General features: G+C 41.9%; 3 protein-coding genes and 1 long non-coding RNA gene across 8 annotated transcripts; 2 read left to right on the forward strand and 2 right to left on the reverse strand.

Moving 5' to 3' along the window:
- Positions 1–4663: 4663 nt before the first annotated feature.
- Positions 4664–289123, forward strand: DNER (delta/notch like EGF repeat containing). 2 transcript variants are annotated; one of them, XM_005282630.4, is made up of 13 exons: positions 4664–5209; positions 140801–141097; positions 157307–157401; positions 160318–160484; positions 189079–189224; positions 211514–211667; positions 223359–223472; positions 236853–237077; positions 255512–255634; positions 259814–259927; positions 266156–266287; positions 274350–274596; positions 288019–289123. In XM_005282630.4, exons 1-13 carry the CDS (start codon positions 4961–4963, stop codon positions 288128–288130), a joined length of 2175 nt encoding a protein of 724 aa, XP_005282687.1. In that variant the 5' UTR covers positions 4664–4960; the 3' UTR covers positions 288131–289123. The 2 variants fall into 2 exon arrangements, with proteins under 2 accessions (XP_005282687.1, XP_065413019.1); XM_065556947.1 differs by lacking the exon at positions 4664–5209 and adding an exon at positions 62422–62475.
- On the reverse strand, positions 176650–186481 carry LOC135973572 (uncharacterized). 2 transcript variants are annotated; one of them, XR_010590479.1, is made up of 3 exons: positions 186367–186481; positions 182274–182409; positions 176650–176824 (listed from the first exon to the last, which is right to left on the reverse strand). It is a non-coding gene; the product is annotated as an uncharacterized LOC135973572 (long non-coding RNA). The 2 variants fall into 2 exon arrangements; XR_010590478.1 differs by lacking the exon at positions 176650–176824 and adding an exon at positions 177621–177758.
- Positions 289124–340168: 51045 nt separating the features above from the next.
- On the reverse strand, positions 340169–343200 carry LOC135973685 (uncharacterized). The gene is made up of 2 exons (XM_065557962.1): positions 341721–343200; positions 340169–340793 (listed from the first exon to the last, which is right to left on the reverse strand). The coding sequence occupies exons 1-2, from the start codon at positions 342121–342123 to the stop codon at positions 340291–340293; spliced, it is 906 nt and encodes a 301-aa protein (XP_065414034.1). The 5' UTR covers positions 342124–343200; the 3' UTR covers positions 340169–340290.
- Positions 343145–500280, forward strand: PID1 (phosphotyrosine interaction domain containing 1). 3 transcript variants are annotated; one of them, XM_008165914.4, is made up of 3 exons: positions 343145–343821; positions 401467–401613; positions 498332–500280. In XM_008165914.4, the coding sequence occupies exons 1-3, from the start codon at positions 343792–343794 to the stop codon at positions 498806–498808; spliced, it is 654 nt and encodes a 217-aa protein (XP_008164136.1). In that variant the 5' UTR covers positions 343145–343791; the 3' UTR covers positions 498809–500280. The 3 variants fall into 3 exon arrangements, with proteins under 3 accessions (XP_008164136.1, XP_042709559.1, XP_065414035.1); XM_065557963.1 differs by lacking the exon at positions 343145–343821 and adding an exon at positions 354574–354705; XM_042853625.2 differs by lacking the exon at positions 401467–401613 and having other exon boundaries at positions 343481–343821.
- Positions 500281–520565: the final 20285 nt, after the last annotated feature.

Raw genomic sequence — 520565 nt, forward strand, 5'->3', positions numbered from 1 at the left:
CTATAAGAATGAAGTGAGTGAGCTGCTAAAAAAAACATACAGTCTCCTTAAAATCATTTGCTAGACTGGGGGGAAAACATTGGACACAGATGCCAAAAAGGTACTGGGATGATTCTGGAAATACAGATGTGGGGGCAATACTCAATACCAGAAAAACTGGTGTAAGCGGAAGAAACCTGTGTCGCTTCTGTATAACACAGACAAACAACCCCTCCCCCTCACAATGTCTCTCCAATCTACTGGAATTCTTTAAACGTAATTAAAACAGTAGATAAAGGTGAACAGTTTGATTTATTTCGAATTTTAAAAAATCTTTTCACAAACTGTCTTACAAGAGTATATTAAAGAAAAAAAAATATTCATAGGTAGGGCCCTATCAAATTCATGGCTATGAAAAACACGTCACGGACCTTGAAATCTGGTCTCCCACTGTGAAATCTGGTCTTTTGTGCACTTTTCACCTATACTATACAGATTTCACAGGGGAGACCAGTGTTTCTTATATTGTGGGTCCTGACCCAAAAGGGAGTTGCGGGGGTGTGTGTGTCACAAGGTTATTTTAGGGGGTCACGGTATTGCCACATTTACTTCTGCACTGCCTTCAGAGCTGGGTGGCCAGAGAGAGGTGGCTGTTGGTTGGGCATCCAGCTCTGAAGACAGTGCACTGCCAGTAGCAGTGCAGAAGTAAGGGTGACAAGACCATACCATGCCATGCCACCCTTCCTTCTACGCTGTTGCCTTCAGAGCTGGGCAGCTGGACAGTGGTAGCTGCTTATTGAGGGCCAGCTCTGCAGGCAGCAGCACAGAAGAAAGGGTGGCGACACCATACCATGGCATTCTTCCTTCTCTGCTGTTGTTGGCAGCAGCTCTGCCTTCAGAGCTGGGCTCCCGGCCAGCAGCCGCCATTCTCCAGCTGCCCAGCTCTGAAGGCAGGGCTGCTGCCAGCAGCAGTGCAGAAGTAACAGTAGTGGTACCACAACCCCACCATCCCCACCCCACAATAACCTTGCGACCTCCCGCACAACTCCTTTTTGGTTCAGGACCCCTACAATTACAACACAATGACATTTCAGATTTAAATAGTTGAAATCATGAAATTTACAATTTTAAAAAACCTATAACTGTGAAATTGACCAAAATGGACTGTGAATTTGGTAGGGCCCTATTCATAGGATATGAATTAAACTACTGTCATAGATTAGAAACAGACTAAAATACAGAAGACAAAGAGTAGGAACAAATAGTCAGTTTGAGCAAAGCAAGAAGTTAACAGTAGGGCACCCCCCAGAATTATGATTTAAAGTTTACTATATTTATAGCTAATTTATCAAAAGGGGAAAAGCATGCAGATGACACAAAGTTATTTGGTTATTCAAGACTAAAGATGACTACAAGTAAATTCAGAAGGCCATATCAAAGCTAGGTGAATGGGAGCAGAATGGCAGATGAAATTCAGTGCTGATAATTATAAGGTAATGCACACTGGAAGGAAGGAATTACTTACACATCTGGGGCAGTATGTCAGTTGTTGTAAGTTGAGGGGCCTATGACAACTTATAACAGCAAAAGATCTATCCCTCTAAATCAGTTGTAAGCAGAGGTACCTTTGTGACATTGTGGACTACTCAGTGGAAATATTTTCTCAATGCACAGCTGCAGCCAAAAAAGGAAAAAATATATAAATAAAGGATTGGGATAGAAAATAATACTGAAAATGTCACAATGCCATTATATAAATCAGTAGTTACATCCTCTCTTGGAAGACTGTATTAACTTCTGGTCATTCTGCTTAAAAGGTTTAGCAGAAATACAAGGAGTCCAGAGATGGGCAACAAAAATGAATTAGCAACATGGAAAAACTTCCATATGAAGAGAGATTGAAAAGAGTGGAAATATTTAATTTTGAGAAGAGCTAGATAAAAGGGGACATGATAGAGGTATGCCAAGTAATAAAGATAGAGTAAATCAGGTGGTCCCACTTACCCTTTCTCATAATGCAAATGTAAGAGATCATTCAATAACATTTAAAGGCAATAAATTTGAAATTACAAAAGAATGTTTTCATAAAGTGCATAATTAGCCTTTAGAATTTATTGCCACAATAAACTCTTGCCCTCAATACCATATGCTTTAAAAATAATTAGACAATAATATAAATGAGAACATCCATAGTTATATTAGGTTAAAAACATTTTAATAAGGGATATAAATTCTCAAGCTTCAGGGCATATACCAGAGGTTAGAGAGAAACTTCCTCTAGAGGCTGGACACTGCATAAGTACTCACTGTGGAATTTCTTCTTTCTCTAGCTGAGGCATTTGGTACTGGTCATTGAAAAAGACAGGTTACTGGACTAGTTGGACCATTGATGTGATATGGTACAGCAATCCCTATGTTCCATCATCCCCAGGGTTCTGATGAATAAACCTTGGTAGGCAATGCTGAGGTCATGAACACATAACCTTAGAGAAGGGATGGTAGCAAGGAGGTCCTGAGACAGGGATCGGCAACCTTTGGCACATGGCCCGCCAGGGTAAGCACCCTGGTGGGCCGGGCCGGTTTGTTTACCTGCCCGTCCCAGGCCAAGGGGGTGGCGGGAAGCAGCGCAGGCCGAGGGATGTGCTGGCCGCCGCTTCCCGCTGCCCCTATTGTCCTGGAGCAGTGAACTGTGGTCAGTGGGAACCGCCATCGGTCGAATCTGCGGACGCGGCAGGTAAACAAACCGGCCCAGGGTGCTTACCCTGGCAGGCTGCATGCCAAAGGTTGCCGATCCCTGCCCTGAGATAAAGTAACACAGAAAAACCTTAATTCAAGCAATACATATATTATTGTAAAAGATTCTATAGGAAGCCACACTATGTGTGGTTTTGAACCACACAGGAGATAATCTGATTGAAGTAGTTTGCCTTTGCCTGTTGGTAGCATTTGGGTTCGCTACTATCCATGAGGAATACGGAAAGTTGAAGTAAGGCCTGCTCCTTCTTCCACTCACGTCTTTCCCAAAGATTTTACAATGGAAATAGTATAGAGCAGAGCATAGGGAGCATCTGAAAACACTGATTTCAGGAGAAAGTCAGGGGAGAATGAGTGTGTGTGTGTGTGTGTGTGTGTGCGCACATGCACAGATTAAAAAAATTGTACTCAGAATCAGAAGCATTATTTGTTACATAGCTGGGAATCAGGGCACCAGATAAAAGCAATTAAAACGAATTGGTGAAACTGGAAAATGGGAAAATAGAAAGAATGGGACCAGCAGAGGGAGTTAGTATGGCACAGAAAATATAACATTAAAATGCAGTGGAAATAAGATAGGAAAAAAGAAAGTCATGAGGTTATAGAAAAGCAATGGCAGTTCATTTTTGCTTCAAGGTATGAATCCATTACTGTGCCTAGGCTGCAAATAGTCCAACTGAGTTTTCAGTAGTTCATTTCAATTCAAGAAGCATTTTCAATTATTTCAGGCCATGATACCGATTTCAGTCATCGTTTGTAGGAGGAGTGCCAAATATCTGGCCTTGTGTTAGAACAAGTTTCTGAAAAGTATCATGGATTGCTGTCAGCAGTATTACCAGGTTCTTGCAAAGGTGTGACAGAGATCTTAGGGGAAGTCATTAGTTATTACAGGTTTAAATGCCTCTGTGTAGGAGCAAATGTACAATAGCATGGATTACCTTCATGTTCTGTTACGCAATCTACAGAACATGTAGCTTAGTTCTAGCCAGGGGCAACAGAAATCTGCAGAAAAGATTAGCAAAATGTAGACCAATTTTTTTAACCTACTGCAGTTTACCTCAGCAAAGGAAAAAGAGAATCTTCTACTACTACTGCAGTTTCTTGGGACTTTTATGAAGTGCAGAAAGCCAAAGGATAACCCAAAAATGCATGTTACACATTTTATCTGCTTATAGCTTGATCCTAATATAGCATTATAAAACTAAATAGCTGTTAATATTTTTACATAATAAATAAAATTCAAATTGTCAACTCTCTTGAGCAAGGACAGTCCCATACTATGGTTTTGTATAAAACTTAGTACAGTTGGGCCCTGATATTGTCTGGGGTGTGGGTATTACTGATAACATACTGAAAGCCTGACATTAGTTAATTTCTTAAATTCAATGTCTCTTAAACTCAGGGTACTGAAATATCATAAATGTCACTTACGCATTTTATTCATGATACTCCTGTATTTTAAAATAGTTTGCTCAGCATATAGTTCAATTTCTATTTGCATCTGGTTGTCTCCGCTTGTGCAACTGTAACCCCGACATCCCAGGTGGAATGAAACTGGGACCGCTGGAGCTTAGTGCATGAGCCTCTACTGCAGGGGTGGGGAAACTACAGCCCCCGGGCCGGATGTGGCCCGCGAGCTGCACCACGCGGCTCGGCCCCGCTCTGGCTGGGGTGCTGGGTCAGGGGCTGCACCATGCAGCTCCTGGAAGCCATGGCATGACCCTGCTCTGGCTCCTACACGCTCCAATAGGAGCTGCAGGGGTGGTGGGTGCTGCTGGCTCCTGTGGGCTGCACTCACGCCAACAACCCCGCCGCCACCTGTGCACAGACAAAAGGCAGGTTGTGCTGGCTCCATTATCTACCTCCACCGCCTCCTCCGCTCTTCAGCCAGCTCTGCCCCTTCGCTACACTGTCGCACCGGGGGCAGGCGCTGCTCACACCGGCCCTAACCTGTGACCAGGGGCGTGTTCACAGGCTGTTCTCCCTGCGGTGGGTGCTCTGGCAGCCCCCAGCCCGCTCCGCTCCCAGCCGCGGCCGGGCGCCCTCTGCCGGGCACTGGGCGGAAAAGAGCCCGGCCCCTCCCCGCCCACGTCCCCGCCCGCACGTTGCTCGGGGAAGCGGCGCCGGAGCAGCTGAGAAGCGCCGCGTAGCTGTCGCCTCCGTGTCCTCTACCGCCGCCGCACAGCGGCCCCGAGACCCGGGCTGCCCCGGCCGCCGCTGCAGCGCCATGCCCCGCGCCGCCCCGCTCCTGCTGCTGCTGCTCAGCCTGGCCCAGCGCCGCGCCTGCCTCTCCGGGCCGGTCAGCGCCGCGTCCCCCGGCCCCGCGGGGGACCCCTGCCTCAGCCAGCCCTGCTGGAACAACGGCACCTGCTCCCCGGCGCCGGCCCGGGGCCCCGCCGCCCCCCGCCGCCTGCCGCTGCCCCAGCCTGCCTACAGCTGCGCCTGCCCCGCCGGGGTCACCGGCACCCATTGCCAGGTAAGGGGGGTAGGGACTGTGCGGGGAGCTGCCTGCCCGTGCCCCGCCGCCAGCCCCGCCTGGGTGCGCCCCTGCCCGTCCCCCGGGCTGTGCCCTGCGTGTGTCCCTCTCTGCTCATCTCGCGCCCTTGTGTCTGTCCTCGGCTGCCCTTGTGTCTCTGTCGGTCTGTCTGCCTAACTCTGCCCACTAGGACTCTGTGTCTGGGAGTCTGTCTCTGTCCCGTCTTTCTCTCCCCGGCTCCGGGGTCTGTCTCTGTGAGTCTATCGGCTCATTCATTCGCCCTCTTTAGGTTCATCTGTCCCTATCGCTACCCAGCTGTTTGTATGTCAGGCTGCAGCTCTATATCACTAATGGACATCAGTGTTTTTGCATTATTAATCTATTAGTGCGACAATAATATTCTGTCTGTGATAGGTTATGTACTGTCCTCTACACAGTGGCTATAATTGTCTCAATCCATCTACGTATTATATAGCTGTGTATTATGCGCCTGTCTGTATAGCTGCCTTTTTTTCTCTCGTATCTACGTGATACATACATACACCCAGATATCTCCTTGGATGTATGTATATGAATCTGCTGATCATAACGTTTGTCCTTCTTTCCTTAGCGAAGTGTCCAGATTCTTAGGTGTGGTAACAGCGGTCGGTCAGGGGCAGTACCTAAGCTGCAGTTTCTTTCTTCTGCAAAAAACTATCTGTGGACGACGGACGTTAGTCTTTTTTTTTTTTTAACCCATTAAATATTTAAGGTGGATGCTATTACTCAGAGTAACTGAGCTTGACTATTCTTGGGCAAGTGTTGGGGTTTAGTTCCTAGGCTTGTAAGACTGACATATCAAACCTGCACAATGCTTTTAACCCTACCTGCATAAAAAAAATTGCAAACTTGGTGGGTTAAATTATTAAAAGGTGAATGAAAACGGGTCTGATCTCAGGAAATTAGGCAGCTTTCCAGGATTAGTCAGAATGTTTTAGCATGGATCTCTTTTCTTTTTCTTCAGTTTTCTTTTTGCACTCTGGTGGCATTTTATATATTATTTATTTTAAGATCAAAATTATTTTTTTTTTTTTTGGAAAATGGGTAGCAAAATTATACTGAATATACAAAAGACTAATTAAATAGGTTTATGATGGCAATTTGTTTCTAGTGCATGCATTTCCTATCACATTTTGTGTGCCACTTGGTTTCACCTTATTAAATTCTACAGAAAGATCAAAATGTCAATGTAAGGGTAGAAAAATGTTATCTGGTACATCTAGAATAAAAAAAACTACGGACAATAGGGAATATGAGTAACATCTCTTTAACCTGCTTGGTTATATGCTGATTTAATACATTTTTTTGTTAAAATATTGTATTACTTGGTCTATGAAGACACAAGTGAATGCTGATCACCATATGAAGAGGTTTTGTTCATAATCCTTGCATTTTGTCTCTAATTAGTAAATGACTTTGATACCACATTAATCTAAAATGTAGATTAAATCTCTCCATTTATCCCACCACCTTTGTCCCTTATATGTAAAGAGAAGGGTTTGTTTTGTGGGGTTTAAATGATAGTGATATACTTCCAATGACAACAATACAATAAAACACAGATTGAGTCACATTTCTTTGGGCAACAATTCCTGGTTTACAGGATTTGACACAGAGGTAAACTGATTCAAGTAAACTGTTAATTTTTTTTATTTTCTGGACAGCACACTCCTTAATAGAACTAGCCTGATTTTTGTTTTGCTGTTATATATGTGTTCATTAGGTCACAAAATATCAAATCTGTAGTTTTCCTGTGTGGGTGGAGAGAACAGATTTCTTTTTTAATAAGCCATGAATATCCATGTGTAGGGTTCAGTAATATGCATTGTATGGACGATATTGAAAGTCACAGTGAACTGCAGGCATTTTAGAAAGAAATACTTCTGTGCTTGCCCTAAAATGTCTCACTTGCTTCCTTTTAACAATGAAAGTCAAAATATTACTGTTTAATTAGGTTCTGCAAAATCAGAGAGATTAAAGTGGATTAAATAGAATCCCCCTCTGGCTAATGTTAGCAGTCTTGTTGGTAAGAATTTGACTACTTGCGCTTGGGTTTATTGTGTTTTCCGCTCTAGAAGAGACAAAGTTGCATGTGTGCTGCTGCCTATTGCTGTTATACTTTAGTGTCCGAAATCCATGACTGAAGGCTAAATGGCTCTCTTAAATGTTTTGGCAAATTGTAACGCTTACTGGCGTCATAACCTGCAGGAGGTGTATCTGGGGTTTTGGTAGAGGAGAGAAATAAATTTCTTTGTGAATTCATTATCTATTTTCTCAGGTTACAAGCATACTTTTTATTAAACAATATGAAAGGGATAATTCTGGGAGTATTGTTTATAAAATGTTTATCATTGACTTTTATTTTAACCCATGAAACAATAGTTTTATAAGGGAAACTTTCTAAACAAAAGATAAAAGAAATTCATACCTATCAGGACTGGAGATGAAGCATAAACATTTTAGTTCATTCTGAAAAGTGATTTTTAAAAAAAAACTATAGTTGTAATGGAAGAGAGGACAAATCATCTGCCTAAAGAGAAATTAGTACAATATTGTATGTGGCTGCATACAAGGAGGTTTCCTACTTTGATAAAATTAGGATAATGAATCAATATGAATTACAGGAATGGTCAATAGTTCAGATGCCTTTCTTTTTAGCAGTTTAAAAGAAACCCTCACAGGTGAAAACAATATATGTACTCTGTTGATGAACTTTTCGGACTCAAAAGGATTCTAAAACACAAGGAATTTTAATTCCAAAAAGGGGTATGAGAAAACTGAGTGCTTAAATCAGGCAGATTGGTTTCAAATTTAAAGCTGCAGCCTCAGGCAAAGGCTTCTCAACTTACTGCTGAGGATGTTATTAAACTATTAAAATAGGGAGAAGGAAATATTAAGAGGGAGAACAAACACAGGTAAGGAATCCAGCTATGTTGAAATAATTAGCCACTAGTAATCTGAAGATGGTAAATTCGCACTGCTGCTATTTGTCATAGAGGTGGAATAATATCTTATCAATGTTTGTTCTCTGAAAACAGTTTAAAACATAGCCCCGTTCTGACACATACACTGCATTCTGTAATAAAAAGATTAAGTAAACAGTCCATCTGATTCTACATTACTTTGATGTAAGGAGGAATAGAATTGGGGGTCAGAAGAGGACATGCCAGCACTCTTCTCTGCACGTGTTGTAAGCGGACTGTGTCACAGCTGGAAATTACCCAGAACTTCCTCAGTAATATATTAGCTGGATCCATTTTTTTTATGCACTTCACAGTGCTCTTGGTGGAAAGAAAGTGACAAAAGTAAATTGGCACATCAGATGCTCTTAAGATATTTTTGAAATCCACAGCTTTTCTATCACCAAGTATAATCTTTCACTTGTGTGTTTTTTTTTGTTTTGTATTGAGGAACCATTTTTCCATAAGATGTGGCGGTTGCTGTGGTAACTATTTTCTATTGAGAGGAAGAAAAAAATCATATCTGTTTGTGCATACATCAGAATTACTTATGGGTACATTTGACTTCTAGTTTTTCTTATGTAATATTTTCAGTTTGCACATTTAAGGATGTGTGTTTTCATTACATTCCACTAATGAAGTAGTGACAACTTGTGCGCAGGAGAAAAGGGATTTGTACAATTGCTTAAGCATATATCTTTCTCAACTAGTTAATTCTTTGCTTTTGTGTATTGTGAAGAACATGAATGGATGTTCTGCATAAAATTGTGCAAACATTGTTTTTTAATGAAGCTGGCTCTTCTGGAAGAGATTGAAACAAATTGGAAAATTTTTAGCTTTATTCTGAAAGAATTTGGTGGCAGAATATTAAATCTAATGAAAATATGATAAAATGTTAAAATTATGTTGGCATACTTCCTTTGTTTCTGCTGTTAAAAACCAAAATATAATGTTTAGCTAAAGAGAAAATTCCATATATTTTTCTTTGATTTAGTATGTCCAAAATCCAATAAATTTTTTTTTTCTTGAAAGGGATAGGTTGTTGCTTGTACTATGTATTCAGTTGGAACATGTTATGTGGAAAGTCATTTGGATTAGGACATAGTTAACTTTAGAGACATAAGAATCAAAACAGTTAAAAAGGGATGAAGGAATTCCATGCTAGGTTTGGATTTTGAAAAAAGATAAATGAACCCATCAGGTTCAGTTTTCTTACATTAATCAATTTTAGCAAAGTCCTGTGACAATTTCACTAACATATCTTATCTCCTGTAGAAACTATTACTACTTGTTGTTGTTGTTTATTATTACTTTTAAAGAGATACTGTCAGGTACTTTTATCATTTTTATTTTTTGCCTTTTGCTGGAAAATAAACTATTTTCCTTTCTCCCCAATTGTCTCACAACCCTTCTTCTTTTGTTTCTGGCAATATAGTTTTGCTGTATTCTATATTCATATTTCATAGACCTCTTCAATAATATAATCAAAGCCAGAGAACAAGTATTGTCTTTTGGGTCGTGCTCAGAACTAGCTATCAGTGTTTGAGTTCTGGTCATTGGTTTGCTACTACTCTCTGTTCAGTTTTAGACAAGTCACTTCAGTTATCTTTGCCTTAGTTAACCCATATCTAAAATGGAGATGATATCTCATGTGGGTGATGTTAGTTTTAATTTTTTTAAGTGATTTGGGAGCCTACGATGAGTATACAAATGCTTGTTGCAATAGATATGCTAGCAATTCAGGGATAGTTTCTTGTGTTCCCCCTGCTGGATAGCTTCCTGCGTCTGCAGCAGCAAAAGTTTTCTAAAATCAACTTAATTATGACTCTGTGAACAATTTATTTATATAAAATGGAATATAAAGAAATATATATCCTGAGTTTGAGTTGGAGACGCTACCGAAAGATTTAAGATTTAAAAGCAACAGATATATCCTCTCTTTAATTCTGCTCTTAAAAATGGTTTTATTGCAAAAGATATCTTAACCAAAGACAAGATTCTTAAAAACAAAACAAAACATCACCTTTAAAGTATCCCGAGACAATAGATTCTTTCCATTTGATTAAAAATTCGTAGAGGCTTGGACGTTCGGAATAGAAGTGTTCCAGCAAGTCATCCTTTCCATCCCTTTGTCACTATGGGATTTTTACTTCTAGTACATTTCCTAAAGTTTTGTCTGGTTTTATAAGTCCTAAGTAATACGGTTTCCATCTCTTCCTTTGGGAGACTCTCTCATATGCTAATACATTTTGCTTGAGTTTTCCTGACATTTCAGCCTAATTTTTTTCTTAATTCCTTCCTGTTAGTTGTTACCTCTATGTACCACATTAAATAATTCCTATCCTCTCTTGACAGTAATGCTCTCCAAACATTTGTAGATTGTTATATTCCTTCCTAGCAAACTCTACTCGCTGTTCTGCGCCAGCGCCATCCTCTTCTTCTCTGAGAACCCCCCCAGAATCTCCACTTGCACAGATCTCTCCAGCTCATCTCCTGGGGCTCTCCAGATGCCACATCTCCTCTTTCCTTGTGACCTGCTCCAGATGCAGCTTCTGAACCTCCTTGTCAGACAGAGCCTCTCACAACCAGAACTTTTCAGCTTTCCCAGGGAGCACCGCTCAGGAGCCAGTGCCCCATCCTGGGACTGAGGAATCCTGTTCTATTTGCAGGGAACCCAGTGCATAGGCGGGACCTTCCCCTACAACATCCTATCCCCTTCCTGACCCTTGTGCCCCTTGACATGGGGCTTTGCCTGCTTAGCTGGCCATGTATGTGGGTGGTGGGGTGGCTTAGAAAATGAAATGTCAAGAGAGAGACTAGCCTTAGCCAGCCTCTGCCTATGCCTACTAATGCCTCTATGCAAATACATTTTATTTACTGGCTGCGCTACACAGCCCTGAGTGTCTCGACATCCTTCAGTCTGTTCTGGTAGAAGATTGAAGATTTACTTTACCTTCACATCAGTGCCCTTATATATTCCATTCCTCTCTTGCTCCTGCTAGGAGGTGACATCCTCAATAAAAAGTCTTTAAGGAGTTGTTTTAGGCCTGTGCTCACAATGGACACATCACAATATTAAAAAAAAAATGTTTTTTGGCCAGTCCCAATTTTTTAATTGTTTGATGGTATTTTCCTAGGTTTCTAGGCAGTTACTGAAGGTGTTCACGTTGCATTCATATGGCTACTCCATCTGTTGGTTTTTTTTTATCTATGCATAAGAGTAGATTGTACAATTAGATGACATCTTCAGTTTTGTTGTAAGACTGACTATTGGCTCTCCGTGCATTCTCCAGCGTAGCATAGGTTCCTGAGATCTTGTACCAGTTTCCTGGTGAACAACAGCACTATTAACTCATACAGTCTTTCAAAATGCCAGACCATAAGTATTAACATCGATTTTTGTGGAGTTTTGTTCCTAGATGTGTTGTTCATTGGTACTTTTCTTTCCTTTTTGTTTCTTTGGTGGAGATCCTTTTTAGACCATTTCCAGGTGGTGTTTTAAGTGTGTCACTGTCACTTTTATGTATTTCAAAAACCATTGAATACTAACGTTGTGCAATTATTAAACAGCCTAGCTCTCCCAAACTGTTGGATAGTGTTTCAGTCCATGTGTCACCCAGTTGATGGCTGGATGGTTTGAATACTATTGGGGACAGACCACTGAACTCTGGGTTCAAGTTTCATAGCACTCTTATGTTGACTTTGCCATCATGCTAATTTGTGATGATTTTATAGTGGTTTAGTTTTTTATTAGACTTGTCAAATATATTTCACAAGGCACGGGTATGGGTGGTATTGTTATGTGTAAAATTAACAAGGTTATTTGATAACTTGTTTTGTAATTCTTTAGGTACAAATTCTGCTCTTCTGTTATGGAGAATTGGAGGTGCCTGTCTGCAGTGAAACTGGTGCATTTTCGGCAGTGTTGAGGGGACAGGATATAGGGAGCACTTGCACAGAGTAAACAAATTATCCCCCACCCCACATACACAATTCTTTCAGTTATGGTAACCTTAGATATTCCTTGTAGCTGTAGTGGGATTTTTTTAAAGTTGGTATTGTCCCTTGAGGAATTGTATACTACTGTAAAAATTGCCATATGAGAAAGAGGATTGTATCTCAGCAGTTCCAAATGTTTGCAATAAATTATCTAATTCAATTGTTCTCAATTCCTATAAAGGAAGGCTAAAATTATTTAAGGACCAAATGCTATGTCTCAGCTGTACAAATCAATTTGACAGTTTTTATATACTAACAACTAAAAAACCTTCACTATGTCTGTTTCAAGCTACTCAAATAGCCCATTGAAATCTATTCTAAACACTTCTTTGAATCATATGCAGGTCATTACACCATGAAATTATTTGGCTTCCAAGAATTGTATGATATAAAGAGAAATTGCAGATGTTGCATTGGCTTACATTTCTGTAATTAAAGATGCTGAAGAAACTTGCCAAAAGTTTTGAGGTAACTGAATAATTGCAGAATATAGCGATGCTAAATTATTTCATATGTTCTTGTTCATCACAATTTTCCATTTTCATATGCTTTGATCTGAGAGAATTGCCTTACTTCTCTGTATATGGAATGATTTCTGATTATTTGTAAACCAGTATTTTGTTTTCCTTTGAAATATGTATCAATACCTAATACTTTATGGCTTCGTTGAGCACTCCAAGGTTGAGATATAGTCAGATGTTTTCTAGCTTTTTTTAAACAGTGTTCTAGCATCGTCCACATTTTGCTTAATAAATAGGAACTGGTTACTTTCTTAAACATATGAAAAAAAACCATCAAAAAGATGACAAGTTCTGGTAGTAATATTGCAGCTTTGTGGGTGCACTGTGAGCAGGAGACAATCAACTTCAGAGGAAGGTTTAAGAAACCCTGTAATAAGCAGATGTGGGATAATCTGCCCTCTAGGGGAGTCTCCTCCTAGCCCATAATAGTCAGAGATTGACTAAAAACTTTAAGAATGAGATTTGACAGTTATTTTAATTTTTCTTTTTGTATTTATTTTTAACTCTCTGTATTTTAAATGTTGAGCCTCTCTTTGAATCCTGGTCATTTTTTGGCTTCAAGAATATCATGTGGCAATAAGTTCCATTGTCAAATTATATATTATGTGAAAATATTTTGTTTTATACGTTTTGCATTTGCTATCTTTCAATTTCATTACCAGTCCCCTTGATCTTGTATTATGTGATGGGGAGAGTGGCAGTTCCCAGTCTACGTTCGCTGTACCATTCGTTATTTTTTATATTGTTATCAGGTCCCTTCTTTAAAGTAAACAATCCCAATATTTTCGTAGAAGAATTTTCCCAAAACCTAATCAGTCTTGTCACTCTTCTGCATTTCCTCTAATTCTGCGATATTCTTTTTGAGATGAAGTAATCAATATTGAAAACAATTTTCCAGGGGAGGGTGGATAGTTGATTCATGTAATGGCATTATAGTATTTTCTATATTATTCTCCATCCCATTCCTTATGCACGCTAACATTTTATCTGCTTTTTTGAGCAGAAGTCTCCATTGAGCTATCCACAATGATAGCTGAGTTGATACAGATATTTTAGAACCCAGTAACCTAGTTGGAGAGCATTGGTAATAGAAGCATCTGGTTTTGGATCAGTCATACCAAAATGAATGCCATTACATATAGATAGAAAAATGCTGCATTTGGGAAGGTTGTGGTTCCTTGTCCTAAAACCTCTTCTAATGACAGTGTAGTGTATAAGTACATTCAACCTGTTAGGACTTACTCTTCTACTAGTAGATTTTTTACTAATTCTACACCTTACAGAAGGTAAAATAACTTTATTCAATGTTCTATCTCCCTAACTACTGTACTTGTCAATTTACATTGTACAGCTATAACGTAAAAATTGAAAAAAGTGCCCTATGGTAGGAAACTCATATCATATAGCTCTCCAACATGAGCAAGATTAAGCATAAATCATAAATTATATTACTAAAAGAAAACTGTATGTGATATACTTCTTGAACAAGCTAGTCCATAACAGTATAAGAGCACAGAAAATGCAAATCACATCAAAGTCTATGTCATGCTGTCTAGAGTAGCTCATGACTGTGAATGCCTACCTCAGTACAGACTGTCAAAAACAGGGCCAATACCCCAAACTGGTGGTGTATTGTATAATTAGATTTCACCAAGCTAGCAACAAATGTGAACTCCTGTATCACTATACCAGTCTTACCCAGGGCCGCAGAGAGCGGGTTTGGGCCCCGGTGAAAAATTTTTTTCGGGCCCCCCCAGCAAGGGTGGACCAGTTAAACAGGGCCAACGAGAGGGGGAAGAAGCCGGGCCCCAGGCCCTCTTCCGGACCGCCGGGCCCCGGTAATTTGTACTAGCTTCCCCCCCTCTCGTCAGCCCTGGTCTTACCATGGAGTTTGTCAGTCCCCTTACAACCTCCAGTCTATCTTGCCACCCAGACAAACTGGACTTAGTGATCAATGGTTACTTAGGCCTGGTCTACACTAGGTGTTTATGTCGAAGTTAGCGCCGTTACATCGAATTAACCCTGCACCCGTCCACACTGTGAAGCTATTTAGTTCGACATAGAGGTCTCTTAAATTCGACTTCTGTACTCCTCCCCGACGAGGGGAGTAGCGCTAAATTCGACATGGCCATGTCGAATTAGGCTAGGTGTGGATGGAAATCGACGCTAATAGCTCCGGGAGCTATCCCACAGTGCACCACTCTGTTGACGCTCTGGACAGCAGTCCGAGCTCGGATGCTCTGACCAGCCACACAGGAAAAGCCCCGGGAAAATTTTAATTCCTTTTCCTGTCTGGCCAGTTTGAATCTCATTTCCTGTTTGGACATCGTGGCGAGCTCAGCAGCACTGGCAACGATGCAGAGCTCTCAAGCAGAGATGGCCGTGCAATCTCAGAATAGAAAGAGGGCCCCAGCATGGACTGATCGGGAAGTCTTGGATCTGATCGCTGTGTGGGGCGATGAGTCCGTGCTTTCCGAGCTGCGATCCAAAAGACGGAAGGCAAAGATCTACGAGAAGATCTCTAAAGCCATGGCAGAGAGAGGATACAGCCGGGATGCAACGCAGTGCCGCGTGAAAATCAAGGAGCTGAGACAAGGCTACCAGAAGACCAAAGAGTCAAACGGACGCTCCGGATCCCATCCCCAGACATCCCGTTTCTACGAGGCACTGCATTCCATCCTAGGTGCGGCCGCCACCACTACCCCACCACTGACCGTGGACTCTGAGGATGGGACATTGTCCACGGCCGGTTCCTCGGACATGTTAGCGGACGGGGAAGATGAGGAAGGAGATGAGGAGGACGAGGCAGTCGACAGCGCTTACAACGCTGATTTCCCCGACAGCCAGGATCTCTTCATCACCCTTACAGAGATCCCCTACCAACCGTCCCCAGCCGTTAACCCGGGCACAGAATCTGGGGAAGGATCAGCCAGTAAGTGTTTTAAACATCTAAACATTTATTTTTAACAGAACAGGAATATTAAGAATAACAACAATGGGTTTCTCATGATTAGTTTGCCCTAGGCGCTTAACGTTTCAGTCCTGGGCAGTGCAACTATTGAAAAAAAATCTAACAATGTCCGGTTTAGCATGATTGTTCTGCCCAAGCCGCTCTACTGTTTAGTCCCTACCAGTGCAGCTACAGTAAAATGCGGTCTATATGTCCAGGGATAGAGCAGAAATCTTCCTGGGACATCTCGAGGAAGCTCTCCTGGAGGTAATTGGAAAGCCTTTGCATCAGGTTCCTGGGGAGAGCGGCCTTATTGGGTCCTCCGTGGTACGAAACGCGCCAGGAGACAATCAAGTACTCCGGGATCATTGCTCTGCAGAGCATGGCGGCATACGGCCCTGGTCTTTGGAGGCTTTCCCGAAGCATTCTTTCTTCATCAGTGTCTGAGATCCTCATCAGGGTGATGTCGCTCATGGTGACCTGCTTTTAATTAGGTAGGGGAATGTTAGTATTGGGACTGCTTGCCCGTTCCTTTACAGAACTGTAACCGCCGGTTTGCAGTCACGCGGTAGAGGCGGGAGAGGGGCAGCATACAGGGATCTTTCCCTGGGACAGCCGCGAGGGGGTGGGACAGGGGCAGAGTTCCTGCTTGCCGGATTGCTGGCAGCAGGGACTGGCATTGCTTTCAATGTGAAAGGAGGCCAGTGCTACTATTAAAGTTTTAAGCAGCCACAAGTCTACGGCTTACCATGTCTGCCTGCTACACAAATTCCGGTGTCCTGCCCCGCTTCTCAGATCTGCAGTGCAAGACCCCAGGCACTGAATGCGAAGGCCGAGAATTCGACCTTGTCCTGAGTGCGCATGTGATAGGTGCTGTGCATGGTCTTGTTCACAGAGAAAGACTATGTTCTTTGTTCACAACTACATTTATCTTTCTGAGGAATTTACTCCCTTTTTCCCATTCCCACAGCCACATCTGCGACTGTCTTACAACCTAGCCTGGCATCACACTCCCAGAGGCTAGCGCAGATTAGGCGTAGGAAGAAGAGGACACGGGAGGACATGTTCTCGGAACTTATGGGCTGCTCCCGAGCCCAGGCAGCACAGCAGACCCAGTGGAGGGAGAACTTGTCCCAAATGCACCGATCACACATGGAATGGGAGGAGAGGTGGCGGCAGGAAGACCAGCAGGCGACTCAAACGCTGCTTGGACTAATGAGGGAGCAAACGGACACGCTCCGGCGCCTTGTGGATGTTCTGCAGGAACGGAGGCAGGAGGACAGAGCCCCGCTGCAGTCTATCTGTAACCGCCCTCCCCCGCCACCAAGTCCCATACCCCCCTCACCCAAAGTCCAAAGAAGGAGGGGCGGCAGGGTCCGTGCAATCTCTCACTCCACCCCTGCAGACTGCTCTAGTAGTAGAAGGCTCTCATTCCCCAAAATTTGACAAGTCCTTTCCTTCCCGCCTCACACAAGCCCCCGTCCAAGTTTCACCCCCCAGTTTCATGTGTAGTTGCTAATAAAAAATACGTTTCTGTTAATTACTGTTTCCATCATGTTCTTTTGGAGGAGAGTCTGTCTGAAGGGGGGGGAAGGGGGTTGGTAATTGGACAGGACAGTCACCTTTAGCAGGGCACATAGGCGGGGGCAGGTCCAGCAGCAGGGCACATACACAGTGCAGTCACTAGTTACCCTGGTCAGTCTGGGAGGTGGTTTTCATGTTCTGTGGTGGGGGGTGGGTTGCTCCGTGACTTTGTGGCAGGGGAGGGCAGTTACAGATCTTATGCAGCGGTCCTTATCCTGGATCACAGAGCCACGCAGCAGGGGATCTGTAACCGTCCTCCCCTTGCCACAAAGTCACATAGCTCCCACATACACACAGTCCCTATCAGGAGGGGTGACAGGCTCCGTTGAAACAACCAGTCCACCACTGCGGAGCCTGTCATTCCTGGAGTTTAGAAGCGTCATTTGCGTCACTACACTACACCCGCTCCCCACCACAGTCTGCGTCCCAGGTTTAAAATATTCCCGCGAAAACAGTAATAAAGAAAACGGTGTTCATTAACAAAGTAGAAGTGATTTTATTTCTAAACGTGTGTTGGAAGGGGGTGAGGGGGGTATGTAACTGGAGAGGATAGTCAACATTAACTGGGTAAAAAAATGGGGGCAGGTTCAGCTTCTCTGTACACAAACTTAAAAGTCACAGGTTACCCTGCTCACTCAGGAACCTAGCTTTCAAAGCCTCCCGGATGCACAGCGCATCCCGCTGGGCTCTTCTAATCACCCGGCTGTCTGGCTGGGCGTAATCAGAAGCCAGGCTATTTGCCTCAACCTCCCACCCCGCCATAAAGGTCTCCCCCTTGCTCTCTCAGAGATTGTGGAGCACACAGCAAGCTGCTATAACAATGGGGATATTGGTTTCGCTGAGATCACAGCGAGTCAGTAAGCTTCTCCATCTCCCCTTGAAATGGCCAAAAGCACACTCCACCACCATTCTGCACTTGCTCAGCCGGTAGTTGAAGAGTTCTTTTTCAGTGTCCAGGGCGCCAGTATAGGGCTTCATGAGCCAGGGCATTAGCGGGTAGGCTGGGTCCCCGAGGATCACTATAGGCATCTCCACATCCCCAAGAGTTATTTTGTGGTCCAGGAAGTAAATACCTTCCTGCAGCCGTCTAAACAGACCAGAGTTCCTGAAAACGCGAGCGTCATGAACCTTGCCCGGCCATCCGACGTTGATGTTTGTAAATCGTCCCCTATGGTCCACCAGTGCTGGCAGCACCATTGAAAAGTAGCCCTTTCGGTTGATGTACTGGCTGGCCTGGTGGTCCAGTCCCAGGATAGGGATGTGAGTTCCATCTATAGCCCCACCGCAGTTTGGGAATCCCATCGCGGCGAAGCCATCTATGATCACCTCCACGTTTCCCAGGGTCACTACCTTTGACAGCAGTACATCAACGATTGCGTTGGCTACTTGCATCACAGCAACCCCCACGGTAGATTTGCCCACGCCAAAGTGGTTCGCGACTGACCGGTAGCTGTCTGGCGTTGCAAGCTTCCAGAGGGCTATGGCCACTCGCTTCTGGACAGTCAGGGCTGCTCGCATCCGGGTGTCATTGCGCTTCAGGGCAGGGGACAGCAACTCACAAAGTTCAAGGAAAGTTCCCTTACGCATGCGAAAGTTTTGCAGCCACTGGGATTCATCCCAGACCTGCAGCACTATGCGGTCCCACCAGTCCGTGCTTGTTTCCCGGGCCCAGAATCGCCGTTCCACAGCATCAACATGACCCATTGCCACCGTGGTGTCCTCGGCGCTGGGTCCCGTGCTTTCTGACAGGTCTGTGCTACTCTCAGACTTCAGGCCCTCACCCCGGTGCCGTAGCCTCCTCGCCTGATTTATCTGCATCTGCCTCTGGGAAAGGTGGATGATAAGCTGCGAGGCGTTGACAATGGCCACAACTGCAGCGATGGTCGCAGCGTGCTCCATGCTCGCAGTGCTGTGGCGTCAGCGCTGTCACTGACTAGAAAAGTGCGCGAACTGATTTCCCGCCGGCGCTTTCAGGGAGGGAGGGCGGGAGTGATGGACGGATGACGACAGTTACCCAAAAGCACCCTCGACACATTTTTTTACCCAGAAGGCATTGGCGGCTCGACCCAGAATTCCAATGGGCAGCGGGGACTGCGGGAACTGTGGGATAGCTGCCCACAGTGCACCGCTTCCAATGTCGACGCTTTCCCCGTTAGTGTGGACTCACAAAGTCGAATTACTGTCCTTAGTGTGGACACACACGTTCGACTTTGCAATATCGATTCCAAAAATTCAATTTAAGTAAAATCGAAGTACTCTCGTAGTGTAGACATACCCTTACACATAAAATCACACCACATTGAGATTGCTCCTAGTCCCAAGAAACCAGTCACTTATCCCAGATCAATTGGTACCCTAGAATTTACATCAAAGACGAGGCTTGTAGACAGTCCTGCAATGAACTAGCTAAAGGTTTATTAACTAGGAAAAGGAATAAGAGAGTTATTTATTTATAGGGTAAAGCAAGCAAACATATGCACACAAATGAGTTATCTAAATCCCTAAGAATGACAGAGTTGGAGTGATCTGTCAATTCTAAGCCTCTTTCAGGGAGGACCCAGAAGGCAGCCCCGGGGGATCTCTGGCTTCAGTTTAGAGTCTCTGGCCTTGTCAGAGTTCATACAGCCAAAAAGATTGATATTTTTCCTGTGACCTTGTTTTATTTCCTTCATTCAGCTTCCAAGTCCACAGGATGAACTTTCTTGCACATAGCATTTCCAAGGTGTGATAGGGCCATTAACTAATCCTTTATATCTCAATTTTCTTTGATGGCCCATCTGATTTTGATAGTCCTTCAGGATGGGTGAGGGGGATGATTCCCGTGCCTGAGTTCACAAGCAAACATTTTCTAAGTTGTTATAAAGCAAAAAGTACCTATTTTCTTATAGCATGGAATATGGACATTACCAGTGAGATTAATGCATGCAGCAATTTACAAGTGTTTCATAGAGTCTAAACATGAAATACATTCTTATAAGACTAACATCTATTTTGAGCAAAACTAACATACAGATGAACTGGTCTGGTCTCCAGCTATGAGTTTGTTAGTTCTTAACTTATGTCTGCAGCCTGGGCAAGAGCTGTGTACATTAGGAAAACTAATGCCTCCTTTGCTTTGAATCCATTTCTTCCTTAGGTCAAGTGCAGTCTTTTATCCAGAAACACTCTTGCACATAAGAGACCCATGTAGCCGTGGTCTACATCTGGCTCATATTTTTCTTTAGCTCTCCCTTACAGTAATAAATGCCTTCTGATGTAAAATAAAAACAGGACTGTTAGCCTGAAGGAGTAGCTGTGAGCTCTGTGGAAAAAAGTCTGTTGGTGAAAGTTCAAGACTAGGATTCTGTTCTTGGCTTTGCCACTGACTTGGTGTGGGATACTGAGCAAGTCACTTCACTTACTGTGTCACGGTATTTCCATTTACAGATGGGGAAAAAACCTTATCCTCACCGGAGTGTTGTGAAAACTAATTCTTTAATGTTTGTAAAGAGCTTCAAGAAACTTGGAAGAAACTGTATAAAGGTGAATTGTATTTTGAAATGGTAGATTCTGAATTGTCAAGAGTTTCTGATATCAATAATTGCCATTTCTAGTGTACCGTGGGGTAAAGGATACCTGGGCCAACTGCACAACGTAACCGGATTGATTTTACAGGAAATTAAATTACCAATCTCCAGTTTCTTCATAATGCATTGCAAAAATAATAACTTGTACATTAAATGATTTGAATACTTCATAGGGCTGGTTTTTAGGTGCAGCAGGGGTCTGAGATACAGTTTGATTCTCACGTGTTTTCTGTTTTTTGGTCAGCGTCTCAGTTGCCAGCATTAGGTTGTGATCTCAGTCTGTTGAGAAATTGCCACAGCTCCAGCAGGTGCTTTGTGGGTGACCATTACTGACCTGTCTGTTTACCTGTGTGCCCTCCCCCGCTCTGGTGTCAAGTTGACCAGATGTCCCCACCGCCATTTAAAAGCTGCTGCTGGGCCAGATTTTTGCCTATTTGCTCCTGGATTTGAATATATCACAATTGCAGTGATATTACTCCTGAAACCCTACACCATGCCGCAAACAGTTGCTTCGAGCTGTGCTGAGACTCTGAATCTCATCGCCATATGGGAGAAGAATTGGTGCAGGAAGCTTTTTGTAGCCAGCCACCTCAATAAAGGTCTGTTTGTGAATGTTGCTAAGCAGATGCCCATGAAGGGCCACAACTGGGATGCCAGCCAGTGCTGGATAAAGAGCAGGCATTGCCAGGAAATAATCCCATCAGACGACATATAACCAGTTTTTTTTTTTTTTTAAGAGCTGGATAGTATTTCACACAATTACACAACCACCAAACCCAGGAAGGTTGTGGCGCCTGCTGTCTGCTTCCTTCACCCACCCAGTTCCCAAGGACAAACAGCAAGACTCACCAGGGGATGAGCACAAGGAGGCCTGTGAAGTGATCTCCCCAGAAAGCCAGGATCTCTTTGTGAGTAAGGACCCTGACGCTGGTTAGGAAGTATGCGAGCTTGATTCCTATCCTGCCATAGCCGAGCCCAGTTCCCAGGCAGCAACCCAGGCCGGGGCTGAGGCGGCAGATCGTATGGAGGGAACCTCGGCATGTAGTTATCATTACAATTAGTTGTTGTGCTATACTGCAGTGCTAGCTTCTGCTCCTGGTGCCTGACGGCTGCCACCATTTTAAGAGAAAATGAGCAGTAGCCTTTCTAAGTCTCCGGCTCCTATTTCCCTTCCTCCTTTGGCCCATGGTCTCTGATCAGTTCCCTGTACACACTTCCAAAATGGCAGACAATTCGCCCCTGTTTCTGCCAAAGCCACGACTATTGACTGTTTTTAGGCCCAATATGAAGGGCACCTGCCCATCTAAATATTTTCCTTTGCCCTCCTGTCATCTGTTCTGGCTAGTGAATGCCCCCAGAGTCCTGTTTTCCAGCTCAAAATGGTGGCCAGCAGCATGGCACAGCTGTGGCCTTTACCTCACCCCTTCTCTGGCGTCAGATTCAAGTAACGAAAACATTCATTTCTGCAAAATGCAACAGTTAATTGAGACAGTGGTTACCAGGGCCGGCTCCAGGCACCAGCCCACCAAGCATGTGCTTGGGGCGGCGACTGGAGGGGGGCGGCGCGGCGGGGCGCTCAGGCCCGAGAGCGGGGCCGCGACTGGGCTCGCCGCCCTCCCCGCGGTGCTCCGGCTGCCGGGGAGAGTGGAGCCGCAGCGGGCTTGCCGCCCTCCTCCCGGCGCTCTGGCCGTCGGGGGCTCTCCACCCTCCCCCCGGCACTCTGGCCGGTCGGGGATTGCGGGCCCGCAGCCAGGCTCGGCGCCCTCCCCTGCCACGCTGGGGGTGGGGGGGGTGGCGGGTGGCTTTTTTGCCGAGGGCGGCAAAAAAGCCAGAGCCGGCCCTGGTGGTTACAGGAAAAGAAGTTTGGTTAGGATTCTTAGCTTGCAGGAGGCAGATGTGGACATTGCATGCCCACAAAGACTACAGCTCCCTGTTGAGGTATAAAAACATGCATTCTTGCAGAGAAGGGGCTTTTTACCTTAGGGATAGCAAGGCTTATATTGAAAAAGGCTAGGTACAATGAATGATTCATGCAATAATTACAGAACCCTATCTGTTTTTCTCTACACTTTCACCGTGTCTGCAAGGGAGATAAAGTAGAATCTAACGATAAGAAATTGCTCTATTTTTGTCCAGCCATTATGGGGGATAGTTGCATGGCATTCCCCCGATATAGCTCGCAGCTCCCTTGTACTTCTGCGTGAACCATCTTTGTGAAGAACTTCACAGTCTATCTTGCTGGTCTGTTCTTTGCCTTTTTGAATAAGGCCATTTTTTGCCTCTGTCATAACTATAAAGGGAAGGGTGTAACAGCTGTCCTGTGTACAGTACTATAAAATCCCTCCTGGCCAGAGACTCCAAAATCCTTTTCCCTGTAAAGGGTTAAGAAGCTCAGGTAACCTGGCTGGCATCTGACCCAAAGGACCAATAAGGGGACAAGATACTTTCAAATCTTGGGGGGTGTGTGTGTGAAGGCTTTTGTTTGTGCTCTCTGTTTGGGAGTTCATTCGCTCTTGGGACTGAGAGGGACCAGACATCAATCCAGGTTCTCCCCATCTTTCTAAACAAGTCTCTCATATTTCAAACTTAAAAAGCCAGGCAAGGCATCTTAGTTTTACTTTGTTTTCTCAACTTGTAAATGTACCTTTTACTAGAGTGTTTATCTCTGTTTGCTGTACTTTGAACCTGAGACTAGAGGGGGGGTTCCTCTGAGCTCTTTAAGTTTGATTACCCTGTAAAGTTATTTTCCATACTGATTTTACAGAGATGATTTTTACCTTTTCTTCAATTAAAAGCCTTCTTTTTAAGAACCTGATTGATTTTTCCTTGTTTTAAGATCCAAGGGGTTTGGATCTTGATCCACCAGGAGTTGGTGGGAGGAAGGAGGGGAATGGTTAATTTCTCCTTGTTTTAAGATCCAAGGGGTTTGGATCTGTATTCACCAGGGAATTGGTGAAGGTCTCTCAAGGCTATCCAGGGAAGGGAATTAGCTTTGGGATGGTGGCAGCGGACCAGACCTAAGCTGGTAGTTAAGCTTAGAAGTTTTAATGCAGGCCCCCACATTTGTACCCTAAAGTTCAAAGTGGGGATACAGCCTTGACAGCCTCCACTTCACTATAATGTTATTCAGAGTCAGGACAGCTTAAAGGGGATGTAGAGGGGATTACTTGACCCCATATACCCCCCCGCTAGCCCCTCTGACATCATATAAGCAACTCCAAGGTGTAGCAAAACTACAAAACCAAGCTGAGAACAATCTCCCTCCCCCAAATCTTCAAGGCACAATGGCAAAGTAAAACAGCATATTTTGCACAGACAAAAATCCCAATGCAGCCAGTCCTCCTCCTTCACCACTTACCATGTCTGAGGTTCCCCCAAGACTGGGAAGAATCTCAGGGAAGTAAAATCAGAAATACTTTTAAAAATGCTATCACAGTCTCTTTAGAATATGAACAGTAACCCGCTTGTGTCTTCTTTAATATTCCTGCAACCATGGCACTTGCAGCAGCCAGAACTTTAAGGACAGGGCCTTTATCAACAGCTGAATGGCTGGCTATCCGGAGGGGGAGAAAATGAAAAACTTGTGATGAAATGTTCAGACTTCACTGCAGAGTCCCACAAATCCCTGAAAACAGTGGAGAGGTAGAGGCAGTATTTGAAGATGGAGAGGAAAAGAGATAAGGTCTCAGCAGTTGCCAGAGTAGTATTGACGTCGGAAAAGACAGTATTGGAGAAAACAGGGAAATGCATAGACAACTCCTGGAGGCAATACAAAGCCAGAATGCCCTGTTGCAGCATATGTTACTGTTACACCAGCTGCTAATGGCTTATAAATCAGCACCCAGACATGTTGTGCAACCCCTGGACAATACAGGCTAATGGGAACAACAGCAACTCCTCCCTGTTATACACTTGCAGCAGGGCTCCAGAGCCATTCCCTTCACAGGCCCAAGCTCACAGCATTGAGAACAGTTGCACCTGGGAGCCCAGCTCTTTTGAGCCCCCTTCAACGTTCCTGGTTAACTTCAAGCCTTGACACTCACCACCAGAAGGGCCACAAACAGATGAGGCAGAGGCATGATGTATACTCACCTGTGACTTTAAGCTCCCCTCTTGCCTCCTTGAGTTGTGCACTGCCTTGCACTGTTGCACTTTGATTTTCGTTGTTTTGCCATTGTTTTAATGAAAGGTATGTTTGTAGTTACATAATAGATTGCTGTTTAATAATAAAAACCTTGAAAATTTCATTCATAAGGAGTCTACAATTCATTTTACACAGAAAATCATTAAGTATGAAATAATTCATGAGGTTTTACAAAGATGTCTAAGCAAAGACACAAGATAAAATAAGGATTGCCCCAACGTTGTATTTCTACCACCTGTAAATAATACAGAACTGCTCACAATCCATTCCCCTTCTCACCCTCCATGGGTTAATATCTAGATATACAGCTGCACAATTTCAGGCCTGACAGTCAAAATAAGAGCAATAGGCATTACTGATAATATTACCCCAGGAGTTTCCATTTTCAAACAACTGAGCAAGTCTCTGCATTTGAGCCTCCTACCTAGTGTCAAGGCTTTCTTGCTTATTCTTATAAATATTGTACAAAATACAACATGCTGCTATAATCTTTGGCTTGTTATTTTTCTGTTGCTTCCAATCTGTTCTACAAACAGTATCCCCTTCCTTTCAAATGGCCAAATACTCGCTCCATTACCATTTTGCAGCTACTGAGGTGGTGGTTAAACAATTCCTGCCTTGTGTCCAAGCAGCCCGTGAACAGCTTAATTAAACAGGGAAGGAGAGGATAAGCCAGGTCTCCCAGGATAACCAGTGCAATCTCCACACCATAAATGAACATAGTGTTTCTGGGGGGAAACCAGTCCTTTCTCCATAAAGGTAAATAGAGCTGAGTTCTGATAGATCCTAGCATTGTGAACCCTTCCAGACCACATGGCATTTATGTCTGTAAAACTGCCACTGTGGTCAACCAGCACTCCGCACACCTAGGAGAAATACCCATTTCTGTTTATAAAGTTCAAGCCCTGATGGGGGGCGGGGGGGGGGGGGGGAAGCAAATAATAGATACATGGATCCAAGGAATTGCCCTAATACAGTTTGGGAACCCCTTGCATGCAAAGCCATCAATAATCATTACCAAGCTTTATAACTTGATGCAACAGTACCATTTCCATGGCATCGCAGACCTGCATAACAATGGCCCCAAAACTCAGTTTCCCCACAGTGAATTGTTTGGACCAGTAGCATTTGGGGGTGGCCAGCTTTCTAGATAACAATGATGATGTGCATCTATGGGAGCTGGGGGTACCTCATATTAATAGGTTGCTGCTGCAGCTCTGTAGTTAGTTCAGCACATATCTTAAAAAAAAAAAATTGCTTTCCCTATCCTGAAATTCTCTTGACACTGTTGGTTGTCCCAGGTGTTCAGAGCGATCCTTTTCCACCTCTCTACGCTGGTTTCCCGAGAGCAGAAATGGCACTGCACAGTTTAAAGCTGTTCCAGAAACTGTTCTTATACTATCAGTTGCTCTGTGTCTTCCTTCTCATCCTTCTTCCTCCACCGCTGAAGCTCCTGCCGCTTCGGGACATCTGTTCAGTGGTGCAGTGGATGGAATCCAAAGCCAAATTCATCTGGCTATAGGTGCTGAAATATAGCCCCAGCAGCCTCTGCATAATCATGGTTGCCAGCATAGCTACAGAGCACTGTTGGGTCCATGCTGGCCAACAGCAATTTGAAAATAATGTTAGCCCACCCAGAAAGGAAGTATGAGTTGGAGACAGCAGAGACATGGGACTTCTTAAAAAAATTTGAACCTGCCTGGTGTTTGCCATGCATAGTGAGAGAAATTCCAGAATGCATGCTGCTTGGCAGCAAAGCAAAGGACCATGGGATGTCTTCCAAGAAGTAGTACACAGCAAGCTGCTGCTGTGTTTGCATACTGTGCAAATTGAAAGATCGTACAGGCATCTTAATGCAGCTTGTGTATTGTGTGTTACCTGATGTGCATCAAAAAGATATGGATTAACCCCTGACCAGACAAGCCCTTTGTTTAAAAATAATGGAAATGGACAAATGACCTTTATTTAGGCTTTTTTGATGGCCTTAAAATGTGATATTTCCTAATCTTGTTCCGGGATGTAACTTTAAAGCAGCATATAGATGCAACTAGTCCAGTTACTTGTTTAATAAGTCATCTCATTATCTAGGAATACGGAAGTTTTCTTTTATCTGTGCTACATTTGGAAATTAATAGTTATTTTCTTAACCATTTAAAATCATTAGGCCTTATGATTCTTTGGGTGCCTAGTTTAATACTGAATTTTTCCTTTATTTGTTTTCTTTGTCAGGGGTAGGCAACCTTTCAGAAGTGGTGTGCTGAGTCTTCATTTATTCTCTTTAATTTAAGGTTTTGCGTGCCAGTAATACATGTTAACGTTTTTTAGAAGGTCTCTCTCTATAAGTCTATATTATATAACTAAACTATTATTGTATGTAAAGTAAACAAGGTTTTCAAAATGTTTAAGAAGCTGCATTTAAAATTAAATTAAAATGCTGATCTTACGCTGCCAGCCTGCTCAGCCCGCTTCCAGCCTGGGGTTCTGTTCACCTAGGCCTGCAGTGGGCTGAGCATGGCAACTTGAGGTCAGGGCATAGGGCTGGGGTGTGTGTGGAAGTGCAGGGCAGAAGGCTGGGTGTTGGGGGGGGTTCAGGGCAAAAGGCTGGGTGTGGGGGGGGGGTTCAGGGCAAAAGGCTGGGTGTCGGGGGGGTTCAGGGCAGAGGGCTGGGGGTGTGTGGAGGTGCAGGGCAGAAGGCTGGGTGTGGGGGGGTTCAGGGCAGAGGGCTGGGTGTTGGGGGAGGTCAGGGCAGAGGGCTGGGTCTTGGGGGGAGGTCAGGGCAGAGGGCTGGGTGGGGAGCAGGGGTGCAGGGCAGAAGGCTGGGTGTTGGGGGGAGGTCAGGGCAGAGGGCTGGGGTATGTGTGGGGGTGCAGGGCAGAAGGCTGGGTGTTGGGGGTGACTCGAGGTCAGAGCAGAAGGCTGAGTGTGTGGGTGGGTCAGGGCAGAGGGCTGGGGTGCTCGGCTCGTGGGGGTGCTCCCAGCCCCCTGCCATGAGCCACTCATGGCAGGGGGCTGGGAGGGATATGCCCTGTTCCACCCCCTTCCCTCAAGCCCGTCCCTATCTCTCTCTGCCTGCTCTACGGAGCTGTGTGCATGCTGCCGGTCTTCCCCCTCCCCCTCGCAAGGGCCATCGTGGGCAGGGAAAGGGAGAAGGGGCAAAGGGGCCGGAACGCACCAAGCTGTGGGAAGAAGCGGGGGAGGAGGGAAGCTTGGCTGCCGCAGGACCAAGCTTCTGCATCCTGCCCCCGCAGGGGAGAGTGGTGGGCGGGGGCGGTCTCCCCTGCCGGGGCAGGAGGCAGAAGCTTGGTCCTGCGGCAGCCAAGCTTCCCTCCTCCCCCGCTTCTTCCCACAGCTTCCCGAGGACAGCGTTATATCAGGGTAGAGGTGTAATTGGAACACTGTTGTGATGCATTATGGCAATTTTTATGTTCCTCATTTCTCTCATAATTTAGATAATCCAAATGTATATTCTGTACACATTTTTAGAATACCTAGTTTTAAGATGTGAGGTTCTAATTGTTTATTATATAAATTGAGCAAATCTGTAAAACTATCTGCAGATTGCTCCTGTTATTGTTTAAAGGTGTTGCCACTATGCAGTGAGATCTTCTAATAACTCAAATCAATATCATGCTCAGATCAGGAAAACTAGTAAATAAATTTTACCAAAATGCTATTTGGTGAATATAAAATTTGATATTTTATTTTTCTTCATTGTTGATAGCCATATACAGTATTACCAATATTTTGGTAAAGGATCCCATACATTCTTTGGCAGATCTGTCAAACTTTTAAAATGTATTAAATATCTAGATACATGAATTGATCCTGAAACGTATTTTCAGGCGTGGCCTTGATGAATACTACTACTAAAAGTAAAGTTGACTGGCAGGAACTGTAGACACTCCTGGTTCCTAGCTCTTTGCTGTGCCCCATAAAACACACTAGCACCTTATGACTGGAGGAAAGTTTTGTTTTCTGGTATTTATTGTCATGGTCTGACATCAAGACGATGTTACAACATAGGGGCCTGATCCTGCAAACCTTGGGACTAGTCATGTGAGATTTACTCATAAGTAGTAAGAGTTTTCTGGATCAGGTCCTTGATCTTGCATTGTTAATGATATAGCAGGGGTCAGCAACCTTTCAGAAGTGGTGTGCCGAGTCTTCATTTAGTCACTCTAATTTAAGGTTTCGCGTGCCAGTAATACATTTTAACGTTTTTAGAAGGTCTCTTTCTATAAGTCTATAATATATAACTCAACTATTGTTGTATGTAAAGTAAATAAGGTTTTTAAAATGTTTAAGAAACTTCATTTAAAATTAAAATGCAGAGCCCCCCAGACTGGTGGCCAGGACCTGGGCAGTGTGAGTGCCACTGAAAATCAGCTCGCGTGCCGCCTTCGGCACACGTGGCATAGGTTGCCTACCCCTGATGATGTAGCATGGTGCATGATGACTGCATATGTGATAGTTGCAGAAAATGGTGCTGAGTCTTCTGTTTTGGGAAATTAATATGTTTAATTTAAGTAAGGACGCATTTAGATTTAATTTACTTGACTATATTTGGACTTAAAAATTTGGCTGATTAAGAGCTCAAGTTCTAAAAAGGTAAAAAAGATGATTGGGGAAATGATTAGGTGTTTCAGCACATACTAAGGAATTTGAAAGGTCAAACAGTGTCTCTTTTGTCTTAAGGCAGGGGTTCTCAAGGTTCTTATATGGGGGGGTCACAAACTGTCAGCCTCCACCCCAAACACCGCTCTGCCTCCAGCATTTATAATGGTGTTAAATATATAAAAAGTGTTTTTAATTTATAAGAAGGGGTTGCACTGAGAGGCTTTCTATGTGAAAGGGTTCACCAGTACAAAAGTTTGAGAATCACTGTCTTAAGGGCTGTTTCAGATTCCAATTATGATGTTTCTGACAGGAGAAGCTCAAATTAAATGAGGGCATTCTTGCATTGCATTACTTTTTGTGAACAAGGAGAATCTGACATGGGTTATATTTCAGTAATCATCTGCACACAGGGCATCCTGAGTCTTCATATAGTACCCATAATGCAGGAGTGCTTATTATAAGAGATAAAGCAATTCTATGGAGTGAATCAGAGGCTCAAGGTCCATTGTGAAACTTGTCTATGGTTTATTTGGATAGCTTTGATACAGCTTAACCCCCCCCCCCCCCCCCCCCCCGAACTGCTTTTGCAGACAACTAGCAAGAAAGGGCAAATAATTATTGATTAAGGTGATGCAACCCAATTATAAATTTCTGATCATAAATTGGGTGATAGATTTAGTTTCTTGAAATTAATAGGGATGGCACAAAAAGTAGCATGATGATAGAGATGTTTTTTAGGATGAAGTTGTCATTAGTTATAAGTAGAAACCATGATATTGTTGTTTGTATAGCAGTATCACCTAGGAACTCCAGTCATGGACCAAGAAACTGTTATAGTTAATTTAAAAGTTTATAATGCATTTGATCTTTGAATGTAGCATATTAGTCAGTGAGTGGATAATCTGACTGCATTTTATGTTTAGATAAGGTAATTCATTTGAAGAACATACTGGGAATGACAGCTGGGGCATAATGTGACAACCTGTCCCTGACTTTTACTAAAAATATCCATGACAAAATCGTAGCCTTATTCATGCACAATATAGTATCACATTAGGAGAGTCTGCTAAAGATGGTAATGCTAACCCCCGGGGAAACTGGAAGGGGGCTACACGACAGAGACAATAACTAGGTTGCAGATTACAGAAATGTGGGATAAGTGGCTTTAATCGTATAGCAACACGGCAGGGGGGATAAAGGGATCTATGAAACATATATTGCAGATTTAAAACATTTATATAAAACAATGAAATAGAGGCAGGCACTGGAGGAAAGGACAAAAGTTAAACTTTGAGGCATGCGTAATAGATACCCTTTAGCACAGTGATTCCCAACCAGAGGTATATGTACCCCTGGGGGTATGCAGAGGTCTTCCAGGGGTACATCAACTCATCTAGATATTTGCCTAGTTTTACAACAGGCTACATAAGCACTAGTGATGCCAGTACTAACTAAAATTTCAAACAAACTTGTTTATGCTGCCTTATATACTATGCACTGAAATATAAATACAATATATATATATTCCAGTTGATTTATTTTATAATATGGTAAAAATGAGAAAGTAAGCAATTTTTCAGTAATAGCATGCTGTGCCACTTTTGTATTTTTATGTCCAATTTTGTAAACGTGGTAGTTTTTTAAGTGAGGTGAAATTTGGGGGTATGCAAGACAAATCAGACTCCTGAAAGGGGTATAGTAGTCTGGAAAGGTTGAGAGCCACTGCTCTAACATCTGCTACCGAGATCCATACCAGAATGATAAAGTCCTGCTCAGTTGCAAAGCACTAATGGCAAAGTTCCAGGACTATATAGGTTTTTTTTTTGGGGGGGGGGCATTAATTTGATGTACAAAATATATTTCCAGCAGGGACTGAGTATGCTGCTGCTGCTAACTTGGGAACTAAGAACTAAGCTTAATTTCTAGACTCCAATTGCCACATACAACACAACATCCTGCCACTGGACTATCAGGCTAATTTTGCTTTTGGGCATATGTCTTAGTCTGTTTTTAAACCTGCTTTTAAGATATTAAATATACAGTGAAACTGGTATAAAAATTACCCTTATTAGGCAACCTTTATTTTAAGAGAGAGCCCCAAGAATTTCAAAATGTAATTGTATAGTTCTGTTACACATTAATTAGGAGAACATCTGTTTAACACCTGATTTTTATAACTCCCTTAAGTCAGGTTTCATTGTAGTTTCAATAATGTGATTTCTGTTGCTCCTGATAATTATATTCACCTTAGTTTCTTTGAATTTCTTATAAAATTAAGTTCACTTCTAAAAAAATCTTTAATTTTGTCCTAAAAGAAGTCTCAAATTTTGGAAAAACTACAACAACAACAAAAAAACATTTTATAGCTTAAAAGTTCCCTTTTAAGTGGCATTGTGGAGTCTGATGTTTGTTTTTGGATCAGTGTTTTCAGTACCAATTGTTCTCATGGTACAAATAAAATGATGGTTGGTTTGTTTTTCCCAAGTATCAACCCTGCAAACTCACTCAGGGAAGTGAGAGCCAAGCTTGGTTCTTTGTCATATGTATCATCATCATCATTAGAAGTAGATTCTGCAGGCCAAATTACTCTTCCCAGTTACACGTATGTAGCTCTAAATTATATTCTCGGTTAAATTAGTGCTATCTGATTATGTTTAGTGGACTAATATAAAGTTGTTACGGAACCATTTCCCCCTCATACTTCAAGGGTTTCACTTATAGTTGTAATTCCAGTCTGGCACCATATTGTATTCAGAAGCAGCCATCTTGGCTAACTCTTTTATTCTGTAGCACTGGAATTACACAATAAGCAAAGAAACATTATTGCCATTAGAAGTAGCTTTTGTAGCAACATAATAAAACAATTATTTCTGATTGGAGGACCTCTGTGCATTCCCACTAATGGGATTCAGCGCTTCTAGCATACAGCTGCAGAACTTTATAAAAAAGCCATGTCTGCTGGGGAGTGCAGTAGTGCTCTTGCATTAGAATGATGTCCTTGGCTCTGTGAATATAAGGGGTTGCACTCTCTAGCTCATGTCAATGTCTTTGCTGCCCCTGACAGCTAATGGATCTTTCTGTCTTGTCAGCAAAGGCTAGTTAGCTTGTTTTCTTCAAACAGATGGTTATAATTAGCTTAGTTGGAACCATTGGTCTTTGTTCCTCTGAGACCATGTTGGGTCCTGAATCACATAGGGGGTTCAAAAGGTGTGTGATCTACTCAGTAGTCTTCCCTAAGTCAGAAACACATATCCAGTGCCTTGTGTGCTTGGGAGAATCGCACATCATATCACAGTGCATGATTTGAGATGCTTTTATCAGACAAAGAAGATCAGGCAGCTCACTCTGCAAGTGCATTTGGCTTCAGTAAACCTTGAACTTGACCATCGTGATACTCTGTGGGAGGTTTGAAGTCTGCTTTTGTGTTAGTGTCATCACCAAAGAAGCCTGAGGTGCACCGAGCCAATCCTGTCTTGTCAGGCCCAAGGTCCGCCTCCCCAATGCTAATGCCTAAGTTTCCTATCCAGCACTGCAGGCTCCATCTAGACAACATGCATCATCAACATGGTCTGTATTGGCGTCACTGTTGAAGTCTTTGGTGCCATCAGAATTAGTGCTGGCTGACGCCGTAACCAAAAGGCAGGCTTCCTGTCCACCTTGTGACTCTTCTCTGGGGAGAAAAAGGAGGAGGAAGCATTCCAGTACGCAGAGAGTCTCCAAGTAGAAGAGGCATTGTTCTCCTTCTCTGCCACTGGCACATATTTCTACGGGAACTCCTTACTGGTGTCAGCATCACCTTCAGCACACACCCATTCTCAGCTTGAGGCTCTGCTGCTGAGTTATATTGACAGTTCATTGCTGCTGGATACTCCGCTGCTGGCAGTTTCTCCTCTCATCAGGGAACTCCCATCAAAGCTTCAGCCTCGGGCTCCAGCAAGTCTGATGCCAGCCCTGGTGACCCCATTAAAAAGGGATTGCAACCCGCTGCCCGGCCAAAGCTGAAGCCTGAGGGCTTCAGTTCTGGGTGGTGGGGCTCAGGTTATAGGCCCCCTGCATGGGGCTGAAGCCCTTGGGCTTTGGCCCTGTGGGGACAGGGCTCAGGTGTCAGTCCCCCCTCCGGGGTCATGTAGTAAGTTTTGTTGTCAGAAGGGGGCCACGGTGCAATGAAGTTTGAGAACCCCTGGACGAAAGCATTTAGAAAATTAAACAGACTGTCTGTAGTTTATGGGGAGAGATGTAGAGGGATGGCTATTAATAACCAGACTCTATGCCACTGGATCAAGAGGTGTATTCAGCACTGCTATTCCTTATCCAAGAAGCCAATAGCCATGGGTTAAAGGCACACTCCTCTAAAGACACAGCTTCCTCTATAGTCTTTTTAAGACAAGTTCCCCTGGTAGAGATTTGCAAAAAAGTAACATGGAATTAGTTTCACTAAGCACTACTATTAGACTTGGTATCATGTTCTACCCAATTTGACCTAATTCCATTTTTGCCTAGAACTCCTTATTCACCATCCTCCAATGGGGGCATTGCTTGCTAATCTCTCATTAGTGGGAATGTACAGAGACCCTCGAAGAGCGTGAGTCTGTGTCTACACTTAAACTGCTACAGCGGCTCAGCTACAGTGTTGCAGCTTCGCCACTGTAGTGCTTCAGTGTATACACTCGCTACAGTAACAGGAGAGGTTCTCATGTTGCTTTAGTTATTCCACCTCCCTGAGAGGTGGGCTAGGTCAACAGAAGAATTCTTCCATCAATTAAACGCTGTCTACAGTGGGGGTTAAGTTAGTATAGCTATGTCTCTTGGATGTGGATTTTTCACAACCCTGAGAGATGAAGTTATGCTGATGTAAGTTTTCAGTGTAGACCAGTCCTTACGGTTACTGTTGTTGTTTGAGAATTGTCTCTGTGCATTCACACACTACACATCCACCTTCTTCTCTGCATCAGAGTTCTTTGTATTTCAGGACTAACTCTGGTCTTGGGAGAAGGAACTGAGAGAGTCTGAGTGGGGGCATGCTCCCTTATATACACAGAGCTAATGCTGTTATTTTAGCTGAAGAGTGCCACTTAGGGTGATCAGATGTCCCAATTTTATAGGGACAGTCCCGATTTTGGGGGCTTTTTCTTATATAGGCACCTATTACCCCCCACCCCCTGTCCTGATTTTTTACACTTGCTATCTGGTCACCCTAGTGCCACTGCATCACCAGTGGACTTGGCGTTTCTGTACAGTTCTGCAGCTCAATGCTGGAGGTGCTTGAATCCCATTAGTAGGAATGCTCAGACAAAACTCTCAAAGAACAGTTACTAGTAACCTCTCTTTACTAGTAATCTGCAACCATTGTTGGCTGCATTCAGTATTCCTTTTGTGTGTAAATTTAGTGAGAGGTTTGGTGGGTTGGGCTGTGTGTAGGAGGGAGAGGAGAAGGCTGGTGCCTTGTGTCGCTCTGCAGCATTGCAGAGAAAAGCAAGTATAGTTGGCCTGAGGAGCAAGGAAATACTGCTATATCAGATCAATTTCAGCCCTACGTAGGTGATCTGAAATGCTATCACTATACTTTGTGTGTGACCTTGGGTTTTTTTGGTGTCCTTCTGGTGACTATTAGATTGTCTAATAGTGTATCCTGTGTATTCTACATACAACTACCATATGATCTATAGCTTTTTGTTATGGAAAGTCAATGTAAATATTTAAAAAAAAATTCAGTTGTCCATTAAATGCAAGTGACATGTTTAGGCCTACTTAAAAAAACAAACAAAAACCAAACCTGAGCATGGTGCAAATTGATATATAAAAGATCATTTAAACTTTAGTCTGTATTAGAAACTTATGGTTCACCTGTCACCTGGGTGTCAAGGCTTGAATGTAATTTACAAATCACAGTGCTAAATGAAAGTTTTCCATTTAGCTCTTCATTTGAGATTCTCCTGAGAACCTCTACATTGGTTGTTTTTCAAACCCCAGTTTAATTTCTGATGACCATTAGCTTTGCCTATCTTCATCTGGAGTTGAAAACTTGTTTCTGTGAAACAGAAGACTGAAGAATAAAGTTTCTGTTTATCCACAGATTAGGTATATGGGGAATGCAATGTCTGATCTCCCATATAGTGTCCTGGCAATGTGCCTAACAGCTTTCTTATTGAAGGCAGTAGTTAAATTTCTACATCAATTCAGTCCTTCATCTCTGATAAGACTGCCATTGATGGTGCCAGTTAGTATCAGTTGTGATGCTGGTGTTCACGTACATATAAGAACATAAGAATGGCCATACTGGGTCAGACCAAAGGTCTATCCAGCCCAGTATCCTGTCTACCAACAGTGACCAATGCCAGGTATCCCAGAGGGAGGGAACCTAACAGGTAATGATCAAGTGACCTCTCTCTCCTGCCATCCATCTCCACCCTCTGACAAACAGAGGCTAGGGACACCATTCCTTGCCCATCCGGGCTAATAGCCATTAATGGACTTAACCTCCATGAATTTATCTAGTTCTCTTTTAAACCCTGTTAGAGTTCTAGACTTCACAACCTCCTCAGGCACGGAGTGCCACAGGTTGACTGTGCGCTGTGTAAAGAAGGACTTCCTTTTATTTGTTTTAAACCTGCTGCCCATCAATTTCATTTGGTGGCCCCTGGTTCTTATATTATACATATGTGATGTGATACATATGTGTCACAAACAGCTTTTAGACAACTTTGGTTAACTACCACTTAAGCCAGTGCCCTGAAGGTGAAAATTGTGATTCTCTTTAACAATATCCTGACGCAATTATTAATTCACTCTGAGAATGAACTGAGTAATTATCTTAACTAATTTCTGTTTTTGACTTCTAATTAGTTAATAAAAATGTTCAATAAAAATTGCAGACGAAAAGCATCATTTAATAGTGGATGAATTTTAGTGAGCAGTCTGTCCCTAAGAATAGACCATAATCCTAGAGTAAATACACCCTCTTATCCATTTATTTTTTCTAGTAGTATATGTAACTCACAAAACAAGATATTTCTTTTGTTGTCAGAGACAAGTTCAGTGTGACAATAAAATGTAAAGAAAGCAATTGGGTTTTTCTATACAATTCCCTCTTTGCATTATTGTCTACAAAACTTGACAAATGACTAATGGACACTGCATGTTCTTGTCTCATGTATGTTTCTTTGGGGAAATTACTGTTAGCTAACTGCATGGTTGAATACTTAGCTGATTTTTTAGGAGGAAAATAAACTTTCTCAGTTGTGGATGATTATTTTGGAGAGCTACTTCTAAACATCTGGTAGTATAGCAATCATAAAGCCAGAGAGAACTTGTTGTCTTAAAATATAAACACAAATTATTTCACATTATTAATCTCCAAAAAATTAACATGATGTTTATGGTTATTTAGCACTGCATTTAAAGTTAAAATACCCTTGCTTCAAGTGAGGTTGGTAAGTAACTTTTAAGTTCTAGTTTATTTTATGAGGATAAGAACTGCATGAGTCCATTCAAATAATATTGCTTTATTTAAATAGATTTCTTTGGGCATTTGAAGAATGAAAACTAATGGGCAAGTCGCTCTTTCACCCTAACTATTTGAATTACCTGGAACAAACATATACTAGACAAAAAGGAAAAGAAAGCAGATAAGTAGTGATATTAATATGCCACCTTTGTGTACCCTGCTGCAGCAGGATCCCCAGAAAAAAGCAATTCACCTGGGTCCTGATCCTGCAACCCTTCCCTGAATGAAATTCCATTGAATTCAATGATCATTCTTTACATAGAAGGCTTCCAGGATTGGGTGTATAGTTACTTGACCAGAACTGTAGAGTGTAAAAGGCTCCACTCATTTTTATGTACTCACCTTTATTATGCATCTTTACCAGGCTGTGGTCCTTGATGCTTTGTTCTTTGGTTTGGCATGAACAAATACCCCTGAACTCTCTGAAGTAGAATTTGTTACCAACACGGTTGTTAGCAGACTTTAAATGAATTTGCTGTTAGTATAAACTAAAAGTGTTCAATCTTTGACCATATCAGAATAGACCAGTCATAACAACAATTCCATTGATCATGGGAAGAATTCATTTACCAACTAGGATCAGGCGAGAACTATGGTCTTAATACTAAAAAAATTGGACTCTATTGTACATTGCAGTGCAAGCTACATTATCATACCATGTACTTTTTGTCCTACCTTCTATTCAAGGCTGCTGGTTGCTAAGTAACTGAAGGGGAGAGTCCTGTAACCTTGTAGTGTTGTTGTCCCAAGGGAATTGAAAAATCAACAAAAAGATAAATATACATTTCAGAATGATTGTAATAATTCAATGGTTATCAAAATGTTGCAGTCTAGAGAATATTTATTTTCTAATGTAGACGCAGTCTCATCATTTCTGAGTTTACTTGGTCCTGCTTCAGCCTAGGAAGCTGGAATTTGACTTCCTGAGATCCCTTTCAGACCTACATTTCTATGATTCTGTGATTTTACAAGATCATCTGGACCTTTTCATTTCAGTTATATCCAATATTCTTACAATATTTAACTTTGATTTTATTTTAATATTGCTTGTGATTTAAGATCAACTAATAAAACAAAATCACACAAACTCTTAAATTTAAAATGAAATTAAAAGGTCTGTCTAAAATCAGGAAATTTTGAGTTAAAACTCGGTTTTACCTGTCCTTTGAGTAAGTAGGAAAAGGGTGTTTTTCAGCAGTTCTCAACTCTAGGATGTGAAAAGGGGTGTCGGGGTCACAACTACCATGCCCATCCAATACTGTTAATTGGGTGGGGCCCCAGCTAGATCCCAGCTATCTGAGAAGAGGCTCCTGGCAAGGAAAATAAAAAGACATTGCTTCTCAATAACAAAGGATGATCAGTGAGTTTAGGTAAGAAGTTTCAGCCTTTCCTCTGAATTTCCTGGATTTTGCTGATTTCAGCAACAATTCTTTTTTTTGCCACTCCTTCTGCATATAGATCACACATTTTGATATTCTGTACATGCACATTCTATTTCCAGCAAAGAACAGAGGGACGAGTGAACAGGAAAATAGCTGCATCTTTCTGTGTGTGGGGGGGGGAGTGGGAGGGGGTGAGATGAGCACCTTGATGATCCACTTTCACAAGGTATAATGCTTTAATTATTACTGTATTAGAAGTGGTGAAGTTAGGTGAAGACAATTTTGATTCAATAAACTGTAATGACAGTTCAAGAACAAAACAAACCTGTCAGCTGACTTGAACCTGCAAAAACTTTATACTTGTATGCACCAATATTTGTGCATGAAGGGCATACCTTTTGCAAAAAGTTGTGTTATTAGGCTCTGATCCTCAAAATTACCCAATGATCCAAATGTAACAGTTTCATGGTGGGTTCTTTAGGACATATATGGTGGGGTGTATAAACCCCAAAATGGCCTGGAAAGGCTTAACTAGAGTCTGAGAGCTTTATTAGTCCCACCTTGTTACACCTGCAGGGTGTATCCGGCTCTGGGAGGATTTAAAGAATGGCGTTCAGTGCAAGTGGGGGCGGGAAATCGAAGAGACATGAGCTGGAGTTCTCTGTGGGAAGCGCTTAACAGGAACTAGGTGGCAGGAGAGCCATGGGAAAAGCAAAAGGAACAGAGTGGGCCTTGAAAAAGGGGGGAAACTCTAGGGAAGTAGCATTGTGGGTCAGCGCTCTGTAGAAGAGTGGAGAACTGGGAAGAACCTAAGATGGGATAAAAGCTCAAGCCTGGGATGGGCAGAAGTTGCTCAGTTTATATTTTTGTCTGATCTTTGAGTTTCGTAGAGGGAAGCTCTGTGAGCCATTGAACTGGAAGACGACCGAGGGCGTGTGTACACTACTGGTGCTACGGTGGCACAGCTGAAGTGCTGCAGCTATGCCATTGAGCAGATGCTTCCTACATCGATGAAAGGGGGTTTAATGTCAATGTAGGTCAGTGGCTTTCAAACTATAAGAGGCGCGCTGAAGAGCTCCAGCTGTCAGCCACAGGCAGCTGGGGCTTTTGCAGATTGTTTGTGCATTCAGGAGGCGGGGAGGGATGAGAGGGGAGGGGACCCTCAATTCCTCACCGGGAGGTGGCTTGGGCTTGGGTTCTCGTTCCCTGCCCCCCAATCCCTCACCGGGAGGGGGCTTGGGCTTGGATTCTCCTTCCCTGCCTTCCAATCCCTCACTGGGTGGGGCTCGGGCTATCCTTACCCACCTCCAGTCTGTCTCTGGGAGGGGCCTTGGGCTCTCCTTCCCCCCTCAGTCCCTCATTGGAAAGCAACCCAGGCTCAGGCTTTCCTTCCCCTCCAATCCCATCCCTGCAGGTGGTGGCGGCAGCGGGGCTCCAGCTGTCAGCCCTGGGTAAGCGGGGCTCCAGCTGTCAGCCTCAGCGTGGCAGCAGCAGCAAAGTAAGAGTGGCAATGGAGTGCTAAGTCTGTTGTGAAAAGTGATATTGACAAATACGACTTTTCACAATGCCATCCTTACTTCTGCGCTGCTGCTGGTGTGGTGCTGCCTTCGGAACTGGGCAGCGGTATATGTACTTCAGTGGGGAGACCGGCGACGTAAGGGACTACAGACCCAAAAAATGGGGGTGCGATGAAATAAGTTTGAGAACCATGGATGTAGGTAATCTGCTTCCCTGAGTGGCAGTAACTAGGTTTACAGAAGAATTATTCTGTCAACATAGTTACGTCATCCCTGGGGGGGGGGGAGGGGGAGAGTCAGTTTAACTACGGCACTCAGGAGTGTGAATTTTTCATACCCTTGAGTGATGTAGCTAGATCAATCTAAATTTAAAGGGTGGACCATGCCTGAGACTATAGAGTAGCCCTGGGTGGGTGGAAGATGTGTTGAGTGCCATTATTCTGTCAGACATTGTTTGGGATGTCGATACCCAGGAAGGTTGTGTGACCTGGCTAGAAGGTCAAGTCATCACCATACCAGACCACTGATGTCCTGAGGAGGAGACCATGGCAGGGTGCCTGAAATCCCATGTTCTTATGGTTCTTGCATACTGTGAATTTAATTTAATTTTTACCATTTGTAGTGGATAAAAATATCAGTTTTAGTGACTATTGTTGCTAATGTGCTTGTTTTGATTGTGTAAGCTAGGCTGAGTTCTTAAAATGTTACTGGCATGCAGTGTAATGCTCTTTCATGCAACATACAGTAGAGAAATGAGTTTGTTTCATTAGTGAAATGATTCAGTGAAAACAAGCTGTGAAGCTAAAACCTGGAACAAGTCTATACTGTAGATGAAAACAGCTAGATATAATAAGAAAATGATGAAACACCTACATTTTTTTTTGGCAATAGAAGTTAAAAATAATTATTATTTAGAAAGTAGTTCTGTCTACATTTTAATTACAAATTTGTTATTTTTTGAACCTGCTACACCATTTAGAATAATATGAACTGATCTCAATAGAATGGTTTAATTAAGTGAAGAGGATTTATTGAACTTGAGCTTTTATGGATATCTATCTCATGAGTAAACTAGAGTATTGTCAGAACCACAAGGCTGGATCATAGCCAGTGTCAAACCATGTTTCATGGAGGTTAAAAGCACAGAGTTTCATTTTTCTGGTTGCTGAACATCCATATCTTCTAGTGACATCAAGGCAAATCAATGTGCATATGTTTTTTAATAGTAAGTTTTGAAAATGTCTTGCACAATATATTCAAATGTGAAAAATAATTCTTGTTGAAATCTGAATTGGGAAACTGGTAGTGCACACCAGTAAGAGAGGAGCATCTTGTCTAAATTTAACCTCTGTGCCACCTGAACTTCCCATGTTCTCTACTGCATAATCTAAATCAGGCTTGCCAGTTCTGATATGAGTGATTATGCCTTGGATTCCATCCAAAAAATGGTCATATTCCTTGTCCTGTCCCAGATTCTGGGTCTACTGTGTCAACAAAGTGAGTCTATTTATTTCCCATCGTTCACTATTCTGATATACACTTTGACTTGATCAGATACATATAAATCCGTGGATCCATCAGCAATCGCTGTAATAAACCAGCATGCATTTCTGAGACATTTCCACTTGCAGTTATTTCTCTGAAGTCTTTTACCTCAAGATTAAGGTCACTTTTGACCTGCAAGTGTTTCAATATCTGTATAGTTGAAATAATGTATTTAGCAATTGTGTAACAACTGATAAGCAATGTTTCAAAATTTTTGATCTTCTGTTGCGTTTTACAGAGCAGTCATAGAAAACATTTCACTATTTCTATTCCATGTATTTCAAAAGTAGCAGAGCAGTCATGTAAATGTAGGGAATGAATTCGAAAGGTCTTATACCCACTTACAAAAAGACAGTACTTTATTGATAAGCTTTTCATGCTTTCTGTGAATTACATAAAGCAGTTTGTTTTTCTGACTTGAAAACTATTGAGGTTTAGGTTTCCATGAATTCTGGAAAGTAAACTTCTCATTAAATGTATTTTAAATACATAGTTCAGAACAGTATTCTAAGGGAGAATTTCTAAGGGAAATGTCTTAATCAGGAACAGTCAGTACTAACCCTTTTTTAAAATTTGAGTTTTGTGATGATGTCAAGATATTTTTAAATTAAAAAAATCAACAAAGTCTGTGTATAGAGTGTTAATTTTTATACAAATGTATTTAAAATGGTTAATTTATAAATCAACGATCGATTAGTGTACACATGCAGTCACACTGTTGTTTTTTTTAATTACAAAGAGTATTTGCTTGGCTGGCCAATTAAACTATGGTTGCTCTTCTGCCAAAAATAGTTTTTATCATGATATTCTGCACCTTAACATTAAAGCAAGCTATGTCTTTGAAATTACCTACAGTCCAGGTCTGGACTGTTCAGCTACAGTCTCTCCCATGCCCAGTTGTTGCAGACCTGTGATTAGAGCACTAACAGACAAGACATTCTAACTTAAGCCTGGTTTACTCTACACAGTTAGATCTACACAGGGGAGCTTATGTCGACCTAACTCTGTAAGCGTCTACACTAAAATCTCGCTCTCGCTGAGGCTGATTTAACTGCACCTCCACAAGAGGTGTAGCGCTTAGGTCGACGCAGTTAGGTTGACGTTGTGTCAGTGTAGACAGTGTGTTACTTACATCGACTTTAGTGGCCTTCAGGAGGTGTCCCACAGTGCTCCACCTTGACTGATCTCATCAACGTTTTGAACTCCGCAGCCCAGTGGCCAGGTACATGCCTCTCCCCTTTAAAGCTCAGCATATACTCATGCCATGAGCTATCCCCTCCTTCTTTCAACTCTCCCCCTCCTCCTGGGCCGTACTCATCATTGCTGGATCTTCCACTGTGCTGTATGAATCCCAAAGAGAAGTGAGAAGGTAGTGCTTGAAAATTGTGTAGGTCCAGGGGAGTGAGTTCAGCATACCAAGTTTCCATTTATCTTGTGAATATACTCGTAATAGTACCTCTTCACATTGTATCTTTTGCAGCTGGAAATGTGGCCTTGAGGATCTCTCCAACCACACCAGCAGAGGGGCTCAGCTAGATATGGAGGAGAAGGAACAGGATGCAGGATGACATGTTCCAAGAGATCCCGCAAGCCTCTGCTGCTTCAGATACCGAGCACAGGACTTGGAGGATCTCTCTTGTGGACAGCATGGCCAGGGATAGGGCAGAGAGAAGTGCTGCAGGAGATGCCAACACTTCTCAAGCGGCAAACAGATATGCTGCAGGCTCTTGTTGACCTTCAGGTTCAACAGACTTGTGTTCGCATCTCTCTGCAGCCCACAGAGAACTGTATTCTGGGGCCTCCCTACACACCCTCCCAACATTCCACGTGGTGTCTCGGGCTGCTGCACTACCCCTGCCACTCCACTTCGGGGGAGAGTACAGGCAGTCACATCTGCACATACACTGACCAGTGGAAGACATGGTTGGTGTATGTGTTTTGTGAAATGGAAATGACTGTTCTTTCCCATTCAAAAGTTCTTTCCTCTGTATTTATTGAGTTTCGTTCAGTTATAAATGTGTCTGTGTGCATGGGTTTGGAATAAGAGTCTATTTATGGAAATGTAATTCATCTTTATTAGTTTACAACATATGCTGACCGGGGCTGACATCATTCACAGGTAACAGCAATAGGTTCATTTGCAATGTTATATTACTACACACGCACAGCACTCATTACAAGGGTTCAGACTGGGTGCAAAAAAGCAATGCCAAGCAGAGCACACTACAGCAACACGTTTTGCCATGGCTCATTATTAAAGTGGTCTTTCAAAGCCACCCTGAGCTGAATAGCTCTGCGTTGAGCTCTTCTTATAGCCCTGGTACCCAGCTGCTCAAAATCAGTAGACAGCCATTCCACCTCCACTCCAGCGGAAACTTCTCCCATGCCCAGTTGTTGGGATATTATGCTTCATAGATATTATGCAGAACACAGCAGGCAGCTATAACCATTGGGATTTTTTTCCCACTGAGGTTCAATCTCGTGAGTAGACAGCGCCAGCGACCTTTCAAACAGCCAAAGGCACATTCAGCTGTCATTCTGCATCTGCTGAGCCTGTAGTTGGAACGCTTCTGGGTTCTGTTGAGGTGGCTGGTGTGCGGCTTCATGAGCCACGGTAGTAAGGGGTAGGCTGGGTCTCCCAGGATCTCTATTGGTGTTTCAACATCCCCAATGGTAATCCTCTGGTCTGGAAACAAAGCTGCTGCTTGCAGCTTTCTGAACAGCCTGTGTTCTTAAAGATGCATGCATCATGCACCTTCCCTGACCAGCCCATGCTGATATTGGTGAAACATCCCCAGTGATTCACCAACACTTGCAGTATCATAGAAAAGTAGCCCTTTCTGTTGATGTACTCTGTGGCAAGGTGGTCTAGTGCCAACATAGGGATATGCTTGCCATCTATTGCCCCACTGCAGTTTGGGAACCCCATTGCTGCAAAATCATCCACTATGTCCTGCACATTGTCCAGAGTCATTGTCCTTCATAGCAGGAGGTGATTAATGGCCCTGCATATTTCCATCACAGCAACCCCCCCACAGTGGATTTCCCAACTCCAAATTGAGTCCCAACTGATTGGTAGCAATCAGGAGTTGCAAGCTTCCACAGAACAATTGCTACTCACCATGGTCAGTGCAGATCTCATTTTAATGTTGCTGTGCTGGAAGGCTGGGGTGAGCTCCACATGCAGGTCCAGGAATATGGCCTTGCGCATCCGAAAGTTCTGCAGCCACTGCTCATCTCAAAACTGCATAATGTCCTTGTTTATCGGGTCCAGAACCACCATTTACAGCTGCTCCTTGAATGCCATCAACAACTTTGAATTGTTTCTTTCTACGTCCCACAGCAATCTCATCTCCAAGCAATCATCATGTTCCCTGTGGCTCCTCTTGTGGCTCTGCAAATACTGCAGGATCAGGCACTCTGTGCTCACAACACTTCTCGCAGTATTGCAGAGCTGCGAAGGATTCATGCTTCTGACAGAGATGGCAGATGCAGGGTTTTACAGGGATTTTGAAAAGAGTTGTGAAACATTATGGGATACAGATGAAATTATAGGATGGAGAACACTGCATTATAGGATGTTGAAATCATATTCCTAGTCACCTCTGCACAACTCCTTTGGCCCCATGAAGCATTACAAAACCTTCCCAAACACTCTGCATTAGATGGCAGCAAGTTGCACAGTGGGATAGCTACCCATGGTGCACTGCCCTCTGCATTGATGCAAGCGCTGCTAGTGAGGACATGCACTGCTGACACAAGAAGTGTAGTGTGGACATGCAAAAGTGATTTAATTATTGTGGTGGCTGTATGTTGACATAACTTAGGTCATCATAATTTTGTATGTAGACATGCTTTAGGCTCAGCCTCAGGTATGTTCAACAGTGTACCTGTTTCTGGTCCCATCCCCTTCTCTCAAGGTGGTATTTGTATGGCTAGCATTTTGTAGAACAGTCCCCATTTCTCTCTGACTGGTTGTTCAGTTCTATTACTCTGATCGGGGCTGTTTCTTTCTGACTAGCAGCATGGTGCTGCTGTGCCTGATGCAATTGAGCCTGCTACTCACCTGCTTCTTTGTGTTTGCCTAATGGGCAGGAAACTTGACCATCTGATTTGTCCAGACAGTACTTATCACCCGGAAGACACGAATATTCCCCTTACAATACAATTAGATAAAAATGGGATTTGGAATTTTCTATCTGAAGGTTGCCTGAGCAGCTTTATATCTGGCATTTCTTATAATGTTCTTGTAATGTATTATCATCATCATCATTACTTATTTGTCATATTGATTTACAATGAAAGAAAAATAAAGGGCACAAATAAAATAAATTAAGACTTTTTACAAACTAGCAGATTTAACACCACTGCTATTATCCTAACCTGCAAATTCTGAAATCAGTTGTAATGTATATGATTCCTTTAAAAAATTAATAACACTCTTCTTTTTATATTAATAAATCTTTAGTTTTTAGTTACTAAAGAATAGGCTACAAGCCTGATTTTGGGGTAAGATCTGAATTATATATTGACCTGGGGAAGTGGCTAATCCTTTGGGATTAGAAGAACCTAATATGATGAATCTGGTTTTCAGTAACCTCTTATCATAAAGACCTGACATCTGGGTGGTGGTAGGGGCTGGATTGCCTAATGAGACTGTTTTTAAAGCTTCTTGTTAACCATTATGGTGATACAGGGGCTTATTTTGTTACTGGTTGGGTGAATTCTAATGCCAGAATAACCAGTTTAGGATGTGTCTGCCCTATTTTTTATCAGTCTGTCCTGAATTTGGCATTCTCAGCTGTGACCCACACCAGGCACAGTCCACAGAGGGAAGGGCAATAACAGAAACCGCAGCAATGGCCGAAGTGTTAAGTGCCTTTTTTGTTTGTTTTTATAATAAAAGTAGGATTTAACGGACAAGATCAATAATATAATTGTACTCAAGTAACTTGCTGAGGTTCTAAAAGAATCCATGTTATGGTACCATTGATCTTGTTTCTTTATCCAGTCACTTTTGCCAATATTGTCAACTGTGGAAACGATACTAAAGCATGTTAAACTATCAATACACATAAAAATGTTAAGCTGAAAGCAAATAATTAGTGTAAGAATATGGCATTTATAATGGAAACCGCCAAGAGGCTAAGGCAGTGATTGCCAGCAAGCAGAGCTATATAGCTATGAGTTTTACTGTCCTGAGTAACACTGAAATATAAAATTTAAAGAGAGAGAACTACTTTCAGAAAAAAGACTGGTGTAGTCGAACTGCTCCAAGAAGTAGTTCATTATCATTGCTCTATTATACATCAGTTGATGTTTGCTCAGCCCTTTTAAAATTGTAATATGCTAAGCATGATAATTATTATTAAAGAGGAAAAGACAAACTTCAGTAATCATAAGTGACTTTACACTAGTAGAGTCACAGGGCCCAAATCTGACCTCAACTTTGCAGGCACAAATCACTCAGTGATTTAGGGTGATAAAAATGAGGTTACAGTGCAACAGTATGCAAGCTGCAAATAGAACAAAAGAGTAATAATACACTTCTAAAATTTCTAGGCAGGCTCTCTTAACATCACAGTATATTTTCCTTTCTGCAGCAATAAAAAGTATCTACAGTCTCTTTTTCTGAAGCTGTGTGTGTGTATTACAAACTCCCAAAAATGAAAGCCACCATCATGGGGGAAGCATAAACAAGGGAGTTTCCAAGAATGGGAGGCTTATGACTGAAAGCTATTAGCTACTATGTTGCTCTGACTTTCTCACTGGGCTGGCAGTTTTGCATTCAACTCCTAGTAAGAACGTGTGTCTTGCATTGTTCTTCAGAGACTCCCTTTTATCAGGCTTTCAGGATCTGATTCTCCTCTCACTTGTACTGGTTTATAAATCAGGAACACCGTTATTCAATTAAATGGTGTCAAAGAGAGAGAATTAGGTCCTTAGAGTGCTATGCATGGGTGGAGGGAGTTGTGTCAAGCCTTCCTTGGCTAGATGGAGTGTTGCTGTGACATATGCTCAAAAGATGATTGGGTGGCCTGGGTATCACTGAAGACTTTCCATCCCCCCCAAATTGACAAAAACATATAAACTGTTTGATGACAATAACAAAACTTAGGGGGAAATTAAGAGACACAAAATACACACTGGTGATTAAAAACTTGTCAAGTGTCAAGTGATTAAAAAAATTAATCGTGATTAATAACCCTGCTAAACAATAATAGAATACCATTTATTTAAATAGTTTTGGATGTTTTCTATATTTTCAAATATATTGACAGTAATTGTATTTAACATATTTTCACCACATGGTTTGCTTTTTTTGGAATAAGCTCTTTGAGAAGTAGATTGTTCAGCAGTTTCTGGGTCTGTAAAGTTTGATGTTTCTGAAGAGATCTGTAGGGGCCAGTATAGATTGTGACCTGGCAAGACTAAAGCATTCTCAAAACTGCTTCATCTGTTTGAAAGAGCAATATTAGCTTTGGCTAGAATTTTTGCAGATAATTACTGTCTTTTTTTTCTGTTGTGGAGTTGGAACATGAGGTCACTGAATGTGCATTCAGAAGTAATGGGTGTTTTAATGTGTTTTACAGAAAACAATTGAGGCTGCATAGACTAAGCACGAGGAAAGCTATCACTAAAAGTGCCATGTGCAGTAGCATCACAAAACAGCCAGACTTTTGGAGGGCACAGCAACAGCTCAGATACAGCAGTACCAGTTAATGCTAGCAAAAGAAGTTAAATTTTAAACTCTAAGGGCAAAGCCTGGAGTTTTCCTTTTGGGGAGATATTTATGTCCACATTTTGTCTCATATTCTGCTTTCATATGTATATAATAAAAATTTGAATCCCTTTTTGACATTCTCAACTTGTGAGTGCTTGAAGCTTATTACCACATCCTCCCTCACAAGGATGATACCAACAAGAGTGACAGCTACCTTGACTTTTCTGAGATAATTGTCGGGATAGGCTGGAATGATTGTTGTTGCCTTTGTCCAATGGTGGAAATATTTGGACTAAAGTGTGTTTAGTTTGTTCAGAATGTTTCCAAAACTATGAGGAACATGAAATAATGATGTTTACAGCAGACAATAACTAGTCCAAGTTTAACACAATTTTAAAATAGAAGACAATGAGGAGAGCAGATGAAATATATCTATAGCTATAGATATATAATTAAATAGTTTATATTTCTAACCTTTTCACGAACTGTTATACAACATATAGCAACAAATTTTTGATATAAAATGTAGAAGAAAACAAAGGCAAAACAGAATTATCAAAACACCATTGCAAATTACGGCCATTCAGTAAGTTCAGATGGGCATGTTTAGTCTTGAGAAAAGAAGATTGAGGGGGGGCCTGATAAGTTTTCCAATATGTTAAGGGCTGTTATAAAGAGGATGGTGACCAATTGTTCTCCATATCCACTGAAGGTAGAAGAAGCAGTAATGGGCTTGATCTGCAGCAAGGGAGATTTAGGTTAGATATTAGGAAAATCTTTCCAGTTATACGGGCAGTCAAACTCTGAAATAGGCTTCCAAGGGAGGTCGTGGAGTCCCCATCACTGGAAGCTTTTAAAAACAAGTTGGACAAACATCTGTCAGGAATGGTCTAGATTTACTTGGCCCTGCCACAGTGTTGTGGGGGTTGGACTTGATGACTTCTTGAGGTCCCTTCCAGCCCTACTTTTCTATGATTCCCCTTCTGACTCTTCAGTAACTGAAACAAGCTTCTCTCTGTTCAGTAATACCTTTTCTTAGGGTCTCATTTTTTTAGCATAAAGTTCAAAATAAACATAAGACGTCTCCTCCTATCCCCAGCCTTAAGCTGGGCTGAGCCCCTCCTTGCTGAGCCCCTCCTTCAAACTCCCAGTGTCTCAGGGTCTTCACTGCAGGAGTCTTACTCCCAGGCCTGCTTACCTAGAAACTCTGTTTGATATCTCAGGATCTTTCCTGCTTCAGTAGACCACTCCCAGCCCTTCCTAGTTGGAGTAACTCTTCTGGTCTCAGGGTTTTCCCTGCAGGAGCCTTTCTTACTCTGTGCAGTCTCTGCTATGGCTTCCTCCTCCTGTGTTCTGCTCTCCTCTGGCTCTTGTAGAGACTAGATGAGATGGCCGCTATCAGTAGGGTGACCAGATGTCCCGATATTAGGGGACCCGATATTATGATTTTAGGGGACTTGTCCCGTGTCCCGACCTTACATCGGTTGGGACACCCTTTGTCCCGATATCGGGGACCGTTCAGAACGCAGCTGCGGCGCCGCCACTCACCGCTTCCTGGGGCAGCTCCCAGCGCCCGCCTGCCGGCAGGAGCGCCACATACTACAGAGGCGGGGCTTGCAGGAGCTGGCAGTGGGCAGAGAGCCCTCCGCCCCCTGACCCGACCCATGACCCTAGGAACTAGAGGGACCAGCCTGCCGGATGCTTCCCGGGATGGGAACCGCCCCAGGTGGGCACTGCCGGGACTCCCCACCTCGCCCCCTGGCAGGTCCCTCTGGCTCTTAGGGTGGGGGTGCTCTGCATACTGCTGGCGCCTGCGAGCCCCGCTCCGCGGCTTTGGCAGCTCCCATTGGCGCTTTTCCCGGCCAATGGGAGCCACGGAGCTTGCGCTTGTGGTGGGCGCAGCACGTGGAGAGTCTGGAGCCTCCCCTTGCCGCTCTCACCCTAGGAGCCAGAGACCTCCCAGCAGGGCTGGTAAGTATGCCAGGGAAGGGGGCAGGGTGTAATGGAGTGAATGTCTGGGAGGTGTGTGTGGGGCGCTGGGCTGTAAGGGTGTGGAAGGTGCTGGGAAGTGGGGGAGGTTTGTATGTGTCAGGGCACTGGGCAGTGCGGGTCTGTGTGGGGCATTGTGTAGTTGTGGTGGTGGGGCTGTGGGGAAGGGCACTGGGAGGGAGGGGAAATCTGTGTGTATTGGGAAACTAGCAAGTGGGGGGTTCTGTGTGGGGTGCTGGGTAGCTGTGGTGAGGCTGTTGGCAGGGGGTGCTGGGCTGGGTGTGTGTGCACAGCACTGTGCATTTGTGGTGGAAGGGTTGTAGGGGGGTTCTGGGCATAGTGGATCCGGGGGCGCTGGGCAGGGGAGCTGTGTGGCGCAGCATGGGCCCACCCTCAACAGGAAGGGGCACGCTGGTAGCACAGGGCCAGGCGGACCAGTGTGCCTCTGGCTCCAGTCAGGGCTGTGCACCTATGTCTGTCCGTCTCTCTTCCCTCCTCCCCGTCCCCCCCCGTCCCCCGCTCGACCAATGTGTCCTGATATTTCACTCTTGCAGTCTGGTCACCCTAGCTATCAAGACCCATGGAAAAAGCAACAGAGGGTCCTGTGGGACCTTTAAGACTAACAGAAGTATTGGGAGCATAAGCTTTCGTGGGTAAGAACCCACGAAAGCTTATGCTCCCAATACTTCTGTTAGTCTTAAAGGTGTCACAGGACCCTCTGTTGCTTTTTACAGATTCAGACTAATATGGCTACCCCTCTGATACAAGACCCATGGCGAGGCTGTTAATGAAACACAGGTGGGCTGGACCAGTTCCCTCTTAAATGGCCCCGCTCACCCTGTGACACTGGGTGAACATAAATGCCTTTCCTTGCCTTAATCAGCTTGTCTTCTATTTCATATATTTCTTCTCCATCGCTTCTCCATTATAGAAGCTTCATGACATCTTATTTACTCATCTTTAGCACTTGGACTTTGGATTTTTGTTCTTACTTGCTCTGTTGCCATTGACTGGGTGTCCCACCTTCATTCTGGCCTTCTCCTACCACCTGCAACCTTTCAGCTCAATCTCTCTCTCCCTGTCCAACATGCTTCTTGCGTTCCACCCTCTCACTCTTTCCCTCAGTTTTCCTCATCCTGTACCCATTCCTCTCTTGTTAACACAACTTACCTCCATTCCTTCCCCTACTTCAGCCCCTACTAAGGGTATGTCTACACTATGAGAGTAGTTCAATTCTACTTAAGTCGAATTTGTGGAACCGATATTACAAAGTCGAACGTGTGTATCCACACTAAGGACAGTAATTCGACTTTGTGAGTCCACACTAATGGGGCAAGCGTCGACATTGGAAGCGGTGCACTGTGGGCAGCTATCCCACAGTTCCCGCAGTCCCCGCTGCCCATTGGAATTCTGGGTTGAGCCCCCAATGCCTGCTGGGGCAAAAAATGTGTCGAGGGTGGTTTTGGGTAACTGTCGTCATTCAACCTTCACTCCCACCCTCCCTCCCTGAAAGCGCCGGCGGGCAATCAGTTCGCGCACTTTTCTGAGTGACAGCGCGGACGCCACACAGCACTGCGAGCATGGAGCCCACTGCGATCATCGCTGCAGTTTTGGCCGTTGTCAACACCGCGCAGCTTATCATCCACCTTTCCCAGAGGCAGATGCAGATAAATCAGGCGAGGAGGCTACGGCACCGGGGTGAGGGCCTGAAGTCTGAGAGTAGCACAGACCTGTCAGAAAGCACGGGACCCAGCGCCGAGGACATCACGGTGGCAATGGGTCATGTTGATGCTGTGGAACGGCAATTCTGGGCCCGGGAAACAAGCACGGACTGGTGGGACCACATAGTGCTCCAGGTCTGGGATGAATCACAGTGGCTGCGAAACTTTCGGATGCGTAAGGGAACTTTCCTGGAACTTTGTGAGTTGCTGTCCCCTGCCCTGAAGCGCAAGGACACCCGGATGCGAGCAGCCCTGACTGTCCAGAAGCGAATGGCCATAGCCCTCTGGAAGCTTGCAACGCCAGACAGCTACCGGTCAGTCGCGAACCACTTTGGTGTGGGCAAATCTACCGTGGGGGTTGCTGTGATGCAAGTAGCCAACGCAATCGTTGAGCTACTGCTTTCAAAGGTAGTGACCCTGGGAAACATGCAGGTGATCATAGATGGCTTCGCCGCGATGGGATTCCCAAACTGCGGTGGGGCTATAGATGGAACTCTCATCCCTATCCTGGGACTGGACCACCAGGCCAGCCAGTACATTAACAGAAAGGGCTACTTTTCAATGGTGCTGCAAGCACTGGTGGACTATAGGGGACGTTTTACAAACATCAACGTCGGATGGCCGGGCAAGGTTCATGACGCTCGTGTTTTCAGGAACTCTGGTCTGTTTAGACGGCTGCAGGAAGGCATTTACTTCCCGGACCAGAAAATAACTGTTGGGGATGTGGAGATGCCTATAGTGATCCTCGGGGACCCAGCCTACCCGCTAATGCCCTGGCTCATGAAGCCCTATACAGGCGCCCTGGACAGTGAAAAAGAACTCTTCAACTACTGTCTGAGCAAGTGCAGAATGGTGGTGGAGTGTGCTTTTGGACGTCTCAAGGGGAGATGGAGAAGCTTACTGACTCGCTCTGATCTCAGTGAAACCAATATCCCCATTGTTATTGCAGCTTGCTGTGTACTCCACAATCTCTGTGAGAGCAAGGGGGAGACCTTTATGGCGGGGTGGGAGGTTGAGGCAAATAGCCTGGCTGCTGATTACGCCCAGCCAGACAGCCGGGCGGTTAGAACAGCCCAGCGGGATGCGCTTTGCATCCGGGAGGCTTTGAAAGCTAGGTTCCTCAGTGAGCAGGGTAACCTGTGACTATTACGTTTGTTTAAAGAGAAGCTGAACCTGTCCCCGTTTTTTTACCCAGTTAATGTTGACTATCCTCTCCAGTTACATACCCCGTTCACCCCCTTCCAACACACGTTTAAAAATAAAATAAATGGAACTTTGTTAATGAACACCGTTTTCTTTATTACGGATTTCGCGGTAAAGTGTTGAAACTGGGACGCAGACTGTGGTGGGGGGCAGGCGTAGTGATGGAAAGAACGCTTCTAAACTCGAGGAATGACAGGCTCCTGCTCCTAGAGCGGTCCGCAGTGGTGGACTGGTTGTTTCAACGGAGCCTGACACCCCTCCTTTTCGGGACTCTGTGTGTGGGGGCTATGTGACTTTGTGGTGGGGGAGGACGGTTAGCCTGTGATCCAGGCTAAGGACCGCTGCATAAGATCTCTAACCGCCCTCCCCCGCCACAAAGTGACATAGTCCCCCCCTCCCCCAGAACATGAAAACCACCTCCCAGATTGACCAGGGTGCCTAGTGACTGCAATGTGTGTGTGACCTTCTGCTGAACCTGCCCCCGTGTCTGTACCCTGGTAAAGGTGACTGTCCTCTCCAATTACCAACCCCCTTCCACCACTTCAAACACACACTCCTCTAAAAGAACATGACTGAAACAGTAATTAACAGAAACGTATTTTTTATTAGCAACTACACAGTTAGGGGATGAAACTGGGACGGGGGCTTGGGTGAGGCAGGAAGGAAAGGACTTATCAAATTTTTGGGAAAGAGAGCCTTCTGGTACTTGAGCAGTCTGCAGGGGTGGAGTGACAGTTTTCACGGCCCCTGCCGCACCTCCTTCTTGGGACTTTGGGTGAGGGGGGTATGGGACTTTGTGGCGGGGGAGGGTGGTTAGAGAGAGACTGCAGCGGGGCTCTGTCCTCCTGCCTCTGGTCCTGCAGAACATCCACAAGGCGCCGGAGCGTGTCCGTTTGCTCCCTCATTAGTCCAAGCAGTGTTTGAGTCGCCTGCTGGTCTTCCTGCCGCCACCTCTCCTCCCATTCGCTGTGTGATTGCTGGTATTGCGACATGTTCTCCCTCCACTGGGTCTGCTGGGCCGCCTCGGCTCGGGAGCAGCCCATAAATTCTGAGAACATGTCGTCCCGTGTCCTTTTCTTTCTCTGCCTAATCTGCGCCAGCCTCTGGGAGGGGGATGCCGTGGTAGGTCGGGAGACAGTCGCAGCTGTGGGATGGGAAAAAGGGAGTGAATTCCTCACAAAGATACATTTTTGTGAACAATGAACATAGTCTTTCTCTGTGAACAAGACCATGCACAGCACCTATCACATGCGCACTCAGGACAAGGTAGAATTTTCGGCCTTCGCATTCAGTGCCTGGGGTCTTGCAGTGGAGATCAGACAAGCGGGGCAGGACAGCGGAATTCGGGTAGCAGGCTGACATGGTAAGCCATAGACTTTTGGCTGCTTAAAACTTAAATTATAGCAGCGCCCTCCTTTCATGTTCAAAGCAATGCTCCTAGCGTTGGCCAGTTCCTGCTGCCGGCAATCCGGCAAGCATGAACTCTGCCCCTGTCCCACCCCCTCACGGCTGTCCCCGGGAAAGATCCCTGTATGCTGCCCCTCTCCTGCCTCCACTGGGTGGCTGTAAACGGCCGGTTACAGTTATGTAAAGGAACAGGCAAGCAGTCCCAATACTAATATTTCCCTAATTCAAAGCAGGTCACCATGAGCGACATCACTCTGATGAGGATTTCTGACACAGAGAAAGACTGCATGCTGCGTGAAAGCCAGCAAAAACCAAGGCTGTATGCCGCCATGCTCTGCGAGGCAATGATTCCAGAGTACTTGATGATAGCCTGGCGTGGAAAAGTTTCCTACCATGGAGGACGCAATAAGGCCGCTCTCCCCAGGAACCTCATGCAAAGGCTTTCCAATTACCTCCAGGTGAGCTTCGTGGAGATGTCCCAGGAGGATTTCAGCTCTATCCCCGGACATATCGACCTTATTTTCCAGTAGCTGCACTGGCAAGGACTAAAAAGTAGAGCGCCTAGGGCAAACTAATCATGATAAACTGGACATTGTTAGATTCTTTTGCAGTAGTTGCACTGCCAAGCACTAAAACGTTAAGCGCGTAGGGGAAACTAATCATGAAAAACCCATTGTTAATATTCCTGTTCTGTTCAAAATAAATGTTTACATGTTTAAATCACTTACCGACTGATCCTTCCCCTGATTCAGGGTCCGGGTTAAAGCCTGGGGAGGGTTGGTACGGGATCTCCGTGAGGGTGATGAAGAGATCGTGGCTGTCGGGTAAATCAGCGTTGTAGGCGCTGTCGACTGCCTCGTCGTCCTCATCTCCTTCCTCATCTTCCCCATCCGCTAACATCTCCGAGGAAGCGGCCGTCGACAATATCCTCAGAGTCCACGGTCAGTGGTGGGGTAGTGGTGGCGGCCGCACCTAGAATGGAATGCAGTGCCTCGTAGAAACGGCATGCCTGGGACTGGGATCTGGAGCATCCGTTTGACTCTTTGGTCTTCTGGTACCCTTGTCTAAGCTCCTTGATTTTCACGCGGCACTGCGTTGCATCCCGGGTGTATCCTCTCTCTGTCATGGCTTTTGAGATCTTCTCGTAAATCTTCGCATTCCGTTTCTTGGAGCGCAGCTCCGAAAGCACGGACTCATCGCCCCACACAGCGATCAGATCCAAGACTTCCCAATCAGTCCAGGCTGGGGCCCTCTTTCTGTTCTGAGATTGCATGGTCACCTCTGCTTGAGAGCTCTGCATCGTTGCCGGTGCTGCTGAGCTCGCCGTGATGTCCAAACAGGAAATGAGATTCAAACTGGCCAGACAGGAAAAGGAATTGAAATTTTCCCGGGGCTTTTCCTGTGTGGCTGGTCAGAGCACCCGAGCTCGTACTGCTGTCCAGAGCGTCAACAGAGTGGTGCACTGTGGGATAGCTCCTGGAGCTATTAGCGTCGAATTCCATCCACACCTACCTTAATTCGACATGGCCATGTCGAATTTAGTGGTACTCCCCTCATCGGGGAGGAGTACAGAAATCGAATTAAAGAGACCTCTATGTCGAACTAAATAGCTTCGTTGTGTGGACGGGTGCAGGGTTAATTCGATTTAACGCTGCTAAATTCCACATAACCTCCTAGTGTAGACCAGGCCTAAGTAACCCAAACCAACTCAACTCAACTCAAACTAATTTTTATAAATAAAACAAATTATATAAAATGTAGAACTAACAAGATGTGCCACCTGCCACTTTGTATGTTGTAACATTTTGAAGACAAGATTCTGCCCAAATTGCCCCAGCAGGACCTATCACACTTTGGGTGCAACTATAATAAAAATAATTTTTAATAAATGACAGTAATGCAGGCTTGACAGAAAACTTAGATTCTCTTGGTTTCTTGATTTGCTGGCCTACAGTTGTCAAGGCTGATACAAGAGCTTGCTACTGACTTTTCAGATCATCAAGAAAACTGCTCTTCCCCATAAATAACATATGCCTACCGACCAAAGAACATTTGCAGTGAGTATCTATTTTCTTTTTTGATTGTTGCCAATTTTGAATCCTTTTTTTGAGGACAGTAAAAATAATAATAATAAATTTTTTTTTTAGAAAGCACATGATTCTTTTGGCATAACATCTCTAAAATACAGTCTTTCCTGTCCATTCAAGCAACCAAAATTCTCATCTAGCTTCTCATCATCTTGCATCTCTATTACTGTCACATCCTTTTCTCAGTCCTTGGTAAATGCCATCTTAACCCACACCTATCCCTTCAGAATGTTGCTGCAAAGAGAATTTTCCTAGACCATTGTTTTGACCATGTCATCGCTCCCTTTGAATTCCTCCACTGGTTCTCCCTTCTCTGTCATATTAAACATAAGCTGCTTGTCTTCACTTTCAATGCTCTTCACAACCTATCTCCACCCAACCTATCATCGCTCATTCATTATTGAAATGTCTATGCCCATGACTAGCCTCCATCGCCCACTTTTTAACCTTTTGTGCTTTCTCCCATGTTGCCCCTCACACTTGGGAGGAACTCTCGGTAAACATCCACAAAGCTGGCTCATTATTTTCCTTCCAGTCCCTCCTTAAAACTCTCCTTTGCTTTGATGTCTACAAAAAACTTGACAATGATTAAGCCACTGGTGTGTTGAGACCACTGCCTATCGTACTGACCAATTCTGTCTCATTGTTTCCTGTATGCTCCAATCTGTATCCATTTGTTGTCTCTTGTGTTATACTTAAATTGTAAATTTTGTGGGGGAAGGGATCATTTTTCTGTTCTGTTTGAACAGCACATAGCACAATGGGGTCCTGGTCCTGTGACTAGGGCTTGTAGGTGCTATGGTAATACAAGTAATTAATAATAATAATAGCTTTATGTAGTACAGGCAGAAGCAATGCACCAAAGCTAAAATAAAATAAGGCTCCAAAATAATGTACCAAAGCAGAAGGTCCAAATAACAGCTTTTCAGAATTATTCTATGATAGACATGCAATAGTAAACTGAAGAAATCCTTAGATGTGAGAATCAAGCATTTCCATGTATACTATCCCAAGCAACATGAATGCTATGATTTGCTGGATAAGTGCATAAAAAGTAAACAGTATAAAAATACTAACAAAAATAAAACCACAAACAGTCCGGGAAGCAATGTTTATTCCCTGCAGTCATACACACCTTTTGGCTTGTCATCATCAACTGCTGATATTGCAGATGCTTGCCTGACGAAAACTCACCAGCTTTGTTTGACTGCCTCACTTGGTCATGTCATTGAGACAATACAATATTGTGTACCAAGCATTCTCAAAAACATGTAGCCAACCCAAGCATACTAAACCTAGGTATTTCTTAATGCAACCATCCCTGTGGTATCTGAACGCTGGATCTGGGGACATAATCACAATCTAAAAATCAAACACCTAGAAATGAGTGGAGGATACCTGCCCACAATGCAGGTGATTGAAGGCTAATCTCAAGTGTGCTGCTCATGTGTGGCCCTTGAAGTGACCAGGAAGAAAACATAAAATATCACTAATAAAGTTTGCAGATGACACAAAAATTGGGGAAGTGGTAAATAATGAAGATGACAGGTCATTGATTCAGAGCAAGCTGGATCACTTGGTAAACAGGATGCAAGCGAATATGTTTTTTAATACAGCTAAATGTAAATGTATACATCTAGGAACAAAGAATGTAGGGGATTATTACAGGATGGGAGACTCTATCCTGGAAGCAGTGACTCTGAAAAAGATTTGGGGGTTTTGGTGGATGAACAGCTGAACACGAGCTCCCAGTGTGACAATGGCCAAAAAAGCTAATGTGATCCTGGGATGTGTAAATGGGAATCTTGAGTAGGAGTAGAGAGGTTATTTTACCTCTGTATTTGACACCGGAGTGATCGCTGTTGGAATACGTTTCTGATGCCCACAATTCAAGAAGGATGTTAATTAAATTGGAGAAGGTTCAGAGAAGAGCCACAAGAATGATTAAAGGATTTGAAAAAATACCTTATAGTGATAGACTCTAGGAGCTCAATATGTTTAGTTTAACAAAGAAGATTAAAGGATGATTTGATTATAATCTATAAGCATCTACCTATGAACAAATATTTAACCAGTGGAATAATTTTACCAAGGGTCGTGGTGGATTCTCCATCACTGGGAATTTTAAAATCAAGATTGGATGTTTTTCTAACAGATATGCTCTGGGAATTATTTTGGCAACGTTCTATGGCCTGTGTTAGTAGGAGGTCAGACTAGATGATCCCGTTGGTCCCTCTGGCCTTGGAATCTGAATCTGTGAAAACAGCTTTAATCAAGAGGGTTAAATAATAATGTTCTCAAAGGTACTGGCATTCATGCCTCTTAATTCGCTCTGTTTACTGATACTAATGGCAGTTAAGGCTGTATTTACTGTCCATTAGAATTATGATGTACTTGGACTGCTTCAATGTTTTGGTGATGTACCTGTGGTAAACAGTAGTTTAGTCTCTTGAGGGCTGTAATACTTTGGTCTAATTATGGTTGTTGGGCTTAGTGTGGAGATGGCTGTGTGGTGTTTAGTGGCCTGTGATATACAAGAAGTCAGATTAGATGATCTGGTCCCTCTGGCCTTAAACTCTGTCTGTATAACCATTGGTATAGTGTTATGGGCCAAATCTCCAGATAGGGGGGAAAAAACAGTATATAGTAAGCAACTGTTGAACCCTTCTAAATAAAAGTGTTGCACAAGGCAAAGGAAAATCAGTATAATGTTTTCAGAATTGACATTTTCAGAATTATTTATAAAATCAGAAGGGTCCCAAAGTGAGTTTTGTAGTTGAATCTCTGAATTAAAAAAAATGTTTCAGTATTGACTCTGTATATTTAATAGTTTAGGGGAAAATATTTTGATATCTTGATTAATAAGAGAAAATAGCAGTTATTCCCAACTGCTTGCAAAAATATTGATGCTTAGTAGTTCTCTTTGAATTTAAAATTTCAGGCTACAGTCATCTTCCAGTAGTGGAAAGATGAAATTTCAAGATATTATGAAGCACTGATACCACAAAACAATTAAGTAGGGCTGTCAAACGATTAAAATAATTAATCACGATTAATCATGTGAATAAAAAATAATCACATGATTAATTGCACTGTTAAATAATAGAATACCATTTATTTAAATAGTTTTGGATATTTTCTACATTTTCAAATATATTGATTTCAATTACAACACAATACAAAGTGTACAGTGCTCACTTTATATTTATTTTTATTACAAATATTTGCATTGTAAAAAACAAAAGAAATAGTATTTTTCAATTCACCTAATACAAGTACTGTAGTGGAATCTCTTTATCATGAAAATTGAAGTTAAAAATGTAGAATTATGTACAAAAAAACCTGCATTCATAAATAAAACAATGTAAAACTTTAGAGCCTACAAGTCCACTCAGTCCTACTTCTTGTTCAGGCAATCGCTCAGACAACCAAATTTGTTTACATTTGCAGGAGATAATGCTGTCTGCTTCTTGTTTACAATATCACCTGAAAGTGAGAACAGGCGTTAGCATGTCACTGTTGTAGCCGGCATCGCAAGATATTTATGTGCCAGATGCACTAAAGACTCATATGTCCCTTGATGCTTCAACTACCATTCCAGAGGACATGTGTCCATGCTGATGATGGGTTCTGCTTGATAACCATCCAAAGCAGTGCAGATCGATGCATGTTCATTTTCATCATCTGAGTCAGATGCCACCAACAGAAGATTGATTTTCTTTTTTGGTGTTTGGGTTCTGTGGTTTCCGCAGCGGAGTGTTGCTCTTTTAAGTCTTCTGAAAGCATGCTCTACACCTTGTCCCTCTCAGAGTTTGGAAGGCACTTCAGATTCTTAAATCTTGGGTCGAGTGATGTAGCTATTTTTAGAAATCTCACATTGGTTTTGCGTTTTGTTAAATCTGCAGTGAAAGTATTCTTAAACGGAAGAACATGTGCTGGGTCATCATCTGAGACTGCTATAACATGAAATATATGGCAGAATGTGGGTAACACAGAGTAGGAGACATACAATTCTCCTCCAAAGAGTTCAGCCACAAATTGAATTAATGCATTATTTTTTTAACGAGCTTCATCAGCATGGAAGTATATCCTCTGGAATGATGGACGAAGCATATGAATGTTTAGTATATTTGGCATGTAAATACCTTGCGATGCCGGCTACAAAACTGCCATGCGAACACCTGTTCTCACTTTCAGGTGACATTGTAAATAAGAAGCAGGCAGCAGTATCTCCCATAAATATAAACAAACTTATTTGTTTTAGTGATTGCCTGAACAAAAAGTAGGACTGAGTGAATTTATAAGCTCAAATTTTACATTGTTTTGTTTTTAAGTTCAGTTATATAACAAAAAAAATCTACTTTTGTAAGTTGCACTTTCATCATAGAGATTCACCTCATACAGTACTTGTATGAGGTGAATTGAAAAATACTATTTCTTTTGCTTGCCTTTTTTATAATGCAAATATTTGTAATAAAAATAACAATATAAAGTGAGCACTGTCTACTTTGTATACTGCATGGTAATTTAAATCAATATATTTGAAAATGTAGAAAAACATCAAAAATATTTAGCAAATTTCAATTGGTATTCTATTGTTTAACAGTGTGAATAAAACTGCGATTAATTGCAGTTCATTTTTTTTAGTTAATCACATGAGTTAACTATGATTAATCGAAAGCCCTACAATTAAGTATAAAAACGTTTTGAAAAGATTTTAAAAGATTGTGAAAGATTATGAAAATCATTGTCTATACAATGCCAGTTAGCTTGTTAGGTGTTTTTTTTGGCGGTTGAGAACAGTTCAATAGCATGCACAAAACACTGAAGTCTCTTTACCCACAGCCATATCTGTTACTGTGGAAATCTATTGGTGAAATTCCTCAGGGGAAAAATCAAAACTTTTCCGTTTTTGAATTTTGTCCAGGATGAAATGTTACCAATAATAATTGTTTACCTGGTTACTGAGAGGGAGTGTATCTGGAAGATGTCTAGGTTCCTGTATGAAGAGCAGAAATGTGAGTCCATGGTGTATAACACACAACTACTATAAATAGGATGAAAACAAGATAGGTAAGTTATAGTATCATCATAGTCCAGAACAGAAGTTGTATATTTTTAACAGTTTGATGCACAGAAATTTTCACTGGTTTACATGATAATTCTTTAATATATAAAATCAGAAAGGAAAATATTGAATTTTTTTTAAAATAAGTTTTCAAATCTCATGAAGAAAAGCTCCTCTTTGATGGACATAACATGCAAATGTCATCTGTGAAGGAAGCTTTTATTTCTAGAGCTGAGGGGATTTCTTTTTTGGTAAAAGAAACCTTTTGGTGTGTGTCTTTCCATTTTTTATGAAAAGTACATTAAATTAAAATTAAAAATTTGGTGATTACCAGTTCACATAATTGCTTATGCAGGTACAGATTGGTGGTCTATCAACTATTACTTTGAAGTGCCATAGATCTTCATAGCCACTATAGTATTCCAAATTGAACTTCTACATTCTATATTAGTGGAATACTGTGGCATTTAAATTATATTTGACATTAGTTTTAATATGTTTTATGTTAATTGTTGCTTCACAAAGAAGAAAATAGGCTACTTTAATTGCCTTTTAGTACTTGTTTCCATTTTCAATATAATGAGGCCTCCAAAATTGACTACAGTAACTCCTCACTTAACAGACTCCAACGAGAGACTGCTGAGCTAGAATTGATATGCAAACTAGACACAATCAACTCCGGTTTGAATAAGGACTGGGAATGGCTGAGCCATTACAAACATTGAATCTATCTCCCCTTGTAAGTATTCTCACACTTCTTATCAAACTGTCTGTACTGGGCTAGCTTGATTATCACTTCAAAAGTTTTTTTTCTCTTAATTAATTGGCCTCTCAGAGTTGGTAAGACAACTCCCACCTGTTTATGCTCTCTGTATGTGTGTATATATATCTCCTCAATATATGTTCCATTCTATATGCATCCGAAGAAGTGGGCTGTAGTCCACGAAAGCTTATGCTCTAATAAATTTGTTAGTCTCTAAGGTGCCACAAGTACTCCTGTTCTTCTTTTTGCGGATACAGACTAACACGGCTGCTACTCTGAAACTCCTCACTTAACGTTGTAGTTATGTTCCTGAAAAATGCGACTTTAAGCAAAACGATGTTAAGCAAATCCAGTTTCCCCATAAAAATGAATGTAAATGTGGGGGTTAGGTTCCAGGGACATTTTTTTTGCCAGACAAAAGGCATTATATACATTTTAAACAATTGTAAGCAAGCAATTTAATACTACAATCATCACTGCTGAGTATGAAGCTTGGTTGAGGTGGTGGAGTCAGAGAGTGGAAGAGGGTGGATTGTCCGGCTGCTCCTCTTGCTGTTCTTGCTGAAATTTCTGAACTCAAAAAAACACATCTAGAGATTGTTGTTTTGCTTTCCTTTTTTTTTCTTGGTAAAGTTCTTTTATAGCAAGTCATTAGATGACCAACTCCCCTAATCACTTTGGAGCTGCGTTCCCTGTCAGGATCGTCATCATCACACAGGATTTGCAAGCCAGCCTTAACCCGCCTCTTCTCCCCTCCCACCTCCTCCCCCTTTACTCCACATGCCACGTCCTCGCTCCTCCCCCCTCCCTCCTGAACACTGCAAACCAGCTGATTGCTGCGGGCAGAAGGTGGGGGGAGAAAGGGGGAGGTGCTGATCTGCGGGGTCTGCCAGTGGGTGGGAGGCGCTGGTGGGGGGGAGGGCATAGGGGAGCTGATTGGGGGCTGCCTGCTGTGGACAAAGCAGGCAGCCAAATGACATTATAGCGGAGCATTGCATGTTCTATAATGGGGCAGGGACGCAAGATCGAAACAACGTTAAGCAAGAGGACGTTAAGTGGGGAGTTACTGTACAAAGTAATCTCTTCATAGTGAATGAATTTTTCCAGAGAAATTCATTAGTAACATCTTATTATGACTAATGCATGTAGGTACAAGTTATTTGTTTGATTAAAAATGTCTAATTCTATTTGAATTACCCTATAAAGAAATTTTTACAAGAATAGACTTATAGTGTAAACCTTTAGGAAGTTTTCTGTTACTAAAGTATTGTGCAGGGAGGATGTGTATTGCAAATTAGCTTCTTACAGCACCCAAAGTCCCTGGAATTCAGTGGTTCAGATGCAAGAATCAATAGCTGGTCAGAAAAACAACAACCCTTAAATTTAGTCAAATATATAGCATAGAGAGACAAACCAAACACTTACTTTGTCTCAACACAAACTACAGCGAGTACTGAAGAATTAGTTACTTCATCTCACTGAAATCCATGAGATTCCACTAAATGATACAGGTATGTTGGAGCACAGTTTTCTCATTAGGAAGTTAATTTCAGTCTTCAGTATGGGTCCAGATATCAAACATGAGTTCCTAAAGTTAAGGACTTAAATCTGAATTTAGGTACTTAAATGGGCACACAATCCTGTGTAATCAGAGAGTTACATTTGTTTTTTAAGAAATAGCTCTGACAATAAAATGTTCAGGTTTTTTTTCCTATAGTTTAGATTATCCCAATCTAGATTCCCTGTATACTCTCAAGACTTCATTCTAAATGGGTGTGTGTAATATATAATGTATTCTGTGTATGCATATATCCATGTTCTCAGATGTCCTGTTAATTCTATTCATGTTTGAAATTTGCTATAGGAAAACTTCTAGGGGCTGATTTGGAATTATTCAGGTCGTTCCTTAGGGTCAGAAAGTGAACTCTTTTGTACATTTTGCACGGGATTACTGACTTCCCAATCTGCAGTCTTAAAATATTATTTCTATTTCTTCTGCACACACAGAATTGTTGAAAATGATTTAACATTTTTTTGATCTCCTTTTGACAACCTTGGGACAAAAATATTGTTGTACTCTTAAAACTGATTTGGTGAAAAGATCTCTTCTAAAATCAGCTCTCTGTGTGTATGCAGAGGTATAAGTGTGTACCTGAGTGACAAAAATAAGTCTTAACTGCTGTTTAGTGCTGTTAATCTGGCACAGCCAACACAGCTGACAGAGAATGAGAAGAGTTCATGAAGTTCCAATCAGTTACAGCTCTGTAATTCCTTTGAAGGCAGTGGGGTTGCACAGCTATAATAGAGGACATAATATGGTCTTCAGAACCTTTATTATTGGTGATGGTGCATTAAAATTACAGAGACTAGCATGACTCCCAGATCCCACACTGAGATTGCAGGGTTGGTAGTCAGAATAACAAAGAACAATAGCTATTTCTGGCACTTCAGAATAAAAGTGCACTTTAAGTTAGAGGTACTGCTAACCAGTCCAAGTTCCCAGTTACTTATCCAAGTACAGGGGATGTAAGTACTCTGATGATTTATACCCCTTATACAGCTCACCACATCCATCTGGCAGTAATGGATACCCTGTTCTTTCAGGTGAGAGTAGCTGCTAATATACTTGTGTGCAGCATTTCATCTTGCTCCCACAGATCTTGCTGTCACTGTGTACAAGGCATAAGAGGGATACAATCTTGCTGCCAGATAACTATTTTATGTCAGATTTTGCTCTCTGCAATTATTAGAGATAAGTCTATATTGTAAGTAATTTATACTGTATATCAATTCAAATATTTGCTTCTTTTGCTTTTGATACACCATTGTTAGGGCCCTACCAAATTCACAATATATTTTGTTAAATTTCAGTGTCACAGTATTTTTAAAATATTGAATTTCATGGTTTCAGATATTTAAATCTTAAATTTCACAGTGTTGTAACAAACCATGAATATGTATTTAAAAATATAAACATATAAAACCCTTAAGTCAGTATTTCTCAAACTGGGGGTCCCGACCCAAAAGAGGATTGTAAGGCTATTGTAGGTGGTATTGCCACCCTTACTTCTGTGCTGCCTTTAGAACTGGACAGCCAGAGAGCGGCAGCTGCAGGTCAGGCACACAGCTCTAAAGGCAGCGACACCACCACCAGCAGCGCAGAGTAAGGGTGGTAGTACCATACCATGCCACCTTTACTTCTGTGCTGCTGCTGGCAGCGGTACAGAGCTATGACACAGAAGTGAGGGTGGCAATACTGTGACCCCCTCCCCACAGTAGCCTTACAACACCCTTTTGGCATAGTACCTCTAGTTTGAGTATAGGGAAAAAGTACACAAAAGTACAGATTTTACAGGGGAGACCAGATTTCATGATCCATGACTTGTTTTTCGCGGCCATAAATTTTGTAGGGCCCTAACCCTAGTGCATATTTCTATCTTACACTCAGGCATGTCATTACACACTCTAATATGAAGTGGGCAAACTTTTTGGCCGGAGGGCCACATCAGGGAATAGAAATTGTATAGCAGGCCATGAATGCTCACAAAATGGGGGTTGGAGTGCGGGGGGTGGGGCTCTGGGGTGGGGCTGGAGATGAGGAGTTTGGGGTGTAGGAGGGTGCTCTGGGCTGAGACTGAGGGGTTCAGAGGGCGGGAGGGGGATCAGGGGTTGGGGATAGGCTCAGGGGGTACAGGCTCTGAGAGGTGCTTACCTTAAGCGGCTCCCGGAAGCAGTGGCATGTCTCTTCTCCGGCTCCTATGCAGAGGCGCAGCCAGGCGGCCCTGCATGCTGCCCCATCCGCAGGCACCGCCCCTGCAGCTCCCATTGGAGCACATAGGAGCCGGAGCGAGGCGATGCCACAGCTTCTGGGAGTCGCATGGTGTGGCCTCTGACCTAGTGCCCTGGCTGGAGCGGGGTCGAGCCGCATGGTGCGGCCCCCAGCTGGAGCGCCGGAGCAGGGCCGAGCCGTGTGGTGTGGCTCATGGGCTGGCTTAAAGAAGCTCCGCTTGAACGCCGTAGTTTGCCCACCCCTGCTCTAACACATCACAGTAATTAACAGGAAATGGCTCATGTTATTTGAGTGTCAAAGTAGTTAGCACTGTACAGAACATGGAGTGGACAAATACCCTATTTTGAGGCTGCCTCCTTTTTGGTCCCCATCTTTCCACTCATCCCAAGAGTTTTGAGAAGACTAAAGACAGTAATGCTGGTCCTAGGGGCTTCCAATTGGACTGACATGTGATGGCATTGAGGAGGGTCTTGCCCCACCTTCTGGAACTGTTTTCTCAAAGACCAGGTTATAACATCTCTCTAGAGGAAGCTACAGCTAAAAACTTGGTTTCTGAGAGGGAACCTTGAAAGGTCTGGAACTGTCTTCCAAGTTGAGATGAAAAAGCTGTCTGTCTCCAAGATCTGCTATTTCATGGGTTCTCAACCTTTTTCTTTTTGAGGCCCCTCACAATATGCCATAAAAACTGCAGGGCCCAGCAAGGGACTCGGGGCTCTGGGCTGGGGGGCTGGGGGTTGACCCTTGGGCATAGGTGTAGTTTGACTTCTATTTTGGGTGGGCCAGGGCAGGCAGGGCTCAAGCCAGTTCCCCATGTTGGGGTACGGGGAGGGAGTACCATCTTCACCCCCCGACTCACTTCAGCAGGCCACCCAGCCTGCCTGGGTTGGGGGTGGTGGTGCAACCAAAAATAACGGGGCGGGGAAGAGGTGGAGTTGGGGCAGGGCCGGGGGCGGGACCGAGGCCCCGTGGAGTGTCCTCTTTTTTAAATGTTTGAATATGGTAACCCTATGTTAGGCTCCGGGCCCCGTGACCTCCCTGAAAGAGTTTGCAGACCCCTAGGGGCCGCAGACCCCCTGTTGAGAACTGCTGTGTTATTTCACTGTGGGTATTTTTTTCAGGCAGTAAAAGGCTAGGATTTAGAAGGCCAAAATCAAGACCTGGGAGACAGGGAGAATTTTTTTTTCTGTTTGGGTTAGATAAGGATCTCCCTCTTACAGTGCTGAGAAGGCAGGGTTCAGCAAAAGACACTGTTAAGGGACACATTAAGGGGGTACTCACTGGATTCCAGCCCCATAGGCCTGGTCTACCCTAGTGCATCTATTGGGTATGGACTTTTATATAGGTTTTTGTTGGTGCAAGGTAAACTGATATAACCAGTTTAAAACAGACATAATGTAATCCACATGCAAAGCTGCACCAGTTTTAACTGATTTAAATTAAACAGGTGCAACTTCTTTGGGCAAGACTTTTAATAACAAGAGTAAGATTTCAGAGGAGGAGGAGGAGGAGGAAGATTTCAGGTTAGTAGAACAGATTTTGGTGAAACCTAGATCAGTGATCCCTCCTTTATGCCTAAATGTGGTTCATAGCCCTTGGAGCTCATATTTTTACTTTTGGCTGTTGCTAAAAGTAACCCTTCAGGTGGCTTGTACTTCTGTGCAGTGTGTGTTGGAGCTAGTGAACCTCCTTTGCTGATTTCCCTTTTTTGTTTCCACAATAATAAAGTTTCTTCTTTATCCCAAAGATTAATGTTTACACTCCTAAGGAATGTTGAATTAATTTTCCTTCAGTTTGTGCTCTGTTGGCCTCCATGTTCTCTGTATGGTGTTGAGGCTTGAAGATTTACTTATAAAGCTAAAGAATTCAGGATCTCAGACTGTTTGTCCTATACTCTGGCCTCAAAAAGAACAGTCTGCTCTGTGTTTGGTCATATAGCAAAGCAGATTTAAATGTATTGAGGAAGCATGGGGAATAGTAGAGGGCCTCCCATAGCTATTAGCGCTTACTCCTCTTGTAACATGGCCTGCTCCTATATGAAGAGAGAATCACACCTCTGAGGAAGTCTTTCAAGCAATCTTTTGATACGGTTCAAACATACTTTAACATGCCATTTTGTCAGAGCTTCTTGTCATCTAGTTTTTAGGGATAGTGTCCACAGTACTGTAATCCAGGGATCCTCCAGCTAGTTCCTCCAGATAAAATCTGTCCAATCAGGGTATTAAGGTGCTGTTAGATTATTGGAGCTCACTCTCCTCACTGTCCCATCCCCTGGCAAAAAATGGAATTTTGGTTCTTGCTTGTCAATTGGATTTCTGGGAGAGGCTCCAACAATGCAGAATTATTGTTTTATGTTATGGGTTGGAATTTGATTCCTGCTCGGGAAGTTAATGAGGGCTGGTTGAAAGCTGAGGAAATAGAGCCATCAAAGTCTTCTGTTGGCTGATTGGTAGAGTTGTTTGATTAAGATGTATGTTTGCACAGTGCTATCCTGATAGGACTATAGATGTTTTGGTGCTATGATTATGTAAATATTTACTACTACTAAGCAAAGCAAATACCCAGTTTCTGGTTTGGAGTCCCTTGTAGAAATGCAATTTGCAAGTAGGACCAAAAGTCCACTGTTTAGCTAGTATATTAGAAAAAACTCTACGAACAAGTCATCTATAGTGGGAACAAAATCAAACCATTATTGGCAAGGTCTTTGTTGGCTTGGATTAATTTCTGAACAAATTTTAGTTGAGTAAACAGGATTTCTCTGGGCTTGGCAGAATGTTCAGTTTTATACCTCATTTTAGTGATTGGTGCTTTTTCCATTTAATTGTCTTAGTTCTTTCTATTGTCAGTGTTCTTGTCCCCTGTGGATTTGCTATTTCCATTATGGAACAAAAAATGTGCAAGAACACCAATTTTGCGAAACTCTTTGTGATTTAAGGCCCTGTTTATGCACAAAGTATCACTATGTATTTATTAAGATCCATATTACTCTGCCTTTGCAAGCACAAACCAAAAATAGCTATATGTATATGCTTCATAAATGGCTCTCATAAACAGATTCTCATTGTTTCTTTACTCACCCATTTCCTATTTGTTTAGTAAGCATACTCAAAAGGAACTTTCTGGAAATGTCTAAACTCAGTTAACAGCATCAATAGACTCTTTTTCTACTTGATGATTGGGAGCTTAATGATGAAAACGTAATTCTTAGTGAAGACTTTCTAGCTGTGGGTTGCAAATTAATTTTGTTTAGTAACATTGTCTCTGACAGTATGGAACAGTTGGGACAAGATGTTAGTGCTGGGTCTTTTTCTTGATAATTGATCTGGTCAGTTTTGTGTTGCTTCAGGACTTGCAAGTTCTGTAGAGACATGCATTATAAGGGCCACATTGTACAACAGCTTTGTGAGAGGTTTCATAATAAGGGATCTGACTGGCTTAGTTTAACCTAAAAAGAAATCTTGTTTTGTATGGTAAATTTTTGCATTCTTGCCTTATAATGTAGACAGATTGCAAGCATAATTTGAAAGAGTACTGAAAAGCAGTTTAAGAATATTTTCCTTGTAATGTTTTTAGAAAAATGTCTCTCTTTGGAAAGTATTTAGTATTTCTTTTGTGTACTGCTAAAGGAAACATTTGCTGAAGAGGAGGCCATTAGTCTCTTTTCATCATTGCTCTATTCCTCATTTTTAGATCCATTCTTTTAACACACATTGAGAGAGACACCCTTTCAATCATAATCTTCTCCACTTTTGAACTGTAATTTAATGTTTTTCTTTTGGCTACCATGCTCATATCAGATAGTCTTTCAGTGCAATACAGAACTATCCTACTTGGTTTCTCGCACAGCATGAAACGTGCATTTTCTGTTTCAGCAACCAGACACAAAGGGAAGGAACAGCTCAATCAAGACTACTTTGGATTTTTAGTTCCTTTACAATGTGAGAGAATGTTTTAATTGGGAGATCTCCATGTTATTCCAGGAACATTGAGGGAGAGGGAAGAGAGATTTAAACAGGAAAGTTTACTAAAATGGACTGAAGTTTAACAGAGGAAATAAAATTTATAAAGCCTTTATCATGGGCGGCGGGTGAAGCTTCCCCTTAGGGATGCTAGCCCCTTGCCCAGCCTCTTCCAGTCGAGGCCTGATCTCTTCCAGCGAGGCCATGTCCTCACTTGCTGCTCTCAGCCCCCTCGTGGCCCTGGCTGGGGCAGGGTGTAGTGGGGCTGAGAGCTTGGTCTGGGCTCCGAACCTGGAAGCCCTCCCCCCTGGCTGCGGGTTACAGTGGTGGCACGCCGAGCCTGGAGCCCCTCCCCCATTCTGCTCCTTCTGCCTGCGGCTCCACCCATGGCCCAACCCCATTCTGCCCCTTCCCCCCATTGTTCTGTCCATTCCCCCCCCAGCCCCGCCCCGTTCCGCCCCCAAGCAGCATCTTCCCCTGAGGCCCTGCCCTCGTTTGCTTCTTTCCACCACCATTTCCCCCCACCCCCACCTGCTGCTACCCTGAGACTGGAAAAGTTCGGCCTTGGTGGGGATGGAGATTTTTCTGGTGGCCCCAAATTGGCTGGGACCTCTGGGCATGGGTCTGTGCAGTAATCCACTACTGCCTCCTAACCCCACTCTCCACCACTGTTGCACGAGGTTTGGGAAGGCGTAGCCTCTTCATGCCTTCATTATGTGCACCCATGGCCTTTATGTACATATTCATATCCAATACAAATAATTGAATATTGGGCTCGAAACTCCCAGATGAACATGACTGTGACTGTCTAACTCCCTGTACAAAGACCTCACCTGAACTAATACCACAGTTTTATGTAATGCCTTGTAAGGAAATAATGTGTGAATAATGATGAAATTACCATGCAATTTCTTCCCCTCAGATCTCTTTCTACCCATTTTCTGACATCAGCTGAAGGAGCAAGAAGCTATAGAAGGAAAACCTGAGCTGTTCTGCAAGTGCTGCTACTAATATTGAGCCATTGTGTTTTTCCCCTCATGTGTTTCCAGAATCTTTTAGGCACAAGTCTTTCTACAGCTACCACCACACCTGAGCACTATATGTATTGTGTTGCTCAGTGAGTTACAGAAAATTAGAATTTTAGAAAATTCTAATTTTCTGTAATTCACATCATTTTATTTCCTGTCCAAAATGGAGGATACATTGTTCTAAATATATTATGTATGTATTTTATGGGGAAGTGTGGATAGATGCTATCCTGCCCTTGAAAACATAGAAAGTACTTATCAGGTAATCCTTCTAGGAATACTCAATTCCTGTCAGAACAGCATTTGGGCCTCAGTTCAGGAAAGGAGCTTTGTTTAATAACATGCTTATGCCCCATTGAAGTCAATGAGACTTTGGTTCGTGTGCAAGTGCTTTCCTGAATTAGAGCCTTGATGTTTGCTACTAAATGACTTGTGGGAAAACAATGACAATGAATGCTTAATAAAAGAGGGCATGCAATACTGTCCCTGAAAATGGTGCTTGTGCATTAAATGTTAAGAGATTATATTTCCATGCCTACAAGTGAGTTTGAATACTGGTGTATAAATATGCTGATAAATACCTTCCTTTTGAGAGGAATGTATTACCTGCTCACTTAGCACAACTCCCATTAGAGTTAATGAGAGTTATTCATACATGTACAGGAAGAAATAGATGCCCTTTAAAAAGATGCAGTAATGACCATGTTTTTGCATAAACAATATGTGCTGCCAAACTGCACATTTTGTGTTTTCTTTTTTAGTAAAGAAAGCTCTTTGGACAGGCTCACTTTTCTGAATTTTCAGTGTTGTGTAGTTCCACATTTCACCTTGGTGACCCAAACAAAGTAATTAATTCTCTTATGGATCCTGGAGAGAGATTATGGCTACACAGCAGATACTGCATATCATGTTGGTAAGGTTTGTGAAGTAATCACTTTTTAAAACTAAAGCCAATGCTTGTGATAAAATAGAATTGCAGTAAATTGCAAACATGTACACCTCTACCTCGATATAACACGACCCGATATAACATGAATTCGGATATAACGCAGTAAAGCAGTGCTCCCGGGGGGGGGGGGGGACAGAGATGCGCACTCCGATGGATCAAAGCAAGTTCAATATAATGCGGTTTTACCTATAACACAGTAAGATTTTTTGGCTCCCGAGGACAGCGTTATATCAGGGTAGAGGTGTATAAAGAATCTAGATGGATTTGGGGATGAAACCATATGTAAACTCACTGAACTCATCAAGGGAGAATTTCACAAATTTTATGTATACTCTTAGTTACTATTCAAAACTTCAAAGATATTCCACAAAAGACTGGTAAGTGGATGGCTCTAAATCTATTGGTAGTAATAAAAAAAATCGTAGGTAATAGAAAGACGTGTCAGGACTATCAAGGAGGAATGGGTCACAGGCTTGGTAGATACTGGTGATTATTAGAGTGATTTATAGGTCAGAAAATAAACTAGAGGAATTCAGTGAGCTAGGGAAATGATTTCTGAACTACATCAGAAAGGCTTTTAAATTATAGTAAATCAAGAGTATTGCTAGATACTTGTGTGCATGGAAGATACTAATGAGGTAACAAAAGAATATTTCCCTTTTTCTTTTAACTCTTTAATTTATTTATACAGGGGAATGAGGGGAACAGATGTGCTAGAAACCTTTGTTTGGTATCTGTAAGAAAATACAATTTGTTTCCTATATTATTCATGAAATGCTTCAATGAATATTGAAGGCAAAATTCTGTAATCTGAGTCACATATACTTATCTCTGAAATTAGATCATTGTGCTCTGAAATCTGATACCTGATGATCCTCTGGCTTCTTCCCTACTTCCAAATGTTCTAAACACCAGAGCAACATTCTTAAATCATCTGTTAATTGTGCTCTATATTCTACTTAGGTTCCCAATATGGTTTGGACAAAAAAGATGTTCTGAGTACTCTCCTCTACTTCAGAGATCAATTCAAAAGTATGAGCCATCAGAAAAGTGCAGGGCAGAATTTTTCCTTCATGATTTTACCTCCTTTACTTCACCAAATTGATGAGAAGCTGTTCTTTAGGTTCTTTTGAGATTGGATTCATGGTGGGGTATTTTGGTGCAGGGCTTTATGGCAAGAGGGTATAAATCAGAGCATGTAGCCCCTTATCCTTAACCCCAGTGAACACTATTATAAGCTTCATGCACAATTTTTATTCCTACTGTAGGCACTGGGAAGTTGAGTTTGGTGTTCTAGAATATAGATTCAGGTGAGGTCTGCCTTTTTGGTATAAATTGCACTTTTTTTAGGGAAGAAAATGAGCAGTTACAGAACTTTGCTTCAGAATGGTTTTATTCTAGAATTTAGGTAAAATCATTAATTCTTTGTAGCCTTCTGTGATGCAGAGCTGATAGAGAGCTGTCCAACAACATGGCATTTTACACACATTATTCATATGGGGCCTTATACTCCCCTGATTTACAGTGTTCCTCCACTGGTTTCAGTAGAGTTCATTCTGATTTAATGCATAGTGACAGGAGAATTCAGGTCCTGTGTGCAAGCACCTTTTCCCTACCTTCTGTAGGACAACATTCCACACAGTATGAAAATTCCAAGCTCATCCTCTTCATGGGCTTTCCTTTTTTTATAGGCAGGGTTGATAGCATTAATTTTTTATTAAGGCTGCCCAGCACTTTCTATCATAAGTCCCTCTTTTATCAGTTGCTTATAACTTTACGAGAGTTTAAATGTTAGGGCTGAAATTTCCCATATTTGGTGTTTTCCTTGTTCTAGTGGTTGGTTTGTTTTTGAAATTTCAGCCATTTCTGAGAATGAGGCTAGGGAAAAGTATGTTTTGTCCTTGTTAAAGATTTCTGGTGACCTCTTTATGAAAAAACTTAGTGCCCCTGTGTTTTGCCATAGCAACTTGAAATTTGGTAGGGGAGTGGCCTTTGTGCCAGGCACATGCCATTTGCCATCACTGTGAAAAACTGATCAAATTTGGCCGAGTCATTAGCCTTTGAAAAAAAAATTGAACTTTGCACATTCTCAGAGATTTGCTAGAGCTTCATAGCTTAATTCCTTGAAGATTTCATCTGCATTTAGCATGCTCCAGGCCTGTGCTGTAGGGGGCTGAGCTGGACTTTCCGTGTAACAGTAGTTCTAAGCTGCTGTGGGCCATGGAAGGTCTGGGTCCAGGCACTGGAAATGAGAGCAGTGAGTCTGTCTCATCTGTGCTTTCAGTGTCCTTACTCCCCTGTCCACTGGTGTCCAGAAAGTGTGGTGGACGAAGTTGCTTTAATTCAATGTTGCCCCTATGAAACCAACCATTCATCCCTGCTTACTGAAAGAGTTGAGATTTGACTGGACTGGGAGGGGAAAGACACCTCTGGGGTCCTTAGTTCCGGACCCTGTGGCTCCAGGGCTCGTGCTGCCATTTGCACCTGTTTCCTTTGCTGCACTCTCCCCCTCCCCTGGACTTACTTATGTGGATTTTTTATTTCTCCCTGCTAGGTTTCCACGCTGCTCTGGTTTGGGCCAACACACTTTAATGGGCAAGGAAGGATTTTTTTCCTAATCACAAATAGGCCAGTAGTAGTGTGGAGTTTTTTTTACCCTGCTCAGAGAACATGGGAGATTTGCCAATGGAAGGGGTGGATAGTGTTTCCTGCAACTGTAGAACAGGTGTCTGTATCAGGTTAGTTGAGGTATTAGTTCCAGAGCTGCTGCTGTAGTCCCAGGCAGCAGCTCGGGAGCATCTGGCTGGACTCTTGCTGTGCATTAAGTGGCCAGGGGAGATCTCACTGTTTAGTGCAGAACATATAAAACATGAGTTTATGTGTTTGTGACAAAAATTCTGCTCCCATATTGTGCATGCAATTTAAAATGGAAACAACTATTTTCCTCAGACCAGCATCCTGAAATTTCATTAGTAGTAGTATCTTTTGGCATATTTAAATAATAGAGAAGCCAGTATGAATAATTTATTTTGATATTTTGTTTTGAAATTTCAAACTACTGAGATGAACAAAGTCATTAGTGTCATAAGCTACTGTTTAAAATATAGTGTATGTAAAATTCAGTAAAAAGAAAGTGGCAAAATTGAAATTCATTGTCTAAAATGTCAGAGCATGGGTGTGGTAGCATTTTATGGAATGTTGCTGTGAAGCAAAAGGCATGTAATAAGCCTGATTTTTGGCTGAAGTTTGATATTTTTAGGGTATTGCTGCCTGCGCTACTTTGTTTTGAAAAGTTGAACTAGTGAAAGTAAAGTTGACAGATATTCCAGGCCCAGATATTTTCTTAGATATGTGCTATAGCAAGAGTGGTAAAGATATGAAACATACATTTATTTCTACATAGTGGAGATGAGATCCTCAAGTATAGTGTGTAGGAAAGGCTAATAGCTGGTGGAGATTCAGCTCAGTAGCAGGTAATGTTAATGGAATAGCTACACAGAGTGTTTATAATGCTGTTTCCTAGAGAGTTTGTAGCATCAATTGTTTTTTGATGTAAGAATTTTGTGTGAGGTCCCTGTGGAATCACAAATGACTGTTTTATTTGTCAGATGCAGAGAGCATCTTAGGTATGTTTTTGTCATCTGGACTGGGTGGTGATTTTGAGTGACAGATATGGGGCAGATTGTTATAGAAAAGGCTTTTAAAGTATGTGGGGAGGAGTCAAATTACTGAGAATTTACAGATCCAGTTGGAAATATTCGGAGAGCAATAACACAAAAAGCTGTCTGGAGACTAGTTTTTGGGCACAAAGGTAATTGATGAGTTCTGAAAGTCCTGTTCTTCTAGTGCATGTGATATTTGTGGGATGCACTTCACTCTTGCCATCTTTTCTGGTCAAGAGTGTACATATTTGAGGTAAGAATTCAGATACCAATCAGGGCAAATGCAGGAGAATAAAGAACAGCAGCTGCTGCTGTGAGTAATTGGAGTCCTAGTCTGGTCAAGACAGCTACACTGAGCGGTATGTAGACTTTGAAATTGCAAAAAGCAAATCTGAAGATGACTAAACTGGCTTCTTAAAGCCATGGTCATCAGCTTCTGGAATGAAGAACCTGTGTCATTGCTCTCTTCCCAACTCAAATGCACCAGGAAATACAGGAAGGTATCATTATTGGCTCTCTTTAGGACAACTCAACTGTAAAATAGATCATATGAAACAATTCTTTATCTTGTACTCAAAGGTAGGAACTTCAGCCACAAAAGTTGATGGAATGCAAAAGAGTGGAAAAGATAGAAAATAATTAATATGCAAGGACGGTGTAAAAAAATCAAAGTGTGTTGCAAAAGTGTATGGAGGCCTAGCATACCAAAAATAGAAATGTTAGCAAATCATATGTAGGGAACTGATGCATGCATCTTGGGTATACCTGGAAGAGAAGAAGGAGCAGATCTAATAAGTTTCACTGAAAATTCCTGATTATAAAGTGCTGGACATTGTCAGGGCAAAAGGAATTTCTGTATTCCTTGATTATTCTAGAATCCCCCATGATAAAGTTCTCTGCTAGAATGGGAGAAAATGCAGGCACTATGGTTGTATGATCGTTATATCAGATATAGCAAAGGAGGCTAGACTATTAATAGCAGCCAAGAAAAAGAAGTATTTTATATAGGAGAAAAAGATTACTTTTCCCAGACCTCAGCTCTTTAATACAAAACCAAATGAAAGATATGACTAATAGAACAGTTTTATGAGAGCAGAGGGAATGGGGAGGGCACTCAGCATGTCTCACGAGGTGCTCTGTGTCTTATAGAATCAGTTTTTGAATGCACCAAAAGTGAACACTAGATCAAGAGATCCCCAGAAAAACGTTAAACTCTTGTGTTCCACCTTTTCAATTTAAAACAAAAAGCGGATTATTTCAAAATGGCTAAGGGACTGCAATCAATGCTTAAAGGCAGATTCCCTGCTTTGTTGGGTGCTCATTATGTTAGTCAAGCAGAAAACATTTGATAAGGTGATTATGGGGCTCTTGATCTGCATTTGGCCACCAGAACAAGACAGCTTGATAGAACAAGACATGCTTATACATAATCCCAGTTATGTGGCTAGCTGTTGGTTGAACACGGTCCATATATTTGTTTACTGAAGATCTACAAACCTCTGCTATGCCCTTTGCATAATCAGAGCCAGGAATGTGTGTAAGTATATTGTAACTTTATACTGCCATGCCCTGCACGGGGATCTGCTGAGAAGCTAAACTGTCTTGTGGAGAATAGAAATGTCCCTTTATGGATCACCTCTTCCTTTGTTCACATGCCGGCTCCCTCATACACACTGTCAAAATAAATTGCTTTCTTTCCATAGTAAATATATGAGATCTGGAAACAATGCTTCTGAGTGATTACTTCCAGTTTTAGTGACTTGTATGTGTGTGTCGATAGAGAAGGGGTTAGGAGGATAAAAGCCTCCATTTTAATGTTTTTTAATCCTGTTCATTTCTGTATAATAGAACTTCAAATTTTTACCAAACACTCTTTTCAAAGCCCTTGAAAGGACACCCCCCATTCTTGTCTTAGTACAAAAAAGCACTTTCCTGTTTGGCTTTGAAACTGCAGGGTGCTGCTGCAGCTGTAGCTTCTGTTCATCAATTACTGCCAGTTCTGGATACTGCAGAATTCTGCTAATGAGAATTTGTCATTTCTATATAGGTCACCACAACTTTAAAAAAAACAAAAATCAAATTCCAAGAAGTAACTGGAAACAAAATTTGAAATGTATCAACCGTTTCTTTTGACAGAGGAACCAATTTTCTCTGTCAAACATTCTACTGTGGTTCAGTTCACAAATACTTGCATATGGTTTCTTAAATTGTGTGGCTCTGTGTTCTGGTAGTGCACTAATATGCTATGCGCTGTCCACCGGCACAGAAAGACACAGCATCTCCAAAGGGATTTGATTCCCCCAAAAGTGGAAGGTTCATCCTGAACATGAATTTATTCACATCATCAAAACCAAGTGTTGCTGGATATGTCATGTTCTTGCTGGGATAAACACTATACAGGAACCTTTTCAGATACATATTCAGTAGGAATCTTTCTGCCTCTCTGTGATTTTTCTTTTTCTTTTTTATACATCTGGCTTACTCAGATCAAAATGATAAATTCAGCACTTGTGGACATCATGCAGTTTGTGAAACTATCTGGAGGAACTTGGGTCGATAAACAGTGAATGGATAAGTGTTATCCATGTGTAGAGTTTTCTTTCCTCTCTGAGAGATGCCATAATGATTTAAGAAGCCATCCAAATGTATTTTATGTATGGTCGTAACTTCTAAAGGCCCCAGTCCGGTTTGGTTTGGATTGTACTAGGCATTATGCAAACACATAGGAAGACACAGCCCCAAATTTGAGTTAGACTGTAAGCTTTTGAGATTACTCTGAACAATTTAGTTTGAGGATGATAGGAGAAAAGGGGGAAAGAGGATGCTGGTAATAGTAGTGCTAGCTAGTGTCTCACCTTGGTGATACAGAATAATTTTAAAATATTGGCTTTTTTTAAATGTAAAAAAAAATCTAATACAGACCACGTCTCAACTGAGACATCAATAGTTGGCAGACTGCTTAATATATTTATTAATGACATATAAAAAGTACATTAAAACGTGAAAGTTGCAAAGTCTATCACTCAAAGGTTAGGAAAGACTAGAATCAGAGTTGCCCATACAGCTTTCATTTATCCCCCCCTTATACATTATGAAGCGGACTTTAATTACATCATCACATATTATCTTTTACAGAGGATCCCTGCCTCATTCAGTGCACAGAATGCATGGTGCTCAGTTAATGAGCTGCTATTCAATTTTTTTGTTTTATCCACTTTGTTCAATGTGTGGCCCTCTGTGTCTTATTTACTGCACATTATTGAAACGCTGCTCTGAATACAGATATACTGGGTTCTGCCCCAGGTGCTAAGTGGAGTCTACTTTAGTGGTTACAGACTATTCTCTCCTTGGCTTCTCCAGCCTGCCCTTGTCTTAGTCTCAGTCCCAATCCCCCTCAGCTCCATTTCTCAGTCCCAGGGCATAGCTACACATGCAGATAGAGTGCTTTGAGTTAAACCAGCCTTTGTAGAGTGCAATAGGGAAAGCAGTCTGTCCACACTGACAGCTGCAAGCGCACGGGAGTGGCCACATTAGCAGCTCTTGCAATGGCCACAGAGAGCAGTGCATTGTGTTAGCTATCCCAGCATGCAAGTGGCTGCAATGTGCTTTTCAAATGGGGGAGGTGGGGTGGAGTGTGACAGGGAGTGTGTTGTGTGTATGTGGGGGGAGAGAGAGTAGGTTTTTGGGGGGTTGAGAGCATGTCAGCATGCTGTCTTGTAAGTTCAGATCCTGCTCCCTCTGCCCCCCTCTCTCTCACACACACAGCATTCCACAGTAATGGCTTGCTTTGTCTCGGAGCAGATAAGCATGCCAGCTGTCAGAGACGGAGCTTTGAAAGGGCATATCTGCATTCCTACAGCGATTCCAAAACAATGACAAGAGTGGCCACTTGACTTAAGGGAATTGTGGGACGTTTCCGGAGGCTGATCAGAGCGCAGTAATGCAGCACCTCGTTCACACTGATGCCGAGGCGCACCAAGCGTTAATCTTCTCGAGGAGGTGGATTACCAGGAGCGCTCCAGCTGCAGAGCCCAGGCGCTACAAGTGCCTTGTCAGTGTAGACGAGTCGTGAGTTAGGGCGCCCGGGGCTGCTTTAATGCGCTCTAACTCGCAAGTGTAGCCATGCCCTCAGTCATTCTTTCCCACGCTCCCATCCCACTCTCTAAATGGTCAATTAGTCTCACATATGAAGAGAAGAGTATAGTCAGGTAAATTAAAGTGTGTGTATAAAATGATTATAAAACAAATAAATATATACTTAACTGGTATTTTAATGTAAATAAGGAAATATGTCAGGGCGAATGGCTATGCGGCTCCAGATCTATTGATTTGTCTCCGGTGGAACTTTCATATACTAGATGAAATACGACTATTTGTTTAATATATTCTTATTTCTGTTGTTTTTTTCTAACATGGTGTAGACCACATGCTAATTCGGAGTTTCTTGTGTTTCTCCTCCTATCCACATTTGTATAATTTGACATTTTGGGGACCGCTGTTGTAGCAGATTTATTTTCAAATATATTAACCCAAATGACAGAATTTAGCTATGTTTTAAAACAGCCTCTGGCAATGTCTTCCTTGAATGACAAGAGTTCATAGGAGACATTTTGTAGCATGTTTTCATAAGAAGTTATCAATATATTGATAAATATTGATTCAGCATTTATAAGTGGCACCTTAATTTCAAATATCACCTCTGAAAGATCTAAGCAAGCAGTAAATAAAATAGATTGTTAAAGGAAACAAATATTGCATTATATTTTACCTGACTATACCCATCTAGGGCAAAATCCTGCCCCAGCTTATCAGAGGTATGCTGGATGGCATATTGTTGTGGCTGAATAGCCTCCTTAAGCTGTTTTATCTATACATAGAGCCCTGCGCGGATTCAAATGTATATCTGCAGATGCAGATATCCGCGGATATCAATTGGTATCCACAGAACCGCAGGGTTCTCTTGGGAACCACGGCAACGAAAGGAGCAGAATGTGGGGCTGCCGCTCCCAGGAGCCAGTGCCCTGTGCTGGCCGCTCCTCCGGTGCGGCTGTACCACCCCCAGCCCTGCCCTTGTCCCTTCCACACAGCTGTCTGTCTCCCCTATCTGGGGGCGTGTGCGCTGCTTGCACACACTAGCACGACCAGGGACAGGTGTCGGTGAGCCTCGTGCCTGCCCGGTGGGCGGGGCTGGGAGTGGTACAGCCGTGCTGGAGGAGCTGCCAGCATGGGGCACTGGCTTCTGGGAGTGGCGAACCCACGTTCTGCTCCTTTCTCTGCTGTGGTTCCCAGGAGAGCCCTGCTGATCCGCGGATACCAATTTATATCCGTGGATATCCACATTCTCGTATATAAATTTGTATCCGTGCAGGGCTCTATCTATACAGGACAGATATGCTTAGAATAGTCTGTAGTGTACTTTGCTGCTCCTTTCAATATGAAGCAGCTTGCACTCTCTTCAAGCACGTTACCAACATAATCCTAGATGCAGATGTGGCAGGATATTTACCACGCCCCTAAACCAACAACCTTGGGGCACCAGCAATTTTGTTAGCTGTTCCTCCAATATTGCAGCTCAAGAGTGTGCGCGACCGTAATAATGTCCTACTGGTGCGTAAGTGGACTGGGAATGAGAAATATGACTTCTGAGCCCTCTTTCTCCTCAGACTGACACCTCATAAGGAAGAATTCCACTCTTAGTAATAAACTGAAACATAATAATAATCAGTTCCTAATATTTCCACTTAACTTGCATGTATATGGAAGAGAATATTTAAAATATTGGAGACACTCTTGAAAAAGGGTTGTATTAAAAATTATATGGCTATATAGTAATACATCACCCTATTTTGAATTTTTTTGTTCCAGTCTTTCCCTAGAATGCCATAATGCTAAAGAGCATGAACTGAATTTTTAATTGGAAAAAAAATCAATACTACTACTGAAAATTAAGGATGACTCATAGACACTTTCTACTTTGTTGATTTTCTGGAGAATACAAGCAGGTGAAACTTGTTTTAATTGGTGTTCTTTTGCATTAATAACAATTTCATGCAGCAGTGTGAAACACAGTATTTGCAAATTATGAAAGCTTGAATAAGGATAAGAGTTTTCAAATATAATTCAGCAGGTTGTATCTCATAATACAATGTAAATGTGATTCCTCACTCCATGTACATACTGAAGAATACTTAAGCTATATTACATCATTGGTTGTAGTGCAGTCAAATATCTGAGAACTGGCATTTTAAAAAATGAAAATGTTTTGGCTGCATTGCCTACAACAGAGGGTAGACAAAGGGCTGTACGAGTGGAAGTCTGGTGAGGAATAGAGTAGCAGTGTTTGAAACCAGAGGTATTAAAAAATCATGAGTCAGACCCCAACCCATGGCTTAAACATTACATTGAAAAAACAACAAGAATAACAAAAACAAATGTCAGGGTTTTTTATCTCAGGTTTCAGAGTTGTAGACATGTTAGTCTGTATCAGCAAAAAGAATGAGGAGTACTTGTGGCACCTTAGAGACTAACAAATTAATTTGGGCATAAGCTTTCGTGGGCTAAAACCCACTTCATCGGATGCATGCAGTGGAAAATACAGTAAGAAGACGTATATACAGGCGAGTCGCATCATACGTGCATTTAACTTACGTGAATTCAACTATACGCACTTGGCAAAAAAATGAAAAACAACAAGATATCTGTAAATAGTGCCGGCGATTCCACCCAATGAGCATATGCCCCGGAGTGAGCGTGAGATGGGAGACGTGAATCTGCTGTTCCCTCAGTTGGTCTCAGTTCCCGCATGCCTCTCATAGTGTGAGCATCTCGCCGCGCTGAGTGTGATTCTAGTATTTAAAGATACATATTTTTCGTACAACGTGGCCCCTAAACGCAAGCCAACTGCTTTATCTGGTGCTCAACCGAAGAAACCGCGATCTGTTCCAACACTGGAGGAAAAACTGGCTGTGTTGGACTTACTGAGAGATGGTATGTTGGTTTCAACGTGGCGCATAAATATGGCCGCAACGAATCTAGCATCCATGCCATCAAGATTCAAGAGAGAAATTCGTTAAGCTGTGGCATCAAGTGCTCCAATAACTGCTAAGGTGAAGAGCCAGGTGTGTGATAAGACTTTAGTGAAGACTGAAAAGGCATTAAACTTATGGCTGGAAGACATGAATCGTAAATGTGTGCCTATCGATGGCAACAGGTTGCGAGAAAAGGCTCTTAGCCTCTACGCGCTGTTCAAACCTCCTGCCGAAGAGGGACAGCCTTCTAATGAGAAGGAATTCAAAGCCAGCCAAGGTTGGCTTAACAGTTTTAGGAACCGGTTCAACCTCAAAAATGTGCAGACTACTGGTTAAGCTGCATCTGCCAATGAAGAGGCAGCAAAAGCCTATCCCGAACAATTAAAGAAAATCATAGAAGAAAAGGGCTATCTTCCGGAACAAGTTTTTAATGCTGATGAGACTGGGCTCTTTTGGGGAAAAAAATGCCCAACCGCACTTACATTTCAAGATCAGAAAGACAAGCCCCTGGTTTCAAAGCAGCTAAAGACCATGTGACTGTGTTGTTTGTGGCAATGTGGCTGGGCATTTAATAAAGCCGGGCTTGCTCTACAGGGCTGCAAATCCCCGTGCCCTAAAAGTCAAGAACAAAAATCTCCTGCCTGTGTTCTGGAAATCAAATAAAAAGGCTTGGGTGCCGGCAGCATTATTTCTGGATTGGTTCCACAAGTGTTTCATTCTGGAGGTCAAGCGGTACCTCGAAGAGAAAGGACTTGACTTTAAAATGTTGCTGATTGTAGACAATGCTCCTGGCCACCCTGCGGCACTCCGGTTTGCACCCAACGACGTTGAAGTCGTCTTTCTCCTCACCCCCCCCCCCCCATACCACCTCCATTCTCCAACCTCTCGACCAAGGCGTGATTCGCTGATTCAAGGCCACGTACACAAGGCTTACGTTCTCACGGATACTATGGATGCTGATCCCAATCTTAATGTGATGGAGTGTTGGAAGTCCTTCAACATTGCCAATTGGATCACTTATATTAAACAGGCAATGGATGCAATTGAGCCTGAAACAGTTAATGCATGTTGGCGAAACCTAGGGAAAGAATGTGTGAATGATTTTAAGGGTTTCCCGACTATTGACAAAGAAGTGAAACGCATTGTTCAGGTGGCCAGGCAAGTGGGTGATGATGGCTTCGTCGACATCCTTGAGGAAGAAATCGAAGAATTAATTGAGAGCCATAGAGAAACATTGACTAACGAAGAGTTAGAGGAACTGATAAAATCATCTACAGAAGACGAAGATGATGACGACGAACAGGAAGAGCCAGCAAGTTGGAATCTTCATAAATTTGCTGAAGTGTTCCAAGTAGCGAAACACTTGAATGATTTAATTTCTGAATACGATCCCTCTATGGAACGAAGCCTCAAAATCACATGTCGTATTATGGAGACCGTATCAAAAAATGTTTGAGCAGCTCAAGGGACAACAGCGACAGTTGCCGATCACCATGTTTTCCAAGGAAAAACAGTCAGCAGCAGATGAGCCTATGCAATCAACTTCTCGATCTGAACCAGAGCCAACCACTTCGTCTGCGACTCGCTCTCCATCACCCAAGCTCTCCGTCACCTCCGTTTCCTGGATCGACATGAAGCCCTGACGACCCCCTGTAATTAAAAATATAGTACTGTAAAATTATATTTTGCATATGTACTCTTTATTATATACTGTACAATACAGTATACATTATACATTTATACATATTACTGTACAGGGTTGTATACGCAAAACCATGTACAGTATACTGTACTTTATGGGCGATTTTCAAGGGTAATTTTGACTATATGCGATTTTCGCCTTATGTGCTGACTTTAGAACCTAACCCCTGCATAAGATGCGACTCCACTGTACACAGAGAACATGAAAAAATGGGTGTTACCAAACCAACTCTAGACTAATCATTTAAGGGGACTATTATCAGCAGGAGAAAAAAACCTTTTGTAATGATAATCAGGATGGCCCATTTCAAACAGTTGACAAGAAGGTGTGAGTAACAGTAGGGGAAAAATTAGCATGGGGAAATAGTTTTTACTTTGTGTAATGACCCATCCACTCCCAGTCTTTATTTCAGCCTAATTTAATAGTGTCCAGTTTGCAAATTAATTCCAGTTCTGCAGTTTCTCATTGGAGTCTGTTTTTGAAGTTTTTTGTTGTTGTTGGAGAATTGCAACTTTTAGGTCTGTAATTGAGTGACCAGGGAGGTTGGAGTGTTCGCCGACTGGTTTTTGAATGTTATAATTCTTGACGTCTGATTTGTGTCCAATTTTTCTTTTGCATAGAGACTGTCCGGTTTGGCCAATGTACATGGCAGAGGGGCATTGCTGACACATGATGGCATATATCTTCAGATATATGTCTTTAGGGTTCATATTTTCCAGTTTTTCTCCACAACCATGAGGGCTAGACACGTCCATGTGAGGTTTTTTGTTTAATGAACGTGGAGAACCCGCATGGTGTGGTAGGATCACATTGTTTGGAAACCTGGGATGCCCTGCAGTGGCTTCAGAAATTCCAAATGAGGAAACAGACTTTCATGGACCATTGATGGAACCCATATCCCAATACTTTGCCCACCACAAGGGATAGGTGAGTATGTGGACTAAAAAGGTTACTATTTGATCATTCTGCAAGGCTTGTAGTATGTACACTGTAATAAAAGACCTGCAGCCATAGTTAGCCCTGGTCAGCTGACTCAGGCTTGCAGGGCTATAAAATTGCAGTGTAGCCCTTTGGGCTCGGGCTGGAGTCTGGGGTCTGAGACCCTCCCCCCTTGTGGGGTTTCAAAGACCGGGCTCCAGCCCAAGCCCAAATATCTACACTGCAATTTTTAGCCCCGCAGTCCAAGCCTTATGAGCCCGAGTCAGCTGACCTAGTGTCTGAGCCTCTGTGCTGTAGGTTATTTTTATCACAGGGTAGATGTAAAATCCATGGAGTGCTTCTGTCTCAAGTGGGCTCAGGACACCTCTGATTTACAAACTCTCTACAGGCTGCTGGATCCTGCCTATGTGTACGCTGGTCCAGAAAGCAAGGGAAATCAGGGATGCCATATGTCACACATCTTGGAACAGGAGGGAAGCAGAGGATGACATCTGCCTGTGCCAAGGGACACCTTCACACCCTGTGCAGCTACTGGAAAAGCATATGAGGAAACATTGGAACATGCTTATGGGGCAACATAGCTTTGGAAGGGTTATGTTCCTCTCTTGCCAAATGTCATTAGCTGTTCATTCCTGTGACATTGCACACATTAAAGACAATTATACCAGGGCACCTCCACTGGGTTATCACCTTGTTGTTGGGTTTGTGCTGCGGAAGATGGCCACCAAGTTATGTGGTCATTGTGGAATGTTTTTGTCTTCAGGATTCACACTTCTCTAGAAACCTCTCTTATCAGGAGAACTTAAACTTTGTCTGCTCTATTGACCTTACAGCGGTAAGTTCACACCTGGAGCCGCTCTTTGCCTGCAGGAGAGAGCTATCCTGCTGGCATAATTAAACCACTCCCAACAAGCGGTGTTAGTATGCCCCTCCTGCTGACATAGCGCTGGCCACACCAGCACTTTTGTCAGTGAAATTTATGTCGATTGGGGTGTTTGAGTGTAGACAAAGCCTTAAACTTCTTAAAGCAAGCTTACAATGGTTTGCTTTGGGTGGGAAGTACTGCACCCATTGTGGTTTTTTATAATTGCATTCTCAGGAGTGCCGAGTGCAATTAACAGCTGTTAGAGAGCATTAATTCCTGGTATCATTGAAACTGCTTAAGGTTTCAGGGGAAGTTGGAGTATTTGCAAATGCTGTTGTTGCTTGTATGTTCCCTCTTCATTGTTGTTCTTAAATTTTGATATTCAGCATGTGTACTAAAGCCCTTAAGACAATGATTGACCCATTTTGTCAATCCCTTTTATCAGAAGGAATGAACAACAGGAGACAATGACTCTCAGTGGGAACTGGGGACATCTCCTGTGAGAGGTGTTTTTAACCATTTTAAAGATCAGTTTACCACAATAGTTTCTTCTGTGTATGAATAGTATCTCTGTGCTGATATGAATTGCATGTAGTTTTAGTTTGTTGCATTAAAAGATCTCTCGGGTTACATTACCTTTTTCAGATATTTGTTTTAATTTTGTAATTTTTTAACAATAAATTATAGTTCATCATTCTAGCATTTCATATTATATTAACAAATAAATGATGATGATGGCCTCAGGAGTTTTTATATACTCAAGAATAGAAACACTAAAAGATACAGTGCGTGATATAAGCTGAACTTGTGTGTACCATACACCATCATATGCATGCGTGTAGGTAGGTAAATAGATACATGAGTGGTACACAGTTTAAAAAAACAACAACAGTGAGCTCTTTCTATTCTTGCTTTCATTATTTGCAGGCTAACTTACCTGTAGTTGAATAACTGTGGTATATTTTTCTAGATATATTTTTTGCAAATGTGTGTGTTTTACATGTTTTATTTGGTGTACTTAGTGGTTCTGGTACTCCAGCAGGCTCAGTGTTGTCATCCTGGTTGGTTGGTGGGGTCACTGGAACAGGATCATCTGGGTTGGCAGCACCCTTTACAGCAGCCAAAGGAGAAGGATGTGATGGCTGATGGGCCGGTTCTGGGATCTAAGCAGTAGGCAGATGCCACGTTCTTTTGACCACCAGTTCAATGAGCCTCACCATTAGGGAATGCACCCTTTCCCTGTCTCCAGCTGCATGAACTGGTTCATAAGTGGCCTCTCCTGCTAGAGACCACTCTTCCCATATGGTAAGGAAGTCAAATGGCTCCTGGTTTCTCCTTTCCATCCCTATGAGCAGCTCCTCCAGTGTTCTTCTCCGTCTATTCCTGCTGTCTTGGTGGTGCTGTTCCCTCACTTGCAGAATGGTTTCCTTCTTGGGAGCCGTAGGTCCTGCCAATTCAGAGACAAGGAGAACATTGGAAAAAGCCAAAAAATTCCCCCAAATAACTCAACTTTGCTTTGGAAGTCCACAATTTTGATACTTTTCAGCATTCCAGGAATGTAACTGTCTAACGATCCTTGTTTCTCATATAACTTTTGCAGCCCATGAGGAAGGAACAGAGGCTAATAATGGCAAGAAAACTGTACTAGTATATTTAACTATTTAAAATGTTCATGCAGTCTCAACAGAGGATGGGGGGATGTGGGGTAATTCCTTCCAAGGGCTATGTTACCATTTTACAATTTCTTTTCTTAAGGCTGGCCAATATTTGGAAAACATAGAGTGTATTTAAAGTATCAGGGTGGAAAAAGGGAGAGGTTTTCCAGTCTTGTGGACCAAGAGACCCAGCTGGAGTTTTTGTTGCAACAGAAATTTGCTGAAATATGTTTACAGGATTGGGAGGCAGTTTGGAAATTGACTACATTCTCAGCTAGCATAGGGAGATGTCATTCAGCAGGAGTTCTGAACCACAAACATCCCCCTATGCCCACCCCAGCTTTACAGCAGAGAGGGAAAGAAAGACACACACCTCAATTTGTTTCCAGAAGATTCAGCTCAGTGTCACAAACCCTCACCTCAGACAATTGGAAGGAGACACTGCACTGTTTTTGTCTGACCCCGAAACTGGATTCTTCTCCCATAGACTCATATACTTTAAGGTCAGAAAGGACCATCATGATCATTGCAGGCCACAGAACCATGTCCACCCACTCCTGTAATAGACCCATAACCTCTGGTTGAGCTACTGAAGTCCTCAAATCATGATTTAAAGACTTCAAGTTACAGAGAATCTGCCGTTTACACTAGTTTAAACCTGCAAGTGACCTGTGCTCTGTGCTGCAGAGGAAGGCAACCCCCCCCCCACAGTCTCAGCCAATCTGACCTAGGGCCGGCTCCAGCATTTCTGCTGCCCCAAGCGCAAAAAAAAAAAAAAAGCCGCAATCGCCACCGGCGGCGGCAATTGGGGGGAAAAAAAAAAAAGTCGCGATCAGCGGCGGGAGTTCGGCGGCTGATCCTTCGCTCCTAGAGGGAGTGAGGGACCTGCCGCCCCCGAATTGCTGCACGTGCCGCCCCTCTCCCTTGGCCGCCCCAAGCACCTGCTTGTTAAGCTGGTGCCTGGAGCCGGCCCTGATCTGAGCTGAGGGAAAATTTCTTCCCAACCCCAAATATGGTGATCAGTTAGACCATTAGCATGTGAGTAAGACCCACCAGCCAGACACGTGGGAAAGAATTATCTGTAGTAACTCAGAGTCCTTCCCATCTAATGTCCTATCACTGGCTGTTGGAGATATTTGTTGCTAGCAGTTGCAGATTGGCTACATGCCATTGTAGGCAGTTCCATCATACCATCCCGTCCATAAACTTATCAAACTCAGTTTTGAAACCAATAAGGGTTTTTTTGCCCTCACTGCTCCCCTTGGAAGGTTGTCTTCTGGCTTCTGCCTTATGGCTCTGTGCAGGGAAAGAGCAGACACCGGGGACAGAGACAGTAAAGACTTTGTAATCTTCCCAGGGAGAAAAGACTGCTGTAACTAACTTTTCCGTAAGCTTTCTACAGATGTGTTCTGTTCCTTTCCCCCACCGGTATCTTCCTCCCTGATGCAGCCCTAGGACCATTACTGCTGGCTGAGAAGTGCCCAGACACAGAGAGACACTGATTTTTTCCTTTATAAAGTGTTTGAAAAAACAACTTTAAGAAAGTAAATGCATAATTGTGGTTAATCGAAATCAATAAAATCATTGATTTAGAACTCTTTCTCACTTGAGGACCATTTCAGGGTGGAGCAGAGTGGCGGCTTGATGGAGGGGCAAAAGTTGGAGGAGTATGGTAAGGGAATGGGGCTTGACAATGCCATGGCTTCAGCACTGCAGTTCAAATACACAGAGACATAGCACTGTATGCCATATTATCTAGGAAGGAAAAGTCAGTGCACAGTACTTCATAGCCCCTTCATCTTAAAAATGGGAATTTAGCACCAGAGCAAGAGGGGAATAGTGGTGGGGTGCCTGGGGGAGCACTGGAACATACCAGCCTGGGATTCTGGTTCCTGCTGCAGCCTGGGGTCCTCCTCAGGTTTGTTATGGTGAGCTTCGTCAACCTGTTGCTCCAGTTAAAGGTGCAGAATCACATGGTCCTTATCCTCCCAATCTTCTGGATAGTGAGGCTGGCAGGATTGAAGAGGAAATCTTGAACCACTTCAGATTCAGTAATGAGTACCCTGACAGCACCACTCAACTTCTCATATAAGTGCATGTACGAGGAGCCCTCCCAGACTGCCAGAGTCTTTGGCCTTCCTGTGCATAAGCCTCAAGTGCTTCATGCAGTCCCGGCACTGGGATGGAGTCAGCTGAATGTCCTCTTGCTCCAGCCGCTCTGAAATTTCCCTGTGGAGGTGAATATTTCTGCTGCTCCTTCTAAATGTGTGGAGAACTGTGTACTTTGCCCACACATTGTTTAGCACCAAGATATACTTGGAGGGCCAACCTGTTTCTCTTGGAGTTGGATCCTTTTTCACTGCAAAAAGTGCAGTGGAAAGCTGTTCTGCTTTGGTCAGTCAGTGCAGCATGTTACTACCAGTGCACGGGGGACAGGACCAAAATTGTGTACGGCTAGGGAAGAAAAGGGTTCACTTCAGTGCATTGTGGGAATGGAGGTGCAGGACTAATGAAACTGGATGTGGCACTCTATACCTCAAAGCAGCACCCTGGAACTCCCATATTCACTCCTGTCATATAATTATGATACATTTTGTACAAAGGATGCCACGTAAGATATCTCATGAAAAGTATTGATCTGCTGAAACCCATTGTTCTGTCAAAATATGTATATCGTTAGTGTGTATGAAGTTGAGATTTTGCTGTATGGTTGTTACTGAAATATGTTGTAAGTTTGAGAGTCTCCACTGCTAGTTCCCCAGTGACAACAAAGGAAGTAACCCACTCTCAGGAGGGTGTTAAACAACCATCAATCAGCAGGGGATTGTAATCAAAGGATTTACAATGCTGTAAGAGATTTGTGTAAGCATCACACAGTGGGGGGTTGCTCAACCCTGTGACTCAGTAAAGCCCACCAGATGATGCCTGGGCTAGTGTTTTCCAGGCACATGGACTGAGGATATAAAATAGGGGACAGTGGCATCATGCTTTTCTACTCCCCCCACCTGTGCTGGAAGCAACAAGAACGTTGGGAAGACAAAGACTTGAACTGAGGAGACTGGTCCTAGCTTAAAGGGGAAGCCTGTGTATTAAGAACTATAACCTATCTGCAACGTCCAGTGGGGTGAGAAAAACTGCTTGATCCAAATACTACCTGGTCTAATAAGGTTTAAGATTTAGACTGTGCACTTAAACTGTTTTCTTTGGTAACTATTTCTGATCTTTTGTGCCTATCACTTAAAATATATTTTTCTGTATTTAATAAATCTGTTTTATATTTTACCTAAAACAATATGTTTTGGTTGAAGTACTTGGAAAATTTCAGCTCACTTTACAAAGGCTGGTGTGTGTGCTCTCTACATTCAGGGGCGGACTGGGTAATGAATTTACACTGGTCAGGCTTCTGACAAGGGGTAGACAATACAGTTCTGGGTGCAAGGCTGGGGGCTTTGGAGATTTGCTGGCGTCTTGCTCTACGTGATTTGTGAGTGGCTCAATGTGCATTCATGCTATTTAGCTGGGTGTGAGGCTCCACATGCTGTTGTGCCAAGTGATCGAAGAGCCTGGAGGGATTTGCTGCTTGTCATTAGCAAAGCATTGTGAGAGAGCTCAGCCTGGAGAGTTAAGGGGGCACAGCGGTACCTCAATTTCAGGTTGTACCCCAGGGATCCTGTCACACTTGAGATCTGATACATGCCCCTTACCCCTGTTCCTATTGCAAATTGGCATGGGTATGGGGCCGTGCCACAGCCAAAGGCATAGATAATGGCATAGAGAGTACACTTATAACGTTTGAAGATGATACCAAGCTGGGAGGGGTTGCAAGTGCTTTAGAGGATATGATTAAAATTCAAAATGATCTGGGCAAACTGGAGAAATGGTTTGAAGTAAATAAGATGAAAATCAATAAGGACAAATGCAAAGTACTCCACTTAGGAAGGAACAATCAGTTGCACACATCAGTGGCGGATTAATGATTTTGCTGCCCCTAGGCCCTGAAATAATTGCCGCCCCGCCCACCCCTGGCCCTGCCCTGACTCCACCCTTTTCCTGCCCCCATTCCAACCCCTTCCCCAAAGTCCTGCCCCAACTCTACCCCCTCTCTGCCCCTATTGGATCCCTTCCCCAAATCCCCACCCCAAACCCGCCTCTTCCCCCAGCGTGCTGCGTTTCCCCTTCTCCCCCCTCCCTCCCTGCCCTGCGAAACAGCTGTTTCGTGGCGCAAGCGCTGGGAGGGAGGGGAGAGAAACAGGACGCGGTGGCGGTGAGCTGGAGCAGGGGAGCTTCTCCATGGGTGCTCAAATTTGCCACCCTAGGCCTTGTCCGCATAGGCGATAATACGCTGCAGGCACACATACAAAATGGGAAATAACTGCCTAAGAAGGAGTACTGCAGAAAGGGATCTGGCGGTCATAGTGGATCACAAACGAAATATGAGTCAACAGTGTAACACTGTTGCAAAAAAAGCAAACATCATTCTGGGATGGATTAGCAAGAGTGTTGTAAGCAAGACACAAGAAGTAATTCTTCTGCTTTACTTTGTGCTGATTAGGTCTCAACTGGAGTATTGTGTCCAGTTCAGGGTGCCACATTTTGGGAAAGATTGGAGAAAGTGCAGAGAGGAGCAACAAAAATGATTAAAGATCTAGAAAACATGACCTATGAGTAAGGCTGTGTGTCTATCACAGAAGTCACGGATTCTGTGACTTTCCATGACTTCTGCAGCTGGTGTGGCTGGCTCAGAGGCTGCCCTAGCCCGCAGCTCCTGGCCCAGCAGCAGCAGCAGTTTGGTTGTGGGAGGGGGCTCAGGGCTGGAGCAGGGTGTTGGGGTATGGGACAGCGCTTACCTGGGGGAGGGGCTCCCACCAGCATGTCCCTGCAGCTTCTAAGTGGAGGAGCCAGGGGCCTCCGCGCGCTGCCTGCAGGCGCCACCCCCGCAGCTCTCATTGGCTGCTGTTCCCAGCCAATGGGAGCTGCAGAACCGGTGCTTGTGGTGGGAGCAGCACACTGCCCCTCCCCCTAGGAACTTCAGGGGCATGCTAGTCGGAGCTGGGTAGGGAGCCTGCCAGCTCACCAACCCCGTTCCCCCCCACCAGCGCCAGTGGGGGTCCCGGGCCACGTGCTGCTGCCCGTTCCCCCCACAGTGCCAGCAGGGGTCCTGGGCCCCCAGCCCAAGTTTTATTTAGGGGTATATAGTAAAAGTCATGGACAGGTCACGGGCTGTGAATTTTTGTTTACTGTCTGTGACCTGTCCATGAATACCCGTGACTAAAATGCAGACTTACCTATGAGGGAAGATTGAAAAAATTGGATTTGTTTAGTCTGGAGAAGAGAAGACTGAGAGGGGACATAAGTTTTCAAGTACATCAGTTTTTCTCTCTCCCTCCAACATTTTTCTCCTTAACTTCTGAGGAAAGGCCAAAAAGCAATGGGCTTAAATTGCAGCAAGGACGGTTTAGGTTGGACATTAGGAAAAACTTCCTAACTGTCAGGGTGGTTAAGCACTGGAATAAATTGCCTATGGAGTTTGTGGAATCTTTATCATTGGAGATTTGTAAGAGCAGGTTAGACAAACACCTGTCAGGGGTGGTCCAGATAATACTTAGTCCTGCCATGAGTGCAGGAGACTGGACTAGATGACATCTCCAGGTCCCTTCCTGTCCTATGATTCCTCATACTGATCTGCAAGCCAGGCAATTCTGTTTCTCTGGCTCTTCACTGTTGACATTCTATGCAGTGTCAATTTTGGTGGCTAACCCGGAGTTGGAATTTCAGCTAAGTAGTTAGTCGCAAAATTGCTTAAACCCCAATTTCTCTGACTAGGACCTACTTTCACTCGTATGTGGTGTTCTACGCCAATTTTTCTTCATTGGTTGGCTTTTGGGAATTTGGCAATTGGGGTTGAACATCATATGTGTCTTTGTGTGTGGGTATCTAAAGAAATAGTTCATATATGTATTTCAGTGCGTTTATTTTGTCTGATTATTTATGCAAGCTTTGTCTCTTTAGTTTGAAACTGTCTTATTTTTTGCATTGGATGGGTGACATCCCCATATGTTCAAAGTTTAATTCCTTCCCTGTCCCAGTGGATAGCACCAATAATATTTGTTAACAGGGAACTCTTGGTTGCTCAACACAGTGATTATAATATAGATTTAAATGACTGTCCTAAGGTTTAATGGTTTATTTAATGGTTTAAATGACTGTCCTAAGGTTGTCAAGTATCAGGGGGGTAGCCGTGTTAGTCTGTATCCACAAAAACAATGAGGAGTCCAGTGGGACCTTAAAGACTAACCAATTTATTTGGGCATAAGCTTTCATGGGTAAAAAAATCCACTTCTTCAGCTGCAAGTGGGTAAAAACCCCACTTCTTGCATCTTAAGGTGCTCCTCGTTGTCCTAATGTTTTATTTACCCTTTGCTGTTTGCTGCTGCAATTGCTATATGAAGTCAGTTGCCAGGAACACAGCCATTTACCACCTCTTCAGTGCTGTTGTTGAATAGGCCATAAGCAGGAGGTGAAGTACATTTGTGTACTCTTATCTGTCTTCCTCTGCCCCGGAAGTTTTGAGCATCACTTCACTCAGACTTCCCAAACCCAAATCCATTTGATTAGAGCAGCAAGACATTCAAGGTTATTGATAAACTCTAGTTCTTCAGGAAATGCTACTTAACAAATACAGTAATTATATTTTCTAGGGTAGTTTTCTCTGATTCTGAGATTTATTAAATTTTTGGTTGAAGAGTCAAACTGACACCTGTTCAATAACTAAAGTCATAGGGCAAGCACTGTTAGACTGTGTGTATCGGATTTCATATACCTTCTCAGGAAAACCATCCTAAATTTCCAATCTGACATTCCCTCAGGGAGTAAAAAGAAAGTACCTAAAAATTAACTTAGAATTTCTAAACATTTTTCAGTCACCATTTAAGGGGCAGAGAGTTGTTGCTAAAAGTTCATCATTTACTAGAATGAATAAGATCAAAGTAAGAGACATAACTTTAATAGACGTACAGATGAATCAAAGGTAACTAAAACTTTTGTGTATTGTTATTTGAAAAATTGGAGAGGGTTCAGAAAAGAGCCATGAGAATGATTAAAGGATTAGAAAATATGCCTTATATTGATAGACTCAAGAAGTTCGATCTCTTTATCTTAACAAAGAGAAGGTTAAGGGGTGACTTGATTACAATTATACGTATCTGCACGGGGAGCAAATATTGAATAGTGGGCTCCTCAGTGTGGCAGAGAAAGGTAAAACATGATCTAATGGCTGGAAGTTGAAGCTAGACAGATTCAGACATTAAACCATTGGAATAGTTTACCAAGGGTTATGGTGGATTCTCCATCAATGGCAATTTTAAAATCAAAATTGAATGTTTTTCTCCAACCTATGTTCTAGGAATTATTTGGGGGGAACTTCTATGGCTTGTGCTAACCAGGAGGTCAGACTAGTTGATCACAATTGTCCCTTCAGGCCTTGGAATCTATGAATCTTATGCTTGCATACATTTCTCATCAGAGTAGAGGAAATCATCATAACCTTGTAAAACAGAGAACTTTGTATGTGTTGAAAATAAGCACAAAAACAAATCGGGTTCAGCGCCATGTCAGAAATTTAAAGACAGGTTTTGAATATTAACTGTTTTAAAAATCAGTGGCTTTTCTCTTAAATAATTCCTGTATTCTCACTGGATCAAATCAATTCAAGTTAAAGTGGGAACTTTAAATGTAAGTTCACATAGTAATAGTCTTCAGCATTAATGGAGATTTATTCGCAGATTCGCCAATGAAATGCTGTCCAGATAATCTGAAAACAGAAAATGGAGCAATATATTAAGTTAATAAAGTACAAAAGTTCCATTTCTTGTAACTCAGAATTGTCCAGTGAGACACTCTACCTTTTTTCTAAAAGTATTCTAGGTAGAAGTACAAACTAAAGAACATTTAAAAATATTTAGCTTGCATAAAATTTCACTCCTGTAATAAGAAATACACCGTACATGGAAAACCTCAAATTGTGAAATTTGTATTTAGAGGTGGTGGAACAAGTGGACATCTAGAAGTTTTGCTCAGTCTTACTTGTTTTTTTCTGTCTGAATTTTCATTACAATTTCTTCTGTGCTTGGTATTGTAGAGAAAAGAATTTGCATTCTCGTTTTGGGGAAAGGGTAGACAGGGCAGGAAGCTTACATGTGATATTTTTCTGTGCAGGTAAGATGCAGTGGAATTTAAGAATGCCTTTTAAAATGAACCCTTCAGAAAGGAAGAATCTAGGGTGTTCTTTCCAGTGGTATCCTGGAAAGAGGTGAAAACCTAATCAGCTGGGGCCAGATTGTGCTCAGGGTCAGCATGAGTGTGCAAGGGAAGATAGGGACAAGAGGTTCTCTACTTCATGATGTCCTTTGTGCGTGGGCTGACCACAATTGCAGTTCTTGCACACCTCTGAATATAGTAAACAAATTACCATGTGCGATTCTCCCCCCTCCCCCCCAAACCTTTTACTACAGAGCTTTCTTTCCAGTGGTTTCCTGAAAAGCATTAAAGACTTAGGACTAGATTGTGCCTTTCAGCACATTTTTGAGGGCGTGTGTGAATGCTCACATGTATAAACTACACCACCTCCAGAGGCAGTGTAACTCAAAAATATTTATCTGAGGAACAACTTTCTTCTTTTTCTTCACTAGGGGATGGATGGCAGGTAGTAATTTGCTGCTGGCCTGTACCAGTCCCTGTAGAAAATCCCCCAAACCCTGCAACCCCGTGCTTGTTCTAGCTGGCACATGAGGATGGGCATGGGGTGAAAGCTTCATCCATTACCTGTCCACCTGCTCCATTTGCAACCATGGTCAGAACCAAGGTCCATGTAGCCTACACGTGTGGAAGCTGGGGTTCTTATTCCCATTTATAATCTAGCATGGCCATGTATTCCAAGTCACAGTCTAGCCCATAAACATTAATCGGTGGGTCCAGCATTAGTTTTCATCACAAAGTCTGTATTGTCTCTGAGTTGTAACATTACGAATGCAAAAAGAAAAAAAAAAAGTAAAAAAGGTTAATTTATCAAATTCTTGATATAATGGTAACTTTGAATTTTAAAGTATTCAACAATAATGAATACGCCTGAAGTATAGTAGATAATCATGGAATTTAAATTTTTTTTTGTATTATCAGTTTTAAGCAGTCTTCTAGTTCCTTATCCAAGGATACGTCTTTGACTTTTTTCTAACAGTATTAAGGTTGAATTTTTAACCTCAAGTGAATGTTGCTTTTTTTTCTACAAATAATCTGTAGATTAGCCCAGCTATAACACCAGTTCTTGTATATTTTCTGCCAGAAGAATTGTTTAAGTCAGTTCTTTCCTTTGTGTAATAATTCCAAATTCCTGAAAGAAGAATAGCCAGGAGCCATCTAAATTAATATTTTGCTTTTGTCTATCTCCGTTGCAGACATCATATGCTACTTTCCTTTCTGGAGTAATCGGATTTCTTATGTAATTTTATCATTTCTCAGTGTATATGAGTTAACACTTTCATAAGCACCTAACTCCCATTCTCAAAATAGAATAGGCTCTTAAGAGGCTAAATAATTCTGTCTTTAAATGATTCTTAGGCTCCTCAGTTCCTGGAGTCAGATTTTTTTAGGTATTGAGGAGCCTAAATAGTCAGATAGGTGCCTAGTGAGTTTTTCAAAAGGTGCTTAACTCATTGAAACCTGAAAACGTTCCTAGCGTCCCCGTTAGGACTATAGTGGGGTGGCTAGGCCACAGTGAAACCTGTGCTGCCACATCTTCGCTGCTATTGTTACTCACAGTAGCTAAATTTAATTACACCTTAATTTGCAGAGTAGGCATATCCTAAATCTCATTGAAAGACAATGGGATTTAGGCCTTTAATGCCTAGGGCTCTTTTGAAAATGGGTCTTTGGGTGTTATGAAAAAATTTAACTTAGGTCATCTTTAAGATTCTGAGTCTTCAAACAAAATTGTTTCTATAAAGGCTGTCAGATTGTCATCTTTTCCTGTTGGAATATGGAGTATTCAGACATAAATTTGGTGTTGTAGAGTCTCTAATATTTCTGTTTTTTTTCCCCCAGCAGACATAAAGGGTTTAGGCAATATTTTAAAAATTTCTTCATTTAAGAATTTGGTCCTCACCAGTTTGTGGCTTGGTTTCAATCACTTCTATTAAGCTTTCAGTAAAACTAACCTTAGAATACAGATTAGTTAGATATGTGGATATATTGAAACAATGTGCATAAGAATTAACCTTGCAAAATAGCTGGCAAGGAATACTGCCTTTTGAGGCAGAATACACTTCCACCATAGAAAGAGCAATCCACTTCTTTTGTACCTTATTTTACTAATTTCATATTTTAAAGTATATTTTAGCTGACTAGGAATCTGAAACCCTGAATAATTTGTTAATTGTGTCATGCATTTCTCTGCATAAAAAAATCAAACTCATGGTAAATAGGGTTACCATACGTCCTCTTTTTCCTGGACATGTCCGGCTTTTCAGCAATCAAACCCCCGTCCGGGGGGAATTGCTGAAAAGCCACACATGTCCGGGAAAATGGCCGGCACTTCCTCTCCCCCTGTGGCTCTGCTCCACTCCTCCTCTCTCAGATTTACAGAGCCAAGCTGCCCGAGCAAGCGCTACTGGCTTCAGGCAGCACCCCCCCCCCGCCTCCGGACCCCGAGCCCCCAGCCAGGCACTTCTCCTACCCGGCTCCAGCTGAGCTGCTCCCACGGTGCAAGGTCCGGAGGCAGGGGGGGGCTGCCTGAAGCCGGTAACGCTGGCTCCTGCAGCTCTGCTCTGTAAGTCTGAGGGGGCGGAGCCGAGCAGCTCGGCTGGAGCTGGGGAAGGGACGTAGCCAGCTCTGGGTCCTGAGGTAGGGGAGGGCTGCCAGAAGCCAGCAGCTCAGCTCTTACAGTCTGAGCTGGGAGGAGCAGCTCAGCTGGAGCCCAGGTAGGAGAAGTGCCTGAAGCCGGTAGCCCTAGGGCAGCTTGGCTCTTAAACAGAGCCGAAGAGTCAGGGAGCAGCAGCAGTCGCCAGAGCCTGCTCTAAGGTAAGCCAGGGATGCCAGCAAAGCTGGGAGTACCATGCGCCGCTGATTGCACAGGTGGGGGGCAGCGCTGGGGGAGCTGCTCCGGGGAGTCGCCAAAAAGCACTGACTGGTGGGGGAGGAGGGGAGGGCAGTGTAAAAAAGGCAGGAGTGTGCAGAGGGATCAGAGCTCTGGCTGCGATGGGCATCGGGCTGCCTTGCCTGCAAGTGGATCAGAGCTCCTGGGGCTGGGGTGTGCTGTATGGCACTCAGCTCCCCATTTGTGATGAGACACAGCAGTGTGGTGGATCACTGCGAAATACCTGCCCAATCAGAGCTGCGGGGGCAGGGCTTGCAGGGGCTGGCTCCGACAGCTCCCATTGGAGCTTTTCCCAGCCAATGGGAGCCTCTGAGCTTGGCTTGTGGCGGGCCCAGCACGTGGAGACCCTGGCTGCCCCTGATCCTAGGAGCAAACACAATGCCAAAATGAAAATACAAAGTTCACTACATATAAAGAATTACGTTTTAGAATTAAAGAATTAAATAGCTCAAAATGTCCGGGATTTTACCGGGCAGGGAGGAGAACTGGGTGCTCCAAGGCATCTGAGGAGCTGGGAAACAGAACAGTGTGAGCTGCGTGTCCTGACCGCTCCCAAAAACTGAGCGCCGGGGCAGATCCTCCACTGAGCAGCTTCATTAAAGTCATGGGAGTCTATACTAGTGGAGTGCCTGACTTTAGAATTGGTGCAGCTGTTTCGTGTGGCTGGGAGGGAGGAGGGGGAATGTGGGGTGCTCAGGGGAGGGGGCGGAGACTTTGGGGAAGGGGTTGGAATGGGGGCAGGGAAGAGGCGGAGTTGGGCGGGGCCGGGGGTGGGGAAAGGGGTGGGACCGGGGGAGGGGAAGGGGCGGAGTTGGGGCGGGGCCGGGGCCCCATGGAGTGTCCTCTTTTTTCAATGTTCAAATATGGTAACCCTAATGGTAAAGACTGTAGTAGATCAAAATTACAAGTGACACTTCCACATTTCCAAACTTTCCTACCTATGTTTTTAAAATTTTTACAGCTGACCTGTAGTTAATTTAATACTTTAAGCTGAATTAATTTCAGCTTAGATTTCCTGGCCAATTCACAAGAGAACATCAGTATTTTGTTTAATTATTTAACTGCAAATATTGTGTTAAGAGCTTCTTAAATGCATTTAATTAGTTCCTACTTTATTATATAATGTGGCTTACTTCTGGAAATGTCCAGATAATTTGGCCTTCAGGGGAAATTTTTTTACCCTCTATAGTGACTATAAAATCTGTACTTCTATGCTGTGATGGAGTAGCACTTAAGGTGATTTTTGATTGACCTGTTTAATTTCTCTGTAGCTTCTAACTATGGTCCATATTTTTCAAATTGCACCCTCTTTATCATTCAGCATAGTTTTTGAGAAATTTATTGTCCGAACTTCTAACACATAAATATCTTGTTTGCAGTATTGTGGTAGTTGTGTTGATCCCAGGATGTTAGAGACACAGGGTGGGTAAGGTAATATATTTTACTGGACCAACTTTTATTGGTGAAGACAAGGTTTTGAGCTTAGCCTGTTGGAGTTGAATAAATTAATTCTGTAGCCCTTTTGTTGCATACATTTTTAAAATAGACATAATTGTAGAGGCCTCCAGTCACTCATGTGCTGCTCCATGTGTTCCATCTGGCCATCAAAGTTTACTGTGGTTTGATTCCTTCACAGTTTTTTTTGCAGTCAAACTGAAGGTGAGCAGGAGAGCATGTGGTGCAGTGTTGTGTCCCATCTAGTAGCACCAAGACCGCATAGAGAGCGAGATATAAAATGAGTCTGCTTTACAGTGTTTGCTAACAAGCAGTTGGCTTTTAGCTCATGGTGGTAAAGGCTCATGCACTAAGAGCTGCAGAGGTCCTAGGTTTGATCCCGCCCGCTGACGACCGGGGTCTGTCAGGCATTACAAGAGCACAGGGTTTGTTTTTTTTAATGCAGTGATCCTAATTCCTCTTTCATTCTGAATGTGCTATTTCTCTGATGACATAGAAAAAGTAACTAGTTCAGTTGATCAGCATGAAGTGAGAGTTGATGGCTGCCAGCTAAAAAAATGTCTCTGTTATATTCTCTTCTCTGAGTATATTAGTTTTGTGTCCAAGATATTTGCTGGTGTAAGACTGGTAAAAATAAGATGAAAATGTTCAGTTTGGAAATCGTTTCCATATCCCATTTATGAAGTCTGAACTTGAAGCATTTTATATATGTCCCTTGCTCAGTGATAGCTCAGTTTCTATCTTCTGTACTCTCCTTTCCCCCTCATCCCAAGGTCCCAAGAGACCATCTTCTAATATCTTTAATTTTTGAATACACCCAGCCTTTTATAGTCAGGCACGGAAGATCCCTTTGTAGACCTACATTTCAATTCGTCTTGTGTTTGGGGATATTGACAGTGGTAGGTTCATATTCCAAACTCTGTCATTTAAAAAAAAAAGTTTTCTCTTCAAAATATCAGTGAGTTGGGCTACTATTGTGCTAAGTGACCTTTTGCACTAGCACTGACACTTCTGTAGAATACTGAAATTTATTTTTTCACTCACAATATGTAAAGATCCAGAATTTCCCTCTTTGCATAAGCGGAACCACTAGATCTAGAAGAAGACTCAGAGGAGCTGCTTTTAAGTGCCAGAAGCAACAGCGTCAACAGCATGGGACAGATCCTTAGCTGGAGTAAATTGGTATAGCTCCATTGACTTCCATAGAGATATGTACGTTTATACCAGCTGAAAAACCATAAGAACGGTTGTACTGGGTCAGACCAAAGGTCCATCTAGCCCAGTATCCTGTCTTCAGACAGTGGCCAATGCCAGGTGCCCCAGAGTGAATGAACAGAACAGGTAATCATCAAGTGTTCCAATTCCTCTCGCCCATTCCCAGCTTCTGGCAAACAGAGGCTAGGGACACCATCCCTGCCCATCCTGGCTTATAGCCATTGATGGACCTATCCTCCCTGAATTTATCTAGTTCTTTTTTGAACCCTGTTATAGTATTGGCCTTCACAACATCATCTGGCAAAGAGTTCCACAGACTGACTGACTGCATTGTATGGAAAAAAATACTTCCTTTTGTTTGTTTTAAACCTGCTGCCTGCTAATTTAATTTGGTGACCCCTAGATCTTTTGTTATGAGAAGGAGTAAATAACATTTTCTTATTACTTTCTCCACATCAGTCATAATTTTATAGACCTTAGTCATATTCCCCCCTTAGTCATCTTTTTTCCAAGATGAAAAGTTCCAGTCTTATTAATCTCTCCTCATACAGAAGCCATTCCATACACCTAATCATTTTTGTTGCCCTTTTCTGAACCTTTTCCAAGTCCAATATATCTTTTTTGAGATGGGGTGACCACATCTGCACGCAGTATTCAAGATGTGGGCATATCATGGATTTATATAGAGGCAATATAATATTTACTGTATTATTATCTATCCCTTTCTTAATGATTCCCAACATTCTGTTCGGTTTTTTAACTTCCGCTGCACATTGAGTGGTTGTTTTCAGAGAACTATCCACAATGGCTCCAAGATTTCTTTGGGTGGTAACAGCTAATTTAGACCTCATCATTTTATATGTATAGTTGGGATTATCCAACCCCGTAAATCCCCACTTTGTAATGAAAATAACCCAGTTCATGTGCAATGATGGTGAGTACTTTGTTCTCAACTGCTATTCAAAGTGTTCAGTCAATTACTTTTGTTTCCTCCTTATGGTTTAAAAAACGGGAATCCCGGATCTATGCTCACATTGCAGATCTGTGCTCCATGTACACCCTTCATATACAAGGACCCCTTAGTGCACCAGCCCTACGCAAAAAATAGAATGTGGGCAATAATGAAAGACCGTTCCCGGCCAATGGGAGCTGCCGGAACCAGCATGGCCACAGGGACGTGCTGGCTGCTGCTTCCCACAGCTCCCATTGGCTGGGAACGCGAACCGTGGCCACTGGGAGTTGCGGGCGGCCGTGCCTGCGCACGGTCAATGTAAACAAACTGTCTTGCAGCCTGCCAGTGGATTACCCTGACAGGCCGCAGGTTACCCACCACTGCTCTAGTTGGTCTCTAAGCCCCTCCAGTTTTTTAAAGTATGTTTTTATTTTAATGTCCCTATTTTACAACATTATGCTTTGCTGAAGGTTAAGAGCAGGATAAAATATTGCTTCAGTACATGTAAATGCAATTTTCTAAAGCTTCTATAAGTATTTGACATCTCTTAAAATGTGCTGCCTCATCATGCAGCATAGATACATAGCATCCAATTTGAATTCCTGAGGTCAGATATGCCCAGTGAGAGACCCCTATTGTACTGGATGTACTGTACTATTGTCACTATTTGTGGACCCAATGTTTTGCTTACTGTTTAAAGATCTCCAAATAGCTTGTCATTTTTATTTTTCAAAGAAGCTATAATAGGAAGTGTTATATTTTTAATACTGTAGCAAAAAATAAATTAGAACTCGTAACTAAGAGAAGGAGCTCTTGGCATTACTGTGTGATAGCACAAAAGAGCCTAGTTTACAGAGAAATCATTGCCTTGAGTGAATGTGTTTTACTAGGAAGCAATAGATTTAGGAAGAGTCCCATAATCTGCCACCCTTTTACAGGGTGTTTCCCTGGAATTCTTCCATCAGGTCCCCTCTGAAGGAAGCTAGGGTTTCAGACCTTTGAAAAACTGGATTTTTGGTGATCTGCCAGAGGCAAGGGACACCCATGTGGATTGCTCTTTATCTCTGAACTGCCAGATGGGCCCCTCCCACCTCTTTGCTAACCCAACCACAATAATTAAAGTTCTTGAGGGACTGATTTATGTAAGTAGGATTTCAAACCTCCAGTACAGGGAGTAGACACAAGTCCTGCCAGTTCCTCCAGAAATCTCCCCTACCTATAAGTATTGTAAAGCATTGAGAAAGTAGAGACTGTATTTGGGTCAGATTAAAAATAACAGATGAGTTTGGCTTCATCAGTATACTGATAGCATTGCAATCCAAACAATTTACAATGTACCTTGCATACACATCCAACAAGAGAGACAATCTAACACAGAAGAGATCTCGTGAATAATGAGCAACTGCCCAGTAGTCCTCTGTGTAGTCACTTGGAGAGGAAAGAGTAGAGTCCCTGGAGAGTGGTTCTGTCTATTTTGTCACAGGTGGGTTGACAACACTTTATGATATTTTGGGTGCCACTTCCATGGGGATTAGGGGAAATTGCCCCTCCCTTTTAACCTAAAATTTGAGAGAAATTTTTAGCATAATGCAAACAGTATGTGTGACGCTGGCAGACCAGGTGGCAGCTCATGCGAAGGCCCCAGGCCTCACTGAGCACTTACAATTGCATAGCTGGAAACCGGTCTTGCTTACCTGTGTGTTAGCATTATCAAAATATATGTTAGATGTGCTTTGGAGGATAGGATTATAATTCAAAATGATCTGGACAAACTGGAGAAATGGTCTGAAGTAAATAGGATGAAATTCAATAAGGACAAATGCAAAGTGCTCCACTTAGGAAGGAGCAATCAGTTGCACACATACAAAATGGGAAATGACTGCCTAGGAAGGAGTACTGCGGAAAGAGATCTGGGGGTCATAGTCTTCTAGCCAACAGTGTAAATGATTCTTCAGAAATTCTGAGCCAAAGGAATGTTCAAGTATGATAAATAAGACAAAGTAGCTAATAGAGAGAGTCTCTAATGATCCCATTATCCTGTGGTTTCAAATGCCATCAATAATACAGTACTGTGCGAAATAATATAGTGTTGTAGTTTAAAAAAAAAAATTTAAAAAACCCCAGCAATCCTACACTGAAGGCCAAGGAAGACCTGTATAATGGTTGTCTAATTGGCCAGGGCACAACTCCTTTATGCCTTGTTGATTGACTGGCAACTTTAGATAACTTTCTCATTTGGCAAATTGTCTCCTCTTGAGATTCCATATCACCATTTGAAATTAACGTACCTCGTTCTTTTAACACTTCCCAGTTTTTAATACCTTTCCCTGCTTGTCTTTGATTTGTTTGGAAATTAAATTGCAGTGGATTCTGATTATGTTACAGATGTTAGTAATTTCATTTGTTATCCTTATTGTCTTCTGATATTTGCCACAAGCACTTTTAGGTAGGAATTGGAAGAGAAAGTCATCACTGCATGTAGTGCTGAGGTATTTGCCTTGTGTTTATACTCACCATCACATCATATTGAGTTTTTCAGGGTCTTGTGTGATATTGAAAGTCTAACTGCATAGTTTTATGACACAAATTACTCTGAAAGCATGGTGTATATTTTATTATTGTTAAATCTTCCCATTGTTCTTAGAAGAGCTGTTTGTTTCTATTCTTAGTCTACCACTGTAGCTCACAGTATAGAATGTCTAAAGCCTCATAGACCTCCAAGAAAAATGATTTATGTTGCATCTCAGCATACATTTTAAAAGTGCTATGATTTAGAATTTGGAAATAAGATGTTTAATGGCAAAATTCATCTTGGAATTATGTAATGAATGTAGTGGGATAGTATTCGAAAAGAACCACTGAGGTCATGGAATATTAGTATTTTCAAGAAGTCAAAGTGGAACTTGGAATGGAAGAAGGGGTGGCAGGAACCTGTCTTACTGCATTTGTGCTCTAGTTTTGTATCTTTCTTCAAAAATTAATAAAGACAATTTAATCATGGACATTAATTAAATTAGCAATTGTACTGATGGAATCTTATTTTTATAATTTCTTATATTTACTTATTAAAATATGTAACTATGCCATATGAGGTAAACACACGTGAATCATACGTTCATCTACTGCAAGAGACATTTCCATGGGCAGCATATTGGGAAAACAAGTACTTATCTCATGAGGGAAATTGTAAAACTGAGGAAAGGACAGAAAAGTAGTAGGTTGGTATTTTTAAAGAAGCCCTAGAGTTAAAAACCCAACCCCCATTGATGTTCAGTGGAATTTAGGTTCCTAACTCCATTAAGCTCTTTTGAAAATCCCACATGTAATTTTTTTTCTTGTTTTTGTTCCATGTAAATATTTTAACTTTTCTTCTCAGTTCAAGCCTGGATCATATTGTGCAGTATTAATGGAGGAACCTTTTGGAATATAGTATGGTTTTATTGGCCCTGATCCTACGTAGACAGATATGTTTAATTTTAAAACTGAGTTCAATAAAACTTATCATGTGCTTAGAGTTCAGCATATTTTAAGTCCTTGTGGGGTTGGTGCCCTGGCTTGAATGCATGCATGTTATAAAATATTAGGCATACCCTATCATTATGAGTGCAGAGGACTGGACTAGACTAAATGACCTCTCGAGGTCCCTTCCAGTCCTACAATTCTATGATTTTTTTTTTTACATAATTTGATGATTTTAGAATAATTTTAGGGATTTAATGCTGTGGACTAAATACAGAAGTTACTTAATTTCAGCGTTTCAAAGTTAAAAACTAACTTTTTGTATTGGTAAGCACCCAAAACTAGCCACAAGTTTATTTTAATGCTCTAGAATTGTGAATGAGTTATCAGTTTTAATACTTTTTGAAAAATATATTTGTGTATGTTATAGGGTGGCCAAGCGCCCGGTTTTCAAACAGAAAGTCTTGTCAGAAAGGGCATCTGACAGCATCTGGTCAGATCTACTGACTGGACACCCAAAGTCCGGTTACTGCGGGCAGGGGTGGGAGGAGGCGCTGGGTAATCACCTAGGCCAGCCCCTAGTCAGTCAGGGCCGCCTCTTACTTGTGTCAGGCAGCTGCAGCTCCCAGCCCCAGCTCCCCAGGCGAGTCCCTCCTGACCCACGTGGGGCGGTGGGAGGGAAAAAGCAATGCGCGACAAGGGGGAAGCGGGAAGAGGAGTGGATGGTTGATGGGGCCTTGGGGGAAGAGACAGGGCAGGGGTGGGGCCTCGAGGGGAAGAGGCGAGGCAGAGGAGGTTCTGGCACTCCTGCTGGAGTGTCCGGTTTTTAAATATTACCAAGTTGGCAACCCTAGTATGGTAAGATTCATCCTACTGTGGTTTAAAATTGAAATGAAATAAACAGCTGAAAATTGGGAATAATTGTTATAAATTATAGATTATGAATAATCTGTTCACTAGCATGTATATAATAAATGGTGTTGGGTAAAAGCCTCACAGATGCACTTTGATTGTGACAACATTAGCTTTTCGCCCCCATATTTCCAACCATTTTTCCTACTTGTTCAGAATCACCAATGGTAGTGACAGTGGGAGTGCTGATATAAACATGACAATGAGGTCCAATGGTATTTTACCATAGTTTTGTCTCCTTTTTCTCAAAGCAGATCTAGAAAGCGCTTTGGTAAAAACACTGGTGGCTTGTCTTCACCAGTGCTCCATTGTTTCTATGTCTGGAAATGAATGGTCGTAGGGGAATTTTTTGAGGAAAGAAGGCTGGTATAGCCGAGAGGTCGGAATTTTTCAGCAGAAAGGCTGGCCTGCAGTGGCAGGGAAATAAAAAGATATATACACAAGATTTGACACATTCATCTTTGGCTGCTGATTTATAGAATCATAGAAAGAAGAAACCTTGAGAGATCATCTAGTTCGGCCCCCTGTGCTGAGGTAGTACCAAATACATGTAGACCATCCCTTACAGGTGTTTTTCTAACCTGTTATTTAAAATCTCCAACAGTGTGGATTACACAACCTTCTTTGGAGACTTGTTCCAGTGCTTAATTGTTCTTATAGTTTAAGTTTTTCCTAATAGCTAACCTAGATCATCCTTGCTACAGATTAAGACAATTGCTTCTTGTCCTACCTTCATTGGACATGGAGAATAATTGATTTCTGTCCTCTTTATAAGAGCCTTTAAAATATTTGAAGATTTATCCATCCCCTCAAACTCTCCTGGTTGTCTTCTCTCAAGACTAAACCTGGTCGATTTTTTAACCTTTCCTCATAGGCAGGGCTTTGGAGTGGAGCCTGGAGCTGGAGCGTGGAGCAGTGGAGCTGCAGGTTTTTGCCCGGAGCTGGAGCAGAGCCAGAGCACAGCTCCAAAGCCCTGCTAATAGGTCTGATTCTCGAAGCTTTTTATCAATTTTGTTGCTTTCCTCTTGACTATCCAATTTGTCCACGTTTTCTAAAGCATGGCACACGGCTCTGAACATATGACTGCAGCTGAGGCCTCACTAGTGCTGATTAGTGTAGGATAATTACCTCCCATTTCTTAGATATGATACTCCTGTTAAGACACCCCAAAATATTAGCTTTTGTTGCAACTGCATCACATTAGTGGCTCATATTCTATTTGTGATCCATTATAACCCCCAGATCCTTTTCAGGGTTCCCAGAGAAGAGTTTTTCTTCAATCTTTTTTTTTTTTTTTTTTTTTTTTTCCTAGCCTAAGCAGTTGATAGCATTGGTTTCTTTGGAACTGAGAGTGGGCTTTTGTCTGGAGACAGATCTGGAGAAGAGATTTTTACAAGCAGACTGAGTCATAGGATCCATATGCTTAAAGATAATTTAAGCTGGATCTCAGTGTGGGCTTTTTAGCCAGATTGGAAAGCTCTGGCTTCGTTTAGGTGGTCTCATTGGCTTCTCCTGCCACATTCCTCTGTTTTGATAATAGATTGTCTTTGATTTGGCACAGGTAGAATATTCAGGCATTGGAGCCGAAGGAGGAATCAGATCTGGTGATACAACAGACTTCTGATAGGTCTCCTACAGTTGTAAGAGATACCTTATCAGAAGAAGCACTGGTCGCACTTCAAGAGTTAGATCTAGGTTCTGGTGAGAGAGTCTTTGTGGAGGAGAGTATTGTATCATCTTCAGCTTGTCACTATCAGAAGATGTGGTGCTGTTCCATGAGTTGGTGGATTGGATGACAAGGACATTAGACATTCAGTTGGTTTCTATTAGGAGTCTGTGAAATTTTAGGGGCAGCTACCAGACACAGGGTCACACTCCCTCTATTAGATGGGTTGTGTCAACCAGCATACATGATTTGGACTGCACCTACATCAGCTTAGCCTACGTTAAAAAAAGACTGATAAACTGTATCAGTTTCTTTAGGAAGGTTTTTCAATGTTCATACTCACCTTTCCCCTAACTCATTCGTAGTGGAAGTTACATTGAGCAAATGAGCTCTCACATACATTCCACTTATTCTGATAAGGAAGGAAAGAGATTAGGTGTGTTTGGAAGAAAAAAATTCTCTTCTGCTTCTTTAGGTATGTGAATATGGAACTCTCAAGGTGTGATGCTTAGATATCAATATCACATATGGCAAAAGGTATTATTGATTGTAAATACCCTTCCTGAAGAACGTAGGAGGTTTTGGTGGAAGGAAAGAGTATTGCCAAGCATGAGTTAAGGACAGCAGATGTTTCTTCAGATACATCAGCTACAGATATATCCTCAGCCATTTTTTTTAAAACACCATTCCAGACTGAGATCAATGGGCCTTCTTCCTGAGAGAAGTATAAGAATTAAACATCTTCCATTTCAAAGAGATGGTCTGTTTAGTATAAAGATAGATGGAGGTCCTAGAGAAAATGAAAAATATAAGATCTATGGCTAGATCTTTAGGTGTTCTACAGACAACTGAGAGGTCATCTTTTGTTCTGCTATGTAGGTGCCAGAGACAGTGCCCACTTTTTTTGTCAGCTTTTTACTTCTACCAAAGAAGTAATTATTGCCAGCCTCAACATTACTCTCAACAGCAGCAACAGAAGAAGAGGTCATTTACAGCTTCGTTCAAGGTTGCAGTTTTGACATAGGACAGAAAGCTATAAACCGTTCCTGTTAGTCACTTCTGATCTTCTGCTTGGAGACTGCCAATCCCATTGTTACCATGAATGGCAGTCAATAACTTTGGACAGGTGGATTCTAGAGATTATTTTAAGTGGTGGTTCAATATAGTTCAAGTCTCTTCTTCCCAATGCCCTGTCGAAATGGTATTCACCCAAGAGTTCTGAAGGAACTCAAATGTGAAATTGCAGGACAACAAATGTGAAAGAACACGACAAGTGATTAGAGACAAGATCTTAAGGCAACAGGAATAAGTGCACTAGCCGCCCGCCAGAGGCTTGAGTAGGCATTCGCTGTGCGTTGCACAGACGTGACGCGGAGCTGGGACAGAGGCGAGTTACTGTCTCAAGCAGGCCTCAGTGACTCCCTGAGCCGCCAGCATATTGTCCAGGTCGGGGTAGCCGTGGCTGCTGAGATTGGTGTCCATCTCCGTCTTGTGGTGGATCTCGTTCCACCATGTGGTCTGTATCATTTAAATCAGCTTCTGTACCAAATGACTGGAGCATAGCTAATGTGATGCCAATTTTTAAAAAGGGCTCCAGAGGTGACCCCGGCAATTACAGGCCATTAAGCCTGACTTCAATATTGGGCAAACTGATTGAAACTATAGTAAAGAACACAATTGTCAGACACATAGATTAACATAATTTGTTGGGGAATAGTCAACATGATTTTTGTAAAGGGAAATTATGCCTCACCAATATACTAGAATTTTTTGGGGGTTAACAAGAATGTGGACAAAGGGGATCCAGTGGATATATAGTGTATTTAGATTTTCAGAAAGCCTTTGACAAGGTCCCTCACCAAAGGCTTTTAAGCAAAGTAAGCAGTCATGGGATAAGAGGGAAGATTCTCTCATGGATTGGTAACTGGTTAAAAGATAGTAAACAAAGGGTAGGAATAAATGGTCAGTTTTCAGAATGGAGAGCGGTAAATAGTGGTGTCTGTACTGGGACCAGTCCTATTCAACATATTCATAAACTATCTGGAAAAAGGGGTAAATAGTGAGGTGGCAAAATTAGCAGATATAAAACTACTAAGATAGTTAAGTCCCAGGCAAACTGCGAAGAGCTACAAAAGTCTGTCTCAAAACTGGGTGACTGGGCAACAAAATGGCAGATGAAATTCAAAGTTGATAAATGCAAAGTAATGCACATTGGAAAACATAATCCCAACTATACATATAAAACAGGGGTTCTCAAAGTGGGGGCCAGGAGGCTATTACATGGGGGGTCATGAGCTGTCAGCCTCCACCCCAAATCCCCCTTAATCTCCAACATTTATAATAGTGTTAATTAAAAACACTTTTTTACGTGTGGATTTGATTTAAATTAAATTAATTTAAATCACTAGTCAGGAAGACTCGATTTAATCATGGAGTTCTACATAAAAGTGCATTCTTGTTGGTTGTTATAACCTTAAAGCATATTCTTCACAACTCAGAGATGGATGTAGGTTTCATTTTTAGAAGGTACCCACTATAAATTTTTAAAGTGATTTATTTTGAAAACTTTTCAGATTAGTTTTACAACTATATCAGAAAATGATTGGTTATTTCATTTACCAAAGGTAATTGAAGCAGATATTTATGAAGTTATTGGGAGATGAACTATCTCCAATTCAACAGGTTAATCATTAATATTTGGAGGATTTTCTTGCCATTCTGTATTAAGAGGAGAACATCACTAGACAGACATTTAAATTGCTTTATTTAACTAAAACAACAATGTTAAGTATTCTGAATTTTTTTCTTCAACAGCAAACATATAATATTTTATCAAAACAAGCATATGAATTTTTGAATTTAGTTAAACATTCAAGGTTTTTAAAATCAGGTTTGTTTTTGTTAAAATTGTTTTTAACTAAAATAGTTAAATGAAATATTTAAAAAACAAAAGAAAAATTAAATTGACTGTGTCAGCTAGCTCAACATGAGAAACTTAAAATATTGGCTACTGCAGCTAACTCAATCATCTTCACCTTCATTTTCCTGTTTGTTCACAATCTGAAAAAGAAAAACAAGCTTTCCTGTTTTTTCAGGTCCCAAACGATTTTTCAATTTGGAATGAATTCGTCCAAAGGAAGAAAATATTCTTTCTACACCGGCAGAAGACTCTACCGCTGTTAAAAATGAGATTATCACTTCAACAGTCTCTGAATCCAAGTGCTTAAGTGACTTCCACCAGTTCACTGGTGTGACTTTCTTTAAAACATCATCAGCAAACATATATTTCTTGAATGGTTCTTATTCCCAAACTGGGTCTCTTTTATGGTCTGCTGCCATTATAGGTTTTCCCTTCTAGTGAGAAAATGGTATGGTAGATCCAGGGGTGAAAGTAACTTAAAGGACTTACCGGTATGCCAGAATCCTGAGCGGGGGGCGTGGCCTCAACCGGAAGAGGCGGAGCCTTTAATGATTTAAAGGGGTAGCGGAGGCAGGGCTCCGGCAGCAATTTAAAGAGCCCGGGGCTCCCCGCAGCGGCCGGAGCCCCGGGCCCCTTAAATCACCGCTGGAGCTCTGCCACCGCTGCCCCGGGGTAGCGGCGGCAGGGCTCTGGCAGCAATTTAAAGGGCCCGAGGCTCCCTGCAGTTGCAGGAGCACTGGGCCCTTTAAATCCCCACCCGAGCCCGGCTGCAGGAGCCCTGGGGCTCTGGCACCGATTTAAAGGGGCAGAGACTCCGGCCTCTGTGGGGAGCCCCGGGCCCTTTAAAGCGCCGCCGGAGCTCTGGCAGCGGGGCTTGGGCAGCACTTTAAAGGGCCCGGGGCTCCCCGCAGGGGCCAGAGCTCCGGGCCCTTTAAATACCCGTCTGAGCCTGGCTGCCGGAGCTCTGGCGGTGCTTTAAAGGGCCCGCTGGAGCCCTGGGCCATTTAAATCACCGCCGGAGAAGCTGGTCCAGTCCAGCATGGCGTACCGGCTCTTGCCGGTATGCCGTACCGGCTTACTTTCATCTCTGGGTCCATCTCAAATCAATGAAGGTTACACTCAGACCTCAAGACTTCTGGAATATGCTGCTCAAACACTTTCAATGTTGTTTCTACTGCCTGTCCTTCCCTTCTCCATTTATCTCCAGACTTCTTCTGCTTGTCCAGATCTATTCCGCCCCCAACAATCTTCTATTCATTGAACTTTTTGAAACTTTGCACTTTTAGAGAGAGGTAAGGGATTGACTCTGTGTACACAAATGTGCAGAGGGACAATAGGGTTGAGGTCTGTTATTTCTCACCTCTCTATATTATTTATTTATTTATTTATTTAAAACATTTTTGCTGTTAACAAGCATGTTATCTCTGGAGACACAAAAACACGGGTTGAGAACTGCAAAACTAAGCATTTCTAATGGTATTTTCTAGATTGAGCCCAGAGTTCCATTGGGTAGATAGAAATATTAACCTAAATAATCTATACAGAAGTCCCTGGAACCCCATAAGATTGGGTCCCTAATCCATGAACTATTGGAACTCATTTACAAAACTTTTCTTAAACATTACATGAATATATTGTCTCATACTATAGATTTAGAATTTATAATCCCTATTCCATGATGAGATATCTTTGAGCTATAATGTATCTTAATTAAAATATCTTTAGATAGTTTTTTTCCCCTCAAAAAGCATTTTATCAAAAAAATCAAATTTAAATAAAAATTATTTTTTTGAATTTAAAGAAAAAAAATCATTGATTTTTTTATCCACCCTGCTTTTTTATATATTTTATATGGGGGGTCACACTCAGTGGCTTGCTATGTGAAAGGGTCACCCAGTGCAAAAGTTTGAGGACTACTGTTATAAAAAGTTGGGGTCTAAATTAGCTGTTACCACTCAAGAAAGAGATCTTGGAGTCATTGTGGATAGTTCTCTGAAAACATCCACTCAATGTGCAGAAGCAGTCAAAAAAGCGAACAGAATGTTGGGAATCATTAAGAAAGGGATAGATAATAAGACAGAAAATATCCTCTTACCTCTATATAAATCCATGGTACGCCCACATCTTGAATACTGTGTGCAGATGTGGTTGCCCCATCTCAAAAAAAGATGTATTGGACTTGGAAAATGTTCAGAAAGGGCAACAAAAATGATTAGGGATATGGAATGGCTTCCGTATGAGGAGAAATTAATAAGACTGGGAAAAGAGACAACTAAGGGGGGATATGATAGAGGTCTATAAAATCATGACTGGCATAGAGAAAGTAAATAAGGAAGCATTATTTACTCCTTCTCATAACACAAGAACTAGGGGCCACCAAATGAAATTAATAGGCAGCAGGTTTAAAACAAACAAAAGGAAGTATTTTTTCCATACAATGCACAGTCAACCTGAGGAACTCCTTGCCAGAGGATGTTGTGAATGCCAAGACTATAACAGGGTTTAAAAAAGAACTAGATAAATTCATGGAAGATAGGTCCATCAATGGCTATTAGCCAGGATATGCAGGGATGGTGTCCCTAGCTTCTATTTGCCGGAAGCTGGGAATTGGTGATTTGGGATGGCTCACTTGATGATTACCTGTTCTGTTCACTCCCTCTGGGGCACCTGGCATTGGCCACTGTTGGAAGACAGGATACTGGGCTAGATGGACCTTAGGTCTGACCCAGTATGGCCATTCTTATGTTCTTAATCTGACAGCGTTATATTATCTGAACAGACAAAGGGAGCACATATCCTGCAATTTGTGCAGGGAGGAAATATGTCTTTGTGAATGGTATATAAGACATGGGGTTCACCCTGTAGCAATACACGTATCATGGGAATACAACATCCTGGCAGATAAATTGAGGGTTTAAAAAAGAACTAGATAAATTCATGGAAGATAGGTCCATCAATGGCTATTAGCCAGGATATGCAGGGATGGTGTCCCTAGCTTCTATTTGCCGGAAGCTGGGAATTGGTGATTTGGGATGGCTCACTTGATGATTACCTGTTCTGTTCACTCCCTCTGGGGCACCTGGCATTGGCCACTGTTGGAAGACAGGATACTGGGCTAGATGGACCTTAGGTCTGACCCAGTATGGCCATTCTTATGTTCTTAATCTGACAGCGTTATATTATCTGAACAGACAAAGGGAGCACATATCCTGCAATTTGTGCAGGGAGGAAATATGTCTTTGTGAATGGTATATAAGACATGGGGTTCACCCTGTAGCAATACACGTATCATGGGAATACAACATCCTGGCAGATAAATTGAGCAGGGCCACCTCTCAAATGCGCATGTGGTCTCTAAAGAAGGAAGTGGTAGCAGAGCTCTTCAATTTGTAAGGAAATCCTGTAATAGGTTTTTTTGCAACAGCAACAGGAAGTGTCAGAGATTTTGTGCACGGGCAGGTAGAAGCAAGGACTCAATATCAGATGCATTTCTGATAAATTTCTCATGTCTGCGTTCCCTCTATTTCCCCTCAATCAAAGAATGATAAAATAAGACAACGCCGGAGTGATTTTGAAAGTGCCAGTCTTGGCCAGGCCGAAGTGGTATCTGGACTTACTTCATCTGTCCAAGGGATTATACAAACTCCTTCTGTTGCCAGACATGTTGTCGCAACATCAGGGGTTGTTGTGTCACATGGACCATCAGTCTCTTCACTTCATAGTTTGGGGGATAGGACTCTGAGATTAGAAAACAAGACTATTCTACCAGAGTTGCAAAATGTACTAGTTAATTCAAGGAAAGAGTCAACATGCAAATGTTATGGTTAGAGATGGAAAAGTTATTTATTATGGGTTTCCATGCATGAGGTAGATCCATGTACTGCACCTATTGGCTGTGCAGTGTCATATGTATTATGTTTTGACAGGGTGGGTCTCTCCCTATCATCCACATAGGTGCATCTTTTTTCGATTATCCCTGTGAATAGGACATCAGATTTTACTCAAGAAATTTTTCTAAAGTTTTAAAAAGGTCTTAATACTCTATACCCTTCAGTCAGAAATCTTGTACAACCTTGGTTTTAAACATAGTGCTTGTATAGTTATTGCAATAACCATTTGAACCTATAGGGAGCTGAACATTGTTCCATTTATCAGTTAAGACAGTATTTTTAATAGCCATCATGTCAGCAAGGTGTGTAAGTGAATTATGAGCATTAATGATAGACTTGCCATTTACAGTCTTTCATAAAGATAAAGTAACATTACATATTCACCCAAGGTTCTTACCCAGAGTGGTGTATGATTATATACTGATTTAATGACAAATTTTCCTATGTTCTTTCCCAAATTTAATGCTGAGGTTGGTGAGGCTAGATTATATATACTGGATGCTAGGGCATAAGCCTTTTATTTAGACAAAATTAAGCATTTTAGACAATCTCATAACTTCTTTATCTGTTAGAAAGAGAGGAAGAAGTGTAGGGCTGTCAGTGTGCAAACACTCTGCAAATGGGCTAGAGGGGTGGCCCATTCCAAATACCCTGAGAGAACCGCTTCAGTACAGAAATAAACCCCCTTCCAGCCACACACCCCTAGTTGTCACCTACCACCCCACACAGGAACCCATATGGGGTATCATGAAGCAACTACAACTCATATTCGATGAGGACCACATGGTGAAAGAAATCTTTCCTGAACCCCCTCTTCTGGCCTTCAAACAACTCCCCAACCTCTCCAAGCTCATCACTGGAAGCAATCTCCCTACAGACCAAGACACACCAACTCAGTGTCACCAGACACTGCCAGAACAACAGATGCAAAACCTACAGACATATCTCCACTGCTACAATAATCAACTGCACCCACAACACACCTTTCAAGATCGAGTGGTCCTATACATGCCTGTCACAACATGTGGTTTACCTCATCCAGTGCACTAAATGCCCCAATAACAACTATGTGGGTGAAACCAAACAATCACTACGCTCTCAAATGAACTCACACAGGAAAATAAGACAAAAACACTGTATCACCTGTGGGTGAACACTGTTCACAAAATGATCACTCTATATCTGACATATGAATCCTCATCCTCAATGAAAACCTGCACAACACTTTCAAAGGATGAGCCTGGAGCTTAAATTCATAACTTTGCTAACCACCAAAAACCATGGACTGAACTGAGACATTGGATTTATGGCTTATTACAACAATCTGTAACCCACTAACAACCCCCCAGACCTGCTTTCTCCCCGCTCCCTTCCTTTCCCCCTTATGACTGGAGGGATGGTAACGGGCCACTTCACCTTGAATGGTTCCTTGAGATACCGAACCATTAATTGCTTATGCTAAACAATCTGTTCCACCTTATATTTAGATGTGACACTCTGAGTACATTTCCCAGACCTGAAGAAGAGCTCTGTGTAAGCTCCGAAGGTTGTTTCTCTCACCAGCAAAAGTTGGTCCAATAAAATATATTGTCTCACCCACCATGTCTCTCTAGTATCCTGGGACCTACAGGACTACAACCACACTGCATACATAAAAGCCAGGCTATCTTATAAGTCTTCCAATTTTTGCAGTTTGCAATGAAGAAATAGAATCCTGAATTGTGGGATGGGAAGCTAACCTACACATATAGATCTGTACATATATTTTTACTATATTGACATTGTGAGCTAGCCTTTCTGTTGAATAGCTCAGACCTCTCTGACTTGACCATGAATGTTTTGGCTCTAAATAGAGCACTTATTATTGAAAAGCAACTTTGCTAAGTAGGAGAATTGTTTTCACGATTCACTTTAAGAATTCAGATGTTCCTGTTATTACTGTGGAATCCATAGTGAGTGTAACGTAAATGTAGCCTTTGTAAATTAAATAGAGTAAATTGGATTTTTGATTACCTACTGAAGACTTAATATTGACGTGGCTATTTCCAGACAATTTATTAATCATATTTCAATGTTTTGGACACAGGCTACCTTATTCTTGCAATGTAAAGAAAAAAGTGGACAAAAATAGCAAAGAGGCTAATTTAAAATCTATGATGCTTTTTAAAAGTGGCTTTGCTATGTTTGCTGGTTTCTTGAATAGATTTAGGCAGTCATGCATTGGTTCTCAATTAAACAGAAAATTTCTTCAGGCATTTTTTCTGCTTGACTGAAGTAAAGGAAATGTTCTATATCCGTTTGTTACATTTGCTGGCAGTTTCATTATTCTGCATATTCAAAACTCATAGGAGTGGAAGGGTAACTTGGAAACAGTCCAATGTGCTCCTGGTTAACAGTATTTTAAAGATGAGATTGATGTTCTGAATTATCTAATAGACTCTTGTTCTCTACTAGATTTATTGATTTATGTGTATTTATGGGGGCCAAATTACTAAAAGAATAGGGTAAATGTTTGCTTCTGGGAAGCTGTTGCTTATTTTGTAGTTTTAATGTGATGCTGTTTTATCATTAGTTTTGTAAGAGAAAAGTAACTATTCTTTCCAACTGCCTGTTGTAGCATGTGCTGAATTTTTCATAAGTGTAAAGCTAAAGTGGATTGTCATATATAATGTGCCCTATCCATTTTACTCTGGATGCAGAGATGGGAGTGGGAAAGGGGTGATCTCAGATTACCATGATTCTCTGCCCCAGCCTTCGTTCCTTGAGGGTCTGCTCTGTACTGTGCCTGCTACCTATGGTCACATAAGACCTTTGTGCTCCTGGCAGTCCCTCTACCCACTCTTCCTTATCTCAAATGTGGTCTCTGCTCCAGGGAATTCAGGAAGAGAGATGTAGGAGCCAGCTGTGGCAGCCATGTGCCTTCTGCAGATTCCCCCCAAACTGTGGGTATCCTCAGATTAGGAGTTATGGCAGGTTTCCTCTCCCTTTGCACCACCTGTGCATGTTAGAATACAGGAGGATGGTGGTAGGTGGGCTTTCTGAGAATGGATTTAGAATATCTTCATTGGTCACTGATGCAAAAAATTTATATGATAGAAGGTGTGGCAATGATGCCTTTAAATGAAGTTGCTTGAGACTTCCTATTAAGAGTATATTTTCAGTTTATAACTTTGCCAAACTTAACCCATTTGGGCTGAAACTTTGCATGCTGGTTGTCTGCCTCAGGCTGAAAGTTTCAGCTAAAATGGTTGAGCTGTTCATAAGAAAGAGATAAGGGAAAAATACATTACGAAAAAGCATTTTTACAAAATATCGTTACAAACTTTCATTGACGATCTAGCCCTTCCATACTTTGAAGCATGAACTTGATCTTTGGCAGGGGGGTTCCGTGGGTGTCTGGAATGTGCCTATTGCTATCCCTATGACAAAATTTCCAAATTTTGCCAGGTTATAAGCCCCAGAAAAATCTGTTTGCACATGCTCAGTAGAGATTTATTTGAGTTTGACAGCTTAATTTTCCAAAGATGCCATTTGCACCCAACATGCTGCAGTCCCTCACAACCCCGGCATATGGACAACACGTGTCTTCCCTGAAGAGCAACTGAGCATGCTCCATCCCAGGGCTCAGAGCTGGCGCTAGACATAAGCAGACTAAGCAATTGCTTACGGCCCTGAGCAGCCCTATTAATGATTAGTATGTGTTAAAAATATTCCTGTTTAGGGCCCCCAAGGGGCTAGCACCGGCACTGCCAGGGCTGCCCGGGTGCCAGGATTTTCCCTGCAGTTGCTGCACCCATCTGTCAGGGATTGCTGTGTCATCAGGCACTGAAAGTGAGAGCAGGGAGACTCTGTCCTGTGCTCTCAATGTTCCCTTCTCCCAACCCCACTTGAATGCTGGTGCCCAGGCAGCATGGAGGTGGAAGCTACCTGACTGCAGTGCAGAGAATTGGGTGAAGATATCTATCAGATCCCAGAGGTGGCACTAGGAGCAGTAGCTGGGGATATGGGACGATAGGAGCAGAGGGGGAATTTTGACTTGGTGACGGGGCAGGAGGAGCAGAGTAATTTGGGGAGTTGGGGTGGGACAGGGACTGGAGGATATATCAGAGAGAGGCTGTGGAGGCAGGGGTAGAAGGGTATGTTACCTGTACTGCACACTCGCCTACAAAACCTGGAATCGAACCCTGAGTATCTAGCAAATAGTGGTAAACCTGCTGGAAAAGTGTGGTTCCATCCTTTTCCAGGGGCAGATCCACACAGAAGAGAAGTATTCTTCTGCTACCAGTTACTCCATTAGTTCAAGTAGTAGAGGACTATGATCTAGAGCTCAGGATTGCAACCATGCTGATGACTCATGTTGGGGTCAATATTGTTCCATTTGATATTTTGGAATGTTTTTACAAGCCAGGCATTTACATTTAAAAAAAACCCCAAATAAACACCCCCTTCCTTACATTGAGTGTTAAGATTTCAAAGGCCAGGCTTCAGGTTGCCTCTGTGTCCACATTATGATAGTCTTTTATTATACAACATACTATTTTTTCTACAGGATCCCTGCCTCATGCAGTGCAGAGGGCGGACTGTTCTCAGGGGGTGAATTTAGGTTTTAGTGAATGAGGCTGTTGTCTTTAGGATCCTTGCCTCGTTTGTGGCACAAGTTGCAATATGTGTGGTTAAAGAGGTGGGGAACTACAGGAAAAGAAAGGATAGTCTCATTGGTAAGGCAGTTGGTGCCTGTCTCAGTGTTCCTGTTTGATCCTGGGCAAGTCATATAAACCAAGGCTTTCACAGGTGGCCACTGTGTTCTTCATTTTCTTCACTGAATGTGAGAGACCTGGGGTCTGATTCACTGAAGTGCTGAGACTTCACAATTGCAACTGAGTCAGTGGGAGCTATGCTTTTAACGTATAGGGTATGTGTGACAGTTCTGGGAGAACCTAGGATTGTGAGTCACCTTGTTACCCCCTGTCTAACACCACCAGCCTTTCAGCCACATAAGCATTCTCCTCTGGGCTATGCCAGCCCTTCACAGGTTAACAATAGGTGCACCCCAGTCCTGAGTCCCCTTGAATCGTTCGCCTGTGATATGCAGCTCCTGACACTGGCTATTTATAGACATCCCAGATCCTCTGCCCCCAAAGGAGAAATGTGCCCCAGTTTACTAGTTTTACATGGAGCCACTGCTCCTGTAAATCCCACAGCACTTACAATAAAACAAAAGTTGGTTTATTTAAGAAAGAATAGAGATGCTAATAGAAACAGGAGAGAGTGGTGGAATCAAATGGTTACAAACAAAACAAAATCATAAAGCATGATCTGGGATCTACGGTTATTAATAATTCTTTCCTATCTAATAAAGTAGATCCCCTCCACCCCCTGGTTCAGTCTCTTGTAGAACTTTCTGGCTTCTCAAGAACAAGAATCCAATTTTTCATGAGAACACATCCCTCCTCCAGAGGGCTCCTTGTGAAAGGACTCAGAATCTTTCTCCCTCTCCTGTGTTACACTGAAACAGTCTTTTGTTTCTGTTCATAGAGAGGGTGAACCCCATCTTGTTCCTTTTTTTTAACCTTCAAGTGGTTTTGATTGTTTGCAGTTGTCCCTGATGGTTTTTCACTGAAATTCTTGGGACTGAGCAAGGCTAAACAATTGAGCCTTACATTGCATTGCAGCTAAACAAGGCAGGGTGACAATTCCCACCTGCCTGAATAGGCCATCAAAGAGACTGATTTATACTCCAAGTCCATAAACCATGCTTTAAATATAAATACATTATTCCTTGAATATACCTATACATACATCTTGGAATAATTATGAATCTTGACAAGTTACAAGCTTTCTGTCGGTATCTTACATGACACTCTTCAAAGATAAATATCCTGTAAAATGTGTTTGGTGTAGTGAGTTTATCAGGTCTGAAGTAAGAGTTATTTGCCAAGAGAATGGGAGACTCTGCCAGGGAGTCTCTCTGGCACACTGTCTACATAATCAGCGGCAGCCTGCAGCAGCAAGCCCCTGACTGTGGCTCAATGGACTTGGCCTCATGCTACAGTGCTAAAAATAGTTATGTAAACTATGCTTTTAAGTTATGGCTCAAGCTAGAGCTTAGGCTCTAAAGCCCACCACCCTACCGGGCCCAAGCTTCAATGTCTATACAGCTATTTTTAGCGCTATAGCCCCTAAGAGGCACACCAAGCAGTGCTATTTATATTTAAGTCCCAGAGAACCTTCTTAAACAATCTGTGTAAAGAAATCCGAGACACGCAATCATTTGTTGCCTCTGCACTTCTTGGTGTAGTTCTGTCTATGCTGTGTGGTGGTGTTGTAATTTTTATATTCTTTTATATCTTGAGCTATAAAGAGAATCATACCTGTATTTCCTATCTCACTCCTAAACCTCCCATACTTCATCTGTGGTAGCTGCTCTTCCTGTCTCTGTTTGCATGCTCTCCAACCATTACTGATTTTTTTCAGTCACTTGCTATTTTAGTTAAGAGCATATCATGAAAACTTTATATGTTCATATTCTCCCATTGTCTCACACCATTAATTTAAAACAAGGTAACTTAAAAACATTGCTAGAATGAACTTTTTATTCCTAGGACTTCTTGGAATTTCTGTATTTCCTGGGTGCTCAATATTTGTGTGCCATTCAAAGGAAATCTCTGTGTGCCCAAAAGGTACAGATTTAGCTTTTCTATACTAAGATTGTATTACTATTATTCTTTTTGTATTTCAGTAGCACCTAGAGGCCCCAATCAAGACCAGGGCCCCATTATCATGGGCACCATACAAACACGCTGTAAGAGATGCCTTCTGCCCTGAATAACTTACAATCTAATTAGACAATCTAATCTAAATAGACAAGACTAATAAAGGTGGAAGAAAGAAAATATTTGATATCCCTGTTTACCAGAAAGGGAACCGAAGCACAGAGAGATTTTGACTTGTGTAAGATCCCATAGGACGTCTGTAGCTGAGCCAGAAATTGAACACAGATCTTCAGAGTCCCTGTCCAGTGCCTTAAACACAAGACAGTCTTTCCTCAAAATGGAACCAAAGTATTTGGATTGATATGCTTAACATCTAAAAATTCTTGTATGTGTACCATTTGGAATAGCTGAATTTTTATGTCTGTTTTCTGTCCTACTTTTCTTTCATTTCCTGTTTTATATTAATATTTAATAGTCTAATAGAATGAGATTCAAGATTTCACTGTGTGAAGGATAGAATCAGGCTAAGTTTAAATAATAGCTGGAACATAACTTAGCCATTTCTTCAAGAGATCACATCTGTAGATAATCTGTAGCACCACTGATATGTGGAAGATTTAAATCTGTTTCCATTTGTTGCTCTTGAAATTTATGAACAGCATCTATACAGTAATACTTTAGAGTAGCTCATAGGAAAAATTTGCTAGTTGCAGCAAGTCGTCTTATACATTTTTTAAACAGTTGACATTTAAGGCAATAGTCAAGTTTGTAATACAGTAATATTCTTTTTTACAGTTTTCAGGAATCATTAATTTTTTAATTCATTGTCCGTAGCAAAAACTAAAATGTCTGGTCTCCTCTGTTCTACCAGTGATGTAATCTTGATGTCCCATTTATCTGCTTCCACACAAGCATCTTTGTCTTTTTCCACACAGCCTATGGAATTCCCTTCGCCACATGGTATGTAAGGACACTGCTCTCTGCTTGATCATTCATCTCTCTCCTAAAACCCACTTCTTCTATGGAGCTTCAAGAAACCAACTGGCTCATTATGGTTGGGTTGAGATATTTGGATTTAATCTATGTATTTTACAAAAATAACACAAATTTTATTTATTTAATACATAGTACCCAATGTTTGCCCTTTCCCCTATCCTTTGTCTGTCTGTCTCTCTTTTTAAACTGAATTCTCTTTCAGGTAGGACTGTGCCACCTTTTACATTTGAAAAGTGCCTTGCACATTGTGAGTGCTGCTGGAAAAAATGCTAAATAAGAATAATAATCTTTGAAATTTTGGTGGCAGCTGTTGTCTGCTAACAAGTTGGGAGACATGAGATAGAGTGTGCATAAGCAATTAGGAAAATCTCTATTCTGATGGCTGGACTTGCTGTGTATGTGCTGTATGTTACTGCAGCCAAGAGACAAACTGGCTTTTTGTTGTTCATGGTAGTAGGCAGCATTTCTACAAAGTGAGCTAAAAGGTAGCTTTGCCCTGGATCATCTAATAGGATTGTGCTAAACCTGTCTCTGCTGGAGGGCAGCTTTTTCATAGCATTGCAGCAGGTCATTTACAGTCCACCTTGTAGACTTCTCCTTTTTTAATTTAATTTAATTTTATTTTATTTTATTTTAAAAGCTCTCTGGAAGTTCTGTTGACTGCCTTTATGAAGAACAAATAGAAAATTCCAAAAAGGTGATGAACTGGAGTATGCATAAAAAGACAACAGATTTGTTTCATCACAGTTTACTTGTTTAAATGTCTGACTAATGTAGGATAAACTGCAGCATTCCATATCACTGGATGCACACTAAAATAAAATCTTAGAAATGAATTGACTGGTATTCAGAGAATCCAGTCTGCATATCTGAATGTGATTCTTAAAAGGCTCAGTATTTGTATTGTAGCTGTATTAATGTCCTGTCTGCTCTGGAAAAACTATAATTGCAATATCAAGGTCACCTTGGTGTGCATCTGTCTTAAAACTTTATAGTGAAGAATATATTGAAAATTACAGTGGTGCAAGCATATGAAATATTAATTGGCTGAAATAAATCTTGCAATTTTTAGCTCTGCTTTGTCAGTTAGGTACTGCAACTGCTGACTGTACCAATATATACAATGAGTAGATTATGAAAACTGACAGTCAGATGATCACTATAAGATGCAGAAGCAGATAATTAAATAGCAGAAGTTGCATCCATTTTTTCTGTCTCTGAGGATTAATGGAATTTCACAGGTACATAGACTAACTTGGTTATCTTTAGTATAGGCAATCAGTGTGTTGTCTGTCTAATTCATCAATGACTGTGGCAGGTGTCAAACTTGCTGCCCTTTCCCCCTTTTCACTGCATAACACTGTTTCAGGCCATGTTGTGAACGTCAAAAGATTTTAATAATGACAACAACCAGCACATTACTATTAATTAAACTCTCTCACTAATTAGCTCTCATTTTTGGGGTTGTGGGTTTTATTTTATTTTCTGGCTTTCCAAAGTTTTGTCAAAGCTAATGTCCTCAAATCTGCCAGCTGTTTATTCTGGTGCCACTGAATCCCCTTGTTCAAGAAGCTCTCTCCTAGGATAGATAAAATTATTGCCACTAAGTTGGAGGGAGAGTAAGTAAATCACAATAATATCAAAAGCAGCCCCAAAATGGTACTTTGTCTTTGCCTGACTTTTTAGAATTGCAAAATGAGGTTAACTCATTGTCTGCCCAGCAGAAAAACTGTATGCAATGTGGGCCTTTTAATCCTGAACCTAAGAACAAATATTTTGAAAGACCTAGAGGTACCTTGATTTCTACTTTGCCTGTTTTGTGGACTCTTGATGTTCTAGTCTGCTGGTTGGAAGAGATGAATTACAAAATTAATTAACTGAGAGAAGACAAGAACATTTCAAACCACTAGTGTAAATAATTTTTTTTATCAAGAATCTTACTCTTTACCCGAGGCACTGACCTATAGTGTGATGGAAGAAAAACGTAATCTATTTTTGTGCGTAGCTCTGTTTCCACTAGAATGGTGAGATTACATAGCTCTAACTGTACTAGCAACCAGATCCCCAAGTATTGAGGGTTTATATACGTGCACAGATTACGTGTGTGGTGTTTCATGTGTTTGTGTGGGAAGCACTGGGTTGTAATTAAAGATTTATGTTGTACTACAAGGGAGATTAATGTTTTGTGTTTACTTATCAGTTAGAAGTGGAAGGAAGTTACTTGTGAGGAGGCGGAATCTGTCACTTTGAGTGAAAGCTTGCTGTCTGGGCTTTAGGAGATGTTTAAGAGAAGGCCCATAACATATGTCCTTATTGGTTACAGTTTGTGCTGGAGACAGGAGGTGTCATATTTAGCCAACCTTTGAACCTTTTTTTAATGATGCTTTTTTGTTTATGGAATATTAGGTGAGATTCACTAAATGTGAAACATACTCCTGAGGAAATTCTGCATCACTGTGCAATGCAGACTTGGTGCAGAATTAATGTTTTGTGCATAATTTCATTTTTTTCTGCAGAACTGGTGCTGCCACTAGGGGTCGCTGGACCCAGCAGAGCCCAGCTCCCAAGCTCACAATGCACCTGCATGGAAGGCGTGGGTGGGCTGTGGTTCCCAGGTTTGCCAACCCCACTTGGGTCACATGGTGTAACAGGACCCCCTCCCTGTGTGGCAGGAGCTGGAGCCACCAAGCTGTGCCCTGCGGGGAGAGGCAGAAGCAACAGCTGGGAGCTGCAGGGAGGGGTTGCTGCTTTCTGGGAGGGGAGACTGAGGGTAAAGGGTTTTTTTTTCCAGGGGGTGTCATGACATGACTCAAGCTGTTCTGGGGGCGGTTGAACCTTTAAATGTGCCCCCCACTATCAGCAGGTACAGGTCATCTCTGCCTGGTGGAACTAATGAACCTTTGTGGAGCGGGGCCTGTGGCTGGGCTCTGGGGGGGACGGAGAAGCATGCAGGCATCTGGGTTGGGGGGGCCCACACAGCCCCTCCAGCACCTCCCAAATATCCCTTCTCAGTAGACACACCCCTCCAGCATCCTCCACTGTATCCCCCCTCCACCTGGCAGTGTCCTCTATTTGGGAACTTAAAATATGGTAATCCTACAGGGGCACGGCCAAAAAATGAGAATCGACTAAAAGGCCAGAGGGGCAGAGTATTCCCCCAAGCTGTGCCCAGCTGTGACACTCCCAAACTGAGGCACTCAACAGGAGCATAACAGAGAAACAGGAACTGGGTTGTCATAGGGGTTTCTTTAACTCTCTGCACCTGGGGGAATCTTTTTTGTTGTCTGGATTGTTACAGACATACTTGCTGACAGTTATTTTGAAATAAATTGCCAAAATAATTGAAACTGGCATGGTTATAGTGTGTTATTTTGACAAATAAAATATATAGAATTTTGCAGAATTTTAAAATATTGTGTGCAGAATTTTTATTTTTTTGGTGCAGAATTCCCCCAGTAGTAAAAACATTATTGCTCTATAGTATATGAAGAAATAAAAAGTGGCGGAGATTAAATAGAATAGTCTGATTCATCACGGAAGGTAATCTGAAATGCTGTGCTTGACAAAACACTACAGATTATTTTCTCTGTACAGTATTCTAAACCAATAAACAGATCTAAGGAAAATATCTTTTGCCCTTCGTTACCATTTGAAATTATTTCACTGTCTCTGTTTTAGGCTTGTCAGTAACAAATTAAACATTTTGAATGTGTCTAGAAGATTAAATTAAATCAGGATGGTGTTAAATACTGATTGGTTAATCAAAGATGGTCTTTAAAATGTGAATGATAACTTAAAAATATGGGGGGAAGAATGGAGGGAATGGTCTCAACCTCTGCTGGGAGGAAGATCATATTGCTTCCTTGAGACTCAAATCAGCAAACCAAGTAAATGGAACATGCAAAGTGGTTCATAAAGACTTCTTAACAGAGCTTTGTTCATCCCTCCTTCCCCCACATTTTTTGTTTTTGTTTTTTAAATCTTCAATACCCTAAAAGGAGAAGCAATTAGGAGGTTCCTTTAAACTGTATTGATTCCTGACACTGGGCACAATCTTAAAAAATTAATTGACAAACTATAAAATAGAACTGAGTGAAGGCTTTGCTCCAACCTGCTACCCTTTCCTCTCAGGAGTTTCATATGTAAGAAACATTTTGCTTGGTAATGATCTAGGAAGTGACCCCAGAGAACTACTGCTTTTATTTTAATTTGAAGGGCGGGGGAGGGGGGGAATGAAGCAAAAAAGCTAATGCCTATCTGTTCATCATAATTCACACTAGAGTTATTGATGGTTCTAGATAAATTAAATACAGATTTTAAAAATTCATTGAGCAATGTTATCCTGCAGAACAGAGACACATTCTGAAGTTAAAATGTTTCTTCTACGATCCAAGTGGTGTATTTTTTATGTGCAGTGCAGTTCTCTATTGCCTGCTATGCAAGCAGAGCTTGCACTGATTTTAACTCCATAGTGCATATTGTAATGGAGAATCAGGGTCTGACTCTGCCATCTGATGTATTACTGCCTCATATGTGATATATAGGTATAGATATAAAATATCTATAATATAGATATTATAATATAATAGATATAGGAGTATAATATGTGCACACATATATAAATTGAGCCCTGTGATAAGTGAATTTGTCATGCACTTTTGACTACCTCACCTGATCTCTGCCCCACTCCCTTTCCACCAGTACCTACTTTAACATTCTGAACACCTAACCAACTTCAGTTACTTTATGGAATATTAAGTAGGAACATAGGAATGGCCATAATGGGTCAGACCAATGGTCCATCTGGCCCAGTATATTGTCTTCTGACAGTGGCCAGTGCCAGATGCTTCAGAGGGAATGAACAGAACAGGACAATCACTGAGTGATCCATCCCCTATTGCCCAATCCCAACTTTCTGACTATGAATTGCCACTGAGAATGATAAAGATTAGTCATTGATGTGGGGAAAGAAAGTGAGAATGACTCCATAACTTTGTGGTTAGGGCGCTTGTCTTGAATGTAGGACACCTGACCCAAAATTTCTTCAACTTTTCGATTTGCTGACAAGTTTTGTGTTCGGTTTGACCTGAAACAGAACTTTAAAAAAAAAAAAAGTTCTCAGAGTTGCCAGCAAACCAAAAAATCCATTATTTGCCAGCTCTAGCAGTGTTGTTACCTTTCTATTCTTCTGTTCAAGTAGGGAAAAAATTGCTCAAATTCAGCTAGTTTATATGTTTCTTTGTTGGATGAGCAAGCAGATGTCTTAATAACCATTTAACTGTATAGCACATTATACCTGACATTGTTAAGATGCTGAATGTAAGTGCACACACTAAATTTAGACTTTATGGTCATTATGTGATTATATAATTTGATGTCCTTTCTGATTGTCACGTCTATGCTGCTGCACTGGTTACTAAGCTACTATATACTATTAATATTAACAAAATGACTGAGATATTTTGGATTTGATTTTGTTTCAGTTATTTCCTATTTTCTTTTTAGGACCCCAACACTTGCTGTTTATTAGTCTGTGATTTATATAACAAAACTGGATATTTTTAGCATTCAGTTCACTTATCTCTCTCCCATGGTGCTGAGAAATTGCAGACGTTTTGAAAGCTAATGTAGGGAAATTATAATCTGGAGCATTTTGTGATCTTGTAGTGCGTGTTCGGAGTATACACATAAATGAGACAAGCAACTAGGCCATATACTAAATTAAACCACAACTGCTGACAGTATATTGTATTAATAAGGTGTTTATTGTTGTTCTTATTCTTAAACATTATTGCCTTTGTGATAACTTTACTTGGTGCTTTACTAAAAGGTCACGGTCCCCTTTGAAAGAACTTAGAGTGTAGTGGCCAAACATGCAAAGCATTTAAGCACAAGCTTAAGAATTTGCAAGAATAGGGTCTGAATTTGATAAAAATAGAGCATAAAGATAACACACAAACGAAGGGGTGGAGAAAGGTTAAAACAAATTTAAAAATGGGCCGGATTGTCAGATGGCATAAATTTGGTATCATTCATTCAATTTTAGTTGATCTGTAACAATTTACAGCAGCTGAGGATCTGGTACAATGTCTTTTTGTATGATTCACTTGATAGATATCTGGTATTTCCATAAAGACCCTGAGATAGGACAAGAGTAGGTAGCGCAGGGATGGGAGTGACTGATAGAGGGCAGTGTGAAAGAAGTGGGCTTGGGGGATGGATTTGAAGGAGAGCAAGGAAGTTGTATGAACAGGAAGAGGGATAAGGTGGGTGAGGTAATATTTTTTATTGGATCAATTTCTGTTGGTGAGAGAGGAAAGCTTTTGAGCTTACACAGAGCTCTTCTTCAGGAAGAACAAGAGGTCAAAGTAAGCTTGAAAGCATGTCTTAACAATAGAAGTTGGTCCGATAAAAGATATTGCTTCACCTAGCTTGTCTCTCTAATATTCTGGGATCAACACAGCTACAACAACTCTGCATACAGGAAGAGATATGTCATTTTAAATGTAGGTTGGAGGGAGGAGGAGAAACCAACAGGAGGAGGAGAGTGGGAGAAGGAGATAAAGGGCAAAGCAAAATGCATGTGGTGAAGTGAGGAGCAATGGGAGATGAAAATGATAGGCTCTACAGAATTTACTTTAAAAGGAATAAGCCATAGAGGGAGGTGCTTGTACCTCTTAAGGCACTGATCAGATGTTGTTTTCAGTTTGCCTTACTGAGTAACATTTTAGTTTTTTAAGTGTTATATAGTATGGGCAGCACTGTTGCTGCTAGCCCACTGGGAGTTACGTCTACTCTGAGTAATACCAACATGTTACCACCCGAGCAGCTGTAAGCAGAATGCAATGACTTACATTCTAAGAAGCCATCTGCTCCCTGCCAGTCAGACAACTCTTGTGCTCTTACAGCTCAATAGCTACTCTGGTGGCAATCGGTTAATATTGCCCAGAGCAGCAGCAATGATGCTGCCTGGTGCTAAATCATATAGAAACTAAAAAATTTGAGAGTAGTACTTTCAAAACATAGGACTGAAGAGTGTGTTTGGGAACTGCTTGTAAATCATCTTATAACTTTTTCATCTGAACAGTTAAAAAATAAATTCACCTACTAGGTTTCAGCTATTGTTTTCTTTCTGTAAAATCTATTTCTTCCTCCTTACCCATGACCATCTGTCTTCACCTTCTGTCCCTTTATTATCAGTCCATTTCTCTCTTCTCTTCTGTCTTGGCTCAGTGGTCTCTTCCCTTCTTCTGTTTCCCCTTCTCTTTCTGTGTGGTCCCATTTATGGGCTGCTTCCAAGCCTTCATTGTACAACAGTCCGCTCTGTACACGCTCTTGTTTGTTCTCTTTCTACATGTTTTAATGCTGCCTACTTCCTAGAACAGTGATGTCTGTTTAAAATCCCTTGGGGATGGAGTACAAGTGATGGAAGAGTTCTGGTACGAAGCTAATCCAACTCTTATGTTCTTGCATATTGTCATATAGGGATTTGGGAAGTGGGGAAGGCTATGAAAGTAGGGAGTCAAATGAAACAACTTTACTCCCCATTAGATCATCTATTCTGCATCAGTATGGTGGGAATTTGGATTTATGGGAAACTAAGATCAATCTGCTGCTAGATCCAAAGGAGAAATGGAAATTCAGTTTTGTGGTAGACTAGTATACCCATCTCTGCTGTGTAAAAGTACTTCAGTGAAATTTAGTAGTTTGTTTTGAAGTAGTGTCCACTTGGTGTTTTCCTAACAATTAAGGACAGTACCTGCTCTGAAGAGCTCACAGTGTAAGGACAGAGATCTGGGAAAAGGAACAAAAATAGATCAAATTGATATGTAAATCAACAAGATTTACTATAGCAGCTCAGCAGAGCTGGGTCTTTAAAAGAAACTTAAACGTGAACATGGTAAGGGCCTTATGGATGAGATTAGGGAGATCATGACATGCATAGGGGGCAGCATGAAGGAAGGAACAGAGGTCATTGTGTCAAAATCTGACATGGGCGAAGGAGGTTAGGATCGATGGCAGGGCAAAGAGTATGGGGACAACGTGGAGCTTGACAAAGGGGGACAATAAGAAAGGTCAGAGTTATGTAGAGTTTGAAGATGGTGATAAGAAGCTTACATTTCATTATGATCAAATGAATAGAAAGGATGAATTTAGAGGCATAATTTTATATGGGTGGAAGGAGCCAATGTGTTTGGGACACCAGAGAGGAAGATTTGCCATAATTAAAACTGTCTATACTGAAGGCCTGAATGAGAGAGAGGGCTACATGGATAGAAAGAAATGGATGGATCTTGGATATGTTGAGAAAGAAGTAGTAATAAGATTTAGAAATGGTGCAGATGTGTGGAGAAAAAGAGGAAGAGACACTCCAGCCTGTTGGCCTGAAGGATGGAGAAGATGGTGGTGTAGTTGACAGTGACAGAAGAGGAAGAAATTATATGGCGTAAAATAGGTAACTGAAATTGTTGAGCATCCAGTAGTTTTTCCCCAAAATTACTAAAAATATTACTCTAAAGAACAAGAAATGCTCTTACTATTTGTTTCCCTTATTGCCTGTTCAGAGATGTGACTCCCACTATTTTAGTCTCAGGGGTTCTTTTACATACATTAGGAGAGACCACAATTAAAATCAAGCAAAATAATTACAGTTATTAACCATGGCTGTTTTATTTTTAAAGAAAGGAAAAGAAAATATTAAACAAAACACAAAACAGAACACAAATGCTAAACACTGGTTACTTCACAGAGAAATGTACTGAAAAGATTCTAACTCAAGAGCTTTTAATAGAGTGAAATGCCTCTGGGGCACTTTTTTCTTGGTAAATTAAGATCAAGATATTATTTCCCAAAATTGTTATGAATCCAATCTTAGTATATCGTTGATAACTACAACTGTTTATAGATGGATAAAAGAATGTGTTTAAGGGAATGTGAGTCTTGTTTGCTTTATCAAGGATAACAAATAGTTTATAAATGGGCAAAGGCCTGAACTAAATCCTGTGAAATCAAAGAAAATATTTAAATCAGTTTGTAACAGTGTCGCACCCACCCACCTCTTGCTAGTGCCCCTTCTGGTCAGGTGTGTCTCCAGTCTTTAAACAGTCCTGGACCTAGTATCGAGGCGAACCCCCAGGATTTTCTCCCTGGAGGCAATGGTTTCACCCTCTCTGGTCTGTTCTGGCACCAGCTCTCTATCTAAGCCACTAAGCAGTTCAGATCCCCTTCTGGGGGCTTATTGTTGTCCAATTGTAGGCCATTTCCCCAGTGGCTTATGGGAGGAGGGACCTGGGCCTGCCCACTAGTCTGGGACCCTAAGAGCAGCAGCTATGTGCTGCTGTATCCTGTTAATGAAACTGCTTTCAGTTCCCTGGGCCTATTTTCCCACAGCCCCAGCTTTCACCAGAGCTTCAGCTTTACTCAGGGCTTTTCTATGTTCAGGCCCTTACTTACTCCCCTGGTTCCTGCCGGCACTGAGCTGTCCATGGTGCTGCAGTTCCCTTTGGCCAGTGAGTAGCAATTCCCACTATTTCTCTGTTTACCAATGTTTAACCCGTCTCCTGTCCAGGAATACGTGGCCTAAACAGTTGGGTTAGCAGGAGATACTGTTAATGTCTTAAGTTTCAATAGCATTTTAGTATTCCAGTAAAATCATTACAAGACTTTTTAAATCGAATCCCTGGGCAATACTTTAGCTACTTCCATCTCACCATGCTGAGGTCTTGATAATGTCATGTGATTGCTTTTTGCTGCCGCTGTGTTGCTGATCTCTTCTTTTTCTTCTTAGCTGTCTTCTGTTGCAGCTTGCTTGTAGAGATAGACAGGATGAGTTGTGTTGAATATTGTGAAATTGAGGAGAGTTGTAGAGTGAGTGCTGTTGGAGAATCATTCCAAAATTTTTATACCCCCTCCTCCAATTTCATGAAATCATAGGAAAACCTCTTTCAGTCTTGTTTAGATTAGAAATTGATGCTGTCATCTTTCCATTTCTCAATGTCTTTGTGGTTTGACTTTCATTACACTTTCAGCTCCTGAATAGACATGCTGCTTAATTAGTATGCAACACGCTTCTAATTGCCTTTGTTCTTTTATGAGACAAGGTGGGTGAGGTAATATTTTTTTTATTGGACCACCTTCTGTTGGTGAAAGAGACAAGCTTTCAAAGCTTATACAGAGCTCTTCTTCAGGTCTTTTGTGGCAGGTAAGTCTCAGATAATCTTAGAGTTCTAACTCTTTCTTCATTTAGCCCATTTTCTAATATATTTCTTCCATTTCATCAGGATTCAACAGGATTTGAAATTCTGATTTCAAAAAGTATAAACACTTGTTTTCAGTTCTTAAAATAGTATATTCAAATTAAATAATTATTAGAGAGAGTCTTCAGACTGGAATAGTTGTTCAAGAAGTTGTCCTTTCTTAACTTTTGAAGGGGTTATTCTTGTTCTTCTGAGTTTGGTGACAGGTTTCTTAAAGTTGCCAAATAATTCCCTAGTTAATATAAATATTCTATTTGTATTAGTCATCAGTATTCTTGTATTAGTAATCAGCTTATCAAGGTCATTAGATTCTATTTTTGTACACCAAGTATTTTACCATTTCCATAGCAATGGCATTAGGAAATTACATGAAATCTGCATTTAACTATCATATTTGAGATGGTAAGCCCATTTCACAAAGACTTACCATCTCAACATTTCAGAAAAACAGGTGTCTTACAAAATATTTCTCAACTATATATGTTTTTCTTAGTTTCAAGAATAAAGATTTTAGAGTGATTTTAAAATAATCTGTTTTACCACCTGGTTTACAGTTCTGATAATACATCCCTATGCATGATTGCTTTTGAAGTCAGGGCCTACCTTTGTAAGGTCTGTTGTTTGAGATTAAATCATCTTTGCCAACTGATGTTTTAGTCTAGAGAAGTATCCTGGGCTGTAATAAGACTCTGTTTGTCTTTTGACCCAATGTTCCTTAGTTACGACTTATCATAGCATTCACAACTTGCATCTAAAACGTCTTATTAAATATTTATACAAAACACAAATTTCAATAAACAGTGTGTGACATTGCACTCCATATGTTTTATGGAAATATGCTTTTGAGTGTAAATATAATGTAACTGGAATATGCTTCATGCAAAAGATCTCATCAGGAGCTGGGTGTCTGGGTGCTGGAGATAGGTGACTTGCTGAGCAGTTTTTGGTTAAAGTCTGCAGCTTTGGGGGCATGGACCAGACCTGGGTCTGTGTTGCAGCGGACTAGCATGTCTGGCTCAACAAGGCAGGGTTCTGGAGTTCCAAGCCATCAGAGAAAACGGGCTCAAGAGGTAGTTTCAGCACATCAGGTGACCGTCCCAAGGGGGTCTCTGTGACCGAACCCATCACACAGTGATACTATTTTTAAAACAGCGCATTAAAACAAATAGTATAGCATTATAGTGAAATTGGAATTTAAAAAGCTGCATTTTAGGGTTTGTATAAACACATTTGGGTGTAATAAACGTTTGTATTCCTTGACACTTGAGTTTGCCACATTGAAAGACAAGAGAATTCCTAATAATTTCCTTAGCTTGGACATTTCATATAATTAAATAAACAAAAATATAAACTTCTGAGATTTTTTCTCCAGGCATTATATGTATGAAAGTAATGATAAATATCCCCTAAAAATCAGTAAAGGCACAGGCAATTTTGTAATGATCTAACATAAGAATAAATTATAATAATTTATTAGTACTATTTTTGCTTCAATATGGAGGTCTCTCACCACAAATGGAAACGATTTTGGAGAGGAGATAAGGAGTTTGGTTCTGGCCATGTTCAGTTTGAGATGACAAGATATCCAAGAGGTGGAATCAGAGATACAAGCTGAAGTATGAGATTAAATGAAGGAGATAGTTTAGACTACCAGATAAATTGAGGCTTCTGTTTCAGAGTATCTCCTTAAACTGGCATATTGTACACAATAAATACTTCAAAATAACTGAGAAATTTGATTAGAACTAATCCTAATGGTTTGGTGGTGGTTGTAGTGAGCTAAATGAGCAGATCTGTTTTGAGTTGGCTGAGATTCTTATTTATTTCCCACAATTCCTAGAAAACAGTTTACTTTTGTTACTGTCACTCTGCTGTTGCTTTTCACATAAATGGTATTGGAGTCTCAGTGCTACAAAAAATACACAGGTATGAAATCCTTTACTCTAAAATCATCCTGGTATATTGTAAAAGGAATGCTGGGGAGTGAAATTTAATGTAGATGTCAAACAACTGGAGGCTGGGATATGATGCATCTTGGATCCATGGCGCATGTAGCATCTTGGATCCATGGCACATGTAGCAAGAAACAAAAAGTACAAATGAACATAAATAAAAGAAACAATAGTTTGGTTGCTTCCTTCCATACACTGAAAAGTAAAACAAGTTTTTTCTCAAAAGCAACAATTGTGCATCAGTATTAGAATTATTGTAAATAAGTGAACTGGCAGAATTTTCTGTAGAAAAACAAGTAATATGATAGCAGCACAGGGTATAAACCTCATGGAGAGTTAGTTTGACCATAACCTTATAGAAATGTTTCCATGTTTTCTAACATCTGAAAACCCCAGTTGCATTAGTTTAAAGCATGCAGAGCTTCATTGCTTCAGTTTACCGTAAATGTAAAAATGTAATCCCATATGGCAGTTACAGAAACAACTCTTTTGTGGGTTTCCTGCTGATTGTGCTGACGTGCCATGCTTCAGCCAGGACTTTCCAGCCCTCATGCAGGATACAATAATAAAAATGCTTAATATGTGTATAACACATTACGCATTCAAAGTGTTTTACAAAAATTAGCTAATTAATCACCTTGGTCTCACTGTAGTTCAAGAACTTTCTAGAAAACAGTGTTCATTGGGGTCACATTTGTCCCTCGTGATTGAAGTTTCAGTGCTCAAAGGACACATTAATTGACTTTGTCAGGTTGGGACATATTGGGACTAACTCACGGATCAGTGAAGGTAAATTCACCAGTCCTTTACTGCAGTCCCTGACGGAACACAGTGGAGTTATCAACTGGATGGTATGCTGAGATGGCACACAGATGCACGTTGGCTGTAGACAGAGAGATGAAAGACTTTATGTACTGCAAATAATCCAAAATAGATTATATAGAAACAGAATGCAGAGGCAGATTGCTTTCTACTGCCCTTAGGGAAACCTCTTCCAAATCTGAGAATAATATTTCAGTGTAGATGGCTTCGAAATTGATAAGATTTTCCGCAATTCTGCAGAAGAGGCTAGGGCAGAATTAGTCAGCATCCCATAATCCAGGTTCTGAGGGGAAGGGTTCTGGATTGGGATGTAGAATGAAACCATTTTATTTCATCGGGAGGTTTGATGACACTGGTAAAGGATAGGGACGTTCCCATGAGAGAGTCAGGAGACCAGAGTACCAATATATTGTCTAGCCAACACCAAGCTAATCATTATGACCAAAGATTTGTCTTCTCACAACTTTGATGACCAGTGGAATCAGGGAAAAAGCATAAAGAAGTATTTTGTTTAATTTTAACAGTAATGTGTTTGTGATTGAATTTATCAGTCTTTGGTCTGACACAACACCAGAGGCATTTTGCATTGTTCCTTATTTCAAAGAGATGCTTTGATGCAAATCTCCACTCCTTCAATAGTGGGTCTTATAAGTTCTGTTCCTGTCTGTGACACTGGGATCAGAGCAGGGGAAGAGACAGGGACACCTTTGGAACTATGTTGTGGGGAACTCTCTCTCATCTATGCATACGTCCCCAGAGTCTGTACGCTGCTGCTCCTTTTATTTCTGGAGCCAAGATGGGATTAGAGACTTGGGATCCTTTCATTGCTACACTGTTTCTTTCCCTTGTGGATGAGAGTAGAAATGATGCTTCCAGAAAGGATAAGCCTGACAAAGATCCACAAGTAGATCAACAATGGCAGAGTCTCCCACTAAGGTCGGGTCTTCCTTGGGACTAAGGAGGCCTTCAGCATTGAGGGAGTTTGTCTGGAGTGGCTCATGACCAAGAGTGCTAACTTCAGGGGAAACTGTCATAAAGCAGGGCAGACGTCCCAAACTGGTTGTATGTACTGTTACTAGATTTCACCAATCCAGTAACAAATGTGAACTCCCAAAGTACTACAGTAGTCTTACAATGGAGCCCTTGGACACTGCAGTCTATTTTACCACCTAGGACTACGTGACAAATAGTCACTTACACCAAAGATCACCCTATATTCAGGTTGCTTCCAATTCCAAGAGACGAGTCACTTATCCCAGATCAATTTGTACTTTAGATCTCACACCAAAGACCACGCTTGTAGCCAATCCTGTAATAAACTAACTATAGTTTTATTAACTAGGAAACAGACATAAGAATTATTTACAGGTTAAGGCAAGCATATCTACACAAAGGAATTTCAATCTGTGATATAAAAGGTGACAGTTGTAATAATCTGTCAGTTCAAAATGTCTTTCAGGGCTAACCCATGCCAAGCAGCATGGGAATCTCTTTGTTTAAGTTTAGGAATCTTTGCCCCTCAGAGTCCAGACAACATGAAAGAGATTTTCTCCTTTTCAGGGATTTTTATCCCCTTCACTCCAGCTTCCAAACTGATGGGATTAATTCATGCGTAGGTCTCTCCTTCCTGGAGGGAGATAGGAATCCAATCAACAGGGTCTCTCTCCTTTGATGCTGCAAAATATCCCATTTGTCTTCAGTGGGCCATCTTGTATGCAGGACAAGTCCTGTACCTTTATTAATGCTTCATTTCCTGTTTGGTGAGTCACAGAATTACAGAGGTTTACAATGGAAACACTCAATATAACTTTAAACCATGGGCTATAGAGGTTATAAGTGAGATTAATACATGCAGCATCAAGTATTTTATGAAGTCTAAACAATAAACACATTCTTATCAACTTAACATCTAATATTTATGTTGATAATGCTAACTCACAGGTAAACAAGACTGGTTTCCGGCAGTGAGGTCTGGGACCTTGGCATGAGCTGGCACCTGGTCTGCCAGCATCACAGAGTTGTGCCATACAAATTCAACTTACCTTCAGCTAAGGGTTGAAATACTTCAGTGGGGTGCTATGAGGAAGCTTTTACTGCTACTGATGGTGCAATACCTAACAGAAGAGGCAATGGAATCTGGGGACTGGGCTGCTAGAACTGGAATCTGGAGGAGGTCTGGCTTCAATTCCTACCTCAATCAGTGACCTATTGTGTGAGCTCGGGCAAGTCACTTCACCTCCTGTGCTTCAGTTTCCTCATATTTAAGTTGGAGACTACGATAGGTCCCACTTGTTGTAAGGGCTTTGAAATCTACAGATGGAAAAATGCTCAATGTTATTATTATTTTCTTTTTCTATGACTGTCCATCTGACCTTCTTTACAAGTATTATATTTCCTTAAAACCAGAGATGGGGAGAACCCCCAAATCTAGATCTGGATCCAAGTTCACAGCATGAATCTATCTCAGTGGATTCTGAACACCTTGAAATTGGGGAAGGAACAGATTCAGATCCAGATTTCAGATCGCCAGGTTTGGGAGTTCTAAAAGCTATGTTTCTGGTTTGACCCATTATAGAGATTTCGAGTTCTGGCCAGCTTCTACTTAAAAAAGAAAATCTTCCCAGTAATTTGTATCTTAATCAAAAATTATTGCCAGTATACTGGTTGATTCTATTCTTTGATTGAAACTGTTTGTCATCCTGTACCATAAGTGTTGTTGGTTTCCCAAGAGATTTGGCATGGCATTTTGCTACATATGGTGATATTGAAGAAATGATTAATAAAATTGACTTCAGAGAAACAGATGTGCAGACTGATGGATTCAAGAAAAACAAATACTGATAAGAGGAATACATTCAAGACTTTACTTTACCCATAGGTAAAGCACTAGCAAAAATTATTAGATAGAATTAGAACTACCCTAGAACTGTCATTTTGTGTATTGCCACAAAACTGCAAGAAACAGTGATATTGAGATACATTTGCCCAGACATATTGGTACAGGTGTAAGTACACTGCTAATTTTGCGGGATTTGGTTTATCAGCTAGGTGATCTAATACTGGATGTTCTGATTTTAATAAGTTTTTAAACAAAAAGAGAACATGATGTATTTATGGTAGGGAAGTAATTTTGCAAATGAAAAATAATAGTTGTAAAAAAAGTTTTATGATATATGTAGTGGAATTTTCCTGTTTTCTTGAATTTCTTCTATATTTAACAAGATAAAGGAGATCAGAAGACCTAGATTTCTTTATTTAATCTCTACTAACACCCTTTCCTCCCTCCATGTAATACTTTCTTAGCTCCTGATTCAATGAAACTAGATTTTGTAACCTGCATGGCAGACTTCGATAGTAAAGAAGACGCCTTTATTTTTTTCGGAAACAGGTCCATACAAATTTAAAAATTAAATATTTTCTTTAATAAATATTGGTGGTCATCCTGTCTCTCTAATGGAGCGGAGCCCCTTCTTTGCTTGCTGCTAAACTATTCATGCTAGAAATTGCCTTTTATTCTTGTTTCATAAAGATACTGTTGGTTTCTTTGGTTTAGCCTTTGGAATGTACCAGATTACACCAAGTGGCAGATACCTTTAGAAAACATCCCCAGGAGAGGTTAACATCAGACTTTCCTATGAGGATTACTATGATGAGGTATATGAACCCCACACTAGCCAGGAAAAGAGTCAATGAACTGCTGTGGACTTAGTTGGCCCTGTCCTGTTACACCGCCAATAGATATTGGGCTTAGAGGGAAGGGTTAAAAGGGGAGATTCCAGCTCAACTGGATGCTAGCTGGGAGGGACGGATGACCACCTGCTCTCCATGAGAGGAGCCTAGCTCTGGTCGGAGGTAACTAGAGACTGTTGCCTACCTGAACCTCCCTGAGGCAAGGTAGGCCTGATGTGGGGCTATTGTTTCAATTTGCTACCATGATGTGCCTATTGTTGCTGAATAAGCCTGCTGCAGGTGGTGCCCCACCTGAATATAAAATCCTTTTGTCTTTTCCACCCAACCAGAGACCCAGCAGTGGATTGTTGCGAGCCCAGGAGCAACCCCGTTACAGTTGCAAACTACATAATTTGAACACAGCTGACACTACTGTTTTATTTACTACTTCTTTGTAATCCTGTCATCAAAGAACCTGTGTTAATTGACCTCGGAATAATGGACCATATTAATCCCTGTTTTTTTTAATCCTCTGAAATCATTGAATTTATATCAGGGATGAATTTTGACCCATAAATATATATCATGAAAGCTAAATATTGGAAAAATAAATCCTGTTTTATAAAAATGTTTATGGCATTTCTAAAATGCAGAAGTAAATCTTGTGTATGAAGTAATTGACCCAGATGTTTTTTTCCCCTCAGTTTGTTTCAGATCCTTGTGCCAGCAACCCTTGTCTCCATGGTAACTGCAGCAGTAACGGTGATGGCTACCTCTGTGTTTGTAATGAAGGCTATGAAGGTACAAACTGTGAACGCTCATTTCACAGCCTTCCAGTCTCTGGATGGGCAGAGTCACTGCCACCAAGACAAATCAGGCCAGTATCAGCAACCTTGGAACCTGACATTGTTTTACCCCATTCAAGAGCAACTGTGACATTACCTACTTGGCAGCCAAAAGCAGGACAAAAAGTTGTTGATCTAAAATGGGATGAAATAGAGGTGAGACCATTTTGTTTAACATTCATACATAAAAAGCTTGTGAATGTCACTTATTATTATTTAGTTATCATTTGTCTATAGGCCATAGGCATATATGTAGATATGATCCCTGCCCTGAGTTAATAATCCATAAAATTAGCAAGTAAAACACTTGGAAATGGTTTTAGGCTTAACCATAGCTCTTCTGAAAATAGATGTATGTTTTTTTAGGTATAAGGTTTGGGAAATCTTTGAGATATATATGGTACAAAATCTTTTAGTTCTGCCATTTTATTAATAAACTAGAAATTCCAAACTTCAAATCAATTTAAGAAAAGCAAAAGGGTAAAGCATCTACTTTTTAGCATGATTTTCTTCTATTTACACAGTAGTAGTAATCTTTTACATTTATATAGCAAAGGATCCTACATTGCTTTGAAAGTTGTATAGTCACATAGCACTACTGCAGTGAAGCCACGTTTTAAGTAGAAGATTGCATACTTGGTGACAAAAATATCACACAGCATGCTGCATAACAGTAAGGGTCTGGGATATGGGGGAGAAAGCTTGAGCAAGTATATTGAGAAATTGGGTTTGCTTTTTTTTTTTTTAGCGATCTTATGAAAAGTGCAGGGTTTTTTTAAATGGCTACTCAACATCTCTGTTTTTAGTAAGCTCTCATTTGAAAGACACAATATATTACTAGAAATGTAGTTAATTATTCTAGAAAAATAAACCCTGTGTACACCCTGTTGGGATTTGAACCTGTGGTTCCAGGAAGTTTTATTTTGTACGAAGGTAGCCACTGGTTACAACACACACTATTAAAAATGTCACATTTTTTGAATCTGTCAAGGTCACAGTCACATAGAGCTTTTGAGTTTTAGCTCAATTGTGTGCAATACCATTCATGAAGTCCCCACGGAAACTGTGTGTTTCTAGTCTTTCCAGCCCTGCTGCTGTCTCATCAAGTTCCATCTTCACTTTTTGTAACTCTACTTTGAGCACAGCAGGCTAGTCTGTGATTGAAAATGTTGTAGAGTGGTTTGCCTCTTTGTAGATATGCTTTGTGATATTCTTACATGGAAGAGAAATGTATATTTTATGGGTTCCTATCTGGGCCGGAAGTTCCAAGAATTCTGTTTGTTGTTTTGCAACAGTAAATGCTATCTGACTCTTCTGTATCTAATAATACATTCTGAGAAATGCATTGTATTTTCAGATCTGTTTCCACACTGATAGGGAAACTGATCAAAAGAGTCTCAGATCTGTCAGTGAATTCTGCAGATTAGCCAGTAGACTTCTAGAATGATAGTGGGAATATATATTTAATATTTTCAGAAAATACAAATGCTCAATACCTACAGCTAGGAAATGTATGTAATAGCTACTTTGACAATACACTTACACTGACAATACATTCATACCACATGCTATAAATAGTTTTCCTGAAGTGTATATTCCTTTACAGATGAAAATTTTGCATTTAGACATAGCCAAAAAGTGCATATGCATATTTCTTCTGAATTACATTTAATGTGTGTCATAGATACAGTGATGACCTCCAATCCCTGACTGATCAGCATGTCGCACGTTGCAGTTTGGATCTTTTCAACCTAAGTCAAAATGAACTAGTTATATTGCCTCCAAATTACCTTAATTTAAGTTTTTACATTTTCCAAAGCTAAGTGTTGACTCCCTGTCATGGTGTGTTTTGAAGCTGGTAATGTTTGGAAACCAATTCTGGTCACCCTGTTCAAGAAAAATGAATTTAAACTGGAACAGGTGTGGAGAAGAGCTACCAGGATGATCAGAAAAATGGAGGTCCTATCTTATGAGAGGAGACTAGAAGAGGTTGGCTTATTTAGTCTTACAAAAGAAGACTGAGAGGGGATACCATTAGTCTGTATAAATACATTTTTTTTGGGGGGGGGGGGATACCAGGGAGGGTGAAGAGCAATTTAAGCAAAAGGACAATGTTGGCACAAGAATAAGTGGGTATAAACTGGCAATGAACAAATTCAGGCTGGAAACAAAAAGAAGGTTTCTAATCAAAGGAGTGAGTTTCTGGAACAACCTCCCAATAGAAGTTGTGGGGAGCAAACAACTTAATTAGTTTGAAGAGAGAGCTGGACAAATTTATGATTGTGATTGTCTGATGGGGTTACTTGTGAAGGTGGAGAGTGAGGGGCAGGGCTCAGAAGCACTGGGGCTCACTCCTAGTTTGTCTTATGTTCTAAAGCTCATGCATCAGGGTTTCAGCCAGCCACCAACAGGGGTCAGGAAGGGATTTTACTTAGCAAGGAAGGAGTTAGTCCTTTTTCCTTGCGGGAAAGTGAATTTGTTTTGGTCTGCTTTTTGGTGGATTGTTTGCTGTTTGTATTTTGCATAGTCTGTTTGGGGGCTGTGTATTGTGACTGAGCTGGAGGCCTCCCAGATGAGTGTGCACTGGAGATTTTCTGTCTTTGATCACAGATGGACAAATAACTGCCAAGCCTTAATGAGGGGCAGGAGTGATCTAGACAAAAGGCTTATAAGCCAGTGACCAAAGGACAGCAAGCAGGGGAGTTTGTGTGGGATTTTGTAGTAGGGAGTTTGGGGGATTTTTGTCCTTTCATTTTTAAGACTAGGGACTAGGAAGCGAAGACAATGATGGCTACTGAGGTAGCACTAGAGGTAACCTGAGGAAGAGAGGAAACGAAGATGACTGGATGCAGAAGCTGCAGGATGTATATTACTCTGACAGAAGCTACTTATGTATGAAATGTCACCTGAGAGAGCTCATGGAAGATCTGAGGCCTAGAGATGCATCTGGAGATAATGGTGGAGTTCAGATGGGGATTTAAAGACATGATGGAGCAAAGGAGACTGCACAGATAGCTCAAGATTTGCTGACCTTGACAAACAAGTGGACCTAGAGGGCAGACCACTAGACGAGGAGCATGACCCATGATGACAAGGCAGAGGAAGAGACAGGCTAGTTGAGGAGAGAGAGAGTGGAGGGCTACACTGAAGAACGACGAGAAGAAGCAAGCTGAAGATGGGGTGGCAAGGAAGGAAAGCAAGGAAACCAGTCTCAGCGGAAGAGATGATGGAGATAGTTAGGGATGGAGCCATAGTAAAGATAAGTATGATATAAAGGGGGACAGCAAGGGACCACAGAAGGAAGAACATCTGTGAGGGAACCTGATATTCTAATTAGCTGTACAAGAAACTAGAAACATACTATGTGGTATTATGTACAGGGCCGATATTCTAATTAGCTGTACAAGAAACTAGAAACATACTATGTGGTATTATGTACTCTGGCTTTTTGGCTGCCCCAAGCAAAAAAAAAAAAAAAAAAAAAAAACCCAGGGCAGCCAGAACAGCCAAGCAAAAAAAAAAAACCTGCGGCGCCAGAGTGCAGGTGGACTCCCTGTGCTGCAGATGTGCCCCGGCTGGCGGGGGGAAGGGGAGGGAGCGGGGGGTGCTACCACGCAGCCCCTCCCGCTGTGCCCCCTGCCGGGAGGCTCTGCAGCACTCTGGTCAGCGGGGAGGGAAGGACGCGGACTGCCCTGCCGGGCTTGCAGCAGGGTGCTCCCATCCTCCGCGCCGCCACCCCCTACAGGGCGGGTGGAGTGGAACACCACACACACACACACACACACACACACACACACACACAAAGCGGCCAAACCGCCCTAGGATTGGGCGGAATGCCACCTCCTACAATCTGGTGCCTGGAGCCGGCCCCGATTATGTATCACCATAAGTATCTATTCAGACTAAACCAAAATCATAATACAATAGTAAACCAAATAGAAAATAGCCTTTGTTTATCAAGCATTTTCCTATCCCTAAATAAATAAGGCCCAGGTTCAGCAAAGGGTAATGCATGTACAAGTTCCATTGAGTTCAGGGGACCTACTCACAGTGGCCACATCTACAGTTGCAGATAGGGATGCAATTCCCAGCTTGCATAGACATACCCGTTCTAGCTGTGATCGAGTTAGCACACTATCCATAGTAGTGTGGCTGTGTAACACAATGCGAAGTGGTGGCACAGGCTAGCTACCTCAGTTACAAATCTGCCTGGACCAAATTAGTATGTACTTGGTGCAGCGATCCTGTGCTGCTGGTTGCCACTGTGCTGTGCCTACCACAACTCAAAGAGAGCTAGTGAGAGTGTCTTCACAAACTGGAATCATACCCCTAACTCCAAGTGTAGACATAGCCGTTGCATAAAGTTAAGCATATACATAGCAGATTGGTTCCTAAACAGGGAACTAAGTCATATTTATTAACATTTTTGTTATAGTTCCATTAAAAAAGCATGGTTACAATTCCACCAAAGCCCTCCAGAATTTGGAAATAAATACTAGGGTTGTTTTTGCTCTCCAGGCAAAATGCAGATGAGGTTGGATTGATTTTAGTATCAAGCACTAGGCATAATAAAGCTCAGTGGTGCAGCATTTTTTTGAAGTTCAATAAATGATAATTTCATAACCTTTTGTGACTTTTTTCTTAATGAAACAACAGATTGTAAAGAAAAGAGAATTCAGGTGAGTTTATTATTCAGGAATAAATGGATAAAATGTCAAGCCTGTGGTTGACTTTTAAAATATTTTGATTACAGAGATTCTTTGAGATGCACTCACAAGGTGTAGAAACCAAAATTAGGTAGATATTAACTGTTAATATCCTGGACAAGCCTTGCGGAATTAAGATAAACTTTATTGCAATAAATTAAACTTCATTGGATATAGGTCCATTGTATTAAAATGCAGTTGTGTATGTGTTATGGAGTTGTATGTAGCTTCTCTAGTAGGAGGGAGATGTTAATGTAATTCCTCCGTTATCAGCCCTCTGAACCTATTCCCCTGGAGAGGTGCACATATACTAGTGCACAGGGACCAACAGACAAAGAAGGGTTTTTTGGATGAATAGCCTCATTCATTAAACTGGATCAGGGCCTTCTTCCTTATCCATCAAACAGACAGGACCCCTGATCCACAGAGGACCCCAATCATGAGAGAAGGATTAGAAGGACTTGGCTTACTGGGGCCCATAAAACTGGTTACTAGTTCTGAACGGAGACTGTTATGAACTTGTGACCATAGAAGAGACTCCCTTTGTGAGGCATTGAAGGACTGCTCCTGTCAGAGCCCATGTTATAAATGGGGTGATCTCTTGATCTCTGGTAAGCTTACTAGCATGCATGTAGATTCTTTTATTGTTTTTAATGATTTCTCCGATGCTCTCAGAAATCCAGGGAGACTAAAGGGAAGATGTGTTATATTAAGATTATATTAATTTTCCTGTGACTTGTGTAATATCACCAAATCTCTTCTCTGCAACACCATGGCTCTGGGCTTTAGATATAAACACTATTTCCAGAGGCAACTTGGTTCAGACAGCTTTGAACAGGGTAAAACTCTTCAGTGGGCCCCTTTTTTAAAATAACAAAACAAAATATTCTTAAGGACTCCCCAGACCCAAATAAAATTATGCTTACCCATCCATTGTCAAAAGACACTCAAGGGAGTTTCAGGTAATTTTGCCACAACTACAACTTCTAACTGTACCAGAGCCACAGCTCTCTTAAACCCTTTCAGTCCACTGGGGTGAGGAAATCCTTCCACAACATCAACTAGAGAGGTCATTGCTGAGGGGGATTCTCTCAAGACAGTGAAGCCCTGTTAGTCCAGACCCACCTTACTTTTAGTGCCTGGGTTGGGTTCAGAACTTTCTTCTCAATGTGATCTGTTACTACTTCCAGCAAGTATCAAAATTCTTAAACAAGGTTTCTCGTAGTTTTTCAAGAACCACTCCATCTTGAAACTTTTGTCTCCTTTTAAGACTGAATGCAAAAAAGACAAGGCTTTCTGAGCTGTATAGTGAACAACCTTTTTTTCTCTTAATTAATTGGCCTCTCAGAGTTGGTAAGACAACTCCCACCTGTTTATGCTCTCTGTATGTGTGTATATATATCTCCTCAATATATGTTCCATTCTATATGCATCCGAAGAAGTGGGCTGTAGTCCACGAAAGCTTATGCTCTAATAAATTTGTTAGTCTCTAAGGTGCCACAAGTACTCCTGTTAACCTTTTCTCTGGAGCAGTTCTCCACTTTTTACATTCAGCAACCTAATGTTACAGCAGAGAAACGTTTTGGGACTCCTCTCCAACCTAGTCATAAAGTATAGGGGTGTAGTAGCAACCTCCATGTTGAGAACTTACGCCATAGATCCATGGTTCCAGTCCCATCAAAAGAGAGAGGGTTCAATGTATTTCATGGTGATTTAAATAGATCTGGATGATCTTGTCTGACTCTGGATTTGTCTGTTTTCATATGCAAAACTGATTTCATGATGGAGTTTGTAGCTCTACTGATCCAAGAAATATAGCCCTCTCCCCAGTGCATCCCAACTGCCATGAGTGTCTATGCTTTGCAATCAGGAATGACCATTATCTGATTCAGGAAATGCCCTTCAGTCTGTCACCTGTTCCTTGGGTGTTCTGAAGTTAAAGGTCATCTGATGGTCATCTTGAGAAAAGAGAGTATCTAGATCTACTAATGACAAGACGATATACTTGTGAAAGTGCAATTGTGCAACGTGATAGCTTGCCTCACTGACTGAGCCATCCAGTACTTGGAACAACATTGATAATACTATGGAGGAGATCCAAGATTTTATTTATGTAACCTAAAAAGAGGTGCAGAGTCTCAAAATTCTGTATCTGTAGGTGGAATAAAATCATATTCTAATTGAGATAATTTTGAAAGTATAGTTGCTGACTTCACCAAGGTTATGGTTATTTTGTGAACAGAAAAACAGAGCCATCTATAATGGAATTTGCTGGGCAGATACTTACTTTCATTCACAAAATGCTACAAAACTGACATGATTTCTTCATCTGATGCCACCTTTGGACATGGAGTTCTTCAGTCTCCCCCGGTGCTCTTCAGTGAAGACCCTCTCTTAAAAATTTTACTCGGTACTATTAGGTTTGATATTACAATGTTTCTACTCTGGACACATTCACTTTTCCTTCCTCATTGTTAGAAGTTGTTTTTTTCTGCTTGTTGCTTCCCCGCAGTTCCAGCTCTCTGAAGTAATGGAGGAGTTCCCATGTTGGTTAGAGAACAATAGAATTGGTTTCCTTGCCTGTAATTCTATCTTCTCTGAATGGGAATTCCTGCTCTGTTTCACCCTGGGTATTATTCAGCAATTTCTGTATGGCGGGATGGAAAGGGTAATAGATCCTTATCTTCTGGTTCTTACAAACCTGCTTTTATTTCTTGCTTCCCCAACCCCATTTTTCCCATGCAGAAAACAGTTCACCATCTAACCGGTTTGATTTTTTTCTAGGGGTCCCCCCCTTCTTCTTAGCTTTGGCAGTATGGCCTGGGGGAGAAATGTCATTCAATTTAACCCTGTGCCTGTAGAGGGGGTTGTTAGGCAGATTGCACTGGTAGGGGAGACAAGAGGAACCTCTTGTCTGCATAGAGACATGGAAAAGATGGAAAACCCAGCAGTTCCAAGCCTGATGGAACAGTGGATTTGCATTCACAGAAGACTAAGGAAACTAATTTTATTGAATTAAAAATTAATTAATGTGTAATCCCTTGGAAGGAGATTTGGCAGGGTTAGCATTTACAGAAGCATTCCTGGTAATGTATTCATCTTGGCTGTTGCTGTCCTGCTGGAGGGATATAGTTTTTTTGTGAAACTACTGTCATATCACTTTTAAAATGGTATAGCTTTGGGATATAACATTTTTCTGAAGCTAATAATTTTTACAGTATTTGCATTCACCCAATGCCCTTAAAATAAGTTTTTTCTGAAGTCTAAAACTTTCATTTCCTAAAGGACTGGCTTTTATTACCTTTCAGCTGAATGGTGTATGTCAATGAGGCTTTTACCTCCCTGAGTCAGTTCAGATGTGTTATGTGAATTCACACTTGCAACTGCATTCTAGACAGTAATTCCCCCCACTGTGGTTTGGTAGCAAGACCAGGTGGATCTCATTGCCTCCACCTGAAGGATAGAAAAGGGAAAGAAAAGCTAGTTGGAAAGACAAGAATAGAGAATCCTTAAGAGCAGCCAGCTCAGGAGGAAACTCAGACATAGGTTTATGTTGTCACTTGTGAATAAAGAAGAGATGCTGAGTTCCGAACAATAATCAATTGTGTGTGTAATGTACTGAGAGTGTTTACAAAAGAATGCAAACTCCCTGCAAACCACAGTGGGGTGTTGTGAAAGCGGTGATGTCACCGGCATGGTGCATGCTGGGGGATCATAACAAATAGCTCTCAGGGAGGGATGGATATGATGTAAAAGGAAAAGTGAATTTTCACTTGTTAATATGTTCTTAATCTGGCTAGTGTGGGAACTCAGCATATGTTAAAGGCAATGAAATGTTCATTCCATTTACAGGCCACCTTTAAGACTTAGGGAGCAAGGACTGGATGCTCTGAAACTACAAATAGCAAAAGCCCACTGTTGTAATCCTCCCAGTGACTCCACTGTTTTTTTTCTCTGGCAAGCACACAATGGATTTCCTCCCTGCTCCATGTAGGGCTCTTGGGAAAGGACAATGGTTAAAATATTTGAATGAGAAATGTGATTTTTGGTTTGTTATGTATCTCTTTAAAAAAGGAGCTCAGTATCCATTGATTTAGACCCAAACTGTTTGGGTCCATTCGTATTTATGCCTGTTTACAGGTGAGCAGAAGAATACACGTGTCCTCATATCAGCATGGACATATAATCATTCTAAATGCTGCATAACATATTGAAGAGCTTATTTCTGATCTGATTGAAGAGCATATCTCTGTAAGCAGTTCTTGAGCGTGCTTCAGGGCTTTGTCTGGCTGGTGAAGGTTTATGCTTTTTTCTAATGGCTATTTTTAAAGTGGTGGTGTGTGCCTCAAGGAGCTGCCTTGCTTAGTTAAAGGCGGTGTGCTGTTTCTAGTGCAACAGGGAAATCTTGGAAAAACATGATACTGCAGTTGTGTTCAGTGGATCTTTTTCCAGTTTCAGCAGGCATAACCGCTTGCCTGCCCTCATGGGTGTGGAACTGAAACATGTAGGTCATGATCTCCCAATGTCTGCATTTTTAGGAGAAAGCATATCACATGTAGGGTTACCATACGTCCGGTTTTTCCCAGACATGTCTGGCTTTTTGGTAATCAAACCCCCGTCCGGGGGGAATTTCCAAAAAGCCAAACATGTCTGGGAAAAATACTCCCTGTCTTACTTTAGAGCGGGCGCCGGTGGCTGATGTGCTCCCTGACTCCTGGGTTCTGTAAGAGCCGAGCGCTACCGGCTTCGGGCAGCCCCCATGCCTCTGGACCCTGTGCCCCCGGCTGGGCACTTCCCCTCCCGGGCTCCGGGGGCACAGGGTCCAGAGGCATGGGGGCTGCCCGAAGCCGGTAGCGCTCAGGAAGCTTACAGATCCCAGGAGTTCAGGGAGCACAGCACCCGCTGGAGTCCGGGAGGGGAAGTGCCCGGCCGGGGGTGCAGGGTCCGGAGGCATGGGGGCTGCCTGAAGCCCAAGCGCTACCGGCTTCATGGTTTGCTGGGCAGCCCCCAGACCCTGCGCCTCCAGCTGGGCACCTCCCCTCCCGGGCTCCAGCTGCGCTGGGGAAGCACTGGCTGGGGGCACAGGGTCTGGGGGCTGCCCGGCAAACCGTGAAGCCGGTAGTGCTCAGGCAGCCTTTTTCGCGTGGCTGGGAGGGAGGAGGGGGAATGCGGGGCACTCGGGAGGGGACAGAGTTAGGGCGGGGCCAGGGTGTGGGGAAGGAGTGGGGCTAGGGCCCTGTGGAGTGTCCTCTTCTTTTTTTATTTTTTAAATATGGTAACCCTAATCACATGTCCTTTCAATTTTACCTTCAGAGAATCCTCAGATGAGACTACAAATTTAGTTGATAAAGGAAATAGTGTTGATGTAATATACCTAGACTTCTGTAAGGTAGTTGACTTGGTACTGTATGGCATTTTGATTAAAAAGCTACAATGATAGAAAATTAACATGGCACACATTAAAAGGTGTCTAACTGATTGGTTCTTGGCGCTGCTCTATTTAACATTCTTATTAATAACCTGGAAGAAAACATAAAATCATCCTTGATAAAGTTTGCAGATCACACAAATTGGAGGACTGGTAAATAACGTAGGGAACAGGTCACTGATACAGAGCAATCTGGATTGCCTGGTAAACTGGGTACAAGCAAACAAATATGCATTTTTAAAATGGTTAAATGTAAATGTTCCTAGATGTATACAAAGAAGGTAGGCCATGCTTACAGGATGGGGGACTCTGTCCTGAGAAGCAGTGACTGAAAAATATTTGGAGGTCATGGTGGATAATCAGTAGAACATGAGCTCCCAGTGCGATGCTGTGGCCAAAAGGGCTAATGCGATCCTTGAATGAATAAATAGGGGAATCTTGAGTAGGACAAGAGGGTTTTATTTACTTCTGTATTTGGCACTGGTGTGACTGCTGGTGGAATACTGTGTCCAGTTCTGGTTTCTACAGTTCAAGAAGGATGTTGCTAAATTGGAAAGGGCTCAGAGAAGAGCTATGTGACCGATTAAAGGATTAGAAAACATGCCTTATGAGGATAGACTCTAGGAGCTCAATCTATTTAGCTTAACAAAGAGAATGTTAAGGGGTGGCCTGATTACAGTTTATAAGTACCTACCTGGGGAACAAATATTTAATAATGGCAATCTAGCAAAGAAAGGTATAATATGATCCAATGGCTGGAAGCTGAAGGTAGACTATTCAAACTGGAAATAAGGTGTAAATTTTTAACAGTGAGAGTAATTAATCATTGGAACAGTTTACCAACGGTCATGGTAGATTCTCCATTACTGAAAATTTTTAAATCAAGATTGGATTTTTTTTTTCTCAAAGATGTGCTCCAGAAATTATTTTGGGATAGTCTATAACCTGTGTTATACAGGAGATCAGACTAGATGATCACAGTGATCCCTTCTGGAATCTATGAATCTGAAAATCTCTTTCATAAGTATTTTCCTGCAATCCCTGTTTTCGCTATCTTCTTCTAGCTATTGTAGCTTCTTTTGCAGAGCCAGTGATCTATCTGCATGTTCTGATTTAGTTTTCTTTGTTAGTATAATGTATTGGTCTAGCGAACCCTGATTCTCAGGTCTTTCAACTTTAGTAGAAAACTCTCCCAGAACTGAATACAGACATAATTGGAAACTTTAATATATTTCTCCCATTGCTATGGAAAGGTTCTGTGTAATTTCTCCCGTAATTCTGGCTGCCAAACTGTGATTTTCTGTTTTACTGGTATTTGTCTGAGGACACACTGTTGCTGGCACCATTTTGTTTCTTATCTGTGGTGGGAGGCTGCTGCTTCTCCTTCTATTTTTGTGCTGATCTAAATCCCAGATTTTTTTAAACTGAAATATCAGTTTTCTGCCACTGTAAAATTCTATTTTGGTTCAGTATCCTTCTGTTTTAGATGTCCTTCTGTTTATCAGATCAGTGGGTAATGGAGCCAGAGAGAAGTGCAAATGGAGCTGCTAGTTAGGTCAGCATCACACAACACCTTCCTCTCCAGATATAACTGTAAAAGCCCTGCATCCCTTTGCTTCTTTGGCTTGCATTAAAACATTTTGTGTTTGTGTTGTCTTTCCTCAGAAGCTTTAATTTAAGAGAGTGTTCCTGTTTGATTGCATGTTGGTTTTCCACTCTCAGTATATTATTTTTGTGCAGCCCCTTGTGCAGTTGTACTGTCCAGTTTCTTTCTTTCTGTCTTATCTGTCTGGTCTGTCTTTTCTGTCTTTCCACTTGCCCTCTGAATCTATAAAAAGGGAAATAAGGATAATCCAGGGAATTACAGATCAGTCAGCTTACCTTCAGTACCTGGAAAGATAATAGAACATTACATTTGCAAACACCTGGAAGGTGCTAAGTAACAGCATGGATTTGTCAAGAACAAATCGTATCAAACCAACCTAATACCTTTCTTTAACAGGTAACAAGCCTTGTGGATAGGAGGAAGTGGTAGATCTGGTCTATCTTGACTATAGTAAGGCTTTTGATACTGTCTCACATGACCTTCTCAAAAACAAACTAGGGAAATACAACCTAGATGGAGCTACTATAAGGTGGGTGCATAACTGGTTAGAAAACTGTTCCCAGAGAATAGTTATCAGTGGTTCACAGTCAAGCTTGGAAGGGCATAACAAGTGGGGTCCCGCAGGGATCAGTTCTGAGTCTGGTTCTGTTCAATATCTTCATCAGTGATTTAGATAATGGCATAGAAAATACACTTATAAAGTTTGCGGACGATACCAAGCTGGGGAGGGGTTGCAAGTGCTTAGGAAGATAGCATTAAAATTCAAAATGATCTGGACCAACTGGAGAAATGGTCTGAAATAAATTGGATGAAATTCAATAAGGACAAATGCAAAGTACTCCATTTAGGAAGGAACAATCAATTGCATGCATACAAAATTGGAAATGACTGCCTAGGAAAGGGATCTGGGGATGATAGTGGATCACAAGCTATATATGAATCAACAGTTTAACACTGTTGCAAAAAAGCAAACATCTTTCTGGGATGTATTAGCAGAAGTGTTGTAAGCAAGACACGAGAAGTAATTCTTCTCCTCTACTCCATGCTCGTTAGGCCTCAGCTTGAGTATTGTGTCCAGTTCTGGGCACCACATTTCAGGAAAGATTGGAGAAAGTCCAGAGAAGAGCAACAAAAATGATTAAAGGTCTAGAAAACATGACCTATGACGGAAGATTGAAAATATTGCTGTTGGTTTAGTCTGGAAAAGAGAAGTCCGAGAAGAGACATGATAACAATTTTCAAGTACATAAAAGGTTGTTACAAGGAGGAGGGAGAAAAAATGTTCTCCTTAACCTGTGAGGGTAGGACAAGCTGCAATTTAAGCCCATTGCTTCAAGGAAGGTTTACGTTGGACATTAGGAAAAACTTCCTGTCAGGATGGTTAAGCCCTGGAATAAATAGCCTAAGGAGGTTGTGGAATCTCCATCATTGGAGATTTTTAAGAGCTGATTAGACAAACACCTGTCAGGGATTAATGTTTCTCAAACTGGGATCCACAGACCCCTGGGGGTCCCCGGGCACCTCTGAGAAACTCCTCCCCCTCCCTTCCTCAACCCCTCCACCTCCCTCCCAGGCACGCCTCCTGCACGCTGGGGAACAGGCTTACTTGTCCTGGCTCCCCACCACTCCTGGAAGCGGCAGACATGTCCCTGTGGCCTTTGGGGCAGGGGGCCAGATTGTCTCCACGTGCTGCCCCTGTCCCAAGCGCTGACTCTGCAGCTCCCATTAGCCGGGAACTGTGGCCAATGGGAACTATGGGGGTGGTGCCTGCAGGCAGGGGCAGTGCACTGAGACCCCTTGGCGCCCCCCGCCCCGCCTAGGAGCCGCAGCCAGAAGGATGTGGCGGGTGCTTTCAGGAGCGTCCCAAGGTAAGCGCGGCACCCCTCACCCCTTTCCGCCCCCAAATCCCTACCCCAGCCCGGAACTCGCACTCCCTCCGGCACCCAAACTCCCTCCCAAAACCCCAACCCTCTGACCCAGCCTGGTGAAAGTGAGTGAGGTGGGGGAAAGGGAGCGACGGAGGGAAGGGGGATGGAATGAGGGGGGGGAGGGGCGGGGCAAGAGCTGAGCTGGGGGGTATTGGGGGTCCCTGAAAAATTTTAAATCAAAATGGGTGTCCTTGGGTTGGTAAAGTTTGAGAACCGCTGGTTTAGATAATACTTAGTCCTGGATGACCTCTCGAGGTCCCTTCCAGTCCTATGATTCTATGATTCGGTTCTTACTATTTCTGATATATTCCAAATTAGTGGACATATACAATTCTGCTGTCATATGATTTATGATTGACATTCATTATTGAGGGTGGTGGTGGCTATATTTTTAGGTAACTTCATACTGCTATATGAGAACAGAGGTGTTAATGGTATTTTTCCCACAGGCTTGTTAAAAATCAGTTTCTCTCAGAAAGTGATTGTACAATACAACTCTTGCCATGCATATTGGCAAATATAAAAGGAGGGATGTCAGCCAAATTCATATTGGGTTGACAGAGCTTTGAACATAATCTCCATCATCATGGTTTCCAAGATTTAGAAATAGTAATACATTTATTAACATTTTTCTATGTTACTTTAACTAGCACAACAAAATTTCATACTATTTATTTAAATTTGAAATATTCAAATTATCTGCTGAAGCCAGAGAAGAATTCAGTAACTTACTGCCTGGTGAAGCAATAAACTGAGCCAGACATACAATTTTGCTTATTGTGACTAATTGGCCACATGAGTCAAAATTGAATTTGTGTTGCTTGAAAATTATTACCTAAGTAACATTCCAGGATTTTCTTCTGTTTTTCATAGATACTTCATTGTCAAGTTCAAAATGGGGATTTGAATGAAACATGAGTTTAGAATTTGGATTCTGGCTCTTCCTTTGAAGGATGATTCACTCCTTGGAAGGGGTTTCAGCTAACATTCTCAGTTTATCAATAAGCATCATGTAAACCTAGCATAATAGGCTCTATACAAGCTTTTTATCATACAAGATGGGCTACAAAACCTATCCTTACTTTTTGGCAAATGTAGAAAAGAAATTGGCTCATTTTTTGTACTGCATATGGTGTTATTTCATAGTCAAGCTGTTAGGGATACACAAAAAATACTCTAGATGATGATGATATAAAGAGACACTTTAGATCTCCCCCCCACACACACACACATTATGTTGATCGGTAGCAACAATGGTTTGGTCTCAAACAGGGTGACAAAAGGTCTTTCTGGGGGTACATCAACTCATCTAGATATTTGCCTAGTTCTACAACAGGCTACACAAGAAGCACTAGTGAAGCCAATACAAACTAAAATTTCATACAGAATGACTTGTTTATACTGCTCTATATACTGAAATGTAAGTACAATATTTATATTCAAATTGATTTATTTTATAATTGTATGGTAAAAATAAGAAAGTAAGCAATTTTCTGTAATAGTGTCTGTGATACTTTTTTATTTTTATGTCTGATTTTGTAAGCGAGTGGTTTTTAAGTGAGGTGAAACTTGGGGGTACACAAGACAAATCAAACTGCTGAAAAGGGTACAGTAGTCCGGAAAGGTTGAGAACCCCGGTCTAGATGGACTTAGAGGCTTATTCATGGTTTTTGGAAATACATTTGTTATCATTGGATAGATAGATGAATGCCTGTGTACATGCATGGACTTAGATGCCAGCATTGCATGGTCAAATAAAAATGTTGTCCATGATCACACTGCCAGTGTTGTATAGTAGAGAAGGTCTGATTAGCGAATAGAGGAATTGCTGCATAGATGGCAGAGAAATCAGTTACTTAGCACAAGCACTAGATCACAGCTGCAGTCATGAATTTTCTCCCTAGGTAGGCTGTGGATGCTTCATTCACTTTGTAGAAAGCCTCCTGTCATTGGAAAGAGTGATAGAGGGCTTTGTTATTGCTGGGCTCATGTGGCAGAGTATGGCTATGAATTTAAAAAGGAAAAATAAGCTATGCAATAAGTGTAGTTGAAAGAAAACAGTAGTTCTTGCTGTTGGTTCTAAATGCCCCAAGATCTCACATGTTCACTGACATGTGGCAACGCTAGATATTTATTTAGTATTTGACAATAAGAGAAATCCATTTATCTTTTTCTCAAGACGAGTGTAATACTTTTAAAGGCGGACACCTCTCACAGTAAGTGCTCACTAAAATGTAGAGCTATAGAGAGGGTTTTTTTTGCTGTTTTTGAAAACATTACCCATAAGGTGAGTTTCCAGAACAATTGAAGACAACATAGAACCTTATACACCTCTACTCTGATATAACGCTGTCCTCGGGAGCCAAAAAATCTCGCCGCGTTATAGGTGAAACCGCGTTATATCGAATTTGCTTTGATCCGCTGGAGTGTGCAGCCCCTCCCCCCCGGAGCACTACTTTACCGCATTATATTAGTATTTGTGTTATATGGGGTTGTGTTATATCGGGGTAGAGGTGTATTACCTCAAATGTGTATTGATGATGAAACTTTCGATGTCTGTCCTGACAATTTCTTAAAAGATCAGGATTGGTTAATGGTGCTGTTTTTATATTCTTTTCCTATTTATTAATTGCCCTAATTTTTTATATTCTCTTTTAAAGGACTAAATCTTTAAAGAACGATCTTTACTGTTTTCAGATAATCCCAGATGTAGCTTGTGGAAATGCCAGTTCTAACAACTCTGCTGGAGGCCGGCTTATCTCCTTTGAAGTTCCACAGAACACATCAATAAAGTAAGAATATTGCTTTGTCATAGCAGTCTGGAATAATAAATATTTAAATAGTGTTTGGTACTGAATTCATGTCTTGGGAGCTGTAGTCAACTGTCTCCTAGGCAGCCAGACTATGAAATGCCTTGGTATGTCATGAAAGAACTCCAGAGAGCCTCCAGATGACACGAGGGACCTAGCAATACCAGAGCACCTTCTTTGAGGGGTGCAAGTGTTCACATGTGTGCTTAAGTAGGTTTTTTGTTGTTGTTGTTCGGTTTTGTTGTGGGGTATTTTTTGGGGTGGGGAGAGGAGGGTCTAAGCAAGTAAAGTGTCTTTTGGCCATCAGAGAACACTGGGAATTGGAGCAAAGAGGTGGAGGACAACAGTTTGACTTGGAGAGGGATGTAACATTTCCTTCTTTTCACTCCATGCAGCAATGATTTCTGACAGCCAGAGCAGCTCACATTTCCCTTTGCCAAGTTCAGAGTAATGTATTTGTTTATATTTGTCTGAACTTCGCATCAGAAGTTTGAATGCTTCTATGAAGAGGTGTGTGTCCTACAAAGCAGATATGATTTTGAAGACTTTGAAGTTGTGTAAAGCATCCACTTTTTCACACTGACAGTGTGTAATTTTAATGAACGGAATTTGATTCCCTTGAAAGCCAAAATCTGATAGCATTGGCTGGGATGAAGCATAGGTGTACAGTATGAGCTTTCAAATAAAGATCTGCCAGTGTATCTCCCTTCTGGTTTGCAACATTCCTGCTGTTCTAGGCTAGGTTTCTCCTGAAAAAGTGCACTGACACCACTCTTGTGCTGCCATCTTGTGCTCTAGAATCACAGCTTTCATTAAAAAAAAAAAGTTATGACTTATTTTGATGTTTGCAAAAAAGAGTGAAACTCTTGCAACTGTGTCTACCTTGAGTCTGCAGGGAGCCTGGAACAATGACTCTGAAAGGTGGGAACTGCCCGATTTGTCTCACTGAGTTGTTAATTCAGACACCCAGTGATGATGATGTAAATGTCAACATTGTTAATTATTTCATTCCCCATGAAAGCCTGTAAGAAAGGAGAGGTAAGATCACAAATCTGCACAGTCACTGATTAATGTCTCATTGTATGTGGGTGGGATTTGGAAGCGTACTACCACTTTTACCCTCAAATTATAAGGTATTAAGTAGAGCCCAGGAGGGAATCTGAGAAGCCAACCCTGAGGAGTCCAATAGAGTCCATGGGAATATTAAAAACTCAGTGTGGGGTGCCCATCTCAAAGGAACCCAGGGAGCACACACAGTCATATATTGGTCATTTGTGATATCTACTATGAGCAAGCATCTCACTTTGGCAGCTGACGTGGGCAAAACTTGGAGGAGCACTACAACCTTTTTCCCAGTTCAGCCCCTGATAGGCACGTACTTACACTGTTTACAAGCTGAAATACTCCAGTTTACCAACCACTTGAATTAATTTTCTTTATTTCACTGTACTCCCTATGTTAAAAGGCCTGTGTAGAACATGTGACCTGAATATATATTTATGTAAGAACAATCACTTTAGTAAACTTGCACTGATTTTGATCATGGAATTTGACCTAAATTGTGACATTCCTTGCTCTCATATTCAGGTTACCTGAAGTTGTTATTAGTGAGGGGCCTACCAGTTGGGATAAAAAAAAATCCAAAGCTTTGTCCAAAATTTTATTCTTAAATAGTCCAGGTACAAGAGGGGATCTCTTCATGTGGATTACATTCACACACCTCTGCTGTTCTTGGTTTCAGCTGAAAGCAAAATTGGGAGAGGCTGTTCTTACTGTATTTCTAGAATGGGTGAAACAATTGAGGTAGCTGAAATCCTTCAAGAGAGCCTGATCTCAAGAGATTAGCAGCCCAATTTTAGGCAAGGGAGATTCAGACTAACTTCTGAACATTTGGATACTAAACTGTATAGAATGTTTGAACCTTTGGAAGTTCACTCAGTCCTAGTTGGGATTCTTCCATTTGTGAATTGATGAAGATGTCTGGAAAAGATTCATATTATACATGTACACAAGGGAGTGGAAAAAGTACACTAAAAGGAAGGGCAGATCCATAGAAACAAGTTATAGGCATGGTATTACCTAAGTAAAATTTAAAATCCTGTGGAACTGAGTGCATATATTGTAGTTGCTTCCAAGTGACTTTACCTTACTCAACCCTGGCTATTTCAGTAGATCAGTGGTTCTCAACCAGGTATCCACGGACCCCTATGGGTCGCAAGCAGGTTTCAGAGACCCCGCCAAGCAGCGCCAGCTTTAGATTCGCTGGAGCCCATGGCAGAAAAGCTGAAGCCCTGCCACACGGGGCTGAAGCCCGGAGCCCAGAGCCCCGCCACATGGGGCTGAAACCAGAGCAGTGTAGCTTTGCAGGGGTCCCCATGGTATGGCGTCCCAGACAATTCCCCTACTTTCTACCCCCTAATGCTGGCCCTGGCTTTTATATGCAGAAAACCAGTTATTGTAGCACAGGTGAGCCGTGGAGTTTTTATAGAATGCTGAGCCTTGTACATGAATATGGATGCTGATTTTGTGCTATGTCAAGTTATATAAAGTGTTCATTGGACATGAAAATGGTTCTTTTAAATGATTAGAAATTAAGAATGCACATGATGTCTGCTTTCAAATATACCGTTATTCAAACCCTACTGTTAAAGGATTTTGTATTGTGAATGCGCATGCATCCAGCCTTACTGCAGTGAAAATTGCGTGGTAATAAAAATATTTGTATTTTAATACAAATAGTGTGTTTGCATTAAATTAGCCTTTTTTTCTGATTGTATATTTGCTACAGTTGAGTCGTTCTTTTTTGTTGATTAATTTTGGTCCAGAATGATGTATTGTTAGATAAGACTGATTTTCTTCAATCTGACACGTAATTATTTTTATCCTTCATGTCTCTAGAATAAGGCAAGATGCCACGGCTTCTCTTATCCTGTTGTGGAAGGTTACAACAGTTGGATTTAAACAGTGCTCACTTATAGATGGTAGAAGTGTTACTCTCCTCCAGGCACTGGGTGGACTTGTTCTTTCCGAAGAAATGCTTGCATTAGGAAATAACTACTTTATTGGTGAGTTGTGCTAATGTTCTGGTCTTCTGATCTCCAGCCTTACACAAGAATCAATAATTTATACAAAACTTAAAGAAATATAGAGGCAGTTCTATTAATTTACCAGGGGCTTGAAGAACTAGATGTGATGGTAAGACTATATTTTAGAATTTTGTTAATTCAAAGCAAATGAATGCTACCTGAAGCTGCAAAGTAGCACACGTGTGGGACTATCTAATATGAACTCCAGTTAATGTTATTTGACCCATCTACTTCAGACACACAAAGGGTTTTTTAATACATTTTAATTTAACTATGTTGCTTTTTGATAAATACTACAGTAAATGCCTCCAAATGTTAATATTCAAGGTGTTTCTTTGATCATTTGTTATATTATGGTACACTTTGAGAAAAGAATCTGTCTGAAATCAGTTAAATGAGTAAAATACCTAGAACACAATGTAAGCTTCAAAATATATTAAAATATAATGGGCAAGTCTGCTCTTCTCACACCCAATTACCCACCAATAACACTTACGTGTCAAGGATTTATTCCTATGTAAATACGACACAAACACAGTATTGTTAGAAGCAACAGAGGGTCCTGTGGCACAGTATTGTTAGAACTCTCTTAATATACTGTAATATACTTCATTGAAAAATGAAACACTAAATATCATGGGAGGAAGTGTGAAATGAAAATTGGTATACAGTTTAAATAAAGTATATGGAAAATAATATTGGTTTAAAGACATTCTTTAAGAATGGAGACTATAGATTTAATTATATCGGGCTTTGTGGACAGATGGTCTGTTGAAATTAGGTCATGAAATAGTACTTATTTGTTATAGTCTTGAAATACTTTACATTCCAAAATGAAGAAAAAGCTGCTACAAATTATTGCTGGGCTGCCGGGTGGGGCAAGTGGGGCAATTTGCCCTGGGCCCCATGGGGACCCCCACAAGAATATAGTATTTTATAGTATTGCAACTTTTTTTTATGGAAGGGGTCCCCGAAATTGCTTTGCCCCAGGCCCCCTGAATCCTCTGGGCGGCCCTGAATTATTGTTCAGTAATTTGTCATTTCTGAAACACAGGCTGCTTTGCAAATAAATATAAAATATCAAAAACACTTATGCAAAAATATTGGGCCGTGTTCTGAATGGATGTCCCTGCCAGAGAGAAGCCCAAATAAAGCAGAAATGCTGTTTCCACAGCGATAGGGGACAGTGTAGTAGAGATCCTGTTGAGGATTGTTAGTACAGCTACTTTCTCAGCAGCAGGTTTAATTTAATGGCATTTATTTTCTCCAAATGGGTTTCCAGTTATTTTACATTTTTCCCCTTGAGCTGAGATAGACACTTTCTCTTACATCTCTTAGGTTTTAATTTAATTTTTGCATTTAATTTGCCAAAGTTAAAAGTTTCTCTCTGAGATGTGGCAACTAACATAAGGTAAAATCCTAGTGAAGATAAGGCAGTTTGTAGTTTTTACACGTGATAGCAGGTCAAGGTAAAGTCTATGGGGGAATGTTTACCTCAATCTACTAACTTATGTTACAGCTACATTTGCCTTGTCTTTGATCTTGTGTTAGTTAACATGTGTTAGCTCACACAAGGTAAGAACGTACCTTTTTTCCTAGTGAAGACAAAGTTTATGTGCAGTTTGTAATAGAGGCTTCGGTCATCATGTACATCATTACAAATTCTTCTTCTGTAACTTTTTCTTCCATCTACTGGAAATTTGTGATTTTTTTTTTAATCTTCTGATCCTAAAAAATATGTACAGAGCTTTCCAAACTCCTTAGTACAGTTTCTTTAATAAAACCAAGAAATCACAATCATCTTGACTGATGTTAGAGGACACTATAATCACAAATTAGTATGGCATGGAGGAACATGGAGACTCAAGTAACAATGAAGTGATACCATGCATTGAGGGCTAATCAGTGTGTTTAGTAAAGAGGTATGCAGAGTACATTTTTATTTAAATATTTTATTAAAAGACCCAAAATCTACTTAAATTCTTCATTTTAGTTTTATAATCTGCTGTGCATTGGTAGCACTGAGTTTTACTTCAAAGAAAATAAATATAAAACATACTCCCTCCCTGTACCTTTTTTTATATATAGGAGCGAGGTGAGACTTCAAGGATTTTATTTTCAGTATTCACAAAAAGTTCTACTGCATGTAAGCATCAAAATAAGGACATGGATGACTTTGCTGTATACAAAAAAGCAATGACTATAACAGCTACTTTGTTTGATGATACTTAAGCTGTAGTACTCTTGAGCCAAGAGGTAATGTAGGATGATATAAGTATAATGCTACTTTCCTTCTAGGAATATATCAGTCAAATATTTGCTTTATATGTATTATATTTCTCAGAGAAATGTAGGGGTTCCACTGATCATTGTATTTTTTCTGCATATTCAACTGAGTATTTTTAAACTCTTCTTTCCTTAGTTAATCTTACTAAAAGAGATTTTATTGGCCTCTTATTTTTTCCTTTCTAATTTCTAATTAGAGATGTTATAGAAGAAAGGGAAGATGTGAGTAAGCTGAAGATCAAAGGAAAAGATTACATGAATCTCTCAAGTCACTTTCCCCAGTGTAGCCTCCAAGTTTATGCATCTTGGATCTTTAATTATTTCGTACAAGTCTTCCTGAATGTGCCAAAGACAAAACATTCAGGGAAATGTATTATTTGTTTTATGTACTGTCTCTTGGTGTCTAATTAACTAAATTAACATTTGTTGAAAGTTGTTTAGACACTACTGAAAGGAATCAGACAGGAGAAAGTAATCAAGTGATGCAGTGTGTAAACAATATTTATTGAGTGGAAGTAATGGAAGTCTCTAAGAATTACAAATAAATAAAACCTTGAGATCATATTGTTTTACCATATACTCAAAGCAGCCCCATACCTCAGTCTCAGTGACTTTTTGGGGATTGAATGGAACAGTAAAATGAGAAGGAATAAAAGTATGCCCTCTCTGTAGCATGATACTTGAATTTTGTTTCACAAAATGGATGCTGACTTTGCAAATAGTCAGATTCTTTAAAAAGTGCAGTGTGGAAATGAAGTCATAATGGTTCCATGGCTTTATAGACCACATTTGTTAAATTGCTACGTTTACTTTATTAAAGCTGGGCCATCTTGAGAAGGGAAAGGGGTGCCAACTCCAATACTTACTGAAATCAGTTATTGTCACAGCGTATACATTCCATAGCAATCTTATTAATACTGTCTTCCTTAAAGAATGATTTTAATGAGTTTTGAGTAAGATTCCATACCACAAACATGTGACTATCTTCTAACATTTTTCTTAGAGACATTAATTAAGAAACATAAGTTACATTTATTAGTCAGAAGGAACGAGTGACCTATTAAATACAACTTAGGCTTTGAAAAGAAAAAAGGTGCACTGGATGGGTCAGTGGTTTAGGAGTGGGACAGAACACTTTTTACTTCCAGGTTGCTGGTATAAAGCCAGGCTTGGCTGATACTGACCATAAGATGCTGCCATTTTGTTGCAGCTCTGGTTCTGAGAAGCACTCTGTTGGGGAGGAGCCCACTCATCATCCCTTTCAGGCTGCATGTGGGGGTGAGGCAAAGGACGATTAAATCTCTTTTGCTGCAATAAGTTTTCTCTGCCACCCCCATCCTCTGGAGGCAAGACTTAGGGCAAACATATTGGCGTGTGATTGCTAATTGTATGTTATGTGGGTTCACCATTGAATTTTTATTTCTGTTTAGGTCAAGCCAGTATCGCATACAAATACTATATGTTCCAGTGTGTGAATATGGCAAACTTTGGGGGCCTATGTAGTTTTGCAGGGCATCAGTTTATTCTCCTGTTTTGTTTAGGGGTGGGAGGCCACAGTTTTAGGGGACAAGTATATAGCTGGAGACTAGCACAGTGGCAGCTTTATTCCTCTTTACGCCAGACATGTATCATGCTGGGCTTGGATGTTGGGTTGTGCCAATCAGGGCAATGATAGCTATATTAACCCTTTGCTGCAAAGACTATGTTCATCTCCCTCTTTTGTTTGTTTCCACTTTGGTTTGTTTGTTGAATAAATGTATGAGCTGTATGCCCCTAGCTTTTGGGGTATCTTTTTGGGGACCCCATGGACAATGACTTATCAATGGGCAAAAAAGTAAAGAAAACAATTAAATTGAAAACACATCACTTCTTCAAGTACCTGTGATCGAACGAAACAGCTGTCCAATTAACTTTAGATTTTCCTAAATATTCTTCTTTGGACAAAGACTATGCATGACAAATTTATGAGGAAAGGAGGGTTGTATTTTTTGTTTTTTATTACAATAGTAGGAGGTTAAAGTTGGGCTTACAGGATACATTTTCCACACTTTTAATGATGGAGTCACTAACATGAGTCCATAATTAATTGGTCCCAGGTAAGGTTGACTCTCAGAGAAAGTAACATATGACTAGATGGGGTGTATAACTGAAAATGTCATCAGAAAAAATCATCTGCTTAAATAGAAAATGAAAACATTTACTGTAGGTGAAATTCTGGCCCCACTGAACTCAATGGGAATGTTGCCATTTGCTTCAGCGAGTCCAGAATTTCACACTATATGGTCCAAAGACCCTTGAAGTCAGTGGGAGAGCAGTCATCTAAATTGGCAGGAGTGTAGGTCTCTAATGTCCTACCATATTTACAAGATTCCTGAGCTTTATTAGATTAACTCAGGATCCTCAGAAGTATGTGATCATTAGTATCACCAGAACTATGTCATAAATGAGGAGCTGCAAAAACTTAACCCAGTTCTGATCATATATTTATTCTGTATTGCAATATGTTATTTTATTGAAATCGGATGTAATGCATTTGACAAGGTGCTGAAAAATGTCATTACAATGGAATGCATAGTATAGTAACGGTTTGATAAATGGGTATTTAAACTGTGAAATTTCCATGATTGTTAATTGGAACTGCATAGTTAAGGCCTCGCAGACTGAGTTGAGAACTAAAAACACGTTACTATACATTTTTCCTGGCAATCCTAGAACACCAGATATCCAGCCCCTCTCATGAAAGGGATAATACAGTAGTCCTAGTGCCATTTACATAGATATCTGTTTCTATCTGACATGGTTGCAGGTTCCTTTGGTTTCCTTTTTGAGCTAATGAAGTATCTTTCTTGAGAATATTTAGTAAAATTTGCCTAGAAGAAGAAGAAGAAGGCTGCTCTAACCACAGTTTTGTAATCCAGGTCTTACTAAATTAGCACTATGGAGACCGCTCCCATCTGACATGCTCCTTCTAGCTGGGCAAATTCCCGACATTGTGTGAAGCCCAGGTAGTTGTGGCAACTGTGTCATACGAGTAGAGTGTTGAGGTGAGCACCAGAATCACCTCCGTTCATTTTTAGCTTTTTAGCTTTGAAGGATTTATAAACTCGCTCCTTACTGTGAATGAAAACATAAATCACAGTCATGCATTTCAAAATTATGGAAAGTTTTGCTGAATATAAAAGTGTTTAAAAACATTCAGATTTAAATGGCTATAGCTTTTTTACTTTGGCAAATAACATTTAATAGTCTAATTCTAGTAACATTTCTAGTATTTCCCAAGTCTAGCTTTCTTGACTTGGGAAATAAGAAAAATTGCAATGATTTGATGTTATATTGTTTTGATGATTTGGAAAATAGATAACGAAAGTGTGTAACATACTTCATAGTTATCTGTTCAGTTGTAGTCAGTTTCCCAAAAATGCTCATGATTGGGACATGGTATTGTAGAACATCCAATTGGCATTGAGGACTCCAGATTTTATTTTCAACTCTGCCTCTGATGTATTGGCTGCATTCATGTTAGCTGTTTTCCAGAAAAATGTCCCACTGTTGCTAATGCCAGTGCAGCCCCATCTGTGGTAACAAGGCTTCCCATGACTTCCAGCAAATGTAGCCATATTGTCAAAACCTGCTTGTAATCCGTTTGCATGATATATGATAGTCGAACACTGCTGGCAGTCAGTGGCTTTTCTGTTCTAGCACCCCTACTACCCTTGTGTCCACTGATGGAGCTGCAGCAGTGTTAATGACAGTGTGAAATATATCAGAAAAAAGCCTAGTGCATAAGGACCTTGAGAAAGTCACCTTCTTTCCCTATCAGTAACACGGCGGAAGGGTTATTTATCTCACATGGTTTGGGAGGCTTCATTAATATTTCTAAAGTACTGTATGAGACCTTCTGCACTAAAAGATGCTTGTCGAGTTTCATAAATTCCATAATAAGGCCTAACAAGGGGTGGGGGGGCTTTGTAGGTTGGCATAGATATATTTGCTTTTCTTTAATTGTATGTTTAAAAAAAAAGAAAGAAAAGAAAATTTGTAGACACATTTTTCCATTTCAGTATAGTTGAGATTGAGAATATCTTTCCCTTTAAAAGAAAAAAAATTACAGGAATGTACTTAAAATATCATAGTTCAAATCAAGAAATTCTGAATTATCATTCAGTGCCAATAAAAGTTGATAGCCAGTGAGCCAAGAAGCTTAGCATGTTTAGGATTGAATTTTATCCTCTGTTACCATTTTAGCTATCATTATACATAAATAAAATATGATTTAGAATTGTCATGTTACTGAGGGCAGAACAATAAATCCTCTCAACATAATTTCCACTTGTAGCATCTATTGTTGTCTAGTATTTTGATTGTAGGGACTGAGTTAGGCCAGCTGTGTAATCTGACTTTGTCAGGTTGTAGAGCAATTTTAAATTAAAGCAATTTAATCAGCTGATTAAAATATTATTAAAATTAAATAATATTATTATAAATAAATTAAAATCAGCTGATTTTAAATAATTTAAATCACTTAATTTAAAAAATAATTTAAATCTAGTTGAGACTTTGTGAAACTATTTTGAAAACTTGTGCTATTGCAAATGTAGATAAAAATGTATAATTAACTAAATTGTAAATTCGGTTGACTTTTTAAAATGCCACTGCTGACAGGATATCTTATTTTAATTTTGGTTTTTTTTATTATAGCAGTTTTGTAAAACATACAATAGGGAAAATTAATACCCTAACCCCGTAACCAACTGAACTTGTATGTAATTGCATACATCAATAATCATATTATCTTTAGTGCAGCTTCACGTGTGTACATGTTTGTAGTAGCAGGGCTAAAATTGTATTTTTATTTTAAAACTTTTCTCTTAGTGGCATAAATCTTTGTCACTCCAAAACAATATTGCTGTAATGCTAACACTGAAAAGTTATTTAGACTTATAGTACATTAACAAAGTTATTGGGAATTTCTCTATACACACAGGGAAACATTTTCAAAAACTGGATCCCTAAATTAGGCTCCTAAATACCTATTTTGGCACCTTTGACCTTGATGAAACCATTTAAGCTTTCTTGACTTGGGAAAGTTCAGTATATCAGAAAATGGTACTGGTTGGCTATTTGCTTATCAGTTATGAGTTTGAGTGTTCTTACAGTAAGGATATTAATGAAGCCCTGAATTCTTTTTCAGCATAGATGATCACTTCAAATGTGATAGTTTTTAGAAATAAAATCTGTGCAGAATCTGAAATTCTACTGATAATTAGGAAATTATTTAAGGAAACAAGCCCAAAACATTCAGTTTTTGTTATTGAAGACTATAAGGTCGGAAGAATGTAAAGAACTAGCAATGTGTAAGTAAAACAAATCTGATGTAAATAAAAATATTAAATTAAAAATACTATTTAAATTTTTAAAAAATAATCTTGATTTTTATCCAACCTACTTTCTATCATGCAGTCTTATTTATGGCTAGTCTAAGTAGTACAGTAACTCTTCACTTAAAGTCATCCTGGTTAACGTTGTTACGTTGCTGATCAATTAGGGAACATGCTTGTTTAAAGTTGTGTAATGCTCCCTTCTAACATCATATGGTAGCCACCTGCTTTGTCTACTGCTTGCAGGAAGAGCAGCCCGTTGGAGCTAGCTGGTGGGGGCTTGGAACCAGGGTGGACCGGCAGCCCCCCTATCAGCTCCCCACTCCCCTAAGTTCCCTGTGCAGCAGCTGCCCCTCCCCCCACTGCCATGTGCTGCTCCTGCCCTCTGCCTTGGAGCTGCTCCCCGAGACTCCTGCTTGCTGTGCGGGGGGGAGGGAAGGAAGAGGGGGGGCTAATGTCAGGGTGTCCTCCTCCCCCTGCTCCCCACTTACCCCATCTTCCATAGAGCAGGGGGGACACACCAGGGCTCAGGAGGGAGGGAGATTGTAGCAGCTGCTGTCTCAGCAAGCTGATCTAATTAACAAGGCAGTGTACTTAAAGGGGAAATGCGCATATCTCCCTCCATTCCTGCTGCCTTGTAGAGTGAGAGAGTTAACCCTTGAGGGCTCAGCCAATTGCTAGTTCATCATTTAGCAGTAAGGGAAATATCCCACCCTCTGACTCCTCCACCTCAACCAAGCTTCACAATCATCATCACACTACCATTATTAAATTGTTTGTTTAAAACTTATACTGTGTGTGTGTGTGTGTAGTCTTTTGTCTGGTGAAAAAAATTTCCCTGGAACCTAACCCCCTCATTTACATTAATTCTTATGGGGAAATTGGATTTGCTTAACTTTGTTTCGCTTAAAGTCACATTTTTCAGGAACATAACTACAACGTTAAGTGAGGAGTTACTGTAATTGGTTTTAAAATACGTACATGTATGTACTAAGAAACAATGTGATAAGTACAATGAGAAGATATAATGGGAAAATGCATCAAAGGTCTGTTACAGACTTCCCTATTGTATGTGGTGAAAAATTTATACTTTTCTCCAGTATAAATAGAATTTTATACCCTAAATAAACTGAACTGTAACTTTTCTCATGTGACCTTGGAAAAATATTATTTGAATCAGAAGTCATTAGGAATTCAGTAATAATTTAAAAAGATGCTTTGACTCATAAATCCCCAATGGAATGTAAATTTCTCATTTGTCTTGTACAAACAGCACAAAAACGCTTTACAACTAGTGGTCTTAGTACTTAGCAATGAACATAACTAGTAACTAACAGCTTTCTATATTTAGTAATTTTAAATTCTTTCTAAGACGCTGTCTAAAATACTACAGCTAAACTCAGCCTAATTAGTTTTGCATTGGCAATCTCACATTGAAGGTGCATCACCAAATAGTGCTGTTTAAATGCTAGGGACAGATTATGCCAGGCCCTTATGCAGTCGCTTCATGGTGCTGTAAGAAGACTACTCCCTTTCTCTTACATGGCCAAAGGAAGACCAATCATAATTACAGTCCCTGCAATATAGTGGGCCCATGACCCTTCCCTCCCATTTTGCATATGCCCTTAAGGTGGGGCTCATGTGCAGTGGGGAGCATGCTGAACTGCATAAATAGGTGTAACAGCAAGTATGCTTTCACCGTGTTCCATTTAGGGCATGCATTACCATACAGTTATGAATCACACGATCACATACTATTTCTCGGTAACAAAACTTTTAACAGCCTTCAATACACATGTTCAACATATGTATGCTATACAAACAGATTTTGTGAAAGTCATTCATTTGTAGGGTTACCGTTCATCCGGATTTTCCCGGACATGTCCGGCTTTTTGGGTTAAAAATAGCGGCCGGGGGGAATTTGTAAATAGCTACAAATGTCCGGGATTTCCCCCCCCATGCAGAGCGCGGCAGGGCTGCAGGAAATTCAGCCGCTCGCATGGGGCTCCGGCAGCCAGAGCCCTTCCCCCGCAGCTTCAGATCAGCTGCCGGAGTCCAGCCCAGCCAATGTAGAGCTACTCCCCTCTCCTCCCTCCCTGCATTCTCAGATCACCGGCCGGCTGGGCTGTTTGCATCGGGCCTCGGCAGCTCCTCCTCCTCCCCCCCTTCTCCTCCTCCCCAGCACCCTGCTCCAGCAGCACTGTGCGGGGGCAGGGGCTGGGGAACGCAGCCACGTGTCGGGCTCCACGTGGTGCCCAACATGCTGTTCTGAGCGGCAGGGTAAGGGGGCCAGGGGGCTGGAGAAGGGGCAGGAGGTTTCTGGAGGGGGGCAGTCAAGGGAGAGAGAGTAGGGGGGATTGGATGGGTCAGGGGCTCGGGGGGGGCTGTCGGGGCGGGGGTGTGGAAGGAGTGGATGGGGGCGGGGCTAGAGCGGGGCTCCCCCCCCAGTGTCCTCTTTTTTGATTGTGGAAATATGGTAACCCTATTCATTTGAGAAGTGCACAGTAGATTGTATTTACACAACATATTGTGCATGTAATGAAGTATATAATATACAGCAATAGTGAAAATTTTCTGCCACGTATAGTCATCCAAGTTTATCACGGTGACTTCTGTAGTTAAATGACACCTCATCTGAATTTTAAAGCATGCTTAATTTAGCTCTATGAAAATTAGTAATGAGTCTGAACTAAAATCTCAGCTCTAAACACGCTTGTGAACTTTTGAGGGTTTCTATAAAAACTTTGTGGATTGGCTCTATCTGTGTGTGTTTTGTGCAGAAGCAACATTTAGCATTAAAAGTGCTCACCTGCCTTTGTAATGCCAGAAGGTTTCCACTCAGACATCTTTGCCCTGACCACTATTAATCTCCAGTCTCATGAGTTTTAATTATCTGCTCTATTGATGGTCTCTGGGCCATTTAATGCACACAGTTATCGCTCTTCTTCATGCATTAGCTATTATCTCTAACATGGGTTAGAGACATATTATGCAGACAAAGTGCATGTTTTTGGTACAAAAAAAATTATATTAAAATAAACTGATAATGAAAGATAATCTGTAGCTATTTTGAAACTAATTACAACGATGAGGGGATCCTAATCTTTAATGTATCTGGTTGTGAGGGTTTCAGATTAGAAGAATAATTGCAATCTGTGTGTTTTAGGTCCAGTATATGTGCACCCTTAGAGGCATTCAGTGTTATTACACCTCATGCAGTGGAAAGATAATGATATTTCCATCTGAAGAATTCAATTTAGCTTAAGTTGATTTTTTACTGAGATAAGTAAAATTGAAATAGGACAATTTTATTTCACAATAAGAGTGTCTGTCTACACACAGACTTGCACCAAAATAACAAAGAGTAAATTAAAACAGTTTTAGTTATTTCAGTGCAAGACCATAGCCTGGTTATTGGTGAATTCAGTGCATTATGCTCAAGTAAATAGAATTTTCGTTTTTATTATGGCAGTTCACCTTTAAGGATTTATTTGTACAAACACGACTGAGTGTTGTGCTTACAGCAGGGAGGATTCCACCTGGGTTTAGCCCTACACCAACCTTGCAGAAAATTGTCACACAGCAAAGAAAAACCAATGGCTGGCCCATTCCAGCTAATTTGGGCTCCCAGGGCTTGAACTGCAGGGCTGTTTCATTGCTGTGTAGACTTCTGGGTCAGGCTGGAGACCGGGCTCTGGGACCCTTCCATCTCACAGGGTCCTAGAGCCTGGGCTCCAGCCCAAGCCCAGACATCTACCCAGCAGTGAAACAGCCCTACAGCCTGAGCCCCGTGAACCCAAGTCGGCTGGCACAGCCCAGCCACAGATTTCTTGTTGCTGTGTAGACATACCCTCAGGTAACAGTAGCAACAGCAGCAGAATGTGAACTACATTATTCATTCAATTCAACGAGGTGTTAATTTCAAGGACTGTTTTTAAATGATAGCTTTATAAGCCAAGAAGGAAACATGAAGCTGAAATAAAAGAAACTTTTAAATCCTTTTGTGCTGCTGCAATATACCACACTTGTGTTCTGGCAGCAAATCTTCAACAGACTGTTTATGAAAATATAATATAATATAGGGCCTCCTCTTTCAAGCATTAAACTGTAATTACTTTGGCCTAGATCCACAAAGGACCTAGGTGCCTAAGTCCCAGATTTAGGCACTATAGTGATCCACAGAATCCCTGCTCAGCTGTTACCTAATCCTGTGGGCACCTGAACTCACTTGGTGCCTAAATTTTTGCTGTAAAAGTTCCTTAGGTGCCTAAACCTCTGCTTCTGGACATGTGCACTGCTGCCCAGGCAGGCAACTGGATGCTTATCTTCTGCCTAAGCCTCAAGTCAGGTGAAGATTGGCCTTCCCTCACCTGACTGTCCTCCAGGGCCTGATCCTGTAGGTGTGCTTGGAGGCTGCCTAACTCCACACAAAATGGCCACAGAACGGAGTAGAGAGCAGGACCGGCAAGTGATACTTAATTCAACCTTTGCCAAATCATAGTGCTGTATTTCTAAGCAACTTCTGCATTTTTTGGGGTGGAGGTAGAAATTTTACAATTAAAAAAAAAATTGTCAAATACTTTGCAGTTCACCTTTAACTACTGTATGTCCCAGCAGGTAATTGTGGGAAGTGAGTACATTTTATAGTTTAACCTTTGGAAATTCAGCTTTTCAAAGCTTGTGGTAGATGGTTTATGACTTGTTGATATCTATAATTTTTGGGGGCAAAAACCAGTTTTCAGATTTCTGTTGCAAAATGATGGTCTAATGAAAAAAGCACAGGACTAGAAGTCAGGATGTTTGCAATCTATTCATGGCTCTGTCACAGACTAGCTGTGAGGCCTTGGACAAGTCACTTAACTTCTCCTCTTATCTGTAAAACGGGGACACTAATACCTAATTCCAAGGGGTTTTGTGAGGCACAGTTCATTAAGTTTGTAAAGTGCTTTGAGGTCCTCAGATTATCGGTGTTGCTATTTATTATTATACAGTGTGTATATGTTAAAATAGGATTAGTCAATCCTTTCATGATTTTACCCATTTTCAGAGTGAACCAATGAGCATAGATAAAACTTTTGCCTTTTACAGTCTGCACTCTTGACGGTCTGTCTGTTTGGCCCCAAAATATTGTGAATTGCAAATTTGCCTGCACTGTGGGTGTCCTCGATTTCTTTCATTCAGGAACACAACAAGCATGTAATGGGAAATCCTTGTGTGGGAAATCTATTAGTTTAGCCAATCCTGCCATCTTTTAGTATGCTGGCACCATTGTCTAGTGCAATAAATACAGCCCTCAGAGACATGGCAGAAAGCCACACTCTAAGCTGATATTGCAGGCAGTATACAAATAATCTCATAAGAATCCATATCACATTGCTATGTGATGTTGTTTATCTTTATGTGGTTTATTTGTTTCATCGAATTGTGCCATATTTAGAGGCAGTAACACAAAGCCATGATCTATTTTAAATGTGGTTCTACACAGAAAAGTGGCTGTGAAAATTCATTTTGGGGTTTATTATGCCCAGGTGATTCCAACTCATATTTGTTCAGTTTACAAATATAATCTAACCACCAGCTCTGCAAAATTCACCTTCAACTTTGAAAGTCAAGCTGGGTACTTTCCTTCTCAAGCACCACCACCAGTAATAAAGAACTACAGGCCAAATTCATGTCCTCAGTTGCACCTATGCAACTTCATTGTTATCAATCTGTACCTCAGTGATCCTCACTAAGGTTAGTGGCATTGCACAAATGTTACTGAGACTGAGAGCATAATTTGGCCAGCAATAGTACTACTGTGTTGGTGATTATGTATAAGAAGGAAATGACTCAGCTTGACTATCCAAGCCCAGTGTGATTTTCAATGCTGGCAGTTAGTAAGGAATGTGTGTTTATTTGGAAACTGAGTGGGGGTTTTATGCTATTAGTGAGAAACAATAGAGATGTAGCTGCATGATGATGTTTTTATAGTTTTTGCTCAGAGAAGAATTACTTTTTAAATCCCAGTATTTCACGTGATTATTTTTTTTCTGACTGGAAAGCATTTGAAAGGGTTCTTGATATGTTTGTCACTAAGCACTACATTTAACAATGGAGATCAAATATGCTGCTGCCAAAATGGGGTCTGACTGATTCATGCCTTCTGTAACAAATTGTTCCTCCACACTTCAACATTAGTGATTTTTGTAACTGGGTGGAGGCCTGGTTAGCTAACCAGTTACAAATAACATGGTTTGTGTCCACATGGCAGCTTTTCTGCCATTACAGAGGGATCTGTGATGTTCTGGGCAGCTAATCTCTAGTGCCTTAGGCCTGGTCTACACTACAAAGTTAGGTCGATGCAAGGCGGTTTACGTCAACCTAGTCGTGCATGTTTCTACACTTAAATTGATCTCCCACCGCCGTAAGCACCCCATTACATCAAAATACTAACACCACTTCCCCGAGTGATATAGAGCCACACTCAGTGCGATGCACGTGTAGACACTGCATTACTTATGCACACAACCCTAATTGTCCTCCAGCAGCTATGCCACAATGCCACTCACTGACCATTCTGGTCACCATTGTGAACTCTGCTGCCCAGAGGCCACAGAGACCAGAAACCTCCCCTACCCTTTAAAGCCCTGCACGTTTTTGAAATTCCTTTTCCTGATTGCTCAGCTTGGCAAGCACACTTAAAGCTTTCCATTTTTGAGCGCAACTGCCCAGCTGACCATGCCAGTTACACACTCCAGACATGTTGCTGCCTGGAGCAGACAGGAGATACTGGATCTCCTGGGCCTGTGGGGAGAAGAGGCTGTGCTGGCACAGCTATGGACCAGCCATAAAAATGTTGCTATCTACGAGCAGATTGCTCATAGGATGCAGGAGAAGGGGTATGGCAGGCACCAGCAGTAGTGCTGTGTGAAAGCCAAATTGCTGCGGCAGGAATACCAGAAGGTCAGAGAGGCCAACAATTAATCTGGTGCTGACCTGCAGACCCGCTGCCTATATAAAGAAATGCATGCCCCACTTGGCAGAGACCACCCCCCCCCCACACACACACACACAGCACCGCAGATAACTCTGAAGAGCCTGAGTCAAAGGTCTTTGCCATGAATGGCAAGGAGGAGGTAGTGGATCAGGAGAAGTAATATGGGAAACAGGAGATAGCGGGATCCAGCTGTGCAGCAAGCCAGGACCTGTTTTTGACTCCACCGCAGTCCAGCCAGTCCTGCCAGTCAAGCACAGGTGAGCCTGGTGCAGGGGAAGGAATCTCGGGTAAGTGTTGTGACAAAGTTCCTCCTCTATCTTGGTGGGTGCTGCGCTTCTTGGCAGATTTTCTTGCCTTAGAGATTCACCTTGTGGGTTGGGGAACAGTCCAGAGACCTTCCCCTCTGGGAGAACCCACAGTCCAGGTCAGTTGGGAGGTTTGGGGGGAACCCGGGCCCGCCCTCTACTCCGGGTTCCAGCCCAGGGCCCTGTGGACTGCAGCTGTCTATAGTGCCTCCTGTAACAGCTGCATGACAGCTACAACACCCTGGGCTACTTCCCCATGGCTTCCTTGTTCTCACCACAGGACCTTCCTCCTGGTGTCTGATAACGCTTGTGCTCCTCAGTCCTCCAGCAACACACCCTCTCACTCTCAGCTCCTTGCGCCTCTTGCTCCCAGCTTCTCACACTCTCACACACAAACTGAAGTGAGCTCCTTTTTAAAACCCAGGTGCCCTGATTAGCCTGCCTTAATTGATTCTAGCAGCTTCTTAATTGGTGCCAGGTGTCCTAATTAGTCTGCCTGCCTTAACTGGTTCTAGCAGGTTCCTGATTACTCTAGTGCAGCCCCTGCTCTGGTCACTCAGGGAACAGAAAACTACTCATCCAGTGACCAGTATATTTGCCCTCTACCAGACTTCTGTACCCCACTGGTCTGGGTCTGTCACAGTGTGTAGATAAATTTTTAATTAGAGGGATGGCACCCCCAAAGTAGCAGGACACATTTTTTGACTTTTCACTAATTTACTTGTGCTAGAAGAGTTAGTGGTACTACCAAAAGAGGTAGAGTTGCTATCTACTTTTCATTCCCCTCTAGAGTACAGGGAGCATGCAGAGCAGATTTTTTTTATGTGCATAAAGGTGTCCTTTGAATCCTGCTGAGAGATCTTCATGAAATTTTCATGGAGGTACTCTGCAATTGTCTGCTGAAGGTTTCTAGGGAGAGCTGCCTTATTTCTTCCTCCACACCACTCAGCTATAATTTCAGTAGGCACCATTGCAGTACACAGGCTAGCAGCACAAGGGTCTGGGCATCTTCGGGACGCTAGCAGCAACTGTGTTCTCTCTGCCTTTGCGACACTCAGGAGTGAGATATCAGCTAAAGCATCACAGCCTATGAAAAATGGTGCCAATATTCATTGCTGTTGCCCTGCGCTACTAGAATCATGCAGCCGAGCAATTTCCTCTTCATTTCCCCAACTCCCAGAGGGCCATACTCACCATGGCTGGTGGTGTGTTGGGCACCGTGCACAAGCAATCCCAAGTAAAGTGAGAATGTAGGGGAGTGAGTTCAGCATCTTGTTTCACTTTCAGTAGCGAATATGCTCACAATGGTACCTCTGAGAGCTTCATCTTCCGCTGCAGCCATTGCTACCTTCAGGGTCTCCCTCTCCACGCCTGAGCCAGATAAGGAGAAAGAAGAGGATTCAGGATCACACGTTCAATGAGATCCTGCAAGCCAGTGCTGCATATTGGACTGTAAGCACAGGGCCTGGAAGATGAACATTGTGGAAAGAGAAGTGGAGAAAGGCCCAGAAATCCCAGCAGGAAAAGGAGGGAGATGCACCAGGACGTAATGGGGTTTCTCAGGCAGCAAACACAGATGCTGCAGACTGTGATGGACCTGCAGGTTCAATGATCTCAGGTTCACCTCCCTCTGCAGTCCATAGAGAACTCAATATATGGATCTCCCTGTACATGCCTCACAATCCATGTGGCATAAGGGCCTGCTGCAGTACCAAGCCACAGAATGTGGCTGAAATGGACATGAATGTTCTTTACCCTTCATAGGTTCAGTTCTCTTAATTTATTAAGTTTTTAATGTATTTTAAAATTGTACAGAGTTTTTTGTTACAAAATAGAATTCTGTTGTTTGGAACATAATTCATCTGTGCCACTCCGCCGCACGACCTGTTCTGTCCTTCCGATATGTGTTGTACCCTGGAATGATTGTGTCCCGTTGATTGTCCTCACTCCACCAAGTTTCCACAGTCAACCTGTGGAACTCTTTGCCTGAGGAGGTTGTGAAGGCTAGGACTATAACAGGGTTTAAAAGAGAACTAGATAAATTCATGGAGGTTAAGTCCATTAATGCCTATTAGCCAGGATGGGTAAGGAATGGTGTCCCTAGCCTCTGTTTGTCAGAGGGTGGAATTGGATGGCAGGAGAGAGATCACTTGATCATTACCTGCTAGGTTCACTCCCTCTGGGGCACCTGGCATTGGCCACTGTCGTCAGACAGGATATTGGGCCGGATGGACTTTTGGTCTGACCCAGTATAGCCATTCTTATGTTCTTATGTGTATCAGTTCACCACATATACTCAGAAGTTCTGAAAACAACAGATTACCTGTTATTGCACAATAATCCTGATGCTTGTTATTGCACAGTGTTACACAACTCACAGGATCAGTCACAAACAAAATTAATAGGTTCATTGACAATGTTATGTTCGTAGATGTACAGCAATCACCACACAATTCATATCAGGCCACAAAAGAGCAGGGCCCGGCAGAGCACACTATTACTCTGGCTCACTGTTAAAATGGTCTTTCAAAGCCTCCCTGAACCTTATAGATCCACGTTGAGCTCTTTTCATAGCCCTTGTGTCTTGCAGTTCAGATTCAACAGACTGCTGCTCCACCTCTGCCCTCCACACTGGTAAACAATACCAATTGTCATTTTGCACCTGCTGAACCAGTAGTTGAATCATTCCTTAATGCTGTCAGTCTGATCAGCATGTGGCTTTGTGAGCCATGGGAGCAAGGGGTAGGCTGGATCCCCCAGGATCACTATTGGCATTTCAGCATTGCCAATGGTAATCTGCTGGTCAGGAAAGAAGCTCCCTGATTGTAGCTTTCTGAACAGTCCTGTGTTCTTAAAGATGCGAGTATCATGCACCTTCCCTGACCAGCCCACATTAATATCGGCGAAGCATCCCTGGTGATCCACCAGTGCTTGCATAACCATAGAAAAGTAGCCCTTTCTATTGATGTACTCAGCGGCAAAGTGGTCTAATGCTGAAATAGGGACATGCATGTCATCTGTTGTTCTACCACAGTTCAGGATATATCCTGCATATTACCCAGAGTCACAGTCCTGCAAAGCAGGAGGCGATTAATGGTCTTGCATGACTACAGCCCCTACAGTGGAATTCCTGACTCCAAATTGATTCCCGACTCACCGGTAGCAATCTGGCATTGCAAATTTCCACAGTGCAATCTCCACTTGCTTCTCCACTGTCAGTGCCGCTCTCATTTTGGTGTCCCTGCACTGGAGGGCTGGGGTGAGCTTGGCACATGGATCCAAGAATGTGGACTTGTGCATCTGAAAATTCTGCAGTCACTGCTCATCATCCCAAACCTGCATTATGATCCAATCCCATCAGTCATCGCTTGTTTCTTGGGTCCATATCTGCAGCTGCTCCGTGAATGCCACCAGCAACCTTGAATTGGTTCTTGCTATGTCCCACAGCAATCTGTCCTTCGGGGAATTGTGTTCTTCACTCATTTGGTTCTTTTTGCAGCTGTGCAAATACTCAAGGATCATGCACCCTGTACTTACAATGTTCATGATAAAAGTAAAGAACTGTGCAGGCTCCATACTTCTGTCAGAGATGGCAGACATTGAAGAGGGCTGCGTGGGTTTGTGGGATTTTGAAAAAAGGTGCAAAAATTATGGGAAACAGATAACATGATGGGATGGAGACAGTTGCAAACTGGGAAGTTGACTCCATGCTCCCAATAACTCCTGCTTAACTTCTTTTTGGCCTTCATGCACTTCCAAAGCTTCCCATAAGAGAGTGCACTGATGCCTACCCATGATGCACTGCACTCTGAATCAATACAAGCACTTCTGGTGAGCATACACACTGCCGACACTAGGAGCCAAATATACACAAGCACAAACGATGTACTGAATATGGTGGCTGTATGCCGATGTAACTGTTGCAATGTTCAGGATCATGATAATTGACAATGTCAGATATACTTGGAGGGTCCAAGCATCATGTGTAGGTTCACCAGAGAAACAAATGGTGAACAAGACCCTGGTGCATGATGCAGAACAGAATCTCAGCTTTGAGCTTTGTAATTTAGTGCTTTAGCGGAGGAGATTGAGGGTAATTGTATTTCAATCTTAAAATTACTAATTTTGCTCCAGCACTGTATGAACAGGCTTGGCTGGAGGAAAAAGTATTTCTGTGTTGGATGCACTGTAGCACGGAAATAGTGAGAGCGCATTTCTACACTCACCAAGCACAATAGCCAAAGCAGCGTGCATGCACCAGGTAATGCACAGTAATAGTGACCTTGCACATTACCTTAGTCAGCCACCTTCCTGTACTGTTGCCAGACAGCTTTGGTAACATCTTCTTTCCTTCATTGGCTGGTCCAGTTCAGATTCTGTAGTTCTTCTCAAAAGTCACCTATGCTGTGGCTGTGAGATCCCACAACCAGCATCTTGAAATGGGAAAGTAGTTGTCTGTCAGTTGCCAGAGACTGTGTTTGAGTTCTTCACCTGATGGTATTGTGTAGTCATTTTTTCTCCCACTTCACTGGATGCTGCTATCCACAAGGTAATAAGAGACTCACTGACACACGTTCTGATTGGTTTGCTAAATTCAAAACAGCTTGGATACCTAACTTGTGCCAGACAATAGCAAGTAAAGCCTTGCACTGTTCCTCTGACCCAAGACTCCCTTGCCTTTGTCATAGTAGAGATTATGATCTGTTATCAACGTTATGAAAACAAAGGAAGATAGTCGTTTTGTGGTTTGTGGCTTCCAGGTGATGTAGACAGAGTAGCCCTCTATGGTAGTTTATACAACGGGGCAGAATCTCCAGAGGGAAAGTATATATAGTGGCACCCTCTAACTGCACTGATTTATGGAAGAAGGAAGGACTAGCTGTACTAGTTATAGTGGTGTGGTTCAGAGTTTCTGATCTACATAACAAAATTAGTTGCAAGACCCAAGCTATGTGCCAAACTGGTCTGGAGGAGGATTGTTGTGTTTTGACTTTCCTACTTTTTTGTTCCTCGACTTTCTTGAAGTGAGAGAAATAGAAGGGTTAAGGTATGTGCTTTGTGCTCCTAGGCTGAAGGATGCAAAACAGCAACGATGGGAATGAGATCTAGTATATCTTACCATGTATGGTACCAGTGAAATCGTACAGATATGTTTTCATTATCAACTGATTATGTATAAGCTTGAAAGATTCTTTCCTTTAAAATAGATGCAGAGTTCTCCATTTCAGATTCTGATTTATAAGGATTTCAAATTGTTCATACACACCGGTGTAAATAGTTCAGCCCTGACTTCTTTCCCTGAAATTTACTTTGACATCATTACATTTTAACTGGGCCTTGGAAAGACTGCAAAGTTAAATTGAACAAAATTACCTATCATTATAAGCAGCTATATTATTTTTCTCGAGGCTCGAGATCAAGGGAGCTGTAAACATGTCTGAAATTATCCTCCTACCTGGAAATTAAAGTAGAGCTTAGATATGCTCTTGTTCAATCAGAGCTATTGGATGTGAAGCAGAAAGTAATTCATTTATGTTATACGAGAGATCAGACTAGATTCTCACAGTGGTCCTCTCTGGCTTTAAAATCTATGAATCTGGTATACCTAAATATAAATACTGAAAGGAGAAAATAAATAGTCTTGTTTTATCTTCACAATCTTTGGAAATTATAAGAAAAAATATGGCACTCCAGTGAGAGAAATGATTTTTTCAGCAGTTTGCCAAGTGCTTTTGTTGCCAAAATAGTAACGAGACTCAAAGTATAAAGGAGGCTGATTTTAAATTCCTTTAGGGAACTGTCCTGAAGAGTGTGTAACAATCTGTTTCAGACAAGCAAATAAACTCTAGATACTTCCAAACATGCATATATAATTACATAACTGTTTCTCTATCGAGGACTATCAAATTCTATTGTAAGAGGAAGTGAGTTTTGGCTGCACCTTTATACTGATGGGTAATATATGATGTCGATTAGGTCCAGAACAGTTTGGCAGTTTTCAGCAGCATACCACTTTACTAGTCAAACCAGACATCAGAGATATATCTAGTAAATTTTTCATTGAGACTATTGGAATATTGGCTAATTGATTATGGTTAAATCCATGTGGATTAAATTTATGTTGGACAAGAAGACATTTTCTGTGCTCTTTCCCCTCACCCTCTGGTTTGCAACATGGAAATTAAGGTATAGATCATTACAAATTAGAAACACTAACTAATTATCCACATTATACAGTAAAATTGTAAAATGAAATGGAAAAGTCTCCATTAATATTTTCTACAGCACTCATAGAATTACTAACATACCTAGAAGCTAAGGAGTGCTTAATAAAAGCTCTGGAAATAGCTTTCTTTCAGCATCCAAGCAACACGATCCCTGTTTTATTGAGTACTGTACTCATTATAACTTTTATATTGTCCTAAATTTTCTCTCTCCCGCTCGCGGCTGCAGCTCCTTCCTGGCGGGATACACCCCCCCGGCCCGCCCCAGGCACATGCGGCGTACGTCCAGTGGCTCCTTCCCGGCGGGAGGGAGACTAGGTGCGGGGGATGCGTGCCGCATGTGGCCGGGGCAGCAGGAGGCGCGTCCCGCTGGGAAGGAGCCGCAGCCACGAGCGGGAGGGAGAGGCGTGGGGCTCCCCAGCAGCAGCGGGGATTCGGGCCGCGCTGCCTCCCCGGCCCCTGCCCGCTCTGCGCTGCTCCTGCCCGGACCCACCGCGCGCCACATATGCCCCCCCGCCTTTTTTTGCTCCGCCCCGCCCTCCCCCCCACATCCCGATATTTTATAGCGCTGATCTGGTCACCCTAGGTACACTCACAATGGTGCTCATCATCTTCATGCAGGAGTTTCCCAGAGAACTGGTCTTTTAAGGTTTACATGTCCCCTGTGTGAGTTCCCAAGATCTCGCTCATCCTATGCAATTGATTTGTACAGGTTTCACATCAGGCAGGGACCTTTGGAAGAGAGGCAGAATTTACCACATAGTAGAAAAAATTCTTGGAAAAAACATTATGAAACACTAAGAAAAATGCAGTTGTATTCCCTAAATTCTTTTGTGAAGGGTAAGAATAGTAGTCTGAATTACATCCCTGTTTACCACGTAAACATCATTATCTCTTTGGGAATAACTGCATTAGGGAATAGCTACATAAGAATGAAATCTTAGGGTGCGGGAGGAGGGTAATGTGTCATTGAAAATCTTTCTATTTCATGTACTTTCTGCTTCTCTTTTCGGTCATTCTTGTTAATGATATTTGCATAAAAATAGAATATTTCCTTAGGGTCTTGCTGTTTATTCCCTCCAGAAATCTTAATCCCTCATTGGATGCATATCAGTCACATTCCAAGCAACTAATTTTGATGTCACAAATAAATTTATGACTTCAGATGGGGAATAACGTCAGGAGAAAGTGAGCTGTAAAAAATAAAAATAAAAATCTCATTTCCATGCCTATATTAGTGTAATTAAGGGCAAGGAAAGAGAAACAAACAAAACTTAAATAAGTAGGTTTTTCAAAAATTTCCATGATGTATAAAGCTGCTTTTAGAAACTCAGACGAATTTGGATCAAAATTTAGTTTTATTAGAATTTATTATGTTTGCGTTTAGATTAATTGATGGTGGTAACACTGTGCTTTTTAGGCTATGGCTACACAACAGCTTACATTGATATACGTTGTATCACTCGGGTGTGAATTAGCGACCCACTGAGCAACATAACTTATGCCAATTTATACAAACATACCTTATGCTGTCCGGGGTGGACAGCAGTGTGTGGTAGCCCATAGAAGCACTTACATGCACTTTCCAGCAGAGGCCAGGTGGACATCCAGTCAAAAATTTAGCTTTAAAGACTCAGTGTCATTTTGTGTTTTGCCAAAAGTATGGGACAGATAATGTGTAGCCTGGATGGACAAGTTTGTTGCCACCTTCCACTGGTTTGATTTAGTCCATGTCTGTCTCTGATAGTGTCCGGTACCCAGTGCTTCAGAGGAAGGTTTAAAAAAATAGATGAACAAGATTTAATAGACAGTTATAGAATTAAACCGCTCGTAGGGGAGACGTCTTCCTAACCCCATTAGTTAGAGCCTGGCTTACATTGTGAAGCGTAAGGATTTCTACCCTTTGTGTTTTTAAAAAGACAAAACCACTAACTCATAAAAACTGAGGCACTGAAAAGAGAGACACAAAAAAGCCTTCTAACTCACTGCCTCTGCCACTGAAATGAACTGAGTTATAGTGGGTGCTGCACCTTCTTAGATGCCCTGGGTCCAAACATTAGGATCCATGAGGGAAGATCCACACAGCCCCATTGGATGCTGCTATAGAAAGAGCTCTGAGCATGTATGTTGTGATGGGTTGGGTCACAGAGACCCCCTTGGGACTGCCACCTGATGTGCTGAGACTACCCCTGAGCCTGTTTTCCCTGCCAGCTTGGGACTTCAGAACCCTGTCTTGTTGAGCTAGCCTGCTGCAAACACAGACCCAGATCTGAATCACTTCCCCCAAAAGCTGCAGACTTAAGTGGAAACAGCTTAAGAAGTGGTCCTGTCTCTAGCACCCAGACACCCAGCTCCCAATGGTATCCAAACCACAAATAAATCCATTTTACTCTGTATAAAGCTTATACAGAGTAAACTCATAAATTGTCCGCCCTCTATAACACTGACAGAGAGATATGTATAGCTGTTTGCTCCCCCAGGAATTAATTAATTACTCTGGGTTAATTTATAAGCAAAAGTGATTTTATTAAATATAAAAAGTAGGATTTAAGTGGTTCCAAGTAATAACAGACAGAACAAACTAAGTTACCAAGCAAAATAAAATAAAACACACAAGTCTAAGCCTAATACAGTAGGAAACTGAATACAGATGAAATCTCACCCACAGAGATGTTCCAATAAACTTCTTTCACAGACTGGACTCCTTCCTAGTCTGGGCCCAATCCTTTCCCCTGCGGCCCATAGAGTTACAGCTGTTTCGCGGTGCTTAATGCTTTCCAGGAGGAAGGGGAGGAGGCGGGGCAGGGGTGGGGATTTGGGGAAGGGGTTGGAATGCGGGTGGGGAAGAGGCAGGGCAGGGGCAGGGCCTCATGGAAGGGGTGGAGTGGGGTTGGGCGGCGGGGGAGGGGGCTTTTGTACCTTTATATGAAAAGGTGTCAGTGATGTGGCCCTCAGGCCAATGTACTAGTCCTCATGTGGCCCTTGTGGTGATTTGAGTTTGAGATCCCTGTTATAAATGGAAAAGCACCAGGTTTAAGATGAATTCCAGTACCAGGTGACATGGTCACATGTCCTGTGAGACCCCGAGCCTTCATTCTTCCTGGCCTGACTCACAGGAAGGCTTGCAAGTAAACACAGCCATTTACAACCAGTTGTCCTAGTTGATGGGAGCCATCAAGATTCCAGACCACCATTAATGTCCCACACTTTGCATAATTATAATAGGACCTCAGAGTTATATTTCATATTTCTAGTTTCAGATATAAGAATGGTACCTTTATACAAATAGGATGACCACACTAGTAGATTATAAGCTTTGTAATGATATTTTACAAGAGACTTTTTGCATGAAGCATATTCCAGTTACATTATATTCATACTCATTGGGGGGAGGGATAGCTCAGTGGTTTGAGCTTTGGCCTGCTAAACCCAGGGTTGTGAGTTCAATCCTTGAGGGGGCCATTTAGGGATCTGGGGCAAAAATCTGTCTGGGGATTGGTCCTGCTTTGAGCAGGGGGTTGGACTAGATGACCTCCTGAGGTCCCTTCCAACCCTGATATTCTATAATTAGCATATTTTCATAAGATCATATAGCGTGCAACGTCACATATGTCAAGTGCATGTTCAGGAGAGGGATCCATATAGACAATATTAGTATCCATGTATTAATAATGCAGAAATACCAGCATTTTAAAAAAACATCCTAGGTTAATTCTGAAAAGAAGAGACTAAAGGATTTCCTTGGGGCAAGGGGAGGGTGTTTCCTATGCAAATCCAGAGAAATTTTAGATTATATTCATATTTATATCTTAATTCTCCAAGCCTCAAAATATGGCAGTTCAGCTAAACTTCTAGAATCTGTAGAGGCTCCCTTTCTCTCCTAGCACATTTCTCCTCCATCCGTTCAGGTGCCCTCCCCTTTACCTGCAGTTGTCTTTTGCAAAGAGAGAGACAGTAGCCTGCAAATTGTCCTGTCCCTTCCTCCTTACTGAATGGAAGCAGCAGCAGCAGCAGACCCGTTGCCCCTGTGACATATTAAGGGGGCATCCCCTGTCTTTTCTCCATTGAGAGTCTCCCAGTTGTGTCTCCTGCAAGTTGGGAGGGTTCACCTGAAGAAATGGAGGAAAATAAACTTGTTCCAAAAGGGTCTTATAAATGTATTTACCTGTGAAAGTGCACTTCAGATCTTCTGCCAAACACTTTGGAAACTTTTCAAAGTGTTTTTACGGGGTTTGTAGATTGATGATGGAGTGAATGCTGAAAGAGGTTTTCAAATATCCCTTGATCAGCAAAGCCTTTCCACGTAAAAACAAAGTCATGCTGCCATTTCCATTCCTGTGTTATAGCTTGTTTTAAATAGTACCAATATATGCCATTGCCCAGAGTTTTCTCAATCTGAAACTATGCTAATTTATATGTTCCTATCTCCAGGCAGTGTCAGGAAATAAGTTGATGGGGTCTACAGCTCCTCCGTCTGATAAATGATCAGTACAAATGAGAGTGCTTTCACCCAAAAATTTTTCACCCTCTCCTGCACATGCACTTGACATACAAGCTCAGAGCTCTTTACGTATCAGTGTCCAGTGTGGTTGTGTGGATGCTCCCTTATGTATCCAAATGTTTGGACCCAGGGCATCTAAAGCACACATCTAAAATAGCAATAGTCCCGAGCAACCCAGATATAGTTACCCAAAGTCTGAGATGGAGTTGAGTGGTCAGCAGCAGGTTTGTGGGGGCCAGCCTTCCTCCTAGCCACTAGGGAGTTGGATGTCAGCCTCCTAGCTCATAGAAAACCTCTTCAAACTTCTCCAAATTACACACACTGACTGATCTTTTTATAGGTTGCTCAAAACAAATAATAACTCATAGTAACCCCTTGCAAACTAATAGTTTTCCTAACATCAGCGAGCAACTCCTAGTCATAACATCAGCAAAAACTCATAATCAGGAACACACAAATCCAAGGTCAGCTATCCACACTTTCGCCCATTCTCATGATTCTTCCAATTTTATTTTCCATCCTTATCAGCAAAACTGCAGCTGCAGCTATTTCCTGTGCTTATACAAAGCTCAAGTTATTTCTAACAATGTGGTGTTCTCACTTCCAGTTAATGGTGGCTGAGTGCACAAAATGGCTGTGGTATTGTCAAATCAATTTATTTTGTAACAATGCCTTATAGATACACAACTGGGATTTTAATATGCAGCAGAAGGAGAATTGTATTAAAAGGAGAGAAATGTATATGGAACAGTATGTTTTGGCTGAAAAATTAGAACCAGAAGATTGCACAGTTTGTTGCTTCTATAGGTTGAGATCATTTCACAGACCTGGGGCTTCTTTATACCTCCATTCCACAAGCTGCCTGTGTGCCATCCTCCCTGCGTCGTCTATTTCAGGGACCCCTCATGCCGGGGCCTTTGTGTGCCTCATTTTCCCCCTCCACCCTGTAACAAAATAGGAGATAGCTGTATTGTATTTGACTATTGTGCATTCCTTTCTGTTTGTTTGTTTGTGATAGGTTACTTACCGTGGGGTGAGATCAAAAGGAGGTGTTGGAGAAATCAAGCAGGAAAGACAAAATTATGACCTAGATAAGGAGCATCCCAGCAAACACTCAAACACAATAGGCAGGTTACTTGCTGTAAAGAGGCTGCCTGCCTGGTGCCAGCAAGGTTATACAGCTGTTTTCTCCAGGCTGAGACCAGAGATCAGAAAACACTGGTCAGTTAAAGATTTGCTCCTGCGGAAAGGGGAGGAAAGGTTGTCAGCAGACTGAGGCTGACACCCAGGCTGATTGAGACATGGAAAGAGGGTCTGTGGGGATGAAAACTAACTCTCAGACTCAGAAGGGTAGTCCGCAATATGCTGGACCTACCTGAGATATTTATAGAGAAGTTAAGATCCCTGTAGGACTCTGTTGTTTTAACCCATTTGCTATGCATGTGATGCACCCTTTGCCAAATAAATACTACTTTGTTCTGAAAAAGCTGTTTCTCCATCACTGCAAACTTATTCTGTCATAGTCTCCTGGAGGAAATGAGCGTACAGGTGCCAAAACCAGTTTGGCCTTTCAGATTAACATGATTGGTAAGTAGGAGGGCTGCAAGCCAGAGATCCAGTCTGAGGGTAGGACTGTGTTGTTCTACCCAGAGTGAGGTGTAGGAAGCTAGAGCCTGTCACCTGAGGGGTGCACTGAAAAGGGGCCAAAAGCACAGCTTGCACTCTAACCATGAAATTCCCCATTCATTCCATCCCCCCATACCAAGGGCTCTATACAAACCCATTCTGCCCTCTGCCAGGGATTCTGTGTGCCTCCATTCCTCTCATACCGTCACTTTCCCAATTGTCGTCTTCCATTTTTTCTTTCTCTTTCAGGGTGTCAGTATTTTGAACTGTATTGGGAGGGTGGATAGAGCTGATATGGAGGCATTGTTATTATGAAAGGTGTTAATGACTGCCATCAACTATTTGATCTGTAGAAAATTACAGAATACTTGAGGGTGCTCGTCCTGCTGACCAGATGGTGGGGACAACTTGGGTCTCCGATTTCTCCCTTCCAGTTTTTTTGATTTTGAGCAAAATCAATAGGGTTCAGTCCAGTGATGGCTAGAACAGTCCCCGAAGTTTTGGAATTGATTGGATGTGATGTTCAAAAGTTCTCATGTTACATTGAAACAGAGTAATGCCTTCAAGTAGAGGGTAAAGCTGCTCAACTTTGATCTAAAATGCTACTAGGAAACATTTGAGTTGTTAGTGATTCATTGTAATTTATGTTGTGTTGTTTCAATGATATGCTTATTAACTCTGTTCAAACTAAATTTTCCATACTACAGATTGATTATTTAAGTTAATTTTTAACCTAATTTGTTTACTTTGTTGGCTTTGCTTTCATGTTACCATTAAAAACTGAGACAAAATCAAGGAAAACTAGGCTTTTATTTCGTCTACTCTCCTAAGCTATTGTAGTTGTCTGTTATATATTTTATGGTACTTAAACTAAAATATAGTTTTATCAGAAACAAGGCAAATTGAAGATCAATGTTAAGGGGCAGGTTAAGTACTTTTTAACTTAAGGCCATGTTAAGCAAATTATTAGTTCATTCTTTGAGGTGAAATGGGAGTTTTGCCAGAGGAAGGAGTGCTGAATGACACTCTAATGATGCATCGTGACTCTGGAATGTCTTCCATTTGTCAGTCAACTTGATCAGTAACGTGGACAAATTCCACCCTAATTTAAATCCCATGTAAGCTTTCAGTGGGGTTTCATGAGAAGTGAATGAGGGTGAAATTTGAGCCATAGTTTCTTTGTATTCAATATTTTTTTACTTTACTAATAATAAAACCATTCATTAGAATTTTTTATTTTAAATTAAAACCCTTTAATCTCTGTTTCTTTTCAGGCTTTGTGAATGATTCAATTACTAAATGCATTGTGGCTTTACGCTTAACTGTGGTAGTAAAAGTCAGCACCTGCATGCCTGTGGGAAGCTACTCAGATGACTTTCAGTGTTTGGGAAAAGGAAAATGTATCACAAAACCATCTGAGGTAAGGTGAAACATTATCAAAAACCTTATTTAAAGAGTAGACATTAAATGGGGTAGGACATAGCTCATATGTTTAGACTAGTATTTTGATACTAATTCCACTGTGTGTGCGTGTGTGCATGCATGCATGTCTATATGTTTCAAAAGCTGGTAGAGCTTACTAAGTAATAACAGTGTACTTGTCTGTCACATCATTTACAAAACTGAAGATCTAAAAAGCAAAGAAATAATTAATTAAAGATGTGAAGAATCAAACACTGCCCAGATAACACAAAAATATTCGTATCAAGTATAAAGTAATTTATATTTCATCACAACAAAACCAACTTAACTTTCACCATCAAGGAATACTTTTCTTCACTAGTGATTTCAAAATATAAACACCCCCCTTTTGAAACAAAAGCATTAATTGATATATGTTCACATGAATGATCTCCATAGTGTTATATTGGCAATTTCTTAAATATTTAGGTAAAAGATCAGTAGAATGGGTACACAGCTTCCCCTGAGGACTATAGCCTGGCTTGAGAGTAGAAAGGGGGGGGAAAGCAGAGGCTGCACTGAAGAGAGCTGAGTTGCAATAAGTGGTGAACCCAAATCTTCACGTGAACCTGCAGACCTGTACAATCCGGTTTGTGCAGCCCACGCAGCTCTGTTGTTTTTAAGGTTTTATGTAATCTTACACCATTCTCACCATGTATGTTAGTCTATGTAATGCCTTATTCAGAAATTTTAAAATGGTGCCACCGATTCATATAAATCAGCTTGGGTAGAAACAAGGCAGAGCTGTTTGAGTAATGCTGAAAATCAAAAAGATACACTAGAATTGGAAAACATACAGTGAAGGGTAACAAAAATGATTTGGGTTATGGAACAGCTTTCATATGAGGGGAAATTAAAAAGACTGGGACTGTTCAGCTTGGAAAAGAGACACTGAAGAGGGATATGATAGAGGTCTATAAAATCATGACTGGTGTGGAGAAAGTGAATAAGGAATTGTTATTTACCCCATCACATAACACAAGAACCTGGGATCACCCAAACAAACAAATAGGCAGCATGTTTAAAAAAACCATAATAGTATTACTTCACACAATGCACAGTCAACCTGTGGAACTCGTTGCCAAGGGATATTGTGAAGGCCAAAACTATAACTGGACTCAAAAAAGAATTAGATAAGTTCATGGAGGATAGGTCCATCACTGGTTGTTAGCCAAGATTGTCAGGGATGCAATTCGGTGGTCTGGGTGTCCCTAAGCCTCTGACTTCGACATACTGGGACTGGATGACTGGGGATGGATCACTAGTTAATTGCCCTGTTCTGTTCATTCTCTCTGAAGCATCTGGCATTGGCCACTGTCGGAAGACACAGGATACTGAGCTAGATAGACCATTGGTCTGACCCACTATGGCCATTCTGATGTTTGTATGTTATATTGTTTTTCCTTACTGTATCTGATTACTGTTGACTTCACTTCTCTTTCCCTTTAACAATACTATATTGAAGGACTATAATAGAGATCATAGGAATTTCATTGATCACTTTATGGTCTGATAGTTCCTCTAGACAAAACAACATGCAAAGGAAAGAATTATAAAACCTTCTGCTAAATTCTGTTGTCTGGGTGTCATTTTTATCTTTCTAGTCTGTGTTTCTTTGAATTAGGCCACATATTCTCCATTAGTCTATATGGAAAATGTCTTGTGTATATATTCGTTTTTTAACAACAAACATTTTAGAGCACAGTAAAAACCTAGATTAACTGTGAATATTTAATATTCACTTGGGAGATAAAAGTAGTGGTGGCTGTTGAGCAAATATTAACATCTGTTAGCCTTCTGTGCACAGAAAAGTTGGCACGTTTGGGGAATTAAATAATAACTCAGCTGCTACCATTTACTAATTTAAACTCTAAACAAAAGCACATTACGTTGACAGAAAATTATAGTTTGAACTGCAATGATAATAATTGAACTGCTAAAATACATATATCCATGACAGTATTAACATCTGGAAGAATGGAACAACTTCTTCAGACCTGAAAAATAATGTTTTTAAAATACTTGAGATATTATACACAAAATTACTACAAGACCATTTTAGAAATAAATGGTACTTTCCAATTTAGGGCCTTACTGTAGTGGTTGTCTATCAATGTTGTTCATTCAAGTACACGTGTCCTATTTCATAAACTAGTTTAATTTTTTAATTTGTTTCCTTCTAGATTTTAAAATTTTCTTTCAGAATCACAGCTTTCTAAATCACATAAGCTTCTTGCATAATAATACATTAAAAACTTAGTATGGGACATCATAATGTGAATATGTGCCCATTCTTTATTTAGTAAGAAGAATTATTTAATTTAGTATGGATAATTTTATTTGTTTGGATTTTTAAATGCATTTATTAACACTCCTAAAGCACAGATACAAAATTGAAACTTTATAAGAGCAGTTCAACTAAAAATCATGTGGAAGATAAAGCATATGAACTAGAATGTTCACTAAAAAAGGAGGAAGGCAGTATACTTCTCCCTTTCCTTTTTCTCTCTGTTTATTTTCCCAACCTCTCTCTCTTTTCTCCATCTGTTAATATGTAATGTTATATTACATAGACCTAAAGATCTACATTGACTGTTGTATCTGACTATTTTGGAAGAAGTGATGACCTATTGGTGTATTCTGTGTTTCATTCATGAAGATGTGTGCATTATAATTTGTAATTAACCTATTTATATAGATCTTTGACCTGTACCATTTTACAAAAAATAAAAAAGAAACAAAATTGGTTCAGTGCTATCAAATAGGGTCTGTCAACCCTCAACTTCAAAACCCCATTCAGTACCCACCACTCCACCTTCAAATCTTTGGAAAACAAATGCCCAATATAAGTCTTGATGCAAGCTCTGGCAGTCATTAAAATCCAGGCTTTGGCAGACCAGAGGGGAAGTACTTTCCAGGGGTGACGAATCCTCACTGAGAATGCCCAATCAGTAGGTCCCATTCATGTAATCATTACTAGCCTTTATTGTTGTACTGGCATAGAACCACATAAAGAATCAGGCTATAGGGAGAGCAAGGCATCACCATTTAAAGTTTTATAGGTTAAAACTCAGAACATGGGAATTATTTTTGCAAACAATGGCCTTTTTCATTGAAAAATTCCAAAATTCAGTTTTTTTGACGAGCTCTGTAGCTGGGCTCTGTAGAGAAACGATGTATTTTTCACGAAAATAATGAAAAAAGGATAATTTTTTGTCAGAACATTTCAAATTTCAAAACTTTTTTGCAGCAGCTCTAAAAATGAATGCATTAAACCTCAGTCAGAAATCATTTGATATCAGTGCCAATCACACAGAACAGATGTAACGTTCTGCCTATGATAAACATGGCCAAATAGACAGGCAGATGTATTCTGAAATTTTAGAATGGTCTTAAGATATGTCACCCCATTTAGAATGTATTACAGTAATGCAATCCAGTCTTGATATGACAAAAGCTTGGATGACCTTGATGAGATTTGTATCTGAAAGAAAATGTTACAACCTTTTTGCCAAGCACACATGATAAGTTGCTTTTTGATTAAGTGCTGAAACGTGTAACATCCATCAGCTTCTGAACTCCAACTAGATCTCTAGTTTGTAAGCCTGCATAAGAAATGGCAGGCTTACTCTCTCAACTGGGGTGCTGATATCTTTGCTATTTCTTCAGATTGCATCCCGCACCTTATAAGCATCAACTTTGACTTTTCTGGGTTGAACCTCAATCAACTAATCCTCATCAACACCCCAGTCTCTGTTAGACATGAAACAAGTCATTCAGCTACGTTAACTGTGCTAGAAGAGAGAGAAATATTAAGTTGGATGTCATCTGCATACTATAGACAGCACAGTTGGTATTTCTAACCTCCTAAAAGCTCAAATGATCATTGAACAGGAGAGGGGACAGAATGGAACTCTCTGTCTCTGCATGGGAGAGCCCATGAGGGAAATTAATAATTGTCTAGGACTACCCTCCTGGTTCTCTTAAGGAGAAAGGAATGGAGTCGCTTGAGGGTCTCCATCTATTAGTGCTAGGCTTTGTAGGGGAGAAAACACACCTCATGGTGTTGCCTGATTTGTTGAGTGGATATTGATTATATCGATTTTCCTTTAGAGTTTCCAGTTAAACTCCCAATTGACAAAACAATTCAACTTCTTGAGGTTTGCCAGGTGCCGCCCCAGAGTCAAGCACAACAGAAAGATTAAGTTCAATTTCAAATTCAGTTTCTTGTTGGGGATCCTGACGTGCAAAACAGTGACTCACACGCTTGGAGCAGAGCTAAGATTTTAATAATTTTATTAATACAATCAATAAAAATACAAATGTTCCAAACCAAATGAGAATGTAACTATAGTGCAACATGAGGCTGACATCCCACATCAGCCCATATGCGTGTACTCACAATTCTCATGGAGACCTAGAGGTGGGAAGGCACGGTCCTATCTGATCTCTGGCATGCTAAGCTAGTCTGATGGTCAAGGTCCTGAGAGCTCTCTAGCTTCTGTGGTGGTTGGACCTATTATAGGGTCCGGTGGCTGCCGTGAATATGCATGCAAATATTCTACTTCCTCTATCCACAACTAAATTCCTCACCCTGATAATATTGGGGTGTCTGTAGCCTATAGGTTAGCATATTAATTATCCCAAGTCCATTGTCATATATGTAAATTTGTTGCCATAACAATCCTGCAATTATATGTTTGCAGATGTTCTTATCCCAAAATACTTAAAATGCCTGTTAGTTATTTCATGCACTACTAGCAAAATTGCAACTGTAAACCAAGCAAAAATCTTATCTTAGGTTCCCCTATAGCTCAGTGTTTTTACTGGTTAACTTACTTATGCTAAGGTTTGTAGGTCTAAAGCCTCATGCTAAGTGCTCAAGCTGAGTCTTACGGGGTTTGGGCCTGTAGGTTCCTTGCATTACCGCTGGATACAATATTTATATTCTGCAGGCTACAATGATCAGTGATAACTAAGCCAGGTAATATATCTAAAAGAATCAGGAATAGTAATCATCAGTGATCACAACTGGTACAGTTTATGATATGCTCTAACGCTAAGTAGGGCCACAGCTGTCCCAACAAGCTTCCTCCAAAAATGAAAGTTTGAGCCTAGGTGATAGCTGAAGAGATTTTTTTCTTGATTAAGGGTCTAATAACTGTTTCTTGGAAAAAGAAGCTGGTATCTTGTGGATGCCCCCATTCTCCCCTGATCCCCCGCCCCCCAAAAGGAGTGTGTGGCCCTTAGGTGCACAGGAATAGACAGAAGGGCTCAGATTATGTCCCCAATGTATTTGCCTATTCAGTCAAAGGGTGCGTAGACTTCATTTTTAGAAGTGGTGGAGGCAGTTATATATATTGAGTCAAAAGGAGATTTATGAATTCACTCCATCACTGGCCATTTCTTTGCTCACTGTACTTCATCACACTAGTTTCAAGAGGCTGAAATATTGTCTTATGTGGTTCTCAAATTGAAACCTTTTTTTGGTTGGTCCTACAAAATAAGCAGATATCCAACCCCCATTTTCTGGCCAATGAAGTAATACTGTTAAAAATAATAGGTTATTTAGAGATCATTCCTGAAATGCGTTGTGCCCTCAGTCCCCATTCAAATCAGCATGAGTCAAGGATCCAGGGAATTCAGTTTTAGTATACATTTGTTATAGCAAAGAGCATACTGAAAACAGACCATTGAATAGTAAAAATAGGAGCATATTTATTAAAGGAATAACTTGCAATGGGAACAGCTTCTAGCACACTGTAGTTTATGGCTAACTACTAGCAGCAGGTGGCGCTATTGGACCTAGAGAAGCCATAGAGAGGTCAGTTTCTGAAAGAGTCAGATACCAAAGTATTATAGGCAGAAAGAACTAGAATTAGAATTAACAATATCCTTCATAAGTCTTTGCTACAGATCAAATTTGGGCTCACAATTATAACTATTCTTTAATTTCTACAGAAAAGTCGTTCAATTCTTTGGAACATACTGGGGAAAAAAACCAACCCTAACATTTATGATTCTCTACATGCAACCAAACTACTTTAAAAATCATTCTAGACTGCGGATAATCAGCCAAGGCATCGGTTATATTTCTGATTTCCAAATATAATTAATTTATGAACAGTTTTTTATGGCATTGAGAATAAAAATGTCATTTTATTTATTTCTCCCTACTGGTTTTTCAAACAGAAATTTTCTTGCTCTTTAGCCCTACAATTTAAGACTGGAAACTTTGATTCACAACCAATATGAACAGTGTAGTTTTAATTAACTTGATTGTGGGAGGTGCATGCTGAGTTGAGTGGGATGTTTTTGCCACTATTTTCCTCATCCAAGGTGAGACATGCCATGAAATGGCTTGGTGATTTTTGTAGTGATATAGCAAGCAACTGCCAAAATTATATGCTCAACATGACTCAGTCATAATGTCAATTTCCCACAAGGCTGATCTTCTGTCCTTCTTTTTGCAAAGCTGAAACTTTAATTTTATTTATCTTTACAACATGCCCTTTGTGATTTTCTGTTTGTTTTTATCTATAATTCATTCTGTTTGTATAATCTAGTCTTCCAAGATGCAAAGCATGTTTTTAGAAGAATGTATAAAAGGCCTAGTGCCCTGAATAAGCTAAAAGCTCCACTGGCTGTAGTCATTGCTTCCACTGCCAACAGGAATATTAATGACCCTCTTTGTTTGTTTTTGTACCTCACCATTTTGATTCAAATGTATTTTAATGGAAAAGAAATATGTTACCACATCTGCTTAACTGGAAAGTAAATTATAATTAACAGTTTCCTGTAGTATAAGTACAGAGGCATGCTGTAATCTGTAGAGCGTGTAAAACAGTAAACAAATAAACTTGGTCCGGATCTAGAGCTCATTACCCAACTTTTACTCATTCCTTGCTCAGGAAAACTCCTGAGTAATGAATATGTTGGCCCCCTATGTTTGGATGGAGTCAAATATTATTTTCACCAGCTGTTGAATACAATGTAGTAGTGAAATCAAAAGGGCTTCCAGGGTATAGATTCCCTTCCAATTTTCGCTGTACTGATGATGAGAGGAGTGCAATACACAGATCTCTAGTCCAAATTCTGTTGAGAGAGTAGATTCTGAGTCAAGTTTGCATCCTCTTCCAACAGAATTTCTGCCTGTGTGGGAACACCATCTCCCCAAATAACATTAGGTAGGCCAACAAAATCACTTGTCCATCAACATAGCTGTGTCTACACTGGAGGTTTTGTTGGCATAGCTTTGTCGGTCAGGTGTGTGGTATTTCCCCCACCTCCCCCCCCCCATTAACATAGCTATGCCAATATACATTTTAAATTTAGGCAAAGGCTTTGATTCATACATAAAAAATGTACACCTCTACCCCGATATAACGCTGTCCTCGGGAGCCAAAAAATCTTACCGCGTTATAGATGAAACCGTGTCATATCAAACTTGCTTTAATCTGCTGGAGTGCGCAGCCCCGCCCCCCTGGAGCACTGCTTTACCGCGTTATATCCGAATTCGTGTTATATCGGGTCGCGATATATCGGGGTAGGGGTGTACTTTATTAGGTATCATCTTTGTATGCCTTGCAACATACGGGCATGATTTTTGTATTTTTGCCAGTATGGGTTAACAATGAGATTGGAATAATGGCACATAAATCATGTAATTAGCATCTTTAACCTTCTTAAAAAGTTCATACTTTCTAAGATACATATATTTTGATGAAGGAATCAATGACAGTTTAAGTAGCATAAACTTTATTAGTTTAACAATTAAAAAAACTTGAAGATCTTCATACATCATTTTTCTTTAACATTAATAAATTTTAATTATATGGTTTAACAGAACATCACTATATTACATTCAAGTTACAAAAATAAATTTATGATTATATCATTAGAATAAACCAGAATTTACAAAAAGGGTTTTTTCAGTGTGTCCATTTTTGTCACATGCTGAACACAATATAACTCCAGCTTGTGTCGTGATATATACTGTGGCAAATTATAACAAACATGTTTTTGATCCAAAGTTTTAAAAGTTTAAAAACCTGTAAGAAAACATATTTGAAACACATGAATATTGTAACTTGTTATATTCAATCAAGAACATACAAAATTCAGTCTCTGTCCTGAAGAGATTAATCTAAAATATTGTCTGTGCTGAATATTTGCCCCAGTTTCAGTTATTGGTGGTCAGCCACTAATGTAACTTCAACAGTGAAACCCTTAGGTAAATTTCCCCTTTAAACCATCATATGCACCAGTACCGCTTACCCTGGTTTCAAGTTGGGGCAGTTGCACCAGTGCTTATTGGCTCCTATAGTAATTTTCCCTGTTTATACTAGGGGTTTGCGCTGGTGCAGAGATATTGGTGACTGGGCGCCAATGTCTGAAATTCCCCATGTAGAAAATCGAAGGAGACAATTGAAAAATAACATTCAGTGCTTTTATGTATGTAGCAGTAAATAAATATAAATGCACTAATAAACACTTCAAGATTCAGAAGATAATACTGCCTATCAGAACTGTAAAAGCTATCAAAACTAGACACAGCTGACCTAGCTGTTAAAGTTATTTAATTCCTTCTGAAACACGCAAACGTTCTGGTGTGTTTTCTCTGAATGAGGTCTGTATGATACCAGCTCTATTCAGAGGCAATACTAGAACAGCATATTTTCTGGACATTATTCAGTATGTCATTTAGCACTGAAGCAATTACCACTATTAGCATTTAAGTAATCACAAATAGGATTTCATTAAGATAAATGACAGGAAGGCCACATTTCTCCTGATGCTGCTGTTTTAGTCTGTCTGAATGTATTCAGATGCAATAAAATACTGATGTACATTCTGATGGCAGTCTTCACAAACAAAGCTTTGTTTCATAATGAAAGCTGAAGTATTTTAGATAGAGGCTTTCATTTACATTGGTGTAAATCAATTACTTCAGTGGAGTTACTCCAGATTTACACTAGTCTAAATCAGAGTAATATTTGGTCCATAAATTATAGTAATTAGCCAAAAATTTGAACAAATATTAAGTCTTTTTGAGCAAGGGAGAGGCAGGCATCAGATTAGGTCTGAACATCTTTGTTAAGGATAAATTTACTATAATTAAGAATGCAGAATGAATTATCTGTCTCAATGTAGTTTTTATAATCTCTCTTGCTTGTAAAAATATCAGAAATCCAGCATCTGGTACAATGATTATTCCTCTTATTTATTTCCAGTAGTACTCTTAGCTTGTTTTGGCTGTAGGTACAGTATATCACTAGAAAATAGCAGAGAATTTATATTTTGGATTTGCTAATAAGAAATTGGTTTGATTTCAATTTAATTGCTACCCAATCTATATGTATACTGTTATAGATTTACACTCCATATTATAATTAACTAAAATACACAGAAGAATTGTATATAAATTACATTATTTGGTTCGAATTGTTTAGATACTATTTTGTTTAGGATTATGACAGTGTGTAATTTCTCCTTCCCTTTGTGTTGCTTTTGTACTCAAATTAAATGAGCACGTCACCTACACAGGAAAAATATATAACACCATGATTTGGGAAAAATGAAGATGACTTATCTAATAGCAAATAATGACACCTAATCATCTCTGCAGAATAACTTCTGTGAACCCCCAAACTGTTATTTATCATTAGAAATTTGAGTTGGAAGTGTTGCAACATTTTTCGTTGTCAAAATTTCAAAAAAACCTTTTGTTACTATATTTTATGGTAAATTGCTACTACATATCTTCTGACATCATCATCATTATCCTTAGCTTTTTAACTGTCCATTTTGTTAACATTAGTGACTAAAACACTTTTGAATTTTATGCCTCTCTTACTCCAGTACCTATATAACATACTGATTAGTACTCTGTGCATATGAGATAGTAGATCTCCGTGTTTAGTTGGGGGGACAGGAGAGAGGAAAAACATGATTTTCATTAGTATTTTAATTTTTTCCATTATGCTTTTTCTAAATAAATTACTGCTCACATCTTTTATAACTGAGATCTATGCTGTACTTTGGTCAGTTTAGATATGTATTTGAACACCCTGAACTTTGGTGAAATTTGCACTGGATTCTGATGCAAACTTCATCGCTGACACCAATCTCTATAATAAGTTGAATCAAAACTCCAGATGCAAGCATCTCCAGACTGTGGAAGTTGACATCTGGGTCCTAATTTAAACTCTGTGCCTGAGGCCCTCTTCTACCCAAGCAACACCATTCTCAAGGCTGTTGTAATGTCATTGGCTGTAAGCAGAACTCCCCATTTACTTCAGTGTGGTGTTCTGCTTAAAACTGATAACATGATACGGCTCTAAATCACAATTTGCTGCTTCTATTCTGCAGAGCACTGTCCTGTGTTGTATTGTTATGTACTTTCCTTTCCACAGTATAATCAGCCATGCAGGGCTGAATTAAGGCAATCTGGTGCCTCTATGGCTCTGTCCTGTGCTGTGGCCCCACCCTTACTTGCAGTGGCAGCAGGATTCAGAGTTAAATTGAATGGGGGTATTGTTTAAGGGTGTGTACAGACCAAGACAAACTTTAGGTCAATTCATATCTTCATTGCATACATGCAGGGGTGCTGGAAAAATTGTTATAGTGAGGTACTGAGAGCCATTTAACCACACTGTAAGCCCTGTATATAATGGAAATCACTTCAAGCCTCGCTCAATGGGGTTACAGTTCTAATTGGGATGTTTGGGCACTAATAATAATAATCATTAATAATAATACCTAGCTCATAAATAGTGCTTCTCAAAGCACTTTATAAAAGTCAGTATCATTATCATTTTACGTATGAGGAAACTGAAGCATAGAGAGGAAATGACTTGCCCACGGTCACCCCAATAATCCAATGGCAGAGCCAGGAATAGAACCCAGTCCCAGGCCAATGCTCTGTCCACTAGGCCACATTGCCTCCCCATAACACAAACGCTACCATTATACAAATATTGGCTCAATTTCAGGAAAGCACTTAAGCATAACCTGGAGTTTATCTAGAATTGCAACTTTTCTGAGATGTTTTATCCCCTGTTTCTGAGAAATAGTTGTTTTTCCAAAAGAGAGAGGATAGTCCATCTGGATGATTGCGTTGTGGGTTCCATTTCTTTTTGTGTAGACTGCTCTAGAACAATAATTTTCTAGATTTTCAGGATTCTTAGATTAGTAACACTTCAAACAAAGTTGAAACCCACACTATAAAATTCCTGTAGTTTGGTAGAAAAGCTACCAGGCTTTTGTGTATTTTTATGAGTTAAATGTGTGAGAACCATATGTAAGCAGAGAATGACTGGATAATGAACTGGCTAAACCATTCTGGCCGAATTTTTCCTGAGGAAGACATGCAATATGGATTTCAGCCCAAAATTGATAACATTTGACAAAGTTATAATCGACTGAAAAGGAGGTTTTATGATGATGAAGTGTTAAACAACCTTAATAGGTGGTGCTACCAGATCTTCCTACAATAACGTGCACATGCATAAATGTTAACAAAATATACCTGCAAAAACCACTGAAAGTGAAATTGAAAATGACCTCAGGACATTGACTTCTAACGGTGTAAATTAGGATCAGCGAATTAGGCTTTTATAAAAGTTGGCAAAGTATTGGCTTCATATGTAAGATGAGTGGCAAAAGCAGTGGGAAAGCAGCCTTCCCAAACCTCCATAGTCCACAAAGCAGTACTAGTTTAGTCAGCAACATTTGAAACGCCTTGTAATTTAGAAATGACGAATACATTTACCTGTAAAGGTGAGTCCTTGAGTCTTGAACAGGTCTAACCTCTGGCAAAGCAGTTTGTTGGGGGGATTGATATTGGAATGCAAAGCCTTTCCTTTATACCTTGACTTTTCAAGTAAAGCTCAGGTTGGAAGTGAAAGCATTGTGACGTATGATAGATGTTTGATGGTCTGTGTAAAAATAAGTTGGTAATTCATGGCGTAGAGCCCACATCACAAAAACACTTTCAAAAGTGACTTCGGCACTGGGGCATAACTCTTATTAAAGGCCAATGGGATTTAGATTCCTGAATGCCTAAATCACTTTTTAAATGAGATTTAGACCCCAAATTCACTTCAGATGCTTTTGAAAATGTTACCCTTAATCACTACTAAACTACTGTCGAAGGCAAATTGGCACCTATGCTGTTTGGCAGTCACAGCAGAGAGGACAGTCCCTTTGCCCTGAGATGTGGCTTCTTCAGGTCTGGAATGAGAGACATTGATAAGTATCCATATAGTCCACTGCATCTGTGTACTTGTTCTGTGTATAAACAGAAGATTTCACTTTCCGTGCTTGTCAAATTTGGCATTTTTCAAAAGCACTAAATTCACTGAAGAAGATAAAAAAGAAGGCTATGTACATTTTATATTTAAATGAAACAGTCTTCAAAAGACTTGTGCTTTCCCAGTATCCTTAGAGGTTAACATTAAAGAAACAGTATCACTAATGAAAACATTAATTAAAACACTAATTTTATACTATTTATTTTTCTTCACTAATCAGAGAAGCTAACGACATGGTACCATTTCATCAGATGTTTGGATGCGTTTTAGTTTACAGATAATCTGTATTTAAGCGTGGAATGAAAAGTATAGTGTGGTATTAACCATAGCCTTTATCCACAGCATCTGTGCTTCTGTTGCCATTACATTCACCTTAATTTCTCATTAAGTATAGAGAACGATAACAGTTACTTAAATACTTTAGAAGGTAGTTTATTTCTATGCAGTGTTGTAGCTGTGTGAGTCCCAGAATATTAGAGAGGTGAAGTGGTTGAGGTAATATCTTCTATTGGACCAACTTCTTATGTCTCTCACCAACTAGAAGCTGGGCCAATAAAAAATATTACCTCAACCACTTTGTCTTTCTAGTTTATTTGTAGACAGTTCAATAGATGTTATCATATAGCTCAAATAGAAATTATGGGTTTGATGCAAAAATTATTGGGTGAGGTTCTTAGACCTGTGTTATGCAGGAGCTCAGACTAGAGCAGGGGTAGGCAACCTATGGCACACGTGCCGATGGCCGCACATGAGCTGATTTTCAGTGGCACTCACACTGCCTGGGTCCTGGCCACCGATCTGGGGGGCTCTGCATTTTAATTTTTAATGAAGCTTCTTAAACATTTTTAAAACCTTATTTACTTTACATACAACAATAGTTTTGTTATATATTATAGACTTATAGAAAGAGACCTAAAAACGTTAAAATGTATTACTGGCACGCGAAACCTTAAATTAGAGTGAATAAATGAAGATTTGGCACACCACTTCTGAAAGGTTGCCGACCCCTGGACTAAAGGATCATAATAGTCCCTTCTGGTGTCAAAATCTATGAATCTGTTAAAAGGCTAAGCCAATATTGTATTTTGTGACATCATTACTGTTTGATATGCAATCAAAAATGTTTAGAATTGTAGTGTTAGCTCAAGAGGCTAGGGAGAGGGGAAAGGAGGTTTTAAGGCAAGATTGAAAGAGAAATATCTGAGTGGTTTGGATTACAGTCATCTGGAGATTTCCAGATATGTGGGGCAGTACGAAATGAGACAGCTCTAACTGGTGAGTATAGGCCAAGTAATATATGAAACCAAAATTGGAGTGGAACTAATGGGTAGGGAAACAGGAGGGAAATGTGATCAAAATAGTAGACTGAAGCAAATCCCTAGAAAGTTTTCAATAATTAGAGGGGACTTTTGAACTAGAATGAGGTCTGGTCTACACTGGGGGAGGAGGGATCGATCTAAGTTACGCAACTTCGTGAATAACGTAGTAGAAATCGATGTACTTAGATCGATTTACCGTGGTGTCTTCACTGTGGTAAGTCGACAGCTGATGCTCTCCCGTCGACTCCGCCTGTGCCTCTCACTCTGGTGGAGTACAGGAGTCAACAGGAGAGTGCTCAGCGGTCGATTTATCGTGTCTAGAATAGACACGATAAATCGACCCCTACTAGATCGATTGCCACCCATCAATCCAGCAGGTGATGTAGACAAGACCTGAGGGAAAGATTTGGTAGCCAATTATATGGCACAGGATGGTGGTAATTTGGGCCAAAAATAACTGTTGAATTATTTATAATAATTTGTAGCTGTAATTATTAACCTATTGCCCGAAAATCAAAATTCAAAATAAGTATTTATTGAGAGTATGAATAATACTAACCATGTGTGTACAGTGCTTTACATATTCTAAGTGTTCTGTTAAGTAATCCTCTTAGATGGGATCTAGGTATCCCAGTAACAGGCCCCTTAGAAATGACTAGATAGATTAAATATATGAGATGCTGCTGCAGAAAAGATTTTGAAAACAATTGAATTATATTTGCTAAATAAAATAGCCTTTTGCAGCAGTGTGTCATAGGTGTTTATGTATAGAGTCAGAGACTAAACAGCCACAGTGCACAAAACACATTAAATATTTTTAGTTCCTGGTTTATGTAAACACCTTATTGGGTTAGAAGGTAATTTAAAAGCTACTAGGGAGATTTGAACAACGGCATAAAAAGAATCTGCAGTTTCAAGGACAACAAATAGCTATTGTACAAATCTTCTTCTGTATCAAAGACTGGTTGCTTAAATGATCACCTGTCTACCAAGAAAAAGGCAAAGAAGATAGCTAATGTATAGCTTTCTGAATAGGCTATTGACATGAAAGGAAACACTTGTAAACACTTCAAGAATGGTTAGAAGGCCATGTGAGTTTCAGGAATGAATATGAATATCATTTATATATGTCAGCTCTGATTCTCCCCTCTTATGCTGATGTATAACTGGTGTAACACTATTGAAGTCAACAGATTTACATCAGCCTAAATGACAAAAGAGCAGGGCCGGCTCCAGCTTGTCAAGCAGGTGCTTGGGGCGGCCACTCCGGAGAGGGGCGGCACGTCCAGCTATTTGGCGGCAATTCAGCGGACGGTCCCTCACTCCCGCTCGGAGTGAAGGACCTTCTGCCGCAGATTGTGATCGCGGCTTTTTTTTTTTTTTTGGCTGCTTGGGGTGGCCAATACCCTGGAGCCGGCCCTGCAAAAAAGTCAGGACCGTCATTCTTGAATCTGCCCTTTTGAAAAGCATGATCTCAAAATATTCTGTGTGCAATCTGGGCAGCAAGCTATATACTAGATTATTGTTTTATTTCTATCTGTGGACTCAGCTCTGGGTTTGGGAGGGAGTCTCAGATCTGCAGTTCTGCTAAACAGTGGTCAATTTTCAACTATTACAGAGATACCCGTGTCTCAACACAAGCTATGCTTTAGTCAACCATAAGTCAGGAAACTATAAATTTAATGGCCTGTTATATACAGGAAGTCAGACTAGATGATCTGCTGGTCTATTCTGGCCTTAAACTCTATGAAGCTATATATGAGATTACATTTACAGTAGGTGGTTGTTTCCTGAAATATGTTATGTTTTCATTTCTAGAGACCTAGTGGAGATTCCTGGTTATATATTTCCTAGACATATTGTACATGGAAATGTTCAGATTTTCTTCAGGTTGCTCTAACCAGCAACACTTTGCACTTGGCCCCAAGATTGGGTGACTGCAATGCAAACAGTTTCTCCTCAGATATAACCCAGGATTTGGCCCTTTGTAAGGAAAACAGGAAATGGACATAGTCCATGATGTGCAACATGACCAAGTTCATATTGCACCCGCAATATTATATTAACATAGTTTATTTAATTTGATAGATGTTCTAAATAAATAAAAGGGAAAATGAAACAAAGAAAGAAAAGAGAATAAAGCTCACGGATGCAGACTTTCTAGAGGCACTACCTAGTTTCTCGTAACTACCACACTGATGATGTTCGTTCATCGTTATCGATGAAGACCTCAACAACTCATTCTTTCGATGACCGGGCTCTGTACGTCCGAAGGTGACTGATCAGTCCGATTCGGGCGTAGAACATCCTGTCACACGTCGGGCAGACATGTAATGGCACTGTCGATGATGTACGAGCAGCTCTGTACTTGCGCAGCTCATGCTTTTTTTCAGCCTCAGTAATATGCCTCACCTCAAAGGTATTACTGCCTGTGTGAATGAGGCTGCGCCATGCTGGACAGTTCAGTGCGAAGGTTTCCCATGTGGCGGTGTTGATCTCGAAGGACTTCAAAGAGTCTTCAGCGTGTCCTTGAACCGCTTCTTTTGTCCTCTATGGGAGCACTTTCCCTGAGTGAGTTCTCCGTAGAAGAGCTGTTTAGGAATGTGTTCGTCTGACATTCTCACGACATGTCCGGCCCACCTGGTCTGGGCTCTCATCAGCAATGTGTGAACTGATGGCAGACTGGCTCTAGTAAGGACATCAGTATCGGGCACTTTGTCCTGCCATCTGATTTTTAAAAGCTTTCGCAGACAGGAAATATGGAAGTAATTGAGCCTTCGTGCATGACTCCGATAGACAGTCCACGGTTCACAGGCATACAGCAGAGTTGGAAGCACCACTGTTCAGTAGACGGTCAGCTTCGTTGGTAGGCTGATCCCTCGATGTTCCCAAACGTTGGAGCGCAATCGGCCAAATGCAGAGCGGGCTTTAGCAATTCTGCAGTTTACTTCATCATTGATTGACACTGCTCGGGAAAGGGTACTGCCCAGGTACATGAAGTGGTCCACTGTCTGAAGTCTCTGTCCATTTACAGTGATGGATGGTTCTGAGTACGAAGCGTGGGGAGCTGGCTGGTGCATGACCTCAGTCGTCTTGATGTTAATGGTGAGACCAAAGTTGTTGCATGCAGTTGAAAACTGGCTTGCATTTCTGGCTCTGTACTAGCATTCAGAGCACAATCATCGGCAAAGAGAAAGTCTCGAAGTACAGTTTCCTTCACCTTGGTGATGACACGTAGTTTCCTCAGATTGAATAGTTTCCCGTCAGTTCTATACTTCAGGCCTACCCCTTCAGTGCAGTGTTGAAAGGCATCAGTCAGAGTGGCAGAGAATATCATGCTGAACAAAGTGGGTGCTAAAACACACCCTTGCTTGACGCCGTTGGTGGCTGGGAAGGCTTCAGATGTTTCACCGTCATCCAGGACACGAGCCATCATACCATGATGAAATTGACGTACCATTCGTATAAATCTGTCTGGACAGCCAAATTTTGACACGATCCTCCACAGGCCCTGGCGACTGACAGAGTCAAATGCTTTCGTGAGGTCCACAAAAGTTGTGTAGAGTTCACGATTCTGCTCTTGACATTTCTCCTGTAGCTGATGCACAGCGAAGGTCATGTCAATAGTCCCACGTACCTTGCGGAAGCCACACTGTGATTCTGGTAGTAAGCCCTTCTCCAAGTGAGTGATCAATCGGTTCAACTGAACCCATGCAAGAACTTGCCCCGCTGTAGAAAGCAGCGAGATTCCACGGTGATTGTCGCATACCTGGCGATTGCCCTTCCTCTTATAGAGGTGCAAGATGGACACATCTCTAAATTCTTGTGGAATAGTTCCCTGCTTCCAGAAGGACTGAAACAGCTCAGTGAGTTTCCATAGCAGCATGGGTCCACCAACTTTGTACACCTCTGCTGGTATGGCATCTGACCCTGGGGCTTTGCCACTTGACAGCTGGTTGATAGCTTTCTTCACTTCGTCCTCTTCTGGTGAAGCATCCATGGAGTCATTGACTGCAACCTGGGGCATCTTGTCAATGGCCTCATCACTGATGACTGAGGGGCGATTGAGAATTGCTTCAAAGTGTTCAGCCCATCTCTGGAGAATCCACGTCTTCTCTGTAAAGAGCACAGTACCATCAGAGTTCAGGAGGGGAAAGCTCCCAGAAGACTGTGGACCATAGAGTGTGTTGAGGGCTTCATAAAACTGCTTATAGTCGTTCCTGTCCGCATATGCCTGTATTTCATCTGCTTTGGTGCTCAGCCACAAGTCCCGCATTTTGCGCAGTCGGTTCTGTACTGTTCTGTGAGCATTGATAAAGGCGGTCGTCTTTGCCGATGAGGGTGGATCATTTTGATATGCACGATGCAGGCGGTGCTTCTCAGCAAGTAAGGTCTGGATTTCTGCATCATTTTCGTCAAACCAGTCTTGCCGCCTGCATGTGGAGGGCCCCAATACCTTCGATGCAGCTGTATGGACAGTGTTGCGGAATCGCTCCCAGTCTTTCTCAGCGTCATCCTCAATACGAAGATCAGCAAGTTCATTCTCTAGGTCTTCCACTAGATTTTCAGTGATGCGGCTGTTCTTCAGCTTCGACACGTTGATCCTTTTGAGAGCCTTACAGCCTTATGGTCATCTCTTCGGCATGATATGGAGCTTCATTTTGGATACTATGAGCCTATGATCCGTCCAACAGTCAGCACCACACATAGCTTTTGTAACCCTGACATCTTGTCTGTCCCTTCTCCTGATGATGACATAATCGATCAAATGCCAGTGCTTGGAACGGGGATACATCCACGAAGTCCTGTTGCGGGTAGGAAGGCGGAAGACCGTATTGCTGGTCAGAAGGTCATGTGCTGCACAATTTCTCAGCAGTAACAGGCCATTGCTGTTACACTTTCCCACTCCATTTTTCCCGATGACTCCTTCCCAGGCTGCGGCATCGCATCCAACTCTTGCGTTAAAATCGCCAAGCAGAATCAGCTTGTCTGTGCAGTGCACTGATGATAGCAGAGTATCTAGTTCTTCGTAGAATTTATCCTTCACATCCTCTGGGTTGGTCATTGTAGGAGCATATGCGCTGATCAAAGTAGCTTGTTTTCCTTTTTGAAGCGGAAGCTGCATTGTCATGAGCCGGTCATTCATACCCTTGGGGGAACTGGCAAGTTTCCGAACAAGATGATTCTTGATGGCGAAGCCTACTCCAGATTCGCGACGCTCATCACTGCTGCGGCCCCTCCAGAAGAATGTATAGCCACCGCCTGACTCGGACAGCTGTCCTTCATTAGCAAGGCGAGTTTCACTAAGGGCTGCAATGTCAATGTTGTAGCATGCGAGCTCTCTAGCGACAAGTGCTGTTATTCTCTCCGGTCTGTCTGCCGTGACGTTGTCCAGTAATGTGCGCACATTCCATATGCCAATAGTGATCGGTGTCACTTTAAGTTTTGTTTTTGTTTTTGTTCGACCGCTTTTGTAGGATCCCTGCCAGCCACGGTATGCTGGCCATCTGTGGATATAAAGCAGATATCTGCGGAGTCCTGTGACATCTATATTTGTGGATATAATGCAGATATCCGCGGAGCTGCAGGGCTCTACTAGGAACCACAGCAGTGAAAACAGCAGCATGTCGGGCTGCCACTCGCAGGAGCCAGAGCCCAGCAAACTCCTGCCCGGGACCGTGCAAGCAACTTACACACACTAGGGCAACCATGGGCAGCTGTTGGTGAGCCTGGTGCCCACCCCACTGGGCAGGACTGGGGGCAGTACAGCCATGCCGGAGGGGCTGCCTGGGCTGGGTGCTGGCTCCTGCCAATGAGTGGCGGCCTGACATGCTGCTGCTTTCACCGCTGCAGTTCCTGGTAGATCCCTGCAGCACTGCGGATATCTGCTTTATATCTGTGGATATAAATTTTGTATCTGCGCAGGGCTCTACAAACTATAAAAAGAGGAATAAGGACAACCTGGGGAATTACAGACCATCAGCTTACCTTCAGTATCCAAAGGATAATGGAGCAAATAATTAAGCAATCTGCAGACACACAGTAGAAAATAAGGTGATAAGTAACAGTCAGCATGGATTTGTCAAGAACAAATTGTGTCAAACCAACCTAATACCTTTCTTTGCCAGGGTAAAAAGATTTGTGGATAGGAGGGATAGTAGATGTAGTATATCTTGACTTTAGTAAGGCTTTTGATAATGTGCCACATGACCTTCTCATTAACAAACTAGGGAAATACAACCTAGTTGAAGCTAGGTGGATGCATAACTGGTTATAAGGTGGATGCATAACTGGTTAGAAAACTGTACTCAGAGAGTAGTTATCAATGGTTCAAAGTCAAGCTGGGAAGGGCATATTGAGTGGGATCCTGCAGGGACTGGTTCTGGTTCTGTTCAGTATCTTCATCAATGATTTAGATAATGGCATAGAGAGTACACTTATAAAGTTTGTGGACAACACCAAGCTGGGAGGAGTTGCAAGTGCTTTGGCAGATAGGATTAAAATTCAAAATGATCTGGACAAACTGGAGAAATGGTCTGATGTAAATAGGGTGAAAGTCAATAAGGATAAATGCAAAGTACTCACTTAGGAAGGAACAATCGGCTGCACACATACAAACTGGGAAATGATTGCCGAGGATGGAGTGCTGCAGAAAGGGATCTGGAGGTAATTGTGGATCACAAGCTAACTATGTGAGTTAACAGTGTAACACTGGTGCAAAAAAGCGAACATCGTTCTGGGATGTATTAGCAGGACTGTTGTAAGCAAGACACGAGAAGTAATTCTTCTGCCCTATCCCGGGCTGATTAGGCCTCAGCTGGAGTATTTTGTCCAGTTCTGGGTGCCACATTTTAGGAAAGATGTGGACAAATTGGATAAAGTCCAGAGAAGAGCAACAAAAATTATTAAAGGTCTAGAAAACATGACTGATAAGGGAAGATTGAAAAAATTGGGTTTGTTTAGTCTGGAGAAGAGTAGACTGAGAGGGGACATAGCAGTTTTCAACTACATAAAAGATTGTTACAGGGAGGAGGGAGAAAAATTGTTCTCTTTAACCTCTGAGGATAGGACAAGAAGCAATGTGTTTAAATTGCAGCAAGGGAAGTTTAGGTTGTACATTATAAAAAAACTTCCTAACTGTTAGGGCGGTTAAGCACTGAAATAAATTTCCCAGGGAGGTTGTGGAATCTCCATCACTGGAGATTTTTAAAAGCAAGTTAGACAAACACCTGTCCGGGATGGTCTGAATAATCCTTAGTCCTGCCTTGAGTGCAGAGGACTGGACTAGAAGACCTCTCAAATTCCCTTCCAGTTCTATGATTTTATGACAAGGATCAGGTGATGGACTTGCCAAAAATGGTATTTAGATAGATTTCTGCTGGCTACATACCTGTGTATATGCATAACTTGCATTGTAAATTACTGTGTCCTATGGTAGTAACATAAATTGTGGTTTTGGCCAAATTACTCTGCTTTTGTTCAAACTACAGCCGTGTTTGGAGATTTGCCATCACTCACATGGAGCATATTCAGTTCTAGTGATCTGCAGATTTTGAAGGATGTAAAAGTATGTGCAGACCACTCACTCAGCAGAGGCTTTTGGCAGTCCCAATAAAATACAAATCATTCCAGTTTTTGGAGATATGCAGTGTTGATCTATGTGCACTAACTTTTAAAGAAGATTTCAATGTTACTGATTTCTGTTGAGTACAGAGTTTTGCAATGTTTTAAATCCACACATTATTAATATGATTTTTTTCTGTGTAGGACACAGCTGTTCATGTATCTAAGGCAAAGACAACTAAAAAAACAATAAAATACAAACATCTCTCTATTTCCTTCTCCTTAGTTCATTTGCTAGTAATCTTAATGTTCCATAGATTCTTCTTTCAAAAATATTTTAATAATTTTTATAACTAACAACAATTATGAATGTCATATTGTGTTATGTCCGTTTTAAAGTATGAATTTCTAAGTCTTTAAAATATAGCGTCCTTTGCACTTTTTTGTTATAAATTAAAATTTGAAAGATGTAGTAGAATCCTTAGGAAGAAGAATGCTTTCAGATTTCTGTCTGGGGCTTTGGCAGAATTGAAGAGGAGACTTTCCCTAGGGAATCTGTCCCAGGTTTTACACAAAACTGCTGAGGCAGGTCTTTGGGCCCCTCCCTCTGCCCTTTATATACATGGGTGCATCTCCCATTACCTCGATGTTGATTATGTTCGGTAGACCTTCTTATTACTTACTTTAATAGTGTGTCTTAGGGCATTAATTAATAACACTTGCAGTTAACTGGAACACTATAGAAGAAAATTTTACAGTGACTTATATACTACTGTTATATATAACTAGCTTGGATATCAGGGTTCTGATCCCAGTTTCAGATCCCAGTGTTCTGATCTCATTACTCCATTGAAATTCCCACTAACATTGTTATGAGTTTTGCCCGAGTAAGGGGTGCAGGATCAGTATTTTAAGGGATAACTTTACAGAGATGTATTTTTTACAATGATGTGTTCCTAGCTGCTGTTTTTTAACCCTTGCTCAATGAAGTTAACAACTCAGAAATAAGCTCGGAAATCTCATAATAATGGACACATTGTGTTTGTTTGTAGGCAATGTTTTTCTGCGACTGTGAGGATCAATATATGGGTGCTTTCTGTGAAGAATTTAACGCCTGTCAAAGCAGGCCCTGCCAGAACAATGGAACCTGCACTGATGTAACACAAAAACATGATGGGAAAAATTTCACCTGCACTTGCCCTACTGGTATGTTTTATATGGTGCTTTGAATAATATATATCTCTTTTAATATTCTGGGCATATCTTTTGCAATACAGTGCTTTCTATATCTTTAGCAAGAGGAAGAGAAGCAAGGGGGAAGATGATACAAGAACATAGGGGCTAGTGCTACAAAGACAGGGCCGGCTCTGGCTTTTTTGCTGCCCCAAGCAAAAAAAAAATCAAGGCGGCCAGAACAGCAAAGCAAAAAAATAAAAAAAACCCTGCAGCATGGCCGGAATGGCAAAGCAGGAAAAGAAAAAGAAAAAAAAACTGTGGGGCGGCCGGAGCCAGGATGCAGGGGGACTCCCTGCATTGCAGACGTGCCCCGGCTAGCGGGGGGGGGGGGGCGGGGGCGAGAGCGGGGAGAGAGAGAGAATGGAGCTGGTCAGGGCTTCAGTGGGGCGCTCGCCACGCAGCCCTGACCGCCATGCCGCCTGCCGGGAGGGCTCCGCGCCACTCCAGTCGGTGGGAAGGGAAGCACGCGGGCTGCCCTGCTGGGCTTGCTGCAGACCTGGCACTGGCTGGGGCAGATGGAGCGCACAGCCCGCTTCCAGTAGGGCGCTCCCCTCCTCCGCGCTGCCGCCCCCTACAGGGCGGCCGGATCGGCGAACAAAACACACACACACACGTACAAAAAGCAGCCGTGCCGCCCTAGGATTGGGCGGAATGCCGCCCCGTAGAATCTGCTGCCCCAAGCACGAGCTTGCTCGGCTGGTGCCTGGAGCTGGCTCTGTACAAAGACCACTAGATGTAGGTCTTACTGTTGCGAGCATTGTCGCAGTTAATGAAACTACTCACAGTTGTAAGAATTACACACAACAGGAAGAGTCTGCAGAATCGGGGCTCAGACTTTGCAGCCTAAAACTGTCATGTTATTTGCTTTTTGGTACATCCTTGAAATTGTTCTCTTTTGAGTAACTAACTTTAAGTGGTAGACATTTTGCCTATCAGACTAGTCAAATTGAAGATATTTCTATACAAACCGTGCAGCTGATGGATTGTTTATACAATTAATTTAAAATAAAATTTTGCAAAAATGTTATAAAAGGCAAAAAGCTTAATTGAGTAATTCATGGATTGGCTAATGATCAAAATGTATGTGTTTTAAGTTGCTTTGAAATTGCTTTATGAGCATTTGTTTTTAACACTTGATCAAATGAATATTGGCATCTTAATTAGAATTAAAATTAAACTAAATATGATGGTCATAGTTGAATGCCAGAGGGTAACTTCATGTAATTACTGTTCTATGCTGGAGGAAAATACTTTTTACAGAATTGGAATGATTGAAAATGTAATGCTTTCATGTCTGACATTTCAAAGGCACTACGTTCATTGCATAGTTCTTAGACAAACCACTTCAATAGGCATTTTCCAAAATTCTTTTGATTAGTTTTAATAAAAAGCAGACTGGAATAAAATTAACAGCAACATTCAGTAGTTTATTTTCACTTCTTATAAACATTTTACCACACATTTTCAACTCTAGTATAGGAAATAGGAATGATCTGTTGGCTGTTGATATATCAGATTATTTTTTAGAGCACTTAATACTGAGAAGAATGAAAGTGGAATTGTCTGAAAAAGGAAGAGATAATAGAGGGGAAGGAGAGATTAGTATTAGAAGTGGTTAAAAGTGTCTAGTTTTATAAAATGTAGGCTAAATTTTAAAGTCAGTGTTGTGGCGTAGAAGTATCTAAGTGTAGAATTTAGTCCAGAAAGATCATCCATTGAAATTTTTGATACTATGGAATATATTCTGTAAATCCTCTAATCATGAAATTTCTTTTGTAATCAATGGAAGTTCCACACATATAGTGCTTGCAGAATCAAGCCCCACAAATGTGCATAATATAGACGTTAACAGTTAGTTCTGAAGATAGTTGAAACCTTGTGATGAAAGTCAGATGGAATAATCAATTAATTGATCCAGGAGTAATAGATGATTCAAGGTGGCCTTACAGCCAGGGCCGAGGAGGGGAGGGGGGACCGGTACAAATTATTGGGGCCTGGCGGTCCGAAAGGGGACCAGGGGCCTGGCTTCCTTCGGCGTCCGCCCTTGTGGGGGGCCCGAAAAGAATTTTTCACCGGGGCCCGAACCTGCTCTCGGCGGCCCTGCTTACAGCAGCACTGTTGGCCATAGAAGAATTGTCTCAGTGAAAAGGGATCTATCAGTGGTGTAGTGCAGGTATACCACATCACTCACCACCCTGCAATCTGTTCTGTTCATTCCCTCTGAAGCACCTGGCATTGGCCACTGTCAGAGACAGAATACTGGGCTAGATGAACCTTTGGTCTGACCTAGTATGGCTGTTATGTAATCAGAGTAGGGGAAATGAGCTGGGCATCTGTATGCCCCACTAATCCCAGGCTCTTGTACTGGCAACATGGGCTGTTGGCAGTCAGCTCAAGCTAGAGCAACCTTCTAACTACTCTAACTTATTCTAGGGTACCAATCCAAAAATTGCGGTATACAAAGATATACCTTGAGATAGATAGATAGATAGATAGATAGATAGATCTTGGCAAGCAGGTGCTTGGGGCGGCCACTCTGGAGAGGGGTGGCAGGTCCAGTTATTCGGTGGCAATTCGGCGGACGGTCCCTCGCTCCCGCTCGGAGCGAAGGACCGTCCGCCGCAGATCGCAATCCTGGCTTTTTTTTTTTTGGCTGCTTGGGGTGGCCAAAACCCTGGAGCTGGCCCTTTTTAACTTAGCTATCTTGCATCCCCACCCGTCATCTCCTTGGCCACTACTCAGGATCTGTCCAATCATTTCAAATATTTAATAATGAACTCCACTAAATCTGCTGCTTTTTATGCCTCTGGACTTCCAATCTCACTCTACCTTTGCTTAGTTTAACTATTTTGTATGTGCAGCCCCAAACTAATTTGCATATGGGTTTCATTTAATGACCTGGATTTATACTTAAACTATGCTGGAAATGAGATATGACCTCCCTGTGCAAATATATTCTTCTCCATTATATTTCATAAATATACAGACGGATCCAATTGTCTTTTTTATGAGTAAGATATGTAAATATAGTTAAGTAATGCTTTAAATTCTATTAACGGCAAAGGACAGTTAAGAGAAAGATTAGACTGGAACTGAACTAGAAATTGAGTGACTTGAAAAATCCCTACAGTTAAGGTCATAGTGGATGATATGTATTCAGAATTCATTGACCATAAAATTGTCCGTAACTCGGAGAAGACACTTGAAAATGTATTTTATACACTGTATAGGCATAAGCATATAAATAGCCGGAAATTCCTATTTAAAATTTAATGTTAGACTAAATTACTTTCATGTGATCTTATTTTGTAAATGGCAATTAGTAGTAATTCTTAAACAAAAATTAACTATTTATAAGACAAAAAAAAATCCAAATTCTGCTCCATGGATCCCACATTTTAGCGATGTTCAAACCTTGAGCCAAGTCCTTAAGTGGAACTACTTGTTTGAGTAGTGGTTTGTGCTAGAAAGGTTCAGAGATTTGCTGTGGCTGGGCTTGTAGAAGTATCCAAAAATTCATATATTTACCCAAAACTTGCCTGAAATTGGGCCTGATCATATCATCCATTCACCCAGTCAAACTTCCCATTGAAATGTAATCCTCTAACCTTAATCTAAATCTTTTTGACTGAGATCCTGAATAGCGAAGCTCACAAGACAGTTTCTATATGAGATTTCTATTATATCCTGGTTATATTCTATTATATATATATATTATATCCATAGCTGGGCTATGTTTCATTAATCTCACAAATAATGTGTGTTTCATACTACTTGTGATATTTCTGATCCCAGACAAAACTAAGAAGTTTAGAAACTGATTTTTTTTTTTTTAAATAAAGTTAGCCAAATGTCATAGATTCTTTCTCTGGCTGATCACCACTCTTCCCTGCCCCCCCCCCCCCCAAAAGAGCGAAGAAAAGTATCTTTGGTTCTGAATTTTGGAGAAGGTTTTAGGTAAATTTTTATTTAATCAAACCCATTTCACCCATCATTTAGTATGTGAAAATTTTGAAGTGAGTGAAAGATTGAAAAAGTGGCAAACTGGATAGGCACAGATTTTGGAAATGTTGATGACTTATGCAACAGAGGGTCCTGTGGCACCTTTAAGACTAACAGAAGTATTGGGAGCATAAGCTTTCGTGGGTAAGAACCTCACTTCTTCAGATGCAGGAAGTGAGGTTCTTACCCACGAAAGCTTATGCTCCCAATATTCTGTTAGTCTTAAAGGTGTCACAGGACCCTCTGTTGCTTTTTACAGATTCAGACTAACACGGCTACCCCTCTGATAGAATCATAGAATCATAGAATATCAGGGTTGGAAGGGACCTCAAGAGGTCATCTAGTCCAACCCCCTGCTCAAAGCAGGACCAATTCCCAACTAAATCATCCCAGCCAGGGCTTTGTCAAGCCGGGCCTTAAAAACCTCCAAGGAAGGAGACTCCACCACCTCCCTAGGTAACACATTCCAGTGTTTCACCACCCTCCTAGTGAAATAGTTTTTCCTAATATCCAACCTGGACCTCCCCCACTGCAACTTGAGACCATTGCTCCTTGTTCTGTCATCTGCCATCACTGAGAACAGCCGAGCTCCATCCTCTTTGGAACCCCCCTTCAGGTAGTTGAAGGCTGCTATCAAGTCCCCCCTCATTCTTCTCTTCTGGAGACTAAACAATCCCAGTTCCCTCAGCCTCTCCTCATAAGTCATGTGCTCCAGACCCCTAATCATTTTTGTTGCCCTCCGTTGGACTCTTTCCAATTTTTCCACATCCTTCTTGTAGTGTGGGGCCCAAAACTGGACACAGTACTCCAGATGAGGCCTCACCAATGTCGAATAAAGGGGAACGATCACATTCCTCGACCTGCTGGCAATGCCCCTACTTATACAGCCCAAAATGCCGTTAGCCTTCTTGGCAACAAGAGCACACTGTTGACTCATATCCAGCTTCTCGTCCACTGTGACCCCTAGGTCCTTTTCTGCAGAACTGCTACCTAGCCATTCGGTCCCTAGTCTGTAGCAGTGCATGCGATTCTTCCGTCCTAAGTGCAGGACTCTGCACTTGTCCTTGTTGAACCTCATCAGGTTTTTTTTGGCCCAATCCTCTAATTTGTCTAGGTCCTCTGTATCCGATCCCTACCCTCTAGTGTATCTACCACGCCTCCTAGTTTAGTGTCATCTGCAAACTTGCTGAGAGTGCAGTCCACACCATCCTCCAGATCATTAATAAAGATATTAAACAAAACCGGCCCTAGGACCGACGCTTGGGGCACTCCGCTTGAAACCGGCTGCCAACTAGACATGGAGCCGTTGATCACTACCCGTTGAGCCCGACGATCTAGCCAGCTTTCTATCCACCTTACAGTCCATTCATCCAGCCCATACTTGATGACTTATGTTATTGAATATCTTATATGTGGATTTAAAAAAAAATCTGTGATGGAAGTGACCTAATCGTCTTCCACATATGACTATACACCTCTACCCCGATATAACGAGACCCGATATAACACAAATTCCGATATAACGCGGTAAAGCAGTGCTCCGGGGGGGCGGGGCTGCGCACTCCGGCGGATCAAAGCAAGTTCGATATAAAGCGGTTTCACCTATAATGCAGTAAGATTTTTTGGCTCCCGAGGACAGCATTATATCTGGGTAGAGGTGTATTTGAGAAAGATGCGTGCTTGATATATCATCATATATAATGAAAAAGTATTTTATTGTCCCAGGACATTAGTCCAGAATTTGGGAAAAGTGAGAGTTGCTGCATTATCAGTATGTTTTTTTCCCAATAGAACACTTTCCCCCATGTAATCCACTACCCCTTCCTACACACTAGTTGCTACATTTGCTCTTATGAATTCTGCTATTATCATGAGGGCTAATATATCTTCCTTTGCCAAGAGGGACATTGTGCATGTAGCTACCATGGAGTGACAGAAGAAGTATGGCACATCTTCACATGAGATCCCAAAGATCATTGCTACTAGGGCCATTTTGAAATTTTTTTGACAGAACTTTTTTGGTCAAAAAATGCCACTTTATCAAAATGTTCCCCAGAAATGTATTTGTTTTGTCAAAAATTTAATCTGGAGGTTTCCCAGTCCAGTACAGAATTTATGGTAAAAATGAGGGGAGAGAGACTGATTCACTGAGCCCAGGAGCTGGGCTTTGGACCTGGATCCTCCCGCATTCCAGATGAATGCCTGACCACCAGGCTATTCTGGGATATGGGGCTCTCTCTCGTGTTCTTTTCATGAGGAATTTCAGAAGGTCTGAATTTTGTTCCACCTCAGAATTTTTCACCAAATAGCACTGTTGTTTTCTGCCCAACCCTAAATGATGCTTGTCTGATAGTCTGAGCTCATGTGTTGGAGAGTGAAACTCCATTTCTTAGGTTTTTTGTAGTCTCACTTTATAATATCATCTGTGTCAACAAGACAAACATTTGTATTCTTAGGTGTATTTATTTTACCACAGAATCAATATATACATATAATGAGCCAGATTGTTAATTGCTCTGCACAGGGATTGGGAGAGGAAGTAAGAACCTTCTCTGAGTACAGTGCGTACATAAGGTTAGCAGAGACAGCAGTGCTAACCTCCCTATAGAGAAAGGGGAGGACAAGACTAGGCTGAAGCCATGAAGAGCTAAGCCAGCACAGGGGTAGCACATGCAATATATACCCTTTCAAAAGATGTAGTAGGAGCCCTGAGGCCTGCAGACCCCAGACATTCTTGAGTCATTTTCAAGAGCCAGATATTTAAAGGATTTTAGTCACTTAAAGATTCAGATAGGCACCTAGTGGCATTTTCAAAAGTTCTCAAACACCTAACTCCCATTAAAATCAGTGGGAAATCAATGGGAGTTGGTGTGATTTTCAAAGGTGCCTATCTGCATCTTTAGGTGCCAAAGCACCTTTTAAACATTTGGCCCTTAATGTCTCCCAAGACTCCTACTGGGGCAAGGCACCTTTGCTCCCCCTTTACCTTCAGGCAGTGGCTGAACAGCCAAAATCTAGCCCCAGAACTTTCCAAGTCTCCATTATTTCTAAATCCCCTGTGACTAAAAATATACATATTAGGAGCAGCACTTTCTACTGCTTCCTTAACCTGAGTGTTAACCCAACCATGAGAAGTTTTAATGAAACCATCAAGTTCTATGTATTATGGTAAAGAAACGACTTACATGCCAGTTTCTGAACAAAAAAATACGTATTTCCAATCCATTAATTTTGACCCGGGAGTGAATATATATTTTATTTTAAACTTTGATTTTTACCTATTTTTCATAAAAACGTACTTCCATAAAATCATATATTAGACTCTGTGATGCACTTTAATCCATTTTCAGTTCAATTCGCTAATGCTATGGTGCCCTTCTGGTTGTGGTGGAGCAGGGACTTAATCCAGGTTTCTCAAATCCTAGGCTAGCACGCTAGCCACTAGATTATTCTGCCTTCTCCCACTGAGGTGGGACATTCGTACCATACATCAGCGTTTGAAATTCATTTGTCGTAAGGGATGCCCTACCAATTTTTATAGTAGGGGTGCTGAAAGCTATTGAACCAAACTGTAAACCCTGTATATAATGGAAATCCCTTCAAGCCAACACACCTAGTTCCAGCACCTATGTTTGTCATTTTGATTCATCACAACACTAATCCAAAATGGACTGTTGCTGAATGAATGGGATTGTTCTGTAGATATTCAACATCTCTTAGAGTACAGTATGCATGCGTTTTACAGAAAGCAGTATTACATTATATTGCATTTGCCTCTAATGGGCTGAAAATGGGGTTGGGGAAGGATAAAAAGACACTTCTGTAGAGCATTTCTAACATCATAAGTCAAAATTCTGTTCCTATTAAAGTCAGTGGGAACATTGCCATTGATTTCATTAGTACCAAGGCTGGGTCCATAAATATGACAATTCAGTCTTACTTAATTTTTCTTACCCTGCCTTGTTGTTGTTATTGTTTCATGTTTTCAAAGATTTTTCGTTTCACTCTGCTTCTTTTCTTGGATTTACACCTCTCTCATTCTTAGACTCACACATTCTTTTTGGGGCAAATTCAGCTATAGGGTAAGTGGGTTCAATTCCATTGAAGCCAGTGGAGTTGGACTCATTTGTGCCATTGAAGAATTTAGCTCTATTTCTTCAGACATTAAAATGTGTTGGGTTTGGCTTTTTCTGTGTTTTTTTTTTTTCTTGAAAATTTCTGCTTTTATTTTCTGAAACCTACTGTTTTTATAGTAATTGGAATGACTGTCACTGCTTGCTTCATCTTAATGTTCACTAGATTTTCTATTAGAACATATGTCAGTATATCAAGAAATGAAAAGTAGAAACTGGTGGTGTTCATGTTATTTCTTTTAGAAAAGATTCCAACAGATTCCCTTCACTGCATATTAGAAGCTAGTAGAAGAAATGGAAAAGAAAAATAGAATATACTATACACTCCTTATTTTTGAAAGCTTTCAGCACCCACAGTATCTGTGAAGTACCATGTTGCCATAACCTTGCTACAAGAAAATGATACAGAGATTTGTAACTGCACAAAATGTACAGGAACAAAGATTCTTAAAATGTATCTGACTGACATGCTGCTTTTTTGTAGTATGACTCATTTAGGAAACTGTTAATTTGCAGCATTCAGTATTGGCTATTAAAGACAAAAAGAATATTTTCTTTCTTTAGAGGAATACATGCAATATAGTTGTTAATTAGATGGAATATATTTGTTTTCATAAAGCAGACAATAAAATGTCATCTTTATGGTGTGATTTGTTCCAGGTTATTATGACAGTCACAGCAAATCCAGCTGATTATTTTAGCAAGTTGCAGAGCCATGCAATTATATGTCCCTCATTTGACTAAAGTTTTTACAATCATACAGTGAATTCCAGTGTAATTTTTATTTTCACAAACTTACACTTCTGAAGATGGGCATAACTGAAAATGAAGTAAGCATATTCAGTATTGCACTATGCTTCAGAAAAATAATCCTATGAACATGAGAGAGAACTTGAAATACTAAAATATGTATATCGAAAGCAAATTACTTGGCCAACAGTGTTCTGCGGTTCCTTCTGCGGTTGTCTTTTTGTAAGTGTTATGTTCATTAAGTGCTCATCGCCATTGGCAGTCATGGATACTGAAATCTACTGGTCATCCACAGTACGGGAATGGTAACAAACAGTTGACAGTGCAAGCTTCCTCTCACTGCTCTGCTGTGTAACCCAGCCCTGACCTAGAAGGACCATCTATGGGAGATTCCTTAGTTTCTCTGTTGAACCTAGATGCCAGTTGTGGTGCTAATGCAGGTACAACAGAGTTATTCTGGATTCATGCTGGAGAAAGTAGGAACAGAATTTGGCTCACAGTACCATGTAAAAATGCAAAGAAAACACAGAGAAGAGGGAAATCTTAGAAATCGTATCTGGTATAGAATTCTAGCAGTTATACACCTTTGGGCCAAATTCAATGCTGACTTACACTTAAAATTACATCAACAGGCTTGAATAGGTGTAATTCTGCCCAGTAGGCTTTTAAATGGTAAACACTTTATAAAAAATGATTCAATCAGTAACTAAGGAATATCTTTTCTGCATGAGGAAAACAGTCCAAGCAGGTCCTATTAGAATTCCGGATGCTAGTTCCAAAATTACACAGCATGGTATTGGTACCTGTGCCTAGAAACAGAATTATAAAGAGAGATGACAGAGAACGGCCCATATGTGGGGGATTCAGGTGCCTTGACTATGTTCAAGAATTAGATTTATGATTGAGTATATACATTTTTTTAAGAATCTTTAAATGTTTGATAGGAAAAATAGAAAAGAAAGTGTGTTGTGTTTGATAAGACTGTACTACTTAATGCTAATGTAACTCTCAAATTACAGAGAGGCCCAAATCATGAAGCTCATATCTAGAAACAGATTCAGTTCTGAACTTCTCCAAAGTTCATTGATATTCACATTTAGTGCTCGGGGTAGGCCCAATAAACAAAGTTCTAATCCAGATCTGGATTTGAAATTCTCTAGAGTCTTAACATATAATGGTTTGGTTTTTCCCAGGAATAGCGAAATGCCTGTGTAGAAGGTGAAATACACACTTGGTTCTATAGCCACATCCCTAGAGTTCAGGGAACTTTAACTATGCTGTTCTGGTTTAGACCCATTGGTACCTCAATTATTTAAATATATTTTATTATATGTATATGTACTTATTCTCATATGATAACAATGATTAATCCTGAGCACTTTTCAACTGTAGATCTCAGATCACTTTACAGATATGGGCAAGCATTTTACAGATGGAGAAACTGAAACACAAGACTGCTTAATTGACTTGCCTAGTGTCAAAACACCAAGTCAGTGGTAGAAGGGGGATTAGAACTCAGTCTCCTGATTCACAGTCTTATGCTCTAGACATTAGACTACACTTCCTCCCCCCAGTCTGTTGTAAACTGAAGACCACATATTGCCCTAGAGCAATACACAAAATTCCATTTGACATAACTGGGAATTGTACAGTTTGACAAAGATGAGATATATATATATATATTACCAATTAAATTTAAGTATTTCATTGGGATCATACTTGGTAACAACCAGGTGTGTAACATGCAGTACTTTTCTCTTTACACACAAATCCCTAGATAAATAGTAGAAACAAAAGAAATAATTTTAAACATAGAATGAGAAACGTGTGGTACTTGTGATAGGATTTGAGTTTGGGGTATTTCATTACTTAGATTGTTATTTCAATGTTTGTTCATTATTCTGAACCTACTATAAGGTCTTCCAGCATATGAGAAAAAGCAAGCTAACAATCAATTGGCATTATAGGTATATCTACACCATGGGGTAACATGCACTAATGTGTTCTGAATTAATTGGTCCATGGAGACCCTGCTGGTGCATTCTAAAAGTTCCCTAATGCACGTTAATGTAATACTGTTTCAAACAACACTAGATTAAAGCTCACTAGGGAACTTTTAGTGCGTACCAGCAGGGTCTACACAGACCAATTAATGTGCAATACTTTAGCACACATTTTAGAAATCACACCCTTATAATGCACATTGCCTCACTGTGTAGATGCGCCATACACTGAACTTGCAATCTGTCAATCTTTGAGGAGCTTGTTTTTGGCAGAATTTACAACTGTGGTGATTGTGTCCCCACATCTCTCACTTAAAATAAACAATCCTCTCTGAGGCTCAGAAGTAGGAACAAATGACAGTCATTCAGCATATGCACAAATAATTCAGAATGACTAGTCTTGTTTAAAGTCTCCCTAGAGGTTTTTGTGTGCAAATTCAAAATAAAATTGAAATTTATTTGAAGTTCTTTGTGGTTGCACAGCCCCATACACACTAATGCAGTCAGAATATTGCTGTTGGTAAAATACAATTTGATAGTATCACTATATTTGAATTTTGATCTATGTTGCTGGAACCAAGTTCAGATTCTTATTAATTGAATGTTTTAATGAAAATTTGAATATTGAGAGATTGTCATGAATACTGTTTCTCATCTCTGGGTAATATTATTCAAAGAAACTAACTTACTGCTATTTAAATGGTATAATGGCAAATTTTGTAATAAAACTTTAATTTCTCTTCACTTTCTAAAACATTTGAATCATGATATAGGTTACACTGGAGAACTATGTCAGTCAGAGATTGATCACTGCAGCCAAGAGCCATGCAGAAATGGTGGTACCTGCTTTTCCAATATCAGTGGATTCAGTTGTCAATGTCCAGAAGGTAAATAGAAACAATTTCTCATTTTAAATCATACCTCTTATCAGCATTAACAAAGTTGGTGTTATATGGGATATATTATGATGCTGTAACTTTTTAGTTAAATGAACATATATTGGAAGCTCTACCTGACAAGACATCAATTTAAGTGGATAGAATTCCAGATTAGAAATCTTTGCATTACCATTTTTAATGATGTCCAAACCACATTTAAGTTTCAGTGTATATGTTGAACAAAAGTATTTTCCATGTTCTTTTAATCTCTCCTATCTGGAAATCAGGCTAGAGCTCTCATGAGAAAAGGACATAAGAATCTTACAAAATGTACAGTTGTTCCTGATTTTTGTCTTGTTCAGAAAAAGCAAAAGAAAAGCCAGTCTCTCATGTTATTTTGATATATCTGCTTCTGTTCCTAGATAAAATAGAAAGTTTATAGGAGTACACTTTTTAATCAACTGAACATTTTCAAACCCCTGAAAAGATTTGATCCATTCTGTTTTTATTTGAACTGGTTTATCTCTCACTATATGAAATCCTTGAAATCATTTTCGTCAGTAAACACTGTAAATGTTAACTCTAAGTAATGAGGACATTGTGACGTTGAAAGCATATCCTTTTTATAACATCATGCTACCTGCAAATGGCTGGTTGCATAAATTATCAGTAGTGAAAGCTTCCAGTTACAAATTTTTCTATTAGTCATCAGTACCAAACGATAGTTAAGGTTGTTGTCCAGAGCTAATATTTCCTCTCCCAATTCACCTATAGTTGTTGTTTTTTATTTTTCCAATGCTATCTTTTATACAGTTGAGTTTACTTTTAGGTAGAAGTCTTGTTTATAATTAATAATTGCTTCTCTTGAAGAAATATGAACCTGCTTAACTTAAGGGTTATTTGTAATTGCTTCAGACTGGCTTTTCTCTTCCTCTGAAGTCAGTTGCTCTAATGAGTGACCCACTTAACAGCTGTGTTGAATTAACATTATGTCAGCAGTCTAAACCTTGCATTTTAGAAGAATTTTGAAAATTGTTTGTTGTATAAATAGTATCAGAATTCAATGAGACAATCATAAGATGTTGGGACGTAGCCAAATGTAGCTTGATTTTCTAATGAAATTTGTTCAAGTATCTTATATAATTCGCTTTCTTATCAGTAAGAACAGTAATTATGAAAAATACCTGTTGGCTAGATAATTTTTGCCAGTTTCGGAGGTGACATTTATTCATGTGTATAATATAACTAAATACATGCTAATACTGGCCAATTAGCAGTCCTGGGTCAGTTGCTTAGCACAGATCGGGTGATACTCCCCAAAGCTCTTGAAAGTTTTGTCCCCTCGGAGCCACTATCCACCTATGTGGTGGGGGCTATCGCACTGTCTCAGCCCCTTGCTGGAGGCATCGTCACCCTGACATCCCCTGCTTAAGGAAAATCCACTTGGGCTGGGCCACCAGTGAGATTTGGTCCTCTTGGAGGTGACACAGGCCAATAGGGAGACAGCAAACCAGATAAGAAGGCTTGCCTGCTTCCTCTGAGTGGTCTGCTGGGTGAAACTGGGACAATGGAGGACCTCTTCTGTGCTAACCAAGCACTCCAAGGCCAGTTTGGATCCTGGGCTTAAAAGTGCTGCAGTGAAGCGTCTGCCTTTTTACATTTGTTTGTTTAAAGGCACGGACAACCAGATTATGTAACCGTTTAAAGATGGTATGCTGAATTTACGGCCCTACTTGGGATTAGCTGTCACACTTTGTAAATGGAAGCAGGGAGTGCCTGCAATGCCACACCCCAACACAAGCAGGTGGAACAGTGGTGTGTGGAACCACTTACACCACACATGTTTTGTACTGACCCCCCTTGAGCTTAACTGTTGCCCTTGCAATGTCCCAAAAGTCCCTGCAGGAACCTGTGCCTCTCCAGCTGAACTTTCTCCTTTCAGCCTCAGTGGGTTTGGATATCTTTGTGCTGTGTCCACCTGATGCTACAGTCAGGTCTGCTTCTTTTCATCTTAATTATTATTTCTGCTGCTCTTTCTCTGCCACTAGCCCAGGAACATCATTGACAACCATTCTCCAGCTGCCAAAGAACTTGAAACAACTTTGAGGCCATGGCCTGTGTTTTATTTTGAGTACGAAGTTCTTTGATGTAGTTTTTAGCACTTTGTCATTTTTGCTCAGTGCTTTGCTGTTTTTCTTTTTGGCACTTGGATGCAATTTTCTGTGGCATTTTTTGCTTTGGTACCTCACCTTCTTGCTTTGCGTCTCTGATGAAGCCCTTTGCTCCTATTCAGCTCCAGTCTTTCTGTTTTGTAGCAGTTTCGAGGAATGTCTGTGCTGCATGGACATTATTAATGGATATTCACATTTTCTGGATCACTTCTGTGAGGGGATGTCAGATCTAATTTCATATGTCACCCAGGGTACTCAGGTATTTCAGAGAATCACTCTGCTCCCGTCTGAAGGAACCTCTGCCCACAAAGAAACCCCCATAAATCTGGCAAGAGGCCAGCATAGGGTGCTTTGAAGGAGAGTTACTTGAAGCCTAAATCTGAGTTGTCTTTGGGCACTGGGTACCTCTGCTGCTGTTGGCACTGCTTGCATTGGTGCAGACCCAAATTTTCTCCAAGTCCAACAGTGTAGCTTTACCACCAAGGCAGGGGACTGAGTGGTGCACCTAGTCCATGATGCCCTAGGCATCTCAGCACTGAAGTCTCTGGTACTGAGTACCACCTCATTTGGCCAGACATTAAAAAGGACTCCAGGCATCTACACATCACTCTGTTGCAGTGTGTGTGCGGTGACTTTGTCAAGTCCTTCCCAGTCATCCTCCAGGTTGTCTTGAAGGGTGCAATGATCTGTCAGACCCAATGTGAACGATTATTAGAGCTCTAAATGCAATTAAAGTCCTTTTTGTACCAAGATTGACACCCACAAACCAGGAAGTCAGTTCAGAGAGCACATGAACATAAGTCTTGTCCCCAGCAACCCTGACATCTCATATGCCAAAGATCTTGGCACAAATGGTATTGAAGCCTGTTAAAACTTCCCCATTAGCTCCTCTCTTTTCTAGCATGTTTGTAGATTTAAGATGAGTAAATAGGAAATATTGGAGAATTTTAGACTTTGGACCTTCAGGAAAGGGACACTTTCTGTTAAAGGCCCCACTTTGTGGATGAGTGACTTGTGTGTTGTCTTTTTCAAAAGTTATTTTTATGGTTCATCAGAGACTATATGATATGCTCAGATATACAGATATATCTTTAGAGCAAGTGATTTGTGCACTGGGATTTGGGTTGGTCCAGGCTAGCATCCAGATTTAAATAACTATGGGGAAACATTACTTTATGATTATATAAAGAATATGCATATATTACCATAGAGAACATGCACATACTCTTGAAGGCAGAGTGAGTTGAGCTGAAATGAACAGAAACACCATTCCTATTCTCATGCTGAACATCTAATGCACTAGTAAGTTTCTGTTGTTTTATTTTAGTATCAAAAGATATTAGCATTTATTTTCCTAATAAAGAATTAGAATAAACATGATTCAGTTTTTCTATAGGAGCAAAAACAAATATTTACGGTACATCAAATATTTTCTTACTGTAATTTTAGCCAATGTAATTAGTATCAGACAGATTTCTACTGCATATCTAATACAATAAGTACAGCACAGCACATTGACCTCCCTTAAAAATAAGCCACACTATAGATGACATTATTTTTATTAATGTTTCTGAATAACTTGCTACTTGTAGCCATTGTATAGAATCAGGATGGACTTGGTTGAGGATCTGCTACTTTCATTGTGTGTTTATTTGTTATACTTGCTGCTACTGCTATGGATTATAGCACGGTTGGCCAAACCACGGCTTGTGAGCCACATGTGGCTCTTTCACAGTTAAAGTGTGGCTCATGGAGTCACCCATGCCCTCCCCCCATTCTCCACCTACCAGATTGGTGGTGTGGAGCTTGGGGCTTCTGCCTTATGGTGGGGCTAGGGGCTTCTGCCAGAGACGACTGGTGCCTGCTGAGACTGGGGGGGCACAATTTAAAAGCCCCCCCCCAACAGCTTGAGTCATGCCCCACCAGGCATGTATCCCCCTCTTCCCCGCTTACCCTCAGTGGCCCCTCCCTACAGCTCCCAGGTGTTACTCTTTGTGGAGAGGCAGCTGCAAACAGCTGGGAGCTGCAGGGAGGGGGCACTACTTTAGCTTTGCAGGGACAGGCAGCAGCAAAAGCAGCGGCTCTCCCTGCAGCTCCCAGCTATTCGCTGCTGGCTCTCCCCATGGCCACAGCTCCCAGCTTGCCAGCTCCAGCAGCTGCTTGCAGGGAGGGGGCCTGGCAGCACCATGTGACCGAGCGGGGCCAGAAAACCCTGGAAAAAATCAGGGGGAGGCATGTGACCCCATGTGTACCCCTCACGCATCACCTCTGGCCAGCAGGGATGGGGGTCTTGGGGCTTCAGCCCCATGGGAGGTATCTGCCGAGGCTTGGGACTTCAGCAGGAACAGGGCTGTCGCCCCAAGCCCTGGCAGGTGCCTCCCGCAAGGCTAAAGCCCCGAGCCTCGGCAGGTGCACTCCATCTCTCAAACTTCTGAACACTCTTGTTATTGTTATATGCAGCTCAGAGGGTCAGTAAGTTTGGCCATCCCTGGATTATCGATTGGAGCACAAACATTTTCCCTTTTTCCAAAAAACCATTGCTGTTTACTTGCATCACACTGCACCATATTGTCATTAGAATCAATCAGTGTGCAGAGCTAGATTGCCCCTTCAAGCAGAAAAACCATTGGGAGGGGACCCCCAGCGGGCAGGCAGAAAACTGCACTGTATTCACCCTCTGTGTTCTCTAGAGCTGTCCCCTCTAGTGAAGAGAGGTTTCTGGGACTACACATCTAGCCTCCTAATGCTTTTTATGTAAGGTATTCTCTGGGCAAAACACCTCCAAACCTGCAGAATTAGGTGCTGTCCTTCATGTATGGTTGCCCTCGTATGTGGCTTTGCTGGTCCCCTTCCCTCAGCTGCACAGCTGCTGCTGCAGTAATGTTGGTGTCGAGTATCCATCTTTCCTAATTTTGTCCCCACCACAAGGAAGGGAGAATGCTGCTGCAGAGGTCACATCTGGTCCCTTCTGCAAAGGCAGGGGCAGTTGTACTGGGATAGAGTATCAACCAAGCATGTTAGCTATGCTATGTCCAACATAGCAAGGAAATGCAATATACCAATACTAACAATAACAGGAATTTCAGGTTTTTGAGGGGAAGAATAAGGGCTGAGCTTGTAGATGCCACATTGTAAAATACAATATTGACTGCTCTGACCAAATACGTGGCCATTTTTTTCTTATTCCATTTGAGGCAATATTTTTATCTTTCTCACTCAGTTTGTGAGCTTTTATTTGGAGATTTTTAGGGAGCAGGGAGACTGAGGAGGAGACTTTTTTTGTAAATAAGCCAGAGAATACCTGCTTGGAAGTTGCAGAACTGTTATTTTTAGAGTGCCCTGACATGTTTCTTTTCTAAAAAATATGATCAGCTTCAAGCATAGGCTTGGGCTCTTGCTCTGCTACCTTTCTCCCACTGTGCCTAATTGTAGTTGCATGTTGAGATGAGGCCTTTCTTTCTGAAGTGCTAATTCAGCACAGTGGGGGGGAAGGCAGGCCAGCGTTTAGTATACATTTAAAAACTAAAGGACCGGAGAATCGGGAAGTATTATGTGATAGAAAATGAACAGAACAGGAGAGATGGAAAATATAACCACATTACAAAAAGAAAAAAGAGAAGAACATGCAGTGGATGGCAGAAGAAGAGATGGATGGAAATAATAAGGAATCATTTCTACATGGTCCATTTATGTTCTACAAATGACACCTGTGTTTTAGAAATCAGACGTGAAAAGTATGAAAGGTGAGCTTCTTGGGCAGTGCAAAGTGAATGGTTTGAATAGAGGTAGTTCTTTATACTCATTACATAATCTTTAATAGTTTTAAAGAGTCCTTAAAGAATGGTTAGTAACTAGAGACTCAGGCTTGAAGATTCCATGATTTTCTGCTTAACATTATATTTCAGCTCTGATACATATACAGAATAATTTGGGAAATAAACTACTATGTGCAGTTGTTGAGGCAACTTGTTTTCAGGGCACAATTGGATTTTACATTCAGGGAAGTAGATAGAAGAAATTTTTGCACTTGTGTAAGGATTGGCTTAGATGGCCCAAGAAATCCCCTCCAGCGCTAATATAGATACATGTTCAGTGACTGGGAGAGGGACATTTATTTTTCTCTTTCAATTTGTTCTGTTTGATTGAAATGTCACTTTGATCATCATATTTCCATGATGGTGGGATTTGAATTCAAAATGATCTTGACAAACTGGAGAAATGGTCTGAATTAAATAGGATGAAATTCAATAAGGACAAATGCAAAGTTCTCCTCTTAGGAAGGAATAATCAATTCTCAAATACAAAATAGGGACTAACTGGCTAGGGAGGAGTACTGCAGAAAAGGATCAGAGGTTATAGTAGATCACAAACTAAATATGAGTCAACAATGTAATACTGTTGCAAAAAAAGGAATCATTATTCTAGGATGTATTAGCCGGAGCATTTTAAGCATGACATGAGAAGTAATTTTTCCACTCTATTCAGCTCTGAGAAGACCTCAACTGGAGTATTGTGTCCAGTTCTGGGCACCACACTTTGGGAAAGATGTGATCAAATTGGAGAAAGACAAAGACCAGAGGAGAGCATCAAAAATGATGAAAGGTCTAAAAAACATGACATACGAGGAAAGATTGGAAAAATTGGGTCAGTTTAGTCTGGAGAAGGGAAGATGGGGGCGGCATGATAACAGTTTTCAGGTATGTACAAGATTATTAAAGAGGAGGGTGACAAATTGTTCTCCTTAACCACTGAGGACAGAACAAGAAGTAAAGGGCTTAAATTGCAGCAAGGTAAATTTAGGTTAGACATTAGAAAAAACGTCCTTACTGTAAGGGGAGTTAAGTCCTGTAACAAATTACCTAGGGAGACCGTGGAATCTGTCATCATAAGTTTTTAAGAACAGGTTAGACAAATGCCTGTCAGGAACGGTCTAGATCAGTGGTTCTCAACCAGGGGTCGGAGGTTTCAGGGGATCTGTCAAGCAGGACCAGTGTTAGACATGCTGGGGCCCAGGGCAGAAAACCAAAGCCCTGCTATGTGGAGCTAAAGCCTGGGGCCCTCAACTCTCCCACCTGGGGCTGAAGCCGAAGCCTGAGCAACTTATCTTTGCGGGGCCCCCATGGTGTGGGGCCCTGGGCAATTGCACTGCTTGCTACCCCCTTATGCTGGCCCTGGCTTTTATATGCAGAAAAACAGTTGTGGCTCAGGTGGGCCATGGAGTGTTTATAGGATGTTGGGGGAGCCTCAGAAAGAAAAAGGTTGAGAACCCCAGGCCTAGATAATACTTAGTCCTGCCTCAATGCAGGGGACTAGTCCCTTCCATTCTTACATTTCTATGATTCTGTGATGTGGAGTTACTGGTACAATGAGAGAAAATTAAAGCTTGACGGCCAACAGAAGGTGTTAAGTTGTGATTGGGATGAGTTGATTTGCACTACCAGCCAATAAAATGCACACTAGCTGCATGAATTTTAATTGACTAGCAGAGTTATTGACTAGAGAAGTTTGACAATAGACTAGGAACAGTCCAAGTGTGGTGGTGGTCACCGTTTCTGGATTTGTTTTCCATACCCGGGCAAGATGGGTTTTCTCTAATACGTCTAGCAAAGTTGATTGTAACGTCTATATACTTGCACAATAGCTCCATCTATCACCTTGATACTATGAAAGTGGGGAATACACCTATTGTGTACATGTGATTCCCTTTCCCAAAGTATCTGGTGATTACAGAAGGCACCATTCTTCTTAACAGTATGAAAAGGGCTGTGAACATATTTGAAAAATACTGTTAGTTTAAACTGTTACTGTAACTTAGTTATTATTACATTTTTGCTAATGTAATAATTATCATTTTACCTTGCATCCTTCCATATTGTTTTTAATTTTAAAAGCTACCTTCTTATTGCTTAGACTATCTATTTAATGCTTTAACCAGTTTGGTCTCTGTTGCTCTTTTATGTGTTTAGACGTGGCTAGGATGAATGTCAATTAAAGTCTTACAACTACTTGCTAATTATTTCTCATTTCCCTATGATAGGCATCTCTTTTTTAGAAAATTCTAATGAAAATTCCATAGAGCATTTTATATTTCCTCATAAAAGACTTTGTACAAGAAAAATCAAAAGCATTTATCTTGCTTCTTTTAGTGCTTATCCACATATTTCAAATCTAAAGATTTTGTAATCTCTAGTCCTCGATGTTCACTAACTTCATTTGGCACATTTCCTAGGATTAGATCTAACATAATCTCCAGCCAAGATGGTTGTTCACAAAATCTTGCACTACCTCAGAAAACATTTACCTTTTAGTTTTTGCATGGCTGTTATACACTCGGTAGCCAAGAAATTAAAATCCTCCCATGATCAGAATTCTGGCTTTCTTTCAGAGCTCTCATCTCTGAAAATATTTCCTGATCTACTTTCTCTTGCTATATTGGAGGGCTACCTCTCTGACTATTTCTGTTGTCTTTGACTTCTAGCCAAATGGCTATGTCAGCAAAAATATTTTTATCATATCTTTTGAGCAATAGAATTTTTTACTAATATTGCCATCCCTCCTTGCTTCCTATTTTATTTCTTTGCCTTTGGTAAATTCTGCATTCTGATATCTGAAATCCCCAGTCATTTCCCCATTTTAATCATGTCTTGTTAGGGCTTCCTTTTTGCAATTTAGCTGATAAAAATTTCAGATGATATTTATCTTCAAAATAAATATAAAGGTGAAAAACTCATTTTTCACCATTTTATGCTGTTCTTGATCCGTGCACCTCTATTAATGTTTTCATTATTTTTTTTATTTTACTGGTAAGTATTGATTTAAATATACATTCAGAAGCACTGAAAAGTCAGACCTTCAATTTAGCAGTGTAATTATATTTGATTCTAGTATTTGCATATATTTAACTCATACGTAAGACTTCAACTGCAGAACAAATTTCCCAACACATTCGAAGATAACACAAGGGCAACTTGCTTTAGTGTATTTAAGCCTGCATATGCTGTGGAATTGTTTTGTCACTTGAAATAACATTATCCATTTGTTAATCTTCCCTTTTTAGGGAAGATTATTGCAAATAATATCCATGAGTCTTGTGGATAAGGGAGAAGCGGTGGATGTGGTATACCTAGACTTTAGTAAGGCATTTGATATGGTCTCGCATGATATTCTTATCAATAAACTAGGCAAATACAACTTACATGGGGCTACTATAAGGTGGGTGCGTAACTGGCTGGATAACCGTACTCAGAGAGTAGTTATTAATGGTTTCCAATCCTGCTGGAAATGTATAACAAGTGGGGTTCCGCAGGGGTCTGTTTTGGGACCAGCTCTGTTCAATATCTTCATCAACGACTTAGATATTGGTATAGAAAGTACGCTTATTAAGTTTGCAGATGATACCAAACTGGGAGGGATTGCAACTACTTTGGAGGATAGGGTCATAATTCAAAATGATCTGGACAAATTGGAGAAATGGTCTGAGGTAAACAGGATGAAGTTTAACAAAGACAAATGCAAAGTGCTCCACTTAGGAAGAAACAATCAGTTTCACACATACAGAATGAGAAGAGACTGTCTAGGGAGGAGTACGGAAGAAAGGGATCTAGGGGTTATAGTGGATCACAAGCTAAATATGAGTCAACAGTGTGATGCTGTTGCAAAAAAAGCAAACATGATTCTGGGATGCATTAACAGGTGTGTTGTGAGCAAGACACGAGAAGTCATTCTTCTGCTCTACTCTGCGCTGGTTAGGCCCCAACTGGAGTATTGTGTCCAGTTCTGGGCACCGCATTTCAAGAAAGATATGGAGAAATTGGAGAGGGTCCAGAGAAGAGCAACAAGAATGATTAAAGGTCTTGAGAACATGACCTATGAAGGAAGGCTGAAAGAATTGGGTTTGTTTAGTTTGGAAAAGAGAAGACTGGGAGGGGTCATGATAGCAGTTTTCAGGTATCTAAAAGGGTGTCATAAGGAGGAGGGAGAAAACTTGTTCACCTTAGCCTCTAAGGATAGAACAAGAAGCAATGGGCTTAAACTTCAGCAAGGGAGGTTTAGGTTGGACTTTAGGAAAAAGTTCCTAACTGTCAGAGTGGTTAAACACTTGAATAAACTGCCTAGGGAGGTTGTGGAATCTCCATCTCTGGAGATTTTTAAGAGTAGGTTAGATAAATGTCTATCAGGGATGGTCTAGACAGTATTTGGTCCTGTCCTGAGGGCAGGGGACTGGACTCGATGACCTCTCGAGGTCCCTTACAGTTCTAGAATCTATGAATCTATGAAAGACTGTAGTGAGACAGCATTAATATCATGTTGGAGGCCTCAAATTTTCCTTGGTTCTTTTTAGTCTAGTTTCAGAGTTAGCAAAGAGGCCACATAGGCTTATTGGCTCAGTTCCCCCTGGTAATACACAATTACAGGGCCGCCCGGGGGGGGCTAATGGGGCAATTTGCACCGGGCCCCGCAGGGGCCCCCATGAGAGTTTTTCAAGACCCCTGGAACGGGGTCCTTCATTCGCTCCGGGGGGCCCAGAAAACTCTCGTGGGACCCGGGCCCCCGGAGCTTCTTCCGCTCCAGGTCTTCAGCGGCGGGGTGTCCCTCTGCTCCAGGACCCGCCGCCGAAGTGCCCCGAAGATCCACGGCGGGGGGTCCTTCTACCCCGGGACCCGATGCCGAAGACCCCAGGCCCCCAGAATCCTCTGGGCGGTCCTGCACAATTATGAGTTTTTGCTGGTTATTTTAGGTCCTGCAGTTTTTCTGCCTTTTTTTCCCTAGTGCCTGGCTGACTTTGGGACATGGTTATGAGCTAACTGGGAAAGCTCAGTCCAGTAAGATGGGGGTAATGGTTGTGGGCCTTGGGTTAGAATTGTGAGGTTATGGAGGAGATGGTTTACACCCTCTGTGTTGATGGGTTTCTTCAGCCTTTGTCCAAGATATTTGTAGTTTTTTGATGCTCCTGGAATCCTGATGGCAGCAGTGACCAAGAATTTTTGTTTGGGCCTTGCTAGGTGTTTGTGGCATTTCCTTTTTAATCCTCACTGCAATAATCTGTATCTTGTTAACATTCATTGCATTTTGCATGAGGGTAGTAGGCAGTATCCACTGAAGGGAGCAGATATCATCTGGTTGTAAGGGACTGCTCTGGCTTCCCATTCACTTAGCACAATTCAAGGAGCTGACTTTGATCTATAAAACATCAGGTACTATATTTTAGGTGCTTACTGCTTGAGAAACTACCTCTCCCAATGACTCGTCAGGATATTTGAGATCAGCTGCTGGGCTCAACTTGTTGTCCCTAGATTTTAAATGTTATCGGGCTGATGGTCAGGTGTTCTCTGCAGAAAGCCCTCAGCTCTGGAATTCATTTCTTCCTCTGGTCTCTCAGACCAAGCCTTTTGGCGTACATATTTTGTCTCTGATCCTTATGTGAATATGTGGGGAAGAACAAGCTCGCAGAGCAGTCAGAACCCCTGTGCTTGGGGAGCAGCTGTCTGGGCATAAAGGGATGATTCGTCATTCTAAGTTCATCCATGTACCCAGGGTCTCCAGAAAGCATTTTTCCTGGAGCTCCCATTGGGTTGGGTAGCTCCACACCGCCCCTAAAGCAGGCCAGTATGGAAAACAGAAAGCACTTAAGGATTTAACATGCTTAGCATACATAAATCCATTCCCTGTTCAGCAGAATTCTTAAGCAGGTGCAGTATTGCCATTTCCAACCATTCAAAACTCATGTGACTGGCTTAAAAACCATGAGATTTAAAAAATAAATAGTTTGTCACCTGCCTTCTCAGATTTTTTACTGGTAGTCCAAGTGTATTTAATATACTGAAGTTTGAACAGTTACTTTACATAGTTTATTTGTATTCTGATTCCTTTTTTATGCAGTAGAATTAAGGTATCTGAGTAGCAGTACTGTGGGTCTGATTCTCCTCTTGCTTACATCTGTAGTCATTAACTTCTTTTACACGTTTACTCTAAATCTATGGACCTTGTTCTGATCTCAGTTACCATGGTGTAAGTCATGTAATTCTTCTTAAATCAGTTGACACTGCAATTGCTGAAAGCAGAATTTAGCTAATAAATGCACACATACTTATACACACATGCAGTATATTATAGCTATAGTGCCAGCAACACTGACTTAAATAGGAGTTGTAGGTGATCAGAACCTCTGAGAATTGGGTCCTTAGTGTTCACATATAGCTGCACAAAAATCGAATACTCCAAAACTAGAAGCTACTTTTGATAGATTTGGCCTTTTGCACAATGTCTTACATCAAATCCATGTCAGAGCATGGACCACAATTAAGCAATTCCTGACTTCTAGTCCAGTCCACTAGACCTTACTGCCTCTTATCATTAAGAAATGATTTGAATATACTGTACCATTGTATGCTTGTTTCTCTATTGTTGCACTTGAAAATATAATTTCATCCATTCCTTGTTTTGTAGAGTCGTTCTGCTTTTAAAATCTGTAGAAAAATCTTTGTCAGGTGTCTGTCTATTATTGCAGTGATAAAACTACAGTAAAATAAAATGGCTATTTAATTCACTTGTGTGTCCGAATGATGATTAATTATGGAGGGAAGAAAAGAAAAACTTTGTAAAGTAACACATCCTGTCAGGATTAATGGAAATGTATTACTAATGAAATACAATCACCTGAAGTGTAAAATGACATTGTTTTGAACAATACTTCCAAGATCAATAATAAATAGCAAGAGATGCCACAATACATGTATTGAATTCAGTATTTTTGGTCTGGCTAGGAGTATCCCTCTCAGAGTGTTTGCTACTGTTAGTGCTCCACCATCCCCATTTACCAACTCTCTTGATTTGGGGAATGAATTTGGCTCAAAGATATTCATGTGAATTATACCTGCTTACACAATGTCTGATTTTTCTCACTTTCTCTATATTAAAGCAACGAGTTTACCTTTATAATTGTTTGAGATGAATGACACTTGATGTAAGATTTTGCAAATATTTGAAATCCTGCCACATCAAAGCAGTTACACTCCTTATGCATTGTCGCAATAATGTCACAAACATGTCAGCTGCCAGAATTAACATTTTTGTGCATGCATATGTGTTTCTGTAACTCTTCCACAAAGTCAATTAGAAATACTAAAATGTGTAACTGTCAATTACTGCAAGTTGTTTTTTTTTAAATAGCATATGTGTAAAGAAGTTTTACTTATGAAAATCATCTCTTTTCAACTAGGATTTTTAGGATCTTCTTGTGAAGAGAAAGTAGACCCCTGTGCTTCATCTCCCTGCCAGAACAATGGGACCTGTTTCGCAGACAGACTTGCTTACTCCTGCAGTTGTAGTCCTGGATTCACGGGACCTACCTGTTCTCAGCTGATTGACTTCTGTGCTCTGAATCCTTGTGCACATGGCATTTGTCGCAGTGTTGGAACCAGTTATAAATGCCTCTGTATCCCTGGTTTGTACCAACCAGTTCCATGTTTTATAAATCTTTAAACGCTTCTTACACGGCTTCAGATACATAGTTTAAAATTACTTCCTTTTTTCTTTTCAGTATGTAATACACATTGAGCAGATGTTCTATCTGTTTAGAATAATGATAGGAATCTACACATTCCATTTGGATAATCAGAAATTGCAGGGTAAGCACTCAAAATACACACTGAGTTCCATATGGGTTGGTTTATATGTACAGCTGTATTATAGAACTGAAGCTTGCAGCGTGAGGATTTTTAAGGTGAGGCATCAAATGTCAATGAAATGAAAGATGAAGTAAAGGGATGGGAAGGCTTGAAATTGGCTATTAGGGGAGGGCTGGAAACACAAAGAAATAAATGTAAACCACTCACAGTTGTTTAGTTATCTCCTAGAGCCCAATCCTACAGCCTTTATTCACACTCATTGATTTCAGTGGGACTGCTCTGTGAGCAAAGATAGCTGGATCAGATGGTAAAACTGCATGTGATTATATAGGCAAGAAATAAATGGCTTCTGGATTGCATAGGAAATGAGATTTTCCCTCCCTTTCTGTAATTGTTTCTCCTCATAATGATAGCCAGTAATCTTGAAGTTGTGGGTAAGCTACCCCCAGCAACCTGTGGGGGTTGTTGCCCCCCTCTGCAGTTTCGGTATACACAGATTTATCATAAGAAGAAATTGCTGACAAGTCCATATTCCAACAGTGATAACTACATAAACAGAACTGTTCAAGCTAATATAGAGAAGGTTCGTCCAGACAAAAATACAGAAAAGGAAAAAATATCCTCTCTTCCTCATTGCTAGCAACCAACCTTGCAGAGTAGCAAGCAGCGATCCAGGTTTCATGTTTGAAAATGCATAGGGAATGAACAATTAAGGCAATATCAAGAGAGACAATATTTTTGTAGTGTTTTAAAGTGAATCTATCCTGAGATTTATTTACTTGAAATAAATAAATGGAGATATCCCATCTCCTAGAACTGGAAGGGACCTTCAAAGGTCATCAAGTCCAGCCCCCTGCCTTCACTAGCAGGACCAAGTACTGATTTTGCCCCCAATCCCTAAGTGGCCCCCTCAAGGATTGAACTCACAACCCTGGGTTTAGCAGGCCAATGCTCAAACCACTGAGCTATCCCTCCCACTGCATCTGCAGAAGAAAAAACATCCACCTCATAATAGGCAAATTAGTGTTGTGTTGACCACTTAGGATCATAATGTTGAAATGTGCAGAGCTACTTTCTTTTGATTCCTTGCAGAGGAATCTTGTTAACAGACATATACACTTGTTTCATTGTTGGTTTATTTATCTAAAGATGAACATATTTCAGGGCAGAAAGCTGTACTCAGCTTTGCTGGGCTAGAAATCAGTGATGTAATTGAAAAGAGCCAGCGTGACAACTTGGTAGTGCAGTATGACGTTTGCACTGTGACATCGCCTCACCATATCAACATCATTATATATTGATGTAATCCTATGATGCACAAATGGCAACATTATAATATCTGCAGCTCCAGTCAGCACAATGTCTGTTCTCTTGTCATCCTCTCTTGACTTCTAGGAAAACGGGGAGTTTTTTTCTCTTTCACCTTTTTTTTTCTTCTCCTTTCCTGGTTTCTTGGCCAGATATGGAGGGATCCCATAAGCTGATCCCGTAATGGTCAGTGCAAAGCATGATGATGAGCTTGTGATGTGGGAGCTGGAACTGAGACTTGCCAATAAATCTTCAACTATTTATCCCTCCTTGTGGTACTTTGTCATATTGCCTGAAATATGCTAGTGCTCCTGGGAGCAAAGCAAAAGAAAGTGAGCTCAGATCCATAGATTCCATGAGACGACATTCAGCTATTGATCCCCAGTTTGAGTGGTACCATTTTAGATGTTTTCATGCCCTTCCTCTGGTCTGTATAAATCATGAAAGGAGTTTTCAGCTTCTCTATCCTGAAGTCTATTGTTATCCCACTTTATTGCTCTACAAACAGTGAGAGTTGGAATGATGCAGTTTAGGACAAAAGAAAGGTAAAGGCAATATTTTGGTTTAATTGGCTGACTGATTATTGGTGTTGTAAGGAAGAAAGATCATGCTTTGCTTGCTGCTTCCAGTTTCAGATAATTTTACGGTGTGGTGAAATTTGGCTAAATGGCCATTTTCCCCGACAAGAGCGAATTGTTGTCTGAGATCCCCAGTCTGCAATACTAGCATCATGTAAGACCAGTAAAGTTGTTGAGTGAGGAACCAAGAAACTTCCCAATTTATGAATTATTTTTGGACAATCACCACTGTATGGACGATACAATTAACTGGCAGTCTCTTGGGGCACTACGAAGAATTTTGAGTAGTTTCTGGTGCATAGTGTGACTGAACAATTGCTTCTAGATACAGTACTGCAGCACTTTTATATAAATTAGAACAGGGGTAGGCAACCTATGGCACATGTGCCAAAGGCGGCACGCAAGCTAATTTTCAGTGGCACTCACACTTCCCGGATCCTGGCCACTGGTCCAGGGGGCTCTGCATTTTAATTTAATTTTAAATGAAGCTTCTTAAACATTTTTAAAACCGTATTTACTTTACATACAATAGTTTAGTTATATATTACACTTCTAGAAAGAGGCCTTCTAAAAATGTTAAAATGTATTACTGGCACACGAAAGCTTAAATTAGAGTGAATAAATGAAGACTTGGCACAGCACTTCCGACCTCTGAATTAGAATATGTTGAAATAATCTTCACAGATTAGCAGCAAGAATATGGATTTGAACCATAACATAAAGTCTTTGAATATCACAACAGATGACATAGTTGTTCACAAATCATTTGAAGCCAGTTTAAATCCTGTACCGGGAATTTTGCAATGTGGCAGTGAAATTACACAATTCCATTTAGAGGAAGGAAAATGGGGATATGAAATGGAAGACGAGTCTATGCCACGCTAGTGCTATGCCCGGGTTCACTTGCTGTCCGGTAGACTTAAATGTCCAATGGACACCAATTGTCTTCTGGACTGGTGAATGGCATTATATGAGACAAAAGCTTTGCTATTTCCTAGCATCTGGTATGAATTTCATATTTCAGGAAGTGAAGATAAGTCTCTCAATTTCAATTTTCCAGTCATAAAGCAATTACATCCTTCAAAGTTTATCGTTAGTTTGCATAATAGAAGAATCCCATGAGAATAGGTTAAATTGGGTATGTAGCTGAAGAGCAACAAGCCTAGTCATATTTAAATATAGCTAACGTATCCTATTTTATAAAGAAGGTGAAAACTAAAACTCGTATCAGGTTACTAATTATTTCCACATCTGACAAAAATATCTTTTTTTTGATTGCAGATAGGAGAACTTGCCAGGTGTTATTTTTCTAACTTCATTGAATAGAACTAGGAAATTGATGAGATTTTAATATTAACCTCTTCTTCATTCCTGATTTTCTTCCCCCACCAGGAATGAATGGGAGTGGGAATCAACTGTGTGGATATGGAGGAGACACCAGAAAATCCAGTGAGGGAGGGAGCAAGAGTAGTAGTAGGAACTGGACAGGTTGGCAGTGGCACCCCATAAATTGACTGCCTGGCCAGTGCTCTGCAAGCTAACAGAAAACCGCAGCTTTTCTAGCCAATGCATGCTACCAACAGGTGGGACAGGGTAAAGAAGCTTTCCTGGAGGGCAAGGGGGGTGGGGGAGGGGAGAGCTGCAGAACTGGCTGAAAAGGAGAGTGTGGTTCTTTGTGATCAAAGGGTTTCATTGCTTCAATAAACCTTTTGATCTTCCAGTAGTTCCTGATGCATCACTAAAGTGGCATGTGGGAACTAAAGATGTAGGTATTAAAATGTCAGTAGTATGTATGCTCTGGAAGGTTATCTTTCAACTACTGATAGGAAACCAATATACTTTAGGGTTACAAACTGCAACACTAAGTGCCATGTTCTACCTTTGCATGATCCATGGGCAAACATGCCAAATCAACCCAAACTCCTGCACCCTGGAGGGCTTGAAAAAGAAATGAAAAAATCACTATTTTTGAGACTAGCTATGTACATCCATGTGTGGGCTTTTTGTTTCTCATTCCACAGTTCTTTTATCTTGTGGGAACCTATTTTTATTTAAACAGTACTCACATGGTTAAAGGTTTGCCAGACTGGACCCAAGGAAGTAGTAGTCCAGGCCCAGAAATTAAGTAAAGGTCTTTCAGATGGAAGTCAGTAGCTCAGATGTTTTTTGTAGCTCCATGTGTGACATTTTATGCAAAGTGTTTAAGGAGCTGGTTTGCATACTTGCAAACAATTTGTATATGCCATCAACTTCAGGTTTAAAAACTTGAGTGGATTTGGTGTTGATGAAAGGGATAAGATTGACAGCCCTGGCAAATTTAATCCCCTGCTTATCTACAGGGCAGCAGCAGGGCAGACTTCTAAGAGGCCCTGCCTTGCCAGCATGCCTCAGTCTTGATCTGAGGAGACTTACTCTAGGGGTAGTAGGGCTAGGTCAGCCTTCCAAGCCCCCACAGTCCTTGGCCTCTCTGAGTCTGCCATTCTGTGCAAAGCATCATAGTGAGCTTCTGATGTGGAAGCTGGAACTGAGACTTTCCAAACTCCTCTCATATAAGGGCCACCAAACAGCCATTAGATGGGAACACCTGGTAATCTCTACAGAGGTGGCTATATGCAGACCGGTGATGTACAGGCAAAAGGCTCAGTAGCTCACTAGCATTGCCCTGAGGTACACTGCCCCCAGTAAGCAGTGGTTAGTGTAGAATGAAACAGGAGAGATATCTTACACTGTCCAGGTCAAGTGCTATGTATTTAAGCCAAGGAGATGTGAACAAACCTATGGTCTCCAGGCTTACAGCACAGCATGCCTTCCCCTAGGCTAGAGGTATTTGGTATAGGAATATTCCTCTCAGAGATACACTTGGATACATATAACGTGTCTCAGATACTGTGACTTTTCAGGGATTACCCAGGCCGGTAAAGGGTTCTGTAACCCCTGCTTTGTAGCTTGGTGTGCCTTATTGCTATGCTGCCATTGCTCAGAGCTCTGACACCTGTAGCCAGCCTGCAAGCATAGCTCTCAGCTCTGGCATCCACTACCCTAGTTACCCTTGCAGAGCAACCTCAGCAACCCCTTTCAGTCCTGAGTTCCCCGATATCCATCTCCCCAAGTTCTTAACTAGCAGACGCTTGGACTTTTCCAGTTCACTTTGGCGCACACACACCACACAGTTTACACAGCAGAGACCTGCTTGGGGTAAAAATAAACAAAAAGATTGTTTAATAGAAAAAACAGATATTCAAAGGTGAAATAGTAAGGGGGGCAAACACAGACCAGTTACGCAGAAAATAAACATAAAGATGCCATCTCAGGCTTTGCACTTCTATGGTAGCTAAATTCCCTTTTCCATCACAAGTGACCTATTGCCTCTGAACAGTTTCCCAGCATTCCCTCTGTCCTAGAGGGGATCCAGTGTTTCATGGACAGCACCCCGCTTAGATGCTGGCTCTCAATTTATTGAAATCCTTACCCTCAAGCCCTCTTCCCTTTTAACAGGGTTTGCATTTTTTCCCCTTTCTCTCTGATGATGATAATTCATGGTTACACGGAGTGGGGCAAACTCTCTCCTTTTTTGGTTTTCCAAGACTGGGGTTTTCTTTTCAGCTTTAGTGTTTTTTCATTAACTTGAATGGTCCATCATTGTCTTTCCCTGGGTTGTGCAAGGTTAGGGGCTTGGAGTTGGTTTCCTGTAAACAGCTTACCCGGGAGGTGCCTCTCCCTGCTTGATTGCTTCCCCCCACTGGTGTGAGGTAGGGTTGTCAACAGTCCCTTATTTTTTCATCTCTGTACAACAAGATTGGGAGTTGCTGAGTGTTGCAAAAAGCAGCAAGAAATACCCCTGGTGAATGTAGGTGAGTACTGATTATTATTAATACTAATAATGATGACATCTGTAGGAGGGGTGGGGCAGGGTGTAAGTTCCTTTTTTTAAAATACAATGTTGGCAATCCTACTATGAGGTGATGCTGTAGTTGCACCATAGTTACAATTACAATATTCTACTCATATATGCATATATTCATAGCCATAACCTGTATACCTATTTCCTTATGTTATGTAGCTTATCAGAAACTTAATCTTGTTTTCAGAACTTCAGAGTCCATAAGTTCCACTTCATTTTCTTACATTTGATCTCAGGAACAAGTCTGGTTTTGAGGTTCTTAGGAGGGGTTATCACGTCTTAATTACAGAGGCAAAAAAACCACAGAGTTTTGCTCTCATCTGCAACCTCGGTGCTCTTTCCTTTATGCCCTCTCTTTTCACCGTCAGGCATACACTGTCAGCTGGGTTTTCATCTCTGTTACTTCTGCCTCAGAAATTACACATGAGAGGAATTTTAAACTGCTTCATTTAGCCTAAGGACTATGAAATGTTTTGTTTTTGCCTTATAGGCAGCTTGATTTCCATGTTTTCTGGCTAGTGTGCAGCGTGGAAGAGTGACAAATGATAGCTATGACACTTGCATAGCTGCACAATCTGCAGAGCACTCTCAAACCAGCATTTAATATTGATGGGGTTTTTAATGCTGGCTGTCATTATTATCACAAGACTGGGACACATAGGGATATCTTACGTTATCTAATGCAGAGGTTTTCAAACTATGGGGCGCTCCTCCTAGGGCATGGAGGTATGTCCAGGGGTGGGGGGAGGCAGCGAGCGACAATGCCAGGCAGCTCAGGCTTCAGCCCAGTGCACTGGCGCTCAGGGAGGGAGCACCACCTCCACCCTGACTCACCTCTTTTTGTTTGGGTTGGGGGGGCACAACCAATAATTGTAACTCAAAGGGAGGGCTCAGCTCAAAATGTTTGAAAACCACTGATCTAATGGCTTGTTGTAGTAAAATATTTATTATAAGAGATGGGATCTGTTTTTAAAAAAGATACATTAGATTAAGACCTAAAATTTGTAAATTAATTTTTAAAAGCAGTTTGATGCTTTGTAGAAAATTTTTCTCATCTCAGAGGTAAAATAAATGATACATACTTATCCCCAAGTTATATATAGAACTTCAGCGTATGTCCCCAATGGGAGCTCCAGATGGCTTCAAGGACTTGCCTGCATGGATCCAATTGCAAGATTGGTGACTATATTTCAGGAAGCACTTATGTTATTTTTAGTTACATCAGGTTTAACAGACAAACACTAAACTACATGCATGCCCATTGAAACTGTGATAAATCAGAAAGTTGAGCATCAGAGCCAGTGTCCAAATGACTTACACAAAGCTTTTCTAATCTGAGTTATCAGAAAATCTTACATAAGAACAGCCATACTGGGCCAGACCAAAGGTCCATCCACCCCAGTATCCTGTCTACCAACAGTGACCAATGCCAGATGTCTCAGAAGGAGTGAACCTAACAGGTAATGATCAAGTGATCTCTCTTCTGCCATCCATCTCCACCCTCTGACAAACAGAGGCTAGGGACATCATTCCTTACCCATCCTGGCTAATAGCCATTAATGGACTTAACCTCCATGAATTTATCTAGTTCTCTTTTAAACCCTATTCGAGTCCTAGCCTTCACAACCTCCTCAGGCAAGGACTTCCACAGGTTGACTGCACTGTGTGAAGAACTTCCTTTGATTTGTTTTAAACCTGCTGCCCGTTAATTTCATTTAGTGGCCTCTAGTTTTATATTATGGGAACAAGTAAAAACTTTTCCTTATTCACTTTCTCCACACCACTCATGATTTTATATACCTCTATCACAGTGGTTCCCAAACTTGTTCCGCCGCTTGTGCAGGGAAAGCCCCTGGCAGGCCAGGCCGGTTTGTTTACCTGCCTCGTCTGCAGGTTCGGCCGATGGCGGCTCCCATGGGAGCTCCCAATGGGAGCTGCTGGAAGTGGCGCGGGCCGAGGGACGTACTGGCCGCCGCTTCTAGCAGCTCCCATTGCCTGGAGCAGCGAACCATGGCCACTGGGAGCCACGATCGGCCAAACCTGTGGACATGGCAGGTAAACAAACTGGCTCGGCCCGCTAGGGGCTTTCCCTGCACAAGCAGCGGAACAAGTTTGGGAACTACTGCTCTATCATATCCCCCCTTAGTCTTCTTTTTTCCAAGCTGAAAAGTCCTAGCCTTTTTAATCTCTCCTCATATGGGACCCATTCCAAACCCCTAATAATTTTAGTTGCCCTTCTCTGAACCTTTTCTAGTGCAAGTATATCTTTTTTGAGATGAGGAGACCACATCTGTACGCAGTATTCAAGAGGTGGGCATACCATGGATTTATATAAGGGCAATAAGATATTCTCCGTCTTATTATCTATCCCTTTTTGAATGATTCCTAACATCCTGTTTGCTTTTTGACTAATGCTGCACACTGCTTTTTAACTGACGTCTTCAGAGAACTATCCATGATGACTCCAAGATCTCTTTCCTGATCAGTTGTAGCTAAATTAGCCCCCATCATATTGTATGTATAGTTGGGGTTATTTTTTCGAATGTGCATTACTTTACATTTATCCACATTAAATTTCATTTGCCATTTTGTTGCCCAATCACTTAGTTTTGTGAGATCTTTTTGAAGTTCTTCACAGTCTGCTTTGATCTTAACTATCTTGAGCAGTTTAGTATCATCTGCAAATTTTGCCACCTCATTTTTTACCCTTTTCTCCGGATCATTTATGAATAAGTTCAATAGGATTGGTCCTAGGACTGACCCTTGGGAACACCACTAGTTACCCCTCTCCATTCTGAAAAGTTACCATTTATTCCTACCCTTTGTTCCCTGTCTTTTAAGCAGTTCTCAATCCACGAAAGGATCTTCCCTCTTATCCCATGACAACTTAATTTACATAAGAGTCTTCGGTGAGGGACCTTGTCAAAGGCTTTCTGGAAATCTAAGTACAGTATGTCCCCTGGATCCCGCTTGTCCACATGTTTGTTGACCCCTTCAAAGAACTCTAATAGATTAGTAAGACGTGATTTCCCTTTACAGAAACCATGTTGACTTTTGCCCAACAATCTTTCCTGCCATTATTGACAACGAAAATGTATTGTTTTGGTCTTTTGAACTTAGCTTTGCTGGGAACAGGAACTGAAGTGGACAAAACTAAGGCTGCAAGTTCAACCCTGACCAAAAACAATTTTTATCATTCAGCTTGAATAGCCCTTGAAATGCCTGTGAATATAAGAATTTTCCTATTAAATGAAATATTTCCTTCTCTCTCCCCACCCAAAACCATACACACACACACTACCTGCATTATATGCTCTGTAGCAAAAGGGGATGAAAATGCAATAATCACAGTACTCATCTATGCTCAACTATGGCCTGATTCAGTCTACTAAAATCAAATGGAGCCTTTCTGTTGACTTCATAGAACATTGGATTAGACCCTTCATTTCAAAGCTATTTTTTTTTTCAATTTGTAATGACCTTTTCCAATCTTTTAAATCCTACTTTCAAACGGAATTATCTTATTGGGTAGCAGTGTCTATGTTGAATGCAAAAGAATTAAAACTTTTTGATTTATAAACCATGAATAGCTGAAAGTAGCGATTCCAATGAAACTTTGACATAAGTTGGCTCGATAGTTGTAGAAATCGTATCTGCTAATTGAACAGCTTTTAGAGCTGTAACAGCAAGATGGGATTGCAGTGAGGGTTGTAGTACCGTGGATGATGTCTTTATGTAGTCTGTCAATCTTCTACATGCAGTGGGAGTTTCTACCAATAATTTATTTAAGGAACCTCCATTCTTCTTCTTGTCTCTGCTTTGGAGACATTATATGAATTATAAGAATTTGGAATTTGAAATCCAGTTGGAAAATAATGTATATAGATATTAGGGGAAACTAAGTATCAATTCCAAGATGGGTTGCCAAACTGCTAGTGTGAAATCCTGACCCTATTAAAGTCAATGGGTGTTTGGGTTTTGAGCTTAGTAGAGCCAGGATTTCACCCCTGGATAATACATAAAAATAATGTGCCCAGGTAGCACATACATTATAATCCCACATGTACTGACATGGGTATAAGACACGCACACACACATTCAGATATACATCTCCAAGTCACCAAAATATAGAAATTGTACAATAATTAGAACACTTTTTTAAAAAAGAGTAAGAGAAAAGTGAACCGCGGGAGCAACTTCATTGGTAATAGCTAGGGGTGTTTCTCTTCTACTCTTTGCCTTTCCTTCCTGCAGGATTGTAGCTGGGGGCACGTTGGTCTCACTGCTTCAGTATGGGCAGCTGCAACATTTCCTGTAGTTGCAGCAGTTCTTCTCTCTCCCCTCTCTCTGGGGGCAGACCAGTCTCAAGACCTTGGCAGTGATGGCTGCAGGTTAATTCCAGCTACCAGCTATCTCACAGCCCTTTTCGCAGCCTGCTTGGCACAATCTGGCCAGGGCTTGTGAATATGCCTCTCTCATCTGGAGCAGCTTTCCTGTATCTCTCTGTCTTATTCAATCACTGTTTAATTTCAGAACTTATCAGACCACGCCACATATCTTGTCTTCTTCAGCTATACCTCTTATTCCCTCTGCAGCTCCTATTGTACATGTAATTCTGGGAAGTCTTTTAGGATAAAATTTGTATGAAACAGAACTATGCCAAGCAAAGAAAAGTTTTATTGTATTGTATCCCATTAGGCCAGCACACAGAAGTGCTTGGGGTCATTAAGTCGGGGGAGGTGGCTAGGAAGGGGGTGGTTGTTGAGGAACTGGAGCCTAAGAGAAGCTTCAAGAGCTTTTTCCCTTGTCCCTCATCAGCCTCTTAGGGGGAGGCAGAGCTACTTCTCCCCCGCCTTTCATTGGCCAGTAAGTGCAGAAATTGAGAAGAGGGTGGTAAGAGCTGCTATGTCTTTGGCCCCACCAAGTACTCCTGGAGAGGTTGAGAATCAGCCAATGGCTCCTTCTCAGCAGCCTGCCTGACCCAAACTCTGTGTGCCCTCTCCAGTCTGGCTCTCATAGCCCTTCTGAGAATGGTTGTCTACAGAGGCAGCTCACCTAGGAAAGGAGCTGCCTGCAGGCCATGGAAAATACATGGGGCAGAGATGCCCCAGCTGCTGCAAGCCAGTCTGACTGGACTCCTCTCTGTTTATGAATTATGTAAGGGTCAATGATCCCAGCCTCTTTTAGGCACTCTGCCTGGACTCCTCACCATTTATGGATCAGGTTAGGGTGGGTGGGGTCCGAGCCCCCAGGGAAGTCTGTGTGAGAGAGCGTAGGAGGTTTGTGAAGGGGAGATGGTATGTGTGAGGAGACCTTGATATGCATGTGGGACTCAACGAATGAAAATGTGAGGGAAGGACTTAGAGTGACCTTGGAAGGAAGAGGGTGTTTGAGAAGGAGAAAGGAGGATTTGGGCATCCAGGGGAAAGAAAGAGATAGGTGTCTGTCTTTGTGAGGGAGGATGGCAGAGGAAGGGGGACAGCCAATAGGGAAAAGGAGGTGTAAGGATTGGGTAAAGCTGGTTAGAAAATAATGAAGTTCAAATTTTTTAAAAGTGAAAATCAGGGACAGATTTTTCCAGAAAATGTTTCCCATTTTCAACCATCTCCTGGATGGGTGAGGGGAAAGGAGCATGGAAAAGAGGACAACTCTAACCAGGAGTAGGGGGCACATGCACATCATTATGCCCTACCTGCCCACATGAAGATGTGGCTGTTGAATGCATGTTCAAGTTCTGCCTTCACCTGGGAAAAATAGAGCTATAAGTTCAGTTGCCCGTTTTGCCTGTAAAACATACTCTAGGTGTTTTTCAGCTGAGGCAGCACTGAAGAACATTGCACTGATGACCCAGCAGTTGGAGTTGCTGGATAATGCAGATATTATTCATTGTTTTTGTCTGGTCACACATAGAATAAGCTGTGCACGGTACAAGCGCAAAGATGAAATCAGTATTTTTCATTGATTCTGACACAAAATCAGCAGAATTTTAATAAATAGGCCAGAGACAGATGAAGTTATCAACAAAAGATTCCTCTCGGGTCAATGTATTCATTTAATCTCTTTGACTGCAAAGATAAAAGTGATTTATATAGATTTCAGAGGATACATGAATAAACAGTATAAGCATCCTTAATGCATTTAGAGCGTATTAAAGAACAATAACACAAAACAGGACGGTTTGCTAAGAATTGTATGATGCGTCCTAGTTTCATGGGAGGAAAATAAAAATATCACCTTTCCCTGCAGTAGCAATGGCCTGATCCCATTGTAGAGTTTTGCTATTCTCTGCAATGCAACTAGAATCAGGCTCTTGGTAACAGGATGAAAACATTATATGCCTTCCCTCTTGAGGATTCAAATAGAGTGTATAGGCACAATACACCCTCTAGTGGGCAAAAAAGGCATCTTTTCTATGTTGTATGTGGTATTTGACAACATAAACTCATAGACTTTAAAGCCACAAGGTCCATCATGACCAACTTGTCCGTTCTCCTGACCTTGTCTCACTCACTTGGTCATGTAATAGGCCCATAACATCTGGCTGAGTTACATAAGTCTTGATTTAAGTACTTCAAGTTGCAGATAATCCACCATTTACTGTAGTTCAAACCAGCAAGTGACCTGTCATATTTTAATGAAAAGGAGGTGAATACTGATTTTCAGAAGTCAATTGTTTAATCATGCAATTCAGAATATTTCCTCCAAGAAAAAAGTAATTACAAACTCTTGCAAATATTTATGCTTAAAATGTCTAAGTACGTGTATGTTTAGCATAATTATGTCCCGTGTACCATTTTTAAAATTGCTAGATACCCGCCATTTCTGTGATATACGTATTGGCTAAAGATGTTACTATATAAAAAATACAATGTATCACAAGTTAGCTGACATGGTTGAGAATAATATACACAGTGGAAATAGTTAATTCTTCAGTCTTAAAGAGCTGAAATGTACGGAGAACAGGAGTCTCAAAAAATTCGTAGTAAGGTAACAGTCTGATTGCCTAAATGATTTACTTGAGAGATTACTGCATGCACACGAAAGCACTTGAAAGCACTGCACTCAGTCTCAGGCAACCACAAGATATAACAGTGGAAAAGGAAGCTTGCTCTGTACTATCTCAATATATTTCATTTTTTTTAAATTATCCTTGACTTGGCAAAATCTTGGACCAGCAGAGCTACTCTAAATTTAAACCAATTAATTGAGATCAGAATCTTTCGCCTTTTGCACTTCCTTCTTTGGGGGAAAAAAAACACTCCTGCAATGCAGTACTGTTTTCACAATAAGCTAAAGACTCTCTGATGAAATGTAAAATACCGTGGAGAACCCACACATTATGAACTGTTACATGTGCACTGATATTTGAGATCCTTTTTCCAGTTATTTCTTTATTCCTTGTTTTTATAAATATATGTAACAAACAAATGATTCAAGACTTTTTAAAGTATACAGTCACTGCTTTAACACCCAGCAGTGGCACTGAAACCCTTTTAATAGTGAGAGTGCCCCTTACCCTGTCCGCCCTCCCCCTGCAGCTGGGGCTGGGAGCAGTGCCATGTCTCCAGGAGGGGGGGACCCAGACAGGGGTAAGGAGGCAAAGGCTGGCGGCAAGCACGGGGCTAGTAGCAGAGCCCCGACCTCGGGGCCATCGGCTGGGGCTCCGGGAGTGGGGGGCTGAGTGCGGGTCCTCGGGCATGGGGCCAGTGGGCAGGACCTGAGCTCCAGACACAGGGCCGGGGAGCAGAGGCCTGGGCGTGGGGCCAGAGGATTGGGGCCCCAGGCTGGGGAGCATGACCAGCAGCCGGGACCCAAGCCCTGTGCTGGGGAGTGGAGGCCTGGGTGCAGGGCCAGCATCTCCGCATACAACCTGGGGGTGCTGCAGCACCCCTGGCACTTCTAGTTCCTGTGCCTATGACACCCAGTACTGTATTATAATTTACAAAACAGTTTTCACAGTGTTGTATCCCAGTTACACATACGAGCTCAGTGGAAAAGATGCTGTGATACCTCAGAGAGGCAATACATTTGAAATTAGAGTGGTTGTGGAGAAAAGATGTGTTTATAATATGTAGTATTAAGTACTGTGGCATATGGCTTTTCCATGCAACTCTACATGCCTTTTGTGAAACAATGATTTTAGTTTCAAAACATTTGTAATTACAGGTTTTATGTAAAAATTGGTCTTTGTCAGAATGAAATTTCAAGAGCATTTGAAATTTGATCAGGTCTGAGTGAATGAGCCAATTTCCACTCAAAACTGGTGAAATTTCACCAGGCTATTTTTGTTTCCAAATCTGAACAAATACTTCAAAATTAAATGAAATGCCAAAATTCTAACTGCCAAGGTTTTTGATTCTCCTGTTCTGAAAACATTCTCTTCACAGCCAGCTAAATAGCAAGACAGTAGGAAAGATAGACAAAGCTCCAAACAAGTTTCTAAAATAATTTTGTTTATATTGTTACAGGACAGGAACTTTTTGCACTGGTGTCTTGTACAGTGTTGAGAACATTCAGTGCTTAATAATACTAATAAAACCTTATGGTAGTGGATGTACGTAATAAGAATATAGTGTACTGCAATATTTGAGAACATGGGCTAAAAAGAGTAGCATTATCATAGACTCAAAGCCCATTCTGCATTCTTTATTGAGAGAAAAACCCGAGTCAAAGAATGGAGAGTTGGGTGCTCAGGGTTGTTCGTTAAATTTTGGTGGTGTTGAGAATATCACAACCTTTATGGCTCATGTGTAATCCACTTTACCCGCTTGCACAAGAGGGCAGAAGATTCCTTCATCCCCTGCACAGGCTATCTTCATCACCAGTCTGGGGGCCCTCTATTCTCCCTCCTATGCAGGTGAGCTTGCAGGGGCAGGGATTGGGTGGAGCTAAGGCTCTACCAACCTAATGCATTGGCCAGTACAGATGAGGAAGTAATCAGCACTAAGTATCATGATGGAGCAGATTACTTCCTCCCTGGAGCAAGGTCACAAGATGGTCTTTGGTCTGCTTTCCTGGGGAAGCACAACTATGCATTGCTCCTTACTCAGGGCTTGTTGCAGAATGACAGTTGAGTCCTTAGTATTCATTTTATCAGTCATTTCATAGAACATAGCAAGTGGTTTGATGCATGTGGTAAGAAAATACCAAAGTCTGTTCATTCTACAACTTGACTTAATTTCCAAAAGGAATTTTAAATGTTACGAAAGAGAGAGATTGTTACAGAAAATGAACTCTTTATCTCTTTCAAAGAAATCAAAAAGTCTTCAGTATAATCTCTTGTACAAAATAAAAACCACCATCATTCACCCTCCATATTTTCCCCCAAAGGTAAGAAAGCAAGATAATTACATAGTACTAAAAGGAAAACAACTTGAGTTGAGTTCAGTAAATTAGCTGTTGCTTTTTTCATTGTAGAGAAGATCACTTCAATTCAGTAAAAGGTCAAACACAGCTGGGGTATTTAAATTTTTCTGACCTAAAGATTGATTAAAAGGGAGAGAACAAAAGTAAATTTTCATCTTATCACTGCCTTTAAATAATTCTTTTTGCTTATTAAACATCAATAACAATGGGAGAATGACTATATCAGTTCTATCTTGCATATGTCTTACTTGGCTATAAAGTTAGATACAACTACTGAATTGGGAGAAAAGTAGAAATATGTTTAATAAATAGAATATACTGAAGATGGAGGGCCCTGCATTTTAAATACAGATTGTAATACATAGCTGGAAGAGAAGAAAGGGGGAACTTTTTTCTTTAATGACTAAATACCATGGGTCAAAAAAGAAGAAATTTAAACAATTAAAAAATAATTTAAAGAGTTTCTTTGTATTGAATAGAATTATGTGTAAAGTACTGCACACTCTTGTAGCTCTATATAAGTAATATAGGATACAGCAGTGCACTGGTTCTCAACCAGGGGTACGTGGACCCCTGGGAGTAGGCAGGGGGATACTTCAACTCATCTAGATATTTGCCTAGTTTTACAACAGGCTGCATAAAAAGCACTAACTGAGTCAGTACAAACTAAAATTTCATACAGACAGTGACTTGTTTATATTGCTCTATATATTATATACTGAAATGTAAGTACAGTATTTATATTCCAATTGATTTATTTCATAATTATATGGTAATAATGAGAAAAGAAGCAATTTTCAAGTAATAGTGTGCTGTGACACTTTTGTATTTGTATGTCTGATTACTTGCTTACAAAGTTTTTAAGTGAGGTGAAACTTGGGGTACACAAGACAAACCAGACTCCTGCAAGGGGTACAGTAGTCTGGAAAGGCTGAGAGCCATTGCAGCAGTAAATTGGCCAGGAGAATCAAGAAACAGAAGGTACAATGTATACTCTTCTGTTCTTTGTATACAAATCATATTATGAATTATGTACATAGATCCGGAAGAGAATATAGTGTAGTGGTCAGGGAGGAAGCTGTGATAATGCTTTTGTAATCAGTCTTATAAAGCAAAACTCTTGTAACTCTGTATTGTGGCTAGTCAATCCCCACACTACCCCAAACTACACTAATGGTCTTATTTATCTTGTTACCTGATATGAAAAAATGCTTCTTTGACCTAATGCAGTACGTTGAAAAAGACATTTCAACTACTACAGTAACTCCTCACTTAAAGTCGTCCCGGTTAACGTTGTTTCGTTGTTACGTTGCTGATCAATTAGGGAACATGCTGGTTTAAAGCTGTGCAATGCTCCCTTCTAACATTGTTTGGCAGCTGCCTGCTTTGTCCACTGCTTGCAGGAAGAGCAGCCCATTGCAGCTAGCTGGTGGGGACTTGGAACCAGGGTGAACTGGCAGCTCCCCCTGTCAGCTCCCTGCTCCCCTAAGTTCCCTGTGTAGCAGCTGCCCAGCAGGCTAGCAATTGCAGCTGTCCTCCCCCCCACTGCCATGTGCTGCTCCTGCCCTCTGCCTTGGAGCTGCTTCCCGAGACTCCTGCTTGCTGCGTGGGGGGTGGGAGGGGGAGAGGAGAAAGGGGGAGGCTAATGTCAGGGTGTCCCCCTCAACCCTGCTCCTGCACCCCACTTACCCCATCTTCCATAAAGCAGGGGGGACACATGACAGGGCTCAGGATGGAGGGAGCTTGCAGCAGCTGTGGTCTCAGCAGGCTGATCTAATTAACAAGGCAGTGTATTTAAATGTGCATTTCTCTCACACACACATGGTGTGTGTCTCTGTCTCTGTCTGCGATGCTGTCTCCTCTCCTTCCATTCCTGCTGCCTTGTAGAGTGTGAGAGTTAACCCTTGAGGGCTCAGCCAATTGCTAGTTCATCATTTAGCTGTAAGGCATTCCCTGGGAAATATCCCACCCTCTGACTCCTCCACCTCAACCAAGTGTCACAATCAGTGTACCAGTATTAAATTGTTTGTTTAAAACTTATACTCTGTGTGTGTGTGTGTGTGTGTGTATATATATATATATATGTCTTTTGTCTGGTGAAAAAAATTCCCTGGAACCTAACCCCCGCATGTACATTAATTCTTATGGGGAAATTGCATTCGCTTAACATCGTTTCGCTTAAAGTCACATTTTTCAGGAACATAACTACAACGTTAAGTGACAAGTATCAGAGGGGTAGCTGTGTTAGTCTGAATCTGTAAAGAGCAACAGAGGGTCCTGTGGCACCTTTAAGACTAACAGAAGTATTGGGAGCATAAGCTATCGTGGGTAAGACCCTCACTTCTTCAGATGCAAGCTTATGCTCCCAATACTTCTGTTAGTCTTAAAGGTGCCACAGGACCCTCTGTTGCTCTTAACCATTAAGTGAGGAGTTATTGTATTAAGACAGATGACCACATGATCCACTAGACCATGCAAAATGGTGGTTGGTCAAATGGATTACATAACTCATGATTTCTCATTCGGTTGTGCCACTAGCAAGTTTCATAGCCTTTCTATGCTTCCATTTGCTCCGTGTGCAGAATCAGGCTATAATACTTGCCTACCTCCCATGAGTACTGTAAAAATTGAATTGTTAGATGTTTGTGCAGCACTTTGAATTTGCACAGTGTTAAGAATAAGAAGACACAGCATAAATGCTAACTGTAGTATTACATGATCATCATCACTCCAAGCAAGTGAAATTGCTGCAGGGCAAAGCTAATCATGAAAATTGGTGACTATGTATTTATTGGATTATTTCACTGCTACAGTAAAACACATTTTCTTCAGAGTCTCAATAATGGTCTTGGTCATCTGTCTTTGTAGTCTAGGAAATGTTGTAGTTCACCATATAATAAATGTACAGAGTTCCATCTATCAGACATACTACCCTTTTTTATACATTTTATTTGTGTAATAGATAGCCTGTGGCCTTAAAGACACAATACCTTTTCAATTAATGACCATCTACCCACAATCCAAGATAGCTAAATTGTTACCTTTTTATCAGGAAGCGTTTCAGAGCTTATTCTATTTTCTCCCACATGTGCTTTAGGTTACCATGGCCTCTATTGTGAAGAGGAATATAATGAATGCCTTTCTGCACCCTGCCAGAATGCTGCCACCTGCAGAGACCTTGTCAATAGCTATGAATGTGTATGCCTTACTGAATATGAAGGTAAAATATGTTTTTGCCTTTTGTTGTAAGTATAAGTATAGCTTACTCCACATGCTTTTTAATGCTTTCTTTCTGGATAACAAAATTATGAAGTGAGGAGTTAAGTTGTGGTATGCCACTGCATAAAGTAGGAAAATTAATTTAAAGTAGGTCCTAATCCCACACCCTTACTCAAGTGAGTAATTCTTACTTACATAAGTAGATCCACTGAAGTCAATGGTATTACTCATATGAACAAAATTAACTTGGGTAAGGATTTCCTTGTTCAGGTCTTTACTTTGTAGGCGTACTAGATTATTCAGGTCCCATTAAAGATGTGAGTTAAAGTCATTAGTTTTTTAAGAGGCTGTTGGATATAGTTTGTAATCAGTTATTGCTGGGAACCATTATCTGGAGGACTTTCCAGATTTCTGTTGGATTTTCTCTAGTGTAATGAGTTAAAAACACAGAAACAAAAACCTACATTTAAAACTGTCTGCAATGAAAAAATAAAAATGTAACCAGTTATCTGGAAGTTTATTTGCAAATCATAAAATTCAGAAGTAAAGTTAATTCAATGAACACTCCTCCATGTTGACTGAAGTCAATGTCATACCTGATTCAACAGATTTTGCTTTCATATAACATTTCCGAAGAATTGATTTATTTAGTTTTCAGTAAAAAGGGTAAACCATATATGTTTTGTTTTTACACAGAGAGAGAGAGAGTAGTGTTTTAAGGAACATTAAACATGTCCTCAGACAAACAAAAAATCCTTCTCTCTTTGACTGAAGCTCAGTCAGCTGCTGCTTGAGGCTAAGTATATATTTTATATTGGTGTGTGCTCTGTTCTTTGCCACTAGATGAAGAATGCATCATTCCAGTGGCCAAGTATGAGGAATTAACCATCAGTTTTTCAGACAATGGAAACAGTAGTCTTTTCAAGAGTGCTTTGGCTTAGACTTCATGTTAAACTGTCAATACAACGAGTATATCTAGCAACAAACAAACAAAAAACAACCAAAGTTTTAACCCCTAAAATTATAGGAAATTAATTTTGTGCATTTGATTGAAATGCCAGCATGGGACTCAATCCTATAAACACTTTTTATAAGGCATTGTGCTTTCTACTTCGAGTAGTTCCATTCGGCCTGATTCTCCATTGCCTTGCACTTTGTGTAGTCACCTACACCACAGTAATGTTCTATACCCACTTTACAATTACCTGGTTTGGTAGCATTTCACACCTACTTTGCACTGTTGTACGTGACTCTACAAAGTGCAGAGCAGTAGAGAATCAGACTCATTTATTTTAATAGGATTACTCACAAGAGTCGAATTATTCAAATGCATAAGTGTTTGCACAACTGGGCCCATAAGATGGACACTAAAAATATTTGCTCATTAATTTCTAGGGAGACTCTTTCTTGGGTGCAAGGGAGAATTGTCAGGCAACATTGAATGCTTTGTTTGTAAATTTCTGAGACCTTTGTCTGATTTGGAGTCTATGTAAAAGTCTGGTTGGAACAAAATAATGTGATAGCCTCTTTCTCTGTGCTGGTTAACATAATACACTGATGTTGAAATGTGCTCTTCTCTGGTCAGATGGCCATAAAAGAACTCATAACTGACTTTCAGAATTTTGCCAAGTATTCTGACATAAGGAATACTGTTTGAATGGGCAAGGATAAAGCACAAGCTGAAAAGGACATTGTAAAATAAGATTAAGTGTATGCATAAAACAAATGTATTACCAGCTAAATTATGTAAATCCCTCCCATTCTCATTTTCATTCAGGCCTGCAGAATATTATTATTATTTATTAATTATTATTTGTATTACAGCACCCAAAGACATAAAACATAAGATAGGTCCATAATTGAAGAAATTACCATCTGAATAGATCAAAAACAAAAAAATACACAGACGAGAGATAGAAGTGATGGAGGTGAAATGTGTCATGTTTCTATAAGGGTAGTTAAGCTGTGGAATAGGCTTCCAAAGGAGGTAGTGGAATCCCCATCATTGGACATTTTTAAAAACAGGTTGGACAAACACCTGTTGGGGATGGTCTAGGTTTACTTGGTTCTGCCACAGCACAGGGAGCTGGACTTGATGACTTCTTGAAGTCCCTTCCAGCCCTACGTGTCTATGATTTTGTATTGTTTTTTTCTTTCCCAGAAGGCTCCATCCCAAGTTTTCCCACCAACCCTCTTCAGTTCTCTTAGTGCCTTGTTCCAACCCTCATGTTCCCACATCCCTCACCAATCTAATGTAGTTAATACCCATTAGCTAACTTCCGAACCAGTTACTCCCCTCCCTCCAAGTTACTCTCTCTTCCCGCACTTCTCCAGCAAGTCGGTCACTTGTACCCATGAAAAAACTCACTGAATCTGGAGCTATTCATTGCTGGGATTATAAAGATGTGCCCCCCTGTAATCCTGATATATCCATCATTTTTGTAGCATGTCAGATGAAAACAACCATTTGATACATAATTTCCATAAATATACAGTAGTAATACAAATAAGAAAAAAACTGACAGAAATTTCACAAAACACTTTCTCTGTATACATTGCATCTAATCAAAGTAGTTCTTTTAGATTAATTTCATTTCAGTCATGTCATTATTGAAACAGGAAACCTGTAATATTTATCATGAATGGACAGAAGGCTAAAATGTTTTCCTTAAATTCATTTTAAGCATGTTGTAGTGAATGGGAATGGTTTGTAATTTAGTAAATTTCTTAATGTCCTTTCATAAAATAGCTGATGCCACAGAGTTCAAACCTAACATTGACTGTAATTCCTGACAAATATCCTAAGTGAAATAAATTTGTGTCTTGTGCAACTAGGGAGAGAGAAAAAAGGGAGAAATGTGCCTATAAAACCACAGTACTGTACTGGCAGGGAGATTCAGATGAAGATGTAGTATCTGAAACAAATAATTATTTATTTTGTTGTTTTGTTAACTGATTAGATTTCAAGTTGGTGGTGCCTCTGTAAAGCACGTAATCTTCATTCGGGACAATGAAAGGCAGTACCAACAAAGATCTGTAAGCATAGCTCACAAAACTACCCAAAGAAAGAAATTAATGATAGTTACTTAAAATTAATCATTTAGATTTTGACCCTACAGTAGGATCAGTGAAGTTGTACCCTTGTGTCTGCATGGAGTATTAGCATTTCAGCATAAATTATTGTATATTATAGTGGATCACAAAGTAAAGGAGATGAATTATGCAAGCAAAAGCAACCAACAGATCAAAGGTCAGCCTTGAAATACACTTCTCAGTTTTTACATAGAACAACCACCAATGCATGCCTAAATTTACCCTGAACAAGTCTATATCATTGCACCTGCAAGACTCTGTAAACACTTAGGAAAATGAGTAACTTTATGAATGAAAACAGTCCCATTGAGCTCAGTGAGTCTACTTATGCGGTAGTGTTTTCAGAGCTGATACGATATAATATATGATACCACTGTGGCAGCTGACCTTTCTCCTCAACCCCGTTGGGAATCTACCATCCTTTCCTACCTTGTGCCAGATAAGGGTCTCTCAAACTGTTGCAGAGTGAAACCACTGAGTTCGCACAGATCAGGTTCTGAGGCAGGAGATCAAAGAAAGAGGGATGGGGCTTGCCAGTCAAATAAAATCATATCATGTTAACCTATATGTTTGAATAAGTTGATTTCTATTTCTACTGCTGTGACAAACCATAGTCCATCTGAGCCTACTGGAAAAGGAGAAAATAGGCTTAATAATGTGTACATATTCTATTTTAAGTTTCATATTAATTGGAACTGTTACTGAAGATAGCAACTGTTATTTCCACTGAAGAATATTCAACAGCTGCCCAACCTGCTTCTTTATCACACCGTTGTATAGCCATAGAAATTCAACTGCTGCCATTGTCTGAGAACAGGAACTGGCCCACTATGCTTGAAGGGGTGACATAGCCTTGATGAGAAGGGGAGTTCTATGTTTAAAGACCAAATCACCATAAAAACATATGATCTGAGTCTGATCTTGTATTGGCTTTGCAATTGTCTTCAGCAACTTACTTGTGAATTACACTGGTATCTGAGAGAAGAACAATCATTGCCCTCATTCCATATGGCAGACAGCCCACATTCTGATTTCTGACTAACCATAAGTACAAATAATGTCAATAACACTAATTTATCATTCTCAGGACGGCACTGTGAATTATACAAAGATCCTTGCGTTAACATCAGCTGTCAAAATGGTGGCACTTGTGACAGTGAAGGTCTAAATGCTACATGTATCTGTGCACCTGGATTTACAGGCAAGTAATCTGCAAATTACACACAAAGTATAATTGTTAATTCCAGTGTCCAAAAGAAGGTAAATGTCAAGTGTATAGCATCTGAATCAGTGTATCTCCATATTCTTTTATATAATGAACTAATTAAAAGGGACATTTTGGAGGCTAGAAATGATATAGCAGTAGTATCTTGCATTGTACTTCTGGGAAATACTGTAAGTACAGCTGGAACTAAATTTTTAATGCAGTACTGCTTTGGAATTATTGTACCAACACAAAAACAGTGAGGAGTCCAGTGACACCTTAAAGACTAACAAATTTATTTAGGCATAAGCTTTCATGGGTAAAGTACCCACTTCTTCAGATGCGTGGAGTGAAAATTGCAGATGCAAGCATTGTTATACTGACACATGAAGAGAAGGGAGTTACCTTACCAAGTGGAGAGCCAGTGTTGATAGGGCCAATTCAATCGGGTGGATGTAGTCCACTCTCAATAATTGATGAGGAGGTGTCAATGCCAGGAGAGAGAAAGTTGCTTTTGTAGTTGCTCACTACAAAAAAAAATCTGTTTAGTCTTTAAGGTGCCACCAGGGTCCTCGTTGTTTTTGTGGGTACAGACTAATACGGCTACCCCTTGATATTTGTACCAAAACAGGGGCCCAAACCAAAGCACTAAATCAGAACACCTCTATCTATGGTCACATCCAAACATTGTAACTTGGGACCCATCTTTAATATTAGTTATTACTAGTTTTAGTTGTCAGAATAGCATGTTTTTTAAGCGAAACCTACTTCATTCTATATTGAGTTTATATTTTATATTCCCCTTACGATGCCAATGAGGGTAGTCATTTGACTTGGAACTGCACAATATTTTGATTAAAAAACTAAGCACACTGTAAAATTAATATGACATGCATTAAATGGATTAAAAACTATTAGGACTCAAAATGTAAATGGGGAATCATCATCGAGAGGGTCTGTTTCCAGTGGTCCCACGAGGATTGGTTCTTGGACCTATTTACCATTTTTATCAGTGACCTGGTGGAAAACATAAAGTCATCACTGATAAAGTTGGCAGATGAGACAAAAATTGGGGGAATGGTAAATAATGAAGAGGACAGGTCACTGGGATCGCTTGATAAACTGGACACAAACAAATGTGCATTTTAATACGGCTAAATGTGAATGTATACATCTAGGAACAAAGAATGTAGGCCATACTTACAGAATGGGGGATTCTATCCTGGGAAGCAGTGACTATCAAGATGTTTTGGAGGTTGTGGTGGACAATGAGCTGAACATGAGCTCCCAATATGACACTGTAGTCAAAAGAGCTAATGCGATGCTGAGATGCGTAAACCAGGGAATAGAGAAATAATTTTACCTCTATATTTGGCATTGGTGCAGCTGCTCTGGCACTACTGTGTCCCGTTCTGGTGCCCATAGTTCAAGAAGGATGTTGATAAATTGGAGAGGGCCCAGAGAAGACCATGAGAATGATTAAACATGAGAAAACATGCTTTGTAGTGATAGACTCAGAGCTCAATCTATTCTCCAACACTGACAATTTTTAAATCAAGAATGGATGTTTATCTAATTATTTTGGGGAAGTTCTATGGCCTGTGTCATACAAGAGGTCAGACTTAAGATGATCTGACCTTGGAATCTATGAATCTATGAACTGCTGGAAGGTCTGGGTTACTAATGATACAGGCACCTGTTGATAAGAGAATTAATTTCTCTCTTCTGTATTACTGATGCTATGGTAAAGTTTGAGTATTGAAGTTATTTAATATTGGTCCCCATATTCTTTTTATACATAGGGCCACATTCGCCTCTGAGGTACTCTCCAGAATAACTCTATTTTGGTCAATTTCAGCTTTACACTGATGTGACTGAGTTGCAATTGGTTAATGCTTGTAAATGCTAGTGTAAATAAATCTATTTTATGTTTGGTGTTACCCAGAAGGTGTAGTGCTTGTAAGTAGTATAAAAGTGATCGATATTCTAATTAGGTGCTTCTTTGAGACATGCTACATTAAAGAAAAAAGCATGAGAGGAAATTTATGGAATCGGATACCGTGAGGCAATTCAAAGTGGTGTAAAAATGATAAATTAATCATTCAAAACACACTTGTTACAATTCCCATAATGGTGTCCCTTTAATAAAATCTCATGTTAAAATTTTTAAGTGAAGATGTATGCTTTGGGCTTTTTAGGAAATGAAGGTGAGCAATAGAGGTAAAAGTTTAGCTATTGCAATGAAATATCTAAAAAATTCAGTTCTCATAAAATGTGCTAGTATTTCCTGACAACAAAATGCTATCATTTACCATATAATATTTTAGCCAATACTTCATTATTCTCAGTATTATTGATATTTGAAATTCATATTAAAACATAGCAAAACCACGGGCTTTTTGGCCTGATTCTCTCCTCAGAACTAGTTTTATGTATAATTTTACTGATGTCAGTAGAGTTATTCCTGGATAAGTGGGAAAAGAAAACCTGGCCCTTGACTCAACCTTTCTCAGTAGTTAAATTCACATCAAATTGATTGTATGATGATTTAAATGTTGTTTGAAGCTGTCCTGATAAAATGTCTGTATAACACTGTAGAAATGCAAATACTAAATGTTGTTACTTGGCATCAGGTGCTCACTGTCTTTTGTGCCAAACACAAATAATTCCTAAATGACTGACATAACTTCATTAGCCATTTTTGCTAACAGGTTTCCTTTCAGCTGAGAGCCTAACAATCTCAGGGCATGATGTCCATTGACTCATGTTCTTTTTCATCTAATAGCCCATTTCCATTGGACATGCGTGCCTATCATATATTAAGATGATTATTATTGCTGTATATTGTCAATCCTAACTTTGTTTTTCATAGCACAGCTGTATCAAATTGTTTTTTTCCTTTCCGTGGAAGTTGTTATGGCTTAAAATCAGTTACATTTTGTAACATTTTTGTAGTCTAATGACATTTGAGAACATGCTGTTAAAAGATTTTTGATGCTGGACTGGGATATTTAAATAGTAGGTATGAAGTTTTGAAACCTCTTATGGTTTCTCCTTCAGATCTGTTTTTAATGACCTACTCTTTATTTGATGTTTTTAAATGCAAAGACCATCTATTGCAGGGGTGGCCACCCTGTGGCTCCGGAGCCACATGCGGCTCTTCAGAAGTTAATATGCGACTCCTTGTATAAGCACACACTCTGGGGCTGGAGCTACAAGTGCCAACTTTCCAATGTGCCGGGGGATGTTCACTGCTCAACCCCTGGCTCTGTCATGGCCTTGCCCCTACTCCACCCCTTCCTGCCCCCTCCCCTGAGCCTGCCATGTCCTCGCTCCTCCCCCTCCTCCCCAGAGCCTCCTGGATGCCATGAAACAGCTGATCTGGAGGTGCAGGGAGGGATGGGGAGGCGCTGATCGGCGCGGCTGGCGGTGGGTGGGAGATGCTGGGAGCAGAGTAGGGGGGAGCTGATGCATTACTGTGGCTCTTAGGTAATGTACATTGGTAAATTCTAGCTCCTTCTCAGGCTCAGGTTGGCCACCCCGATCTATTGTATATACTTTAACAAACATGTAGAAAAGCTGCAGACCTAGAAACAAGACCTGTAGGCGTTCAGAGTAGGCACTGAACTAACGGGGAAGCAGAAAATAGCTGCCACAAGCTGAGTCTTCAAAACATGGGCCCAACACTAGCCACTGTTATCTGTCTAGTACTACTGACCTCACTGTGGTGGCAACCTCCCCATTCATTACTAAGGTTTCCATTATTGTTCCCATAGTTTCCAGCAAAGGGACATCTTATAACTAAGAAGCACTGTGGAGGAGCACTGTGCTCTTCCACCATCTCCATTATAGATTGGAAGAGAGGCAGGTGATCTGCTGGTCTACTTGGGATGCATTGTCATGGAGAAGACTGGAGTCCTGCACCATCTTGTAGCCCAGTTCTGTGCTTATAACCTCATTATATCAAATTCTTCTGTCTTACACCAGTGTGAGAGAACAGGATGTAGTCCATTGACTTCAGGGAAGGTTGCACAGGGTGTAAGTCACTGCAGAATTTGGCCACTGATCTTTCGCTTCATAGCTTGGAATGGGCTGGAATGTTACAGAGGCGGTGTATTTAGCTCCTGGAGAAAGCACAAGAGTGACCTCCTTGGACTACTAAGGAATGGTAATGATGTGTTCTAAAGATAATCTTGCAAGTCCTAGAAAAATAAATGGAAGCCATGTGTATTGTATACATCCAAGGGCTGACTTTGGCTCTAAACTTCTAAAAATGTCTTTGCACTTATTAGTTCTTATATGCAGAGCTGTGGTAAATTTATTGCACAGTTCTGTAGTTTGTAGTAGTTTTATATTGCAGTCTCTTTTCCCCAGAAACTGATTGCCCAATTAATAAAGAGACAGTTTTACAAATGGTCTACTTAATAGGCAATCAACTCCAAGTCTTCTACGCAGACCTAAAGGATTATATTTATTCCAGGAAACTAATTAATTTGGACATTGCTGGGTTATAATCAACCTTGAAAGACTGAAAGTTGTTAATATTGCATAGAATTGGTTTAGCTTTAAAAATTTAGCAGCAAAATGTAGCTGCTACTAGAGAATTCACTAAGCTAAACAGCTGTTCAACATTATGTGTAACATAGAATCATAGAATATTAGGGTTGGAAGAGACCTCAGTAGGTCATCTAGTCCAATCCCCTGCTCAAAGCAGGACCAACACCAACTAAATCATCCCAGCCAGGGCTTTGTCAAGTCAGGCCTTAAAAACTTCTAAGGATGGCGATTCCATCACCTCCCTAGGTAACCCATTCCAGTGCTTCACCACCCTCCTAGTGAAATAGTGTTTCCTAATATCCAACCTAGACCTCCCCCACTGCTACTTGAGACTATTGCTTCTTGTTCTGTCATCTGCTACCACTGAGAACAGCCTAGCTCCATCCTCTTTGGACCCCCCCCTTCAGGTAGATGAAGGCTGTTATCAAATCCGCCCCTCACTCTTCTCTTCTGCAGACTAAACAAGGCAAGTTCCCTCAGCCTCTCCTCATAAGTCATGTGCCCCAGCCCCCTAATCATTTTCGTTGTCCTCCACTGGAATCTCTCCAATTTGTCCACATCCCTTCTGTAGTGGGGGGACCAAAACTGGACACAATATTCCAGGTGTGGCCTAACAGTGCCGAATAGAGGGGAATAATCACTTCCCTCGATCTGCTGGCAATGCTCCTACTAATACAGCCCAATATGCCGTTGGCTTTTACATCTGTTTGAGACTAGATTTTAAAAATTAACAGTTTGAAAATGCCCAGGAAAGCAAATATACTAATTGGATGGTATTGAAAATGGCAAATCTGTCTACCTTGAACTATTATTGGGAGCTAAAGAAGGAGTTCATTTTGTCACATAATATGTGTTTGTTGTAAGCTCTGAAGTGCTTATATTCCTCAATTTGCACATCCAGAGCAAAGGTATGCAGCCAATTTAATCATTTTGCCTCATTTTCAAATTAATATGATTGTCATAATCCAAACACACTGCTTTTAAGCTAATTTACATCTGTCTTGATGTTCAGTCAATTATGTAAAAGATAATTGTCAATTTGTCAGTAATATATAAACAAATACTTATTATTTCATTTCATATGCTGCTTTCTGTTAGATTAACAGGAGAATATTATTTAGGGCCTGATCCTGTGTGGTACTTCCACAAAGTTAAATAGGACTGGAGTCTTCCACTTTATGGTAGCCCTTAATAGCTAATGAATTGATTGTATTAGCTGGTCTTAGTGTACTGACTAGAAGAGCACATGGGGTAATATGTGATAAACTGTTCTATCATATTTGACTGGGGAAGAAGGATAGTCTTGTGTTTCAAGTAAAGGCTGGGAAGACAGGTGAACAGGGTGAACTTAGTGAAGTCAGGTAGTGGTATCTGAGACCTAGTTCTTTGACAGTTGTAAAAGCATGTTGAGATTCTGAGACAGAAAGTGATATATAACTGCAAAATATTATTTCACCGAAGAAAATTATAGGTGTTCAGCTAATTCAACAGAAAAATGTCACAAAGGTGGTCTTTATTCTTTCAATAAATGTTTGATATGTGAGGATGAAATAACTAATATTAATGACATCATTGCGAATCTAGCTAACTTTTGCTTTTAGTGACTGAAATGACACAACTGGCTTGATACATGATACATCTACAAGCATCTTTCTCTTCTACTTTAAGGTGAAGAGTGTGAATTTGATATAAATGACTGTGACAGCAATCCGTGTCATCATGCTGGGACTTGCATAGACCAACCCAATGGTTATACGTGCCATTGTCCACACGGCTGGGTTGGAGCAAATTGTGAAATACGTAAGTGTTATGAGGATTGTTTGTGTTGCTTTTAATAGCCTTTTGATATATGTATAGGTCATTATCATGGAAATTTCTAATAATGGACCAAAATTATACTAAAAGAATCATAGGCCGTTCTTAAACAATACCTCAGTATGCACAGAATGAAGGAAAATGCACTCTAAAAAGAACTATAATGTAGCAAAGTTTTATAAAATCCTGGAATTAGTCCTTTAGGCCAAACTTTGTAAAGTGTCCACTGATTTTTAGGTGCTTCTGTTTCTGGGTGTTCAACTTTGAGACACCATAGGCCTGATTTTCAGAAATGCTGAGCACCCATAACTCCAGTAGAAGTCAGTGTGAGCTGTTGGTGCTCAGCACCTCTGTAAATTGGACCCAAAGTGTCTCAAGGTGGGCACCTAAAATTGGTGGCCACTTCTGAACATTTTAGCTGGTGCACCCACTGATCACAAAGTTTAATTTCACAATTGTGATTATACCTTAACTTGGTAAATGTAAAGCTTGTGGGCCTGATTTCAGAGACTCCCATTGACTTCAGCTGGAGCTGCAGATGAACAGCACTTCTAAAAAGCAGGCCCTATGTTTATGCTTCACTGAGGCCTTATTTTTGGTCTTTGACAGCAGTTCTGTCTCCTTTACTGGGAAGCCTAATGGTATATTTGACCATTTCACTGTTCACATACTACAGTGAAGGATCCCCTCCAAACATTAGATAGTTACTCGGATTGATTTAAGGGTTTGAAGCTGCCCAGTGCAGTTGCAGGCTGTTGCATGAATAAGTGCAAGATAAAAAGTAATGAACAGGAGATACTCAGGAGAATCCCATCCTGCATTAGTGAGAACATGGCAGAATGTCACAAAGTTACTCCTACATAACAGCTGAAGTAAAGCTAAAGAAGTACATGTGTAGTTAAGCTCCTTTATAATAGAGGGATCATATTTTGGGACAATGTATCCTAAGATATGCCCACTCTCCACCCAAACCTTTCCTTTTTGAATCCTGTGCTCTTGAGACTGATTTCAATGCAGACAGTGCCTAAAGCTCAACTTTACTTCTTCTCACATGTCACCTCTGCTCACCCTTCTGTCAGAGCGCAACCACTCCATACTTTTTATCGTGCAATCATTTGCTAGATTAAGGCCTAAATCTATGCATTTGTTGTTCGTGAATTCAGTGTCATTGATCAATCATAGGACAGCACAAATACAAACCACTAAAGGCACAGTGTTGATGATATCAACCACTTCAAGGGCTAAATTATGCCTAGTCCCTGTGCAAAGTTTTCCTTGCCATCTTGGGTCCTTTGCAGGATCTATTGCAATCCCTTGATTTTTGCTTCTGGATAGCACTGCTGGCCACTCCCAAGACAGTGAATCCATTGTGTGTCTCACCTTTGATTTGCAGACAGTGCATGCTGCAGTCTGGGGAGCTCTTAGGTGCAGTGCTTTCTACAGCTCCTCTTATAGAGTTGCTTCTGCGAGCCAAAGATGAGCTTTCAATAGGTCTGTGAGGCCTTCTCAGGCATAGTGATACCTGAACCGGGCACATCTACTTAATCAGTAAGGCAATGTCATTCTGAGTGACTGCAGCTTACTTATGTGGTAGGCAGTGGGCTGACAGAAAAATGATTTTAATTCCTTGAGACGTGCAATAATCCTCTAGAAATGCATTCCCTGGAGTACCTTGATATAATAATTGCATTACTATTATGGAATGGAATGAAAACATATAAAAGGAAGACAGGCAGAGCTATGCACTTACTGGGCACTGCAAAGCTGAGCTATGAAATTAGCAGCATCTGTTCAGGGATCTTCTTTGTATCCAGACTTCTAGATCCACTGAGGGCTTGGTCCTCAGTAGAGTCCTGCATGTATAAGCACAAGGGGAAAAGTGATGAGCAGGACAGAGAGCAAGGGAAGCTTCCTCTGCTGCACATCTGAAAAATTACTCCTGCCTGATCAGAGGAGTAAAGCTTGTGAGGGGAATTTATTGCTAAGGGTACATCTACACAGCAAAAAAGGTGTATTCTTAACTCAGGGTATATAACTCAGGTTAAAATAGCAGTGAAGACACAGCAAGTCAGCTTTTAACTTATATTAGTAGCTTGAGTTCAACCCAGACTCTTCTATAGGCTTTTACTCGAGGTGCTAATCCAAGTTAAAAGCACAGTTGGTGTGTCTTCACTGCTACCTTCACTAGATCCGAGCTAAGAACACACCTTTTTTGCAGTGTAGACATACACTATGTGCCTGATTTGCAAGACAAGATTCATGCTTAAGCTCATGACTCTAAAAAATCCACTCTACTCATTTACCTATTTGTAAAAATTAAGTAAGGGCTCAGGTGCACACAGACCTCATTCTGCTCAGTGGGGAGAAGTGTCTGTCTCTCGGCTTAACCCTGCTTGCACTCAGACATGGAAATCAATGGGAGTTTTGTCATTGCCTTTCAATGAGTTGCGCATTTCACCCCAGTTGTGTCCTGGATTGTCGAGGACTGATCTTCACATTATATCCCTGGCTTCCTTCACCAGCAGTAACCCCTCTTCTATAGCAGCTACAGGCACTGATGAAGCTTACTACTGCTGTATAGTGAGACTTACTGTGTTAGTGTGTTTCATAGTCGCATGACAGGGCCTAGGCCAATAGCCATGTCTGTCTTCCACCCCATTCTCACTAGTGGTGGCCATCTGAGTGTTAATGACTTGGATAATATCACCTGCTGATGCTGCAATCAGGAGCCTATAGCTATTTACTTACCATGTTAATGTTTAGAAAATAGATTTATACTATTAGGTATTGTAAACCCCCTCTTCTGGTCTTCAAACAACTCCTCCAAGCTTGCCAAGTCCATCGTCGGAAGCAAGCTCCCCACTGACCAGGACCCACCAACACCAAGCCAATACAACAGTCCGCAGGTTTTGCATCTTTCTCCACTGTGAGTGATAAATACTCCCCACAACACACCTTTTAAGATCCCTGGGTCCTACACATGCCCATCACAACATGTGGTGTACCTCATCCAGTGCACTAAATGCCTCTGTAGCAACTACGTGGGTGAAACAAGATAATCACTACACTCTCAAATGAACTCCCACAGAAAAATTATAAAACACAAAAACACCCTATCGGCAGCAGGCAAACATTTTTCACAAAAAGATCACTCCGTGTCTAACCTCTTAGTCCTTGTGCTCAAAGAAAACTTGTACACCACCTTCAAGAGATGAGCCTGGGAGCTTAAATTTGTAACTTTGTTAGACACTAAAAATCAATAAAGACACTGGATTTGTGGCTCATTGCAACAATCTATAACACTAACCATCCTTTGTCCTATGACTGCAGAGATATGGCCTCTTACAACTTGTTAACGTCTCATGCTAAACTATCTGTTCCATCTTGTATTTAGCTGTGACACTCTGAGTACCTTTCCCAGACCTGAAGAAGAACTCTTGTAAGTTTGAAAACTCATGTCTTTTACTAACAGCAGTTGGTCCAATAAAAGATATTACCTCACCCACCTTGCCGCTGCAAATAACATGTCATTTATAGGGCACCTGCCTAGAAAATCTAACCGTGGCACTTTACAACACTCAAACATAATTATAATACAAACCAAAAAAGTACAGCACTTGTTGTAAATCTACAGAATTAAACTTAAACCTTAAAAACATTTAAAGCTTAAAAAAAAAAGAGCCAGTATTTCAGCTTGTGTATAAAGAATTACCAAAATAAATCTGGATGGATTTCTGAAGAAATCTTTTTTTAGAATAGGATTGAAAACACTTGATCTTCAATAGACTTTTCAAAAGAGCCGTGTATCTCAGGGAACTCCCTTCTCTGTCTTTGCGTTGTCATGACTAAATGGTTAGAGGCTAAGTGCAATTCTTAGTATGCCTACAAAAGAAAAGGGCCATATTCAAACCTGGTATAAACGGACATGACTCAGGACTTGTGTACATTTAAAACACTACAGTAGCATCGTTGCAGTGATTCAGGATAGACACTACCTACACTGTCTGCATAGATAATCCACCTCTGTGAAAGGTGGTAGCTGGGATAATGGAAGAATTTTTCCATTGACCTAGTGCTGTCTACACGGGAACTTAGGTTGGCTTAATTATGCTGCTCAGGAGTGTGGATTTTTCATACCCCTGACCAGTGTAATTAAACCAACCTAATTTTCTAGTGTAGACCAAGCCTCAGTGGACTTGACTGGAGTTGATCCTATTGTGAATTGTCTCAATTTGGCCCATTGATTTCATATCTCAACTAACCTGCCTCCATTTCAGCAGTGTATACCTCATTGTCAAAGCCATGCAGACCGTCCATCAGACAGCTTCAGGAGTTTCCATATACTGACGCACTGGAAATTAAATTCACCATTGAAGGGCTTCATGTGATTGATCCACCCTCCTGACCTGACTGACTCAAACGTATGATGAAGTTGAGTTCCAGACTTTCACAGGAGATGGAGTGTGGTGGTTAACTCAGCCACATTCCTAAACCGAGCCAACCTTGCCTTTTATGATAATCTGCTTTAGTCAGAAAGGAGGCTGGTGAGATTGTGCATTACTTCATCCCTTTGCAGAGAAACTGTCAGTCTAAAATTGGCAGCTCCACATCCTGTGCAGCTTTTTCACAGCTGATCCAACTATCTATTTCACTGGGGTTATTGTTTTTACAGCTATTTCAGGGTTAAGGCTCTTCAACTACCTGCTAAACTGTATTCTTTAACTGTCTTCCAAATATTCTCCAGACTGTCCATTCAGCATGAAATAATTTGCCTGCCAATGAAACCCCACATTTATTATATCATTTTGTGGTCTTTCCCAGTGACAGCAATGTCTACTGAAAAACAATGGAATTAAAAATAAATCCTAGAGGGACACTGCAACCAACCTGAGTTACACAAGAGAAAAAATTTCCCACTAAAATGAAATACTCTTGGCCAATGAGGATAACGTAAGATTTAAGTTAGCAACTATGTATAAAATTGCCCATTTATAAACCACTTAGTGCCTGCACGTTATCTTTCAGCACTAATATCTTTTCAGACTCTACAGATATGGATAATATAATCAGCAAGGAAAGTTAAACGATAGTATTACTCAGAGAAAATCATTTACAAGATAATCCTAGGAGTATATATGTATATGTCATAATCTACAATCTTACTGAATCTTATCATGGTTGCTGTGGCAACTGAGAAGATCATAAATTTGAGTCACCACTACTTTCTTCTTAAGCTATGGAATATGTGCCATGCATCTTTTGGATTTTATCTATGGAAAAAGAACAGAAGAAATTCCTCACATCCTTATCATCCAGAGATTGAAGACAGTGGGCCAGAATCAGGTTTTCCGTGCCTCCAGTGGAAATGTATCTGCTGACATTAGGTCTGAATTTGGCCGAGTGTATTTTCCAACAGAACAGCGTGTCTGATAGATGTGCTATGGAGTGAAAACAGCGGCTCTTCCAAAATTGAAATAAACTCCACACAGCTGGGCCATTTCATTCACTAGCAAGCAGAGAACATGACAATATTAAATCCTTAAAAACATTAAATCATTAAATGCTTTGTGGTTCAGATTGATCAGAATTTCAGGGTTCTGTGCAAAAGCAAATACAAACAAGCCTATGCATGCTCAGTATTGCAACCCCTTTATTAGGTCCAGGGTGCTCCCTGCAATGTGATCAGCTAGTTCTGTAAGTGTAGGGGGTTAAAGCCAAGATCTCACCTCCTTATCCCTTTGGGGCACCATGCACCCCAGGGGAGTAAGGAAGGGAGCAGTTTTCCCCCTTGAGCACAAGGACTGCAATTGTGGTGGATCCTTCCACCTCCCCATCCTCATGTACCTCCTGTAAGGGTTAGGAACAGTCTGGCCCTAAATGAATCTTTGACTGTATTATAAAACAAAATCTATTTATTTAGAGCCCAATCACCCAACATAAAACATGCAGAGACTCAGTCATGTTTATGTGATTTTCCTGATGATTAAATAGCTGAAATGAAGTGGAAATATTTTGATGCAAAAATAATAGGCTTGTGTTAAAAGGCATCAGTCAAATGTGAGCATACACCAGGGTTATGCTATCTCCTTATCTGGATCTCACACAGAGAGTACTGAAATGCTTTCTTTTCAAGTGAAGCCTGCTTATTTTATCAAGGCAGACAACTGTAATCTCCCGGGATGTGTATCCGAGATTTAAGAACTGTTCTTTTTTATTTCCTTGGGTAGAAAGTATGGGAAGCTCAGGACTTGGTTTGCCTGTAATCAAGTACAGTCTACTTACTTTATAGCTGTATATTGCACTGCTTGAATGACTTAATAGTTTAATAGTCAGTCTTTAATATTTTGCAAACCCTTTGAGATATATGCTCGCAAGTCAATGAGAAAGTTACTCCACACAGGAACCTCTTTTGCAGCTGTTTTGCCCTACAGAAGTCCTTTAAATTATTTAATTGTGTCCAAGGGTGATTTTTTTTTTTTTTTGCAAGTGAAGTAATAGTAACAACTGTTGGTTTTAAAGTGCTACATAAAAGTGAGTGTATCACAGCTCTTGAGTGAGAATCTCCATCATTGGAGATTTTTGTGGGATCTCTGTCACTAAAGATTTTTTAGGGCAGGTTAGACAAACACCTGTCAGAGATGGTCTAGATAATACTTAGTCCTGCCTTGAGCACAGGGGCTCTTGAGGTCTCTTCCGATCCTACAATTCTCTGATTCCAAGAAGATCTGGAGCATGATCTGGTATTAAATATAAATCACTGCTGATAATACTTGCTGATGAGACAAATGTTGGCAGAATGGTAAATAATGATGAGGACAGGGCAAGTCATATAGAGTGATCTGGTAAGCTGAACCCATTTAAACAAGATGTATTTTGATACAACCACATGCAAGGTCATAAATCTAAGAGTGCAAGTCATACCTACAGAATGGGGAACTGTATCCTGGAAAACAGTGACTCTGAAAAGGATTTTAGGGGTCATAGTGGACAAGCAACTCAATATGCGTCGTCGTCCCCCCACCATGAACTGATGTGGCAAAAAGGGCAAATGCAATCTTTGGATGTATAAACAAGGGGAATAGTGAATAGAAATAGAGAGGTGATTTTACCTTTGTATATAGCATTGATGACACCAATACTGGATACAGTTCTGGTGTCCACATTTTTTTAAACAGCTGTTGAAAAATTTATGAGGATGCAGAAAAGAGCCACAAAAATTATTCAAGAGCTAGAGAAAATGCCTTACAGCAAAAGACTTACATGAACTCAATCTGTTTGAGAGGTGATTTGATTATGGTGTAGAAGTACATTCACAAGGAGAAAATATCATGTATTAAAGAGCTTTAATTTAGCCGAGAAAGGAAGAAGCAGCAGCAGTGACCAGAAGTTAAAGACAGACGAATTCAAATTTGAAATCAGGCATCAATTTTTAACAGGGAGGGTGATAAATCATTGGACAAACTACTAAGGGAAGTGGTGGATTCTCTATCTCTTGAAGTCTTCAGATCAAGACTTGTTGCCTTTCTGGAAGACATGATTCAGTCAAACACAAGTTATTAGGCTCAGTGCCAGGGTAGCTGTGTGGAATTCTGTGACCTTTGTTTTATACAGGAGAACAAACTAGAAGATGTATTGCTCCCTTCTGACTTTGAAAGCTATAAATAAACTATGAAAGAATAGATGGGAAAATGGAGGTACAGAGAGGTTAAGTGATTTGCTCAAGGTTATAGAGCAAATCAGTGGCAGAGCTGGTAATTAGAACCCTGCTCTTGTATCCATTGCAACTGATGATCATCAATCAGCAGTTACATGGCCAATCAAAATCAAAACTCTCTTTCAGATTTTGTGATACTGGTATTTACAGCATGTTAAAAACAGCTATGTCCATGGCAGACCCTCAAATGGAAAATATAATTTTAAAGTTGAATATCTTTAACAACAGAAGTCTATATAGAAATGTTGGAAATGAAAGCACTCAATTTCTATTCAGCAGGAACGAAATAAAATAATAATTTTGGTTTTGTATTTATTTATGTATTATTGCCAGATCTGCAGTGGAAGTCTGGGCACATGGCAGAGAGTCTAACAAACATGCCTCGTCATTCCCTCTACATCATAATTGGAGCCCTCTGTGTCGCATTTGTCCTTATGCTGATCATTCTGATTGTGGGGATATGTCGCATCAGCCGCATTGAATACCAAGGCTCTTCCAGGCCAGCCTATGAAGAGTTCTACAACTGTAGAAGCATTGACAGTGAATTCAGCAGTGCAATTGCTTCTATCCGACATGCCAGGTTTGTTGTGGGGAAAGGGAAAGTAAATGGAATCTCTTTGCTATATCTACTTCAAATTCATGTGTAGTAGCACAGCATCAGCTAATTGCTATTGACAAATATAAAGGCTGTATTGCTTCCAAATTAGAATATAGCATTATTTTAATTGCTCATCATTATATCTGGGCTACACTCTGGTCTCAGTTAAACAGTGTGAATTCAGTGCCGCTCCATTGAAGGCAGTAGAGTTTTGGAGTTACACTGTATAATTGAGAGTTGAGTCTATAAGGTGTTTCAATTTGGGAAGTGTGAAAGTATTTTTTTTGTAAATTTTTATTCTTGTTATATTTACACATTTCTAAATCTACATATCAAAATTCCATACTTTATCATGCATGCACTTTGGATAATAATGGATAATTCATTTTGAAACATTTTGTTTTGTTGCATATATTTTTCAAAATTATTTTGACACCTAGCAAAACAAAACAAAATTCCTAAATAATTCATCAAAATGCCAGGGGTTGATATCTGGTTTTGTGATTAAATCATTGGACCACGACTCAGGCAATCTGGGTTCAGTGCCCACCTCTGCCACAGATTCCTGGTGTGACCCTGTTCTGTGCCTCTGTTTTTTCCATCCATGAAATGGATATAAATCTTATCTGCCTCGCAATAAAAATTGTTAATAGTTGTGAGACAGTCACATACCATTGTGCTAGATGCCCAAGAAGAAGATAGATTAATTTGAAAAGGTTTTTAAAGAAAGTTGCATGCATTTTGTTCAATGCAGCAGTCTAATTAATTAAAACATTTCACACCAACTACAATGAGTGAAATGCATTTGAGATTAAAATGTGTAGTTTAGAACTGCTATTTGTGAGATAGTAATGGCAGGTATCTTGCCGATACCATCAGCATGGGAGGCCATTGTATTAGTCTATAAATCAGTTTCCATCCTGCTCTTATGCCAGGGGTGGGCAAACTTTTTGGCCCGAAGGCCACATCTTGGTGTGGAAATTGTATGCAGGGCCATGAATGTAGGGCTGGGGCAGGGGATTGGGGTGCGGGAGGGAGTGTGGGATGTGGGAGTGGGTGTGGTGTGCAGGAAGGGGGTGCAGGAGGGGTTCAGGGTGCAGGAGGGGGGCTCAGGAGGGGTTGGGGTGTGGAGTGCAGGAGGGGGCTCAGGGCAGGGTACTTGGGTGTGAGGTGCAGGAGGGGCTTGGGGTGCAGGCTCCGGCCCGGTGCCATTTACCTCAAGTGGCTCCGGGGTGGCAGCGGTACGCAGCGGGGCTAACGCAGGCTCCCTGTCTGCCCTGGCCCTGCACCACTCCCGGAAGTGGCCAACATGTCCGGCAGTGGCTCCTGGAAGTGGGGTGGGGCAGGCGGCTCCACCGCACGCTGCCCTTGCCTGCGGATACCACCCCCGAAGCTCCCAATGGTTGCAGTTCCCCACTGCACCACGAGGCTGGCAATCCCCGAATCCGGCCCGCGGGCCATAGTTTGCCCTCCCTTGTCCTATGCTGATGTAACAAACAACTGTTTAAAGTAGGTGTGATAAACTGAATATAACTGAGTAGGCAGCCAAATAAGAACTGGAAATGGTGTTTGCCTGCAGCTAAAATGGAAGCCAAATAATGGACAGAACAGTTAATGATACTGTTGCATGTATTGGATGTGATCATTTACTGCAGCAGGGTATTAGTGCTAAAAGTCAGTGCCAGTAATCACAGATTAAAGTAGACAGGAGCTCATTACCTCGTTTGCTCACCATGGCTGTTTCTTGGCTCCTGGCTTTCCAGAGTACCCTGCCTTTCCTTTCACGGCCACTCCTGCTCAGCAGTTTTCTAGTACTGTGTCTTTCCTGTTGAAAATGCTCCAACTATGCCTGATGTCTACTATCTGCTATGAGCCATACACCAGTCAAGGATTGCTGAAATGAAGCCTTTGGTTTTGGAACAAACTGATAAATTAAACAGCAATAAGTCACCAGGACCAGATGGTGTTCATCCAGGAGTTCTGAAGGAACTCAAATGTGAAATTGCAGAACTACGAACTGTAGTCTGTAATCTATCATTTAAATCCGCTTCTGTACCAGATGACTGAAGGATAGCTAATGTGATGCCAATTTTTTAAAAAGGCTCCAGAGGTGATCCTGGCAATTACAGACTTATAAGCCTGACTTCAGTACCGGGCAAACTGGTTGAAACTATAATAAAGAACAATATTGTCAGACATATAGATTAACATAATTTGTTGAGGAAGAGTCAACATTGTTTTAGTAAAGGGAAATCATGCCTCACTAATCTACTAGAATTCTTTGAGGGAGTCAACAAGCATGTGGACCAAGGGGATCCAGTGGATATAGTATACTTAGATTTTCAGAAAGCCTTTGACAAGGTCCATCACCAAAGACTCTTATGCAAAGTAAACTGCCATGGGATAAGAGGGAAGGTGCTATCATGGATTGGTAACTAGTTAAAAGATAGGAAACAAAGGGTAGGTATAAATGGTCAGTTTTCAGAATGGAGAGAGGTAAATAGTGGTGTCCCCCACGGGTCTGTTCTGGGACCAGTCCTATTCAACATATTCATAAATGATCTGGAAAAAGGGGTAAACAAGTGAGGTGGCAAAATTTGCAGATGATACAAAATTACTAAAGATAGTTAAGACCCAGGCAGATGGCGAAGAGCTACAAAAGGATCTCTCAAAAGTGGGTAACTGGGCAACGAAATGGCAGATGAAATTAAATGTTGATAAATGCAAAGTAATGCACATTGGAAAGCGTAATCCCAACTATACATATAAAATGATGGGGTCTAAATTAGCTGTTACCACTCAAGAAAGAGATCTTGGAGTCTTAGTGGATAGTTCTCTGAAAACATCCACTCAATGTGCAGCGGCAGTCAAAAAGCAAACAGAATGCTGGAATAATTAAGAAAGGGATAGTTAATAGGACAGAAAATATGTTGCCTCTCTATAAATCCATGGTACACCAACATCTTGAATACTGTGTGCAGATGTGGTTGGCCCATCTCTAAAAAGATATATTGGAATTGGAAAAGGTTCAGAAAAGGACAACAAAAACGATTAGGGGTATGGAACGGCTTCCATATGAGGAGAGATTAATAAGACTGGGACTTTTCAGCTTGGAAAAGAGACGGCTGAGGGAGTTATGATTCAGGTCTATAAAATCATGACTGATGTAGAGGAAGTAGATAAGGAAGTGTTTACTACTTCTCATAACACAAGAACTAGGGGTCACCAAATGAAATTAAGAGGCATCAGGTTTAAAACAAATAAAAGGAAGTATTTCTTCACACAATGCACAGTGAACCTGTGGAACTCCTTGCCAGAGGACGTTGTGAAGGCCAAGACCATAACAGGATTCAAAAAAGAACTAGATAAATTCATGGAGGATAGGTCCATCAATGACTATTAGCCAGGATGGGCAGGAATGGTATCCCTAGCCTCTGTTTGCCAGAAGCTGGGAATGAACAACAGGGGATGGATCACTTGATGATTACCTGTTCTGTTCATTCCCTCTGGGCACCTGGCACTGGCCACTGTCGGAAGACAGGATATTGGGCTAGATGGACCTTTGGTCTGACCCAGTAAGGCTGTTCTTATGTTCTTATGTACTCTGGCTCTGCCCCTTTCCTGTCCCTGGTTAGAGAATGGAAATAGTATTTACTCTCATCCACCTTCCCCAGATAACTGAAACCATTAGTATGCCAGGCAAAAGGATGATTTAGCAATGGTGTGGTTAGTGGCCATATTTTTTGCATTGTTCGTTCTCTGTGCAACAGTGTTTTCCCAGATATAAGGAGAAGCGGCCACTGGTGACATTTAAAGAGAATTCTGAGGCCTTGTACTCCAGCAGGGATATGCGACAAAATAAAAATTGTCCCAGCTGTTGGCGCTGTTCTTAGCAGCTGAATGTTTCAGAACAGTGTTTGGAGTGTCCCAAGTATTGCTCATCCCCTTTCTTGGGGCTTTCTTCCCTACCCTGGCTAGCATCTCCTGCACTGGAAGTCTAGGGACCCAAGGTTGTAGGGCCTCCTCTTCCTTTGATGTTATCTTGGGTGGGGAGGGGGTTGCGCGGTGGCTGTAATCTTTCTTCTACTCCTTTATCTTCAAGGGGTACTGGATGTCCACTCCCCCGCACCATCTTTGGGGGTAGAGAGGAAGGAGCCTGGTGAGGTAACTGCTCCTCCAGCTCCAGGGGTGGGCAGAGGGCACTTTGTGGTTCAATGCCCCAATCTAAAGCCTTTTTTATAAGCTCATTCACCTTGACTCAAACTATTTTCACTGCCAGTTGTTGATTGATGTGATGGAAACGGTGAAACAGTGCTGCTGTCAGACTTTTCAAATCTTGGGACCTGGACTCTTTGTTGGAGGTCTTTCCTTTACCTATGTGGCTCTGAATTAATCTCTGCATAGTGCCAAGGAAGGCCTTTTAGTAAAACCAGTGAGAGTCAAGGTGAATGAGCTCATAAAAAAGCCTTTAGATTGGGGCTGCATTCATACCGGTTTTTGAAGCCCGTGTTCAGTAGTTAATAAAAAGAGAGAATGCCAGAACCTGTAAATAAAAAGGATTTTTATTTGCACCTTTGTGAAATATATTCTAGTTAATGTCAATGAAAAGGAATGTTTGAATTGCAAATAATATTTGTGTGTTGCCAAAAAATGAAAATGAGAAATAAATCATTTGATGCTATATAAAAATCTACTATACAGCTGACAAGCTGGTACTTTTCTAAGATTTAGTGTACAGACTTCAGTCTTTATTTCTGTTTCAGAAGGATAGAAAGCAGTATAAATTGGTGCACTCAGCACAGGGGAGGAATCACAATTTCACAGTTGTCTTTTACACAGACATGTATATAGAGACCACCAAGGCCTAAATTTTCAAAAGTGACTTATTTTAGGTGTTCAAATCGAGACACATTAAAGTGGCCTGTTTTCAAAGAACAGGTTCTCAGTACTTTCTGAAAATCAGGCCCCCTTTAAGGTGTCACGGTTTGGATGCATAATCACTACTCACTTTGGAAAATGTAGGCCTTGATATTCTTTATATACACGTGTGGGTGGATGTCAAATGAAGCGTGTATTTTTACAGTGTGTAATTTTTTTTTATTTTTTTTTTTAGAATCAATAGCAGGTATGTGTACAGGGAATAGTAGACTCCTATCACCTAAAATAGTAAATAGAAATTTTTATACTCAAGATTGTCTTTTCATTTTTTCCATCTGTTGTGTCAGGGTCTTTCCAGTTTCATCTGGTTTTGTCCCAGCCCTTATACCTGTCTCTTAGGTTGTGACTGATTGGTAAAGATCAAGTGCAAGAGGGATAGATCACATTTAACGATCCCCTTTGGTAGTGGATGCACAATTCTAAGTGCAAATATCCAGATCAGCATATCAGATCTAGTCCTATGCTGCACAGGTGTGCTAAGTGGGGAAAGGGATTTAGAATGCATCTCTTGACCATTCAGTGCATAGGTGCTGGAACTAGGTGTGCTGGCTTGAAATGGTTTCTGTTATATACAAGGTTTACAGTTTGGTTCAATGGCTCTCAGCATCACCACTATACAAATTGTTTCAGCACCCCTGATTCAGTGTGCAAAAAGCAGGGAACTATTACTATAACATTATAGTTCTTCTTAGAGTGCTTGCTCATATCGATTCCAATTAGGTGTGTGCACGCCGCATGCATGATCGTCGGAGAATTTTTACCCTAGCAACACCCGGTGGGTCGGCTGTGGAGCCCCCTGGAGTGGTGCCCTTATGGCGCTGGATGTATACCCCAGCCGACCCAGTGCCCCCTCAGTTCCTTCTTACCACCTGTGACGGTCATTGGAACTGTGGAGCTCGGCTTTGCCACTTTCCACTCTCCCTAGCGTTTTTCCTCTTAACAGTGTAAATAGTTTATAGTTAGTGTAGTTATAGAGTTTTATATAGTTATAGTGTAAATAGTTCTAGCAGGTTGGTAGGGATCTTCCCTCCTTCCCACCAGTAGCTTGGGCTCATGCCCAAGGCTCCGGGCGTTAAACCCTGCGCGTCCTGCTCCAAGCCCATGCCAACGGGCGACCCCCATGACTCTTGCCTAAAGTGTCTGGGGGAATCTCATCAGACCGAGAAGTGCATTATCTGCAAAGGTTTCTGGCCCCGGACTAAAAAGGAGCGGGACTTTTGTCTGTGACAGCTCCTCATGGAGGCGGTTCTTAGCCCTCAACGTCCAGTGCCACGCCAAGACCCGGCACCGAGCGCTTCGGCGTGCAGCGCCCCAGCGGCACCGGTAGGAACTGTATTGCATTCGGACTCTGAAATAGACCCGTGTTACCGGCATTCCCCAGCACCACAGCCACCATCGGTCCGGCGCCGCTCCCACTCGCCTGGTCAGAAGCGGCACCGTAGACTGGAAAAGGCTGGCCCACCTCAACAGATGCCAGCCTCCCTGGACCTGCCCTCAGCACCGCGCCCCGTAGAGGAGCGACCAGAAGCGCAAGTGCCGACTTCAACACAGTTGACTCCGGCACCGAGGTTGGAGCCATTGAGTCTGGTGCACCTGGACTCCCCGCTTCCTAGCGTGGTCGAGGTCCAGCTTCCTTCTACACCAGATACCTTTGCGGCCGCGAGGGATCTGATTGCCTCAACAGCCTAAGTCTTTGGCACTGATCCGAGTGATACCTTCAAGGGGCAAGCCAGCCCTTATCCATCCGTCGGCACCGTCAACCGAGCTGTGGCACCGCTACCGTTCTCGGCATCGCTCGCAGTCCCGGCACCGCTCTCCTCCGCGGCGCAGGTCATACTTGCGGCGCCGTTCCGAACACCAGTCTCCGTCAAGGAGCAGGTTCAGGTCCAGATGCCGTTCCCGTCGGTGGTCATCATCACCGACAAGGTCCAGATCCCGACACTGGTCTAGACTTCGGCACCGGTCTCGTTCCTGGCACCATTCCCTGGCTTTACGGCGCTGCTCTCCACCCTCGCGGCACCAATCCTCGTCGTGTTGCCGTGAACCAGCGCATTCCCACTTAGCACCACCGTGGCCCTCCCGTTCTGCCTCTCGTTCGACGGAATCGGACGCAGGGTCTCGTATCTTGGACCGCCGTCGTTCGGACCATGGCTACCTGGACCCTGGGGCTGGCCACTGGAAGATGCAGGGACAAGGTCCTGTTCAGGGATCTACTCAATGGCCCTTTTGGACTCCTTGGGTGTATCACCAGGCTCAAGGTGCTCCTTCAGGGGCATCTCGCTCAGCCCCTTCCAAGCCGCAAGTGCCAAAGGCCACAGTCAGCCACCCTGTTCCCGGTGGTATGGAGGACACAGGGATGTCCCTCCCGCCCCCGGAACCCATCCCAATGCCCCTGTCTGGCCCGGGCACAGAGGCAGCTGGCCCCGATCCATGAGTCACAACTGAGCAAGAGGCCCTACACGATCCTCTTTCTCCCGTGGCCTCTTCCTCTTCATCACCGGATGAGGCAGTAGCAGGAACGGTCACTTCGCGTCCACCTCCAATAGACCTCCGTGCCCACCAGGACCTCTTACGTAGGGTGGCACGTAACATGAACCTCCCAGCAGAGGAGGTTATAGAGGTGGAGGACCCAGTGGTTGACTCTTCTCAACAGAGGCTCCATCCAGGGTAGCCCTACCAATCATTTGAACAATCGAAAACACGGTCAGAACAATCTGGCAGACGCCCGCGTCCATTCCGCCAATGGCTAAAGGGGTGGAGCGAAAGTACTATGTCCCCTCTAAGGGGTATGACTATTTGTTCAACCACCCACAGCCTTGTTCAATGGTAGTGGCCTCAGTGAACGAAAAGGAGTGTCATGGACAACAGGCTCCTGCGCCCAAATCAAAGGAGGCCAAATGCCTTGATCTATTTGGATGCAAAGTCTCTTCTGCGGGAGGTCTCCAGCTCAGGATTGCAAACCAGCAGGTGCTCCTGAGCCGTTACAACTATAATTGGCTGAACTCCGTGCAGAAGTTCAAGGAGCTGGTTCGCCGCCCTCGACATGAAGGATGCGTACTTCCACATCGCGATTCTTCCTGAACACAGACGTTTTCTTCGCTTTGTGGTCAACCGAGAATACTATTCTAAGTATTCCCGTATCACAACGATTGGCTTATCCGAGGTCATACCAGGGAACAGGTGCAATCACAGGTTCAAGTGACCATGGCCATGTTTCATCGATTAGGCCTCCTCCTCAATGTGGAGAAGTCATCTCTGGAACCAACCCAGAGAATAGAGTTCATTGGGGTAGTCTTGGACTTCAGACTCGCCCGAGCTCTCCTACCGGATGCCCTCTTCCAGTCGCTGGCATCCCTTATCCGCAGCCTCCAAAGTTTTCCAACTTCAATGGTGAGAACGTGCTTGAGCCTTCTAGGACATACGTACATAACCAGGTATACCAGACTACGGCACCACCCACTTCAGGCCTGGCTGACAACAGTCTATCGCCGAGGTGGAGACAGCCTAAACACGGTGGTAACCGTCCCGGAAACAATCCTGACCTCTCTCCACTGGTGGTTAGACCCCAGCAGAGTATGCGAAGGGGTTCCGTTCCACTCTCCTCAACCCTCTTTGTCTCTGGTCATGGATGCTTCATCCCTAGGATGGGGTGCCCATCTCAGGGACCTCCGGACACAAGGTCTATGGACCACAGACGAACTATCGCTGCACATCAATGTACGGGAATTGATGGCAGTGCGCCTGGCCTGCCAAGTATTCCGGCAGCAACTACATGGCCGTTGCGTGGCGATACTCACAGACAACACCACGGCCATGTTCTACATCAACAAGCCATTCACCTGTGGGAGCTTTGCACAGCCCACTCTATCCATCCGGTGGTGTCCTTTCTCCCAGGGGTACAAAACACACTGGCAGATCACCTCAGCAGGTCCTTCCAGTCCCACGAGTGGTCAGTTCGCTCAGATGTCATCCACTCCATTTTCCTGGGGTTTCTCCAGGTAGACCTGTTTGCCTCACGCAGCAATTGGAAGTGCCAGCTGTTTTGCTCTCTCCAGGATCGTGCCCCGGGTTCCCTCTCGGATGCTTTCCTGCTCCTGTGGAAGGGCCAGCTGTCTACACCTTCCCTCCATTCCCGCTGGTCCACAAGGTCCTGCTCAAGGTGTGCAGGGACAGAGCGCGTCTGATTCTGATAGCCCCGGCATGGCCCAGACAACACTGGTACACCACGCTACTGGAAATATTGGTAGACACTCTGATGCCACTCCCGCTTTGGCTGGATCTGATCTCACAAGACCACGGCTGCCTCTGTCATCCCGACCTGCAATCCCTCCACCTTATGGCATGGATGCTGCATGGCTAACTTGTTCAGAGCTCCTTTGCTCCCATTCGGTGCAGCAGGTACTACTAGGTAGCAGAAAGCCCTCCCCTTGAGCCACGTAGTTGGCCATATGGAAGCACTTCTCTTGCTGATGTGCCGAATAAGGCACGTCCCCTCTGCATGCACCTGTGCCTCTCATCTTGGACTATCTGCTCTCCTTAAAACAGCAAGGTCTAGCAATATCATCCATGAGGGTACACCTGGCAGCCATTTTGGCTTTCCACCCAGGAACACATGGGCACTCGGTCTTCCCCACCCTATGGTCGGTAGGTTTCTCAAGGGGCTGAACCGTCTCTACCCACAGGTGAGGGACCAGTCCCCATGTGGGACCTTGACCTGGTCCTCTCCAAACTTATGGGGGCTCCATTTGAGCCATTGGCCACTTGCTCCCTTCTGTACCTCTTCTGGAAGACAGCCTTCCTTGTGGCTATCACTTCGGCGAAGCGCATATCCGAGATCAGAGCCCTCACTTCGGAACCACCGTACACGGTCTTCCATAAAGACAAGGTGCAGCTACATCCTCATCCTGCCTTCCTTCTGAAGGTGGTATCAACTTTCCATGTCAACCAGGACATTTTCCTCCCGATCTTGTATCCGAAGCCGCATGCTACTCGACGGGAGCAACAGCTGCACTCCCTAGACGTTCACAGAGCCCTCGCCTTCTATATTGAGCGTACGAAGCCGTTCAGAAAGACGACCCAGCTCTTCATTGTTGTGGCTGCCCGGATGAAAGGCCTCCCGGTCTCTTCACAGCGCATCTCCTCTTGGATCACGTCCTGTATCCGTGCTTGCTACAACCTAGCCGGCGTCCCGGCCAAGCCCCTCACCACCCATTCTACAAGGGCTCAAGCCTCGTCGGCTGCTTTCCTGGCTAAGGTCCCGATACAGGAGATCTGTAGAGCTGCCACTTGGTCCTCAACACATACTTTTGCCTCTCACTATGCGATAGTCCAGCAGTCCAGAGACGATGCTGCATTTGGTTCAGCGGTGCTGCACTCAGCAATATCTCATTCTGATCCCACCGCCTAGGTAAGGCTTGGGAGTCACCTAATTGGAATCGATATGAGCAAGCACTCGAAGAAGAAAAGATGGTTACTCACCTTTGTAACTGTTTTTCAAGATGTGTTGCTCATATCCATTCCAAACCCGCCCTCCTTCCCCTCTGTCGGAGTAGCCAGCAAGAAGGAACTGAGGGGGTGCTGGGTCAGCTGGGGTATATATCCAACGCCTTAAGGGGCTCCACATCCGACCCACTGGGTGTTGCTAGGGTAAAAATTCTCTGATGATCATGCACACGGCATGCACACACCTAATTGGAATGGATATGAGCAACACATCTCGAAGAACAGCAATTACAAAGGTGAGTAACTGTCTTTTCAAATATTTTAAGTCCAGAAGGAAACGTGATCATCTAGTCTGACATCTTTCATAACACAGGACCCCTGTATATTAATTACAGCTTCAGGTCCAATAGCTGCGTTTAAACTAGAATATCCAGTTTAGAAAAACATCCAATCTTGATTTTAAAATTCTCAGTGATGGAGAATAAATCACACTGTTATACCTTTGTCTGCTAGATTGAAGAGCCCTCTGTTATCAAATTTATGTTCTCCGCGTAAATACATATAGACTGTTATCAATCAACCCAGAACCTTCTATTTGATAAGGAAAATGGAGTTAATTCCATGTTTTCTAGTCTTTTCATCGTTCTTGTGGCTCTTCTCTGAACCCTCTCTAATTTATCAACATCCTTCCTGAAGTGCAAACACCAGAACTGGACACAGTATTCCAGCAGTGGTCACAGCAGTGCCAAATAATACAGAGGTAAAATAACCTCTCTACTCCTTCTCAGCATTCCTGTTTATATGTACAAGGATAACATTAGCCTTTCGGCCACAGAGTCACACTGGGAGCTCAGATTCAGCTGATTAGCCATCACTACCTTCAAGTCTTTTCCAGAGTCATTGCTTCCCAGGATGAAGTCCCCCATCCTGTAAGTATGGCCCACATTATTTGTTCCTAGATGTATAACCTCACATTTGGCCATATGGAAACAAATGGTGCTTGCTTGCACCCCGTTTACCAAGTGATTCAGATCACTCTATTTCAGAGACCCGTCTTCTTCATTATTTACCACTCCCCCAATCTTTTTTATCATCTGCAAACTTTGTTGGTGATGATTTTGTTTTCTTCCAAGTCATTGATAAAAATGTTAAACGACATAGACCCAAGAGCTGATCCCTGCAGGACTCCACTAGAAGCACACCTGCTCCATGATGATTCCCCATTTATAGTTACGTTTTGAGACCTTTGAGTAATATATTAACTAGCTATAGTGTTATAAGCAGAACCTGGTGTCTGAACTGGCTGATCAAAGGCATGTGGTCTATAAGCTAGAAGGCTCATCCAGGCCACAAACAATTAGTGCTGTTGTCTTGTCTTAGCGTGTGCTAGTCAACCGTGGCCCACCCTGATCTTCACCGGAGAATGGATCTTGTATTGTTCAAGGTGTGCAACTGGTAGTATGCTCTCAGCACCTGCAGTGTGCTTCTACCAAAAAAGGGCAGGATGTCACCATAAATCTCCAGAGAGTTTTTATCTTCTTTCATGCCTATTAAAAGATCTGCATCTTTAACTCCCCCTGAAAATGAAAGAGAAGGGGATGGTTCAGAAATTCATCTTTAGCGTATAGATTAGTAACATGCCATAAGAGTGCTTCATCCCACAGATCTTGGAATATCAACTAAAGCACAGATTTATCCCCAGTGAAGTCAATGGCCCAAATATATTTAACTTTGTGTACAATATGGAAGAAAGCTGTCAGTCATAAAGTCAAAACAAGTTTTTCACTCTAGCTTGTTGAGAGTTGGAGTATTATCCTTGCATGAGATTTGCATTATTCAAATTATAGGATTTCCACCCATCTTGGTTGGTGCAATTCACCAAAAACAGCCATGGAGTAAAGCAGGAGAAGGGGGAAATTGTATAAATTTTTTTAAACAATACGGGTCTTCAAAACGTCACAATTTCCAGCGTGAATAGCTTACATTAGTGGAGACAGACCCAAGGAAGAACTCCGTGAAGCTTGAAAGCTTGCCCCTTCCACCAACAGAAGTTGGTCCAATAAAAGATAATATCTCACCCACTTTGTTTTTTTTCAGTAGTAGAGCTAACACTTCGTATGCATGAAGAGAACTAAATGGGAATCTAAAATTAGAGGAATTCCTTGTATGTTAATTGAGAGGCCTTCTATTTCACTTTCAGAATCTTATGTGGTGGAGCCCTGTAAGGAAAATAGACTTGAGGTCTTTTCTAGCTCTTTATCCCTATGATTCTATTTCTTTATTTAAAGTTCTTACCGTTAGTTGTAACTATTTCTGAAGGCATTTTTTTCTACAGTCAGGTCATATCTACAGCATATTTTTTGCCTAACATTTTAATAAGTGTTCATGAGAGTGATGCCCTAAAAGGCATTAATGTTTTCTCGGCATTCCAAATTTTTATAGAATCTTGGCAGTTTCAACCTGCCGCTAATGGATATATCTAGTCAGCAAAACTGTACCAGTTGAATTATTTTGACACTTCGTCTGCCAGTTCACAATTCAACCTGACTATGCAGTTTTATCTATAGCTGGCAAATAGGAAGAAGAAAAACAATGAACAGTATGTGATAACTGTGTCAAATGACATCAGGGAACCTCAATGTTGTTTGGAAGTGCTACTCTCTTAAAGTGAAATTCTGGGCCCTTTGTAGTCAGTGGGTGCTTCTCCACTGATTTCACCAGAGCTAGGATTTCACCCTTAGTGTCTGACTTTGATTCTGTTGAATTCAGTGGTAAAACCTCCAATGACTTGGTGTGCAGAATCTGTTCCTTGCTCTTTTTAGGGGTTGGTTTCTGGGATCCATGTAGTTCAAACATTCCTTCTGTGTTTTTATTATTGGTTGCAAGAAATATTGCAATATGGTTTAGAATTTACAGTGTTCCCTTAAAGATTTTTCTGACAGGGAGCCATGAAGCAGTGGATTATTACAATTAATATGTATGTACTTCTGTTTATCACCAAAGCCTTTTTTCTTCTTCTTTTAGGTTTGGAAAGAAATCCCGACCTGCAATGTATGATGCAACCCCCATTGCTTATGAAGATTACAGCCCTGATGACAAACCTTTGGTCACGCTAATTAAAACAAAAGATTTGTAATCGACTGTATCTTTTTCGGATTATTTTTCAAAAGGATGGGCTACTAAATTAATTTAAATATTTTTAAGAAGAAGAAAGCGTGAGAAATTTAAAATGTTAGATGTTCCAGAATTTTCTGTAGAATATTTAAGAACTAATTTTCTGCAGCTTTTAGTCTGAAAAAATATTTTAAAACTGAGTGTTTGAAATTCATGGATTACATTTTAATGTACCTTCAACTCTATAAATTGTTAGCTTATAATAGTGTGTGCTTTTTCATGGTAGACACTATTAATAAACCCAGATGAAATTCTGTGGTTGTTACAGAACAAAATACAGTAAGCTTAATCAATGAACAGTTCCTTTTTGACATCTCAGTGCCAGCTTTCTCAGTAGAGATAGGAAAAAGTGAAAATAATATGATGCATAATATATCCATTAATTTAAAAAAAAGTCTAAAATGTTTGTGTTGTGAAAAAGAAATTAGTAAAATTTATTATTCCTAACCTGAATGAATTAGCTTTTGCCTTATTCTGTGCATGGATAGATAACCTATTTCTGCATTATTTTTCTGGAAGTTGCTGACACATACTTTTGAGTTGATGTTTTTGTCATTTTTGTAATAGTATTCAAGCTAGGCCTTGTAAAAATAATATATAATTAAAGTGCCTGTGGAGGCAAACTAAGGACCTGATCGTGAACTGATTGAAATCAGTGGCAAAACTGCCATTGACTTCAGTGGGTACAGGCTCTGGCCCTAGGATTGGATTGAATCTATATTTTTCTTTAAAAGTCAAGGTTTTTATATCGTGAGTAAACTAAGCCTATAGTTTGAGTTGTTTGTTTCTCAAAGGTTATTAATGTACAGTACTGTTTCATTCAATATTGTGTATTTCTCATAGTGCATCTTATTTATACACAGTATGGTTTTTCTGTGGCTGCATTTGATTGCTTATGTGCTTCTTCAAATTCTTGCATATTTCAGACAATATTAAATAAATGTTATCAAGTCAAGGTTGCATCTGATCTGGTCATTTTCCTACATTTCAGGTTACACAAAGTCTCTAAATTTGGAAGGACCTGAGTCAGGTTCATTCTCTCTCTTTCTCTGCTCTCAATCAGGGACTTGAACTTGGATATCCCACATCCTGGGCCAGTGCATGCATAAACATAATCAAAATTTGAAACTTCAAAAGTTACTGTGAAATGGAATTGTCACTTCTAGAAATTACAATTTAACCTTTCAAAAGCAGAATGAATACAATGCTTGTAATCTAGGCCCAAGTCTTCCAATTCATTCCACACGGGTAGTCACAGAAACATGCATTTATAGGACTCAGCATGATTTTCATTCTGCGCTTAAGGGAAGCCCATTATTGGCATGGCAAGGTGTCCACATCAGGACTGAGAGGAATTGGCATAACTGCCTGGAGAAACATGCGGTGCACAATGCCGGTTCAATATCTGCCTTCAGCCAGTGCTGTTAGTTTCTCACTTCTGTGAACAGTGAGAAAAAAATCACAGCCCTCCAAATTATGTTCAGATAAATCAAGAGAAAATCCTGCCCTCTGCTAACTGGGTGCTGCATCATGGGAGCATCGAATGTAGGCGAATCCCTATCCCAACTCCAAGAAGGACTCTGGGGAATTAGTGCTCTTGCACCAGCCAGTAGGTTCATCCAAGGGGGTATGGCCTGCTGACTAGTAGGCGTGACCCACAAAGGGACAGGACCACTGGTTGTGTGTGGGCAAGTGCAGCCCAGGGGATTCTTTCACCCACCTCAACTAACACCGAGATCCCCAGAGCTCAGCAACTGAGGCTGGTTCCAGAATTTGCCCTTAAAGACAAATAAAATATAATGAATCGAGAAGGCAGATGTAACTGCCCCTTGTTAATATCTTTACTAGTGGTTGGAGCACATCTGGTATGTTACTCTTAATTGTGAATTCCTTGCTATTACTGTTTCCAGTTCCAACCATTGGAAGAGATCCAATCTATTTTCTGCATCTTACACTAATGTACAGGCAGAACGTGGTGAATCAGGCTGTAAATGTTATTAAAATGCAAGGGGTTTTGTGATTTAAATGTACAGATTACATTTTAGTCCAAAAATTAAAACTGGCAAAGAGAATAAATACAGCAGAAGCAAGTCACATTTTTAGAGTATGTGAGAGAGAGAAGGGAAGCAAGGAAAACAAAATAGCATTTTTATGGGTGTCAGTTCTCTCTACTAAAATGAAACACCGTAACTTGTTTTCTAAATGAACTAAGTAAGTAGTCATTGTCAGGAGCAACTGGACTGTAAATCTACATGTTAATGAGACCAAAACTATTTGAGTTATATAAATGCCAAACACATCTTAAAAATCCAAACTCCTCTGTAATAAAATAGATTTTATTGAATTTTGGCCAAGCCAGTAACTTCCAGAAAGAGACCTAATGACCCTAATCTAAAACCAACTTCTGAGTTTGGAAGTGAAATTGTACATGCACAATCATATATTGCAAATAACAGTTTGCACATAAGAACTGGGCAGATGTTTGGCTACCTTTTTTGCATACATACAGAGTCTGCAATTCCTTCTTCGTCTCCTCCCTGCATGGTTTGGAGGTCCTCCTCGATGGGGAGTTCCAAGTGGAGCTTGGAAGACACTATCAGGAGCAATGCTCTCCAAAGGCTAGTGGAGAGGCAGTTTTTGTGTTCCATTCCCCTAAAATTATCCAGTGAACCATCAAATCCTTTTAGAAGGTATTTGATTTTTAGATGATTTACTAAACAAATATAAAGGAAATAATAGTTCTTAGCCAATATTTTATTATTGCGGGGATTAAAATACTATCTGAGAATCTATATGAGTATGGAAACAAGGAACTTTCTATTAGTTGAGGGAGCATGCTACTTAATGATCTGTATTTTACAAGGGAGATGTTGCAATGAGCAATAGCCTCTATGCATACAAATCACTCCTTGGTAATGATTCTAAACCATTCTGTATCTCTCTCGAGTGACTGATCTGAAAGATAAGTAATTTGCGAGGCGCTATCTTTCTGTGAACATGGAGCCTCTAGCTTCTGTAAATCATCCTGTGCTGCTCATGAAATGTTTTGGAAATTGTTTCTTTCCACTTATTTTATTAAACTCAAACAGCGTATTATAGTTATGCTGTACACATCTCTGCATTTCAGAAACATTTGTGAGGGGCTGCACAGCCTTCCAAACTGACCAGAGACCTGGCGAGCAGAAACCCTTCCAGAGTTCTCATCCAAGCTCTGTTGCTGATTTGGGCCAGTGACTTAACCACTCTGTATACCTGATCATGCTCTTCTGAGGAAAAACATGAGGCTGGGGAAGTGCACTGGTAATAGCCACAAAGCAAGAGCGGGTTAATGCTACTCTGGAGAAGTGCTAACTTTTACATGGGTTTCCTATTGCAAATCCACCATGTGCAGAGGGGAACATACTGTGTGCGCTGCTCCAGGCCTTCTCAACATGCAGATCCTTGAGTGTGCTCTGAACCTGCTCCCCTCACTTTGACACACACTCCGAATTCTGCCCACATTTGTTTTCCACTCTGCATAAATAAAGGGAGAAACATACCTGGGCTTGTTCTTCCCCAACTGTATAATTCTTACCCACTTCATTGGATGCTGTGACATTTGTATTCAGTACATGGCTTAATTCATGGCTTACACATGCAGTACATGGCTTAATACATACACACTGACAAAGGCTCAAAGTCCAGTTTTAGACTATGTTTACACTACAGCCTTTATTGGCATAACTTGTGTCATTCGGTTGTGAACTACCCGCCCTCTCCCCCAAGGGACATAAATTACACCGACATAAGCGCTTGTGTGCACAGCACTATGTCAGTGGGAGAACTTCTCTCACCAACATAGCTTCTGCCGCTTGCGGAGCTGGTTTTATTATGCTGATGGGAGTGCTTTCCCATCAGCATAGGGCATCTTCACCAGACGCTCTGCAGTGCCACAGCTGCATCGGTACAGCTACACCACTGCAGTGATGTATGTATAGACATGACCTTAGTCTTTATACTGCACATCACCAACCACAATACACAGGGAGTAATGCAATATGTAGCCCTATCCCTGCGGGTGGAATAATTGCAGCAGATGTTAACCAGGAATACTCTCTATTTATATTTTGTTAGTAGTTAACTGGATGTGCCCTAAGTTCCACACCTTAAAGCCCCACCCAGCAGATTTGTTTCCCCCAACCGGCAACTATCATCGGCGAGAAACTACAGACAGGCTTAACTATGAAACTGATTGATTTATTTAACAAAGATTTAAACAGTAACTAATAGGACCCCCAAATAAAACTGTAAACAAAGGGTATTCAGGTACAGGTTGGCTTAACAAACTGACATGAAGTCAAGGTCCCAAACCCACAGAACAAGGGAATTTGCCACAGACATACTACACCAGGTTCAGAGGAATGGACCCACGACAATGGACTTCATGGACCAGGTACAGCAGGATCCTCGGACACAGGTAAGACAGGAACAGGAGTTTGGATCTTCTTCTGTGATCTTCTGTAGATTCCTCAAAGTCTTGGCTGGGACATGCACTGTGCTGACACCAGGAATGATAGCCCCTTGTCTCAGGTGCAGCAGTCTTTTATGTTCTCTTGGTACTAGGCTGAACACGTACCAAGTGACCCTTGCTCTTTTCCCACCTCGGAGGGACAAAGGCGCCAATAGCCTCAAAAAGAAGGGCATCAACATGATGGACAAACAAAATGGCGAAGTGCCTAAACAAAATGGAACTTCTATATTTTCTCCTACGCAGAATGCAAGTGCAAAAATAAGAGGTGCAGGCAAAACAGATGAGCACACTGGCCATATACTATCTGTGATACTTAAACACAATTCTAAAGGACCCACATTAAAATAAACAGCGGTGGCCCTGTTCATGCACCAGTTTTGCCTAAGGTAAATAAATGAGATTATCTCCACAGCTGCAGTCTGCCCTGGCACAGATCTGTATTTACTACAGGAAATACTTTGGCCATTTAAATACTGAGGTTATCTAACTGTATGTACTGAATTAAGGTATGAGACATATGGAGCCTTTGCCCTTACCTTGCATGGGCCATGTGAGGGCCAGCTGCAATTGCAACCCTTGCACTTGGCAGATACTGGGACTGCTCCCTCTATGCAGCCCAAGGGGTGGGGAGTAAACAGCCTTTGAAAGGCCAAGCGCACCCCCCCCCACCCCAAAATGAGGAAGAATTCTGCCTAGGGTTACCATATTTCAACAATCAAAAAAGAGGACGGGAGGAGCCCCGCCCGAGCCCCGCCCTAGCCCCGCCCCTGTCCTAGCCCCGCCCCCGTCCTGTCCTAGCCCCGCCCCTGCCCCTTCCACTCCCTCCCACTTCCTGCCCCCTCAGAACCCCCAACCCTCCCCCCCACTCCTTGTCCCCTGACTGCCCCCCAGGACTCCACCCCCTCCCTAAGCCTCCCTGCCTCTTGTCCCCTGACTGCCTCCTCCTGAGACCTTCCCCACATCCTAACTGGCCCCCTAGGACCCTACCCCCTACCTGTCCCCTGACTGCCCCAACCCTTATCCACACCCCCACCCCCTGACAGCCCCCCCCCAGAACTCCTGACCCATCTAAACCCCTCTGCTCCCTGTCCCCTGACAGCCCCCTCCTGGGACCCCTGCTCCTAACTGCCCTCCAGAACCCCACCCCCTACCTAAGCCTCCCTGTGCCTTGTCCCCTAACTGCCCCCTCCTGAGATCCCCCCACCTGTACCCTGACTGCCCAAAACCTTACACCCCCAACCCCCAGACAGCCCCCCCCAGAACTCCCAAACACCCCCCGCTCCTTGTCCCCTAACTGCCCCCTCCTGAGACCCCCCACCTGTACTCTGCCCAAAACCTTACACCCCCAACCCCCAGACAGCCCCCCCCAAACTCCCTGACCCATCCAACCCTCCCCCCTGCTCCCTGTCTCTTGATTCCCCCCCCCAGAACCTCCCTGCCGCTTCTCTGGCCCCCGGCCCCCTTACTGTGCTGCAGAGCAGCGCGCTCGACAGGGGGGGAGGGCAGCAGGCTCGGAGCTCCAGGCAAACGGCCGGCGATCTGTGAATGCAGGGCGGGGGGAGGGAGGGGAGGGAGGGGAGTGGTGTCAAGTTTCAGGAGAGAGGAGGGGGAAGTGCAAGCAGGGCTCTGGCTGTTGGAGCACCGGCTGCTTTGTAAGCGGCGCGCAGGCTCTGCATGGGAGGGGGGAGGAGGGGAAGTCCGGACATTGACAAATTCCCCCCGGACGCTATTTTTAACCCGAAAAAGCCGGACATGTCCGGGGGAATCCGGACGAATGGTAACCCTAATTCTGCCTCCCTGAGGCAAACTATCTCACTGAGCTTCCCCAAGGGGAGGTGAAGCTTGCCATTGTCCCTTACTCTGGGCTGCATGCGGTTTGTACAGTCTAGCCATTACCTGTCCAAGGCAGTTGACAAGCTAAGAGCTACCTCTCTCCCTTGCTTTTATATTAAATGAGGGGTGTTTTTGAAACGTGTTGTAATATTAAAAAGCGTAGAGCATGTACATGTAACTGAGCATGTGCAGTAACATCCTGTGAGCAGCAGGATATAGCACTGCTTTAAGTAGGAAATAGAACACAAATAATACCTGTTTAAATTTCTATCTGCATTGCTATCAAATAGCAATTTGCCTCAGCTCAGTCACTGTTTTGGGGGACATTAACTAAGGCGTGGTCTACACTACGGGTTTAGGTCGACTTTAGCAGCGTTAAACCGAATTAAGCCTGGACACGTCCACACAACGAGGCCCTTTCTTTCGACTTAAAGGGCCCTTTAAACCGGTTTCTTTACACCACCTCCGACGAGGGGATTAGCGATAAAACCGGCCTTTGCGGGTCGGAATTGGGGTAGTGTGGACGGAATTCGATGTTATTGGCCTCCGGGAGCTATCCCACAGTGCTTCATTGTGACCGCTCTGGACAGCGCTCTCAACTCAGATGCACTGACCAGGTAGACAGGAAAAGACCCGCGAAGGTTTGAATTTCATTTCCTGTTTGCCCAGCGTGGAGAGCACAGGTGACCACGCAGAGCTCATCAGCACAGGTAACCGTCATGGAGTCCTCCCAGGATCGCAAAAGAGCTCCAGCATGGACCGAACGGGAGGTACGAGATCTGCTCGCCATATGGGGAGATGAAGCAGTGATAGCTGAACTCCGTAGCAGTAAAAGAAATGGAAAAGTATTAGAAAAGATCTCCAAGGCCATGAAGGACCGAGGCCATAACAGGGACACACAGCAGTGCCGCGTGAAAATTAAGGAGCTACGGCAAGCCTACCACAAAGCCAGAGAAGCAAACGGAAGGTCCGGGGCAGAGCCGCAAACTTGCCGCTACTACGCGGAGCTGCATGCGATCCTAGGGGGTGCAGCCACCACTACCCCAACCGTGTGCTATGACTCTCTCACTGGAGAAACACACAGGGAAGACGGTTCGGGGAACGAGGAAGATGACGATGGAGGTACTGTAGGTAGCTCACAGCAGCAAGGAAGCGGAGAAACCGGTTTCCCAACAGCCAGGATATGTTTGTGACCCTGGACCTGGAACCAGTAACCCCCGAACTCACCCAAGACCCTCAGGGCACACAGGAGACCTCTGGTGAGTGTAACTTTGTAAATATTTGTAAACATTACAAAAAAAAGCAAGCAAGTCTGTTAACGTGTATGGGGATGGAGCGGAAATCCTCCAGGGACATCTCCAGAAAGCTCTCCTGGTTGAAATGGGGTGATTTTATTAAGGGGGACATTCAGAGGCGCCCGTTCCTGCTATTCTGACCAGAAATGTTCCCCGCTGTTAACCACGCGGTGGGGGGGAGGGGTGAAGTGATCATCCCAGAGAATCGTGTGTGTGTGTGTGTGGGGGGGTGGTTTACTTGTGTTTGTGCCGCATGTTAACCGGGAAACCGCAGCCCCCTCCTTTTACATTGAAACCCCATTTTAAATGGACAACCCAATTCATCCTTGATATGGGAAATGCGCTGCTGTTTGCAACCTTTCCCGCATGTTAAGAAGGTTAAAAAAGCCAAAACACTGTGGCCTACGATGGCTGCCTGCAAGCCAAAATATGCGACCTTGTAATGAAAGAGTGTACCCATTGTTCCCTAAAATGTGTCTTTTTTAACCACCTCTCCCTTCTCCTCCACCAGCTGCAAATGTTTCTCCTTCGCAGAGGCTCGTGAACATTAGAAAGAGAAAACGTAAGACGAGGGACGAGATGTTCACGGAGCTGCAGATGTCCTCCCACGCTGATAGAGCACAGCAGAATGCGTGGAGGCAGTCAATGTCGGAGATGAGAAAAGCCCAACATGAACGAGAGGAGAGGTGGCGGGCTGAAGACGATAGGTGGCGTCAGCTTGCAGACAGACGGCAAGAGGCAATGCTCCGTCTGCTGGAGCATCAAAGTGATATGCTCGAGCGTATGGTTGAGTTGCAGGAAAGGCAGCAGGAGCAGAGACCGCCGCTACAGCCCCTGTGTCACCAACAGCCCTCCTCCCCAAGTTCCATAGCCTCCTCACCCAGACGCCCAAGAACACGGTGGGGGGGCCTCCGTCCACCCAGTCACTCCACCCCAGATGATCGCCCAAGCATCAGAAGGCTGGGCTTCAATAAGAGTTAAAGTTTTAAAATGCCGTATGTCCTTTTCCATCCCTCCTCCCCCACCCATCCCAGCTACCTTGGCAATTATCCCCCTACCTCTGTAAGGAACTAATAAAGAATGCATGAATGTGAAAAAACAATGACTTTATTGCCTCTGCAAGCGGGAGGGGAGGGGAGGGTGGGGTGGGGTGGTTGGTTTACAGGGAAGTAGAGTGAACCGGGTCGGGGGGGCGGGGTTGGAGGGTTCATCAAGGAGAAACAAACAGAAGTTTCACACAGTAGCCTGGCCAGTCACAAAACTCGTTTTCAAAGCTTCTCTGATGCGCACCGCGCCCTGCTGTGCTCCTCTAACCGCCCTGGTGTCTGGCTGCGCGTAATCAGCGGCCAGGCGAGTTGCCTCAACCTCCCACCCCGCCATAAAGGTCTCCCCCTTACTCTCACAGATATTGTGGAGCGCACAGCAAGCAGCAATAACAATGGGGATATTCTTTTCGCTGAGGTCTGAGCGAGTCAGTAAGCTGCGCCAGCGCGCTTTTAAACGTCCAAATGCACATTCCACCACCATTCGGCACTTGCTCAGCCTGTAGTTGAACAGGTCCTGACTCCTGTCCAGGCTGCCTGTGTACGGCTTCATGAGCCATGGCATTAAGGGGTAGGCTGGGTCCCCAAGGATCACGATAGGCATTTCAACATCCCCAATGGTCACTTTCTGGTCCGGGAAGAAAGTCCCTTCCTCCAGCTTTCGAAACAGAGCAGAGTTCCTGAAGACGCGAGCATCATGTACCTTTCCCGGCCATCCCACGTTGATGTTGGTGAAACGTCCCTTGTGATCCACCAGGGCTTGCAGCAGCATTGAAAAGTACCCCTTGCGGTTTACGTAGTCGGTGGCTTGGTGCTCCGGTGACAAGATAGGGATATGGGTTCCGTCTATGGCCCCGCCACAGTTTGGGAATCCCATTTCAGCAAAACCATCCACTATTGACTGCACGTTGCCTAGAGTCACTACCCTTGCTATCACCAGGTCTTTCATTGCCCTGGCAAATTGGATCACAGCAGCCCCCACAGTAGATTTGCCCACTCCAAATTGATTCCCGACTGACCGGTAGCTGTCTGGCGTTGCAAGCTTCCACAGGGCTATCGCCACTCGCTTCTCAACTGTGAGGGCTGCTCTCATCTTTGTATCCTGGCGTTTCAGGGCAGGGGAAAGCAAGTCACAAAGTTCCATGAAAGTGCCCTTACGCATGCGAAAGTTTCGCAGCCACTGGGAATCGTCCCATACCTGCAGCACGATGCGGTCCCACCAGTCCTCATCACTCTCGTCGCCGTGCTGCAATCGCCTCCTCGCCTGGTCCGGGTTTCGCCTTGGCATGTTCTGGCTCTGCATATACTCCAGGACAATGCGCGTGGTGTTCATAGTGCTCATAATTGCCGCGGTGATCTGAGCGGGCTCCATGATCCCAGTGCTAGCTATGGCGCCTGGTCAGAAAAAAGGCGCGAAAGTAGTATCTGATGGACCAGGAGAAGGAGGGCGGGAGGGAGGGAGGGAGGGAGGGCCGAGTGACGACATGGCGTACAGGTACAGGAACAGGGAGAAACACAAACAACTGTCACACAGAATGGTGCCCCCAAAGATTAAACTGGAAACCCTGGGCTTAGCAGGCCGTTGATTTCACGGAGGAAGGGGAAGCAAATGAACACAGAACAAATCTATTTTTTACATCTTAAGGTGGCAGCCGACGCTGCAGCATGAGTGACAGCCATACCAATATGACGATGACGGTTACCAATCATAAAATACCATCATCTGCCAAAAGGCAAGGGGCTGCTGCTGTGTAGCAATGCAGCCCCACGTCTGCCAGCCCCACGTCCGCCAGCACCCAGCATCGCCCTCGGCCTCTTCTGGGTGCTTAGCAGACAATACTGGGCAATTGGCAGAAAATAGTATATTATGACTGGTAACCGTCATCATCAAAACAGTAGCATGTCTGCCCAGGTGGCCATGATTGACAGCCATACCAGTATGACGACGACGGGTACCAGTCATAATATACCATCGCCTGGAAGGGGCTGGTGCAATGCAGCACTACGGCTGCCAGCCCCACGGCTATCACTCATGCTACACTGTCTACCGCCAAAAGGCAGTTAGCAGCTGCTGCTGTGTAGCAATGCAGTCCCACGTCTGCCGGCACCCAGAGGACATATGGTGACGGTGAGCTCAGCTGAGCTGAGCGGGCTCCATGCTTGCCGTGGTATGTTGTCTGCACAGGTAACCCAGGTAAAAAGGCGCGAATCTATTGTCTGCTGTTGCTGTGACGAGGGGGGAGGGGCCTGACGACATGTACCCAGAACCGCCCGCGACACTGTTTTGCATCATCCGGGCATTGGGATCTCAACCCAGAATTCAAAGAAAAGGCGCGAACCGCTTCTCGGCTCGAGCTGTGGCGCAAACGTAGTATCTGACGGCCTAGGGGAAGGAGGGAGGGGGGCCGAGTGACGACATGGCGTACAGGCACAGGGAATTAAAATAAAGAACGGTGGCTGTGCATCAGGGAGAGACACAAACAACTGTCACAGACTGGTCCCCCCCAAAGATTAAACTGAAAACCCTGGGTTTAGCAGGCCGTTGATTTGACGGAGGGAGGGGGAAGCAAATGAATACAGAGAAAATCTATTTTTTTACATCTTAAGACGACGGTGCAGCGTGACTGATAGCCCTCGGCATCTTTCTGGGTGCTTGGCAGCAAATACGGGGCAGTGTATGACGATGGTCTTCAGGCCTATTGCACAAGCTGCTGCTCAGGGAAGACTCTGCTAACGTGCGATGACCCGACTTGTAATAGGCCGGCTAACAGTCATAATACACCATTTACTGCCAAAAGGCAAGCCCCACGGCTGCCAGCACCCAGATCGCCGATGAAGGCTACCAGTCTACTGCACCGTCTACCGCCAAAAGGCAGTTAGCAGCTGCTGCTGTGTAGCAATGCAGTCCCACGTCTGCCGGCACCAAGAGGACATATGGTGACGGTGAGCTCAGCTGTGCTGAGCGGGCTCCATGTTGTCTGCACAGGTAACCCAGGTAACCCAGATAAAAAGGCGCGAATCTATTGTCTGCCGTTGCTGTGACGGGGGAGGGAGGGGCCTGACGACATGTACCCAGAACCGCCCGCGACACTGTTTTGCATCATCCGGGCATTGGGATCTCAACCCAGAATTCCAAGGGGCGGCGGAGACTGCGGGAACTGTGGGATAGCTGTGGGATAGCTACCCATAGTGCAATGCTCCGGAAGTCGACGCTAGCCTCGTACTGTGGACGCGGTCTGCCGACTAGAGCACCTAGAGCATTTTATTGTGTGGACATACACAATCGGCTGTATACAACCGATTTCAATAAAACCGGCTTCTATAAATTCGAACTAATTTCGTAGTGTAGACATACCCTAAGAGGAAGGATAGCGGGTGCTGTGCTTACTGGGACTCTAGATAAGTATCTGGGTGAGATAAAAGCCTCTGTAAATGCTGTTCATTTCTCTTAACATTTCTTTATTATCAGACTAACCAACAGGCTCTGAGTGGCCTCAGGATTAAGGACTTTTACTCCAGGGTGATTTTACGAGTGATTAGTGATCACTCCCTGCCAAGATTAGACCTGAAGAAGAGCTCTATGTAACTTGGAAGTTTGTCTCTTTCACCAATAGAAGTTGGGCCAATAAAAGATATTACCTCACCCACCTTGTTTCTCCAAGATTAGTCCAGTCTAATCAGAATCCATGTCTGAGTTAACACATGGAAATGCTACAAGTCTGATTCTTCTGCCATTGACACTGGTGTAAATTGTAGGTAACTCCAGTGACACCCATGGAGCTACTAGGTGTATTTTCCACTGGCTGTTCTGAGTAGGCACCTAACTCCCACTGAAATCAATGGATTTTGAAAATCCCCCTAGGCACCTCTCTGCATCTTTAGGTGCCTAAATGCCTTTAAAAATCTGGTCCTAAGATACAACAGGAAGGAGTCAGCCAAAAGCTGCTCAGTTCAGTAAGATCACTCACAGAGATTACAGCTGCGATATTTTAGTGCGGTCTCGTCTTCATTTTTGGAAAAAACCTTGGCCTTTCTCCAGCAGGTCTTTGTTGAGAAATGCCTGAGCAGACATTATAGCTCAGGCGACGTAAATTATTTTCTTTCAATAACATTGGGAGCTTGATGGAGACTAAATCCAGCACATCTAAACGTTGCTCCATTAGGGCATGTTTCAGTGAAATGAAATAGTCACTCCTTGCTTGTGTTATTGTATCAGCCTTAAGTGTGAGGGGAGCTATTTTACCACCTTTTTAGACTGTCCCCTGTGTCATTCAGAGTGCCTTTGCGATTCTGGTTGGTCTTAGACATAGTCCTGTTCATCCTGAGATTTTTTTGTATCATGGAGCTTTTTTTCTCCAAGCAGCGGCGAAGGGAAAAAAGAAAGAAAAGAAAAGAAAAGAAAAACCCGATTGAGTGGCCGCCGAAGTACCACTGAAGAGGAAGCGAAGGACTGAAGGACCCGCCACCGAATTGCCACCGCAGACCGGACCTGCCACCCCTTTCTATTGGCCGCCCCAGGCACCTGCTTCCTTTGCTGGTTCCTGAGCCGGCCCTGCATGGAACAGCTTTATTGTTTAATTCACTGGTTGCAGAAATGCCCCCCGCCCCATAAAGATGGGCAGACCAAGGTTATCTTCCTTTTAGGATTCTCCAGCACACCAACAGGCCTTCTTCAAGTGTTTGTTATAGTGACGCTTGTTGCCATATTAAATAATTCTGCCACGTTGCAAAACTCCACAAACTGCTCAGTATTGGTTGCCCAGCTGACCCCGAGTGCAATTCTCCTCTCCGAGTTGTGCACCATCCTCCTATTGTTGACTTTAGTAAGAGCTTTGCACAGTATTGGGCCCCGTATTATCAACGTCTCCTGATGCACAGTTTCTTTCCCAGAGTGCTCAGGGCTCAAATGAAAATCATAAGAAGGGGGCGGGTTCAGTCTCTGTGGTCCCTCCCTGTGTGTATAATATTTTAACGAGGAAGTGAGTTCACCTGGCTCAAGGACCGCTAAAAGCTCTCTCCCAGGACCTCACCCCTCTTTTCTGGCACAGTGCTGTGGGCTTGTGCTGGATCTTCTAGGCATCTCAAACGTAAGATTTGCCCAGTGTGATTTTACCTAATTTGCACAATGGGGCCAATTAAATCCCTGTCATGCTCTCCACAGAGTAAATAAGCAGGAAGAGAGGAAAGGGCAACATACCTGATAAATAGCAACATGGAAAAATGGACCTGATCCTCCTCCTTACCCCATGCACTTTGTTAGCAAGTTCCAACCTTCATTCCCTGAGCCCTTGAGCTAAATGCCTACGGTGCACAGCTTAGTGCAGGGCATGGGGGACATAACATAAAGCTGCCTCTGAGCCACCTTTATGTCCAGACCCAGGGCCTTATCATGGGGCTGGCTGAAGTTAGAGCAACCTAAAGGCTGTGTTTCAGAGGGGTAACCGTGTTAGTCTGTATCAGCAAAAACAACGAGGAGTCCTTGTGGCACCTTAGAGACTAACAAATTTATTTGGGCATAAGCTTTCGTGAGCTAAAACCCACTTCATCAGATGCATGGAGTGAAAAATACAGTAAGCAGGTATAAATATACAGCACGTGAAAAGATGGGAGTTGCCTTACGAAGTGGGGGGGTCAGTGCTAACGAGGCCAATTCAATGAGGTGGATGTGGCCCATTCCCAACAGTTGACAAGAAGGGGTGAATATCAACAGAGGGAAAATTACTTTTTGTAGTGACACAGCCACTCCCAGTCTTTATTCAGGCCTAATTTGATGGCTGTGATTAATTATGCTGGCTTGTAATGACACCCTAGGGCTCATTATGCTTATGAGGCTTACTAGAGTGCAGTGTGCTCCAGCTGGGGCCCCCAAATTGTCCCCTCTAATTACTGATATCCTTCGCTTGCCGGTGGGCATGGGGAAGACTCAAAAGGAGATGGCATAGAGTCAGCTGAACATTCCCCTATTCCTTGGCTGCCCATTCAAGGCAGCTCTAAGGCCTTTATGCAGTTTAGAGGGACTTTCCTGTGAGCCAGGAGCTGACCTCTTATTCTTACATCCCTTCTCCTTTTACTGTTGTTCATTTTCTTAGGGTTTGGAATAGCTACAATCAGGAGCACGGGAGCAGGTAACTTCCTCTGGTGTGGAGCAGATCAACCAACGCAAATAAACAATATCCCATGAACTAGCTCTGTGTGGGCTCATTCTCCTAGATCCCTTCTGCAGTGCAGAATGCGGGACAGAAATTAGCTCGCTGCAAAAGTTCACTTTCCAGGCTGCTGGGTACCTGTGGGGATTCCAGTTTTAAACTCCTTTTAATGATTTTATAATAAGACAATTATTGTAAATAATCTTCCTCATTAGGGAAAAATAAACCACCAAACAGGCTCTGGATGGGAAGATCTTTCGGGAAAGAACATAAATAAATAAACTTGTTGAGCAAACATCTTAATCTGAAGAGCTGAGAAGAGCAGGCAGCAAAGTTAATCATTTAGGAAAATAAGCTGGTCGGCTGTGCTTTGCTTCAATAGCAGGCCAGGAATATTCTAATAACAACAATCCGCTGGGGCTCGCTGACCTCGGACTTTCTGCTACAGGTTCCCACATGGTCAGAGGGTGTTCCTTTTGATCAGTCTGAAGTCGAATGAGACTATCCAGGAAGATGCCCATCCCCCAGTTTGTTCTGTGTATCTGTAGCCAGTGTTGGCCTTCGTTCTCGTCTTATTTAATTCTTTGCAGAAGCGCACACACAGTGTCCTTGCTGTTACAACAGCAGTTCAGGCTGTGGCGTCTCTGGAGCAATGCATCCTGGGAGAGTCAACCAAAACTACAGCAGCCCACATTGCGAGATTCTACAGGAAGCCAGGCTTTGGAATTCTCTCTGGTCTACCCTGTTAGCAAAGCCGACGACCTCATTCTGAGCTCACAATGATGTACATCACAATTAATTCTAGCCATCAGTATACCAAGTGAGTAGGGTCTGGTGTTCATCTCAGTTACACTTATTTAATTGACTTCAGTGGAGTTAGTCTGAATTTATGCCAGCAGAACACACATCAGTATCTGGGATCAAACTCAGGACTGATGTGACTTGTGGTGTAAATTACCCCTGTTTTCTAACCAATGTAGACCCAATGTGTACATGGAAAGTAGTATAGTGTAACTAGGTGAATTTGGCATGTAGCAGGTGCAATTTAGATTGATTGGAGGCACAGGAAATGACAAGTGTTCCTGCTCCAAATGCTAGTTAATGGTAAATCCTATAAGACTCTATTCTTCTCTCTCCAGTTGTATTCAGCTGGCTGGGGTCCTATGAGGCCAAGCAAAGACTGTTTCTCCCTCTGCATCCCTCCAAGACACTACCATCTTATGGAGAAGATGCAGCTGTACCCAGGATGAGGACCTCTGGAGGTTCAGACAAGGACTTGTCAGTACGCACTCCTGGCTGTGGAACTCTACCACAGGAGATCAGGATGAAACTGTGCCTGGCCTTGTGACAGGTCTGTTTCTATAAGCTTTAGCACAATTGAGCCTCTTCTCTCACTTGCTCCCATAAACATTTCCCTGGAGAAAGACACTCGATGGAATGCAACCCCACAAAGGGAACAGAAAATACCTGCCCAGCAGAACACTGCTGAGACTTGGATCACGATCTCCACTGCTTAAGTATCATGGTGACCGATGCCCTAAAATACATTAGTGGAACATGACGCTTTCAGCCTAAATTGACCTCATGTCATTTTGCTGCCCTCAAGATACGGCTTCACATTTTTGCCTCTGTTTCACTAAGTCTTTATTTCATCACAACCATCTTTTAGATTTGGGGAGTTTTGAGAGAGAATCACTCTACTCAGGAACATTTTGAACGCTTTTCTTGAAGAAAAATGTCCAAACCTTATAACACGGGCAGAATATGTTCATGCTGAACTATTATGACAAAATGTTTCTGGTGAAATGTTCAGGCAGTGACTGGAATGAAACAAGATGAGATGGAGCTGGCATGTGAATGTATCCATATGGGGGGAAAAGGAGAAGCAGCATTTCTCAGAACACAACAGCTGAGACAGTTCCACGGTTTAAGTGAAAAGCCTTTGTGAAAACCCATCATTTGCACTGAACATTAATCTGCTCCTTTCATTCTAAATATTTTTTTGCTGCAACAATGAGGTACACGGGGCAGGCTTCAGACTCTTCTGAAGAAGGTTTGCCTAGAGCAGTGGTTTTCAACCTTTTCTCAGTTGTGGACCCCAAAAAATTCCAATGGAAATCTCACACACAGTCTGCGGATCCCATGCAGGTTCATGGACCACAGATTGAAAACCAGTAGTCTAGAGTTATAGCTGTAAGAGGAGGAGGAAGCCACAACTTGGTTTCTATTCCTGGATCTACCACTGAGTTGATAAGTGTCTTTCAGCAAGCCACTTAACCTTTTAGTGCCTGAGTTTACTATAAATGCAAATTGTGCATAGTAACACTTACCTTCCTTGCTTTGTGAGAACTAATGAATGTCTCTTACGTGAAAGGCACTATACATAAATATATGTAACTATGAAAGAACATTCCTTGGACAGTTCCTTTTAGCTGACACCCATATTCACTGCATTTTAGTGCATGTGGACTTTAGGGACATAATATTAAAAACTAGTACAGAAAATATCAGCCGAGAAGTGCTGCATGATTCATGCCTTGTGAGCTGCTAGAACACTGTTGATTATAGACATTCACTGCATACTCAGTTGCACAAATTTGGTTGAACATTCCTTCTCACTTCCTTTGGGCCAGATTTTAGTTTGTGCATGCTCGTCACTTCTTGAAATAGTCTGCCTGTCTAATGCCTTCAAACAAGTTTCTTGTATTAAGTGAGTTGAAATGTCTACTGCAGGTATCATTAAAAAAAAAAGGTCAATGTAGTTACTAGCAACTGCATGAAACCCCACCTGGGGTTTCTCCTGGGCATGAAACAAGATGCAGAATCTCTGAGCCCTTATTCAGCATTCATCTGCAAATCTGACCACCTACAAATGTCAAGAAAAGAAACAGGTGATGAGTATTAGGGCTGTGGGGCCATTTCATACCAGGTGGAACTCCATTAACTTCAGCACATTTCTCCCTGGCATTGCTTTGGCTCTTGATGTAGAAATTCATGAACACATTATGCTATGTCTTAAATCTTTTTAAAATGGCAGTGTGCCAAATAAACTGCATTGAGAAGATGAGAGCACATGGCGTGGCTTTCAGTTCTGGTTTTGTTTAATTTTAAATTAAAACAAATTCTTAAAAAAGAAAAAAGTGGCACACAGCCAAAAAACAATAACCGAAACCCAAAACCAAAATAACCTCCCTCCCCGAATTCTAACATTCACCTCAGACCTGCCACATGAGCATGGTGTTGCTTTATTCAATGATAAATAAAGCATTTCTGGCTCCTCTGCGGAAAGGCGTTACCAAAGTGCAAAGTTTTGTCACTCTTTTATTAGCATATCCTGGAGCCTCCTGCAGGTACCATAAAAGAAACAACATGAACACAAGTGGAACTACCCAGGATCCAAATAGGATTTCTTTAGTCTAGAAGTTCCATCTCAACTAACCACTCTTCAGACCCAATTCTTCCCCTCTGAAGATATTCTGAAGTTAATATGGTGACTCTGATCCTTAGCAATGGCCAAGCAGTTTGCACTGTGGGGAAAGGCAACTCTGAACCAGTTGGGTGCTACTTTGCTCCTCACCTGGAGGTAATGAAGTTACCCATTTAAGAGAGAGAGGAATACAGACAGATTGGGAGCTAAATATGGAGACCCATAAATGCATCACTTATCCCAAACATTATAGCTACAAATGGGAAAGCAGACTTGCACTAGCCCTCAGTTGCTCAGCTTGAGACAGCTATTAAAGATTTTCTTAGTTTCCAAATTTAACTCCCATTGCATTTCTTAATTTATTAAAACAGGAAATGAGTCAGCCAGCTGGGCAATTGTCTTTATTTCTTGACAGAGTGACAGGAAGGAAGAGTCCATAAGCATATTTCTGTGTACTTCTGCCTTATGCAATCTCATTAAAAAGGAGATACCGTGTCACCAGAGCATGATTTGGAATGTGATGCATTGCTGCTATGCTGGGGTGTTCTCTTCCAGATGTTGCTTTAACTGGGTCTTTCCACTCCAATCTACTTGGCTTAAAACCTCCCTTTCTTACTGCTCTTGGTCTCAGCCTTAGATGCTCATACATGGTAGGAATAGTTGAGCTGACTATTCATGGCTAGGGTTACCATATTTCAGCGAGCAAAAAAGAGGATGGGAGGAGCCCCGCCCTAGCCCCGCCCCTGCCCCTCCCACTTCCCGCCCCCCCTGACCTCCCAACCCTCCCCCCGTTCCTTGTCCCCTGACTACCCCCTCCTGGGACCCCTGCCCCTAACTGCCCCCCAGGACTATCTAAGCCTCCCTGCCTCTTGTCCCCTGACTGCCCCAACCTTTATCCACCCCCCCACCCCCAGACAGACCCCTGGGACTCCCACGCCCCATCCAACCACTCCCCACCCCCTGACAGCCCCCCCCCAGAACTCCCAACCCATCTAAACCCCTCTGCTCCCTGTCCCCTGACTGCTCCGATCCCTCTCCGCACTCCTGCCCCCTGACAGCCCCCCCCAGAACTCCCAACCCATCTAAACCCCTCTGCTCCCTGTCCCCTGACTGCTCCGATCCCTCTCCCCACTCCTGCCCCCTGACAGCTCCCCCCCAGAACTCCCAGCCCCCTAGCCCCCCGCTCCTTGTCCCCTGACTGCCCCCTCCTGGGACCCCTGCTCCTAACTGCCCTCCAGAACCCGACCCCCTACCTAAGACTCCCTGTTCCTTGTCCCCTAACTGCCCCCTCCTAAGACCCCCTCCCAACTGCCCACCAGGACCCTACCCCCTACCTGTACCCTGACTGCCCAAAACTTTCTCCACTCCCCCCAAAAAGCCCCCCCCCCGTTTCTTGACTGCCCCCTCCAGAACCTCCCTGCCCCTTCTCCTGCCCCCCTTACCCTGCTGCTCAGAACAGGGTGTTGGGCTCTGTGCGAGCCGGACACGTGGCTGAGCTCCCCAGCACAACAAAACCCGGTCCCTGGCCCTGCACAACAAAACCCGGTCCCTGGTCCGGACCGGGTTGCAGGGGAGAGCTGCCCTTGTATCAGCACAAAGTGCTCTCGCTCCCGTTTTGCTACGCTGCATGGCAGAAACCGCTCCCAGTTGCAAAAGGGGAGGGCTGCACTTTGTGCTGAGACACTTGCTCAGAATGCAGGGCGGAGCTCCTCTCCAGCTGCTCCGGAGTCCAGCCCGGGACTTTCCTGCAGCCCTCCCAGCCGCTCGCTCTGCTGTGCCGGAGGAGGGGGAAATCCCGGACATTGTGAGTGCTTTACAAATTCCCCCCGGACGCTATTTTTAGCACAAAAAGGAGGACATGTCCGGGTAAATCCGGACGAATGGTAACCCTATTCATGGCTAAACGTTTAGTGTCCAGTTGCATCTGTCTGAAAAGGAATGGGTGATGCTGTCAGTGAACAGAAAATGAATTGATTCTTTTCTTATGTAATCCCTGCTTGGAGCTTGCTAGCCCCTGGAGCTGCAGGCTGCGCCTAGAGAGGACCCTACCAACAGGAACTACAACTAAGATGGCTTCCAAACCTGTCTAACCCCCACCCCATTTCCAGCATGCTTGGAGTCAGGACTGGGGACAGAGGGAACTAGAACCCCCTGCTGGGGCCAATAAGAGGCTTCCACATGACTAGCGAAGGGACAGCCTAACTTTACACAGGGACAGGCAGAAAGAGAGGGAGGGAAGGAATGAATGTACTTTCAGTTTCAATTTGGAAGTTGAGAGAGGGAGAGTGCAGTTCAGGGAATCCTTGCTAACCTCACCCCCCCCCCCCAGGCCCTACTGTCAAGGAAGTTTTGCACTGTTCTGAGATACCAGCTGCATGGATCAGGCAGCTCCAGCTCTGCCATGACCAGCATCCAGAGAGAGAGGGTCCAACCCAACATTCGCTACTGAGAGCCAGTTGAGACCCCAGAGGAATCCCAATCAGGGAACCAGCAAGCCCAGTTGAAGTCAGGAGATGACCTGCCTCACCCAGGGGTGAAGATAAAGTAAGGGGCCTTTTTTAAAGCCAGCCAACACTATAGTGCTGCAACACTCCATCTGAGGAGGCAACTTGGGTCTTACCAGCTGCCTCAAGAAGTAGATGGGCAGAGAACTGAGGTTGTAGGAGTTTGTAAGTATTAGGAGGTGGGGAATGGTCTTATATATTCATGTTTGTTTATTATTACTAAACCTTAACCCTTTCCTTCTCCAGATCCAGTTTTTCTTTCCCAACAAAGTCACCCCCCCAATTTAGTTCCCAGTCTGTTGTGCTGTTATTGTTGGTGTGTCATTCCTTTGCAGAGGTTTGTTTTATTTACTTTATTGTCCCCTATGTACTGGGCTTTACACGCCTTGCCAGCTAACAGTATTATCATTGATTTTCTCAAGGGAATCATCCCTGTGCATATGGCACTGTAAGGAGTCACTATGAGTGGAGGCATCAGGCACCAAAAAAGACTCCAGATCCCTCCCCACACAAGGAGATGGGAGAAGCTGCTCCAAATATGGGCAATAGCAAGCACCAAGGAGAGGAAAGGGAGGAGGAGGTTGTTGATGTTGCAGTACACTTGCTCGGTACTTCTAATTCAGATTTAAGGTATGTAGGATGAAGCATGAACATTTACTTTTTCTCTCTGCTGCAGACATGACTAAAGATTTCACATATCACACTCTATGGGCTGGAGTTTGAAAGAGATCCCAACCCAGCCTACATTTAATGAATCTCACCTGAAGGTTTTGCCAATCACTCCAACTCTATGGATAGGCCTCACGAGCATGAGCCAGAGAGATATGTGTATAAATCTGGGTAGATAAGGGTTTGACTTCAAATCCATGCATGTGCTATTTACCTATCTGCTGAGGGTGTGGGTGGACATGGGTTGTTCTTCATGCTGGTCTCATTGTGTGTCATTGGTGAGGCTAAAGCCTGTGTCACTTATGCAATGGGCCTTGGGGCCTAGTAAAAGATTCAAGTATATGGTGCAAACTAGGGTGCTTTGCAGCACTCTGAAAAAGTATTAGTTTGCCAAGGGTGTGATGGGGTGTTTGCCCCACATGGGTGCAGAAAGGATTAACGTCACCAGGGGGCAGTGGAGATGAATGGCCAGAGAGGCTATTTGAGGTGCAGCCAATAGGAGAGAGGATGCAAGAAGCAGCCAATCAGGGCCCAGCAGGATCGCATAAAAGGAGCTGCAGAGAAGAGCTGAAGTCAGTTGTTGCTGGGAGCTCAAGGAGTAAGGACTCTCTCTCTAGTAGTCTGAGACCTGCAGCACCTTGGATAGAGCAACTACTGGCAGGGACAGGGAGAGCAAGAGGGAGCTCCTGTCTGGCTTCTGGGACTGGGTAGTGACATGCCCTGAGGCAAGGGTGAAGAAGATCCTGGGGGATGGGGAAGTGGCCCAGGGAGACATAGCAGCATGGTGAGAAGCTAAAGAGTCACAGCAAGAGGCTGTGGTCAATAGGGTCCCTGGGCTGGGACCCGGACTAGTGGACGGGCCCAGGTCCCCTCCCCCCCCCATTCACCACACCACTGGACTATTGGACTGTGATACTAATCTCCTCTCCCCCCACCCCCAGGGGGAAACACGGATGATGGCATGGCCAGAAGGCCAAGCCACAAGGAGGACACTGCAGTTCCTGAGGCTGTGAGAGGGGCTGCAGTGACAGTGTGCAGACCACGGACAGAGTGTGTTGGCCTCAAGCTAATCACTAGAGTGACCGGGGGAGGTACCAGCCCTGCAGTGAGTGATGCACCCAGTGACAAAGGGCTATATATTTGTTCATATATATGTCTGTATAGCTCCAGTATTTATAACACAGAGCAGACTGTTGCCTTTTGACTTACTATAGCGCCCCTGTCATCTGAAGAATGCAAGCAGATAGTAATAATCATGATGCAGAATAATTGCCTCCTAAGACATATATAGGCTGTAGCACCCTAACACCACTTATTTGTGTGTTTCAGAGTAGCAGCCGTGTTAGTCTGTATCCGCAAAAAGAAGAACAGGAGTACTTGTGGCACCTTAGAGACTAACAAATTTATTAGAGCATAAGCTTTCGTGGACTACAGCCCACTTCTTCAGATGCTATATGCATCCGAAGAAGTGGGCTGTAGTCCATGAAAGCTTATGCTCTAATAAATTTGTTAGTCTCTGAGGTGCCACAAGTACTCCTGTTCTTATTTTTATTTGTGTGTGTATGTAATTCTGTTATTTTAATTTGCTCTTTTCTGTCGCATGACACAATATTGATCCATCACATGCAAAACTTGATGAGAAACTTCTTACAAATAAGGATCAATCTGACTTCAGCACATCAGTCTATAACTTTCATTCTACTTTTATCTTGTTATGTATTTTACATTTAAATTGTTTTACATTTGAAAGATGGTGACAAGTTAATTTATCTCAGTTACTCAGCATGTTGCTTTCCCACAAACACAGATTACATTTAATTTGATAAGGATAAAGCTGGGAGCGGATTTTGAAGCGCTAAATTAGGTGTGCAATTTATCAGTTTTGCTTCCATCTTTTACTGCCACCAATTTCATTTCCACAGACAGAATGTCTGATGATTCCACTGAGATGGCACAACTCCTGATAGTTTTGAAGGGTTATTATTTTTTAATGTGTGTGAGATTCAAAATGGGGTGGTAAACTAGCAGTAAAGAGATGCATGTTAGTTTTAAATCAAAATGCCTCAGGGCTATGATTTACTTATTCTAAGATATGTGCTGTTGAATTTAGAAAGGAATAGATTATTAGATTTTTTAGATGGTAAATACTGTAATACTTTGATGACATTTTTAGGTTTGTGAAATACACTACAAGTTCCCTATACTAATTGGATCACATTTTCTACTTCTGCTACAAACTAGGAGATGATTCATTTATCAAGGGGAAAAAATGATCACTTATCAAAGCTATTGCCACAGACAGAACTGGCAACGAGACTTTCTTGTACTCATTAGAGTTGGGCGGATATTATTTTGATGAAACTATTTTTGCCAAAAAATGCTGATTTGTCTAAACTGAAACTATTCATGCGTAAATGTGAGTTTTGCTTAATTTCCCAATTTGGCAAAATATTTTTTGGAAGTGTTAAAAGTATCAAAACATCTTGTTTTGATGTCTTTGTTTCTCAGTTTAAAAAAATATTTTGGTTTTGAAATTTAATTTAATTTATAAGAAAAGTTTGAAAAGGTTGACATCAAAACAAAACAGTTTGAAATTATTGAAACAAAGTATTTTGATTGACCTCAACAAAACATTTTTTTTTCAGTTTGTCGGTTTGTGAAAAACTTAGAGATTTTTATTTTTATCACAATTCAGGATAGGAGAGTTTTTTTAAATCTTGAAAATTCTCAGGGGATGAGAAAACTGTTTCCAGGACAGCCTTCATACAGATACCTCTTAACTGTTTTTCCACAAAAGCCTCCAATTTTGCATGAAAAATATTCTCCCTCTTTAACTGGTGCTGACCTTAAAGGCAGAAATTTAAAAAATAGAAATAATGTCAGACTCTAAATGACCAGCTAAGTTTCTGTTAAATGTACGCTTTTTTCACAGCTAGTTCAGCCTGGAAATTTCTGAGCATTTATTTCTCTCTCTCTTTCTCTCTCTCTCGCGCTTTTTTTTTTTTTTAAACAGAATGTCTATGATTTAAGCCCAAACTTTGTTCCCAAATTTCAGTGTCAGGGTGAGAAGTACAAATGCAGTGTTCTGCCTAAAATATCCCATTGTGAGATTTATTAAATCCATTTCCCTCTGCATGCAAATGCTCCCCTTTTTGTTATATACCAAAAGAGTTACATCACAGAGACAAATAACGTGAAACACAAGGTGTAGAAAAATCTTCACATAGCAATTCTTTAGCATGTTTTTAACATTAGGGAAACAATTGGAATTTTTTAAAGTGGGTGAGTAACTTACATTCTCCTCACATCATTTACACCTCCAGAAATTGCTTTGGACACACGTGGACTGTATTCTCTATCCTGAAAACAACAGAGAGTCATGGCTCAGCATATTTAACTTGTCCAAACTACAGTACGCGTTATCTTGGATTTGATCTCTGTAAGGTGTTGAGTGAGCATTTCATCCCTGATCCAACAAAGCACTTGAACGTGAGCTTTGCTGGAGCATTTACTTCAGTGGACCTATGCATTGCTTTAATTTATTATTATTATTATTTATTTATTATTATTTATTCTGAAAGTTAAGCATGTGGTGAAGTGTTTTGCTGTATCAGGGCCAGAGCACTCAGCACCTTCCAGGGTTAAGTCTCTTGAAACTTTATAGTAAGTATTTTATAAAATGTATCTTCAGTCCCCACAGAGCCCAAAAACTTACTTTATATGGTCGTAGAGTTCATTCTTCAATTAAGTGAGCCAGGCAAAATCTAATGCGGAATGTTGATGAAACATGTCTTCAAGCACTGCAGCTTTGTGTTGACTGTTGTTTCAACACACTTGGTGGGGTCTCCATTCCTATTATATAAATTTGAATTGCATGCTGATTCTTAGGCATGCTTATGTGCTTGATGATTTGTAAATGCCTTAATACCTATTTACAAGTTAATTAGTTCAAACAATGGGGACAGCTTATCTCTAAGAAGAAACTCTTATTGGGAACCAATGCCAAGACAGGGTGTTAGACTATAAGCAGACACTCCATGTTTTATGAATCTTACATCTTGTCTCAAGTTGGCGAGTGCTTAGCCTTTGCTCTCAGGGGCCTCTGTGTGTGGAGCTATTGCTCCATGAAATCTGTCCCATGCTTAAAAAAAATCTAAAACCAGTACATTGTCCAGAGGTGAGGTTAGTTCTTTATAGAATGACCACTATTGCGTCCCATGTTTAATAATGTTCCCTCTCTTCCTTTATTTTCTATTGGACTCCCCTTGTTTGCTTTGATCTGTTAGGACATTCAGAGCATTGTATTTTCATTCATTTTTATGTTATATATGACGGCAGGTGGAGTTGCACATCACAAATAATGTTATAATTATTTTATACCTTATGACATGTCTTCTCTCTGTCCTCAGCCTTTCCACTTTACAACAATGCAATTTCTAATTACTCTGTTTTACCTATGTGAGAGTCTTTATACAATTCATTTTCTGTTATGCTTTCAAAACAGTTCTATCCTGGGTTGTTAGCACACAGTGGTGTTTTGCAAGTCCTGGGCTAAGGTGATGAAAGAATTCAAGACTGCAAAAATATTTAGAGATTCAGTAACTAGAAACTGTCTGCATGGCTGTGAATAATTTGCATGTGCCTGGGTCTGAAATAGGAAGTCTGATTTCCAACGCACTTCCTATTTTCACAATAAATCATACTCATTGGACATAGTTTATGGAGCTCCAAACTTTTTCTTTCTCAGAAATTTTGTGCTGAAAACATTTTTGACCCTGCAGAGTTCTAAGTCTTCCCTTGGTATGTTCCATTGTCTCAGGCCAACATCCATGTGCTTGTATAATTGCCCAAATGTTATCCCACCTTCTGGCATACTAGACCAAATTCATCCCAGTTGTCACTCCGTTGAATCCAAGGCTGTATCCAGAAACTGTTTCCATAAATATGCATACAAAGCCTGATTCTTCACTCACTTATGTTGCTGCAAATCAGGAAAGATTTAACTGAAGTTATTAGAGTTACACCTGCTGTAAGTGGGAGGATCCTCAAGTACTGTAACTGTAAAGAAGTTAGTGGAATTATTATTGTGGGAGATCAGAATCTGGCCTCTCTGCACATTCTGGGCAGGGCAGCTATAAAACAGTCACAAGAGCAGCAGGATGAAATTAATGAATAAAATTCAGGAGTCTGATTGTAGGGATCCCTTTTTGAAAATCTTGGCTCTTGTCTGTGATATTCTGCTGTGCCTACCTCTGCTAAACTTCCGCCTGCAGAGCGGAATGCTGGACTTGAGCTCTACTATGGCTGTGTGGGCTGAATTTGCCCCCAAGACCTTAATTGTCTATGACAAGTCATTCATCTCTGAAAAGACACTTCAGCCCAGTGGTTGTCTCTGTTAACAAAGACACACAAAGAACGTGTGACAGTGAAAAGTGAGAGCCTCTCCTCCACTCACTTCCGTCTCTCCGCTGCCTTCTACATAATTTGTCACTCTCTCCTCATGAACTTATACATACTTTGGCTTCCATGAGTCTTTGCTCCTCTGTTTCCCCTCTGCCCTCTCCTTTGCTGCTTCCTAGTGGTGTTCCCCAAGGGTCAGTCCTAGGACCAGTCCTATTCAACTTATTCATAAATGATCTGTTTACAGTGATGTGGCAAAGTTTGCAGATGATACTAAACTGCTCAAGATAGTTAAGAACAAAGCAGACTGTGAAGAACTTCAAAAAGATCTCACAAAACTAAGTGATTGGGCAACAAAACAGCAAATGAAATTTAATGTGGATAAATGTAAAGTAATGGGAAAAAATAACCCCAACTATACATACAATTTGATGGGGGCTAATCTAGCTACAACTAATCAGGAAAGAGATCTTGGAGTCACCGTGGATAGTTCTCTGAAGACATCCAAGCAGTGTGCAGTGGCAGTCAAAAAAGCAAACAGGATGTTAGGAATCATTAAAAAAGGGATAGAGAATAAGATGGAAAATATCTTATTGCCCTTATATAAATCCATGGTACTCCCACATCTTGAATACTGTGTACAGATGTGGTCTCTTCATCTCAAAAAAGATATACTGGCATTAGAAAAGGTTCAGAGAAGGGCAACTAAAACTATTAGGGATTTGGAACAGGTCCCATATGAGGAGAGATTAAAGAGGCTAGGACTTTTCAGCTTGGAAAAGAGGAGAGTAAGGGAGGATATGATAGAGGTATATAAAATCATGAGTGGTGTGGAGAAAGTGAATAAGGAAAAGTTATTTACTTGTTCCCATACTATAAGAACTAGGGGCCACCAAATAAAATTAATGGGCAGCAGGTTTAAAACAAATAAAAGGAGGTTCTTCACACAGCGCACAGTCAACTTGTGGAACTCCTTGCCTGAGGAGGTTGTGAAGGCTAGGACTATAATAGGGTTTAAAAGAAAACTAGATAAATTCATGGAAGTTAAGTCCATTAATGGCTATTAGCCAGAATGGGTAAGGAATGGTGTCCCTAGCCTCTGTTTGTCAGAAGGTGGAGATGGTCTGACCCAGTATGCCATTCTTATGTTCTTATGTTCCTCTCTTGCCCCTATCCCATTCTTTTTATTGGGACGCCTCAGGTTCTGCCCTTGGTATCCTCTTCTCTTCCCTCTATATATTTTCCTGGGATAACCCATCTGTTTGCATTGCCTCAGCTCTCACCTATATGGTGATGACTGCCAAATTCACTCACTCCCCTGATGTGCCCCACTCGCTTCAATCTCCAACAACCTTTCTGCCTTTTATGCTCTATGGCCTGCTGCAGACCCAGACTCAGCATGGCTAAAATGAGACATTTCCCCTTTCCTCCCAACACTCTTCCCTTGTTAATGTATGACACCATTCTCTTTGCTAGCACACCCTTCATGTCTCTCTCCCACCTCCCACATCCAGGCTGTTGATATATCCTATTGGTTCTTCCCCTAATCTATCCCTTCCTTTCTATCCAAAACTAAAGATGGTCAGAAAAATGGAAAATAAAGCGGAAGAACAGAAGTACAGACTTGAGTGGCCTCGCTCCAGATTGAGAGCAGGATGGGATCCAGGCCTTTTTCTTCACAACTTTGGTTGATCCCTATTTTATTTCCTTCAAGGCTAAAGACCCTGGTTGGTCCTCTAGTATCAATTACACTGACATAACTCTATTCATGGCCATGGAATTACTCCTGACATACATGGGTATAGGTGAGAGGTGAATCAGGGATAAAATATTCTTGGTAGTTTATTACCATACATTTTTCTGCACTGAACTGCAGGAGCCTGTTACACTGAATCCATCTGAAGCTTGTAAAATATGCACTAATCTATATTTGTTGACCTACCACAATGTTTGGTGTCATTGCCTATTATTGTTTGTATTGCAGGATCACAGACATTGGTTTAGTTGCTCTGCAAAGCTATAAGAAGAGACAATCCTTGTCCAAAGAGCTTGCACCCTGAAACGATGATAAACAAAGGGTGGGAGGAAGGTGGCTACCACCTACAGTACAAGCAAACTGGTCACTTCTTGTTAGTTTAATTGATTCATTTTTTTATTTTGCTTATTTACAAAACCAGCCAGCTTTGAAATGATCCTCCTCAAGGTTATTTTATATAGAAGGAGAACAAAAGTAGCCCCATGGCACTTCATGAATGCACTGCAATGATTACAGCTGAATGGATAATCATAAATGTAAACTCTTTTGGCACCAAGGCAGGTCATTAAGGGATACCTGGTTACTATAGTAACCCAGGCAGTAACCTCATGAATAAATGGACAAACAGGATTTCAATATATTTTGACAAACCTCTTTTCGATCTTGTAGAGAAGGTATCCGTATCAGTGACTAAATTATTCCAGTTCTCTGGGATATTTACTTCTGCATCAATTTCAGAAATCATTAAGAACCCATTGCTTCAGGTCTGTAACAGCCACTGTTTCCATTTGAAGTCACTTGTAATGTAGATACTAGGCCAGATTCACAGCTGGCATAAGTGGGCGCAATTCCACTGACTTCAGTAGAAGTTGCACACACTTATAATCAGGGCCGCCCAGAGAGGGGGACAAGTGGGGCAATTTGCCCCGGGCCCCGCAGGGGCCCCCGCAAGAGTTTTCGGCGGGTCTTCGGCGGCAGTGCCACCGAACACACCCGGAGTGAAGACCCGGAGCTTCTTCCGCTCCGGGTCTTCGGTGGCAAGGGCTTCTTCTGCTCCGGGTCTTCGGCGGCGAGGGCTTCTTCCACTCCGGGTCTTTGGCGGAAGTTCGGCGGCGGGTCCTTCACTCGCTCTGGGACTCACCACCAAAGTGCCCCGAAGACCCGGAGCGGAAGGACCCAGGCCCCCTGAATCCTCTGGGCAGCCCTGCTTATAACAGCTGCTAACTTGGCCTAATGTATCTAAATCATCTTCGGAACAAAAAGTAAGACAAACTTATTCCTCTCTAAATAAAACCTAGCTATTTATCTGTTGTGATTGTTCAGTAAGTAGGTATCTAAGCAACTCTCTTTCATCTCATCTAAAGAAAATATTGAAAGGAAATACAGAATCTTTGGGGAAATGAGGCCTTTGTATTGTCAGTATTTGAATAAATTTCTAGCAGTTGAATTGCTGGTACTTTAACAGAGATCATAGTAATTATGGTGTAAGCAATGATTGGGAAAGGAATATAGTGTCTAGATGGCTGGTATTTTCAATAAGAAAAATATAGTATGTGAAATGCTGATGTTCTGGGGTGGGGGGGAGAATCAATAGCAACTTCACAGGCTTTGAGATGGTTTAAATACCTGTTCTCATTACTTTCCCTTCAGTACACCTTACAATACTCATTGCCAGGATGAGTAAGGTAAGCAGCATTTGCCCCATTGACTCAAGGCCTGGTAGATAATGTGATAATAAATAAGAAACATTTGGCAACAAGAATAATCAGCAGAATATTGAAATGCAAAAGCAACATGCACAAACAAATTTCTCATCTAGGGATCAATCTAGTCAGTGGTTATCAAGCTGTGGGTCAGGACCCCATTTTAATGGGGTTGCCAGGGCTGGCTTAGACTTGCTGGGGCCTCACCCGGACCAGATCCAAAGCGCAAGCCCCACTGCCCGGGGCAGAAGCCAGAGAGCTTCAGCCCTGGGTGGCGGGGCTCAGGTTACAGGCCCCCCCTGCCACTAGAACTAGAGGTGTGGGGGATGCTACAGCAGCCCCTGGCTTGAAGTGGTTTCCATTATATATGGGGTTTACAGTTTGGTTCAACGGCTCTCAGAACCCACACTATACAAATTGTTCCAGCAGCCCTGCCCCTGCCTGGAGCTGAAGCCCTTGGGCTTTGCCTCCCTCCCCCCATCTGGGCTGGTGGGGCTTTGGCCCTCCCCCACCTGGGGCAGCAGGGCTCAGGCAGGCTCAGGATTCGGCCCCACCCCTCCTGGGGCTGTGTAGTAATTTTTGTTATCAAAAGGGGGTCACGATGCAATGAAGTTTGAGAACCCCTGATTTAGATCCTATTTAAATCAGTGGAAACATTACCATTTACTTCACTGATCACTGAACCAGATCTCTAGAGTACAATGCAAAAACAAGCTATTACCAAATATTTACCCAAACATATAATGAGCAGAAGGATGATCTTGTTGGTAAGGCACTAGATTGGGACTCAGGAGATGTGCATTTAATTCTTGTCTCTGCCACTACTTGCTGTGTAACTTTGGCTCCAATCCAGCAAAGCACTTAAGAAGATGCTTTAAGTAATCTAGTTGATTTAAACAATCTAAATGATTTCTAGTTAAGCATATGGTTAAGGAATTTACTTGATTGGGGCCTTAATCTGTCAAAACCTCAGTACTCCATCAGAAAATGGGAATAACAATCCTTCTTGTCTCCCACCCTTTATTTGTCTTGTCTATTGAGTCAGTAAGGTCTTTGGGGCAGAGACTGTCTCTTTCTATTTCTATGTACAACACCTAGCACTATGGAGCCCTGATCTCAGTTGGAGCCTCTATGTGGTACTGTAATATAAAGAATAAATAATGTGTAGGTCTACCTTTGCCTCCTATTGGATGGAAATGTAACTGCTCAAGGAGTAAAGAAGATTCGATTAACTCAGGTGAAAGAGGCAGAGGAGGATGTTCTGAGTTATGTTTCCAAGTAGTCATGGTGTGCAACATCATGAACACTGGGAAGTCACAGATCTGGTATAGATTGATACTGTAAATTATGCCTATGTCAGTAAGAAATTAAATAGATATATCTGTTCCATCTAGTTCTGGTTTCTTCTACCAAAAAAGGAAGTTCCACATTTAAAAATATTTGTTGTTAAACTACATTTGAGAAGTCTAAAGTCACTAATTAAAATTAGTGGAACCATGGAGAGCTATTTTGAGACAAGGAACTTGATTAATGAGACTCAGCATGAATAAAGGAAACTGTGCTTTTCCTTTCAAACATCTGTCTTGGGGGGGACCGTGCTTACTGCAGAGCAAAGAAATGACAATGTAGCATGCATCTTGAATGGAGGTACCCATTCCAATGGACCAGAGCAAACGTGACATATGTGCCTAATCTTTGAATGTAATTGCAGGGCAAGATTATTTTCTTGCTTGAACCTGTGCAATTCTATAGAAGGCAGTAATGTTGTATGGATTTATCTGAGAGCAAAATTTGGCTATCTCTATCAATGCTTTTTTTAATAGACAGATAGATTTTAGAACCAGAAGGTGCCATTATATTGATCTAGTCTGACCTCCTGCATAATACAGGCCATAGAATTTTACCAGTTGAGTCCTTTATCGAGCCCAGCACCTTGGCATAGAACTAGGACATCTTTTTTTTAGAAAGACATCTCTTTGTCATTTAAATACTCAACTTGATGGCAGATTTGCCACATCCCTTGGTAATCTGTTCCTGTGGTCAATTACCATCACTAATAAAAGTGTGTATTTTATTTCCACTTTGAGTTTTTCTGACTTGACCTTGCAGTTGTTGGATCTTGTTATCCTTTTGTTTTCTAGATTAAAGTGCCTTCTAGTTGTCTCTATACATAAGAGTTTAAAATAAAACATTTAGATCCAAATTCTGTTCTGGGTTATACCCATGTAACCCCACTAAGTTCAATGTAGATAAGAGAAGAATTTTGGCCTCTGTTGGTTGTTGTTGAAGATATTGTAAAAAGATAGATACAGAATTATGATCTGGGGTGTACAGGGTCATAGTCATATATGTTTAGACCGAAGAATGTATCTTCCTTTAGAGTAAGGACAAATCCCCTGGCAGAAGCAATATACTGTCAGGATAGCTTTTCTATACACAGATGTCTTAGAGGTGAACTCCTTACTCAAGCATAATTCCCACTGATTTCTGTGGGAAGTTTGCTAGAGTGTGAAGTTTCAGATTTACCCATGAATATTTTTTAAAATGAGGTAATACTTTATAAGTAAACATTTCTTGATTCCTCAGTGATTCTGTGTTTGGTTTGCTCAGGAGCAAAAAATGGCTTTAAAAACACATCTGCTAACGTTTTTTTTCCCCATTCAAGAAAATACATATGGCATCCTCTATCTATGGAAGGAGAATGCATTTGTGTATAACAGGTTAACAGTGTACCTTTAACAGTAACAATTGTTTTTGGAAGGACACTATTAGCTAAAGTACTTCACAAAACATTTAATTTGCTAAATAGGCCTATTACACTGCAGAAAAACAACAAGGTAAACTGAATTCTTGATGAACAAGCTATGTTTAATGAAGCATATGTGAGCTTGCATAAGGGAAATAGGGATCTTAGAAATGGGGATTGCCAAGTGCTTACAATATTCGGAGAAGCACTGTTTAAATAACAGAACTGATTTTTTTAAACAATATTTTGTAGTGATGGTTAGGAGTGCCCTTAAGGCAAGGAAATGCTGTGAAGCTCAACAATTCAGCAGAGTCCAGCAATTAGACAATTCTAGTGTACTTAAAAAGACACGAGCCGTGTCTATGCTACAAATTTTGGTTGACGCAATTTACATCGCCATAACTGCTGCAGTTAGTGTATCGTGTGCGCATGTGTATACTTGGCTTTCTGTGTTGTCACCAAGAGTGCATGTGTTGATTCTCAATGCGGTGCACCATGGGTAGGTACCGCCGTGTGCAACCTACCAACATTCAGCGCACTGTCTTTTGGGAAATGTTGGCAATGCATTGTGGGCAGAAATGAGTTGTGCAGGGTGACTGGGAACAAGGGGTCAATTTCCCAGTGTGCAACTGTTTCCATCCCATAATGTTTTATATATAGTCCATAATTTTCATGCCTTTTTTTAAAAAATCCCACAAACCTGTGCAGCCCTCCATACTGTCTGTGACAGATTGCCCCCCATTAAGATGCCACCTGATGTGCTGGGATATCACTGAGCCCACCTGTTCTGCCAGCCAGGGCACCCTTTTTACCTGTCTTGCTGAGCCAGGCTATTAAGCCTCCTCTGGCACACACACACACAGGCAGGGCCACACACAACTGTAGAAAGACACAGATACTGAGATCAGCTCTGGGAAGCCTCAGCTTAAGGGACTTGCCCCAGCACTCAGGTATCCACCTCCCTTGGAGTGAAGATCCAAAGGTATATTATGAAATCTGCCTCCTCCCTCAATGTGGAGGAAGATATGCACAACTTTTTGCCCGTCCCCCAGTTAGAAATTACAGAAACTGGGTTTTATAATAAACAAAACAAATGTTAACAACTATAAAAGGCAGATTTTAAGTGGTTAAAGGGATAGCAAACAAAACAAAGCAGATTACTAAGCAAATAGAACACGCAAACTAAGCTTGTTTCACTAAAGAAATTGGTTACAAAAATGATTTCTCACCCTAGATATTGTTGCAGACAGATTACAGAAAGTCTTGAAAGACAGCTGCCCTGGTCTCCAGCTTGAGACCTCAGGTATTATTACTCACAAGCTGGATGCCCTTCTTCCCTTAGTTCAGTTCTTGCTTCCAGATGTTTTTCAGTGTCTCTTTGGGTGGGGAGGCAGAGGAGAACCATGATGATGTCACTCCCCTGCATTATATAGCTCTTGTGTATGGCGGGAACCCTTTGTCACCCAGCGGAAGAACGCTGGCATTCCAAGGGGTGGCTCCAGTACCAGGTGACTCAGACCCATGTCTCTGCAGGGCTGTGGCAGCCAATACTCATAGGCTGTCTGGAGTGTTCACAGGAAGACTAAGCACTTCCCCAGTCCATTGTCTCTGCTAATGGGCCATCAGCCCTGTCTGGCTTTTCCATTTTTGTACCAGAAGGGCTGGTTGGGGGGTCACACCCAAAGTAACACATTTGAAGAACAGATACATAGTTAATATTCCTAACTTCAGATACAGAAATGATACAGGCATACAAATTGTATAATCACATTCAGTAAATCATAACCTTTCCAAAGATATCTTACATGATCCATCTTGCATAAAGTATATCTCAGTTAGGTCATATTCATATCAAGCATATTTTCATAAAGAATACAGCGTGAAACATCACACCGTCCATCATCTCTGACAGAAGCATGGAGCTTACACAGCTCTGCACTATTGTCATGAGCATTGCAAGCACAAGATGCAATGCAATTGCCAGCAATTGCAGAGCTGTAAGAAAAACCAAGTAAGCGGGGACCATGACAATTTCTTGGAGGACAGACTGCTGAGGGACACAGCGAGAACTGATTCAAGAAGGAGCTGCAGATGGTGGAGTGCCACTTTTGAGCCTGAGAAACAAGCTCTTAGTGGTGGGATTGCATCATAATGCAGATTTGGGATGATGAGCGGCAGCTGTAGATCTTTCAGATGTGCAAGGCCACATTCCTGGATCTGTGTACCTAGCTCACCCTAGCCCTCCAGTGCAGGGCCATCAAAATAAGAGCTGCATTGACAGTGGAAAAGTGAGTAGTTATCGCACTGTGGAAAGTTGCAATGCTAGATTCCTACTGGGTAGTGGGAAATCATTTGGGAGTTGGAGGCAGAGGCCAGTGTCATGCCAGTGCTATTAATCATCTCCTGCTATGCTGGACTGTGACTTTCAGCAATATGCAGGACATAATGGATGTCTGCGCAGCCAGGGCCGGCTTTAGGAAGTGCGAGGCCCAATTCGAACATTTTCAGCGGCGCTCCGGCAGGGATGACTTAAAAAAAAAAACCACGTAAAAAAACCCCTTTCATTTCTTCCTTGTATTATTTACTTTCCATAACTATATAAATAATAACAAAATGATATATTACGTACATTGCTGGCTGGAGGCGGGGCAGGGCAGGGGCTGACTGGAGGTAGGGTCTGGCTGGAGGCAGGGCAAGGGGTGAGGGGACTGGCTGCAGGCAGGGGGGGGGTGGGGCTGGCTGCAGGCAGGGCAGGGGGGGTGGGGCTGGCTGGAGACAGGGGCTGGTGTGGGCAGGACAGGGGGTGCAGGGCTGGAGGCAGGGCGGGGTGCAGCAGGGGCTGGCTGTAGGCAGGGGATGCGGGGCTGGCTGGAGACGGGCTGGCTGTGGGCAGGGCAGGGGTGCGGGGCTGGTGCGGGCAGGGGGTGCAGTAGGGGCTGGTTGCGGGCAGGGCAGGGGGTGCGGGGCTGGCTGGAGACGGGCTGGCTGTGGGCAGGGCAGGGGGTGCGGGACTGGTGCAGGCAGGGGGTGCAGCAGGGGCTGGTTGCGGGCAGGGCAGGGGGTGCGGGGCTGGCTGGAGACAGGGGCTGGCTGTGGGCAGGGCAGGGGGTGCGGGACTGGTGCAGGCAGGGGGTGCAGCAGGGGCTGGTTGCGGGCAGGGCAGGAGCTCCCCTGTTTCTACCACCCCGGCCCTTTAAATAGCTGCCAGAGCCCTGGGGAAGCAGCGGGGCTCCCGTGGCTATTTAAAGGACTGGGGCGGCAGAGGCAGCTGGAGCCCCGGCCCTTTAAATAGCTGCCGGAGCCCCCCGCTACCCCAGGGTTCTGGGAGCTATTTAAAGGGCCTGGGGCTCCCCTGCTTCTACCTCCCCGGCCCTTTAAATAGCCGAGGGAGCCCTGTGGAAGTGGCAGGGCTCCAGCGGCTATTTAAAGGGCCGGGGTGGTAGAAGCAACAGGAGCCTCGGACTTTTTAAATAGCCCCTAGAGCCCCGCAGCCCTACCCCAGGGCTCTAGAAGTGGGGCTCTGGTGGCCCTTTAAATTGCCCCCTAGGGAAGCCGGGATGCCCCGGTATGGCGTACCGGCGGCGGCAAGGGCGCGGGGCCCTCTTAAGCGCGGGGCCCGATTCAGGGGAATCGGCTGAATCGGCCTAAAGCCGGTCCTGTGTTTAGCAATGGGATTCCTGAACTGCAGTGGGGCAATATATGGCATGTATGTCCATATTTTGGCACCAGACCACCTTGCCACAGAGTACATCAACAGAAGGGGCTACTTGTCTACGGCTGTGCAAGCATTGTGGATCACCAGGGTTGCTTCACCAGCATCAGTATTGGCTGGTCAGGAAAGGTGCATGATGTTTGCATCTTTAAGAACACAGGACTGTTCAGAAAGCTACAAGTAGGGACTTTCTTTCCCAACTGGTGAATTACTATTGGTGAAGTTGAAATGCCAGTAGTGATCTTGGGGACCCAGTCTATCCCTTGCTCTACTGAGTCATGAAACCGTATGCTGGCCACCTTGACAGCACCATCAAAGGATTCAGCTACCGGCGCAGCAGGTGCAGAATGTCAGTTGAATGTGCTTTTGACAGATTGAAAAAAGACTGGCATTTACTCACAAGATTGGATCTCAGTGAAATAAACATCCAAGTGGTTATAGCTGCCTGTTGTGTCCTGCATATATCTGTGAAGCAAAGGGGGAAGAGTTGCTGCCATGGTGGGGGTGGAGTGGCTATCTGCTGAGTTTTTAAAAAGCCAGACTCAATAGCAATTAGAAGAGCTCAGCATAGAGCTATACAGCTCAGAGAGGTTTTGAAAGAGCGCTTGAACAGCGAGCCACAGTAATGTGTGCTGTTTTGGGGCCTGTTAGGAATTGTGTGGTGCTTGGTGTACATGTAGGAATATAACATTGTCAATGCACCTATTAATTTTGTGGTGCTTGCTGTACATTTATGATTATTACACTGTGTTTGTCACTGATCCTGAGTTGTCACACTGTACAGTAACAAGTAATTGGTTGCTTTCAGAACTGTAGGCACTCTGCATATATTGTGAACTAATAAAGATGAATTATTTTTAAAATAATATAACTGTATTCAATAACAAAAACAGTGCAAAGAAAAATCTGTGCAATTTAAAAGCAAATACCTTACAAACTTAATACATAAATGGAACAGAACTTAACAAGGGGAAAGAACATTTATGTCTATTTAAACTATCCATACAGCAACTGTGGCTTTCACAGGTCAGTGTATGTTGTCCTTAATGTCTCCCCAGAGTGGAGTGACAGGGGTAGAGATGCGGCCTCTGATGCCACATGGAATGTTGAGGAGGGGTCTAGGGAGGTGCTGTAATGGAGTTCACCATGTATGTCCACAAGAGGGTGCATCATCTGTGTGTGCTGCTGGAGAAGCCCCATTATGTCCTGGTGCATCTCCCTCTCCTTTTCCTGCTGGGACTCCTATCTGATCTTTCCTTCTTGAGGCTTTCTGCAGTGTTCACGCTCCAGGGCATGTGCTCATGGTCTGATGCAGCACCGGCTTGCAGTATCTCATTGAATGTCATCTTGAGTCATCTTCTTTCTCTTCCTTATCGGGTGCAGGTGTTCAGCGGGTGTGGATGAGGTATCCCTCAAGGCCACAGTGGCAGCAGCTGCAGATAAAACACACACAGGTACCATTGTCAGTATAGTCACAACAGAAAGCAAAAGTTAAGATTCAGAACTCCCTTCCTTTGCTCCCCCGCAGTTTTAAACAAGACATGCTTATGACTCCTCTGCTTGGGCGTGATTAGAATCATAGAATCATAGAAGATTAGGGTTGGAAGAGACCTCACAAGGTCATCTAGTCCAACCCCCTGCTCAAAGCAGGACCAACACCAACTAAAACATCCCAGCCAGGACTTTGTCAAGTCAGGCCTTAAAAATCTCTAAGGATAGAGATTCCACCACCTCCCTAGGTAACCCATTCCAGTGATTCACCATCCTCCTACTGAAGTAGTGTTTCCTAATATCGAACCTAGACCTCCCCCACTGCAACTTGAGACCACTGCTCCTTGTTCTGTCATCTGCCACCACTGAGAACTCCATCCTCTTTGGAACCCCCCCCTTCAGAGAGTTGAAGGCTGCTATCAAATCCCCACCTCACTCTTCTGCAGACTAAACAAGTCCAGTTCTCTCAGCCTCTCCTCGTAAGTCATGTGCCCCAGCCCCCTAATAATTTTTGTTGCCCTCCACTGGACTCTCTCCAATTTGTCCACATCCTTTCTGTAGTGGGGGGCTCAAAACTGGACGCAATACTCCCGATGTGGCCTCACCAGTGCCGAATAGAGGGGAATAATCACTTCCCTTGATCTGCTGGCATTGCTCCTACTAATCAGGGCCGGCTCCAGGCACCAGCCGACCAAGCATGTGCTAGGGGCGGCTAATCTTGGGGTGGCAGGACGGCGCTCAGGTTTTTGTTTGTTTGTTTGTTTTGTTTTGGCGGGGTCGCGCTCGGGGATATTTTTTTTTTGGTTCGGTGGGGCAGCGCTCGGGGTTTTTTGTTGTTTTTGGTTAGGCGGGGCAGCGCTGGGGGGGCGTTGTTTTTATTTTTGTTTCGGCAGGGTGGCGCTCGGGGTGGGTTGTTTTTGTTTCGGCGGGCCGGCGCTTGGGGGTTGTTTTTGGTTCGGCGGGGTGGTGCTGGGGGGGGGGTGTTTTTGTTTTGGTGGGGCGGTGCTGGGGGAGGTTTTTGTTTTTGTTTTGGCGGGGCAGTGCTGGGGGGGGTTGTTTTTGGTTCAGTGTGGCGGTGCTGGGGGGCTGGGTTGTTACGGCGGGGCTTCTTTTTTTTTTTGCTTGGAGCGGCAAAAAAGTTAGAGCCGGCCCTGCTATTAATGCAGCCCAATATGCCGCTAGCCTTCTTGGCAACAGGGACACACTGTTGACTCATATCCAGCTTCTCATCCACTGTAACCCCTAGGTCCTTTTCTGCAGAATTGCTGCTTAGCCAGTCAGTCCCCAGTCTGTAATGGTGCATGGGATTCTTCCATCCTAAGTGCAGGACTCTGCAATTGTCCTTGTTGAACCTCATCAGATTTCTTTTGGCCCAATCCTCCAATTTGTCTAGGTCACTCTGGACCCTATCCCCACCCTCCAATGTATCCACTTCTCCCCCCAGCTTAAAGTCATCTGCGAACTTGCTGAGGGTGCAATCCATCCCATTATCCAGATCATTAATAAAGATGTTGAACAAAACCGACCCCTTGGGCACTCCACTTGATACCGGCTGCCAACTAAATATGGAGCCATTGATCACTACCCATTGAGCCGACAATCTTGTGCATAGCGCCATTCACAGCACCAGCCATGGTGAGTATGACCTATTGGGGTGAGGGAAATGAAGAGGGAATTGCTCAGGTACATGAAACTATGAGTGTAGGGCAATAGTACTGAGTACCGGCACCATTTCCCACAGGCAGTGGTGATTTTAGCTGATACCTCGGCACAGAGAGCACAGCAGCTGCAGGCATCCCAAAGCTGCCCAGGTCTGTGCTGCTAGTGTGTGTACTGTAACGGTGCCTGCTGAAATTATCATCAATTGGCATGGGAAAGTGTCTGGCTGTGGAGAAAGAAATAAGGCTGCCATCCCTTGAAACCTTCAGAAGAGGATTGCAGAGTATCATCATGGAAGTTTTATTGAGATCTCTCAGGAGGATTCAAGGGACATCCCAGTGTACATAAGCTGCCTAACTCTACAGGAGAATGAAAAGCAAATAACATCTCTGCCTCTCCTAGTTATATCACTATCTCTTCTAGTATGAGTAAATTAAGGAAAAATTGACAGCTGCATTCTGTTAAGTTGGGGGCAGCATCAGTACATAATTGTAATGGACAAAAACAATTAATCACTCACCCAAGGTTCCTTTCCTGGCATCAGGCTCACCTATGTTCGACTGCCAGGACTGACTGGACTATGTGGAGTCTCAAACAGGTTCTGTATCCCATTGTCCTCTTCCTCCTCATCCTCGCTGTTCATGCCGGGGGACTGTGGCTTGGGCTTCTCAGAGGTGTCCACAATGTTGTGCGGGGCAGTGGTGGGGTCTCTGCCAAGTATGATGTGTTGCTCTTTGTAAAAGCAGATGGTCTGCAGGTTGGCACCAGATCAAATGTTGGCCTCCCGGGCCTTCTGGTATGCCTGCTGCAGTTCCTTTGCTTTGCCGTGGGAATGCTGCTGAACCCTGTTGTACCTCTTCCCCTGCATCCCCCATGCTATCTGCCCATAGATGTCCAAATTTCTACAGCTGGTCTGCAGCTGTTCCTGCACAGCCTTTTCTCCCCACAGGCCCAGGAGACCCAATATCTTCTGTCTGCTCCAAGCTGGAGCACTTCTGTTGCATGTAGCCAGCCTGGTCAGCTGGACAATTGAAAACCACATACAGTTGCTAGGAGTGTTTGCCAAAGTGAACAATCAGGAAAAGGCATTTTAAAAAATCATGGATCTGTAAAGGGGAGGGATGCCTTCCAGTTTCCATGATCCCGGGTGGTGGAGTTTACAAGTGTGACCAGAGCTGTCACTGTTGGGCATTGCGGGACAGTTGCTGGAGGACAGTTAGGGTCAACATATGTAATGCAGCATCTACGCTCGTGCCGCATCGACCTTAGTACATCAATCATGGCTCAATGTCTCTCGGGGAGGTGGTGTTACTGTGTCACTGTAAGGGGGCACTTATATCACTGGGAGACTAATTTAAGTGTAGACACATGCACAACTAGGACTATGCAAGGCAGCTTACATTTGCATAGCGTAGACTAGGCCACAAGTTAAAGGGAGAGTATCTATCCTGATAGTTGAATTATTAGGCATTAGATGATTCAGAGAAAGTAAAACATCTAATAGCCATTAACAGGGAAAACACAAATATACTGAAGTCAATGTAGTTACTTTGGATCTGCTACTGGGTAGATGAAATTAAAATTGGCACCACTAAATCAAATTCTGCCCCTGTTTAAACTATGAAATGTCATTGAGTTTAGTAATTTGGTCTATTGGCTATAGAACTCAGACAGATTAAGGGAAGTGTGACTGCAATGTATAAAATAATTCAGTCCACATATTGTAATATCTGAATACAAATTCATTTACAAGAAAAGAAACACCAGTATTTGGCACTATAGGGGTGTGGCAGGACAGGGGTAAACCCCTTGAATGCTCTGCTAAAATGCTGGCTAAGCCCTAATTTCTGGTAGGGAGGCCAGGTGTGGGGGCCTAGGTGGTCAGCAGAGAGCCCAGCTGCAAGGCCTAACAAGGGCTGGCTCACTGCTATGAGTTGAGTTGAGTAGCGACAGCTGGGCTGAAGAGGAGGAGGGCTAGAAAAGCCCAGGGGAAAGCTCAGTCAGGAGGCTAGCATGGGAGGGGATAAGAGGGTTACATCTCTGTCTCCTCACCAAAGGAAAGAAGCCTCACAGGCCAGGAGACTCTGGGAGGGTCTGACTGGGGACAGCCGTTGGGGGAAAAAGGGGATAACACTGTTGCACTGTAAATACAGACACAAGGGTGAAGCTCCAAAGAAGGTATGGGGACTCTTTATTTTAACCAGCCAACACAGGGTACAGGCATGAGAGAGTGGAAGCCTGTGCAGACCCTGTGCCAAGGGGGAAAAATTAATAGGAAAAGACCTACATCATCTTACAGGTAAATATCTGGAACACTGGAAATATGAATCCACACAGATTTGTTTGTATGTGTGTATTTCTTTTTTTAGAAAAAAGATTTCTCATTGGCTGAGAGTAAGAAATTGTATAATGGTCAAACAACTCAGATGCCCAAAAGATGATGTGGCCGGATTAAAATATTAGTAAGTCTGGGGAAAAGTTAGAGAAGAATTATGACATCTGAATTTAACTGAAAATTGCCTGAGCTCTAGTACTGTCTGGTTCCAAAGCTCTTCTCCAGTAGCATGGCCAGTTTCATCAGGACACATTCTCATTGGCTGAGAGTGTAACGCTGTTGCAAGATGTCTATGGAAGCAGTGGCCTTATACAAATTAACCATTTGATAAGTGTTCTACACAAGAAGAGGCTTATGGGCTACTATTGAGAAGAAAAGCAGAATTATGTACAGAATAGGACCAAAAAGAAGCAGTTTTTCCTGACGTGATATTTTTTTAACCCAGTGAACATTTGAGAAGTCTTGGTCCTTAATTATATTTTCATATTTGCCTCCCTCCTTACATCAGTTCTGTGGATGGTCGTTTCAGAAAAATTCTGCGGGAGGCGGTCAAAACTGTGTCAGCATATAGAACGTTTTATGTGATACTATCTCCTGGAGAGACAAGGTGGGTGAGGTAATATCTTTTATTACCAAGTGACCTGAAGAAGAGCTCTGTGTAGCTCAAAAGCGTGTTTCCCTCACAAACAGAAGTTGGTTCATAAAAGATATTACCTCACTTGTCTCTCTAATATCCTGGGACCAACACGGCTACAACAACTCTGCATACGTATTACACCCTGGAAAGTCAGGAGGTGGGAGGCCACAAATAGAAGACATACTGGAGCATATAGACCTATGAAAAGTCGGGCTAGGCAAATCAGTGTTGGTGGGGGGGGAGGTGGGCAATTGCCCCTCTTATCTCATAGCAAATGATGTCCCTGGTGTAAAGATTTAGAACCATTAATGGACGACCTTGACCAATATCATTTCCCCTTTCCCCTGCCCCCCCCCCAAGAAAAAACAGCATTAAAAGACATGACCAGTATTACTTGGTTCAGAGATTTTCAGTCTGTTTGGTGATGGGTTTGTGTGTAAAAGCATTTATACCTTGCTATCTTAGATAAAAGTGACATGCAGAATAGTCACAACAGAAAAGTTTTCTTTTGCATTGTATGAACATTGTCTTGGTAGTCAAAACAGTGGAGACTGGCTTCTGTTTCTTCATTTCAGTAATGGTTTTGCCACATGCTAGCAGAACCCATTAATTAGTTAATGCAGCTTTTTCAGTTGTCTTAGGTTGTATAAAAGTTGTGTAAATTAAGAAATAAAGATGAACCCATATGTTCCATCACTTTGCTAATTGCAGTGGATTGATTCTAAGATTCCTTTGTGGACCATCAATTGACAGCAGACTGGATTATATAGAGTCCCATCTTATTCAGTCTAGAGTGCCTGGTAAATTGATAGTTACATCGGGGAACAATGAAATGGTTTTCAAGGTTTATTTGGAAAAGAGAGAAGCTTTTAGAAAATACCTCTGGTGCGGAGAGCAGCAAAGAATGTAAACGTTAGTGAGAAGACAGAGAGGGGTCAAGGAGACAAACCACAACATCCTGTTCACTTTGAAAATCTACAAAGGAGAGCTCTGGCAAATATTCTGGTTTGATATTTAAAAGATGCTGGACACTCTTCTTAGGTTTTTATCTCCATAGGACTGTGGAGGTGTCAGCAGTGGGTCTCTGTTTCAGGCTGCATTCTGATGTGTGTGATTCAGGCTGCATTCAGTCCCCTTCTAATCGAGATTTTAGTGTCTTGAAAATTGGAGCTGCAAACCTTTATTTGCTTTCATACATATGTTTCCGATTAAGGTGCAGATTGGCTGTTTCTAAGAAAGTTTAAAAATAACAGGGTTCAATCTTACAAGGCACTGAGCACTGTGGCCCTGATCCAGCAAAACACTTAAGCACATTGACTTCCATGTGACTAGTCATCTCCTTAAAGTTAAGCACATGCTGGCAGGGCCGGCTCTAGGATTTTTGCCGCCCCAAGCAAAAACAATTTTGGCCGCCCCACCCTCCCCTGTTTTTTTCTTGCCCCACCTCAACTCCGCCCCTTCCCCAAATCCCCAGCCCTGCCTCCTCCCCCCAAGGCTCTCAAGCCTAGGAGGGAGGGAAGGAGAGGGAGAAGCAGCGCATGTGCCGCGGCCACTCGGTGTCTCCCCCTCCCTCCCAGGCTCTCAAACCTGGGAGGGAGGGGGAGATCCCGAGCGGCTGTGGCGCGCGAATCAGTTGTTTCACGCGCCGCAGCCGCTCGGGGTCTCCCCCTCCTTCCCAGGCTCTCAAACCCGGGAGGGAGGGAGAGATCCCGAGCGGCCGCGGCGCGCGAGTGGCAGCAGCGGAGGTGAGTTAGGGCTGCCGGGGCACATTTTTAGGGGCGGCATGGCCCGCGCCAGAATGCCGCCCCTAAAAATGTGCCGCCCCAAGCACCAGTTTGTTTTGCTGGTGCCTAGAGCCTAGAGCTGGATGGAGCTAGATTTCTCAGCCTCTCAAGAAATCAAGATCTTGTATAGGAAGCTGAAGATAGTAAAAACCTCTTCTTTTTGGAAGTTTCCCTTGGACATATTTTGGACTCTGCTAGCTTTTGCACCTTGTTCTACATCACAGGGACCCTTTGGGCTTTTTTACACCTTGTTGAATATTCAGGAGTCTGGTAAACAGTAATTATCAATAGTCACTATAGCCATTTCACATACTCGCCATTTTGTTTTATGCCATTTATAAACATCCATCAGAATCAGATGTATAGAACATTTACATATCAAAGTGGAGCATATAACAACATTGTACATGGATTCAAGGAGAAATATGACTGACTGGTGTAGTAGAGCTGTGAGGCATCATGTCAGGGGAAAAGGTCTCCTCCGCTGTACAGATCAGGAACTCCACAGGAGAGAAGTATGGAGACTCTTCTCTCTTGTGGAATTCCTAAACTCTGTAGAGGAAGGAAGTCCCTGCTATGTGTCTCCTGCAGGTAAGTGGGGAGGAGCTCCTGCTGTTTCCCAGCTTAGAAGAGCTCCTATCCTGAGGACCTTTAGCAAGTCTGTGGCTGCGTGTCTCCCTCCTTAACACCTCCTAAGGTGATTGTGGGATATTTTTGGCAGACTCCTAGAGCATGAGTTCCATGAGTCTGTGTCTACATTGCAAAGCAATAGAGCTTGATCCTTGGGTCTCAGCTTAACGCAGGATTGGATCCTTCACCCTTGTGGGATCTTGGGACCCTGAGTCTAAGTCCTGGGTTAGTACAATTTGTGTGTAGATGGAAGGAAGTTAGGCTTGAACCTGAGTTCGAACCCTAGGCTTACTTGGCAGTGTAGACGTACCCTTACAGGATACGTCTACACTGCAATAAAACACCTGTGGCTGGCCCATGTCAGCTGGCTCAGGTTAACGGGGCTCAGTTTGCAGGACTATAAAATGGATATTTGGGCCTGGGGAGGAGAGAGTCCCAGAGGCTGAGCTCCAGCCTGAGCCCGAAGTCTTCAATGTAATTTTATAGCCCTGAAGCCTGAGCCCCACAGGTTTTTTATTGCAGTGTAGATATACTGTAAGTGCCTAAGGGTGTGTCTACATTGCTGTGTAAGCCCAGGGTTCAAACTCAGGCTCTAGCCTAACTCCACCTTCTGTCTACTCAAAAATTGCACTAATCCCGGGCTTGGACCCAGGTGGGGGTGGAGGGTCCGAGCCTGAGTCAAGCCAGGACCCAGGATGCAAACCCTATTGCTTTGTAATGTAGACACAGACCCACTGGACTCATGCTCTAGGGGTCCACCAAAGTATTCCACAATCCAATGGGATGATTTTCTTTATCCTTTGCACAGTTAAGTTTGATGGACAGTGAAGTTTTCCCATGCTACATGAAGTAAGGGCTAGAGCGGCCACATTTTGGAGGGCATTAGGAAGTCTGGAATACGGGTGGTTGGACTCAGGCCTGAATAATGCAGTGTGGACACTGGTGCCCTAGGTTGGGACCAAGGGCTCAACAATTCCTCACTTAGGTTACAAATGAATGTAGAAGCTCAAGCCCTTGGTTAACGAACCCAGGGTCTGTGAACTTGAGTTCTACTAACCTTGGGCTTACATAAGACATACCTTTAGTCATGTTTGAAAATGGGACTAAGGCTCCTAGGTCATTTAGATGATTTTAAAAATGTTATCTTCAGTATCGATAATTTAAACATTAAAAACAAACAAACAAACGTTCAGGCCTCCTTTACCTTTGGAAAACAATAAAATAGAGAAATTTCCATGCAAAAACTCTATTAGCTGACAGTTAATGTTAGGACAATAAATAATGTAACCCTACTGAAAATACATAAGAAGGGTGTCACCATTTAAAAAAAAACCTCCAATCATTAAAGATGGAAATATCAAGCTGAGGTAATGTCTATAATATAATCCATAAATTTCATATTAGTTTAACAATATTACCAGTGAAAATTATCCTTACACATTCCAGTAGTAAACAGTGCTACAGACATATACATTCCTAATTAGATGTTTTGTATACTCCAGGATAGACTGACAGATCTCTCTCTCTCTCTTTCTCTCTCTGTAAGTACATACTGTGGGTCAGAGTTAGGATTGTTATGAGAATGTGTAATGTGAATTTTTGCATGTCAGTATTGCTAAGCAAATTTATGAACAATAGGGTTTATCGAATATTCTTACAGATTACCTTAATTTGCTATTCCCATACATGTTAAGGTTTAGTATTTTTGAATGGCAATCTTTTTGTTAGCTATTGTGTATGATAGATTCAAATTCTCCACGGTCAGTTTTGCTACGTTTTTTGTGGGAGAATCACATGCATTTTCTCTCCCTCCCTTCCTTTGAACGTGGATAGAGGTGGGCTATAATGAATGGAAAGTGAAGCTATTGCCGCCTGTACCCTGCTGTACACAATATAGACATATTTATAGATAAAGTTCAAGGTGTGCTGCAGATTGTTTTAATTTTAATAATCCCAGGAGAAATTCTGAGCAGTGTAGAACTTCCGCACCATCCCAAAGAATCCAAAACTCTTTTTGGCTAATGCCATGAATACACCACCACTGAAATGCAGCCACTCTAGGGCAAGAGACAGGACTCAATCATCACAGTACGTCATAGAGTTGGGGAGGGGAGGCAGGGTTGGACAAGGATACTGGGGCAAGTTACCTCTCTTAGGAAAAGTGCCATGGGATATTTTATGTCCCCATAGCACAAGCAGGAGCTCCGTTTTTAACTGGTCTTCTCCTGCTTAATGACATTCTCTCCTTATTCACTTTGATACTCCAGATGCTTTCTCAAGCATGTGCTGTCAGATCATCTCCCAGTAAAACTACCTACTGCACACTCCAGACATGGATTTTCTGCTATTACAGGCTCTTTGCATTGGACACTGAGATAAGAAGCAGCCTCAGAGACACAGTGTTGTGCCCTTAATTGTAGTAGAAACATCATAAATCCGAAAAATAAAGTGGTGTAGCCAGCTAACTGCACTGCAGTTCTGAACACACATCGGCTAATCCCCATGCCCTGAAAACACACCACATCCATGAGCTCACAAGGTAGGTCTGGCGCCATACACAATATGATCTTTGGGGCTGTTGATTAATCGCAGTTAACTCCCGCAATTAACTCCACAATGAAAAAATTCAGCGTGATTAATCGCAGTTTTAATTGCACTGCTAAACAATAGAATACCAATTGAAATTTATTAAATATTTTTGGATTTTCAAATATATTGATTTAAATTACAACACAGTATACAAAGTAGACAGTGCTTACTTTATATTGTTATTTTTATTACAAATATTTGCACTGTAAAAATGGCAAACAAAAGAAATAATATTTTTCAATTCACCTCATACAAATACAGTAGTGCAATCTCTTTATTGTGAAAGTGCAATTTACAAATGTAGATTTTTTTGTTGCATAACTGTACATAACTGCACTCAAAAACAAAACAATGTAAAACTTTAGCACCTACAAATTCATTCAGTCCTATTTCTTGTTCAGCCAATTGCTAAGACAAACAAGTTTGTTTACATTTACGGGAGATAATGCTGCGTGCTTCTTATTTACAATGTCATCTGAAAGTGCGAACAAGCAGTTCTGTAGCCATCATTGCAAGGTATTTAAGTGCCAGATATGCTAAACATTCGTATGCCCCTTCATGCTTCGGCCACCATTCCAGAAGACATGCTTTCATGCTGATGATGCTCTTTTAAAAAATAATGCATTAATTAAATTTGTAACTGAACTCCTTGAGGCAGAATTGTATGTCTCCTACTCTGTTTTACCCGCATTCTGCCATATATTTCATGTTATAGCAGTCTTGGATGATGACCCAGCACATGTTGTTTGTTTTAAGAATACTTTCACTGCAGAGTTGACAAAACGCAAAGAAGGTACCAATGTGAGATTTCTAAAGATAGCTACAGCACTCGACCCAAGGTTTAGAATCTGAGAGTGATGAGGTGTGGAGCATGCTTTCAGAAGTCTTAAAAGAGCAACACTCCGATGTGGAAATTACAGAACCTGAACCACCAAAAATGAAATGGTCCCGCTAGGAAATATTAAACCATATTCCCGCCTGCACCCAGGGAGCTGTTTTACCCATGTCGAAAGGAAGACCTGTGCCTCAGAGGGTATGTCTACACTATGAAATTAGGTCGAATTTATAGAAGCCGGTTTTATAGAAATCGGTTTTATACAGTCGATTGTGTGTGTCCCCACATAAAATGCTCTAAGTGCATTAAGTCGATGGACCATGTCCACAGTACTGAGGCTAGCGTCAACTTTCGGAGCGTTGCACTGTGGGTAGCTATCCCACAGTTCCCACAGTCTCCGCCACCCATTGGAATTCTGGGTTGAGATCCCAATGCCTGATGATGCAAAAACAGTGTCGCGGGGGGTTCTGGGTACATGTCATCAGGCCCCTCCCCCTCCGTCAGAGCAACAGCAGACAATCGATTTGCACCTTTTTACCTGTGTTACCTGTACAGACAACATACCACGCCAAGCATGGAGCCCGCTCAGCTCAGCTCACCGTCACCATATGTCATCTGGGTGCCGGCAGACGTGGTACTGCATTGCTACACAGCAGCAGCTAATTGCCTTTTGGCAGTAGACAGTGCAGTATGACTGGTAGCCGTCATCGGCTATCTGGGTGCTGGCAGACGTGGGGCTGCATTGCTATACAGCAGCAGCTCCTTGCCTTTTGGCAGTGGATGGTGTATTACGATTGATATCCGTCATTGTCATATTCCTCAGTGAGTTTGGTCAGAGGCACATGGGCAGACATGTTTTGTCTCCTAGAGACTCATTCCTGCCGGCAGTCCTATTGAACCGTCTTGACGATGATGGCTAGCAGTCGTAATACAGCATTTTCTGCCAAGCACCCAGAAGATGCCGATGGCTATCAGTCATGCTGCACCGTCTGCTGCCAGCTTAAGATGTAAAAAATAGATGGACCAGATTTGTTCTGTATTCATTTGCTTCCCCCTCCCTCCGTGAAATCAACGGCCTGCTAAAGCCAGGGTTTTGAGTTCAATCTTTGGGGGGGCCATTCTGTGTGACAGTTGTTTGTGTTTCTCCCTGATGCACAGTCACCTTTGTTGATTTTAATTCCCTGTACCTATAAGCCATGTCGTCACTCACCCCTCCCTCCCTCCATCAGACAATAGTTTCGTGCCTTTTTTCAGCCCAGGCGCCATAGCACTGGGATCATGGAGCCCACTCAGATCACCATGGCAATTATGAGCACTATGAACACTACACACATTGTCCTGGAGTATATGAAGAACCAGAACATGCCAAAGCAAAACCAGGCGAGGAGGCGATTGCAGCAATTGCAGCGTGGCTACGAGAGTGATGAGGAAATTGACATGGACATAGACCTCTCACAAAGTACAGGCCCCAGCAATGTGCAAATCATGGTTTACTGGGGCAGGTTCATGCCATGGAATGCCGATTCTGGGCCCGGGAAACAAGCACAGACTGGTGGGACCGCATCGTGTTGCGGGTGTGGGACGATTCCCAGTGGCTGCGAAACTTTCGCATGCGTAAGGGCACTTTCATGGAACTTTGTGACTTGCTTTCCCCTGCCCTGAAGCGCCAGAATACCAGGATGAGAGCAGCCCTCACAGTTGAGAAGCGAGTGGCGATAGCCCTGTGGAAGCTTGCAATGCCAGAAGACAGCTATCGGTCAGTCGGGAATCAATTTGGAGTGGGCAAATCTACGGTGGGGGCTGCTGTGATCCAAGTAGCCAACGCAATCAAAGACCTGGTGATATCAAGGGTAGTAACTCTGGGGAACGTGCAGGTCATAGTGGATGGCTTTGCTGCAATGGGATTCCCAAACTGTGGTGGGGTGATAGGGATATGGGTTTCATCTATCTTGTCACCGGAGCACCAAGCCACAAAGTACATAAACCGCAAGGGGTATTTTTCAATGCTGCTGCAAGCCCGGGTGGATCACAAGGGACGTTTCACTAACATCAACATGGGATGGCTGGGAAAGGTACATGATGCTCGCATCTTCAGGAACTCTGGTCTGTTTCAAAAGCTGGAGGAAGGAACTTTCTTCCCGGACCAGAAAATAACCGTTGTGGATGTTGAAATGCCTATCGTTATCCTTGGGGACCCAGCCTACCCCTTAATGCCATGGCTCATGAAGCCGTACATAGGCAGCCTGGACAGTAGTCAGGACCTGTTCAACTATAGGCTGAGCAAGTGCCGAATGGTGGTGGAATGTGCCTTTGGAAGTTTAAAAGCGCACTGGCGCAGTTTACTGACTCGGATAGACCTCAGCGAAGCCAATATTCCAATTGTTATTGCTGCTTGCTGTGCGCTCCACACAGGGCCGGCTCCAGGCACCAGCCGACCAATCACATGCTTGGGGCGGCCAATGTTGGGGTGGCTGGGGGTGCTCGCGGTGTTTTGTTTTGTTTTTGTTCGGCGGGGCGGCGCTCGAGGGGTTTTTTTGGGTTGTTTTTTTGTTTTGGCCGGACAGCGCGGGGGTTGTTTCGGCAGTGCAGCGCTCGGAGGGGGGGCGGGGGTTTGGCTGGCATGGCGCTCTGGGGTATTTGGGCGGCCCGGCGAGGCGCAGCGCAGCACGGCGCTCCGGGGGGCGGGGGTTTGGCCGGCCCAGTGCGGGCTTGGGAGGGGGTTTGCCCGGCGTGGCGCTCGGGGGGCAGGGGTTTGGCTGGCCGGCCAGCGTGGCGCTCGGGGGTTGCGGGGGTTTGGCCGGCCCGGCCCGGCGCTCGGGGGGTTTGGGCAACCCGGCGAGGTGCTTGGGGGGGTTTGGGCGGAGTGGTGCTGGGGGGAGGGATGGGTTTGGGTGGCTCGACTCTGGGAGTGGGGTGTTACGGCGGGGCGGCGCTCTTCTTTTTTGCCTGGGGCACCAAAAAAGTTAGAGCCGGCCCTGGCTCCACAATATCTGTGAGAGTAAGGGGGAGACATTTATGGCGGGGTGGGAGGTTGAGGCAAATCGCCTGGCCGCTGATTACGTGCAGCCAGACACCAGTGCGGTTAGAAGAGTACAGCAGGGCGCGGTGCGCAGCAGAGAAGCTTTGAAAACCAGTTTTGTGACTGGCCAGGCTACAGTGTGAAACTTCTGTTTGTTTCTCCTTGATGAACCCTCCGCCTCCACCCCCTCGGTTCACTCTACTTCCCTGTAAACTAACCACCCTTCCCTCTCCTCTCCTCCCCCCTTCGAGCACCGCTTGCAGAGGCAATAAAGTCATTGTTACTTCACATTCATGCATTCTTTATTAATTCATCACACAACTAGAGGGATAACTGCCAAGGTAGCCCGGGAGGGGTGGGGGAGGAGGGAAGGAAAAGGACACACTACAGTTTAAAACTTTAACACTTATTGAAGGCCAGCCTTCTGATGCTCAGGCAATCATCTGGGGTGGAGTGACGGGGTGGCCAGAGGCCCCCCCACCGCGTTCTTGGGCGTCTGGGTGAGGAGGCTATGGAACTTGGGGAGGAGGGCTGTTGGTTACACAGGGGCTGTAGCGGCGGTCTCTGCTCCTGCTGCCTTTCCTGCAGCTCAACCATACGCTGGAGCATATCAGTTTGATGCTCTAGCAGCCGGAGCATCAACTCTTGCCTTCTGTCAGCAAGCTGACGCCACCTACCCTCTTCAGCCTGCCACTTGCTCTCTTCAGCCCGCGATTCAGCCCACCACCTCTCCTCTCGTTCATATTGTGCTTTTTTGCACTCTGACATTGACTGCCTGCACGCATTCTGCTGTGCTCTGTCAGCGTGGGAGGACATCTGGAGCTCCGAGAACATATCATCCCGAGTCCGCCGTTTTCTCCTTCTAATCTTCACTAGCCTCTGTGAAGGAGAAACATTTGCAGCTGGTGGAGGAAAAGGGAGAGGTGGTTAAAAAAGACACATTTTAGAGAACAATGGGTACACTCTTTCACGTTAAATTTTGCTGTTCACATTACACAGCACATGTGCTTTCGTTACAAGGTCGCATTTTTCCTCTTGTATTGAGGGCCTGCCGCTTTGGTGTGAGAGATCACTCACGCAGTGTCAGACAACAGATTTCGGCTTGCAGGCAGCCATGGTAAGCCACAGTCTTTTGGCTTTTTTAAACTTCTTAACATGTGGGAATGGTTTCAAACAGTAGCGCCCTCATTTCCCATACCAAGCCCCCATTGGGTTGGCCATTTAAAATGGGTTTGCAATGTAAAAGGAGGGGCTGCAGTTTCCGGGTTAACATGCAGCACAAACCCAACTACCCCCTCCCCCACGCACCCAATTCTCTGGGATGATCACTTCACCCCTCCCCCCCCACCGCGTGGCTAACAGCGGGGAACATTTCTGTTCAGCCGAGCAGGAACGGGCACCTCTGAATGTCCCCTTAATAAAATCACCCCATTTCAACCAGGTGACCATGAATGATATCACTCTCCTGAGGATAACAGAGAGATAAGGAATGGATGTTGTCTGCAGCCAGCAAACACCGGGACCATACGCTGCCATGCTTTGTTATGCAATGATTCCAGACTACGTGCTACTGGCCTGGCGTGGTAAAGTGTCCTACCATGGCGGACGGGATAAGGCAGCCCTCCCCAGAAACCTTTTGCAAAGGCTTTGGGAGTACATGAAGGAGAGCTTTCTGGAGATGTCCCTGGAGGATTTCCGCTCCATCCCCATACATGTTAACAGACTTTTCCAGTAGCTGTACTGGCCGCGATTGCCAAGGCAAATTAATCATTAATCATTAAACACGCTTGCTTTTAAACCATGTGTAATATTTACAAAGGTACACTCACTAGAGGTCCCTTGTGCGCCCTCAGGGTCTGGGAGCACGCCTTGGGTGAGTTTGGGGGTTACTGGTTCCAGGTCCAGGGTGATAAACATATCCTGGCTGCTGGGGAAACCGGTTTCTCCGCTTTCTTGCTGTGAGCTATCTTCATTGTCTTCATCATCATCTTCCTTGTACCCGGAACCCGCTTCCCTGTTGCGTGATTCTCCATTGATGGAGTCAAAGCACACGGTTGGGGTAGTGGTGGCTGAACCCCCTAGCATGGCATGCAGCTCCGCGTAGAAGCGGCATGTTTGCGGCTCTGCCCTGGACCTTCCGTTTGCCTCTCTGGCTTTGTGGTAGGTTTGCCTTAGCTCCTTAATTTCCACGCGGCACTGCTGTGCGTCCCTGTTATAGCCTCTGTCCTTCATGGCCTTTGAGACTTTTTCTAATATTTTGCCATTTTGTTTACTGCTACGGAGTTCAGCTAGCACTGATTAGTCTCCCCATATGGCAAGCAGATCCCATACCTCCCGTTCTGTCCATGCTGGAGCTCTTTTGCGATCCTGGGACTCCATCATGGTTACCTGTGCTGATGAGCTCTGTGTGGTCGCCTGTGCTCTCCACGCTGGGCAAACAGGAAATGAAATTCAACAGTTTGTGGGGCTTTTCCTGTCTACCTGGTCAGTGCATCTGAGTTGAGAGCGCTGTCCAGAGCGGTCACAAGGAAGCACCGTGGCATAGCTCCCGGAGGCCAATAACGTCAAATTCCGTCCACACTATCCCAAATCCGACCTGCAAAGGCCGATTTTAGCGCTAAGCCCCTTGTCGGAGGTTGAGTAAAGAAACCGGTTTAAAGGGCCCTTTAAGTTGAAAAAAAGGGCTTCGTCATGTGGACGTGTCCAGGCTTAATTCGATTTAACGCTGCTAAATTCGACCTAAACTCGTAGTGTAGACCAGGCCTCAGAAAACATGCTACACCACTAGCCAGTAGATGTCTCTGTTACACTCAACTACTGTTCCACATGGAATGGATGAGAAGTTTCAGTAGGTGCTCATGTTACAACTGAACATAATCAATCTACTTTATTTATCTGAAACGTGAGCAAACATTCTGTAAAATATAATCCTAATTTTAAAGTTATTCTCATTTTTTAATTGCCAAAAGGGTGTCCTGCATCCAAAAGTATAAATGCTGTTTATAGCGTGGATATAAAAATGTGCTGCATGCTAAATATGCCATGCAAGTCAAGAATACTAAATACACATACACTGTATATCTCATGGTGCTGGGAGATGCCTATGATTTGAACCTCTCAGTACTAAGGCTATATATCACATATGTCATAACAGAAACAGGATGGATGCTATACATATATATCTCATGTGTGCCACAGCAGAAGGCAAGATGCATGCTAAACATATCATATATGTCATAACAACATATCCTGCAGAGCAAGCAGCTGCGCTATTGTTGGGACGCTCTGCCTGACACACGGAGCGTGGCTTCGGAGTCTTGCAGACGCTCAGTCATGCCATAATACAAAGATTGGTTTGAAACGGGTGATACGTGTCTCACCCATGCCAAAAATCTCATGCATTTGTGCACGGCTGCAGCAGCCCCCCTCCCACGTCTGCAGCAAGCTGAGTCTCCGCGCAGGGCTCGAGTCCGGAGCACTGGAGCGTAGCCCGGCTTGGCGGTGGGGAAGGAGGAAGAGGAGGGTGAGGGGGACTCATCAGAGATGCGCTGGCTAGCGGGGGCGGGACCGTGGGAGGGACCAGAGGCCGAGGCGCTGCTGCTGTCGCTGCTGCTGCACTGGGGGGCCGCCGGCGGAGCTCAGCGTCCCGTTCGCTGGTGCAATAGGACAGCTCAGCGCGGCTAGCAGAGGAGCAGGCGGAGAACCCGGGGGGGCAAGTTACCAGGCTTCCCGCAGCTGGAGTCTGTCCCTGGCTGGGCACTGGCCAGTCCCCCGGCTGCTGAAGGACTGAACGCACCTCGCTGCCACCCCCAAACAGATGTGAGCGAGCCTGGAGAACTGAACCCCAGCTCGCAATCAACAGTGTCCTCCTCTCCGCCGCAGCACCAGACAGGGTGAAATATGTGGCAGCCGGCAACCGAGAGACTGCAGGTAAGAGAGGCGGGCAGGAGGAGAAACTGAGGCGGGGCTGGCGTTTCTGTAAAGGAACATGATCATGTGATTGTAGGGTTTGTGTCAAAAATATGCAGGGGGCATTGGTAAGACCTTGTTTTGAATTCGTTCCCCGCCACCCCCATGGCCGTGCCTAGATCACGCTTACAACTTTCATCTGGTCTCTCTGTGTGTAGTTCTGCCCAACAATTTAACATTGCATTCCACTGACAGGATTTACAGGTCCGGGGTTGGGTTTCTTGAATCCAGATGTGGGTGTAGTTTTTGTTTGTTTGTTTATTTTTTGTTTTTGTCTTTTACAAAGAAAGAACAGATGATTTGAAAATCTTTGGGTTTGCATTTATTATGTTATCTCTCTAAATTTATGCTCATCCTGAAAATAGGATTTTAATTTTCTTTCTGGTTATTGCAACTCCTCTCCATTCCTTTCTTTCTTTTTAAGGGGAAAAGTTTATAAAGAATCAAAACTAGTCAGATATTGGGTTAGCCAATTCATTGACTCCTGCATACAAACAGGAAAATGTTTGTTTAATGGGATTTGGATGGCGGGTGCAGGAGAGTATTTGGGGTTGAGCAATACTGAAAATTGGACGGTCTAGTTATTTGCAGGAGTCATCAGTGACACGTATTAAGGTCTCAGGGGGCTCAGGCCCAGGGTTGTCCTTACTGCAGGGTTTGCTCCATGTTTTTTGCTCTGAAATGTTCTCCAGATGGTCAGCCAGACAGATTGCCAGATGAATTTACACAATCCCACAGACAAACTTTTTGGAATGCCTAAAGCAGCATTAAATCTCATAGTAAACTTTGAAGAACTGTTTAAGTGGCAAAATAAAACAACCTTTAAGGCAGTATACATTTGAAGGCATAGGGCAAAAAGAAAATATACTGAAGGGAGGGGACAGGCAGCATTATTGAGGCATGCAAAATAATGATTTAACTTGAAGTTCAGAGATCAGTAAGTAAACATATAATCCTCATGAAAAGTGGTAAGTAAAGTTCACAAACTGAATTCATTTTTGCAGTGCGGAGCGACCTGTTTAGAGGGTATCAGTATCTTTGTAATACTGAAGATTCCAACTAGATCACGGATGCTCTAAATTTCAAGGGAGATTATAAATGGGGTGGGATAACGTATTTACATATTTGTTGCAAATAATCAAACCTCAAATAAGGAACTCTACTCTGAGATGCTAAGGTGATATTAATAAATGTCCTGAAAGGCCTTATTTGAATACAAATCTGCATTCATACAGCACCTAACTGAGTGCAATGTAAGCTTATTTTAACTTTTCACTTATCTATAAAGGCCTGTGTGTGTGTGAGAGAGAGAGAGGTATTGATGCAGCATCACTTTGAAGATCGTGTCATGGTAGTAGTCAAAATTCTTTGATGTGCTTTCTTTGTGACTTTGGGTTCTTGCTCTTCTGAATGTGTTTGATTTTTTTTTATCTATTTAAGTTATTCATGCGCAGCATGTTTTACTTAGGGAAGTGTGTGGGTTCCAAAGCCCATGACACTTGGCAACTGAACTATTCTGGCATATATTCTGCTTTGTGATATTTCCATATTAGAAATATCAGCTTTCATTCCATGATTATTTGGCTATACAACTGTTGCTTCTAGTGCTTCTTGTTGTATTCTTTGTCATGTTAGTAGTCTTTTCTTAAATCAGTTTATATAAAATTTGTGATATAATGAAGAAAGGGCCTGCCTCATTAAAGACAATGGTTAAATTTTATAAAATCTTATGAAAAATACCATTAATGGGACACTGACAGAGTTGACAGATGCAAAATGTAGTCTACCTTAAACATTATTGTACAGTAACTAGTCTCCTGACCCTAAAACCGCTGTAAGATCCTTAAAATGAAAGATTTAAAACAATTTTACAGCTAGCTTTTCTGGAAGGCAACCTGCCAACAGCAAATCTGAAGGTGTGTGTGTGTGTGTCTGTCTGTGTCTATTCTTCTTTCTTATGACCAGGCAGGCTAAAGAAATATATAAGAATTTTGCTTTCTTGCCACTTTGGAATTCAGAAGTCTTTATATATTTCAACACTCCTCTCGTGACAAGAGAGCAGGAAGGAAGTGTGGAGGGATGGTAGCATGATGGGAAATAGTGTGCCTGCAAACCAAACCAAAGCTAGTAGATCTAGTTTTACGCCTACCTGTCTGAAGCATGTCCCCTTATTCTTAAATATATTTTATTAATAAATTCATATAAATAAATACATATGGAAACTTGAGACTTGCAGAAAATAAAGCTTACTTTGCAGTTTCACTATAGCAACTTCATACAGTTTCCAAAACAAATATCTAATGAGAAATAGTTGAACATATTAAAATATTTTTATTACTTCTGCAATTGGAATTAAAGACTTGTTTTGATACCAGAGAGCAGAAAATTCAAAGACTTGCTCTGATTTGATATTAAAGCCAAGTATGATCAAGTCTTTAGGAGTTTTAATCTCCACCAGTCAGTAACAGTAATAATCCATGCTTCTTAGCCAGACCAAGGAATGCAATTTCAATGGATAGGAACCTTTGACTTAGTGTGTGCCTGAAATGTGACTTGGGAATGAAATTAATCATGGTGGCATGTTGTTTATTTATTTATTTATTCATTCTCCAGTAATAACTAGATGCCCCATTGTGCAGACTCTTTATAAACACATAGTAAAAGACAATATCTGCCCTGAAGAACTTAGTCTCAGGCCCTGATCCTGCAAAGACTTTTGCACATGCTGAACTTGACATACTGTAAGTAGTCTCAATGAAGTCAATAGGGCTACTCACACTGCATAAAACTGAGCATATGCATGGTAGGGGCCTAAATTAAAACCAGGTGTAATGAATGGGCATAACGAATGAAAAGGTGATTACCTAGATTGGCTGAGTGCACACTTTGTAGAATTAGAAGGTGTCTAAAATATAAAATAAGATTAATACCATAGCATAAATATATACAACATTATATTTAAAGAATGTTAGGTTGCAGAATCAAGCACTCCAAAGTAAGAAATGCTTGTGAAACTTTTATTTAGCCCCTTTGTGCATGTGTATTAGGATACAGTCTGTATTTTCATTATACCTGGCCATTTGTTCCATAGAACTCCTGTCTCATTCATCACACAGGATGGACCTATCCTAGGGAGGGCTGAGGGTTATGTAATGAAGGAGACTTGTTCGTATGACCCCTATTTCATTTGTTGCAGAATGTGAAAAGTGTGTAATGAATGAGACTAAGTCCCTATTTGGTGCTAAAGTAAAGTCATGTAAAGCAAACTTTTTATAGATGATCACTAATTGGGTATTCCTCATTTTCTCTAGGTGCCCAATCTGAGGCACCTGAAGTCTGATTTGCCAAAGTGCTGAATACTCACAGCTGCAGCTGGGAGCTGTGCTTTGCAAATATAAAATGCTATAGAATGCTAACTCTTCTGAATAATCAGGCCCTAGGCTTCACAAATTGGGCATCCTGAATTAGTGGAGACTTTCAACCTTAATCTCTCTATACCTTAATTCCCTGTCTGTCTGTGAAATAGGGATAATACTACTACTTCACTTAACAGGGCTGTTGTGGAAAGAAATTCATTGATGTTTGTGGAGCAGTAAGCTCCTATAGTGATAAGTGTATAGAAAAGCCCATGAGGAAATTAATAATTCTGTATTCAGAGAAGGGTTTGAGTAGTGGGTAGTAAATAAGCCATGGGGCCATACATTGAGCAATTAGGATAAAACAAAATATTTAATAGCTACTCATTCAGTGAGCACCGTCCATCCTGCAGAAAAACAGTGTGTAATTATGTAATTAAAGACTGTGTCATAATGTATACATACAATGGGATAGAAATAAGGTCGCATGGGCAATCATAAATCTGTTGTTTCCTAACTTTTGAACTCTTGACTTTGCAATGTAAATAATGTTGTTTTAACATAGTTTTTTTGTTTGTTTTTTGGAGGGCAGAGCTGGGCTACAGGAAGAGCAGGGTTGAGTGGAGCTATGGCTTGGGTCTGGGGTTGGGCTGGGGGTAGAGTGGGGCTGGATGGTGCTCCCTCCCTGCCCCCTGTGTGGGTTGGCCCGGGCCCCATTGCATGGCCCCCCCCCGAACATTCCTCTGTGCCCCCACCAGAGTTTGGGGACCTCTGCTGTATGTGGACTAGCAGCAGAGCAGGAGATGGAGCACTTTACCAGTGGGTTCATAGGTATTTGCTCACAGCAGAGGAGTGATAAGACATGGATTTCTTGGGTTCCATTTCAGGTTCTGGAAGAGAGTTTTCTCTAGCAATCACAGTAGCGTAGCTAGCGGGGTGCAGGGGAAGCAGCTGCTTCCCCTCAGCACATTTCCCAAAAGCGGCGCCTGCCAGGCTGGCGCTGGGGGCAGCACGGCCGGAGGAGTGAGGGGGCCGGCTCCTCGGCCGTCGCCCCTCACGCGGCCCCAACATCACCGCAGGCGCAGCCACCTCCTGCGGTGGCTCAGGGCTCGGTGGCCAAGCGCTCCCCGCCCCGAGCTGGAGCTGGGATACGCCCGCAGCGTGGGGCCGGGATCGGCTGGGGACAGGCAGTGGCGCAGGACAGAAGATGAGCGGCGGGGGTCCGGTGCCTTGCACTGGGGGGTCCCCTCTGGGCGAGGGGCTCCCCGGGGCCGGGCCCGCAGGGCAGGGGTGCAGGCCGCGCTGTCTGGATGGGAGGCCCTGGCGCGGCGCAGGAGCCTGGAGCGGGGGGGGGGACAGGACCCCGTGGGTGGGGCCGGGCGGCGCAGCCTGGCGAGGGACACCTGCAGAGTGGGCTGGGCAGGAGAGACTCTCCCGGGACCGCGGGGGGACGGGGGTATCTGCACCCCTGGGAAGCCTGCAGGAGTCCTGAGCCGGGCCCCGGGGTTAATCTGGGGGGGAAACGGGAGGAGCTAAGGGAGGGCGCCTTTTTTATGTTTGCTCCCCCTACACTTAGACCCTGGCTATGCCACTGTCACAGACCCTTCTGCTTCTGTTCCTTCCAAGCCTGATTCCTTCTGCCCTTCTAGCATGTCCCTGTTCCAGTCCTATCTCTTCACCCCAACATCCCAGCTCCATATTCCAGTCCTAGCCTGCTCATTTAGTCAGGCTCTAAAGCTGCCCTCCCAGGCTCCTTATCTTAGTCCCAGTCTCTTCCTATCCTGGCTCCCCATTCCAGGTGCCTCATCCTAGGCTCTTTGCCCAACCAGTCTGCCTACATCCTTCCTCCCAGCCCTTGGTGCCTCATCTGATCTCAGTCTCCTCCCTTCTCCGCTACCATTTTCAGTCTTCGCCACCCAGATGCTTTGTCCCAGTCTCCCTACCCTGGGATCTTCATCTGATCACAGACTCAACCCTCTTCCCCCCCCCCCCCGTTTCCTTGTCACAATCTCCTGTTCGCACAGACTCCATATCCAGTCTTACTGTCCCTCTCCACTACTTGTTTCCAATCCTAGTGTTCCCCCACCTTCAACTTCTTTTCCAATATCGTTTTCTCACTTCTGCCCCGGGGTCCATGTCCCAGTCTTCTCTCTTTATCACCCCAGAGGTCCAGTTCTCTTCCCCCCCGCTTTTTAATTAGACTGAGCCCTCCTCCACGTTGCCTGGGGGCCAGTGGTGCAGAAATTGAGAGCACAGGAGCGAGAGTCTCCCTGTTCTCAGTTCCTGCTCCTGCAGCTGCAGAGGGGCGCAGCAGCTAAGAGTAGCAGTTGCAGGGAACATGCTTCTCACAGCCCCTGCAGCTCTGGGCTGGATCATGCTCAGTCACACTGTGGGGGTGGTGCATACCCAGTCCAGCCAGCACATGGGAGATGAGAGGGGATTGAATCTTTGAGAATTTAGCTGCTAATCTCTAATAAGTCTCTACAGAGCATGTGCAAACTGAGATTTTTTCAAAGGCTTATAACATGGCCAATTTTGAGTGGATTTTTATTGGGACGGCAAAAGACACATCCCTGACACAAAGGGATGCTAGCCCTGCCTATAATATAGTAATCCTTGCTAGCCACCTGCCTAGCCATTGTCAACTGACAATTTGCAGCGAGGGAGCAGAGATGACGTGAATCTCAGTTTTGTTTATGTTAAATTGTTAGCAAGACATCCATGATGAGATGTCGGAGGCAGACCGAGATCAGGGATTTGATGGCAGGAGACAGGTCAGGACTGGAGAGGCAGTTTGTGAATCATCAGCATGACTATGGTAGTTGCATCTGTGTGAGTGGATGAGATCACCTAGACAAGGGGACTACCTGGAGATGATGTCTGGGCTAAGGGGGGAGCCCTATGAGACCCTAACTGAGAATGGGAGTTAAGAGGACGAGCTGGTGAAAATTAAGTGTTCAGAAAGGTAGGAGTACCATGAGAGGTCAGAGTCATGAACACCAAGCAAGAACAAAATTGTAAGAAGGAAGAAGTGATTGGTGCTGTTCAGAGTATCTAAAGGGAAGTCATAGAGATCTGAAGAGGAGATTATTGGAGAACTCAATGAGAATGGTTTCAGTGGAATGGAGGACAGAAGCTTATGGGAGGGGAGCAAGGATGGAGAGAAACTGAAGAAAGTAATTGTAGGTGGTGCAATCAGTTAAGTTAGTGAAGAAAGGGTGGTAACTGGAGAGGGAATTGGGATAAAACTTTTTTGTAAGGATGAAGAGACCATGCATGTTTGCATCGTGAGGGGTAGGAAACAGTGAGAGTGAGAGGCTAAAGAGAGGGGAGGCAGTTAGAGGAAGGGGGAGGAGTACAAGGAAGTGTTGAAGGGTGTAGGCAGAAAAGAGAGGGAGCATGAGATCATTTCAGATCTTCTCATTCTTTTCTCTGAAAAGATTGGCAATAGCCTGCCTGCACGAGGAGGGCTCAACGGCAGGGGAGGGTATAAGGAGAGTCAAAGCTGGTGAATAGGCTTCTGAGTTTGTGGGAAAGGGAATCACTGAGGGTGGAGAATTAGTATTGCTTGTCTAGGAATATGACAGAGTTGAAGGAGGAGAGAGCAAATGCGTAGTGGAGGAACTCTGTGTGGTCTTGTGCAGAGGTGCCTAGCAGTACAGGAATATGATCAGGGGGATGTGGATGCAGAGGGAGAGATGCATTTGACTGGGAGGTGTTTGTTGTGGGAGAGTGGGCAAAGGAGTGTAAGGTGGGGGGCAGAGTGAATCAACATCTGAGTCAACATAAAAGTTAGCAGGAAGGAATGCATTGGAAAGCCATGGAGAATGATGGACTGGAGGCCATGGACAAGGGGTTGGGTGTGGGGTGGATGGGCAATGTTGAAGAAAACAAGATGGTGGTCGGACGAAAGTAAATCACCTACTGAGGGATTAGAAATTGAACTATATTTAGTGAAGACAAGCTCAAGTGAAGGGGCCATTTTGGTGTGTGGGAAAATTGATCCAGTGTTGAAAGAGACCAGGAGGAGAGGGTGAAGAGCCAGCATGCTAAGGAGTCATATGGGATGTCAGCACAGAAGTTGAAGTCACCAACAATGAGGCCAGAAGATTGTAAAGAGAGTAAGTCCCTGCTACAAAGAGTTTACAATCTGAATAAATACAAGGGAAATCCAAAGAACAGTCAGTCAGACCAGAGGTGGGGAGGGAGTCATGCTTTCAAAGTGTTAGTTACAGTGGTAGTTAGTCGAGGAGATGAAAGACAGAGATATCAAGAGGATACAAGAGCTTGGGTCTAGGAGAGGAGGAATAGCTGCAGCTGGCCTGGGGCTCCTCTGGGCAGATGTGTGTGTGTGGGGGCTCGGCCTTCGGCCGGTCTGGAGCTTCTCTGGCTGCGGGTAGGAGGCGGGGAGGCCGGGCTCCCTTGGGCAGGGGTGTGTGTGTCTCGGGGCTTTGGCCAGCCCAGGGCTCCTCCAAGCAAGGGGGGACCCCACTTGTGATTTCTCCAGATGGGGGCTTGTCCCTCCAGCCGCAGGGGGTCTCAGGGCTCCGGCTGCTGGGAGGGGCCGTGGGCAGAAGGGGTGGAGTTGGGGGCTAGCCTCCCCAAAGGGGGGCTCCACCTGCTGCCCACGCACCCGCCACTCGCCTCCTCTCACCCCCACGCCTGCCACTCGCCTCCTCTCACCCCTCCCACCTGCCACTTGTCTCCTCACTCCCCTGCCACGGACACCCCCGGCCTTCTGCGAGAACCCCTGCTTGCTGGTGGCTCACTGCTCCCCTTCTCGCGCCGCCGCTCGCAGCAAGGGCCCACCACTTGCCTCACTGCTTGCTTCCTCATCCCCGCTCACCTGCTGTTTGGCTCCTAACCTCCCCCAGCTCGCAACCAGACCCCCTCCACCACGCCCACCTGCTCACTCTGCTGCAGACTTGCTGCTCGCCTCCTTAACTCCCCTGCCACTTGCCTCACTGCTCACCTCCTTAACTCCCCTGCTTGCAGCCTGCCCGCCTGCTGCAAGCTCGCCGCTCACCTCCTTACTCCTCCACCAGGCTCCTGCCTGCCTCACTGGTCACCTCCTCCCTTGCTCTAAGAGTTGGGTGTCCTACCTGTGTCTACAGAGAGGCAGCACATGCAGGAACAACAGGGAGGAAGGGGAGGGGCTCCCCCCCCCAGGAAACTGCCGTGGCTGCAGGGAAACCCCCTGGTGGCTGCATTTGAGAAATGGTGCCCTAGGTATATGTGCATTAGTTCACAATTGCTACTAGTAAAGTATAGTCTGTACAGAGGTACATCAAAAAATAATAAGTAAAATTGCTGAGAAAATATTTGTATCTTCCAGTTTGAACTTTTTAAACAGAATGAGTCTCTTAGTATCTGGGTGTTCTATCAGGATTAGAATGATTGTCTCTTTGTGTGTGGCATATATTTGGTATCCACCGTACACTACATACAAAGCTATGCATTTCAGTTATGTGGTAGCTCATATAAAAGTTACAATTTATTCTAACATGATCAACCCTCCCACATTCCATTGATTTTTCTCTTGAAATTTAGGTGTGATTGTTGCTTATGCAATAATTACACTCAACACCAGTAATAACGTCATTAATAGAGCTCACATATTGCATAAGGGCATCAGAGATAGAGTAAGGCAATGAAAATGTCTGTGGTAAATTCAGATTGCAGAAAATGTAACTAATTCATTTGGTAACCTTCATACCTCTGGAACAGATGGTTGTGAGTGCAGTTCCAACAGATGTTGAGTTTGTACCTAGCACTGTCATGACAGCCTAGTGTTGAAAGGTTGATGTGCTGTTGAAAGGTGTAATTTTTGTAATAATGTGGCATAAATTTCTGTTCCTGCTTAATGAGCCGTGGCCAATGCTTTCTTTGTCACTCAACTCTATGCTCCACTTCTCTCAGAATGAGGCCTGTCTTATTGCCCTCCTGTTTAATGAAGAATCATTCATTGTCTGATGTATTTTCAGTTGCTGGAAGTTTTTTTCCTGAATTCAGTGGATTTAACAAAAATTAGGATAGCGATGCTTAAATATCCAAGTTTTTGGAATTGCCTTGAAAATATGATATAGGAAGATCATGTTTTGACTGTGCCTTATTCCTTCACCTGTAGGAACATCTTCACTTTTACCCTGCTTTTAGCTGTGACAGTTCTTGTAATTGCATAGGACAGTGCACTGTTTGCACATTGTGGACACAAACTCATGTAATGTTGTATGACTTTTCAAAGCCACTTGTGCAGAGAAATGCACTGATGCTTAAGTGATTATGATTACCCACACTGCTGGTCATACAGACATATTATTAATCATGCTTATGTAAAAATGATCTTAGACTCTGTCTCTTTTAAAACACCCTTCATCCCTAGTCTTTGATTGTCCCTCTGATTTGCTTTCATTTTCTATCAAGAAAATGTCAAGGGAAGCATGGAATATGAACATACCTTGTCTTTTCTCTTGGAATGCTTATCAAGGGGTGTTCAATGTATTTGTTTAAAATTTGCTCTTCCCTTATGCATACAGCAACACCTTAATCCTCTGGCTTGCTGTATTTTCTCATGTACTCTCTTTGCAGTGGTACTTGCTGTAGAATTTACTGATAGTTGTAAACAGAAGGCTCATGAGATTGGCCATAGTCTGTAGCTGTAATACCACTTCAAGCAATGCATGGAGTTCTCCGAAACCTTTCATTCTAAATTATTTCTAAACATACCTCCTGCTCCTGGCATAGAATGTGAGGATCAGAAACCTATTGTGGCTGTAATTTCTGGGGCAGCTATTTTTGTTGTTCATCATGCAGAGTTCTAAAGTGTTTTTGAAAACAATCAAGGGTCTAGTACGGTTCCATTTGCCTGCCTTTGAGAAGAATGGTGTTTGTTATAAAACCTAAATTCTTCTGGAATCATGATGCCACACATTGCTTGTAGATAACTCTTGAGGGTCAGACCTGCTAGGGCTAGGTGCTGGCCTGCTCCCTGACTAACTCTGCTGCTAAGTAATCAATGAACCCAGCTGCACTGCCTTAGAGCTGACAGAGTAGCCACAGCATCTGATTGGCTGCTGCTTTAGCAGCCCTGCTTGTAAGCCACAGCAGATCAGCAGCTGCTCAATGTGTACCACACCTGCAGCTGTGCTCGTCTGCTCCTCCTGTTCCAGCCTTATTTCCGAACCTGCTCCTGCTTCACCTGCTGCCTGCTCTGGGCTCCAGCCCTTGTTTCCTTCTGGCCTTGATCCTTTGCTCTACCTTTGGCTTACAACTCTGGGTTACTCTCTGGCTTTGGCATTTGACTTCTGTCCCTCTGGTACTGATCCTCATCTCCTCCCGTGGCCTACGACTCTGGTTACCTGCTGGCTCCGGCATTTGTCTTCTGACCGTCAGCTCATCCTGGACACAGGTCTAACAAATAGGCTGAATTCTTGTTTCAACTGCTAGGCCTGACTACCCATGGTCCGATTGGTCATTGTAGCAAATCTGAGTAGGTGCATAATTTCCTAATTCATGCTGTTTGTAAACCTTTGGGTTCTCCCTACTTATATTTACATGTGTGTAAAACCCACAGTATTCAGGTACATTTTCTCCTAGAGTAGGAAAGGAGAGAGAAGTAGTAGTTCTGCTAGTGCTCCACTTAACACTTACCATTTGCAAGCAATTCATACCATACAGGAAGCACTTGATCTTCTATAAATCTCTCACTTTGTATTAACTATTAATCTGAATTCAAATGACATGCAAATAAACCTGAATAATATAGATGTAGAAATGAAACTAAATCAACGATAACTTTATAAAGTGCTTCAGCATCTACTTCAAGTTTTCAAGTTGGGTGCACTAAAAGGCATCTGGTATAATTGAACAACATGGGAGATCCCTTTTTGACGATTGTCCATTGCAATTGTCCATCTCCATTGTTTGACTTCTTTCTTCTTCTAGGCATGGCTCAAATCACTGGCGGACGGTAAAATACATTGTCCTCCCCCTGTTGGCCCCCCAAAAACATCCAAACTAGTACTGTGTTGTTATTTCCAGTTCAGAATATCATTCTGTGAAGAGTCATAATTAGTAAATGGGAAAGGCCAAATGCTTTCCTGTAGCACTTTTCTGGTCACTCTGCTAATCTGGAACCTGATAATTCTTACCAAAAGATGAGCAAGAATTTAATAGCAGACATCTGTAGTATGGTCTTGTACTACTAGACTATTTTTTTGTTTTTTTTACAGAATGTACTACAATACATTTCCTAATATATTCTGAAGTATTATCAAACAATTTAAGGTAAACTACACTCATCAAAACAAACAAAAAAAACACAATGTGTGATGCATTATTTAATCATGAATACAAATAGCTATAAGACAAAAACATGCTGACCCTGCTCTTTGAACTTAGGTTTTATTAAACTTTGTAATTGCTTATTACAAGGAGGAAAGTGAAAAGTGCTTGAAATTGAATCTGAGGCAAAATAGATTCCTCAGTTCAGAATGTTTTATCACCCAGGTTTTGGCATTATCTGGCTTCTGGATTTTCTGTCAAAAAACTTTAAAACAGAGCTGTCTGAATTCAGAAAAGCTCATCTGACACCACTTAGTTTGGGTGTTTCTCTTTATTTATGCATTGTAGAAAATAAATGGCTCTTGAAAAGTGCTAATTTGGGGAAGTAATGTATGACCAAAGAAAATCAAAATCAGTGGCTCCCTTGTGGAAGGCCCTCTGGAAAATGATCATGAGGGTTTGTTTATCGTCTACTGCTAGTTTCTGTTTATGAAACTGACAATCTGTCTGATGACAAAAATCAATGGTTTCCTTGAATGAAGGCAGTCAAGGGACTGAAGAATGCAGAGTCTAAATAGCTTACTATTTTATCTGTGTAGGTTTTATTCTTCTGCTGTCTGATGGCAAACAGCAGAAAGGATCAATGGTACTGTCTCTAATCCTTGGTCGAAAGCACTGTAGATTTCCTTTGAAATAGGATTCAGTGTTTGATTGACAGGACTTGAACTGGGATACATCCTAGAATTCCATGGGCCAGGCTCAAATTCTCCTCTTGCTTACGCTAGTACAACCCCAATGACTTAATTGGGATGTGTCTGTATAAGTGAGATGAGAATTTGGTCCACAGATGTTGAAAAGTCCTTTGAGCAATATATTATACTTGTTTTTTTCACAGCCATTTGATATTGTGTAATAAAGTTAATTTGCACTTATCGTAACAGCTGAAAACATTACAGCTAATGGCACTGATAGTCTTTTGGGTCGCCACTGTATACTTTATAAAATGGAATGTTTTTAATTACACACTTTAAGTGCAAGATGTCTTGATATCAAGTTAGAGGGAACATGTCTTGCTGTGGCATAGCTTTTCGTGACTTGGTGCTCCCATTGTTGGAGAGAGAGGCATTAAAGTCATTTGTATTTAGAACAGAATATGAGAAATTATAAAATATCATTTCAGCAGAGGATTCCCATTTGTAGAAACTGCAGTGAAATCAATGTGTTTGCAGTTCCAGTGAAGGTGAAACAGTGAAACTGTTGAGCAAGAAACAGGAATCACTATGCGCAAAATTTAATAAACTTAAAAACAAATAATTGACAACGTGCTGGCACTTGCCAGCTCTGTATTTTAATGATAGTACTTCTGTAAAATGGTACAAAGACTTGGAATTATTAAATTTGTTACTTTAAAAATTATCAGATCAATTCACTGATGGTAAAACTGCTGAAATTTTGTTCTCAGAAAAGAAATTGAATACAGGTTTTGACCAGTTAGTAATTTAAGTTTTGGTGACTTAGCTACTTGCATTTAAAGCCTAGCTCCGTTACTTCTGTGAGATTGGCATAGTAGCATTGAAAGTTTGAAATTGACAGCATCCTTGTGTTCGAACATTCAATTGAAGTTGTGACTGCATTATGTCAGACAAGTTTCAAATCCTGCTTCATGTGAAAGCATTTTGTCCAAAGGTATTTGATGAGAATTGCCAACAACATTGAGAATGGAGACTATTTTTGTGAAAGAAAGCTGAGTGTCCTGAAGTTCAGGCTTGTGACCACTTTCTTCATGCCTCCAACCCAGACCTCCAGGGAACCCAGAGGTGAAAGTAAGCCTGTATGGTCCGGTACAGCATACCGGCAAGAGCCGGTACAGCGTGCTGGACTAGACCAGCTTCTTCGGTGGTGATTTAAAGGACCCAGGACTCCAGCTGCTGTGGGGAGCCCCGGGCCCTTTAAAGCACTGCCCGAGCCCTGCTGCAGGGGCTCCCCGCAGCGGCCAGAGCCTCTGGCCCTTTAAATCACCGCTGGAGAAGCTGGTCTAGTTTGGCATGGCATACTGGCTGCCACGGAGCCCCGGGCCCTTTAAATCACCGCTGGAGCCCTGCCGCCCCAGGGTAGCGGCGGCAGGGCTCCTGTGGTGATTTAAAGGGCCCAGAGCTCCATGGTGGCCGGAGCCCTGGGCCCTTTAATCCGCCTCTGAGCCCCGGGGCTCCCAACCGCCTCTGCAGCTGGTAGTTCCGGGGTGATTTAAAGGCCCTGGGGCTCCCAGCCACAGCCGGAGCCCCAGGGCCTTTAAAACTTGAAAGGCCCTGCCTCTTCCAGTTGAGGCCATGCCTCTTCCAGTTGAGGACACGCTGCTGCTAAGGACTCCGGCGTACTGGTAAGTCCTGTAAGTTACTTTCACCCCTGAGGGGACCCCTCTCCTGAGTTGGGTATCTCTAAGTCTGAAGGGGGTGGGTGAGCTTTACATTTGGGAACAGATTTTCAAGTGCTCAGCACCAAGCATACAGAGAGCTCTTTTGAAAACCCGGCCACTTAGTTGACATCTGTATGGGGGATGCACAGTTTTCAGAATGTGGCCCCGAATATGGGTGCTGAGCTCTTTTGAAAATTCTGGTCTGATCCAGAGCCTACTGAAGCCAGTGGAAAGATTCCCAATGGCTTCACTGGGCTTTGGATCAGGTCCCCTTTTCCTCCCCTTTGCCAGTCCTATAGGGAATCTGCAGAAAGGAAGTATAGCTTGCAGGTGTACTAGCTTCAGAGAAAAGTCCCTCTGTGAAGCAGAGTCTCTTCACCTAGAAGGTTTCCAGGGTCAGCTGCTGATATGGATCCACGGGAGGGCAGCAAGGGGCTGTCTGGCAACACAGACTGCCCCAAGGTTCCCATGCAGGTGGTGACGGCTTCCAATGAATCTTCAAGGTCTCATCAAATACCATTGGACAAAATGCTTTCACATGAAGCTTTGGGGCTAAATACTGTGTGTGTGTGTGTGTGTGTGTGAGAGAGAGAGAGAGAGAGAGAGAGAGAGAGAGGGTGGGCATTTCCCTTCTGGGACAATTGGTGGAGGGGGAACTCCATGAGGAGTTTCCACATCCTCCTGTGGGTTTTTTGTAGGTGGAGACAAGCTTTCCGATGGTCAGGATTAGTGTGAGCCATTAAACTGATTACGCTGATACTGATCTGCAGTTGAAATTCATACAGTTGCTGGGAAAAAATCAAAAAGTTAAGTGCAGCAAAGCCTTCACTGGATGTTTATTTGAGTTATCCAAGTCTCATGAATATGCTAAACTTTGTTTAAAATGTTATGCTAAGAGGCCTTCGCCTGAGATTTCCAGTATTTCCTTTCAGTGGGGATAGAAGTATTCTAAGAACAGCCTTGTCATAGTATGTTGGTACTTCTGGTCCCAGCTTGGCCCAGGAAAATGCAGAGACAAGCAGCAACTGAAAATAATTAGAAAAAAAAAAGTTTGGTTCAGTTAGGCTTGAGTCCGTTTTTACTGTAACAAAACACTTTGCCCACCATTAGTTCTTACCATCTGGGATCTATTATGTTTTCCATTTTGCCAGAAAAATATTTTTCAGGAATTATGAAAAATGCCACACTTAGCTATCCAAGCCGGTGCCTGAATCCTAGTGTAGGGACTACCTATGCACTACTGTATTTACTGTAAGCCTCAGAGGAGACAAAGCATTTTTATCTTTTCAGAAAACTGTCAGTTGTATCTGCACATGAACCGGAAAACCTAGTACCAAACAAAGAGACAAGATAAACGATGAATATGGTAATAAAACTTTGCACTGATACATTACCTTCCAGCTGGGGTTTTCAAAGTGTTTTATGAACACAAGTGAATTTACTTCACAGAGGTGTTAGTGAGGGCAGGTAGTGAAGCGTTATTCCTATTTCACAGATAGGGAAATTGAGTCACCGCGAAATTAAGGCCCTGATCTTGACAACTTCTGAACATCCACCTCTCCCATTGTCTCCAAAGCACTTTTTAGGAATGACCCCTAAAGGCCAGGTTCATGTAAGAATTTTGTGGAACTAGAACCTGCAACTCCTCTCTATAGTCCTGCCTTAATCATTTCAGCCTTTTTGCTCCCTGCTGTATATTGCGTCTTTAAAGATAAATCAAATGTAATATGTATTTGCATCCAGTATAAATGATGATATAAATATTGCTCTACAGATTGCATGTGTATAGTTTGCTTAATATATCTGATGTACTATTCCAAGAAAGTCTCTTCTTCATATTTTACTTTGTATTTTTGCCAGGATAGGCAAGGATGGTGTCCCTAGCCTCTGTTTGCCGGAAACTGGGAATGGGCAACAGGGGATGGATCACTTGATGATTCCCTGCTCTGTTCATTCCCTCTGGGGCACCTAGCATTGGCCACTGTTGGAAGACAGAATACTGGGCTAGACGGATCTTTGGTCTGACCCAGTATGGCTGTTCTTATGTACTACAAGATCCGTTCCTGGCTTTCTCACAAGATTTCTTGCACTTCCTGGCTTATCACCCGTGACCCAAACAAACATAACAAAATTTCATTGTCTTTAAGTCTTATACTGTGCCTGTGTAAAATTTTTATATATAATTTATCACTGTATTACTCTAGTATTATGCCATGGAACTCCATTGACTTTCTTGTATACAACTAGGATAAGGCAGAGGTAAATCAGGCTTGTAAGTATAATATGTAAACATAGTGAGAGATTTTGGTTTGTAATATTTTCTGCTTTTGTGCCATATTTAGTGGCGTTGGAACAATTTTTGTAGTGGGGGCAGTGAAAGCCATTGAACAAAACTGCAAACCCTGTAATGATGGTAACCACTTCAAGCTGGGGGGTGCTGCTGCACCTCCAGCACCCCTGACCATACTCCCCAAAGTTATTACTGCTTTCTATGCTGTCCATACCAGCACCACTGCATGATGTTAAATCAACATTAATGTCTTTTTTTAATGCTACCTGCTGCTCTATGAGAATTTTCAGGGAGATAATTATGAATATCAATAAATGTGATTAAAACAATGTAGCAGCCTGAGTCTCTTTCAGTGTTTTTAAGGGAATCTGTACAATCGAAATCTTGACAGGCTTCATTTTCACAGCTGTACTTAGTTGTTTGGATTAGAATCAGAAAAAATGAGATTTTGAAAATGTGACTTTTAAGTCTACTCTATAATTAGACTGCAAGGGACTACTGAGCTTGATGCTATTTGTTTGAATAAATCTTTGATAATAAAAATAAGCTTCACTGCATTCCACTGAAATGGACTGCCAGAGTGGCGTGAAATGTAGCTAAATAGTGATGGAGAGCTGATTTTTTTGGTAGATAATCAAAAAGCTACCCAGCAGTGATCCCCATAATGATGCAGACACTTTCTGAACTGCCTTTTCACTTGCTCTCAAGTCAAAGTATCCCACAGAGATAAAAGGCTTGTTGATTCCTTGTTGGAGGTGGGGGTGCGGGCTTTGACTCTGACCCTTCTCAGGTCCTCTGGTTGGTCTGCTGGAGGAGATTTGCTTAAGACCCTGGCTCCCACAACGATGGTACATCAAAGCCACTAGTGGAACTATTTGAAGGTCAGGTGGGGTCAGAGGATTCCAGCCTTTTTTCTCTGCCCGTACACCACCCATCAGAGATTGCCTTCCTTTTACTTGCCCAATTCTTTAGAGCAGTGGTTCCCAAACTTGGGACGCCGCTTGTGCAGGGAAAGCCCCTGGTGGGCCGGGCCGGTTTGTTTACCTGCTGCGTCCACAGGTTTGGCTGATCGCGGTTCGCTGCTCCAGGCCAATGGGAGCTTCTGGAAGCGGCGCAGGCTGAGGGATGTACTGGCCGCCGCTTCCAGCAGCTCCCATTGGCCTGGAGCAGCGAACCACAGCCACTGGGAGCTGCGATTGGCCGAACCTGCGGATGCGGCAGGTAAACAAACCAGCCCAGCCTGCCAGGAGCTTTCCCTGCACAAGCGGCGGAAGAAGTTTGGGAACCATTGCTTTAGAGTCACTGGGGTCTTCTCATGGCACTTTGGCTTTTTAAGGAGTAAACATACTTCCTTCACAGCTGGTGTGGACTCCCGGCCTTTCGCATGGCCACCACAAAGTGTGAGCCTCTACCATTTCTTGTCAGGTAAGAGAAGCTGGAAACAGAGGAGGGAACTCTGCTCTGTAGGGATGGAGCATCTTGCGGGGAGAGTGCTTACAATACTCTCTTTAAATCTGAACTCTGTTTGGGCAATCCTTCAATGTGCTGTGACCAGAGCAGGGCAACTGGGAGCAGGGGAGGAGAGGAAAAAAGAAAGAGAAACTAGTAGTGCCACATTTTTTTGTATTGGTATAAAAAGCTTGTTTCCAAGGCCGCAATCCTGCCGTGATCTCCGCATGGGTTCCTGGGTCATGCCCACACAAGATTAATGTCAGAATTAGATCCTGAAATGTAATAATAATTAAAAATTGCATGTTTAACACCCATGTGCTTTCCAGTTTCAGGGTTTGGAATTCACCTCCTTTATTTGTAAGACTGCATGGGAAGGTGGGTAGGTGGAAAGTGAAGAGGGATGTGGAGATCTTCCACTGCTCCCTCAAATGAAATTGACATTAATGGCCAGCACATTTATTTGTATTCCACTTTTCATTTTGTTCTGGTATTTCTGGGAAAACACCGATCTAGATTCATAGAAAGCAGCCCCTGGGCAGCTTTGGCCATGAGTTTGTGCCAAACATCAGGTTTGTGATTATAGTACCTGACTTCTCTTTGCAGAGAATACCTTCCAGTGAAAGATTGCCTTTAGTAAATCAGTATGACTGTGGCCATTGGAATACATTATCTAAACTTGTTGAAAACCTCTGATAAATTGCCTTTCTTAAAAATGTGGTTCTCATTATAGAGGAGATGGACGTGGAAGAGAGAGGAGGAGCATGGCAAATGTCTCTCCCTTTTATCATGTTCTTTTTTCCCTCTTGACTTTGCCTCCCCACCCCCTTCAGGGTCAGGTGAGCATTACCTCATCGTAGTCCCTCACTGACCAAGGGAAGGGGGGTGACTCACTCGAGAGTCCAACAAATCCTTTGTTGCTGCCTAGGCCAGCGTCCTTTGCATGGGGGGAGGGATAGCTCAGTGGTTTGAGCATTGGCCTGCTAAACCCAGGGTTGTGAATTCAGTCCTTGAGGGGGCCACTTAGGCAAAAATCAGTACTTGGTCCTGCTAGTGAAGGCAGGGGGCTGGACTTGATGACCTTTCGGGGTCCCTTCCAGTTCTATGAGATAGGTATATCTCCATATATTAATATTATTACAGACATCACCACCAAGCGACTGAAGCACTGATCAAAGGGGAGAGCCTGGCTGAATGGCAACCAGCCAACCTGTGGTGAGAAGCATCTATGTTTGTAAGGGCACTGAAAGTGTTAAGATCAGCTTAGAATGCATTTTGCTCATATTTCAATTGACCAAATCCAACTTGTTGTGCTTAGATTTTAAGTGATTATAAGTCAATCTTTTGTAGTTAATAAATTTGTTTGTTTATTCTACCTGAAGCAGTGTGTTTGGTTTGAAGTGTGTCAGAGACTCAGCCTTGGGATAACAAGTCTGGTACATATCAATTTCTTTGTTAAATTGACAAACTAATATAAGCTTCCAGCATGGGAAAACACAGTACAGTAACTCATCACTTAACGTTGTAGTTATGTTCCTGAAAAATGTGACTTTAAGCGAAACGATGTTAAGCGAATCCAATTTCCCATAAGAATTAATGTAAATGAGGGGGTTAGGTTCCAGGGAATTTTTTTCACCAGACGAAAGACTATATATATACACACACAGTATAAGTTTTAAACAAACAATTTAATACTGGTACACAGTGATGATAATTGTGAAGCTTGGTTGAGGTGGAGGAGTCAGAGGGTGGGATATTTCCCGGGGAATGCCTTACTGCTAAATAATGAACTAGCAATTGGCTGAGCCCTCAAGGGTTAACTCTCCCACTCTACAAGGTATCAGGAACGGAGGGAGGGGAGATTGCATCGCAGACAGACACACTGTGTGTGTGTGTGTGAGAGAGTTAGAGACGTGTGTCCCCTTTAAGTACACTGACCCTACTCTTAAGTACACTGCCTTGTTAATTAGATCAGCTTGCTGAGACTGCAGCTGCTGCCAGCAAGCTCCCTCCAGCCTGAGCCCTGTCATGTGTCCCTCCTGCTCTATGGAAGATGGAGTAAGTGGGATGCAGGAGCAGGGGGGAGGGGGACACCCTGCCATTAGCCCCCGTCTTCCTTCTCTCCCCTCCCCCCCCCCCCGCATAGCAAGCAGGAGTCTCAGGGAGCAGCTCCAAGGCAGAGGACAAGAGCAGCAAATGGCAGTGGGGGGAGGGACAGTTGAACTGCCGGCAATTGATAGCCTGCTGGGTGGCTGCTGCACAGGGAACTTAGGGGAGCGGGGAGCTGATAGGGGGGCTGCCGGTCCACCCTGGTTCCAAGCCCCCAACCAGCTAGCTGCAATGGACTGCTCTTCCTGCAAGCAGTGGACAAAGCAGGCAGCTGCCAAATGACGTTAATCAGGAACATTGCACAACTTTAAACGAGCATGTTCCCTAATTGATCAGCAACGTAACAACGAAACGTTAACCGGGACAACTTTAAGTGAGGAGTTACTGTAATTTTTGTGGGTTGATTAGAGGAGAATCTGCATATAAGCTGTGGCGAGGTCCCCTGTTCAGGGAGAGGAATGGATTAGGAGTTGTGGGGAGGTTCATGAGGATGAGTGTGTAGTATGAGTGTTTTGTGGATAACTGAATGGTACTATGTGTGCTAAGGTTTAATAACCTAAACTCTGTTTTTAGAAACTTTACTTTGGAGCAGCTCACTGCCAATTAGTTATGAGAAACAAGTAAATATTTTAAATATTCTTCAAAGGGGACTTACCAGGATGTCTTATCAAGTGTAGTATTTGTATTTCTTCTTATCAAAAGAAATGCTGACCCCATTGTACAGTAAAAACACCCACTATACAATAGGCAATGTTCTACAGGGAAATGTCTGTAACTTGTTTGCTCTGAAGTTTACTACATTTATTCTGAAAGTAACAGGCTGACCTTTTGTTTCTGTTATGGTTTGAGGCTTTTTTTTTACGTGTATGTGAAGCTTTCCAAGATAAATTAAATGAATGCGGTTTGGCATTTCAATAGCCACTGTTGTATCAAGCTAGAGAGTTTCAGAAGTAATAATGTCCGAGTTAAAACTTTATCAACTGAGTTATGGATGTGGTTGCGTTCACTTGAGGATAAAGTATCAGAGGGGTAGCCGTGTTAGTCTGTATCAACAAAAACAAGGAGGAGTCCGGTGGCACCTTAAAGACTAACAGACTTATTTGGGCATAAACTTTCATGGGTAAAAATCCCACTTCTTCAGGTACATGGAGTGAAAATTACAGATACAGGCATAAATATATATTGGCACATGAAGAGAAGGGAGTTACCTTACAAGTGGAGAACCAGTGTTGAAGGCCAATTCAGTCAGGGTGGATGTGGTCCACTCCCAATAATTGATGAGGAGGTGTCAATACCAAGAGAGGGAAAATTGCTTTTGTAGTGAGCAGGGCTTTGGAGCGGAGCCCGGAGCTGGAGTGCAGAGCAGCTCCGGAGCAGTGGAGCTGCAGGTTTTTGCCTGGAGCTGGAGTGGAGCCAGAGCACAGCTCCAAAGCCCTGGTAGTGAGCCAGCCACTCCCAGTCCTTATTCAAGCCCAAATTGATGGTGTTAAGTTTGCAAATGAATTGTAGCTCTGCTGTTTCTCTTTGAAGTCTGTTTTTGAAGTTTTTTTGTTGCAGAATGGCTACTTTTAAATCTGTTGTTGAGTGTCCAGGGAGATTGAAGTATTCTCCTACTGGCTTTTGTATGTTACCACTCCTGATGTCTGATTTGTGTCCATTTATCCTTTTACCTAGAGATTGTCCGGTTTGGCCAATGTACATGACCAAGGGGCATTGTTGGCACGTGATGGTATATATCACATTAGTAGATGTGCAGGTGAATGAGCTCCTGATGGTGTGGCTGGTGTGGTTGGGTCCTATGATGGTGTCGCTAGAGTAGATATGGGGACAGAGAAGGCAACGGGGTTTGTTACAGGGATTGGTTCCTGGGTTAGTGTTTCTGTGGTGTGTAGTTGCTGGTGAGTATTTGCTTCAGGTTGTGGGGCTGTCTGTAAGCAAGGATTGGCCTGCCTCCCAAGGCCTGTGAGAGTGAGGGATTGTTTTCCACAATAGGTTGTAGATCATTGATGATACTCTGGAGAGATTTTAGCTGGGGGCTGTACATGGTGGCCAGTGGTGTTATATTATTTTCCTTGTTGGGCCTGAGTATAAACTTTTCCTTATCTCTGTGTATGTAACTCCTTTTGGGCCATATTCTGATCTTGGTTACATTGGTGTAAGTCCACATTGGTTCACTGAAGTCCATAGAGTTACCCTACGTTTATACTGGTCTGAGAGGAAAAACTTGGCCCCTGGAATTGCATACATGTATGTGAGGAAGGAATCTTCCTCAATCCCACAAAAGGTAGTGAAAGTTGCACATGTGTTGCTGCAGGCAGGATTCAGCCTGTGGTTCCAATCTTGCAAAGGGATCTACCAGTCTTTATGGACCTTGGTATGGTGCCCTGGATGATCTATCTTATGGAACCATTTTATCTCTGAAATATTTTCTCTATAGTGTTTTGCATGCAAGTTTATCTACATGTTGTTATGCGGAAGGATTAACAAGCAAGATTGAGCAAGTTTAACTGGTCATTTCCCTGATTTTTAAAGCGTTTGATATTTAAAGCAACCTTAACTGAACATTAACATTTTTTTGAGATAACTAGCTCTTAGGTTTATGACAGGGTGATGTATGAGACTTTAGTAACTAGAAGTCCACTTGCTTCAGAGGAGGTAACCACTTAAGAAATACTTATGGGAATGTTGATAAGCTTAATGTTGCCACATTAAGTCTTCTCTGTCAGGGTGAAAAGTAGGCATAAATACGTAGTGGAAGAGGCTAGTTGGGGGCTCTTCAACCACTCCACCTCTCCAACACAGTTGTCAGGAAAAAAAAAGTTTCGGGGCTTGTAGAAGAGTACTAATTTAAAGACATTGTGGTGCCAGTGACTTCATGGCAATGCAGAATATGGATCACCATACAGCTAGGTCTGTTTGTTAATTTGTGTTTCTTTAGATATAAATGTCAAAAGAACACCCAAACAAAGCTTTGAGAACCTTGTTGTAAGTTTAATTATCATCAGCCACCCAGCAGCATAAGTGGTGGTGGTGGTGGTGGTGGAATGAACTCCACCCCTGGCAGTAGAGCTGGTCAAAACTTGTTATTCAAAATGTTATTTTTTATACTAAGAATGGGTTTTTAATCCAAACGGAAACTTATGTGGGAAATGTCCATCTCTGATTTAAGTTTTTAGGGTTTTGTCAAAAAATTGAAAAATATGATGTACAAAACCAAAAACTTAAAAAAAAAAAAAAAAAAAAAAGTTTAAAAAAAAAATCATGAGCCACCACTGGATCATGTTGCCAGTGGTGGCTCTAATGCTACTTACATCTGAGGTGATTCTCCTTTAGCACACCTGGCAAAAGTGTGTTTTGGGAGCCACAGGTCCTGAGTTGTCCATGAGGCTACATGTGTGGTTTAGCTGGCAGGGTAATGTGTATGTGGATTTGTTACATCCCCCTTCTAGGATAACTGGCTTTTTTTGGGTCTGTTACACTGTTATTCTACGTTATAGTGCTGACCAAGCAGGGGTGAATCTGCAGAAAGTGCTTCCCTTGGGAATTACACTGACAATTTGAAAATTATATTGGGATTTTCTGTAAAGAAAAAAGTCCTTTGTCATAAATTATTCAGGAAACGTTAGTGAACAGAGAGATTATGGAGACACATAAAGCAATACTGACCGTCAGAGGGGTGAAATATTGGAACAGCCTTCCGAGGGAAACGGTGGGGGCGAAGGACCTGTCTGGTTTCAAGATTAAGTTAGATAAGATTATGGAGGGAATGGTTTAATGGAAAAACATTTTAGCCAAAGGAATACCGTGCCATGGCAGGTAAATAGTATAATGGCTAACGAGGGTCAGGCTGGAGACTCTTGCCTACATGCTCGGGGTTTTACTGATCGCCATATTTGGGGTCGGGAAGGAATTTTCCTCCAGGGTAGATTGGCTGAGGCCCTGGAGGTTTTTCGCCTTCCTCCGCAGCATGGGGCAGGGATTGCTAGCAGGAGGGTTCTCTGCCAATTGAAGTCACTAAGCCAGGATTTGGGGACTTCAACAGCAGACTCAAGGGAAAGGGTAGGGACGGCTTTGTGGCCTGCAACATGCAGGGGGTCAGACCAGATGATCATAATGGTCCTTTCTGACCTTAAAGTCTATGAGTCTATGAGTCTAGTTTAGATATGAAAGCCAGAAGTTCAACGGTGAAACTACATGGGTTAAAATAACACATACATTGAAGAGTTTCAAGCAAACGGGAAACATGAAGGATCCTAAAGAAAAACTTTCAATCAGAAATGAGATAAACAAACTTTTGGCACTAAATGATATTTGAGCTTTGTGGATGTTACAAGGGCCAAGGAGAGTTCAGATTGCAAAACATGAAATCAGCCATTTAGCTTAATGTATACTTACTGAAAAGCTTCAGATTCAAAACACACTGCCTGTTCTTCATTGACATAGAGCCACTGAGCTTCTGGGGTTTGTTAGCCCATTGGTTCATTATCCTGCAGACAGTATTATTAACTGATATATGGAGACTGCCTCTACAGTGCACTTATAATCACGAACACCTTTAATTAACAGATTCATCTGAAACTTAAGCTCTCTGATATCCAAGGACATGTCACAAGCTGCTACCTTGTTTAATTTATTAAGTCCTATCCAGAGCATAGACTAGGTACTTATCCTGATGCATTTAAATAAAATCATACAGTCAAGAAATGAAAATTGCCATGAAATGTCTGTTGCTTCTGTGCTCAGGGGACAATTGTTTTTTAACATGAAAGCTCAGCTGAGTTTTCTCCCAGCATACTCCGTTTCCTTTATGAAAGTCATAATATATACCATATGTGTAAGTAGAGGAGCAAAATAAAACTTAATAGAGCACCTGAATGAAATAACAGATAAAACATCTGCTTTATGAAAAGTTAAGACCTAGTCTTCGCAGTGTCAACATAGTATGGTACACTTACTGTCTGTATAGCAAAATAATCTTCTGAATGCAAAATTTGAGAAGGATTTGTTAAAAGTGGTGGTGTAAAGCAGTTACCATATCACAGTTAACAATACTGTATAAAATCATTTTCAGCAACAACCACAGTCACCCTCGAATTCCTACAAGGCGGTGTTGATGGGCAACAGTGTAATTTCATTAAACGAACAGGTATTTTCATTAGGGACTTTACAGATAAAGAAGCTGCCTGGCTAGATTCCCATTGCCTGATTTATCAGGACAAGCCAGATTAGTTGCACAAGTACTGTAAGTAATCGGGGGGAGTGGGGAAGATTCTTAAAAGACTCGAGGACCATGTTCTATAGGGGTAAATTAACCCAGAGGCATATAGCAGATATATGTAGCTAGTCTATTACATGTGCATAGAGGAACTGCTTTGGGACAGATAGGCAACAGTTATAAGAATGGCAAACCAATGTTTCCTCTTAATCAACAATTTACACAAAGTCAGTACTGCAGATGACTCCTTGGGCTTGATTCTCAACTGGCTTGCACTTTATGTGGTTGTTTATCCTTGTGGAAAGAGTGTGCAAAAGCTTGCAAATCAAAGTAGTGTCCCTCAGTTTGCACAGTATATGACCCCAATTATCACATTATTTGAGCATCCACAATTTTTATTATACTTATCCTCACAATGCTCCTATGAAGTAGGGAAGTACTGAGGTACAGGGAGACTAAAGTCACATAGGAAGTCTGTGGTAGAGCAGATAATTGAAATCAGATCTCTCAAGTTCCAAAGTGGTGCCCTGACCACAGGACCACCCTTCCTGTCATGGCTATATAAAGTACAGGGCAGTGGAGAATCAGGTTCCAGATCTTTTATTTTCTCTGTTATAATCAATCGTTAATTTTCATACTGGACCGGGCTTTGAACAAATCTTTGGAAGAGGGTCTGGATGGTAAATCCTATCTCAAAGTAGATGTTAAGGCTTTCATGCTATCTTCTGCTTCTGACTGTTACCTATATTTATGGGTTTTATTTGAAAAATAAAAATGTTGCAATAGTTTGACTTTGCTCTGTAAATAATGCAATGTCATTTAGAGTTAGTTGTAACTGTTCCAAGTGGTACTGTATTGTGAAATGTTTTTTTTTAAATGTTAGGTCTATTTCGGGAGGTATTTATGCGTGATTATGCTCTGTACACTTAGCTGGCAAATCACTCTCTCTCTTGATTTCTGATGATTTTTATCAGCTAAAGGCAAATGAGGTAAAGTAACTGGCTAACATTCTAACCAATTAGTCTGATACTTTTGATTTTCTGGAATTTCATGAAGTTTTACTCAGTGTACCTTGTCTGTATTTTTCATAGGTATATTAAAATTATATGGTCTACTGAAGCTACTAAGACTGATAAAATCCCAGCTTTGGGTGTAGCTTTTGCATATGTAGAGGTTGAGCATTGCTATTTATTTTCAAAATTGAAAGTGTTCTAGTTGTTTCAAAGTCCATCAAAGCCTGTGGCTTTATAGCAGAAGTTTACAGGTCATCATGGAGAGTAAAAATGGGTTAGGTTGGGAGCAGGGGTTAGGGTTAAAAATGGGTTAGGATGTGGGGTCTACATTTATATGGATTCAGTGGCCCTCAATATCATGTAGACATGCATCCATTGTTATTCCAGCCCATACACTGGAGGAAGTGGCCAGAAGATGTGGGTTGATTGACACAGCCATGTCCTCGTACCAGGTTTGGAGATGAATTTCACCACTCCCTCCCCACTGCTCTTGTTCCATATAGAACCTGATAGCTCAAACTTGATTTGTGTGAAGTGGATTTCACATTCCAAATATTAAAATAACTAAACAAATCTAGGTTCAAGGGATGTGACTTTTACAGACGGACCCTCAGGGCTTTTCCTGGTACTGCTGTATAGTGAAACTGCAGTGTTTTTATTGCTTCTCAGAGTGGTTTTTTTAATTGAAGTAGAATGAAGGTCCAGATTGTTCCAAGTAATTACAGTATGCAAAATATAATTACAGTTACAGCGAACCATTTCTCACAGGACCAAATCCTGAGACCTCCTCTATCTCTGTGGAGGGCCATAGTGTATTAGAACTGGTATAAAGCAACAGAGGGTCCTGTGGCACCTTTGAGACTAACAGAAGTACTGGGAGCATAAGCTTTCGTGGGTAAGAACCTCACTTCTTCAATCTTGCATCTGAAGAAGTGAGGTTCTTACCCACGAAAGCTTATGCTCCCAGTACTTCTGTTAGTCTCAAAGGTGCCACAGGACCCTCTGTTGCTTTTTACAGATTCAGACTAACACGGCTACCCCTCTGATACTTAGAACTGGTATGGTTCTGTTGTGGAGAGGAAGGGCAAGATTTGGGGACCTGGACATGGGAGGTGTAGAGGTAGTGTTGGTGTATCTACAGCTGTGCAGATACATTAGCCATACTCCCTTGTGGATGGGGAAAGCACCACTACAGCCTATATACTGTGTGCAACATTACCAGTCTGGTTGCATGCTGGTATTTGGTGCATAGTGAAGTTGTTCTGTGGGGAGAAAGCACCTTAAAATATCTGATAATTTATGCAGTGCAATCACTGCATAAGCAAAAAAGAAGTCAATATAGGCTCAATAATACCTTAAAAATGGCTTTTGACATTTAGCACCTATCTCATCTGAGGGAATATTCGACCAGGAACCAGGTGGAGTGATCTACTCTTTTCTGAAAGAGCTGTTGGGTGTTTTTTCTTCCAAGTGGACAGCAACTGAAAAGTAGTTAAGAGGGATTTTGATTTAGTGTCTCATTCAAAGGACAATACTTTTGCACAGTGTGCATTCCTAATTATACTATGTAGCATTATCAGCATTGGCTGTAAGCCTAAATGCTGGTATGGGCCCAAAGGCGAGATTGCTACCTACTGAGCCATACTGGTATAGCATGTGTGTGCCAACATTAGAGAGAAAATAATGTCCTATATTGGCAGATTCCTTGGCCTGTCACTTAGTAGGGAACCTCTTTCCGTCATTTGGAGGAGTAGTCAAATGCAGCTTATAGCAACCAATTGAGAACACTACTGTGTTTCTGGCTCTTTAGGGTAATTCTGTCCTATTTGCTTTGGCATAGTGTCCAGTCCTACATGGTATTGAGTGCTCTCTGTGCCAATTGAACTTAATACTTAAATTTGACTCATTCTGTGCATTTTTCAAGATCTCAAATGTTTTACAGAGTTGGAAAATTGAAGACTGCATGATAGATGTGGCTCTGTGAAACTTTTGTATACTCTTCCTTGTGTTATTTCAAACATTCAGGGAAACACATGTCCCTGTATCTGCCTCTCAGATTTTATATAATCTTAACAGAGCTTGAGCTACACTCCATGTTATATGGCATACAACCTCACACCCCACATTATAGGACTATTATTTAAGTTGCAATGTCAAACACGCAAAAGCTAGGAAATACCAGTTTTATGGTTGCCCACACAATCCTAATTCTACCTTGTGTGTCCATCCTATACACAGAATAAGGCAGGGGTTCTGTGTGTGGGGGGGAAATAGTATTTGATTATGTAACTAAAGACTGTACGATAATGCATAAACACAAAGGGTATGAATTAAGGTTGCATGGATGATCATACGTTTGGTATTTCCTAACTTTGGAGTTTGACTTCATAACCTAAATAATATTCTTTTAACATAGGAAAAAAATGTAATTTTCTAGTTTTCTTAAAGGAAAAAAGGTAAAAAACACATTCTATTATGTGCAACTGCAACATCCCCCCTCATCATGCATCATCACTAGGGTTTGAACCCTGAACCATCAGCATTGTATCACAGATTATGACCTATTGAACTCAGGATTAAATACATTAGCTGGCAGCAGGAAAAGGTTGATATCCCAGAAGGCGGGTGCTGGGGCCCGAAATGGACTGCTGGATCCTGGGGTGGGTCCCAACGCTTCTTGCTCCCCTCCCCACTTGTCTACAGAGCTACAGTTACTCTGTCAGCTGCTAGGCATTTCTATTACCATTGCTGCTTCTGCTGTTGCTGCTTTTGTGTCAGCATGAGCTCAGCCTTAGAATGTTTGTGTTTAGTTGTTATTGCGATGTGCTGATAAAATTTTCCTGACGAACACACGTGACAGAAGGGAAATGGCAATTTTTGACAGTTTGTCTCAGCAAAAGCTGAACAGAATTTCATGGGACAAAGCAAAGGCACTTCCCTACCTCAAAGGTCTGTCCCCTGCTAAATATTAAAGGTCTGCTTCAAATAATGGATGTGTGAGACCTTCTCAAAGAAAATGTCACAAGAATCCTTTATAATGTAAACTATTAGGCAACCTAAATGCAGGGGTCGATACCAGCTTCCCCTATAGTATTGGTGCTACATGAGATGTTAATATCTGAAGACCTGATGTTCCCTTACATGGAATAGTCCTGTGTGTCTGGAAAACTAAGTTCCATTCACAGAATTTCCTCACAAATTTTATGTTGATGGAGGGGATTTGTTCATTTCCCTGTGGAAGTGGCAGAGGAGTCACACCCGTTGCTTCCCAAACTTGAGAATCAAAGGAGAGTTTCCAGAAGCAAGGGATGTCTACATTGCTGCAAGCTCACCCCGCTTTATGTAAATGTGGCTTTGTTTTTCTCTGTTGGTAGTTTTTGCCCTCTTCTTCCTTTTACAAATAAGCCAGACCTCAAACACTGTGGGCCTCTATCTACCTAATATATAGGACTTTCTATAGCTTAGATCTTAGTAAAGAACTCTTTTGTAAATGCATCAACTGAAAACGTTTAGTTGAAGTCTGAGGAGCTGACGCGTTTGGTACGTGTAATTCTTGCTAGATAATCTCTACCTCGTATGGTCTCCAAAGTCTGTATGTTTTGAGTCATCTCCAATGAGCCCAGCGTGGTTTCTTTCTCTGTGTTGTAGAGGCTTATTCGTGGTATGTTTGGAACTAGATGTTTGTGTGATTAATTTCGGAACTTTAATAATGATCAGTTTAAATAAAGACACAAACATTAGAGAATGCTCCACTTTTTTCGAATTGGCAAAAGAGCATGCACAAATAGAGGATTCATATGGCCTGAACCTCTAAAAACTCATTATGTTAATTGAAAAATGTCAGCCCTTGACATTAATAAATGATTTAGCCAAGTCAATCTCTGGGGAGAAATGGGACTGACCTTAAAAGCCATCATTCACTGTTAGATGCCAGTGATAAACTATAGCCCTTAGCTATCAGGAATTAATAGCTTCAGGTTTATGACATTATTTTAATATATTAAGAACATCTCAGTTTGCTTATACATAGTAGCATTTTATTCCAGAACATCTTTGCATAGAAATAGCAGGAAGGTGCGAAGAGGTTATCTTCACTAATTCTAACATTGCTCTTCTGCTTTTTATGGTCTGCAGAGAACTGTCTTAATAATACGTGGTGACTTTTTTTTAATCAAGGTTTTCTATTTCCATTGATCAGCAATCTGTGCTGTCTTTCACTAGCTGAAGAAAAGAAAAACAATTTAGACAATGTGTGAGAATTAGCTGTATATCAAACCATTGCACTAAACAAGTAATGTTCATGAAGATCTGCTTGGAGCCCCATTACTAACAATGTGTGGATTTTACAAATTCTTTTGGAAAACACAAATATTTGAATGTCTAAAAAGCACTTCCTGTTAAGTGACTGACTGTAAGGAAAGTTATTTCTAATATTCTCTCACTGAAGAAAAAAGTTGATACATACTTTGTGTGTTATGATGATTGGTAAATTGGCAAAAGTATGCATTTCTGTAGCATGTGTTAATTTTTCTCTTTGTTTTAAGGACATAAGAGATTTTAGGAACAGAAAAAAAGCCATCCGAGCCAACATATTTGGTTTTTATTTCCTTTTGGTTGATAGAATCCTATTTGTTTGCCTTTCAATCCTTTCCCCCCCTCCAAAATTAAGTCTAGGTCTCCTGTTCAGCACCATAGAAGTTGATGGAAGTTTTTGTCCCTGATTTCAGTAGAAGCAAAATAATGTTTGAGTCTTCAGCTTATTTGTATTTTTTGCCTTAAATTACAGCCCTGGTTCATTATATCCATCCGGTAAATATATATTTGCAGCACATTTGCCCCTCCTCCTCTTCCCACATACAGTTAAGTGTAAGAAAATCCCCAATTTAATTCAGAACCATAAGCTTTTCTAAGCAAGTTTACAGGGTTTTCTTTAATTTTACATTTTATACATTTTATGGCCTTGCTTTATTCTTTTACTGCCTTGAGGCAGCTTGCTCAGGATTAGTGCTTTTTAAAGACCTCTAGGGATACCTATGGTCAGCTGTCTGGCCTGCTAAATTATCAACAATATCCTTCTATTTTTGTTTGTTTTTTCTTACGGATTTAGTGCTCATGACAGCCCTGAAGGGTGATAGTATGAGCAGAAGTTCTGACTTCCCCACATTGCCTAGCAGTTGTACCTTAGCCCTGACCATGCTGGCTTCTCTTTTGAGACCAGCAGCAAGGATGCCAATTAGTTTCAACAATAGCAGCGGTTTTAATAACAGAGATACATTTCTGTCAGGAACTGGATTGAAACCACCATGTAATGCACCACAGTCCACCACTGCTGGACAGTAATGATTTTTGGCATATGCTGGGCTTGAACCAGCCACATCAAGTTAAAAGTTCTATTGCCTGTTGGCTGAGCCATCTACTTTCCTCTTCATTGTCTGGTCATTTTACAATCTAAACTGAGTCTGTTGCCTGTCTCTAGGGTGACCAGACAGCAAATGTGAAAAATCGTTACGGGGGTTGGGGGTAATGGGAGCCTATATAAGAAAAAGATCCAAAAATCAGGACGGTCCCTATAAAATCGGGACATCTGGTCACCCTACCTGTCTCTGCTATCTCTATACCTTGAAAAGTGCTGAGAATGATATATACCCTGCTAGGAAGATTTCCTTTACAGAAATCTTAACTCATTACAGAAAAGTTTTGTTTACTTCTGTTTGCCTTGTGAAACAAAAATATTATTTTTATTCTGTTTTCTCAAATGTGTTACTACACATTCTTTAAAAGCACTGATAATGGCATAACTATTTATGTCTCATGACTTGCCTGCTAATCTTGTATCATCACATTAGTATTTAATATTATCCTAATACATTGTCACAAGACCCCAAATGAATTTGGACCTCTTCAACTGTCCTTTTAGGATGCCAGGACAAACTGCCTGGTGTATTTCAAGATGGGTGGCAGCCCTAGTGTAATGCTGTCAGACCCTGGTCGTCAGCGGGCGGGATCAAACCTGGGACCTTTGAAACTTAGTGTATGAACCTCTACGGCATGAGGCAAAAGCCTCCAAGTTACAAACACCAGTTAGAAATTGACCAGTCAACCACACGCCTCATTTGGAACCGGAAGTACACAATCCTCATCAGCAGAGACAGAGAAAAAAAAAAAAAGGAAAATACAGTACAGTATTGTGTTAAATGTAAACTACTAAAAAATAAAAGGAAAGCAGCATTTTTCTTCTGCATAGTAAAGTTGTATTAAGTCAATGTTCAGTTGTAACTTTTGAAAGAACAGCCATAATGTTTTGTTCTGTTAAGAGCATTTCAGAGTTACGAACAACCTCCATTCCCAAGGTATTCGTAACTCTGAGGTTCTACTGTAGCCCTAAGCCAAGGCTGTAGTAAACTCGTCAATCTCTAGCTGGGCTAAGTGCCACTAGAGGGGGACAGCGCCACACCAAGCAAGCATGGATTACACTAGCATGTTTCTGGCCTCGGAGAAATGGCTCAGTTTTTGCATGATGATTTATTCTTTGGATTAAGTGTCAAATTTTCATCAATCTGCAGAGTTTCATTTTTTTTAACTAGGATGAGGATGTGTGTGGTATTACAGCTTTGACCAGCAAGGGAAAGTCTGGGTTTACAATACTGGATTTCCTAGAATTCAAACTTCAGACAATGCAATAACCAATTAATTGCTCCCGGTATTCTCCGGTCTTCTGTTCAGTCCCCTTGCGCACACAGGATTGTTTGCTATTGTACTTTTACTACTGTTTTTATCTTTTAAATGTGCCCAGTAATGGGCCTTCAACATTTAGATTATTTCAGTGCGTAATTGTTCTCATTGTCAGGAAGCTTCCCCTGAGGTGCAGCCTAAATTTCCCAATTCCTTAACTTCATCCCATTATTTCTAGTTATATCCTTTTTATTAAGCTAAATAAATCCTCTTCCTCATTTGTGTTTAAACTCTTTGTATGTAGGCTGGTACTTTGTCTTCTCTCCTATCCCAGTTGTTGCTTATGCAAGCCCAACTTTGCGCAATATTTAACTCATGAACCTTTCCTGATAAATCAGCCTCCAGCCCTCTGATTTTTATTGTTCAAATTTGAAGTTCTTCCAGTTCAATCTGGTAATCAGATACCTATAGGTGAATACGCTCTTCCTGGTGCATTTGAATCAGACTACAGCTTCCTTGTCATGTGATGTGATGCCTCTCCACATGCCGCCCAAACTGTATTGATATTTTTGCTGCCGTGTCATGTTGCAAATTCCTTTTTAATTTGCTGTCTATTAGCACCACTAAGGGCTCTGTTATGCATTACTTGTATACCCTGAACTCCCCATTGATATCGGAGCTTGCCTTTCTTCAAGTTGACTATCATTTTATCATGTCACAATACTTTGTATTTTTCTTAAAGCCACAGCTCCTGAAGCTTTGTGATTACATGAGAATCTTAGCTTTCATTGTGAAAGAGAAAGTAAGTTTCTTGCTCTCATGATAGCAGAGTAAAGTTTGAAAATGTGAGCTCTAAAGATTCAAAAACCAGAAAGCAAATAAAAATAACTCTACAGTTATTATTTTTTTGAAATCTGATTATTTTTGGGGACCAGAATCATTATTTTTAACTTGTGGAGTTGGCAATACTGCACTTTTGATGTTTGTTCCAGAGTTTTCATTTTTTTTCATCATGTATAATAAAGTCCTCTCAGAGGAGACCTCATATTTCTGGAACCTACTTTCTCCAACAGTCTCATCAGAGCCGGAGTTACACGTGGCCTGAATAGGCTTTTGATTGATTTTTATAATAGGGAATAAGCTTTTTGCTTAACAAATATCTCTTATCTTCTGGTTGATTTTTATAGATGTAAAATATATGGGTGCTTTGGTAGTCAGCACTCATATAATGCCCGAAACCTGAATTCCTAAATAAACTAAATAAATTACCTCCCTTAACCAAAAAAAAACCAAACCAAAAACAAAAACCCCAACAACCCAGAAAACAGATCTTGCTCATGTTTTTAGTTTTTAGAGTTTCCTTTGTATTCTATCCCTTCTGATTGATGTTTGCAACTTCTTCCAATTTTGGGTCTCGGTTTATTTCTCTTTCATTTGTTAATGAAGATATTAAAAAAGGCTGGACTTAGCACAGAGTGCTGCAATACCTCCCTTTCCTGGGGACGCCTAGATGTGTGAGAGAAGGAATTTCTCTTTGCGTATAGGTGTTCGATACCACACAAACACATTATTTTGTATACGTTTTCTTTCTTTGTTTTTACAGGACTCTCTGAGGACTTTTCCTGCACTCTCTCAGATTTCATTCCATTGATCATGGATATTTTCTTCATTTAGAACCATCCTTCCTCTGTTTTTATACCCTTCTCATCCTTTGATTTTGATTTAATTAAAGTCTGATAAAGTTGAAAAATAGGCACTAATTTTGTAAACACTTAATGCACATGCTTAACTTTAGGCCTGTGCATTATCTCATTGGCTTCAGCAGGACTACTCCTGTGCTTATAATTAAGTGTGTGTGTAAGTACTTGCAGGATTGAGGCCTTAGTCTTTTCAAATCATTGGATTGAAGTGTTTTCCCCAGCTTCTGCAAGTAAATATCTAGCACAGAATATAATTAGTTGTGTAACAAAAAATGAGATGAGGTTTGGAAAACATACCTTCCAGTGAGAGACTGAAAAAGCTCCATCTATTTAGGGCATGGCTACACTTGCAAATGTAGAGTGCTTTGAGTTAAACCAGCCTTCGTAGAGCGCAGTAGGGAAAGTGCTGCAAGCGCACTGGTGTGGCCACATTTGCAGCACTTGCAGCAGCATTGGGAGCAGTGCATTATGGGCAGCTATCCCACAGAGCACCTCTTCCCATTCTGGCGCTGCGGCTTGTGGGAATGGGGCAGGGAGTGTGGGGCATTCTGGGTCCTGTCCCAATGTCCCGTGATGCATCGGTTCGCATCCCAGCAATCCCTGCGCTTCCATCCACATTTGGCACCATCTTTCAATGTTTTTTGTACTGCGCGCATTGTCTTCCCTTTCGGTCTGCGGGAATGGAGCCCGAACTGCTGAGGAATATGCTGACGAGTCTCGCCAGCATGTCATGTTTGTCAGTCGAATTACTCCTTAAGATCCAAACTGACAGTGAGGACTCCGACAATGATATCGACTCGAGTAACGCATACGACACGAGATTGCTTGTGGCATTCATGGACATGCTCACCACCATGGAATGCCGCTTTGGGGCTCGGGATACAAGTACTGAGTGATGGGATCACATCATCCTGCAAGTTTGGGATGATGAGCAGTGGCTGCAGAACTTTTGGATGAGAAAAGCCACTTTCATGGGACTGTGTGAGGCGCTCGTCCCCATCCTGCGGCGCAAGGACACAAAAATTGAGAGCTGCCCTGATGGTGGAGAAGTGGGTGACTATTGCAATCGGAAGCTGGCAACTCCAGACAGCTACCGATCTGTCGCTAACCAGTTTGGAGTGGGAAAGTCGACGTTGGAATCGTGTTGATGCAAGTTTGCAGGGCCATTAATTGCATCCTGCTCAGAAGAACTGTGACTCTGGGTAATGTGCATGACATTGTGGCTGGCTTTGCACAAATGGGTTTCCCTAACTGCGGAGGGGTGATAGATGGGACACATATTCCAATTCTGGCACCAACCCACCTAGCCTACGAGTACATTAATCAGAAGGGGTATTTCTCTATGGTTCTCCAGGAGCTTGTGGATCACCGTGGGCGTTTCATTGACATTAACGCAGGCTGCCCCGGAAAGGTGCATGACACACGCATCTTTCAGAACACTGGCCTGTTCAGGAACCTGAAAGCTGGGACTTTTTTCCCAGACCAGAAAATCACTGTAGGGGAAGTCAAAATGCCCATTGTGATCCTTGGAGACCCCGCTTACTCTTTAAAGCCGTGGCTCATGAAACCCTACACAGGGAGCCTTGACAGCAGCAAGGAGCAGTTCAACAACAGGCTGAGCAGGTGCAGAATGACTGTGGAGTGTGCTTTTGGTCGTTTAAAGGGCCGCTGGTGCTCTCTGTATGGGAAGCTGGACCTGGCTGATGACAACATCCCCGCGATTATAGCCGCGTGCTGTACCCTCCATAACATTTGTGAAGGGAAGGGTGAAAGATTCACTCAGGCATGGAACTCGGAGGTTCAACGCCTGGAGGCTGAATTTGAACAGCCAGAGAGCAGGGCTATTAGAGGGGCCCAGCGCGGGGCTGCGAGGCTTAGGGATGCCTTGAGGGAGCAATTTGAGGCTGAAAGCCACCAGTAATGTCTGGTGCCCTGCACGGGAGTGAAGTGCCGTGGTTCCAATGTTAGTAGGAATCTGTGTTTGCTACACTGACTTGCAGTGCCTGTTGCTTTCCTGAGCTAAGGTATCTTTTACTTTATGCAATAATAAAGAATGTTTTCAAAGCCAAAAAATCCATTTATTGAAAAGAAAATTCATATATTGAAAAGAAACACAACTGCTTGGGAAACAGAAAAGGGTAAGGGGGTGGGGTGGGGAACGGTACAATGACAGATTTGCATATGTCCTGTTATCATACTCAGCATTCCTGTCTGGAGTGCTGTGCAATGAGTGCTACACTTCAGGATGGCTATAATGCATAGTGATGGGGGTTGAGTGCAGTGGGTAAGGGTCGTAGTTTTCAGGGTTGGGTGGTGAAGATACAGGTGTTGGAGGCAGCTGGTGGTGATAAGAACCCAGATGTTGGGGAAAGTGGGTTGGAGGTGACATGGGGGCACACGGGAAAGAGTTTTGGGACAAGGGCTGCAGGGGGGCGCAGGGGTAGTAGTGCTCTGCCTGCATGGCTACGAGTGCCTGGATCGAGTCCGCTTGGCGCTCCATGATGCTTATCAGCCGATCCGTGCTTTGCTGCCGGAGCTCCGCGCTTTTGTGCCGTCGCACTTCATTCTGCTAGCGGATCTTCCTTTCACTCTCCCTCCGCTCCTGTGCTTTTAGATTCTCGTTAAGGGACTGCTGCATGACTTCATGTAACATGTCTTCTTTGCTTCTACATGGCCTCTTCCTAATTCTTTGGAGTCTTTTGGCAGTGATGACACGGACGGTTGAGATGTCAAGGTTGCATCTGTAAAGGCAAAATGCAACACTTACCAGAGGCAGCTTTGTTCACACCAGATAGAGCAATGATTCCCCGTACTTAAGGGCAAGCACAGTCTAGACAATAGCATAATTTTCCCGTCCCAAAGCGAGCGCATATAACCCATGGGAGCCCCAAAATGGTGAGTAAGCACAGGGCCAAGGGGGACTGATTGTTTCACGGCCGTACTGTCCTCTGGGCTTCTGTGCCTTGGGAAGAGCCAACAGCTGCAGGGGGCCTCTATACTGAATACTGTCCCCACATTTTCCACAGGAGTTCATCCTGGAAGATATCTCGCTGCTGAGTGTGACCTGGGAAGCAAGGGAGGGTCTTCTACTGCAATGCGGCTTCCGCCCTGGCCCATATGCAGCTTGCCTGTGTGCAGCAATAGTCCCCTGGCCCCTCACGGCTCAGTGGCGCAGACATGTTAGCCTGACTGGGACAAGGACCAAGGTGGCTCTCCCAAGAAACCTGCACAAGCCCATTGCCCTACTCCTGGATGAGACCTTTGAAGAGATCACTGAGGCCAATTACCGCGATGTCAGAGCACATCAACGCCCTATTCCGCATCTAGGAATGCATGCAGCCCTAACCCTCCTTGCCCCAAGAGCCCGCACCGAATAACTTCCTTCCCAAAATAAAAGCCGCTTGCCGGGAACCTCCTCTGGTGTTTGTCCTTCCCCAGGCACCGGCCGCCGTGACTGGCTACCTTCCTCCTGGCTTGAGAACAGCTCCTGGCTGCATGCATCTAGGGATTCCGGGGTGTCTTCCTCCTCCTCAGCACCCTCGCTTCCGCTTTCCTACTCTTCCTCCTCCTGTCTTGTTGAAGTGGGCTCTGAAGTGTCCATAGTGGTCCTTGGAGTGGAGGTGGGGTCACCCCCAAGTATCACGTCCAGGTCTTTGTAGAAACAGCAGGTTGCGGGGGCACCACTGGAGCGGCGGTTTGCCTTGTGGGCTTTGTGGTAGGCATTCCGCAGCTCCTTCACTGTAACCCGGCACTGCAGTGTGTCCCGGTCATGGCCTCTTTCCATCATATCCCTTGATGTCTGCCCGAAGGTATCATAATTCCTACGGCTGGAGCGCAGCTGGGACTGGACACCTTCCTCCCTCCAAACACTGACGAGCACCTGCCATTGTGCCATACTGGGGCTCGCCTGGCGCGTGGAGGTATGGTCACCTGGAAAGATTCGCTGAAAGCACTCCACGCCTGGCTGAGCAAACAGGAAAGGGATTTTCAAAATTACCAGACAATTTAAAGGGCGGATCTGATGGTTGGTCACCTGAGTTCAAAGTGATGACCAGAGTGGCTAGAACAGGCATTGTGGGACACTTCTGGAGTCCGATGAAGGCGCATTAACAGACCAGGGCATCCACACTAGTGCTGCGGCGCTCCAGCGGGGGCGCATCAAATGTTATTCCACTCACTGAGGTGGATTACCAGGAGTGCTCTAGCTGCGGAGTCCGGGCGCTTTACGTACCTTGCCAGTGTGGCTGCATCATGAGTTAGAGCACATGGGGCTGCTTTAATGCACTGTAGCCTGATTTAGGGTGTACTGATAATATTAATTCAGATAATATGGGAATTTAATCTAATAATTTAATTTAAATTTAATTTAATTAATAATAATTACTCATTAATATTAATTATTATGGGTCTTAGGCTCGCCAATCTGTTTGATCAGAAGATAAAGTTCTTGTCCCGAATCAGGCTCCACAGAATTTACAAAGGACCCTCGGGGGTATGACAGGAAGCTCACACTGAGACAGAGAGAGCCTTAAAGCCTTTTTATTAACATCAATAATAGTAAGTAAATGGTAAAATACCCAGAGTTACAAAGTTACAATTGCATTACTGCTATTCAAAAGATACGTGTGCTAATATAGTATTATATGCAACAAAGCTTTGGTTAACCTGGTGGTAAGAGACACAGGACCAGCCTTGTAGTTCAGGTTTCTCAATTTTTGAGTGAGGGATGCAGTGCTTAGAAGAAATCTAATGTAAGAGCTATCAAAACTAAATTAGGGTTTACTTGACTAACTTAAACTTAAAATCAAAACCTAATAAACAAAACTAAGAATAAAACTTAGGGAAACCGAGCTTAGCCTAGTTCCCTTGAAACTTAAAGTTTAAGAAGAACAGGTACAGCCTACTAATAGTAGCCGTCATCGTAGATAGATAGGTAGAGTAGATAGAGAGAGAGTAGAAATAGAATGTAAGTGAAAATGATAGAGCAGAGTAAGTGCGAATGGAGTACTCTATTGAGGTGTGTCACCTCTTTTATAGGGCAAAGTGCTGGAAATCCTTCCTCCTATGCCCAAATTTCATTGCTCACCCACAAAATGTTAGGGTACACTTACCCCATAGACTGATATGTATGTGTGTATTGATGACAGGTATGTACGCACATCAGTCTCTTGTGGTGTACTTGTTCAGTCTGTGGGTACAACATTGAAAACCCCCCTATGCCATTCTCCATTGTCTGTTGGTCTAGTTAAAAGGTCATAGGCATGGGTACTTATCTATTTAGGTAACAAGATATAGGTCAACTTTGCTTTCTGAGTAAAAGGTTTTAATATAAATGTGCTAACTTTGCCTTAGCTTAACATACAGGATATGGCCTGTTGGTCTCTTGCATTACAGCCAAACTTACTTTAATATAAATCTATAAACCTGTTACAATAAACCAAATACTTAAACTATAAGAAAAGATATATGTAAGCAAGCAGGTTAGTCCTATAGGCTACAGCGCTCTAACTCGCAAGTGTATCCATGCCCTTAGTTTATCCAAGAGATGGTTAACAGGTGACTTGATCACAATCTATAAGTCCTTATACAAGGAAGAAATTTCTGATAAAGAAATAAAAGGCATAATGAGATCCAATGGTTGGAAGCTGCAGCAAGACAAATTCAGACGTAGAAATAAGGTGCAAATTTTTTAACAGTGTAGGTTATTAACTGTTGGAACAACTTGATAGTTTCTCTTCATATGAAGTCTTTAAATCAAAACTGAATACCTTTCCAAGTTATGCTATAGCTCATGCATAAGTTATTGGCTGTGTTGTGCTAGAGGTCAAACTAGATGGTCATGATTGTCCCTTGTTGCCTTAAAATCTATTAATCTTTGAAAAACATGCATACTTAATCAAAAACAAATATAAAAATAGTTTATAAGCTTGGATGACTACCATAAATCCAGTAAGTCTGATCTCATACACAACTCAGGCTACAGAATCTATCCCGCCAATTGTTGTTTCAAGCCCATCAGTCATGCGTGGACTATAGCGAATGTGCTGTGGTTAAATTCTGCTAAAGCTATAAATAAAATAAGTTGTAAAAGGAAAGGCGATAGTACTCAAAATAATTTTTAAAAAGAGTGGGAATACCCCAAATTAAATGTTGTAACTTAATTTTAAATAACAAAGTTCTCAATTTTGCAAACTTAGATTTGTGCTTACCTTTACACATTGTGAGTAGTCGCTGAAGCCAATGGAACTACTCACTTTGTTTAGTTAAGCGTGAGTGCAACTTTTTTCAGGATCAAGGCCAAAGTTAGCTACACTTCGTTTTGTTTTGTCTTTTGCTAAATATTAATGTTTCAGCACACACGTTGTCTTCAGGGTTGAAATGTTGCATTTACTGGGCTAGATTTGCACTGGCAGCCAAAGTAGAAAAAACACATTATTCTAGATTCAATCTACTGAGCCATTCAAGTCCTTGCAGAATATATTTTCAAGCTGCCAAGAGCATAATGCAGATCATTAGTGAGTCTAACTATTTTCCATCTGTTTCTTATTCTTTTAAATGTGAGCATTACTGATTTGTTGTTGTTGTTGAAAACGGGGTTGGGTGTAGTTGGAGGTAGAACGTGGAGAATTTGAATATAGAAGAGTTGTACTGAGCACTGCTGTCTATACATGGTATCGTCAGTGAATCATGCGTAAGTGTCCATTTCTTGTCATTAATTAGTCTACTCCATTCTTTTTAATTAGTCTAATTTAAGTCTTGACACATCTATATAAAAATGGTCCTTGGTCGTAGCAGCTCTTGTCTGAAAACCTTTGACTCTGAACTGCTAATAAACATGTTAACAATGATTGCAGTATCTTATCTATTTACCTTTTCAGATGGCTTTTACAATAAAATTCTGTTTTGGGGAAGCGGGAGAAGGAAAATCTTTCCCTTTTTAATGTGCATAGTATTTTCTGGTAGTATCTGAGAAACTAAAAATTACCTTAATGCTGTAATGTAGCACATAATTGTATCTTGCAGTCCTAGTATAAAAAGTCATGCATAGATTTTAGACTGTTGGTTTCACTAACTGAACTCAGGGGCTACTACTGTATGGACTTGATAATGAGCCTGTAATTTTTGCATAAGCATTTCTTGCTGCATTTTTCTCACGGACCATAATTTGTCTTTTATTTGTTGAGGATAGTTTTTGTGAAACAAAACTCCCATTCATGATGGGCCGAGCAAAAGTAGTAAAACATCATCGTAGCTGGGCTTCATTGTACACTGTGATTTTATGTCAAGAATGTTAATGATTTGTTTATGAATAAGTGAGCCTGTAATATTGAGAAACAATATGTGGCAGGATTGCTGAATGGACATTTCGAAAGCAGAGAATTCTTGAATTGAATAAGCTGTAGATGTTTGTCTCTCAAGCTCATTGTAAGTATGCTTATGGATTTTAAAGAGCAGCATTTACTTAGTGGATTACTATATTCTGCAGTACTCATCCGACATATGTATCAACTACCTGCTGATGACGCAAGACAAGTGGTTAAATATGCTATTTTTAAGGGCAGTTAATCACTTCTAGGTGGTTTAATTTACAAAAAAAGGTTCCTTCCCAAAAGAAATTCTGTGCTTTAAATGACATCATAGTAAGAAGTTTGAGGAGTCAGCATAGATATGAATGTATTCTTGAGGTTTCAATGCATTGCTTTGATATAACATTTTATTTTGTTGAACACCCGTTCAGCCTTCCTGATGAAATTTTAGGTGTCTCTTATGGTCATGAAGCATATAATTTCCTAATGAGTGATGTGAAAAACTTGGGACGATTTTTCAATTTTTTTGTGATTTCTAGGCAAATTATTCCAAAATTATTTTCTGAGCAGGAGATTTTATTGGTTGATGGAAAAGATTACTCAACTACACATGTCCAGTGACTGAAAATCCCTGAACGAAGGGGTCGGGTAGAGGGACAGCAGCCACTGTTTCAGTGATGAGTGCCATAGAAAAGCCCAGGAAAATTATTATTTTTTAATTCAGTTCAGGGTTTGTGTGGTGTTCAGTAAATAAGATATGGGATTTCACAGTGAATAATGAGGATAAAAAGAAATATTGAACAGCTACCTCATTCCCTGAGCACTGTCCTACATGGGCACTGAATGTAGCAGCGGTCCTGTGAAAAAAATACTTTGTGACAATGCAATAAAAGACTACATCCTAATGTACGTGCACAAGGGGGGACAGAGTTAAGGTTATTTGGGCAACCTTAATTTTGGCGCTTCCTAATTTTTGAGCTTTTTGCTTTCCATCCTTAATGTTCCTTTTAGCTTAATTTTTTGGGGACGGGCGGGGGAGTTGGTATGAAATATAGAAATACAATATAACAGTGAGAGTATGTTACAGCTGCTCTGCTTCTGTTTTGTAATATTAGTTCTGGTATTGAAGTAGCATCTAAAGCAGCAATCAGGGATTGTGCTAGGTGCTGTACACAGACATAATGGAAATATGCCTGAAACACCTTATAGATTAAGTACTTAATTTTTTGTTTGTTTTCTGGTTAGTAAATAATGTAAAATATAATAACTTCTGCAAGACACCTTTAAAAATTATTAAAATTAATGTCAGTTTTGTGTTTACGAAGTTGTGACCTCCAAATCTAATTAAGGCTACCTGAAAAGCTGTAGGTACAGAATTATCTGTTTGCTATATGTGGAAGCATGGCAATGTGAATCACTATGCACTGTGCACGTCTGTCCATGAAACCAGGAATTTCAGCAATGTATTCAGGAAACCTCTTACGCAACTGACATAATGAAATACTGTTGCGGTAGGAGCTCTGTAAGTAAGCTCCCTTCCTGTTGATAAAGTATGTCATTTCTTGAAGTTGACCTTTGTAATATAGCTGTGTAAACGAATGGTTACCACTGAGATTGCGATTTATATGAATGATAACACTGTGACTTATCTGAAAATTATTTGCAATTATTAAATAAATAAATTTGAGTGTGTCTGCGGTGCTATTTTCCCCCAAATCCTCTGTTTCCATGTTCGCTGTGGCATTAACTGCTGGAATCTGTTCTGATGGGAAATAGTATTCAAATAGGTATAACTTTGGCACGCCACCTAAGATCATTTCCTCAGGAGCCTATGAGGATAAACATGTAAGATGCAGAGGCAATCTTATGGAGAAAACTGGATTTCACTCTGAAATACCTTTTTCTTTCTGCGCCAAACGGGACCGAGTCTGGCATCAGATTAATACCTGCCGCATATTCTAGCAAGCTAGCTTTTAAAACCGTTGGACTGTGCTTTCTGCTCAGACAGTACTTAGATGGCGGCAGGTATAGTGGGTACAGATAGATACACAAGGGTAGCTGTCAAATCTGTTACCTTGCCCATCTCCATGATAGCAGCACCTATGGTGGGGATAAATCGTCATCTTCCTTACCATCACTTCCTACCATCCCAGTCACTGTGGGCAGATTTACAGGTGGTGTAAATTGTCATAGCTGTATTGACATTTGCACCATCTGAGGATCTTTCCCAAGACCCTGTATATGTTATTCCTTTGAGATTATGGTATATTTATTACTTACACTACTTGCAGACTTCACTCCCACCTCCACGCTGGAATTGTCAGGTCTCTGATAATGATTGAGTGAATAAACAGCCGAAGTGCTATGTTCTACTTCCAGTCACCCTTACATAACAACAGATGCAGATAAAAATATCACTGAGAGTATGGAGGAAAATGGTGTTAATGGTGATTTATTTTATACACAACACACTCTCCATGTATGTAGTGCACTATTGAGCTTCACCAAATATCTGGTGCGGTTTAGTGGTGCATTACATGCTCAAAGTGTCCTCTATCTAAACATAAGAGGAAACCTCAAATCAGTTTCTCTGTCACTTCAAGGATATCAGTGATACTAAAAAGGTTCTGTTAATTTCTGAATGTAGTAAAGGTAAAATGTGAAAGAAAAATATCCATACCAAAGGGCAAGTATCAAAGTTATCTACAGACACTAGAGGGAAGTGGGATTATAACCAGACTCTCATTCAATGTGTTGGTAAAGCCCTGTCCCTGTTAATCCTATGGAAGAGGTGCCATTCAAAGGACAATGTCCAGACAGAAAATCATTATTTTAAAATATTCCTGACCTTTGTTACCAATAACCCATAGGTTATTAAACCAAACATTGAAACAAATCCAGTTAATTTTTCACCATTTTTGCTGTTAGTTTTACTTTTTGTGTTTTCATTCCCTTGAATGATGAAATTAGACTGATCTTTCACTTCTGTGTATAACCACTTACATTTTCTTCTTCTTGTGCAACTAGACCATTGCTGTTATGTTTGGGTTTCCAACTATGATGGGAAATGTTTTAAGTCCCAAAACTTCTGTTCGTTCCATTGTCCCCAATGCAATGGCCATGATATCTTGATGATCATGATACCCTACCAGCAGTTGAAGACTGGAAAAAGCAAAGCTTGGAGCATGTCCATTGATGTCTGTGACCATTCGATTGTACCCTATAGCGGGCAAGCTTTGCTGAATGTGCAGAGGTCTTTTTCTATCACCAGCCTATCAGAACATCTGTGGGACATTTTACACTGAATTTGCTTGGAAAGCATGTAGCTGAAGAAAGCTGTGCTGTGTGCATGTGCGTGGTGAACTCTAGCTATTGTAGTGGAAAATTTAGTAAAGGTGAACAATGAATGGGCCTCATACACAGCTCTTGCCTTATTCACAGTGCATCTTATAAGATAAAAGCTATACAGCTCCTAATGTGTATGGGGAGCCTTTCTGTGGATCCTGCAGTCTGCTCCAGCAGTGAGTGTTCAGTGGATTGATAATGTCTAGCCAAATTGTTCTACATTTATTTTTATGTTGTTTTTTTTGTAAATCCATTTTCTACCACAAAAGTAAGAAGCTATTTACAAATCTGCAAGCCAGATCATACCTTTTCATAGCAATATCTCTATAGGAGACAGGCAGTGCTGTTAGGTTCTCCTTGCAGTTTCCTCTGTATTTTTTCCATTGTGGGGTCAGGCTGACCTCATATGGAAGAAACCTTGGAGATGCACATCTTATACATCTCTGCCATGTGTGTAGAGACCTGTCATTATATACTGTCCCTCTGCCCCACTGCCATGTGAATAAGGGTTTCAGAACCAGACACTTACATTTACACCACTGCTTAATTTGGCCTGCAGACTTAGATGGGAGTTGCATCTTGTTAATATAGGCAACAATTGACTGAATTTAATTTGCAGAGTATAGCACTTGCTTAAACTGTATGTTCAGTTTGGAGACTAAAATAAAGCTATAAGATGTAATTCAATATTAAAATAGCTGAAAGAACTAATAGATGATGTATGTGTCCTTTGGGCTGAGCTACAAACAGCAAGAAACTGCAAAACCGAACAGACAGACAGGCTATAAAAACCATCACTAAACACAAAGTTAAATTGCTGAGAAAACATTTTTTGGGTGGGGAAACTACTGCATTTATTTATTTATTCAGGATAGAATTATTTGCTTATTTAGGTTGGTGGTTGGGAAAGGGGAGTTTTCAGCAATCTCTTTGTAATTAAAGGTACTGTATAATTTTATTAGAGCTCATATAGCTTTACAGCTGCATGCACTGGAATTGATGCTAAAGTCACTTCATTAATAAGCTTTTGCATTACGTTAGATTGCTATAGAAACGGGGGCATGGAGACAGCAGGGAAATGTTGGCCAGGCAAGTATGGCTAACTACTAATTTATTTTAATTTCTTTGGCTCTTTCACATCTGCTTAAATAACTGTCTAACACAGATAAGTTGGAGACCATTTGTGTCCTGGGTGTTCAGAAATTTTTGAAGTATTATATTAGAGTAGTAACATATTGTGCAAGGACCTTGAGAAGCTTAGAGCTTTAAAAGCCAAAAATGCTTTCCTTATGCATTGACAATCTATATTATTTCCTTTCACCAATCCTGAAAAATGTCATGGTTTTGTTTGCAATAATTGACAGGATTTGCACCAAGAAGCCTTTAAAAAAACAGCTCATTTAAATTTTCATTTCTACTGCAACTTCATCACACAGCAACCTTAGCCAAAATATTCAGATGCAAAGCTTCTTTTTCAAAGCAGAATTATTTAAATGAAGTTATTGGGAACGGATTGTATTGAAAGTGGTCATAAAGCATTTTTTTTAAGAACGTGATCACACACTGAGTGTATTAAGGGTCTGATCCTGCAGTCTTTCTCTGTGCAGAATTTTCGTTGATTTCAAAAAGAGTGAAAGACTTGCAGATTTGGGCCCTTTATCACCAATCCTGAATTTGGTGAGGGGAAAGTGCAAGTGGAGAGGATGAGTCCAGGCTCCTTTACCAACTCTAAAAAATGTGACAACAATAGGAGCTGTTACCTTGGTGGATATTCCAGCTGGGGAAGACCCTGACTATTCAAGGACCTAGACCTGAAGTTCCTGAACTAAGGTGAAAGCCCTGAAGCCCTTGCAGTCACTGAAAGATTTCTCTGTGATTGGACTTTCTTTTGATATACCCCGAATGGGCTGGACTGGAATGTGTGGCCTAACCAGGTGGACTGAGCCATAAAAGAAGGGACAGACCTCACAAGGTCTATAACTGGAACTATAACTGAAAAGAGGAGATGTTAGGGAGGGAGATAACTTGCCACATCACTGTCTGACCACCACTTGGTACTGGTGGTGAGTGTTCTCCTTTTCAGTGCCCAATAGGTAAACTCCACGCTAAGAACAGAACTGAGATTTGATCTTACTGTAGCGCTTTCATGTAATTAACCAGACAGTTCTTAGAAGGATAGTTTATGCTCATTTTCTATAGAATCTCCTATTTATATTATAAATTCCACTGTAGGCCACTCTGACTCGTAACCTATAGGAAGTGGGAGGACCCGAAGTCAATGTGGATTTTATCACTGACTTCAAGGGAACCAGAATTTTACCCATAGATTCTGGGGCATGTTTACCAAGGTTTTTTCCTGGTCATAAGCCTGTGTGTGTGTGTGTGTGTGTGTGTGTGTGTGTGTGTGTGAAATTGGAGTGCATCAAAGCAGCTACAATTTCAGTTATTGGGGCTGCTAGGGACTAGCATAGCCTGAGAAGATGGCAGCACTGACCAAAAAAGACTCATGGCCAGAATACTGTAGAGAGTGCAGCAATTTAGCACTTTCCTCATGGAGCTCTGCCCCACAGGAGACCCACCGGGGGAGAGGAGATGGTAACACTACTAGTCCTTTGCTGGGGTGAATCCCTCCTCCAGTGCAGAGGACTTAGCTGGGGTAGGGATGTGTCATGCACCCTCTGTCCATATACCTGAGGTAGGGGTTGTGTCTCCTAAATAGTCTGCTTCTGTTCAAAACCATATCATTCTTCTTAGTGATGCCTACTCTCTTGGGGAACCATGGTGGCTCCTTTCCAACAACCAAATGGAACCCTTGAGAACATCAGACTTAAAAACTCAGGTTCAGACCAATGAAAGGCAATGCTGTCAATTAGCAACAAAGGTCAATGAAATAATTACACCTCTACCCCGATATAACGCGACCTGATATAACATGAATTCGGATATAACGCGGTAAAGCAGCGCTCCGGGGGGGCGGGGCTGCGCACTCCGGCGGATCAAAGCAAGTTCGATATAACACAGTACGTTTTTTTGGCTCCCGAGGACAGCATTATATCGGTGTAGAGGTGTACCTGTTCTATATAAATAAATGGATTATCATCATGTTAGACACTCACCATCACATGTAGCTGTGAATCTAGGAATTTGGTGGACTTTTATTTGGCTCATTGTGTTTAAAAGCTCATGTAAGCTTTGTTTTGGGAAGAGACTCACGTCCTTTGTGTCCTGTATATTGCTAAGCTCAAAACGAGCTCTTAATAAATAATACACACTTCACTCTTTTAAAGGTCAGTATAAATTCCCTATGTGGAACAGGCACCTCACTAACCCAACCCAAATCTTTGGTTCACAGGAAAAGCTTTACAGAGGCGGTGAGGGAGCACTCCACTATATAACTGCTTAACGAGTTATTGATTTATTGCCGAGAAAGAAAGAAGAAGAGCAGGAATATGACTAAAATGCTTTTTGAAAAGGTTGGGTTAGGGAATGCCTATTTTTCTGGTACGTATTGTAATAGACAGATTCAGTCTCCCTGTCACAGAGAATGGTGAAAGACCTTTTTAAGGCATTCTCTGACACAGAAAATATTGGAATGGCTCCAGCAGTAAATTGAAAAAGAAATTGCCTTGTTCATGCTGCATGATTCCATTGTTTTAATATTGGGCCTTCTGTATCCCATAACATTCCTACTGAAAACTCAACTTAGGAAAAAAAATTGTTGGAGGGCATCGAAGAGGTTAGCTTAAAAAGAAAAATGAATAGACATGACGTATCTATGCCTGTGTGTGTTTTATTTTGTTCTCCTTTTTGACATCTCTTATTTCTTCATTTTCTTCACTTCCTTTCTTTCCTGTTCTGTCATCTCTGGTTTCTGGTTTGCATTTGATCAGGTAAGTGTACATAAATACTCAGGCTTGCACAGATGAAATTCTGGTACACTGGTCCTTTCAGAATTTTTAATCCAATTTAAGAATGCTGATTTGCACGTGCGCGCGCACACACACACAATGTTGCTTGATGACAAAAGCTGATGATAGGATAACACCTGTGTTAAATGACATGAATGTAGTCTCCTTTGTTGATGTGCTTTTGAGCCAAGTTTCTTGTAGCATTTTCGTTTGCTCATTGCTGGAGTTAGTTTAAATATTATTAGAGATGAAAGGATGAAAAACAAGAAGATGCTGTAACATACAAACACCATGCTAGGGTTAGTGGAGTCCAAACAGGTGTGAAAACTTTTAACTATTCACATCAGATGTAATCATATGGATCCAGGCAGGACAAGCAACTATTGTAAAAATTGTTAAGTGAAAGTTATTGTACTTTGTTCCTAACAATATTAATAATATTTATATTATTCTGCTTAAAATTATTTACTGTGTACACAACACCAGGAGTATTCAGCAATCAATTTCAAGATATACAAAACAGTCAGCAATAAAAGAATTGAAATTCATTATTTAATTACTAAATAATACGTAATTTCATTTGCATGCTTAATGCTGACACTGAGAAGCTTCCACCTCCCCCCCCCCCTCCATAGGAAGACAATAATAACAATCAGCTAAATATTGAGTCCTTCTCACTTAGATGATGATCTTGATAATGGGACTCTAATTATCTAGCCCTTAGATCCAAGCTGTAAATTTAGCATCTGAATAAGATTGAGATATTTACATCTGGGGTTTTGGGTTTGCCTATTGTAGAGATAAGATCGGTCATGCGCTTCTCATCTGGATCCATACTTCCCCAGAGTTGGGAGGGTGTTTGCATCTGGGCTTGTGTTTTTGTTTGAGCAGCAGTCCTGCTGATTGGAATCACATAAACTTGGTAACAGAACCAAGCAATCCAAGCCAGAGCAAACAAGTACACAGAGTATGAGAACAAAACGTTTCACATGAATTAAGTTGTCATGAAAAACAAATTATTTGAACTTGTAAGAAAACAATGCAAAGAGAGCATCAGAACAGGGGACTGTGTAACTGTGGCCACTAGCAGAGCTTGTGACTTGTATTTATAAAACCCTGATGATTAGAGTTATTGAAGACAGCATATGACATACCACAACAAGGAGCAAGATGTCTGCCTACCGATTGGCATTGATGATGAGATGAAATGTACCTTAGTGCTCACAAGCAAGGATGCAACAGAAGGTCCCACTAAAAATGTTTTTGAAGTTGAATTGGCTTCTCTTCCCTTTCATGCCAGTTCCCTTCAAAATATATATTTACCCTTGTCTCATCATCTTAAACAAGCCCAGCTGTGATTGATCCCCTTCTGTCTCTCCAGCAACAGCCCCATCTCCCGTCTGCGATTCCCATCTTCCCCCTCTCACCATCTGTGAGATTCCATCCGGATTTCACTGTTGCCTGCATCCTCTTATTTTATACTCTTGGTGATCTCATCTGCTCACATGGTACCAGCTACCTTCTCTATGCCAATGACTCACTTTTCCACTCCTGACATTTTTCCTACCATCCAGTCCTGCCTTTTTCTTGTTCCTTTGATATCTCCTGCTGGATTCTCCATCAACTGAAGTTTACAATGTGGCCAAAATTAAATTCCTTTTCTTTCCCCCCCAACATTCTCCATTTCACCCCTTCTCTGTCACTTACCACATTGTCTCCTGCCGATAATGCTAGCTTAGTTCTTCTGTGTGTCAGCTTTACACACAAACATCTTTCATATGGCTACGTCTTACACCTGGAACAAACCCTACCATATTGCTTGTAAGAAATCCGCTAGTTTCATATGATAGCTAGGGTAAGCGTCACTGAATTGGCACTTTTATTATTATTATTTATTATTATAGAAAATGTAATGATATTTTGCAAACACATTCTTAAAAATTGTATATATCTGATTGTATTCTTAGCCTCCACTGTTCATATGTCACTTGAAGCAATTTGGGGCAGGCACTATGCCTTCTCTTCATATGTTTGTACAGTCCCTAGTATGACACCTCAATCCTGATTGGATCTTCAGAGTCCTATTGTAATTCCAATCTTAAATAACAATAATAATAGTAACTAACACATCTAAAATGCCAAAAGTATTTTTAGTATCCTTGAGTTGCTCTGATTGCCATTATAATTGCTATAGGGTTTAGAGACATAAAACAGGAGTAATTAGCTATTTTTTCATTGAAATATCTGCTGTCATCTGAAAGAGAGTTAATGAATTTGGTTTGATATATTAGCAGAATATATGTACATGTATCTTAACAAGAGACAAGACACAGTCTTAATAACTAGCTTTCTAGAATTTGATCAGTTTTAAAAAGATTACCCTAACCAGATTTGCTTGAATATAAAGAATCATGACATGATCGTGGATTCTACAGACTTGCATGCATAGTATTAGGGTTTGCATTACATGGTAATAGGGTTTGCATTGCTGATGGAATGAGTTTTGATGCTAAGTGTGTCCATCTTTATTGTATTGTCCAATAGCATGTTATGTGAATGACTAATAAAGAACAAATAGATACAGTAAAGTTGAATGAACAGAAAATAGTATTTAAAGTGTATTAGCAATATTTGTTTAAACAAAAACACAGATTAAATGTGGCATTTATTTGTATCCAGTGGCATTTGCTTTAAATAAAACAAAAAGCCTAGAAATAGGTATTTTTTCACACATACAGTGCCAGAATTTTTCCATTCTAGGTGAGGACTTAAAATGCGGGAGGTTTACTCTGAAACACTTTGCGTCTGATTATAATCTTGTTTAGACTGGTGTAAATGGTGATTAGCTCCACTGATGTCAGTGGAGTTATATTTGTATAAAACTGATGTAAGCATGTCTGGGAGGCACTGAACTTCTGAAGGTGTTTGCATTTTGAACAATGTGTAAAAACCAAGTTTTGCTCACCTGTGGTCATTAAAGATACCATGGCATTTTTTGTAAACAGCAAGGCTCTTAACCCTGATGTCTTGGTCAAAATCCAGTTGAAGTAATTATATTCTGCCTTCCTAAATTGATTCTGCAGTTTCCGTTGGATGCACTCTCCTAACCTGCTGTGTAGTGTTGTTGTGTGCTGTTAAACAATTTCTGTATTTCACACCAGAGCTAGCTGGACTTTACTGAAAGGTGAATGATCTCTGTATAGAAGTGAGTAAAATGTTAAGTGTTTTTTAAACTTTTAGAATGAAAAGAGCTATAGATTGAGTTGGCATTTTGCTAATGCAGCAATATGGCCTTCAACTGGAAAATCTTTTCCAGTCTTGGGTGCTGCATGGAGGTTGAGTTGTATCCCTTTATTGTAAAACCAAATTGTAGTGATTAATCTATCTTTCAACTACTTCCAATTCAAAATACTTCTTTGATACATATTAATATCTTACTGTCCTGTGTGTTGCATCATTTGCTGGTCCATGGGTACATGATCAACCTCTAGCAGAATTCAAATAATCTTAAAACATTATGCCTGCAGGTGTAATTACTAGCAACATTTTGTGAATCCTGAGAATACAGATGAAGTCCCAAGTTTAAAAGCTTCAGGGTTTACATTATCACACATACCAGGGAAAATGCAAAAGCAGCTGAGCTTTTGTGTATTTTAAAAAAAAAAGTCACTATGGAAATCTTGTTAGGATGCAGGTCAGATTATAATCTCACATACGAAGGTGAATTTCCAGAATAACTCATTGAAGCAATGAAAACTTAAAATCTGACCCACTGTCTCTAAATCCTTGTATTAATTAATGATAAAGGATAAGAGAAAATTGTAGTATATGACTCTGATCATAGTACTGGGGGTCAGTTTGATTCTGATGTCACACAAGTGTAAATCAGGAGTGATTCCATAGGAATCAGTGGAATTACACTGCTGTAAAATTGGTGTGGGTAACAGTGAATGTTGATCATTAATTAATATGAGTATTGAGAATTGCTACTTAAGCATTAAAGATGAAAAGCAATGCATAGTACTAAATATTATCATTACAAAGACACGCTCTCTATATTTTCTCTCCAAACAATTCTTGTCTAATTGTATGTGGTCATGATGTTTTCTTTTAGTCCTTTGGCCATGGAAATGATTTTTATTTTCATTGACATAGAAACATACCTTTCTAATGATAATATTTAGTACTTGTGCACTGCTTTTCATCTTCATTGCTTAAGTAGCAATTCTTAATACTCACATGGGAATGATTTTTATTTTCATTGACAAATTAGAACTAAAAACATAAAATGTTAAGGTTTAGTTTTAATTATATCTTATGACTTAGAGTGTTTAGTACATATAATTTCCAAATTGATAGCTGTGAAAAAAGAATTGTTTTAAAGAAGTACTGTATTTGAATATTTGGAGGATCACTGTATGAAATATGTGATGAAAACACTTAAGATTAGAAAGTTGTGGCCCTATGAATGATTAATCTATATAGCTGATCTTTGTGGTCTGGTGGTAGCACATTTCACTATTCTTCAGTGTAAGACTGAAGATTACTATGCAAGACTAAAATTTGCTGTCACTGGGGCAAGGAACACTTTGAAGGCAAGACCCCTGAGGAAAAATGTACGTACTGCACTACAGTGATCTCTCTGGTCAGCTAAGGAGTGGGGCTGCTTGGCTACAAAGAGGGAGATTCAACCTTCTTGGGCTAGAAGGGAGGTGAACTGGATGGAAGAAGGTAATGTAAGAACCTCAGTGGTTTCAAGAAGGGCTTGAAGGATCAACACCATGGTTTAGTGTTAAGGTAACTTCCTAGGACGATTATTAGCCCAGTAAAGTTTGTGTAGATTTTTCAATTGAATAGGTTTCAGATCCTGCAAACATGAAAATACAATTATAATTACCACACTAATCCTGTTTGTGTCATTCTTTGGGAATCAATTAGGCTAGTTTACCTGCTCAAGGAATTTGAAACTTGCTGAGAAGCTCTTGGTGTTTATATTGCTTATTGGCTCTTTGTGTTTCTTGTAAACATACAATCAACAACACTGTCTACATGGACGGAATATAAATTTAGGTACGGTTCTGCTTCCTTGAGGATTTTCAGTATAAGAACTACCACATGAAATTGAGTAGTTCTGGCACATAAAATGTAAATGATAATAGTGTGCCCTGAACTGTTATGTATTAACTTGGTATAAATAATGCTTCTGAAGAGTGAGTTTAATGTTCTTTAAAAGTAGTGGATTGACAGCACTGGAAAGCTAATGTCTCAGCTGTTAAAAAAAAAAAAAAAAAAAAAAAAAAAAAAAGATGCACTGGTCACCATTAAAAGTCAGCATTTGCCAACAGTTTCCACTAAAGATACCAGTTTGGAACTGGAACTAAGGCTCAGATACACAAAAGGCCTTCAGTGTTGCAATTTCTAACTTCAAGATGCCTTGCCACTCCGTGGAATTTCACAGTCCCAGGTTAGGTGCCTTGGTTCCCGATAGAATGAATGGGGAGCATTAGGTACAGGAGCTCTCTGGGGCACCTGGCATTGGCCACTGTCGGAAGACAGGCTACTGGGTTAGATGGACCCTTGGTCTGACCCAGTATGGCTGTTCTTATGTATTTCTAAGCCTTTACTAAAAACTTACTTTTTTTATCTCGCTTAAGAGTTTCTCCCCCCACCCCCGCCCTTTTTCTGTTTTCTCCATAAAGTGCTTATCTGTGGCAACAGCAGTTTTGGCCCATAGCAATGGAATGGCTAGGCACTGGGTTAGATTTAGTTTTTAGTTTGAAATGCTTCCAGCCATGAACTCTGTTTGGAGTCAGAATCAGACTACCAGTAAAATAATAGTTGGTGAAAGTTTTTTTTAAAAAGTTTGAATTTACACCCGTCTCCCTCAGCCAGCCATCCACACGCGTGAAAGAGCAGAGCTCCTCTGGGCTGGAGTTCTTGTGTGCTTGATAGAACGGCCATGTTGTTCTCGAGGTTGTGTCATAGAGGGGAAATTAATAAAACCTGTGAGAGAATGTTGGCAAGTGAAGGACTGTGGTGAGAAATTCTCTCTCACAGCACTGTGATCTGCCCATGTTTCAAGCCTGTATTACTCTTTGTATTATTTTTATGTTTTCTTCTGAAGAAATAAATCTCTTTTCTCAGCAGCAAGTTAGCAAATCTGTATCCTATATTTGTAATTTAAGGGATACAGTGGCGCAGGTTAGTAGATTAGCAGTTCCTTAACTGGAGTAGCAAGTAATGTTCCATAACCGATCTTACATTCCTCTTTTCAAATTGAACATCTCAAACTTTGATAGTATTTTGTGCTAAGCAAGGGCAATAAGGTATTTATTGATGATTACCTGTTCTGTTCATTCCCTCTGGGGCACCTGGCATTGGCCACTGTTGGAAGACAGGCTACTGGGCTAGATGGACCCTTGGTCTGACCCAGTATGGCTGTTCTTATGTATTTCTAAGCCTTTACTAAAAACTTACTGAATGAACCTATGAAATTCAAATCAATAAACTCCTTATTCAAAATAGAAAGAAATGAAATAAGAGTATGTAAAAATGTTCCCAGAGAGCTTAGTAATAGTTAAGAGTGCTCTTCTCCATAAATATATGTCAAAGTATATTCTTTAATGCATAATCATTAATAAAAAAAGTGCTCTTTGCCTAAGATAATATGTTACTGTGCTTAGGAGAATGAATGGGATAATGTATAATATGAGAGAAAGCCAGATTAAAAATATGAGTACATCTCTTACCAGAGTGGAAACCCAAATGGCTGCATAAACAGCACGGAAACATTCAGAGATGCCCTGTAGTATGATGACAGGGCACAACTTTATGGGTAGAGTAGGAAAGCAAGTAGTATTTTCACAGACCATTTGTATTTCTGCCTTTTCAGTACACTTATGAGAGTGTTTAGGATGCTATAGATTCAATATTCATCATCATAACAGTCGTTAGTACAAAACATTGAGGAACTAAGGGTTAAAGTGTTTCAGAGTAGTGTATTGTTTTAACAGTCCTTCAGTTAGCACCCCCAATGACATGTTTTTGTAAATTATATATAGAGGTTGTTGCTAAGGACTTATACGTTTTGAATGAAAAATCCATTTAATAGGGTCTTGAGTTTAAAGCACAGAACTGAAAATCAGAAGACATGGATTCTAGTCCCAGTTCTGACACAGCCTTTCTGTGTGACCTTGGGTAAGTCACTAGGTTTCCTGTTTTGTAAAACAGAGACAATAATGCTTATCTTATTCCTGGGAGTGCAGGAAGTCTAAGCTAAATGTGGTTTGCAAAGCATGCTGAAATCCTGTTATAGACAATGCAAAGTGTAGTTTTATTGATAAAATTTCCTCTGCTAAATTGGAGATTAAAATTTTAGTAAAAATAACCTCAAGTATGGTAAGATTAGTAAAGGTTTATAATTAAGGGGCCTAATTTAGAGGCTGTAATCAATGGAGCCGCTATTAGAAATAGGTTCTGTATGTTGTTAGTAATGTCTTGAAAATGTTCATAACTGTATGTCCTTTCCAAATAAATACTGACGAGCAAACACTATATATTTCTGAGTTTAGCATCAGTTGAAAGTTGACTCTGCAAAATTGGTTTGGAAATCTCTCAAGAACAGGCTTTCTTTATTTAAAAACTTTTAAAATGTTTTATTGTTTTACATAAGAGTTTGTTTTAAAAACTTACCATTTAATATTATTACTGTTTAGTCTTAATTTTTAATAATTTCCCATTCTAAGCATAGGGAGTACTATTAGAAAAAAAAAGGGGGGGGGGCAGTAAGTGCCACCTACTCTTATGGACCACTACTATGATTTACCTGAGTACACTATATATCATGTTCAAAGTCAGCAATGAAAGGGGGTCCAAAATTAACAAGCCAAGGAATCAAAGACAAATGGAGAGGGCCTGACAAGGCATCCAACTCAGTGGGAGTGTTGCCAGTGAAGTCAGTGGGAGCAGAATTGAGCCTTAGGGAGGGGGAAAATAATAAATACTAAAAAAAATTCCTTTGAAATGTTGATTGCTGAATTATAGGGCCACAGAGATGAGGCATTTTGTCTTTTCCTTTTTTTGTCCAAATGTTTTGATTTTCCCATTTTATCTTAAGTAGAGGCTTGCTGGGTGTGGTCTGACTTTACCAGGAAGGGCAGTTTGTGGAAAGATTCAATGTGTGACTGGGATCTTGATCAATTTTAGTGGGATCTGTGGGTGCCCAGCACTCCTGAAAATCAGGCCACTTTCACTTAGGTACACAAATATGGATTTAGTAGCCTAAAGTTAGGCATTCAAATTTGGAAATTTTGGCCTATGTTCTAAAAGTTACTGAGCCGCTCTTTGTGAGTGTCTTATTTGATTGTACATGTTTACTAATTTCTAATAGTAATATCTTTTTAAATTTATAAAACATCCTCCTTCTGCTCATGAGGCTTCCAAGGCACTGAATGGACAGTTAAAGACACTTAAGTGAATAGAAGTATTAACTTTCAGTTCTCCTTTGTCTGAATTTAAGTGAATTGCTTTTTTGTTTTATATTTTAGCATTTTCAGACCATGTTGAAGACCAAGTTGAATGTCCTAACTCTTCGGAAAGAGCCTCTTCCTACAGTGATCTTCCATGAGCCAGAAGCCATTGAGCTGTGCACCACAACTCCATTAATGAAGACCCGGGCCCACACTGGATGCAAGGTATTTGAAAAATCAAAAACCGAAGGTGCAAGACAACTGTGGAATTGTTCCACACGTATAAGAGGAAAGTGGGAAAAAAATCATTTTGTTATTTTGGAAACCTCATTAAATAATGCTAATACTCTGAGGTTTATAAATCAAAAGAATCTTTCGGCTTTTTTAAATTAACATTCTGCTCCTTAATAAATGAGGTTCTCATGCATAGAGAATGAAATCCCAAAGCAGTTTTGCAATCCTGGCAATAAATTGCACTTGGATCCTGGCTTCCAAAATTGCTTATTATACTCAACACGTAAGTGTTTTAGTGATGGTGTCATTTCACGTTGGCTGATTTGAACATGATTATTGGTACTAACACCGAGATAAAAGATGAGGGTCCCAGGCCTAAGCACCCTGTTTAGTAATCCTTACTAATGTGCATATTAACCCATTGAAATGGGTTTGCAGGATCAGGCTTGAGATCATATTTAAAATAAAGAATTAGACCTTGAATTAGTTAACCAGCAAGATGGCTTTGTCCAATTACAGCAAACCACAGCTCCTGAAAAAGTGTATTTGTCCTCTAAACTGCTTAAGTACTTTCTCTTCTGTGACTATTTAACAATAGTGAACAGATCTGCTGGTCTGTCTGGGTATATCTGTTTAAATTAGTTACAAAACTAGGTTAGCTCAGTGGAGCCACAGATGCTATGGGAGATTGAGCTGGATTCTCAGTTGGCTTGTACATCATCAACAGGATTGTTAGCTAAGTTCCAGTTGCTGAGCCAGATACATACCTGAGCCCAAAGGTAGTGAGAGAACGGGTCTTGTAGTCTTGGGCGTCACTTGCCGTGCAAGACCACCAGCTGTAAAATAAAACTCTTTCTGATGTCACAGTGGTAGGTGAAATAGAAATTTCAAGTTACAAGTAAAACTTACAAGATCTTTTGTGCCTGTTGTTTCTGGTAATAGCCGTTGAGATATTGCCATTTGGTAGAGGTGTGGAGGGAGAGGTTGCTTGATGGTGGTTTCCTATGCCTTTCACAGCGTTCTCAGTAGGTAAAGGAAATGAGTTGTGGGTACATTATGAAATGAAATACTTTGCAGTGTTAGGCTGCTTTTTCCTGGCATGTTGGTCACCAGTGTTTTATGAGCAAACCTTTGTTCTAGGAAGTTTGACATTCTTGTGGCTCTTTGCTGTGAGTGCAGCTGAGAAGAGCTCATGTTCAGTATCAAGTGCCATTACTGCATTGTGTTGATACTGTAGAACACAGGACAAATGAGCCCTACACAATATTCTATGTCATCGCTACTGCCTGAGGTTTCCCTAATGATGCCTTTTGTCCTTTGTGTTGATACATAATGAAATTTGGGGAACATCAGTAGTCAAAAGTATGGACTGTGAAGGGTCTGGCTTTCACATCTTGTGTGATGGGGTTAGGCGTAGCAACACTCTCTGAAAGGAAATTTAACTCTGCCTCTGAGAGTATGATGGTAGAGCTCAAATCAGAGAGTGCTGTTTGACTCATCCTTCGGTTCTTTAACAAATGAAATCTCTTGTACTGCAAGCGAAGGATGTTGTAGAATGAGTTGACATTTATAGCAGTCAGAATCCTATTGCATATTTAGCTTTTTACGAATTTATGTGAAAAAGCATCCTATTTTTGGCTGAGGGGCACGTGAAAATATCAGCTACCACTATATACATATCTTCTTCCTCACTTGTCAATGGCAACAACTGTATGTCATGTAGTGTTGTAGTCCATCTCCTTGCCAGAATTGTTACCTACAATGTAGTGTCCAGTGCTTTGTTGAGTTAGTCTCAAATGACTCAAGAGATGGGGCTTCTAGTACATTTCCTGGGAGACCATTCCGTATTTGCATTGCTCTCATGGTTAAGAAGTTTTTCTTAGTTATTAGCTCAATTTTTCCCTTTCCCTATTTTACTTCATTGCTACATTTATTTATCCTTCCCTTCGAATATTTGTAGCTGGTTTGGCTTCCTCTCCCCTTGATGCTTAACACCCCTCCCCCCCCCCGCAGCACTTTAGTGACTAATTCATTTTTACTTCTGCAGGTAACTTTTTCAATAGCAATTGCTGTTTTTCTTTTGCCCTTTGGTTAGATCCACCAAAGGACCTAGATGAGTAATGAAAAACATAGCAAATAGAGTTGGGTAAATAATATGCGACTACCTGCTGGGTGAATAATTTAGGGAAAATTTAATTGCATAATTTTTTTTTAAAAATTGTGAAATTTAGCTAAATTATTCAGCAAATGTTATTCAGGCAGCTTTACCCTACCACAGTTTCCCTCCACCATCCAGCTTTAGACTGTTGAGTAAATTTGCTCGCTAGATTGATTTCTGAAAAAAAGGTTCACCCAGCCTTTAAAAACCATCAGAGTGCCTCCCATGTCTGCATTTCCTTAATCTGTATACCTAGACTTGCCTTTTTCCAATCTTATCATATCATTCTAGGCTCAACAACATGACTCCACCAAGCAAACACACACTAACACAAACAAGATATAATTTACATTTGATTTTGCAGCACAGAACTGCAGTTATTCCACGTTCAAAGTTCTAACAGTCCTGGTCGCTCAGTGCAATATTAACTTAGTAGCACAAGTTCCAGCTCCTCCTTGCTAACCCTGCCCTTCTTTTCTCTACCCTCTTTCTTTGAAATTCCGGACATACTGGCAAGAGCACTGCTGCAGCCTCAGGATTTCAAGCCTGAACACCTCAGATGCCATTGCAGACTCTGCTTGTGATTTCATATAGTCCATGATGCAGGCCAGCGCAGCCAAAACTTCCTGGGTAGTGTGTGCTGTCAAAGATTCCAATATATTTCTTAAGATGAACAGACTAATTTATGAGAGAGGTGAGGTCAGAGCCCAGAGTGTAAGCTTGGGTTCTACTTCTACTGCTGACACTGTGTCCTGCTTACGGTCTTGGGCAGGATACTCAGGTCTTGATCCTACCCGCTGCTGAGACCCCTTATCTCTCAAGAAAGTCAACAACATGGGTGCCAACAAGATTGGACGCTGCTTTTTTTCAGCAATACTATGAGGTTTAATGTAGTTAATGTTTGTAGACAGTGACAAAAGAAGAGTGTTTAGCGTTTTGGTCACAACAATAGTAGCTGCTCTCATGAGAGAAACAAAACACCTTGGTTAATCATGGACCAGTACATAGAAATTCACTATGTGAGTTAAACCAAAATACAGCTGGGAAGGGGAGGAGAAGGCTAAGAATAAATGTTTTATTGTTTCCAGGTCACTTGTTGGGCCAGATTTTTAATCATTGGTTTCTAAATTGCCCCCTACCAAAAATTACATACATATCTTTTTGTATGTACACATGAGTGCAATTTAGATCCCCACATATGAAAATTTGGCTCCCCTTTGTTCATATGCTGAAGATTTAGATTTGATTGTAGTTATCTGACTTGTAGCTCTTTGATTATTAATTGTGATGCATGCTTGTGTTTTCAAGCGGAAACTTGCTCTCCTTTCAGCACAACACTAAGTACTGTAGCATCAGGTAGAGATTGGAAACCTGGAATGCTTCCCAAAAGTAGGTTGCTCAAAATGGTCACTTCTCAAAAGTAGCTGCTTCTACTGTCCCTTTTAACAGGTTTTTTTAAAGCTTTATCCTTATCCTTTGAAGAAAATCAAATATTATATTAGTTTATGCAGATTTCAAGGCTTCTTGTTTTCTCTCTCTTAAAGCTATGGAGGCATTACAAGGGATTTTGTGTACTCTGCTTCTGCTTTTCCAGGCATTGTTACTGTAATGCAAAAGGACAGAGGTTAAAAATGTTGCCTTGTAGCTTGTGAAGTGGTGTCATTGGTTGAACATTTGTATTAAATTATAAGGCTCTTCAATGTGAAGTCTGTATTGAAGAGTCAGTGACCAGAGTCAGTAGTGGTTTCATTCAAATGTAGTGATCCTGCTCTGAGGGCAATTTTCATTCTTCCTGTTTCCATCAGTTTGGATGACATAGTCCCTTATACTTGGATTGACCAGGGGGTCTCAATGGGAGCAGCATGAGCCTAGCAAGGAATATTATTAATCAAAGCTGATTTGCCATAGTTTAGGTACAATTCATTCCTTTCCTAGGGATAAGCTCTTGTTAAATGGCAACATAAATTTCCACGATACAGCATTTTCAGGTATGATACGTTGCCTGTGATTTTTCCTTTTTATTTAATTGGGACGATTATTAAATTCAAGCTCTTTGCTCATCTCTGTTGGAAATGTAATATTAACATTTCTGAAATGACTTATGTGAACTTAATGCTTTTAAAGTTCTTTTCAAATAAGCTGGCAGGCAACTTGCATAGGTGGCATTAGTGAGATAATGACATTTTAAAACCAAATCTGACTCATACTGATAAAGAAGAAAAATTAAGAATTAATGGAAGCAGGTTTAATTTATGCCTGTTATTCTGGAGTTGGTGAAAAGATATTTTCACCAGCAGTAGAAAGGACCTAATCCTGTGTTTGGAGTTCCCAAATGGTAGTGGTTAGTGTAGTTTGTGTTCTGTGCACGGTGGGGATCCTGGCCCACAATTGGAGCTTCTAGGTGCTACTGCAATAAACATTATACTAATAATCTTCTGTACTTGGTGTATGATATGTCTCTATTGAATATTGAAGACCCTGGGCCAAATCCTTCTCTTCATTAAACCTGTGTTAGTTCATTAACTTTATTGGAGTTACTCCAGATTTAACAAGTGTGACATAAATCAGAATTTGACCCGAAATGCAAAAATCCATAATTAATTTCTAGAGTTAATAGTCAGCGATTTGCTCTCATGCCTGAAAAATAATGATCTGATTATGTCCAACACAAATAAGAAAATTATCATCAGGATACTCGTAAAATAGGTGTACTAAAGTTGCCCTCCTGGGCCTGATTCTGCTCTCCTTTATATTCGAGAAATAATGCCTGTGAAGTCACCAGAGTTGCACCAATTTGAAAACTGGGGTAACAAAGAGGATGGGCAGGAACAGACAGAAGTTTAGAATCCTAGAATAATATATAATTCCTAAATTAAATATTAATAATTAATAATAATTATTATTTTATTACTGATAAATATCCTTGTTAAATTTTACCAAACTCTTGCTTGGGTATTACTTTTGTCTATTTCTGTTTGTCTCTCTTGTCTATGTAGATTGCAAACTCTTTGGGGTAGGGAGTTATTGTGCGTCTGTAAAATATCTAGGACAATGGGATCCTGATTCTGATGGGGGGGGGGGCTGTTAGTGATACCATAATAAAAATAATAAATAAATAATATAACAATAATAACCACATGCAGTGTCTTTTGGACAGTAGCCAAAAGCTGACATGCCAAGTCCCTTTTAGCTAAATATAACACAATAGCCTAATAGTCAGGACCATCCCTAACTCCGTCCTTTTCTTCCCAATTTGTTTGACAAATCCCAAATTTTCATCTCAATCACTTAAAGAAAAGTGGCAAACCACTACCCCGAACTACATTTGCTATTTCCTGCCCATATCTTATGCTACTGAAATCTAGATAATCTAGATAGGGAGTAAGTAAAATGTGGTGCAAATAAAGCTTTTCTTCTCACTTGAATACTGAGGGTCAGCTTGTGGTCCCTGCTCTGGCCTCTTTGTGCAATCCTGATGGAGCAGAGGGGCTGAAAAACTGCCCTATGAGGTCAGTTGAGGTTTCTCCTGGCTTGGGGGAAATCCCAGATGACATAAAGTTGGTTTAAGGGGGTTTGTCAGCTGGCAAGTTCTTGGCTGGTCTAATGGCTCATAGAGATCTGTTACAAGCTGAGGTAATGGCCCCAGGGGGCAGTATAATTTAGAACAGCCGCAGGGTTGAAATTATGCCCAGCAGCTTCAGCTTTAGGACAGAGCTCTGGTGCAGCTAAGAGTCCAGGTCTTAATTTAGATTTCAGTTATATAATGAAACTGCTTGGTTATTTGTGTCAGGTATACAGAATCATGTCTAATAACTTTGTTTATCTCTAGATGTGAGGAGTCTGGGTTCACAGGTGCAGTGGAGATCCCCACTCTGAACTAAGTGCACATGGCAATATATTATTCATTCAGAACAGCGGACAATTATGTATTAATACGTAACAGAACATGCATTTGCTTTTTGACATCACTGGTGCTTAAAAATCTACTGTTTTATTTCAATTTCCTTCAGATAATTTAAATACCCTCCTAACCTTTAAACATTTATTGCTAATTTGGCTACTCAAACCACAGTTGGGTAGCTGCTGCTAAACCCACTTCATCTCATCCTAGACCAAATAAAAATGTTCTCTTTGCAGCTGTAGTGAGGTCAGGAGCAGTTTTCCTGAGCACAGCTGCATCCAGCCATAAATATAATGTGGCTAGCAGCTAGCTAGCTTTTTGATGATCTTTATTACCATTTTGTTAGATCATAACTTGAAGGTGGCCATTATCTTTTAATAAAGAAACAAATTAAACAACCCAAACAAACAAACTAATAATAAAACCCTAATCCAGGGTTTATTCTTCCTCTTCCACATATGTGAATGGGAAGCACAATGCCTCATTTTCTTTTTGCTTCATTAAGGGCTCTCTATCTGTTACATTTAAGCCATGCACACTTTATACTTCAAATTGACAGTGTTACTCTAATTGCCAAGTTCTCCCTCCAACTCCTCCCAGCTGCATTAGGAAAAATGGCACAGATCTTAATTGCTTCAGCGTGTTAGAAGATTATATTCATCAGTGGGAGAGGTGGTGAAATAGGACTTGGTTTTAGAGGCATGATTTCAAAAACTAGAGGGCACAACAATGCCTTACTCTGGGAAAAGTTGCTTGTTGGAACATTCATTTACACTGCCCCCAGCTAGTTTTCTTGGTCTAGAATTACATGAATTGAAGCATGTTTTGTTTCATTAACCTAAGATTTCAATAAAGTTATTGCAAAATTTTAAGAATAATACTTTGTTTTTACATAGGCTATGTCCATAGTTGGAACTGGGGGTGTGATTCCCAGTTTGCACAGAGATCTAGTTTTCATCGAGCTAAAAATAGTAGTGAAGCCGCAGTAGCACAGGTAGCGGTGAGCAGCAGCATAAGATAGGAGCACTGAGTACACATCCATCCAGACACCATGGGTACATATTTGGGGCAGCTAGACTATGCCATTGCTTGTCACTGCCCATGCTACTGTGGCTACGGTACTATTTTTATCACACTGTAGTGATGAGAGCTAGTGCATGTATCCTATCCTATCTCCTAGAGCTGGAAGGGACCTTGAAAGGTCATCGAATCCAGCCCCCTGCCTTCACTAGCAGGACCAAGTACTGATTTTGCCCCAGATCCCTAAGTGGTCTCCTCAAGGATTGAACTCACAACCCTGGGTTTAGCAGGCCAATGCTCAAACCACTGAGCTATCCCTCCCCCATATGTTTACAGCTATCCCTCCCCCATATGTCTACATAGTAGCCACTATGGCTGTGTCTACACTTGGAGGTGGGGATGGGGAATCCCATCCCCACCTCCAAGTGTAGACACAGCCATAGTGGCTTTAATCCAATAGGATCACAAGGCACTTTAATAACTGTGGGCCAAATCCTGTTCTGTGCTGAGCACTGGCAACTCTCACTGAAGTCAATGGGAGTTGCATGTGCTCACCACCTCTGAGTTTGTCCACGTATGCAGTCTGATTCTGTACCATTGAAGTCTGTGGGAGTTTTGCCATTGACTTCAATGGGAATATGCACCAACAAATGTAGCTTCCTCTGCTGTGAAAGCCAGTAGCCAAGCAAACACCATTTAAACAGAACATCCTGCACAATATCTGGCATTGTGACGCTCTCCTCTCTGAACTTCCGAGCAGATCTCTATTGCATATCATTTACTCACTTCATGTGTGGAAATGCCACTGACGTCAGTGGAAGTATTGTGAGTTGTCTGAGTGCAAAATAACTAATAGAACTATGACCTGTGAATGCGAGTGGAGAATGATTAGTTCAGAAGATTCTTGATAAGATATCTAAACTTTAAAAATGAACCTCTAATCAAAGGATTTAAATTAGTTAAAATGATTTAGTAAAACCTGACTAAGTCCAGCCTGCTTGAAAAAGACCTCTGGCAATGTTCAATGTTTCACTGTGATGAAATGTATTGTAGCAAATTTTGTTTGCTTACTAGTAAATAGGCATGGTAGGAAAAATTTATTTTGGGTGCAGTAAAAGTTGCCATGTCTTGTCAGATATATTAATGTTCTTACCTTTTTGTTAGCATTTGCACTGGTGACATTTTGCAAACAGGGGTTCGAACAAAGGGCATCTAGTTCTGGAAGTTTAAATTATACTTCCCTATCTAAAAACCTCCTTGTACATCACATTCATCAGCAAGAGTTGACTACACACATTTATCTGACTGCCTCTTGCTTAGGTATAGTTCCTTGGGTTCTAATTTTGAATATATGTTAATTAATTAAAGCTGAGCAGTACCACATTTATTTATTTAGTTTGGGAGTTAAATTGAGAACTGCACCCACAGCACAATCCCTGGGAGTATTGTAAATAATAATATGAAATGCCCCTCCCCCAGCTACCTGCTCAGACAACTAGAGTCTGCCTGGGTCTTTTATGGGCATGCAGTGAGCATGGGAAAGGCACCAGGAGTTTCCCGACATACCTGCATGACCTGCACAAGAGTCCAGGGCAGTCCTGAGTGCTGCTCCTTCTCTACTCATGATCCAAGAGGGCCAGATAGGAGGTAGGTTTATGCCTGTGTCTTACTGAGCCTTCCACTCCTTGGTGGAACTTGCTGATCATGATGTGGGGAAAGATGCGGCATGAACTGCACATCAAAAAGAGTGTACTATGGTACCCTCTGTGTGCCTGGGAGCTCTGGGAGAATGTCCCCTGCTGTTCCCTTGGGCTGGGGTAAGGTGGTCCCCCCCTACCTTTTATTATGCGCCATGCCTAAGTGGCACAAGCTAGCCCCAAGTGAAGAGAGTTACTACGCAACATGCACCGAGGGTTAAAAATCTTGGATCCCTCCAGTCAGATGTGGGAGCAAGTTCCAGAGCCAAAAGCATCCCAGCTGATCTCCAATGTTGCAAGAGCACATTACGGAGAGAGGAAGTCATTCAGGTAACCAGTGCTTGCTCATATGGATATAATACACAAAACCACTATGCTGTGCATCAGTTAAGGTTGGAGATGTTTTCTGTGACCTAAACCAAAACTTCAGAAGCAAGGAAATGAAAATATTATGGTATCAATCACAATCAGCCCATAACCTTGACTCCTATACCTAGAGACACACACCTCACTGCTAGCACAACCACCATCTGCTACATCTAATTCACTATACTGTAATCTTAACTCTGCTCATGTATGTGAAAAATTATTCGCACTTCTCTCAAACCATGAAAAGTGTGCTTGCGTCGTCATAATGAGCCTGTCTGTCTAAGCTTGCTATGCTATATGCATATTTCATATTGTTTTGGAAACTTGGCAGACCAGATAACCCTGTTACATGGTGTGCTGTAAACTTGAGAAAAAATGAGTGAGTTGTCTTGAAATTTGGGAACTTTGTGAAGCACATAAAGTCTAAGGAAGTATAATCAGCTGTTTACCCAAGATCTTCCGCAGCGTGTGTTAGATTAATTGAGTTTTGGTTAAATAAATGGGGACCATTCCAGGGGAAGGAATTTGGAGCCCGAGAAAAATTTCTAACATAGGAAGAAGTCTGTTTGGCTGGAATTGGGTGCTTTATTTTTGATTGCAGAGCTTGGTGGTTTTAACTGCCTTTGATTTAACAAAAGCTTTAATTGGAAATCATCATCCCTTAGTCTCGTTAGCAAAAGATGCCAATCAGAAGAAATAATCTAAATTAAACCTTTTAATGTAAAACAATTATTTAAGGCTCTGAACAATTTATATTGCAATTTGTTATGGAAGAAATAATTATTCACATTCAAAGCATAAAATTGCAAATAAGTATAAATCCAAACTAAGCCATTTGGACTCTGTGTGGCTTGATTGAGAATCATCATTAATCATTTATTCATTCCTGAATGTCATGCTCAAAACAAAGAACAAACCTGTCACAAATGCTGACCCTCTCTGTGTTAAGAAGAAAATCAGGAACTTTTCATTGGTAGATGTTTATCAATTCTTTAGCATATATAATACTTTGGATCCCAAAGTACTTTCGAATATCTGAATAGGGATCAGTCATCCTCTGCAGTGCAGCCATCATGGGTTGGGAAATGGTGGCCATTCTCTGCCAACAACTCTTCACAATGCTCTTTAGAAGAGGAAGTGCAGAAAAATATCTCCAATTTAAACTGTAATGGAAATTTTAGGCAGGCAGAATTCAAATTGGAATTTGGCTGTGACACTGAGGCTAGTACACTCCTGTATGGAAGTGTGCCATTGGATCTTTAATGAGTGCAAGTGAATTAGACATCTGTTGGGAAGACAAGCCTCTGTACTAACACAGTGCCCTCTAACATAGTGCTGGGTCATTGACTCAGTCTAACTCAGAGTGCTGACTGTCATCTACTGAATCCTCAGTTTTACTCTCTGCACCACTTGCATTTTCAGTCCAAGGTCCCAATCCTGCAATCAGAGTGGCATGGGCAGAGCTCCATTGATGTCAGTGGGGCTCTTTGTGGATACAGAGGTCTGCCTCCATAGTGCTATTTGCAGGATTGGGTCCTAAATAATTTAAGTCCATCCCACTTTAGAATATAAGATCTGGCAAGAGCACAGCACTTACGTGCTATGGCTGAAACTATCACCTCCCCCCAATATTAAGACAAGAGAAACTGGTGAGATACTGGGTGAGGTTCTTTGACCTGCGTTATGCAGGAGGTCAGAGTAATGGTCCCAGGAGATCAGAGCACAATGGTCCATTCTAGCCTTAAATCTATGAATCTTGAGGGTCAAGACTGAAAATGGAAATGTCTCCTTTAAAATAAGATCATTACAATTTAGAGTTTTAAAAACCCTACATGCTTTTGTATAAAAATGCATTTGATTATATTAAAAAATATCCAGACTGGAAAACATTATCCTGGATTTTAAATGACCATATATTATAAAAGTGAAGTAATTTCTTTCAGTTTTAAAGAAATTTATATATTTATTAAGGAACTTAATTTTAACTGCAGGTACTGTGCACACACATTTTATGGTCTTCTGTACTATGCATGTGTATTTGTATAGCACTGAATTTATAATGCATATATTCTGAATACATTTAAATGGTAGTTCAGGTAGGTTCAGCGTTACCTTTTGAGTTCCCCTTGGTATTATACCAGTGACAACTGAGAGCAGACCTTTGTCCAGCAAACATTAAAATCGTTGTAGAATGTATTTTCTTTTCTTTCAAAAAGTAATAGTGGTGTCGCAGTTTATTCTTTTTCACTGAAGTGTTCTGGTTTGGTACTTTTTAAAATTTAGAAATTAAAAAGAAAATGCTCCAAAATCTCGTGCTTTTCATGCCAAGTAGTTTGTAAGTGAAATCACTTCATGTTTTCTCTATCTGAACTGAGTTTGAGGTTTCTGGAAGGCACAGTGTTCACAGCACTGGAGGCTGGAGTTCTCTGACTGTCCACCAACTACAGCAGGGGAATTGCCAGTGCAATCTGCTTGCACTACACAACTACCGTGCTTCAGTACTGATAGGACTTGATGGAGACTTCTGGAGAGACATTGTGGGTATACCCTTTTTGCCTCTTCCATCCTTGACTTCTCTCCAGACACTGACAACTAAAGTCCAGATCAGTGCCAGTTGTGATGTTGGTGTTTGAGATGTGGTCACTTGTCCTGTGGAAACTGGATTAAGATAATTTCACACTGATTACTGCCAAGTGTCATATGGTAGCTATTTTTTCAGTCACTTGTTACTTGAGCTAAATATAAGCCAGTGATACACAGGTAAAAGACTGTCTTGCATTGTCAATCATCTGACACATCCATTCTCTCCAAAAGCTGAATTTCAGCATTTAAGTCAGTGGACTATTTCCAGGTTTACACTGGTATAACTGAGAGCCGAATTTGGCCCAGTAAACATATACAATCAGAAGACTGATCCATAGATTAAAGTATAATTCAGCACAAAGGAACAATTCAACTGGGCTACTTCACATAAATTTGAACTAGTTTACATATATGAATGCTATAGTGACGTTCTCCAAACCCCACTGAAACTGTGATATCAGTTTTATGTTTACACTTTTTATTAAAAAATGTAAAATTTAAATGAACTCTTTCCAATTCCAGTTCTAGTCTAGCGAATTCTTTTCGAATACAGAGATCAGAAATGTCCTGCCTCTTTCCTTGTCAAATTTATTTTCAGTGTAAAACTCCATTAGGAGAACCCAGAAATATATAATATAAATAAAACATGGACTTGTTTGGTCATGTGATATGTTCAAAATCACAAGGGAAGCTATGGAAGTTCTGGGCTGAAAACCTGCTATTCTGAAGGAGAAGTCACATGTCTAATCCACTGGGCTTCTTAGAAAAAGCCTCATATCTATGTGCCTAGTTATGCTGTCTGTAAAATGGGGCTACTCATGTACCCACCTTTGTCAATTGCTCTGAGCTCTACAGATTAAAAGTACTATGTAAATCCAAGATATTATTGGCCTGTGAGCCACATGACTAGGGTTCAGCTTCTGGATCAGATATTTATTTCAGTGTGACAAGTCACTTGGACAAGTCACTTAACATTGCTGTTGTGCCATCTGTAAAATGGGAATTTTAATCCTTATTCATCAGACAGGTAGGCTGTGCAGCTTGATTAGGAAAATTTGAACAATCTTTATACAAAATACAGCTCTATATAGTGAATATATGTTTGTTTTTATTTTTTGTATTGCATATTTTAATTTTCTACAATGCCTATAACTTGGAAATGGCACTTGGTGCCTGTAATGTTCTGCCATCTCAAGGTTGGGGTTCCCCCTTCTGATGGCATCGGGAAGCCGACACACCCGCTGGAAGTTCATTAGGTGGTCTGACGTGGGCCCGTAAAAGTTGGTCAACTAGCCCTTCAGGTTTCCCTCAGGAGGGTTCCACATGCCCCCAGTCGGCTGGTAGCCCGGCCTCCAGGCCAGGGTAGATAAAAACAATCTATGGGCTCAGCACTCTAGGCATGGGTTAAGCACTTAAACAATCTATAGCCTTCAGCCTCCTCGTTGGGGCAAACAACAACAGTCTATGGCTCTGGCCCTCTAAACATGGGCAGAATAATTAACCAGTCTATAGCTCTCAGCCTCCTGGCTGGGGAAAACAGTAAATCTGTGGCTCTGTTCCTCCAGCCTAGCAGTTTAGTGCACAACCAGCCCATGTACGAGGTTGGGGTCAGGGGGTAGAGGGACCTGGGCCCACCCTACTCCACTGGGTCCCAGCCAAGGGCCCTAGCAATGGCAGGCAATTCCATCACAGGGTCAGCAAGGAAACATGGAGTTGCTGCCTTGTGTCTTGGCAATACAATCAGACCGTCTGGTTCCCCTGGACCACTTCCTATTGGTTCCTGCTGCTGCTGCTCCATCATCTCTGGGCTCTGGCTCATGATTGGGCAGCCCTACCTCCAGTGTCTCCCTAGGGGTCTTCCATCTCCTGGGACCTTTCTTCCCCGCAGCAGGTCTGGGATTCTGCTGTGGGTTCGGCTCTCTGGGATGGACGTCTGTATCTTTCCCCTGTCCGGGCCTGACTGAGCTGCATGGCCCCACTCTTATACTTTGTCCTGCCCCTGCACTTCCTGTGAGGGAGGGGAGGGTGTGGTCAGCTGCACCAACCAGAGGGAGTTAACCCCTTCCATACTGGAGGGAGGTCACTCTACCTCACTACAGTGCTCTAGTGTATAAGTAGTGGTATATGGGCAGGTCCTCAGCTGGTTGTCATAACTTCAGTGGAGATATGACAGTTTACACCAGCTGATGATCTGCCCCTAAATCTTTAATTGTGTGATAATATACAGGTTCTCAAATTTATTTTTTCTACCACCTTAATCCAGATGTGTACCCTCTTTGTGGCACTGTGAACTCTTAATGGGCTCAATCCAAAGTCTTCTGAAGTCAATACAGGGCCCCCATTGACTTCTGTGATCTCTGGATTGGGGCCTATATGCCATATAAATAGCATCCATATGAAAACTATGCAATATACTGTAGCTAGACAACATTCTATGGATGAAATAGAACAGAGAAACAATGAAAATGTGCTGGCATTTGTTGAGAATTAAGACAACATTAATTCCCTCAGTGACTACAACCTTCTCAGTGGTGTTTCTTTAATGTGTATTGCTGTTCGTTGTGTTTCATTACAATTAAATACATTGCGTCTGGAAACAAAAATAAATTTTATATCAGTCTCTGGAAAACTTCAATTTTCAAGGTACTTGTAGTTGTCTAATTAGAAATATGTCAGTACTTTCAGTGTGGTAATATACAAGAATAAATTCTGCACACAGTTCTCACTCAAACAGTTTAATATTTTCAAGTCCACTCGTAGAAGAAATATTTACATTTTGTTAGTGCATTTTGAAGATTTAATACAAATACAGAATTATATAGACGTGTAACTAGAGTGATAACCAAACAAGTCTCATGAAATTATACACTGTTAATACAACATTGTACATGTATTTCTGTGGGGAACTACTTGAAGTACTGACATTAATTACTGTCCAATGGTGTACGTGTCTGCAAAAGAATGGAATATTCTCCTAAACGTATGATACATGGGTACTGAGAAAATTATTAAACTACATACCTTGGGGAGAAGTGAACGTATTGTAAAAAAAAATGTGTATCCATATCCATAGAAGTGTCTCCAACCCGAAATTTTAAGTGGCTGACACGTAGCCATTCTAAGGATCTGGCCCCTTGTGGCAATGAAATTAGTGTAAGCATTCAGTGATGAGAAAAAATTACAAAGATGTAACATGTTTTTTTAAAAAAGAAAATGATTGTATATGACATTATTTATGAAATACTGGATGATCATGTACTAAAGATTGCATCGTAATGTCTATACACAAAAAGCTAGAATTCAGGTTGTGTTTTACAGCCCTAAAGACAGGATGCTGGAGTTTAGTACAGTGACAGAAGCCCTAGATATCCACAGATTTGTTACAATATTTGTTCTGGGATTTTTATTGCTGTAGAAAGGGCCATGTTCCTCATGCTCATGTCTGCAAGGTCTTTTGGTCATAGGAGTTAACCAGTTCTGTGTTCAGATATCTTGTACTTAATAGCTTTTGACACTCGACGTTAAAACAAAATTGAAATGTATTATAGTGGTTACTCTGAGCAGACGCTGAAGTCACTGTCAATTGTTTTGTTATGGAGTGTCCTTGAGAAAAGTTTCCATCTTTGTATGACTGCTTCAGTTTCAGGATGGAGCCACTAGAAACTTCTTCAATCTGATTTGTGAGAGTGATATCCAGGCTAGGTCTCCATGGTTACTGAAGCATACTGGGTAGCAGGATGACTCTTCATGATAATTAGTGTAGACACTGCATCTTTGCTTTGTATTGGCTCTTGTAGAACGAAACATCCTTCAGTTCTAACACTTGAAGCCATTCTTTAATGTAAATCCAGCAGCATTGGGTTCTCTGGGTGTTATTCCTCCTACCCGCCAAATACATTAAAGAATGTGCTTCTGTGCAGCAGCACAAAATCAGATGTGACAGATGTTAGGTAGATCTTTTTAGACAATGCTTCTTTGTGAAATAAATAAATGAATGCATCTTTATTAATCCATGGAGGTATTTAATGTTGCAACTCTTCTGAAACCACTGGTATTAGGTTTGATTTACTTGGACAGCATTGCATTAGATTCTAACGTGCATACATATGTATGAACACACAGAGTATCCCAAAATTAGAAGGTTTATTGCACCACAGAAGTTTGATACTGCACACAGAATGCCCATGCTGTTTCAAGCTAATATGAGCCTTCTTAGCAATTCATAATACTTTCTAATTGCTATATACTAGTCAATGTCAATTTTCCTCTTGTGGCTGATCCTGCCTGCTCAAAGCTCCCCTTGAAGCCAATGAGATTTTTGGTATACAGGAATGTTGGAATTGGACTGCAAATCCACTTATCTGTACTAAGACACTGTGGGCCTGATCCACAGACCATTGAGATCAATGGGAATATACAATAATATAATTATACTCCTTCATATATGATACTTTAATAACAAGACTGTTCATTTAAGCAAAGAAAAAATGTAGCTAGCACACATCTCCAATTCTACTGGTTTCCTGTTCTTTCCCCCACTATTTCATTATACTCTACTAAACCAAATAATTTCCCCTATACCCATGTTCAGATTGGGTATAGGGGAGTGTTTCCGACTCTTCAGAGGCTGATGTCCATGTCATAGACTAATGATGCCATAATATTTAGTCTTATGAAGAAAAAAAACTCTGCTTTTTGATGGTTATTTAATAAAATATATTGTATGCCCACAGGCTCTTCTAGGCAATGTTAAGTCTGTGGGAGGGTGCATTTTACGTGTTCTGTTGTTGAGAAGCTACATTTGATATATGAATTCTTAGTGTTCTATAGGAAATGCTTTCCTGATGGGTCACGATTCATTGAGTTTCCTCCTTTTTAGAGCTTTTTAGCTATTCTAGGAATAGCAGTTGCAGCAGAATCATGAAATTTGTTCCAATGTTAAACTTGATGAATTTCCTTGCTTGGGATTACTACCTCACCTGACTGAGTCATTACATTTGCCATTAGTTATCAGTTCTCTTATTCTAGTATGTCTGAGAATCTGTGGTAATAGCCATTAAGCTGTACTGAATTAAAGCACACTAGGGAACCTACAGTGCACACCAGCAGGGTCTACATGGACCAATTAATATTCAACATGTTGGCATGCTTTAGGCATTACCCCACTCTACAAGCCCTCAGTGACTCTGTTCATAGTAACTAAATGTTGACCAAATCTTCAGCTGATGTAAATTGGAAGAGCACTGTTAACACTGATAGAGTTTTGCTGTTTTACACCAGCTGAGGATCTGGCTTTATACTTAATAGGGTTTGAAGGATCTGGACCTTAGTTTAGATATTTTTTTTTTGTTTTATTATGAGAGTATTACACAGTGTGAGGAAATTGATGAGGTAATCAGTGTGAAGACAGGCTTAATTCATTTTCATCTTCAGTTTCTTCCCCACCTACAGTGCTTTCATATGAAGTTATTTTTCCTGGTGATTACATGGTATCCTAGTAGCAGTGCTCTCAAGATTTAGAGGGCATGTCATCAGTTCTGCACCTGATAATTAATAAAACTCAGGATGTCTATAGTCTTGCAGTTAGTGGGCTGCCAATATAGAATTGAGTCACAGAAAAGGAAACTCTATTTTAAGCAGGGTGAAAGGCAAAGCGAAGTTAGGAAGAAAAATTGGTAAATCGTAAACGTCTGGTACTTTACAAAATTCTAGATGGTGTGACAGTTATAAAGGTGATGTTGCTGCTACTGACAGATTCATTGACTTCTCTGCTGCTACAAAATTGCCAATGAACAATTATACGGGTTTTTTTTTTTTCAGATCAGCAAGTGTGATGTGTCTCAGTTTGCTTTTTGCAGGAAGTGCTTCCAAGTGCAAAATAGGGGAGAAAACCAAGTCTAGTGCAGACAGAAATCACTTTTAAAATAATATTTGAAAGATTGAAGAAGGAAGTGTCTAAAAATAGGTACAGTGGAGTATCTGGTTGGGGGGGAGGGAGGAGAAGGAAAAGGCAAATTGAAATGAGGTTAGATAAATATGTGAGCCATGATTATTTTGAGTGTTTTTGCAGTCAACTCTAAGTACCTGTCTGGCTGTTTAGACTGGAACAGGATAAAAGACTGATTTCTACTGCTTTATTGAAACTGTTGATGTGACTGAATTGTTAGGAAGCTAAGAATAACTTGCCCCTGCTGACATCAGAGACTTTTATAGAGCTTACTGATCACCTTACCTTTTCAGTTATCTGAAGCTATCTTGGAAATGCTTTTGTGGAATCCTTGTTAAATGTATGAAGTCTCTGGGCTGGATCATCAGCTGATGCAAATCTATCTTCTTCCTTTGACTTCACTAATGCCATGTCTGTTTACACCACCTGAGAATCTGGTATTCTCAGTGTAATAAATCATGTGGAAATTCTGATGATTGAGAGCAAGCTATTAATTAAAATAAAGTACTAGAATATAGCAGATGTGAACCAATGCTGTGTTTGCCATTTGTTATTAAACTGAAGTGTTAAAAATATCAAATAATCCTTTCAATAATGTTTATTACATTAAAAAAAAAACTTGGCAGTGAATTGAAGAGAGGGGTGTTTTGTCCCTGGAACTTTGCTTTAAGACCTTAAGTTCTTAATAAAAAAATAGGATTTTGATTCAGTCCCAAGTGGACATCAATTTCTACAATTTAGTATGATTTGGCACAGTTTACAACCCTTACTTAGGAAATGCCCAGGAGTGAGCTAACATAGTGACTTCAATTACCACTGACTTCTTGACAAGCTACTCTAAGGGTTTTATTCTCAAAGAATTTGCTTATCATTGAGTATCCTTTGTTAACACAAAGGATCTTTTATGTACTGCAGTTCAGATATGCCTGAAGGATGAAGTTCACTGCTGTGGGGCTGTGCAGGGTTGGGGACTGCCTTGGGAAAGTGGCAGTGTAGGGGCTCCTGTATACCCAATGGCTGTAGCAGGTGAGACTTTCACCCCAACCACAAATACACTGTACAGTGTGGCAGGGCTGCAAGGGAAGTTACACCCACTACAAATAATAGTCCTTCTGGGTGCAGGCCCCTTATCAGGAAGTTGTTTTATTGGAGGGGAAATTACTTTAAGGAGGTTCTACTGTATTAGCTAAAATAGGGAATAAATAGGACCAGGGCCGGCTCCAGGGTTTTGGCCGCCCAAAGCAGCCAAAAAAAAAAAAAAAATTTGGCGGGAGGCCCTTTGCTCCCAGCGGGAGTGAGGGAACGTCCGCCAAATTGCCGCCGAATACCTGGACGTGCTGCCCCTCTCTGGAGCGGCTGCTCCAAGCACCTGCTTGCCAGGCTGGTGCCTGGAGCCGGCCCTGGATAGGACAAGAACACTATACACCTGGTGCCACCAGAAATTGTGTCCCCCTAGCCTACTGTAGAAAAGAGTCAATGAAACGAGACATGTTTCCCAACTGAATAACTTTTTGAGTTGAGGGCTCTGAAATATATACCACAAGACAGTCACTTCTTATTATTTTACTGGGATACACTACACATCTCCTGTTAACTCTGCCTTAGCAATTACAGCACATAGTGGAGCTTTTTTTCTGTAAAATTCTCTCTCTCCCCACCCCACCAGAAGGATGGACAGACACATGCATACACGTACCTACCTTCCTGGATCTGTTTTATGTGATCAGTGTTTAATACTGATGTGTTTCGACACTGAATATTCTGATGCATATTTATACATGGAGTAAATCTGTTTTTCTTACGTTATTTTAGCAATTACTGAGTAAAAGCTGGCAATGAGAACCTAAAATGAAATTTATTTAGTGTGGTTCTGTACAATAGATATTTTTCTGTCAACTTTTCAGGCTTTGTGCGTAATAAGTGAGCCTGGGTCAAATTTGGTTCAGGAACTGAGTAAACCGGCTGTGGAATATGAGTTTTTTGTGTGTCTCCTTGCTTTATCTGCAGCATAGTCTGCACTTCCATTCACTTCAGCTTGGTTTTGTTACAAGAGTCTGGATTACGTATTATATGGATTTCTCTTGTCTGTATCCCCGTTGTCTGGGGCAGTGCGTCAGTGACGTAGTGTAAGGAGGCTACATTCTTCTCAGTTGATGCTCAGAAGCTTCCGCGTGCAGTGGAGACAGCAATGGGAGCTTTGCCTGTGTAAGGATTACTACAAGTTCTGGCCCTCAAGTGACCAAGCCATTTGTGGCTATATGGGTCCTGGCCCTAACATGAGTGTGCAAGTGGGGCTGGAGGGTGTGTCCAATGGTTGGAGTGCTAGTCTGGGACTTGAGGGACCCGGATTCAAGTCCCTGCGCTGACACAGACTTCTTGTGTGACCTCGGGCAAGTCATTTAGGGTCAGATTTTCAAAGGTATTTAGGTGCTTAACTCCAACAATGGGACTTAAGCAGCTAATGTTCTTAGAGGGATTTTTCAAATATACATTTTTAGGCAGCTAAATTCCTTTGAATATCTGGCCCTTAGTTTCTGTGTGCCATTTCCCTACCTTACAGGGGTGTTCTGGTAATGGGGGCTGGATAAGTATCATAGACTGGTGCCAGGGGCCTTCCAGCCTTGCTTCCCCTGGACACCCTACAGAAGGGCCACAGGCAGCCAGAAACAGTCTATACCTTGTGCCTTCGGTAGCACAGGAACTGCTCCTTCCATATACTTACAAATCACCCCAAAGGGGGAGGAGGTGGCCTGTATCCCTTTCCCCACAAGGCCTGAAAAGTTAGAGGTCCTGGGCAGAGGGTTGGCACAATGTATGAGCTCCCTCTGCATGCCCTGGGGTTAAGAAAGTGATATTCCTCCTCGCCATGGCCTCTAGTTTAGAATCAAGGATAATATTTTATTTTCTGGGGGTTAGATCTGTGTGGGGAAAGATGTTTTTTGTGTGTGCTAGGGGACTGCATTCTGCCAGCTATCAGGAAGGCAGGTAGTAAAATAATGCATAATTTAATGTTTTTCTTGTTACTTGTGCCAGGGACATCCAATACATAGCATTCTTCAAATGGTCAATACTGGCAAAAGTGACTGGTAATTTAGAAAAGATGGGGCTGAACAACTAATAGGGTTTATATTATTTTACCTCTACTTCAGGTTGGATTGTGTTTGTTTCTTAGATTTTCCTCCCTCCCCCCCCAAACAACAGAGTTAAGTTTTAGCCAGGTGAGCAGACTTAGCTGTGCAGCTCAGGTCAATGTTAATTGAATTACTGGTAGTTTGTTTCATGTTTCCTAAAGACATAATTCCAATATTTAGCAGGCGGAGGAAATGGAAAATTGCTAATGAAGAACCCTAACCTGAAAATATTTTTTCTTTCTCTCTTCTATGAAGCCAGTACTCAGATTTTACCTGGATAATTTGATGTTTTAATGTAATTTAACAAAACACGTTTATCTTTGTGAATTACTGGATTGCGTATTATTATTATTAACATAGGAACACAGAGATTGCCAAACTGGGTCAGATCCATGGGCTATCTAATTCAGTGTCCAATACCAGCTGATTCTGAGGAAGACTGGTGTGGGATCATCTACCCCCATGAAGGAGGTTTCATCCTAATCCGTAATACTTAGAACTTGATTTAAAATCTGAAGCAAGGTGTTCCGTATCGCTTGAAAAATTCTTCTTTTAGCATTAATCTAAATAATATTATTTATTTGTATTGTGATGGGCTAGTTAATGTAAAAACGTAACAAAAAGATGATCCCGTTGCACAATAAATGGCCTTAGGCTAGTATCTAGTGTGGCATGCATGCACGTCTAAGAACAAAAAGAGGATATTAGGAGGAAAAAAGGGGGAGAAACTGTTCCAAAGATCAGAGTTTGATTCATAAGCACTCAAAAATGTTGGCAGAAATCAGTTAGTTATCAGTTGTCACTGGGTTAGCTGCCACTCACTGAGGATGTTGCTCGGGGATATTTGGAAGTGCTGCCAACACTGAGGATTTTTTGTAGGTGTCCATCTGTACACGGATATACAGCTATTCAGCAGCTGTAAATGTCCTCACACACTAAATCATATTTACACTTGCTCAGATCTTTCTCTCCCTTCCGTGGCCCTCCACGAAGGAAAGAGAAATAGAACCAGAAGGATTAAACATAATGCTGTCTGGTGAAGCTTGCTGGCAGTTTGATATGGCAAGGGGTGATGTGACCCTGCTTGTCAGTTTTGATTTGCATTGGTTCACAGCGCTCCTCCCATGAACACCATAACTCAGATTTACCTAGGTACTTGGTCCACAGTGGTGAACCACATGGTGGACTAAGCACAAGGCTGAGAACCAGGCACTGTTCTTGCTGTTTGACTTTGCACAAACCACTTAATCTATCTGCCTCAGTTTCCCCATTTGTAGCCCTTTGAAGTTGATTTAATGCCAGTTCAGGTTTGATGTAAAGTACCGTGTTGTTTTTGTACAAAAGAGAAGTCATCTTAGGGTACGTCTATACCCAGCCGCTAGTTCGGCGGCTGGCAATCGAACTTCTGGGTTCGACTTATCGCGTCATGTCTGGACGCGATAAGTCGAACCCGGAAGTGCTCGCCGTCGACTGCGGTACTCCAGCTCGGCGAGAGGAGTACCGCGGAGTCGACGGGGGAGCCTGCCTGCCGCGTGTGGACCGAGGTAAGTTTGAACTAAGGTACTTCGAACTTCAGCTACGTTATTCACGTAGCTGAAGTTGCGTACCTTAGTTCGATTTGGGGGTTTAGTGTAGACCAAGCCTTAGATCCCATGGCGTAGTCCTCTGCTTGCCCAACATAAAGGAGGAAGGCGGTGCCAAAGTGACTCTAAGCCACTCTTCTCCCCTAATCCGAGGGCCATTATCCACAGGTCTGGTCCTGGGGCATAAACCAGAGCAGCCAGATCTCAGGGAAGCCCTAGTCTCACACTCTTTCCCCTGGCCACGTTCCCTACGTTAGCTGCAACAAAGGAAGTGTGTGAAAGGGTTTGCTCCCTGCAGGTACACCTCCTACACACCTGGGAAATTAGCTTTCTCCCTATCTGGTGCTCCTTACTCTCATTTGCTCATGTCATGGCCTCTCTCATCCCCCCACCCCCATGACTTGGGGTGCTCCCTCTTTGTGACTTAGCCCTCCAGCCAAGTCACTATATAGTCATTCCCTCCTTCCCTTCCAGGGTAACAAAATCTAACCAGACAAGTTTCTTTATGCCATCTCAGGCAGTCTTCTGTCCCAAATCCAGGTCCTGTGCCACTTTGCCAGTGTTTGTTAGGAGAACCTGGGCCCGCCTGCTATTCCGGATTCCATCCCATGGACATTTACACAGGGATAAAAAACCTATGGCTGGCTGGGGCAGCTGAGTCGAGTTAATGGGGCTTGGACTCTGGGGGTGAAAATTGCTATATGGACATTTGGGCTCAGGCTGGAGCCTGAGATCTGGGACCCGGAGAGGGCTGAAGGTCCCATAGCTTGGGCTCCAGCCTGAGCATTTACACAGAGATTTTTAGCTTGCAGTCCGAGTCAGCTGGCCTGGGCCAGCCATGGCCATGCCATGGGTCTTTTATCCCTGTGTAGATGTACCCTATGGCTAGTCACCTAGGACTGCTCAGTCTCAGACCCTCTTGCTGTTTCCCTGGACTCCTTCCTACCCCATCTCTCTCTGTCTCCTTGCCTCTGGGTTTACCACCAGAGATTCCTCTGCTCCCTATGGCTACTTCACCTCCCTAGGCCTTTTGTAAGACTCCCTAGTCCAGGGCAGGACCTAGAATTTACTCTCCATTTGGATTTCCTCGTTGTCCCTGACCAACTCCCTTTCCCTCTCGGGAGTAACTGCAGACCTCTTTCCCGCAACCCTGTGCTGTTCTTATTTCCCTGGCTTTATACTCCCCTAGCTGGGCTTCACCTGCAGTTAGTGCTTATCAATCCCGAGGTTCCCTTCAGGTGCAGTACAGAAGTTAACTGGCCCTTCTGGCCCCCAGTAACCTATTCAGGGCTTGTGTGGGGTAGGCACCCCAACACAAGGTGGTCTAGGAGTTGTCATTATTTCTTCCCCTCCAGAGAAACTTGCTGTATTTGGGTGATCCACCCATTGCTGGTGATGCTGATTTTAAGGCTGCTTTGTGCTGATTGTGCGGTGCAAATTGGCCCCAACACAGGGAAAATCTAGGTCAGTATTTGCATTGTGTACACACTTTTCAAACCCTGGCTATACACTCCCAAATTTACTGTTGCTATTTTATAGTCACACCTGGGATTAAAGGAGAAACCTTTTGTAATTGAATCTCACTGATTCCTTGTACTCCAAGTATCCACCCTTGTCTAATACTTAAATTGTAAGCTGTCTGGAGCAGAGACTATGTTTGCCTCTGTGTTTGTACAGATCCTAACACAATGGGGTGCTGGTCCTTGATTAGGTCTCCTAGGTGCTATGGTAATACAAATAAATAATAATATTAATGCCCCTCTCCACCATCTCCCCAACAAAAATGGACCTCTGTGTGGGGCTGTGGATGAGAGGAAGAACAGGAATAGCTTTTGCTTTATCTTCTTGAATCCACTGCATAGCCTCTCTCAGAGAAGGCCTGCGGTTTCATTTCAGGCCTGAGTGTGAAATTAAATAAGTCATGTTAATTCTCAGTATTCCCCAATATGAGATCACACGATGGGAATTACATTTTTTCATGTCACCACTGCACACAGACTGCTTATCTCCAGGGTATTTGTAATTTCATGGCAGCATTCCTGCGATAAATCAATGGAGTGAAGTCCCAACACTTTGGCCATTTGGACCTTTGTAACATGAGCTTTACTAACACAAAAACATTTGTGGGTAAGTTCAGTTCTGCTTTCATGATCTCTCTAAATTTGTCAGGTGCCCTCATTTGACAATTGAGCATCTTTTCATGTTATCATTAGATTCAAAAACCTCATCTTGACTTTTACCATGCTAAAGGGTATGTGAGCTATAACATGACATGGCCAGGATTATGATGATCTAAACACTTCTGAACTGCTACATTGCAAGGCATGGGAGGGGGAGGAGAGGCTTGAGTTATGTAGTGAATTATTACATTGTAATGTCTTACAGTACTGGAATATTGTATTTATTCAATTTTTTCCATTGTAAGAAAAACATTTGGGGAGGGAAGAAAGAGACAAGCAATTATGATGCTTTGGATTATAAATATAAATTAGATTTTTCTCTTTGGAAATGTATTTCATTTTTGTTCTCTATTTTCAGTTAAATTTACTTCAACATAAGAAAATGACAGATTATAGGACCGCTTATGTTCGTATTGTTGTGGAGGCTTTCTACATACCAGCCCCCGCCACCCTTTGGATTACATAGATAACAATAAATGTCATGCAGGAAGATGTAAAAGGATGCGGTAAAAGTCCCAGACGTAGTCCAGAGTTGCAGTTTCTTCAGAGCTGTCTGAGCTTTTCCTTACGTGCAGACTTCACAATAGACGTGCTTGGGAATCCTGTTAATTATTTTGAAGACATTTTTGTATGACATGTTGTCTTGTGAGTTGAAAATCTGAGCATCTGTTAAACAGATGAAGGAAAAACTCTTCCAGCTCCTAACAATGAACACAAGCAGGTGGAGCAATTCCAAGTCTTGAGCAACACATTGGAGCCTCCCTCAGTATAATATGCATGGGGTGATGCACAATCTCTGTAGCTGAGCGGCTTCAGAAAAGGCTGTATTTGCAGGGTATGTACAATACAAGGACACTTATTTTTCATTGTGCCATAGCAAGGAGTCACATACAGATTGGGGCTGGCACATGTGTGGATGCATTAGCTGAAGGACAGCACAGGGAGCCTCCCTCTTCAGTTGCAGGGCATTGTAACATAAGGGTCACCCTCAGCTGCAGTCCCTGTAGAATGTTTAGCAGGAGTTCACCCACCTCACTAACAACATGTTAAAAGGGAAGCATGTTTGGAGCTAGATCTAGATCAGAACATCGCAGATAGGGGCCATCCCTCTGTTCTAAGGGCATTAGAATGGCAGTGTTATTTGGTGTGGTGGTAGCGTCAAGTGTTTGAAGCATTTCCCTGGACCAGTAAACTAAGTGCTGCATTTAGGACAATCAAAGGGCTTGTGTTCTTCAGAGCAAAAATCTAGATCCAGAAATGAAAAGTGGACCATTTACGCCTACTGCAGAAAACGTCTGGAAAGAAGCTGCTGGTCTGACTGCCTGAGATGATGATGAATGTCCATCTGGCAGCAATTAGTACTTAATGTATATGCACTTTTATAGAAATAATTTGTACAGAACAGCTCTCAAAGCTATTTACTGTCAGTTAATGAAGTCTCAACAATCCTGTGAGGTAATTATTATATCCTTTTCATATATGGGCAGTTTTAAAGATCAGAGAGTTTAGGTGGTTCAGGCACCTAGCTGCCACTTTACGCACCTACAGCCAATATTTAGATCCTCAAAACCTCTGCTCAGTTGCCACCTAACCCTGTAGGCACCTAAATTTCCACCAGCAAAGTATAGGTGGCACCTAAAAATCTGCCAGCAAGCATGCAAAAAGCCGCCTACAGCCTGATGCCTGGGACCTAAGCCTTAGTAGGATTCTCAGACTAGGAGTCCTCCCTCCAATCCCATCTACAGGCCCAATCCAGCAGGCATTTTCAGAGGCTGCCCGAGAGCACGCCTACTGGATCAGGCCCTGCAAAAACACAGCTGGAGGAGGTGGTTCTTTTCCTTTTGCCAGATAGCTCAATGGTTAGAGTACTCACCTGGGGTGTAGGAGACCCAAGTTCAAATTCCTGCTCTGCAGCTGGGAGCGAACCTAGGTCTCCTAAATCCCAGCAGAGTGCTATAATTACTGTGTATTCTGGGATTTTCTTGGGGGTAGGTGGGAGAGTGGGGCTGTGTCAGTGTCTCCTGGTGAAGCTGTTCCACTGTGTATAAATAATTAAATATTCAGAGAGAATGAGTGATTTTATAGTTTGGTGTTTGGCACACACCTGTTATGACTCCCATTCTAAGGTCCCTGATTCTCCCCATCCATCGTAAAGGGTCCCTGGATGCCAAACTCATGACTCAGGGTCAATTAGTCAGCAGGGCTCCTAAAGTTAGGTGTTGCAATGCTAAATCTAAGTCCCCTTTGTGGACCTAGCCCTAAGTGACTTCCTCACACTCATACAGAAGTCAGTGGCAGTCAAGGATAGAAACCAGTACTCCTGACTCCTACCTGCCTTTGCAAACCACTAGACAGTAATATCTCAAGGTCAGTTTTCTGAAAAATAAATAAAAATCCCCAAACAAACCAATACCTTTCTGTAAAGTTGTGACAATAAATATTTGGGATTTTCCTAACATCCTTCACAAAACAATACAAAACTGTATAGGTGAGAGACAGAAGAGCCCACATCAGGACATCTAGAAAGGATTAAGTAATTTGGAAATGAATTGTTTTTCAAATTAAAGTGTGCTGCTGATGTACCTGGATAATTGCAGAGACAATTGAAACAGATTTCCCAATGGCATCCCTAGACAATATCTAAAAGGCAGCCTTTTCCTCCTTCCAGAAAAACAAAAACACTTAAATGATTTTATCTAAGAGTACTAAGATAACCACTTTTGGATACAATGCTTTGCATGTGACAGTCATGGAAAATAAACAGACTGTCAGACTCTGCCCCAGTTTTAAGTGATTGAAACTGTTCATTGCTATTTGTGGAGTTTGCATCCACACTATGTTTGGTTCAGTCTGTTTTCCATGTAGTTTTCAAAGGCCAAGAAACTATGATTCAAATATACAGATGTGTGGCTAACTCAGTGGTTTCACACCAGCATAATCTGATGCCAGGCAGGGGGATGAGGCTTGGGTACCACGCTTCCTATCTTGTTTTCTGAGCTAGCTGGGGTTGAGTGCTGTGAAGGGAGCCACAGTCGTTCCTCTGCACCAGTCAGGTCTGTGTGACACTGGAATGTAGGATCTTTGAGGGTGGGGTTTAAACAGGGGTTCCTGAGGAATTATTCCCAAAAGTTTTTTCAAGAAAGTATCAAATATAATTCAAGTGTGGCAAGGGGGAGGGATAGCTCAGTGGTTTGAGCATTGGCCAGCTAAACCCAGGGTTGTGAGCTCAATCCTTGAGGGGGCCATTTAGGGAACAGGGGGTAAAAACTGTCTGGGGATTGGTCCTGCTTTAAGCAGGGAGTTGGACTAGATGACCTCCTGAGGTCCCTTTCAACCCTGATATTCTATGATTCTAAGGCTGGAGTTAGAGTTTATCATCATCTTTATTTTGTGAAATTAATACATAATTTACTGCAGTCACACTATGCTGTGGCATTAAGATACAAATGATATGCCTTTATTTCCAGCTGATTGGTTGTTGATGAACGTATAAACAAGGAGCAGAGTTACCTTTGCGAATGGTAGCTGGGGAGTGGGTGGCTTAACCCTGAGGTTTGTTAAACCTAGTGTTGTGGTTTGTGGTGGAAAATTAACCACCTGTCGTGTTTGGATCAGAACAAGCCTGAGGCCCACTTTATTACAAGCTAAATTTTCCTTCACGTGGTTCAAATCTCAAAAAATAAATCACCCAATTAATTCTTCCAAACTAGGTATGAAGAATACCATGACATTTATTGTGGCTGTGTGTCTTTCAGATGATGATTTTAAAAATAGATGCGCTGTCGGCTTTATGTGTTTGTTAAAAAGCCTGTGGCATTTTTGTTAAAATATGTATTTACCCCAGTTTCTCTGGCCAAGAATTCCCTTCCTGGACTCCTCATGTGTAGTGTGCTGTATAGCTTCTTGGCTTCAACCCTGTGCTTGAGAGGTGGCTGCATTTAATGGAGCTTTGTGTATGCAGCAGAAAATTTTGGACGCAGTTATAGCAATATGAATCCACAATAACTGCATTGAAGCTAGTGGAGTTACTGTAAACTTACATTGCAGTAACTGAGAGAATAATAGGACTGTCCCATTTTTTGGGTTCCTTCAAGATGAGTTTTATAAATAGAATATTGTATATTTTTATATTATATGCATATTTCAAGAAGTAGAATCGGTTTTATCATTCTCCTACTGACCCCAAGTCAGTATATGTTACATAGTTGTATAGCAAAACCTGGCCATGGGCTCTTCATGTCTAGACTGGTTTGACATACATCTGTCTATATATTTTAATAGTTCCTTCAGTATCTTAGAATACTGTGGTCCTGGCTACTATGCACAAGTATTTGACCAAATCTCATCATGTAGGCATCTAGAGCAGAGTTTTTCAAATTGTGGGTCATGACCCAGTACTGGGTCACGGAATGTAAGGCACTGGGTTGCGGTGGCTCTGGTCAGCGGTGCTGCCTGGTTAAGGCAGGCTAGTCCCTATCTGTTTTGACACTGTGCTGTGCCCCGGAAGCTGCCCCCACCCTGAGCCCCAGCTCCACACTCCCATTGGCTGGTTCCTGGCCAGTGGGGGTTGGGGGGGCGGTGCCTGCCTCTGCCTAGGAGCCGGAGCTGCTGCTGGCGGCTTCCAGGGTGCAGCGCAGTCCGTGGTGCCAGAACAGGCAAGAAGCCTGCCTTAGCACCCCCACTGCGCCGCTGACCGGGAGCCACCTGAGGTAACCCCCGCCCCAGCCCTGAACCCCGCCCCAAACCTGGAGCCCCTTCCTGCATCCCAAACTCCTCATCCCCGGCCTCACCCCAGAGCCTGCACCCCCAGCCCAGAACCCTGACCTCCTCCTGCACCCAGGCCACCCAAACCCTGAGCCCCCTTCTTATACCCCAAATCCCTCATCCCCAGCTGCACCCCCAGTCCAGAGCCATGACCTCTTCCTGCACCCCAACTCCCTGCCCCAGCCCTGAACCCCTCCCACACCCCTCATTCCCAGCTCTGTTGAGTGGTGGACATCAACAATTTTCTTCAACTGGGTCGCCAGAAAAAAGTTTGAAAACCACTGGTCTAAGAAGTTTTGTGCTCTTTTGTGGAAAATAAGGTTTAAAAAATGCAATTTTTTTTTAAAAGTTGCTTCATTCACAAATATGCTAATTAATTGGAGCCAACAATTTTCTGGTACTATCAACATGAATGAAGGCTTTGAATACTATTGGCCCATGCAAAACACATGAACAGTGCAGTTGTTAACTGCTCCAGGACATGTGTAGTTGTGCCTACAGTTGCCTTGTCTGGATGCATCTCTTTGCACATCCAAATACAAGATTTGGAGCATGCAGTGAAGCATTGGCTGTGTATTTTTTTTTAAACTATTGGTACATACATAAATCCTAAATGTCCTTTACTCAAGTGATTCCTCAGTTAGCACACACAATTTAACTTTTCGTTTCAGGCTTTGCCCCAGGGACACAGAACATTACAGTTATAACAAAAAGATGAACATTAAGTTGCTGTATAGACATTCTAGGAAAATGACTATAGGGATATATAATGATACACTTCAGCTTTAGTGTCATTAGTCAGTCTAGTTTATGGCTGGCTTTATGAGCAAAATTAGGGGGTTATTTGATTTTTAACCAAGTTTCTGTGAAAATTGATTCATCTGGCTTACGTTATTGTAGATGATTCTAATGCAGCCACTCAGTCGTTGGATAGTGTGCGATGCATACTAAAGAGAACAGAATTTAATCTCATGGAAAACTAGAGTCTTGATTCCATTTGTGTCTTCACTGGTGCCTCACTTCCAATATTTTAGACTTGAACAAAAAAATGTCCATTGTGGCTTTCTTAAAAAGACACAGGTATATCTACCCATCCCAAATAGTATGCCCAGCATGAGAAACTCGTAGGTGTGTTTATTGGGCAGGAAGCTCCTTTAAAAATAGGTGAAGTTAATAGAAGAGTAGGGGGAAATTGGCCTAATTAATCAATGAATTAATATATAGTGGGCCTGTGACAGGGTGCTGTTAGCTATTCATTGAGCCCTTTGGAAGCCAGCAACCTGGTCCCTTAGAACACCCAGGGCACTGGGTATAGAATAGAATAGGAGGGACTTAGGTAGTTTGGATTTGGAAGGGTAGAAGGGATCATTTGCACCTTTAGGGAGCTTGATGAGGTAATTAGCTTGCCAGCTGGATAGATCTGGGAAGAAAGCAAGCAGTATAAAAGGGGGGAGGGATAGCTCACTTAGGGATCTGGGGCAAAATCAGTACTTGGTCCTGCTAGTGAAGGCAGGGGGCTGGACTCTATGACCTTTCAAGGTCCCTTCCAGTTCTAGGAGATGGGATATCTCCATTAATTTATTTATTTTATTTATTTTAAAAGGCTGAGCCAGGGAGCAGGAAAGGGGCTCTACATTACTGCTGCTCTGTTGTGATGTACCTGGAGCATATACAATAAGAGAGAGACTTGGTGGCGTTACCCTGGTGGACTGTGTGTGCTGCTCAGTTCACAAAGAGGGCCTGCCAGGCAGGGTTTCCAGGAGCTGAAGGGGGAGCCCATTCCCAGGGCCATATTACACCCTCAGACAACACACTGCTTTTAACTCCTACTGAGTGCCATTTGCTGGGTGCCCCATGGCCAGAGATGTTTCCACAGGGCCCTCTGCCCCCTCTTTTCAGGGACCCTTAGGAGCACCATATAGTCTGGCTCAGGACTATCCCCTGACTTCCATTGAAACTGGCTCAATAGCCCAAAGCAAGTCAAAATAGAACTCTGTGTCCCAAAAGCAAGTAATTCATACCAATTTCCAACGCTCCGATCATCCACAGAGACATTATTCTGCTTAGAATCTAACCTTCTGGCTCAGACTTCCTTCCTCTGGCCTCATGCTCCCTGTTTTGAGAGGGAAGGCAGCATATATACTACCCTCCTTCTGAAAGCTTCTTCTGATTGGCTGGGAGAGAGGGGAGCCCTGTCTTCCCACACTGTGGGATCCTGATCCTGGGCCTTTAAAGTCAGTCTCCTGGGATCTTCCCGTCTCACTGCTAACTCCCCAGGGCTGCCTTCTCTCTTCTTGTTTTGAACTGTTTCTGAGCCTGTGCTCACCAACATCCCTTTAACAGAGACTTCTGGTGCCCCTTAGGTTTAAAAGGGTAGTACAACTCATTATAGTGAGGACTGAGGGCACAAGGAAGAGCCTTTTCTAATATATTGTTGCAACATTTTCTGAAATCTCCACACACACAAAAAGGGGGGCTTAAATGAAACAGACCAAGGCAACTTTCCAGCAATGTGTCCAGTATGCACTTGTATAGCATATGCTGCATTGGCTAGGTGTGGTATTTCATATTAATGAACTATTCTTTATCAGTTTTCCCAACGGATTAGGTGCAAACAAATGACAAATCACAAAATTCATTTAAAAAAACCCATAAACTAATTATGGACAATGCAAAGAGAATCTTCCTTTCTTTTTTGAAGCCCAAGGAATTAATGCTATATAGACCCTGATTACATTCTCATTTGTAGAGCATCTTGGAGCAATTGGTTTTGGTAATTGCTCTTTTTGCTCAGTTATGTTCTTTAGGTTGGATTGAGATTGATTGTCCTTCTGGTATGAGGAAAATCAGACTGTTCTTCTGTGCTGTTGTAATGCTGACAGACCCCGGTTGCCGGCGGGCAGGATTGGACCAGGGATCTCTGGAGCTTAGTGCATGAGCCTCTACCGCATGAGCTAACAGCCAACTGGGTCTTAGTTAAGGCTGTAGAGCAGACTCATTTTTTCTCTCTCTAAGTGGTCTCGGTGCCACTAGATGGGACAGAACACCACACCCAGGAGGTGTGACCGTAGCAGTAGAGTATGTAGAGCCAGCAGTTGGTGGTGGGTTAGGATAATCAGTGAATAGATTCTATTAAGATAATTCAGGCATCCATTTCCCATACAGCCAGTTAATTACTGTGCTCTACCAATTGATGAAAGCTGCCATTATTACAGGATTTCATACTGATCCTATGGAAGGGCCAGATTCTGATCCTATGGAAGTTCATGATAAAACTCCCATTGACTTTAGTAGAACAAGGATTTGGCCATAAGGATTATTACACATTATTATGCTGCTTCTTTCCCTCCCCTTCTTACCTCCCAGAATATTTTTATTATGGTCACTGCAAGCAGATGGTAAGCCCAACATTTCAGAAGTATAAATGATACCAAGAGACATTAAAAAAAATTGCTCAAATAGGCTGTAACCATACAGAGCATACGAAAGGAATTAAATATATTTGTAGAATACATAATGAAGGTTAAGTAATGCTTTGGGTGGGTGTAGGCTAACCAGATTCCACTATTTTTGGAGAGGAGTCTTAAATGGCTGTCAATGCTTTGTTTTCTTATTCTTTATTTGTACTGGGTTGGGATTTTTCATACATGGTTTTGAACCATCTACAACATGTAGGGGCTTATTTTGAAACTGTGTGCAGGCTATTATCCACCTAATTTGTTGGTGTTTGCACATACAAAGAAGCCAGGCAGGCACATAACTGATTATTTACTTGCAGAAATACCCAGTTTGCACATAGCATTGTGGTACTTGCAGGTGCAAATTAGGCACACAATTGCTTACATGCATTTCCAAAGGTAGGCCCTTTGTGTCTGAGTAGGAGGTGTGGTACATTTCTACAGTATAGCCATGAGTGCATTTGAACCATTATAGGAACATGTTTTCAACTAGTTTTTATTACTATCATGACACAGATTATGTAGCTCTTTTTGTTGTGTATTTGTATGTGTCTTTTTGTTGTCATACTCTCTCTATAAAATCAACCTGGACTTTTGTAAAAAGATTCTTTTAAAAAACAAATTGTTATGAATGTTTAAATACATATGGATGTGATTCTGCCATTTTTGCTCTGCAAGTAGCCGCAGTGGGTGGTAGAATCAGACCCAATGTAATTTAAAGGTTACTAAGTATGTTATAACATTTAAAATAAATCCAATAAAGATGTGCTGGTGCACTCATTTGAGAAACAACTTGTACTCAAGTCCTGCAATGGACACCCACAGAAATTGTCCTTAGTCACATGACCAGCCCCATTGAAGTCAGAGGGGATGGGTAGAGTGAGTGGGGACTACTCATGTAAGTATTTGCAGTACTGAGCTCATTTTGGAGTTTAACTATTTAAGAGTGTGTTTGTTAGTCCCCCATGTGACCTGATAGATTTTGCATGTTGCCCTTAGAGAACATGTATGAAGTGACCATAACGAATCTCTATCATTGATCCATCATGTTTTGTATTTGAGTTTAAGAAATGGATACCTGGATACCTCAAAGCAAGCAACCCTCCGCCCCCAAACCTAACAATACTCCTGGCCATTTGTGGAATCCTACACAAGGAGTGAGCTGAGGGTAGAGGTAGGGGTAGGATTTGTTCCTGATCCCAGTTGGTGATCATTTTATGGATCCTTTCATCCTTGACGCATGAGATTTGATTTCCTCATATCTTTTTGTTCTACCTCAAGTAGCTGTAAATGTAATTCATACTCATTAATTCATCTAATCCTATAATCCAAAGAGGAAGTGCCGTCAGTTAAAATAGGGACTGTCTCTGTTTAAAGCAGCAAATAAGGCCAAATAAATGAAAAGTTTGCCAACTGTGAGCTCTACAAAGGTTCGCAAATTAGATCTAGTACCCACCATTCCTCATTTTGAGGTATTCTGTATGTATGATATGATCCATATAACATCTGTGACAAGTTGGCCAATGTTAGTATGGTGGGTCCTGTGCTTTTCTTGGCAGGGGGCTAAGATTCTACCCCTTGCCCCTGCTCTTGGGATGCCGAGGGCCCCCGCTAGACCCAGGAAGGTGGTAAAGGAGGGAAGCAGGGTTTGCTCCTTACTCTGAGCCCCAGCCCCTCTCAACCCATGCTGGTTCTTACCCTCTTCCCCCCTTGGGTGGGTACCTTTGGTCCTCCCCTGCTGGGGCAGTGTCTCCTTTACTTCAGTTCTCTGATCTTTCAAGTCTCACAGCACACCTCCAAGCTCCAGTCCTCTCTCCTTCTTCCTTCTCCCTGTCTGCCTGAAGCAGAGTTTTTTATTAGATTCCTGACAGGGCCTTAATTGACTGCAGGTGCTCCAATTAACCTGTAGCTACCCTCCCTAGTCTCAGGGAGCCACACCTTAATTAGCCTTGGGTTTATATATTTCCCCTCGAACACTCTACCACTGCTTCCTGGCCCTCCTGTATCACACATCATACATACATGCAGGTACATAAAGACATAGTCTTTGTGTAACCAGTGAATGGCCCAACACCACTGCTTCAGAGCCATTCTGGAGGGAGAGTCTAAATGAGAGCTGTGCACAGTAGAATTCTGTATGTGAGCTTAGATACATCAGATGCCTGTACATTAATATGGTAGACCACATCATACCATCAATTGTTAAGCAGAACTTCAGTGGGAATATGGCTTAGTATATGGTATAACCCAGTATTTTTAGTCAATGGTTAATTATGGGCACTAAACTAAACAACAAATCCTTTATGTTACATTGTGTTAGAAGCATGATTCGCTTTAATTCTCTTCATATGTAACACCCACAGACAATTTCTTTTGTAATGCAAAGAATTTTACACTATGTTTTACGTAAGGGAATTACATGCATATTAATAAACCTACTGGACTATATGCATAGTTATCTTTATCTGCAACAACTATAATGGAGTATAACAGCATAGTACAATGATACTTCAAACAAATCTATGCAAATGAATAATCTTTCATATTGGTGAAGATTGGTTTCACTCCAAAGAGGATGCAATGACTCTGTCTCATCCTGTTTTTTAACTCCCCTTTTTTTATCCTCCCTAATCCCTGATCTCTCTCTCTCTCTCTCTCTCTCATTCATTCATAGACTTTAAAGTCAAAAGGGACCATCATGATCATCTAGTCTGACCTCCTGCACATTTCAGGCCACAGAATGTCACCCACTCCTGAAACAGACCCCTAACATCTCACTAAGTTACTGAAGTCCTCAAATCATGGTTTACAGATTTCAAGTTTACAGAGAATTCACCATTTACACAAGTTTAAACCTGCAAGTGACCCATCCCCATGCTGCATGGAAGGCAAACCCCCCCCAGGGTCTCAGCCAATCTGACCTGGGGGAAAATTCTTTCCCAACCCCAAATATGGCTATCAGTTAGATCCTGAGCATGTGGGCAAGACACACCAGGCAGATATCTGGGAAAGAATTCTCTGTAGTAACTCAAGGCCTTCCCTATCTACTGTCCTGTTTCCAGCAGTTGGGGATTTTTGCTACTGGCAGTCACAGATCGGCTATATGCCATAGTAGGCAATCCCATCACTCCATCTTCTCCATAAATTTATCAAGCTCAATCTTGAAGCCAGTTAGGTTTTTTTGTCCCCACTGCTTCCCTTGGAAACCTGTTCCAGAACCGCACTCCTCTGATGGTTGGAAACCTTCATCTAATTTCAAGCCTAAACTTGTTGATGGCCAGTTCATATCTTGTGTCCACATTGACACTTAACTTAAATAACTCCTCTCCCTCCTTGATACTTATCCCTCTGATGTATTTATAGAGAGCAATCATATTTCCCCTCAGCCTTCTTTTGGTTATGAGGTCTCACTAGAGGTCTCACTAGAGCCTTGTATAATGGTACTAACACTTCCCTGTGTCCACTGGAAATATCTCACCTGATGCATCCTAGGGCCGTGTTAGCCTGTTTCATGGCCACATTACTTTGATGGCTCATAGTCATCCTGTGATCAACCAATACACTCAGGTTTTTCTCCTCCTCTGTCTCTTCGAACTGATAAATCCCCAGCCTATAGCAAAAAATCTTGTCATTTGCCCCTAAATGCATGATCTTGCACTTTGCAGTATTAAGTTTCATCCCATTTCTATTACTCCAGTTTACAAGGTCATCCAGATCTTCTTGTATGATATTCCAGTCCTCCATATTGACTATACCTCCCTAATTTGTGTCATCCACAAATTTTATTAGCACACTTTCACTTTTTGTGCCAAGGTCAGTAATAAAATTTTTAAATAAGATTGGTCCCCAAGACTGATCCCTGAGGAACTCCACTAGTAACCTCCCTCCAGCCTGACAATTCACCTTTCAGTATGACCCATTGCAGTCACCTCTTTAACCAGTTCCTTATCCACCTTTCAGTTCACATATTAATCCCCATCGTCTCCAATTTAACTAATAATTTCCCATGTGGAACTGTATCAAATACCTTATTGAAATCCAGGTAGATTAGATCTACTGCATTTCCTTTGTTTAAAAAATCAGTTATCTTCTCAAAGAAGGAGATCAGGTTGGTCTAGCATGATCTACCTTTTTAAAACCATGTTGTATTTTATTCCAATTACTGTTCACCTCTATGTCCTTAACTACTTTCTCTTTCAAAATTTGTTCCGAGATCTTGCACACAATTGAGGTCAAACTAACAGGCCTATTGTTTCCTGGATCACTTTTTCCCCCTTTCTTAAAAATAGGAACTATATTAGCAATTCTCCAATCATAGGGTACGACCCCTGAGTTTACAGATTAATTAAAAATCCTTGTTATTGGGCTTGCAATTTCATGTGCCAGTTCCTTTAAGATTCTTGGATGGAGATTATCTGGGCCCCTGTAGTTTTCCCTTGTAGTTACTCTACGTGGTCAAGAGAAGAAACCTGGTTTTAATTTTCCTGTCATGTCTGTCTCATAAAACATACCCTGTATCATGTGACTATTGTGCAATGTTAGAATGCTGTTGAAATGAATACCATATAGACTTGTAAAGTCATCGTGAGGTAAAATTAAAGCTTCAAAATTGAAGAGGAAATAATTCCATACGGATGACCGAAATATTGATATTCTTACCAAGAATGAGCCGTGCTCTCACTAACTACAGTGTAGGTTCCTCCTGTGCAGTCCTCCTAATCAGTGGCATTTTCACCACTCTCAGGTAAGGAGTCAGGACAGTCAGTCTATTTTATGGTTCACACACCCTTAATTCTAGGCTGCTTTATTTACCACTTCATGCTCTTCCTTCTGCCATGTCCTTGCTAGGGTGGGCCTCTCCAAGAATTTAAGCAGAGGTTTTTTCTATATCGATAAACCTCCCTATGTAAAAGTTCAATACAGAGCTTTTTAAGAGCTTAGAGTTCAATGCTTCAGTACCCTGCAGTGCTTGTAAAATAAGGACAGCATTGTTTTATTCATTCCATACTGCGGTCAGTATTATATAAATCTATTGAATAATTAGTAAAAGGAATAAGATACAAGAGTTTTAGAGTAAATAACAGACAAAAATATCTGGGTGTTTAAACAATAACATGTTTCTGAATATGACACCAGATTTTAAGACACCTGTCTGGTACTGATTTTGTGGAAGGACCTCTTTTTATTTTGCATTGTTGTTGAATTTCATTAAACTGCTTTGGAAAGAGTTCCCAAGAGTTCCAGAAGATCAGCTAATTTTATTCATTGCACAGTGTCTTCAAGCAGGACCCCTAACTGTCCTCTGGGCTGTTTGCTCTGCCAGGAGCAGGAGTCAGAGGGACCCTCCTTAGCAAAGTGCAGTGGAGCAGAAAGCAAACAAGATGATGATCTGTAGGGAAAAGGAAAAAAGAAAGCTGTAGAACACGTAGGATGCGATAGCAGCAGTCAAGAGACCTTGCCAAGAAAAGCAAATTGTTCCATCTAAATTTGAACCTGCAGTGCAAGTGGTTTAGAGTCTGTGGTGTATAAAATAGGAGGAGGAAAAAAGAAGATGAAAAAATACTTCTTGTAAGAGCAATCAAAAAGAGGGGAAGGATTATGCAACTAATGAGCTGACTAATGATAGGAAACAATGAATGGGGATACTTACTGCTGGAGAATTTTGTGCTACTGCGCCTAAGGCCTATTATGGCCAACACAGATTGTAGCACAGAACAAGACTTCACAGAGAATGTTATTAACACAGAATGTTAGTATGAAAACTTCTTTAATTATTGCAATTGAAGTAGTTTACGTTTTTCTTATCTGACAAAATATCCTGTGTGTTCTTCTTGGGCAATATTTCTATCTTCATTTTTTTAATGTTGTTTCGCTTCCACTTGGTTTTCAATGAGCAGAACAATAAGAAGTCGTCAGTAAGGATATTCTGATCAGCATTGTTGCTTGAAATCTTATCTATGGGTGTTTTATGTGCATGCTGCATCCCTGCCTCCCTTTTCAGTGCCAGGAAGGCTGTAGATTTCTCTGGACATCAGTATTATTAGAGCTGCAATATGTCTGTGTCGTAATTGTCTTTTTGTTTTTAGAGTTAAAGTTCCAGGGCCACATTTTGCTCTCATTTACACTGGTGTAAATGAAATCAGAATTTGCATTCTATCTTTGCCCAGGAAGTAACTGCTGTTTTGAATACTCTTTGTACTTATTGCATATTTATTTGGCTAAAAGAAATGTTAGGTCAGGTAAGATTTTGCTTAGGCATCACTGCATTTGTATCTTATCTTTTGCATCTCATCACTTTCTGGTTGCAGACAAGACAGGAAGCAGAAGTACCAAAATACCTTGGGAAAGGCTGGCCTTGTGATATTTCTGGACTAGTGCAAATGAGGAAGCACTGGAAATATCTTGGAAAATCTGCCTGTTCTTATGAGATTTCAGTATCAAAGAGGTTGCAATAAATCACTAGGGCCATCTGAATTTTGGGGGCCAGATCCACCCTATTTATGCAGAGAGGTGTAAATTTAACCTTCTAGTGCCCAGGGCCATAGCACCTGAGTGCTGGGGGAATTCACCCCGTTGGCTCTCACCTGATCTTGGAGGGTCTATAGTTTTGGGTAAAATACAATCTATCTGCTAAGCAAGCTTATAGAACTAATAATGAAAGTTACTGAAGATGTAACAGAAAGTAGAACCACCAAAATATATGTATTAAATATAGGCTTGGCTATAGGTTTTAAGCATTAAGTGTTAAGAGCTTAGAATGAGGCCTAGCAAAAGTTGGTATTATGTGCTTAACCAAAAGTTATGGAGCGATACATGCTTGACCTAAGGTTATAAAATTTAGCAATATGTATCTTATGATAATTTAGCAATGCAATTTGTGATAAATTGGTAATCCACAGATGAAGAGATGGTAGGGGCTATTTGCAATCAGAGCTAACTGCAAAGACATATCAAAACTTTTGGGAAAGGAAACTATGATTTCAATTATATCTGTCTATATTAAGTAAAGCTCATAATCCCAGGCTACCAGCAGTACCCAAACTCAAAGTGGCCCCAGAAAGGTGACAGCCTTAAGTTCTGGGGCCTTTATAGTAGCTCTATCAGTGGAGACTGCCATGGAGATGCCTTGATTGTCCCTCCCTTAGCAAGCACTATTTGCCCACTTGTGGGGCAGTGCAGCCTCCCTATAGGGCCTCTGATAGAGGTTGCTGGTGGATGAACTGCTGAACCCCACTCCCGTGGATTTACCCCGTGATCTATCCTGGAGTAGACCTTGGACTTCTGAGGATTCTCTATCATTATCATTTCTATAGTGCTGAAAAACTGGTCTTTAAGCACTTCACTTTCAGTCGCTTTTTTAATATGGAAAAAAGTCTTTGATATAAAAATATCTGGATAGAAAATGGTGATTAAGATAAAGTTTGCTTAACAGAGCTCCTTCAAAAATAGTAGACACTATGCAGTGCTATCAGTTGAAAACAATAATTCTTTTGCTTGAATAGAATTTTTCATTCTTTGATATGCAATTTCGTTTTTCAGAAGGGCTGTAATAGACATTGTAGCTGCAGGAATCTCTTGGAACTCAAAAGCAGACAGATTTAAGTTAGGAGGAGGAGAATAAAACTTTCAGTTTTCCAATTGATCAGGTATTTAGTTGGTTAGCAGCTGCAAGTGTAACCCACACTTGTAATCCACCCTCCTTGGTGTGATGTTTTGTCCCATCTTGTGGCACCGAGATCACTTACAGAGAGATATAAAATGAGTCTGCTCTTCAGCCTTAGCAAACAGCCAATTCGCTTTTAGCTCATGTGGTAGAGGATCATGCATTAAGCTCCAGAGATCCCAGGTTCAGTCCTGCCTGTTGGCGACCGGGCTCTGTCGGCGTTACACAAACACCTTACTCATTCTCTGCTTTACCTTCTTTGGAAAGAGAACTTTAGCCCTTTTGTGAAATGTAGTCGTCTTGTTTTTCAAATGAGATACTTTGTACAAAGAAGAATATTTTTGCCTAAGGTTTTTATGGTGTCATTTATTACTCTCTTGTTAAATGAAGAAAACCAAGGCACTTTTAAGGGCAGTTTTGTACAGACTCAAAGAAGGATTTCACAAACATGGGTCTAGATTCTGTTGTGCTAATCTGGTGTAAACGGGGTAATTCCAGTGGAATAATTGAATCAGAATCTGGCCCAGAATCACTATACTATCGCTATGCTGTAGTTTCCATGATTTCTTTCTAATTTGCTTTATCTTACATTGTATTATATTTTAGCAGTGTTAAAGATGTAGGACACATTTGTTTTTATTAGAAAATTTTTTTACTTCAACTATTTTCACAGCGGAGTCTGAAGTTCTGCAGATTAATGGTGTGTTCCATATGTACTTACATTCTCCATATTATGTTTTTTGAAGGCGAGGAGCATGTCCCGCTTTTCATGAGAGAGCGTGCACTGAAGTACTTTTCATGTGTTTAGAGCCAAGGCTCAGAAATTACTTTCCAATGTGGTAAAACATGTATACACTAATTTTACACAATGAAATGTACAGTTCTGGAGCTTTGAACTCCCACTTCTGCAGGAGATTTCTTGCTCTGTAGGTTGAGTAATAAATAAACAGGTAATTTTTCTCTAGCTCTCCACACAAAGTGTAAATGAAAGGTACAGGCCCAGATCAGTGAAGTTTATTATCTCCATTGCTGTTACTAAAAACCCAACAAATCTCTTTAACCAAGGCAGAGAGATATAACTGTTTCTGTCATAGCAGCAAAACTTGGCCTTGTAAAGGAGGTGGTGTGATCTAGGAGATAAGGTAACTAGGAGTTAGTTCTGTTACTGATCTGCTCTCTGACCCTAAGCAAGATTTCTAACCTAAGATTTCTTTGTCTCAGTTTTCCCATCTGTGAAATGGGGGTAGTGGTACTTATCTCCAGGGCCTTCCCTAGAAGGATGTGGGGCTTGGGACACAGGCGCTGAGTTTCTAATCTGCCTGGGGGTGCTTCCCACTGGTTCCGCCCAGGCCCCACCCCCACTCCACTCCTTCCCCCAAGGCCCCACCTTTCCCTCCCCTGCCCCCGCCCAGTTCTGCCCTTCCCCAAGCGTGCTGTGCCCTTGCTCCTCCCCCATTTCCCCCAGCGCCTCCTGACGCCACGGACAAAACACCTGATCCATAGTAGGCGCTAAGAGGGAAGGGAGGTGCTGGGGGTAGAGGGAGGTTCTGGTAGGGGGGCTCCTCCTCGCCTGCTGGCCTGCCACTCACCTCCCCCTTCGCCTTCTCACCCTGCTTGCCCACCCGCTCGCCTCCCACCTCACCTCCCTGCCTGCCTCCTGCACGGGGAGGTGGGGCGATCGCCCCGATTCGTCATACCCTAGGAACAGCTCTGCTTATTTCCATGGTAAAGCACTTTGAAATCTATGGGTGAAAAGATCTATTAAAAATTAAGTACCGGTACTATTATTTTAAGTCTTTGTTTCCTGCATTCAGTTCCCTTTGACATCAACAGGAACTACATGTAGGGATAACACTTATATGTATTTTTGTGTACTGTGGTGCACAATAGAAACGTGATAGAATTTCTTTCTTCATGCTGTGATGATACAAAGCAAAGGCAAAATGTCATGACTTTGTGATCCCTGAAGTAAGATTGGGGATCTCTGTTTGTCCTACAGTTTGTGGACAAATTGCTGTCCTATGCTGCCTGAGTGTGATTGTTGTGTGAGACACAGGGTGGCTTTTCCACCCATCTCCCACAAAACCACGAGAATCAAGAGCTGTCTGTTTCTGGAAGTGCAGCTTAACCACAAAACTGGGAGTATCGAAACGAGACGAACTCCAATATCTAACTATACAAAATGAAATCCAGCACCAAATATAGAGCTAGCTTCCAGATATGCATCGTGACACTGGAATGGCACAATACCAAGTGCCACACAGCATACACATTCACTTACTGTTTCACAATAGAATCCCCAAGCCATCTTTGATTAAAGGGAAGTTTCAAAGCCATGTTCTCTGTTCTGTCTACTGGCTGCGTCTTCTCTAAAACATCAGCCATGTTCTTGCTATCACCTGTATAAGATGCCTGCTGGCAATATATAAAGCTCTGAAGTTCTGGAAGTCCTCAACGTCAAAGGAAGCCTGCACATTGCTTTCAAAAGATGTACCTGGGAGTTGAATTCATAACTTTGCTAGAAATCAAAAATCATGGCCTTAATGAAGACACTAGATTTATAGCTTATTACAACAATCTGTAACTCACTAACCTCCCTTTTTGTCCTATGATTACAGGTGTGTGAACAGGCCACTTCACCTTGAATATGGTCCCTTACAATATGTACTGACTGCTTATGATAAAATATTTGTTCAATCTCGTATTTAGCTGTTACATCCCAGGGTGCTGGAACTACAGGTGCTGGGGGTGAACTATAGGTACTCTGGTTTGAAGGGGCTTCCATCATATACAGGGTTTACAGTTTTGTTCAATAGCTTTCAGTGTCTCCACTATAAAAATTGTTCCAATGCCACTGGTCACACCCTTAGTACCTTTCCCATACCCGAAGGACAGCTCTGTGTAGCTCAAAAGCTTGTCTCTCCCCAACAGAAGTTGGTTCAATAAAAGATATTATCTCACCACCTTGTCTCTCTAATATCCTGGGACTGACACAGCTACAACAACACTGCATGCATATAGACTAGTTGGTTTCACTTTTGGTAATCATTTTACACAGGTTTGCTTTCTGACTTTCATGCATGAGAAGAATGTTGCAATGTTTAGGTTGCAAATATTGCATGAACATATGTATTTGTTTTTCAGACCAACGGGTGATAGTGGAATTAAACAGAAAACTAGGGAAACATATTTGTTCTTGGGTTTGATATCTTTACAAAATTTTAATTTGGGGCCAGATTTGTCATGAAAATATCCCTGTACCTTTATAAACAAAGACATGAATGTGGTAATGCCAGCATTAAAAATTGGTTAATTTAAATAAAATCTGTAGGGGTTATGGGGGAGAAAAGAAATACAATAAGGAAAAGAATCCTCAAAATGTTCTTGAGACGTCTGTACTTCTTACCACTTCTAATATTAGAGGTTAAGTATGTTCTTATTTTGACTGAAATGGAAATATATTCTTAGGTTAGAGACTACTGTGTCAAATAAGCATTTATGATCAAAGACCTGCTCATTATGTGAATCTCCATTAGTAACTCTACTGAACAATGCGAACACCATAGAGCACAACCAAATGCTTTATAAACAAAACAAGTTCTGTATATGCCAAATGGAGTTCTAGTAGAACTTCATTTCCATCAATTTAAAAACAATCCAATATTTCTCTGGATTTTCTTTCTGTTGGCAAAATGGAATCAATTATCCTTTTTGTCAGTATGAATCCAGTTCTTTTGAAGGGCATTTGGAAGATTGGTGAGGCATTCTGATAAACTGGTTTTCTACTTACATGGGAAATCCTTTAATTACTACCACTGGAAAGCCTGCATGATAAGAACAAAAAGTCAAATGAATGTAGCACATTGGCTGGCTGCATGTGATGGACAATAAAAACAGAGATTGGCTGAGATTTGGAGGAATCAGGGCTGTTTAATCCCCTTTTCATTTCTTCTTACGCAATTCATGCTCTAGATAGGGAATGCTAGCTGCTAGCAGGAAAATGGCTAACTACCAACAAGCCTAGTCACATTTAAAAATCCAATCATTTTCTGAGGTATATATAATTGTTATGTTCTGTAACTGTAGCGCTCCCATTGTGTAATAGTGTCCCTCTGGAACTTTTGGAATCTTTGGCTGCCTAGCTGTGAAATCACATGGTTTTTATTCATCTGCATAGCATACATCTCGTATTCCTCATTCAAAGTACAGTACTGGTCAAAATATCCTAATTTAATTCTATTTTGCTGAGAATTGTCTTAATCCAAGCAGATATCTGAGTTGGAGTCAAACTGTAATAATGTTGAGCAGCAAGCAGATCAGAATGTACTGGGGGCCTGTACAGTATTGTGTTCTGATTTCCACCCTCCACCCCAACTCCCTTCCACACTGGTAAGAAAGATCAAGAAGGGGAAATGTATTTGTGTATATCGTGATTCTTTTTACAGCAGTTCTGCAGGCCCATGCAATGGGTAGGGCAGTGGCCTTATATCCAAGCTGAGTTCCATGGCAAAATACCTTCTAGTTCCTGTGTAACTTTGCTCCCTAAGGTAAGATCACAGAGATCAAGCAACAGTTGTTTCTCTGTGTGGGGGATGAAGGGGTTTCAGCTTTACTTTGTTAGCCTGGAGAGAACATGCCATATTTCCTTCCCCGTTTTTTGCAGAGCTCCTCTCATATAAAGTTAGTTAGAAGTGCTTCCATGAAGCTGCTTTTACCTTTTTCTGTGGTGCTCCTCTACCCATCTGGGTAGGTTTTCCATTATTCTCCACACCACATGGCAGAGGAGAATACAAGGAGCCAGCACAAAGCCTATATCAGAAAGAGTTTCCATCACTATTTAAATATTGTGTGTTTTATTGACTCAAAGGAAAATTATGATCTATACGCGGAACCATTCACACTAGCTGAATGTATTGGCTTTGGAAATGTCCTAATACACATTTTTGTAGTACATTCTTTTTAAAATTCCTAGCCATTACTGTACTGGGAAATCCCGAGGAATCTTTGGTTGCCTAGATGTGAAATTGTGGTTTTTATTCATCTATATAGATTACGTCTCATATTCCTCATGCACAGTACTTTTCAAGTTGGATTCAGATTTAACCAGAGTAAATCAAATAACCCCTAATCTTGAAATAGGAAAGGGAAAAATTCATGACAGTTACATATTTGGTGTAACAGATTATCACACATGAAACTAATTAATAACTAAGGGGCCCTTATGCCATAATAAACATCTGGTTTTCAATTTCTCCACCTTGTAGTTCTTGGCTTTATCCCACAAAGAAAGATACCTTTTCCTTGACAAAGAGGTAGATTTTCCAGCTGGCCGACGTCAGAGGAGGCTTAAATCTGCCCAGTTTCATGGGTGTAAATCCAGAGTAACTCTACTGACCTCAGAGGAGTTATTCCATATTTACAGCAGTGTATCTGTTAGACAGATTTGTTCCGTCATCTTTGAGTAAAGAGGTCTGACCATCTCTTCATGTATTGCACCATGTGGGCTAATCTCAGCAACAAAAATGATCTGTTTCTACCCAGCCTCAGAAAATGATGAATCCTATGATTTTTCTGCAGTATCTTTCTGCCTGGCTTTCCCTCAGGCCTGCAAGTATCACCTCTCTCTCTAGAAGTACTGAAAGTTTCAGTGGCAGAAATTAGGAACAGGGAAAGGGCCAGGATCACATGAATAATGAAATAACAATCAAGAAAAAAAATAGCAACCAGTTCTGCTTTAAAAGCAGGCACTAGCCATTGTGAAATTTCAAGATTTTCTTTTTTAAATGGCTACTTCTCTCTCTAAATTGAGAGATGAGTTCATGACAGGGATGTCTAAACTCTCACAATTAATAAAATCTTTAGTGGTGACAAAGTAGCAGAGGATGATTAAAATGTCCATATTTCACCACTTCCCCCTTTGTTTTCCATCAAAATCTGTTATTTATCAAGATCCTAATTATGTTTTTGAAAAAGAAAAAAGCCATAATGATTCTTACGATTGACAGTTTCAACTCCTATAAAAGTAAACTCAGGCTTTGTCCACGGAAGCGAATTATTCCTGCCAACTCAGTAATTCCGGGTTAACTGCAATACAGAAATTATAGTTTCTAGCACAGTTATCAATTGGGGGAAGAGCTTATATCTTTCCTTGCTGCACTTATGCATAATGATAGTGTCATATGCTAATTCTCATTTCCAGTGTTTAGTCATATTTGCAATTGCTGCCATATGGGTTCTAGAATAAAAAAATATAGAAGGATTATTTGCAAATGAACTTCAAGAGGGCCTTAGGCTGAAACCTGACCACATCAGCCTTTATCCAAGGTTTAACCTCTGGTATGACAGATGAAAGAAATAAAGCAACACACTCTGAGCAGGCATTATATCTAGTATGCTTGGAGCAGCCATGACAATAAACACTCATTGTTATGTGTCAGCCAGCAGAATGTAAATATTTAAAGGGTCCTATTGGAGGCTGAGCTGTTTCAAGAGCCTTCTGTTTATAATCATTCATGAAAGTAAATGTTTCCTATTATAGAGCATGTGGTAGGTTTCTGCACTTAAAAGCTTGGCTAAAATAATATGAAAAGAATAAAGAGCTGGGTGAGTTGAGTTTTTTGCTACTCTTTGGGCACTCTACCAGCTTCTTGTGTATTTCTGTTATGAATTCTGCTCCTGTTGTGATGGTCTATTGCTTACTAGCCAAAACTGGCAAGGCATATCATGTGGTGGCACGTCTTTCTTCAAGCACAAAACTGCATTCCAGGGAAGTTTATATCAACTGAAATGTAATATTTATTAAATACACATTGCATCGTACCTTACACATGGAACTTCCCAGCCCTCGGCAGTTTTCTCAAATCATTCAGTAGCATTATTCACATGCGCAAATTCACATGCACAGTGGACTGATTGGATCACTTTACTTACAAGGACTTATGACCTTAAAGGTATTGTCATTTAAATATATGGCCTTTAAAGACTCCATGGAGGAAACAGGATGCTGGCTTTGGAAATAGTCCATTTCACATAGAGGCTTTTTGCGTCTTCCTCCTTTCCAAGCTCATATATAGGGGGCTTTTCTTGCACCTCTATTTTGTGGGGGAATGAAATAGACTTTTGCACACACTGTTCCTTTCCACTTACTCTTAAATTTTTAATAGAAATGGCACTGCAAAGAGCTGCTTACATTCCACAAAAGACTTCATATTTGGATTCCCTCCTGATTTCATTGAGAATCCATAAAGAACACTGACTGCCTGGAGAACTACATGAAATCAGTTCATTTGATGTGGATGAGTTGCCTGTGCAACATCAGGAAAACATTGTACTTTTTATCTTGATTCTTTAGAATACCTTTCCACTGCTGATTACAGACATAAACCTCTAACAATCTCTTATACGAGCAAATGTAATAATCAAAGTGCAACAGTTGAAAGTAAGTGATGTAAACTTTAAAGGAATCCTTTCCTTGGGAAAAGATGGAGTGTCTGGTTTCTGATGTGTACCAGCAGGGGTAGAGATTTTCCAGGCATCAAGTTCCAGCCCAACAGTTTTCTATTCTTCTGGATTAATGCCTGTATTAGGCAAAATTACAGCTGAGTGAAATAGTTGCCTGTGGGCTGAGTTAATGTTCTGTGGAATTTGGAATTAGATGTCGTTTCCCGCCTTGGGTTGCAGTTGACAGTTGCTGTGGTTTGTTATCTTGTGAGCCCAGTCATAATAGGGTTGGATCAATTCCTCCCTCCCCCATTAGATTGGTGCAAGTGGGTCATTGAGGCCAGTCAATTTGATGTGATTAGGATTTGTCCAAACAATTTCATTTATCATAAAAAGTGGACTTTGATTAAGTGTGTCACATGTTGTCATGAGCCAAGTTATCCTAATGAGAAAACATGAGGAAGATCAACCCTCTCATGGGTCATGATGCTGGAAAGTTGGCCAGCAATTTGGAAAGCTCATAGTAATAATAATCAATAATAGTTGTTAATGGATGTTTGACATTACTTGTTACAGTATAGTCTGATTTCTACAGCAAAGATTTCTCATCTAAGATCTTGTTTCCCACTGTCTGTTCCCAACTTGCTGAGTTGCCCAAAGGGGAAGAGTGCTGTGGGGTACCTCAAATGAGAATTGTTATTAAAAAGTCCTCATCTTGTTGAAGTTCTGGATGGGATATTTTTATTCTCCTGAGGTGCAAAGGGTTGGGTGTTTCTACATCTAGTGATTGCTCCACTCTTTTCTTTTCCATTGCCTTGCTTCGTCTTTTGTCTCACACACTCTTCCTTGCCATTCCTCTTCTATCTTCTCTCCACAGCTCTTTCTGAAAATGAGGATAATGTTGCCCATAAGTTACTCCTTGGTTAAAGAACAGAATTGGGAATGGAGAAAGTTCTGTCGCAATTTGGTCAGAGGCAGCAGGTTCTGAGAGGAAGCATGGCTTTCCTAAATGCACGTTGAGTGCTGGTTTGGCGTGAGGTATTCTGGCAGAGCAAATAGTTTAATGTTGACTAAAAAATCTTGATGAATCTTCAAAAATAATCTTGTAATATATTTTCTGGTGATGGCATTGCACATTCAGCACCATGCTGAGATGCTCATCGTATTTCCCATTAATTAGCTTTGGCCTTGGTTTCTGACTCTATCCCCATCTAAAATAGCCAGGCTGGTTTACTTGAAGGCACTGTTGTGTAAATAAAAAAAAAAAGAAATAAAAATCCCCAATGTTTTATGATCCAGCATTGACTGAAACTACGTGACCTGAATGTATATAGGAAACAAAATCGTTTTTATATCCTGTTAGAGAGTATCATATAAACAACTTAAAAATAGCATTTTCATAAATTCTGAATTGCGGACACTCCCCTGGTTTGCGATAGATGTCTACCACTTTTAAGAGTGGCCATCAGGTGGCAATCCTGTCCCACAAATTTAACAGAGTAAGAGTATGTGTCTGTCATCAGAGTACTGGGATCTTTAAAGACAATTATTGGTGAGTGGCTAGGCGGTGTCTAATCAAACTGATTTACCAAAGCTTAACTCGCTTTCTTCAAAAGTGTATTTTAATATACAGTGTGCCATTTCACTATCCCAATACATTAATATGAATATAAGTTTGATTAGCTATCAATTTTCTGAACAGAAAATACCTTGGATGTCTCATTCCATTATTTCAGTTTCAGAAAAACTGAAATAAAATAAAATAATAAACATCTAATTGGTTTGTAAAGATGTATTATAATAGTGAAAAAAACCATGAAAAAATAGTTTTTGGTTCGCATGCTGGAACTTTACTTACCCAGAAAGTGCTGCACAATAGCTTATCACGAGTGTCTGTATATGGGGCAGATGTTGAAAGCATACAGGTGTTGTAGCTCATACAGACTCTTCATCTATTTTTGAAGATTCATTTGACAAAGGCCAGCATTGTACTTATAAGGCCAATACTCCAATAGCTCATCTGATGTTTGGTTTTTAATCAAACAAAATAAAATGTTGTGTTCACTGCATCTCACAACCTCAGTACCTTTTTATGAATCAGTATAACATAGGAGAACAGGAGTACTTGTGGCACCTTAGAGACTAACAAATTTATTAGAGCATAAGCTTTCGTGGACTACAGCCCACTTCTTCGGATGCATATAGAATGGAACATATATTGAGGAGATATATATACACACATACAGAGAGCATAAACAAGTGGGAGTTGTCTTACCAACTCTGAGAGGCCAATTAATTAGGAGAAAAAAAACTTTTGAAGTGATAATCAAGATAGCCCAGTACAGACAGTTTGATAAGAAGTGTGAGAATACTTACAAGGGGAGATAGAGTCAATGTTTGTAATGGCTCAGCCATTCCCAGTCCTTATTCAATCCTTTGTTGATTGTGTCTAGTTTGCATATCAATTCCAGCTCAGCAGTCTCTCGTTGGAGTCTGTTTTTGAAGTTTTTCTGTTGTAATATAGCCACCCGCAGGTCTGTCATTGAATGACCAGACAGGTTAAAGTGTTCTCCCACTGGTTTTTGAGTATTATGATTCCTGATGTCAGATTTGTGTCCATTAATTCTTTTGCGTAGAGACTGTCCAGTTTGGCCAATGTACATGGCAGAGGGGCATTGCTGGCACATGATGGCATATATCACATTGGTAGATGTGCAGGTGAACGAGCCCCTGATGGTATGGCTGATGTGATTAGATCCTATGATGATGTCACTTGAACAGATATGTGGACAGAGTTGGCATCGGGTTTTGTTACAAGGATAGGTTCCTGGCTCAGTGGTTTTGTTCAGTGATGTGTGGTTGCTGGTGAGTATCAGATCTTGGGAGACAGACCTGTCCTCGCTTACAGACAACCCCCCAACCTAAAGCAAATACTCACCAGCAACCACACACCATACAAAACCAGTGGGAGAACACTTTAACCTGTCTGGTCATTCAATGACAGACCTGCGGGTGGCTATATTACAACAGAAAAACTTCAAAAACAGACTCCAACGAGAGACTGCTGAGCTGGAATTGATATGCAAACTAGACACAATCAACAAAGGATTGAATAAGGACTGGGAATGGCTGAGCCATTACAAACATTGAATCTATCTCCCCTTGTAAGTATTCTCACACTTCTTATCAAACTGTCTGTACTGGGCTATCTTGATTATCACTTCAAAAATTTTTTTTCTCCTAATTAATTGGCCTCTCAGAGTTGGTAAGACAATTCCCACCTGTTTATGCTCTCTGTATGTGTGTATATATATCTCCTCAATATATGTTCCATTCTATATGCATCCGAAGAAGTGGGCTGTAGTCCACGAAAGCTTATACTTTAATAAATTTGTTAGTCTCTAAGGTGCCACAAGTACTCCTGTTCTTTTTGCGGATACAGACTAACACGGCTGCTACTCTAAAATATAACATAGGAGTGCATTTCAGTGAGCAGTTAACTTAATTTTCCTTTTATTTTTAAATGAGGATACAATGGATTAAATTACTATCTGATATAAATTGACTTAATTTGAATTACACCAGATTTGAATTTGGCCCAATATGTCAAAGCTAAGCAGTGCATAATTTAAAAGATTACCACTGTCACAACAGATCATCCATCAAACTCTATGGATCTCAGATTGTTTATAACCATTTTTATCATAGGGAACAATTTCTAGCTCATAGTATAATAACCATTCAAGCTAGATGATATCAATCAAATTCTTTTTATGTGATTAACGGATTACTCCAACGTTCTTCTTTACACATATAACTGTGAAGGCAGCTGTTGAAAAAAGAGAGTTTGCACTATTTATGCATAAATGCACTGGATACAGCTGCTGTTTCTAATGACAACAGGATGTCTATGCAGCTAAGATAGAGTTATGGTTCCCTCTGGAGTTTATCCGTCACAGATAGCACTGTTAAATAGAATGACTATTTTGGAAAAAAGGGCTTATGCAGGCCTATGTTTTCTAGTTATATCATGACCAGAAGTAATCACACTTTGTGGGCCAAATCCTTAGCTAGTGTGAACCAAAATAGCGTTGTTGTTGTCAATAGAGCTATAGATTTACATAGGGTTGCCAACTTTCTAATTGCACAAAACCGAAAACCCTTGCCCTGCCCCGGCCCCATCCTTGTCCCGCCCCTTCTCTGAGGCCCCGCCCCCACTCACTCCAGCCCCACTACCACTGTCGCTTGCTCTCCCCCACCCTCATTCACTTTCACTGGGCTGGGGAAGGAGGTTGGGTTGTGGGAGGGGCTGAGGGCTCCAGCTGAGGGTGCGGGCTCTTGGGTGGGGCCAGAAATTAGGGGTTCAGGGTGTGGGAGGGGGCTCCAGGCTGGAGTAGGGGGTTGGAGTGCGAGAGGGGTGAGGGCTCTATCTGGGGGTATGAGCTCTGTGGTGGGGCTAGGGATGAGGGATTTGGGCTGCAGGAGGGGGCCCTGGGCTGAGGCCAAGGGATTTGGAGTGTGGGACATGGCTCAGGGCTGGGACAGGGGGTTGAGTTGTGGGAGGGGGTGCAGTCTCCAGCTGGGGGTGTGGGCTCTGGGTTGGGGCTGGGAATGAGGGGTTTGGGGTGTAGGAGGGAGCTCTGGGCTGGGGCAGGGGGTTGGAGTGCGGGAGGGGGTGTGGGTTGCAGGCTCTGGGAGGGGGTGCGGGATGGGAGAGGGGGTGCAGGGTGCAGGCTCTGGGAGGGAGTTTGGGTGCAGGAGGGGGTTCCAACCTGGGACGGGAGTTGAGGTGTGGATGGGGGTGCGGGATCTGGGAGGGAGTTAAGGTGCAGGAGAAGGTTCCAACTTGGGACAGGAGGTTGGGGTGTGGGCTCTGGCTGGGCAACGCTTACCTCAGGTGGCTCCCGATTGGTGGCTCAGCAGGGCTAAGGCAGGCTACCTGCCTGCCCTGGCTCTATGCTGCTCCAGGAAGTGGCTTGGCAGAGATGCGGCCAGGCAGCTCTGTGTGGTGCATGCTGCCCGCACCTGCAGCCGCCGCACCTGCAGCTACCATTGGCCATGGTTCCCAGCCAATGGGAGCTGTGGAGCCAGTGCTGTGGGCGGGGGCAGCATGCGGAACTTCCCTGGTCGGCCCTGCGCTTAGGGGACGAACATGCTGGCCATTTCCAGGGAGCTGTGCAGATCCAGGGCAGGCAGGGAGCCTGACTTAGCTCCGCTGCGCCTCCAACCGGACTTTTAACCGCCCAGTCAGCGGTGCTGACCAGAGCCACCAGTATCCCTTTTCGACCGGGCGTTCTGGTTGAAAACCAGATGCCTGGCAACCCTAGATTTACACCAGCTGTGGATATGGCACCAGCCCCTCAAAGCTAGTCTTTTAAGTATTGATTTCCTGTAATAGCAAGTCAGGTCGGAACTAAAGCGAGACTCCAGAATTTTATAATACTCACTACAAATATCCATCACATTTTCTGTTGACTTGATGTTTCCACAAGTATATTACCCTTTCCAGCATATACGATCTTGTATATTGTATTGTACTTTACATATTGTATATGAGGTAGTCCTGATTCACATGAGTAATCTCACTGATTGCTTGTGAGAGGAATGGGTTGTGGGAAGACGGCCATATATGTTTTAATAACAAGGTATCTAAAGTTGAAAACAGAAGGCCATTATTTTCAACCATTTTAGAACCAGGATATTGCTTTACTGAGATAAATTAGGAGGTGGTTAACAGAAGTTATAGTACAAATCCCTGATACAGAACTATATGCTAAGATGCAGAAATATACACATTAATGTACTCCTGCAAATGGATTTATCAACAGTGTGATACAAATACTTCATTGTGATGCTGTCTGCTGTTCCTTGCTTGACAGGTCAAAAGAAGTAACCATTGGCAATAAGCGGGAACATTGTAAATTTCCATTATAAGTAGTAGCAAACTTTCATGGAGAAACTATGTAACTACTTTCTTTCTTTGGCTTCTGTTCTTGAGCTAGATCCAGAAAGGGCATTTGAACTCAGGGTTGCAACACCTAACATTTAAGCACCCTGTTGCCTAGTGGAATCTACAGCCCTGAGATAGGAGGCTAGGCTCCTTAGACAATGTATGGGGAGAGCTAGGTGCCTGAGAATGGGATCCACAAAAATCAGCAAGCTGAGTGGGGACCTGTGTAATTTAGCCAGTAGGAAATACTGAGTAGTTGGGGGTAGCCTCAACCCCACCTCTCAAAGGGAGTTGGGGGTGGCCACAGCCCCATCTGTGAAAGGAAGTTAGGAACCTAAATATGGGCTGGAGGCAGGTTTCGGGATTCACTGCTGTGAACCCTCTCCTGGAGTGAGGTGCCTAAGCCTTTTCTCACAAAGGATTAGTAGGAGAAAGTGTTAAATATAATCTTTATCCTAGGAGTTAGAGCACTCACCCAGAATGTGAGAGATCCCCTTTCTAATCCTCACTGTGCCTGATGTGGAGCAGGGATTTAACCCAGCTCTCCCACTTCCCAAGTCAATGCCCTCACCACTGCGCTATAGGTTGTTCTGGGATGGGGCGCTCTCAGAATCTCCTGTTGAAGCTGTTGCACTGATACATAGTTAATATGTGTTTGGATATATATGCTGTAAGACTTTGTTTAGCTTTTCATTTATGTTTACCTCACCAAGGTTAGGTGAGTGTCCCTTCTTTAGAATGAAAGGTCAGTGCACAGAGAATATTTACTATAGCTGTCTTCACAAGGGGTTGTCTTCACTGAAATAGTTAACTCCAGTTAGTACACTTGAGTTAGCTTAATTCAAGTGAGAGCCCCCAACACTGGACCAGCACAGAGTGATTGAATTAGCAGAGTGATTGGAACAGCAGCTAATGAACTGTGCTAATCTGAGCTGTGTGTGTAGCCTATAGTTGCATTCCCACTGCAGTACTAATTCCAGTGTCAGCAGAACTTCAGAGTCAGCTCACACCCCTATGAGCCAGTTAGCTTAACTTGAGCTAGAGACTTTTTGGTGGGGAATAGGGGCAAAACTCAAGTTGTACCTCAAGCCAACACTGCAGTGAAGACAAGCTCTAAATCAGATCTCTCTATAGTTCCAAGGCCTGTTGATAACGCGTCTTTTAATGTACAATGAATGATTTCCTCCATCGTCTTCTTTACCCCAGTGTGCCGAGTTGTGGAGATCAAGCTTGCTTGCACAATAACTTATCTGCCTTTTATCTCAGTAAACTGACTCATTCGAGCAAAAGTGTATAGTCTCTGTATGACCAACGATTTCTCTAATAGTGCATGATCATGCCAAAGGACTTAATAAGCCAATAGACTGGGCTTTTGACCCCATTTCTTTTTAGTTTTAGTATAATACAGCTGTGACAGCTGTGCCTCAACTACTTTAATGACAAGCAAAAGTATTTATCTTGGCTCATGATGCTCATTCACCATATGGCATTATGGCTCATTCTCATCTATTATGTCAAAGAGATGTTGAAGTAGTCCCATGTTTCCTCTTAGGACATTGATGTACTACTGCACTATGCATAAACCATGAGTATCAGGGATGGAATTGTATGTACTAAATCCAATTTTCCAGATTAAAAATGCGACTTTTTAAATCCTTCTGTTTTTGCTGGGTTTCTTTAAGCTTTCTAGCTTTGTTTTCAATCTGCATGTTTTAAAGTGATCAGACATTGATTGTACAGCTGTAGAAGAGGATGAAGGAGTAGGGATCAAAAAGGTCTAGTCATTAAAAGCTGTGGGATCACTTCAAATAATATACATCACTGTGCAATGGACTGAGCTGTGTGGTGCATTTCTGTTTGCCTTTCATATTCCATGTCAGAGGTTAAAAATGGTAATTGTTTCCTCCACTTTCTACTTAGTAGGCACTGTGACCCAGTGCATAACGGATCAAAACCCCTATGAGCTTTCTCTTAGGAAATGGCTAGAAATAACTTATTTGAGGATAAGATACTGTATGCAATATTTCAGATGTATTCTGATCTGACAAGATGGTATGCATGTCATGGAACTGGAGCCAACTTTCTAAGATTGCTATGCCTCAAGTTGTTTTACGGGCTAGCTTATCCTGGTTATAATATGTCAGCAAGACCATATTAAAGTACACCTGTTTGCACAATCCTAGGGTAACTGTTTTGCCAGCTTGTTTTACTGAAGCAATAGTTATGCTTTTGCATCAGAGAAGAGAGAGTGTTGTTGCTTGACAGTTTTTGCTAACTGGGGCTCACCCAAAAATCTTTTAATCAGAGGCCACAGCTACGATCTCAAGTTTTTGTCCTTGACTGTGTTGTCCCAATTGCTCTTTCAGCACCTTCCCTGATTCTGCATGTCAAAACATGCATTTTTCTTTGGTATTAAAGCTTCTGTGTGAGTTGGCCAGTGGGGAAAATAGTATTCTGAAGACAAATGAGAGTAGGATTTCCTATCAATACATGGAATTAATTGACATGCATGGACCTCCACCAGTTTGGGGAGTAGAAATTCCAAGGTCACTTTTGTTGTGACACTGTTCTGATTTTTATTGCCTAGCTATAGGAAAGCAGGCATTGCTCCAGAAAGTTATTGTTTTGTTGTCGTTTTTGGAGTTTGTAAGTAACTTTAGGATAGTCATCTACCTCAAAGAAGAATATCTAATCAGCCAGTAATTCATTGGCTCATCAGAATGGGAGTTGATTGGTTATCTGGGCAGGAGCTGAATATAATATTGTATTTGAGGTGTGATTTAAAATTCCACCCTAGACTCATCTGAAAACAAGTGCATATGAACTAGAAGGAAATTTGATTGGCAGATCTTTTCTTCTCATACATGTTACCTGGTGATCAGAGAGGAGAATGATTACCTTAGCTAGGTTAGAGGCTTCATCAGTCATTATATAATATGTCATGGGTGGAATTATGCGTTCCATAGGAAGGACTCATGCTTGTGTTTTTACAGTGTTCTAAAGAACTTTTCCAGGTTAGAGGTGATTATTATACCACCTGAATAAACCACTAATCTCGGTCTACCTTTTCACTCTTCAAGGGGGACTCCCAACTGAATTTTTTACTCTGTTCTTTAAACATTGTGTCCAGTTTCTTTAACCCTGTTTCCATTCTGAATAAATGTTGCCTGCAGCTGGAATTCAAGGAGAAATGAAAACAAGCTAAAGCCTGTTTTAGCCATTGTATCTTCGATTTAATTATTCCAATTGCAGGATCTTAGTTATTATAGAAAGCATGTTGTGTAAAAATTTTCCCCGGGGTTAGGGGTGAAGTGTAAAAAACATTGTCTCCCTTGCCTCAAGCATGAAAGGAAAAGGCCATTTTTCTGTAGAAAGACTCTCCAGGACCCCATGCTGTATATCAAAGAAAAGCAGCTGAAACTATTGGCTTCCTGGTCACTTGCCAGACAGATTATAGCGAGAGTCCACAACACAGTCAAAAAAGGGTAGTGTAACTTTAAATATGACTTTGCCTTTTCTTAAGGACTCTTTTCCCAAACATGTTGATGTTGGTGATGTGTTACTCCAACTTCTCATGGCTCAGGTCAGGTAGTGAAGACAATAACAGATTTTGGATTAGTTTGTTGTGTTGGGCAATCATCAGCTGAGAGGGTTGGTAGCAGTCATACTGGAATCTACCAGTTTTCACGGTTGTGTGCTTTTAGAGCTTACATATCTCCTACATGATCCATTCTTCTTCTGTGGTCCCTTCTGCCTCTTCATTGGATCACTCTTGGGGATTCACTTTATTCCAACTTTTTGTCCACCTCAGTGACTTAACTTACAAGCATTTAGGTGATCAATTCACTGTTCATTCTATTTATTCCATTATGACCAATTTCTTTCATTTTTAATTGCTTAGGAGAGTATAAGATAAGAATATTGTAGGCTTCCTACCTCTCTCCCCATAAATGAAGGAGAGCTAGTTCGTTGTCATTCAGGTTTATTTTTATTATCTTCGTTTACGCCAACTAAAACATTTACTCTCTGTAGAGAAAGTAGAATGGCTTTCAAGGTTCTTTTAGTGATATTTATTCTGTATAGCAATCAGATATTCCCATTATTAATTTTCTCATATGGTCACTTTTGAGCTATGATATCCATTAAATCTATTATAAACAAATCACATTATCAACAAATATCACATTATCATTGTGATCTCACACACTAAAAAGGTTGGGCCTTGTGAGTATTGTGATGGAAAACCCAGCAGTCGTAGGAAGCAGAAGTCGATCAAGGATGCAGGAGCCAGGGAAGATTAGGATTTAGGTTAAAGACTAAATGGGGGTTAGTGACTCTGTTTGAATTCAGTGCTGGTGAAATCTTATAAACTTTTCCTAAAAGATTTCAGTTGCATAACAATCATTAGAACCAGAAAATATGTACCTCTTCTCATCTAGCTCAGAACCAAGCCCATAGAGGTGGGTGTTCATCCAGGGATTTGAATCCAAGCCTTGTCCCCACTAGGCTATACTCTCCCTCCCATCCCAAAACAACAACAAAGAAAAAAAATCAATAAGATTGTAAATTCCTATTTAGGCCTATTTCAAGCAGGACATTGTGCTAGTGATTCAGTAGGTGACACTCTTCCCAGTGCAGAACCAGTGCCTCAGCATGGTGTTGGGAGATATTGCTTCTGGAGATGCTGTATTATGAATGAGTCTTTGTAATTGAGCACTTGTGCTCATTTAAAAATCCCATGATACTTTTTTGCAAGGGAAGGATAGTTAACCCTGGTGTCATAGCCAACTTTCCTTTCAGTTAATTAATTTGTGCCTTTATAAATTTTCCGTGTAGTTTCAGCTGGATATATTATTCATCACAACCTACTTTAAACGTTTGTGTCAGGTTACTCTGTGCTGTTTGAACAGCTCCTGTTTATATTTCATTGATAGACCATTTGCAAAATGTGTAACATTGAAAATGTGTTATATCAATATGCAATATTATTTTTATCCTATTTGTGTATCTAATATTGTGAATGTTATTTATGTGTTCCATTTCTAGATATTAAAGCTAAGGTTATGGCAAGTAATACAACATGGCATGTGAATTCAATTCATGGTCCAAAACAACGGAATACACAGAAAGAACATATTGTAATTCACCAGTTCAGCTGACCTTGCTAATTATATCCTACTTTGTGAAAAAATGAATTATATTTGCCTTTACTCCATCATAAGTATTAATATATTTTTAATTATCTTTCTTTGGTGTGAGAAGAGCTGCAGGTTGTATTGAATTGTTATGGCTTATGTTAAAAACATTCTACATTTTTACTGACAAAACATTCATAAATCTAAATTGGAGTGGTCTGCCTAGACTGTTTGCAATAATAAATTCCTAATAAATAGTTCCTATATGAAAACTGCTATCTCATGTCTGAGCCTTTTCTCCTTGGAAAAGTAAATGACAAGGGGTTACTTCAACGAGAATCTTTTATGCTGAGGTGAAGCTGATACAGATGTCTTTTTAGTGAGGTACTCAAAGAAATGGGACATTTTCTTTTAAATATAATTCCTGTGTATACATAGGTTCATTTACCCTGTCTGATTTGATATTTTGCATCGAGGACTTTTATGTTGTTTGTGGTTTTTCTGTCTAATTAAGGAATCCTCTGCTTAGTTTCTGCCCATCAAACAAGCACTAACTTGTTTGGACAGAAGAGATCCGACCAAATGGGGGAGAAAGAGGGAAGAATGAAAATAAGTGATGGCAAAAAGGAACTCATTTTTATTAGTATATGTTCTGTTCCATTGCAGATCTATATTATTTTAGCTTTAAATGAGTACAAAAGGTTTTGAGGTTAGCAAAAATAATATTTTCTGTCTGTTAATATACCTTCTATTGATGTTCATATGTAACTAAAACATGTATTATATTCCACTTAAAATAATTTAACTGAAAGCATAGTAATTTTAGTAGGAAACAGTTAATTATGAAGGTCTCAACCAGGGTTGTAATCCTTTGACTTAATGGACAATTTGTGTTTCTTAATATGATAGAACAATGGTCCTGGAAGTGAAAAGATTTTACTCACTAAATGTAGATAGGGTTAGCTACAGAATTGAAAGGGGGTATAAACTCTCTTGTTTCAGACTGTTAACCAACCATTAGGGACCAAATTCAGAACAGCTCAGTTTTGGTACCAAAATAGGTGGGCAGATTTTCATAAGAGCTCAGCACATGTTGTAGGTGGGGTCTTTTGAAAATCTAGTCGTAACTGACACAGTGGAAGCTGCTGGGCACTTTCAAAAATCTGGCCCTTATTCAGGCATCTAAATGGAAACTGAGTTGGTTTGAAAATTTGGCCTCAACTTCCTGGGGAAGGAAGACTGTTCCTCTGGTGGATTATTCTATAGGTCCCTGATCCTTCACCTTTCAAATCAATGGAAGTTTTGCCATTGATGTTGACTGACATAGGATCATACCCTGATTATATGGTTTCTTGAATCTCCCACTTCATTATCAGATGTATATTGTATTATAACAATATGATGCCATTACTTTATAAGCTGTTATATAGAGACCTCATTTAGAATACTATGCTGAGGGATGGCCTACTTTTTTTATAGAAAAGATACATTTTGCCTGGAGACACAGCATCTTACACAACCTGTATTGTTCTCTGCTCTAAGGTATATCTGTTAAAGGCCAAAGCACTTGTATCTGTTCTCCTGTGGGAGAGTGGACTTCAGTGACTGATAAGGGCTGTTTTATTCACGATGTAATCCTGCTGTCCCTAGATAGGCCAAACATCTATTTGAAGCCAAGTAGGTTCAATGATCATATTTGGCAATGCAGTCTATAGAGTTACTGCTATCTAAGGCCTAGTTCTGAAGTTACGCTGATGTCAGTTTGGGAAGGGGTCAAAATAACAGGTAGAATTCCATCTATTTTTCTTTTACTTGAATTTCTTATAAAGCAATGCATGACCGAGAATAGGTGGATGTGATATGGCCATTTTTCCAACAAAATTGATTCTGTCAAGTTATTTCAGTCCTACCTTTCTACGTATCCTTACATTTTTTCTTTCCGTGTTTTTTCATACAGATGCATAGATCCCCATTAAATGTACACTATAATATGACTTTATAGGACAATCCAGTCCATATGGGAGTTTTGGTTGGCTAGGAATTGCAGAATCAGGCCCTTCTAATGAATTGCCATATTCGGTTGTTGAAGGCCATACTGTAAACTTAAATGACATTGATACATCTTTATATGAAGTATATCAAGAGAAGGAAATAAGTACAGCTTTGGCTATATTTATAGTTTTTATTCCCCCAAAGTCCCTTAAATATGTACTATTTCCGACAAGAAGGACTGGGTTGATCAGTTGCAGGTACCCATTGCTGAATTTAGTCAACAAGCCCTTAGAGAGTTCACTTCAGGGTTAGGGGAAATTATGAAAATGAGTTGGCAGTGACCAATAGCAGAAAAATTAACTTCCATGGTTAGGAAAGAAAATCTAGGAGCTTGCTGCAGGATGAGACAGACTGGAGTTCAAATCTGAACTGCGGTGTCCTCATTTACACTGTCGGAATGTTGTTATGATAGATGACTTGGGCTACATATGGTTGCAGCTGTGTTAGTTATAGTTGTCTCTAGAGAAGATAACTTTCTTTTTGCTGTCCTTGCTCTTTTCTTATAATCCTCCATTTTAGAACAGTGCTTTTCATGTTTTGAAAACTAAAGGTTTATTCTTTCCTTTTATCTTTACTAAAATTAGCAAAACAGAGATCTTTAAATTTAACTAGTTGCTGCAGGTGGTGCCAGTTTCTGTTTGAAAATCCAGGAGAGGTGGCGCCATAAAGGAGAAATTTATGTCATTTGTATAATTTGGCTATTAATCAGGATGGGCAGGGATGGTGTCCCTCTGTTGCCAGAAGCTGGGAATGGGTGACAGGGGATGGATCACTTGATGATTACCTGTTCTGTTCATTCCCTCTGGAGCACCTGGCATTGGCCACTGTCAGAAGACAGGATACTGGGCTAGATGGACCTTTGGTCTGACCCAGTATGGACGTTCTTATGGTGCCAGCATAACTTTGTCTGAGGGTATGTCTACACTACGGGATTAATCCGAATTTATATAATTCGGATTTGAAAAACAGGTTGTATAAAGTCGAAATGTATGCGGCCACACTAAGCACATTAATTCGGTGGTGTGCGTCCAAGTACCGGGGCTAGCGTCGATTTCTGCACCGTTGCACTGTGGGTAGCTATCCCATAGCTATCCCATAGTTCCTGCAGTCTCCCGCGCCCATTGGGATTGTGGGTTAAGATCCCAGTGCCTGATGGGACAAAAAACATCGTCGCAGGTGGTTCTGGGTACAGCCTCACCTCCTCCCTCACTCCTCCCTCCCTGCATGAAAGCAACAGACGGCAGACAACCATTTTCGCGCCTTTTTTCCTGGGTGGGTGAACACTGCAGACTCCATACCACGGCAAGCATGGAGCCCGCTGAGCTCAAGACAGCAGTCATGAACATTGTAAACACCTCGCGCGTTCTCGTGGAGTTTATGCTCAGCCAGGACCAGAAAAACGAGGCGAGGAGGCAGCGGCGGCGGCAGCGCAGCGACAAGCATGATGAGGACATTGACATGGACATGGACACGGACACGGATACAGAATTCTGTGAAACCACGGGCCCCGGTGCTTTGGAGATCATGTTGTTAATGGGGCAGATTCTATCCATGGAACGCCGATTCTGGGCAAGGGAAACAAGCACAGACTGGTGGGACCGCATAGTGTTGCAGGTCTGGGACGATTCCCAGTGGCTGCGGAACTTTCGCATGCGTAAGGGCACTTTCATGGAACTTTGTGACTTGCTGTCCCCTGCCCTGAAACGCCAGAATACCAAGATGAGAGCAGCCCTCACAGTTGAGAAGCGCGTGGCGATAGCCCTGTGGAAGCTTGCAACGCCAGACAGCTACCGGTCAGTCGGGAATCAATTTGGAGTGGGCAAATCTACTGTGGGGGCTGCTGTGATGCAAGTAGCCAAAGCAATCACTTAGTTGCTGCTACGAAAGTTAGTGACTCTGGGAAATGTGCAGGCTATAGTGGATGGTTTTGCTGCAATGGGATTCCCTAACTGTGGTGGGGCGATAGACGGAACCCATATCCCTATCTTGGCACCGGACCACCAAGCCACCGAGTACATAAACCGCAAGGGGTACTTTTCAATGGTGCTGCAAGCACTTGTGGATCACAAGGGACGTTTCACCAACATCAACGTGGGCTGGGCGGGAAGGGTTCATGACGCTCGCGTCTTCAGGAACACTACTCTGTTTAAAGGGCTGCAGCAAGGGACTTACTTTCCGGACCAGAAAATAACCGTTGGGGATGTTGAAATGCCAATAGTTTTTCTTGGGGACCCAGCCTACCCCTTAATGCCATGGCTCATGAAGCCGTACACAGGCAGCCTGGACAGGAGTCAGGAGCTGTTTAACTACAGGCTAAGCAAGTGCAGAATGGTGGTAGAATGTGCATTTGGCCGTTTAAAAGGTCGCTGGCGATCATTATTGACTCGCTCTGACCTCAGCCAAAGAAATCTCCCCATTGTTATTTCTGCTTGCTGTGTGCTCCACAATCTATGTGAAAGTAAGGGGGAGACCTTTATGGCGGGGTGGGAGGTTGAGGCAAATCGCCTGGCTGCTGATTACGCGCAGCCAGACACCAGGGCGATTAGAAGAGCACACCAGGAAGCGCTGTGCATCAGAGAAGCTTTAAAAACCAGTTTCATGACTGGCCAGGCTACAGTGTGAAATATCTGTTTGTTTCTCCTTCATGAAAACCCGCCCCCTTTATTGACTGATTTTCTGTAAGGAACCCACCCTCCCCCTTCCCCCAGCTTTCTTTCAAACCAAATAAAGTCACTATCATTTAAAAATCATTTATTCTTTATTAATAGATTAGAAAAAGAGGGAGGGAACCCGGGTGGTATTTGGGAGGAGGATTGCTGGGAAGGAAAAAGCCACAAAGAAAAGGTTAAAAAAATGACAGCCTTTTGCTTGGGCTGTCTACTGGGGTGGAATGGGAAGGTGTACGGAGCCTCCCCCCCCGCGTTCTTACACGTCTGGGTGAGGAGGATACGGAACATGGGGAGGGGGGAGGGTGGAACAGGGGCTGAAGCGGCAGTCTGTTTTCCAGCAGCCGTTCCTGAAGCTCCACCAGACGCCGGAGCATGTCTGTTTGCTCACGCAGCAGCCCCAGCGTTGCATCCTGCCTCCTCTGGTCTTCCTAGCGCCACCTCTCATCTCGAGCGTCTCTCCTCTCTTCACGTTGGTCCCTCCTGTCCTCACGTTGGTCCCTCCTCTCCTCACGTTGGTCCCTCCTGTCCTCACGTTGGTCCCTCCTGTCCTCACGTTCACTGGCTTCTTTCCTATACTTTGAAACTGTTTCCTTCCACTCATTCAGATGAGCTCTGTCACTGCGGCTGGATTCCATAATTTCAGAAAACATCTCGTCTCGCGTTCTCTTCTTACGACCCCTTATCTGTGATAACCTTTGGGATGGAGGAGGGAGGCTTGAGGAATTTGCAGCTGCTGTAGGGAGGGGAAAAAAGAGAGAATTGTTTAAAAAGCTACATTTTGCAGAACAATGCTTATACTCTTTCACGGTGACCAACACTATTCACATTACATAGCACATGTGATTTCTGTGCAAGGTCGCATTTTGCCTCTTAATGCTGAGTGCCTGTGGCTTTGCTGCTAGAGATCACAGGTCTGGGCAACAGAATTCGGCTTGCATGCGGCCATGGTAAGCCATTGTTTTACAGCTTCTGCGCCCTCCTTTCCCACATACCAAGCATAGCCTGTAGAGTGCTGCGGTTTTTCTGTTAACATTCAGCAGCAGCAGAAAACAAACTAACCACCCCCCCCTCTCGCCATGAATTCTCTGGGATGATCGCTGTACCCCTCTCCCCCACCGCGTGGCTGGTATCAGGGAAGATCCCTGCAGGCACCAAAGTAACCACCCCCCCCCGCCGCCGCCCCCCTCCCGCCATGAATTCTCTGGGATGATCACGGTACCCCTCCCCCCACCACGTGGCTGGTAACAGGGAAGATCCCTGCTAGCCAAACGCGAAAAACTCAGGGCCAATTTCCCATCTGCGCTTGGCTAACTGCAGGGAAGGATTTATTTTCCGCCACAGGCAAACAGCCCAGTAGGAACGGCCACCTCTGTCCCCTTAATTAAGTTCCCGTATTTCAACCAGGTTACCAGGAGTGATATCACTCTCCTGAGGATTACACAACAAGATAAAGAACGGATGTTGCTTGAATGCCAGCAAACACCGGGACCATACGCTGCCAGGCTTTGTCAGGCAATGATACCAGATTACTTGCTGCAAGCATGGCGTGGTCAAGTGTCCTACCATGGAGGAGGGAATAAGGATGCACTGCCCAGAAACCTTGTGGCAAGGCTTTTGGAGTACCTCCAGGAGAGCTTCATGGAGATGTCCCTGGAGGATTTCCGCTCCATCCCCAGACACGTTAACAGACTTTTCCAGTAGCTGAACTGACCGCGAATGCATCCCAAGTCCTCAGGGCAAAGTAATCATTAAAAACCGTTTAAAACAAGTTTTATATTTTAAAAGGTAAACTCACCTGAGGTCCCTTCCATGGGGTCAGAGTCTTGGGTACTAGCTTGGGAGGTACTTCAGTCAGGGTGAGAAAAAGATCCTGGCTGTTGGGGAGAACGGAGTGCTGTGTGCTCTCTGCAAGCTCATCCTCATCCTCCTCCTCCTCCTCTCCCCCATCGGCAGAATCCTCAGGCGTCGCTGATGAGACTATCCCCGACCCAGAATCCACGATCACAGGTGGGGTAGTGGTGGCAGCCCCCCCTAGAATTGCATGCAGCTCGGCGTAGAAGCGGCATGTCCGCGGCTCTGACCCAGAGCGACCGTTTGCCTCCTTTGTTTTTTGATAGGCTTGTCTGAGCTCCTTGACTTTCACGCGGCATTGCTCAGAGTCCCTATTGTGGCCTCTCTCCATCATGCCCTTGGAGATTTTTTCAAAAGTTTTTGCATTTCGTCTTTTAGAACGAAGTTCTGCAAGCACTGAATCCTCTCCCCATACAGCGATCAGATCCAGTACCTCCCTCACGGTCCATGCTGGTGCTCTTTTTCGATTATCAGCCTGCATGGTTACCTGTGCTGATGAGCTATCTGTGGTCACCTGTGCTCTCCACGCTGGGCAAACAGGAAATGAAATTCAAATGTTCGCGGGGCTTTTCCTGTCTACCTGGCCAGTGCATCCGAGTTTAGATTGCTGTCCAGAGCGGTCACAATGATGCACTGTGGGATAGCTCCCGGAGACCAATACCATCGAATTGCGGCCACACTATCCCTAATTCGAAATGTTAAAATCGATTTTGGCGCTACTCCGCTCGTCGGGGTGGAGTACAGAAATCGATTTAAAGGGTCCTTTACATCGAAATAAATAGCGTCGTTGTGTGGACGGTTGCAGGGTAAATTCGAATTAAAGCTGATAAATCCGAATTAAAGTCGTAGTGTAGACCAGGCCTGAGAGATACACGGGTGATGTTTGAATTAAAGTAGCCAAAAGGAAAAAAGAAAAGCAAAAGGCCTCATCTAAGCTCAGCAATATTTAATAGATCGTATATCACTTTTCTATAAGGATTTTAAATAAAGTCAATGTTAAATGTGAATTGGAGAATTTTTCTCATAATATTCAGAGTAATACAAAGAGTTGTCAATAAATGTAAGTTTAAACATAATTTTACATGAATTTCTCTGGGATTAATGTACATAAGTTCTGGAATCAGCCAGTTAAATGCAATCGTATAGTTTGCTTGCTTGAATCAGTTTTGCTTTCTTCTGTACACAGATACTAACTGCTGACCAAATGAGGTGGGCAATGCTAGCTTGTGGAACTGAATAGAGATCCTGCAGGCTAGGCTAAAGTCATGTTAGATATGTTGACTGGCACCAGCCAAATCAGTACCAAATGTGGCTTGAGTTCTTAGGGACAAGGATTATTATTTTTACTAATAGTAGTATTACAGTAGTGCCTGGGAGCCCTAGTCATGGACCCCATTGTGCTAGGCGTTGTACAAACATAGAATATAAGGATGGTCTAACAGGCTTAGTCTAAGACCAGAGACAACAGATGGATACAGACAGATGGGTGAGTACAATTAAGCAATGAGACCATATTGGTGGGCATGATGGAAGGTGGTCACTGGACATCAGCAGCCTAATGGTTGTCAAGTATTATGTCGGCATCACAGCAAAGGAGAGGGATCTGAAGGTGTATAAATGAGGTAGTTTTGCTGATGTTTATGGGGGGCTCCTCCTAGGCATGTGGGGCAGCAGGGGATTTGTTTGAAAATTGAACGAGTAAAGGAGGCAGCCTTCATTGGCTGAGTGGAGGAGAACATCAACAGCTTGATAGTCAATGAGAGGTGACAGGTAGGGTGGGGATTGACTGTGAAGAGCCGTGAAAGTGAAGATGAGCAGCTTATGCATAAATCATAAAGAAGGGGGAGCCAGTGGAGGGATTCAAAGAGAAGGATGACAAGGTCAAAGTGATGGGCCAGGAAAATGACCTTTACAGCAGCATACTGAGTGAATAAGTGGGGCAAGATTGCATTTGGCAAGGCTAGAGAAAAGAATGTTGCAGTAATCAAGAGCAGGATGACAAGAGCCTGGATGAGAGTTTTAGCTGTGTCGATGGGTAGGAAAAAGCAGTATTAAGAGATGTAATGTAGAAAGAATCAGCAAGATTTTTATATAGGCTGGATGTGAGGAGCAAGAGAAAAAATCTGAGTCGAAGATGACCCCCAGTTACAGGCCTGAGTGATAGGCAGAACAGTGGTGTTGTCCAAATGTTCAAAAAAGGAGTCAATGGGGAAGGTTTGGGGGATAAGATAAGGAGCTCTGTTTTAGCCATGTTTAGCTTGAAGTGGCAACTAGACATCCATTAAATGTCAGAGAGAGAGGCTGCGATTTCAGCTTGGACAGAAGGAGACTGGTCTGGAGTAGAGAGCTTCTGTGAGTCATCAGCATAGAGAGTTGAATTTGTGTTTGTGGATGAGATTACCCAGTGATAAGGTATAGAGGGAGAAGAGAAGGGGACCAGGGACAAAGTCTCATGGAACTCCCATAGAAAATTGGAGGGAAAATTCATAGATTCCAAGACCAGAAGGGACCATTGTGATCATTTAGTTTGACCTGCTGTATAACATGCAATAGAAAGGTAGTTCCCGATTTACAATTACATTTTGAGACCTATCAGTTAGCCAGTTTTTAATCCATTTAATGTGTGCAATGTTAATTTTATATCATTCTAGATTTTAATCAAAATGTTGTACAGTTCCAAGTCTAACGCCTTACAGAAGTCTAAATATTATGTCAATACTATTACCTTTATCACCAAACTTGTATTCTATTCAAAAAATATCAAGTTATTCTGATAAGGTCTATTTTCCATGAACCCATGTTGATTTGCATTAATTACATTATCCTCCTTTAGTTCTTTATTAATTAAATTCTGTATTGACCACTCTATTATCCTGAGGAGGAGGATCCTTCAAAGGACATGCTGAAGGAGCAATTAGAAAGGTAGGAGGAGAACCAGGAGAGCATAGGGTCATGGAGGCCAAGGGAGGACAAGATTTCCAGAAGAGCATGATTGACTGTGGCAAAGACAGGTCAAGGAGGATGAGGATGGAGTACTGGTTCTGAGGTTTAGCTAGGGAGAGGTCAGTAGAGACTTTGGCTAGAGTTGTAGTGGAGTGCTGGGGCAGATATTGGATTAAAAAGGCTCTAAGATAGAAATGGAGGAGAGGAACTTCAAACAGGAATTGTAAACAGCATGTTCAACGTGTTTAGAAGATGAAATGGCATGGAGGGGGACATGGGAAAGGGTCTTCAATCAGGGCACTTCCCAGGCAAAACTGCTGTCCAGAATTGATTACTATTCAGTCTGTCCTGCAATAGGCTCTTAAGCCTTCTTTCATATCCACAAAAGTTAATCCTCTGGCATTGACTTCAATATGATTTAAGCATATGCTTAAAAATTAAGCAAATGCTAGAGTGCTGTCCTGAATTGGGCCTAATTGCCAGAGCCAGAGGTTCTCAAACTGTGGTCCGGGACCCACCAGAGGCCATGAGTTCCATTCAGGTGGTCCGCAGATAGTTCCTTCTAAGGTGCGCGCCTGGGCAGCCGCACGCAAGAGAAGGAAGGGCCACCCAACTAATTAGTGGAGCTGTGGCTGTACTAATTAGGTGCCTGAACCCTGGAGAAGACGCACATGTAAGGTGAGATGGTGGCTTGGGGGGAATAAGGGGTAGATGGGAGGGGGCAGCGGGGTGAGAAGACTGGGTGGGGGAATTTGGGATGTGCAGGGCTGGGGTGGCCAGAGAAAGAGGCGACTTTCCCCAGTTCCAGGGCTGCGGCTGCTGGTGAGAGATGACCCTCCTTCCCAGCCTCAGCTCTGTGGCTGCTGTGGCAGGGGAGAGACCTGACTCCTTCCCAGGCCCAGCTCAGGGGCTGCTGTGGTGGGGGGAAAAGGGAGAGACCCCCCTCTTTCCCAGCCCCTGCTCAGGAGTTGCCACATCCATCACATTAGAAAGGTAAGACTGCTGATAGTAAAATATGAGTTGTATGCTTTTATTTGTAGAACAAAAAAAGTTATTTATTATTTTTTCTATATAGTGCTTTTATCCAAAGCGCTTTACAATAGTTAGCTAAAGGTACAAACAATATTTGGAAAGATCATTAAGTGATCCGCCGAGACCCTCAGCAATTTTCAAGTAGTCCATGAAAATTTTTTTTGAGAACCACTGGCCTAAGCTAATCACTAAATAACTAATCAGAATCTAACTATATTTCTGCCTCCCTTATTCACTAATGTATATATGCAGCTTTGGACTGAACTTATTTCAACAAATGGAAAATTCTTTATACAGTTTTTCAGTGTGATGATAACTAGAGTTCCAAGAGCAGTATTTTAGATAGAGTTATTTCTTCCTGTAGCAAATGGGAACATAGATCAAACCGAGAACAGTAGATTACTGAACAGGTTTCTCTGTTAAAACTGGAGAAAGGTAATATTGTTGTTCTGTATTTAAGTACATGAGCTTGAAAATCAACTCCTGCTAATGCACCTGTTGTTCTCTGATTTATCTGTAACCAATGTACTTCCATGTTTGGTCTAAGTATCAGAAGAATGCTAAATAAATGCTGTTTAAATACTTTGCAGTGGCTAGCTTAGCAGTTGACCGTAGCTCCACTGAGCATACCTGGGTGACGTAGTGGAAAAAAAGGCTTTCAACAGTGTTCTTTTTTGCTGTAAAATGAAAATCAATAAAGATTTGAATGATTTCAGGAAAGTATTGCAGCTTGAACTTCTCATATTATAAAATAAGAGTACACAAAAGTATCCAGTGAACCTCTGAATAATAAAAATATTTTAAATAAGTTTTCCTTTTAATAATATATTTAATGCTTTTTAAGTGAAAATATGCAATATCCTTTTGATATTGCTGCAATGAAGAATCTACAGATCCTACAACCCATAGCACCATTTTTGTTATTCTGCACCCCTGGGGTAAGACAGAAAGCAACATCCTGGAAACACTATAAATTGTCACAGCTGAAAAAATCTCTAAGGTTTTTGCTAAGTCATGGAGCTCGTTTCACATGAAGGAGATGTGAAACTAATGACTACATGCCTTAAAAGGAGATTTCACAGATGGGGGTACACTTACTTTTAGACAGTTGGTTACATTTTGTGGTCTCTCTTTCACTGAAGGGAATACATTTCATTTGAGATGTGCAGTGAGATAGCATAAGGGAGTATGTACTGCCATTTCTGAGAGACCCTAATGACTTGTGACTGGTTTCACAATTTCTTTGAATGTCTGATGAAACTTAGAAAAAAGACTTGAGATGATTTTGTTTTCATTGTAGTATAGGCCCAATTTTGCTTCCATTGACATCTATAGAAATTTTGCCATAACTTTAGCATGACCAGAATCGGTCCCCTTCTGAGTTATCATGGACACAAACATTTCCAAACAGTGGCGCCATCTTTCTAGTGCAGTGCACTATTTCCAGGTATCATTTTTCCTTGGAGATTGCAGCTCTTGAAAGCTTCCACACAGGGCAGAAGAATGTTAGTAAGTTTGTGATGTTTCTCTTTTCTCCTAAGTGCTCCTCCTCTTCTCCTAATTCCCACAATATAGAACTAGCAATTTAACCATTTAACAGATGAGTAATTTACTAGGTGGGGCTATCCCAAGTTTTTGATCCTATGGTGGGAATTTTGAATACTGCATTGGACCCAATTCAGTGCCTGTTATATGAGGGTGAGGAATGTAATGCACTCCTCCCCATTGTTAAATAAATAATGTGTCTGCCTGCTGCTGAAAATCCATCCCATATGACTATCATTCATTTGCCTGTATGTTTTGACTAATACAATTGGCACTAAATCTGGAAACCAGAAAAAGGATTTACTTATATATCAACACGAAGCAGTCTGAAATCTTCACCTTGCATGTGTGGAGACACAGCATCTGCACATTTCTTTGCACCATGTAAGACCCAGTAGAACTTGTTTTACTTTAATATTTAATTAAAATTTGTAGATTATTTATTTATTAACGGTATTTTGTTTATTATGAGCTCTTGCTGTTTCCTTGTCCGTGAGGACAATGTGATAGATGATTTCTACAATGCTATACTTGCTCAGTTAATTTGTTCTGTAAAATAGCTAGTATTCCGAGAATAATTCTTAACAAAAGTTACAAACAGCATGTTACTGTCAAAATACTTTAGGAGTAAAGTTTTGTTTGATACCAAACCATTAAATATGAGTAGGCACAGTATAGTTAATGATCCAAATGATTTTGGTGGGTTATATTCTTTCAGTGTACCTTAATCAGGTAACTCAGGCAAAAACAATGCCATTGAAAACAGATGTGCTGTTGTTGTTTTACTTTAACTACCATGTACTATTCAGTGTTATTCTATGGCCACCTATCTTGACAAACCAATTAGGGAACAAAACAAAAACCATGCTATGGAAACCATTTGAGTGAGAAATTAACAAGTAAATCAACACTGATACATTCTAATGTTTGAATGCTTGCAAACCAGTAGTCAAAAGACTTTTCACAAATGAGTAATCTGAACAAGACCAGTGCTCACACAGGTAGTTTGACTATGAGACCAGTAATATCTAGCTCTTATGTAGCACTTTTCATCCATTGATCTCAAAGCTCTTTACAAAGGAGGCCAGTGTCCTTATTCCCATTTTATGCATCAAGAATCTGAAACACTGAAAGGTGCCGTGACTTGTCCAGGGCCTCCCAGCAGCTCATAACAGAGCCAGGAATTGAACACTGGTCTCCTGAGTCTCAGAGTTCCAGTCCTGCGCTATAAACACTAGGCCACACAGTATTTTTATGATGGCTTCACTAGAGCATAGGTTCATGGAGTATGTTTTTACAAGGTGCCATCTGTGTAACTATTATTAATTGTATTATGGTAGCATTTGGAGATACCACTCTGGATGTGAACACCATTGTGCTAGGCACTGTACAAACACAGAGTAAAAGCTAGCAGTTTGTAAACTCCCCTAGGAGTTTATAATCTATATAAACAAGACAGTCAAATAAACCAAGGAATTGCTTTTTGCATTTGAATAGGGATGTTTACAGCATGTAAAAATGCAGGTAATCCATTAGTATATGATATAACCTTGAATTTATTCAGGGCTTTCATTCAGCACCATTTAAAATCTGAGAGAAAGAAGGTTTCATAAGTTTTAGACAGCTTTTTTAGAACAGGACAGTCAACAATTCAGGGACTTTACAAAGGAAATTAAATTTCAAATATTGCTATTTTTTCTTCAGGCAAAACATTTTGCTATGTGCTCTAAATATATTAAGACTGTTGCTAGAGAACTTACACTCTTGGAGACAGGAATTGTAACTTGAGAAATTTAAGGAGGTTGATCTCCAGATGGGAATGCATAATGAGAATTAATTAAAATTGATTTGGAGGAGTAGCACTCTCATTTGCCAATGTGGGAAACTACTGTAAGGGGAGAGATTCTCTAAGAGCTTTTGGCTGGAATAGGAACTGGGCTGTTTCTTTAGTTGTGGGTGCATAACTGCTAAACTCCTTTATGCATGTAGTTCCATGAATTTAAGTGGATTATTTACATTGGGACAAATTGTGATACCTCTACACATGTTGAGTGCTTTACTACTCAAGTTGTGTCTTCAGTGAAACTGCTCAAGGAGTAAAGATATCACAATCTAGTTCATATGCCCAATCCTGCCTTCCCCATGATTCATTTGTTTGTGTCATCATCTATTATGGCTTAACTTTTAAAACATAAACTCTTTGGGACAAGGACTCATTTTCTCTGTGTTTTTATACAATACCTGGCACAATGGAGCCCTGACCTGGTTGGCTTCTAGGCACTACGACAATCTAAATGTTTAATAATAAAGCAAGGTAGCCCTCACCCATGTCAGGTTGAACTTCGCTACAAATTTAGAGTTTTACTGTACAAATCTAGGTCTAATAGAAATGTTTGCATGAATTTTAAAAATTCTAAAGGAAACAATGTTTACAAATGAAAAATATTTTTCTGCTATATTTGCAACCTAAATATTGCAGCATTCTGTTAATGATTGTAAACAACATGACATTAACTAGAAGCTGACAATAAGTAGTGAAACTGACTCATCTGTTTTCATTGTCCAAACAGAGAAATGCAAAATTTAAACGGAAAGCATAATTAGTGAGAAGTAAATTGAATTTTCAACATTTTCAATCTCAGTAATCTAAGATGTGAATAGCAACACAGACAAGAATATTTTTTTATTTAAATTATTATGTTCACCTGGCAGTGTCCTTTTCTTAAAGAAGAACTAAAGAGGAAATATTAGCATGTGGTAGTATGAATGTGGGGATAATGAAGTTGACTTCATCCATATTTGGCAGGAGTGAATCTTTTGGACAGAGTTTTTAGCATTAGTAAGATATTGTGAAAAATATAATCTAAATGTTTTCACATCAGTGTTTTCCTGTCCAAGGTTTTTGAGAACAAATATGAAAAATATGTAGCTCTTCTTGGAAACAAAGGTCCCAACCCTGCCTCCATTCATGTGCTAGCTTTACACAGTTGAGTAGTCCCATTGGCTTCAGTTTCATGTGTTTTTTTAGGGTGGGTGCCTAAATGAACTTTCTGCAGATTGGAAAAGTAAAAATGTACCTTTTCTAAGAAAATGGCTTGTCAAAGTAAAGTCTGGATGATTCTTACGATTGAGTATTGATGTGCGAGAAAACGAAGAACAAGAGTTCCATACTTATGGTTCCTATTTGTCACAAGTTTAGGAGAAAAAGTTACCTATATTTCTGACATAAATGGTCTTGTGGATAACTTGGTCAGCATGAATGTGGAGATGAATATCTGTAATGTCCTTCAGAGCCCCTGGAGGAGATTATGGCAACACAAAGATGCAGCAGCCTTCTTCCAGCAAAGATCCCATAGATAGAAAGCACAGCCCCAAAATGGAGGTTTTGGTCCCAGGAGGGGACATGGGTGGGCTGCCAAGGGGATGCTCCAAATATCGGTAGCCAGTGATAGTGATTTTTCCTTCTCTTTTCCCCACTTTCTCTACCTTCTATTTCCCAGCCCCTGCATCAGAGCCCCAGAGGACAGCAGGGACCTACCCTGGGATTAAATCTCCCTGTACATGCAAGCACGAATCTAAACCAAGTGTTAGGTTTGCAGATAAAAGGAAATTATATGAAGCAGTGAAAGGAGAAAAGCTAGGCAGATGATCAAAATAAAATATTTCAATTACCAAGATACGCAAAAATGTTTTCTTAGGAATTAAAGTGGCCATTGATTTGTGTGATAGGGAGTCCAACAACCCTGCAGAGGTTGCATGTGATCTTAACGTTTGTTCTAATGTATTTTAGAATTAAATTGTACAGCAGAAATCTTCCACTCAAACAGAGTTCCTACTGTCTTCAAGTGCAAGTTCATTTCAATTCACCACTTGATTTCATTTCAGGCTCTCCCCAACAAGCCAAACCATGTTCAGGGAAAAATTAAAAGCAAACGAATATTCTCTCCTTGTTAATGGGGTGGTATAAAGAATAGCACTGAGCTAGATTAGAGGATACAGGGCAGGCTCTTGATGACATTGGGTTTGGATTTACCCATTTTGCCAATTAAAGGCAGTTTTCTGCTCCAGTATTAAGATGCTGTTTACAGTCTAACTAAAGACAGTAGTTTAGTATCCCAAATAACTTATAAAGAGACTTTTTGAGAAGCAATCTGATGCAATATAAGGCGCAAAGAGTCTCGTTCCACTGTGGTTCTCAGAACTTGAGTTTACAGGGGAGAGCTTTAGTTGCTTCTTTATTTATTCCACACTGGCTACTTGTGCTTTGGGGCCAGAGGACTTTATTTATTTATTTGCTGCTATTCCTGTCCATCAGAGCCTACAAATTAAGCTGTCAAGAGTAAATCTTTTTCCTTTCCAGTACATTTAATTACTAAATATTAAATCTGCTAAATGCCAACTTTCTCTTTTTTTTTATCGCCCCCCTACTGAGCTTTGAAGATCTTGGTTCCCACAGAAGTTGCTCAGAGATAGCAAGCAATCTATTCATAGAGCTTCAAAGGAGGAAATTTGCCCGCTAAACAGATTCTGTTAGATATGGATTCTTATATCCCCCTTATCATCTGAGAACCTACCAATAGTGCATGAAGCAATGTGACTAACATCTGAGGTTCATTCTGTATCTCATCCTGTCCCCTAAGGGAGAATCATACGTGCAGTACAGGCATTTGTTTTGGTACGGTTTTGGTTTTAGTTTTTTGGGATTTTATAATGTACACACTACTATATGTTTATATTAGAGAAGTCAAGCCAAAGAAGTGTGCCTTGCACATGGAGTGGAAGGTGGTGAGGATTGTGATAATCCTTAGTTATGGGGCGGGGGGTTGTTTCATACTCTTGGATCAGCCCTTGAGAAAACTGTCTCTTCTGCATAGACAAACTTTACCCTTATGGTGGAAAGTTCCATTAGACCAGAGGAGCTGTTGACCTTGGGCTCCATCCCAGAGCTTTTGGTGATCTTTTAGATATCCTGGTGTGACAGATATTGCAGAGATTGTAAACAACTGCACAGAGGTACCCCCCTCCAAGGTGATTTGCATATAGTGGTTCAAAGTTGGATTTCCAGAGACCAATAGACAAAGAACAGGATTTTGGTTTTAAAAGGCTGAGTTTCAACTGACCCAGGGGCTTCTTTCTGATACAACAAATGGATATGAACTTTTGTCCAAGGGGGGCCAAATCCTGCTGAAGGGTTGGAAGGACTTTGGCCTACTGGGTCCCTATAACACTGATGTGTGTATGCTGGTATGTTTAGTGTGTGTGCCATATCTGTTGATGGTTTCTATGTGTTTTCTCAGTAATGCTTCTACCTTAAGAATAAATGTGCTTGCTTAGAAGGAGCTGGGTGGTAACTTGTAAGCCCTTGGGAGAAAGCACAGCACAGGCACTGGCTCTCTACCCAGAAAAAAAAATATATAGTTGTCAGGGATGCCCAGGCTCCCACTGGCCCTTCATTTTGGCTGCATATTGGGATGATGTAGCCCAGAGATAGGACAAAAAGTGAATCAGGGAAAAAAGCATCAAAGCAGAGAGTAGCACAGCTGTTAATTGGGAATAGAATTCATGAACCTTGCCTTCCAGGTGCCACAACTCCCAGTTTTAGCTGGCTGGCTCCCTGTTCTGATACCAACAGTCTTTAGAAGTATCTGTGGTCCTATGTTTTTACTGTTGTTTGGGCTGACGAGTTGACAAGAAATGTTCTTGTGCTAGCGGCCTCTCTTCGTGTAAAATACCATCAAATAACGCCCCCCACCCCAGTTCCCTGTTTGGTGCAAAAATGTGGGTCCTGTCCATGACTGCAGTCTCAGAGATGCTTCTAGGGTCAATTTGAATATTTAGTCCCTAAAGCCTCATCAGGAGAATCCATTTTAATGCCAAATTTGATCAAAATAATTTTGTTTTTTAAATGCTGGATGGTATAAACATATTTAAAAAAGACGTAGTTTTGGATCTTTGATTGTTTTAAGGGTTAGAATTTAAAAACAGCCTCAGTTTAAAAATGAAAAAAGATCAGACATTCACACTTAAGTGGCTACTACATAATAATTTCCATCGAGATTTTTAGTGTTCATTCTTATTGTCCAAACCTCTCCAGTCTGTGAAACTGGACTTATGCTCTTTTACAATAAAAGAAGTTTTATAATAAAACTTTTATAATTTCTTCTTTTGTAGTAAAAGAAGAAAATGTGGAAATGGCAAAAGTGCTAAATGACTTTTCTGTTTCAATTTTCACCAACAAGTGGCAATTGGACACCTAACTTAATGAATGCCAGTGAAAATGAGGCAGGATCAAAGGCTAAAATAGGGAAAAATTTAAAAGTTAAAAATTACTTAGACAAGTTAGATGTCTTCAAGTCGTCAGGGCCTGATGAAATGCATCCTAGAATACTCAAGAAGCTGACTGGGGACATATCTGAAACATTAGTGATGATCTTCAGAAAGTCATGGAAGCCAGGTGAGATTCAAGAGAACTGGAAAATGGCAAATATAGTGACAATCTATAGAAAGAGGAATAAGGACAACCCAGAGAATTACAGACCAATCAGCTTAACTTCAGTACCTGGAAAGATAATGGAGCAATTAATTAAGCAACCAGTTTGCAGACACCTAGAAGATAATACATGATAAGTAACAGTCATCATAGATTTGTCAAGAACAAATCATGTCAAACCAACCTAATTGCTTTCTTTGACAGGGTAACAAGCCTTATGTATATGAGGGAAGCAGTAGATGTGATCTATCTTGACTTTAGTATGGCTTTTGATACTGTCTCGCATGACCTTCTCATAAACAAACTAGGTTTATAAGAACCTAGATGGAGCTCCTATAAGGTGATTGCATAGCCGGTTGGAAAACCGTTCCGAGTGGTTCACAGTCAAGCTTGGAAAGGCATATCGACTGGGGTCCTGCAGGGATCAATTCTGGGTCTGGTTCCGTTCAATATCTTCATCAATGATTTAGATAATGACATAGAGTATACACTTATAAAGTTTGTGGACAATACCAAGCTGAAAGGGGTTGCAAGTGCTTTGGAGAATAGGATTAAAATTCAAAATTATCTGGGCAAACTAGGGAAATGGTCTGAAGTAAATAGGATGAAATTCAATAAGGACAAATACAAGGTACTCCACTTAGGAAGGAACAAACAGTTGCACACATGCAAAATGGGAAATGGCTGCCTAGGAAGGAGTACTGCAGAAAAGGGTCTGAGGACATAGTGGGTCACAAGCTAACTATGAGTCAACAGTGTAACTCCGTTGCAAAAAAAAAGGCACCTTTGAAGAGATCATAATGTAACTTAGATAACAGAAGTAAAGCCAATCGAGGGGAGGGAAGGGACACATGTAAGCAAGGAGAAGGAAATACAGCTCTCAGGAATGCAAAGGACTAAACTGTTGAATATATTTCTGTTGGTTTTGTTTATTTTTGTTGTTCAGTTTTCATACTGCATTATTTTATGACTCCTGGTCTGAATGAATGGTGTAGAAGTCTTGGGACCAGTCTTACTTCTACTGAAAGAGTCATTGGGAAGCTTTGTCATTGACTTCAGCCATCAGCAGGCTCTTTTCTGATTCTCTAGGGTTAAACTTAGATTCTCTTAAATAAGTAAATCAGATGTTAATAGTGATATTTTTGCCCCCCTGCCACCTAAATTGGAGTGCAGCTATAAGAATCGGTGGTTATTTTCCATTAAGCATTTTGCCAAGTCAATCAGTGATCATGCTGAATTTCTTTTCCAGAATAAAACTGTTCTTAATATATTTGTGTAAGCCATATTTCTGTGTGCTGATGGTCTCCACAAAGAATCTCGTGTTTATGCTAAAAGGCTCTGGCTTGATCACATACAATGTGGGTAAAGAAGTAGTGACAGACTGGAGGGAAACTACTTTTTTTTTTAAAAACTGAGTTGATTTGTTGGGTCGGATGAAAAAGTTGCTTGAACACAGTTCACAATATTTGGTTAGTAATCCAGTGGAATGTCTGAGGCATTTTTGTTTTTCCTTTGGAGCCAAAAAATCACTTCAGCTCTAATACTCAATGCCACCAGCCAGAGGCTGAGTTACTCTACCTAAAGGTGAGCAGAGGAGGGCTGTGACTTGGACTGTTAGCAATTTTCATTAAGACTGGCAGGGGAGCTTTTTCTGGCACGGAGTATGCTCTCTACATCTCTGCCAAAAACCATGTTTGCAGATTAAAGACATTTAAAATGACACTAAAGTTAAGTTTGCTTTTACTGAAATGAAAAAATGTGCCATGACTGACTGACTGAACTACCAGTCAGCCCACCGTAGACCTGTCCAGCTAATGTCTGAGTGCCATAGTGAAGAAGAAATCCAGTTTAGGAGAACTAACATGTGCAACTTTCAAAAGAAATCTGAATCTGTTGAGCTAAAGGACTTTGGAAAATGCACATGTGCTTTCTGAGTTTCAGCTGAAGCAAAACACCAAACCAGTTGCCTTGTCCCACTTCCAGTTTTCCAAACTCTGCACTTTAAAGTGTTTGTGGGGAAGAAGGTCCCCTCTCCACACATCCTGTGAGGTTGAATGATGTCTTTGTCCATTCTTTAGCTGGAGTGCAGCCATCCTAGAAGTTTCATGAAAATAGAGGTTGCTCAAAAATATGGAAAGCTCTTTAAAGCCCTTTGAGTTGATATGTGCTGTATAAATCGAAGAGAGTCGTCATGATGATTATAATAATAATATTGAGGCAAGCCATGTTTATTTGCCTCTGGACAAAAGAATGAGTATTTGGGATTCACCAGTGCTCTGTCTAATTTAGTCTTTCAATTTATTATGCAATCATTATGGAACTTGGATACTAGGTTCTTCAGTGTTTTATGAAACCTTTAATCGGGTGGTATTTCCACCTTGCCGCTAATACAGCATGCCTGTGCCCACCTACCCAGGATGAAGTCCAAATTTAACCTATCCCAGAGCTTTTCTTTATTGTTAACTTAAATATTGTTATTTGTATTGCAGTAGCACCTACTAACAAGAAACAGAAGCTTCCTACCCATATTTGCTCCTGGCTGTTCCTAGAATTGCTTCCTTCAGGACTTCTCTGTAGCTACTCCTAGATAACTTTGCCTCAGAGAGACACTCACAGCCTTTTATATTCTAGATTGGTGCTAAGACTTCCCCGGCATGGTTGCGAAGGCAAGTCAGTAGATTCACTCTGCTGCTTTATGCATGGCCGAAGGCCCTCACAGTGGGTTACGGACTCTTATTTTTCCTTTCTCGCTGGCCCCTGACATAACATAAGGGACCTGGCAAAAGGAAGATTTCTTTCACTTGCAGCTACTTTTGGACGATTACCTTATTTCTTTGTATTGCCAAATCACCATATAGGACTTGGCTGGCAACCTAAAAGGTTGAGGGACCACATGGGAGCCATTCTGTTTGTGGAATCAAATTCTAGAAACCACATAAATCCTGAAAAATAGGGCTTCATGTTGTTGTCTTGTGAGAGGCCTACAAGCAACCAAATCCATGCCCCCAAGCTGGAGTCAGATTACAAGGTTGCGGTGGGTAGGTGGGTGGAGGGGGTGTTCCCGCACCTCCTTGCTCCCAGTTTTCCTTTCCTTTCCTTTAATTGGAGCTAGCTTATATCCCATTTCCCTGGGATGCAGAGGACCCCCTATGTGCTCATTTCAATTTTCCTTAATTGGTGGAGGGCAGCAATAAGCCATCCATGCCAAGGAGAGGGATCAGCACAGGGGCGAATTTCACCCGCACAGAGAAGAAAATTGCAACCAGACACTTCGAAGCAGCCTAGAAAACTATAGAATTACTCACCTTCAACCCTTAGTAACATTAGGGTGAGGATCCTGAATTAGGAATCCTTATTGGCTGAGTTGTATTATTTAATCCGACAAAATGGGGATTTAGAAATATACCTCCATGAGTCAGACTTGTAAAATAGTGTGGGTCAGATCCCCAGCTGGTGTAAATTGGTGTAGCTTTGTTGACTTTAATGGAGCTACAACCATTTACCCCAACTGTGAATATGGCCCTTTAAAATTTAGTAAATGAAAAGTTATGCATATAACATTTAAAAACAAGATCTCGAGAAAACATAATTTATGTACATGCTATATAGTGTATATAGCACAGAATGGAGGAAACAAAAATGTTACATATATACTATGTGCAAAAATTACTGTTTCCTGCTGGTAAATTTGTTCTTAAAGTTAGACTGCTAAAGAGTATCTTAGCACTATTACTTCTAGTATCATGTTGTCATGTTTTTCCATGCCTTTTTCCCTTTATAAATTAAAATGCTGCTAGGTGACGGAAGCCATTGAATACTTGTAAGAGTTACCTTATTAGGTTTCAGAGTAGCAGCCGTGTTAGTCTGTATCCGCAAAAAGAACAGGAGTACTTGTGGCACCTTAGAGACTAACAAATTTATTAGAGCATAAGCTTTCGTGGACTACAGCCCGGAAGTGGGCTGTAGTCCACGAAAGCTTATGCTCTAATAAATTTGTTAGTCTCTAAGGTGCCACAAGTACTCCTGTTCTTATTAGGTTTGCATTCTATGAGTACATTAGGTAAGTTGGTAAGGAGGGATGGTGACATTCTCTTGGTTGTAGGCTAATAAGAAGATCATGCAGTTCATAATTTTGGTATTCATTTACATTGACTCTTTGAGGGCTGAGGAGCAGACATCTCACCCTAGAGTTATTATAGAAGAGCGATGAGATTTTAATACAGTAGAATCATAGGGCTTGATTCATGATTCTTTGCTTATTTGCCTTGCAGTGATGTAAATTTGGAGTAACTCAATAGAAGTCAATGGAGTTACACAAGTGTAAATCAGAGATAGAAATTTACACAATGAAATTATAACAGCATAAAATAGATGAAAGTGAGGGAAAAATTGACCATAATATTTTACTTATTGTTTTATATATATCTCTATATATATAACTGTATGGTTAAAAGGCAAAGATCCACTTTCAAATCAAATCTACTTTCTGTAGGAGAATTCAGTTGTAGCCTGATTCTGTTTGAATGCTTCAGGAATAGTCAGTCATTCCACTAGAGCTGGGGCTGAAAGAAGATCTTCAGGAATCCTGAAAAAGGAAGTTTTTCATATTATAGCAGTAAGGCAGAGATGTTTGTCTAGACTATACTTTAATGGAATGTAGTAAATTGTAGATTCCACATTTTTGTAGCTATCTTACACTTGAAAATTCTACTAGAAAGTTGATTTTTTTTAAACCAACACTTCTTTTTATCAAACTAGTATTTGATGTCTGTGAAGCCAAATCAATGTAGTTTGCTTAGTATTTAGGAATTGTTGTGATGTCAAGTTAAGACCACTCGTGTTGCAAGAAAAGTAATAATTTTATAAAATTTGTCTACATTTTTCATTCAATATTTTTTTATACAAAAGAGCCTTTTTTCTAAACTGAATATTTTTGCAGATTTTTTTCGTCTTTTTTCAAAATTTTCCCATTTACAAACATTTCATATTTTTGAAACAGAAAACTGATTTTTGTTGGCTTTTCCCCCTTTTTGTTTTCTCCTCACTTCTCTCCCCCCTTTCTTTTTTACCATTTTGTTATTGAGGGGATAAAAGCGTGGAGAAAGAAAGAAGAAAGTGATAGGGTGGGGGATTCATTTATTTATGTCAAAACAGTGGAAATTTGAATCAAGAGTTTTCCCCAAACTTTTTTTCTCAAAACATACTTGCAATTATTCAACTAACTCTAATAAATTCCTTATTGTGCTAGCATACAAGGGTAGAAAGAAACAGTGTATAGACAAGGCAATTATAGTTGTATTACCTTAACAGTTAGTCAGCATGTCCCATGCATTGATAGTAGTTCCTTTCACTGTTGTAATTAGAAACAGTTCTGCTTCTGTCAGCTCTGTATACTCAGTCTTCTCAGATTCGTTTTCTGTTGTAATTTTCAAAATGCCATAGGTAGCTGGAAAAAGTGAGTTGAAGAATAAAATGCATACATGTTATCTGGCAGCTCTTTAAAGAAGATTTTGTTTGTGTTTTCCTTTCCTTTTCTCTCCTTCAATCACAGGATCTACAGATTTCTGAACATTTCAGGATTTTGTTTGTATTGCTCACATCATAAAGTATATCAAGCTGCAGGAGGGCATCTTAAAGTCATAAACTAAATTGTTTTTATACCATGAGGGTAAGAATCCTATGTTTTGACTCTAAGCTGGACAAATGGAGTCAAAGAGAGTACACATATATTACTGTGATGTCATTTTTATAAAGTGATTTTGTCTCCCCAGGCACGCTTTAATGCCTTACAGATAAATCACTTCTGTCTCTGTCAGTGACAGTGACAATATCTGCAGTCTTTATACATCCAGGAAGCCAGTTGGCAGGACAAATTACACACTGGGGCAGTTTGATAAGAGTAAGATGGGGAAAACAAAAATTCAATTCCCCATTCATCACTGAAAAATATCAGAGCTAAGTTGTAATGTGAATCCAGAAACCAGAGCTGTCACTTACACAGCTAATTGTAATGGATAGTGAACACTGGGGAGGTGGGAGGGGAGGACCCAAAGACAGGGGGAGGGAGGAGCAAGTGGGATTGAAACAAATGAGCATACCACCATGACTCATGAATGAAAAATTGGAAGCACTTTCCCAAAAGTTATGTGTATCAGTGTTGGGCGTTTCTACTTAGTCTGATTGATAGCAGTGGAACAGGGAAGATGACATTGACCTTGGCAACACAACCAATAGTTTATATTCATATGCAAGAACTGTTATTGACCAATTTTGTCAGTTTAGAAGGAGCCAGTGTAATTTGTGCCAACATCAAATGGGCACTTTCCTTTTTCCTTCACTCTTGCTTTGTATACATAAGCATATATTTGTGCTTGCAGTGTTGAGCAAATCCCAGTGCCTGCTTATGGTAGAGTTTGTGCTTTTTCTCCTATAACCTGTCAGGGTAAAAATGAAATACAGGATCTAATCCATTAGAGCTTTTTAGTGAAGAATAAACAGACATACTTAAAAAGAAGTTATCAGCCCTTTAGAAGAAGAAAGTAAAAGCAGTATTAAATCATGGAATCATAGAAGACACCGTAAGGGACTGCTATCGATCATCTAGTCCAGTCCTCTGCACTCAAGGCAGGACTAAGTAATAACTAGACAGTTCCAGACAGGTGTTTGCCTAACTTGTTCTTGAAAACCTCTAATGACGGAGATTCTACAACTTCCTTAGGCATATTTAACTACAGAGAAAAAGGTGAAAATTATGAGAGAAGCAGGATCGACAGTAAGTAATTATGTTACCTGTGGCAAGGCCAGAGAAGTGCATCAAGAATCTAGAACTTGGGGAGTATATAGGAATTATATCCCAAAAACCTATATTAAAAGAATGTTACGGTTGCAAAGTCAAGCTCTCCAAATTTCGGGAATGCCAGAATTGAGGTTGCCAGCAGAGTGAGCGTTGGAAGCACAAAGAGAGAATCTCCCTGATGTCAGTTCCAGTGCCTGGTTCCACAGCAACCCCTGGCAGCTGATAGGAGCAGGGGAAATTTCTGCTCAGCCCAGCAGCTCCAGGCTGGAGTATGCTCTGTGAGGATGGTACAATCTGGTTACAAATAGGAGCTGTGAGGTGATGGCTTAACCTATAGGCAGAACTTTGTGGTAGGTGTTAGTGGCTCAGTAAGGGATGGGGGGGCTTTGACATCCAGTTCTGTGGAAATTTGGCAGATCATGGGAGACAGAAGAGGTAAAGTGTAAGAGAAATAATAGCAAGAGCACCTGGTGGCATGGGGCTGCTGTACTGTGATTTTTGTATCAGCGGCCATATATGTCTGCCTGTTTGTGTGTGCAAGAGGTGTGCCAGCGGCACTGCCTGGAGGCAGAACATGTCTAGGAGCACTGTAGGGGTCACGCTGAGGAGCAGCTCCTATGCCTCCATTTTGTTGGTCCAGCATGTGGTCTCCCAAGGTCAGACTGCCAGGATTGTCTGTTTGTTTGTGCAGCACCTAGCACAATGGGGCATCAATCCTGGTTGGGTCCTCCTGGTGCTACATATATGTATTTATGGGAAGCATTAGGGATTACCAAGACCAGGACTTTCCTTAGAAATGAAAAATCCTGAGGTCTCTTTTTTTCAGAGGAATCTTTTTAGTTTTGAAATTATGGCCAGTGTTTGAATCAGATCAAACAGAAATCAGACAGATGAGAATGATTTCTTACTTTGAGCCCATTTAAATCCCAAATTGCTCTTAATTGAGATCACAGAACCATTCAACACGTTATTGATTAAGCATCTTCATGGATATGAGTCCCATGGTATGAATGCACCCAAAACTGGACCCGGTGCCTTCCAGCACAAAGCCTTTGGGATCTCCACAGTCTGCCATTGCCATGTGATTTCAGAGGGGAAGCTGATTCCATCCCTCAACAGCTGTTACAGGAGGTGGAGATTGTGAATCTGCTCTCCTCCCACTCTAACTTCTATATAGCCCCAGTTAAGGAAAGGGAAAATGGTACAGTCCCCTGAGATTCTACCTGCCCAGCCCCACTACAGATGATATTTTTGTCCCTCTTCCTTCTAACAGCTCCTTGAGGGTTCCTGAAACCTCTGGTCCACTGCAGGCAAAGATAATGTCTATGGATGGGCTGAGGCAGGGAGATATTCATTTGAAAGAGCGTCCCATCAGCATCTCTGTATCCCTTTGCTCCAGTGTCTCAGAGGGTCACAATTTGGCAGCTGTTATTTAGTTGCTTTTACTAAAAGATAATTTTAGAAGAAAGGTTTCCTTTTTCTTGATCACTTACAATATCCTCCTTCATTAGAAACCCAATAATGTAGTACACGGTTTGAGTTCTCTGAGTGCTTTTATCCAATAGGAAATGCCTCTAGCAAATATTAGAATCTTTCACTATAAAGTTCTAACTGATTTAAAAACAAATAGAATATACTTGAATTCACACTCTCTCTCTCTCTCACACACACACACACACACACACACACACACACACACTCTCTCTCTCTCTCTCTCTCTCTCTCTCTCTCTCTTTCAGTACAGCCACAGTTAGCTTACAGGATTTTTTCATTGGTGGAATTCTAAGCTGTGTATGGTAAATGGATGCATCCCAGTGTGGGTCTGATGTGGAAGTACACAAACATAACACACAGAATTGTTTGCAGGTGTATTGAGATTGATGTTTGGTGTTTGCTGAGGGCTTCAAGCTTCAGAAGGGGAGCAGAGTAAGAAGAGGATCTGTTGAAAATAATCCAGTTGCCAGATATATATATTTTAAACCAGAAATTTAAGGAAAATATTAAATCCTGGGACAGTTTTTTAACCTGTCTAACCAGACTTGTTATCTGTCTTGCAACAGATAACTGTATCACTAACGTTGGCTTTGTGCATGACAGGCAAATTGCACATCAGAATGAACTTTTCCTGAACTGTCTTAAGTACTATATCGGACACACTTATCCTTTTCCTGAGTGTCAGACATGCATCTTCCATTTTGTTCCACTTTCTTTTCACTAAATAACACTTATATGAGAACAATACAAGAAAAATCTCAATCCCCATTACTGTGTATTGTCACTTCAAATGTGTGAAATCCTAAATACTGTAATATAGGACCAGTTTAACTGAGTACCTGCCCGCTGCCCTGCATCTCATTAAGGCATGCCAGATCTGTGAGCCTAGAGCCGAGACACAATACTGAAAGGGCATAGTTCTGTCCAGGATACCTGGTTTTGGAATACTCTATTGTGTCTACTCCTCTATTATGGGGAGCAAGTTTCCCTGTCTGGGTAAACAGATATGCCCTAGCTCTGCTTGAGCAGGGTGGACATTGTAGCACCGGCTGTGGCATGGGCTAGCCACCTGCGTATGATGGACGGGCAGGCTTCTATGCCAGCAGCTAGCCCATGCAGCCACCTGTTCTGCAACATCCACATCGCTATTTTAGCATGCTATCTTGAGCAGAGCTAGTGCCTGTCTGTCTACCCGGGCTAAGAGGTTGCGGTGTAGATGTACCCCATGGGGCCTGATCTTGGAAGGTGATGAATACCTCCAGCATATTGCAGGAGGTATTCAGAACCCTTTGAGAGCTGCCCTATCTCCTTGAAGGCCAGTATAATATACTGCATCCCTGGCACCCTTCAAGGCAGGACTGAAGGGTTTTTTTGTTTTTCTTTCTTATGGCTGAGCTGTTTGGACAACATGCATTTTGTGGGGAGGGACTGGGATTTGCCTTTTGACCCTTCACCTATGAATCATAGAATATCAGGGTTGGAGGGGACCTCAGGAAGTCATCTAGTCCAACCCCCTGCTCAAAGCAGGACCAATTCCCAACTAAATCATCCCAGCCAGGGCTTTGTCAAGCCTGACCTTAAAAACCTCTAAGAAAGGAGATTCCACCACCTCCCTAGGTAACCCATTCCAGTGCTTCACCACCCTCCTAGTGAAAAAGTTTTTCCAAATATCCAACCTAAACCTCCCCCACTGCAACTTGAGACCATTACTCCCTGTTCTGTCATCTGCCACCACTGAGAACAGCCGAGCTCCATCCTCTTTGGAACCCCCCTTCAGGTAGTTGAAGGCAGGTATCAAATCCCCTCTCACTCTTCTCTTCTGCAGACTAAATAACCCTAGTTCCTTCAGCCTCTCCTCGTAAATCATATGCCCCAGCCCCCTAATCATTTTCGTTGCCCTCCACTGGAATCTCTCCGATTTGTCCACATCCCTTCTGTAGTGGGGGGACCAAAACTGGACACACTACTCCAGGTGTGGCCTAACCAGTGCTGAATAGAGGGGAATAATCACTTCCCTCAATCCGCTGGCAATGCTCCTACTAATACAGCCCAATATGCCGTTGGCCTTCTCGGCAACAAGGGCACACTGATGACTCATATCCAGCTTCCATATCTCATCCACTGTAATCCCCAGGTCCTTTTCTGCAGAACTGCTGCTCAGCCAGTCAGTCCTCAGCCTGTAGCAGTGCATGGGATTCTTCCTTCCTAAGTGCAGGACTCTGCATTTGTCCTTGTTGAACCTCATCAGATTTCTTTTGGCCCAATCCTCTAATTTGTCTAGGTCACACTGGACCCTATCCCTACCTTCCAGTGTATCTACCACTCCTCCCAGTTTAGTGTCATCTGCAAACTTGCTGAGGGTGCAATCCACGCCATCCTCCAGATCATTAATGAAGATATTGAACAGCCCCAGGACAGACCCTTGGGGCACTCCGCTTGAGACCGGCTGCCAACTGGACACGGAGCCATTGATCACTACCCGTTGAGCCCTATGATCTAGCCAGCTTTCTATCTACTTTATAGTCCATTCATCCAGCCCATACTTCTTTTACTTGCTAGCAAGACTACTGTGAGAGATCGTATCAAAAGCTTTGCTAAAGTCAAGGAATAACACGTCCATTGCTTTCCCCTCGTCCACAGAGCCAGTTATCTCATCATAGAAGGCAATTAGGTTAGTCAGGCATGACTTGCCCTTGGTGAATCCATGCTGACTTTTCCTGATCACTTTCCACTCCCCTAAGTGCTTCAGAATTAATTTCTTGAGGTCCTGCTCCATGATTTTTCCAGGGACTGAGGTGAGGCTGACTGATCTGTAGTTCCCTGGATCCTCCTCCTTCCCTTTTTTAAAGATGGGCACTACATTAGCCTTTTTCTAGTTATCTGGGACCTCCCCTGATCGCCATGAGTTTTCAAAGATAATGTCCAATGGCTCTGTAATCACATCAGCCAACTCCTTTAGCACCCTTGGATGCAGTGCATCCGGCCCCATGGACTTGTGCTCGTCCAGCTTTTCTAAATAGTCCTGAATCACTTCTTTCTCCACAGAGGGCTGGTCACCTCCTCCCCATACTGTGCTGCCTAGTGCAGCAGTCTGGGAGCTGACCTTGTTCGTGAAGAAAGAGGCAAAAAAAGCATTGAGTACATTAGCTTTTTCTACATCCTCTGTCACTAGGTTGTCTCCCTCGTTCAGTAGGGGGCCCACATTTTTCTTGACCGCCTTTTTGTTGCTAACATACTCGAAGAAACCCTTCCTGTTACTCTTAACATCCCTTGCTAGCTGCAACTCCAAGTATGATTTGGCCTTCCTGATTTCACTCTTGCATGCCTGAGCAATATTTTTATACTCCTCCCTGGTCATTTGTCCAATTTTCCACTTCTTGTAAGCTTCTTTTTTGTGTTTAAGATCAGCAAGGATTTCACTGTTAAGCCAAGCTGGTCATCTGCCATATTTACTATTCTTTCTACACATCGGGATGGTTTGTTCCTGCAACCTCAATAAGGATTCTTTAAAATACAGCCAGCTCTCCTGGACTCCTTTCCCCTTCATGTTATTCTTCCAGGGGATCCTGCCAATCAGTTCCCTCAGGGAGTCAAAGTCTGTTTTTCTGAAGTCCAGGGTCTGTATTCTGCTGCTCTCCTTTCTTCCTTGTGTCAGCATCCTGAACTCGACCATCTCATGGTCACTGCCTCCCAGGTTCCCATCCACTTTTGCTTCCCCTACTAATTCTTCCCTGTTTGTGAGCAGCAAGTCACGAAGAGCTCTGCCCCTAGCTGGTTCCTACAGCACTTGCACCAGGAAATTGTCCCCTACATTTTCCAGAAACTTCCTGGATTATCTGTGCACTGCTGCATTGCTCTCCAAGCAGATATCGGGGTGATTGAAGTCCCCCATGAGAACCAGGGCCTGTGATCTAGTAACTTCTGTTAGTTGCCAGAAGAAAGCCTCGTCCACCTCATCCCCCTGGTCTGGTGGTCTATAGCAGACTCCCACCAGAACATCACCCTTGTTGCTCACACTTCTAAACTTAATCCAGAGAACTCTCAGGTTTTTCTGCAGTTTTATACCAGAGCTTTGAGCAGTCATACTGCTCTCTTACATACAATGAACTCCCCCACCTTTTCTGCCCCACCTGTCCTTCCTGAACAGTTTATATCTATCCATGACAGTACTCCAGTCATGTGAGTTATCCCACCAAGTATCTGTTATTCCAATCACATCATAATTCCTTGACTGTGCCAGAACTTCCAATTCTCCCTGCTTGTTTCCCAGGCTTCTTGCATTTGTGTATAGGCAATTAAGATAACTCGCTGATCATCCTGCTTTCTCAGTATGAGGCAGGAGCCCTCCCCTCTTGCGCTCTCTTGCTCATGCTTCCTCCTGGTATCCCACTTCCCCACTTACCTCAGGGCTTTGGTCTCCTGAGTGCAAAGGCATCCCACCTTTTAGAGCATACATCAGAAGATGCCATGGGCAGCATGAGTAAACTGTATTGAAGACATTTTCCTGCTTGGTCTTCTGAAACCTTCCTTTCTCTGTGAGTAAGGCTCTTTGTGCTAGGCACAGCAGGAGCTAAGCCATTCTTCTTCTTAAAATGAACAGCAAATGAATAACTTGAAGTCATTTAAAGAAAACAATTCCAAGTATGGAAAATAAATCCTCACCATTTTGTGTAACAAATTTGGCTGTAAGAGAAGTGACAGTTAAAAAGATACTAAAGATTAAAGATATTAAAACTATCAGGCATATTATAAACAATTCTAAAAACATACATCTTCACTCTTACTTACAAAACCTGGAATAAATTAAAGATTTGTTGTCAAAATACTCATATCATGTATTTAAAAATGTCTTTGTTCTACTTTTCTAGAACAGGACATGAAGATGTCATAGATCACAATATTCATTGACTTGATTCTGAGCATCTTTGTGTACCAAGTAGCCATAGTTCTAATCACTAAAGGGGAAAGGACAAGGCATTTTTCTATTGAGGGCACCTTGAATCAGATATTGACATTGGCTACAACTACAACCAGTTGCAAAGTTTATGAAGAGAAATAAGGAACTCCACAGAGTGACTTGCCTTTTTGCTAAAGGTTAGAGTATTCACATGCACATAATAACGGTGCTAAAACCACAGCTGTATTTCAAGTCACGCATGTGTTTGGTTGTAGTGGCTTGCCAGGGAGAGAGGAATTAGATAGAAATTCCCAGTTCACAGGAGAAATGATGGAAAGGATATAGACAATTTTTAGCATGCACAGGAAGTTGTATGAGTCACATCTTCCACAATCCTTCGGAAAAATGGAACGTTCAAATCAAACTATTGTAAATGCCATAAAGAAATATATTTCTACTTCTGGAAAAGCATAACACATGAAATATCCTTTATTACTTAAGGTTAGCAGTACAGTATTGTGTTTGCTTTTCCATTACCTATTTCATATGTAAAATACAGCATGTGAACCTGCTAAGTGCTTCAACAGCCTGTTAATAATATAAGCACTTGAAAGAGGCTGAGACTACTCTCATTGAAGTCCGTGGGGGATTTGGCTATTGACTTCGATGTGTGTAAGAATGGGCTCACTTTAAATCTTGCTGTACCAGAACAAATGGTTTGTCCTTCTAATGCCTCCATCAGTTACATTAATATACTGGTTCAAAGGAAGGAAAAGAACTCAGCGCAATTATGTGGTGCTGTCCTATTGCAGGAATTTTTTTTCTCAACCCCAGTTTATGCCCTAAAGCATAAATACTGGTAACCCTTTTAAGTGATTAGCCTAAATAGTGTAACTACCAGTGTTATTCTTGTTCATATTTCTTTAACTAATTATGTGTGTATATATGTAAAACATTATTTATAGCATGTTTGATGCATGCAAGTACAGAAGAAATTATTATTTTCTCACTTTGCATCAGTTTTCATTGGACTTACTGCTGATTCCCACCAGTGTGAGAGGAGAATCAGATCCAGTATCTAATGCTCTTTTTGAATCTTGTAAAATTGTGCTTCTCAGTAATATCCCGTGATGCTGAATTACGCAAGGTGAATATACTGTGTGGGTGGGAAAGTATTTCCTTTTATCCATTTATGTTTTGTGCCTTTTTGAATGAATAACCTTTAAAATGTGGTGTTTTCACCGAAATCTGAGTGAAAGCTGTAAAGGCAAAGAGGGCTGTTTACAATAAGAACAACAACGAAAGAACATAATTGACAATTAAGTGGTGGGTTCTGAATGCAAAAGAGGAAAATATTTATGGGAAAGGAACTGAGATGGAAATTACCCCATACTTGATCTCAGCCCAAAGATTATCTATCTTGGGAAGTTTAAGGAAAAATTCGTTCAGCTGTCTGTTTTGAGGAATGGGAATGTGGAAGGAAACAGTTTCCCCATATGTTCTGAATGACGTCTGCAGTCCCATGTATCCCAAATGGCTGAAGCTGGAAGCCATTTTAATGCAATACTGAGTTGAATGGTTGAGCACATAAAAATCAGAAAATTCAAACCTGTAACATTTCTACCATGGTAGGCCACGTTACATATACAATAGGGGAGTATTTGGGGTGGATGTGTATATATTTTCCTTCTTACATGACTTCTCAGACATGCCTGTTTGTTACTGTACAACCACTGGAAATTCTGTGCATGTTGCTACATAGAGCAGCTGCCTCTTTAGCTCCATCCAAAAATCCTCCAAAAAGCCACAGCAGAGTAGTGGTCAGGGGCTGCTCTAACTGTAGGCAAACTAAACAGCAGCAAACTAGGGCAGCAGATTTCTGGGAGAAGCGATTTTTTTTTCTCGTGGCTTTGTCTTTTCCTGCTGCTGCAAATGCTGCCCTCCCAGAGCTATCCCTGTCACTGGCACACACACTCCCTTCGACTGCTCCCTGCACAGAGCTCCTCCTCTATACCAGGGGTAGCCCTTCTTCTGCACAGAGCCTCCAGAACTCTACCAGACAGCCCCACTCACACTTCAGAGCACCTCACCCACTGTACCACACAGCCCCCAACTGGACCATACAGCCATACCTGCTTTACCATAGAGCTCAGCCTTGATACCACACAGCCATGCTCACTGAATAGTGCTCCACCCACTGTGCCACACAGTTCTGCCCACTGCACATGGCTTCACCCGTAGGGGAAGCACACTGAAGTTTTGCCAATGGCAGCAGATTGTGTTGAGTGGCCACTGGTGCATTCACATTTCAGGATCATCTGTGGCTTTGGGGGAAATGAAGATGATTCCTTTTGAGGGTCCTTCTAATCCTCCCCATGTTTTATGGTTTGTACCCTAATCTTGTTCCCCTCTGCATCTCATCCTGGATGGGATGATCTGTTCTTTGATCTTCAGTCAGTGAATTCAAAGAAGTTGGAAAAAGAAAAATGGTTGTATCTAATATCTGTATTCTGTAACGATGTGCTTGGGCTGATTTTGTGTATTTAAGTGAGGTGCATGTTATAAAGCACGTGTCTGCAATGAGAATTAAATGGTGGTAGAAGCCAATGTACAGTAACCTTACTTGTGGAATATCTTGTAACTAAGAACCCAGTGAGGAATGCATAATAAATCCATCCTCTGCCAGTTTTAGTTTGTTGGCTCAATACCTGCAATTGTGCAGATATTAATGGGCAGGTTACTAAAATGGCTACTCCAGATGGTTTAATATCTAATGTACAACACTTAGACGGCATTTAATTATAAAGAGGTCTTTTATGTTCTGAAAAGAATGCTGACTTTTTGTGTGTCCGATATTCAAGAACTCTTGCCAGCCTTCTGCATCTCTGCTCTATATCTAATAGAGGGGACTCTGAGGTAATGATGTATATTGTAATTTGTCTTCAATAAAATGTCCTGTACTAATGTAATACTCATGCACCAAATGGGAAAAATCTGGTTGCTTGTTAAAAGTCTAACTACATTATTAGAGGTCAATGTTTTTCTAAAAAGAAATGTAGAAGAACTGTGAATCTAAAGGGTAAAGTTTTATTTATTTATAATCTCTTCTCTGGTGCTCATCACTGTAGTAACTGAGAACCTCATAAATACCAATCAGTTTATCTCCATGGGGGAAAAGTATTATTCCCCGTCTGTAAAATGGGGATTTGAAGTATGGATAAATGAAATTATTTACTAAAGGTCAAACAGTTAGTCTGTGTCCAAGCTAGGAATATAAACCAGATCATCTAAGTCCCATTCCAGTGCCTTAGCCACAAGCCCCATCCTTCCTCTCAATCATTATTGCTGTTTGTTTTTCAGAGTAATTCACAGCTCTTCCATGCAGGCACACCCAGCTTTCTCACAAGTTTATGTGGAATATTTTCCTGTAGGAAATGTTGTTTTAGACTTTACTTTTAGATACTGTATAATGTGAGATAAAGCAGATGGTTAGTGGCAGAGAAGGTGTTGGGGGAGGTTGATTGGTCAGAACAAACAGAAAATCTAGACAGCTTGTATGTGCTCAGTGAATGTGAGAAAAGTCCATCCTGCTACCCTCCCTGTGACAAATTAAGTCAAATTCTTCAGCTTGCAATATGCGCCTGCACAAAAAACCAACTTATTTTAGAGTTGACACTTGGCAAGATATATATAAAAAGGTGACCCCCAGTCAGTGTTTTTATTCTGTCAGTGCCTCCATTTCTTCACATTAGCAAGCAATATCAGTGTCCTCTAACCAGCAAAAACTTGGAAAGGCAAAGCCAGAGAATTTGTGTCAGGATCCCACTTATGAAGTAGAATTCAGGGCAGTAGTTTGGCTGGGACAAAGTGTATGAGCAGAAGGCTCACTCTCCTTTTTGTGTTTTCAAAGCTTGACGCAAACCTCACTGAAGTCAATAGAAAGACTCACTTTGACAGCAATGGGCTTTGGATCAGGCCCCAAACGTGAAACTTCTTTACAATGTGCTAATCTTTTGTTAACTGATTTGTGAATTTTAAATGGAACATAATGGATTTTAAGAGAATATATTGAATAGTTTGTGAACATGCTGAGTTCCACGTTTATTTTATTATTTTACTAGAAATATGCCTGTGAATACATGATGAACTACTCCATAGTACACTGCGGTCAAACTGCTGCTTGGTCTTTTATGTACTATTTATATGAGTACAGTTTGTGCTATGAGCTGTTAGTTACTTTACCTTCTCCTCACTAGTACAATAAAATAAAATAAAATAAAACAAAACAAAGCTCCAGTAGGACTTGTCTTCTTAACAGTTCTAGCTGTTATGATTCTCACTGTTAGGAAAAATATAAAGGTTTTATAAGATTTAAAATATTCCCAATGGAAACCATGAACATTTATTGGAGAAGAATAAAACTTTTTGTCCTGAAATTTCTGTTATGAAATTGCTTGTTTGGCAGGCATGATTAAGCCACACTATTTTGTAACCTTATTTTTTAATCATAGCCTAATTTAGGTCTCTGAGTGGGTTTATCAAAGCTTGCAGCAAAACCCAGAATTATTTTTGAAGATTTTTGCTTTGTATGAAATGTAAATTCAGTATTCCTTGCAGCTTTATCTTGAATGTATTTAAACATGAAAATCTAATTTTTTCCTTTTTTTAAACTTAGATAAAAAATAAAAATATTTGATATAATATTACATTTTATAGAAATTAAATTGTACAGTGTACATGATTATTTAAAAATGTGTCTAGTACTGGTAACTATCAGAGACAGGATAGTGGGCCATTTGCTTGATCTATTATAGTCTTATGTGCATTATGTTTAAAATTGGACAAAGTAATTTTGCTTTTATTTTTATAATACTTGTTCTTAAATGCAACTTGCAGACAACTGTGATAGAGGGTAATACTATGTATAAATTATATTTTAATGGTATTGACTATCCTAAAATGTAACCTTTCCCAGTTAATAAAAGCTCCATTCAAAATATAATTGAGAAATGTTTCTTGATCTATAAAGATCTAGGTGCACTGATTCTTTCCCGTATGCTATATTTAGAATTTTCATTTGGGCTGTATAATGAGTTAGATTTTGACATGTGAAACAAATTTTAGTCAAGGCTCATCATTTTCCTATATAGACTGGATAACAGGATTCTTATTTTTGAATATTTACCCAAGGGAGCTAGACACTAAAGCAGAAAGAGTTTGTGTGATTAAACTAAGCTAGATTTATTACTGTGGGTTTTTTAATGGCACATTTTCTATAAAATTGAAGGAGTAAATGCCTCAGCCCTTTAGCTAACAATAGAAGATGTAGCATTTTGAATAGTTTCTACATATTTTTGGATAATTACTTAAGTAGAAGCAGTGGAAGAAACATAAACAAGATCACTCTGGAAAATGCATTAGAATAGTTTTGTTATTATCTGCTGTGGTCATGCTCTTCCGACCACATTGTGTTCTTGCATTTTGATACTCTGTGTATGTCTTGATGTAAGTAAAACTACTGTTTAAAATGTATTTAACAAAAATAACATGAACATAAGAAACTGTGGGTAAGCACCATGGTCCAGTTATCTGGCCTGTTGGTCTGATCCTATTGACCATACTTGCATGATAGGTTCCATTGGCTTTACTGGGACTGCTAGCATGAGTGCGAGTTGCAGCATTAGACTTTAAGGCGGAGATTTTCAAGAAGCTTAAGGGAGTTAGTTGCCCAAAATATACAGAAATTCAGTGAGAGGCTCCTAACTCCCTTGAAAATCCCAGCATGAATGACTAAAAATACTGTTCTGAGAGGCAAATCTATTGCTGTCAATCAGAAAACTTCATCTGAATGTGTAGAAAAAAATCCATCGTTCTAGGTAAAGAACTCCATTCACGGGATGGTAGAAATGAATATCAAAGACTATGGTTGATATCACATCTGTTTTTGCTTTTTCTTTGTAGGTTACATATTTGGGTAAGGTGTCCACAACAGGGATGCAATTTTTATCAGGCTGCACAGAAAAACCTGTCATTGAATTATGGAAGAAGCACACACTAGCCAGGGAGGACGTCTTCCCAGCCAATGCCCTTCTGGAAATCCGCCCCTTCCAAGTCTGGCTTCATCACCTGGACCACAAAGGTGAAGCCACAGTCCACATGGATACCTTTCAGGTGGCACGTATTGCCTACTGCACTGCCGACCACAACGTCAGCCCAAACATCTTTGCTTGGGTTTACAGGGAGATCAACGATGACTTGTCCTATCAGATGGACTGCCATGCTGTAGAGTGTGAGAGCAAGCTGGAGGCCAAGAAGCTGGCTCATGCCATGATGGAGGCCTTTAAGAAGACTTTCCACAGCATGAAGAGTGATGGCCGGATCCACAGGAATAGCTCATCTGAGGAAGTGTCTCATGAATTCGAATCTGATGATGGCTGACTCAACTCATTGGTGGTACAGCAAGGGCAGAAATTGCCAAGGGAATAGGAGCTGATAGATGAATAAGCAACAACTGATATCTGGAATTAAAAGACGGCCAAACACTTGGCTCACCAGCTTTTTAAATCAAAAGAGCAAATCAGTACCTAAAGATATGCATCATTAAAGTAATTATGTTACATTGAAATCTGCTGCTGTTGTAAATGTGAGAAAAAGCTTCCCCCTTTCCCGCCCTCTCACCCCATTTCACCTCCCCAACCCATGCACCATCTAATCTTTATAGCCTAGTATAGTTCAGGTGTACAATCTGAAGTTGATTCAGTCCAGTTTGCCTTATGAAATCCATCAAGCAATTTTAATAGTAGATTCTCTGGGATTCATAGCTCGGATCTGATGCTGCTATGCAGCAGCAAGTGGAAAAGGGAGCCCCTTGGTTCAGAAAAACGAATCCCTTTCAATGTCCTATTGCAAAATCCTTTGACCTTACCTAGGCTGAAACAGCCATTCATAAGCTTTTTGACAAATGGCCTGACATTCTGCAGTTTATTCACATTTCATAATTTTTTTAAAAAGATGCTTATATTTACACATTATATCATATGCTATCCTTTATTTTATTCATTTTGTCTATTTTCTTAATGTACCTGCAGCCACTCATCTCCCACCAAGCACCATTAAATACAATTTCCAGGATACCAAAAAGGGAAAAAAAAATCCATGATGGCTGGTAATACAGTGAACCAGCTCCATTATTTCTGCTGAGAGTTGAGTGACATGTTGCTAAGACCCGTGGTCTTTCACCAGTTGAACTGGGACTTATGATCCACCTCAGGTCTGAAGTTATACGAACATGGTAGCCTTAACTCCACAGTAGTCTCCATCACCAACCTAGTATATATAATTTGATGTAGCTGGTACTCCTGGGTCACAAAAGCCAGGGGTGTGTTACCATAATAGCAAAGTGTCTCTGACAATTAAAGGCACTAGTCCTTTTAGAGTCAGGTTTGAAATGATTGGTTTGTACTGAAATGATTGAGAAGTTCACATTAAGATATCCTGCACTTTTTCTGGTCCACGGACAAAAAAGGTTAATAACTTTTGTAAAGGCAGAAAAAAAATCAAATAAAAACAAAACTTTTGGTTCACTAAATGTTTTTAAGGCCAAGAGCAGATGAATAGTTTGCAGGGAATGCTGCTCCTTGTTCGTAATCATGGTAATGGTAGGGGCACTAGGGCACCTTACAGAAGCCTTAAAAGAAAGCTATGTGTCTGTGTTTTATGTGTGTATATATACACATTGTGTGAGAGAGCATATGTATGCCTGTGTTAAAGCATGTAGATTGAGCATGGAGACATGTTGAGGAGGACCCACGGCTCTTGAAAATATGCTTGTTGCTTTCCAATGTATGTAAACTATTCTCCAGCATAAATACATTCATACTTTAATAAAAAATATGTTTGAGTTAAAGCTATGATAGTTTTAGGCTCTGTTTCCAATGCAAACTCTCTGTTTTTATTTAAAGTACCTTGGGTTCTGTGTTCCACTGATGATAGATGTTTTACAAACACCAATTAAACTGATTAAAAATTATTATAGGCTTATTTATATATACACCCCTCCCAAACAATTAATAGGATTAAAATATTAATATATTTACATTTAAAACATTACTTTAGTTTCCAAAAGGGATAATGGAATTTTTTACGATTTCTTGTTGAGCTGAATTATTACTATCTAAGATCAGTTTTTAACTTTTATTTCAAGGTGTGTAGACACCAGTTCATACTTCCTGCTTTCCAGTAGGTGGCAGAGATTTTTCTCCAGACAATGAGTTTAACTTAAGAGCCCTATCAACCAGAAACAATATCTTGCCTCCACTACCATGGAATGGTTCATATCTGGCATCAGCATCCAGTATGAAGAACAAACAAGCTCAGCAAGTTCCTAGAATACTTTGGTATTGAATCTTTGAGTGCCTGCTGCAGAGAAATGATCAAGAGTACAGAACTCTGAGTCTGGAGGGCCTAAATGTGATTCTCAAAGTTGAGATTTCCTTCTCCTCACTATGGCTATTAAGAAGTTGGGTTAATCTACAGTCTTTATCTTTGCTTAAAAAAATAAATCTGAACTCTGATAGGCAGGTATGTCTGTTTATGGTCAAAGTCAACATTTCTTCAACTTTGGATCAAATTCTGCTCACTTCCTCAGAGTTCTAGCCTGCATTTAGCTATTTTTGGACATTTGGCAGCCAAAATTGTTGTCACTCAACTTCTCAGATCCATTCTCTGGTCCTTTTCATAGTAACTCCAGGTGTCTCTTTGACAAGATTCAATGGATTCCTCCTGATTTCACCATTACTGATTATATACAGTATCTTACATGTGTGTTGGCAGGAGACAGGTCCAAAAAGCCAGAGCTTGCAATTTTGTAAGGCTATTTAAAGAAATGTATCTTGATTAAGCATTACAAAATCTTGATTAAGCACTAAAAAAGTTGCCAAGCCATGGAGCCAGATTTTTACTAAATGGAGCCCTGATGAATGTGTGATGGATTTTTGTCCTTTATATCTTGTATCATTCTTATAATGTATTGGAAGAAGGTTGCCAAAGCTAAAAACAAAACTATAAATAACTGATATAATTAAATATTTGTATACCCAGAAGGTAGCACTAGAGAACATTGCTGTGGGCTCTGCTGTACCATATAATATCGAGTTTCTGAGTTTTCTGGCACTCATTTGTTTGTGTCAAAGTTTAACATCAATTGTTGTATTTAATAGATTGATATGGTCCTAAAGGTTCTCATTGGGCCATATGGCAAAAAAAGTTTTATATGCAAATAAAGGGCAGTAAATAATCCTTAGTATTTATTTATCAATCAGTGGTATGTGCCACGATTATTATTATTGAGGTGTGCACTACGATCATTTGTATTGTGTTGTAAAATATTCCCAAATTACCTGTATAATAGTGATTTCAAAAGGAACATAAAGAAAGCAATGGACCTGGTCCCATTATAGATACAACGTGTTTGTACCTTTTAATAAACATAACAGAATGGGATAGAATTGGAGACAAAAATAGTTACTGTTACATTTATATTCACATTCTTACAGCCTATTGAAAACTGTTGAACACATTCTCTTTCCCCAAATCACCAAGAACTTCTAGGTCAGAGGTTCTCAAACTGGAGGTCGTGAGGTTATTATGTGGGGGGTCACGAGCTGTCAGTGTCCACGCCAAATCCCACTTTGCCTCCAGCATTTATAATCGTGTTAAATATATTAAAAAGTGTTTTTAATTTATAAGGGGGGCACACTCAGAGGCTCGCTATGTGAAAGGGGTCACCAGTACAAAAGTTTGAGAATCACTGTCTAGGTCTAAGTCACATCAAGGATAAGTGAAAAGGCAGATTCTAAACCTCTGCAAATAGTGCTGACTCCACTTTCACTAAAGCAATGCAAACAGTGCACTGGACTCCAATAACTAGACAGATACTCGGGGATTTATTCCAACATAGCTTTATTCCCTATTGCCCCTTAATGTACTACAGTCAAGTCTCAATGCTCCGTCTCCCTCTCTAACTTCAACACATTTAATTGCCCGTGAAAGAGGAGATGCATGTCCTTCTGCCTATTTTGGCTGGTTGCAGTTGTCAGAGCCTCCATGACCAGGAATGCCACATAGTTGATTTTAATGGGAGTAGGAGTAAGAGATCATTTAAATCAGTCTATCTGATCTGAAAATTTTGAGTGAAGAAGCTTCACAGCTCTAAATTTTCACTTGCTTTAGTAAATAGTAACTTCACGAAACAGAGGATGACTTCACATTTTGATGATACCAGTACAGTCCTGCATTCAACGATGGGAAGATGGAAAAACATGTTTTGTGACACAGATTGCCATCTCCTGTCCCCTGGAGTCCCTCCCGCCACACACAACATCAGACAATGGTAAATAAATCTGACTTGCTATAAGGTCCAAAGCCATTACCTTCTGGCTTTACTTGTTTAGTGCATTGTTCTACAATTGTACCTTATGACTAGGGTTCGTAGACATTAACTAGTCTGGAATAATTTTGTCTGGGTTTGGAGATACATTTAGATTACATTTCAAAATTTAAAAAATCTTATTTAAATTCAAAGCCTTCAATTGAAGCAAGCAAACAAAAATTGGCTGATTTTATGTTTGTTTGCATGCCAATTTTGACTATGCTCCTGATCTTTCTCATGTTTATATTGGTGTAAACTTGTTGACTTCAGTGGAGTTTCTACTGACTTAAACTAGTGCATGTGAGAGGAGATTCCAGTCCTCTCTTCTTGATGGCCCTGACGGAGGCTCAGTCCAGCAAAGCACTTAAGCACATACTTCACTTTAGCTACATGAATGGTCACATTGCTTAAATGAAACTAATCATGTGCTTAAGACTCAGTGCCCCAGAAATCAATGGATCATGAGCTAGAGTATGTTACTCCTATGCTTGTCATACCACATGTTCAGACTCAGGGTAGGTCTACACAGCAGTGGGTAGGCTGACACATGCTAGATCAGCTTGAATTAGCATGCTATAAATAGCGCTGTGATTGTGATGGCACAGGTAGCGGCTCAGGCTAACCGCTTGAGTACAAGCCTGACCAACCCTCTGGGTACATACATAAAGGGGCTAACCTGAACTGCTGTGGCCTCACATCTCTTTTTATTGCACTAGCACAAGCAGAGCTAGTGTGTCTGTGAATCTGTGCTGGGAAGTACACTTCCAGCTCCCGTGTAGGCATATCCATAGTGGGGAGGGGGATTGTTTTAGATACATGGTTTTAATGAAGTTACAATGATTTATACCAGCTGAGAACCTTACATATAATATGTCACCAATTCTTGTGATTTAGTGCAACTCTCGCAATAGTTGGTGTTTTTATTAAACTCCAGCTCTCAGAGGCATGAGATTATGTGAGACTCAGGTCTTGTCTTTTAAAAAAGTAAGTTTTCAGCCTTCATGGTTGTGGAGGAAACCTTAGAAATGTGCCCCAAGTGTATTCTAAAGATTCAAAAACTAGCTAGCAAGTAAATAAATTGTCAAATTTATTATTTTTTTAAATCTCCAGATTTTAAGCCAATCTTACTTTTTGGGGGGTCCTGGCTCATGATTTTTGAACATTTGGGATAAACTATACTGTATATGAGTATGGATATAAATACTCTCTACCATAAAAAAGCTATGTGAGATTGAAGAAAAGTTCACTAAAAACAGATTTTTACAAGTCCTGTTTATAATCTAGAAACAGTTGCTGATATGTGAGATCTAATTAAATTGATTAAGTATTTGTGAAACGGGCTGGACTTTTATTTGTTTTTTTATTTGTTATTAAAAGAATGTAAATTTTGTAAAATCAGCAAGTTAACAAATATATTTTTTATGAAGATCTTAAAGACACAGATATTGTGAAGGTAAAGTTCTAAAGTGCATCATAATTTGTCCTTTCCAGATTTTTGCTACTGTGACAGACGCAGACCAGTGGGGTACAGGAGTCTGGTAGAGGGCAAATATACTGGTCACTGGATGAGTAGTTTTCTGTTCCCTGAGTGACCAGAGCAGGGGTTGCACTAGAGTAATCAGGAACCTGCTAGAACCAGTTAAGGCAGGCAGGCTAATTAGGACACCTGGAGCCAATTAAAAAGAAGCTGCTAGAATCAATTAAGGCAGGCTAATCAGGGCACCTGGGTTTTAAAAGGAGCTCACTTCAGTTTGTGGTGTGAGTGTGAGAAGCTGGGAGCAAGAGGCACAAGGAGCTGAGAGAGTGTGCTGCTGGAGGACTGAGGAGCACAAAGCGTTATCAGACAAGCGTTATCAGACACCAGGAGGAAGGTCCTGTGGAGAGAATAAGGAAGGTGTTTGGAGGAGGCCATGGGGAAGTAGCCCAAGGAGTTGTAGCTGTCATGCAGGAGTTACAGGAGGCACTATAGACAGCTGCAGTCCACAGGGTCCTGGGCTGGAACCCGGAGTAGAGGGCGGGCCCGGGTTCCCCCCAAACCTCCCAATTGACCTGGACTGTGGGTTCTTCCAGAGGGGAAGATCTCTGGGCTGTTCCCCAACCCACATGGTGAATCTTTGAGGCAGGAAAATCCGCCAATAAGCGCAAGATCCACCAAGATAGAGGAGGAACTTTGTCACACTACATTACATTTCTTAGCTATGCTAAGGCAAGACCAGAAATTAGTTTCTCAGCCACCTGTCAGAATGTTTAAATATAGGGCCAAATTGTTAAGCAAAACAAATGTTTCCACTCAAGTAAAAGAAGGAAGATTTGGCCGATCTGTTAAGAATATTATTTTCATACCATAGGGCAAAAATCAATAACATAAATATGAAACATTGCAGTTAGGTTTCACTTTCAACTAGTTTGCCATGGAACTCACTGTAATAAAATATATAACAAAGATAGTTTCTAATTGACTGAAGATATTTTTTTCCTACCAGGATGAATACAGTTTGTGAACCCACCAGTTTAGTCTGATATACACTGATATAACTAAAGTTGATGGCTGTGCAGAATAGCCTTGAAAGAAAACATAGCTACTGTTAATACTGTAGATTTTCCTTTAGTTTCCTGAATAAAAAGGAAATGCTCTGTTTTCGTAGTCAAAAAACAGATGATGTTTATAGCAATGAGGCATCCTCCCAGCCATCCCATTGCTGCTGATTCTCAGGAATATTTTGCTGCTACATCAGCAAAGGGGTTGCATTAAGGTATTCTGTCCTAAAATTGTTCGTAAGACAGGGATCAAAAATTCTAAGTGGGACATCAAGGAGAGCAGCATTTTGATCACTAAAACCTGAACTTCAGCATGGAACAGGGCCAGTCTTTAACCACAAGTATTTTCATCAGTGCATTTTATGACAGTAAGGAAGGAGAATATGCATGATTATGCCTAGAACTGAAGGATCTCAGAAAACTAATTCTAATGGAAGAAAATATCTGATTTCTGCTCATACTGTATGTTTTCCATGGCTCTGAGAGCAATTGAGGTAAAGCCAGTTTTACTGCACACAGGTTTTTTTGGGGTGGTGTGTGGGGGGTGGAGATTTAATTTGTTTCCTGTTTTGTTTTGTTTTTTAAATCTGAAACATAAAATTAATATGCTTTTCCCTAAAACTCTATCTGTGAATAACTTCACTTCACATGAGAAAACAATTGTACATGTCTAATGGATTACATTTAACATTCCTAAAATACACCAATAAAAGATTTGTGACTGGAGGGTTTGAAATAAAGAGGAAACCTCAGATCAATCAATCAGATTATTTTACAGTTATCACATTCTTGTGAGTTCTGGGTCTCCAGTACTGTTTTGTACACAGTACACTCTCTAAAATTTAAGGATCTGTCTATAGCCAGATATTCTTTTGTGCAACTGCCACATTTTGAAACAAAATGTTTGTTAATAGTTTAATAACTGTTTTGTGGGGAAATGGTGAGTGTATATATATATAAAAAGGAATCCTATGTGATGCAATTCAGATAAATTGTGCATCTGATAACATTAATAAACTTGTAAAAAAGTTTTTTCCATAAAGGGAAACTAATTTGTCTATTAAAAATTTTACTTTTCAAATGTTACATGCATTATTGACAAACATAAATACAGACTATTTACCAGTTCTGTGTCCAATTGTTTTTATATGTCTTTAGAAATGATATAGTTGTGCTCATGTTCCTATTGATTTTAATGGAGCAGGGAGGTGGGGTAGGACTGGAGCCTATATTTCCTGCATTATCTTGTGCATAATTTGAGAAGTAAAATGTAAAGTGTAGGGTTGTGAGCTCATTGAATAGGGAGGTATATCTGCAAATTCCTGTCTATCAAGAGAAGACTTTTCAAGAAAGCGGTACAGAGGTGAAAATAATTTACAGTACTAAGGACATTTTTCCACTGTCATCATTCATCTTTTTCTAAAAGGTCACTCTTTTTATTAAATTAATTAAAAGCCTTCCTTCTGATGTAAGATTTACAGTTATTACCACCACAATGTTCTTGTTTAAAGAGCTTCACACCAAAATATCAGTCAGCCTCCCCCTATTTCTTTTATTTGCCTTGTGCCAATTTGAGTAAGTTCAATATTTAGACCCCTATTGTCCCCCTATATGTATCCACACACCAGTCTTCCCCATTGTGTGCAGAAGAGGGTTCAACTATCTCCTTGGCACCATCCCCCACTGCTCCAGAGTCTGCAGAGACCACTCTGTGTGGCCTGCAGTCTACACTGGGTTGTATACCAGTGGTGCTTGTATAGGCAAAGTGGAGTAGGCCCAGCATCAGGGTGAGGAGAATGGGTATTGTCCCCCTTCCAGGCCCATGTGAGTTCCCCGGATAAGATGATGCAGACTCAGGCTGTATGATGTATTCAGCAGAGCTTCCCCTGTCCCTGGGTTCTGAGCACAGTTGCAGCCAGGAGCAGTCCTTGGCTGTATGGCTTTGTCACAGAGTGGCTGGCCCTTTATGGGGAGCTGAGCTCAGCCTTGCCTGTGACACTGGTCCTGATCTGGCAATTTAATTATAATTAGAGCCCCCAGGTGTGAAAGGATCAGGAAAATACTGAGGAGGGATGGGGGAGAGCTCACTTAGGGCTGGTCCACACTAACCCCCCACTTCGAACTAAGGCTTGGTCTACACTACCCCCCTAATTCGAACTAAGGTACGCAACTTCAGCTACGTGAATAACGTAGCTGAAGTCGAACTACCTTAGTTCGAACTTACCTTGGTCCACACTCGGCAGGCAGGCTCCCCCGTCGACTCCGCGGTACTTCTCTCGCCGAGCTGGAGTACCGCAGTCGACGGCGAGCACTTCCGGGTTCGACTTATCGCGTCCAGACTAGACGCGATAAGTCGAACCCAGAAGTTCGATTGCCAGCCGCCGAACTAGCGGGTAAGTGTAGCCAAGGCCTAAGATATGCAACTTCAGCTATGTTATTCACGTAGCTGAAGTCGGAGTATCTTAGTTCGAACTTACCGCGGGTCCACACGCGGCAGGCAGGCTCCCCCGTCGACTCCGCGTACTCCTCTCGCGGAGCAGGAGTACCGGCGTTGACGGCAAGCACTTCCGGGATCGATCCCAGAAGATCGATTGCTTACCGCCGGACCCGGAGAGAAGTATAGACGTACCCTTAGAAAGGACACAGAACAGAGAAGGTAGGGCGCTCCCTGGCTCTGGGAAGGGCTTGGGGAAAGCAGACTGTAGAGAGCCACAGAGATGGAATCAATCCCTGTGGTGGGCATGGGAAAGGGGGCAAAACACAGAGAGGCTGTCTTGAGGGGTCTGCCCTCCAGCAGAGAAAGAAGGAGCTTGGAGGACCTAGGGAGAAGTCAGAGGTCTAGGAATCACAGGAGAGGCGGTGCTAAGCACAGGCTGCAGGGAAGTAGCACAAAGGCCTTGAAGGTAACAAGTGGCCCAGGGAAACAGCAGTGTGTCCGAAGGCACAGACCTAACTGCTTACTATAGGGTCCCCAGGCCAGAACCTAGAGCAGATGGTGGGCCAGGGTTCCTCTGCAAGCCCAACGTAAGGACTATTGATCTAGGTAGAGTAGGGCTGAAGAGTGAGCCTAAATGACAGAATAACCCTAGAAGAGGTAGAAAAATATTTTGTGTTGGGACGTTTTTGAACTTTTAGTTGTACTCTTTTCTCCCCCGACAGATGGGACTTAGTGTAGGGCTGAGTTGTGACAGAATCAGGCCATTGGAGGGCCAAAGAGGCAACCAACAGGAGGCACTAGAGGCCCCCTGCAATGCCTCAACCCGACAGAAGGAGATGCTACGGTGGTGAGTGCGACTGCCTACAGGCTCCAATGAAGTAGGCTGCATTAATATCACCAGTTTTCCCATTAGGACTCTCTTGTGAGTCATGTTTTAAAGGCTAATTCTGCCCTTAGATACGTATGTAACTCCCAAGTTCTCCTATACAGCTCCTAGTTTTAATGAAGGCCAGAACTCCAAATAGGGTACTTTAGTTTCTGAGGCTGAACTGGATGTCTGCAAAACTGGATTAAGTTGATCTGTGTAGCTTCCCACAAGCAATATCTTCATTGCAAATTGGTAGCCTGATGATAAGCCACTTAGTGGCTCCATGTGACTGTTAGCAGAGATCTTCTGTTAAGTCAAAATGATGGAGGGTTCACTGGAATGAATAGCCACCACACTGCACAACCATGCAGCTGATCCTACAGATGCAAGTGAATTAGTGATGCTACCTTCTTTTAATTGTACAGGCAGGGACTTGGAGATGACTAGTTTTTGACAACTGGGAATAGTACTCTAGCTAAGAATACTGGCCCTCAACAAATAGTGAATTATTACCTTTTTACATGGTCTTTTAAGCCTGCTTTTTATTGGAGAAAATGTACCTCTTCACAAGTTGATCTGTCGTTCTTTCTGACAGTTATGTGCATAGGGGATCAACTCCATGGACTGGCTTCTTCCCTCCCCTACAACAGTTCTAATCCTATTAGACTCCATTAATTTCAATAGTGTTACACCATGAAAGTAAAAGGAGTACCAGGCCCCATGCTTCTGCAAGTGGTATCTGTTCTGCAAAAAGTCCTTTTGAAAAAAATGGAAGTGAAGAAATATAAATTCTAGGCATTGCTGGTTGTTGCCTAGATTATATTAAATCATATACCTGAGAAAATCACTTGGCATAGTAACCTATGTTTAACAAGAAAATCCTGGCTAGAAAACAGCCTATGTACAGCACAAGTACAGTACAGTACAGCACAAGAAGACAAAGCCCAGGCCTCAAGGAGTAAAATTGTTTCAAGCAATCAATTAAACCAAGAGGCACCATCTCCTGTTGTCTCCAGTAGGTTCTTTGATGCCTGGGTTGAAAGGGCATGTACAAAATAGACTTTGAAATGTTTGTTCAGCCTAAAAAAATCCTTGTTTGCAAGTAACTTGACTAATATGTGCGCATACAATGGTGAGGCCGAGCAACTTTCAGTTTATAAAATGCCATGATTATATGACCATAATGAGAGAACTGGCTCTTAGCTAAGAAAACTTTTTTTTTCTGGTTATTGTGTGTACCATAGAGCAAGTAAATGTCTACACCATATACCTCATCAACCAGAGAGGTGAAGCATGTTACTCTGCAGAATTCAGCATCTTTTTCCTTCCCATCATTAGTAGAATAAGAAGATATCAGCAGAGAATATTGTGCTTTTAGGTTGAGTTGGCCATTACATATAAAAAATGGAAACTAGGACAAATTACAAAGGATGAATATAGGCAAAAACACAGGAATGCAGATGCAAGATTAGAAATGCAAAGGCACAAAATGAGCTCAAACTAGCTGCAGGAATAAAGGGAAACAAGAAGACTTTTTATCAATACATTAGAAGCAAGAGGAAGACCAAGGACAGGGTAGGCCCACTGCTCAGTGAGGAGGGGGAAACAGTAACAGGAAACTTGGAAATAGCAGAGATGCTTAATGACTTCTTTGTTTCGGTCTTCACCGAGAAGTCTGAAGGAATGCCTAACATAGTGAATGCTAATGGGAAGGGGGCAGGTTTAGCAGATAAAATAAAAAAAGAACAAGTTAAAAATCACTTAGAAAAGTTAGATGCCTGCAAGTCACCAGGGCCTGATGAAATGCATCCTACAATACTCAAGGAGCGATTAGAGGAGGCATCTGAGCCTCTAGCTATTATCTTTGGAAAATCATGGGAGACAGGAGAGATTCCAGAAGACTGGAAAAGGGCAAATATAGTACCCATCTATGAAAAGGGAAATAAAAACAACCCAGGAAACTGGAGACCAGTTAGTTTAACTTCTGTGCCAGAGAAGATAATGGAGCAAGTAATTAAGGAAATCATCTGCAAACACTTGGAAGGTGGTAAGGTGATAGGGAATAGCCAGCATGGATTTGTAAAGAACAAATCATGTCAAACCAATCTGATAGCTTTCTTTGGTAGGATAACGAGTCTTGTGGATAAGGGAGAAGCGGTGGATGTGGTATACCTAGACTTTAGTAAAGCATTTGATACGGTCTCGCATGATATTCTTATCAATAAACTAGGCAAATACAACTTAGATGGGGCTACTATAAGGTGGGTGCATAACTGGCTGGATAGTTATTAATGGTTCCCAATCCTGCTGGAAAGGTATAACAAGTGGGGTTCCACAGGGGTCTGTTTTGGGACTGGCTCTGTTCAATATCTTCATCAACAACTTAGATATTGGCATCGAAAGTACGCTTATTAAGTTTGCGGATGATACCAAACTGGGAGGGATTGCAACTACTTTGGAGGATAGGGTCATAATTCAAAATGATCTGGACAAATTGGAGAAATGGTGTGAGGTAAACAGATGAAGTTTAACAAAGAGAAATGCAAAGTGCTCCACTTAGGAAGGAACAATCATTTTCACACATACAGAATGGGAAGAGACTGTCTAGCAAGGAGTACGGCAGAAAGGGATCTAGGGGTTATAGTGGACCACAAGCTAAATATGAGTCAACAGTGTGATGCTGTTGCAAAAAAAGCAAACATGATTCTGGGATGCATTAACAGGTGTGTTGTGAGCAAGACACGAGAAGTCATTCTTCTGCTCTACTCTGTGCTGGTTAGGCCTCAACTGGAGTATTGTGTCCAGTTCTGGGCACCGCATTTCAAGATGTGGAGAAATTAGAAAGGGTCCAGAGAAGAGCAACAAGAATGATTAAAGGTCTTAAGAACATGACCTATGAAGGAAGGCTGAAATAATTGGGTTTGTTTAGTTTGGAAAAGAGAAGACTGAGAGGGGACATGATAGCAGTTTTCAGGTATCTAAAAGGGTGTCATAAGGAGGAGGGAGAAAACTTGTTCACATTAGCCTCTAAGGATAGAACAAGAAGCAGTGGGCTTAAACTGCAGCAAGGAAGGTTTAGGCTGGACATTAGGAAAAAGTTCCTGTCAGGGTGGTTAAACACTAGAATAAATTGCCTAGGGAGGTTGTGGAATCTCCATCTCTGGAGATATTTAAGAGTAGGTTAGATAAATGTCTATCAGGGATGGTCTAGACAGTATTTGGTCCTGCTGTGAGGGCAGGGGACTAGACTCGATGACCTCTCGAGGTCCCTTCCAGTCCTAGAATCTCTCTCTCTATATATATATATATATAAAGCTACTTTTTCTTTTGATTTAGCAACCTTTCTTTCAGAGGTTTTTTTTTAATGACCAGAATGGCTAAAGTTATAATTAATTTGAAAATCATAGTCCTTTCTTTTAAAGTTAGGTTAAACAGGCTCTGGTGGCCATAATCTTGAGCACTGCTGTACCTATTGCTCTTTGGTTTGATCTCTTCTTTAATGGATTCCAGATTCTGCTGTGTTTCAAATAACGAAAGATATTTCAGAACCCCAGAGAATAATAAAATGCTAGGAGAAACTTCAAAGGAAACTTGCAGACACAAAAGCATTTAAATGCTGAGCTGGTGAACTGCTGAATATTTCTATAACCATAAAAGATGTCAGGCTGCTTCAAATGTAGAAACAGGTGAAAACTGAAGTGATAACACATTGACAAATATACTAGGACTGCCAGTTAGCCAGTTCCTTTTAAACAAGGCGTTCTGAGGGATATTGGGGGCCTGAATCTTTCTTCCCTCACCCCAACATAATACCCCTGACTTGAATGGAGTCACTCCTGACCATTTTGAGAGAAGAATTACTTATTTGTGGCTTCACTTTTTCATTGTTTTTGGTGCTCATGGGATGCCCCATCATTAGCTGACAGCTGAAACTAGCACTAATAGATCCTCTGTAAGCATCCTCATACAGTTCTGCCAATCAGAATGTGTGACAGCCCTTCTATTCCAATCCTGGGCTTCCCTTAGGGAAAGGCTTTCAGTCAGGATGAACTTTGTTCTGCCTTTTGAACTGTTACAAATATCAACTAGGGGCTAGGCTTTGCTGGCCAAATACTTGTAGCATTGATAGCAGAATACTTTTCTCTTGCGTTGGTGTTTTGGCCTGCCACAAAACCTACATAACTTTAAGTCCTTGAAATAGTTAGCTTCTAGAAGATTCGATTTATAGGAGCACAGGGAAGATGTTGCACTCATCTTATTCCCTTTTTTGGCCACTAATAACAAGGATAACCTGCAGCCATATTCACTTTGCTCTGTGCTTTTTGTAACTCACTTGATTACAGGTGGCCACTCATCGTCATTAGCGATCATAGGCACATTTTATAACAATAATGGTGGTAGACTATACAACTCTTGTATTTGCATTCGTCCACTGTAGTCTGGCTGAGCGACATGTTGCTTCCCATCTTTAAAAGCTGTAATGTTGTGTCAGTGCTTAGTCTGTTCCTACCCCAAAGGTGGTTACATTTCAAAGAATGGTGAAGTGATACTGATTTGAACTAAGTCTTCCTGAACAGCTTCAAGCTAGTACATTAACTCATTGTGTTACCTTCCCTTTTTATGGAAATCTTATATAGACAAAACAATCAGACTCTGAATTGTTTGAATTCTGCACAAGCGGTAGGACACAGCATGGCAGTAGGTCGCCTCTAATACATCAGAGGTGGTTTGTTCTGCTTGAACTCCTAGAGAATGTTTCTTTTCCTAAGATATTTCTTCTTACTTGATTGCCAAGTTCTAATGAAATATGAGATTTGTTGTTGTCTCCTGGAGCACTGAGGACTGGACTGTGTTTTGCCTGCACATTTTTTCATGACCTGGTGTCAGCAGCATAACCAGGATATGAGCTAATTTGTATTCTTGGACAAGCAGCTGAATGTGTCTTAGCAAGAGAGAAGAATAAGTTTGATCAGGCCAATGAAGTTAATTAGGCAAGATAGAAAATTAACTCTAATCCACCAAAGTGATTTTTGAAGTTGCAAGTTGTTAGAAACTTTCACCCCAGTGGAAATCAAAACCAGCTAAGCTGTCACTGCATTAAGTCTTAATAAAAATTCACAAGAAAATAGTTAACTAGCCGTAAGTGTTGCAAAAAAGTTGTATAGCTCACTTAGGAAAGAGCCAATTCACCAACTCAGTCAGCATAAAGATCTTTGCACTTTAATGCAACAATCTCATAATACTGGTATTTTTTAATTAGACAATCTAGACACAGTAAAGCCAGGCCATCCTGCCCTCCCCCATCTTACAAAGTAAAGTTTCTTATCACTAAATAATGCTACTGCTCTCCCAGGCCTTTGGGTGCCATGGGAAAACAGTTGAATTTACTCAAATATGGTGGCAGCAGAGAAGAGGGTTTAAGAACAAAATATTTACAGACAAGACTTCTCCCTATTGCTGTGGTCTAATTCCTTTCTTACTACACTTCACGGGGGTGGGGGAAGCTGTGCGCATCTCTTTAAAGAATATTAAAGGGCAAGTTCTGGACTGATTTACTCCCTTGGAACCTCAGTACAGTAACTGGTTGCTTTAAAATCCTCTCTTGAAGAAGCATACTAGTGACCATTCTGAAAATGCAAACCTCTGCTCTACTTGAGAACAATATTTTGTCTTGTGACTGTTCAAAATCACCCCCGGAAACAATGTGTGAAGTCCATGGTTGTTTGAGCTGTAATGCTACCAATGGCCTGATCCTGGTAGGGTGGTACCTTCAATCTCTGAGTCAGTACCCAATCCTACACCTTGCAAGCCTTTCATCTGAGGAACTCCCATTGGATCTATTTACGGCAGCATAAGGCTTGCAGGATTGGGCCCTTGAATGGGAGCTGATTGCCCTCAGCCCGTCGCAGGAGGTGCTCAGCCTCTTCCTCTAACAGGCTTCAGAGTACCTACGATTCTGAGTGTCTCCAGAAAGGAGCTACTAACTGAGCAGACATTGCCCAGTGCCTTACAGGACTGGATCCCCTGTGCTTAGTGAAAGTGTCCCTCCTTTAGCAGAGCTTTCAAATTACATAACAATATTTGACAGCCCATGTCCACTTCTGGCACTCAACCCACCATTGTAAAAAGTTTGGATACAGTACATTACAACATTTGCTTCATCTGTACTTGACAAGTCCCTAAGCTATTTGTCTGGCACAATTTATACCAAAAGCCAGCGTGTGTGTTTATTTATCACCACTGCTTTTCAAGTTCAAATAGGGGACTCAACTCTATATGGCTGTGCATTTAAAATCTCATAAATGAAAACTCACTATTGTCCAATAACTTTGGTCCCTCTGTTTTACCTGACATATTTATCTTACTTTTCATTGTATCTACCACATGGCGGGGAGGGATAGCTCAGTGGTTTGAGCAGGTTGTGAGTTCAATCCTTGAGGGGGCCATTTAGGGATCTGGGGCAAAAATCTGTCTGGGGATTGGTCCTGCTTTGAGCAGGGGGTTGGACTAGATGACCTCCTGAGGTCCCTTCCAACCCTGAGATTCTGTGATTTCTTTGGAGGAGGCTACAGGGATACTACAGACAGAAGGTTGTGTTCAAAACCTTTCCAATTAAATAACTGTTTCAGAGGGCTGTACATGAGGCCTTATGGGCAGCACCTCTTACACCCTGTATTATGAGCACAAGTGGTTTCTCAGATGCCACTGTAAGTAAATGTTCACTTTATAATGACAACACCGAGTGACTCTTTTTTTCATGCATTTCTGATAAAACTGAACTTGGTGCTATGTGAAGGAATTTTTCAGGATCACACAGTTCGGGGAGTACATGCACAAATGCCATTTCTTGCTTTATTTTCAGAGTTAAAAACATTTTTTTTGTCAGAGCTGGATTGAGTGTCTACATAAATTCTTAGTTGTGGGGATGAGTGGGGAATTTGTAATTGAATTTGAATGCTTCCTTTTCCCATGGCAGTCATCTAGAATTGTCAGAGTGGATCAGATCAGCTGGCCATCTAGGTCCCCATCTTGCAATCAGCTCTGTACAGGGTATGCCTAGGAAGGACTCATTGCATAGCTGGAACCCTGGTCTGGTATTCTGCCTCTGAAATTGGCCAGCACCGGAACAGCAATTTTATGGGCACTAGATTATGCACATGTTACTACAGCATCCTGGTAATAAGGGCAGTTGTGTGTATGTTTGTACTGGGGAGAAGGAGTTGGGGGGAAGCAAAATATAAATACATTTTAAAAGGGAAGAAGTAAAAAGATTATTGACAAAGATGTAGCCATAAAGTCACAGGCTTAAATCTCATGATCAAATGAAAATAAAGCTGGATGCTGATGTTTCCAAACCTAATGCATTTTATGAGCATATTTATTATTGTGTGCATATAGATACACTTATGTTTCATTTTAGAAATAACTAAGAAGGTCAGCATCTTCCACCCCTTACAATCCATAAGTAGCATATGTAAACAAGATGCAAGGAATCCCCAGTTCCACTAAAAATCAAAATTTGGGGAGTGTAAAATCATGTCAAATGGAGAATTTTCCTATTAATTTTGGCAAAAAGAAAAAAAGGTCATTTATTTTCAACCACCGATGTGTTCAAAGTTCAAAAGAGCAGTTGCATGGAGGTAGAAGCATAGCTTATGTGGGTCAACTTCTAACGCTGCCAGAGGCTGTTTCTGCTACCATACTCCATCATGCCTTCCACAGAGAGTTTTACTTGCTGAATTGGCTGCTAGGAGCACAGAATCCGTGCACTCCACAGCTACTCCAAACAGGTTCCTTCATGGCCAGTGGCACTCATTTAAGTAGTTCTGGCCCTTCCTGATCTGAGGGATGAGATAGCTACTTTGTGTGACCACAACCACATGGTTGTCTTTTGACTGCAGGGGATCTCCACTGGACTGTATATCAGGGTGCATGCCAGTGTAGTGTAGGGAATGACTTTGGCTGATGGCTTGAACTATCCTACATGGGTCAGCTAAACATTCCCCTCATGTCCTCAATTTTTAGTATTGCAATAGAGGACGTTTGTCTGTCTTTTCTAGGAAGTTGGCAAATAACCTGGAAGGGACTCAGTTTAGTATAGTTCAGAGAAGAAGAAGGAAAGAAACAAACAAACAACCCCCACCCCCCCCCCCCACCAAAACCATGTTTGTATTGAATTAATGCCAGGACGGACTGTATCATAACGGACATCGTCTGTGTCTCATGTGTTTTCTGTGAAAGAGAACAGATACTAAAAGAGAACACCATGTGTAGTTTATTACAGCAATTACATTCTTGGAACTTGTGCTGTCTGAGTTTTTGTCACTTTTGGCATATTTTTCTTTCATGCTTTCCCTCAGGGAGAGCAAAATGGTAGCAAGGGGGGCAGAGAGTGAAACTAGACCCTTTGTGACTATAATCAAAAGTAATTTGATTTGACTGTGACTCATTAGACAAAATCCCACCCAGCACCACATGGGTAAGCGGGACAAGTGGAACATATTCAGGAGCACCCAAAACTATCGTTTAGGAGCCAAATGTTGCTCTCTGTTAGACTGGTATAAATCTGGAGTAATTCCTTAAAATTAGTGCAGTTACTCTGGACTTGCACAGTGTAAATAAGAGCAGAATTTGCCCTTAAGATTGTATTAACTCTGCCTGTTACAGATGAAAAAAGGTTAGATGATGGGTCTTGATTCAGTCAGTGTAATTTCTGACTCAGAGAACTCAGGTTTCTCTGAGTAGTTCCTGCAACAGTTGAGGAAGCTCTTAAGAGGACGGTGATATGGAAGGTGAGCCATCAGCTGTTGTAACCTGCACAGGTTGTGCCATGTTTGTCTTTCTTCCACAGGACAGAAGCAACTTTGTCTGTACAAAGTGCAAGCTGGTCTGCATATTGGAAGAGAAGGTTCGAGGGCTGGAGAAACGAGTATCGACTCTGAGTTGCATAAGGGAAAATGAAGATTTCCTGGACAGACGTCAGGAGATGCTTCTACGGCCACAATGTTCTGAAGATTCAGAGCAGGCGCAGCAGGGACAGAAGGATTGTGAGGAGGTTTGGCAGCATGTGACCTCCAGAAGGAGAAAGAGGAGCGTCCATGCACCAGCAATGGAAATACAGGTGAGCAATCGTTTCCATGTTCTCTCTACAGGTACTAATGTGGAGAGTGGACTAGATGACCCATCTGAGGGAAGGGAGCAGAAGGCGACTCCACCGATTGGAAAGCAAAAGATGCACTGTCCTAGGGATGGGGGTTCCACGACCACCACTCCCAAGAGGAGGAGGAGGGTGGTGGTGGTCGGGGACTCCCTCCTCAGGGGGACTGAGTCATCTATCTGCCGCCCCGACTGGGAAAAGCGAGAGGTCTGCTGCTTGCCAGGAGCTAGGATACACGATGTGACGGAGAGACTGCCGAGACTCATCAAGCCCTCGGATCGCTACCCCTTCCTGCTTCTCCACGTGGGCACCAATGATACTGCCAAGAATGACCTTGAGCAGATCACTGCAGACTACGTGGCTCTGGGAAGAAGGATAAAGGAGTTTGAGGCGCAAGTGGTGTTCTCGTCCATCCTCCCTGTGCAAGGAAAAGGCCGGGGTAGAGACCGTCGAATCGTGGAAGTCAACGAATGGCTACGCAGGTGGTGTCGGAGAGAAGGCTTTGGATTCTTCGACCATGGGATGGTGTTCCAAGAAGAAGGAGTGCTAGGCAGAGACTGGCTCCACCTAACGAAGAGAGGGAAGAGCATCTTCGCCAGCAGGCTGGCTAACCTAGTGAGGAGGGCTTTAAACTAGGTTCACCAGGGGAAGGAGACCAAAGCCCTGAGGTAAGTGGGGAAATGGGATCCTGGGAGGGAGCACAAGCAGGAGAGTGCAAGAGGGGAGGACTCCTGTCTCATGCTGAGAAAGAGGGACGATCGATGAGTTATCTTAAGTGCCTATACACAAATGCAAGAAGCCTGGGAAACAAGCAGGGAGAACTGGAAGTCCTGGCACAGTCAGGGAACTATGATGTGATTGGAATAACAGAGACTTGGTGGGATAACTCACATGACTGGAGTACTGTCATGGATGGATATAAACTGTTCAGGAAGGACAGGCAGGGCAGAAAAGGTGGGGGAGTTGCGTTGTATGTAAGAGAGGAGTATGACTGCTCAGAGCTCCAGTATGAAACTGCAGAAAAACCTGAGAGTCTCTGGATAAAGTTGAGAAGTGTGAGCAACAAGGGTGATGTCGTGGTTGGAGTCTGCTATAGACCACCAGACCAGGGGGATGAGGTGGACGAGGCTTTCTTCTGGCAACTAGCAAAAGTTGCTAGATCGCAGGCCCTGGTTCTCATGGGAGACTTTAATCACCCTGATATCTGCTGGAAGAGCAATACAGCGGTGCACAGGCAATCCAGGAAATTTTTGGATAGTGTAGGGGACAGTTTCCTGGTGCAAGTGGTGGAGGAACCAACTAGGGGCAAAGCTTTTCTTGACCTGGTGCTCACAAACAGAGAAGAACTAGTAGGGGAAGCAAAAGTGGATGGGAACCTGGGAGGCAGTGACCATGAGATGGTCGAGTTCAGGATCCTGACACAAGGAAGAAAGGAGAGCAGCAGAATACGGACCCTGGACTTCAGAAAAGCAGACTTTGACTCCCTCAGGGAACAGATGGGCAGGATCCCCTGGGAGAATAACATGAAGGGCAAAGGGGTCCAGGAGAGCTGGCTGTATTTTAAAGAATCCTTATTGAGGTTGCAGGAACAAACCATCCCGATGTGTAGAAAGAATAGTAAATATGGCAGGCGACCAGCTTGGCTAAACAGTGAAATCCTTGCTGATCTTAAACGCAAAAAAGAAGCTTACAAGAAGTGGAAGATTGGACTAATGACATGGGAGGAGTATAAAAATATTGCTCAGGCGTGCAGGAGTGAAATCAGGAAGGCCAAATCACACTTGGAGTTGCAGTTAGCAAGAGATGTTAAGAGTAACAAGAAGGGTTTCTTCAGGTATGTTAGCAACAAGAAGAAAATCAAGGAAAGTGTGGGCCCCTTACTGAATGAGGGAGGCAACCTAGTGACCGAGGATGTGGAAAAAGCTAATGTACTCAATGATTTTTTTGCCTCTGTCTTCACGAACAAGGTCAGCTCCCAGACTGCTGCACTGGGCAGTACAGCATGGGGAGAAGGTGACCAACCCTCTGTGGAGAAAGAAGTGGTTCGGGACTATTTAGAAAAACTGGACGTGCACAAGTCCATGGGGCCGGATGCGCTGCATCCGAGGGTGCTAAAGGAGTTGGCGGGTGAGATTGCAGAGCCATTAGCCATTATTTTTGAAAACTCATGGCGATCGGGGGAGGTCCCAGATGACTGGAAAAAGGCTAATGTAGTGCCCATCTTTAAAAAAGGGAAGAAGGAGGATCCGGGGAACTACAGGCCAGTCAGCCTCACCTCAGTCCCTGGAAAAATCATGGAGCAGGTCCTCAAGGAATCAATTATGAAACATTTAGAGGAGAGGAAAGTGATCAGGAACAGTCAGCATGGATTCACGAAGGGGAAGTCGTGCCTGACTAACCTAATTGCCTTCTATGATGAGATAACTGGCTCTGTGGATGAGGGGAAAGCAGTGGATGTGTTATTCCTTGACTTTAGCAAAGCTTTTGATACGGTCTCCCACAGTATTCTTGCCGCCAAGTTAAAGAAGTATGGGCTGGATGAATGGACTGTAAGGTGGATAGAAAGCTGGCTAGATCGTCGGGCTCAACGGGTAGTGATCAATGGCTCCATGTCTAGTTGGCAGCCGGTTTCAAGCGGAGTGCCCCAAGGGTCGGTCCTGGGGCCGGTTTTGTTTAATATCTTTATTAATGATCTGGAGGATGGTGTGGACTGCACTCTCAGCAAGTTTGCAGATGACACTAAACTAGGAGGCGTGGTAGATACAC

The sequence above is a fragment of the Chrysemys picta genome, chromosome 9 (genome assembly GCF_011386835.1).
Source record: "Chrysemys picta bellii isolate R12L10 chromosome 9, ASM1138683v2, whole genome shotgun sequence".
NCBI lineage: Eukaryota > Metazoa > Chordata > Testudines > Emydidae > Chrysemys > Chrysemys picta.

Excerpts from the sequence above, each read along its gene's own strand:
- DNER (XM_005282630.4), top strand. The coding sequence starts at position 4,961 with ATGCCCCGCGCCGCCCCGCTCCTGCTGCTGCTGCTCAGCCTGGCCCAG. Across the intron at positions 259,928-266,155 it reads CTGTGCACCTGGATTTACAG|GTGAAGAGTGTGAATTTGAT; the intron begins GCAAGTAATCTG and ends TTCTACTTTAAG. Across the intron at positions 274,597-288,018 it reads GCTTCTATCCGACATGCCAG|GTTTGGAAAGAAATCCCGAC; the intron begins GTTTGTTGTGGG and ends TTCTTCTTTTAG.
- PID1 (XM_008165914.4), top strand. The coding sequence starts at position 343,792 with ATGTGGCAGCCGGCAACCGAGAGACTGCAG. Across the intron at positions 343,822-401,466 it reads CGGCAACCGAGAGACTGCAG|CATTTTCAGACCATGTTGAA; the intron begins GTAAGAGAGGCG and ends TTTATATTTTAG. Across the intron at positions 401,614-498,331 it reads GGGCCCACACTGGATGCAAG|GTTACATATTTGGGTAAGGT; the intron begins GTATTTGAAAAA and ends TTTTCTTTGTAG.
- LOC135973685 (XM_065557962.1), bottom strand. The coding sequence starts at position 342,123 with ATGAAGGACAGAGGCTATAACAGGGACGCACAGCAGTGCCGCGTGGAA. Across the intron at positions 340,794-341,720 it reads GGGCGCACAAGGGACCTCTA|CTGCAAATGTTTCTCCTTCA; the intron begins GTGAGTGTACCT and ends TTCCTCCACCAG.